General features: G+C 40.6%; 2 protein-coding genes, 2 long non-coding RNA genes and 1 pseudogene across 20 annotated transcripts; all 5 read right to left on the bottom strand.

Moving 5' to 3' along the window:
• Positions 1 to 26,846: 26,846 nt before the first annotated feature.
• Positions 26,847 to 98,544, bottom strand: LOC123584954. The gene is made up of 4 exons (XR_006705797.1): positions 98,436 to 98,544; positions 94,536 to 94,597; positions 88,832 to 88,900; positions 26,847 to 26,997 (listed from the first exon to the last, which is right to left on the bottom strand). It is a non-coding gene; the product is annotated as an uncharacterized LOC123584954 (long non-coding RNA).
• Positions 98,545 to 112,872: 14,328 nt separating this feature from the next.
• PRDM14 (PR/SET domain 14) lies at positions 112,873 to 130,080 on the bottom strand. The gene is made up of 7 exons (XM_045452652.1): positions 129,378 to 130,080; positions 128,510 to 128,563; positions 128,264 to 128,421; positions 126,854 to 127,124; positions 122,167 to 122,369; positions 115,677 to 115,778; positions 112,873 to 113,100 (listed from the first exon to the last, which is right to left on the bottom strand). Exons 1-7 carry the CDS (start codon positions 130,078 to 130,080, stop codon positions 112,873 to 112,875), a joined length of 1,719 nt encoding a protein of 572 aa, XP_045308608.1.
• A 35,482-nt stretch (positions 130,081 to 165,562) lies between these two features.
• NCOA2 (nuclear receptor coactivator 2) lies at positions 165,563 to 457,467 on the bottom strand. 17 transcript variants are annotated; one of them, XM_045454960.1, is made up of 24 exons: positions 456,568 to 457,466; positions 359,112 to 359,168; positions 274,803 to 274,879; positions 273,307 to 273,411; positions 270,868 to 271,040; positions 228,687 to 228,790; positions 224,602 to 224,779; positions 221,519 to 221,707; positions 218,510 to 218,611; positions 217,848 to 217,991; positions 214,572 to 214,719; positions 211,576 to 212,845; positions 203,794 to 204,004; positions 201,546 to 201,752; positions 198,648 to 198,863; positions 195,591 to 195,720; positions 187,031 to 187,196; positions 184,090 to 184,368; positions 183,310 to 183,387; positions 181,436 to 181,670; positions 179,688 to 179,865; positions 178,774 to 178,972; positions 175,488 to 175,577; positions 165,563 to 169,447 (listed from the first exon to the last, which is right to left on the bottom strand). In XM_045454960.1, the coding sequence occupies exons 4-24, from the start codon at positions 273,390 to 273,392 to the stop codon at positions 169,436 to 169,438; spliced, it is 4,395 nt and encodes a 1,464-aa protein (XP_045310916.1). In that variant the 5' UTR covers positions 273,393 to 273,411; positions 274,803 to 274,879; positions 359,112 to 359,168; positions 456,568 to 457,466; the 3' UTR covers positions 165,563 to 169,435. The 17 variants fall into 17 exon arrangements, with proteins under 17 accessions (XP_045310916.1, XP_045310920.1, XP_045310923.1 ...); XM_045454964.1 differs by lacking the exon at positions 456,568 to 457,466 and adding an exon at positions 456,201 to 456,487; XM_045454967.1 differs by lacking the exon at positions 456,568 to 457,466 and adding an exon at positions 455,996 to 456,203.
• Positions 255,377 to 255,463, bottom strand: LOC123587064 (annotated as a pseudogene).
• A 9,276-nt stretch (positions 457,468 to 466,743) lies between the features above and the next one.
• LOC123584951 lies at positions 466,744 to 469,975 on the bottom strand. The gene is made up of 2 exons (XR_006705796.1): positions 469,850 to 469,975; positions 466,744 to 466,845 (listed from the first exon to the last, which is right to left on the bottom strand). It is a non-coding gene; the product is annotated as an uncharacterized LOC123584951 (long non-coding RNA).
• Positions 469,976 to 563,879: the final 93,904 nt, after the last annotated feature.

The following is a 563,879-nucleotide window of genomic DNA, read 5'->3' as shown; positions in this document are numbered from 1 at the left end:
AGGCATTTTCTGCTGAAGGTGGGGCTAAAACATTGAACAAATCATAAGGTTTTTTAACAAATCAAAAATCAGATCTTTCAGGGGCGCCTCAGTGGCTCAGTCTGTTGAGCGACCAACTCTTGATTTCAACTCAGATCATGATCTCATGGTTTGTGGGATTGAGCCCCAAGATGGTCTCTGTGCTGATAACCAAGAGGCTGCTTGGGATTCTCGCTCCCTCTCTCTCTGCCCCCTCTCCCGTCCCTCTCTCTCTCAAAATAAATAAATGAACTTTAAATGATCAAATCTCTTACAATTCTGGTGATTTTAGCTCTCTAAAATGATAGAAAATACTGTTTCAATAAAATTCTGAATCACTTTGTGAAAATCTCTTTAAAAGTTTTCAGATTTGCTTGACATCATCAATGGAACAAAACAGTCTGGGGAGGCCCTGGGTGGCTCAGTCAGTTAAGTATCTGACTCTTGGTTTCAGCTCAGGTCATGATCTCACGTTTTCATGAGTTTGACCCCCGCATTAGGCTCTGCACAGGCAGCCGCAGAGCCTATTTGGGATTCTCTCTCTCCTCTCTCTCTGGCCCACCCCCACTCGTGCTGCCTGTCTCTCTCAAGATAATAAAACTTAAAACAAAACAAAAACCAAACAGAGCCTAGAAATAAATACAAATTCACTCAGGAATTTAGTATTCAATAAAGGTAGATTTCAAATAAACAAGGAAAAGATAAATTCATTAATAAGTAATATTATGACAACTAAGTAGACATCAGAAAAAAAAAAAATTAAAGGGGCACCTGAGTGGCTCAGTTGGTTAAACCACCAGACTCTAGGTTTGAGCTCAGGTCATGATCTCACGGTTGGTGAGTTCGAACCCTGCATCGGGCCCTGTGCTGACAGCTCAGAGCCTGGAGGCTGCTTCGGATTCTGTGTCTCCCTCTTGCTCTGCCCCTCCCCTGCTCATGCTCTGTCTGTCTGTCTCTCTCTCTCTCTCAAAAATAAATAAAACATTTTTAAAATTTTTAAAAAAAGAAATAAAATCTTAAAAACAAAAATAGGTAAAAGAATAAATAGTTTATACAGAACAAGTACAAAGGTCTTTTACACATATTAAAAAATGTTCAGGGGGCACCCGGGTGACTCAGTCGGTTAAGCACCAGACTCTTAGTTTCAACTCAGATCATCATCTCACGGTTTTGTGGGTTTGAGCCCCGCATCAGGCTCTGCGTTGGCAGGATGGAAACTTCTTGAGATTCTCTTTCCCTCTCTGTCTGCCCCTTCCCTGCTCACTCTGTCTCTCTCAAATAAATAAATAAAACTTTTAAAAAATGTTGTTTCCTTAATTTAAAAAATGATAATTAAAACCACAATGAGATGCCATTATCACTTTCATATGAGCAAGTACCAGTTGGTGAGAAAATGGGCAAACCAGCTCTGTGTATATTGTTGGTGGAAATAAAAATTTACACGGCTTTTTCGGAGGAGCTATTTGGAAATACATATGAAAAACATCTAGCGTACGTTCTGTTGGGCCTAGCAATTCCATATTTAAAAACTCGTCATACAGTTATGCTCACACTTATAAAAAATGCTGTTTGTATACGAATTTTCACTCCAGGGGTGCCTGGGTAGCTCAGTTGGTTAAGCATCTGACTTTGGCTCAGGCCACAATCTCACAGTTCATGGGTTTAAGCCATGCATCGGGCTCCACACTGACAGTCCAGAGCCTGCTTGGGATTCTCTTTCTCTCCCCCTCTCTCTGCCCTCCTCCCCCCGTCATGCTTTCTCTCTCTCAAAATAAATAAACTTAAATTTAAATTTTTTTTTTCTTTTCACTCCAACCAACAAAACGTCTGGCTGAAGAAGTGCTTTGGTAAATGGAATATTATGTAGCTATTGAAAGGAACTATGTGGTTCTATATGTAATATATCCAGTACCTACAATGCAAAAAACAAGGGGCAGAACAGTATGTATATGCCACCATTTGTGTGTGTATAACTTTTAAAGAGATACACACACACACACCATACATGCTCAAAATGTGCTGCAGAATGGTCTAAAATGACACACCAGAAACAGTGGTTGCTTCTGTAAAGAGGAAATAAATAGCAAGGGGAATAAGAGAAAAACTTCCTTTTGAACATAAACTCCTAGGGGGACCTGGCTGGTTCAGTTAGAACATGAAACTCTTGATCTCAGGGTTGGGAGTTCCAGCCCCACGTGTGTATAGAGATGACCTAAAAATAAAATCATTAAAAAAAAAAAAAAACTCTTAAGATTTTTTGAACTTTGTTCAGCCTGGAGATTCCAGACAGAAGAAAAAAAAATTTGAAGGGACAAGGTAATCAATATCAATGTCTTACCTACACACACTGATTAACTAGCTCTAAGTTTAAATGGTTGGATTGATATTTTTAGAAAAAAACTGAAACACAACCCTCACCAACAACAATATAGGATAAGAGCAATGAAACAATTTCATCAGGAGAAGTCATGAAGAAAAAATTTTAAGAACAAAGACAAGTGAATAGAATAAAAATTTTTTTTGGCCAGTTGTCTAAAACCCTCTAAGATTTCAGAAAGTCTTTGAAGCAGGAGGGCAAAACAGTAACAACCTGTGTTTAGGAAATGAAAAATGTGTTAAGTATTTTCAGATATAGGTGGGTTTCATGTAGTTTTAAAACACAGCTCTCAGGTTCTCCTCCCCATTAATCCTTGAGCTGTCACCCCGTTATGTATACATACAAATTTCATTCTCATCCCAGGCATGCATACTTATCAATAATCACAACTTATCTGGATAGGCAGGCAGTGTGGGAAGTCGCTAACAACCCTTTCAATTTGGCCGCTAAGGGTATTAGTTCTCCCTTATTGTTTACAGGAAATGTTTCCTGCTAAGGCCAGCCTGACAGCTTCTAACCAAAGTATCATAAAGCTGGAGCCCAGACCTCCGTGTTGTCTCCAAGGAAAACAAGGGAGACCGGTCCGGACGCCTGCCAAACGCTGCCAGGGCAAGCCGGGGTCCCCTTCTTCTCTGCCGCAGAACAGCAGGAGCAAGCAGAAAAGAGGTGGGAAGGCACTTTGCCCTTGAGAGAGCAACAGAAAACACTTGACGTGGTTCAGACCAGAAAAGAAAAACTACGTAAGAAAAGAATTTCAATTCTCCAGAGCCCTTTCCAGAGATCGCTAGGTCACAGCTGGTAAGTCTATTTGGTCATTTTATTGTTATACATGGAATACTGATTTGCACAAGTGGAAAGAAAACAAATTGGTTATAAGACCTGTCCCCAACCTACCTTTCCAATCTAATGTCTCATTCTTCCCCTGCATGAACTCTCATTTCCCCACCTCCTCACCCTTGCTTACCCTGCCTTTCTCACTCACAAGATACCGTGAAAAGCTTCCTACCCTTCAAGCCCCTTTTCAAATCCCAGTACCCTTCCCAAACCTCCTTGGAACACCCAAGTCCCATGAGATATCTCTGAATACTAAGACATTAAACATTTTTTTAAGTTTATTTATTTATTTTGAGAGAGAGAGAGAGAGAGAGAGTGTGTGTGTGTGTGTGTGTGTGTGTGCACATGGGGGAGAAGCAGAGAGAGAAAGGGAGAGAGAGAATTCCAAGCAGGCTCCACGCTGCCAGTATGGAGCCTGTCTCGGGCTTGAACTCATGAACCGTGAGATCATGACCTGAGTAGAGGTTAAGAGTCAGATGGTTAACTGACTGAGCCACCCAGGCACCCCTATTTAATATTTTATATTAAATATACACACACATACACACACACACGTATCTACATTGTGTATCTAGGTAATTAGACACAGCAATTAACCCTAACAGGCAATTGAACATAACGGTCCTGGGATTGGAATCCCCATGTCATCCCTCACTGTGGCTCTGAGGAATTTTAGCTTCTCTAAACCTCATTAGAAGACCCACATTTAAGAACTGCTACTCATCGGGGCACCCGGGTGGCTCATTTGGTTAAGCGTCTGACTTCAGCTCAGGTCATGATCTCACAGTTCGTGAGTTTGAGCCCTGCATCGGGCTGTGTGCTGACAGCTTGAAGACTGGAGACTGCTTCCAATTCTGTGTCTCCCTCTCTCTCTGCCCTCTTCTGCTTGTGCTCTCTCTCGCTCTCAAAAATAAATATTAAAAAAAAAAAAATGCTACTCATCAAAAAAAAATTTTTTTTAAGAATAAAATATAAAAAAAAAAAAAGAACTAGTACTCATCAGTTCATTCACTTTGCTCAGGTATTTACTGAGAGACAAATATGCACCAGGCCCAGGAGGAAAATAAAATGAACAAGATCCCACCTCCATAAGTATCTAATGTATGAACAGGATCAGTGAAATGTAGGTATATTCTAAGTAGAGTCCAAATCATAAAAGAACCCACAATTAACTAATAAACCATTCCAATGGCAGAAGACTTTGGTGGATGGTTTTCCAGAATATTTTTATGATGATGTTTTGTAGCAGGTGACAAAACTATGATCATGAAGAGTATTTTGGGAATGGAATTGTTTAAATTAAATTTCTGGTCGGGGCGCCTGGGTGGCTCAGTCGGATGAGTGCCTGACTTCGGCTCAGGTCATGATCTCTCGGTTTGTGAGTTCGAGTCCCGTGTCGGCCCCTGTGCTGACAGCTCAGGGCCTGGAGCCTGCTTTGGATTCTGTGTCTCTCTCTCCCTCTATCTGCCCCCCTCCCCCCGCTCTTGCTCTCTCTCTGTCTCTCACAAATAAATAAATGTTAAAAAAAAATTTTTTTTTAATTTCTGGTGACAAGAGCATACATTCTAGGTCCCTATTTTTTCTCAAATTTTTATTTCTTAAAGAAATAAAATAATTGAAGTAAACAATTAAAGTAAAATAATTTTAAAATTAATCATTAAAAATATTTTAAAATTATATTAAATATATTTATATATTAAATAATTTATATATAACATAAGTATTATAAATATTATTTATTTAAATATATTTTATATTACACATTTATATTTATTATAGATTGTATATATAATTTATATATTAAAGATACTTAAAATAATTAAAGTAAAGCAAATAATTTGTTTTTAATACAAACATTTTCCCTTGACTGTGCACCAAATAGTGCTTTTACATACATTATACATGTTTGTACATACATGTATAAGCAATTTATATACAAATATAAATATTTTATATAAATATAGCAATTCATCTTTCCTCGATGACTAAGGATTTTGCCAGGCCTCAGTCACAGTTCTAGACATAAGTGTCATTATAATATACTCTACCCACAATGCTATATCTGAAATAAGAAATACAAAAATAAGAAACTGAGCTGAATGTATACCCGAATCAGGATATCCTGAAATTGCCTTAATTGATATATTTTTAATAAATTTAAAATGTGAAGTGTTCTTAAGAGTGGCCTGTTTTACTGAATTAACACTCAGCAAATACTTGAGTATCTGCTCAACACTGGTCTAAGTGCTAAAAGGTAGAGTTGGAAGTGGAGCAAATCTGAAGACAATCGGTTCCTAATGAATAGAAAATCTTCTCTAGGGGCGCCTGGGTGGGTCAGTCAGTTGAGCATCTGACTTCTGCTTAGGTCATGATCTCACAGCTTGTGAGTTCGAGCCCCACGTCGGGCTCTGTGCTGACAGCTCAGAGCCTGGAGCCTACTTCGGATTCTGTGTCTTCCTCTCTCTCTGCCCCTAACCCACTCGCATTCTGTCTCTGTCCCTCTCAAAAATAAATAAACATTAAAAAAATTAAAAAAAAAAATCTGCTCTAGTTAAATCAGTAACAATACAAGCCAAAAAACTGATTCTCTCATCTATCTTTACAAGAACGGTGTTAAAACTTTACTTCCTTATTCATAGAGCAGCTGTCTCGAGTATGCACTCTCTCTCTCACTTTGCAGAGATCCTTTTCTACCTAGCAACTGATAAACAACAACAGCAAAAAACCTTTGTCATTGACCAGATCTCCATTTCGAAACAGGCATAAATTCACTGGTCTTAATTTTAGCTACTAAAACTGCATCTTAGCAGAGAGAGAGGGAAAAGAATATAACTTTTTAAAGCACATCAGCCTTCAACTTGTATGAACTCCACTGAAGAAGAGAGAGTCACAAAGAATGAAAAAGAAGAAAAAGCAGGACTTAATGACACGTTTAACTATTGAACAGAAACATCTGCTATTTTCCTAGTTGCTATAGCTCATGGTAGGACAGGGAATGATAGATTTTAAAAAGCAACAACACCTTGGGATGATGTTTTATTAAAAAACAGCCATGTGAGGGGCACCTGAGTGGCTCAGTTGGTTAAGAGTCCAACTCTTGATTTCAGCTCAGGTCATGATCTCACAGTTTCGAGCCCCACAAGGGGCTGAGTGCTGATAGTGTGAACCTGCTTGGGATTCTCTTTCTCCCTCTCTCTGCCCCTCCTGTAATTGCTCCCTCTCTCTTTCAAAACAAATCAATAAACTTAAAAAAATTAAAACAAAAAACAGCAATGTGAGCCCATGCTTGAAAAGCCTATAGAGAAACCCCTCAGGTGTGCCTCTCACTGTCCTGACCTCACCAGGCTCAGGGTAAGGGGACTGGTTCCGACACTTAAATCTTCCTTTCTAGGGAACTTTGTAAAGGTCTTCAAAGCAATTTTCCTCCTCTCAAATTCAACCTCCCAACACCCCTACGTTGGTTGGTATGATTCACACAAGAAAGCTGACCCTAAGAGGGATTTAGTAACTTATCCAAGGTCGTGGCGAGTTTTCAACAAGTCCGGGAATCAAATCCAGGTTTCCGGCCTCTACTGTCTGGTTCCCCTCACATGTTGGAAGACATTCTTTCCCTCACCCCATCTCTCTCCTTGTTCTATTCTCAGATGGTGCTTATGCCCACGCTGAAAATAGAATCTCTTGATCGCTGCCAAAAGCTCTTCCCTTCATTGCCCAACACAGGGAGAGTCAAGAGAATATGGCAATGACCCATTCAGGCTTATCTCCAGATGTCCCCCCAGTTACTGCTGCCAAATTTAGCAAACAGTAATACAGAATGCCCGGTGAAATTTAAAATTCAGATAAGCAATGAGTAATTGTTTAGTGTAAGTATGGTCCATACACTAATTGGGACATGCTTATACCAAACACTTATTTACTTATCTGAAATTCAAATTTCACTGGGCATCCTGTATTGTATCTGGAAACCCTATCCGCACTCATCTCCACTTCTACCCTCGTACCCCCAAACAGGAACACATTAAGGGCAGGTAACTCAACCAACACACAGGGAACAACACACAGATACTTGGGAAGGTTCTCAATGCAATTATGCAAAATGCTTCTCCAATCCAAACTTCAGCAATTTAGTTCATAGGTACTTTATAATAAGCTTTAATTAAAAAAAAATACGACGCAATTTATGGAGGTTTTTTAACCGCCCAAGTAACAGTGTGTGTATTTTCCAATGAAGGCTGTAACAATATCTCTCCTCTCACTTTTCTACAATGCGACCAAGAAGGGGTGTTGATGTCCCTTCTCCCTTGAATGTGGATGAACCTGTGATCTGTACCCAAGAGAAGCAGAAGTGATACCACACAACTTCCAAGGCCAACTCAGAAAAGGCAGTGCGGTGTCTGGTCCCCCACTGGACCGCTCATCCCCGAAGCCCTAAGCTATCACATCAGGAGTCCAACTACATTGGGGCCACCAGACTGGGATGGAGCCACAACACATGGAAAGGCCGCATGTAGACGCTCCAGCAGGTAGATCCAGTCTTCAAATCCTCCTAGCCTAGGGGTCCCTCATGTGAGTGAAGTGGCCTTCAGATAATCCCAGCCCCCATCTGTTGAGTCACCCCCAGACTTCCGGTTTCTTCCCAGCTGAGGCCTGACACATAATAAGTAGATACAAGCTGTCCCTACCCTGACCTTTCTAAATTCCCGACCCATAGAACTTACCAACATAGTAAAACAACTGTTGCTTTTATGCCACTAAATTTACAATGGCCTGTTCCGCAGCAACTAACTAAAGCGTAATACATGCTCATCACAGAAATGTTTCAAAAAGAGAAAATAATCACCCGTAATTCTACATAAAAAGGCAATTGCTTTCAAAATTTTTGAGATATGTGCTTCCGATATTTTCTGTGGCTAGATGCACACTTCTTCCTTATTAAACAAACATGGTATCATAGCACTGGTCTGATTTTTTACTTCAGCAGAATTACTTGAAAAAAATTTTTTCCCATCTCACTGAACAATGTCATCTTTGACAATAACAACCGCAACAGCTATTACTGAACATTTAGGTTGTTTCTAATTTTTTACAATTGTCAATACAGATGCACTAAATATCTCTCCACCCATCTGGTTTTTGCCTTAGTTAAATTTCTATAAGCGTAATCGGTAGGTTAAAAGGCTTGCATATTTTTTAAAGCATTGGATACCTACAAACTTTGGTCTAGAAACAGCTGTTCTTTTTATTAACGGTCAAATCATTTTACACTGCCAACGACGATGTATGCTTGCTCCCTTTTTCACATTCTTACCAGCAACAGGTACTCTGATTACTTAAAGTTTTGCCAATTTTATGAACAAAAATGATAATCCATTGTTGTGTACTGCCTAGTACTTTTTCATGTTTACCAGCCATTTGTATTTCCTTTTTGACCTCATGTCCAAAGCGCCTGGCTGGTTCAGTTGGAAGGGCGTGTGACTCCTCACCTCAGAGTCATGAGTTCAAGCCCTTTGTTGGTGTAGAGATTACTAAACACATAAACAAACATTTTAAAAAAATAAAATAAAAAATAAATTGCCTCATGCCCTTTGCCCATTTTTATATTGGAATATTTGTTGTCTCTTAGTGATTTATAAAAGCTCTTTGGATATTAATTATATTAATCCTTAATATATTAATAATATATGTACCAACAATGTTCTAGTTAGTCATTTACCTTTTATTGAATAGGCATTACAAATACCAAATACATTTGAAAGACAAAATAGCAGGGGCCCCTGGGTGGCTCAGTCAGTTAAGCGTCTGACTTTGGCTCAGGTCATGATCTTGCAGTTCGTGGGTTCAGCCCCACGTCGGGCTCTGTGCTGATAGCTCAGTGCCTGGAGCCTGCTTTGGATTCTGTGTCTCCCTCTCTCTCTGCCCCTACCCTGCTCGTGCTCTCTCTCTCTCTCTCAAAAATAAATAAACATTAAAAAAAAAAAAAAAGAAAGAGAAAATAGCATCTATGAAATTGAATGCTGTTATATACTTGGCTATACCCTGAAATGCCAGCTTATTATCATCCCTAGAAGCATATTTATGGGTGTTTATCAAGTTCAGGAAAAGAAACTAAACCCAAGAAGCATAGATGAGCAAAAATTAAAGCACACATACTGAAGCCAATATGTAGCACTCCAGTTGAAACAAAAAGAGAAGTGACTTAACAACACAAGCTTTACTAATAAAAATTACTATTATAACAATAACCAAGATTTACTCAGACACATTGCTAAGCACTTACATGCATTTTCTCAAATAATTCTCACAATCACCCTTTAGAGAGATACAGTTAATATTTCCAATTTATAACTGAGGAAACCAGGCTTAGTGGGGGTCAAATGACTAGTAAATGCTATCCTTTGAGGCCTGGCTTCATGCGTCAGCCTGATTTCTCAAACACTAAACATTACTGCCTCCCTTGGACACCCTGCCTCACCTCTCCAAGCCTCAACTTTTATCCTTCATCTTTTGAAGATTAACTGACATCACGTACATGTAGTGCTTAGCACAGTGCCTGTCACGTAATCCACCCTTGATAATGGCACGTCACCAAAGACAAGTGTTGGTGAGGATGTGCACGAATTGTAACTCTCGTGCGCTGTTGGTGGGAATGCAAAAGGTGCAATCGTTATGGAAAACAGTATAAAAGATCCCCAAAAAATGTAAAATAGAATTGCCATACGATCCAGCAATCCCACTTTTGGGTATTTATCTAATACCCAAGAATTGAAATCAGGATCTTCAAGAAATAGAAGCCCTCCCATCTTCACTGAAACACTACTTCCAGAAACCAAGATGTGGACGCAGTCTAAATATCCATAAATGGATGAATGGATAAAATGTGGTATATACACAATGGAATACCATTCAGCCTTTAAAAAAGTAAATCCTGGGGCGCCTGGGTGCCTCAGTCATTTAAGCGTCCGACTTCAGCTCAGGTCATGATCTCACAGTTTGTGAGTTCGAGCTCCACATCGGGCTCTGTGCTGACAGCTCAGAACCTGGAGCCTGCTTCAGATTCTGGGTCTCCCTCTCTCTCTGCTCCTGCCCTGCTTGTACTCTGTCCTTCTCTCCCTCAAAATAAATAAACATTAAAAAAATGTTTAAAATAAAATAAATAAAAAGGTAAATCCTGGGGTTCCTGGCTGGCTCAATCAGTTAAGTATCTGACTCTTGATTTAGGCTCAGGTTATAACTCACGGTCATGGGATCAAGCCCCATGTCGGGCTCCACACTGAGCATGGAGTCTGCTTAAGATTTTCTCTCTCTCTCTCTCTCCCTCAGTCCCTCCCCTGCACTCACTCTCCCTCTCTCTCAAAAAAAAAGGTAAATCCTGGCATGCTTAGCTGTCTCAGTTGGAAGAGCAAAAGAGCAAACGACTATTGATCTCAAGGTCACAAAATCTTGCCCCACATTGGGTATAGAGATTACTAAAAAAAAAATTAAAATAAAATAAACTATAATAAATAGATAGCATCCTTCATATGCTATAACATAGATGAACCTTGAGGACACTGTGCTAAATAATATATGTTAACATGTCACAGAAATACAAATACTGCATGATTCCACTCACATGAGATTTCTAAAATAGCCAAAGTCATAGAATAAAGAGTGGAGAAAGAAATGAGAAGGTACTAATAAACAGGCATAGTTTCAAAAAAAAAAAAAAAAAAAACAGGCATAGTTTCAGTTAAGCAAGATGAAAATGTTTAGAGATTCGCTGTATGACATTGTACCTTCAGTCATCACTACTGTATTGTACACTTAAAAATGTGTTAGGAGGCTAGCTCTCATATTAAGTATTCTTATCACATTAAAATAGATAGAGTAGCCTATAGAACTAAAAAAAAACAGTGGGGGCACCTGGCTGGCTCAGTTGGTAGAGCATACGACTCTAGATCTCAGGGTCATGAGTTCAAGCCTTGTGTTGGGAGTAGAGACTACTTAAAAGAAAAAAGTGTATATCATCCATATTATCCCCACATGATCTCTATCACACCAGGAGAGCTGCACCAGCATATAAATACACCTTCCTAGGGGCACCTGGATGGCTCTGTCCGTTAAGTGTCTAACTTCCAATTGGGTCACGATCTCGTAGTCTGTGGGTTTGAGCCCTGCATTGAGCTTTGTGTTAAAGGCTCGAAGCCTGGAGCCTACTTCTGATTCTCTCCCTCTCTCTCTCTCTCTCTCCCTTTTCTCTCTCTCTCTCTACCCCCCCTCATTCACGCTCTCTCTCTCTCAAAAATAAACATTTAAAATATTTTTTAAATGTTTTTAATGGTTATTTATTTTTGAGAGAGAGAGAGAGAGCATGCAAGCAGGGAGGGGCAGAGAGAGAGGGAGACACAGAATCTGAAGCAGGTTCCAGGCTCTGAGCTGTCAGCACAGAGCTCGATGCAGGACTCGAACTCACAGACCATGAGATCATGACCCAAGTGGAAGTCAGACACTAAACCGACTGAACCACACAGATGCCCCAAAAATAAATAAACATTTAAAAAAAATTTTAAATACACCTTTCTACATCAATAGTCATTTTTCCCCTAATCATGCCCACCATTAAATTTTTAATACTTACAGATATGCTGTTCATGCGCCATGTCCCTTTGGAGGGCCACAAACCAATGTCCTCTGTTGAAATAGCTGAGATATTTTTGTCCCTGCTCCCCAACCCAAGAATCAGTTATCACTCCTTTGGGAGTGATCTTGCCCCACGAAGTTCCCAAACCTCCCTCCTTGAGAATGCTTGGTCTATGCTGACCAGGAAAGCCTCTGACGGGCATGTCTGGTGAAACCTGCGATTCCCACATACATCTTAACATATTTCCTCCACACAATAGTGACCATGCAAATCACAGAAGACACAGGACAGCCCACTTAAAACCCAGCCCCAACTCTGACATTTAGAAGCTTCGTAAAAAGAAACATACAAGTTGGGAATGCAAGCTGGTGCAGCCACTGTGGAAAACCGTATGGAGGTTCCTCAAAAAAAACAAAAATAGAACTACCCTACGACCCAGCAATTGCACTACTAGGCGTTTATCCAAGGAATACAGGGGTGCTGTTTCGAAGGGACACATGCACCCCCATGTTTATAGCAGCACTATCAACAATAGCCAAAGTATGGAAAGAGCCCAAGTGTCCCTCGATGGATGAATGGATATAGAAGATGTGGTATATACATACAATGGAGTATTATTCAGCAATCAAAAAGAATGAAATCTTGCCATTTGCAACTACATGGATGCAACTGGAGGGTATTATGCTAAGTGAAATTAAAGACAAAAATCATATGACTTCACGCATATGAGGACTTTAAGAGACAAAACAGATTAACATAAAGGAAGGGAAACAAAAATAATATAAAAACAAGGAGGGGGACAAAACAGAAGAGACTCATAAATATGGAGAACAAACTGAGGGTTACGGGAGGGGTTATGGGAGGGGGGATGGGATAAATGGGTAAGGGGCACTAAGAAATCTACTCCTGAAATCATTATTGCACTATATGCTAACTAATTGAGATGTAAGTTTAAAAAATAAAATTAAAAAAAGAAAAGAAAAGAAACATACAAGTCAAAAATTTGATCTATTTTTTTTCTTCTACTTTCAAAGAGGAAAGAATTATCTCTGATAATTTTTTTAAAGGATAAGGCTGGACAAATTATCAAGTCTGGGCTAAATCAATATGACCTTCCATGTGTTTTACCCACTGTTATATGATATATAATTGACCAATGATGAAAATCGACAGAGAAGAGATGTTACACAAGAGCTCGGAGTTATTAAATTATAGGCTAACAAGCCTCCTGCATTGCATTGCAAGATTGCCAGTTCTCTGTCTCCTATGTTTCAATTTAAATAATCTAATGTTCTGCTCAAGGTCAGAAAGATCCCGTGTTCATGCATTGTGATGAGGTGAGGTTTTCGCTGAGTGTTAAGAAATAATAATGATCATTTAACAAGTAGGACAGAAGATAATCCATTGCTGAAAATAGTATCCACAACCAGCTGGAAAGGTTGACTATGGAAGAAAATGTACTCAGACAAATGCCAGTGGCTTGACACTTTGCCAGAATATTCTTCTTCCTGGTGTGTGTTTTGGACCAAATTCTTCTTATACACCAAACACGGTCCCACCTCACCCCCAAATTAGTTCAATGAATTGTGCTTTAGTAGCACATGTCCTCAGCCTACGATGAGGCAATATTAACAAAAATACCCTAGCATGCGAAATTCATCCTTACCGTAAGAATCTTGTTGAGGATATCGTTCACTACATAATACAACATGCTCTACAAGACAGTAGAAATGTATCTTTGCTTTCAGCCCCAGTAATAGTTGTACTTCTCCTAAGCAGCCAGTTTATTTTTAGATACAAACCATGAACAGTAGACCCTTGGCATTTGCAGATTTGATATTTGCCAATTTCAACGTTCAAAAGAGACAAATCAGATGGGTCTCAAGTTCAACTCACAACCACCAAAGCTGGGATGGGGTATGAAACTCGTGCTAATAAGTGGGTCTGATGCCCCAGTGTGCACACATTAGTACAGCATTGTTCGCTGAGGTTATCAGAGTGAGCCTCATTGTTCTTTGCCACCTGCCATGTCTGATCATGCTTAACTCCTCATCTGGCTGCTAGAAAACTCAGAGTCAATTTTATATTTCCCTTCTGAAGTGAATTAAATGTCACTGCATTGATTCTGGGCACCAACCCCCTTCTCCTTAAGGATTCCATCTTAATGCGGTTAAGTTCAGAGTTTCCAGGCACCCTTCCGAACAGTGTTACTCCACCCTGGACAAAGTCAGAGAGCTCAGCTCTGGAGGACGCCTGAGCTGGGTTCTGCAACAGGACCAAAATGAACAGGCCAGAGTGGCTCTCCTTAGTTCAGTGCCACTCCACGACCGGAAATGCTCACTTCAAAAAAAGAGTTCCATCTTGGCTGAGGAGAAGGATGAGGAAAAATAAAGAAATGGAAATACTCATCTTTCACCCACACTGAGAAAAAAAGAGGGCATCTTTCCCAGCAAATAAGGGGGAGAGTACCAATTCCAGCACACTGAGTTTTGAGAATAACTTCTGGGTATTTCCAGCAAAGGCACTCAGCAAAGTGGTCTACCTCCTAAGGGGAAATCCAGAGACAGCACATGTTGGTTGCCAACTCAGCTCCAGAATGTCTATACAGAAGACACTTAGGGTAACATTCTGGGTGGAAGCCGGGAGGGATTCAGAGCTGTGTTTACATGGAAGGAGAGATGGAATGGAATTTCCCAGAGAAATCCACAGAGCTTTAGCACCCTTCCCAACAAGCCACCCTCTAGAACAGTCACCAAAAATAGGTCACATGGGGCGTCTGGCTGGCTCAGTCAGCAGAGCACGCAACTCTTGATCTCGGGGTCGTAAGTTGAAGCCCAATGTTGGGTGTAGAGATTACTTAAAAATAAAATCTTTTAAAAAACTGGTCAAATACTTCCAGCAATTAAGACCCGTTTTATTAACGATTTCCCCCAATACTATTACAGGTTCTGTCTGTACTTCAGACATTCACTGAATAAGTTCATTTTAAGTGACTTTCATGGGCCAGCAAGATGCCAGATGCTGGGGAGACTTGAAACATGTAAATCTAGTTTCTGTCCACAATGAATTTATCATTTACAAGTGTATTTAGACAAAGACACAAATTACCATATTCTGCAAGTCTGAACATCGCCAATGCTATCAGAAAGGCACAAATAGCTTACGGCAGAAAAGGAAAGTTCACATGTTGCTGAGGAGAATAATGAAGAAACCATTTGTGGTTAGGGGCTCGCCATACCACTCCCGGCTTGGCTAACCGTTAGTCTAGGGCAGTCTCCAGAGACCTACAAAAGTCCCATGATCACAGACATCGAAATGTCATCTGAGGCAAGAACTGATAAAATCCATTACAATTAATCTTGCAGAACTTCCAGACTTGACTCTAGGACCTTCGGTATCTTGAATCCTCATGACAACCACACAAGGGAAGCATTATTATTCTCACAGATAAACTGAGTGCAGTGGTCACCCATTAAATGTCATCACTGGGGTGCCTAGCTGGCTCAGTCAGAACACATGACTCTTGATCTCGGGGTTGTGAGTTCGAGCCCCATATTGGGTGTAGGTATTACTTAAATAAATGAAATTTAAAATACATACATACATACATACATATATACATACATATCATCATAGTCAGGATTTGAACCTAAGTCTATCAAAGTCGCCCGTGTTATTCTCGTTATCCCATCCTGCTTCTCGCAACTTCCTAGTAATTGTATTTTACCAAAAGACAATGTTTTGAAGGGAAAAGTATTTAAGAGCCAAAGGAGCAAAGCCTTGGAAAACACTGGGCTTTTCCAGGGGAAGGGAGGGATTTTTGTTAAGATGGTCTGATGATACATCCCAAAGGCACACAGAATTCATTATTCTCAGGGCTCGTATTTACCTGGCTGTAATTTTTCCTTCAGCAAAACCGCTAGTTATCAGCCTCTTTTGAATATTAATAATAAGAGTTTTTGGATGACCATATATGAGTAGCTAGAATCTTTGTATTGAAAGCTAAGTGTCCTAACAGGAAAACACTGTGCATCTCTTTTCCAAAAATCCTGTAGGTGGCATCCGTGCACTGGTTTCAGCTAAAGGAAACACCTGCCCTTTCAGGAATCACATTAGGCAAACAGCATACATCAAATGTAGCAACTCTTTTCTTTCTAAGTGAGAAAGACGTATAGCCTTGTTCCCTGTACCTTCTCCCTTTTAAATTTTTTTTTTTCAACATTTATTTATTTTTGGGACAGAGAGAGACAGAGCATGAACGGGGGAAGGGCAGAGAGAGAGGGAGACACAGAATCGGAAACAGGCTCCAGGCTCTGAGCCATCAGCCCAGAGCCCGACGCGGGGCTCGAACTCCCGGACCGCGAGATCGTGACCTGGCTGAAGTCGGACGCTCAACCGACTGCGCCACCCAGGCGCCCCACCTTCTCCCTTTTAATAACACTTATGTTCACCTGGTGAAGATATAACCTGGGTACTGAAGGGTAAGTGCCAGATTCCAGACACCTCGAAGCCTCAGCAGATGACCATATGACCTTGAGCAGGCACCTTGAATAGGAACCTCTAAGGGTTCCTTTTTAGAAAACGATAAGGGTGATCTAGACAGCCTCTAATGTCCCTTCTAAACTCAAAAATTTTACTTTGCCCCCCCCTCCCCCCGCCAAGAATCCTAAGTGATCACAAAGGGAGAAAAAAAAAAGGATTTTGTAAAGTCAAAGTTGAAAGGGACTATGAGAGTGATCCAGGTCAAAAAGCCATTCTGTTCTCAGAAGTCCTCTTTCGTATCTCCCCAGAAGACTGTTGGCCTCCAGGAGTCAACAGTTCATGAATTCACAGGACAGCCCATATGACTGCTGGAAAGTTCTTAATGCTGAGTTGCCACGCTGGGCCTAATCATGTATTCTCTGGTAAGACTCACTCCATGGGCCAACTCTCCATTTACCTGGAAGCAGAGATCATGCCCCCATTGGGCTTCATATACTCTTACATACACACAAACCCCCAGAGCCTGTCCATATCCCTGTTCATCCTTTTTTTTAATTTTATTTTTATTTTAAGTAATCACTACACTCAACATGGGGCCCAAACTCACAACTGAGATCAAAAGTCATGTGCTCTATCAAATGAGCCAGCCGGGCACCACTGTCTACATCCCTTTTAATCCTGCTACCTAGAAGTGAATGAAATGTTCCAGATAAGTATAACTAAAATGGAGTAGAACAAAACTATCCACTTCCTTCTTCCAAATACTGTACCTTTATTATTTCACACTATTAATAGCACAGTGCACTACTAATTCCTAAACAGCCGTAGCCAATTAAAACTTCTAAAGCAACATGGTCCAATATGGCAGCCACTAGCCACATGTAGTTATCGAGTACTTAATATGTGGTCAGTGCAGTTGAGGAACTGAATTATTTTAATTTTATATAATTAAATTAAATTGAAAAACAGATACTTAGTTCAATTACTGGAAAGCTTTTATTTTTTTTTTTTTGTAAGTTTTATTTATTTAAGAAATCTCTACACCCAACATGGGGCTCCAACTCATGACCCTGAGATCAAGAGTCGCATGCTCTTCTAACTGAACCAGCCAGGTGCCCCATAAATCTTTTAAATAAGTTGGAAACTTCATAGGAATCTACTTTTTCAACTGTAAAGTTTATGAAATCTAAGTACAGATCAAGTATTTCCAGTGAAAATTTTGCTTCTGGATTGCGATGTGTTCTCTGTTTAAAATACACACTTGGATTTCAATGTTTTCATGTAAGAAGTATAAATACCTCAATCATTTTTATATTGATTATATGTTGAAGTAATATTTTTAATAAATTGATTTTGATAAAATACATGATTAAAACTAATTTTATCTAAATCTTTTTACTTTTATTAATGGACTTAGTAGAAAATGTAAAATTACATAGATAGCTTGTATTACTCTATTAGACCATGCTGCTTCAAATTACCCAAAGTAGGTGCCAATCTCTATTTCCTGTGCAAATCTATCCAGTTGGGTTTTCAGTTTCTAGTGTAGAGCTTTATATTAACTCCCTTTACGTTTCTATTTCTTGGGTCTGATTTGTTATTTTAACCAGACAATATGGCCTTTTGGAACTCTGATCCCATATATTTATAAACCCCTTCAACTTCATGTTATCCACAAATATGATAAGTAAACTTTATTTATATTCATCTAAGCCTTTGATTAAAATGTGGACAAAGTCAAAGCTGAAGACATTATCAGCCACCATCTTTCATGTTAAAAATGACCCATAAATTAAGCATCACCTTGGATATGTTTTTTCTTTTATTAGCTAACTAATAATTCAGCTAATTGCAATAGTATACAATCTGTAGTTTTCCATCATGTACTATGTTGCTCTGATCTGCCTACCTCCCGACAAAGAGATGATGGGTGGAAAATTCAGGACAATCAGTGAAGCTCAGGGTCAGGGTCAGGGTAGGCCTGGGGCTGGGAATGAGGCATCTAAGGAGACAAAGACAGGGCAGTGGCTGAGATAAGCAAGGTTGCAGCTTGAGAGAGCAGACCATCTCAAACTGCCTTGGGCTCTCAGATAACAGGGTGAGAATGCAGGGGCCTCTGGGACCTGACAGAACTGAGACCTTCAAGTAAGCTTGCCAGGTGGGAGGCAGGTACTCGGAGTGAAGTCCAGGGTGAGCCAGCCCTTCCCTTTGGCTCTCAGTTCCCTTGGTCTCCCTTGTCTTAGGGTCGGAGAATCTTAAAGGACTCTTACACATTCTTTCACTCAAATTTCTAGTCTGTTCTGCATCAGCCCTGAGAAATTGGAGGTGCCAGTCATCTAGTCGCTGCTGGACACCTCCGCCAGCAGGGGGCTCACTATTTCACCGGGAAATGTTCATTGGCAAAAAAAAAAAAAAAAAAAAAAAAAAAAAATTCAAAGTGTTAAGCACCCTTCTTCCTTAAATTAAGTGGAAATCTGACTCCTTAAAACTTCAGCTCACTGGTCTTATTTCTGCCTTTTGAATAAACTGAATTCTTCATCGACATAACAGGTACAGTTACACATCAAGGTAGTAAGTGACCTTAATTCTGTTCAGATCCAGGTGATCCTAATCCTTTCAGTCATTCTTTATTAGAAATGACTTTTAATTTCTTCACCATCCTAGGTGCCCTCCTCCAACACACAGAAGAGTAAGACTACCGACACCCCTCATAAAGTACAGCACCCTGTACTGAGCACAGTACTCCTGCAATGTACCAACTACATTCTACCTTCTACTCGAAGGTGCCAAGTGAAACCTTCTCCCCCCTGTTCCTTTGCGGCTGTTTTTTTTTTTTTTTTTTTCAACGTTTATTTATTTTTGGGACAGAGAGAGACAGAGCATGAACGGGGGAGGGGCAGAGAGAGAGGGAGACACAGAATCGGAAGCAGGCTCCAGGCTCTGAGCCATCAGCCCAGAGCCGACGCGGGGCTCGAACTCACGGACCGCGAGATCGTGACCTGGCTGAAGTCGGACGCTTAACCGACTGCGCCACCCAGGCGCCCCGCGGCTGGTTTTTATCTGACAAAGAAGTCCAGTTTCATCACCTCCATAACATAGTGCTTAACAAAATATCTATGACACCATCCAAATATTTCCCTTCGTGTTATTTTTCTTTTAGTATTGCTCCTGACAGTTACTGGAAACTATCTATTATCTGATGTCTTTATTGAATGGACTTTTATGTTCTCTCTTTAGTTTCATTCCATTTCATATCAAATTAGCTGCTTTTTCAAATTCCTGTGCACTTTTTATGCCCACTTCAGTTATAAACTTGCATTGGGATTCTGTGGGGCACAAGCAGTAGGCAACGTGAAAATGCGTCACCACTCAAACTAGCCTGTTCTTCAATTCATGTAATTTCTTACGGGGATCAGTAGGCTCCATGATTAACAACTAGCATGTTCTTTTTTCATTTTCATTGTCACAGAAGCCATTAGGGCCAGGACAGAAGACCTGAATCCTTTAAGAGCATAAACTGGTACCACGCTTTTGTTTTCCCCTGCTGAGTCTCTCACAGGTCTATGCAGCGAGTAGAGCGTGGAAATGGAGTGTTCTGGTTTTGAACTTTTGCACTGTGTGCAACACACACACTCAGCGAGGGAGACTAAGGCTCATAATGTCTTGTTCTCTGGTTCCCACCAAACTGGCAACTGAGGTTCAATATTCGGAGTAAACCAGATCTTTTAGAAAGCTGTATTTCAGTTCACTGGCAAGGGGCAAGTCTTTGGTGTTTCTGAAGTGGTGTTTTAGTGGAATGATGTCCTGGGGGCTAAGAATGCAGAATTTTACACACCCAGCTTAATCCCACCATTACAGAACTCAGTGTCGCCAAAGGTCAGACTACATTAAGTAGATGTTGAGCTGCTGGCCAGCCTCATTTACCCAGACACATGTGAGCCAGATATTCTAGTTAACAGAATATGATTCACATAATTTCTTCAGCTCTCCCTATCCTTTATCCAGCCACCGTATTATTGGGGACATGATATTCTGCTAGACAGTCTACACCCTAATTGAAATTACCCAAAGACAACAGCGTGATGAAGTGGTTTGAGCATAGAAGCTGCAAAGAGAGATCCATTTTCCAATCCAACTAGGAGGTTAATGATTATATGTCACTCTGGAAAATCATCACCTCTTTGTAGAAATGAAAACTAAGTCCAAATGCATGTTGCTTTGTGTTGGGTCAGACCCTCTAACCTTTGGAGGGGAGAGGTCAAGGCCTCATTCCCACCCTGCACTCTTACCCCTATAAGGGAGCTCTGATAAAGGACAAAACAGTGCCCGCAAGATGCGAAATTTAGAAACAGTACTAGAGAGTAGAACTTTCTGTGGGAGGAGCAACAGAGCTTGAAAGCCCCTGCACGAGAAAACAGGTGTAGGGAAGAGGGACTTATTCTCCCCCTAACTGGACCAGCAGGACCCCCATGGTGCCCATGTTAAAGGAAACAAACCCAGAGCAGGTGGGTTACGGCCAGCTCTCCCTTAGGCCTTAGGACAGGAGGAAAAAGGAAATCTAAGGTTCCCATAGCATCTTCCTCAGCTCAGCAACAGGACAGACGTGATGGAGGGTTGGGGCAAACTTGCAGCAGGAATAAAAAAGAGGATTTGCCTGCCTGGTCCTCTACCCTGGGAACCACGCATCCCTCTAGGGGCTAAGAAGGGGCTTGGGACTGTGGGACATGGAAACGTGTCTCCCAAAACGCCTGACATTCTGGAACCAGGCAGCACTTTAGTATAGTGAAGAGTAGAATCCTGGTGAGCTGGTTTTCCATCTTGGCTTAGGCTTCTACCAACTGTGTGACCTTGAGCCTCAGGAAAGTCATCTATAAAATGGAGATGATAATATTATCCACCTCAAAGGAGTAAGACTGGAAGGGTTGAAGCTCTCATAAAGAGATTATCGGGAAGTGAGTGCAAAATAAGAGTTCCATAAATATGAGCCATTGTGATTATAATGAAGCTTTTCAAGCTGAGGTTAGAACACGCTGATTTGGTGTCAGCATAATCAGGGCCCTTAATTCATATTATAAATACCCACATGGAGCCTCAGAAAGGTGAGCATTAGGTGACAAACACCCTGGGGCAGCCCCCAGGGAGAATATTTAATAACTGAGGAAGCTTCTGGGTAAGGTCTTATTATCAGTCACATCGATTTCCACCTCCACCCTCCGCAGCGGCAGCTCAGAATCTGAAACCTAGTAAATCCTAGTTGCTGGTGACTGAAAAGTGGAAAAACTGCACAAAAGTCCTGACCTTGTGGTGCTGATGTTCTACTGCAGGCAAAGAAACAAGTAAATAAACCAATCCAAAGTTATACACAATGGTTTAAGTTTCATGAAGAAAAAACGCAAGGTAAAAGAATAGAGGGTGCTGAGTGCTTAGGTCGAGCGGGCTACACAGTCTCAGAAGAGACCCACTGGAGCAGCAAACGGACTGCAAGGAGGAAACTGGGAATATGGGAGGTGAGCTCCCCACAGAGGAGCGACAAGTGCAAAGTTCCTGAGGCAGCGCTTGGTACTCCGGGCATGGGGAAGCCATTGCGTAGAACACGCAATAAATACTGGGTGATTGAAGGAATGGTACCAAGGCCAAGATAAAGACTTAGGGTTTGGGGGTGCCCGCGTGGCTCAGTCCGTTAAGCCTCTTACTCTTGGTTTCAGCTCAGGTCATGATCTCACGGTTCCTGAGATCAAGCCCCACATCGGGATCTGCTCTGACAGCATGGAGCCTGCTTAGGATTCTGTCTCCCTCTCTCTCTGTCCCTCCCCCACTCGTTCTTTCTCTCTCAAAATAATTTTTTAGAAAGACTTGCAGTTTGTTCTTTTTTAAAAAAAATTTTTTTTGATGTTTATTATTTATTTTTGAGAGAGAGATTGACAGAGTGCAAGCAGGGGAGGGGCAGAGAGAGAGGGAGACACAGAATCTGAAGCAGGCTCTGGACTCAGCTGTCAGCACAGAGCTCAATGCGGGGCTCGAACTCAGGAATCACAGGATCCTGACCTGCGCCAAAGTCAGATGCTTCACCGACATGAGCCACCCAGGCGTCCCAACTTGCAATTTGTTCTAAAGGCAATGGAACTTTGAGGATATTTGGAGCAGGAAAATGATATGCTCACATTCATGTTTTTGATTGCTTAAGTACTGTGAGGAAAAAAAAAAAAAGACCAAGATTTAATGAAAGAATGGATGATTGAATGAATTTCAGAGTCCATAACTCCTGCTTTTGACAATGAGGATTTTTCAGGTGGTACAATTCAAACCAGAAGCTATTCTGCTAATATGAGAGAGTAGAACAGTATCCTCACTACATCCCACCCCTACCCTGTGGCTCAGAGTGACCCTAGGGGAAAACAAGTCAGCTGTGGTGCAATACAGCAGGAGCACCTCCCAGCAAAAGTCAGGGGACTTGCCCATGTTAGCAAACCTCACTCTACAGAACTCTGAGCAAGCAAACTGGTGCCTGCAACAGATCCTGGGAAGCTGCAGGAAAGGAGACAGAAAAGAACCAGGATAGCCAAGGGGATCTGGGCTCTACTGACAGCAATGGCTCCTGAGACACACGCCCAGCTGATGATCCCACCAGCTTCCTCGTGAGGAAGTAGAGGTTAAAGTCAGAGCCAATTTGTAAGGTCATTGTGGTAGAGAAACTCCTGTTTAAGGCAATCATTTCAGAAAGCAGAAGTCTTGCCCAATCGTGTAGCCCAGCCATTCTGTTATTTTTTTCAAGTAAGCACCAGCCCAATGTGGGGCTTGAACTCAGACCCCAAGATCAAGAGTCACATGCTCCACCAACTGAGCCAGCCAAGCACCCTTCAATTAAACTTTTTTTTTTTAAGTTTTTTTTTGCGGGGGGGAGGGGGGCGCTTGGGTGGCTCGGTTGCTTGAGCATCTGACTTCAGCTCAGTTCATGTTGTCACGGTTCGTGGGTTCGAGCCCACGTCAGGCTCTGTGCTGACAGCTCAGAGCCTGGAGCCTGCTTTGGATTCTGCATCTCCCTCTCTCTCTGCACCTCCCCTGCTCACATTCTGTCTGTCTGTCTCTCTCTCTCTCTCTCAAAGATGAATAAACATTAAAAAAAAAAAAAAGTTTATTTATTTGGGGGGGGGGGGCAGAGAGAGAGGGAGAAAGAGAATCCCAATCCAGCTCCACACCCATTGTGGGGTTAGACACTGGGCTCTGTCTCACATCCATGAGATCATGACCTGAGCTGAAATCAAGAGTTGGATGCTTAACAGACTGAGCCACCCAGGCGCCCCTCAGTTAAACTTTCTGATGTTATTATAAGGTCCTGAATTAAAGAAACTCTTAAGGGACTGATAAAGTGAGCAATCTCATGGAGTGGGGACTAATGAAATTGTCAAGCAGAGCACAGCACCCCCTAAAGAACAGCACCTTAGTGCTACCGTGTTCCACGTAATTCCCTTTCTACATCAGATTGTTTTTATTAAACAATGTTACTGGCTTACGGCACATGTGATAAAGAGCAAATACTCTGTGTATATTCCATACGAGGCCATATTCACGTTTCTCTACGTTTATTTTTTTGAGTACATAGAATGACTATTCCCCTTGTTTCATATCAACATTTGCTTCCACCGAGTGAGCAACTCATCTGCATAAATTGTTCACAAACACAGAAAGGAACTGGTGAAGTTCTTCCTCTTCAAAATGTACGTATAGTCTTTCTCAGCCTCTTAGCATCTGGTTTCCTCCTGTGGCTTCTATAATTCCATGCAAGTGATATTTTACATTTCCTAAAAACCTATTAAAATCTCCAACTTTGGTAAATTAGACAGTATCATCTTTCTCCTTTGGAAGAAGAAATTGCAGTCTTGTCTTTACCTAAATCATTTTATGGGTCATTAATTGGATAGATAATGTTTCTCAGCAAAGGCTGAAGGGTCATTTACCATTTTCAACTCAACAACTAGCCGTGATCACAAGACAGCAATATGGAGAGAGAGGACACCAAGCTTTTTACGCACAAGCCTGGCTGGAATTACAAAGCCACACAAGTTAGTCTCTTATTCTGCCCTTACACATGGGGTGAGAGGACTACCAATCTTTGTTTTGATTGGAAATCCCGGACATCAAGAAATCTACCGGTATGACAGTCTGATTTTAGAAAAGCAGAGACTATGATTTGCTCTTTGAGATTCAAGAATTAGGAAGATGAAGTCCCAAAGATCTCATCCCAGATACTCGCATCCTTGTGCCCTTGACTGTGCCCATGTTTTTTGGTAAAACGCCAGGGGCATTTATCTGCCTTTCTAGCCAGGATCAGAGAACTTGGGTCTCTCAGAAAATAACTCTGCAAGTGACTAGATCGGTATGATCAGAGGAGAGAAAGCAAGTCTCCTTTGAAAAGGTGCCAAAGAAACAGAAAAAAGGAGTTTCGTCAGAATGCGGAGCCCTTGGGATAAAATGCAGCTCCGTACCAAATCCCCCCTCCAGCTCCCCTTCCCTCACCACCTCTTCAATAACCTTTGTCTGATGAGACTATGCTTAGCGGCATCAAAAGAGTCACCACCGGGCAGGGGAGCTGCAACCAGCTCTGGACACTCACTTTTCTTCCATCACAGGGGAGTTTGCCTACCCTTTTCTTAAAAAAAAAAAAAAAAAAAATACACCGTTACCAAAAAATAAAAATAAAATCATGGCGGGGCACCTGGGTGGCTCAGTCCGTTAAGCAGGCAACTCTTGGTTTCAGCTCAGGTCATGATCTCATGGTCATGAGATCAAGCCCTGCATGGGGTTCCATGCTAGGTATGGAGCCTGCATAAGATTCTCTCTCCCTCCCCTACTACCAAGTGTGTTCTCTCTCTTTCTCAAAAAAAAATTTTTTTGTAAATCATGGTAAAATACAGATAACATAAAATTTACCATTTTAACCATTTGGATGTATATTTCAGTGACATTAAGTACATTCACATCGTGCCACCCTCACTGACTGCCATCCATCTCCAGAACATTTTCATCAACCTAAACTGAAACCCTGTACCCATTAACCACCAACTCCCCATCCTCCTTTTTCCCCAGCCGCTTGTGTCCATCATCCTACTTTCTGTCTCTAGAAATTGATCTACTCTGGGAACCTTATAAAAGAGGAATCACACAATATTTTTTCCTTTTGCAACTGGCTTATTTCACTGGTTCATCCACATTGTAGCAGGTGTCAGAATTTCCTTCCTTTTCAAGGTGAATAAAATTCTACCATATGTATATGCCACATTTCGTTTATCTATTCATTTGTCTATAGGCACTTGGATAGTTTCTGCCTTTGCCTATTGTGAATAATTCTGCTATGAACATGGGTGCACAAATACCTGTTTGAGTCCCTATTTTCATTTCTTTCGGGTGTATACCCAAAAATGGAACTACTGGATCATATGGCAATTGTGTTTAATTTTTTGAGGACCCACCATACTGTTTTCCACAATAGCTATGCCATTCTACATTCCCACCAGCAATAACACACCATCTCCATGCCACTCATCTATGTATTAACAGTGTCTTTGGCTCAAAATATCACCATTTTTATTTTTTTTCATTCTTTTAGGTTTATTCACTTACTTGGAGACAGACAGAGAGAGAGAGAGCGCACATGAGCAGGGGAGGGGCAGAGAGAGAGAGGGAGAGAGAATCCCAAGCAGCTAGAGCAGCTGAATGTCCACCAGCATGAAGCCCAACGTGGGGCTCCATCCCACGAACCGTGAGATCATGACCTGAGCTGGAACCAAGAGTTGGTTACCAAAGTAACCAAACACTTACCCAACTGAGCCACCCAGGAGCCCCCAAATATCGCCATGTTTAAGTCTCACCTGTCATCTGTCATGTTAGAGTACAAGGACACAGAGGCAAGCAATGGACTTCAGTGAAATTTCCCCCTCAGGAGGAGAGTCAGCATTCAGCACATTGTTGGTGTGGGTGAAAAGAAGGTTTTGACGTAGTGTGATACAAGCTCAAAATGAGAAAGAGAAATCCTTCAGGTTGCAGTATAAAGCCCGTTAGACATACCTACCCCCCACCCCACTTCATCTTCTTCAAGACAGAGGCAAGGACTCTGATACCAAGTCATGAGCAGAGCTCCCCAGTATAAAGTGGGGAGGAGGGAGCTCTACCAGAAGAGAGGATGAGATGATGCCATTTCTGAACTAGCACACCTGAGACTTCCCTTCCCCCCAGGGAGGCGAGCACTTCCCCTCATAGCCAGGACAGAGTCTAGAGAAAGTTCCTATCTGTGCTTCAAGAATGAGGCTTAAAGGCAGTTCTTCGAGGTTAGCTATCCAGGGCAAAATCCACAGATTTAAAGAATTTACACTTGTTTCAACTGACCTGCTTTCTCTTTGGAATTGTAAACACAATAGCAGAGACCAAAGGCCACAGCAAACCCATCAGAGAGGATTAGAGCCTGTTATGGGTTAGAAAGTGTCCTCCAAAAAAGATGTAGTCAAGTACTAACCTTCCCTCACCTGTGAATGTGACCTTATTTGGAAACAGTCTTTGCAGATGTCATCAGGTTAAGATGAGGTCATTAGAAGTGGTCCCTAATTCCATGAGAGGGGAGACGGCCATGTGAAGACAGGAGCAGACGCAGAAGGAACAGCTGGGGCTCCAGAAGCTGGAAGAGACAAGAAAGGCCCCTCCCCGGGGTGCTTGGGGGGCTCCGTCAGTTGAGCACCCACCTCTTGATTTCAGTTCAGGTCATGATCCCAAGGTTGTGGGATTGAGCCCTCATCAGGCTCTGCGCTGAGCTTGCAGCCAGCTGAAGATTCTTTCTCCCTCTCTCTCTCTCTCTGCCCTTCCCCCACCCACGCATGTTCTCTCTCTAAAAAAAAAATAAAAGGGGGGGGAAGGGCCCCTCCCCTAGAGGTTTTGAGAGAGCACCGTCCCTGCCAACATCTTGATTTTGGATTCGTAGCCTCCAGAATTGTGACAAATTAAATTTCTGTTGTTTTAAACCACCCAACTTGTGAGGCTTTGTGAGAGCAGCCCTAGGAAGCTCACCTAGAGGCCAATACCTAGAAATCACACCCAAAAACATATTCGTGTCACCGCCGTCTCTGTATTTATTATGACAACTGTGAGCTGAGGAGGTTTCCTTAAGGAAATGATTGTCTGTCATATCAGATTCCCCTAAGTGTTTACAGACTTCTAAATCACGACCTTAGTTAATGAAATTGTCTCTGGCTGGAAGGGTTTTTGGGTTTTGTTTTCTGGTGCATAGACACTTCTAATCCCTACACTTGATTCACTTTCATATGAAAATTGTAGGCCTGATATTGTTCGGATGTTCCTGAGTCAGGCTGGCACAAAGTCAGGAGAGATTTAGCATGAAGACAGGGGAAATGAAGGGATTCCACACTCACTTTATTTCTCCTTAAGGTACAGTTACACAGATGGTTTAAGAAGCTCATTATGCTTTCCCAAATTCTCCTGTGCTTCCTAAAAGGTCATTAAAGTTTTGCAGCCATTCCCTTCAGTAGTCAGGAGCGTCTAAAACCCTGGCCATTGCCTTATCAGCTCTTTGAAATGAAAGACGATGAGGCCAGCCGTGCAGCCCCCACAGGTGAAAAATGCATCATAGGTGTTACTGCCTATCTCTCTCTCAAGTGTTGTCTGCTTGTTTAATGAAGTGGAGAAACTAAAAAGAAGGGAGTGCAAAAAGCATGAAATCTCTTCCTAAAGAAAGTTCTGATGAGTTCATTGCTAGGAATACCTGAAATTAATTGACCAATAGTCTTTTTATTCTGTGAGGTTGGTGAGAAGAAAAATGGGGTGAGAGTACAAAATCAAAAAATCAGAGTGGAGACCCAGAGGAAGGAAGTGCAGCACCAGAAATTTATTATGCTTTACACACTTGCACAACACACACACACACACACACACACACACAACATAAAGATAAAAAAGTGCCATATTTAACTATGATGCTAACAAAGAATGGTCATGAATACAGAGTTCACAGAAAAGGAAGCATAAAAGGCCTAAATTGTAAAAAAAAAAAAAAAAAAATGCTCAATATATACTATGAGAAAATATACGCCTGTATTAAACCATCACAAGATACAATTTCTTATCAGATGGGCCAAAGTTAAAAATTATGACAACATACTCAGGGGCTGAGCATATAGGGAGAGTACAACCCCTGGGGAGGTTAATGTGGCAATATATTTAAGTGACAAATGAGGGGCACCTGGGTGGCTCAGTGGGTTCAGCATCCGACTGTTAATTTCACCTCAGGTCATGATTTCATGGTTGGCAGGATCCAGTCCCACATCAGGCTCTACAATGCTGGCACGGAGACTGCTTGGAATTCTCTCTCTCTTTCTCTTTCTCTCTCTCTCTCTCTCTCTCCCCCCCCCCCACTTGTGCACATGCATGCTCTCAAAAATAAATATAAATAAACTTATAATAAATAAGTAAATAAATAAATAAATGACAATGGAATTTACTCTTTGACCTGGCAATCCCACTTCTGGGGATTTCTCCAAGATATGCCAACATAGGTTCTATTCATATCTGCATTATTATACAGTAATATTATTATATATTATTATAAGACTCTTTATATCTGTATTATTTATAATAGTAAAAGCTGAAACCAATGCCTGTGGTCATCTACAGGAATCTTTTAAATTAACTATGGCATGTTCACACAATGAAGAAAAGAATGGGGAAGCTTTAGGTATGTGGGTGTAGAAACATCTCCATGACATATATAGTTACTTTTTTTTGGTTTTTAAGGTGCAAAACAATTACAATATGGTAGTGTTAAAATATGTGCTTAAATTCTTTGACACTCCTCCCTTCAACGGTTGGATCCAGGGGCACCTAGCTGGCTCGGTTTGTGGAGCATACGACTCTTGATCTCAAGGTTATGAGTTCCAGCTCTGTGTTGGGTGTAGAGATTACTTACGAATAAAATCTTAAAAAAAAAAAAAAGAGTGGGAGCCAAGGTCTGTTTCCTTGAGTGTGGGCTGGGCTCAGTCACGTGTTCATGAAGAGACAGAAGTGGTAGTGTGTGACTGCAGAGACTAGGTCACCAAAGGCGTTTCGGCTTCCTCCTCGCTCTTCCTCTTGAATCACACACGCAGGGGAACCCAACTGCTATGTTGTGACTCTGATGGTCCCATGCAGCAAGGAACTGAGGCTTTCTGCCAACAGCTGTGTGAGTGAGCCATCCGCCTGGAAGCGGATCCGCTATCCATAGTCACACTTACAGAAGCCCTGGCCCAAGTTGGACAGAAGTCTCATGTGAGGCCTTGAGCCAGAACTACTCAGCCAAGTCAATCCTGGATTGAGAGCTTTCAGAAACTATGAGATAATACACGTGTGTTGCTTTAAAATGCTAAATTTTCAGGGCACCTGGGTGCCTCGGTCAGTTAGGCATCTGGTTTTGGCATAGGTCACGATCTCATGGTTTGTGGGTTGGAGACCGGCATCAGGCTCTGTGCTGACAGCTCAGAGGCTGGAGCCTACTTCAGATTCTCTCTCTCTCTCTCTCTCTCTCTCTCTCTCTCTCGGGCCCTCCCCTGCTCATGCGCTCTCTCTCTCTCTCAAAAATAAACATTAAAATAATAATAATAATAATAATAATAATAATAATAAAATAAAATGCTAAGTTTTCTTTCTGGTAGGGGTGAGGGGTGTAGGAATTTGTTATGCAGCAGTAGCTAAATAATGCAACAGTGTTTATAGCAGGCTTTTTTTGCATAATAAAGAAGAAAAATAATATATAACTGTGTTTTCTTGTTTTTGCAGTAAAGAAACACTGGAAAGGCACCCAAGCATTAACAAAAGTGGTTGCTTATGTAAATGGTTAGCGGAATGGGGAATAACATAGATGGGAATAGGAAAGAGAACCCAATTTCTCAAGTTGCACCTCTTGTATATCCTCTTCTATTTTTATATCAAGTTCATACATACTTACATATTTTAAAAGTAATTTGTAAGCAATTTTTTTATTTTTAAGAGATTAAAAAATTTTTTTAATGTTTATTTATTTTTGAGAGAGAGACAGAGCATAAGCAGGGGATGGGCAGAGACAGAGGGAGACACAGAATCTGAAGCAGGCTCCAAGGCTCTGAGCTGTCAGCACGGAGACTGACATGGGGCTCAAACTCACCAACTGTGAGATCATGACCTGAGCTGAAGTCAGATGCCCAACTGACTGAGCCACCCAGGCACCCCAAAACATTCTTATTTTAAATCTATACAAGATAACAGATGTTAACTTACCATGGTCATCGCTTTACAGTGTATGTAAGTCATGTCATTATGCTGTACACCTTAAACTTCCATAGTGCTCTATGTTAATTATATCTCACTAAAATGGAATAAAACTAATTAAATTAAAATTTAAAGTAAAAGATTAAGCTAGGATTTTTAAAAAATAAGATAAAAAATAAAATAAATAAAATAAAGCATTTTCCCCCCTTTAATACAGGGGGAAGACCTAACCTGTCCAGGGGAGACCTAACCTGTCCAGGTTGCCTGTAGCAACTGAATTCAGAACCTGAGGTAGCCCTGTCATATACCCTGTTGTGTGGATAGAGAGTTATGGAGAGAGACTGCAGAGAAAGGAAATGAATCGAGAGGAATACGGATAAACCCTAGCGTCTGGCTCACATGTGTCCTTACAATAAATTCTACCTTCAGTCAGTCAGTATCTGCATTTGTCATCAAAAGAACTTTAGGCAAGACTCTGTAGATTCTTAAATGGAGCCAAGAGAGCTGAAAGCCATAGAAGCAGCTCTCTCTTTAATTCTTCCCTTCCTGTGATTTACGCCTTTCATTAATTCAGGAATTTTACTTGAGAAATGTTTATTAAGTATCTACAGGTACAAGACCTCCGTAGTGTGATTAGAAAGTGATGACATCATTATTTGGCAGTAAAATCATGAATCTTAAAGCACTGCCACCCACTTGAAGGAAAAGAACTTCAAAGGTTTAAAAATCATAACATGTAATATTAATTATACTGGAATTAAAATTTAAAAAAATTAAAAACCCAATTTCTTTTTTTTTAAGATTTTATTTTTAAGTAATCTCTACACCCAACACGGGGCTTGAACTTATAGTCCCAAGATCAAGAGTCACACGTTCTATTGACTGAGCCAATCAGGTACCCCTTAAAAATCCAATTTCTGGGGTGCCTGGGTGGCTCAGTCGGTTGAGCGTCCGACTTTGGCTCAGGTCATGATCTCGCGGTTTGTGAGTTCAAGCCCCGCATCAGGATCTGTGCTGATGGCTCAGAGCCTGGAGCCTGTTCACATTCTGTGTCTCCCTCTGTCTCTGCCCCTCCCTTGCTCATGCTCTGTCTCTGTCTCAAAAATAAATAAAACATTAAAAAAAATTTTTTTAAATAAATAAATAAAAATAAAAATCCAATTTCTATAATGGGGAGGAAAATATATATGTAAAGCTACAGATTCAAAATTAGAATTGTTGAAATGACAGCAACTTTAGAGTACATTGAGTTCAAACTCCCACTCACTATAGGGGGTATAGCTCAGGGGTAGAGCATTTGACTGCAAACTCCCACTCACTATAGATTATTTTATTTTTTTTAATGTTTATTTATTTATTTTGAGAGAGAGAGGGAGAGCCTCTCCCACGCAGTCTCCACGCTGTCAGTGCAGAGTTCTAGACAGAGCTCAATCCCACAAACTGTGACATCACGACCTGAGTCAGACGCTCAACTGAGCCACCCAGGCACCGCAATATAGACTTTTTTTAACTTTATTTTTAAGCAATCTCCACACCTACCGTCGGACTCAAAACCCACAATGCAAGATCCAGAGTCACAGCTTCACTGACTGAGCCAGCCAGGTGCCCCTCAATATAGATTTCTTAGTTTTTACAAGAAAAAAAAAGTTGTTAACATATAAAATACACGTTATATGCTACTATTATATATGAAATATATTGTGTGTGTGGATGGATAGATAAACAGAAAGATAAAAAAATCTCTTCAATTACCTTTAAAAAAATAATAACAACATATGAATATGGAAATTCCAATGTTCCAATCTGGAGCTGTTTCTGGCAACAGCTGCATGGTAGAAGGAATCTCATCAATGTCATTCATATGCACCAGCCCTGCCCCCCCCACCCACAACTGTTTGGCATACACAGAATGATAGTTATTACCTCCTCTCTGCCCCTGATGGGAAGCTAACTCCCAAAACTCTTGTTCCTCTATCCCATGTAAGAACTTTTCTCCGTATCTTGGAGAGACAGTTTTCTTTTTTTGTTATTTTCAAGAAAGTGTTTCTTTAAAGATTTTATTTTTAAGTAATCTTTACACCCAATACCCAGAATTTCTAATTCTAAATTCATATTTCTCCAAATTTTAAAATTGAATTAAAAAAAAAGTTTAGAATCATTTTCTGCATGGTTCATTAAGTCACATCAGTCTAATTTCAAATTCTTGTAGAGCAATATACTGTTTCATCTAGAACCAACAAATCATAAAGATGCCCATAACCATGGTTGAATGTCTTTTGTCTTATAATTGCATCTTACTGGTCACCAGGAGACAAGACAGAATTTAAGTATTAATAAAATGATTAATTCACGTGACATTTATCGAGAACTTTCTATATGCTAATACATTGGTTAAAGATATTTAATAATACTAATACCATCATTATCTCATTTAATCTTCGTAGCAATCCTATGAAGCAGATGTTGCACACTTTACAGAAGAGGAAACTAAGCCAACTTTTGCCTTAATTCACAGAGCTAATAAGCCAAGTGCTCTCTGTCCAAGACCATGTGTTTTCTACTTTGCTCCAATGTCTTCTTGGTTTTAAAAGGTTCAAACTAATAGGGGCACCTGGGCAGCTCAGTTGGTTAAGCGTCTGACTTTGGCTCAGGTCATGCATGATCTCACAGTTGGTGAGTTCAAGCCCTGTATCAGGCTCACTTCTGTCAGTGCAGAGCCCACTTTGGAGCCTCTGTCCCCCTCTCTCTCTCTGCCCCTCCCCCTGGTTCTCTCTCTCAAAATAAATACAGAAACTTAAAAAAAAAAAAGTTCAAACTAATAGAAAACCAAGAAAACTGTGGATAAAAACACAATGGGATTAGTAAGTATATATGTAGCAAGGCAGTTACAGTGTTTGGGGATATTACATAGAAAAGGTCAAATTGTGGGGCGCCTGGGTGGCTCAGTCGGTTAAGCGTCCGACTTCGGCTCAGGTCATGATCTCATGGTAGGTCTGTGAGTTCGAGCCCCGCGTCAGGCTCTGTGCTGACAGCTCAGAGCCTGGAGTCTGCTTCGGATTCTGTGTCTCCCACTCTCTCTGACCCTCCCCATTCATGCTCTGTCTCTCTCTGTCTCAAAAATAAATAAATATTAAAAAAAAAAAAAAAAAAAGAAAAAGAAAAGGTCCAATTGTAACCCTGGGGAAGATGATAGCGAAGAGAAGCAGGATGTATGAGCTCAGTCTTTAGGGAAAAGGGGTTACCGAAGTCAGTGGGGCCAGAAGCAAGGAGTTTCCATTTCAAACTGCAAAAATGATGCGAGCACATACACAGAGGCTTGCAGCAGCCTACATCATCCCAGAAACCTCGAGTCAGTGGGTTCATCTGGAGTGACAGACACTTGCCATTGAAGGTGGTCAGAGGGTAGGGGCCAGATCATAAAGCGACCTGCAATCCTCACTAAAGAGTTCGAAATGTTTCTGAATGCAGTGGGGGGGTCCCGAAGGAAAATTGAAAGCAAAAGAGAGACCTGATCTGGGTATGTTTTGGAAAGCCCTTCATGAGGCTCTGAATTAAAGTAATCACAAGTAGATGATAGAAGAGGAAAGATTTGAGAGGTGATTTGAAGTCGGAATGAGGCAGGACCTGGTGACCAATTGGATGTGGAGGACAAAGGAAAGAAAAGTCCAGGGTCCTGGGTAACGCCCAAGTTTCTAGTGACACCATTAAGTGACAGAATTTCAGGAGGGACAGCTAGTTGGGAAAGGAATTAGATTTGAGATATAAAGAGTAGGCACTGGAAACAATAGGTTTAGATCTCAGGAGAAAGATCTGGTTGGAACTACAGAATCACCAGTGATGGAGAAAACACAGAAGGATGAATTCACTCAAAAAATAAAGAGAAAAAAAGGCTAAGGACCAAGTCAACAGTGATGTCACACAATGAGCATGTGCCCAGTGCTGGATACCGATACACTGGGCACTCTATCCCAGCTCTGCCACAAGACATAACTGTGACAATCAAATGAGAAATGGCATGCCTGTCCCCAAGCAAACACTCATAAATGTTGGTTGTTGTTATCTCTACTGGAAAACATCTCAATGTTTTCACAAGTTCATGAATGTGTAAGTTTCACCTTCATCTCTAATAATATACACACTATTATAGTATATAATAATAATTAATAATGATAATAAGCAATGTGCTTCTATTAAGCACTTGCTAGATTTCAAAGACTGTGCTGGGCATTTTGCATTAATCTCTTCAATTTCCATAGTATCTCTCTCATACAGTATTGTTTATTATTCCCACTTTACAGATGAAAAAACTGAAGCATTGACAGGTTAATTTACATGCTCAAGGTCGTACATTCATTACAGGCACAAAGGGGGGATGGGAGAAGGAAGAAGGCCTTGGCCCAGCACAAAAACTAGGAAAGGAATAACAAAGCCTGCCCTGTGGGTTCTTCACCCCCGCCCCCATGCTCAAGAGGAAATTTCTAAACACATAAAATGTCATTGAGATTTGCCCCTATGTAGAAGTCCTGGGTCAAATCACAGCTCCACAGTCCCTACCATGAGGATAAAGGATGGCCAAAGGTGACAAAAGTAGAAAGTAGTCTTCTTGAAATTTTCTGTTAAGACATTATCTGATGTTTATGTTGCCTCTTTAAATAAAGTATTAGACTATATCTGATTAGACTATATCTGGCACACTGTAATTATATTTAGGAGCTTGAACATGATTGGTATACATTAATACTGAAAGAATAAATTTCTAAATGTCTCATTTAACTCACTTTATCTGCTCTCCATCAAATTCACAAAAGGTACAATTCTGCGCTTCAAAGTGAGTGTTATTTGAACTAAAGAATCTATTGCAACTCTTAATAAGTAAGCATTTACAACCCTACATAATTTCTTCTTTTTCCTCAACTGCTTTATTACTTGAATGACCAGTGATGTAAGTTAAAGATTTTTTAATTGCTTCTTTTTCTTGCATATTTATTTGCATTCCTAAATTTACTTAACAAAAGATTTTCTTATTTGCATAGATCAATCTTAAATGCAAAGCCTATAGAATATACTCGCAAGTAGACAATAGCTCCACAGGGTTAAGGTATTAGAGCGTGACTACCTTGCATTGTTTAAAAGATGAGCTAAGTGCTTCGTTTTAACCTAAATAGAGACCCCACTAGCACAAAGAACCAAAGTCAGTCACGGGTCCCTGCAACATCTTTACACGATTACAATGAGATGAAAAACTCTGAAAATCCCTCAAGTTTTTAAAAACTACTCTCCCCGCCGCAAAAAAAAAAAAAAAAAAAAAAAAATCATTGGTGTCACTCATTCCTAACCACAACGCAGCAACTGCAATTATCTTAACACGTACTAATTAGATTTATTAGGTCATAGTGTTTGGGCGGGGTTTTCCCTAAAGGAGCAGACAAGTCCTCTCTGTAGATTATTAACTAAATGGGTCTATATGCCATAAAGCCCATTCTTACCTTTTTATTTTTTCATGAGACATTCATCAATGAATGGATTAATAGGACCACAAAGGAAAAGTGAAGCATTTGTGTGCAATAATTTATCCTATAAAAGAATGATTAACTGACAGATTCTATTGAATGCCAAAATCTAACATTAAATTTTATTCTTAAACTGAAGCAGCTTAGTAAAGAAGTTATAAACATTTTTAGAAATCCACAGAGAGAAAGCCCGGGAAAGCATGCTCAAGATTCAGTGGGTAGGATTCCCATTTTTTTTCCATTTTATTTTTAAGTAATTTCTACACCCAACATGGGGCTCAAACCTACAACCCCAAGCTCAGGAGTCCCATGCTCTACCGGCTGAGCCAGCTAGGAGCCCCTCCAATTAATTCTTTAGGAAACTTGGTGAACTTAACTCATTTATTCATAATCTACCCTAGTTTCCTGATTAAACTAAGAATGCTAGTGGTAATCGTAACTCAAAAAATATTGGAGGAGGAAGGGGAGTTAGTGATGTCACACACATTTCTATAATATCTGAGTTTTGTCTGATGAGCACACAGTACTTTGTAATCATCCAAATAACAATTTTTAAAATTAAAAAAATACATATATTTTGATAGAGGCGACTGGCTAGCTCCGTCAATAGAGGACTAGACTCTAGATCCTGGGGTCGTGACTTCAAGCCCCACATTGAGTATAGAGCTTACTTAAAAATAATTTTTTTAACAAAATACTTTCACCATTTTTTTCAAGAAAGATAAAGTTATGTATGCAGGATGCAGGCTATCTTTCAGTTCACCTAGCCTATGAAAAGTGTGGTTACTATTTGCCCCTTACAAGATTTCTCCAAGGCACACATTCCCAGGTCTGTGATTTTCATTGAATTACCTCACATCTTACCTCCATGCTCTTGCAAACTGTTGTGCCAGACAGAAACATCGTTTTTACCTTCCTGCACAATGTGCAAAACTGAATCTTCAAGTCTCATCTCTCCTCCATGGGTAAAAACTAAGTCTGTAAATCTTGAAAGAAGGCATGAAGTAGTTTTGAAAAGAGACCTTTGATTTGTTTACATCGTTTTTCTTTAATTCTGACTGACTTTGCCTACTTGTACGTTTGATTTACATCTAATTTCCTGTTTGATAATCCATTACATGTACACGAACACCTTAGGAAGCAGTGTCAATTACAATGAGTCTCCAATACTTATTTTTCTCCTTCTGTAATGAACTTGAACTTTTCTGCCTCAAGATCCTGAAAAGAACATTTTCTTCACGTTGCATATGCACACTGTGCGCCATGAAACAATAATTAACATTTCCACGAATGCCCCGTCTCTTCTCTTGCCCGCCAACCTGAGTTGTGCATTGGAAACTTTCTCCTACGTCTGTGGCAACGACTGGAAATGTTTACCTATAAATGCATACCAGGTTACCATAAATTCTCTTGCTGATGTTTATATTCCAAGAAACCAGGCACAGAAAATAGAATCATAACAACACACTGAAGGGGCGGGCTTTCACAAATACATTGCTGACAAATGTCAGTAATCCAGTTTTCACTCTGCATTTCTCTCCGTGAAAGTTAATTGCACGCAAACGGACACACAGGACTATGCTAGAGTAAATTAGCGTTTCGCACCTTGCCAGAAGGAAGCTAAGACGCTAAGAGGTAATGAGTTTTATTAACTCTCATAATGTCTGCAAAGTAGCACAGCATCAAAGTATCGGATCCCTTTTTAGTCTCTCCCCGAAGACCTACTTACAGGAGCAAGCGCATCAATGCCTCATTGATCAGCAAAACGCCGGCGGAGGCATTCTGCTCGCATCAGAAGCTCGGCTCCTGCACCCTTTCCACCGGCTGCGATGAACCTACGGCCAGGCGCACGGCGCGGCGCAGGAATCGGCGACTCGCGTTTCCGAAGTGTGCTCAGCGTTTATGTGTTTGGAGCTGGAACTCCATTTCCTGTCCGCACTATTACAATCAATAGGTGTGAGTTTCAGTGGCTAGGGCGCAAAAACTTTCTGAGTCATTCCGATCGTTTGCAATGGAAAGAATTGGAAAATAATGGAAAGCAAAAATGAAATTAAAACTTTGGAAACAAAGAATAAGAAATTGGTTTGTTTATTAGGGAAAAATTCTGGTGCTTGACAAAAGCACAATTAGTGACTTCTGTGGATTTGCTCCGAAGGTTCGGAGGCGGGCATTGTTTGTTTGCTAAGTGTTCTCCGGTTGGTGTATTTAGTTGAGAAGTACGGCCCGCGTTTTCTTTGGCACAGATGCAGCGTATCAGTCATGATGGATAAGTACCTTCACCAGCAGTTAATTAACTCAGTTTCAAATGAAGCCCCTGGACTGGACTCAGTGGTTGTCAGGGTGGGGTTCTCAGACCAGCAGCAGCAGCAGCAGCAGCAGCTGCTGGGATCTGGTTGGAAATGCAAATATTGAGTCCCACCCCAGACTTCCTGAAACTGGGACTCTGGGGGTGGGGCCCAGCGATCTGTTGTTACAACCCTTCGAAGGGATTCTGAAACAGGCTAACTTTTGAGAAGCACTGGAATAGTTATTCTAATGATAAAAAGTAACCTGGAGCCCAGATTAAAACGAAGTATTTCCAGAACCTTCTCCTGGAAATGGATTCGGTGGAGCTACTGTGTGGCAGGAGGGTCTGTATGTTAACCAGCAGCCAGGGTGACTCTCCCTGGGCAAGTTTGGGAAGACCTGAATTGATTTATCTCTGGAAGGCTACTTTCCAGGTCTGGCTTTTCCTTTGTTGCTTGAGTAGAACGGTATTTTGAAATGGGGGGAAAAAAAACAACAAAACATGAGGTTGAAGCGAAGAGGGTGAGGATTCCAGCATGAACTAGACCAAGGAAACTGGAGAGAGGTTAACGGATTGTTTCCACCAGTTCAAGAAACCCCTGCCAGCAAAAGACAAAGGGAACATGAAAGATGTCCCTGTGTGCTGAGACAAAGGAAACATGGAAAGTAGAGTTTGGTTAGGTTTCGGTGACTCATTGAAATGTCTTCCAGGCAAGAAGGAGATAAGGAAAATAATGTATAATTGACCACTTCTGTTGGTGGGCTATTCTCCGATCAGTGTCCATAAGTTGAGACTGGTTGCACGCAGCATTGTAATTTCCACTGTGTATACCGTTGGGCACTCTACATTACGTTCTCTTCCGGGCTGACACTGAAGTCGGCCTCCTCTCACGCTCAGGCAAAGGCCCAGGCCTCTGCTGGCCAATGCCTGAAATTATACCCCTCAAATTTCTTTCAATAGCTTTTTAGTTTTGGAGCTCTTTTTAAAATGCAAGAATTAAGGGGGCGCCCGGGTGGCTCAGTCGCTTGAGGTCTGGTCTGTGAGTTCAAGCTGCAGGTGGGGGTCTGTGCGGACTGCTCAGATCCTGGAGCCTGCTTTGGATTCTGTTTCCCTCTCTCTCTACCCCTCCCCGGCTCATACTCTGTCTCTCTCACTCCCTCTCTCGAAAATAAATGAACATAAAAATTTTTTTAAAATAAAATGCAAGGATTAAGTCTTATTTATCTCCAGAATTCTGGTCCTGCTACTGGTGCTGCGCAGATCAGCCACTATTTACAAAGAGAGGATGTAGGGCCTATGTGTAAGCAGACGAATGCCTATATTTCAGGTGGTTTAAGAGAGCCCTTAGGGCTGGCTTGTTGGTTTAAAATGGATAGAGAACTGGGTTAGAGGGTATGAAGATAAATAATAAATGAGTGACAGCTCAAGACCACAGTGAGGCTAAGGTTAATAAGTCTCAATCCCAGCGGGTAAAGAGCCTCTCTTCAGGAGATAACTGCGTAAATGGTATCTCACTGGTGTACCTGTTTTGTTCACTTGAGAATTTTTTTTCTGAATCAAAATAAAATCAAAAGAGAACAAATCTTGATGAAATTCAAGAGTCTGTTTACTTCATGTTGATTGATTCACTTGGGAGAGAGGTGAGCTCTTTTGTTGCTTCTGTGACAGATGACCATTGTTGGCCTGGCAGTTGCTTTAACAGCTAAACTTATTCTAATTTATAGGCCATGCGACACACCAGCCCAACATAAATTAGTATACCAGTGTGTGAATTTTTTAATCCCGTGTTGTCACAAAGGCGTTATTGTGAAACATTCATCCTGCGTATCCCTCACCTGTCTTCATTCATAACACTAGAGCTGGAACACAGAAAGACTATTTATTTATTTATTTATTTATTTATTTATTAATGTTTATTTATTTTTGAGAAAGAGAATGCGAGTAGGTTAGGTGCAGAGAGAGAGGGAGACACAGAATCGGAAGCAGGCTCCAGGCTCCGAGCTGTCAGCACAGAGCCTGACGCGGGACTCGAACCCACAAACCGTGAGATCATGACCTGAGCCGAAGTCAGACGCTCAACCGACTGAGCCACCCAGGCGCCCCACAGAAAGACTATTTAAATGCAGATGCTTTGGGGCACCTGGCTAGCTCAGTCACTATAGCAGGCAACTCTTGATCCCCACGTTGTAAATTCAAGCCCCATGTTGGGTGTAGAGATTACGTAAAGGTAAACAATTTTTTTTTTTTTTTTGTCTATTATCGAGAGAGAGAGCGATCAGGGGAGGGGTAGAGAGAGAGGGAGAGAGAATCCCAAACAGTCTCTGAGTTGCCAGGGCAGAGCCCAATGCAGGGCCCAGTCCCATGAGCTGCATGATCGTGACCTGAGCTGAGATCAAGAGTCAGACGCTTAACTGACTGAGCCACCCAGGCACCCCAAAGGTAAAATCTTAATAAAATAAAATAAAGATAAAGATAAAATTTTTAAAAAGCAGATGCTTTGAATTGGTATATATATTTAACTTAACCAAGCTGGCTACCAAACAATTTTCTGCTCCTTCCCTGAACACGAGGAAAAAGAGCATTGATGAGAAATAACCGTTTGCTATTCTCTTCTAAAGGATACAGAATGTAAGTTTTTCTAAATCAACAAATGCCATATTCTCATTCTATACAATTTAAGCATAGAAATCTTAACAGAAACTTCAGGAGATTAAAATATAGCACAAAATAATTCTCACATTGTACAGATCAAGAGTTCCAAAAAAAAAAAACCCCACAAATGTGTTCAGTCAAGTAATAAAGGAATAAAGGATTTAAAAAAAAAAAAAATATTCCACGAAACATGGCATACAGTAATAGATCTAAAAGCACCATATGGCTTCCTTCTAATACCCATCTTTATTTCAATTCTAAAGATTTAGCTAAATAAAGGATTCTAGGACTGCATTTCTTTTCTTTTTTTTTTAATGTTTATTTATTTTTGAGAGAGAGACAGACAGACAGAATGAAAACAGGGGAGAGAAAGAGTGAGAGGAAGACCCAGAATCCAAAGTACGGTCCAGGCTCCTAAGCTGTCAGCACAGTGCCCAACAGGGGGCTCGAACTCCATGAACTGCGACGAAGGTGACCTGAGCCAAAGTCCAACACTTAACCAACTGAGCCACCCAGGCACCCCTAGGACTGCATTGCTTAGTCTAAAATGCAATCATTTATATCTAGTCATTTGTCTAAATTAAGGAATAGTGGCCTTTCACGTTGGAAACGAAGGCTATTATAGTTGTCTTTGTTTCTTGCCCAATAAAACTCACTGTTCATGTTTTTAATTGAGTTTAGAGTAGATGATAACCAATGATCACCAAAGCCAAGAGGTTTCAAATATCACACACATTTAAGTGTAACCTGCCTGATTCAGAATGAAAAGAATTCCTACTTTGTTGTACTTTCCTCTTTAGGCTCAATTGCATTATTTCTTCCACCCTTCCTAAAGACTGATAAGATTCTTTACGGGTTTTTTTCTTTTTTAATTAAGTTCATTTATTTATTTTGAGAGAAAGAGAGCAAGGGAGGGGCAGAGGGAGGGAGAGAGAGAGAGAGAGAGAGAGAGAGAGAGAATCCCAAGCAGACTCTGTGCTGTCAGCACAGAGCCCAGTGCAGGACTTGACCCCACAAATTGTGAGATCATGACCTGAGCTGAAATCAAGAGTCAGATGTTCAACTGACTGAGCCACCCAGGTGCCCCAAGGCCGATATAATCTGTTAATATGTCAACTAAGATTAGAATATATAACTATAAACAAGAGCCCAACTTTGAAAATTTGGCCATTGAAGTCACTATTTTTTGGCCAAGCAGTTAATAATAACCCACCATCAGAAAAGGTATCTTCTAGCATCCAGGTAGCAGCCAATAGATTGTCAATTTTTAAAAAAAAATTTTTTTTTAACGTGTATTTATTTGTGAGAGAGGGAGAGACAGAGTGCAAGCTGGGTAGGGGCAGAGAGAGAAGGAGGTACAGAATCCGAAGCAGGCTCCAGGCTCCGAGCTGTCAGCACAGAGCCCGACGCGGGGCTCAAACCCACAAACCGTGAGATCATGACCTGAGCTGAAGTTGGGCACTTAACCGACTGAGCCACCCAGGCGCCCCGATTGTCAATTATTTTTACAATTAAAACCAGTTACACTTAAAATCAGGGTGGGAAACTTTACACTTGCATCAATTGAAAACCTTTCCAAGTAGCTAAAATTGTGGGGCACCTGGGTGGCTCAGTCAGTTAAGTGTCTGACTTCAGCGAAGGTCATGATCTCACGGTTTGTGGGTTTGAGCCCCACGTCGGGCTCTGTGCTGACAGCTCAGAGCCTGGAGCCTGCTTCAGATTCTGTGTCTGCCTCTCTCTCTGCCCCTCCCCCCGCTTCCACTCTGTCTCTCTCAAAAATAAATAAAACATTAAAAAAAATTTTTTTTTTAATTCAAGTAGCTAAAATTGTTTTAGTTGTTATATGGGGTGACCAAAAAGAAAGCCTATGCAAGCCAATCATCTTGAAATACTTACTATATGTTACCTGAAAATCGAAATATTTACATGGTAAATTTGGTCACTCAGTAAAATAGGTTGAATAATGAGGTATTCTGACTATCAAATAACCTCATGAATGGTTTTATGTTCAAATATTGATCATAATTGTGTGACAGAAAGAAGAAGTACAGTGGTTCAAAAACAAAAAGAAAAACAACTCAATTAAAAAATGTCCAAAGGAGGGGCTCCTGGGTGGCTCAGTTGGTTAAGCATGTGACTTGCTTTTGGCTCAAGTCATGATCTTCAGTTCATGGGTTCCAGCCCTGCATTGGGCTCTGTGCTGACAGCATGGAACCTGCTTGGGATTCCCTATCTCTCTCTCTCTCTCTCTCTCTGCCTCTGCCCCTCTCCACTGCTTCCCTGCTCTCTCTCTCTCTCAAAGATAAATAAATAGGGGCACCTGCTGGCTCAGTAGGTTGAGCGTCCAGCTCTCGATTTCAGCTCAGGTTATGATCTCACAGTTCCTGAGATGGAGCCCTGCGTCAGGCTCCGTGCTGACAGTGCAGAGCCTACTTGGGATTCTCTGTCTCCCTCTCTCTGCCCCTCCCCCACTCATGCTGTTTCTGTCTCTTCAATAAACTTAAAAATAAAAAAAAATGAATAAATATTAGGTAAAAATAACATCTTTCCCAGTAACAGTTATAACGAAGGTTGAATTGTATACATGCCCAGCTGACAATTATAATAGACATTACTGTTCCTAAATTAAAGTCGAAAATGGACCTAGCAAGAGAGAATGCATGGCAAGTCTTGGACAGCCGAGGCGGGAGGAGAGTCCCACGGGATGGAAGGTCCTTGGACACACCGGAACGCAAGATCATCCATATCCATCTTTCTGATTTGATGCTCCCAAGCAAACTTCTGATTATAGTTTGGTTTCCCAAGTACATTTGCCTAGAGAGAAAGTGCTATAAGGACACAAACACAGCTCCCAGTGCTTGTGACGGGTGTACGTCTCATTGTACATTGGCTTTCTGTTTCATGTGCCTGTAGAGGGATGTTCTTCTGAAAGTGTGGGAGGGTATTCTGAAACAAGGTTTTGAACTGTTGTGTTAGTTTGGAAGCTATCCTTTCTGATGATTCTGATAACACAGCTGAGAAGGAGAAGCGTATATGTGTATCAAGCAGAAAATAAGTTGGAGAAAAGCGCTACAGATCACTTAACCATGAAACAATGGGAGCAAATTTTAAGTCATTAAACATGTTTTGCAATAGCTTCCTAAAGCTGTCAAGGGATTTATGAATTCACTGACAGTTGAAAAGTGGTTTGTTAAATGAGTCTTGAGGGTGTCTAGGTGGCTCAGGCAGTTGAGTGTCTGATTCTTGAATTCAGCTGAGGTCGTGATCCCAGGGTTGTGAGACTGAGCCCCAAATCGGGCTCTACAGCGCAGACAGAGCATGCATGGGCTTCTGTCTGTCTCTGTCTCCCTCTCTCTCTTTGCCCTCCCTAGCTTGCACACACACACACACACTCTCTCTCTCTCAAAATAAACAAATAAAAATTTTTTTAAAATGAGTCTTCTGTTGCCCCGCGTCAGGCTCTGGGCTGATGGCTCAGAGCCTGGAGCCTGTTTCCGATTCTGTGTCTCTCTCTCTCTCTGCCCCTTCCCCGTTCATGCTCTGTCTCTCTCTGTCCCAAAAATAAATAAACGTTGAAAATGAGTCTTCTGTTGATATAACCAGGGGAGGTAGCTACCTACCTTACTGTGGAAAAATAAAGTACAATGTGAAGGAAAATTTGGGTCTCAATGTGATCTTTCTTCACGCTTGTTTCCCACATATACTAATTTCCAACCTGTTGCCATAGCAAACTAAAGAATGAAATGGTCAGGAGAGTTCATAAGATCTGCTGTAATGATTTACTTTCTGTGGTTATGGAGTTACCTAGATGATCTATTTATGTTGTTTTCAATTATATTATTTTGTGGCCTGTGCAATTATATATATCTTATTCCAATAACAAAAAATTAGTTTAAGAATTTTCATTGAAATGAATATACAATGAGGCTTCATTCTTCTAGAGAATCTGCAGCCCAACAGGGTGTACAGGATGATGTTTTCACTGTTCTAGAAGTCTCAAGAAGCTGAAGAAAATTTTTTAAAAAATGCAAGTTTTCTCTATTCTCTTGGGAAACTTAAGCTCTAAAATGATATTACCTAATTTAAAATGGCCTCTTTCATGTCACTAACTGTAACTGTCACCACCACCTGCATTACCACCACCCCTGGATATCCACAAAGACCTTGCCCAGTGAAGCCTACGGTCCTTCTCAGAATAATTTGTTAAATGTATAACATACAGAGAAAAACCAGAAAAACAATGATATTAAACACAATTATATTGAAATATAGTCTGTGAACAGAATCAGGCTATCCATGAACTTGGGTAGGATAATAAATACAACTTTAGTTTCACTAATCTCTAACTGAAATGTATCACTTCCTCTATTGACAAATGTAGTCAACAAATGACAGTAGTATGATCAACACCTGAAACTAATTACTAACAGAAACCACAGCGGCACCTGGGTGGCTCAGTCAGTTAAGCATCTGACTCTAGATTCGGCTCAAGTCGTGATCTCAGGGTTCATGAGTTTGAGCCCCTCATGGGGCTCTGCACTGACAGTAAGGAGCTAGCTTGGGATTCTCTCTCTCTCCCTCTCTCTGCCCCTCCCCTCCACAGGCGTGGACTCTCTCACTCAGAAATAAATATATAAACATTAAAACAAAAAGAGAAATCACATTTTTTCATATTATATTACTATTGTTGCATATATCTTGATTTATGACTTGCATACAAATTATGTATAATTTAGTGTATGTATGCATACTACTTTGAAATTTCTGTAACTAGATCTGCTGCTAAATCTTGTTATCCAGTGTATTAAGAGGCCAATATATTAATATATCACATTTTTAAATGTTTATGTATTTATTTATTTTTGAAAGAGAGAGAGAGACAAAATCCCAAGCAGGCTCTGTGCTGTCAGTGCAGAGCCCCACACAACAGGCCTCAAACTCATGAACCGTGAGATCATGACCTGAGCCAAAATCAAGAGTCAGACGCTCAACCAACTGAGCTATCCAGGTGCCCCACACTTTTAGCATATAAATAACTATTTCAATATCACTAGTTTCTCTCCTAATCTTATATATTTGTTATTTATAGCAAAATACACAAATCTGAGAGGTTAGCTCAGTGAATTTTTATACATGCATATATCCCCATAACCACAACTTAGTTTAAGATACAGAACATTTTTATCCCACAGCCCCTGGGTGGCTCAGTTGGTTAAGTGTCCGACTCTTTGTTTCAGCTCAGGTCATGATCTCACAGTTTGTGGGTTCAAGCCCCGCATTGGGCTGGCTCCGTCCTGACAGTACGGAGCCTGTTCCGGATTCTCTCTCTCCCTCTCTCTCTGCCCCTCCCTAACGCGTGCGTGTGTGCATGCGCTCTCTCTGTCTCTCAAAATCAATAAACTTAAAAACATCTTTATCCCCCCAGAAGGTTTCCCTATGCTCCTTCCCGGTCAGTACCCCTTCAGCGACCACTATTCTGTTTCCTGTCACCACAGCTTAATTTTGCCTGTTCTTGAACTTCATATAAACGGAATCATACAGTGCATCCTCTTTTGTGTCTGATTTTTTTATGTAACAACTTTTAGAAATCCATCCATGTTGTACCACTAGTTTTTAGTCTTTTTTATTGCTATGCAATATTCCAGTATACGATTATACCATGACTTATTTGCCCATTCATTTGTAGACAGACATTTTTGTTGACTCAGTTTGGGTACACACCTAGGAATGCCACTGCTGGATTATACAGTGTATGTTTACCTTTATTTGAATCTGCCGGGTTTGGGGCTTCAACAAAAAGAAAGAAAGACATTTTCAGTTTTCCAAAAGTTGTTCACGTTTTACACTCGTACCCGCCAAGTATGAGGGGTCCAGTTTCCTAATCCTTGCCAAAAATTGACATTTTTAGTCTTTGTACTTTTAGCCATTGTATCAGGTGTGTGGAAGTATCTCATTTGATATATACCTATATATAATTTTATGCATTTAAAAACCTTTAAAAACCAGGGGGGCATCTCTCTCTCTCTCTCTCTCTCTTTTTCACACACATACAACTTAAGTCTTCTGCATAAAAAAGGTTTTTTTCACAGATTATTATAACCAATAGAATTATTTTTTCCAGGTAGCCACAGAGATTTGAAGAAAACTTCTATTCCTGTGCTAAAATCCAGATTGCTGTATTGTTAGTACTAAATAATTTGGACAGAAATTTGAAGTAAAATACTAAAATATTATGTTAGCACATCAAAGCCGGACTGTTCCAGGATAAGACAAGGTCCCTGCTCCCCAGAGGAATTTCTAATCTAATAGGAAAGATAAAAGATGTTTTGGCCACCAACTAAATCAAAGAATATATATCTTAATTTGATAGTTTTACCAGACCTAAAGCATCAAAGAGCTTGACATGTACAAATCAAAACAATTTATCTTTTTTACTTCTAATCTGTTGCAGTCTGTTTTAATCTTTGGAAGTTAAATGACAAAATATTAATTTATCGTATGTTCTTCCAGTGTCCATTTATTTCTTTCTGTGCCCATCAGGGAAAATTGGTGACAGAAAGGAGCTGTCACGCTTAACAGGGTGGTTGAAGAGCATTTAATAAAGTGACGATGCACAAAGCCAAGGGAAGAGTAAGGGAAAAGTGAAGGATAATACAGAGTCCTACTTCAAGCGGTAGGCGGTAAAGGGAGGTAATGAAGGACACAGCAAAGCAGCCTTTTCCAGAACCCAGACTGGGTGGCTGCATGGAGAGTGTGGAGAGTGGGCAGACTTAAATACAGGCCCATGGATCCCCACCTCCCAGAATTCGTGCCTTGTGTAATCCATCACCCCTTGAGGATAGCAGGACCTGAGACTGACTTCTGGCCAATAGGACATGGTGAACGAGAGAGAATGTCATTTCCCTCATCACATTAGTGTACAAGGTGAACGACCAGCTCCTTCTCTTGCCAGCCGTGCCTCCATGTTGTAGGCTGCCCTGTGGAGAGGACCACATGGCAAGGAACTAGAACAGTTTCTGGCGCACAACTAGCATGAAGCTGAGGCCCTCAGTCTGACAGCCTCCCGGGAACCGAGTGCTAACCGTGTTTGAAAGCGGATCCTTCCCTGGTCAAGCCCTGGGATGCACTGCAGCCCTGCTGACACCCTGACTACAGCAATACAGACTCAGCGGTTTGAACCACGAGTTTATACTGGCTTTGTGACCATCCAGCAATAGATAACGAACACAGACAGAAACATCAGGTAGGAGCCGAGGCTTCCGTAGAGGGAAGCAGACAGCCCAGGGCCCCACACCACCGGGAGGGAGGCGGAGGACTAAATGCCCCAGGCTCGTGCCTCTCCTATGGCACTTCCCGGCTGGCCAAACTCAAATGGAAACCAGAGAGAAGGGAGCTGGTTACTGCCCTGTATAGGTCATCCCCTCGGGGCAAAGGTGGTATGAAAAATAGTGGGATAGGGAACCTGGAGGAGCAAAGAGAAGATAAACAGCACAGTAACTCCAGTAAACTTTGTTTACTTTTCAATGAATGAGAATATCCATATTTAAATCCATGAAGGACTCCTACGCTAGGACAATCATATGTTAAGGTATACATGGAGAGCCATCTATATAGCTATATATATTTTTTAATTTTTTTAACGTTTATTTATTTTTGAGACAGAGGGAGACAGAGCATGAACAGGGGAGGGTCAGAGAGAGGGAGACACAGAATCTGAAACAGGCTCCAGGCTCTGAGCTGTCAGCACAGAGCCCGATGCGGGGCTTGAACTCACGGACCGTGAAATCGTGACCTGAGCCGAAGTCGGCCGCTTAACCGACTGAGCCACCCAGGCGCCCCATATATAGCTATATTTTTATTTCAAGTCACAGTTCTATTAGATAATATTATGACACTGGTAAGGAACATTGCGTTGTTAAAAATTAAATAGAAAAGGCCCCTACGACCCAGCAATTGTACTACTAGGACACAAAACTGCTGATTCCAAGAGGCACATCCACTCCAATGTTTATAGCAGCACTATCAACAATAGCCAAATTACAGAAAGAGCCCAAGTGTCCCATCGACTGACGAATAGATAAAGAAGATGTGGTATATATACACAACAGAATATTATACTTAGCGATCAAAAAGAATGAAATCTTGCCATTTGCAACAACATGGATGGAACTAGTATATTATGCCAAGTGAAATAAGTCAGAGAAAGGATAAAGATCATATGATTTCACTCGTGAATTTTAAGAAACAAAACAGACGAACATATGGGAAGGGAAGGAAAAATAAGATAAAAACAGAGAGGAGGGCACTCTTAACTACAAAGAACAAACTAAGGATTGATGGAAGGGTGTTGGGTGAGGGAATGGTCTAAACGGGTGATGGGCATTAAGGAGGGCACTTGTTAGGATAAGCACTGGGTGTTATATGTAAGTGACGAATCACTAAATTCCACTCTGAAACCATTACTGCACTCTATGTTAACTTGCTTGTATTTAAATAAAAAATTTTAAAAATTAAATAGAAAAGGCAATAGGCACGCCTGCTGTCAGTTAAGTGTCTGACTTAGGCTCAAGTCATGATCTCACAGATTCGTGAGTTTGAGCCCTGCATCAGGCTCTGTGCTGACAGCTCAGAGCCTGGGGCCTGTTTCAGATTCTGTGTCTCCCTCTCTCTCTCTGCCCGTCCCCTGCTCACACTCTGCCTCTCTCTCTCGAAAATAAATAAGCATTAAAAGAAGAATTCGGGGGCACCTCGTGGTTCAGTTAGTTAGGCATCTGACTTCGGCTCAGGTCATGATCTCGCGGTTCCTGAGTTTGAGCTCCACGTCGGGCCCTGTGCTGATAGCTCGGAGCCTGGAGCCTGCTTTGGATTCTGTGTCTCCCTCTCTCTCTGCCCCTCCCTTGCTTGCACTCTGTCTCTTTCTTTCTTTCTCTCAAAAATAAACATTAAAAATTTATTTAATTAAAAAAATAAAATATATTTAATAGAATATATTAAATAGAAAATACAATAACTATTCTTAAAAAGAGAATAAATTCAGGTAATCCTACTAGTTAGCAATTTTGAAGATAAACTCCTCAATATAAATGTAGATTTTAGAATTATTGTGATATAAAACCCATATTATCTTTATTTTCATTTTTTAAAAGGTTTTTTTTCTTTTTTAAGTTTATTTATTTATTTTGAGACAGAGAGAGAGAGAGCGTGGGAGCAGTGGAAGGACAGAGAGAGAGGGAGACAGAGAATCCCAAGCAGGCTCAGCACCACCAGCGAAGAACCCCGTGTGGGGCTCAATCCTGAGAACCGATTAGATCATGACCTGAGCCAAAGTGAGAGTCGGACGCTTAACTTGGTGAGACACCCAAGCGTCCCAAACCCATGTTATTTTTTTTAATTTACTTTTTTATTTAAAAAATTTTTTTAATGTTATTTTTGTGAAAGAGAGAGAGGTGGGGGAGGGGCAGAGAGCGAGGGGGACAGTGGATCTGAAGCAGGCTCTGTGCTGACAGCAGAGAACCTGATGCCGGGCCCAAACTCACAAACCATGAGATCGTGACCTGAACTGAAGTCAGATGTTTAACTGACTGAGCCACCCAGGCGCCCCCCCCCAAACCATGTGTTTAAAAATCAGATAGTCATGCTACTAGCTGTGTTGTTTTAGACTGATAATTATTTCTGATAAAACTGAAAATGATGTTTTTCTCTTAGCACTGTCATGAAATGTCATGAACTGAAAACATTTCACTACCCACTGTTGGGAAGTAAGTTCAGACTCTGAGCTTCAAATCCATTATTAACGGGATTCTATAGCATTTCCCAGTATCACACGTTAATATATAAACTGAATTGGGGAAAAATGCAATGAGAGGGCTTTTAAAATTCAGCTATAAAGTATAAACAGGATAAATTGCATTTGATTTTTAACTGCTCCCCCTTACTCTGCACAGTAAATGAGGAACATGACTTAAAGATAAAGCTAGATCTCTAACTTACTTGAAAATAACTGTCTTTTTTTTTTTTAATTTTTGTTTGAAAATAACTTTTAATAAACCAATCAGAGTAGATCACCTAGCTATCCTTTAGAACCGCTCAAAAATTGTTTCCTTTCAGTCAAGGAGAAATCATGTTGTTAGAGAAGGGTAACATAAGAACAATGAGATGTGATCAGAAAGAGAATTGTGTTCACGATCACACGGTTCCTGGGATCGAGCCCCGAGTCGGGCTCAGTGCTGACAGCTCAAAGCCTGCTTAGAATTCTCTCTCTCCATCTCTCTCTCTGTCCCTCCCCTGCTTGTGCTCTCTTTCCTCTCTCAAAATAAATAAATGAACTTAAAAAAACAGAGAGAGAGAGAGAGAGAGAGAGAGAAACTGTCCTGAAAGATACTGTGCAGTTGCCTTCAAGATTCCTATGATGGAGAAGTGACCCTGGTTAAATTAGAGCATTGTATGAAAGAAAAATACTTAATACTTAATAGGAAAATTAGCGCTTTGCTCTAAAAAGGCTTAGCTCACAAAGGTTCTTTATTTTTAGTATTATTTTTTTTAATGTTTATTTATTCTTGAGAGAGAGACAGAGCAGAAGCAGGGGAGGGGCAGAGAGGGACACAGAATCCAAAGCAGGCTCCAGGCTGTCAGCACAGAGTCTGACACAGGTCTCGAACTCACAAACTGTGAGATCATGACTGGAGCCAAAGTCAGATGCTTAACCGACTGAGCCACCCAGGCACCCCACAAAGGTTCTTTAAAAAAAAAAAAAAGAAGAAAGAAGGAAAGAAAGAAAGAAAGAAAGAAAGAAAGAAAGAAAGAAAGAAAGAAAGAAAAGAGAATTTGATTGCTTAAGTATTAAACTGTATATATATATTTTTAAGGCAAAAGAAGAATACAAAGGAAAATGTGGCTTGCAACTTTAGGAGAAAGAGTATTTTCTTCTCTTAATAAGGTGTTCCAAAGCCAGAGCAGTGCTCTGTTAATACAGAGAAGCAATACCTTGAGGAAACAGTGTAGAGTACTTCACCCCCAAATCACTGTGATAATGACCTTCCTGAGGTTCAGTTAGGTAAAAATCATCCTTCACTAGATTTATGTTTTCAGATGTTGGAATACTAAATTAGGTAGTTGTCTTACTAATAAGCCACCTTGGGTATTACCTGTGCATGCCCTAGACCAGCGGTTCCGGAAAAAATTCAAAAATGGAAAGAGAGAGGTGCTTATGGTATTAGATAATGTTGATGGCAAGATCAAGGAGCCACAGGATAGCTATGGATGATGCAGTTGCAATGTCAGTTTCATAAATAACGTAATTAAGAAATCTTCTTGGAAGAACTTATGATTACTGAAGTTCATTCAGCTTCACTACCCTCTGCAGACTACTGTGTTAGTTTCCCAGGCTGCTGTAACAAAGTCCCACAAATGGGGTGGCCTAAAACAACAGAAATATCTTCGCTCACAGGTCTGTGGGCTGGGAGTCTGGAACCAAGGTGTCCGGCAGGACTGCAACCTTGCCAGGGGCTTAAGGGGAATCCTTCCTGGCCTCTTCCAGTTTCTGGTGGCTCCAGGCATTCCTGGCTTGTGGCTGCATGACTCCAATCTCTGCCTTGTCGTCACATGGGCTTCAGTGTCTGCTTCTGTCTCTCATAAGACACTCTTCACTGGATTTAAGGCCCACCTAGATAATCCAGGGTGAACTCATCTCAAGATCCTTAACTATATCTGCAAAGACTCTTTCTTTTTTTAAATACTGTTTATAGTTTATTTATTTATTTTGGAGAGAGCGAGCATACGTGGGGGAAGGGCAGAGAGAGAGGGATAGACAGAGAGTCTCAAGCAGGCTCCTTGTTGACAGCAAGGAGCCTGATATGGGGCTCAAACTCACAAACCATAAGATCATGACCGAAGTCGAATTCAGACACTTAACTGACTGAGCCACCCAGGTGCCCCTCAAAGACTCTTTTTCTAACTAGGGTCACAGTTTCAGTTTTTAGAAGTTAGGACAGGGATATATTGTTTGAGGGGGCCACCATTAACCCCACTACAACTACTAAGTCTGAATATTTACTCCTTTGGATATTAAATATTGTATCACCTTGACAAAATAATGATAAATCACAGCCAAAAACAAAGTCTAACTTAGTATGGGACCACCAAAGGGACAGGGATCCCAAGCCAAATGTCTCACTTTTGTATTTACTTGGATTTTCTGGTTAGTTCTTTCATAGTTATTTGTCAGAGGGTCAAATCCTATAAGTTATTTGAAATTGGGAGCAAGTCACGATAACCAAAAGTTAATTTAAATGAGGAAACTTTCGTAAATCTCTTTCCTACACTCACCTTCTGTAGGAAGGCTCCCTTTGTGAATCTCTGTTAAATACACATAAATGTCCACCACTCCCTGAACACAGAATAGCACTGTAATTGAGAATCAGATTCCTCGCGCTGAAAAAACATAATATTTGGCCAGTTTCACTCATTACACCCAACCCTATGATTATAATTCGGACACTGGACACAATACTTTCCAAACTTCAAACCTTCTAACTGGGTCTCTATTCAGTAACACTATCATTCACTCATAGCCATGTGTTCATTAGTCAGCCAATCTTACAAAGCTGCTTAGTCAAGTGACACCTTTATTCAGAGTTCAAGTTTAACTGAATAATAACATTACCATTAAATGCATTTGTTTTTATTTTTTATTTTTTAAAACCTGTTTCAATATTCTGTGCTTTAAAAAACACTTTTTTAATGTTTATTTTTGAGAGGGAGAGAGACAGAGACTGAGTACTAGCAGGGGCAGGGCAGAGAGAGCAAGACACAAGCTCCAGGCTCTGAGCTGTTAGCACAGAGCCCAGTGCGAGCCTCAAACTCATGACCCGTGAGATCATGACCTGAGCCGAAGTCAGACGCTTAACCAACTGAGCCACCCAGGTGCCCCTAAATGCATTTGTTTTTAACATGGAGTGTTTCTAATCCATAGTGTCTACTTCAGGCTTTGGGTATCCCCCTGTAGTGGATAGACATCATTTTCTTTTTGGCTACTTAGTATCTGAACCTCCTCCCTAGGTACATAATCCTCCAGGTTATGAGACAGAGCCACCTCACATTAAAGCATCTAAAAACAAAAACAAAAACAAAAATATATATATATATATGTATATGTATATGTATATGTATATGTATATGTATATGTACACACACACACACACACACACATACATATACACATACATATATATATATTGGGTAAAAATATATAAAAATATAAGGGAGGCTACCCAGCCTTCCTTACAGCAAGGGCATAGGAATAGACCTCTGCCAACAGACACACCTGCCAGAGATGTTTTTTTTTTAATTCACATCCAAATTAGCATACAGTGAAACAATGATTTCAGGAGTAGATTCCTTAATGCCCCGTATCCATTTAGCCCATCCCCCCTCCCACAACCCCTCTAGTAACCCTCAGTTTGTTCTCCATATTTATGAGTCTCTTCTGTTTTCTCCCCCTCCCTGTTTTTATATTATTTTTGTTTCCCTTCCCTTATGTTCATCTGTTTTGTCTTTTAAAGTCCTCATATGAGTGAAGTCATAAGATATTTGTCTTTCTCTGACTGACTAATTTCACTTAGCATAATACCCTCCAGTTCCATCCACATAGTTGCAAATGGCAAGATTTCATTCTTTTTGATTGCCGACTAATACTCCATTGTATATATATACCACATCTTCTTTATCCATTCATCCATCGATGGACATTTGGGCTCTTTCCATACTTTGGCTATTGTTGATAGTGCTGCTATAAACATGGGGATACACATGTCCCTTTGAAACAGCACACCTGTATCCTTTGAATAAATGCCTAGTAGTGCAATTGCTGGGTTGTAGGGTAGTTCTGTTTTTAGTTTTTTGAGGAACCTCCATATTGTTTTCCAGAGTGGCTGCACCAGCTTGCATTTGCAGAGATTTTTTTTTTTTTAATCTTTCTTTATTTTGAGAGAGAGACAGAGTGTGAGCAGGGGAGGAGCTGAGGGGAGGGAGACACAGAATCAGAGGCAGGCTCCAGGCCCTGAGCTGTCACCACAGAGCCCAAAGCGGGGCTCGAACCCACGACTGTGAGATCATGACCCCAGCTGAAGTCGGACGCTTAACCGACTGAGCCACCCAGTTGTCCCATGCCAGAGATCTTTATTTTAAGTTTATTTATTTATTTATTTTGAAAACAACAGAGACAGAATGAGTGGGGGAGGGGCAGAGAGAGAGGGAGACAGAGAGAATTCCAAGCAGGCTCCACACTGCTAATGGCACAGAGCCCAATGTGGGGCTCAAACACAGAAAACTGTGAGATCATGACCTGACCCAAAACCAAGAGTTGGAAGCTCAAATGACTAAGCCACCAGGTGCCCAGAGATTTATTTATTTTTAATAGAAGCTTTGTGCATTTTCTTTTTTTTTTTTTCAATATTTATTTATTGTTCAGAGAGAGAAAGAGAGAGATCACATGAGCAGGGGAGAGGTACAGAAAGGGAGACAGAGAATCCCAAGCAGGCTTCACCCCACCAGCGTAGAGCCCAACCCGGGACTCAATCCTACAACAGTGAGATCATGACGTGAGCCAAAATCCAGAGTTGGATGCTTAACTGATTGAGCCACCCAGGTGCCCCACCTGCCAGAGATTTTAAAACTCAAGATTTAAATGTGGAAGCAGAAGCAACAGCATTAAGAAAAGCATGGGGACCTCAGAAGGCCCAGGTACATAATTTGGAGGACAGAGTACAAAATGAAAGTCTGCAGTTTCTTATTAGAAGGGCAGGAAAAAAAGTTTGAGTGAATACTAAAATATAAAGCTTTTTCCTTTAAAAGCACCTGGCTGACTCAGTCAGTAGAGCATGTTACTCTTGATATCCAGGTTGTAATTTTGAGCCCCAGATTACGTGCAGAGATGGTTTACTTAAAAAATAAAGTAAAATATTTGGGCGCCTGGGGCGTCTGACATCAGCTCAGGTCATGATATCATGGTTTGTGAGTTCAAGCCCTGTCAGGCTCTGTGTGAACAGCTTGGTGCCTGCTTGGGATTCTATCTCTCCCTCTCTCTCTGCCCCTCCCCCCCAAAATAAATAAACTTTAAATACATTAATTAAATAAATAAAAAAACAAATAAATAAAATCTTTTAAAAAATCTTTAAAAATATAAAATATAATAGGGATAACAGTCATACATGAATAAAAACAAACTTAAAGTTGCAAAAACTTTTTAGTGTCATGATTTTAAAAACACAATAAATGATACCTAATGAATGGGTATTTTGATTGATTTGGCTCACTTTCCTGCAAATTCATGTATTATGTTGTCAAAAATTTATGCTTTTTTCCCCAAAATTTATACTTAAAAAAATTTTTTTTAGTTTATTTATTTATTTTGAGAGAGAGACAGACAGAGAGAGGACAAGCCGGGGAGCGGCAGAGAGAGGAGAGACAGAATTCCAAGCAGGCTCCATGCTGTCAACACAGATCCTGATGTGGGGCCCAAACCCACAAGCTGGGAGATCACAATCTGAGCAGAGATCAAGAGTCGGTCCCTTAACCAACTGTGCCACCCAAACCCCCTAAAATTTACACTTTTTAACCTTCATTTCCTTTTTTTTTTAATGTTTTATTCATTTATTTTTGAGAGAGACAGAGGGAGAGCCTGCATGCAATTGAGAGTGCGTGAGCAGGGGAGGGGCGGAGAGAGAGGGAGAGAGAGAGAGAATCCCAAGCAGGCTTCATGCTGTAAGCACAGAGCCTGATGAGGGGCTTGATGTCACAAACTGTAAGATCATGACCTGAGCCAAAATCAAGAGTCAGATGCTTAACCGATTGAGCCACCCAGGTGCCCCTTAAACTTCATTTTCAATTGATATAATCAAATGTGACTTGGCAAATGCAAAATCCCAAATAATTTTTGATAATGACTTTCTGCTGATGTATCTGTTACTGGAGTTTTGAAGACTATTTTTATAGGCTGTGGCAAAATTTGGATCAACTCTAGTAAATCATTTAAAACTACAAATTTTAGTGCATTCATTGCTGACTATTTTCATGGAATTATTTTTCCAAAAAGATTTAGGTTTCACACAAATCACACAGTGAAATCTAAATTTTAAGTGCAAATGTACACAATGACGTTTTAATGCTTCTTCTGACATTTCCTGTAACTCGTGGAGGTTGTACAAGAAACAGAAAGAGGCTTCATGATTTGTATGTAATTCAAAAGGTCTGTCTGCATTCTACCTCTGTATCTTCATTTACAGGAGAAAAATTATTTAAAGTTGTCTTCATGGGGCGCCTGGGTGGTTCAGTCAGTTAAGTGTCAGACTTTAGCTAAGGTCATGATCTCACCTTTGGTGAGTTCGAACCCCCCCCCCCCCCCCCCGTTGGGCTCTGTGCTGACAATTCAGAGCCTGGGGCCTGCTTTGGGCTCTGTGTCTCCCTCTCTCTGCTCCTCCCCTGCTCATGTTCTGTCTCTCCCTCTCTCAAAATAAATAAACATTAAAAAAAAATTAAAGTTGTCTTTGTTAATAACTGGTCGTCTGAAGCATCATATGAAAATAGTGCTCTTTTCCACTGAATGTGACAATCTTTAAATTTAATTTCTAAATCTATGGATAGTCTTTGCAATGTTACAGGTAGTTTTCAAAACTAGAGATGCTAATAAATTCATTGAAGATTCTAGTAATTATGGATATGCTTTATTGCAATGTCCACGTGCACGCCTTTGTAATAATTTACTAACAACGTTTGCAGGTCAGAGAGCTGCTGCAAGTTTGGGCTCCAGAGTCAGACAATCGGATCCCCCCCTTTCCTCTTGCCTCTGTAGGTGCCTCAACTGCTGCCACCGCTAATCCGAGATCAGGGCCCCGCCCCTCCGCCCGGGACCGCCCCGAGGCCTGCGCCTGCGCACTGGGCTCCAGGCTAATGGCTTATGCCTCACTGCCAAAGCCCCTGGGCGGAAGTTCCTGCCCTGCAGCCCATGGATTTAGTACTTCCGTGTACCATCCCCTGACTTGCAAATCACAAGTTCCAAGAAAGACGTAATAAGAATGTCTTGACCGCAACAGCAGCAGAGCTTTAAACAACGTGTGAGGGCCCTCCTAAGAGGCGGGGCTCTCAAATGCCCTTGAGGTGTCTCGCATCCCTGATGTCTGCAGGACATGAAGATGCTCGCACCCAGCCTTCACTCTAGGAACACATTTTAATGTAGAGTGGATCTTAGATTAAACAAAGGAAAACTGGGTACTTGACCCTTAAAGTGGGTTTCCGCCACTTACTGGCTGTGTGCCCTTGGGCAAGTTGCTTAACCTCTAGGTCTCAGTTTTTTTCATTTGTAAAAGAATATAGCATTGTACCAATGTTAATTTCCTGGCTTTGATCGTGGTGCCTTGGCTACTTAGAGGTTAACATTAGGGAAAGCTGGGTGGGTGGCTGATGGGAATCACCTACATATTTTTGCAGTTTTTCTGGAAGTACAAGGTGATTTGGAAAAGAGGAGCACCTCCCACCCAGTATTAGGACTAGAATGCACAGGCACTGACAAGTCCTGGCTTCTACTCAAGATTTTGTTGTGAACTAATTGTATGTCCTTGGACACACTGCTTACCTTCTACTCCTTTATCTTCCCCGGGAAAATGTGGATATTGAATTAGATTCTTAATGTCATTTCTAGTGTTAAAATGTAAGAACGGTGGAAGGGCCTCTCTCTGGGTTCTCATTTACCTCCTTTGCTTATTATTATTATTATTATTATTATTATTATTATTATTTTAGTTTATGCTTCCAGGCCTTTCTAGCTGTGTTTTCTTCTTATTTTGGGGATCCTGAGCTTATCCAAAATTAGTACTTAAAGTGTCCCTGAGTACATTTACACATATAAGCAAAGCGGTTCATAGATAGAGGCCCATTTTTAGCATATCCAAGTGAAAGAAGGTGATTGTCACCCAGCCATTTTCAGTTAACCTGGTGTCCCTCGACCTTGGTGGCACATTGAAATCACCTGGGAAACTTTTAAGCTACTGATGCTCCAATCCCACCTGCAGAGATCTGCTTTGATAGGTCTGGGTGTGACTAGGCCAGATTCCACTTTTTATATTTGGTGCATTTGTGATGTTTATCAAAGCCATTGCTCAATTCACATTAAAATCATCCTATTTAAGCATAATTTAGTCTTATAGAGCATACAATGCCCATATTTTTTAATATATTTTTTGCCCATATTATATAATCCTTTCTCAAGTAAAATTATGGTACAAGAACACGAAATAATTTACAAATTGCATAAAATGGAAATTGGTGTAGTTACATATACTTTTTGCTTATACAAAGTGTGCATTAATACTTTGAGATTATAAATTCCAATGGAACCCCTATATTTTTATTTTTTAAATATACACCTTTATTGTGATATAATTCACATACCATGCAATTCACCCATTTTAAAATGTATAATTCAATGGTTTTTACTATATTCACAGTTGTCAGGGACCTAAAATTTACCCTTGTTATACAGGAGAGCAAATGTGAGAGGATCAACAAATACTATTTGATTATGGTAAATTTTGTAGTATTTTTTTTCTCTAGCCATGTTAATTTCTACAAGCCTAGTTAAAGGGAAGAAGGTAATTACCAGTGATAAACTCATCTTTAATGAAAAGAGGTGTCATTAATGAGAAAAAAAATGTCAGTTTTTTCTCAATGTTCATTCATCTTCCCTGAAAGGACACAGAACACTTCCAAACAGTGATGATTAGATCCAGAATTTATATGCTCTGCTTTATATACTCTTTGATTAATCCATAACAGCCAATTACCATTGCCTACCTTTATTATTAGATTTTCCCAGCATCATTACACTCCTGACTAATGAAAAATGCTAAGAGAGTCTATTAACCGCATGCACAATATCATTTAGCTGATGCCAAATGGTTAATTGTCTTCAAAATTTGAAGGGATGTTCTTATGATATATGGGACCATGACTATGCATAAGTGAGTCCATATAAAGTTTAGAAGAGCACATAGCACAAAGTAAGTGCTCAGTGAGTAGGGTGATCATATTACAGAAACCAGGACACTTTTGAGAAAGGCGCTCAATATATTAGCTATTATTATTATCACACAGCGCCCATCTATTTTGCATACTTAACATGATAATACAAATTGCCATTCTTAACAGTATCAATTTCTAATTAAATCTTGGGGATGGGGTGCCTGGCTGCCTCACTCAGAAGAGCATATGACTCTTGATCTCAGGGTCATGTGTTCGAGGCCCATATTCAGGGTAGAGATTACTAAATAAATAAATAAAAGTAAGTAAGTAAATAAATAAATAAATAAATAAATAAATAAATAAACAAACAAACTTTAAAAAAATCTTTAAAAAAATCTTGGGGAAAAATTGCACATAGATTCTTCAGGAATTTTTCCTTAGAATTAAGGTATATACAAGTAAATAAAACAAACATTATCATCACTGGCTACCACTTTTGAATCACACTATACCCCCAGCCAAACTGGAAGAGCCACTAAACCTAATAGTTACTGAACAGCCCAAATAGTACATGTGTATTGCCTTGGCCGGTTCTTCTTGAGCCAAACATGCAAGCACCAGTTGGTCTACAGATGCCAGCCCCTTACACATTTGGATTTCTGGGGCAATTAATCTGTCACTTTTCGACATGTGATCAATTTTCTAATAATTGAACTTTAAGAGGAATCAGTGGACAATGGGTCTTTGTACTCGAGCTATAAAGAAGTAAAACCAATGAATTTTCCAGGTCACAGAAGTTTCCATCATCAATGCTTCTAATCATTGTAGATAGAAATCTTTCTAAATGTGAGCCTCATAACAATGTTTTCCGAGAGAGTCTGGGCCTTTCTTTTAGAATATCTCACTTCACATCCAGAAAAAAAAAAAAAATAGGGCTACTGGTCAACCCAGCACTTTACACTTTCAGAGAAAAGAAAACACAAATGCTGCATCCACTCTACATGCCAAAGAGGAGAATCTTCCACAATTACCATCCTCCTCATGCATCCTTGACATGGCTGCCCCTGCTTCATTCACAGTCAGGGAAGGAGCCTCTGGAATCAATATCCCATAGGCTCCTTCATCATGATTTTCTAACTTGGAAGTTTTCTCCTCTTTTTCTCTGTGACTCCTAACAGATGCTGTCCTAACAGATGTTGTCCACTTTCAGAGCACATGTGTGAGCATCCCCAGGGCAAGGCACCAGTCTTGATTGGCCACTTCTAACTTTACCCTTTTCCTTCCAGTCAAGAAAGCACATTGGAAAGCAAGTAAAAGTGATAGTATGTGGACAATCTCAGATCTGTTCTGAGATTTCCTTTTAGACAAACTAACTTGGGTATATTTGCAACCCTGAATACATTAGTGAAAAAAAAAACCCACAAATATTTGTGAATTACCTTACAATTTACTATGACATATCAGTGTGTGCAGTGACTTCATGATTGAGAAACGTTGTCCATTATCTTGAGGATCTTCAGTGAGGCCAGAACATTCCTTTTCTTCCCAAAACATTCATTCGTTGTTCATATATTCATTTGCTGTTCTTTTATTCATTCCACAAACATTTAGTGAGCATTTACTGTGCTACATGCTGAGGATACATGATGAGCCAGATCCAAAATCCTTAAAGGCCAACGAGCTCATATCTACTGTAGGAAGTTAGATATGTCAACAAAAGAAATTGAGATAGAAGTATAGCCAATGGATATAATATAGATACTAAATCTGATAGATGGATAGATAGTAGTCAGACAATTGATGACAATTGGTATATAGAGATATAAAAGATAGAAAGGCTCTCTAGCTCTCCCACAAGAGAAAGGTGACCAAAGAAGCTGAATCTGGATGGATTAGGACACTTCGCTAGAAAGACAAGAAGGGACAGGCCTTCCAGGCAGTGTCACAGCCACAGACAGTGTGCAAGTCTCAAGCAGCCATGTGGTAAATTGACTTATGCCTCAGCGTAGTCTGAAGATGCTCCAATGTTACATTTCCTTCAATTTTTCTAGCCTTCATAGTTTCATAACAAACTACAGATCATTTAAGCACTGTTTATTAAGACCTAGTGTGGTAGAGCCCCTTCCTAAGGAATGTGGTGGAGGCCTTCTCAGAATAAAGGAAGGCAGCATGTGACATGGCCCAATCAACTCCAATACATGTATGCATAACTCTGACAGGACTCCGTAACTTGGACTGTGTCCAATCGACTAAATGTGTCACCATATATGGGAGACAAAGAAGCAGAAATTGCATAAAAGGCTACATCCCACTGCACTCGGGGCTCAGCCTTTTTGGGATCTTAGCCCGCTGAGCCCGTGCCGGCACAAATAAAGCTGCTTCCTGGAAAGAAGAGCTTCGGTGTCCCGTCTCTCTGTGTGAGAATCCTGCTACATTTCTTGGGGGCTCACGTCCAGGATTCGGGGACAGTGCGTTTCCACCTCCTTTGTCGCTGGGGTGTGAACCTCAGCATACTGGAAGAAGTGACCTCACCTGGCACCAGTGGACCACTTGATCTGTAGGAGACTAGCCCTTCCTGGTGTGCTGGGGCAGGGACGTGAGGTGCATAATAGAACCTCTGAGGCCCAGGAACCAGCTCAGGGAGTACTGCTCCTCACACTGGTAAGAACCCGGGTTTGTTTTGGTAGACCTGCCCCTAAGAAGAAGAAGAGGAACCTGATCACCTCCCAGAGTTGACCAAATAGTTCCATAAGGAATAAGGAACGAAACTACAACCAAGGCACTGGGCGCTGGGTGGCGGGTTGGAGACTCTGTGTGACTATGTGTCAATGAGATGCACAGTGGAAAGGTTCCAACCTGACCAAGGGCCAAAGCAAGGGTTGAGTCCCAACCCACGGTTCTGTGGTAACCCCATACGGCTTAAGGTGGCATCAGACTTCCTCGGGAGTCTGATCTGAATCAGGGCTTGATACTGAACCCATCAATGCTAAGAGGCGCCTGAAATATCTCCTGGAGGATGGAGAGTCCTGGCCTCCTGAGGGAAATATTCAGTACAGTACTATCTTACTGTTCATTTATTTTTGAGACAGAGAGAGACAGAGCATGAACGGGGGAAAGTCAGAGAGAGGGAGACACAGAATCCGAAGCAGGCTCCAGGCTCCGAGCTGTCAGCACAGAGCCCAAGGCGGGCTTGAACTCACAGACCATGAGATCATGACCTGATCTGAAGTCAAACACTTAACGGACTGAGCCTCCCAGGCGCCCCTGGTCAGAAGTTCTTTATGTGCAGGTCTTCTTTGCCTTAAAGGGGCCAAGAAAGGCAAGTACTTGCAGACTCACCCCCTGAGGTCTCTCTTCAGGAAGAGCCACCTCTTAGACCCTCATGCTCTCCTTATCCAAGATTGCCAGGGATAAAAAATTCTCCCCCTAAAATCAAGGAGAGTTCAATGTTTCTATTGACTGAAATGCCTCATGGTGGATTTGGCCCCATAAAGGTTTCATTTTCCTTGCAAGATTCTAAGCAAATGAAAAGGACCTGGGGCGGGGGTGGGGGATAGGCTAAACAGGTAAGGGGCATTGAGGAATCTACTCCTGAAATCATTGTTGCACTATATGCTAACTAATTTGGATGTAAATTAAAAAAAAGAAAATTAGAAAAGAAAACAAAAAGAAAAAGAAAAGGACCTGGGCAAATTTTCAGAGAACTCTGATCAATGAAGTGTTCCAAAACCTAACCCAGGTTGCTGAAAAAAAAAAAAAAAACAAAACCCAACTAAGGATATTTAGATATGTTAAAACAAAACAAAACAAAACAAAACATGCTTTATGCTTAATGGATTCATAAGTTTGCCAATCTAAAAAAAAAATCTGATGTTAACAGTTCACGATTGGTTACTACTTAGTTTTCACTGGAGACTAAGGTTTCTAAAAGTTGAAATTCTACTAAATGTAATTTAGACTGATAAAAATAAGGAAAGTAACTCTGCATGTAGAGAAGGAGGAGATATGTGAGAAAGTTATAAGGAATGGGAATACATTTTTGTTAAGGGAAAAGAAAGTAATTTTGTCCTAAATAAGACTGGTGTTGTTTGGAGAAAAAGGGCTTAGGTCAAAATCTGAAAGCAAAGGAAAGTTGTAGAAGGTTTGTGAAGGGAAATCTTTGGAAAGAAATGTTATATGTGGTCAGGACAGACTAAGGTTAAAATAAATGGATTAAAAAAAATTTTTTAATGTTTGTTTATTATAGAGAGACAGACAGAACATGAGCATGGGAAGGGCAGAGACAGGAGACAAAAATTTGAGGCAGGCTCCAGGCTCTGAGCTGTTAGCACAGAGCCCGTTGCAGGGCTCGAACTCACAAACTGAGAGATCATGACCTGAGCCAAAGTCGGACACTTAACTGATTGAGCCCCCCAGGAGCCCCTAAAATAAATGGATTTTAAAAGTACACTGGTATAAGACTAAAATTCTGCTTTATTCTCTGTTAAAAAGGCAAAGTTTTCTTGGATCGTTGGTGTGCTTTTGGTTAAAAAAAAAAAAGTAAACAAAGGTTTTTTTTTTCCCCTTTTGTCTGTCCAAAAAGATGGGAAAAAATAAAAAAACTATGATTTTAACCAAAAGGGTAGGACAGCAGGACAGCATGCCCTTTTGAGTTGTTTTACTCAAGCCTTGGTTGAAATTGCCCCTCCTTTGATCCAAAGGCTGGAGAGACAGTGGCGACATCCTCACTGCCAGCCTCCAAATGCTTCACTTTTGTGTTGTTTCTGTTTAGCAAAGGAATGAATGCCGATGCCATATAAGGGACAAATGACTATAGTATATAAAGGGCTTTTACTGGAATACACAGGAGCCATTTTGCTACACTTAGCCCAGTGTATGCCAATTTGTAACTAGATACTCTAACATGGATATCCACATGGCTGGAACATATTTATATGGGCACTGCTGAAAAAGGCAAGGGAATAGACCTCAACTTTGGCCCTTTTAAGCCCCCTTGACAGCCAATTTTATCCTTACAAAAAAATGGTTTTCACAAGTCTTTTAAAATATAGTTGTAAAGAGGATTCGTGTTGGGCCAAAATAAAATTAGTGTATCCTTCTACAACCAGGGAAGTCTTGCTTGGTCACAGTCGATACCCCCAAAGTCCCGCAGGCAGAAAATGGAAAAATAGGAGAAATCAGGGAAGGCAAGGTCAGCTCTCAGGAGAGCCAAGCTTGGATAAGAGTGATTGCTCCCAGCCTTGTGAGACTAAGAAAGCTTTTGGCTGCCAGTCGAATAGCCAACCAAAACACAGGGCCAGGAGATGAGGCTTCTCCTGGCCAGCTGTGGGAAATTAAGATAAGGGACACCTCTTCCTTCTTTTTCCTATAGATGGGCAATTCCCCAACCAAGGCCAGTACTCCTTTGGGATGCATTCTGAAAAATCGGGATGATTTTGATCCATAAACTATTTTAAAAAACCCAACTCATTAATTATCATGGGGCTGGAGATCCTATAGGGAACTTGCAGTTTCCTACTGGGGCCCAGGTAATTAATTCCATCCCAAGATCCTAATTGGGATTATGACCATCCCATTAAGAAATGGTATTGCCAACACTTCCAAGCTTGTGCTTTAGAGAAATTAAGGAGGTCTAAGGTTCAGCCCTTAAATTATGCTAAATTAGCCACTATTTTACAAATACAGAATGAGAGCCCAATGGCCTGCCTGAAGAGGTTGAAGGGGCTCTCATTTTAAAGGACAAACTTGTCACCCAATCAGCCCTAGATATTCTGAGGCCTGGGGTGCCTGAGTGGGTCAGTTGAGCGTCCGACTTTGGCTCAGATCATGCTCTCATGGTTCATGGGTTCGAGCCCTGCGTCGGGCACTGTGCTGACAGTTGGGAGCTTGGAGCCTGCTTCGGATTCTGTATCTTCCTCTTTCTCCGCCCCTCCCCTGCTCGCGCTCTCTTTCTCTCTCTCAAAAATAAATAAACTTAAAAAAAAAAAAAAAAACCTGAGGCCTTAGTTGTGGCCTTACTATGTCAGTCCAGACTTGCAGAGGTCCTGGCACAAATACCACTTATGTAGCCAGTCAGGGCACTGGAAACGAGATTGCCCTCAGAAGGGACAACAGAAGTCAAGACCCGCAAGCCACGACCCTTATGTGGAGACAATCATTGGGAGTTTCAATGTCCTCGGAGACCTCCATCTGGAAGACTCAGATGACCAGTGTCCCTGAAAGGGAATGACGGGGCCTGGGGCTCTTCAGGGTGGCTCCCCAGAACCAACTGTACATGGGAAGCCTGGAGCCTCTGGAAAACTCAGGTAACTAAAAGTCCAGTTCATTTCCTTCTTGACACCTTTGTATCCTCCTTTCCACCCCAGGCCAACTATCCAAATGCAGCATAACGATCAGAGGCATCTCTGGAAAGCTTCTAACTAAATTTTTCTCTCAGCCTCTGGGATGCATATGGGGAAAACTAATTCTTTCTCATTCTTTCTTGATAATACCAGAGAGCCTTACTCCCTTGCTAGAAAGGGACATTATAACTAAATTAGAGACTATAGTGCTTCTAATTCGAGGACAGATAAACAATTGTGTAAGTTTTGGGGAATTACTGGATATTGTAGGCTGTAGATACCAGGGTTCAGGAAAATAATTTGCCCGCTATATCAATTATGAAAGCAGACTCAATCCCACCTACTCTCTCTCCCAAGGAAATAAACTGGGGTCTGACTCACAGACACTGTCTCTAGCCCTCGGGATGGTTACAAACAGAGCAGGGGCAATTACTATTACCTAGCTCACAGAGCTAAAAGATCATGAAGGCACTGCATCAGGCCTTTCATTTAGGGAGGGATAAAACTTATCAAATGGCCCAAAGGATGTTTACTGGGAAAAATTTGTCAAGGACAGTTCAGCAAGTAGTATCAGCCTGTGAAGTATGTCTTAGAAACAATCCTCTCAACCACAAACTTGCTCTCCCAGGCAATCAAGGAACTGGAGGCTATCCAGGGGAAGACTGACAATTAGGTTTCACTCATATGCCAAGGTCGAAGGAATGCCAACATCTGTTGGTATGGGTTGATACTTTTAGTAATGGGTAGAGGCCTTCCCCTAAGATAAACAAACAAACAAACAAACAAACAAAAAACAGAGAAGGCACAAGAAGTAATAAAAGCTTTATCAATAACACCCAAGTTCGGCTTACCTAAAAATTTACAAATTAATAATGGTAAACAGCTACCTTGACTCTTTCTCTGATAGGACTCCCAGGTCTTAAAAAAGTTTTACACCTCAAAATAAAGCAAACCGTCTGCTTATATTCAGCAAAACTCTAAATACCTCACAAGCATTAGATGCTTTAAATAAAAAAATTAAATAAAGTTAGGGCTGGAGTTTTGGAGAATTGAGCCACCATTGATTACTTCCTGCTCCTCTACCAACTGGGCTATGAGACAGTCCCAGACATGTATTGCTTCAGTATAACTGATAATTCTCACAGTCTTAGAACTGATAGATGACATTTGTCCAACTTGCGTAACTGGACAAAGTCAGGGTCTCTCCTGGATTGTGTAATGGGTTTGGGAACTGGGGACATTGTCTTGAGATGCCATCTTGTTGGTCAGTATAGTCTTCACTTTGTATTTTCCTCCTTGTATCTGCCAATGTTTGTGCCTCCTCATGCCTGCCCGCCTTCCTGTAGAACCATACCGTGGGCCACTTGACCGACCCTTGGATAAACTGTACCCCCACACCATCCCTTATCAGCTAGAAGAAGCCATCTTCTAGGGATGGTTACCATCCCTGTTCCCTAATGGCAGTTACAGGCTCTGTTCCAGGGGAGAAATGAATAGGGAAAGGGTTAACATTAGGCAGGGAGAGATAAGGGACCTTCTGGGGGGCAGACTGCAGCTGCAGGTGGGAGGCTGAGGAAGCAGACAGGGTTCTCCCCTTATGAAATCCTTTATGGGTGACCTCCCCCCATTATCAAGGGCATAAGAGGGGATCTAAATGAGATAGACAACCTAACCCTAAGGCAACAGATGAGGGCTCTTGGCTCTACCCTAACCACCTTACACCACAGGGTTAGGGAGCAATGACCTGTGAGTCTGACCACAGACGCTCACCCCTTTAAACCGGGAGATGCTGTGTAGGGGAAGGAGTGGAATGTCCAACCTCTAAAACCCCTCTGGAGGGGCCCATTCATTGTCATTTTGTCCACCTCTACTGCAGTAAAGGTAGCCGAGGTGGGTCCCTGGATTCATCAGAGCAGAGTGAAGCCAGCATCTCGAAACTGGGAGTGCATTCCTGATCCGTCAATGCCGTGCAAGCTGACCATATGGAAGAAGCAATCTGCATCTCCAGAGGCTCCGGGAGACTGCAGCCCTGCTTTAGTCACTCTGGAAGGTGACTAATCCACACATGGCAGAAGCTTGAGGACTCGACGGTCCGGTGCAACAGAAGACTGTCCTTATTTTCAATATGTTTCCTTACTGTGATGCACTGTCACCCTTGTTTCTCACTATTATTGTGATCCTTGCTCCACCTCTGGCCATAGGATTGGCCCAAGCCACCAATCCAGACTGGGAGTGTGGTGAGAGGTTTCTGTCAGCACTCGCCTTCCTTTTGTGGATAGGATGCTTCGTTGGTATTGGTTACTTCTCATCTGGACCCCTTCTGCAGACCTAGATTCCTCATTATGTGACCCATATATTCGCATAACCAGGTCAGGCCAGGGAGTCACTTGGACCTTACTATACCATACCCACTTCTCTTGCCAGGGAGAGGTCCTGGGGACCTGCAGACCCAATAAGACCACCTATTCCATCTGCCAACGGGAGAGTCGATACACTTGTTTCCACCCACTGCACTCAACGGAGGAATGGCTAGAGGTCCAGAGTCCTCCCAAGACAGGCACCATCAGTATGGCCTAATTAACAAAACTCGAATTACCAATCCAAACCAGCTGGTGTCTATATTCTTTGATGTAAGTACAGCCACAGGTGACACACTGCCATATGGTTTGCCATGTGGAGGTCAGACATGGGAACAAGAATACCGACTCAATAATAAATACATGTGTCAGGGGTCTGGTACGTGTGGTTCCCGGCCTCAGGCACCTGAATTCTTCTGTCCTTGTTGGAGCTGTGTCACATGGCCCACCTGGCAGACTAAAGACAAAACAGCACTCCTCCCAAAGGGTGTGGTTGAGTCAAACTGCCGATAGGGAAGCTGTAACCCCATTAATTTTACCATCCTTGACCCAGGAGACTCAATGGAAAACAGACCACCGGATTGGTATACTTATCTATGGGCAGGGCACAGACCCAGGAACTGTGTTGTAGTTTAAGAGAGTTACTGTTACACATAAGACCACTACCCAACAGGTCTTTGATTCTTTTTATGAAGAAATGGAAAAGGGCCCTCCTCCTGTCTCTGCCACAATGAAAACTCTGTTTCTAGCCCTACCAGAGACTATAGCCCAGACTCTAAAGGTCTCTTCCTGTAACGTATGCAGGGGAACCAACATGGGGGAATCAATGGCCATGGGAGGCTAGAGAATTAGATCCCCATGAACCTTATAACGGAACAGAATACCCCAGTCCTACTACTGGGATTTGGCTCCTCAAAATCTCAATTGTCGGGAAAAACTGCCTTGCCCAATGGAGAAGAAAGTTCACCATCCCTGTTGGAACCTTAACGTGCCCAGGCCAAAGATTTTATAACTCAACCACCCGGGAAACCCAATGGTGGGGGTCCCCAGATCACCTTGAGCCAGATCCCCAGCCCTTGTCTAACTTCTCTCATCTCCAAGAGGTCTGGCACAATATTGACACATCCATCAAATGGCAGGCCCCAGGTGAACTATACTGGATATGTGGAAGGACAGCCTGTACAGTACTTCCCTCAGCATGGTCAAGGTCATGTGTGCTGGGAACTATTGGTCCATCTTTCTTCCTGCTCCCACTTGCCAGAGGGGAACATTTGGGAGTCCAAGTGTATGGGGACGGGAGACTCAAAGGAAATGACATGCCCTACAAATTGGCAACTGGAAAGATGATGAATGGCCTCCTGAGCACAGAATCCATATTATGGCCCTACCACCTGGATGGGTCCTGGGGCTACCGCACTCCCATTTACATGCTAAACCACATAATCAGGCTGCAAGCAGGTGTAGAGATTATAACCAATGGAACTGCCAGAGCTCTTAACTTACTAGCCAAGCAGCAAACCAAAATGCACAATGCTATCTATCAAAATCACTTGGCCTTAGATTACTTGCTTGCTTCTGAGGGAGGAGGCTGCAGAAAGTTTAACCCAAGCAGCTGCTGCCTACAGATAGATGAAGGAAAAGTCACAGAGGAGATCACAGATCGAATGAGAAAGGTTGCTGGTGTCCCAGTCCAGACCTGGAAATGTTGGGACCCTGGGGAATTATTTGGAGGATGGTTTTCAACTCTTGGAGGATTCTAAACCCTCATAGGTATGATTCTCTTAATTTTGGGAGCTTGCTTAATCCTATCTTGTCTAGTTCCCCTGGTTATACAGTCTGTCTCCAGCCTTATTGAGGCAATGGTCGAAAGAAAAATGGCCATGCATGTGATCATGTTATGGAACTATAAACCTCTAAACCAAGATGAGGCTCTTTGACCCAAAATAGGGGGTCTGAGCATCAAAGGGGGGAATGTGGTAGAGCCCCTCCCTAAGGAATGTGGTGGAGGCCTTCTCAGAACAAAGAAGGCAACACCTGACTTGGCCCAATCAACTCCTATACACATATGCATAACTCTGACATGACTCTGTCACTTGGACTGTGTCTAATCAGACTTATGTGTCACCATATATGGGAGACAAAGAAGTAGAAATTCCATAAAAGGCTACACCCCGCTGAGCCCGTGCCGGCACAAATAAAGCTGCTTCCTGCAAAGAAGAGCCTCAGCGTCCTGTCTCTCCGTGCGAGAATCCTGCTACACTATGAGGTACTGGGCACTTTGCCTAGATGATCTTGTTTAAGCCTTGTAGGAATCATTTGATCAGCTACTTTACCACGTAAGGACTCCAAGTCTTTATGTCACTAGTAAGCAACAGTCATAATTCAATTGCAAGTTTGTCTGACTTCAAAAGTCATTCACTTTCCATTATATCAATAGAGTAAGAATAGTAAGAGTGACTAATGAACTACTGCAAAGGAGTAGTTGAATCAATACTTTAATTTTCATAGAAAAGCCAGTGCTAGAACAACATAATGCTTTCAGGAAATCACACCGAGATGAAGGTCCAGGAAACGATGCTGCTCATTTTAATATTTCTTTTTGTCTTACTTTTTTTAGGTTTATTTATTTATTTTGAGAGAATGAGAGAGAGAGAGAGAGAGAGAGAGAGAAAGAGAGAAAATGAGCTGGGGAGGGGCAGAGAGGGAGAGACAGAATCTCAAGCAAGCCCTATGCCCTCAGTGCACAGCCCAACATGGGGCTCAAACTCATAAACCGAGAGATCGTGGCCTGAGCTGAGATCAAGAGTCAGATGTTTAACCCACTGAGCCACCCAGACACATCCCCTCCCTTTTCTATTTTTAATACTTCTTGTGAAAAATTCAAAAGAGGACATTTGGGGGGAAATATTTTTCAGAATTTTTCGTGTGAAAGAATATGTGGAAATAAAGGTTCTTATAAACAATCATGAAAAACTGACATTAAAAAAAGGTAATGTATTAAATATGTACTCGGTAAGTAATTAAATGTTACTGTATATCATATGCTAGCTAGCAAGCACCATTTCTAATAAAAAGGTGTGGAAAAAAATCTTAGTGATTTTTTAAATATGAATTAGTGAATCTTATTGGTCAAGGGGATATGGGAGTTCTTTGTACATTTCTTGAAAATTTTCTCCAAGTTTGAAATTTGCAAAAAATGTTAAATAATCAGCCTACAGTTTTATTTTATAGTTTTTTATTATCAATTCAAAACAAACTTAAATGTGGTTGAATCTAAATGCAAAATCTACTCTACCACTAAGACTTAGAAATTATGATTGCCCTTCATAGAACAAGAGACTAGAATAGAAAAGAGAGGTTTGTATTTCATATTTACAACTTAATCTCCAACAAAACCATTTTCTCTGTATGTCAGAGCTTTCTCCATTGTTGACTCTTGATTGGACGTCTGGCTGCATCAACCCAACCAAGTCGATAGAGAATTATTTGAGAAACAGGAACCATGAAATGGAGGGTACAGTGCTGGCTAGTTTTTATTCTTATCCTAGACGACTAGCCCAAGTTGGGGGTGGGGGTGGGGGCAGTGAGATGCGAGAAGCTCGGTAAGAACACTCCTACAGAAATTCAGCCAGCCAGTCAGCTGATAATATCAATTTGTGTGTGGTACCTTCCACACAGTAGAGGGTAGTGGTTAAGAACATGGGTTTGGGAAGTGGGCAGAATAAGGTAAAATCCTGGCCCTGCCTTATTAAGCCTGTGGCCAAGATGAGCAAATGGCTTCACTTTCTGTGTCATAGTTTCTTCACCTATAAAAGGAGACAATAGTGGCTACCTTGTGATGAAAATACGTATTAGATACATTAATATGTGTTCAGTGCTTAGAAGCCTGCTTAATTAATGTTGGTATTCTCTGAGCTAAGTGCTAGAGAGAACAACAGAAAACAAGATGGACGTGGCCCCAGCTCACAGTGTGGAATACAGACTTGCAAAGTAACAATGAACAAGAATGTGTTTTAATTCTCATGGTTGGGACATATAGGAAATAATGGCTAATATTCACATAGCGTTTACTCTGATGGGTACCTTTAAAGTGCTTTAGAGGGGTGCCTGGGTGGCTCAGTCGGTTAAGCGTCCGACTTCGGCCCGGGTCATGATCTCGCGGTCTGTGAGCTCGAGCCCCGCGTCGGGCTCTGGGCTGACAACTCGGAGCCTGGAGCCTGTTTCCGATTCTGTGTCTCCCTCTCTCTCTGCCCCTCCCCCATTCATGCTCTGTCTCTCTCTGTCTCAAAAATAAATAAACGTTAAAAAAAAATTTAAAAAAAATAAAATAAAGTGCTTTAGAAATTACTCACTTAACCCTCATAATAACCCTGTGAGGAAGGTAATATCATTGGTCCCATTTTGCCAACGAGGAACTGAGGTGCAGAGAGGTTAGGTCACTCGATTAAGGTCACACAGGCAGCAACAAAGCCAGGACTCAAACCCAATCATAATCAGAGTCCATGTTCCTCCTTTTTTTTAAAGTTTATTTGTTTATTTTAGTAATCTCCATACCCAACGTGGGGCTCAAACTCACAACCCCTAGATTAAGAGTTGCATGCTCTTCCCACTAAGCCCGCCAGGGGCCCCAAGTTCCTAATCATGCCATTCTGCCTCTTTTAATTACCTGAACTCAGACTTAGGGTAGTAGGAAAGATTTCCCAGAAAACATTGTCTATGCTAAGACCGGAAGGCTGAGTGGGAATTACCTGGAGTGGAGCAAAGAGGAGGACAGGGCAGTGTTATAGGGAGAAAGAATATGTGTGTTAAATAGGGATAAAAGAAGGCATGACACATCCATTCAGGTGATGCAGGAGTACAGAGATGTGAGTTTGGAGAGATAAGTAGCTCCCAGATCTTGAGAAAGCCTCTAAGTCACGTTACGATTAAGACTGTAACTTTTATTCTGAGAGAAGCTGGGAGCCACTGAAGGTTAAAATGTGAGAGGGAGCATGATCAGGTTTGCGTTTTAGAAGGGTCATTCAGCCTGCCAAGGGGAGGATAGACTGGAAGGGCACAAAACTAGAGGCAGAATGAACAGCTAGTGGTGATGTGGCCCATATTATGGAAGCGACCATGAAATGTAAGAAATGGAAAGTTTCACAACTCAAGAGATATTTAATAGAGAGGGGGGGGCACCTGGGTGGCTCAGTCATTTTCGTGTCAGATTTCGGCTCAGGTCATGATCTCGCAGTTTGTGGGTTCGAGCCTCCCATCAGGCTTGCTGCTGGCAGTGAAAAGCCTGCATCGAATTCTCTGTCCTCCTGTCTCTCTGCCCCTCCCCAGCTTACTCTCTCTCTCTCTCTCTCTCTCTCTCTTTCTCTCAAGAATAAAAATAAAAACCTTAAAAAAAGGAAGAAAGAAAGAGGCTAAGATTCAAGAGGTGAAATAGAGCTTGGCGACTGATTAATTTAGGAAGGAGGTAGATGAAGAGTCATACCCACACCAAGACTTTGGTTTGGATCTATCAGAATAGATGGTTTTGCACATTGGTGGTGCCCAAATCAAGATCCCACAAGAAAAATGAGAGACTTAATTGGAAATATTATTAAATTGTTGAACACATACTTTAAAGGAGAAACAGTAGAGTCAAACCTTGTTTGACTTTGTTCTTCCCAAACACATAGTAACTGCCCAATGAAAAACTTGCTCAATGAATGAGAGGCCAGATGTACATACGGTTCTGAAATTCAAGAGAGATTTGGGCTGAAGGTAGAGATGAGAGAATGATCAGCAAATAGTGTTTGAAGTCATAGAGCTTGACGAGACTGTCCTTGATGAGTGTGTACAGCAGGAACAGGGGTGGGGGGAAGGCAGAGTGCCATGAATGCCAACATTCCAGTGAAAGACCAAGGGACTGAGGCTGATAAAGGGGAAGCCTGTCAGAGTGATATGAAGAAAATGAGAAGATCGCTTCTGCAGTCAAGGGACGAACATGTAAGTGTTCCATGTACAGACACAAACACTATTGAGAGAAAAGCCATCTTTTTATTATTATTTTAAATGTTTATTTATTTTTGAGACAGAGAGAGCATAAGCAGGGAAAGGGCAGGGAGAGAGGGAGACAGAGCCTCTCAAGCAGGCTCTGCACTGACAGCACAGAGCCTGATGTGGGGCTAGAACTCACTGTGAGATCATGACCTGAGCCAAAATCAAGAGTGGACACTCAGCTGACTGAGCCACCCAGGTGTCCAGAGAAAGAGTCCATTTTATCAACCAGAACAACTCTGCATCCTTATCAAGAACTTCTGAGTGAAGAGGAGGGAGCAGAAGCCAGAGGGGAGGGAGAGAGGTGGGAGGTATGGAGGTAGGGACAGTGAATGTACAAAATTCTTGCAGAACATTTGGTTATGAAAGGGAAGGGAGAGGTGGTGATAGCTGGAGAAACGAGATATTCTAGGGAGAGCTTGGAGTCTGTTTTGTGTGTGTTTTAGAGGAAGGATTTAGAATTGGCGGTGGTGAGGAGGTTATAGATAATAATGGTGATAATGTTATTGTCCTTGTTGTTGCTTGAGATAGGGACACAGGAGAATGTTTTGAGTTAAGGGAAGGAGGGAGAAGTCATTGATTCTGAGGAGGAAGGCAGGCAGGGAGAAATCTAATCCAGAGTCTGGGATTCGTTTTTGATGGAGTAATGGACACATTTCCCTTTAGTCCTGAGAGTAGGAGGGCAGAGTGCATGCAGAATGTAATTTAAGCATGGGACAGGCCAGAATTTGAAGGCATTCCCTTCTGCGGGCTTCCATTTTCTCTGTGAAATTGGAGATGGGGCACATTTGCTGACGGCATGAAAAGGCCCAGAAGTTTTAGGAGAGGGGAGGTTTGAAATAAAAATTGTGATGAGCGGGAAAGCAAGTTCATGGGGCAAAGAGAATGGCCAGGCAGTGTCAGGGTTCACATGAGGTTGGAGACAGAGGCTTGGGGAAGGCAGACCTGGAACGGCCCCCCAGTGTTTGGTTTTGCCTAGGGAATGTGACAAAAGGAGAAAGGGCAGAGGGCATTGGCAGGGGAGTGATTGGAAATCCGGGAAATCTGAGCTGGGCCAGGAAGAAAGTAAAGGCAGGAGAGGTGCGGGAAGATTGAGAAAAAGGAACTGGGCCACCCAGCTCCAGAGATGCCAATATTTTGTTTTCTTATTTCGGAAGCTAAGGTTCACAGCCATGTTCGACAAAAATCTCTGAAGTGGGGTAGAGAGGAAGGCAGGTCCTTGACATAAGAAGTTATTTAAAATGAGGGGAATGTTCATTCACGCATATGAAGGGTAGGGCATTATGCTATGAATTGTACATATGTATTAATTCATTTGACCTTCAAAAATAAACCTAAACATCAGGGGTTATTATTCCTGTTAAAGAAAAGTTGTACTCAGGAAGGATATTTGCTCGTAAGCCACACAGCTTGTCAAGGATTTAGGCTTAGGCGGGGACCCAAACTCTGGTTTTATCCTCACCCCCAAGTCTTTTTATTTTGTTAAGTAAGCTCTGTTGTCAAACATGGAGCTTGACCTCACCACCCTGAGATTGAGAATGGCATGCTCTACCAACTGAGCCAGCCAGGCGCCCCTCTTCACTCCCAAATCTCATCACTACTTTGAAACTGCTCTAGAAGTCACTAGAAAGCACTGAGCCTCTTTCACAGATTCTTTAAACTGGCTTTTTAAAATTAATTTGGGAGCGCCTGGCTGTCTTGGTTGGTAGAACATGTGACTCTTGACCTTGGGGTTGTGAGTTCAAGCCCCACGTTGGGCATGTTGCTTACTGAGTTAAAACAAATAATAAAAGTAATTAATTTATTAAAGTTTGTGAGTTTGAGTCTCCCACTCTCTCTGCCCCTCCCCTGCTTGTGCTCTCCCTCTCTCTCTCTCTCAAAAAATAAATCAACTTAAAAAAAAAAAAAAAAAGATGGCTATGCATAAAGAAAGCCTCCAGGTGAGGTTGGTGGGGTGGAATTTATCTCTACCACTCCTAGTTTCTTCAGTATCCGTCTAGAATATTTCCTTGCACACACAGGCATACGTGTATATGTGTAGATTACATGTGGTTTTGCACACTCTTTTCCACATATAGCATCTTGAAATTATTTGATCAACATACCCTTTTCCTTTTCAGGCAGCCCAATATTCCTGAGTTACCAGAAATCATTTAACCCTACAATAGATTTTGGGTTATTGCCCATCTTTTTCTATTACAAATAAATTAGTAATTATCACCCTTGCATATGCTCGTCTTCATCTGGAATTTCATTTTGAGGTGAGAAAGCTAGTTACCTCCACATCATTTATTGACTAAGTTGTTTTTTACCTCAGTGACTTGAAATGTCCCCTTTGTCCTATACCATACTAAATTCTCAAATGAATTTTGCTGTATTTCTGTACTCCCTGTAGTGTTTCATTGATCTATATATTCTTTTTTTTTTTAATTTTTTTTTAGTGTTTTTATTTATTTTTGAGACAGAGGGAGACAGAGCATGAGCAGGGGAGAGGCAGAGAGAGAGAGGAAGACACAGAATCTGAAGCAGGCTCCAGGCTCTGAGCTGCCAGCATAGAGCCCGACGCGGGACTCAAACTCATGGACTGTCAGATCATGCCCTGAGCCGGAGTCAGATGCTTAACTGACTGAGCCACCCAGGCACCCCTCTATTCTTGATCAGTATACCATACTGTTTCACTTACTGAAGTTTTACATAACATTTTGAACTCTGGCAAGGATAGGGGCGCCAGGCTGTCTCAGCTGGTACCCCTGAGCATAAGGCTCTTGATCTCAGGGTCCTGAGTTCAAGCCCCCTGTTGACCGTGGAGCTTACTTAATTATAAAAAACAAAACAAAACAAAAAAAAAAACAAAAAAAAAAAAAACCTGTTAAGGATAGAACGCCCTCGTTCCTTTTATTTATTTACTTTCCGAATTTTCTCCTAGCTAATGTGAAGAAATTGCATTGCAGACTAGAGAAACTCAAAGAACCAGAGATTTGACTGGGGTAGGAAAAAGAGGGAACATTCAGATGTTAATTTGCTCAACTGGCCCACACAGACACAAGAGGTCCTGAAAGGGAGAGGAGGGAAAAGAGAATGTCAGGAGAGGAAGGGAAGAGGAGAGAGGAGGCCTGCACCCCCTCCGTCTCGGATCTGGCTTCTGCTCTCCCCATTCCACTGTGAGGCTCTTGACAAGGACACTAGGTTTTCTGGTTCATAAACACAATGGACTCTTCTCTTAGGGTCCCGGGGTTCACGCCCAAAATATAGCGATACCTTGCTGACACCTTCAGGAAGCTGTAAATCTGAATGGCTGCAAACCTCAGCTCCTTTAGAATTTATCTTTCCATGCCAAGAGAGTCCACTCCCCACACAATGACATCCGACAATGTCTGCCTCGACTTCCAGGCTTCCTCCTCCCCTCCACCTCTTCCCCCTCTCCCCCGCCCCCAGCTCCCCCCACCAACACTGTCCTTATTCTTTTCCCACTTAAGTTTCGTAAGTGTTTTGAGGGAGGCGGTGTGTGGGGACAGACTGAGGGAGACCCCAGGGGTTAGAAAAGATTCCCCAAGAATCTCCACCATTTGCCATACAGCAAAATTTACTTGAATAAATAGCTCTCTACAGTGTATAGAACCACAGTAGCACCTAGCACAATGTTTGCAAGTACAGGTACTCAGGATCTGTTGAATAATCAACAACCAAACTATTTGTTGCTTGTAAATCACAATTGCTGCAGTCATTAATGACAACTGTGGACTATCCTAAAGAACTCAGCTCCCTGGAACTTGGCAAAGAAAAAACTTGTTATAAATAAGTATAGTTTCATTGACATTTGGTCTAGGGCAAGTAAATTAGCCAATGAGGTGATTTATAAATTCATTCAACTTAATTCTCTGATAGGAAGCTGAGCAACGTGCCCTGGTCATTGGGTCTGATTTATACCAGGGAAATGTACAAAAGAAAATGGAGGTTCTCTATCTTGCTCTTGTCCTCTCCCGGTCTCCTGTTACTATATAACAGGCATCTTTTTCTTTTAATTACCTTCTTCATGGCTTGAGAGCTTTGATGACTTGATTAAGCCTTGCAGTGCAGTTCCAGTCCCTACCCATCTGATTAATTAGCCCAAACCTTATTAACTTCCTAATTCTGATCAATAAGGCACTGATGCTAAACTGTGCAAGGGCAAACTAAGGAGGCAATTTTATTTCAAGACAGAGAACTTACTGGTTTTTAACCATCTGTTTATTATTCTTTTTTAATCTTACTTTTTCATGCAGCCAGATTGGAATACAGTAATATACTAATAGTCTATGAAGACCGCGCACTCTCCAATCACAGCCATCTTCCTTGCTGACACAGTCCTACGTGATCATACTGTTTGGGGACCTTGCATTTAACAACACAGGACCTCCATTATTCAGGACATCAGGGAAGTGTTGCCCATGGCCAGAGAAAGAATGTGATGATGGTGATGGTGATGATGACCGACAAAAGAGGTAACAAGAAACTCCTCTCCCCTGAACCCAAACTCTGACTGGAGTTCCTTACCACTGAGGGAATGTTCCAATATTCTAAGCCAGCATTATCCAATTGAAGTATTTTAAATTTTCTAGTAGCCACATTCAAAAATTTAAAAATTAGCAAGTGAAATTAATTTTGATAGCATATGTTTTACAATCCAAACCATCAAAAATGTTCTTGTAACATGTAACCAATATAAAATTGTTAATGAGATACTGTGCTTTCCACCCTCCAGCATTATTGAGATATAATCGACATATAACACCGTAAGTTTAAGGTGTACAGTGTGATGATTTAATACATGTATATATTGTGAAATGCTTACCACAATGTTAGGGCTCTTTGTTTTACTTTTGGGGGGGCAGGGGAGGGGCAGAAAGAGAGGGAGACACAGAATGTGAAGCAGATTCCGGGTGTACAGAGCCCAATTCGGGGCTCAAACTCACAAACCATGAGATCATGACCTGAGTTGAAGTCAGACACTTAACCGACTGAGGCAGCCAGCGGTCCCCACAATAATGTTAGTTAATACCTCCATCCCGTCATCTTTATGTGTGTGAGTTGAGAACAAGTAAGATCTATTTTCTTAGCAACTTTCAAGAAAATAATAAAACAGCGTCAAGAACTCATCATGCTGTACATTAGATCGCCAGAATTTATTCAGGTTAAAAGCGCAAGTTTGCATCCTTGACCAACATCTTTCCATTTCCTCACCCCCAGCCCTTGGCAGCCACCATTCTACTCTGTTTCTGAGGTCAGCCTTATTAGATTCCACATATAAGTGAGATCATACAAGTATTTGTCTTTCTCTGTCTAATTTCACTCATCATAAAGCCCTCAAGGTCCTTCCACATTGTCACAAATGGCAAGATTTTCTTCTCTTCATGGCTGAATAATATTCTACTGTGTGTGGGGGGGGGGTATATATAATCCTCCATATTTTCTTTATCCATTCATCCAACAATGGACAAGATATTGTGCTTTTTTTTTTTTTTTAAAGATTTTATTTTTAAGTGATCTCTATACCCACGTGGGGCTCAAACTTACAACCCTGAGATCAAGAGTTGCACGCTCTACCACCTGAGCCAGCCCTTTGTGCTTTCTTTTTCCAGACTAAACTTTTGAAATCTGGTGTGTATTTTATACTTACAGCACATGTAAATTCAGACTAGGCAAATTTCAAGTGCTCATTAGCCACATGTAGTTAATGACTACAGTACTGGAGAATATAGTTCTAGATCTCGGAATCACCTGAAGGGCTTATAAAAACACACATTATTGGCCCCACCGCCAGAGTGTCTGATTCAGTAGTCTGGGTGGGGCTAGAGAATTTACATTTCCCCAGGTGATGTTGATAGTGGTGGTCCAGGAACCCCACTTTGAAAACCACTTTAGAAATACAACTGATTTCAGGGCACCTGGGTGGCTTAGTTGGTTAAACATCAGACTCTTGATTTCGGCTCAGGTCATGACCTCACGGTTTGTGAGTTTGAGTTTTGTCTGGGCTCTCACAGAGCCTTCTTGGGATTCTCAATCTCTCCCTCTCTCTTTCTCTACCCCTCCCCGCTTTCAAAATAAATAAACTTAAAAAAAAAAAATACGACTGATTTAAACCCATCTTCTCCCAATTACAGAGATCTGTACAAAAATGACATCCCCACAATGACAGTTTCATGCCTTGGTCTCAATTCTACTTCCCTCCATCACTTTCAAAGCCTGGTCTAACTTCAACCTGCCAATTTTCCTGCAAATCACATGAAATCCTAAAGTTTAAGGAATAAGGGTGCCTGGCTAGCTCAGTCCAGAAAGCATGTGATTCTTGATCTTGGGGTCATGAGTTCAAGCCCCACGGTGGGTGTAGAGATTACTTAAATAAATATTTTTTCAAATGTTTAATTATTTTGAGAGAGAGGGAGATTACCAGTGGGGAAGGGGCAGAGAGAGAGAGAGAGAGAGAGAGAAAGAGAGAATCCCAAGCAGGCTCCATGCTGTCAGCACAGAGCTGGGTGGGGCTCGATCTCACCAACGTGAGATCATGACCCGAGATGAAATCAAGAGTCTGACACTTAACCGACTGAACCACCCAGGCACCCCTTGAATTATAGTTAAAGATACAAAGAACAAGCAAAAATTGTGATTTGCCTTTTCTTTTTCTTTTTTAAGCTTATTTATTTATTTTGAGAAAGGGAGAGAGTTTGAGAAAGAGTGGGGGAGGGGCAGAGAGAGGAGGAGAGAGAGAATCCCAAGCAGGCTCCATACTGTCAGCGCAGAGCCTGACTCGGGGCTCGATCTCAGGAACAGAAATCTGAGAACGTCACCTGAGCCGAGATAGAGTGGGACGCTTAACTGACTGAGCCACCCAGGTGCCCCTCTGCCTTTTCTTTTGAATGGAAGTCATAGCAATGCCTGTCACCAAGGCACAGCTTGAGGACTGCATGAGCTCATGCAGGGGCCTGGCATCCTGGAATTGGCTGTCAAGAGTCACAGCCTGAGATATCTGCTCCCTGTGGAATAACAGAAGAAAAGATAGACATTTGAGCTCTCCCCCTACTCCTGCCTCTGGCTAGGAGTCCATCCATAGATAAGCTATCAATCCAGAGAACTGCTAATTCCTTCAAGAAAGACCCAAAGTCTCCCATCCACTGGGCTACTGGGAAATGTCTTCTTTTGCCAAAAGGCCAGGATTTGGGGAAATAAGTGAAAAGGACTAAGATTCCATCAGAAGAATCTAGTCATTTCATCCATAGGTCTACAAATGAGGTGTACTGGGTGCCTGCTGTGTGCCAGGCGGGGCTTGGTGTCCCCTGTGTAAATGCTGGGGCTCCTCAGCGTCCAAGCCCATCCTCTCTTACACGCTCCTCTCCACACACCCCCTTGGCAGCCTCAGCTTCCTTCTGATTTTAACTTTCGCCCATATGCTGACAGCTCCCAAATCCACACAGCCAGCCTCAAGCCGGACCTGATCCCCCAAAAGGCCTGAGAGCATTGGCAACTTGTCCTAACCCCCTGCATCCTTTCTAAACCATCACCTCGTTTAAGCCTCATGTTAAATCTAAAATACTAAAGCATAGAGAAAATGAATAACTTGCCTCAAATCACTTTCCTAAAAACAAATAAATATCACTTTCCTAAGGAGAGTGGCTAAGTCACCGTTCTAACCCATGTCTGTCTCTTCCCAAAGCCCATGCCCTTCACTCTTCCACCTTCTCAGGTCTTCCCACTGCCACCCTGCCCTTTGCATTGCTAGCAACAGCAGGCTTCTCTGTTTGCCCCGCACACATCCTGCTAATTCATGCCTTCTCCATGCCATATACAATAAACAATGTAAGGAGTGACCCAACCTTTGTGTGGAGGGGAAGTGGGAGTGGCAGGGAAGGCTTCCTGGAGGAAGAGGCATGTAAGCTGAAAACTAAAACTAAGTTGACTTGGCAAAGAGAGTGGAGGGGATGGAAGGGAGGAGACCGTTCAGCCCCAGGGAAGAGGGAATACATGGGAAATGAGCAGTGTACCTGGATCACAGAGTCACAGGAAAGGAGATAGGGCTCCACGTGAGGCTACAAAGGCCAGCACGAGCCACATCAGGCTGGGCTCTGTGCACGTGTTAAAGCAACTGGACTTTTCCTAAGAACAATGGGAATGCCACTGAAGGGCTCTAAGCAGTGGAGCATCAAAATCTGGTTCGTGCTTTTCAAAGGTCAGGCTGCTGTGTGAGAAGGGAGTGGGGGGAGGGTTATCGATCCAGAAGCTATCCCAACAACAGGAGAACGCAGAGGGGTTCAGACTATGTGTTGGCAGTACAGGTGGAGACAAGTGGGCCAGTTTAAAGGATACAGAAGATAGAACTGAGGGGAGCAGACATTGTGTCCAAGGGAGAGGAAGGTAGGGATCAAGAATGAGCCCTTTATTTCCGACTTGGCATCCGGGTAGGCGGGCGCTGTGACTTGAGATGGGATGGGGGGATGGATACTGTGGGCCCTTCTAGCTTGATGTGCCTGCGGGACATGCAGATGGAAAGAGCTAACAGGCAGTCTAGACTGGAAAGGTAGGTTTGGGAACCAAATGCATAAATGTGGTATTCAAAGTCGAGGGGGTAAGTGAGATCTCTAGAGACTGTGCAGACAGGCAGAGAAGAGAAAAGCTTGGGGGCCATACAACATTTAAAACAGGGGCCATGAGGATGGGAGGACCCTGTAGAAGCCACCGAGTTGAGAAGGGGAGAGATGTTTCAAGGGGCGGGAGTGAGAAGGTAACCAACCCACAGATAAGGACTGAAAACAGTCATTTACATTATGGCCAAGGCAATTTACACTTTTGAATAATGTGCTTGTATGCACTCGATTCAGGTGATTTATCCAAACCAAGAAACTCTCAGGCCAAAAGATGAATTCAAGCCCATCCTTTGCCAAGACGGAAAAGCTGTGGCTTTGAAATGAAATGTTTTCCTGCCAGTGTTTTGAGAGTCTGGGGGCAATTTTATCTTGCTCATCCTTTGTCTCCAGCATCACCTGCTTGGCTTAGAATTGGTGTTCATTAAAAATGCCAAGAAGGGGGCGCGTGGCTGGCTAGTTGGAGGAGCAGGTGACTCTTCATGTCAGGTCATGAGTTTGAGCCCTAGGTAGGTAGGTAGATAGATAGATAGATAGATAGATAGATAGATAGATACCTTAAAAAAATGTCAGGAGGAAGACGAAAAATTTCTGGAGCAGAATGGTGGTGATGCTTGCACAAAATCTGAATGTACTTAGTGCCACTGAGTAGGTATACTTAAAAATGGCTACAGTGAGAAGGGGCACACGCACCCCAATGTTTACAGCAGTGCTATCGACAATAGCCAAAGTATGGAAAGAGCCCAAATGTCCATCGATGGATGGATGGAGAAAGAAGATGTGGTATATATATACCATGGAGTATTACTTCGCAATTAAAAAGAATGAAATCTTGCCATTTGCAACTACGTGGATGGAAGTAGAGGGTATTATGCTAAGCGAAATTAGTCAGAGAAAAACAAATATCATATGACTTCACTCACGTGGAACTTAAAATACAAAGCAGATGAACATAACGGGAGGGAAGCAAAAATAATACAAAACAGGGAGGGGGACAAAACATAAGAGACTCTTAAATATAGAGAACAAACTGAGGGTTGCTGGATGGGTTGTGGATGGGGGGATGGCTAAATGGGCAAGAGGCATTAGGGAGGACATTTGTTGGGATGAGCACTGAGTGTTCTATGGAGGGGATGAGTCCTTGGATTCTATTCCTGAAATCATTATTGCACTATATGCTAACTAACTTGGATGTAAATTAAATAATTAAATAATTAATTAATTTTTAAAAAATGGTTACAATCACCCAAAAGATTTAAAAACAAGGTCTCAAGAAGATATTTGTATACCCATGTTCATGGCATAATTATTTACAACAGCCAGAAGGTGGAAAAACCCAAGTGTCTGTGAAGCAAAATGTGGTATATACATACGATGGAATATTATCCAGCCTTAACAAGGAATGAAATTTTGACACGTGCTAGAAGAAGGATGGCCCTTGAGGACGTTATACAAAGTGAAATAAGCCAGTTACAAAACAATAAATACTGTATGATTCCATTTACATGAGGTACCTAGAGTAGTCAAACTCATAGAGAAAGAAAGTGGAATGGTGGTTGCCAGGGGCTAGGGGGACGATTGAATAGGAAGTTATTGCTTGATGAATACAAAGTTACAGTTTTGCAAGAGAAAAAAGTTCTAGAGATGAATCCTGGTGTTAGATGCACCACAGTGTAAATGTACTTCAAGCCACTGAACTGCACATTTAAAATGAGTTAAGATGCTACATTTTATGTTATGTGTATTTTGCCACAATTAAAGTAATAATAAAAATGATTCAAATAATACATTTTATGTTATGTGTATTTTATCACAATAAAAAAAAATTCATGCTGCTGCAGTGAATACAAACTATGTAGTTTCTGAACTTAGAGGCCAAAATGAAAACATTCTTTGATCAAGAAAAATAAATCCTAAACATACGCACAGATGCTTTGTTCAATAATGAAAGGAGTATAACTTTTAAAATAAAGTGTGAAAATATGGGGCACCTGGGTGGCTCAGTCGGTCGCGTGTCTGACTCCTAGTTTCGGCTCAGGTCAGGATCTCAGGTTCTCATGGGGTCCGGGCCCCCAATTGGGCTTTGCTCTGACAGTGCACAGCCTGACTGGGATTCTCTGTCTCCCCCTCTCTCTGCCCCTCCCTCGCTCATGCACTCTCTCTCTCAAAAATAAATAAACTTAAATACAATAAAAAAAAATTAAAAAGTGTGAAAATAAAGTGTGGTCTACAAGTTTTTTAAAAAATGAGAGTGAAGAAAGATAGTAAGCAGGATGGAAGAAAGAAACTGTACCATTTCCATCAAGTGTTAATTTGAGGATTTCAGATCAAGATGCATGGTGCTTCCCCGCACTCTTTGCAAAAAAGGAAGTTCTTGCAGGCACGTGATCCAGGAAGGGGAGCAGAGCCCCCCAGAATGGGGGAGGTTGGCTTCATCTCCTGCCACATCTTGTGCTAAGGACTGCTTTTTACGTGGGTAGTGCAAACAGCTCTCTGCCACATTTTTGCCCGTGCCACCATGATAAAATTGTGCCGACTCTGGTTCCTTAGGAAACTCAGTGATGTATAGATGATGCTAATATTTTCTAACCAGATCCGGACAAGTATCGAACTTCTAGACTACCATTTATGTCTTTTCTCTCAGGACTTTGGGAACTTTTCCAACCTTTCTTATGATTTGGAACCATTTTATTTATTTATTTATTTGTTTTTAATATTTATTTATTTTTGAGAGAGAGAGACAGACAGAGCGCCAGGAGGGGAGGAGCAGACAGAGGGAGACATAGAATCCAAAGCAGACTCCAGGCTCCCAGCCATCAGCACAGAGCCCGACACAGGGCTCAAACCCACAGACCGCAAGATCATGATCTGAGCTGAAGTCGGATGCTTAACCAACTGAGCCACCCAGGTGCTCCTGAAAACCATTTAAATGACAGGAATCATCTGTGCCTTAAAGGTTGCACAGACACACGACACCTGTAAAACCTCATGACTTTTTAAGAAATAGATCTTTGGCAACATGTTCAGTTTCTTCTGAAGTTATTGACCTATTCAAGTTTTCATCCACTCCTTAAAACAGCTTTGGTAATTTATATATTCATAGAATATACTCAAAGAATATTTTTATATTCAATGGTACATATTTTCAGATTTACTCATATCTTATGTAATACTGTCATTTTTTCATCTTTTCAGAGTTTGTGAAAAAAATCCTTTTCAGGATTTCTTTCTTTTTTTTTTAATGTTTTTACTTATTTTTTTAAAAAAATTTTTTGTTAACGTTTATTTATTTTTGAGACAGAGAGAGACAGAGCATGAACGGGGGAGGGTCAGAGAGAGAGGGAGACACAGAATCCGAAGCAGGCTCCAGGCTCTGAACCGTCAGCCCAGAGCCCGACACGGGGCTCAAACTCACAGACCTCAAGATCGTGACCTGAGTTGAAGTTGGACGCTTAACCGACTGAGCCACCCAGGTACCCCTGTTTTTACTTATTTTTGAGACAGAGACAGAGCATGAGCAGGGGAGGGGCAGAGAGGGAGACACAGAATCTGAAGCAGGCTCCAGGCTCTGAGCTGTCAGCACAGGGCCGGATGCAGGGCTCGAACTCACGGACTGTGAGATCATGACCTGAGCTAAAGTCAGATGCCCAACCGACTGAGCCACCCAGGTGCCCCAGGATTTATCTCTTTCTCCTAATGTTTTTTTAATTGGCATTTCTTTTTATTTTTATCTTGGTCATTTTTCTCTATTTGCTATGTTTTTCCCCCAAATAACCAGATCTTGATTTTATTTAGGTGTCAGCTTTTCTTTTATTTTCTTCAGTAATTTCTGCTTTCCCCCAATTCATAACACCTTCATAACTTAAAATCTGCCACTCTAGTTACATTAATGTAAATTTTACTAGTATCTTAAGGATGCACCAGGGACTATATTTAAGAAGGCACCAGAAAGATGTATTGGTCAATACTAGAAGTTTTATAGGTATTAATATATGCCATTATATTTTAAATAGCCAAGATTAATCTTTGGTTACATCTGCTTTTCCATTTTCTAGGCCACAGGAAAATGATTATAGCCATGATTTTCTAGAGTTGTAGACCTCTGGGCTTTAACGGTGCTTTTATCTGTAAGTTAGAGTGGATCACAAGTCATTTTGAAAGAGAATTCTTGTCCTGTGAGCTTGCCTTAGCCCCCCTTTGCAGAGCTGGGATGGTGCTCTATAGAAGCCCGGGTGACTGCCAGGCTCCCCAGTTTTCACAGGTATGGATGAATTTTTGTCTTTGCTCAGATGGGGAATAGGAAGTGGGTTCCTCAATCTATCTGGACTTGTTTGCCCATCTGCAGAATGGGTAGAACAATAAGCCACTCACAATAATCTTTTGAAGATGAGGAAAATAAAACTCAAACTATTTACTAATTTCCCTAAAGTCACAGTTAATACAAAGTTTGAACAAGCCGTACCTGGGGTCAAGATCGCTGTTTTGATCTGCAAAGTCTCTACCTACGCAATGTTTCACAATCTGACTCTAATCACACATTTTAAAATGTTCAACACAGGGATGCAGCTTATGATCATTTTGCATTTAAGCTATTATATATAGGATCTTAAATACATAAGGACATACGCTTTGTCAGAATGTCAAGTAGAAGCCAAATGCAACAGAGCTGATAAGATTTTAAAGGTGTATGCACATTTGCCAATTAGGAGTTTATTAATGATTTTAGCAAGAGCAGATTCAGTGCTGTGTGAGGCCGGAAGACCATGAAAAGATTGCAATTGTCATGAATGCTTTGAGGTAACAAGTGCTTTTACATTATATAGCATTACAGTGTGCCCTGCATCGCTCACGGTGCAAGCTCAGCCCTTCTGATGGCCTCCAAGGCCCTCCAAGACTGTATGGTCCGCCACCTCACATTCCTCACCCCCACTCCTCTATCCTATCATTCTCCCTGCCTCTGCTCCCACCAGCCTGCCCCCTTGCTGTCCCTCTGTCACGGACACATTGTGCTCTTAAGACTTAGTGCACCTGCTCCTCAGACTGGAAGGCTCTTCCCCAGACACCCACCCATGACTCCCTTACCTTGAGACCTGCCCTGACCGCCTTAGGTCAAATTACCACCTGTCTGTACCCCTAGTCTTCCCGACCTTGCTTAACCTCCAAAGCACTTGCTTTCTGACATAACACATTTCCCTTTTTACCAAGTCTGTCCTCCAGTGAATGTCTCCCCCACTCTCCACCACTAGAATTTAAGCTTCATGGGCGCAAGGGTTTGGGTTTTGGCACTCACATATACCACCCACCCGGAACACATGTGACACAGCGAAGGTTTTCAAAAAACATTTGGTGAAAGAATGAATGAACGAATGAATTAACAAATGTGAGACGACGTACTAATTACGTATTTACACTCATTAGTCACTCACACTTAGAAGTCACATCTGGGCTCTGCCACTCACTAGTTGTGCAACCTTTTTTAACCTTCGTTTCCTCATCTGTGGATGAAAACAAAAATATGACCTCATAAGATGATTGTTTTGATTCTATAAGGCAGTTAATGCACAGTGCTTAGCACCATGCCTGGAGCATACATGGGATATGCTCAGGAAATGTTAGGTGCTATTACCGTATGTCATCTATCATCACTATAATCATTGTTTTATTTAATTTCCACAGTGGTCCTAAAAGGCTGATATTATTCCTAACTTCAAGGTATGGAAAGTGAACAAAAAGAGGTTAAGTAACTTCTTCACCATCAGACAGGATAAATCTCCCAGCTGGTCTACTGGACACCTCTTTTCATGCCGCCTTGGTTCATCTGGCTCATGCCCGACCCTGGAGTCCTTGGCCACCAAACTCACTGGCTCCTTTCACAATTTCCAGACTCGTCTGAAGCATCAGGCTGCAGGGCTTCCTCAGTGGTTGTCCAAGGGGCTAAGGGGTGCAGAAGTTAACTTCCCATAGGCACAGATTGAGATCCTCTCCACTTCACCTTCTGAGATATTTTCTAAAACATAGTGTTGTTGTATAGTCTTCCTAGAAAAGCGCCTGTGGCTGAGCCTTCATAAGACAGGGATCTAGATACATACCACCTTGCATTTTCTTCCTTTCTCCTTCCTTTTTTAAATTTATTTACTTATTTGACAGAGAGAGAGAGAGAGAGAGTGAGAGAGCACAAGTAGGGGAAAGGCAGAGAGAGGGAGACAGAATCTGAAGCAGAATCCTAAGTTGGACACGTAACCGACTGAGCCACCCAGGCACCCCTAATTGTATATTTTTATTACACACATATATATTTTATTTTCCTATTCCTACCTATTAAAAAAAGTTAAACATTGAAATCTGCAGTGGCATCGCCTGTGTAAGAGTCAGAGCTCTCACCACACTTGGGCAAACTGCTTTTTCTCCCTGTGCTTCAAGTTCCTCATCTGGACAACAGGGATGATAATGAACCCACCATTAAGTATTTAGAACAGGACCTGGCATATAAAACATTACCTTTTTCATTTTTTTAAAGATTTCATTTTTAAGTAATTTCTATACCCAATGTGGGGCTCAAATCCACAACCCTGAGAACCTGAGTCGCATGCTCCACAGACTGAGCCAGCCAGGTGCCCCAAAATACTACTTTTTGATGGTAAAATTTTAGTTAGAGTGTGTAAGTCTTTATTTTATTTTATTTTATTTTATTTTTTACGGTTATTTATTTTTGAGACAGAGAGAGAGAGAGCATGAACGGGGGAGGGTCAGAGAGAGAGGCAGACACAGAATCCGAGCAGTCAGCACAGAGCCTGACGTGGGGCTCGAACTCACGGACCGCGACATCATGACCTGAGCCGAAGTCGGCCGCTTAACCGACTGAGCCACCCAGGCGCCCCTAGAGTGTGTAAGTCTTTAAAACTAAACTATAACCCAGGGTGCCTGGGTGGCTCAGTTGGTTAACGTCTGACTCTTTTTTTTTTTTTTTTTTTTTTTTTTTTAATTTTTTTTTTTCAACGTTCATTTATTTTTGGGACAGAGAGAGACAGAGCATGAACGGGGGAGGGGCAGAGAGAGAGGGAGACACAGAATCGGAAACAGGCTCCAGGCTCTGAGCCATCAGCCCAGAGCCCGACGCGGGGCTCGAACTCACGGACCGCGAGATCGTGACCTGGCTGAAGTCGGACGCTTAACCGACTGCGCCATCCAGGCGCCCCAACGTCTGACTCTTAATGCTGATTGAGCCCCACCTGTTCTCCCCCTCCCCTGTTCGCTCACTCTCTCTCTCAAAATAAATAAACATTCAAAAAATAAAAATAAACATGAACTATTACCTCATTTTCAAAAAGTACTTAAATGGTATCAATCATGCAGTTAGTGGCAAAGACGCTACTACATTTGAACCAGATATTGTTCTGAGTACTTACAAAATATCTTATTTAAGCCACACGAAAAGCCTGTGTGATAGGAATTATTATCCTCATTTTACAAAATTGAGCTCAGAGAAGTCTGCTGCCCCAAATCATACAGTTAATTGTATCGGTCTCTAATGTCTATGTTTTTGATTATTTTTTTCACTTTTTTTTTTTTAACGCTTATTTTTTTTTTAATTTTTTTTTTAACGTTTATTTATTTTTGAGACAGAGAGAGACAGAGCATGAACGGGGGAGGGGCAGAGAGAGAGGGAGACACAGAATCGGAAGCAGGCTCCAGGCTCTGAGCCATCAGTCCAGAGCCCGACGCGGGGCTCGAACTCGCGGACCGCGGGATCCTGACCTGAGCCGAAGTTGGACGCTCAACCGACTGAGCCACCCAGGCGCCCCACGCTTATTTGTTTTTGAGAGAGGCAGGGAGGGGCAGAGAGGGGGGACAGAGGATCTGAAGCAGGCTCTGTGATAACAGCACAGAGCCCAGTGAGGGGCTTGGACTCACAAACCATGAGATCGAGACCTGAGGGGAAGTCAAATGCTTAACTGATTGAGCCAGATGCCCCTATGCTTTTAATTATTATACCATCTTCCCATCAGAAAATAGGAGGTAGGTTCCTCGATACGTAAAAATAGGTATATTTTGGCAGTATTGCAGTATTGCAAGGCTAGTACTCTGCTTACAAAATAATGGACTGAGTGGGGGTAGGGAGGGGTGGGAAGTAGAATAGAAATGTAGGCTTTGCTTCCAATATAATGTATGCTGTGTTTAAATTATTTTTATTTGTTTATTTATGTTGAGAGAGACTGAGAGAGAGAGCAAGCAGGAGAGGGGCAGAAAGAGGGGAGAGAGAATCCCAGATAGGCTCCATGCTGTTAGCACAGAGCCCAACGTGGGGCTTGAACCCACAGACCGTGAGATCATGACCTGAGCAGAAACCAAGAGTCAGACACTTAACTGACTGAACCACCCAGATACCCCTGTATGTTGTGTTAAAAAATGTCAGGGCAGGTCCCTATCAAAATAACACCAGCATTCTTCACAGAGCTACAACAAATAATCCTAAAATTTGTATGGAACCAGAAAAGATCCTGAATAGCCAAAGCAATCTTGAAAAAGAAAACCAAAGAAGGAGGCATCACAATCCCAGACTTCAAGCTATACTACAAAGCTGTAATCATCAAGACAGTATGGTACTGGCACAAGAACAGACACTCAGATCAATGGAACAGAATAGAGAACCCAGAAATGGACCCACAAACGTATAGCCAACTAATCTTTGACAAAGCAGGAAAGAACATCCAGTGGAATAAAGACAGTCTCTTCAGCAAGTGGTGCTGGGAAAACTGGACAGCGACATGCAGAAGAATGAACCTGGACCACTTTCTTACACCATACACAAAAATAAACTCAAAATGGATGAAAGACCTAAATGTAAGACAGGAAGCCATCAAAATCCTCGAGGAGAAAGCAGGCAAAAACCTCTTTGATCTTGGCCACAGCAACTTCTTATTCAACACGTCTCCACAGGCAAGGGAAACAAAAGCAAAAATGAACTAATGGGACCTTATCAAAATAAAAAGCTTCTGCACAGTGAAGGAAACAAGCAGCAAAACTAAAAGGCAACCGACAGAATGGGAGAAGATATTTGCAAATGGCATATCAGATAAAGGGTTAGTATCCAAAATCTAATCAGAACTTATAAAACTCGACACCCAAAAAACAAATAATCCAGTGAAGAAATGGGCAAAAGACATGAATAGACATTTCTCCAAAGAAGACATCCAGATGGCCAATCAACACATGAAAAAATGCTCACCATCACTCATCATCAGGCAAATACAAATCAAAACCACAATGAGATACCACCTCACACCTGTCAGAATGGCTAACATTAACAACTCAGGCAACAACAGATGTTGGCGAGGATGCGGAGAAAGAGGATCTCTTTTGCATTGTTGGTGGGAATGCAAGCTGGTGCAGCCACTCTGGAAAACAGTATGGAGGTTCCTCAGGAAATTAAAAATAGAACTACCCTACGACCCGGCAATTGCACTACTAGGCATTTATCCAAGGGGTACAGGTGTGCTGTTTCAAAGGGACACGTGCACCCCCATGTTTATAGCAGCACTGTCAACAATAGCCAAAGGATGGAAAGAGCCCAAATGTCCATGGATGGATAAATGGATAAAGAAGATGTGGTATATATAGACAATGTAGTCTTACTCGGCAATCAAAAAGAATAAAATCTTGCCATTTGCAACTACGGGGATGGAATTGGAGGGTATTATGCTAAGTGAAATTAGTCAGAGAAAGACAAAAATCATATGACTTCACTCATGTGCGGACTTTAAGAGACAAAACAGATGAACACAAGGGAAGGGAAACAAAAATAATATAAAAACAGGGAGGGGACAAAATATAAGCCACTCATAAATATGGAGAACAAACTGAGGGTTACTGGAGGGGTTGTGGGGGGGTGGGGATGGTCTAAATGGGTAAGGAGCATGAAGGAATCTACTCCTGAAATCCCTGTTGTGCTATATGCTAACTAATTTGGATGTAAATTCTAAAAAATAAAAAATTAAATTAAAAAAAAATGTCGGGGCGCCTGGGTGGCTCAGTCGGTTGAGCGGCTGACTTCGGCTTGGGTTATGATCTCGCGGTCCGTGAGTTCAAGCCGCGCGTCGGGCTCTGTGCTGACAGCTCAGAGCCTGGAGCCTGTTTCAGATTCTGTGTCTCCCTCTCTCTGACCCTTCCCCATTCATGCTCTGTCTCTCTCTGTCTCAAAAGTGAATAAACGTTAAAAAAAAATTAAAAAAAATATTAAAAAAAAAAAAATGTCAGGGCAGGGGCGCCTGAGTGGCTCGGTTGGCTGAGTTCCTGATTCTTGATTTTGGCTGAGGTCATGACCCCAGGCCTAAGTCCCATGTTGGGCTCCATGTTCAACATGGAGCCTGCTTAAGATTCTCACTCTCTCTCTCAGTCCTTTCTTTCTCTCTCCCATCTGCCACTCTCCCCTGTTCATGCATGCACTCTCTCTCTCTCTCAAAATATAAATTAAAGTAAGTAAGTGAATGAATGAATGAATGAATGAATGAATCAGTTATTCAGTCAGGGCAGAGGCTCCTGGCTGGCTTAGTTGGAAGTGCATGCCATTCTTGATCTTGGGGTCGTGAGCTCCTGCCCCACGTCAGGTGAAGAGATTACTAAAAAAACCTACCAGGGGCACCTGGGTGGCTCAGTCGCTTAAGGATCTGACTTCAGCTCAGGTCCTGGTCTCATGGTTTGTGGGTTTGAGCCCCACGTCGTCCAGCTCTGTGCTGACAGCCTGGAGCCTGGAGCCTGCTTCGGATTCTGTGTCTCCCTCCCTCTCTCTCTCTCTGCCCCTCCCCTCTCACGCTCTGTCCTTCTGTGTCTCTCTCTCTCAAAAATAAATAAACATTAAAAAAAAAAAACACGGAACTTAAAAAAAAATGTCAGGGCAACTGTAAATAGCAGGGGAAAAGCTTACTATTACTAACTGAACAAGAATCTCATCTAGAAAAATGCCCTAAAACTTCAACAACATTACCTCCTAGTAATAAATATAAAACAAAACTGTTGTATTGTTCCTGCTTTGATAATCAAGTAACCCACATGGAAGACAGGAAATTACAATTCTTCTGTTTTGAAACTTCAACTACAAGAGCTCTTGAGAGTATTAATAGCTTTTCCACTTACAGGATGCTTTTAGCGACGAGGTCTCGTCCTCTCTTCTTCTACTACTCTGCATGAAGTATAACCTGAAATTAAAGATTTCACAATGAGACACCAACGTGGAGCTCTCAGATTATGTTGCTCTCTACTCTATGTGGGACTTGTCAAATAAACCAAAAACGTGTGTGACCCAATCTGGAAAAATGCGGTTATTCCTCCCTCTCAAGGATATGCAGCCTTCATCTTATCCAGTGACTCGGTCTTTCACCTAGTTTGGTCTGACACAGAAATTAACTTCATTTTCCAGCTCATCACACTCAGCATATGCTCCAACAAATGGATTCCTGTGTCCGGAGACCAGTAAAATCCCTGTCTCCCTTGGGGATTCTGTTATAGCATTTGTTCTAGGACATTAATGGATGTCCTAACCAGTCCACGTTTTCTGAAGCAATGACAACTCAAGGTCATAGCCTCAAAATGAGGCATGTTCAATATAATGACACATGCAGCATACAGACATTCCTGGTGATGTCAATCATGCATATTGCTTCCTTTTTCCAATGTGAAGTGTAGTGGGGGGTTCTCATCCTAAGAGGCATTTTAAAAATCACCAAATCAATTTCTAGGAAGGAGCCTTTTGCATGAGTTAGAGCAACTGTTGTGTCAGTCCCCAATGTTTGCTCAGAGATGTGTACACAACTACAAATGTGTACCAGATGATTGACAAAAAGTGGTCAAGACTACATGTTCTCTCAAAATTCGTGCCCCAAGCCAAAAAAAAAAAAAAAAAAAAAAAACCTCCAAACTACTTCAAAAGATAGATTAGCGACTCTGTCTGAAAGTCTTAGATAAGATGTTTTCAATAAATTGCTCAGGAAGACTGAACACTGAATACATTTCAATATAGAGGTTGTGATTTTAAAAAGGAAAAAAGGCGGGGTGGCTCAGGCGTTGAGCATCCTACTTTGGCTCAGGTCACGATCTCACCATTTGTGTGTTGGAGCCCCGTGTCAGGCTCTCTGCTGTGAGCACAGACAGAGCCTGGAGCCTGCTTCGGATTTTGTGTCTCCCTCTCTCTCTGCCCCTCCCCAACTTGTGCTCTGTCTCTCAAAAATAAATAAACGTTAAAAAATGTAAAAAAAAAAAAAAAAAAGAGAGAGAGAGAGAGGAAAGAAAAATGTCTAGAACAAAAGGACATGTCCCAAAACAAATGGGAAAGAAAAATAAATTTGGAATTTTAGGGAATGTGCCAAAAATGCTGCAGGACAACTCACAGAAAGTTATTCAAAGACATATCATAAAACCAGAATACCAAATCTCTCTTGCAGGTGAGTAGATTAGGTAACTCTTTCACAGTGTGAAAACTAGACTAAGAGAAATAGGTCAGTTATCAGATCGTCTAATAATACAATGAAAATAAACACCCACTGACTGAATGGGAGGGAGGTAGATGATTTTACTTTATTTTTAGCTTGAACTAATAGATGTGCATAAGATTTTTTACCGTTTACAGACATGCTTCTAACACACTTAACTATTAGTGACCAGATTTTACTTGATGTCCATAGTGCATAGTATAAAACCATAGAAACCACCGGAGTGTGGATTTTTCATGCATAATCTGTTTTTATTAAAAAAAAATTTTTTTAACGTTTATTTATTTTTGAGACAGACAGAGACAGAGCATGAATGGGGAAGGGGCAGAGAGAGAGGGAGACACAGAATGGGAAGCAGGCTCCAGGCTCTGAGCCATCAGCCCAGAGCCCGACACGGGGCTCGAACTCACGGACCGTGAGATCGTGACCTGAGCTGAAGTCGGATGCTTAACCGACTGAGCCACCCAGGCGCCCCTTCATGCGTAATCTTTACTTGAGACAACTCAAACCAGGATGGGATTCAAAACTAAAAATAGTAACAAACACATAAAAGTGAGCTTATCAAAATGAGCCCTGCTCAGTCCAGGTAAACTATTCTAGAGTTATGGATGTACACGGGAACTTCTTGTCCTCCTGAAAGACATCAGCCACCAGTGCACTGCCCAGCCTCTGAGACCCCCTCATTGCTCCTTCCCTTGGAGAAAGAAAATTTTTAGTGAATCCAGAACAGAGCTATCTGAACAGAAACAAGAAAAAGACCAACATTATATGAACACAGTTTGGAAAATGATCACAAAAATGGTAGAAATCACCATCAGACTCACTGTTTTCTCTCTCTCATTGAGTATAATAAAAGACAAGAGCAAAATAATAAAAGACAAAGAAAAAGGAACAGAAGCAATTGAAAAAAATTGTCTACAAGGTAGATATTGATAAAAACAATAATATCAGACCGATTTGAAATCAAGGTTGAAAGTCTCAAAGGGGACTAGAAGAATATTTTATATTCATAAAAGATATGATCCACCAAATATATGTAACGGTCAGGAACTTTTGCGCACCTATTAACATATTTAAAATTTATACTGCAAAGCCTGATAGCAGAACAAAAATCTACTGACAAACCCCAAATAAAGCAGGGGATGTTAACCTGTCACTCAAAAATCAACAGATCAAATTTACACAGAAATGTAGATGTAAAGGAATAGATCACACAATTTGATGAACAGGTACAGATTTTCTGCCCAATTAAAAAAAAAAAATACACAGCCTTTTCAAATACTCATGGAATATTTGCAAATATTAGCTACATATTAATTAGGCCAGTAAAAAAGTTCAATGAATTTCTCAAATTAGAAATTATTATATTTTAATGTTTATTTATTCATTTTGAAAGAGAGTGAAAGGGGGAGAGGGACAGCTGGAGAGGGGCAGAGAGGGAAGGGAGAATCCCAAGCAGGCTCTGTGCTGTCAGCCCAGAGACCCAGGTGGGGCTCGATTTCACAAAACCATGAGATCATGACCTGAGCTGAAATCAAGAGTCCAAAGCTTAACCGGCTGAGCCACCCATGTGCCCCAGGATTTGTTTTCTAATTTTGTGGAAGGAAGGTCCGGACAGGTTTCTCGGAGGAATGAAAATTAAGTTGAGACTTGAGAGCTCTGAAACTTAGCTAGGTGAAACAAACAGTGAGCTAGATGGAGGAAATTATCCACCCGCAGGCCTCCCCACCCCCCACAGGACTCCGAGGACATGCCCGTTAAGCATGGTTCACACGACAGTGAGTGTGACAGGCAGCCTCCCGTGTACACGGTTTATACCTAGCTTCAAAAAGTTTACACCTACTACCAAAAGTAGTAAATAGGTGGCTTACATATTAAAAATATATTCGGTATATAAAAATACATATTATATGCATATTCATCTATCAAGGAACCAACCTAAGAAGTGTCAGAGGTAGTCCTTGCATTCAAGAAGTATACGCAGCAGTGAAGAGTATAGAGTGTCAGACTTAGACCAAGTGAATAACGTAAACACTTCACAAAATGTGAAGTGAGCGGCCTGCACCGAGCTCGCACTTAACGCTTCACCCCTTCACTCCCTGACGAGCTCCCCAAAGGGCTAAGGTGAAGACGAGGAAACAGGCGCTTCAGCCTTGCCCAACCGAGAAGCTCTCTCAGGCCCCCGGACTCTCCAGCAAAAAGTAAAAGATCACCAGGAGAAACCAGTCGTCCCATCTCAGTGCGCAGGTAGACAGCTCCGAGTTACACCCTTTTGTCAATTGGCCGACCCCTAGCAGCAACCTAGGCGGCTTCCAAAAGTTCGATAAGGGCCAGCCCAGGCTTCAGGCTTAGGGCTTGAGCTGAGACGACCCAGGGTCGGCCTGGACCGAGTGTGGGAGCTCCGGCTCCCGGAAGCCCTGGGCCACGTGGGGAGGAGGGAGCCAGTCCTTGCCTCGGTTCTCTCTGCAGGACGCGCGGTCTGCGGCTGCGCTCCCCGCCCCGTCTCTAGCCCGAGGCCAGCCTTGGTGGCTTCTGGGTTCCCACTCACCAGAGTGTGGGGGCTCCGGCAGCCGCGGGTGGAGGGGAGGAGGAGGTCTGAAGGTGTGGGGTTAGGGAGGGAGAAGGAGGAAGGGGGGGGACTGCGGGATCCCCAAGGCCAGCAGCTGAAAGGACGGCCATCAGTCGTCACGGCCATTGTCACGACCACCCCCTGCCAAGCGTACGCATGGACATGGGGCGGGGTCCGGCCCTGTATGTCACCTGGGAAGGACATCCATCCACAAACTGGATCTGGACTGCCTATGCCTCTTCCCCTCCACCTCCCCTCCTCCCTCTCCGTTCCTCCTCCGGTTACTGAGCCTCTAGGCCGGGTCAATCCTCCCTACCTGGGAAACCTCTTGCTGTTCGGGTGAAGTCAGAGCCCTGCTTCATTTAGGAAAGCTCTGAATAATAATTATGGGAGGGGGGGCGTATTAGCCATAGGGTAAATCAAGGAAGTAATAACAATAGCCACTGTTGAAGCCTCCGCCACTGTGCCGTCGTCGCTGTGCTCTGTCGGAGCACCTGGGCCCATCTCAATCTTTCCATTCCTTTTCTGCGTTTGGTCCCATTAGCTTGCGTCTAGAAATCGATTCGAATGGAAAACAATCCGGGACGTAGGCAAATATTTATTTGCACAGATGTGTAGCACAGCTCTTTGTAATACTGAAAACTTAGGCCAACGGTACGCCAGTGATTCTAAATCATGGTACATCCTTTTAGTGGGATTTAACAACAAACAAAATGTTCCCTATATAGTAGGGGGCAGTTTTGTAAACTTAAGTTTCTGCTTAATAAAGAAAACATATAGACATAATTTCAATGGACAGAGACTGGAAAATAGTTATCTCTAAGTGGCTGAATCATGAGCATCAATTTTCCGTAAGGATAAGAGAAAAAAAAGTTATAATGTTAAATTATAAGTTAAATAATATAAGTTAAAAGTTATAAGTTAAAATGCTCAATTCTGCCCCTCTCGGAATTGTCTCTCCCTCTAGCCCTCAGGGCTGTCATTCTGGGAGAAGCGGCAGGGGGCTGCAGGAAGGGCGCTTGTATCCCCTCCGCGTCCCCCCACCTCCCCTCCCCGACCCCGCCACGTGCGCGAACCAGCGCTTCCGAGGGCGCTGGCATCCCCTCCGCGTCCCCCCCTCTCCCCTCTCCCCTCCCTGGCCCCGCCACGTGCGCGAACCAGCGCTTCCGAGGGCGCTTGCATCCCTTCCGCGTCCCTCCCGCCCCGTTCCTCCCCCGCCCCGCCACGTGCAGGGAACCCGCGATTCTCTGGGCCAGGAGAGGTCAGCTCGTGGAGGCTGGCGAGACCCCGGCCTTCTGCTGGGGGGTGGGGGCGCGGTCCGGGGTCGTGGCGTCTGCACCCATCTCGCCCTGAGTGTTGATTTCGGGAATCGATCGGAAATTACAAGGCCAATTAAATGCCCTCCTATTTAGAGCTCTGGTTAGGCCTGAGAGGCTTCAAACAGCGCCTCAGTCCCTTGGAGGTCTCCGCAGCAGTGACCTCACCCCGAAATCGGCCCTAGGAGATCACTGTCGGAGGGAGGGGGCTGCGCCGAGCCTCCCCGGGTAGCCCCGCCTCCCCCTCCCCGGCTGGCGGCGGAAGAAGGTCTTAGCTGCTCAGAGCACGCGCCAGATCTATGCTCACTTGAGACCAAACCGCAGGGAGTGGGGGTGGAATCCCGGGCGGTCGCTGGGCCCGCGGGGACGCAGCCAGGAAAGGATGTCCTGGCCATCTGCTGGCCCCGAGGCATCTGCTGGCGGGTCCCCAGGAACGGTGATCGTATTCCTCAGAATCCGTTGCCCAGACCGTCCCCCAGCATACTCGACAGCCTACTTCAGTTGCCCGTTTAGAGGCTGCTAGCTGTTTCTACAGTTTTCCAATCCAAATGCTTATTAGTTTTGCACCCCAATGGAGCCTTTCCAAATGGGGCCAAAAAACAGGAAGGTCTGACAATGGCAAATGTTAACCGAAACCGTGTTTACCTTGCATATTTGCTTGTTCGCAGAAGCCTTAGTGGTAATAATGGTGTCCAAACTCCTCATTTGACAGATGAGTTAACTGAAGCCAATGGAGTAACAGGCCAGTCCCTGGGTAGCATGATACCTTCATTGCATAGAGGCAGTCTGGAAAGAATTCAGGTAAGACCTGGGAAAGCTTGTTAGGAGGGTTTCCTATCTAATTTTCCTCTGCCTGGATACTAATGCCTGGAAAGTTGTAGTTTTTATCTGTTTTAAATGAAAAACTGTACCAATCTCTGTATAGATATATACCTGTTAATGAGAGTTTGGATTCTCTTTGGCTTAGTATTATGTGAGCTTTCCCCAATGTCATGCTTGTGTTAAGAAAGAATGTCAAAATATTCTTTGAAAAACTTCAGTAGCCACCCAATACTGCACTGTATCGCTGGGCTACAAGCCCTGTTGCTGAACGTTTCTGTTGTTAATCAGTTTTCATTATTAAAAACAGTTCAGGTAAGAACATGCTTGTTTACAAATCTCTACACTTCTGACTCTGTAGAATGGATTCCTTGAACTGGAGTTACCAGGTTACAGACTACAGACTTTTTAAAGATTTGGCTGCACGGTGCCTAATTGCTTTCTTCTTTCTTTTTCTTTCTTTCCTTCTTTGAGACAGAGAAGGCAAGCAGGGGAGAGGGGCAGAGGGAGAATGCAGAGGGAGAATCTTAAGCAGGCTCCATGCTGAGCATGGAGCTTGATCCCACAACCCTGGGATCATGACCTCAGCTGAAATCAAGAGTCAGATGCTCAACCAACTGGAGCCATCCAGGCGCCCCAGCCTAATTGCTTTCTAAAAAGCTTGTGCCAGTTTTATACTGTTCCTAGCAGAATAAGTGTGCCCACTTGCTTTGATTACTGGTAACCTTGAGAATTTGTTGAGTGCATGAAAGTAACAGGGTCTAGAAGCAGCTAGGTGGTGGCCATATGGGATCTTCCAGAGGCATCACAGGGTAGTATACCTTCTGTACTGCACCTTGAACCCACTGTGCTTGGCATCTCTAGCACCCAGCACCTTGCATGTTGTTGGCTGAGTAGATGCATTCCCACCTTGCCTCCCACCTCTCACCCCTGATCTCACAGGTCATACCTGGTGGATCTCTGGGCTGTCATCTGTGTCTGCTAGGACAAGGCATAATAAACTCATCACTGTGCTGGCTTTTCCTTCCTTGTCTTCATACATGCTATGCTTTCCTATTTGTTCTTTTGCTTTGCATCCTCTCTGGGCTGTCAGATATTGTGGGTCACTGCTGTCCCTCTTACATGGGGACATTTGGGTTCCACAGTAATGACAATAAAGGGAAGGCCAGATCTTGTCTGTCTTTCATACACTTGTCCATTCATTTGTTCATTCCACAAATACTTATTGAGCCAGTTATTGTATATAGGGCACTATGCTTGCTGGAAACGTAGAAGGAAATAATACCAACATCAATATCTAACATTTATTGAACATGTACTAAATGCCATGCACTGTGTTAGGTACATGATTTTACTTAATCCTTATCATAGCCCCATTAGGTAAGTACTATTATTTTCCCCATTTTACAGATAAGGGAACTGATGCCTACAGAAGTTAAAGGTCACACAACTGGTTAAATGGTGGAGCCTAGATCCAAATCCAAGCAGTCAGCACTTAAAGCTGGATTCCAGAAGAATGGGGAATGTCTCAGGCAGAAAGGATACAATTAGTAAAGGCCCTGGGGCAGAGAATAGTTTGGTTCATTAAAAAACGGTCAGGGGGTACCTGGGTGGCTCAGTCGGGTGAGTGCCGGACTCTTGATTTCGGCTCAGGTCATGATCTCACGGTTGGTGAGAAAGAGCCTCAGGTGGCACTGAGCCTGCTTAGGATTCCCTCTCTCCCTCTTTCTCTCTGCTCCTCGTCGGCTCATGCTCTCTCTGTCTCTCTCAAAATAAATAAATAAACTTAAAAAAAATAATGCCTTTGGCCGGGGAGCAGATGGTCTGAGGAGCAGCAAGAATAGATGCGATAATGGGGCGCCTGGGTGGCGCAGTCGGTTAAGCGTCCGACTTCAGCCAGGTCATGATCTCGCGGTCCGCGAGTTTGAGCCCCGCGTCGGGCTCTGGGCTGATGGCTCAGAGCCTGGAGCCTGTTTCCGATTCTGTGTCTCCCTCTCTCTCTGCCCCTCCCCCGTTCATGCTCTGTCTCTCTCTGTCCCAAAAATAAATAAACGTTGAAAAAAAAAAAAAAAAATTAAGAATAGATGGGATAGCTATCCCATCACTCCAGGTTGTGATGATGGACCTTTGGTTTGGAAACAAACTGGATGAACCGGATGTGAGGTGTGACAACCAGGTTCCTAAGATGGTAGGTGGTAGGACCATTCCTAAGATCCTGGATATCTGGTGGGCGGTCAGGTTTGTAGGAAAGATCTTAAGTTTGGTTTCGGGGATGTCGAAATCAGTTGCTACCAAGACATGCACAGAGATTCCAAGTAAAAGCTCCGATCAGAATGTAGGAATTACATTCTGGGAGGGAGGGAGGGAGGGTAGGGAGGACCAGTGGAGCCGGCTGGAGCACGGTAGTGACAGAGTGTGAGGTGAGAAGAGAATTCAGGGTGCCAGGATTTACAGGTGACGTTCAGGAAATGACCATGGAAAGGTTTCCAGAGGAAACAGGAGCAGCCAGAACATTGGGAGGATGGATGTGTTTCAGATGCAGACCCACACCCTCCGACACCAGGTGGAGACTAGAATACGCATGGGGTTGGTGGGAAGTCAGGACTGGAAGTACTTTTACCCCTTTCTTGGCTCGCACACACTGGGGCTGCCGAGCAGTCCTCTTTCTGCCGCCATGTGTTTCAGCAGGACAGGATTTTGACGTGACTTTGAGGGCCTTTCTTTGTAGTTTCTTGCGGATTTTTACATTTATATGTCACCTAACAGCAACAGGAAAAGGGGGGTAATTTAATGAAAGAACATTTCTATTTCACTGTATACACTTTCATTACTCATATTTCCATTATGCGCACTATTAGCCATTAATAAATAAATACAACTGAATGTTTAAAAATATCTTTAGGGGGCACTTGGGTGGCTCAGTTGGTTAAGTGTCTGACTTTGGCTCTGGTCATGCTCTCATGGTTCATGAGTTCGAACCCCGCGTTGGGCTCCATGCTAACAGGGCAGAGCCTGCTTGGGATTCTCTCTTTCCTCTCTCTCTGCCCCTCCCCCGCTCATGCTTCCTCTCTCTCTCAAAATAAATACATAAACAAAAAGAAATACATACAAATATCTGTAGAACCGCACTAACAGAAATAGTGAATCAAATTCTTAACCTTAATCTTTAGAAAACACCAGTGTACAAGTTCCAATTCTTTTCCTACATCTGTCAATGACTAGTCTCATTTAGGTACTATTTTCTGCTCAACAAAACTGATTCCGTACACAACCACTGAGTCCCTGCCATACAAGACACACTACTGCTGAGATGCTCCAGATTAAGGGTTCAGTAACTATTTCATGAACACCGGACAAGGAGGGAGGTAGGGAAGAAGAGAAAAGGAGAAGGGGAAGATGATTCTTGCCAGAAAAGAGCCTACAATTCGGTGGTAAAGATTTTCTTCAAATAACTAGGGGATATTTGGTTGAATTATGGCAATATGCTTATTTTGTATGGAATTGGTTGAAAATGAGTTTTTGTGAGCTCTGGATCAAATAGGCATGTGATTATAAAATGCTTCACAGGAGATGAATAGTTTTACACAGGTATAAAGACCGGTGGATTTGTGTTTGCAATGAAAAAAATAACTCACCCTGTGTGATGGCAATATGCAGTGTGCCCTGCATGAGAGCCAATCCCAGCATATTTGCTTTTTAGCAGTTTATCAAGCAATCATTAAGTGAGTTAACTCCACATCCAGGGAATGCTGATGGCAGCATTAGCCATAAATAAATAAGCTAATATGTACAATAGCTAAATGAATAGACTTTTCCGTGGTGTTTTATGGCCTGAAAAGAACGCAGCTTTTCATTAAAGGAATCATTTGAAAATGTGGAAACTGATACGCCGCAGTTCAGTGCTCTTTGCCCATTGATAATGGGCTCTGTATTAGTTGTGGGGGTGGGAGACTGATGTCCATTTACTTTAGCAAAGATTGTTATTGAATGAAACCTTTAATGGGGGCGTTTATGATCCCACTCAGCTAAGAGCTCAGGGCTGCCTTAGAATAGTTTTTCCCTCCACCGTGACAGCTCTTAGACAATCAATACAGGTAATATGTCAGTTGGTGGTCAGCAGCCCTGTAAGTAGAAAGGTAGAGCTGAAATGGAAACTGACAGGTAGCCACTTAGAGAGGGGGTACGGGGTAAACACTCTGAAAGTGAAGCTTCTCTCGGGAGTGAGGGAGTGTCCAGCCCTCACATTACAGTTAGTGCTGGGATCCGATAGGAAGAGATTAGGAACAAAGACAAGATAACAGGGGAAAAGCCATTCAGACCTTAGGAAAGGACTTCCATCTGGGTGGTACTTTTAGAACCCCAGAATTTATATGGTTTGTCCATTTGTAGTATCTGTCATTGTCTCCCCCCTTTTTTTAATTAAAAAAATTTTTAAAGACTTTATTTCATTTTTTAATTTATTTTTTTATTTTTTTATTTTAGAGAGAGAGAGAGCAAGAGAGAGAGTGAGTGGGGGATAGGAGCAGAGGGAGAGAGAGAACCTCAAGTAGGCTCTACACTCAGAGAGGAGCTCCATCTCATGAATCATGACCTGAGCTGAAATCAAATCGCGTCAAGACGCTTAACCGACTGAGCCTAAAAATTTTATTTTTTAAGTAATCTCTATACCCAACATGGGGCTTGCACTCACAACCCCGAGATCAGGAGTTGCATGCACTCCCTTTTTAAAAGAATTTTTAACAACTGTGCTTAAATAGGAGCACCTGGCTGGCTCAGTCAGTAGAGCATGCGACTCTTGATCTCGGGGTCATGAGTTCAAGACCCACATTGGGTGTAGAGTTACTTAAAAATAAAATCTTTAAAAAAGTGTGGCAAAATACACATCACAAGTTACCAGCTTAACCATTTTATTTTAAGTTTGTTTTGAGAGAGAAAGTGCACACGTCTGGGGGGGGGGGGTGCAGAGAGGGAGAGAGAGAATCCCAAGCAGGCTCTGCACTGTCAGCATGAGCTCAACTTGGAGCTCGATCTCATGAACTGTGAGATCCTGACCTGAGCCAAAATCAAGAGTCAGACACTGTAACCAGCTGAGCCACCCAGGCACCCCCTATATCACATTTTTTAATCCATTCATTTGTCCATGGACGTTTGGGTTGCTTCTACCTTTTGGCTGTTTTGTGGTCTCATGTTTTGATTCCAAATTCACTTACTCATCTTCTTTCCTAAAGGGCAATTTTAAAAGCCCCTGGGACCCAGAAAACCTTCCCGAGATACTTAGAAAAAATAATACTTGGTTTGGAGCACCCCAAGCCTCCTACCCTCCCCACCCTTGCCCCTCAGCATTTCTCATTCAAAGTATATACCACAACAGTGGCAAAAATGCTACCTTTTAAAGATGACTGACATTTCCCAAACTTCTGATAAGAACCACCTGGGTGTTCCTTAAAACTTCAGATTCTTAGACGCTCACCTCACCCAGGACGGGGAGTCAGTGGTTTGGAGGAGGGTCCAAGGGACCTGAGGTTTAATAGGCATTCCAGGTGATTCTTATCTTTCGGCAAGTCTGAGAAACTCGGGCTTTAGCTTGATAGAGACCCCTTCACTACCAACAAGCTCCTTCTATTTGGGAGTTAAAAACATCACAAACCTGATAAATGAATGGCTGGTTGTATTTCTTTCAAAACATGGATTCTTGGTTTTGGAGTTTGTTATCTATTATTAGAAAGTTAGGGGCCAGGCCCTATCACAGGATGAATGAGTGAACATCTGTAACCACGAACCCACCCCTCTCATTTTACATTTGAAATCAGTCTTTAAGTCCCAGCTGATAGACACACTGATGACTGACCTTGGTTGTGGGATTACCTTTGTCAGAATTCCCCTATTCTGCATGGAAGTATTTCTTTTCTTTTCTTTTTTTTTAATGTTTATTTATTTTTGAGACAGAGACAGAGCATGAACGGGGGCGGGTCAGAGAGAGGGAGACACAGAATCGGAAGCAGGCTCCAGGCTCCGAGCTGTCAGCACAGAGCCCGATGCAGGGCTCGAGCTCACAGACGGTGAGATCATGACCTGAGCCAAGGTCGGACGCTCAGCCGACTTAGCCACCCAGGCACCCCTGCACTGAAGTATTTCTGTAATATCATTTACACATAGACCTCCATTTTTTAGTATTTCTTGACATTTCGTATTTGTTATTCAAGTAATACAGATTATATACACCCATTTCTTCATATGTATTTTCCTTCCCTCTCAAATCCTGCCACTCCTTGAAAAATAAAATGTATGTAGATGCCCTGGTAACTAGTGAAGGAGGAAGGACCTTTCTAATTTGTATCCGTTCCTGGCAGCCACGCTCAAGGGTCTTCTGCCTCCAAACTCCCCTGGGCCCCCAAGCTCCCAGAGCTGAGGATAGCCCAAAGGGGCTTTGGTTTTTGTATTTGATTACTATCTTCAGCACTGGCCTTTCCAGTCCCTTCAACCCCCCCATTTGGCAAGTGGAAAAGACTGGAATCCCATTTCACTGCCTGCTCTTGACTGCCCAGCCCTAGGCTCCTAATCACCTGGGAAGATTTCAGGCCCTCCTATTATGGGAATAGACCTGCCTTGGGCTTGCCCAGGGGCACATTTGTGGCTGAAGGGGTTTGGTATTTAAGAATGGGAAACCGAGATAGCAGCTTTCCTCTGAGGGAGAACCTGTAGAAACGAGACACACTGCCCAGTTTTAGGGGAACAGTTTCAAAATCATATTGAAGAATTTATTTATTTTAAAAATTTTCTTTAATGTTTATTTATTTTTGAGAGAGGGAGAGACAGAGCATGAACAGGGGAGGGTCAGAGAGAGGGAGACACAGAATCTGAAACAGGCTCCAGGCTCTGAGCTGTCAGCACAGAGCCCGACGCTGGGCTCGAACTCACGGACCGCGAGATCATGACCTGAGCCGAAGTCGGCCGCTCAACTGACTGAGCCACCCAGGCGCCCCTCATATTGAAGAATTTAGCTCCAGCACCTTTAAATCCGATAACCCACAAGAGTGGAATTCACCAAGAGGAAGGACTCCTACTCACCTTCCCCGGTTCAGGTACTCCCAGTCTTGCAACAACCAGAGGCTGAGAAAACCTTTGCAAAGGAAACATCTGCTATTGTCAAAAACAAGCTCCAAGTGATGTGGGGGGGGGGACTGTGGGTGCCTTCTGAGTTGTCTGCGGCGTCTAACTGGTTATGAATGAGGAAAGGTCACATATTTGGTTCTAAAAGCTTACCTATTATTTTTCTTAGCATTTTAAAAAATAATTGATACAGATGTATGTCAAGTAGAACATACTGTGGAAGCAAGTGGAAGAGCACTAGCATTTTTAAACAGTTTGTAAAAGTCAAGGATGGCATTTCAATGCCTTTGATATATTTTCTTGACAGCAAACTGCTTTCAACTAAAGGTACCATGTTAGAAAGAAATCCAAATCCAATTTCACAAACATAGAGATAGAATTTACTTGTTAACACACCACACACACACACACACACACACACACACACACACACACAATTTACCCCACTTTTTAATATAAGAGATCACAAAAATCTCGAGATAACTTAAGATGAAAAAGTGACCATGAAAGCATATTTTACTCCGAGAACAGATGCAAAAATAAAACCACAATCTTCTCCCTGAACGTTCTCTACCTTAGCGGCAATAAGTGCTAAATATCTCATTTCAAAATGCCATATTTTACCCGTCACTTTAAGTCAGCAAAGCAATAAAGTAAAAATTATTTGCAACAATAAATGAGTTTCATGCACTTGTTATTTCTTGTATAACCTCTTACAATAATACAGAAAACTATTGTTTTCTGTGAGATTCCCATGCTCTATGAAGAGATTATCAAGGAGGGAGAAGTTTACCTCTATTTTATATTATTAACACTATTCTTCCTTAAAAATTCTGGTCATTCTATTTTGTTGGAGGTCAATCAATGAAAAAGCTCTGTGAAATGATGTTCTAGTTAAATGTTTCTTTTCTTGGGGAGCTTGGGTGGCTCAGTCAGGGAAGAGTCAGACTCTCGGTTTCAGGTCATGGTTTGTGAGTTTGAGCTCTGCACCGGGCTCTGAGCTGACAACCAGCAGCATGTTTGGGACTCTCTCCCTCGCTCTCTGCCCCTCCCCCATCTCAAATGTAAATAAAAATAAAATAAAATTTGAAAAAAGTTTTTCTTTTTTTAGAACGATTTTATTGAGAAAAAGAGAGAGTGCGAGTGCATGCATGCACGAATGGGGACAGGTGTAGAGAAAGAGAGAATTTCAAGCAGGCTGCATGCTCAGCACAGAGCCCAACACGAGGAGCTTTGATCTCACAACCCTGGGATCATGACCTGAGCCAAAATCAAGAGTCAGTCAGATGCTCAACTGACTGAGCCACCCAGGTGTTCCTTTAAGATTTTTTTTTTTTTTAATGTTTATTTATTTCTGAGAGAGAGAGAGAGACAGAGCATGAACAGGGGAGGGACAGAGAGAGAGGGAGACACAGAATCTGAAGCAGGCTCCAGACTCTGAGCTGTCAGCGCAGAGCCTGACGTGGGCTCGAACCGACAGACCGCGAGACCATGACCTGAGCCGAAGATGGACGCTTAACCAACTGAGCCACCCAGGCGCCCCTAAGATTTTGTTTTTAAGTAATCTCTATACCCAATGTGCGGCTCAAAACTACAACCCCGAGATCAAGAGGTGCACACCCCACCAACTGAGCCAGGCAGGTGCTCCTCTAGTTACACGTTTCTATTGAAGTAATTCGGTGTAGAAATTTGTTCTCCTGACCTTTGGATAGGGTCCAAGAAATCAGAGTTCGGTGCAACTACTGCCCCTAAAAAGTCATAAGTAACTCTCAAAGTACTTAAAACTACCATGAATGAAATACTGTGCGACCTGTGATGTCAAAATTAGACTCACCGATAATAGATGTTCTGGGACAGTAATTGTGATCTTATGTCTAACATATTGTGAATGGCAGTTCCTCCAACCCCCAACGTGCCCGGCACTACTTGGGTACAAATGGAGCTATGACTTTATGGCTACAATGCCTTGCTTACCGCAGGCCTCACGGAGGTCCCAAGCATCTGTCCGTTTTGATGGCTTTGTTCATTGCAACTGGCAACTTCTCCCAGTCCTAGAAGGACACCCTGAGGGCCCATTAAGAGCCTCATCAATATCATGAATTCCACTTTACTTTGAGCCTCATTATTTTTCCAGAGTTCAGATGCCCTTTCTTATACATTTTTTAAAAAACTCTAATGAATGAACAGATACTTATCATCTGACTTAGATTGGGAAAAGAAATACAGCCAGAGAATCTATTTCCTTTCTCTTGTCAGTCAGGCAAAGGGGAGATGAGTCATGAGAAGCTTTCTACATTCCATCATCAGGTCATAGCTGCAGAAAGTTCCACATTTCCAACAGTGTTGCGTTGGCACACATTTTCCCAAGGAAGACTGCTGTTGTGCCTGCCATCTGCGTTCTAATGGTTCTCTTAGTGAACAGCATCTGTGGTTTTGCCAAGTCACCCAGCTACTCAGTTTTACCCACTGCCGTGCTGCAGGGACTAGGAAGAGAAATCAAATGCAGCCACGGTTCTCAAACTTTAATATGGATTGCTGGGCCCCACCCCCAGAAGTCCTGATTCGCTAGACACTGGGTAGGGCTAGGGAATCTGCCTTTCTAACCAGTCCCCAGGTGATGTTGACACTGCACCTTCAGGAATCACACGTTTTGAGACCCACTGAAGGAAAGGCTATCTCTCAACAATGAAATTTGCAGAATTCCATCTCCCGTTTGCCTGACTTACAAGAGAAAGGAAATAGATAATTATTAAGTATCGCCCATAATGAGAGTCACCTCCTTTTATTCAATCTTCTCAACACCACCCTACAATATAACTATGACATTATTTTACAGAGGAGAATGTTAAGCCTCAGAAATTAAATGAATTAAATGAGAACACGGTAAACAAATACAAGTTTGTCCACCTCCAAAATCTGTATCCTATGTGCTATGTCCAGCCAATATCTAGTCAGTGTAGCTGTATCTGTGCCGAGCTTTCATTTCATTCTACTTTTATGTAATGGCTAGTCTTCTACTCTGACTGTCCTAGTCTTTTAAAAATTATCGTTATAAGCTGACTCAAATTATCTTTAAAAATAGATGAGATACACATTTCAGGGCGTCTGGCCAGCTAGTCAGTAGAGCATGTGACTCTTGTTCTCTCTCAGGGTGGTGAGTTCAAGCCCCATGTTGGGTGCAAAGCTTACTTTAAAAAAAAAATAGATGAGATACACATTTTAAATAAACACAAAAGAGCTTAAGGTAATTATTAAAGAAGGATGTTGTGAACTGACTGCATTTTCCAAACGACAAATTGAGGTATGTAACACAATCAGGATGACCCAAACTTTGTGGAAGTAGGTCAGATTAAGCCTGCTTGGTCCCAAATATTATATTATTTTGCATGCCCTGTTAGAAAAAGGGAAAACAAAAAAACACACAAAAAAAGCAAAAAACAAAAACCAAAAAAAACCCCACACCTTCCTTTGCTACCATGCTCGTTCAAAGAACAAAGTACTTAATTTGAATTATTCAACTAGTGAAAAAAATCCACATCACTGAGTTCCTGATGTCTTGCTTTTACCCGTTTGATTTTAAAATGAACTAGCAGTCAAAGAAAGGCTGCCTAATTACAGGATGAGTCCCAGTCTTTTCAAAAGACCATTGTTCTGACTTAATTAACATGAACTAAAACAGTCCTAAAACAACAGGGCACATTCCCATTAGGATAAATTACCAAGACCTAGTCAAGGCAGCAAAGGATTCCCCAGAGGAAAATCTGTCACTGCTTTTCCACCTGCACTACATCTCTTTCTCAAAGGACTCTGCTACAGCTGGGAGCCTCCCTCTGGATGGGGCATCTGTTCTATATTGAATTTGCTCCATTTTGAGAGCTGTGGACCATGGATAAAAGGTGAAGGAAAATCCTAGACGGTCAATACCACCATGGCTGGGGATGTGACATTCTAGCTTAGTAGCTCTGGTCGCCTACGAAACACTTTTATTCTGGTCTCAAATGTTCCATGTAGAATATTTAGAAGTGTGGTGCTGTTTGCTTTAATTTGGGGAAGAATGGGTTAGTTGATGGGAAAGCGCTGTGTCCTTAGCAGGATTCATAATGGAGCATGCTGGTTTGGTAAGAGGCTGAGTGGCGGAGCTGGGCCCACCTGGCTTTGTCCCTTGGAGGCGACCGCTGCATCACCTCCTTACCCTCGGCCTCGATTTCCTTATCCATAAATGGCGAGCTCAGTACCATTTCCCAGGGTTCGTGCTCATTTACAAATGTTGGCTAATATTACCCACGTGCAATCAGTTTGTGGTCGCTCACATATTAGAAGACATTCCCCAAGGCTTGCATCAGCCTCGTGATAACTGATACAGCACATTTTTCTTTTCAGTGGGCCTCTTCTTTCTACATTCTAAATAGAGTATGAACCGGCTAATTAATTAGGCCTGAAAAAAATTCCGCTTGTGCCATCATCAGGAATGAAATCAGGTTTGAAACTAGAGCAATATAAAAACACTTAATTTTTTAGTCTATTGCAATTTTTAAGTCTTTTCTCATTTGGCAATAATTTTTCTTCCCCAATTACAAAGCTCACAGATGATGGCGTGAATACGTAACTTCTGTGTCCGTAGTAATTCTGTGTGGTGCTGAACAAATTAACCTGCATTTGTCATGTGATGGGGGGAGGGTGGGAACTAAGGGTTTAAAATAAATACAAGGAAGATGGCAGACTAATCTATGTCCAAACAGTGACAATACTAAGGAAGCTCGGAGTTGAATGAACGTTTAAAGAATTTATTCTATGAAGAATAGACCAGGTGATGGCCACAGACATGACAACTGGGGGTCTAAAACAAATAGAGAAAAGGTCTTTTTCATCACAAAAATCAAACTCTACTCCCAGTCCCTCCCTCAGGGTTTGTGTTGAGTTTCCAGACCCTGAAGCTCTCTATGAATAGTCAGCGTTCACTACTTTTAGGTAAATTCACCAAAATTCCATTCTTGTTAAAAATTGTGAAGAACATTTCTGTGAAAGCTGGTGAAATCAGCTTTTTGGCCGGTTCCATTTTTCTGTTTCTCATCTTAGTAAAACTATCATCTGTTCGTACGACACACCCATAAGCAAGGAAAACAAAGACAGAATCCTAGCATTTAGTTTTTACATTGTCCCCATACTGAGGGCTAGTAGCCTTCGTGAAGCTTCGTGTGGGAGTAGAACGCTTCTTGATCCTGGAAGGTTTTTCCACAGATGCTGCAGGAGCAGCCCTCATCTTCCTTGTGCGAGCGACGGACGTGGCTGTCATGGGCGGCGTGGGATGCAAAAGATTTACCACAGTACTTGCATTTGAAGGGCTTCTCCCCTGAGTGCTGCCTGATATGCGTGCGGAGGATGCTGGAGGCAGTGAACCTCTGCAGAGAACAGACAGCAGAATAAAAAGTAAACTTCCATCACCTGCACAGCCAACTAGACAAAGGGGTTAACTTCAACGTCACTGATCCTTAGTTCTCCAATAGATGAATCTGGGTTTTAAGGCTATAGAGCACTCTTCGTCAACAGTAGCGGTCTTAATAACAAAAGGACATGACAGACATGAGGCTCAGGACCCTGCGTATAAACAAGCAATTCCAATGCAGGTGGACCCAGGACCACACCAAGAGAACATGCATTATAGGAGTAGTTCGTATTGGCCACAGTCTTGCATAAAGCAGTGTCTTATTGGTTTCTTCTTTTTTTTAAAGATTTTATTTTTAGGAAATCTCTCCACCCAACACAAGGCTTGAATTTATAACCCCACGACCAAGAGTCGCATGCTCCACGGACTGAGCCAGCCAGGCACCCCAGTGTCTTCTTTTTGTAAACTTAAGACTTTTTGAGGTGATTGTTTACTCACAGGCAGTCTTAAGAAATATTAGAGATTCTGTGTACCCTTTACAGAGTTTCCCTCAGTAGTACCTCTTGGAGAGCTACGGTACAGTATCACAACCAGGATTCTGATGTTGATAGTGAAGATCAGAACAATTTTATCATGACGACCCCTCACGTTGCCCTTTTAGGGCCATTCTGATCCCTCTCACTCCCACTTTTTTCTTTTAAGCCGTAACTACCGCTAACTGTTCTCCATTTTTGAGGCTGGTGTGTGGACAACAGCTGATGCCGTTTCTATTGCTGGGTAGCTCTCCCTGGTGTGGATGTGCCCAGTCTGTTCAATCACTTACCCGTTGAAGGACATCTGGGTTGTTTCCGGTGTGGGTTCTCATGAATAAAGCTGCTACAAGCATTTGTGCACAGGTTTTTGTGTAAAGATATAAACCTTCATGTCTAAGGTAAGTGACCAGGAGGACAACTGCTGGGTTGTATGGCAGTTACCAAGTTTAGTTTTTAGTGAAACTGCCAAATTTTTTCAGAATGGTTGTCACATTTTAGATTCCCAAGTACTTTGCTGTGTTTACGTATCTTTTCTTGGCCACTTCTGTTCTTTCCCTCATTCATTTCAGTACTACTTGTCACCTTCAAGTAGTATATTAGAGACGTAATGACTTCATTTTGGGGTTCATTGACTATGATATAAAACACTGGTTAAACTGGTGACCTCGGATTTGGGGGCTAAGAGAGAAGCACTGGACAACGGGGTGTCTGGGCACATGCGGAGTTGGGTCACTGCCTAGTCAGGTTCATAAGCTGTACCTGCCTGAACACCCACACATGGTCAGTCTTCATCAGCTTAAGTAACTGAAATCTAATGTGTCAACTGGGAGGCCAAATACTTAGTTCCCTTTCAGAACATCTCTCAGTACCAGCTTAGTTAGAAGTCACAAGGTAGGGATCAGAGTAAGAACTCCAGAAACAGAATGCGTTGTGGAGTTATTCTGACCTTGCTCTGGAAATTCTGGACAGAATTTATTCCTCAGGAGAGGCTGCTTTTTTCACACAAACCCATGGTCACCTTCCTTCAGTTTGTGCTGGCTCCACATGGTCTACTTCTGGCTCAGCCTCATTTCGCCATGTTGATTATGACCATTCTATTGACCCACAATTTCTTTGGCAGTAGGTTTCCCCAAGTCTGGTGCGCTCAATGTTTTATTCTTCTGTGGGAAGTTTAGACGTCCCCCTAAGACAGCCTATGTTCCTTTTATGGCTTTATTATATAAAACTGATGACAGAATCAATCTATTCTTATGCAATAGGACTTGCTGCAGTGATGGAAATGTTGTGTCCGTGCTATCCAGTTTGGTGGTCAGCAGCCACATGGGGCTATTGAGCACTTGAAATGTGCACAGTGCAACCAAGTTACTGAACTTTCCATTTTATTTCATTTTTATTAAATTAAATAGCCACATATGGTTAATGGCTCACTAAGCATTGGGCAGCACAGATGTTTATCATCAAAACAGGACATGAGATATTTCGATATAATGTCTAAAGCATGGTCAAACCATTGTTTCTATTCCAGCAACTCCTAACTACATATTTACATATTTGTGTCTTCATTTTAATCATTCAATATTCTGTATAATGTACATTAGATTCCATTTCAGCAATGTTGCTCTAGAAAGATAGAGGAGTTTGTGCTCTTTAATATTATGTAATTGTGTCTGCAATCATCAGGGCTGTCTGTAAATCAGGGGTGTATTTCTTAAAAAAAAAGTTGTTTTAAAGTTTATTTATTTAAGTAATCTCTACATCCAACGTGGGGCTTGAACTCCGACTCAAACATCAAGAGTCGTATGTTCTACCGACTGAATCCAGACAACCCTGGGGGGGGTGTTTCATTACACGTGACCCAAATGCCAACTTGGCAGTAGGAGATCGTGTCTGATCATCTTAAGCAAACTGGAACATATTTAGGGGTGGAAATGGGGTTTGGGCTGATAATGGACTAACCAAGAACTCCTTATAAGCCAGGCTTTATGCTCTAAGTTCTTAGCCATGAACATCCATCCAAACAGGGCTCAAGGCAGATCCCTTGGAAGGAGATTCCATTTACCTTTGTGCAGTATACACACTGGTATGGTCTGTCTCCAGAGTGGACTCTCGTGTGTTTGTTTAGGCTGGAAGACTGAGAGAAACATTTCCCACACGTAGAACACTGAGGTATAAAAGAAACATGCAGTTAAAAATCACGTCTTCATTTTACCATTATGTTTATCTGGGAGTAAGAGGTAAAATATTCTATTTATCTTGCGTATGTCTGTAGGCAGAGGATCAAGTAGACTCAGGCTGAGGGGTCTAATTAAAGTTGTAGAAAGACGACCCAGGGCTACACCGGAAGAATCTGGAAGCATGAGTTCTGGTCCAGAGCCTGCTCAATGCTGTGGCTTTCCGTAATTCCTCTAAAGTCTCTGGCTGTCAGCTGCTTCAGATGTACAAGGTGGGAAGTGAACAGGAAGAGAAGACTGAATTAGTCCTGCTCTGTCAACAAGTAGCTGTGTGACCAGAGCAAGTCAGTTAAACTTGGACCCTTTGTCTCCTGCTTTTCTTGATGGGCGCCACCCCAGTTAATTCAACAAGTATTTATGGAGTACCTACATGTGCTCGACACTTTGCTAGAGACCAGGAACTAAAAAGCTAGTGGGCGTGGTGATGATTATGGAGCCCCAGATGGCAAAACAGGTGGCAGGTGGTCTGAGACACATTGTACCTACGAAAAAGTACCAGTTTGGGAGTCCAGTGAAAGCATGTGATGCAGCATGTGTTCACCTGCTGTCAAAGGTTCATGTCGTTTCTCTGTGCTCTTGACCCTCGTGACACCTGCTGAATCTTTTCCAGGATCCTGAACCAGGTAAAGGAACATATTTTGCCTCCACACCCTGCTCCTCAGGTGTGCTTATGTGCACACACAGGAGAGAGGATATGTTTGGGGTAGATTTTATTTATTTTATTTTATTTTTTTAAAGAAATGTTTTTCAAATTTACAACCTTTTTTTTTTTTTTAACGTTTTATTTTTTATTTTTGAGACAGAGAGAGACAGAGCATGAATGGGGGAGGGTCAGAGAGAGGGAGACACAGAATCTGAAACAGGCTCCAGGCTCTGAGCTGTCAGCCCAGAGCCCGACGCGGGGCTCGCACTCACGGACCGCAAGATCATGACCTGAGCCGAAGTCGGACGCTTAACCGACTGAGCCACCCAGGCGCCCCTGGGGTAGATTTTAAAAGTCTTCTTTAACTTTTCTGTGCTGTTTGAGGTTTTAATAATGAGCATTTGTTATCATTACTATGATTGCTAGCACAAAAAGTCAGGTGTTTGAGTTAATACTACAAAAAAGAACAGATCAAATATAAAGACTAAATACATGATTTGGAAAATAAGATTAAGGGACTTTGAGAATGGGGAGCAAAAAGAATTAAAAGTTAAGCCTGGGTGGCTCAGTCGGATGAGTGTCTGACTCTTGATTTTGGCTCAAGTCACGAGCCTAGGGTCGTGGGATCGAGCCCCACGTCAGGCTCCATGCTCAGCTTAAGGTTTTCTCTCTCTTAGCCCTTCTCCCCTGCTCAGTGTGCTCTCTCTCTATAAAATAAAAACAAGCAAACAACAACAACAACAACAAAAAACTTCAGAAAAAAGAACAAAAATGTTAAGCACAAGGTGGTAGCTAGTATCTGGCCAAAAGAAGTTCCAGGAGAAAATAGAGATCTAGAAGACATAATAATCAAAGAATGAACAAGAAAATTCCTTTCAGTTTAGGACTTATGCCTTCAAATGGAAAGAGTACTTTGTACTTCACTGATTACAAAGCAAGACAAAAAGAAAAAGACATCCAACTTGGCACATTCTGTTAACATTTTAGAACTCCAGGGGCATGTGGGTGGCTCAGTTGGTTAAGCGTCTGACTTCGGCTCAGGTCATGATCTCACGGTCTGTGGGTTCGAGCCCCGTGTCGGGCTCTGTGCTGACAGCTCAGAGCCTGGAGCCTGCTTCACATTCTGTCTCCCTCTGTCTCTGCCCCTCCTCCACTCACACTCTGTCTCTCTCTCTCAAAGGTGAATAAACGTTAAAAAAAATTTTTTTTTTTAATTTTTCCAGAACTCCAAAGATAAATAACAAATTCCATAAAGAAAAAACCCAGTTATTTATAAATAATCAAGAACCAGATTGATATCAAATGATAAGAGTAAATGGAAAGATGCCGTGAAGGTTTTTGAAAATTGGAAATCAAGAGAGAAGAAGAGTGAGATGTAAAAATCAGTGGAACTAATTCAGAAAGGTGATGAAAACTATCCAAATAATGACAGTTTACAGGCCTAGAAAGCACCTGGTTCAAATCTGAATAAGCTCCATGAAGAATGCTTTCAACAAGGATGTAAATATCATTTTACACAATTAAGAAACTATATTTACCTCTTGTAATTAGAAATCCCAGCAAAAACAAAAAGCTTAGGGGGAAGTCAAAAACAAAATATAAAGAAAGTAAAAAGTCTGGCATAATTTTGAGCAATTTATAGACTATAAGCAATGATGCTTTCTGGAAAAATAAAGCCTTCGCTCCATTGGTCAGGAATTTTAGGAGGTTAGAGAGGCCTGAGATCCCAAATTCACGTATAAACTTTTGGGACTCATTGTTATGAACTACAGGGATTTCCTCTGTCATTTATTTGTGTTCCTCATTAATTTTGCTCGACAAATTATGTGAAAAGGAGGTACATTTAGGTTTTAAATGCTGGATATAGGGGTGACAATACAGGGTTTTTCATTTTTGGTTGTACACTCAGCATCTTCTAATTGTCAATTCCTTTTCAGAAACTGGTTGGTTTTTAAAAAAAAATTATTTATCTTAAGTTCTGCAGGTATGTTTCACCAGAGATTTTTTCCCCTTCTTTTCAACTTAAATTAAATGTTTTGTTCAAGTTTTTGAAAAAATTAAATATATTTTATCACCTTAGAAGTTCAGTACTCAAACTTAAGTATATAATAAAATAAAGAAAACTAAAAAAAGCATTAAAAAAATGGTTACCAGTAAAAATAAGAAAAGGAGTGCCATGAGAAATTCAGGTTGAGATACTTAGAATGCAGCTAGATACATGCTTCATGAGCTCAGGTCAGAGCTCTTGGCCAGGGATCGACATCCAAAGTGAAATGCTACTTATAGTCATAATAAAAGAGACAAGACCACTCAGAGAGAGTTTGCAAAGAGAAGATCACTAAAGAAGAATTGTGGGAACACTGAGGACACAGGACTCATCCTCTTCTATTGCCAGTTTAAAAAATGATTCTTTCTCCACTCTACCATAAAACCCAACTCCTCACTTCACTCTGACCAGCTTCCATGCCTTCTTTCTCGTCTCTCTTATCTACTGACAGCCTGGTCTACGGTCCCTCAGTCTCAAAGATGGCAGCACCTGTGGTACCTGGGTGGCTCAGTCGGTTAAGCAACTGACTTTGGCTCAGATCATGATCTCACATTCATGAATTCAAGCCCCACATCAGCTCTCTGCTCTCAGCACAGAGACTTCAGATCACATCCTATCTCCCTCTCTCTGCCCCTCTCCTCATGTACACGTGCGCGCGCACACACACACACCTCTCAAAAATAAATAAACATTAAAAAAAAAAAAAAAAAGATGGCAGCATCCGAGTACAGCTTCTCCACTCAAACCCCGACTCAAGACCAACACCGTCCTCAGAGTTTAAGCAAATGACCTAGCCAACTTTCTAGCAGAAATATCTTGATCGAGCTCTTATAACCTTTTCTTCGATTCTTTCTAGTGAAAAACAAAAACAAATCCGACAGCTTCTCCTTTGTTAACCAACACCCCCTGGTCTTGTAGCTGCAGCAAATCTGACAAACGGCCTAAATGGTGTATCTCATCAGCTGTAAGATCCACCATTGCTTTTTTGTGCTAACACAGAAAATGCCACCAATTGGAATGGTGGCATATCGTCACTTGTTGAACACGCTCCAATTTCAGGAACATAAAGATGTGAAAAAACTCCAACCCAGAATTGATACGATATAGCTTGTAAAACATTATTACTAAAACATGTAGCAATAGAAATCTTTTCCAAGGACATAAATTGATAAATCACAAGACAAATACAATGTGCCAATAAAATATAGTTTAAACATTTAGACCACATTAATTAAAATGCAAAGTAAAGCAAGATACCGTTCCCGTCTATCATAATGACAATGTAAAGAAGGACAGTAGCATTGCAGGAGACCTGGTGCTGCCTACTACATACACAAGCCCCCACCCCGGGCGGACTACAAATCGACACATTCTCTGGAAGACAGTTTAGTGCCTCGATTCAAGAGCCTTCAAATTGTATACACCCTTTGACCCAGTTTTTCTACTTCTAGGAATCTATCCCAAAGAAATCATCAGACATGGATAACAGAGATAATGATTTGTATATAATATTGTTCACCACAGCAACACTGGGGGGAAAAATCATAAAGCAGAAGATTGGTTAAATCAATGATAGCACATCCATCTAATATATACTGATGCAGCCATTACTATGTTTATAAATGACTCATGATGTTGTGTTAAGTCAGAAAACTAGCCTCAGAATATCCCCAAGTATGTTAAAAACACATAAATGTACACATACACATAGAGAAAAAGATTACACCTTAAATGTCTTAACTTGGGTCATAGCATATCAGGAGGCTTTTGTTTTGTCCAAAATATATTTACCAAACATACATTCTTTTCCCATGTTAAACAGTAAAAATTGGAAATAAATTTATCACTTTTTAAAATGTTTATTTTGAGAGAGAGCATGAACGAGCATGAGAAGGGGAGGAGGGGCAGAGAGAGAGAGAGAGAGAGAGAGAGAGAGAGAGAGAGAATCCCAAGCAGGCTCTGTGCTGCCAGCGCAGAGCCTGACATGGGCTTGAACTAATGAACCTTGAGATCATGACCTGAGCTGAACTTAAGAGTCAGCCGCTTAACCAACTAAGCCACCCAGGCACCCCAGTAATTTCACCGTCTTATACTTCAAATGTTCTTAGAATTCTGGTAAGTATGTGCTTTTCTGTGGGAAGTGGTATTTGGAGGGGACTGGGTTGGTGTGGACATCTTTGTAGATCTGGACCACCAAGGGGTTGTTGAAAACTAATTGTGTTAAATGTCTTTTGTCGAGCAAGATAACACATGATTATTGTAAAAATCCTCAAACTTTCTAGGAGTAAGAAATATAGTGACTGGGATTTCCCTGCAAGCTTAGCCGTGAACAGGTAAGATCCACCAGTGGGGGAAGATAAGGGCAATTTTATGAAGATTACTCTCACTTTTCAAGTGAACAGAACTGGGACTCTGGGGTCGCTCAGGTGGTAGCCTCATCAGCCAGTTCGACAGGGCTGGGAGCCACACCCATGTCTGTCTGCACCTAAGTCCCATCCTTTCTTTTTTATTTATTTATTTATTTATTTTTAATTTTTTTTTTTTAACGTTTATTTTTATTTTTGGGACAGAGAGAGACAGAGCATGAACGGGGGAGGGACAGAGAGAGAGGGAGACACAGAATCAGAAACAGGCTCCAGGCTCCGAGCCATCAGCCCAGAGCCCGACGCGGGGCTCGAAACCACGGACCGCGAGATCGTGACCTGGCTGAAGTCGGACGCTTAACCGACTGCGCCACCTAGGCGCCCCCCTTTCTTCTTTTTTTTTAAAAAAAAAATTTTTTTTTTTCAACGTTTATTTATTTTTGGGACAGAGAGAGACAGAGCATGAACGGGGGAGGGGCAGAGAGAGAGGGAGACACAGAATCGGAAACAGGCCCCAGGCTCTGAGCCATCAGCCCAGAGCCTGACCCGGGGCTCCAACTCACGGACCGCGAGATCGTGACCTGGCTGAAGTCGGACGCTTAACCGACTGCGCCACCCAGGCCCCCATCCTTTCTTCTAAACAGGCTCAATGGTGCATGCACTTTTTTTCACCAAGTCCGGCAGAGCAACCAGATATCCGGAATAGCAGAAAATGGCTCCCTATGGCCATTGTTGCTTTTCTTCCTGACAAAATCCTTGGCATGCCACAGATGCCTTCCATTCTTTGGGCCATGCCTCTGCCTCATCCTTATCTACAATGGTCAATATGCCTGCACAGATGATGGAACAACGTAGTGATCTAAAAGCACTTGCCAGGCTCCTTCTTGCTAGGAACATCTCGACCCTCTCCCCCTCCTCAACCAACTCTGCCTCTGACATAAATCAGACCTCCCCTCGTCCTTCTAGACTAGGCTCAAGGCCACCTCTTCTGTGAGGCCTTTCATAACCCACGTCTCCAGGTAGAAGTGGACACCCTTCCTCTGTGTCCTCTCAACCTCATGCATCCGTGCTAGCACTGTGACGCGGTAGCTCCTGTGTGCCCCTCCACGGCACCGTCCCTTTCTTCATAGACCCTACATCGTCAAGCACGGTGTCCCAGCAACTCACATCCAGGGGACCCTCACTGTGTCTTCAGGGCTTTGAGAAAGGAGCAGGAAAGCAATGTGAGTAACGGGCCACCCATCATTCGTCGCCCTACTTCTTACCTTGTGAGGCCGGTGCTTCTCATGAACGTGAAGGACATGGATGCGGAGCCGGTCCCGCTTCTCAAAGGATCGTGTGCAGAGAGAGCAGGGAAATTTCCTGTCACCCTTGTCCACACAAGGGGTGTATTTGAGGTGCTTATCTCTGTAATATTTGTAGGTAAATACTTTTCCACATCTTTCACATCTGTAGCCTTCTGCAGACTCTGTAAAACACAGGAGGATAAGTGCCAGGGGCTTTGTCAGCTACCTTTCCTCATTCTTATTTCCTCCAGCAGGATTAAAAAAAAAAAAAAAATGTTTTTTCATGTTTATTTTTGAGACACACACACACACACACACACACATAACGTGAGTGGGGGAGGGGCAGAGAGAGAGGGAGACACAGAATCCGAAGCAGGCTCCAGGCTCTGACCTGTCAGCACAGAACCCGATGCGGGGATCGAACTCATGAACCATGAGATCATGACCTGAGCCGAAGTCAGACACTTAACTGACTCAGCCACCCAGGCGGCCCTCTCCAACAGGATTTTTAAAAAAACCTTTTATTACCGAATAATTTAAACAGATACTAAATCAAAATAATGCACTAACAATCCCCCATGCACTCAACACCAAGCTTTGACAACGATCAACTTATAGCCAATTTTGTTTTCATTTAGATCACTTCCCTCCGTGACTATTTCAATACTAATTATCATTTGGTTCATAAATGCCTCAAACTGCAATCTTTAAAATATAATACTTTTAAAAAGTAGTAACCGTATTGTCGTTGTCATACCTAAACAACGAACTCTTATTCCTTAAAGAAATACATATGTGTATACACGTATGTTTAATTACTTTCCAATCAGTTCGATCAGGGTTCGAAGTCTTCATGTTTTCCATGCTTTGCTATGTTTCTCCAGTCTATTAATTTAGCCCTGCTTCCAGCCCTATTTAAGAGCAGTTCAATCCGAAAGTCTTTTTATTTACTTTTTAATTTTTTTAGCGTTTATTTATTTTTTAAAGAGAGACAGAGCTTGAGCATGGGAGGGGCAAGGAGAGAGGAAGACTTAGAATGTGAAGCATGCTCCAGGCTCTGAGCTGTCAGCACAGAGCCTGACTCGGGGCTTGAACTCATGAACTATGAGATCATGACCTGAGCTGAAGTCGGACACTTAACTGACTGAGCCACTCAGGTGCCCCTCGACACCACAGTTCTTGAAGCCACTTCTGACTGGCACGTGTTACAAGGCTGGGTTAATATACCAAAACATACCTATCGTGTCCCTTTCAGATCAGCCCAAGCTCTAAGTTCAAAGCAGTTCACCTCAGGCCATGATGGACACCAATTGCTTACTTCTAGGCTTCACAAGAGCTGCTCCATTTGGCCCCTTTTATGAAGTCTTAGGCATTTGTTTAGCTCACAGTTTACTTCTCTGAACCTTTGGAAAAGATTCCAGAGCTAGAACCAACATGTATGGAGTAAGGCTGACAATATCTTGCCTTCCCTTGTATTTATAGGGTTACCATGATTAATTTAATCCTATCATTTATTGAGTTCTTACCAAAGAGCGATACTATCACTGAGTGATACACAAGATCCAGTAAGGTAAATCTGTTTTTATCAATGAAGGGAGGGGGAGAGAGGTTAGAGAGGGTTCAGCCGACTCTAGCAAGGGAGGTCCCAGGTCCAGGGGTGTCTATGTGTTGGGGGGAGAGGAGGGGACAGGGGCCACCTACAAAAGCCTCCCTGCTGAGGACACTCTGGATTCCAGAGGATCAAGTGGCTTTGACTGTGAATGCATCACTGAGACCTCATTGTCTGGCCCCAGAGAGAAAGAGAGAAGGGCCAGGAATAAGTATATGCAGGAGTCTGTAGATGGAAATCTTTTTAGCATCAGGACAGCAGGGAAGCTATCCATCAGGGGCTTTGTTAGTTGACAACTACCTCCCAGGCACGTTTAACAGGTGGCTAAGGAAATAAACCATTCATTAAGTAAATAACCAGGAAGGCAACCGCCATCCCCAGGATGGTCCACTGCCTGGCATGTCTATCACTTTCATTGAGGTGCTAATATTCTCAGAAGTCCCTTGCTGGGATGGTTTTAGCTCAGCACTAGAATTTTCATTGGTCAGAATGGCCTGGCCTTCCTGCTTCCTCTGGTGGGAAGAGAGGGTCTACAAGACTGGATCAGTGACCTTTACAAATCAAAGCACTAGAGCACAGCGAAATTCAGAATAATGGTTCGATAGGGAGTCTGCATGAGAACAACCACTTAGGCAAAAATGAGACTCCACCTTTGCTAATTAATTAGGGCTCACCTGTCTGCATTTTCTGCTCAGGTCTTTGGAAATTTAACTTAACCTGATAACTTCATCCTGTTCCCTTTCCTTCTTCATCCTCCCCACCCCCACTCCCCAACCTCAGTCAACTCCTCTTTTTAGCCAAGGGGTTTTCCAGTCTCGACAATGCTACTTTCTGCCCCTCCACAGTGTAGAGTTTGGTAACAATTAAGAGCTGTCTTCACATTCCACACCTCCATCCCCCAAAACACACACTCCACAGGCTTGCATACTCAAATAACCCGCCCACATAGGGTCCAGACTCTTCCCTCCCACTCAAGACGTTAAAGGGGGAAGGAAGTTCCCACCATTCCTCACCAAAAGCCTTTGAGGAAAAGTTCTTTGACAGGACAGAAGAATTTCGATTTTTCTTTCCTTTTTAATCCTATTCAAAACCATTCATTAACAGAAAACAAATTAATTCATCCATAATTCTTTCCAACAAATTAAGCTGTTTACCAATTTCCTTCCATACACTCTCCCAAATATATATTATTTTAACCCCATTTACTATCATAAGCCCTCATCCTTCCCTGTTCCTTATCGCCAGATGGGGATTTCTGATTTCTGCATATTATTCTATATGTTAATATATCACCATTTACATAACAATTACTCTACTATTGAACATTTAGGTTGTTTGTGATTTTTCATTAATAGGGACGGTTCCATTGTAAAAACCTTCCTGCGCAAACCTTGTCCTTCTGGACCATTTTCTGAAGACAAATTTCCAGAAGAGTATTACTGAGTAATCAAAAGTTATGATCATTGTAATAGCCAATAATAGTGTTAAATACTTTTTCAAAAAGATGATCGTATCTTCTGAGTTATTGAGCATGTGTATATTTTCTCAAATGTATTTTTCAGTCTTATTTCAAAAACAATCAGTACATTTTGGAAGTGACCAAAAAGAATCCATAAGTATGAGATAAGTGTGAGGTCCATGGACTTTAGAGAGTCCCACCATCTCACCACCACCCCCGACTTTACCCCCCACACTCATCCGCTCATCGGGGTAGCAGGAAGATAGATGGTTTACCCAACTGATTCCGAGAGGCCCTCATAATTTGGACTCTCGAAACAAGAGCCTGTTCATTATTCACTGCCTAATCCCAGTGAGCGTGTCCTTCCCCCTGGCTTCCCTATTCCCCAAAGCCAAATTTCCTTCCCTCTCCCAGCCTAACACAGCCTATATTTCCTTCCACCTCTAAGCAGCTTTCCCTGCATTAGTCCTAATGTCTTCTGCTTCCCTTCAATACACACTAAGATCCAGGAGAAAGGGATATGAAGGTGTTGAGGATTATTTCCTGCACCAAAGGGTCTATGTTTGCAAGGGAGATGTGCACGCATACAATCACTGTATTGTGTCATGAATGCAAATTTACTTCTTTTTTTCTGTTACTTATCACACTTATTATAACATAATAAGGTGGTCTTCCACCCTATTACATACATTTTGCATTTAACTCATCCCACCCACCAGATCGGGATTCCCAAGCTTTTGTGTATGTAAAAATCACTCAGAGAATTTGCAAATCCCAGAGGCTCATTCCCAGACAGTGGGTTGGTGGTTCTCTGGCTCCTCAACCTTCTCATGTGGTCCAGGGGCCAACAGCATCAGCCTCCCCAGGAAGCTTGATAGAAATGCAGAATCTTAGGTCGTCCCAGCCCTGAATGAGAATCTGCATCTTTCCAAGATCCCCAGGTAGTCAACACCCACATTAAAATCTGAGAGTGAGAGTCTAACTCAATGCTTCTCCAAGGGGACGAAGATCCACAGTAGGAAATATATTTTATATTTGAGACTCAGTATACCACACATCCCCACTTGTAATCAAACTTCACCAAACAATACTTGAGATTCACATCAATATTTTCTATTCTACTCTATTCTAATTCTTTTTTTTTTTCTTTAAAGATGGTCTAAACCACTAAATTGATTTCCCACATTAAGATACTGCAACCCCTACTTGAAAAACACTGCTCTAAGAGCTTTGATGGAGTCATCAGCTGTGTTAGCCTGAGCAGAGATGAATCAGAAACTGGCTCACCTAGGGAAGAAGTTGCATCCATGTATTTGGCCTTTATTTACTTTTTCCTCTGAGAGGAGGTGATGGGGAAGAAGAAAAGGTTTCCTTGTGAATATTAGTAGCCTCAGCAGCTGTGGAAAGATAAGGGCATTTTCCTTTCGCTGGGTAGTGCCCCCCTGGTTAGAGACATCCTCAGTTTAGTCTCCCCTGCATTAGCCTCTGCAAAGGGGGTGCCCCGCAAGTCAGCGGGGATGCTGCAGGAGGGTGTGGTTCATGTGCCAAGTCCTTCTACCAGAAGAGCCTCACTGGGAAAGGCAAAGGTGTGCACTCACCTTCAGAGGGCCCAGGCACCGGCTTCCCCTGCTCTGTGACCTGAAGGCTCATGGGAATGTCCAAAAACTTTTCATAGCAGTCTCCATACCACACAAGGAGCTCTTGGTTCTGGCAGATATCCTTGCAGCTCTCGTAAAATATCTGCCCCTGACACTGCACCGCAACCAGGTTCTGCTCCTTGGGGAAACGGGCGCAGTTGACGTAGGCCATCCAGTTCCCCGCACCTCCTTTTCCATCTATGAAGTGGCTCAAATGACCATCTTCGAAGATCTAAAAAAAAATGAAACGTAAAGTTTAAAATGCGCTTTTTCTTTGTGCCTAACCTATAAAATTACTTATTAAAATTTATAGTCCAAATCTCATGCTTGAGTCCACTGAATATACTTATTATTAACATTATTAAGTCCAAATAGATGTATTAGCTTATCTCTATCGGTGCTGTGACATTCTTAAAGGTTCTTACTTTTATCACTTTAATTTCCAAATTTCTATAGTATCTTAATTCCATAAGCAGAGAAAAGGGGAACTAGAGAAGTCTGCATTTAATTCCCAACTTAAAGACAACCAATTAGTTTTGTGCTTTTTCCCAACCTGGTTGTCATGCATGTAATCCTTTCTCTGCTGTTGGCAATTCCACAGTCTCCAATGTTTTGTTATTATCAGCAACCTTGTGATTAACATCTTCCACAGGGTCTGAATTTCAGATCACACTCCTGCCCTATATTCCTAGAAGTAGGAATTCAGGGTCAAGGGGAGGTACCTGATATATTCTAACTGGAGTCCGACCAGCATGCCCCAAACACAGTCAAGAGTATCAGTTTTTAAAAACCCATAGCTAATTTCATAGGCAGATGATATCAAATTTAAAAATTTGTTTTTATTCTCTTTGGCATATTCTCAGCAGCACTGTATAACATTTAAACCATTTGGTTTTGCCCATAAACAAAGACAAATATTAACTCTTCAATATGTATATTCCATTGGTAATCTTCACAGATTAAAACGATTTAAGGCATCAGGAAACACAAAGAATTCACTTAGAGGTGCTATCTCAATGGAGTGAATATCTGCCTTTCCTTCTCTCTCTCTTTTTTAAGTTTATTTATTTATTTTGAGAGAGAGAAAGAGAGAGAGAGAAAGTGAGAACACAAGCTGCGGAGGGGTAGAGAGAGGGGGCAGAGGATCCGAAGCAGGCTCTGCACCGATGCAGGGGCTTGAACCCACAAACCGTGAGATCATGACCTGCGCGGAAGTCAGAAGCTCAACCAACTGAGCCACCCAGGTGCCCCTCTTCCCTTCTCTTTATACTGTAAAACAGGCAGCACAGAAGCAGAGGGACCCCCTCCCAGAGGGCCAGAAGCTGGCTTCATTTCCCACTTTGTCAACCCACCAGAAGCATATTTATTTACCTCCCACATCAGAGAATTGTCTCCATAGGTCTTGACTTCACTGGCGTTGACCACTTTACCTTGAAAGGGTCCAAATCTGACTCCTTTGGCAACAAGGCTACTGCAGAATACACCAAAATGCCGCACCTCACCAAACATCGTCTGCTTGAGGCAGAGACCTAGGGGAAAAGCCCGAGGCAGGAAAGCCAATGAGGCAACCGACTGCATCACATCAGGACAGAAATTCAAGCCAGAGGCCCTGCTTACCTTCTGGTAGTTGAAGGGAGTCTTTATCCAGAGTTCGACAAAGAGAATCAGATCCTAGAAAAGGGGTTAAGATTTTATTTATTTATTAAAAAAAATTTTTTTTAACATTTATTTATTTTTGAGACAGAGAGAGACAGAGCATGAACGGGGGAGAGGCAGAGAGAGAGGGAAACACAGAATTGGAAGCAGGCTCCAGGCTCTGAACCATCAGCCCAGAGCCCGACGCGGGGCTCGAACTCACGGACCGCGAGATCGTGACCTGAGCTGAAGTCGGACGCTTAACCGACTGAGCCACCCAGGCGCCCCAAGATTTTATTTTTCATAAGGTGTTTCCCTCCCTACTTCTTAGAGGTAACCATTGTCCTTAGTTTAATGTTGATTTATCCTTTGTATTTTTCCTGCTCCTTTTACGTATAAAATTTCTCCTTTGAGACTCAGAACAGCCCCTGCAAGGTTATGTAATTAACCCCGTTTTGCAAATTTAAAGAACTTGAGAAGCAGAGAGAATGCTGATTTTGAATAAGGTGGAGATAGATGGCTAAACTGGGACTCCCAGTATGAATTGCGTGAGGCTCTAGTGGAGCTACCTTGCATTATCCCGGTAGAATCTGATCCCCGCTGACATCCACCATGTGAGCCATGTCTCTCTTCTCCCTCCTCCACTAAAGCCAACCTTAGGAATCAAGCATTAAAGCAAGTACAGACTCAGAAGTGAGGGCTCCATCCTGATGGGAAATATCTACACTTCCCTGCTGGACTTGAGCCGTCTCAGATCCACCTTGAGTGCTCCTTCCCCACTCCTCCTCCCACCTCTATTCCCATCCAACCCGACTCCTGCCCGACTCCTGCCCGACGTGACCACCTTTACCAGAGCTGTCCGTGGGGACCAGGAAACCGGAAACCGCGTGGTGCAGAGGGGCTGAGTGATCCAGGCTGGGAATGACCCCGAACAGAACTAAGTGCAGGTCCTCCTGGGTGAAGTGGTAGCGGTGAGATGACTTCCCTTGTTGGTTCAGGGGTTTGGAGCCCTCCTCAGACCGCTTGCTGGGGGAGCAAGGTAATAACTGGGAGGCCTTCACCCCCTCAGGGAACAGGGAAGCGTTCACAGCCGGCGGCGGCATTAAAATTTCAGGTCCACAGCACTGGCCACTGTCACTTCGGCCACCAGTATGGCCCAAGTCTTCACCGGTGGCGCCTGCATACTCGCGGCTGCTGTTTAGGAAGTGCGGCACCTCTCTGGGGAGGTGGGGAATTGGGGACCACGGTGGCAGCTTGCTGTAGCAGGGCAGGTCGTAGAGCGGCTCCCTCTGCAGAGCCAGGCTGGTGCTCAGCAAGAGAGGCGCGGGCCGGAAGGCAAAGGGGGGCATAGCGTGGGATGCAGTCACGGCGGCCTCCAGCTGCGGGAAAGGTTGGAAATCTTCCTCCGCAGCGGTTAGCATGTTCGCATAGTGGCCATAGGGCGGGAAAGGCGTGTAGTAGGCGTCCAGGTGTTGGGGGCCTCCCTGGAGCCTCTCAGGAGGATAGCACATCTTGCCCTGGGGTCCGGCCTCACCTGGCCGCCGCAGAGCCATCCTGGGGGCACAGCGCGAGGCGGGTCTGCGGGAAAGCAAGCGCAGCCGAGTGAGGTGTGCAGGGCGCTGCGACCCGAGTGCTCCTCCCTGCCTACTCTCTATCATCCGAGCTAGCCCCGGGTCGAAGGGAATCGCCTAAACCTCCCAACTCGATCTCGCAAGCCCTACCCCACAAACAAAACAAAACAAAACAAAACCGCAATGCAAACAAACACACAAAACCCCAAACGAAAATCTTCCGGGATCTTGCTCCACTCCAAGTTCCTGGTAAGAGTCGCTTTTGCCTTCCCTCTCCAAACGCACCCCGACCAAGCACAGATGGTTTCCAACAACCTACTCTCTACATCTCGCCTCAAACCCGGCTCCTGCAAATTTTAAGTTCCCTCTTCCGCCTTCTTCTCTGTCCAACGAAAGTCTTTTACAGGGTGGATTGGAGCCCCCAGACCCTCCCACTCCCGGGGCCGCGGCCCGAGCGCAAGGCCGTGGTGCGCTTTGGGGCAGGCGGCAGCTCCAGGCGCTCCTGGGTCCCCAGCAGTCAGGGAATAGTCAAGGGCCCCAAGCCCGTTAGCGCAGAAACAGACGAGCTCCCCAAACCCGGACGCAGGTCCGGGAGGCCGTCGCTCCACGATTCTCGTTGCTGACCCTTCGGACCCAGGAGCCCGGGCTGCCGAGGAGGAGGGCGCCACCTTCGGCTCCCCTCCGAGCTCCGCAGCCGGCGCCGGGTTTGCCACATGGCCGAGTCCCGCCACATTCCCCAAGTCCCTGTGGGAACTCTGGTCACTCCACCTGCGGGTTTAGGGAACCTGGGTCGGGTCCCAGGCCAAGTGGGAGAGAAGCCTCGGCAGCTACCGCTCCCACCCCGAAAGGATGGAGTTTTAATGGACACAAGATCACCAAGGCCGAGGAATGGAGCCCCTTCAGGGCCGGCGGGGCTCGAGGGCAAGATCAATGAGCCCAATAAGGAAACCCAGCAGGGTCGTGACTCCGAAATTAAAGAACACGGGGTCAGGAGAAGAGGTCAGCCACGACGAGGGCATCTGCCTGTCTCCTCCTAAGCCCCCGAAGGCGCTCGGCTCTTGGCGTCCCCTGACCGCGAGGATATGCCACTCGAGGGTTGAAAGCCACTTAAGGAGTGAAAGCCCCAAGAGGGCAAAAAGGCCACCCAAGACGAGCTGCGCTTGCGCCCCCTTCCTGCGCTCCCCAGCCGCCCCGGCGGACGACGGCCCCAGGCCACCGCGGCGCCCCAGCCCGGCACCCACCTTCGAGAGCGCCGCCGCCAGTCGAGCGCCTCCAAGACCCTGAGGGCGGCGCAGGCTCCGCACTGGTAGGCGACGGGCGGGTCGGGAGGGTCGAGCGGGGTTTAAGAGGGCGGCGGGCGGGCGGGGCCGCGGGGCATAGAGAGGGCGAGGGTGGGGAAGGGACGCGGCCCACGCAGGTCTCCGGCTGGTCTCGGGCGGGTCTCCTCCCCGCCCACCGCAGCCATTGGCCGAGGCTCCACTAGCCCTCCAGTCCCCTGGGGTCGCGTGTTTAACTCCTCAGGTCTCCAACCCCTCCCGGGACCCTGCCAGAGCGCTCGCCCTCCGCTCTGCCGCTGGCACTATTGCCCCTCCAGGCTTGCCGGGAGGGGGAGCAAAAAGCCTGGGCCGGAGTTGCCGAGGGTCCCAGATAAGCCCCCGGGTGCACACGCCAACCCCAAGCTCGACCGGTAAGGCTGCGACCCGCGTCCCGGGGTCTCGCCTCTGCCTCTCGGCTTTGAGCTCTCAAGAACTGCACCCGGCCGAAGACGGCGTCAAGCCCCGAGGACCAAGGGGACTTTTACCCCTGATACCTCGTGGGGAGCCTAGCACCGCCCTAAGGGCTGGGAAGCGGCGCCTCGCGGATCCCGGGTGGGTGCAGCTGGACGCGGTGGGCTCGGCGTCCGGGACGCCTCCGAAGTGCCCGGGGGGTCGTTTAGCCCTCTTTGGGGAGTTTATTTCTCCAGTAACTTCGGATGTGGGAGCTCCGGCCCCCCGCTCTGCCACGGCTGCCCCCGCGGAAGGCTCGCGACCTCTGATGCACCGGTGCCTGGAAAGCAAGGTCCAGACCCATACCTGGCGCTCAAAGACCGCACCTTTCTTCTCCGGGCCGGCCATTGAGGGAAAGAAAGGAGCACTTAGGCCCATTCACATTCACATGGAAGCATCTAGGGTGGGAGAGAAACCCTTGTAATGCCCGGTGATCTTGGCCAGGTTCCCCGCCACTCCGGCCCGCTGCTTCTCTGCAAAATGGGGCGTATACCCTCCCGCCGGGGCTGGCCTTGGGTGGGTTACTAAAGGGGGAGGGCAGGAAAGGAAGAAACGTCTAGCCGGCCACGAGACGCCGCGACAGGTCCCAAAGCTGGCGGAGGAGAGTGACCTGTGGCGGAGCGCGTAGATTCCTCCGTGACCGCCCCGACCTTCGCGAGCAGCCGCAGCGGGGCGGGCGCCTTTGCAGCCCGCACGAGCCGTGCGGCGGGAGGGAAGGCAGGCGCGGGACCCCGCGGCCTTCGTTGGCCCCGCCGGCTGCCGCGCCCACGTGCGGGGTGGGCTCACGGCGCAGCGTTCGGCGAGGCCCGCTCTGCCCGGGTGCAGACCGGTTTGCAGGCGCACGGGGATCCGAGATGAGAGAGCGGTACTTGCGCCTCCCTGATGGGATGACTAGGAGCTCAGGGTTTCCCTTCTCTCCTCGTGCTGCCTCAATACTCCGGTTCTTAAGAGAGCTTGGCTACCAGTCTGAGCAAGTGAAGAGTGCCCGACGAATCTTTTCTCAAGGGACAGCAAGCAGCTCCAGGGAGGAACTTGCACTTGGAAAAGCCGAGTGAGTCCTGCTGCCGGCTTCCTTCGGGAGGCATGCCAGCCCCAGGACTCAACTCCCCACTTGTGTTACTCCATCTTCCCTCGTCCCAGACGTCACCTGTAGGATTTAAAGACGGGCGCCGACACTTGGGTGGTCTGGGGATGGCAGGTCCTCGGGAGGCCATTTTCCAGTGCAGCCACTCACCGGTTGTAGCTTTATTTCAGCAGAAGCAACATGAACCTTATCCTCAAGTCTAGTTATGCAAATAATCTAGAGTTTAATAAGACATTAAACAAAAATTAATTATAAGGTTGCTGGTTTAGAGTAATCGATAAAAAGCAGAAGTCCTTGACGGCCTCCCTACTCTCGAAGGTAAAACTGATTAATAGCTTGGTTTATTCCCTACCCCCATTCTTCTTGTTAAAAATACCATACTTTTATTTCTTTAAATTTTTTGGTTATGTTTATTTTTGAGAGGAGAAAGAGAGAAAAAGAGAGCATGAGTGGAGGAGGGGCAGAGAGGGCGGCATGGAATCTGAAGCAGGCTCCAGGCTCTGAGCTGTCAGCACAGAGCCCTACAGGGGGCTGGAACTCACAAACCGTGAGATCATGACCTGAGCCGGTCAATCGCTTAACCAAACCCATTGAGCCACCCAGGCGCCCCTTAAAAATTTTTTGATGCTTATTTATTTGTGAGAGAGAGTGAGAGAGAAAAAAATATCATACTTTTAAGTTGTGTTTATATATGTAGCATTTTTTTTTTAACAAAATGAGATTATATTTTATACTTCTGGGTAGCTTTGTCTCACTATCAGTTAGATAGATAGTGGCTCCTATCAGTACATTAGGATTCACTTACATTCCTTATAATGGCTGCATACTACAGAAATTCATTTTGTTTTTCAGCCTCGTCTGGAAAGGTATTTAAGTTGTCAGTTTTTCAACGCTTCACGCAACTTCTGGGAACATTGTTATACAAATACATATTTTTGTTGCTGTGCGTGTAAAATAAATACCTAGGTGTGAAATTGCTGGATCCACAGGTATCAACATTGAACACTTTGATAGGTATATGAGTTGTATCGATTTATACCTCCACCAAGAATGAGTGCAAATGCCTTGCTTCTCCACACCCTCATCTAATACTGAATATTGCCAGTCCTTTAAAGCTGTCTTTCACATGACTCGTGGTACCTTATTTTAATGTGCTCTTGGTCATTTATCCAATGAACTTCCTGAATCCCTAGCTATTGATGAGCTGGGTACCAAGCCAGACACAGGGAATACAATTTTGTTTTGTTTTCTACTTTAAAAAAAAAAAAAAATTTTTTTTTTTTTAATTTACATCCAAGTTAGGTAGCATATAGTGCAACAATGATTGCAGGAGTAGATTCCTCAATGCCGCTTACTCATTTAACCCATTCCCCCCCTCCCTTAATCCCTCAGATATCCTGTTTGTTCTCCATATTTAAGAGTCTCTTATGTTCTGTCCACCTCCCTGTTTTTTTTTTTTTTTAATTTTTTTTAATGCTTATTTATTTTTGAAGGAGAGAGAGATAGAATGTGAGTGGGGGAGGGGCAGAGAGAGAGGGAGAGAGACAGAATCTGAAGCAGGCTCCAGGCTCTGAGCTGTCAGCACATAGCCCAATGCAGGACTTGAACTCAGAAACTTGAACTCAGATCATGACCTGAGCCGCAGTCAGATGCTCAACCGACTGAGCCACCCAGGCGCCCCTTACCTCTGTGTTTTTATATTATTTTTATATATAGATATGTGTGGTCATCTGTTTAGTATCTTAAAGTTCTCATATGAGTGAAGTCATGTGATATTTGTCTTTCTCTGACTAATTTTGCTTAGCATAATACCCTCTAGTTCCATTCATGTAGTTGCAAGTGGCAAGATTTCATTCTTTTTGATTGCCCAGTAATACTCCGTTGTATATATATACCACATCTACTTTATCCATTCATCCATCCATGGACATTTGGGCTCTTTCCATACTTTGGCTATTGTTGATAGTGCTGCTATAAACATTGGGGTGCGTGTGCCCCTTTGAAACAGCACACCTGTATCCCTTGGAGAAATACCTAGTAGTGCTATTGCTGAGTCATAGGGTAGTTCTGTTTTTAATTTTTTGAGGAACCTCTATACTGTTTTCCAGAGTGGCCGCACCAGCTTGCATTCCCACCAACAATGCAAAAGAGATCCTCTTTCTCTGCATCCTCACCAACATCTGTTGTTGCCTGAGTTATTAATGTGAGCCATTCTGACAGGTGTGAGGTGGTATCTCATTGTGGTTTTGATTTGTATTTCCCTGATGATGAGTGATGTTGAGCATTTTTTCATGTGTCGGCTGGCCATCTGGATGTCTTCTTTGGAGAAGTGTCTATTCATGTCTTTTGCCCATTTCTTCACTGGATTATTTGTTTTTCGGGTGTTGAGGTTGATAAATTCTTTTCTTTTAATTTTTTTTTTTAACGTTTATTTATTTTTGAGAGAGAGAGAGACAGAGCATGAACGGGGGAGGGTCAGAGAGAGGGAGACACAGAATCCGAAACAGGCTCCAGGCTCTGAGCTGTCAGCACAGAGCCCCACACGGGGCTCGAACTCACGGACCGCGAGATCATGACCTGAGCTGAAGTCGGCCGCTCAACCGACTGAGCCACCCAGGTGCCCCAAGGTTGGTAAATTCTTTATAGGTTTTGGATACCAACCCTTTATCTGATACATTGTTTGCAAATATCTTCTCCCATTCTGTTGGTTGCCTTTTAGTTTTGCTGATCGTTTCCTTTGCTGTGCAGAAGCTTTTTATTTTGATGAGGTCCCAATAGTTCATTTTTGCTTTTGTTTCCCTTGCCTCTGGAGACGTGTTGAGTAAGAAATGTTTATATATGAATATATATATGAGTTTTTTCTTCCTTTCTTTATTCATATATATATGAATTTATTTTTATTTTTATTTTTGGGGGGAGGCCACCCGGGGAAGGCCCTTGCTTTGCACATTAGTGTGCTAAGGGCTCTCTGTGGGCTGTTTTCCCTGTTGCCTTCTTGCCTTTGTCTTAGCCAGAGTCCGCCTCGTGGTCTGCAAGTTGTTCTGCAGATGGTGCGCCAGCAGACTCTCAGCAGGGCCCATTTAACCCACAGAGTGATCGTGCTTGTGCTTGATGGCCAAGACAGGGAGCAGGGAAACTGTTTTCATTGGGATTGGCTTCAGTCCTTTCTCCAAAAGCAGCCGGTTGAACTGCTCCACTGTTTCTGGAGCCATTATGCCAGGAAGTGAAGTTTGGATGAAGGATAGATGTATTACCTAGGAAGGATTCCTCAGACTTCTTCCAGAGAATGTCCAGTCATTGCCTCTGCCAATGAACGAAACTGTTCTTCAGTGTTCTGTTTTATAGAGGCTGTTTCGTTTACGGATTGTTCCGACCACAGGGCATAAAATAACCAGACTGACAGATTTGGTTTTCTTAGCAGAATTAGGTAGTTAGACTGGTTTCATGCAGCCATAACCAGGGCCTGCCTTAGATAACAGAGGCATTAGGAGTTGTATCCAAGCATCAGGAACAAAGTAGTGCTTTAAACAGAAGGCAACTGCTAGCTTATAAATTCGTATTTCATTCCAACTAAAGCCTGTAAGTTGTGCATGTGTAGGTGTGTGTATAGGTCCAGTGTTAACTCTAGTTCTAACTCTACTCTTGTTGTCTGTTTCCTTATAACATGTTATCAGAGCAGAGTTGGCCTCCGCAAAATACCTCTTTTTTTTTTTTCACAGAGAAGCTTCTGTTTATTAAAACAAAGCAGGGGAAACAAAGAGCTTCTTCCTTCATAGCTATAGAAAGCTATGGAAAAATATTCCATGCTCCTGGATAGGAAGAACAAATATTGTTAAAATGTCAATACTACCCAAAGCAATCTACATATTCAAGGCAATACCTATCAAAATAACACCAGCATTCTTCACAGAGCTACAACAAACAATCCTAAAATTTATATGGCACCATAAAAGACCCCGAATAACCAAAGCAATCTTGAAAAGGAGAAGAAAAGCTGGAGGCATCACAGTCCCAGACTTAAGCTGTATTACAAAGCTGTAATCATCAAGACAGTATGGTACTAGCACAGAAACAGACACTCAGATCAATGGAACAGAATAGAGAACCCAGAAATGGACCCACAAACGTGTGGCCAACTAATCTTTGACAAAGCAGGAAAGAACATCCAGTGGAATAAAGACAGTCTCTTCAGTGAGTGGTGCTGGGAAAACTGGACAGTGACATGCAGAAAAATGAACCTGGACCACTTTCTTACCCCATACACAAAAATAAACTCAAAATGGATTAAAGACCTAAACGGAAGACAGGAAAGCCATCAAAATCCTCGATGAATATATATATACATATATGAATACATATGAATATATATATGAATATATATTATATGAACACACATATATGAATATATATTATATGAATATATGTGAATATATTATATCAATTTATATTATGTGAATATATATTATATGAATATATACAATATGAATATATATAACATGAATATATACTATATGAATATATAATATGAATATATATTATATGTATAGACTCATATATATTATATGAATATATTATATGAAGATATATATCATATTAATATGTATATTATATGAATATACATGAGTATATATATTATATAAATATATTTATGAATATATATTATATGAATATATATGAATATATATGAGTATATATATTATATGAATATATGAGTATATATATTATGAGTATATATGTTATACGAATATATGTTATATGAATAAATATATGAATATAAATATGAATATATATTATATGAATATATATGAATATGTATGAATATATAACATGAATATATATGAATATATATAATATGAACATATATGTGTATGAATATATATATAATATGAATATATATAGACCTTAGGGGGAAAGCTCTCAGTTTTTTCCCATTGAGGATGATATTAGCGTTGGGTCTTTCATATATGGCTTTTATGATCTCGAGGTATGATCCTTCTATCCGTACTTTCTTGAGGTTTTTATCAAGAAAGGATGCTGTAGGGGCGCCTGGGTGGCGCAGTCGGTTAAGCGTCCGACTTCAGCCAGGTCACGATCTCGCGGTCCGTGAGTTCGAGCCCCGCGTCAGGCTCTGGGCTGATGGCTCAGAGCCTGGAGCCTGTTTCCGATTCTGGGTCTCCCTCTCTCTCTGCCCCTCCCCTGTTCATGCTCTGTCTCTCTCTGTCCCAAAAATAAATAAACGTTGAAAAAAAAAAAAAAAAAAAAACATGTGTGAATTAAAAAAAAAAAAAAAAGAAAGGATGCTGTATTTTGTCACATGCTGTGTCTGCATGTATTGATAGGATCATGTGGTTATTGTGTTTTCTTTTATTGATGTGATGAATCACATTGATTGTTTTGCGGATATTGAACCAACCAGCCCTGCATCCCAGGTATAAATCCCACTTGATCGTGGTTAATAATTTTTTTAATGTATTGTTGGATCCAGTTGGCTAATATCTTGTTGATTTTTGCATCCATGTTCATCAGGGAAATTGGTCTATAGTTCTCCTTTTTAGTGGGATTTTTGTTTGGTTTTGGAATCAAAGTAACGCCGGCTTCATAGAAAGAGTTTGGAAGTTTTCCTTCCATTTCTATTTTTTGGAACAGCTTCAAGAGAATAGGTGTTAACCCTTCTTTAATTACTTGGTAGAATTCCCCTGGAATGTCATCTGGCCCTGGACTCTTGTTTTTGGGGAGATTTTTGATTACTAATGCAATTTCTTTACCGGTTATGGGTCTGTTCAAATTTTCTATTTCTTCCTGTTTCAGTTTTGGTAGTTTATGTTTCTAGGAATTTGTCCATTTCTTCCAGATTGCCCATTTTATTGGCATATAATTCCTCCTAATATTCTTTTATTATTGTTTTTTATTTCTGCTCTGCTGATTGTGATCTCTCCTCTTTCATTCTTGATTTTATTTATTTGGGTTCTTTCTTTTTTCTTTTTGATCAAACTGGCTAGAGGTTTATCAAGTTTGTTAATTCTTTCAAAGAATCAGCTTCTGGTTTCATGTATCTGTTCTGTTTTTTTGGTTTCGATAGCATTGATTTCTGCTCTAATCTTTATTATTTCCTGTCTTCTGCTTGTTTGGGGTTTTATTTGCTGTTCTTTTTCCAGCTCTTTAAGGTGTAAGGTTAGGTTGTATATCTGAGACCTTTCTTCCTTCTTTAGGAAGGCCTGGATTACTATATATTTCCCTCTTATGACCACCTTTGCTGCATCCCAGAGGTTTTGGGCTGTGGTATTATCATTTTCATTGGCTTCCACGTACTTTTTAATTTCCTCTTTAACTTCTTGGTTAGCCCATTCATTCTTTAGTATGATGTTCTTTACTCTCCAAGTATTTGTTATCTTTCCAAATTTTTTCTTGTGGTTGATTTCGAGTTTCATTGCGTTGTGGTCTGAAAATACGCACAGTATGATCTCGATCTTTTTGTACTTGTTGAGGGCTGATTTGTGTCCCAATATGTGATCTATTCTGGAGAATGTTCCATGTGCACTGGAGAAGAATGTGTATGCTGCTGCTTTAGGATGAAATGTTCGGAATATGTCTGTTAGGTCCATCTGATCCAGTGTGCGATTCAAAGCCATTGTTTCCATGCTGATTTTCTGTTTAGAAGATCTGTCCATTGTTGTAAGTGGGATGTTGAAGTCCCCTACTATTATGGTATTATTATCAACGAGTTTCTTTATGTTTGTGATTAATTGATTTATATATTTGTGTGCTTTCACATTTGGAGCATAAATGTTTACAATTGTTAGGTCTTCTTGGTGGGTAGACCCCTTAATTATGATATAATTCCCTTCTTCATCTCTTGTTACAATCTTTATTTTAAAGTCTAGATTAAAGGTGTCTTTAGGTCTAAAGTGGGTCTCTTGTAAACAAGATATAGATGGATCTTATTTTCTTATTCATTCTGTTACCCTATGTCTTTTGATTGGAGCATTTAGTCCATTAACATTTAGAGTGAGTACTGAAAAATATGAATTTACTGCCATTATGTTGCTTGTAGAGTTGGAGTTTCTGGTGGTGTTCTCTGGTCCTTTCTAGTCTTTGTTGCTTTTGGTCTTTTTTTTTTTTTTTTTTTCCTTCTTCTTCTTCTTTTCTCCCCTCAGAGAGTACCCCTTAAGATTTCTTGCAGGGCTGGTTTACTGGTCATGAGCTCCTTTAGTTTTTGTTTGTCTGGGAAACTTTTAATCTCTCCTTTCTATTTTGAATGACAGCCTTGCTGGATAAAGAATTCTCAGCTGTATATTTTCTGATTCAGCACATTGAATATATCCTGCCACTCCTTTCTGGCCTGCCAAGTTTCTGTGGATAGGTCTGCTGCATATCTTATCTGCCTTCCCTTATAGGTTAGGGACTTTTTTTCCCTTGCTGCTTTCATGATTCTTCTCTTGCCTGAGTATTTTGGGAATTTGACTATGATATGCCTTGTTGATGGTTGGTTTTTGTTGAATCTAATGGGAGTCCTCTGTGCTTCCTGGATTTTGATGTCTGTGTCTTTCCCCAGGTTAGGAAAGTTTTCTGCTATGATTTGCTCACATAAGCCTTCTACCCCTTTTCTCTCTCTTCATCTTCTGGGACCCCTATGATTCTGATGTTGTTCCTTTTTCCTTTAAGAAAAAGTTGATTTCTCTAACTCTTAAATAGTTTCTTTTGCCTTAGTCTCCCTCTTTTTTTCTGCTTCATTATTCTCCGTAAGTTTGTGCTCTATAAGGCTGATTTGCTCATTGCTCTTTCTCTTCCATCTTTACCACCATGACATCCATTCAAGATTGCAGCTCAGTTATAGCATTTTTTGTTTCATCCTGACTAGCTTTTACTTCTTTTATCTCCGCAGAAAGGGATTCTAATCTATTCTCAAACCCAACTAATACTCTTATTATCGTGATTCTAAATTCTGGTTCAGACATCTTGCTTGTATCTGTGTTGATTAAGTCCCTGGCTGTTGTTTCTTCCTCTGCTTTCTTTTGGGGTGAATTCCTTTGTTTTGTCATTTTGAAGGAAGAAAAGGAATTAATAAGGAAAACGATAAAATTATAAAATTAAAAACAACAGACAAAAAAAAAAATCAAATAAATGATGCTAGATCCTAAGTGTGTTTTGGTCTGGTTTTTAAAGGGAGCTTGATAGAGAAAAAAGGGGGATTAAAAAAAAAAAGGAAAACATTTGTCAATTTTAAAAAATGAATACAATGGAATATAAAATGAAATGATGGAAATAAAATAGAATTTGACAAATTTACAAAAAAGTAAAAACTATAGTAGAGAAATAGTAAAGAAAAATATTTTTAATAAAAATGAAAAATAAAAATAATTTTTTCTCAACCAATTTGACAATAAATTTCATATATTGAAAAAAAATTGTTTCTCTTTCTGTATTCAAGAAGAAGAAAAGAAATGAAAAAGAAATAAAATTGAATAGGTAGACCAGCAAACAGACTGAAATGCAATTGAAATTACATTGCTTTCCCCTAGAAGTCAAACTATGAAGCACTTTATAGTCTGTAAACTGAGCAGGTGGAGAGACTTGTGTTCCTGAAGAGCGAGGTTGGCTCAGTTGGGCGGAGCTTAGTGTAGGCTCCGTTCTACACCAGATGGCGCTGCTTAGCCTAATGGAGTAGATTGTCGTGACACCTATAGGTGTGTACGCGCATGCGTGGCAGGGGTGAAAATGGCGCACCCGTCCTTTGTATTCGGCTTCCGTCCACTCCCCGCTTGTCTGTGAGCAAGCCGTCAGGTTGCCAGGGGGCACCTCCCTCCTAAGTTTTATCTCAGTTGCGGCTGTGTTTCCCAACCCCTCACTCTGAGGAACTGCGGCTTTGACCTGCTCAGACCTTCTGTAGGAGGGCCGCACCCAGGAACATTCGTGGGACCGTGCTGTCGCCCGTGCCCAGAGCCTGCGGTGGGGTGCCATGCCGCCCCAGAAAAAGTTCACGCGATGGCGTAGCAGCAGCGTTTCAGGGATTATGGTAAGTCAGAACATACATCTGGCACCAGGCTTCCCCCTTGACATCTTTGTTCCAGCGCCAGCGAATGTGGTTGTTCTCTGGGGTCTGCTGGGACCAGGTGGGACACAGCCTCTACCTAATGTCCTCCCAGCAGGGGAACCGCCTCTACCCGTGTGGTCCGAGAACCTCCCAGACCCCACTCTGCTCCTGGGGATTCGCCCTTCCCACCAGAGCACCACCAGGTATGGAGCTGCGGCGTTTCAGACTCTGCGCTGCCCCGTTTATGGAGTCTTAATGGAATTTAAACCCTCTCCTTTCTACCTTTTTTGTTCAGTCCCTGCGGCTGTTTCCACTCTTCCACTTTCTCTCCAGCACTTTGGAGGGGGGGGTGGGGGGTGCTTTTCCCGTCCTCTCTCCACAAGCAAAATCAGCTCCCTGCCCTCCGGGGCTTCTCTCTCCCCCATTTCACCTCTCTGTACCATCTACCTGCTGAGTTCTCCGGTTCAGGTTGTGCAGAGTGTTGTGTTAATCCTCAAATCAGTTTTCTAGGTGTGTAGGATGGTTTAGTGTTGATCTGGCTGTATTTCATGGACGTGAGATGCAAAAAAAAACTTCCATGCTCTTCTGGGGAATACAAGTCTGAGCCAAGTAGCCCTGTCCAGCACTGGTCCCCATAACAGTCCTATGAGGAAGAGAAACATTGGTGTGATTACTTGATGAATGTGCAGATGTTATCTATGATGACAGCAAAGAAGAAAATATGAAGCAGCAGCAAAAGGGGAAGAGGAGCCTGTCCTGACCTATGCAGGGAGGGCAGGAAAGGTTCCCCTGCCCTGTAAGATTGGAAAGATCTGCAGAAGTTAACTAGGTGATGAGAGCAAGTGGTTTCCAGGTAGAGAGAATGCTTGGGGCCAAGGCCCTGAAGCCTGGAGGGAGGACGGCAGCTTCTCAAGACAGGGATGCCTGGTATGGAGGAGACAGCTGAGGAGGTCACAGAATCAGCAGAAGCCAGGTCTTACAAGGAACACTTGTAAGTCCTTACTTCCTTACTTGCAAATCTATTGAAGGAGTAATAGGAAGTCTTTAAAAGGAATAGGGAGCTGCTGTGGCCATCACTTCATGCCTAAATAATTTCAGCATATATATCTTTAACCGAAGCTCAAGGTTTGTGGTTCTTTGTTTTTAAAGTACAATTCATATATGACAAAATGCACGCGTCTTAAGTGTACCGTGAGTTTGGGCAGCTGCATAAATCAGTGCATCCCTACTCCTTGTCAAAATATGGAATGCATCACCCCAGAAAGTCCTTAAAGCCCCTTCCCAGGTAATCCCTGTATTTAACCATCCCAGAGACCTTTTTTATTGAGTTCCCTGGCCCCACGGATGAGTTTTGCCTGTTCCATAACATCATACAAATGGAATCATACAGAATGTGCTGTTTCGTGTACTGTCAGAGCCCTCACTCTGAGGGTGAAATGTTTTGATGCACCCTGGAAAAAGCACACAGCAATGAGAACACATTCATATCCCACTGCAGGGTGTAATTATCTGAAGCCCATTTGGATGGATTCAAATGGGGCTTGAGGTTGGGGCTCTTGTCCATGCCTTACCTCTAATGATTTGCTTTTGCCTGGAGTATATCGATTGCAGGCAAGGTGTCCTCAGGGACCGCCTCAGACATTAGAATGACGACCAGTGTGTCCTTGCAATGGTGGTGGTCTCATCTGAAATCTCCACAAGGTTCTCTGCAAGAGGTTCTGGTTTCCAAAAAGCTGTCTTGAGAACACCAGAGAGGATCTTCATGCATTTTACATCCAGATCTCTCTACTTTGATACTGGGGCCTAATCTTGGCATTCTATAATGACTGCTTTGGAACCCTACAAGTTAGTGGGTTTTTGGTTAGTTCCATGGCCCACTACTCTCGTAAGGGCCCCCTGCTTGGGGTAAATGATTGGACAGGGCATTTCTCTTAACATCTAGTGTGCCTTAGACACAACTTATTTCTTTGGTAGTATTAGGGTATTGTGAAGTCCCTTGGCCTTGTTAGGAATCCCCACTGAAATGAGCCTCACTGTTTCCAAAGAACCCAGACATCATTGGTCACCTCAAGGCATATCTACTATCTGTATATTAACTCTTTTTTCTCTAGCTGGTTGGCAGATTCTGGTGAGGGCAATTAATTCTGCCATCTGTGCTGTGAAGAATAGTATTTGAAGAATGATTTTGAGATCTCTATGGCATATCCTAATCACTTACCATTTCTGTCTGTAGATATCCATCTACAAGTATCAGGGCCAAGTGTGGACTGTCCAAAGGTATTTCTAGTAAGTCTGCAATGGGGTGTGAATGGTTCTTGTACAAATGCCCAGGAAAATGCACTTTCCCTACTTCTGAGATGGAAGGAACATAGCAGGATTCAAAGGCTTACAGTGCTGACTAGAAATATACATAGGAGAAAGTAACAATATTTCAGAGGATGTAAGCTGGCTCAACTAGGAATGTTGTGCATTTCACTAACAAAGGTTGTACAGCTTGGGGGACCATTAAGTTCAAGAAAGATTCTAAAACTTATGGTAAATTAGACTGACCAAGGATAGAGGATGGTTGAAGAGCTAGCTCTAGTCACCAAAATGTGAATTCGTGCTTGTGTTCCCAGGAGAGGGGGGGCTCTGTCACCAAAGATTTAGTCTGGTCATAAAGGAGAAGCAATTTCAGGGAAGCTGGGAACTCTGGTCTACAATGCCTTGTGAGACCTAGCATAATTTTTAAGTAGGGAGTCTTGGGAAGCTCTGATGGCTTGTAGTCAATCAGAGATAAGTGACTTGCCTGAGACAACTCATGCCCCAGATAATAAAATTTTGCTGGAGAGAATTACAATTTTTTTGTCCTTTTGTGCCAAAAGTCAGAAAGTAGATAGAATTTATTTCACCCTTTTCTAATCTTTAGAGCTTAGTAAAATCTCATCCTACAGCCCAACTTTGAGGTCCTAATTAAGATCTTGTGAAAGGTAAGGACAGGGAATCTCTGAGTCATAATAATGCATGTATACCGTGGGTTCTTCCAAGGACAGGTAAACAGATATTAATTTGGATTTAAGAGAACAAGTTCTGAAGAAGACAGAATGTAGATACACAGCTGTAGAACCCTACCCAGCTGTGGGTAGGGTTAGCATAAGAATAATATTTGGAATTGGCACCACAAAATATGGGGTATAATTTTATTAATGATGGTCCTGAGGTGGTGGCTACATCTGTACACCCATCTACTGAGTTACTCAATGGGCAGGATAGGAATGTTTTAAGGACCAGTACAGGGTGAATTGAGTCATTTGTCCATTATTCCTTTTAGCATGGGCCTTAATTCTTCCTTTTCTTCAGGTTTTAAGAGTACTATGCAGGCCTGAGTAAAAATTGGGATGGGTCCATTTAAACCTTGATGTTCTCAACCCCAGTAATCCAGAAAATGGTGGTAAATTGTTGGCTCATTAGGAATCTGGTACCTCACAGAAATCCTCAAATTGTGTCAGGTTTATGTATTTGTATCCAAATTGGCTATGATCTGATTATGAATAGGTACAATCTCAGGAATTTCATGAAGAGACCCTTCTTGTTTTCCATAGTGGCCTCACCAATTCATATCCCCTGCCCCCGGTAGTGCAGGAGGGTTCCCTTTTCTCCACATCCTCACCAACACTTGTTATTGCTTGTCTTTTTGAGTCTAGCCATTTTGACAGGTGATATCTCAGAGTGGGTTTGATTTGCATTTCCCTAATGATGACTGATGTTGAGCATGTTTTCATGTATCTGTTATCATCTGCGTGTCGTCTTTAGAAAAATGCCCTCTGCCTATTTTTTAATCAGATTGTGTGTTTGTGTGTGTGTGTGTGTGTGTGTGTGTGTGTACACGCACACGTGTGTGTCTGTGTTTAATTGCTTTAGTTACTAGGAAATCTTAACCTGTCACTTCCATTTCTATAAAAACTCTTTCTCCTCGTGGAGTTTAAGCTAATGTGGTATCACCAGGGAAGAATATGTTTTCAGTGAAAAGATCAAGAGTCGCAGCAGCTAGGACATAGAGGATGTCAGGGCTGTTGGAAAAATCCACCACTTAAGTTGTTTTCTTTCTTTCTTTCTTTCTTTCTTTCTCTTTCTTTTTTTTTTTTTTTTTTTTTTTACTGATTCCAAAGGAGAGTGATGAACCTACTTGCAGTGTTATTATTAAAAGTGTAGTGCCCAAATTGTAAGAAGATACTGAGTGAGGCCCAGAATAGCTCATGATAATTCTTGTGAGTTCTAGGGAAAGAATTAGAAGGTGGGTGCTACCTTCTCCCTTTAACTGTCTCATTATCTATAAGATTGTTCCTTGCCAAAGGGGGGAACATTGGTTTTCCAGCACCCCTTTTGTTCGTAGTAGCAGCAAATATCCTTATCAATGGGCATTTTGGGTAGGGCATATGGAATATTTGGGACCATCCCATTGTTTAATTTAAAAAGCCATTTGTTTGTGGTCTAACTCTGATTTTGTTCTACAACCTTCTCAAAATGTTTGGGCAGATGCTATAGATCTATTAGAGGAGTCATTTCCTATCCTAGACTTCAAATACCAAATTCCTGATTTCTGGCTTAAGGCTATTCATAAAAAAATGAAGATAAGTGGTAAAAGTATCTATTGATCTACCCCACATTGTTGTCTGAAGGTGATTTCTAAAATACTCATTGAATTTACTTTTTCAAAAAAAGTTGACTTAAAATAGGTATTGTTTTTGATAAGGGTTGTATCACATTTTATGCTTTTTTTTTTTTTTAACATTTTATGCTTTCTTTAGTTACTGTTCTGTTTGATGGACTTCAGGAATACATAGTGGTTTTTTGTTTTGTTTTGTTTTTTATGTTTATTTATTATTTGAGAGAGAAAGAGAGGGTGGGGGAGGGGCAGAGACAGAAGGAGACAGTGAATCTCAAGCAGGCTCCAAGTTATCAGCACAGAACCCGATGCAGGGCTTGATCTCGTGAACCATGAGATCATGACCTGAGCCAAAATCGAGGATCAGATGCTTAACTGACCAAGCCATCAAAGCACCCCAGGAATACATACTTTCCTATGTTCTTCCTTCCTTTTTCTTTCTTTCTTTCTTTCTTTCTTTCTTTCTTTCTTTCTTTCTTTCTTTCTTTCTTTCTTTCGTCTTTTTCCTCCTCCTCCTCTTCGTTGTTGTTCTTCTTTCCCTCATCCCTTTATTTATCTATCTATCTATCTATCTATCTATCTATCTATCTATCTATCTTAAGCTCCATGCCCAATGTGGGGCTTAAACTCTGACTTTGAAATTAAGAGTCACCTGCTCGACCTACTGAGCCAGCCAGGAGCCCCCCAGGTTCTCCTGACACTTTCAAGCAAGGATTGAGCATCTGAAGGACCTATTAATACTTGTGCTATTTCATGTAGGTGAGGGAGGCTGAGCTCACAGCTTCCCTGTACTATCTTAAATTATAAAGTTCTTCATATTAGTCATAAAAGGCTGACCATTGAATATTAAGTTAAGCAATTAATTAAATTTGCTGAACCACCTTTTGCCCCTTTGTTTTAAGGTGCTCCTCAGGTGAACAATTTTGGTCATTCCTCAAAGTGGTCACTTGGTAAATTATGTCATTTTGTAACATACACACAAGCATTTGGTTTAAAATTAGAATATACAAGGGCATCTGGCTGGCTCAGTTGGCATAGCATGTGATTCTTGATCCTGGGGTTATGAGTTTAAGTCTCACCTTGGGCTTAGAGCTTACTTAAAAATAAATAAATTTTAAAAATTAAAATAAATAAAATAAAATGAAATAAATGTTTAGCCTTACAGGGGTATGGGCTTGGACTGAGATGACCCCATGTGAATTTATTATCATTAGTCAGATATTGCTTGTGTACCTAACCTCAGCCCCCAGCCAGAGGTTGGCTGTCTCTGACCATAGACCTAACAACTGCAGCCCCTGGTGATTCAAGTTTTGGAGACTTTTTTTCTCTTAAACCAATTCTTAGGGATATATGGATAGGTTGAAGGAATAATAGAGTTCATAAGCTTTTTAGATGGTTACCCAAGGCAAATTTCATTTGCCTGAGGAACACAGCAGGGCAAAACTTTAAACATGTCAGTCTTAATGACATGGACCTATTTGGATTCTGCTAACCCACCATTCTTTGTTCTTTTCCCTGTTTTAACCAATGACATATTGTAAGATAGGAAAAAAGATAAGTTTAGATGAAGAATGTTGTTTCACAAAGAATTTTTAGAAATCTAGGTCTAATCCAAAAAACAGATTTCAATGAATGAGATCTAATTTTCCCAAGAAAATTAAGAATATCAATGGAATTGGAGCTCAGATGCAGTGTGTGACTCACCTCTCTATTTTGGGCCAGAAACCTCAAATGGAAGAGATGCAAGGGGACTCACAAAATACCCAAATTAAGGGTCCTGGTTCATGGGAGGAGGTCATAGCTGAGTTCCTATTAGACTTCCAAATTGTGGAAAGCCTCCTTAAAGCAACTTGGGAGAATACCCCACATACAATCCTGAAATGGCTTCTTATTATGCAAAATTAGTGTACCAATGTTATTCTTATAGTTTGGGTTTGGAAGTTTCTAGGACAGGATATCAGAAGTAGAATGACTCTTTGGTTAGTTTCTCAAGGCAATGGTTGATATAAGTTCTGATTGAAGAAAGAAGTGATACTCAAAGTGCAAAACATTGCATAGTTGTAGCTAACTGATAAGGTTGTTGTTCTGGTTCTGTCTTACACAAATGATGGGGCTTATAGTTCACAATTATGGCAAAGTTATAAGTAGAAAAAATTTCATAGACATGCTTTTAAAAATGCTTTTAATATTTAAATAGGATAGAATACAAACAAAATAAGAATTCAGATAAAAATCCAGAAAAAGAAAAAAAAAAAAAAAAAGAAGAAAGAAAAGGAATCCAGAAAAGGGCAACTGGGTGGCTCAGTTGGTTGTGTCTGACTCTTGGTTTTGGCTCAGGTCATGATCTCACAGATTTGTGGTTTCAAGACCCAAATTGGGCTCTGCACTGGCAACATGGAGCCTGCTTGAGATTCCCTCTCTCTCTCTCTCTCTCTCTTTCGCTCTCTCTATGTCTTTCTCTCTCTCTCTCTCTCTCCTTCTCTGCCTCTCCCCACTTGCACTCTCTCAAAATGAATAAATAAACTTAAAAAAAAAATGAATCCAGAAAAATTATACACTTAATGGAATCAGGAGGAAAGAATTTATAAAAAATAAAAACCAAACTTGATTTAAAAACTAAAGATAATGGAATTGATAAATAAAACCAAGAACTGCTTCTTTGGAAAGATCATTAGAATAGACAAACTTCTGGCAAGTATGACCAAAGTGGGGGAAAGAGAAAGTAAAATATACAGCAATGGGAATGAGAAAGAAAACATAGTCAATGATAAAGATAATGTTAAAATAAATATTAGAGAAGTCTACATAAGCTTTTATGTCCCATAAAGACATATAAATGCAAATAAAATGAGACATGAACATATAGCAATATATTAAAAAACATTATCAGGGAGGATTCTCTTTTTGCCCGTGAAGGATTAACTGCCAAAGGAATTGCCTTCCTACTGTATGTTAACAATAGAAAATAGAGCAAAGTATATGAATCAATTGTTTTGAGTTGTTGGGCAACAGGCAGTATGGGACTATGAGAGGTAAGAGAAGGGAAATTAATGAAGTGAATGTTAAGATGCTTGAATTTACTATCCTACTGAGACAATTTCCATGATGTAGAAGAGGAAAGGAACCCCAAATCAGGAAGGGGACCCACAAACCTAGCCTAGTTGTCTTACTGAGTTGAAGATACACAGATCAGCAAGGTGGATAGTATTTGTGGGGCAGCATACAGCACAGAAAGAGAAGTAGGGATCTATAAAGGAGTCCCCCTTGGTCTTTAGCTGAGCACTGACCTGTGTATGTATGAAAGGAAACTACCTAAGGCCAGAGAAGGAACCACTAGAGAGCAGTAGGCCAGACCATTCCAGAATTACACAGAGTTAAGAATACTTTGCATTCTGTAGCACAGAAGGCATTAGCTGAGTCCTCAGAAGAATGTCATCTTAATAATGGGGAAAAGTTAACCCTAAATTAAAGGCTACTCTAGACCTGCACTAACAAATCTTAAAAGGAAGTATCAAATTTATTCTAATTAATTAACAGATTGCCAGAACAAAGCTCAGCAATCTCAGCAATGGAATACAACAATATCCAGCACTAAAGAACATAAAATTTACAGTGTCTGGTATCGGATAAAAAATTAATAGACAAGCAGAGAAGCAGGAAATATGACCCATAACCAAAATAAAAATCAATCCTCAGAAAACAGACCTAGAATGACAGCAATAATGGAATTGGCAAATAAATATGTTAAAAAGCTATTATAGATATCCTTGATGTGTTTAGGAAAGTAGAGAAAAACGTGAAATTAGGGAAGAGAAATCGAAGATATGTATAAGTCACAGAAGGAATTTCTAGGGATGAATGATACACTTTCTGAAGTGAAAACACACTGGGTGGGATTAATAGTCAATTAGATACTACAGTAGAATGCAATTAAGAACATTCCAAAGAAGGACTGAAAAACATTGAACAGGGTATCAGAGAGCTGTGGGAGAATGTGAAGTGGTCTAATGCAAGTGTAATTGGAGTCTTAGAAAACCATGTAAGGCCACATCATAATTAAATTGCTTAAAATTAGAGATAAAAAGGGGGCACCTTGGTGGCTCAGTTGGTTAAGCATCCAACTTTGGCTCAGGTCATAATCTCACAGTTTGTGAATTCAAGCCCTGCATCTGTCAGCACAGAGCATACTTCAGATCCTCTGTCTCCCTCTCTCTCTCTGCCCCTCCCTGACTTGTTCATGCTCTCTCTCTCAAAAAATAAACAAACATTAAAAAAAAATACTAAGTACAGAAAATATTTATAGTTATCAGAAGGAAAAGCAACATTACTTTAAAGTGAACAAAGATAAGAATGATAGTAGACTTTCCATCAGAATCTATGCCAACTGGAAAAACAATGTTGGAGTATCTTAAAAATACTGAAAGTAAAAACTATCAACCTGAGTTCTATGCCCAGCAAAAATATCTTTCAAAAAATGTAGGTGAAATACTTTTTCAGACCAACAAAAGCAGACATGATTTATAATCAACTGATCTGCATTCTAAGAAATGTTAAAGCTCTTGAAGTGGAAGGAAAATGAAGGGAGATTTGAACCCAAGCATATCAATAATTATATTAAATGTACATAGTTGAAAGACCTCAATTAAAAGGCAGAGGTTATTAGGTTGGATTTAAAAATAACAAGGGGTGCCTTTGTGGCTCAGTCAGTTAAACATCTGACTTCAGCTCAGATCATGATCTCCTGGTTTGTGACTTCGAGCCCCACATCGGGCTCTCTGTTCCAACTCTGAGCCTGGAGACTGCTTCGGATTCTATGTCTTCCTCTCTCTCTGCCCTCTTGTCTCTCTCTCTCTGTCTCAAAAATAAGTAAACATTAAAAATTTTAAAAACATAAAATATCTTTATTAAACACAACAACAACAATAAGACAAAACCCAACCATATGTCGTCCAACCTACTGTCAAGAACTGTGAAAGGTCTGAGCTTTCACTTTACTTGCAAGTTACCAGAGTAGTCTGCCACAGTTTCATGGTTGCTGGTCAAAGACACCAGGATCCTGAATCAGAGATGAGGGTGGTTTATTATTCATAGCACAGTAATAGCCAGACTGTCAATATTTTTGCACCAGTTCTCCAAGTCCCAATTCCATAGGGCAAAGCAAAGAGAGTCAGATGACCCCATGCGCTCAGTGTGCTCCATTACAGGAGTAGAGGGGATTGGCTTCTTATAAAATGTGCAGTGAGCATGCCTGCCTTTTGCTCTATCTTCCAGACAGCAGGAAAATCTGCTCTTTGCTCTGGAAAGGCATACTAACACTATCTTCCAAGACTGCTTCCCATCCAAACATAATTGAAAACATAGTTCAGAGAGGGTAGTCTGCTTAACTCGCAAGATGTGCAGAGAGACTACATGGAGAATTGTCTCTTGACATCCACTTTTCGAGAGTTTGCTGCTTCAAAGTGTCATGTGAGGTCTTCTCTGGTCTCCAGAGAGGAAATAATCTGAAAGAAAGAGGAAATACAAATACTTACGTAGGTGCCATCTTCCTAGAATCTACTGAATTTTTTCAAATGTCTTCTAAGAATTTTGCAACCTTTCTATAAAGTAGGTAAGGAGAAGTAAATGTCTGTTTTCACAATTTATGAATTCCATCAATTTTCTTCTTATTAACAATTGGTCACTGCCTTCCTTCCTGTGCTTGTGTTCTCTTTTCTTTTTAAGAAGACCTTTTAACTAGAAAAAAATCTTTTAATTTTTTAAAAAATGCAGGCTTTTTTAAACATTTATTTTTATTTATTTATTTTTAGAGTGAGAGTACAAGTGGGGAGGGGCAAAGAGAGAGGGAGAGAGAATCCTAAGCAGGCTCTGCACTGTTCGTGCAGAGCCTGATGCGGGGCTCGAACTTAACTGAGCCACCCAGGTGCCCTAAAAAAATATCTTTTAATTTTTAATGAGGAAAATTTTTATAATGCCTACAACTCTGAATGTGATTAGTTCTCCCCTCCCTACTTCCAGTACCTCTAACACTCTGTTTTTGGAAATACTCTACTACTGGATATACTCTGTTAATTTGGTCTTAGTTTGTCTTTTATCTTGGGAATTCAAGATGTGAATTTTTCTTAGAGAAAGGATATTAAAAAAACCCCAGCAGTCGTAAACCATTTCTCTGGTTTTCATTACTTTATGGAGTTTCAGTGATTTGTAATATATACAGTAGGTTACTCCTATGTATAAAATTTTTACTTGAAGAGCAGGATCCTCCCCTCCCCCTCATCTCCAGCACAACCTCAATAGGAAGCTGTCTTTGTTTAAAATTCTGTCAGTCCAGGGGCACCTGGGGGGTTCAGTCAGTTAAGCATCTGACCCTTGATTTCAGCTCAGGTCATGATCTCACTGTTTGTGAGTTCAAGCTCTGCATCAGGCTCTGCACTGACAGTGTGGAGCTTGCTTGGAATTGTCTGTCTGTCTCTCTCCCTCCCTCTCTCCCAAATAAATAAGTAAACCTTAAAAAAATAAAAAATAAAATTCTATCAGTCTGGGACCAATCAAGACAGAGAAACCTTGGAGTGATTTGAACAGGGAAAGCCTAATATATTGGGGTACCTGGCTGGCTCATTCCATAGAGCATGTGACTCTTGATCTCAGGGTTGTGAGTTCAAGTGTCACATTATGCATAGAGCTTACTTTAAACAAAACAAAACAAAACAAAACAAAACAAACAGATTATCTATAACAGGGGGATTGGAGTGACCAGGGAATGGTGAGAAGAGAACTCTAAAGAACGTAGGCATAGCAGGTTTATAATAGTAAACATAATATTATATAATACAATATCTATTAGCCACCCCACAGTCTATGAGCTGAGATGTGGATCTTGTTGGCAAAGTGGTTACTGAATGCCAGATGAGTTGCTATGGCGCCACACTGGTGGAACTTGCTGGAAATCAGCCCCTACTGTGCTGGGGCGAAGATGTCTCCCTGGAGGCATTCTGCCACAAAACCACATGAGGGGGCTGCTGAAGAAGCTGCTGGCCACGGAATGTTGCTGGCTGTGAGCCAAAACATCCACCCAGGTTTACCAACTTGTAGTCAGGGGCTCTGTCACAAAGCATACTGCTCTGTGGTCTGGCCTCAGAAATCAGAGGCTCCAAAGTGTGGATGGGCACTGCGTGTACCCACGGGATTCGTAGGGCGGTGTGAGTTCCGAATCACACTAGCGTTGAGGCGGCAGGAGGCGCTGGGGAAGCTGTGGGCTGGGCACTGCCGCAGTGAAGCCTCCCTCCTCCAGGATGCAGCAAACTTCCTTCCTCCTGTAATGTCTCTCCAGCGCCCTCTTCTGACACAACTTCAGTGTCAGCTATCTCAAGGGCTCGGATCATTTTCCTTCCTATAGCACTCAAATGGGGTGAATTTGGGGCTGAGAGGAAATAAGTCAAAGACTGGCATAAAGTCTCACAGGTAAACGAATCCAGTCCTTTTACTGCTGCAAATCTAGCCTTAGTTTCCTTGTGTTTAAAATGGTGGTATTGGGGGGCGCCTGGGTGGCTCAGTCTGTTGAGTGTCCGACTTCAGCTCAGGTCACGATCTCGCAGTCCGTGAGTTTGAGCCCCGCGTCGGGCTCTGGGCTGATGTCTCAGAGCCTGGAGCCTGCTTCTGATTCTGTGTCTCCCTCTCTCTCTGCCCCTCCCCCGTTCATGCTCTGTCTCTCTCTGTCTCAAAAATAAATAAACTTAAAAAATAAAATAAAATGGTGGTATTGGGGTGCTATAAATGTGAGGTTCCTTCTCCCTTCCATTCTGTCCTCTTACTACTTGAGCTGTGCTGTCTCATGAATGTCTGGGATTAGTTCAGCAGAGAAGACTATAAGGAGGCAGGAACGAAGAGCTCAAGTGTGGGGCCGGCTACTTCTGCCCCTTCTCCAAGTCTGCTCACCAGCTGGTCCTCCAGCCTGGAAGGAGCCTTTTGTCGTAGCTGGGTGTTTGTACATCTGGAGAGCCCTACCTTTTCTTTCCAAACGCGGTCCCAGAGGGCTTCCCTGCCAGTTAAGAGACTGGTGACACCTCATTCCTTACCTGGAATATATCTCCCTCAACTCCGTGAGTCGCAGTCCTGCCCCTTTGGAAGCATTAAATGCCACCATTTCCATGAAACCTTCCAGTGCAAAGTGGACACTCTGATTACTTACAGTATTTTAAATTTACTTCACTTGGGGGCACAATACCTTTGAACCCTACTTGCTTATGTCTCTATCTTCTGGGTGGACTCTGAGTACATGCAGAGTGACTTGTTAAATATTTGTTTTGTGACTCAGCAAAGGAATGCATTACCCTGGCCCTCATCATTTTCTTCTCTTCCATTTTCCTCCACCCCTTCCCCTTTCCTCCTCTCAGTCAAAAATGCTACTGCTCTATCTTCTGCATAGTTACAGGCTTGAAGCCAATCTCCCCAGCGAGACAGAAATGCCCTTTTCACTCTTGTGTCACAGTATGCCGATTTCTTTTCTCTTTCTTTTTTTCAAGTTTATTTATTTTGAGAGAGAGAGTGTGTGAGCAAAGGAAGGGCAGAGAGGAGGAGAGAGAATCCCAAGCAGGCTCCAGACTGTCAGTGCAGAGCCTGACTTGCAGCTCAAACCCACGAACTGTGAAACCATGACCTGAGCCAAAATCATGAGTCCAATGCTTAACTGACTGAGCCATCCTGATGCCCCACAGTATGCCATTTTCTTTTTTTTTTAATTATTTTTTTAACTTTTATTTATTTTTGAGACCGAGAAAGAGCATGAATGGGGGAGGGTCAGAGAGAGAGAGGGAGACACAGAATCCGAAACAGGCTCCAGGCTCTGAGCTGTCAGCACAGAGCCCGACGCGGGGCTCGAACTCACGGACCGCGAGATCATGACCTGAGCCGAAGTCGGACGCCCAACGGACTGAGCCACCCAGGCGCCCCAAGTATGCCATTTTCTTAAGAGCCACCCTTATACACCGACCTGTCAAGAAGCAGAAACAGAAGAGAGCTTCAAGTCACCGTCACACACAGAATGCCCACACAGCGTCTGAGGACGTCTTTGCCTAGCAATCTGTGCCTGATCACTAGTGTGATTCGGTACACCGCCCTCGTGGGTACACGCAGTGCCCATCCACACTTTGGAGCCTCTGATTTCTGAGGCCAGACCACAGAGCAGTATGCTTTGTGACTATAGAGCCCCAGACTACAAGCTGGTAAACCTGGGTGGATGTTTTGGCTCATTGCCCACTAATTTTGAGCCTTGGGGGCTTCCAGAAGACCAAGGGAGCAGTGAAGGAGGGTAAGCAGAGGCCGATTTGCCATTTGACATCACAGATTCTGACAATAGAACAGAGCATTAAAGGGAGTCATTGTGTTGGTGGGCACTGGACACAAGAGAACTCCAAAGGGTAGATGAATTCAGGGGTCACATTCTAGACTGTAAGGTCACTTACCCAGTGATTGGAGTTTTGCTTCATCCTAAGACAGTAAACAGATTCAGCATGAGTGGCTTTTATTTCTCAAATGGTCTTGTCTGCCCCTCTGAGCTGCCCCCAGGGCTTCCATAGTCCTGGGTCAAGTGGAGTATAATGACCGAAATACCTCATTTCTACCTTGTCCACCAATTACTCACGGGCTTAACCTGTGTGGCCCGCCGGGCTGTGGGTGCAGGAAGGATGGACTGGGTCTTACCTGTTTCCTGACCCTAAGGTATTGGCACTTTTACACTGTGTACACCTTAAAATGCATACACGTTGAAATGAAATCAGTCACGTCTAGGGCATTCAGAAAAGGATGGATTCAGAGACAGCACTTACTTTTTAGGTCGTGTCATTTTCCCTATCTGTGTTTTGTTTTTAAATTCCTCTTGGGTTGTTTAGACCAAACCGAGTCTGTTAGAGCTTCCCTCTACTGGAGAAACCTCTGGCTGCAGTGTGCGTCCGCCTGAGTGTGGGTGCTGAGGTGTTTCTTCAAAAAAGGCAGGGGGTGGGGGGGAAATATGGCCAACTTTGGGGAACAAAAATAAGGGATCAAATTTTGAAAAGTGAACATGCAGAATGATCCTGAGTGTGCTCTGAAGCAACAGCAAATAGTTACAGGAGCGACTCCCCCTTCTGGTGGGCATCGCCACAGTGTTAACTTAGGGTTTGGGGCCCCCCAGTGGGGGAACCATCATGCCTTTTCTGTACCAGGCTTGTGTGTGTGTGCATTTCTGATGATAAAGGTAGTTGACTGTCATTCTAGGATATTTACAAAGGTTAGAGAAGAATTGAAGAAAGAAGTTACCTATAATCTCATTAGCTCTTTTAAAATGTCTCTTATGTTAGGAAAGATAAAAAAAATTATACTAGTTTATAGTGGTGCATTATAGTGTTTGCTTTCAGAGAGTCTTTCCTAAGGCAGATAATCTGAAATACAGAAATTTGTAAGCACAAAATTATTTTGGTGCTATTTATATTATTGAAAAATTAGAAATGACTTAGGTCAATGGGATATTATGCAGGCTATTAAACCTGCGTAAGCTGTCTTTTACTAACGTGAGGAAAAACCTGTGTAAGCTGTCTTTTACTGAGGTGAGAAAATGCTTGTTTAAAATAAGAAAAACGGGGGGCACCTGGGTGGCTCAGTCGGTTGGGCGTCCAACTTGGGCTCAGGTCATGATCCCGCGGTCTGGAGTTTGAGGTTTGAGCCCCGCGTCGGGCTCTGGGCTGACAGCTCGGAGCCTGGAGCCTGTTTCGGATTCTGTGTCTCCCTCTCTCTGACCCTCCCCCATTCATGCTCTGTCTCTCTCTGTCTCAAAAATAAATAAACGTTAAAAAAATTTTTTAAATAAGAAAAATGGGATATAGAAGTTTGCTGTACTATAGACCCAGTTTTGTTTTTAAAACGTATATGATGACTACAAGAAAACATTTAAAAAAGTGGTGTCTCAGGTTGACTAACAGTACCACCCTCTTTCCATTCTTTTTCTTTTATAAATACAATTTACTGTATACATTTGGAGAAAACAGAAAACCTATAGTGAAGAAAAAAAATTGTCCCTTATTTCTCCCTATGGAGAAACTACTGTTACTATTCTGGGCTCTTTCCAGAATTTTAATGTGAAATATTTATTTCTCTTCAAGCTTGCTAGTTTCTAGAAATTCAAAAGCTTTTTGCATCTGTTTCTTCCTTGGATAAAATTTAGACAATTTTGGTAAATTAAAAAAAATCCCATTGGGGGGCTCAGTTGCTTGAGCATCCAACTCTTGATTTCAGCTCAGGTCATGGTCTCACGGTTCGTGGGATCGTGTCCCGTGTTGGGTTTTACGTTGACTGCACGGAGCCTGCTTGGGATTCTGTCTTTCTCTCTCTCTGCCTCTCCCCTGCTTACTCTCTCTGCCTCAAAATAAATAAAATAAACTTAAAAAAAAAAACCCACTGAAATATGAGTTGAAATGAAGCCCATAAATTAGTTGTGAAAAACCAACATTCTCATGTCCTCCTACTTAAATCTTCTTTTATGTTCCTTAGTAAAGTGAACTTACACATTTTTCATAAGTTTTTCCTTAGGAACTTGATAATTTAAAAAATCTGGTATTGTGAATGGGAATTTTGTATCCGATATATTCTTACTTATTAGTGGTATTAACGATTGCTTACAAATTTCATGTGTTTACCATTCTGAGCTGTCTTATGAATTCTTATAGGTTTCTATTGATTTTGTGGGATTTTCTAGATAGACAATTAGTGATCTGTATACAATGGCGATTTTGTTACGTCTTTTCAGTAATTATGCAACTCTCACACTCCTTGCCCATGAGCTCCCACTTCCCAAAGCTGAAGCAGAATTTCTGGGGTGGCTTCTCATGCCTCCCTGATTCTGGTTAACACCCCCAAATCTGTGCTAAGTGGCCCTGCTCTTTAACCATAGCTCTTTAGTGATCTCCTCCAAGGTAGTCCAACATTATTTTGCTCTCTGAGTACTTTTGAAATTGGGCAAAGAATTCAGAAATTGGGGCATTGCAACTGAATCACTGTAATGGCAGCTCGGTGGGGGGGGGGGTGGAGAGAGAGAGTCAAAGAACCCTTGCTGAGGTAGGCCCAGCTGTGCTGGTTTCTTCCTTTTCTGAGTTTAAGTTGCTCAACTGCTTTATTCTTCTATTAAAGTTCTTTGCTGTTTCTTTTCTCTCTCTCTCTCTCTCTCTCTCTCTGTGTGTGTGTGTGTGTGTGTGTGTCTCTGTTAGCTGGAATTGGTTCCGATTGGTTGCCACCAAGACAAGCACTAGTGTTGAAAAATCAGCCCAAACCTGATGGTGGGTTTTCATGCAACATAACACGTTTCAATTTAAATATTCCTTTTCCTTGGAGCGCAGAAGGTCCAGGGCACTGTTCCAGCTCCCACAGCAAGGCTTCCACAGCCCCAGGCTCCACATGGCTCCTCCTCTCCTTACTTGCTGCACTGACGCTTCTCCAGAGCCCCCACCCACCCAGATAGTGTAGCCTTCCTCAAGCTCCCACACATCTTGGGGCCCCAGGACTGGCCAGTGCAGATTTCCTGGACTGCCCCTTGACCTTTTTAATGTCTAATTGGCTCAGGCAAGGATCTACAAGCTTTATTCACAAGTGACATACTTAGGGTTGCCACAATTCAACATACCCATACTTATTGGAATTCTGTTGACAATTTTATGTGTCAATTATTCCTCAGTAAAGCTGGAAAAAATATATAATTGGGGGAAAAAAGCCTTAAAAACAAAAAGGGAATGTGCTTGCCAAGTCATTGGCCGCGTGCCTCTTGCCTGATGTCTTATTCATGTACTATAGCAATAATACCACGTCCAGCTCAGTGGCTGTGATCAAGAATTCAAGGTGGTTAAATCTGTAGTTGCTCTCCAGGCTGCATCACTAGAAGCCTGTCGGATTACAGGACCACCATTCTGCAATCTTCAGATCTTTTTAAAATAAAAAACAATTTTTTTTAATTTGAGGGAGAAAGAGCACGTGAATAGGGGAGAGGGGCAGAGGGAAAGACAGAGGGAATCTTAAGCAGGCTCCACATACAACGCAGAGTCCGATGTGGGGCCTGATCTCATGACCCTGGGATCATGACTCTGGGATCATGACCTGAGCTGAGATCAAGAGTCAGATGCTCAGGGCAGCTGGGTGTCTCAGCTGGTTAAGCGTCCGACTTCCGCTCAGGCATGATCTCCCAGTTTGTGGGTTCGAGCCCCATGTCAGGCTCTGTGCTGACAGCTCAGAGCCTGGAGCCTACTTCAGATTTCATCTCCCTTTCTCTCTGCCCCTCCCCAGCTCATGCTCTGTCTCTCAAAAATGAATAAAGTTTAAAAAAGAAGAAAAAAAGAGATGCTCAACCAACTGAGCTACCCAGGTGCTCCTCCTTCAGGTCTTTAATAGTGGTGTTTATCTCCACAATCCCTCCTCATCCCAAAGCAATATTGTTTTTGATTTGCCTTAATTGAGGGCAGTTTTGAAGTTTCCACTTGGCTTTCTCCATTGGCCAGTGACCCAATATGGGGATTATTCCAACTACCAACTGTAGAAATTCCTATTGTACACTTGGGTGCTGGAGAAACACCCACTGAGTGGGCCCATGGAACCAATGGGCTTGTTGTGAGTGGAACTTCAAGTAGGACTCAGTTGATTAGTTGGCATCTTTGGGGCTCCCGCTAACAGGGATTCAGGATGATGTTTGTTTTTATGTGTCTGTGTCAACTCAGATCCTGGGTCAGTAATCCTCCAGTGTCTTTTTGTGCCCCTTCTAGTGTATAGTCACCTGCAGCTCCTTTAGAGAAAGACGGGGGAATTGTCACATATATGTACTTGCCATAGTATTTCAGAGTTCTAAGGACTTGGCCATTTCTTCAGTCAATGTGTTTGGATTTCGAAGTTAGTTCAGGTCTGAGAACGGAAAAAGGGACCATGAAATTTTATTGAAGAGACTGCATTCAGGCTACTGCTCCTCCATTCTTTCCTTTGAGATTATAGATGTTTAGCTCTTGACAGGGAAGAGTGGGCTGCCTGTGCAAGCCCAGAAGGTTCACGTGGCTTTGAAATCAGCAGCAACCATCTGCGTATCTCTACCCACGTTTCAGGGTCCCAGGTTTTCCCAACCAGGGCCCGGTCTGTTGCATAACAAACCTGCCTTAGCTTAAATCTTTTAATGATGTATTCTTTAGTCTGACACTCAGCTGTCTGCTCCTCCACTGCAGGAGAGAAGAACCTCCTTGGTTGCTGCCACAGAGGCCCTGTGGTCTCATATTTAGTGTTAATTACTCTTTAACAGCCCTCAGCCTCATTGTCCCTCTTCAGAGCATCAACCCAAGGTGGCAGTAATCAGCCTTCTCCTATCTTTGCAGGCGTTCTCCTGCCTCACATCTTTCAAATGTCCTGCATCATCCTACCTGCTATAGAGTTCCCTTTCACACTTTCCTAGGCCCCTGCCAGTAAAATCTTATGGAACTGAGCCATCACCTTGTACCAAGGACTATCTGTGCGATACTTACTGACCAAGATGACATCCTCTTCTACTGGCCTGGAGTGAGCCAGGCCCAAATTCCCATCTTACTATCTGCTTTCTTGGTTCATTTGTGTTGGTCTGGACACCTCCCCCGCCCTCCACCGGCAAGGATCGGTTGCCAAGATGGGATTAGATGTGGCAACATGCTTGTGAGGGGAAGTAGGGGGGAGTCCAGGGCAGGCTAGAAGAGCTACCTGACTGGGAAGGAAGGTTAGGTGAAAGCCTTGGAGTGCAATGCCATTCTAATAAAGTTTGGCAAGACTGATGTAGAGTCCTTGAGGCAAAGCTGCTCAGTGGAGCAGTCCCAGCTCCCAAGAGTGGGCCTATCTTATTCCTGCTGCACTCCACCATTGGCTGGGAGTTGTCTTTGGGAAGTATGCAGCAAGTTGGGCCCTCAGGTCACCACATTGCCCTGGATGACCGAGGGCTGTTGCGGTCTCTGTGTCCTTCAAAGTATGGTGATCCTTGGCTGTGCACTCATGTTTTAATGGGAGGCACTAAAAAATGTTTGGAAGCTCAGAGTTTGTGGGCAGGGTTGTCAACTGTGGTCTTCACTATAAGGTGACACTGGATTTTTCATGGGGAAACCACATATGTTAGTACCTATAGGTTTTTCCTTTGTGGCTGCCAGATTCCCTTGTGAAGACACACAAGCAACCAGACTGGAGAGAGTGTTGAAGCTAATTTGGTGAAGAGGGATTAACATTCTAACTGTAGATCTCACTTAATATTGTTTTCCTTATAATACCATCCTCCTGACCCTTCTGTTAAACTTTTCTGCAGAATATAACTTCATTCTTCTGTCCAGGTTGGGGAGGTTGTTTGCTTGAAGCAGAGAAGCACATCTGCCAGCTTCTCATGCCCACATCCAGAGGCACCTGCTAATTCCTGAGCCTCTGAGTTTTGTGGTGAAACTTTGCTTGCTTTTTGGCATTACTCATGGCTAGCTTAGCATTCAGCATTCTTAGGTCTACAGAATGAGTTGTCACTCTTGTAAGTGCTTTCAGCTTCTAAAACCTTTGTTGCTGTTGTTTTGCCTGCTATCATCCTTGTCCCTGTGGGTTTATGCCTTTGTAGAAAGGTCTGTAGTGTTTTAGTGGGATTTTTTTAGAGGCACCTGATGTGAAGTCATGGGTTCAATCCTCCACTTTTAATTGGTCTCTTCAATAGCCTATTAACTGGTTTCCTACAGGGTTTTCTTCATACAGTAGCTAGTCTATTAAGAACAGATTAGGGGCACCTGGGTGGCTCAGTCGGTTAAGCGTCCAACTTTGGCGCAGGTCAAGATCTCACAGCTCGTGAGTTCGAGCCCCGCATCAGGCTCTGTGCTGACAGCTCAGAGCCTGGAGCCTGCTTTGGATTCTGTGTCTCCCTCTCTCTCTGCCCCTCCCCTGCTCACGTTCTGTCTCTCTCAAAAATAAAAATAAACATTAAAACAAAATAGATTAGATCATGTTATTCCCTTGCTGAAAACTCTTCAATGGTTTCCCATTACACTTAGAATAATATACAAATTCCTTGCCTTGTCCTATAAGACTTTATATGATCTGGACCCTGGCTACTTCTCAGGCTTTATATCCTACTGCTTGGACCCCTCAGTTAGTTATCCTCTCCAGCCACACTGGCCTTCTGGCTATCCTTTGGATGCCAAAGCTGGTTTCTGTCTCAGAACCTTTGCATTTGCTGTTTGTTCTACTGGAATGAATGTTCTTCCCTGGATTCTTACCTGCCATGCTTCCTCTTTTTAAAAAAATTTTTTTTTAAAATTTTTGAAGGAGAGAGAGAGACAGAGCATGAGTGGGGGAGGAGCAGAGAGAGAGGGAGACACAGAATCCAAAGCAGGCTCCAGGCTCTATGCTGTCAGCACAGAGCCTGATGTGGGGCTCAAACCCACGAACCGTGAGATCATGACCTGTGCCGAAATTGGACACTCAACCGACTGAGCCACCCAGGTGCCCCATTCCTCACTTTCCAATCTCTGACCAAATGATTAAAGGGTCAATTTGTCAAAAGGATATATAGCTGTTACATATGTGTGTGTGTGTGTGCGCGCGCAACATTGCAAAAGGTAAAAAGCAAAGGTGATGTAATTAAAGGAAGAAAGAGACAAATGTACATCTTTCTCTTACTGATAGAAAACTAGATAAAAATTAGGAACTACCCACAGGCTGTTTCAACATGGTTGAAAGCAAAAGGAAGAACGAAGACCTAGGATGCAGAACGAATCCAGTTTTAACGTGCCTATATTAATAGCAAAGGAAACAAGGCAAGGAAGAATATGAGAGGAATTGGGTCATTATATGATAATAAAAGGGTCAGTTCATCTATGAGCAATGTACATGCTCCTAAAAACACCACTTTTGGCTACAATAAGGAAAACGTGACAGAAGAGGAGAGAGAAAAACCCAGAGCCATACTGGAGATTTTGATTGATATGATAAGTAGACAAAATGTGTAGGATGCTGCTAAAAGCAGTTAACAGGAAAATTTGTAACCTTGAAATAAATGTATTCGTACAGAATAAAGGTTGAAAATTATTCAAACAATTATCAATTTGTTAGAAAAGAAAAACGCTAAAAAATGCAACAAAGTAGGAAAGAAGAAAAAGGTTTGAATGTGGCAGTAAGTGGTCTAATACAGAGGACATCTCAAAGGATGCTCTGAATTTAAGAAAACTTTCTGAGCAGTTTGCCAAATCCTAACTTTGGTATGGCTTTGGTGATGAGTCCTACCCAAAATTCAGATACACCAATCTCCTCAAACTGAAACATTTGCTTTGTATGCCAAAGGATTCATATTCCCACTTAAAGTCCATTGGAAGTATTTATGACTTTTTTTTTTTTCCAAATGGATGGAGGAAAGAAGGTATCTCATTCAGTTTATTACTAACGATGTTGAACATCTTTTAACATTTAGTAGACATTATCTGTTCGTATTCTTTTCCCATTTCCTAATTCTTTTTCTCATTTATTTTTATAAACTTTTGTTAAGGTTTATTTATTTTGAGAAAGTGGAGTGTGGGAGGGGCACAGAGAGAGAGAGAGAGGGAAAGAGAGAATCCCAAGTAGGCTCCATGCTGTCAGTGCAGAACCTGAGGCAGGGCTTGATCCTGGGACCCTGGCATCGTGATCTGAGCTGAAATCAGACACACAACCGACTGAGTCACCCAGGCGCTCACTTCTGTGTCTCTTAAATACAAGTTTATAGTTTTCAATTCACAAAGTTCTTTCACATTTTGTTAGCTGTAATCCTATTTTATAAGCATTGTATTATGGTTATTGTAAATGGGGATTTGAAAAAAATGACTTTTGGTGTGGACAGAAGGTATTGATTTTTGTGTAAGTCTAGCCATCTGACTGAGCTTTTTTTATTCATTCCATTCCAAGAGCCAGTTCATTCATTTGGGTTTTCTGTATAGATGGTCGAATTGACTGAAAATCTCTTATCTTTTCTATTCCAGTAGTAATACTTCACTTGGCAGCACTGGTAATGGGGGTTCCTTGTTTTGTTTCGATTTTAACTAATACCTTTAATATTTAATCAGTAAGTAAGATGTGTCAGTGGGATTGCATCAGATAACCTTAAAATAACTTTAGGACATTTACTTTTCCTAGAGGTTTTATTTTTCCTTGAGGTTTTCTCATGAAAGGGGGCTGAAATTTTTCCTGTGTAAATTTATCATATAGCATCTACTATAGTTAATCATGATTTTTCCTTCCTTTAATATAGTTAATAGCATTGATAGTTTTTTTTTTTCTCTCTCTCTAAGATTTTATTTTTTTAAGTAATCTCTACACGCAATGTGGAACTTGAACTCCCAACCCCAATATCATCAAAAGCCATATGCTCTACTGACTGAGCCAGCCAGGCACCCCAGCATCGATAGAATTTTCTATTCATTCATCTTGTTTTTGTATCTTTTAAAAATACAATTCCAGATTATATTTACTAGTATTTCATGTAGTTTATAACTTGGGTTTTAGGAATTATACTTGTATCACTTATCAACTATTAACAAAACAATCGATTAAAACGATCATGAATATTCTGATGTGATGTATAACCTGAATAACCAGTCAGAAGTCCATATTGTTCTCATGTTTTTTTGGAAAATGAGGGAAGGGAGGTGGAACTCTCTGGTGAGAAGAGTAGTGACATCACTTGGGATTCTGCAGGCCTATGTTCAGCCTGTATTTGCCATTAAGTTGTTAGATAACCAAGACGTAACCTCCCTTGGCTTCAAACTGAAAATCTGTGAAACGGGCCAGTGGGAGAACCAAATGTTAAAGTGCTAGAAATAGTGTCAACTATTGTATGAATGTAAGGAAGTATTAAATTCCAAGTCAGATATTTTAAAAATTAAGAGCAATTACGAATGGAGATAGAATATATAAACACATTAAAATCTCCCAAGCCATGTAAAACCCGAAGGCATTAAAATTTATTAAATGATGCAATAACAACAGAATTCTTTATTTACAATAGCATTATTTAACATCAAATAAGCAAATAGCATCAGCAAAGCAATATTAACTTGCATAAATGTATTTAAAATTTCTCTGAATATATCTACCTTTGCATAAACTGCTCACACTAGAAATACAAACATCAATGCAGGTGAACAAAGTGATGTTCAGAGTCAACTCCATTTTGAAAATAAATCACAACCTGAAACACTGTAAGCTTTCTCCTGAAGAACCATAGTTAATATATTGCTTAATTTTACCCTTGTATAATCTTTTCATATACACACATCTCAGATGCAACTTCATGAGGAACTGTACAAATAAAACCCACAAATGACAAAGGAACAAAAATGACAGTTAAATGTTTGAAGAAATGTATCATCATCACTATTCAACAACATAAAGGTTAAGTGATGATGCACTTATTCAAAAATTGTACACAATTCACTATACAAATATAATACATTGGACAGCTATGTAGGAATATACAAGACTTAAAAACAGATCTAAGGCATTATGCTAGATTTTAGCATTTTGAGGTTCTTGCACATAGCTTTTACCTGTAGTAAGAAACTTAAAAGATTTTGTTTTCCTCTATAAAGAAACACCAGGGAGAAAATTCTAATTAAAATCGAAGCCACTACAGTAATTTTCTTTTGTGCAGAGAATGCTTTGCTCTTAGGCAGCATACTACCATACAAATACTAGAAAATTTTAAATTCACACCAACAATTAATGGCTTAAGTTGCATTTCAAAATTGATTGTGTATCTTTGGGTTCTGCAAGTGGGTCTGTGCCACCCATTTCATGTGTTAAGCCCATATGAACTCCATTTTTAAACACAGATTAAAAATTGCATTATATAAACTGCAAAAACATTGCTTTCAGTTATTACAGGCCGTAAGAGATACACGTGGGAGGGGCATTTTTAGTCTTTGAGTCAAACGAATTCATTGTAGTAAAACAGCTCACTTCACTTTTTAAACTTAGCACATTACATGAACACTTAAATGAGTTTTACAACCAAGTTAATGTATGTATACTTTTCACATTATGTGTTTTTCACATTTAGTAATATAAGTAAAACACTGATTATTTGTTCTATTAAAACAAAACCAAGTACTCAGTCTGACAAATTTATTGTTTACAGCATGAGAAATACTGATAATGAAGGGGACTGATTTGGCTTTTGCTTCTACAGTGATCAATATGATCAGAGGATTCCTTCACTGACTTTTCTCTTTTCAGTTAGATGTAAAGCAAAATCCATTACCTGGTCTGAGCCATCAGAGAATTTATAATCTCTCTTCCTTCAAAACAGTAATGATCGTGAATTATTCTAAATTATCGGTATCAGAGGTTTGCAGATTTGTCTGAATTGGGATTGACATTAAGACACAGTGGGCAGATGGATAAACAATCAAAGATACACTGATATTCTGGGGACAGTGTTTTAGTGAAAAGGGACTTGAAACAAAGCCAGTTTAAACTCCATTTCTCTTCTGTGCTGTGTGAAGATAAAGTCATTCCAATTCACATATTTCTAAAAAATCAACTTAAAACCGGTCACAGTAAACTGGGTAATGTGAGCCTCATCACACCGATGAGGTCACGGAGTTTCGGGCCAACATCTACTCATTTTTTCCATCACGACTGGGCAACCCAGTGGTTCGGTTGAGAAAAGTAGAGCATTTCGAGGGGGACACGTGAACTGGTGGCCGCTGAGAAGTGCTGTTCCTGGCCACCTCCCTGTAGCGAGCGATACCCCTCTCAAGTGGGAAAAAAGTATCGAAATGCAAATTTCCAGAAAAATTTCTTTAGTATGGAGCAACACTTTCAGACTGTCTACTTAACCACTTATCTTTGGGCTATATCTCTTTCTATACTCCATAATTTGCACATATAGAGAGAGATATAAATATAAATAGGGGTAGTTTGTACATTTTTCACCCTGCCACAAATAAACAAATTTCAAGGAAAAACCTCTCTGTTCCTAAAAAGCCTGGCTAATGAGATATAAAATGCTTTGCTTTTTAGACATCAAAAAGACATCATTCTGAAATTTAGGTAAGAAAGTATGTGTTTTAGGGGTTGGGGAGAAATAGCTCAAAAAAGGTCATCAGTTTCTTGGTATTGCAGTTGTCTGAAACTGATGCCAATTAATAAAAGATTATTCCCCTACCAGAGTGGGCAAGAAAAACAACCATAAAAGTGGCCTGCTTAGTAACATGTAGTCTTTCTAAGGTTCATTAAGAAAGAATATAAACATATAAAAATCAAGAATTGGTTCCTACAGCGGCTGCATATCATATAGATTAGATAAATGATTTATGAGCAGAATCACAAGGTTTAGAAAATAAAAAGTCTTAAGTCTACAAATTAGGTCTAATCAAGGCATTGATATCCTTTACAAAACACCTTTAGGAGACATTGCTATGAAGATATCTAATTTAATACTGAAGTACCTCATTTTTGAGTCAATTCCACAATATGTATACCTCACAAAAATTATACAATTAAAACACTGAAGTTCTCAACTTAAATTATTGCTTGTTTACATATAAATTGGATTTTATGTACCTTACAAAACTTCGGCTTCATCAGCACTGCTAGAAAACAAAATAAAAAACACATGGCGGAGGTTAAATCTGTTGTGATATCTGCTGTCAATTTTAAACACACAGTTACTTTCTCCCGTTCTTGTAGGCCAGTGTTGCTGGGGAACAGAATAAACATGCTTTCAAAGCAGGTATCCTTAGTTGGATTGTATCAAGTCCTAACTTGGCTCCTCTCCTTGCCAGTAAATGCTTTTTTTCTGAAATTTAATAGTTAGCAATTGACAGTGGCTGGCAAAACATTTAAGGAAATAAAGGGCTTACCTGGTTTCTGTTGCGTTTAAATTAAAAAAAACAAAACAAAAAAAAAAAACGAAAGTAGGGAAGGCTGACGGGGGAAGGAAGAGTCAGGATTGGATGGAGAAGAGAGGACGCTAATCAAAGCTGTCTTATCAATCTAAAGGGAACTTAGTTTGGAAATGAACAATATTTCTTCTTGATTCACAATTTAGGTGGAATAATTTGATTTTGACAAAGAAAAAAAGAAAAAAGCACTTGTTAATATCAACAGCCCTCTCACAGGCTCCTTTTCCTCTGTTCGGCAATGGACACTCTTCTCAACATGGTCTCTAGAGCTTCTACAAAGATACTATGACTTTACTGGTCTTCACTTCTTGGGTGTCTCTGTACATACAGTGCTGTCCGTGGTGTCTGCTCTGCTTTTATCCCAAATGCAGGCTTTAGGTTAAAACACCTTTTAGTGTGTGTATTTTTTTTTTTTTTTTTTTAACTCTTTTCTTTCCCGAGATGAAATCTTAATCTTTTGCACTAGACTGATTAGCCAGGGAAAACAAAGCAAGAAACCAGTGTCTGGAACCAAACAGGAACAGAACAAGAGCATGGTTGTTTTCCTTAAATACATACATTTAAATACATTCAATCTGACATGGGTATGAAATTTGCCTGTCAACATTTACTTTGCAGGAGAGATCTAAGTTGCACTAAGGTGAATGCAGTGAACAGACTGAGCAACTGTCTGGACGCGAGCTTCAGACTGTCAAGAGAAGAGGCGGCTCCTCCTGCAACAGCCAGGTGGACTCCACCCCGGGAGCCAGGGCCCCGGCCCGTCTGCTGACCTGGCTCTGGCAGAACTGGCTGGCAGGTCGATTGGGTCAAAACAGATAGACACAGCTCTCCAGGCCGGTAAGTGTTTTGAGCAAGTGAGCCCCGTCAGCTGAAGAGAGAAGCAACCAGCTACCTTCAGTGTCAGCAGTATTTCTGCAGGAAAACAGAGAAAATTGTGAAGTACCTCTGAATTTTTTATAACACCATCATAAAGCTCATCACAGAATCATCAATATACTTGGCCATTTTTAAATAGTGTCGTTCCCGAAGGCTCTGTCTGGCTGAATTACACTTGATTTTGAGGCAGACAGGCAGGAGGCCCTGTTCCTCGCTGAGCACACTCCTCCCTTAAGGCCAGCAGATCCTCTGCGCCACTTTGAAGGACGAGAGGCTTCAGTGGATGACTGCTGCTCTCTCACCAATGACGTCCTATACCAATGTCCTCGCCCACCGTCTCAAACGACGTTGCAGAGATACCTCATTGCTGAGCTGCCCTGGCTTTCTGACAATATCCGATTCAGAAGCGGCCACCACCTCCTCAGTCCTTCCTCAAAATCATCCAGTACAAACCGACTTTCAACAAAACGTCCCTCTTGACTTTCTCTTACAGAGATACTCCCAGGGTTCCGTGGGGTGTTTTCCTGGCTTCAGGGAGCTGAATAAACCAGGGTTTTGGATCTACGGATATTCTCGCCAGTTTCTGGTTACTATGCCATGATGGTTTCAATGAGGGCTGTAGTGAGCAAGAATCATGTGAGGTGTCTGACTGGTTGGTGCATGTCTGTCAGTGCTTTTCTTTGGTTATTGACTATGTTCCACCACCCCCCCCCCCAAAAAGGTTTCATCCATGTAGCAAACATTAATTATCCACTCTGTGCCAGGTGCTGGGGCTATAACCAAAACAATGTATTTCTGGTCACCGCCATCAAAACATCGAGTGGGCCAGGGAGACAAATAACAACATGGTCCGAATTATGTGAGAGGAAATACTGGGTGCTGTGAGAACACATAACAACTGTTTCTGGGATTTAGATATGAAGGCATAGCTAGCACATCAGGGCCATTAAAGATTATCTAGTAAGATCAGAGAGTAAGCCCAAAATAATCAATTTCACCACACTACCCTGCAAAGACCGACTGGGGGAAACTGCTGCCAGATCATGAATTCTAGTGGTCAAAGGTGGGATTACATTCCTGGTCTGGAGCACAATTCTCCCAAGCTTAAAACATTAGGAGAATCCCTCTGCTTGTATTTCCTCTTAGAGAAGAACAGTTAATGTACTTTTCTCTTTGATATAAAGCCGAATTATATATTTATTTCCAATTTGTGTCACATGATTTCATATGGAAATACTCCACAGCTCTAAAATATGAAAAAATCCTTTGATTTTCCAGTTAGTCTAGAAAAACAAATTCTACTGAGAAGTATTAATGTCCTTAGCAACTTGAAGGCAGTATTCTTTAACATGAATGGATTATCAGTAAGCAGCTATCACCCAGGAGCAGTGTACTGAAAGACAATGTTGAGCATGCCGTGGATATCTAAAGTAACACTGGTTGGCTTGGCATCCGGCTGTGTCACTTCAGGGGTGGAGAGGCACTTAATCTTTCTGTCCCTAATACTTCCTAGGGCTGTTGTGAGGACTAAACAAAATCATGTACACGAGGTATTTAAATAGTTCTGGGAACATAAAAAGTACTCGGTGAATGTCATCACCACTATCCTTATCATCACTGCCTGGAAGCTGGTCCTAGTTAGTTATCGATTTCCATAACACCAGTAAATACAAGTAATTATAGCTACACTTTATACAAGAGCCATGCAGCTGACCAGTAAACTCAATTTTGATATGTTTAAACATATGTAAAACATAGAGGCATGCTAGAAGTCCTTGTAAAAAGAAGAATCTTTTGGTTGTGTAAAATCACCGCCCCTCTCTACATAGCATTTTGGTAAATCCACAGTTGTATATACTAGCTCTGCCTAAAGCAAGGTACAATTTTAATCTCCATTTCAAGATAAGTGGAACACCAATTCGATTAGTAATGAAACACTGGTTTCTTTTCTTTTTTAAAGATTCTTTCCATATCCTGCTTTTTCTTCTTTTTTAATGTTTATTTTTGAGAGAGAGAGAGACCGAGTGAGCAAACACGAGCAGGAGACGGACAGAAAGAGAGAAGGAAACACAGAATCCAAAGCGGGCTCCAGGCTCCGAGCTGTCAGCACAGAGCCTAACGTGGGACTCGAACTCACGAACCGTGAGATCATGACCTAAGCTGAAGTCGGACACTCAACTGATTGAGCCACCCAGGCGCCCCAAACCACTGGTTTCTAGCTCAACAAATAGAACCAGGTTACCAATATAAATTCTGAAAAGTTCCTTGATTCACAACAGCAGCAGAGAATATTACAGAAACACAAGAGGACAGAGATGACTGGATCCCTCTCTTTGCACATAATCAGTAGAATGGTGACAAGTGCAGTGATTTCCAGTTATTACTCATGGATCAGAAGGGATATACTGTACATATTATTCTCTGAAGGAAATAAGAGTGTCTGACAGACTGTCCTCTGGCCTTAATATTCAGCATGAACAAAGTACAGGTGGGAAGCCAGATTCAAGAGGGGGTCTGGGAGAAACAGAGAAAGTGGGAGGGGCATAAATGGTCCAGGCTAGATGACTACAGGGAGAGAGTTCTCACCAGAGATCCTGAAGAGTACTTTTGATAGCGAGAACATTCTATATTTACTGAAAGTTGCTTTTGTGACCTTGATGCTAATCTTTCCATTTGAGTTTTAGCGGGCACCCATCAGGGGCCTAGATGTGCGTGAAGGTGGTTGTACTGGCCCACCTTGCCTGCAGCTTTACCTCTCCACTTTGCCCAGGCCCCACTCTGCGGATTAGTCCTTCCAGCTTGAAGGTCCCTGCCTCTCTCTGGTGTTCCTCACAGTGGTCTTCCTCTTTGTGATATGTGCCCCCACACGCTAGCTGTGCGAACTTGGGCAAATTCCCTCATCCTCTGAGACTCCGTCTCTTCATCCGTAAGTGTTGATGAGGCCTAAATATCTCTGATGGGCCCAGTATGGTTCCTGTATACTAGAGACCAAAAGGTACATTCCCTTTCCTCACTTCAGAGGTTTTTCCCCTCCTGAGATTTAGTATCCTAATGCCTGAAGCCGAGGACGCTCTTCAATATGTAGCCAAATCTTTACCGTCTGTCCCACAGTGTATTTCTTTGCCCTTCAGGCTCTATAAAAAACCAGAAGGGAATGGCAGCCAAATTTGTTTCTTTTGGGGCTTCTCCAATGTTACTTTCATAAAACCTTTAGAGAAACGTCCCAGGAGCTCCATGTCCCCTCTGGGAAAGTGGGCGGCAGAGTACAGGGGCTAGTAATGCACACGTGGGGGGTGAGCCTTGTCTCAGCTTCCTTCCTGGTATTTCAGGATCTTGGGCAACTCATCAAGCCCTCAAAACAGTAGTTCTAGGGGCGCCTGGGTGGCGCAGTCGGTTAAGCGTCCGACTTCAGCCAGGTCACGATCTCGCGGTCCGTGAGTTTGAGCCCCGCGTCGGGCTCTGGGCTGATGGCTCAGAGCCTGGAGCCTGTTTCCGATTCTGTGTCTCCCTCTCTCTCTGCCCCTCCCCCCGTTCATGCTCTGTCTCTCTCTGTCCCAAAAATAAATAAACGTTGAAAAAAAAAAAAATTAAAAAAAAAAAAAAACAGTAGTTCTACCATACGGTTATGATTGGTTGAAATGAACTAATCTAAATAAAGCTCTCAGCAGATAATCAGGCTTGCAGTGAATGCTCCATACCTGTTGGTTTTTTCTGGAATTAAAAAAAAAAGATTAGGGGCCATCCAAGTGTTCTGCTGTATAGTACACAAGTCTATCTTCTGTAATAGGGCAGCAGAAGGATATAAGGCAAGTCAAACTGGGGGGCTCTCGGGAGACAGGAGTGGAAGACGGAGCTGCTGGCCTGGGCCAGGCAGGGCATCTGAGCACCTTGCCCTATAAACTGGCTCTCCCAGGTGCTTGCTCTGTGTCCCTGTCCTAGGCTGGCACACAGTCACACTGAAGGTGGAGGAGGGGAGGTCAGTTCCTGTCATAGTGGGTTCAGGGAGGGAAATGCAGTCCTGACCCCCAAATGCATTTTTCCTCCCACAGAACTATGATGTGCTGAAAGGTTAAGCTCTCTGGCACTTTTGGGTTAACGTGGGCTGTCCTTTAGCAGAAGCCTAATTATCACTAATGTCATCATTCCTCTGGGAAGTGCGTCCCAGGTTTTAAGCTTCTACTTTTTGCACATAAGCCACCACTGATTTACTGTGGTCACTCTGTAGAGGTGCAGTGCGGTAGGGGAGGCTGGGCTGGCAGGAGAAAGGTGCCACCCCCCTAAGGGGCTTCAAACTTCAATCAATGGCACATTTAGAGTCTGCACACATAGTCAACATGGAATATATTCTATTTTTCGTTTGGCTTACTATAGCGACGTTAACCATTTAGATGAGCTCTGCATCTGGGTAAATATATCATCTATAGGATTCCTACCCATGGGCGTCTCTACCATGTGTGGCTGTGGTTCTTTAAACAAGAAAAACCACAAAGAGAAAATTCACACACCGTGTATTTAAAGTCTGGATCTATACCTTTTTTTTTTCTTAATTTAAAAGTTTTTTTAAAAGTTTATTTATTTATTTTGAGAGAGACAGAGAGAGTGGGAGAGAGAGATCCCAAGCAGGGCTTGAACCCACGAATTGTGAGATCAATGACCTAAGCCACAACCAAGAGTCAGATGCTTAACTGACTGAGCCACCTAGGAGCCCCATTTTTATTTTTTTTAAAATAAATTTTTTTAATGTTTTTATTTTTGAGAGAGAGAAAGAGAGAGAGGGACAGTGAGAGCAGCGGAGGGGCAGAGAGAGACGGAGACAGAATCTGAAGCGGGCTCCTGGCTCCGAGCTATCAGCGCAGAGCCCAACATGGGGCTTGAATTCACAGGCTGTGAGATCATGACCTGAGCCTAAGCTGGATGCCCAACCGACTGAGCCACCCAGGCACACCCCCCCATTTTAATTTTTTTAAAAGTAATCTCTATACCCAATGTGGGGCTCAGACTCATGACTCAGAAATCGAGTTAGATGCTCTACCAACTGAGCCCAGCCAGGCACTGCTGCATCTATTCCTTTTTAAACTTAGATATTAACAAAGCCAATCAAGATCCACTTTTCTGTAGGAAACTGAACACCGATCCTCTATTTTCTCCATTGAGAGAGAATTTTTAACTTAAAAATAAACTCAACCTGGGGCACCTGGGTGGCTCAGTCAGTTGAGCGTCCGACTTCAGCTCAGGTCATGATCTCATGGCTTGTGAGTTCGAGCCCCACGTCGGGCTCTGTACTGACGGCTCAGAGCCTGGAGCCTCTTCAGATTCTGTGTCTTTTTCTCTCTGCCCCTCCCCTGCTCACACTGTCTCTGTCTCCCCAAAATAAACACACACACACACACAAAAGGAAACTCATCTATTGCTAAGGATTATATCCCTTACCTTGAGAGGGCCCTGCAGGCCCATTTACTATGTGCTAAGCTGCTCACAGAGCCTTCCTGTTAACATATCAGCTGCTAGACACACAATTCAGTTGAGTTCCAAGAATGAATTATTCTTTTTCAAGATTTGAATATGGTACTATCACTCTTCTTAGAACAAGGGTTGGAGGTAATATGCAAATAATATATAAGACTGTTGCTTAAACAAAGTGAAATATAGACAAACTCTTAACAGGAATAAACACAGACTTAATTAAGGGATAGGGAATAATTGTAAGTTAGCTCCTCTTTATCCTCCTGAAAACCTAACATTATGATTCAGAAAAAGTAAAAATAAATCAAAGTTTGCCTTAACATGACTAATACATTGCTATTTTTTTGGCTTTGCTATAATAATATCATTCCAGGGCAAAATTAGTGTTCTTAATTCATACGCCACCATCAGCTCAGTTAAAATGAGCTTAAAGAAATAATTATTCACAGAAAAACTATTGAATGTCAGATGAAATTAGAAGATATTTTTAAAAATCACAAGCGTTACAACTGTCTTCAATCTACTGGCTGACAGTGAGTCTGCCAGTTTTGCTCTATAAAATATCCATGTTCACCTTACTACCCTGTTCACATATTTCTTTGCCGTTTCTTACCCGTGATGCGTCTCCCTCCTGCTTAATCATATCCATTCCAGGCAGCTGGTTTGGGAAAAGGTTGCCTCCCCTCAGAGCAGGGTCATTAACCTGAGGGCACAAGACAGGACAGCGGCTACACTCAGTGGGATGTCCAAAAGTGTTGTAGGGAACAACCAACCGACCTTCCTCCTCGTCTTTGTTCTTAGGAGTAGAATTACGGGGAAAGGTGGCTTTGTAAAAGCGGTCCCATCCCTAGACCTACTCTCCCATGTATAGATCTGGTGGGAGGTGGGGGAGTTGGGAGGAACAGGGAAATAAATACTTACACTAACTGCCTTCAAAATTAAATTTTATTGGCATTTTGTATAGAAGTTTGACAGTCTCGATCATACTTGAAACATTTTCATGCCTTAACATGTTCACCTTTTTGGATGATTCAAATTAGACCAGTGACTCATACTTGGGACTTCGGAGCCATCTGAGAAGCTCCTAATACCTCTGTTACTTAGGCAAGTTATTGATTAGCAAGAGCAAGTCTGAGTACCCAACAGTGCTGAACTTTGTGCCTCTTTTTTTTTTTTTTTTTTTTTTCAACGTTTATTTTTGGGACAGAGAGAGACAGAGCATGAACGGGGGAGGGGCAGAGAGAGAGGGAGACACAGAATCGGAAACAGGCTCCAGGCTCTGAGCCATCAGCCCAGAGCCTGACGCGGGGCTTGAACTCACGGACCGCGAGATCGTGACCTGGCTGAAGTCGGACGCTTAACCGACTGCGCCACCCAGGCGCCCCATGAACTTTGTGCCTCTTGAGTGAATTACTCATCAGCATTCATACAATTCTTTCACAAATTACAAAGTAAAGATACAAATGCAAATACTGTACAGGACTGGTTTTATCAGAAGAAACACGCTGCAGTTGTGTTTTTTAGGTTTCCAAATTAACCCTAATAATCAAAAGGTTTAAATCTATGTAAAAGTTTCTTTGCCAAAGCAATCTGGATTACTAAAAATGTACCAATTTGGGGCACCTGGGTGGCTCAGTCAGTTAAGCATCTGACTTCAGCTCAGGTCATGATCTCATGGTTCGTGAATTCAAGCCCCGAATCAGGCTCTGTGCTGATAGCTTTGAGCCTGGAGCCTCCTTCGGATTCTGTGTGTCTCTGTCTCTCTGTCTCTCTGTCTCTCTCTCTCTCTGCCCTTCCCTCATTTACATGAGCGCGCGCACGCTCTCTCTCTCCCTCCCTCAAAAATAAAACGGCATGACTTCCAGGTAGGTTGACTATGACCCATGGTAGAGTAGACCATCTGGGTGGCCCTTGCTTTGTACAGTCTCCCTAGGAAGCAAATCAGGAGCCACTAGTGGCCCTTTCTGTAGAAAATTCAAAATCAACACCACGTTTCCTCCATCGAAAAGATAAAACTTTTATTTATTTTTTTTTTTGAAAGACAGATGGAGAGAGAGAGAGAATCCCAAGCAGGTGCAGGCTTAAACTCACAAACTGTGAGATCATGATCTGAGCTGAAATCCAGGGTCGGATGCTTAACCAACTGAGCCACCCAAGTGCCCCAAGAATCTATCTTTAGTTATGTCTAATTTACCCAAGTAAGCCACCATTGATGGTTTAGTCACCATCAATTCAACTACAGAAAGGCGAATTATTATTACCCACACAGAGCTTTCTTACATTGCAAAGGGCTTTAAATTTCCTTATGCACTACTCTGCATTTTTATTAACATCTTCTCATAGAATAAAGCAGAGGTGCTGTGAACAAATTTACTAAAATTTCCTCACAAATTGTGGTGCACCAACATCAGATGAAATAGACTAATCCAACCTTTGGTCTTTCACCACTCTCACAATTATGATCTGACTGAACGCACAGTCCTGTCAGTGACTTACTAAGTCATTTAACCTGCCCATGCCTCAATTTCTCCACAGATGAAATAATACTCAGGGTCTTTGCCACATTGATACTTTGCGTGAACTACTGAGGCAGTAGAATGCCAAGCATTTTGTGCCCTTGAAACATAAGTTCTTCTGGGGCGCCTGGGTGGCTTGGTTGGTTAAGCGTCCGACTTCGGCTCAGGTCATGATCTCACGGGCCGTGAGTTCGAGCCCCATGTCCGGCTCTGTGCTGACAGCTCAGAGCCTGGAGCCTGTTTCGGATTCTGTGTCTCCCTCTCTCTCTGCCCCTCCCCTGTTCATGCTCTGTCTCTCTCTCTCTCTCTCTCTCTCAAAAATAAATAAACGTTTAAAAAAAAATTAAAAAAAACAAAACATAAGTTCTTCTGTAAACACAATTAAAAAATTTTTAACTAACACCTTTATCTGTGGATAAATTCTGAATTTCTGAATCCCAGATTCTGAATCCTAGGCTGGCCACCCGAGATATCAATGCTTTGAGTCTCTCTGCCACCAAGTGAGGCTGGTGTACACTTAGGGATAGCAGAATCACTAGTCTTTTTCAGAAATACAGCCTTAAGCAGAATTGTTTAAAAAATACTAACCAGGGGGGCGCCTGGGTGGGTCCGACATCGGCTCGGGTCATGATCTCAGGGTTTGTGAGTTCAGGCCCCGTGTAGACTCTGTGCTGACAGCTCAGAGCCTGGATCCTGCTTCAGATTCTGTCTCCCTCTCTCTCTGCCCCTTCCCCCCACTCATGCTCGGTCTCTCCCTCTCAAAAATAAACATTAAAAAAAAATAAAAAAATAAAAAAAAAATAGACCTGAAAAACATGGCACTCACACCCCAGAGATGATAAAGAATAGTTTTTGGATGATCAGTGTCAGTCTCCCTGCACGAGTGAAGTAACCTTTAAAGCTAACTGGCCGGGGGCGGCGGGAGGGGGTGGCATGGGAGGTGGTGGTGGAAATACAGCTAATTGGATGGCAAGCAGTTAGTTTGGCCTTTGCGATTCGTCTGGTTTTTCATTCAAAAGAAAATCAGTTCTTAAACTATAAATCCAAAATAAAGCTACTTAAGAAGTACACTTACCATTCCATTTTTAGAGATTCATTTTAGGTATTGCTAAGTTCCTCAAATAAGAAAATACTTAAATGACAAGACAGTTAAGAAATATTTTAAAAGATCCTTGAGCAGTCAGGAATCCTTTCATGTTTATTTTGTCATTAACAAGTATTTCTGTTAGTGGCACTAACACAGGTGAAAGTAAGGTGAGAAAACACTGATCAAAATACATGTGGGAGTTGATGGCAGATGTTAAGTACATGGAAAGATACACTGAATGCGGAAATAGACAAAAAGTTATCAGAAGACAATGGGCTGCTCCTCAGGGTGCTCACCTGCTCGGGACCCATGGAGGACAGCCCCGACGTAGGCACGGAGGTCACTGAGGTCATGCTGATCTGTCCTGTCATCTGGTTCATGTTGCTCATCCCACCTGTGTTGGTCGCCATGGATACATTGATGTTCATATTGTTATTGTACATGCTGGTGTTTGCTTGTTGCCCAAAGTGTGGTGGGGACTGTTGTGAAAACATGCTAGAACATAAGGAAAAGATTAAAATGTCAAGAGTTGTAGGGCAAAAAGGTGGGGAGTTTTGAGCACTTGTTTCTCACGTATTTACTTGAGGATGAGTAAGTATAGGCTGAAAGACCCCAGGGTGGGACAGCCAGCAGGGGTGAGGTCAGAGATGGTGGAGGAAGTGCTCAATGAGGCTGCAGGGGCGACCACAGTCCTCTCCTAACATCACTGTGAAGGTCTAGAGGTGTATCTTTCTCTTTCCTATCTGCACCGAACAAGCTTTTTATTTGTTTGCTTTTACTACATGTACTGATAAAGGATGCTCTAGAAGGAGCACTGCCTTCCATAGCAGTTTCGGTCTTAAACTGGTGGGGTGGTACCTTCTCAGGGGAGTTCCTTTTACTCCCAAGGAAGAGATATGCCAAACTTTTGTATTCTGGTAACTTCTGCCTACTTAGTAACTTTCCTACTTCATAGTTTACTTGATATTGCTTGCTTGAGAAAAAAAATTAAGAAACATACAGAAAAGATGGGGCACCTGGCAGGCTCAGTCAGTAGAACATGTGACTCTTGATCTCAGGGTCATGAGTTCAAGTCCCATTGTTGAACATAGAGCTTACTCAATTAAAAAAAAAAAAAAAGAGAGAGAAAAAATACAGAAGAGAGACAGGCGGTCTACAGAAAAATTCCCTGGTGATCACTTATTTAAAAAGACACAGAAACACGGCATACCTGTTTCCACCAATATTCCCTTGCGCCCACCCATTCATGTCAGAGGAGGCCTGGTAGGCTGGATTAGCCTGAGACTGCTGCATCATGGGGCTCTGGGTATGTGCCATTCTGGGTGACATCAGAGGGCTCTGGGGTGTTGTGGCCCCAGTAAAGCCTGGATCAGGTTGCTGACTTATTCCTTAAAAAACAAAACAGAAATCCAAAGGAGACTATTAGTTTTATCGTAGAGATTGGGGGGAAGAAAAGAGAACATTCAAATTACATACACATAGAAAATTACTTTCAAATACCTGATCATGTGCTGGTTAACCACATACATTTAAAAAAGGTTCCAAACTGGGATGAAAAGCATGAAGAAAAAAATTTCCAAATGTTGATTCTCTAAGGTAGTTACCTTGTCTAGAGATAGAGAAAATACTGTTCCTTCCCCTTATCCCTCTCTAAATCAAGAATTGGTCAAACATGTGTATTTCTCTTTTACCTGAAACAGTCTTCAAATTTTTATGTATCACTACAATTGGATTGTTTAAACTTTAAATCGGACTGAAGTTCAGCTATATATGAAAAGTTAACACATTTGAATAATTTTTTTATTGAATCAAGTCATTCTACAAGGAGATCCATGCATTTTTAAAAATAAGTAACTGCATCACAAAGGATTCTGTCTGTAAAGGGCTCTGCGGTATTTCAGTGCTATCTAAGATGAGCAAGAATACATAGAAAAATTCAATGTAAGCTTCTTGTTCAGTTTAGAAGCAAATGGCATTTACACTAAAAGGAGAGAAGGAACTTTTAGAACATTTTCTGAGGTCATCAAAAAGGAAACAGGAAAGGAGCTTAGAAACAAAGGTGGCAACTTAGAAACTTTCAAGGAGGACGTAGAGGAAAATGTGTTTTTTGCCTAGATGTGTGTAATGTACATAGTTAATTAATGCTTAGGGTAGCTGAGAAAGAAAAGTTTATGATCACACAGAAAAACCCGCACATTATTTGGTTCTTTAAAGAAACAGAAGACATGAATTTAAGCGCTACAGAGGCTTGATAGTTATTTGTAGATAACTCTGGCAAAAGACAGGGAAAATCATTTGGAATATTAATGTTAATGTAAGCACTTAACTTTTATCAATAATTCAACTATTAATTGAACATGACATGCACACAAATAGGAATATTTATGACAGTACACATCTGTCTCTTAAGACTGACGCTGAACAACAAATCAATATGAAGAAAACAAAGGGCCTTCCACTGGGGCTTCTATATAACACTTCTCAGGAATTATCTATTCATTGAAGATTTGGTACCATCTTTTTTTTCAAAAATTGGAGAATGTGTAATGCTTGAATTTTTGTAGGTCTTTCAACATTTTGTATGTATCTATTGATTTGTTTGGGTCAGACTCAGAGGTCTTCAAAAATAAATATATACATATGCACCCGTGTTTACAGACATTGACAGAAACACACACATCCACGCACACTCAAACACACTTACTTCGGTCACTCTTAAAGTAAGACCTGCACTCAGAGAAAAGGTGGTACCTGAGCTGAGAGACTGGAAGGCACTGTGCTGGACCTGGGGACTCCTGACAGGCCCCAGCTGTCCTCCCAGGTTGCCTATCACTCCCTGGGTAGCCAGACTCATCTGGGAGCCATGCAAAGAGCTGTGAGAGAGGAGCTGAGACCCAAGAGCAGGGGACACTGGGGAGAAAGGGCTGGTGAAAGGTGGTGGGGATGTAAGTCCAGTACCGTAGTTTGGAGGAAATGGAAACTGCTGTGCATTTGCCTGGGGGATCCGGGGGTTGCTCAGAGTTGCTGGTAAACCACCAGGAGCCACCATGCTCGATGTCATGTTCAGCCCTTGTCCTCTCATCATCAGTGTTCGCTGCTGAACTTGCTGTTGCTGATGCATTTGTCTCTGTCGAAGATGCTGGTTCAGGATTTCCCTTTGTCTTTGGGCCAGCATCTGTGCATTAATAGGTGCCTAAAATGGGGGTGAGGTGGGGAATGCACGGAGGGGAACATTGGGGGAAGACACAGATTGAGAAACAAACTGTATATTAGAAATAAGACAACAAATGGTACTGTTTCATGTAAAATCATTTGGGAAATAAAATTACACGGAAAGAACATTTTATTTTATTTTTTATTTTAGAGAGAGACAGAGAGAGGGAAGGAGTGCAAGTCGGGGAGAAGCGGGGAGAGAGAATCCTGAGCAGGTTCCAAGTGCAGCGCAGAGCCCAAGATGGGGCTCGATCTCACGAACCCTGAGATCATGACCTGAGTCAAAATCAAGAGTTGGACGCTCAACCGAATGAGCCACCCAGACGCCACGTGGAGAGAACATTTTAGAGTCGAACAGTAGGTGGGTGAGAATGTGGGCTTCTAAGTTCTACAGAGATGATGATTTTTCTGAAACCTTGCAATGACTGACATGGGTAACTTCAATGTTACTATGGATTAACTTGGAACTCACTGTGAGAGAACACAGTTAACTAAAGGACCTCATAATAATACCAGTCCTAGCTGTAAGATGAATGTCACAGAAACCTTGAAGATGGCATTCAAATCTAAAGGGAAACCAGATCATTTGTGCCGAAATGTGGCTTGAAGTGCTTCGGAAAAGGCTGAACAGAGGCAGGGAGAGGGGAGGGAGTGTAGGGAAAGCGAGGGTGATAGGAACATGCAAATAGGCCAGGGCAGACTGAAGAGGAAAAGACAGATGGATGCAGGGAAGGATGTCAGTGCCGGCCACCCAGAAGAGGTAGAAGGCTGTTTATGGGGTCCTAGCAGTACAGAGTCAATCCTCATTACTCCTGGATTCCGTATTTGTGAACTTACCTACTTGCTAAAATTTATTTGTAACCCCCAACTCTATATTCACAGCACTGTCAACGTCTATGGACATGTGCAAAAGAATTTGAGATGCTCAAGGTGCACATTATTCCCACCGAAGGCTGAAACAAGGTGACACTCTGCCTTCTTGTTTCAGCTCTCATACTGTAAGCGTCCTTTTTGTGGACTATTTAGTTCCACGTTTTGCACTCTGGTGTGCTTTTCCCAGGTGATTTTGCTCTTGACGGTGGTTCCTAAGAGTAGTGCTAAAGAGCTGTCTAGTGTTCCTAAATGCAAGAGGCTGCGATGTACCTTATGGAGAAGGCACGTGTGGGGTGAGCTTCATTCAGGCAAGAGTCACAGCGCTGGTGTCTCTGAGTTCAAGGTAACAAATCGACAATATCTATTAAATAAGATTTCTTCAAATTGAAGCACATGTGAAACAAGGTTATGTACTGATAGACTGATGACCATGCTGGCACCAGAGGCTGGCAGGACCCTAACCCTGTATGTCTCCTGGGAGCAATGGTTCACTAGTCGCTAATTCAGTGTTTGCTGTAACTTCATAGAACACAACACAAGTGAATGACAAGAACTGACTGTACCTGGCAGTAAAAATGGAACTACAAAAGTGACAGGCTAGATGGACATCTGAATGACCTAACAGATCCATGGTGCTGATCTGGGTCATATGACCTTGTAAGTAACTTTGCCTGGGATACTGACAAGGAAGAAATGACAGAGAAACTCAACATCCCATGAAATCTGACTGCTGGTCTGCTCCTTACCTGTGTTGGTACTCCAGGCCTCAGGGTCAAGTTCACATTTGAAACATTGCTGATTTGATTCATAAGTGGCTGGCGATTCTAAATGCAACAGACAGAAGAATCAATACATTTTTCACACAATATATTTTAAATCATCTCTCTTGAGAAATCGCCCTCCCCAGTGTAACATCTGTATGCGTTAGATGCTGAAACCACATGGTTTGCAGCTGAATTCTTTTACAAAGCTAATTATCAGTGAGGTTTCGCATTGCTTATAACTGAGAAAACGTTGTGGACTGTTTACAGAAATCTGTCTAGGCTTGTTTCCCGAGAACACATTTTCTTGAGCTAACTAGGCACTCAGAAGGCAGCACTGCTCTGCCACCACTCAGCTAACAGTGACAATTTCTGTCACGAGACAGGACTGAGGAAAGGAGCTCTGTTGTCCTGAGTGCTCACACTGAGCTAGAAACCACCTTTAACTCATATGCACATTGCCCTGCACCATACAGCAGCCCCGTTTTATAGACAGGAAAACTGAGGCTCAGAGAGCTCAAGGCTAGATCGTTGTCCTGTTGGGCAACAGGACAGCTCCCCTGTGCTAGAGTGGAGTTAGTGGACGAGACAGAAGGGAAATCAGTAAGTAGAACAGAGCACGAGCTGTAGGGTCATCTTGGAAGGGATGGGATGAGCTTTCCGTCCTCCCCGAGGACACGACTGTTACGCCGCCCTCTCGCCTCAAGCTGCCCACTCCCCCGCGCCCTGGCCGCCCTGGCGCCCAGACGCCCACGAAGAGCACACCTGCTGTGCCTGGAGGCGATGCTGCAGCTGGAGTCGCAGCTGGTTTGGCTGGTTCTGCACCAGGCCTGCGGGCCTGAGGCCGGGTCTGGGCTGCATGCGGAGTGTGGTGTAGCTGGGCCGCTGTCCCATGGTATGGAAGTTCGGATCCTGCATGGGGTTATAGCTTCCCTGGGCCATCTGGGCCTGAGATGCATACTGCTGTGGGAAAACCGGGGTCTTCTGCTCCAGCATGATGTTGGATTCCTGACTGGAGAACTGTTCCGGATCGACTGCTTGGCTCTGAAGAGACAGCCCCAGATGACAAACAAATGAATACAACCGCTCTAAACAGCAGAGTCGATACAAGGTTATTTTCTCTCACTGTCATATACTTGAAGCTTTTCACACTGTACTTACTATACAAAGGTACCTAGCGTGACTCCACTTTTCTTCCTAGAAAATATCTTTGTTCAACGGGTGCACTTATGTGAGGGAAGAAGCAGGGTCAGGCCTGACCCCCATCAACCCTTCTTCCAAGGGAAGGACAACTAGGCCAGGACTATGGGACACTGCCTCCTCACTTCCCCATCAGAGACTGACCCGGACTGTAAAATGGAAATGTCCCCTGGAAGTGTTAAGTCTTTTCACTGATTCTTCATACCTGAAGCAATCATTTTAGTCAGACGACCACCCTGGTGCCTCACTGGGGTTGGCAGTGTTGGGGCACCCGCCACCATCGTTCCCATTTTGCAGATGAAAAAAGTGAGATCTGGAGACATGGAGGAAGTTGCGATAAGCCTTTCTGGCTGGTTCGGTAGTGGGTTCCAATCCAGTCTGTGATTTAGCACCTGAGCTCCTCGGCAGTGCGATACACTGCCTTTATTTAACTGCCTTCTGTGCTGCCGGAACTTCTACAGTTTGCCACCATCTTATGAGCTACTGGACACATTTGCTGTGTTTGTCATTCTTGACTTCTTATGGTTACCTGATCTATCTGGGTCAGAATGAAGCAGGTATAGAAAATCTACAACTTCTCCGAGGGGGAACACCTCACCCCCAAGTGGCCCTCGGTGTCTGTGTTTAGGGTGGAAACACATACTTGGCTAATTCCATTCTCCTCTCCCTTCTACTTCTAGGGGTAATTGCTACAACCCTTCTGATATAAGGAGGGAAGGACTCAAGAGCAAAAACGTCTCTTAAGGCTTTCTCTAACATGGTCACGTCTTAGGCCTTCCTCAAACCAGTCTACCCAAGTTAGAGCAGGGGCCTGGTGCTGGCCATGATCCTTGGCTCATGTCAGCGCGGTCCTGAGGTCCACCCACGAGACCCGGGCCCACTGCCCTCTCCAGCACAGTTTTAAGTATGTGGATGGAGCCTCCCCGGGGGACACCATTGATTACTGAATTACTGAACTCATTATTGAATTGAATAACTACACTCACGAAACTTAGAACTTTAAATACCTGCCCATCTTCAACAGAGAAGAAATGAAATAATTTCCAGTTTTTAAAGAAGACACACAACTCTCATGTGCACAAATAAAGTCTATTTGTACTCTCCATTTCCCAAATCCACCGAAAAATGTTTCTATAATTCAGTTTAATAGGATGACATTATACTGACAATGGACTTGATGAGACAAAATAGAATACAAATGAATGAAAAAATGAAGGGGACTAAAAATATTAAATGCTAAAAGGACACCAGTTTTGATAAAAACGATGCTACAAACAATCCCAATAACCACATTTTAAAAAAAAATGTCACTTGGACAAAACTCGAGAACAATACTGAGTGCTGACTTCTAGCTACCACTTAAAGCAAAAGCAAACTAGCCACACAGGAAATATTTAAATTCCATTCTCCTTTCTCGATTTATTTCACATTATATCATGTAGCCTCTCGAGTCATTTTTTCCCATTCTGCTGTTCTTGATATGAATCGACAAGACTTAACTCCCACTTCTGTCTGCTGAACTGTGGGAATTGACAGTATGATTTCTAGGCTTTAGAGAAGCCTCCAATGACTTTGCATCACCTTTCTGACGTCCTCCTGACACGTCATGTGTCTAAGAGTATACTGGGCGCTGGAAGCTACTGTTTAGCAGTAAGAGATAAAGATGATGAGCACAGAGGAAGACAGCACTGAGACTGTGATAGCTTTTGTTTAGATTTTGTTTAGATTTGTTGTTCCTCTTTATAAAGTAAACCAGGATGCCTGCTTCCTTGCCTGCTTCCCACAAATTTAGTTGGGTAGCCAGACACAGAAAATACTGTTACCACATTCGAGACTATGTTTAGGCTGTTTATGATATTATTGCTATAAAGTAGTAATACTTTAAAGTAGAGAATTACTTTAACAAACTATCAGAAGGAGGAAGCTTAAGCACTTTCTTGTATTCCCATTTACGTTTAAATATCCCCCCAAATTATTATGGGCTCAACCCACACAAAGGTCAAAATGATTAATGAGCTCTAGCTACCTCTAAAATGACTTCTGCTAGCTTGTGTGCGAAGTATTCTTTTAGCACACTGGCTTCTTCTCACCAGCCCACAAATGTAAAGATGAACATGATCATCGTGGATGCCAAGTGGGTTTTTAGCTGAAAGGGTTCTAGGTCATTGGGGTGGCAGTGTTTTGTTCTAGACTTCTCTGTTCTCTGCTCCTTGTGTGTCCCTCTACGTCATTAGGTGAGCTGGCCTTGACTTTCTGCCTTTCAGCTCAATAGCCTAAATTTAATGAAAGCTCATTTTCAGTGTTCTCCATCCTTGGGCAAATGTTTACGTGGGAGTAACAAGGAGGGCAAGAAAGAAAACAGAGCCAGCTTGTTAGTAGGTAAAGAAGTGCCCTAAGAAGCAGACCGCAGAGTATCTGTGAACCAAAGAAAACAGACGAGTCCGTGCCCTTGAGAGAGCTCAGCAACCCCCCCCCCCCCCCCCCCCCGCCCCCAGCCCGTGCACACCTGGCTGACCAGTTCGGGTATTCCGAGGGCTCGGTCAATCTCCTCCAGGCCATCGAAATTCCGCAAGGCTAAATAGAGCTGGTCCAGGAGAGCGCCTTCATCACTGGGCGACTCTGCTGCAGGATGTGGGCACAGCAGGTCGTCCGGAGAGCTGCCGAATGGCTGCCTGTGAAGACACAAACTTCACCGTGGGCCCCTGGAAAAGCCAGCTGGTCAGAGAACACTTTCTTCCCTTAGGGACAAAAGGTGACCAACATCAACCACTGACTTCCGGGTCTGTGTAACACAACGCTCTACCAGGCAGAACAGAACAAAATGACAAGTCACAGTGACAGACACACTCTACTCAGCCAATCGAGGCATCTAGTGTATGGTTTTCGTTTTGCCTGCCCCCACTTTAAAGCTGGCAAAGCTGAGGCTCAGAGGGGTTAACCCACATGTCGGGGAGATCGCACAAGCAGACACTGCCAAGCCGTGATTCCAACACAGACGCGCGTGCTGCCAGGGCCCTCCTGATCGTTGCATTTCCACAAATCTACACGGATTTCTCAAGCATAGGTATGTATTCACTTTGCCCTGAAGTAATCAAAGGATTGTTCTGAACTTTGGTAGGAAAGACAAATTTCATTTAAACAGTCTTATTTCATACGTGGCTGTGATGACTCACCTGGGAGAGACTAGAGACCTATAAGAAGAAAAGCTGCATTAAGTTTTTTGAATTCAGCTGTCGCTAGACTAACTCTGGTCGGACTAATAGGAAACTTCTTAGTCATGCATAAGCAGGCCTTGCAAACATATTCATTAAGGCCCCCAGGAAGTGCGGCTCTTGGCCTTTCTGAGTCAACCAAAGTAGATCATGAATGTGCAGATTATATTATTATAAAAGGTCATAGGTGATATAACTGTAACACTAAACTCCAAACTCATGGTACATAAAACTCCTAAAATTTAAATTAAATGACAAGTTGTTCGTGGTGGGGGTCTGAAAAGTTTCTGAGTTACTTCAGTATCGAAAGGGAAAATGATACTTGTATTTTGTCAAAGTGGTCTAATTAGTACTCTTAGAGTTACCATATGATGTTTTGGAGAAAAGAAAAGTTTACAAGTAAGTAAGTTCATTCTTAAGCAAGTGTGAATAGATCCATCAAGGGATGAAGTTATTTATCTAACCCAATTTATTTATTTATTTTATTTATTTATTTATTTATTTTTTATTTTTGGGACAGAGAGAGACAGAGCATGAACGGGGGAGGGGCAGAGAGAGAGAGGGAGACACAGAATTGGAAACAGGCTCCAGGCTCTGAGCCATCAGCCCAGAGCCCGACGCGGGGCTCGAACTCACGGACCGCGAGATCGTGACCTGGCTGAAGTCGGACGCTTAACCGACTGCGCCACCCAGGCGCCCCTATCTAACCCAATTCAATATGCCATGTTTTCTAAAGACAGCTTGGCATGCCACTTTGGCCTAGGATCCCGAAATGCTGACTATGAAAGCCAACAATTGATTTCCAACATTTGTAATCAGTGCATTAAAGAACAATTTATACTCTCCATTTATCCCCAGTAACTTGTGAGGGAAATCACCTAATTGAATGCGCCCTTCATGACACTACTCACCTGCCCTTCCCGGCTCTAAGCCTGCATCCCCGAGCCTCCCTTGCTGCGGGCTACTACCACAGGCCAAGCACATGCGCTGTGCGGCCACCCGGTTCCACTCAAATGGTCCTGCCTTGCTAAAGGTAGCTAACACTCTGAGACTCGTGCTCTGGTTTTTGGGGGGCCTTTTCTAACCTGCCTCTTCTCATCATTGCCTTGCTCCTCAGTAAGACATCGTTTCCTGGAAAAGTCTCCCTACTGCCCTTCCTGCTTCTCTGGCATCCATGCTCTCCCGGAATTTAAGTTTTTAAACACAAATGTGATCAGATCAGTCTGCTGCTCCTACACTTAAGGAGTGGGAGGAAGGTGCAGTGTAGAAAAGCAGCAACAAGGAGGAGAAAAACAATAGAACTGCATATCACAGAAGCAAAGAGAGGAGGAAATTCTGCAGAGGAGTGACCAACATTTGGATGTGGTAAGTTTCATGAAAAGAGGTCGAGTCAGCCAAGAGTGGATGTTGTGTGTTTACCAAATCACTTATACCTGGGACCTCACTCCCCAAAGATGGTAGCTAGTTAAATGCATTAAAGTATTTTCTTGGTCTGCCTTATTCCCTAATTTTCAACTTCTGTTTCTTTGGAAGCTTCATTCCCACACCAAACACGACCTCCCCACCCAGACCCCTCTAGATCCCCACTGCTGACAGGCTAAGGTGAAATCTACTCTCTTAAATCTAGGAAGGCTGCTGGGTTCTGCCTGAACCCACACCCCCCAGTCTTGCATTGGACTGAAACCCAGCGTCAAAAGGAAAGGGAGGTACGGTCACCCTCTGCAAGACAACTCCACCGTAGGAAAGATACATCCAAAGCTTAAATTAAAAAAACAATTTCCAACATAAAAGAACCCATTTTTGTTACATGCTTTTCTTAATTAAAAAAAAAAACAAACAAACCTCAAAGCAATACATAACACAGACTGAAACATCCAACAGTACCTCCAGCTTTCCTACTTTGGTCAGGGCTCTTCCTTGTCAGCTCAGGCTGAGGACTCTCAAAATAATTCCCTGCTTATAGCCTCTCTCCTATTCTCCTCAGACAATGCTGTTAGGTTCCTTTTCCAAAACAAATTTTGCTGGGATGACTCAAAAATTCTTATTTTAGCTCTCCAGGAAAATGTCTAAGTCCTTGGACAGGTGGTGGTGGTGGAATTTAAGGACGCACACACTTTGGTAAAGCCTAGTCTCTACAAACTCAGTGTCCACAATTTCCCCGTGAGCCCCAGCCACCCTGGGCAATTGATCCTTTTCCAAAAGATGCCATCTATGCCACTATAAGGCCAACACTTGTCATTCCATGCTTCGTCCTTTCTTTTCACTTAAAATCGATATTGGTATTGATGTTAAAATATCAGCTTTAGACTGTACCAAGTGAGGAGATCTTAAGTCTCTTTGTTGGCCCAGTTCTTGAAACTGCATAGGCTCAGTAAGTTTCCAGTTGATGAAAATAAAGGGCTCCTGATCTAGCCAGGATATCGTATCTTATAATCAGAAAGATACATTGCATTGTGGTTGATATGATAAATTTGGGTATACCATGAGTTATATCACTTCCCTTAGAGATGTAATAATATGATTGGCTTATGGAAAAAATACCAATCCAGACTTCCAATCCCAACTTTATAAATGTCCCCCAACACAATGAAGAACTTATTCTCCTGCATTTTGGGCAATTACAAATAGAGTCACAATCTAGACAAGACAAGGACGAAATTCAGAGGAATAAAAGAACACATGCAGGCCATGGGCTGATGCAAAATGATTAAGTAACAAACTAGCAGAAGATAAAGCTATCATCAAAAGAAACCTCATTTCTTGAAATGTACACTTTATGAACTACCAAAAAACGGTAAGAATGGAGACAAAATGGGGAATAAGGGCGCCTGGGTGGCTCAGTAGGTTGAGCGTCCAACTCTTGATTTTGGCTTAGATCCTGGGATTCAGCCTGGTACTGGGCTCATGCTGATAGCACAGAGCCTGCTTGGGATTCTCTCTCTCCCTCCCTCTCTGCCCCTCCTCCGCCCATGCATGCACACACACAATCTCTCTCTCAGAATAAACTTTTTTTTTTTTAAAGGGGAATAAGGTCAATTCTGAGCTCTTGTTTGAGAAACCATGACCATTATCATCACTTTTCACGTTATTTTCAAAATTCTGCAGAAAAGTAGCAGCTACTACATGATAAGAAATAGACAACAAAAGAAACTTTATTTAGATGCATTTCAAACAAAAGAAAACCAAATTAACTCAGATTCTGAACTTAATGTGAAAGCAAGTTTTTCATGGAGGGCAGCTACTGTATTTGAAGAGAAAGCCACTTTTATAAATCCAACAGAAATCTTCAAAAAATCCTTTATAAGTTTTGGGCTATAGTTTATTTTACTTATTTTGATAAATATATCAAAGCATATTTGATAAGTATGTCAATATATCTGCACTGACAGCACAGAGCTGTCACTCGATCCCACAAACTGTGAGATCATGACCTAAGCCGAAATCAGGAGTCGGACGTTCAACTGACTGAGCCACCCAGGGAGCCCTGGCTATATTTTAAACATCTTTTTTACATACGACATCGAGGAAAATAAAACACAACGGAACTACAGAAAATGCAAGTTCAACTATAAATAAATGAGTAAGAGAATTATGTTTGAGATTTAAGGGCTTAACCTATAGTCTTCTGGAAATGTGTACTTAAACTAATGCTGGGTTCATAAAACATTAAAAACTTACCCCTAAGTAGGCAGTAAAACTATAAAATGTTAATGATGATACTTAGGGGAGTTAAAAAAAAGGGGGTGGGATGATAAAGCACTGTTTTTCTTTTCAAAAGAGAGACATAGTCAAAACCTTTGTTATCCATCACTTCTGAATTTCTATGACAATAAGATTACCATAAAGTTGGCCATAAATTTCTTCCAAACTGAATTATTTAAAATAAAAGATGGGGGGTAAGTGGCTGGAAAAGCTGAAATTACTTTAGAAGTGATGAACACATTCTATTTTGTCCACACAGTTCTCATACAAAGAAAACTGACACAGCGTATCCAGAGCAACGGCAGAACAGGGTTGGTGCCCAGACCCAGAAACTTGCACAGCAAACCGAACATGCTTACATGGTGACTGGGCTCCATACAAACTCTGGAATTCTTCCATTTTTGTTTTAACAGAATGTTCATCTGTTTGGGCAACAGGGAAAATCCTAACTTTGCCCCTAGTATTCTCTAGAAACTAATCTTTGACGTTTCACCCCAAAACAACTACTAGATGCTGCATTTAACTACCGTACTACATTTCTATTATGTGCAAGTTTCCATGGAAATGGGTGGCTCTTTAACATATCAGATAAACATATTTAGAAACAGCTTAACACTCACGGACTCCATCAAATTAGACTCAAAGAACTGGGAGGACCCCGAAAAAGTACTGCTTCCAAGTTATTACTACAGTGGTTATTTGTGCGATGCTCTACTCCCAACAGACCCGGTGATGGAAGCTGCACGCTGCCTTGGTGGCTGGTCCGGTGACAGCCACAGGGACTGCACGCGGTTCTTGCTCTGCCATCCTTCTCCTGCCTCATTTCTGCTCAGAGTGCAGGGGGAGGGCCAGAGATGCAGGCATCTTCTGGGTCTCTTTCAAAATGCAGAGCCCTGGGCCCCACCCAGACCCGCCTGTTAAGGAGACCCCAGACGTGATTCAGAGGCAGCGCAGGCTTAAAAAAATACTAGTTTCTTCCCATGATGAAAGGAATACAGCTGGTAAGTGAGCCTCCTCCTTTATGTACTCGAGACGGTTAGTAAGCACTTTCCCTGGTCTTTTGTTTCAGTGAAATAACTAGCCCTCGACTTTTTCTCAGATGTCTTATTGCTGGGATCTTATTCATTTTCTGATACTTTGGGGTTTTTTTTGTTTTGTTTTGTTTTTAAACTTCACTGAATCTTCTGAATCCTTTACTCTCCTTTAAGATAAGGGAAGGAAAACAGACAGGTATCATACCACGCTTCTGAGCTGTGCAAGGCCCACTATGATAAAAGCGTTACATCTCAGAGTAGGACTCACTCTGAAACCTGTAGTTTTAAAAAAACAAATAAGAAACTCTGAAAATGTACTCAACTCTTATGAAATTTCAAAAACCTTGCTGACTTTCATTATCTGTGAATTAGATAAGAATATTACATAACTTTAAACCAGAATAATCTAGGACAATAAACCAGGACAAAACACTCGGTCTGCAGTAGGGTCCTCATGGAGCCTTCAACCCCAGCTCTTTACATGTGGGCCTCAAGGCCGAATTGCTACAGCTTGTTTTCCAACAAGTTTACTTCCTGGAAAACACCGCGCACACCCTTTCAGGTCCCACACCGCCTTCTGGCGTAGGCTCCCATCTCTCTGCCTGGGGAGCTGCTTTGTTCACCCAACCAGCCAAGCAGGACCATTAGTTAGGCCTCAAGTCTGCTTGCAGTTAGTGCACTGCTAAAAACGAGATTATGCAGACGACGTAACTGTGACCTTGGCTTTGCAGGGAATAATGGAACTCTCAAAGAGGCAAACACAAAACAAAAACCACCTAGGAGCTAAACCTTGAGCATCCCAAGCTACTGGTGATAGGTGTGTTTTTATCCACAGAGCAGTTACAAGAGCTGGGGCTCTGGGCCAAAGCAAAATAAAAGCACTAACTTGAGGCTGCTGGACTGAACTGAGGGAACGTGGAATGGACCCCCCCACCTCTGGCAGAGAGCACTGCAAATCTGCTTTTTTAAGAGAAGTTTCTTCAATTTCGACTCTAGATGTTTCACCAACCAAGATCAACTTAAGAACTCCCAATGCAAGATTACCAAAATACTCAGGGAAACAGGCCATCATGAGGGAGAGTCAATACTGGAGTTAGACCTCTATGAAACCTAGTTATCAGAATTATCAGATAAAGAAATTCAGAAAATAATGATGAATGTAATGCTTAAAGATATAAAGATGGAATCACGAAAATAAGCAAATAATGAGACTGAAAAGTAGACCTGGCAAATAAAACTTTTAGAAATAAAAAATGTAACTGGATTAAACATAGATGAAGAAGTAATTAATGAACTGGATAATAAATTAATTATCCTGATGTACTGAGAGACAAGGAGAGAGAAAATACATGGATTAAGAAATATGGAGGGTAGGGGGCACCTGGGTGGCTCAGTTAGCTAAGCGTCCAACTTTAGCTCCGGTCACGATCTTGCTGAGTTTGTGAGTTCGGGCCCTGCACTGGGCTCTGTGCTGACAGCTCAGAGCCTGGGGCCTGCTTCGGATTCTGTCTCCCTCTCTCTCTGCCCTTCCCCTGCTCACATTCTGTCTCTTTCTTTCTCTCAAAAATAAATATGTATATATATATAAAAAAATGGAGGGTAGAATTTAAAAAAAATCCAACGTAGAAAGAGAAAGTGTAATATGTCTAACCAGAATCTGAGAAGGAAAGAATAAAGAAAATGGAAAGGGACAGTACTAGAGATAATAACATGAAAAACATGAATCTACGGGGTAAAAACAAGTAAAACATGCCAAATACCAAGCAGGATAAATAAATCCACACCCAGACACACTGTAGTGAAAGTGCAACACATACAGTAAATACAAAGAATATTTCAAAAGCAACAAGAGAAAAGATCACCTACAAAGAAACAAAATTTGACATAATCAGAAGCAAAAAAAACTTAAAACAAGAATCACATACCATTTCCTTTTCCAAAAACCTTTTTTAATGGCTTAATGAAAAAGTCTGAATTCTTCAGAGCGTGGTATTTAAGACGTTCTTTTTCTTTTTTCTTTCTTTCAAATTTGTATTTAAATTTAAATGTCAGTTAACATATAGTGTAGTATTGGTTTCAGGAGAATTCAGTGTTTCATCACATGTAACACCCAATGCTCAGCCCAACAAGTGCCCTCCTTAATATCCATCACCCATTTAACCCATCTCTCCACCCACCTCCTCTCCAGCAACCGCCAGTTTGTTCTCTATCACTAACAGCCTGTTATGGTTTGTTTCCTTATCTCTTCCAACCCCCCCTTCCCAAATGTTCATCTGTTTTTGTTTCTTAGGTATTGAAAACCTTCTATAAATCTATTCAATTACTAATCTACTCTTCCTGCCAAATCTTTCCATACTGCCTTTACTGCGTATTTTTTTAAGTGGTAATATATATGTAACAGAAAACTAGACTATTCCCCGTTACCCTAAACATACCGTGTTGTTTCTGTAACATCCAGGCCCTGATTATGCTGCTTTTACCCCTCTGGACTGGCTTCCTCCCATCTCTACCTCCTGAATTACACCTTCCCTTCAGGACTCTGAAGCCTTCCCCAGTCACCCCAGTTGGATGATCTCTTGTAATTTGTTTGATTTCTCTTATACCATTTATAGTACAGTACATACTACCTTATAGTTATTAATGTACATCTTTTATTTTCCAACTAAATTATAACTTTTTAAAGGTATGCCCTAGAAGTAACTGATTTCTGGATTTCTCCCTCCCCTACCCCCTCACCTCCTGTCCAACAACTGACGATTATAGTCTGAATATGTGAAAACTGGTCAGGACCAACTATTTAGAAGGAAAAGATTAATTTCTGGCAGAGGTCTAAAATAAGTTACTGGGGTGCCTGGGTGGTTCAGTCAGGTAAGTGCCCAACTCTTAATTTCGCTCAGGTCATGATCTCATGGCCGGTGGGATCGAGCCCTGAGTCGGGCTGTGCTGACAGCACAGAGCCTACTTAGGATTCTCTCCCTCCTCTCTCTCTGCCCTTCCTCCGCTCATGTGAGTGCAGATGTGCCTGCTCTCTCAAAATAAACAGACATTTAAAAATAAAATAACTTCCAGAACTCATGAACCACTGTTCTCTTGGAGCTCCTGGGTACTCAGGACTCACCTGTTTTGGCTGGCGAAAGATGCCTGGTCTATAGGCAGGATGCTTTCAGGCCATGGGGCAGTCTGATTTGGGGGAGCTTGTTGTTGGCTATACTGCGGTCCCCCCATATTCATCTCTAATTCAGATGGCCCTAAAGAGAGAAGACAAAAATCAAAAAACTTTATAACCTATAATCAAGAAAGTGCCTATTTCTGCTATGTAATATATAGAGAAATATCTGGTTTATGGAAAATGAAACAGACAGATGTGGGTGCCTGGCTGGCTCAGCTGAAAGAGCATGTGACTCTTGATCTCAAGGTCATGAGTTTGAGTCCCAAGTTGGGTGCAGGGATTACTTAAATAAATAAATAAGTAAACCTTAAAAAAAAAAAAAAAAAAAAAGACAGATGTAATAATATTTAGGTGAAAATAGTAAGACCAAATTTAACAAAGGCAATAAACTTCAAGGCTTTTCACTCACTTTAGGGAACATATAGAGTGGCAGTTCTAAACTCTTGCAAAGAGAACCTTTTATATTCTTCAAGAAACAAGCTTTAGTTTATGTGGGTTATATCTGATTGACACTGTATGGGAAATTAACACTGGAGAGTAGAAAAAACAATTATTCCTTCATTTAAAAATCATTACAATAAATCCACTATATGTTAATATAAACAAGAAGTTGTTTTTTTTTTTTTTTTTTTTTTTTTTAAATAGGCTTCACACCCAGTGTGGAGCCCAGCACAGGGCCTGAACTCAATGACTGTGAGATCAAGACCTGAGCTGAGATCATGAGTTGGACACTTAACCGACTGAGCCACCCAGGTGCCCTGTAAACCAGATCTTTTAATGAAAAATGAAAAAAACCCTTTTACTGGTATTGTTAACATTAAAATTTATTTTTATTTTTATTTTTTATTTTATTTTTGAGAGAGAGAGAGCGCGAGCAAGCGAGCACGCATGAGTGGGGGAAGGGCAGAGAGAGAGGGAAACACAGAATCCGAAGCAGGCTCCAGGCTCTGAGCTGTCAGTACAGAGCCTGACAAGGGGCTCGAAGTCACAAACTGTGAGATCATGACCTGAGCTGGCTCAAGTCAACCGACTGAGCCACCCAGGGGCCCCTTGTTTTACATCGTGAGGACCACTTTAATGTCCAGATTGACAGAGGAGAGCCAGAGCATCCTATGTGCTCCCACATTCCACCACACAGCATGTAACTATGAGAGAGGGGAGAGTGAAGAGGGCCGGTAGGGTCTCAGCATTATTATGGAAACAGTTTAGTCTTGTGGACCTCCTGAAAGGCTTGGGGTCCTGGATCATACTTTCAAGAAGTGCTAGATCACTTGTTCTTGAACTTTCATTCACTGTAATTCAGTTAGCTCTTCTAGAAGAAAGGGGGTAGAACAGAAAGAAGGCTCGGGCAGGTCAGATGTGCCCTTTCTTAGTTCTTTTTAGAGGTTTAAAGCTAATGGATGACATGAGATTTTTAATGATTTTATTGTTGTCATCATGTGTAGACCAGTCTTCTATTACAAGAGACAACTTTTTGTGGAGTTCATGGCTTTCTGAATTTATTAAAAATCAAAGAAATTCAGTTACACAATAAAGCTCAAAGGCCAGATGAGGTGCCCTTCAATAAAGAAACATGGAGAAAAAAATTAAATTTCTGGATATGAGGGATTTATTAATTATCGTGTGTATGTGTGTGTGTGTTTAACTTTTCAAGTAATCTCTATACCCAACATGGGGCTTGTGACCCTAAGAGTCACATGCTCTAGTAACTAAGCCAGCCAGGTGCCCCTTAATTATGATATTTAAATGAATGAATCAATACATTAAAAATTTCCCAGCTGAATTCTGCATGAAAATCTGGTCATTTTCAGCATTTTTCTATAAAAGCCTTTCATAAATTATAGGAATTTATGTTTGGAAACCACTCATCAATTTGAAGTACATTCTCTGTAGAAAGGCTATCTGAATGTCACCTCTCAGAAACAATAAGCCAATATGTGCTGAGCAATTACATAACTAGGTAAGAAAGCGGATGCCAGAGGTAGGATGAGAATTCTGTGTTGTCTTGTCAAAACAATCCTGGTACCTTTCCGTTAATGATTTAGCTCTTACTCATTGTGCAATATTCTAAGTATATGAAAAAGTACATAAACATGAACTTATCTGAATTATGCTAATGTGCAAGATTTAGAAGAAGCTTAATATGTCAATGATTAAGAAAATAATCTCAAGTATGAGTTGTACAGACCATGATTTTTTTTTCAGGTAACAGCTTTACTGAGACCTAATTCACATGCCATACAATTTACCCGTTTAAAGTGTATGATTTAGTGGGTTTCAGTATATTTGCAGAGTTGTACAACCATTACGACAATCAGGTTTAGAACATTTTCATTCTCCCCAAACAAACCCGCGACCATTAGGAGTCACTCCCCAGTTCCCCCAGACCCCCAGTTCTAGGCAACCACTTACCTACTTTCTTTCCCTACAGATTTGTCTATTCTTGGCATTTCATATAAATGGTGTCATATAATGTATTAGACCATTAATTTTAATAACATGAGAAGTGTATCCGAAGAGAATTTTAGTGATCCTCACGTTTTGTGAGATGCCCTAGTAGACCTCGTACCTTCAGTGAGGACCCTGGAAAGTCTGGTTTAATAGTCTAGGATGGTGTCCTAAGAATCTGCATCTTAATGTCCTGCGAGCATTCTGATGATCACCCAGAGTCAGGAACCACTGCTGTAACGCTGAGATGCTCCTTACGACCATCATGTATGTAACACTGGCAGTGTGGCACTCCGATTCACTCCCCACCAAGGTTGAAATTAGAGAATTTAATACAAATAAAGCACCACAGAGGTAGTTACTTCTCTGATGTAACTGGGAAACCTTTGAGACTCTAGGATTCTATACAGAGTCCCAGCAAAATCGCACTTACGACAGCTTGACATGGGGGGGAATCACCTGCAAATGAGGAGCATGTCTGCAAAGAACTTTTGGAGCGGTTCGTCTCTTCTAAGAAAGCACAGAAATGAAAAGTACAGAGCACTAGAACTACCTTACCTATATTCATGACCTGAGACTGAAGCATCTGTCTTTGGCCAGGTTGGCTGTTGGGTCTCATGGGGATGCTGGCTGTTGGGTTCCGAATCATACCTCCTTGGATTGGCCGGTTCAGGGCACCGGTGGTAGCAGCACAGGTGACTCTCACAGCAGAACTCTGTGGGGCCCACTCCCCAGATGGCATAGTGGGCCGGGAAGCATTACTACCAATCATTCCTGCAGGCAAGCCAAAGGAAACTGAGAGATGGAGTAACTGAAAACACAGTCAGCATGTATGAGCACTAGACGATCTTACTCTGTGTAAGACCATCACTCTGTCTACACAGCCCAATAGTTAATGCCTTCATTGGGACAGACGTGGACCCTTGGCTAAGCAACAAGAATTGGCAGTTTCTACAGTTTTTCAGAGCACGGACTTGCCACTCTCTATAGTTCGGAAAAGCTGTTAAAATTGTTCCCATATGTACTTAGAAACAGGTGCTGTGGCGTGTGGAGAACCCCAACTTCCTTCCTCAGGAAGTGAATCACATTAGCTGATCTACACGTCAGTGCTTTACTTTCCAAAAGGGAGGTGAGGCTAAGAGAAACAAGGTTTAAACTCATAGTCAATACTCTAATTATAAATCCAAATCACAGAATATCCCGTGAAGCCAACGTCAGACTTTTAAATCCTCAAATCCCTTCCAGGGTACTCTGATTTGTTACGCTTCAAAATTGACCAAGGTAGCCTCTAAACCATTGAGAAATTACACGATCTTCCTACCACGGTTTTTTACAACCAAGGCAAGGGAACTCCTACTTATGGGGGACTTCAGTATACCTGGACCACCACATTCCTGATTATATAGATCTAGAAGGGGTTAGGGCACATTGGTAAAGATCCCTTTACACCCGAGATATTAACAGTTATTTGGGCCACACACAACAAGAAGAGCACAATATTCCACGCAGGCTCAAGTGTTTGCTCTCTCTGGCCTGCCCCTGGGATGTGGACAATGGCCAAATATTTGCTAAGACTTGATATTCTAAAGGGGAGAAACTCCAAGTGAGAACCCTTCGTTTTGAAATGCTGAACGACCAATATATAGAAGTTCTGCTTTCAAATAGATGGCTTGCTTTCATTTACTTTCATTGTGATAACTAAAAAGAGGGTATATTCAAGAAATGGAGAAAACATGTATTATGGGTGGTTTCTCACTGGTGAAATGAGAATGTGCTACATTAGGATGATTAAGAATAAAGGGTGATTAATTAGACTGAAAAGCTTAGAACAATATTATAGTAATATATATTTAAAAAACCATCTGAACATTACATTTGAACTACACAAATGTACTATGGGAGAATAGGCATTTTATTTCTCCAAAAATCGATTACCTAAATAATATAGCAAGATTATATAAAGTCTAGAAAGCAGAAGGAAAAATCACCTATAATTCAACAATATTAATGCAATCATAATAACTGGGGTCGAAGTCTCTTTTGGTCTTTGTTTTTGGAAACGAAGCAGAGGCACTATATGACCCTCACAGTCTAGATCGCCAGGCTGCCCCGATTTGAAAATAGGTATATCCTTAAATTTCTTCTTCAGATTCCTGCAAGAACTCAGATCTTCCTGTGTTCTGCTAACAAGGAGGCATTTTTAAGAAGTCATTGGCTCCTTTTCTGTTATAGAATGTTGCATAAATATTTTATTTATATAACTCAATACTTTGCCTTAAAATATAAAATTACTGTGGCACCATTTCTGTGAATATATAGATTAGTGAAGTAGTCAGGGCCTGGAGCAGTAATAGTTGTTGAAGGAATAAACTATTTTAATATAGCCCAGTACACGTTTCTCCAAAAACCGCTTGCTCGTCAACAACCGAAAATAAATAAATCCAGCTTTCCCCCTTAAAATTGAGCTCTAATTTCAATTAGCTGTCTAAAATGGCGATGTGTATACAGAGATGACAGACTAAGCTAAAAGAAAAAAAAAAAACAACCACCACCACAACAAAGAACTAAACACCCACAAATAGAAATTCTTTTTATACTAGCTACTTCTTTCAATGTCTTTGTCTTGAGCGCTTCATCTTGACAAAGAAAGAAAGCTGTAAATTGTGAGCAGTTCTTCATTAGAACACTCAGCGTCCTGCTACTGTGTCCGTGGTAAATAGGTACAAGGTACAGGGTACAGGACAAGGTGGTGATGGCAGTCAATGCTACTCAGATGGTTTCTAGCCTGGAGGAGATGGGAGTTTAGGAACATGGTAGCGGCTGGGACAGCGGTCACCACTTCGGAAATGCGCTTGGGCAACCTGGCAGACACGCTAAGTTACAGCAGGTCAAGGTCCAAACCAGAGCACAGGCAGTCATATATCTTTGAAAAGGGAGCCCTGGATCAGGTACGAAAAGGCCAGGCACACTACCATTTAAACTTGTTTTTAACGAATAGTTTTCTGAAAAACGGTATCATTTATAGGTATGAAACGTTGCCTGAACTTTAAACTTGCATTCTGAAATTCTTCAAAAACAAGTCATCAATTAAGAGGGAGGCTTGGGATTATCAGCAGATTACATGAGATGCCAGCAACTCATCAAATCATCTTACGTGCACCTCTATGATGTCTAGGACTGTAAACTGGAATAGAAGAAATTAGCCTATGCTATAGGTTAGTGACCAGAAACCCTATGAAAGTAATGATCACAGAATAAAACAGTAAGCTTACTGGAATGCTTTCCAATGCTTCACATGCCAGTCTCACAGTGAAAATTTGCAGAATTTTCTTACGTTCAAATATTACTTTCTAACATAAAAAATTCCATTTGAGAAATTCGACTAGTTTGATGTGGCTGAATCATTACGAAATTAAATAACTCACCAATAAAGTAACAGTGCATTTGAGCCCTTACCTGTGCTACTGTTCCCTAAATTTCCTTGGTTTCCTATCATCCCTTGATTACCCATCATTCCTGGCTGAGGTATCACTGAGTAGGGACTATTGTTTCTGATTGGTGGGAAAGGTCCAGCACCAGTTGGGCTTTGCAATGTGATGTCAAGTGGTAAGTTCTGGTTTGGCAATAACCTGCCCAGTTGCCCTGGTCGTGGGTTATTAAAAGCTAAGGAGAAAACACATGAAAATTGAAGGTTAATATAGGATAATGGAAAATAAAAAGTAACAGAAGCAGTAGGGAAAATGCTGTCTGTAAAATATCAAAGCTCTGCACCTCAAGGACCAAAGGCCTACATCAAAGACAAACTCATGTGGACTCATAATTTAGTCAACAAGTCTCCAACTTAACTCTCAACAATCTTGCAAAAAGAGAGAAAAAAGGTGTCTATTACTTATCATATATTTCCTCCCCAATACTAATTTCTAACATTCAATCATATTTGCTGAGCAGACCTCTCGTATGGTTTCGTCCCTGTGTTACATTATTTGAATTCAGGAGTATTGTTCTGTCACAGTTATGAAGCTATAAACATGTCCTGCACACAATCCCAAACCTAGACACGTGTGCTTTGGACACATCATTTTCTTAACTGGACTTTCCTAGGAGTAGAATTAGCTTGCAAGTATCTATTCACATTGCAAGTTAAATCTTGTAAGTGTGAACTCTGCTACCTGAAGTCAGTATTAAAGCTTTACGGCCCTGTCTAATCTTCTAAATACAGCTTCTTTAAATTCTGGACCTGTTTAGATTTGAAACGATTCTTACAGTTGACCAACAAGAACCCACGGTGCAGTGTGCACTATCCAATCACACAACCAATAGTTTGATAAGAACATTATTAAATTTTACAAGTATACAGATATTGTAAATGACAGTTTATTACTACTTGATTAAACGATATCAAGTGTTTCCACTGAATTACATAAGCATAGTATGAAACAGAACATTCAAAATAAAGAAATAAGTTCTTAACAATTAATAACAAATAAAATATTTAGAAGAATTAGGGCTTGGAATGGAAATTATGTACCTGCTTAATCATGACTCCCTCAGGTTTTGCTATTCAGTTACCAGTCAATAATCTGATTTCCATTAGGAGGTACAAATGGAGGAGAAACCACGAGTTCCCATGCTGCCCTTCATTAATGCCTCTGGTTAATGAGCATAAACTCTGTAGTATGCTTCTTACTCCCTTCCCAACTCTTTGACTTTGTGATCTCCCATGGTCCCTAACTACTTTCCATTCCTCATGAAACAGACAGGTTTGAGAGATAACAAGCAAAAACTATTTTGTTTTACCCCTTTTGGAATAATCAAGAATCACTTGAGAAAAGGTCCACTAATTAAAGATTATTTTGTGATTTGGTTGGTGGTTGCCATTTTTGGTTTGGGAATAAATGCTGAACAATGAATCTGATTGTACTTGATGAGGGAAAAACCATTCTGTTCACCGACTTAACACTGAAGAGGTCATCTATCTTTCTATAAATTATATCTCTTTGTAAGGGAAAGATATTTTTTCCCATTCAAACTGTTGGACTTTAGGTAACTACGGAGTTTGTAAATTAAGTGATCATGGTGAAGAAGTAATTCATCTTAAACTCACAAAAATCTAAAATAAAATGTATTTTATCAAATAGTCTAAGGTCTTCAAGCTTTATATCAAATTAGCCAACTTAAAATGCACTTAGAAAACGTTTATGGTAAAGTTCCATTTAAACTGATATTTATAGGACGATTCTTAAGAGAGAGGATATTTTTAATATATATAGCCCATTCATGTATGATGATTAAATAGTAAGAATTTTTAATAGCATATCACTCCTAAAAAGTCAGCATAACTCTCTAATTTTCTATATTTCCAGTATCTAGTAATATCTAGACATATATAAAGTCTATTTTAAGCTCCATTTCTGAAGGCAGTAGCTAAAATAAAGGAAAATATGACAATCATCTAAAGAACTTTATCTATGTAGGTCAGTCTCCCTCCGTGTTGATTCAATTAACCATAAGAGAATGCTGGAAAGCCATGTTCACTAGAATCCATTTTGAATAGTGTTTTGAAGAACCAGGACAGTAGATGGTGCTATTTGACCACAAAAACATTGAAGTGACTAAGCTGTTTGTATCAGATTTTAATAATCACTGTTTCTAATGGTGATTATATGGGAATTTCTTGGCATAACCATCTATATCTCATACTCACTGCTCTGTGAAATTCGCAATGCTGTTTTCTGGGCTCCAACAGGTGTAACAGGACTGTTTTCAGCTGTGAGTTGCATGAGGTCATTGATGATGGCTTGCTTGTCAACTGATCCAGCAGGGGCGCCGGGCCTCGTGTCTGGGAAAAGCTGTGGTAATTGACTATTCTGCAAATCATCCAAAATCTCTTCCAGGTTGTCCAGCTCACTGCCAGGCTGCAGTTAACAAACAGGAGAGTTTATCCAGTCCTACTAGAGAGTGGGCACCACGGGCGCATCTGCAATTACAGACCTAACTGGCATACGGCACGGCCACGGCCAAACAAAACATGCTGACGCACGCACATCCCTCAGGCCTAACAAGTTCATCGATCATCTTTTAAAAAATTAAATTGACGAAGGCCAAATAACTTAATCTCTTAGTCCTCAACCTCCTCATCTAGAAAAAGGGAAGTGACTGCATTAGAAAGCTCCCTTCCAGCACTGTGTTTCATTGGCAATTTATAAATTCTCCTTTATTTTATGCTGATAATTCAATTAATCATGAGTATGCAGATTTCTAATTAACTCTGAGTGTGCTATAACTTACAGTCCAGGTCTAGGTTTTGTGGTTAACTCTGCCTAGGAAATCACAACAACAAAAAACTGCTATAAAATGTGATCTAAACTTACAGTAAATCAGTATTTTGTAAATGGTCACTTCCTTTTTGGACTTTTTTTCAGAGCAGGGGTAAGACACGAAATAAGCTCAGAGAAACCATGAATAGTTAAACGTTGCCTTTTCAGTTTGACTGGTGTTTTGTTTCCTTGCTTGCACTTTCAGTTTCAAAGGACAGTGGCTTTCTCAGCCACTCACCAGTCTAGGTGACAACATGTAGGGAAGCAGGATAAAACACGGTGTCCCCAAACATAGCATCTATTAAACCTGACTTCACGGAAGGCAGAAGTAACGTTTCTTAGGGTTTTCCTTTTACCGAAATAATTTCATTTCCATTACAACATCAAAATAGTAAGATAAATATTACCACTATCTCATACCTACTACTCTTCTTCCAAAAAGCTCAACTTATTTTACGTTCTTGTAAGTAGAACCTATCTACGTGCCAAGTATTTAAAACTGGGCTGTGTGAACTACAAACGAAAGTGGGTAAGTTAAATGTTAGAAGTAGTTTCTAATGAAGAAAAAGTGGTAAGAATGATTTCTTGGATGTGTAGGTGGAAACACAGAAGTTAGGCAATTTCCCCAAAGTCCCTGGGTGGACTTCAAGTCCTTCACCATGACTAAACCCTTTGTCGACACGGGCAATTCAAATGAAATTGTTTACATCTGATGCGAGGCACACTTGAAACAAATGGCTCACAGTTTTATTCTATGTAGAACTCCTATTCCCCACATAGAGGCTAGATTTGCTATGGTTTTTGCAATTTACGGCATACGTAATATCTGTATGGGAAGTCTTGGTGGACATATTTCTCAAGTTAGGAAGTGACATTTTATTTGATTCCTTGTTCAGCGTCAACTAGCTTAGTACCACCTAGGAGATCCACTTTCTAGGAAGCTCCCAGTGTGTTGGCTGGAGCAATTACAGACCGTTTTCTAGTTAGATTGGCCACGCATCTCCAACAAAAGATGGAGGCATCAAACACGGGAAAGATACATCTTAGGTACGGGTTAGGTTCCAAAGTTAGCATCCTAAAGCACAGACAGACACAGACAAAATGACCCTTAAAACTCCTCAGGAAGACACCTCAATGCATCACCACGTCCCCTCCCTCTCCACCGGCAACACGGCCAGCTGTTCCTCCAAGGTGAAAGCACACCGGTGTTTCTTCAGCTGAGTCCTAAATGACAGAGTAGGGGCTGTGCCGCATTTAAAACCACGTAGCTACATTTCCACAGTCAGAGCCACAAGAGAACCCAAACCTAGAAAGCTCTTGTCAGCCACCTCAGGATCGCTCTGTAGGTACATACTTATTGGGAAAAACGGTAGGCAAAACTATTCACGCTGCTTAACCATTTCATGGCCACCGCTTCTTCTGAAGGAGAACAGACGATTTTATGTAAATCAAATGACGTGTAAAGTGACTCCACTGTAAATCTATGTCGTGTTTTTGCTGAATACAAAAGGTGTAAGTAAACATTAGTAGGAACATTTATTTCCCTTCAAGGATAGTGCCTAGAATATAGTAACGGACACTCAATCAGATGAGTTCCCTTAACCATACTAACCTGGAATTTAAGAAAACTGCCCAGGATCAATGAAATTTCCATTAATTTATCACGAAAATATATATATGTTAAAGTTTATTTATTTTGAGAGGGTGAGGGAGTCCCCAGGAGGTGCAGAGAGAGAAAAGGAGAGAGAGAGAATCCCAGGCTCAAACCCACCATGAGATCATGACCTGAGCCGAAATCAAGAGTCAGATGCTTAACCAACTGAGCCACTCAGAAAAATATTTCATAACAATGTGTGATAAATATCTTTATATCATTAAACTAAAGAGATAACAAAGAGGTTCTAATAAACTGAAGTTTATTGCTGGCCTATGAAACCAGGTTTCCCTACTATGCTGCTGTCTTGTGGCCTTTTTTTTTTTAAGTGGCCTTTAAAGCTCATTGTGTGTGTGGGGAGAGGGTAGGGAGTAAAGGAGGTGGACTGAAATGATAGGATACTTCTCGAAAAAGTTTCACAGATTGTCTTGGATGAGAAACAGCCAACATAAATCGGTTCAGATAAACAATAATAAATATAAAGTATATTATCCTTAATGGATGATTTTCTATTTGCCCCCAATCCCAGGTATGTATGTATAAAAGAAAGTTTTTACAACGTAGATTTACAACAGCCTGTGTCTAGACTCCTACCTTTCCTTTTGACCTTTACTCTTTTCATGCAAATGGAATTATACTTTAAACCACATCAAACAGAAAAATAACTATCACCCGTTTCAAAGAGTTCTTTTTTTTCTTTTTTTTTTCTTTTTTTAGAGAAAGAGGGGGAGAAAGAGAGGGAGAGAGGGACACAGGGAGACAGGGAGAGAGAGAGAGAGGCAGGCAAAGGGAGAGGGGAAGAATCTTAAGCAGGCTCCACGCCCAGCACAGAGCCAGATGTGGGGCCCGAGCCCCACGACTGAGAGTCTGACGACTAACCGAGCTGCCCAGGTGCCCCCCTCATAGAGTTCTAATGACAAGATTCATGATTCTTCCTTTGTAACCTACTCTTGTGTCTAATATAATGAGTTGAAAATAAATCTAATGTTATACATATAAAATGTTAAAATATGTTTGGATGGTTTAAATCCATTTATTGGTGTTTAAATTTCAAATAATTAGAAAATTTAAAATTCAGGATTTTCCTTGGTTGATTTTTATTTGTTATTTTCTTAAATGTTTATTTTTGAGAGAGAGCACAAGTGGGGTAGGGGCAGAGAGAGAGGGAGACACAGAATCCGAAGCAGGCTCCAGGCTCTGAGCTGTCAGCACAGGGCCTGATGCGGGACTCGAACCCACAAAACTGCGAGCTCATGACCTGAGCTGAAGTTGGATGCTTAACCAACTGAGCCACCCAGGAGCCCCGGTTGATTTTTACTTTTAAAAAGTACGTATTCAAACTGATTTTCAAATTTTAATCTTTGTCATTTTAAGAGCTGACCAAATTCAACTGTGGGTCACTCTAGTGACTAAATGCTTTTTTGTCTTTAGAAAGCCTTGCAGGAACTTCTTGGTTTCATATTCAAAGAAATTGGCTCTTTAGATCTCCGTAACTATGGACAGACACTGTTTGAATTCATTGAGCTTACATCAGAAGAATGTATTATGCAGTTTTCCCCACTAGAGATAATATTGTTGTGCTTGTGTTTATTTCTTGTTAATTTCTGGAGTACACATCTAACATTCATCTAATTGTCTTAAGTGTACTTTAAATGTTCTTCATCAAGGAGACAAAATTCAGAATGTCTACTATAACCCCTTTGGCTGTTAGGCAATAAAATCTGACAACTATGGCATTTTCTTCTGTAGTCACGTAGGTTGTGGAAGGGATAGATCTGACCACATAAGTTCCTGATCAAATATTTCCCCCTCTTCCCTAAATTTTTTAAGCTTTAGTTCTCATCAAAAGTTCTTCTAGTCCATGTCTACTTTGTTAGGCCTGATTTCTTCACAACAGAAAGAGGAATGCCTTCCTTTAAAATGCTTCGCCAAGATACTTCCAAGTTTTGCTTAGGCATCTATTCGAATGCTCAAATTAGCCACATCAATTTGAATAGTTAGTTTAAACTATTTCAGGCAGAAAATGAGTCAGAAAGATTTTTATAAAAGTTCTACAAAATGAAAATTGGACTTGATTTCTTTAATTTTTCATTTTTCTGGTTTTATGAATTTTTCATGTGTCAAATCAACTTGTTCTCTGAAGGAAATATAAAGAGCACATGCATTTTAATAACAAGTATTTTGATAAGTTACAAAACATCTTTTCAAAAATTTAAATAAGAAGTGCAATTTTACCACATTTGCCTAACAAAAAATTGTTAAGAAATGGTAAAATTGTTAAAAAACGGTTATACAATTCTGCCACATTTGGAGGAAAATTTTCAGGACATTACCAGCTTAAAATATGGTTTGCCTAGTGGTGCCAGATAAGAAGAAATTCCTTTCAGAAATTCCTTATAATTCTGAACCCTCATTATAACCGGCCCAGTAGCATCAGAGAGAACATCAACACACCCCACTAGGCAAATAAGTACATAGCTGAAAAGTTGGGGGGTTCCTGGGTGGCTCGCTCGATTAAACAGCAGACTTTGGCTCAGGTCATGATCTCGCGGTTCGTGAGTTCAATCCCCACATGGGGCTCTGTGATGACAGGCTGGAGGCTGGAGATTGCTTTGGACTCTGTGTCTCCCTCATTCTCTGGCCCTCCCCCACTCACATTCATTCTTTCTGTCTCTCAAAAACAAGTAAACATTAACAAAAACAGTTGGTAAACATTTTGGAAATTTTTCTGTCACTGCTTCCTGCTGGTGACGAAATGACATAGAAACAAATGTTGTTTAAATACTCTGCCCAGTAAAGAGCTCTATTTTAGGTATAATAGCACGATCGAAGTACTTCCTGCCCTTAATAAGTTAGTGGTAGGTTAAACACAAACTTGGTCAATGGCTCTTCTCTGAGTCAAAATAACAAGACAGTTAAGTGTACAACTCGGGCTCCCTAAGAGTTCACTTTATTAAATAAAAAACTTAGATTCCCTGGAAATAAAAGAAAAACCTTCAACAAAGCGGTCCAGCTGAGTTAAAAGGAGATACAATGAATCCGTTTTGGGAATCGTGAAGGAGAGCAGGAGGCAAAAGAATCAGTGTTTTTTCCTTAAAGTAACGCGTTCTAACTTTGATCTAAATTTAAGTAATGCATACTTCCTGTGGTAACTTTTCTTTTCAAGCTGCAATGTTTTCAATGTTAAATTTGTTCTGCAGTATTTTTTGGTGGAGTTTTATTTTTAAATGGGAGTGAATGGAGGGTGAGGCCAGGGACTGGGTTTCATTAAGAAAAAAATACTGTGGGGTGTGTGTGTGTGTGTGTGTGTCTACACTGCTTTTTGGTCCATCCAGAACAGCAGATTTGTGCTGATTACACCCGGGCTTTACGTACCCTAGGTGAGATGATTTTGATTAGAAAAATGTTTCCCCTGAGCAACAATTAGACATGGCAAGTGACTCAAGAACTTTAAAAACAAATTTTTCTTTTCCAGTTTGCCTGAAGTTAGTGTAATCATATACTAAATATAGAAATGCCAAGCAGTGTCCCCCTTCCCTGACCCTCTAAGTCCCCAGGGCCTCAGGCCTGGGATAGAAATAAATCCTGTGTATGGAGGGAGGGGCCAGCCACTAAGCTAAGGTGGCCGACATGGGTCACCATCTTGGCCTCTAGCATGTGTTAGGGAGACCTGAGTGACAGTATGTGTCTGCCACTCTGAACTGCCACTAGCTCTCTATATTCTAACCCAGTAAACCTCAAGAGATGAAAACATTTATAGGTGTCAATATAGTTTCACACTATACTTTATCCAAGGTTTTGCGATTACCTTTCTGCTAAAACTTTCAGTTTCCCTAATTTACTTGAATTTACAGCATTACGGAATATCTGTATTACAGAACCCTGCGCTGACCTCTAAGTTTAAGGATTAATTATCAAAGATGATTATAGAATTAGGCTGTTTCCCTTGTGAAGGACAAAGGTTTCGAAAATCCTACCTGTTTTATAGGAATGGCAGCAGCTGCCAAGACATCAAAGTGAAAGAAACAAAGGAAGCTAAATGCTTAGAACCATGGAGCGAGCCCAGCTAGCAGGGCAAGAAGGGCCTCAGCTTTCCTGATTCTTGCTTTCAATCCTAGCCCTGCCCCAGGGCCAGCCTCTGCTGACTCAGCGGACTTCAACATTCTAGCAGGGAAGTGCTGCTCTCTTCTCTCCCCATCCACACCCAGTCCCCCAAGATGGCGTGTCACACAAAGTATCCCCTTGAAAACCAAATTTCAAGACAAATTAGTGAACTGTTTTAACTAGAAAGGCCTATGCAGCTTCTTCACTTGTTAACCAGTCAGTTAAAAGGTTTGAAGTACAGGGCAGTTCCCAGGGGTTAGACAGAGTTGATAATGAAGGGTGAAGTCTTGGATTAACCCAGACTTCACAGAGTCCCCAGGAAACACCTTATGCCAAGCCATCATGTCAGAAGGAACTCTTTTTTCTTTTAAATGATTCTTTAGCATTAAACAGAAGTTGTAGTAGACAATAAAGAGAGGTACAGTGATCTTCATTAGGTCTGAAAACCAAACGCTTATCTTAAAGAGAGAGCAAGGTAGATGGGAAATAATGTAATTAAGTCTGTCCTAACAAAGCCCAGTTTCAAGGAAGTGATTATCTCCAATTCAGGCGTCTGCTAGTAACAGGGTCAGCAAACTACAGCTGGCCTGTGGGCTAAATTCTGCCCACCACCTGTTTTTGGATGGCCCCTGAGCTAAGAATGGATTTACATTAAAAAAAATTTTTTTTAATGTTTTACTTATTCTTGAGAGAGAGAGACAGAGCATGAGTGAGGGAGGGGCAGAGAGAGAGAGAGAGAGACAGAGACACACACACACACACACACACACACACACACACACACACACACACACACAGAATCTGAAGCGGGCTCCAGGCTCTGAGCTGTCAGCACAGAGCCCGATGCGGGGCTCGAACTCACGAGCCGTGAGATCATGACCTAGGCCGAAGTCAGATGCTCAACGGACTGAGCCACCCAGGCACCCCTGGATTTACATTTTTTCATATTTGAAGAAAAAATCCAAAGAAGAGTATTTTGTGACACATGAAAACTGCAAAATCCAAATACCAGCGTCTGTATGTAAAGCTTTACTGAAACACAGTGCGCTCATTTGTCTACACAGTGTCTAGGTCTCTGGCTGTCTTTGCGCTACAATGACGGGACTGAAGAGTCATGGCAGAGACCGTGTGGTCTGCGAAGCCAAAAATATTCACCACTTGGCCCCTTACGAAAAAAGAAAAGAAAAGAAAAGAAAAGTCAGCCCAGCCCCGGCTCTACAACAGCGTCGCTCTTTGCTAGACAAGAATATGTGGAACAGGCAGCTGAAGTGAGAATGAAGTCTGTTTCAACGTAAGGACGACAAAGCAGGAGGCTTATTTGTCTCTAGTCACCCGAGGCCTCCAAACGCCCCTACGAGAAGCCGTGATGGGTATGGATTAGTACACTTGGGAGAGCGCATTACAAACTCACCTGGTCGCTAGGCTCAAAGCTCATCTCCTCCTTCTCAGTTTTCATAGCTATCAATTTTGTGTTACTGGCAGGGTCTGTCTTACTGTCCAGTCGCTCAAGTTTGGGGGTTATTTCTGGTAAACCAATATCTTTAGTATCGTCTTTATCTAGCAAGTAACGAAGTAGTGCATTCTCTTTCTTCTTGGGGCTCACGGGCTCTTGTTTAATAGTCACTTCTGAACCAGGGGCTGTGTTGCCGGCCTCCTGGCTCAGTTCTTTGCCTGTGGCTTCTGCCGTTAACTTGGCCAAGTCCACAGGGGAACTGCTGTCCTGCAAGAGTCTGTGCAAAATCTTATGCTTCTCCTTGAGCGAGGTTCCATGTGTCGACCCAGAACCAGGCAAGCTGCCCGTGGAGTCCTTGTTTGTGTCCGACAAAGAGCTGGATAAGGGCGAAGGCTCCATCTGGTCAGATTTGGTGGTCAACAGCTGTAGGAGTTTGGTCTGTCCTTTGCCGTCATGCAGTCTACTTTGTCCGTCAGATCTCTCGCCGCTCACAGCCTGGGGCATGCTGGGATCGTTTGCTTCCTTCTGCTCTCCCGGATGGCAGCTGCTCTCTGCTTGACCAGTGGTACCTTCAGATGGCTCCCCGTAAAGTCCAAAACAGTCTTTGGAGTCTAAGCTTCCCATCTTGCTGAGTGGGGGAGGATTCATATTAACGGGGGAGTTTTGCAAATTGCCCATTTTTAGGTCTGGTGAAGCCAACGAAGACCCCAGTGAGACCCCGTGCCCCTCGCTGAGGGCCTGAAGTGCGTTGAGGGAACTGTTGGTGTAGCTATGGCTATTTCCTGTGCTGCTGCAAACTCCCACAGGGGAATGCAAGCTTCCTGCGGGGGAAAACTGACTGGGCGGGATTCGAGGGCTTCCAGCCACTCCGGGGCTCATGCGATGCCGTGGTGAAAGCATGGAGTTGGGCTGTCCTGGATTCATGCCAGGGCTGCTCTGTGAGGGACTGTTCATTTTGAGTGCATAGTTACTACCCTGAGGAGTGGTTGCTTGCATGCTCGACACATGGTTCATTCCCCCAGAACCACCAAACCTGCCCATGGGCATGCCCATCTGCTCCTTCGGGCCATTGATGGGAAAATTTATATTGCTACTGAGGGTCATGTCCTGACCTGGGTTCCCACTGCACATGGCCTGATGGGCAGGGCTGCTAGAGCTAATTGGATTCAATGGCTTCCCCATCGCTTGTCCAGTCAGATCCGGATTCATTACACACACATTCTGCTCTCTGTATAATGAGGAAAGAAATATACAAGAAAAAATACTTAGCAAGGTGTTATTAGTTTAAGAAAACGAGATGGCCTCTTTTCTTTAAAAGAACAGAGTACGTTTAAAGGACCGATAACACTCTGATGAAACAATCTGCAATTACGGACAAGACTGAACACGCGTAGTTTTGGACCAAGAGGGATGTTTCTCAGTCAACTCATTAAGATGTCTGCGGTTTTACAGAGGGGCTGTCTTTAAATCTGACTACTACTGTATCAAAATTGTAATTACCAGATAAGACATTAGAGGGGTTCCAAGTACACAGTATCTTTCTCATTTAATGGTATGTATATTATCATGAATAACTAAGAACTTGTACCGTCTTAAAGGAAGGACCCAAACGAGTGGAGCTGTCTTCAATTATTTGCCAGATTCTAATTCCTAACAATAGTCATATCTGGAAGCCCAGAGAGCTCTGAGGTATACTACTTGGCTCAAGACGAAAAGCAAACTTGGTGGGGGTGGGGGTGGGGGTGGGGTGGCTGGGGGACTCATCCCTAACTATTAGAAACTCCACAAGTTCTAGAGCCAATACAGTTACCAAAAGCATTTAGGATTAGATCACCTTGTCTAAGAGATCCCTCTGCAAGTCAAAGTGAGAGCTTCCAACAGACAACCTGGGACAAAACTTCGGAGTGACCCTGGTCTGTGATCTTACTTTCCCAACACCTAGACAGCTCCCATCCACTCCCTTACTAGTGACTAAAAGCAGGTTTTCTGAGCTAGATGATTTTCCAAGTCCTATGAGCTTTAATTTACAGCCTTGGCAGTCACTTGTGAGTTACCACATGTGTTCACAAATCCAAACAAAACAGGTTTCACAAATTGTCAAACATCAGCTTTCACTTAGGGGGGTGAAATTTGGCACATCTGTAATCACTTTCCAATTGTTTCAGTTTGAGGTCAGATTTATTAACAGTTGGCAAACAGGGCTGCCCATTTTTTTATCCCTAAACAAGAAAGTACATAATCAAGAAAGGTAATAAAAGGGGACTCTTTAACCAGAGCAACTTTATATATCTTCTGACAGTAGCTCATAAACTTTTATATAGCACACCCATAAATATTTACATAACTTGAAATGTAATCATTTTCCTAAATTTGTGCTCTACAACAATACAGTTTATGACAAATTCATTTTAAAATCAACATTCAATTTTCTGTACTTTCTTTTTTTATGGAAATGTTCATTACCTTTCAATTTAAAGGCTAACGTCAAGAAGTTAATTTAAGCCTGAGAATAAAAATCTAAAGTATTGCCTCTGAGTATATTTGAGAGTTTTAGATTTAAACACACAGGACCAGCAATCATGCCTCAATACTCCCACACTGCATGGGTCACAGCTGGGAACTGATCGATTTTCCTTCTCCGACCTACCAGGCGGTCGTGCCAGAGCAAAGCCGGTGCCAGCCTATATTCTTCCGGCTGCCTTTTAAAAGTCACTAGCATTAAGACGAGAATTCAAAGTATAGCCCTCTTCGCTGGCATCATAAATAAGCTTTTAGCCAACAGTTAATAGCAACTCAGTTTTATATTTTACGTGCCCGGGGCTGATTAACAGCAATGTCTGACAAGGCTGGAAAGCTCTAGGGTGATCTGTTGCTTCTGTAACACTTCTCTTGACTTGGGAAGGAAAAATGATTTTTTTTTTTTTTTGAAAATGATTTCTTATAACTAGGATTACCTGTGAAGCATATGTAACGATATTACAAGCTGAGGTTCATTAGTAGTCTGAGAACGGATGAGTTTGCTCTTCGTTTGTGCAGCAACAAGAGTGCCATCGGACAAGGAAAAACGATAGATTTGACTGAATGCCAATCCTTGTCTCAGCACTGTGGGCAAGTAAGGAAACAGAATGCATGTTTAGAAAAAAAAAAAAATCAGAGAGTAGGGGCAGGATAAGATATAATAACAGTAATAAACTTTGTTAAGTTGAAGATTTTCCTACCAGCATGTTAAAAAGTTGTCAGTAATAGTTTATGATATTAAAACATTACAGCATTTTAAAAGCACATTTTTTTTTACTCAAAATACTAACAAGTTCAATATATTGTGTTTTTTTGTTTTTTGTTTTTCAAATAAGGCTTATTAGACCCTCAAGCTAGGTTCTTTTTAAAATGTTCAGGACCATGGCGAAAAAGAGTGTAAACCATTGATTAGCTCAAAACAAGCTTCACAATGATCTGTTTAAAATAAACAGTACAGTGCACAGACGGATATCTTTAAAGTGTAGAAGTTGCCTTTAATTTCCCTCTAAGCTAATAAAAATATTACAGTAAAATTGATGACGTTAAACGTATCCTCTGAACATTCATCTTGAAGTTACGTACTGTTCACCATCTCACAGTACTATTCCCCAATCTGTTGTTCAGTGTGTAAGAAGGAGTATGACTTCTGTGGATGGGACAACAGGAAGCAAAAGATAAACAATCAGAAAAATCTTTTCAGGGGAAAAAAAAAGGCTAACCAGAAAACTGAAACAATAAAAGCGGAATGGTTTAACTTCTGGATAAAGAATCTGTTTCCATTTTCAGGACAACAGAAGAAAATGTATAAATCAACTAGGTGAAAATAACTTCTCTTACAATAAAACTTCAGGTTTAGCTTTTAGAACAACTGTATTTTAAAACTGTCAAATACTACATATTGAAAAAGAACATTTCGGCTCAGAAAAAAAAGGAGCCATATAATTTGGTTACCCTCTTAAACCATTTTAAGAAGCCTACCGTGTTTTCTCGCATTCTCTTCTACACAAATTTTGTGGGTTGAACCGCTAGCCCCAAGACCAGCCAGAACCAGCACGTTCACGACCCCACAAAATTGCCTCAAGTGAGTGAGTGGAGGGAGGGAGCGAGAGAGTCACTGACGCACAGTGTGGATTCTGATTTTTCTTGGCAGAATTTCACTTCGAGCAATTTCCCCCATGAAACCCCCTCCGCAGTCTCAGGTACATGCAGCGTTTAGGTACTACTTTGTGCCGTCAGCTGCTGCACGAAGCTACTGCAAAGTGGGAGTCCTGGAAATGAATCACTGTACTTATGTGCATCTTGCTTTTGCGCAGTATGTTCCTAAAAGGCAGAATGAATACAATCTTTATAACGGGACTCCTGTTTCGAATGGCTTAGGATTTCAGAATTTTATCTGACCTCGGCTGTGACCCCTGAAGGTTATCCATTTCCTTTGGAAATACGTCAAACATCTCTACTACTAAAGTAGATACGTTTAAGCATACACCTGGATGTCTTTAGCAAGCTCTTCCATTTCAACACAACATTTTAGGAGATTTTTACTCAGTGTGATTGATTACCTTCGATCTTACCTATTTCATACATTTTGGAGTTTCCTTTCAGAGGGTCCCGCTTGTTTAAACCTACCACGGTGTCTGGTACATTTGTGTAAACCCTTTTGTTTACAAAGGGAGGCCACAGAGTTCCGTGTAGGGCATTGCTACTCAGGACTCAAGGATACTGACCATGTTTGCTCGTGGTGATTTCTTGTTCTTTGTTGTTACTATTTTTTAAATTTTAAGCCAGATCTAGTGAAACAGTAGGTTAAATACTGATTTCTGCCAAGTGTAGAACCTCTATTTCCTCTTATTCTTTCCAACTTAAAAAAAATGCCGAAAGACACAAGGTTCTGGATTGTGTGCTTATTTCTGAGAAGGATAAAGAAGATGAAAAAGATGAATAAGATGAGGAGAAAAGTAAGGGAATGGGGACAGAGGTCATTTACGATTTGTACTTTTTCATCAGCGGTCTTAAAACACAGAGTCTAAGCAAATGCTACTGGTAAAACGCTAAGGTCACAGATGCACATTGAAGGGAAGAGGACAAACTGAAACTCTGTTTTCAATGAGGAGTCGGGATGTTCTTTCTGCCAAAACGCTGACAATCCGCCCAACCGAGCTGCAGGGCACACTCCGCCGCCCCTCGTCCCTCACAGGCACGGTGGCTGCTCCCTGGGGAATCCAGGCCCACTAGCCAGGCGCCCCGCGCCGGACACACGGCGTCCACGGGGGCAGATCAGGAGACTAGGTGAAGAAGAGGTCTCCCTCCCCCTCCCCCACCTAGTACTTAATGAGGAAGAGCTAAGGAAAAGGCATCTTTCCCCCCTTGTTCTCACCAGTATGACAAAACACCAGAATGCACTAGAGGAGACGGGGTTCTGTGCAAAGAACTCTGGGAGTGGCACGACAGGGAGACTGCCAGGAGACACCCCAGATTAAGCTCGGTGCTGACCAGTCACTTCATCTGCGTCCGCCTTCCCGTTGATAACTTGAGTTCCTGACGCCTGCCCACAGGCTGTTGCTGAGGAGCAACCAGATACTACAAAGAAGGACAGCGTCAGACAAAGGCCAGGTGCTCGGTGAGGGCTGCTGTTATTACTGACACAGGACTTTGAAGTCTTGGCTTTGGCTCTAGCGGTCCTGTTAATTACGGTCTAGTCTAGCTGCCCTGTGACCTCAGTCAAGTCCCCTCATTTTTTGGAGCCTTCTAGAAATACCTGGGCAGTCTTCGGTGGTCATCATGTGGAAGGAGGGCCGGGGAGACCCCTATCAGGAATTTAGCTGCTCTTGCACATTTCATTTCGTCCTTACTTCCAGATTGTCTTTAGGACTCAGGTATTTCTTTTGATATTAAGTGGTACCTTATTATGTAGTTTTATATATACAGAAGCCTTAGGATCAGCGAACATGACCTTTTTCCCTTCCTTTTCTTCTGTTTTTATGAAATTATCTTCTAGTCATCTCATTCTTCTGTCCCACAGAGTCTACAAAGTTTTCCTTTAGATGGCAGCATTTTCTGGGCCGGATGATGCAAAGTATGTATGAACACAAAAAGTCAACAGACCCGAGTTTCCTGAGGTGAACTTCAGAACCACTGTTTCAGAGAAAGCTTCCACAGGAAGTAGTAACATAGCAAAATCAACGTCAAGAAAAGTACCATGCAGAGATGCCTACCTTCGTGATGATGCCTCTTAGCATAGGACCCAGATTCCCCTTCATGCTGCGCGTGGAACTTCTGAATGCACCTTCTCACCAGGTCCTCCCAGCCTGGCTTCATGGCTGCCCGCATGGTGCTGGTATCCAGTGACGTGATCTTGCCTAGTAAATAACAGCAAGCATTATACCTACGTACTCATCTATTATTTACGAAAATGACTAACATTTTAAAAGATAAAATGTACTTATTTAGAACAGGTAGCACACAAAGGGTAGACAGTGAAAATAGGTGCCCTCCCCCCCCCCCCCCCCCCGCCCCTTCTTCCTCGAGCTCCTCAAGGCTTCTGCCCCGGTAGCAGTCACTATTCCCAGCTTCTTTGTGATCTTCTAAATATATTCCTTACATTACAAATATGTAGCTTCTACAATGATTTCTTTGGTATATATTTTTTTAATCTGTTTGTTTGTTTATTTATTGAGAGATTGTGCGAGCAGTGGTGAGGCAGAGAGGGAGGGAGACAGAGAATCCCAAGCAGGCTCCACACTGTCAGCACAGAGCCCGACATGGGGCTCGAACTCACAAACCGTGAGATGGTGACCCGAGCCAAAATCAAGAGCCTGATGCTTACATCGACTGAGCTACCCAGGCACCCCCGGTCTTCTCTGGAAAGAAAATTTACCTTGGAGATCTTGGCGAGTAGTAAAACTTTCTGATGAGGGAAGACCTGGTCTTTCCTTCATGGGAACTCTTCTTGCCACACAAATCAAGCAGGACTGCAAATCTTCAATCATATACATTTATGGTTATCATAATAGGCTTTTTCAGTGATTCAAACAAACTCAAATGTCTTTATGATAACATGACCTTGTAAATCAGCGAAGGAGGGAGTGCCCAAACGCTGTGTGCCTCTGCTGCTCACTGGCTTCATGCTCTCCTCCCCTGAGTGGGAAGCAGCTGGGGGACAGGATAGGGTGTGCCGTGCAGGGTCAGCTGCTGAAGACACACGACCCATGCTGCGAAAGTACACCCACCACGCTAGCATTCCTGCCCTGAAAACTACCTGCTCAGCGATGGACGGAAGAGCGTGTAATCCTTTCTCACGGAATGGCTGACGGGAACAACCAGCTTAGTTCAACATAAAGTAGACAAATGGCGAAAACTAAAACCTGATACTCTGCTCTGTCGAGGGTTTGCTCCTTGAGTTTTTGGTTCACCACGATATAGGAAAGCTAGATAGTCCTTCTACCCAGCTACGGAACTACCCCTAGAATGGCAACGAGCGATTTAACGCAAAGAATATAAATGGAGTCTAGATGTGAATACGAACGAAATCCTAGAAAGTGTGGCAGGCACCAGGGCGGCTGCATTACAGTTGGGAATCTCGGCCTCGGCTGGTTTCTCACATGGCCAACGCTAGGCCTTTTATTCCTCACCCACGTCGACTGTTTTATTCATCTGTGTTCACTTCTAGAGAACACGGAGATGTTTTATTTATCTTTGTAACAAGCGGAGCACATTGTGTAGCTCTTTTAATTTCGAAAATGCTGGATAAAAGGTTAAAATGATAGTCTTCATATCTTATGTCATTGATTTATGATTATTCATCTTTAAATCTGGGGAAGAATTTCTCTAAATCTATCTAGTAATGGTGGGTATCACAAATATAAACGTAATCTTCATTCTCAACATAATAAAAGCTAAGTTTTTGAGCACTTGCTATGAGGCAGACCTCTTTTTAGCTGCTTTAGAGGCTATCAATTCATTTAGTCCTTGTGAGAACTCTACGAGGCAGGGATAGTATCATCTCCATTTAACAGAGGAGAAAACCAAAGCACGAAGTTTAAGTAATTTGCCCAACACCATACAAAACTAGTGAAGCCAGGATTCGAATCTGAGCACACCATGGCTCAGAAACCCATACTGTGTTAATTATCTGGAACCAGACTTGAAGGGTACAAAAGTGTTTAAATACACAGCACAAAGTCACAAATTAGGTCAGTTACGTCTTTTTTCTACCACTTTAAGAACAGTATCCTAGACGGGTGAATTAGCAGCACGTACTCTGTTGCATAAAAAGAAAAAAAAAATCCCTCAACATTGCATACCTAGGGAAAAACTTAGTTTTGAAAAATTATGTCACCTCTGAGAGCCCCATGACTCAATAAAATTTAAACTACAAATTAATTCAATAAAATTTAAATTACAAATTACTTGCATATAAAACCAAATAACTACAGAACTTCCTCAACTTACAATGGAGTTATGTCCTGATAAGCCCATCTTAAGATGAAAATACTGTAAGTTCAAAATGCATTTAAAACATCTAAACTACCAAGCATAACTTAGGCTAGTCTACCTTAAATGTGCTCAAATACACACAGTCCATGGTTGGGCAAAATCATCCACCACAAAGTCTATGTTTTAATAAAGTGCTGACCATCTCATGAAATTTATTAAACACCATCCCGAAAGCGAACAGCAGAACGGACACGTGGGTATGGACTGGTTGTGAGTGTACCGGTCATTAACCCTTGCGATCGCGTGGCTGACTGGGAGCTGCAGCTTACTGTCGCTGCCTGGCATCCTGAGAGAGCATTGTAGGCATATCGCTAGCCTGGGAAAAGATCCAAATTCAAAACTTCAAAGTATGGTTTCTACCGAATGTGTATCGCTTGCGCACCAATGTAAAGTTAAAAAAAAAAAAAAAAAAAAAAAAAAGTAAGTCAAACCACCGTAAGTCGAGGACGTTCTGTAGTATTTAATGCCAATCATGATTCAGGCATATTCGTTTAATCCTTACTACATTCTGATACTGATACTCTTGACTCCCCTTGATGAGAGGATAAACTGTAGGCTAGAGAGGTCAAAACACTTGCCCAAAGTCACAGAGTTGGTAAGTGGCTGACCTGGCCTGTCTGACTACAAAGCCCACGAGGTCTCCATTCGCCAGTGCTCCTCTACACCTCCTCTCTTGCTACGCACGCAGTAAGCACTCTTCGGCACTGCTTCACATTAGACAGTGACCCTCCGTGGTGTGGCGTGGCTCGCTTGGAGGGCACGGGGGTTGGACACTAATCAGCATCTCCTTAGGGGGGTGGGCCTACGAGCTTGAAGTCCTCTCCATTCCCCACTCCCATCTCTAGCCTCTCTCAAGTATCATTCTATCACATACACCATATCCTGGACCCTGCATCCACGGATAAACTAGATGGAATCCATTAACCCCTGGAAAGTGTATGAAACAAGTTGTTTGTACTTATGCATTTTTCTAGGGCTGTGGCTCACAGTAGACATTCAGAAGAGCTTAGGATCCCTGGGAGGTTTAACCACTAAGAGAGCTTCTCTAGTTAGGCAGCTGCTAGTCACATGTGGCTATGTAATCGAAAACTTAATAAAGTAGAAAAGTCGGTTCCCCATTTGCATTATTGAAACACCAAATGCTCAACAGCCACACGCAGCTAGTAGGGGCTGCCCTGGACGGCCATCACCGCGGAACGTTCTACTGGACAGTGCTGTTTTACAGACATAAAAATTGAATTCGTCACAAGAATTAAGTAGGTGAAAAGGATAAAGGAACCACGTCCACATTTTCCTTTGTGTGGCCGCGAGTTTTAGATAATGAAGAGCGACAGAAGTAGCACAGGAATAAATACACAGATACATACGAAATATCCTGATTTTGCCCTACCTTCTCCTTCTTCTTTGATGGACTTTGGTTGAGAGACGGCAAAGCACTGCATAGTTTCATATTTCTGATGTGCTTCCTGGTTGTCGTGACCTTCCTCTTCCGAATCAGGCAAAGGTTTTACCAGCATCCGGCAATTAAAGGTATGGCTGTTCCGCCTAGGAGGCTCGCCAGACCAGGATCCCCCGTTCACTGAGTGAGGTGAGAGCAAGCCGAGAATTACCAAGGAACTCACATCAGACTCACCGCTGCCGAATTATCAAAATGATGCTACTGTTTTAACAACCTGGGAACACTCTTGGGATTTTCAAAGTAACTTTTACACTTCTTACCCTTCACCCTGACTCCTTCCTTTCAAGCGCAGGCCTTGGTTATTCATTACTAGCATACAGTTCTTTCTTTTTGTGTTTCCCTTGCTTTGGTTTCTTGGAAATTTAGTTCCACCTACTTGTATTCTAGTGTTAGATATGTTACCCCCTGCGCAAAAATCTGTAGCTGGCACCAACTGTAGCATGCATTAAGTTCTTTAAAAGGATTTGGACCTTACAAGGATAAAAGTTCTTTTAAAAGGTCAGGAAGAGGAAAGCCACTCAAACTGATAAATGAAATCTCAGTAACCAGCCGCACCATATCCATCTAAGCAGATCTCCCATGTGGGTCAGCACGAGCCTCCCCCATGGTCCTCCATACTCGGTCCTGTGTGGACACCTTTGCTCCTGCGACCTTCTCTAAAGTGTTCAGCTGCCTCTATTTCTCCCACCCAAATGTAGCCTGCTCTGAGGCCAAGATCCCTATACTGCCTCCTTTCGCAGATCTTTTCTTTTATAGAATTTTACAGAAAAAAAAATTTTTTTTAAGTTTATTTATTTTGAGAGAGAGAGAAAGAGCGAGCAGCAGCGGGGGAGGGCAGAGAGAGACAGAATCCCAAGCAGGCTCCGCACTGTCAGCGCAGAGCCCGATAACGGGCTCGAACCCATAAACTGTGAAACCAAGAGTTGGACGCTCAACTGACTGAGCCACGCAGGCACCCCGAATTTTATAGAACTTTTAGTGGATATTTTGTAACTTGACTGTTGAATGACTCTATTGTAGCTGTTTTTTTTTTTTTTTGGTTTCATGTACATTTCCTCAATTAGACTGAAAACTCCTTGCAGATGCAGTGCTAATGTCATTTATTTCTTATCAAATCAAAGACTACTTCACATGTCTTCTGCTTTGGTGTCCACACTCAGAAATGTGTGTATTACATCAGGAGAGAGGTAATGACAGAGGAAAGACTACTTTTGGGGAAATGCAGTAGTGAATCAAGAGAAACAAAAGAATGACTGATTTTGAGGATTAATGTTTCTGGATCACCGGACCCACTTTCTCATTCGACAGAGGAGAAAACTGATGAGAAAGACGCTCAACTACTAGAAGAGCTGGAATCTTTTCTTTATTCTTCCTTATGCTCTAAGAAATATGATGGCCAGTAGGACGATGAAAGGGGGGGATCACAAACAGGGCCAGCGAGAAGATCAGCAAACATACCCTCAAAACTCACTAGCTGGAAAACACTTAAAAGGACATCTAGGTGTTCTGGAGAATGCAAGGCTAAACCCATAGCCGCTGGGCTGTGAAGGAATGAACAAGAAAACACACTCTAGAAAGAAAAAAGGAAATTTCAAGTTAACTGCAAGAAGCTGTTCTAGAATTATAGAAGGAGTCACAGCTAGCTTTATGCGCCTCGGCAGACGTGGGGGATCTGTGTCACCGTCAGCGTTTCTGCAAGCTCACCCACGAAATGGAGACTTACACAGAGAAATCAAAGAAGAAAGAAAAAAGAGTTCTTATTACCTCAGGTTAATAAGGAATCTTAAAATATAAAAAAAGTACAATGTGAAGTAAGGAAAAGAGCTCTTCAGACAAGTGGATTAATAATACCAAATTAATAAGCATAGGTCCTTTGAGGAAGTCATAAAATTACTGAAGAGATTTGAAAATATTAGTTACTTGAAATGAGAAATCCTATTTTCTTGTTCACTTACTAGAGAATATAATAAAAGAATCTCACACGAGTATTCCTATGTTTTGTATTACTGTTGTAGTCACTTTGAACAAAGGGTTATCGTAACCAAGGAAAAGAGAGCCATAATGGAATTTAAAAGGGCCTTCTTCTATTTACTGTGGTTAACAGTAAGACCAGCTAATAGAAACAATTTGGAGAAAAAAAAAAAAAAAAAAAAAAGAACAGAAATACTTGCTAACTCAGGACCTGACCTTATTCTGTCCTGAAATATGCACTTCCTTTTATCTGTGAAAATGTTCTTAGCATCATCAGTCTAAGTGAGAATATTAAAAAGAGAACCACTCAGTAAGTGGGAACGGCGATGCCCTGGAGCAGCGGCTAAGGTGGGTCCATGCTGTGAACCGCCCATGTTCCAATGTGGCCCTCAACACTCTCGGACGCTCCCGGACAGCATCTTCCAGATGAGGTGGAGTCAGGGATGTGAAACGGGGTAAGGAGGCAGTGTCTGAGGGGGACACCTGCACAGCCACCGGAGCGTCTGGGAAATGAAAGGGCCCATTTAGGGCTCCCAGGCTGATAGCATTTGAACCTCTATATGCCACTTGTTCCTTAACATTTTTAGAGTACCGTACGCGCCCACACGCGTACTCCCTTCACCAGACGGACTCAGGGTTTTGTTTCTGTGAAGTCAAATTCTCAAACTTCTCATGACCTTCTGCTTCTTAATCATGGGGAAAAAGCACAAAGCAGGGTCGGCTGGCAATGGATAGAGAGGGAGGCAATGTGGCACCCTCTTAAAAAACCACAACACAAACCCCATGAAAACAGTTGCCACAGGAGTACTTTCCATTTGAATTCTCTTCATGTACTTTAAAATTGAGGATCAAGACAATCATTTGTTCAAGATCACGATCTGCAGATGCCCTTTTCTCCATGACTTTTAAGTTTAAACACTTAATCTAAGCATCTCTAAAAGTACCCAGTTACTGACGTAATACAGTGCTACTTTACCCTCCAACCAAGACCACTGTGTGTATGGGGGGGGGGGGGGGGGGGGACCCGGCAGACCATCATTTACCTATAGACTTTGGCAGCAGGTTTTTGACAAATTCAGTGTGGTCCCCAACATGCAGGATGCTATATACACTTTTGTTCATCAGCTCCTCTTGGTTATACCTTAGGTACTGTGTCACATTTTCTGAAACAAATACAACGTTGCCTTCCAGATTCACCACAAAGAAGAACCCATCAAGGGCCTGAGGGAAAAGGCGCAAACTGTGTTAGACACGATACAACAGAAAATCATATGCAGTTGTTAAGAAGGGCTGATCCCATTAAGGGAAATGTATAATTCACATATAGATAGAAAAGAGATTTCTCTCTTGCCCCTCTCTTAGTTTTTAGGAACAATTAGCACATTTTCTCTTGGTGAAATTATTCCATCTTAGTAAGTGGGAGAGAGCCTAGATCAGGGTTTCTTACCGCACACTAAATGACCAACATTACTCTGTTATTTTATCAGAAGATAATAATTACTGCCAAGTAAGTACAGGCATTTATCTATATTTTCAAAATTTTATTGGTGGACTCCACACGGCCGACAGCAACATTTATGTTACCAACGCAAAACAAAGTAATTATGTTGTACAGTTTCTCATGTAATACAATGGGAGGAAGGGGTCATTGCTAATTTCCCCTCAGTTTAAAGAGAAAAAAAATTAAACAAACCCCGATTTGATTACCTTTAAAGCTGCCAGGGTTTAAATGGAAAGAATTGCAAATGATCTGAAAAGCCAATCCTTTTGGTTTGGGGAAAGGGTCTGGGAAGTGTCTCTCTGATATGGCAATGGGGACCACAGGTGGAGATGTGGCCAGCACTGTCCCAAGACTGGAAGGGGACTTGACGTTTGGATTTTGACAGCGAGAACTGGAAAGTGAACTAATTGTGCCCTTTTCTACTACTTGTTCTCCAGGTCATCGAGATGCAGGTCCCCAGTCACCCAGATAACATTAGCGCTTTCCCATAACGTGTGCTTGGCCTCACTCCTTGCTGTTGTCATGCCAATCTAGATTAGGGAAGGACAGACAGGCTCTAGGATCATTTCAGGAAATGAACATAATAAGAGTAACTACTGAGCATGTTCACTGTGCCTTAAACACATTATGTCACCTTAATATTTACAACTCTGGAAGGAATGTCTTCTCCAATTTACAGAGGAAGAGACTGAGATTCAAAGAGGTGAAGTGGCTTGTGTAAGCTCTTGAAACTCGTCAGTGGCAGAGCTGGAAAACTGGAAACCAGGTGGACCCGACTCTACAGCTCATGCTCGTGATTACTAAGCGGCAGAGTATTCTATTTTGATATTTACCCCAGTCTTTTCCTACCATGTTCGCCTTGGTGAGGCAAAAGTTGAGAGTTCAGGGAGTTTTTCTTAGTGACTCCTCCTTTCCATTTCTGATCCTTGCTTGTCAGATCCTGTTTTATGGATTAGGTGAACGATCAGGACTAGAGAAGGCTTGACATTGATCAGGCGTACCTCGAAACAGTGTCAGCTGGTTTACCCAGTGTATGTCAGTTTCTCCGTGCTATGTGTTTACCACTGTTTTTAACGTGAATGTTACATGTGTATATTGATACAACAATGTGTATGGATGGGGCATGAAGTATTTACTTTTATCCTAGTTTGCTTTCTCCTTATTATTTAACAGGTTCCTATTTTGTGAGCTTTTTGGGAATATATTCCATCTTTAATTCTATTTTCTTCACAAAACTAAGTGCTCTCTCAAATTAGAAATGACCATAAGGCACCAGTGAAAAGCTTTTTTTTTTTTTTTTAAATATAACACCATTCGGTTTTAAGTTTTTCTTAAATATTCTGTCAGGTTTTACCAATTGTATAACTAATTTTGCGGGGCAAAGCAAGACTGTATGGAGATGGCCTCCATAATAGGCTGGCACCAACCCCTAAAAAACCTTGTGTGAGTATGTGTATGCAGGTGTACGTCTGGGAAGGGTGAAGGGAAGCAAGTCAGCTGTTTAGTTATGTGCCACGTATCCTTTTAAACTAACTGCTTCCGATATACATTCACAGGGATTTTCATAATTATATTACTTATAGTTCACTTTTGAAAGTACAAACAGCTTCTCACATGTTTTGTACCGTGATAAAAAGACTGATTTGTGGCATAGTATAACTGAAAGATGAAAGTGTTTCATCTCATGAGACTGTGTTTTTTTAAAAGCACACTATGATATGCTCTGATGAAAAAAGCTGACATTTGGTTTTGTTGCCTAGCAACCACTATGCTATGATGTAAGCATGAGTGTGCATCTATGCCTAGGAACAGCTCAACGGGAACAAGTTTTCCCTGTTCAAATTATTCCATGTAAACAGGGAAAAACACTTAAATTCAAACCTTAAGTCATTAGATTCAGGCATTAGCTCTCTAACATATTCAGCACTAAGGTCCTGCTGCTCCACAAGTACTCAAATGAGTACGATGAATTCGCTGAAGACTACTTTAAAACAGCAAAAACGTTGGTTGGATTTTATGAGAGAAGGCCTACTGATACCCAGCCATCGGATGTCTATAATCAATGACCGTGCGCTCAGAGGGCTTTGCATCACAGCCTTGGGGTTACTCCAAACATTTCACTTTTGGAGCTTCAAAAATCTTCCCAGAAGTGCTTACCCTATTTTAACCTTCTCCCATGCAAGGAATAAACACAGATATATGAGAATTTCCTAATAATACAATAATCTAATAATTCAGATTATGATTTTCAAACCAATTTTGTTTATAATTCAAAAAACGTTCCCGGGGATATATCTACTTTCATCTAATTCTAAATAATCCACCCTGTTAGAGGTGTCTTATCTGTTTCTAAGAACCAAGCAGGAAGTAGCACTCTCTGGCCTTCCTTGTTGACTCTGGAAAATCAGGTTAAGTGTATTCATGCTTTTTCCCTGAAAATTGTAGTTGGATACTGTCAAGCCAGCAATTCAAGAGAAACAAGCAAGGGGCCACACGAGGTCATTTAAAGCCTTTTGGCTAGCAGGTCCAGCTCCAGGAATTCCGTCATTTCTAAATACAAGGACTGGGTCAGATGGTCTTTACTTTTTTTCAAAAGTCCCCCCGCCCCCCACCCCCCGCACTTCCACCTGTGAGATAAATTTTCACAGAGTCAGATTTTCTAAAACAAAAACAAAAACAAACCCACGATCAGAAGCGCCAGCTAAAATAAAGGAGGGCAACGACTGGTTACCTTCGTTTTAAAAACCCTAATTTCTCACATACGTACGGCTGCTGCTGCGAGTCGCTGCTCCCACAGTGACAACGCTGCCAGGCTCCTGGCCGTGCAGTACTTTTCAGTCTCATCCTATCGCCAGCAGAGTAAATTATCCTGAGAACTGACATAATTTATGTCTCCGGGCTCCTCTGCTTCTTGTTATACATTCGCTGACATTTTTTTCCCTCATCTTACCATAGCCCACATCTTGAATTTTAATTTTGGAATAGGTACAGCAAAGCACTCGGTGTTTAATACTGCGCTAGTTCATAAAATAGGAGAGCCGGACTCTACAAATTCTAGATAGTATTCTGGTCGTAAAACTTCCGAAAGTTAATCAGCAACAGGGAGTTAAGACCAACCACTACATTTGTGATGCTTATCTTAATAGTTCTGCCTTTACTTCAGTTCTCATCTTTAGGAGAGGAGCTGGTTTGAAGCAGCATAAAGAAAAAGCGGAAGCCTCTACTTGGTCCTCAAATTTTAACCTGTACATATAGGCACGTGTATACGGCATAATATAAAACCTAAAAATTGGGGGAACATTTCAAACGGAAACTCTATCGCAGAAATTAATGGGACTTGTGGACATGGTTTTCCAAAATGAATGCTCAACTGGCAGTGAAAGTCTGTCCATTTGTATTCTAATCTAGTTCGTTTAATTCTCTATTATCGCCCTGAATTGTGTATGTGCTGAAATGAGGAGCTAGATAAATACGTGTTAGCAAGCTCAACAGGTCAGCGGTACCCCAACCTCAAGACTGAAAATTAAGCGTAGATTGTCCTTACGTTACATGCACCTGAAAATTAAACATAATAATGTGAAGATCAACAACACCATAAAGTACAGAATGAAAATGAGGGCGTGCTACCTCAAGCATCATGGGCCCCAGCGCATCCTTGTCGATGACGCCCTGCCCTGTTGATGACACATCTGACTTCTGTACTTCATCTATGTTGGCAGCTGCTGCTTTCTCTGCAACAAACAGAAGCGTGAATTCAATGGCACTGCTTTTTCAAGGACAGAATGACACAGAAACATTTTTATTGTAATGATTTTTTAAATCTCTAGTGGAATCAGACGTGGCTATAAAAGAGTTAGAGTACATCCCCACTGCCGCTGAATGGGGGAAACTGCTGGAAACAGGAAGCAGAACATTAACTTTTCACCTCCAGAATCTGTGGCTCAGATCCCCTCTCAGGCAGTGGCTAAAATGAGTTTAGTGGTCTCATGCTAGTCCTCGACGAGCCTTTTTTTTTTTTTCTAGATGACAAAACCGCCAAACACTATGGCACAATTAGTCTCTGCCCAGGGGACTCTGCAAACTAGGATAACGGAAGGCCTGCTGTTCAGAATTCGGTAGCACATTCGGAGACACATCTCCACGTGTTTGAAGGAACAAACAGGAGTCCTAGCTTGCTACCGCTGCCCCCAAGTGACACGCTGTAACAAGTGCCTGGTGGGCTCTCCTACTGCTCCACCTCTCATCACATTCACAGTTAAAGTGGCCTGAAGGCTGGCGCTCCCTGTCTGGTCGAAGGCGCTGAACGATTTCAGGCAGAGACCAGAGGCACCCTATCAAGCCCCTAGAGTTCAGGGGCCGCCCTTTTAGGACAGGAGGCACAACATATGCTCCAGCTTACAATGTACCAGGCAGCGTTCAGGCCTGGAGGGCCTGGGGAAATGCCCCTCATGGATAATTCTCAGAGAATAAATAGATGTCCAGTCATCAATACTTACGCAAACTAGTTATTTCAAGAACGCCAAAAAAAGTTTAAAGCATAACAGATACGTATCGTCAACTTGCTAGGAAACAACACAAAAACAATGTGCCAATTATTTGCACCTGAATAAATTATATCCTTGTTTACACTGAATGTTATCATTGTAATTAAATGCAAATAAAGAAAACCGTAAATCCGTTTAGTACTTAGAATCAACCTGCTCTCATGACCTTGATAAATTTTGCGGCTGCTGCGGCGGTTTCTTCTTTTTTTTTTTTTGAAAAAAGTTTTTACACAGTATTCTAAAAATCTGGAAATCTGAATTTGTACCTGAGAACCTAGAAAATAATTGGGAATCGCAGGTCCTCCAAATCTTGCCACTCCCAGGACGGAGCACTCCCACGTGTATATTTATCAGGGGAGAAGGGAAGGTGACCGCTGTAGTTCAAGTGTAAGTTCAACTCCCAACTTTTCAAGGCCTTAGTACGTGCCTTCCATGCATCATGGACTGTGACAGGAGTAAATGGGATGTCATGTAAAACACACTGTAAAAACTATAAAGTAGTGGGGCGCCTGGGTGGCTCAGTCGGTTAAGCATCCAACTTCGGCTCAGGTCATGACCTCACGGTTCCTGAGTTTGAGCCCTGCGTCGCGCTCTGTGCTGACAGCTCAGGGCCTGGAGCCCGCTTCGGATTCTGTCTCCCTCTCTCTCTGCCCCTCCCCCACTTGTGAGTGCGCGTGCGCGCTCTCTCTCAAAAATAAACATTAAAAAAATTAAAAACTATAAAGTAGTTTACAAATAGAACTTACTACTAGCATACTTGTATTAGTTCTTCCTTACTTAATGCCAAATTTAGTAACTTCTTTGCAGAGCTTATCATATGCAGACTGTATCTGCTTTTTCAATTACTATACTCCTGGATCACCTCCTAAGATCTAAATAGATCTTAGATCTTAGATCTTATCTGGTAGCCTTTCTAGGTCAATATTGTGAGGATCTGTCAGTCTTCATTTTGGTCGTTTCTTTGCTGCCATCCCCAGCTCTTGATTGTTAGGCACCTTACCCCCTTGCTTTATCTGCAGACTCGGTCTCAGCCCAACTCCTCAGCCTCAACTGGGGCAGGACGTACCTCAGGCTCTCCAGACAGTTATTGCAGACGACCCTCCCCCACCATCCCCATTTGCCTAGAGTCTTTTTCATTGCCAAACATACTCCAAGTAAACGCATACTGGGGCACGTAATTTTCTTTTTTCTTTGCTACTTCACTCTGTAAGGCTACAGATTTCTCTACAGTTTCCACTCATTTTGCTACCCACCAGTCCAGGAATAGGACTGACCCCATCACCTCCTGCTTCATCTAATTTAGCAGCCGGTACTGTGGAGGTCCCAGCAGGCTTCGGGCCTAAGGATCCTGAGTGTCATTAATACTAAATTTTAAAACTCATAAAATAGATACTATATATTTATGTGGTCCTACTGCATCCTAATTCATTTTTTGTCTTTGGTGTTGTGGCAGCGTGAAAGCGATGTGCTAACATCCCGCAGAAAGAGTAATTTGCACCCTTTGCTCTAATCTCCTCACTGTTGACAGGAGCATCGTGCTCCCATCAGTAACCTCTTTCAGTAGCAGTGGTGACTCTCAAATCGGAATGGTGGACATGAGAAGACAACCTCCCCAGAGAGGATCTACCAGAATTTGCAGACTGAAAAAGCTTTCTTTGAATGACATTCTGATGTATCTTCCTAGGAAGGTATCTTGTCCTCCCCACTTCCTGCAGTGAGAATCACAGTCCAGGAAATAAACAGTATGCTACCCCACCAGAAGATAGATTTTATGAAGGCGGCACTGTATCTGTATCCTTAATGGGCACTGTCCCTATTTCAGAGCAGGTTTTCACCAAATATTTGGTGGCTGACAAGACTAGATCCACCTCGGGCACTTATTCCCAGAAACGTAGGAGGCAACGGGGGCGTGGGCGGGTGGGTGAGATGGGGGTGGAAAAAGGAATAGATTTTCCCCTTTAGGTCTAAGGGCCCTCCAGGGTGCAGGGCGAGGAATGGAACAGGTAGGCAGGGTCAGAAATATGGGAGAAAGGGTTTCCTGAGGAGATAAATCATCTTGCTTTGCCTTACTCAATAAGTTTTAAGGCATCTAATGTTGTCTCAGGTCCCCATTTCTCTTATCCTTCCACTGTTAAAACTGGTGGTTTTATCCTTTTCAAAGTATGGATTGATTAATTCAGATTACTCTTGGGGGAAAGTGACTCATAAAGCACAAGCTACTAATCACAAGGGCAACTCCGTACCTACTGCTGACCGCCAGAAACCAGCAGGCGATTTGTCGTATGCGATTCTGAGAGCACAATAGTAAGAAACTGTTGTTTGCTGGGGGTCTATAATAATGCTGTTTGTGGGGCGAAACAAATAGAAAATAAGAGTGTCTGTGACAATCCATTTCCAAGCCTTTTAAAGACCATCAATATACCTTGTGAGATATTTACATTTTGAGGATCTGATCATCGTTCTGAAGACCCAAGTTTTCCTAAATTCATCCATTAATATTTTGTGGAGTTTAAAGAACAATTTAAAAGTAATCATCCTGAAAAATTATTTGTAATACTAAGACATGTCATTTTTTTCTCTTTATAATATCCAACTGCTCAGTCTTTCAAAGGAGAAAAGCAGCCAACAGGAAGTCACGGAGAGTGAGTGGCCATCATGAGGAAGTCACCAGTAACACCGGGATCTATTCAGCAGTCTCTTCGTCCCTGTGTCTCAGTGTCTCGCTCTGCCTGTGGTGCAAGTGGAGTGAATAATCCTTGTCAGCTGAGAGATTAAATCTAGCTGGGAGGGCAAAACAGTTACAATCGAACTAAATGAGAGCAATTTAGGGATAATTGCAAGGAACTAACTTTAAGTTCAAAGAAGAGATAAGGATCGTTGGACACAGCCGAAAATATTTCACGTACGTTGTAACTGAGTTGGACCCGGCAGGATAAGCAAGTGGATGGCAGACAAGAGCCTGACACGGAAGCCGGTGGGATGGACACGTGGCATCTGGCCCTGAGGAAGTCTCCACTGTGCCTCTGGAAACCAACGCTAAGGAACACTGGCAAAAAGTCCATGTAAGCTGGAACCCTAGGAATTCCCGACTAAAAATGAAAACAGCACATTAGGGGGCGCCTGGGTGGCTCAGCCGGTTGAGTGTCCGACTTCGGCTTAGGTCATATCTCACAGTTCGTGAGTTTAAGCCCCGCGTCGGGCTCCAGCTCTGAGCCTGGAGCCTGCTTCGGATTCTGTGTTTCCCTCTTTCTACCCCTTCCCCGCTCATGTTTTGTCTCTCTGTCTCTCAAAGATGAATAAACATTAAAAAAAAAAAAAATTAAAAAAGAAAACAGTGCATTTTTCACAAGATCAACTTGAAATTGTATTAGGGGATCAAGTGTTTTGAAAGAAAACTCTAAATGAGAGTATTGATTATTTGCAAGAGAACTTTTAAAATGTTGCAATATTTACACAATATTCATGTAACTAACAGAACGGGAAATTTTCACTATTCGTAGACTAAATATATGAGACGATGGGTCAAGAAGTTAGGGCTTTTCACTCCTGTCCTCACTACATGTTTGTATGCACGCATTTCAACTAATTTGTCATCTAGTATTCAATTCTGTATTGAATTTGTGCTTTGATAATTTCTCAGTATTAAAGAGAATAAAATCAGTAATATGAAACGATAGAAAACACACAGAAGTATGGCTTTACTAATGTAACTGATATCTAAATTAAAATGGCCACGAATTTGTTTTTGGGTACTTTTCATGAAGTAATTACTACTTCTGTTCAATGTTCAGCTGAGCCTTGAAATTAAATAGGAGGAAGAAAAGGGCTCCAGTGAGAGATACATTATTATGATAACCGGACATATACTGGTATCTTGATGGAGCCTTTCAGTAATGAGTATGCTATTTTTATGTGCCAGATATAAATAAGCCAAAATCCTTAGATATATTTATACTTCTGTAAGTACACCATTACTATACTGAAATACACTACTTAATATTTTTAAATTAGGCAGTTTTCTCAGTGATCACAAATTGTATTTACTTTTCTATATTTTGCATCCATTAACCATAAAAATATATTCTGTTACAAAAATATCCTTCCGTAAACGCAAGAGTAGAAAGATGTTTCGAGAGTAGACAGTTTCATATGGCCAAAACCTTATGAAATCCATTATAGATGGAACTCTTAAATTGGAAAAAGAGATGATAACATTTAGTTTTCAGAGTCTATGAAAAGATTTCTCCTTCATACCTTGACTTCTATTTCTTCTTGCTACACTTAAACCATTATTCTTTTTAGATAAAAAATATGACCTAAGAGAGTAACAATGAAAATAATAATTCCATCCCTTTCTTCCTCACTCTCCCAAAAGATCAAAATATCATAAAACAGCTATGATCTTTTTAATAACACAGTTTTACAAATGCAAAACCCAAGGATGCCTCTGTAATCTTTCCCCGAGTGTCCCTGCCCTCCTGGGTGGTTGCTCTCAGTGCAATCCCGTCCGGTTCCTTCCTCCATTTGCCTGCACTCCAGAAATCCAATACCAATTAATTAGATTTCCAGTTTCAAAGCAAAGAACAAAACCCTATCTCTTCAGGGACTGTGTTAAGATGAGTCATACCACAAACTGGGGGAAAATCATTAATATTATATTCCATATGCTCTTCTTTACAAGTAATTATTGTTCATGTTTTCTCTTAGAACAAAAGGAAAAGTGAATAGGGAAGCATTTGATCTCTAGAAACGTAAGTGATTTTAAAATACAGGTATTTTTTGAAGCAGCTGGATTAAATTGCTCCTTATCACTGGCATCTACCAGGCATAGATTTGAAAGTAAAATTTAAGTTTCTGGTGAGAACAGCAACAAATCAGAAGCTGTGATCTTAGCAAAAAAAAAAAAAAAAAAAAAAAGAAAAAAAGAAAAAAATGTATTTATCTTAAAAAAACTATAGTTAGCTATTTTCAAATTATGGGGTTTTTTTGTTTGTTTTGTTTTGTTTTTTAAAGATCTTTACATGCTCTTTTAAGACATCCCTTATTGATTTTTGGTAACTTACTCAATCTTGTAATGTTAGGAGTCTGATCTATTTGTTTATTAGGCAACTGAACTGAGAACATACATACATACATTCAAAGGTTCTTTCCACAAACCATTACCAGAACAGAGTCCTATTTCCTCTCAGGGATGGTGGTCATGGCTCAAGGGACAGCCACCTAATTGCTCTAACTCCGGCACTGATGACTTAGAACCCTAAACGCTGTTTAACATCTGCCCATTAGGGGGACGGGGCGACGTGGCTGTTATGAAAGATAACGGGAAGAACTTACTTCTTCATCTTTTAAAATACCATCTGAAGAGACTGGGGAAAGCTTGTGGAAATTAGTCTATGTTTAAAAAGGCAGAATCCAAACAAACATCAATGATTCATTCCGTAAAAATACATCAGATGAAAGATAATCCACAGGATCTTTACACATCTATAGAGAACTTTTAGCGCTGCCCGTGTTTGGATGCCCCTGACATGTGAAGCCAAGGAGGAGTTTAAAAGTTATTTGTACGTTTGGTCAAATATGAGGGTAGTTGCTTTTATCGAAGCAGTGCTACTTAAAGTATTAGAATCTTTGACTAAAATGGAACCTGATACTTTATGCAGGCTTTATAATTAGTTCCACTGCTTCCAAATGAGTAAAATCACTCACCCAGAAACTATCAATTTTTCAGTAGATTGACGTCAAACACAAGTCTAATCACCTCCACAACAAACTGTAAGACTCTAGTGGGAATAGATCCACAATTCTCGTCTTTTCTTGCATTTAGGGGCTGGCTGACTTCAGGTGAAGTGACTGTCAAACCTGGCAGTAGTGAGACAGTCGAGGAGCGATGTCACGGAGACAACGACAGGCGATTTCTGGCCGAGCACCATAGATTAAATATTACAGGAAAAGTTATGTAGCATCTCAAAGGTTCTAGAAGGTAAAACCAGAGAATTATGCATCTGCACCAACTAAAATTAGAAAAGCTGCCATATGGCTCTGTGAAGCCAGCAGCACATTCTTATTCATTAGGAAGCATTCTGCTAACATAAAAACACAAGGCCCTTCCTGTGCTCTCCAAATGTGTTTATCTTTTCAACATTAATGCACTATATATCATCAAGCTGGTGAGACCTCCTGCCGTGCATATTAAAACCGCGCAGCTGCACGTTCTTTAGCAGTGGGAGGAACCTAAGCCCCAAGTTGCCTCCCTCCTTCCACACTGAGCTTCTTGTTAACATATCATGGTCTCCCTTCGGCAAGAAGAAACAGCAAATGAACCAATCTCAAGGCTATCTCCACCGGGCAGACCCCCCAGCCCCCAGCCTCCGCGCTCTGCTTCAGAGAAAGCAACATGTTTGGTTTTGGTTTTCATCCACAGTAAGGCACGACTACTTAAACAGACCCGACAACCATGCCCCAAGTTTGAAACGTAAAGGCCCTACTTTTAAAATTAATGTACCGCGCTTATCGAGAGAGAACATAGTAACCAGAATAGACTCTAGGTATTAACTGGCTAAAAATGCTTTTGTCTTAAGAACTCTATCGTTGAAGCTGCTATCGCCAATATATAATTTTATTTAGTTCCCCACTTCATATATTATGTTTCAACGCGTTGTTAGATAAAACAGGCCGTGGATAGCCTTTCATAGTAAGCTATGTGAGTATGTAACAATTTGTCTAAAATCTCTCTTTTACATAATCTAAATACGCCTGTGCTGTGGGACCTTACATTCACAGGTCACAGAAGGTGAAACAAAATCAGACACACAGGGAACCGCACAGTGAAAGAAGCCTGTGTACAACCATGGAAACACGGCCTCAGAAATACTGCAAGTTCATTAACGGGAAGGCAACAAGTACACGTCACTAAGTTATTATGTGAGCATTCATTCATCCCCCAGTGCGACTGCGGTAGGTCTCCACTCGAATTTTCTTCTGCCGCGGGGCCCTGTGAGATGAAGGCACAATAAAATCTGGAAACCGCTTATTCAGGGTTCATTCTAACTCACTAGGCTCTGCTGGCTAAGGTTTTAGAAGTCATCCGAATAAGGAAACGGAGGAATCATAATTTGTTCAGAGGCCGAACAGTGAGACTGAGGCCAGATGAAGGCAGGGAAACGAAAAAATCGATGGGTGCGAAAGAAATGAGAAGTGAGGTAAAGTTCTAATTCAGCACTAAGAATACGTAAAGGCGGCATTCTCAAAAGACCAAACTACACAAACGTTTCATTTCTTTTCACATACATACGTTAACGCGAACAAGGCCAACAAAATTACATTATAGGAGCACTTAATAAAGTTTCTGATAAAATATGGAAATGACAGAAAAAGTTGTCTCTAAAACTCTTTAGGACGTTGGTCTAGGAAGTGCAAATATTTTCTCTCCCAAATCATTCTGTTTATTGGCACAGCGAGCACTACCTCCCAATATTCCTTATACTCCAGCAATATTTATTATACATCTCCCCAAATGCATCATACTGTTTCCAGATTTTAAGCATTTTCTCAGACTCTTCCATTTGTACAGATGCCCTTCCAACAGTTCTCTTTTAAGACCCCATCACTGTTCCAGAAGCTCATTACAACCGAGCCAGGTCCCTTCCTCTGTGTTTCTGCAATGCCCTGTGTCTACTCCCATAGCAGTCTACACTCATCCTAGTGTTTCAAAATGTTTGATTTGTTTTCATATCTTTCCCTTTCACTACATTCTTGGCCCCTTGGCTATCAGAAAGATATTCTTGGGGCGCCTGGGTGGCTCAGTTGGTTGAGCGTCCGACTTCGGCTCAGGTCATGATCTCATGGTTTGTGGGTTCGAGCCCCACGTTGGGCTTCGTGCTGACAGCTTGAGGCGTGGAGCCTGCTTCAGATTCTGTGTCTCCCTCTCTCTGCCGCTCCCTGTTTGCGCTCTCTCTCTCTCTCTCAAAAATAAATAAACATTAAGAAAAAAAGATATTCTTATTCACTGCCTGGCATATAGTGGGTGCTCAATAACATTGGGTTAATATTGAAGAGTTCCAAAGCTGCAGCTGAAATTCAGTATAGCCAGGATCTAAAAATCACGAATGCCTCTTTAGAGGGATCTGTCTGAAGAGCCTTACTGTGTACTTAACCTAATGGAGATTTATTTTAAGACTCTGATTTTGGGACTCAGTGTATCAGGTAGAAAAGGGATGAGAAAAAAGGTCAGAGCCCATGTGCTAAGGGCATCAAGATAATTCCTATGGTGGTCAGGCCAATTGGGAAACCATTTGGTGGTGGTTGTAGAAGCCATCAAGGCTCTTTCTGAAGATGAAAGAAAACAAAAACAGACCCACTTTATTAATCCAGATTATCACTAGGAAAGTTATAACTTGCTTCATAAAAAAATAGTAGTTTGGGCATCACGGGAGTTTTAATCAGACTCTAGGATATCTCCAGTCACTCTTAGCATTGAAGAAAATAGACCTACCCAGGTAGAGTCCTACAAATCTCCCACCTGCCTGGGTGTTTCCTCAGGTTTCTTGTTCTTTCTACACACTGGGCAGGGAGAAGCCTTGGCCTCTAAGGGTAAGGTACCGCCTAGGCCAGGAGACCCATCTAGAAAGAGGAAGAGCTAAACTTCCTGGAGAGGCCTGCACGGTTCTTTTCTTAATCAACTTGGTTCACCCCATGGCTAACATAAAGCTTATTACCACCAGAATGACATCCGATAAAAGCACAGGGAAGAAAGGGAAGGGCAGTGGGGGTGAAGGAAGGGAAGGAGGGCTGGTTCCTCTATTTCCCACTGTCCCTTGTTGCTGACCCTGCCACGAATCCCCACTTCCCTCTGACTGCTCACAGGACTTCAATCTCAAGCCTCTGCTTCACCTCAGTGACGGATGTTCGGTGACTCAAAACCCTCCCAGAACCTGACCTTCGTTTGTCCCTGGGGGGCATTCTTCCACATCTAGTGTCCTTTGTGCTCCCCACTTCCCTCACGGACATGCACCTTGCTGTCCGGCTCATGTTATGTTCTGCTTGTCAGACCTGCTGGTGCTTCTCTTCTTATGCTTTTCTTCCAGCTGGGTATTTGCTCCCTCCAGTTCTCCGCAGACGCAGGACCCAATGCCTATGCCTGCTAAAGAGACTGCGACAGCTAGTTGTATGGCTGTTCTTCCCCTTTCCCCCGACCGTGATTCTAACAGTACCACAGGGAGGCCATGATTCCCTCTTTCATTCTGACTACGAGCATCTCTCCCCGGGCCCCTCACTGGCAGGGTCGGCTTCAGCAATCACGGGAGGGCCTCATGACCGTGCTTTTTAAAAAGCAGGTGTTCCCAATTTCAAGCACCTAATGCAAGAAGCTGATAATAGAACATAGAATCATCCAATTTAGAGACCTAAAACATTAAATTATGCTAAATCATATCATCATAGTAGAGAAAGCAAAGCACTGATAACAATGTAAGAACTCCGTGTAAATATGTGTTGTGCTGTGGCTCTGGCCAACCGCAGAAGCAGGAGGAAACAGAGCTGAGGGGAGGGACCAGGCCATCAGGATTCCCGAGAACTAGAAGGTAAATGCAGGGTCCCCAGCAAGAGCACTCTGTGGACAGGGACCAGACAGGCCCAGCGCACCCAGTGTCCACTCCCAGGGTCATGAGGCACGTGAAGGCCCAACTCTAGAGGCGGGCTCCAGAAGATCTCACCCTCCGTGACCACCAGAATCACCTGTGGGCGAAAATCTCTGGTAGCTAAAGATGAGGTGCCTTCGGCATCAACTCGCCAGGTTAATTACAAAGATGTAAACATAAGGTAGTTCCTATGTGAATGTTTAGGGAGGAAAAGAAGGGACTATCTCTGGTCTAGTCTCCAGCATTTCAGGCATTCTGAACAATCACTACAGGCAAAGTCTACCATTTCCTGTGAACCTGTAACCATCACCACTGGTTGTTGGTTGTTTCAATAATCCTTCTCTGTATGTTTGCTTATGTTCTTCCTGGTTCAAAAGGGTGGTTTTTGCTTTAAGTTGTTGTTCCCCACCCCCCCTTTTCTTTTTTTTTAAAAATTTTTTTTTCAACGTTTTTTTATTTATTTTTGGGACAGAGAGAGACAGAGCATGAACGGGGGAGGGGCAGAGAGAGAGGGAGACACAGAATCGGAAACAGGCTCCAGGCTCTGAGCCATCAGCCCAGAGCCCGACGCGGGGCTCGAACTCACGGACCGCGAGATCGTGACCTGGCTGAAGTCGGACGCTTAACCGACTGCGCCACCCAGGCGCCCCACCCTTTTCTTTTTTTAACCTATTAGTAACCACATATGGAAGTGAGGCTGGCTACCCAACAGTTTAAAAAAATACACACAACATAAATACAAAACCTAAAAAAATTTTATATGTTTATTCCAGAGAAAGCCAGCTTGGGAAAGTAACCAGGTTTATTCCCCAGGGCTTTAGGTAGGAAGGAAGGAGAAAAGAGAAAAGTGTACAATCATGGGTCTAAGAAGAACTTCACTGTCAGAAGGTCTATGTTCTCTAAACTGGAACTTTTGTGGGAAGAACTACACGAAGTATCATTCTTAGGCCACACAGAAACAGAAGATTAATCTATTATATTCAAATGCTTGAAACAGTTTTGATTTGAACTCACAGTTTTACATATAAAACTGTGAGTATCCCCTTCCTCTGGGAACTCACATTGGTCCTGGTCTTGTGAACTTGGGCTATATACCAAGGCAGTGCAATGATCAGGGCTGACCATGTAGAATAAGGTGCAGGGAGGGGCACAGCTGTTATGAGTGATTCATGTTCTGTGCTAAGGTCACCACGGCCCTCTTACAGGCAAGAGCTGTCACCTTGGGATGGCACCTAAAACTGTCCCGACCAAATGTCAAGTAGAGCCTGGCAAAGTAAAGGGTCTGACTTGTTTTGAAGGCCAAATATATGCAGCTTCAGAATTTTTTAAAGCAAGGTTTGCCTATACAACCGAGAAACCTGATCTGTATTCGTACATTTTCAACACACGTACCCAAGTTGTCTGGTTGCAGTGAATGATCACTGTATTTAGAGTAAGGGATTAGGTGAAAAGAAAAAAAAAGACTGGGAGACATTTGGGAAATAATTCCAAAGTAGATCTTCCTAATTTCTAAAATATGAAGTTTCGTTATCACCATCAGAGTATCCTAAGTTCAAAAAACATTCTAGAGAAAGAGTTCCTGTTAAATATCCATCCAATACTGTGTTTCATAATGACGATAATAGATTTAAATACATCTTTAACATGACCCTTTCAATACCCTATGGCATGAAAATTCTCCAGTTTAAGCAGGAGTGGCAATGAATCATCCACCAACCTTCCACAACTATTTAAAGCAGTAGGCAATTAAAAAGAAAACAGGGGTCAGCTTCATTCAGACACTGACATGCCTCGCTGGGCAGTAGAAACCGACAGGAGAGCCTGTACCTTTCAAAGCCCAGAGGGGCGCCTGGGTGGCGCAGTCGGTTAAGCGTCCGACTTCAGCCAGGTCACGATCTCGCAGTCCGTGAGTTCGAGCCCCGCGTCGGGCTCTGGGCTGATGGCTCAGAGCCTGGAGCCTGTTTCCGATTCTGTGTCTCCCTCTCTCTCTGCCCCTCCCCCGTTCATGCTGTGTCTCTCTCTGTCCCAAAAATAAATAAACGTTGAAAAAAAAAATTAAAAAAAAAAATAAATAAATAAAAAAAAAAAAAAAAAAAAAAAAAAAGCCCAGAAAAAGTATGGACTAGAATCGGTCACAATTTGCATGAAGAAGTTAAAGTGAAATTAAGAAAGGCTGACATTTACAAAGACCCCTAAACTTGGTGTCCTAACGACATTTTCTACAAAGGAATCCTCTCCTTTATGTATGGTCCTATGATTCTCCAGCAAATTTTGTGAGTTAAGGGGAAAAATATCATGATACCTCCACAGCAATTCCATAATTCTCTTGAATTTTGTATCATACAGCGCTCTCAGATACAAAGACTTTTTAAGGAGTCAAATCCACTTGCAAGAAATTATTTAAAGTATGACAATTTTGCTCTCCCATAAAAGTTAAAAAGTTTAAGCCACAACTGAAAGACTTACAAATGAGTGCTGTGGCTATCTGATGGATAAATCAAAAAGAAAAATCCTTACGGGGTTAATTTTGATCCTCCACATAGGCCATGAAATATATAAAAATTAACTACCTAATTATGTATTAAAAAAAGACATAATAGTAATTAAGTTACTTCCTATCAAATTAACTGGTTTAAATTAGTTTAAGATTATAGCTTTGTTTTACATATATTGGCCAAGAGATAAGTTTCCCCACCATTCTACAACCCTTCAAATAATGAAATAAAATCTTCTTAAAATGTATTCTTCCCCTTTTCAATTTTAATGATCCCTCCTAAGCTTCCAAATGCTAGATGATTCAGCATGATGCTGTCATCAAGACTTCAGAGAAGTTCTACCCAGTGGCATTCTGAAACGGGTTTAGCTCAAACACAGATGCATGGGTTGAATTCCAGAGACCTGCTTTGGGAAATCCTGCCTGCCAGGGGATGGCTCATAGGTGAGGCCGATAAAGTGGCTGAAGATGTCAGATATGACACCTGGGCAGGTCCGGTTTTGAGAGCCGGAGCAAGAGTAGGCGTAGCTTTTCCTCTGTAGACGTAAAGTCTGGGCTAGAAGATGATGCTGTACTCACGCCATCTGGAACTTAGCTGTCTCTCAAGCATACGGTCTTAGGTTTGCTTCTTCAAGATGTACTGTTTGTTATTTTTTACTGTATCAATGGACAGTGGGCTTCCCAGATACTAGAATGGTGGCAGCTGTTAGCTCAGTATTGCCAAGGAAAATATTTGGCTGCATATAGGGTTTCCCGAGAGCAAGTTAGTACATGACCTCAATCTTTTCCAAGCTTATCATAATGCTGGAAGGCTGTGCTGATTCAGCAAAGCAATCTATAATCGCTTGCAAAATGCCCCTGCCTCACAGGGATGTTATGAAGCTTAATAAGATAATGCATATGAAGCACTCTGAGCTCCACAGAAGGAAGGCGCTAAGTAATAATACTCTGCATTTATAATTACAAGCAGTCTCACAAAGAACCCAATAAACTTGTCCACAAATTACAAGTAAAGACTACTTTAAATAATTTAACATAAATAATTGTGTAACAAAGGAAATGTGAAATCACTCATGTTTAAAAAGCGGAATGGACGTACTTCACAAGGCTAAGCCAAAATGAAAAAAATAGAACTAGACACGTTTCTACTAAAAGAAAATTACATTGTGATAAAACAGAAATTGAATCAGAAACTTGTAAGAGTATATTTTACTGAAGTCATCTTCAGACGTGGCTATTAATGAATTAAATTTAGTATCATTTCTACGGTTTTCTGCCAATAGACTTAATTTTTAAAAATCAAAGGTAGTGTTAATCGTAATAAATTTCTTCAGTTATGAACGGTAATGCTGAAAACATAAATTTTAACTCTCACTGGGACAAAACACGAGTATTTTACCAATGTAAATTTCTTTCTTTTTAAAATATTGAAATCACGCTGCTCTCCACCCCACCCCCATAGCATTGGTCTCCTGGCTGGCAAACACCTGTTTCCTGTTCCTCTGGACAAGCCCAGGCAGAAGAACACAATGCACGAAAGTCCACTTCAATGACGGTGTCTCCAAAGGAGCAGGCCAGGCTGAGCTGGCATCACTGGATTCTCCGGTGCCACTATCTTTACTGAATAGTGACTGGGACTTTTTAGGTACCTGGTGTCATTTCCTACAGGCAGTCTTCCAGAAATCTCAGAGGATCCAATTTTTTTACTCTCTGTTCCTCCATAACACTGCCATAGCATCACTTCCTACATCATACGGAAATCATGTGATTTGATCTGGACCCCCTCAGACTGTTGAGGCCTTTAGCCGGAAGTTGTATTTTTCATTTTTGCGTTGCCGTTCTCCACCACAACTGCTGACCCACGTAGATACCCACTAAGAGGGAGCTGAACTGATCGCCCACTCTGGAGAAAGCAATGGAAGGAGTCTCGCCAGTGGTCTCGGTAGGTTGTATAGGATCAACTCCAAGTATACAGATGGAAAAAGTAATTTCACTTTCTGATTTTTATTTGTAATTTTGTTTTCAGAAAGGTAGTATTTTATGTTTGTAAAGGTAACATAAATCCAGTATTAGATGGTGAGGACGCACAGATGAAAAAGACAGGCCTTGCCCTCCTGTGAGTTTAAGGCATACTTCGATGGTTAAGCCAAGTCCCGAAATGGAGTTAGCCCATTTTCTTTGTAAAGTGTTGTGGATTTATACAATAAAAGAAAAACGAAATTTATAAATTTGTAAGTCTTCGAAGGTTTTTTATTTATTTAGCTGGAAGACTCAGCTTCTTTGGAGAGCTAAGTTCAGGAAACAGCATTGATCCAGATGCTGAATGAAGAGAGACTCTAATTATCTAAGATTTCACTAAGAATGCTTTCATCAGAGGCTGAACATGGCAAGAGCTGATTACTTAACTCAAAATAAACTTCCATCAACACACCAGGAACAATGCATACACCTCAGGATGTTAACGGGGCCTAATTAGTTCTCTGAAGTGTAGCAGCTCAAAAGAATTTTGGAAAATAAAAACGTGAAGGTTAATGATCTTTTGTATTATCCTCTTAAGATAAACCCAATTGCCAAGGAAATTAGACTTATAGGTCTCAAACATTCAGGCTGAGAGCAAATTCTACAGGCATAAAAATAATTTGTCAATTTTTCAAAGTTAAACCATTGGTGAACTTAAAACAGAAAAGCTAAAAAGGTGCCTATAAGACGGGCCATGTTCCTCCTAACAAAAGAATGAGTCAGGAGTGGAGCTAAAACACAAGTGTCGATCTTTTCTTTCACTTAATATGAAAATAAGGAGCTCAATTTTATTTATTTTTTTAGTGTTTATTTCAAGAGAGAGAGAGAGAGAGACAGTGCTAGTGGGGGAGGTGCAGAGAGCGAGGAAGACACAGAATCCGAAGCAGGCTCCAGGCTGTCAGCACAGAGCCTAATGTGGGGCTCAAACTCATGAACGGTGAGATCATGACCTGAGCCAAAGTAGGACACCCAACCAACCGAGCCACTCAGGTGCCCTAGGAGCTCAGTTTTAAAATCTCAATTCCAAAGGAGGAGGATTCATACAGCGCGCGGACAGAACCTACGGGGCTCCTCATATTAGTATATAGAAAGAGAAGCAATATAGGGGTAATGTCACAATCAACTTCTTATAAGGAAAGTTAAAGAAAGTTGGGAGAAGGTGAATATTCAAAGCGACTATTTTAGGGGCTCTTGGGTAGCTCAGTCAGTTGAGTATCTGACTCTTGATTTCAGCTCAGGTCATGATTCCAGGGTTGTGGGATAGAGCCCCAATGTTGGGGTCCGTGCTGAGCATGGAGCATGCTTGATATTCTCTCATTCTCTCTCTCTCTCTCTCTCTCTCTCTCTCTCTCTCTCCCCCCCCCACCCTTTGTGTTCTCTCTCTCAAATCAAATCAAATCAAATCAAACCAAAACAAAACAAAAAAAAACCCAAAGTGACTATTTTATGAAGGAGAAAAACAGGGGAGGGGTAAGATGTTTCTGAAAGTCAAGGTTTACTTTGGGAGGATATCTGGGTAAGAGAGCTAAGGTGTGGACCTAACAGAAAAACTGAAGAAACACAGTAGCTGTGACTTTGCACAAGAATATTTAATACTGCAGGTCTTTATAGCTTTGGACATTGGATCTATAATCTTTGAGGTTCATGATGACCATCTCCCCTTCCCCCAAGGGTCACTTTGTGTTTAAACATGAAAATAGTTTTGTTGTGTTCTATAGGCAAAGGACGAGCAGTACGTACATTCTTAAATTCTGAGTAACTATTATATTGAGAAGACGGATATCAAAGATAAAACTCCTATTGCTTTGAAGCCAGTAAGTAGGGACCAAAAACTCAAATGCCCACCTGGCCAATTGGGTAACGTATATTCACTTCAGTACTGAACTAAGGCCAGTCAAGAGAGACAGAGTAGACTCCTACCCACCCCTCCAACTGCACAGACGGCTTCACTCCTATTTCTCAACAGTCCCACCTAGAATATTTCCTCCAAAATAAACGCTGAGCCATACTTTAGTTCTTCATATAATCTAAGGCCCACTATTTATATATGCGGTCTTTGACTCAATAGAGTATATATAAAGAGAGAAAGAAGGAGAAAGATACAAAAGAGATACGTATAAAAGTAAGGGGGCACCTCTTGTGGGATCAAAAGAGAGAAGTTTAGGGGTTTCTAAAGACTGAATATGAAATTGAGATACAAAGATTGAAACAGCTTCATTTATATTTCAAAGAACATCTGGAACATGATATCCATTATGAGTTTTAAAGACTTCCAGAAAGTCTGCGGCTTTCCCTTTGTTATTTTTACTTTTTTTGTTTCACTAGCCGAACAACTCCAGAACTGAACATTTGCTTCAGAAACAAGAACAGCACATAAAAACTTGGATATTGTTTTGCAGTCAACCAGGGGAGGAGAAAAATCCCAGCAGAAATAAAGGGAGTGGTAGAGGAACACAGTGGAAGGGAAGCAGGTGAACCATGAAGAAGAAGAAAGACAACCTAGGTCGCAAGTCTGTGAAGGTTTACTCTACCAGCCTGAGACCACAGCAACTCCTGACTTCCAGGCGCTCATGCACCCATGCCTGAACCTCCTCATTGCCCACACACCTGCTTTTTGGGAACTCTACCCCTGTCTAAGGGTATTGACTAGTGACTGGTGTTACCTAATAACTGGAGGCCTGGAGGGAGAGGAGTCCAGAACAACCTACCAGAGCAGAATGGAGGGAAAAAGAAATCATGCTCCAAGGGTCTCTGAAAATGCAGAACAGATCTTCCTGTAATAAACATCAGGTCAGTGGTTCCCACCTTTTGGAATAAGAAGGCTTTAAAAAAAATTTTTTTTTTTTTTTTAATTTAGAGAGAGAGAGAGACAGACAGAGAGAGAGAGAGAGAGAGAGAGAGAGAGAGAGAGAATATCTCACACTGAGTGTGGAGTCTGACATGGGGCTTGATCCCATGACCCTGGGATCATGACCTGAGCTGAAATCAAGAGTTGGACACTCAACTGACTGTGCCACCCAGGAGCCCCAAGAAGGTTTTTTTTCAATATCAATAATGTCTATGGAGCCCCTGTGTATCTATACGTAAAATAACATATAAAAAAGAGAAACGGTTACAATAAATTTAGTAATGCTTCTAAAAGAATTTGTATCTTATTTATCTCTACACCATCTCTCTATATTGGAAACACAGCTGTACATACCTCATATATTAAGAACTATTGTAATTAGAAGCATTATTAGTTACAATAGGTTTTATGGAATTGGTCCAGGAATCTTGTCACTGAAATTGCATTGTTTTGATGGAAAATATCCTCCATTCCAAACAATTAACACGCATATAAATCTTAAGGGAAAAATGGTTTTTCAAATTGAACACTCTATTTCTTAAGAAAGGATAGCAGTAGGTCTCTTCAAAAAAATGGTGTTGGGAAAACTGGACAGCCACAGGCAAAAAAATGAAAAGTGGACCACTTTCTTACACCACACACAAAAACAAACTCAAAATGGATTAAACCTAAATGGGAGACTTGAAACCATAAAAATCCTTAAAAAGAGTACAGGCAGTAATCTCTCTGACATCAGCTATAGCAACATTTTCCTAGGTATGCCTCCTGAGGAAAGGGAAATAAAAACAAAAATAAACTATTGGGATTACATCAAAATAAAAAACTTCTGCACAGTGAAGGAGACAATCAACAAAACTAAAAGGCGACCTGCTGAATGGGAGAAATTATTTACAAATGACAAATCCAATAAAGGGTTAGTATCCAAAACATATAAAGAACTGATACAACTCAATACCCAAAAACAAATAATCCGATTAGAAAATGGCCAGAAGACATTTCTCCAAAGAAGACATCCAGATGGCCAACAGACACATGCAAAGATGCTCAATATCACTCATCATCAGGGAAATGCAAATCAAAACTACAATGTTATCACTTCACACCTGTCAGAATGGCTAACATCAAGAGCACAACAACAACAGGTGTTGGTGAGGATGTGGAAAAAAGGGAACCCTCCACTGTTGGTGGGAATGCAAACTGGTGCAGCCGCTCTGGAAAACAGCATGGAAGGTCCTTAAAAAGTTAAAAATAGAACTACCCTATGCTGCACTACTAGGTATTTACTCAAAGAATAAAAAAAAATACTAATTCAAAGGGACACACGTACCCCTGTGTTTACAGCAACATTATCTACAATATCTACGTTGTAGATATCATATCAACACTATCTACAATAGCCAACTCATGGAAACGGCCCAAGTATCCATCGACTGATGAATGGATAAAGAATGTATACATGTATACAATGCAATATTACTCAGCCATGAAAAGGAATGAAATCTTGCCACTTGCAATAACATGGATGGAATTAGAAGAGTATAATGTTAAGGGGAACAAGTCAGTCAGTGAGACAAATACCATATGATCTCACTCACATGTGGAATTTAAGAAACAAAAGGAAAGAAAAAGGGAGACAAACCAAAAAAGAGACTCTCAATTATAGAGAACACACTGATGGTTACCAGAGGGGAGGTGGATGGCAGGATGGGTAAAATAGGTGATGGAGATTAAAAAGGACACTTACATGATGAAAACAAATAAAGCAAAAAAACAAAGCTTGGTAGTAGGAAAAAAATGAACTCACTAATTCATTCAGTCACAAAAGATATACATCCATTTAATCAAAGAAACAAAAATAATTTCTTTCACCTTTGACAATTTCAGTTCTTTAACAATATTTCAAATAAAGCATACTATATGTTATTTTTTTATTTTTAGAGAGAGAGAGAGAGAGCGCAAGTGGGAGACAGGGGCAGAGGGAGAGAGAGAGAGAATCTTAAGCAGGCTCCACACTCAGCACGCAGCCCAACGCGGGGCTTGATCCCATGCCCGTGAGATCATGACCTTAGCCGAAATCGAGAGTCGGATGCTCAAATGACTGGGTCACCCAGGTGCCCCTGTATGCTATTGTTTTCTAATCTGACATAAAAGACCTACAAACTGAAGATGATAAAAAAAAAAAAAAAAAAAAAAAAGCTTTTAAGGTGAGCTTAATTTAGGGGTGGTAAAGAATAATCATGTCAATAGTGCTTCCTGTTTTTTTCTTTCCCCTGCATCAGCTATTGTAAATATGACACTTGGAATTTTACAAAATGGTGGTATGTCTATGCCTGTCTAATGTAGACAAGCTTCAATTAGGAATCCCCCCTCTATTGAGAAGCACTTGAGGTCTAAAGAAATGGAATTTACAGACTCCCCAAAATGGCCCAGGAATCCTCTATAATCCACTATCTGCCCTTAATGAGAGTGAAAAGGCATTGCAGTAACGAACATATGGGAAGCAGCACCAAGCTGAGGACTGGCATTATTTATTTCACTTTTCTTTTCTTCTACCAGACAAAATATCTTATTTCTAAGATTGATGGGCCCAAAAGGACCTTAAATCTATTATAGGTGATCAAGGTTCTAACACCATAAGGGCAGAATCCAAGTCCATTTTAATGTACGATTTTTCTCTCCTGGGTAAAATCAATGTATTTTTTGATATGTGACCATGTTGACCCAGGGCTTTCTTTTGTTCAAAATGACAGAAATGAGAAAAATGAGGCAAAAGTACCCCTTTGCTATGGGGAGCTACAGATATCTAAAATTTTAAGTTTAAGTATTTGAAATCTAACAAATCCATTTTACAGATGAAAGCCTGCCTTTTACACACTTCCTTTTTAGCAGTAAGTTATAACACACACTACATGAGTCTAACTACTCTTGTGTGAAACAGGGATCTCAGGTTCCGTTCCTTTACTTTAACTTCTGGTCCATAATGCAATGAATATTGGGGTGGTCATAGTGACTCTGGTAAAATCTGTTTTACTCCCGATATATTTCCTGAAATGGGAGATGAGGCCAGAAATGTTGTTTATCTAGAGGTTACACTGCACAGAAAGATAGATAGATAAAATGATGAGACATTTGCTCTGACAGAACAATTCCTCATCTGTTCACATCAGGGTACAAAATGAATGTTCTAAAACAAGCCTGGTATCCAATTTTTTGGCTAAATACCAAGAAGTCTTTTTTGGCCTCGATCGCAACCTTCTATTTTCTTGGGATCTTTTATCATCTTTTCTTCCCAACAGGAAAAGCTGAGCTGCCTTAAAGTGTACATCATCCTCTGAAATAAGGATCTGCAAAAAATATTCTTCCCGGTAACTAAACTAGTGTCTCGGTAGATCTAAAATTCGGCCAATAACATGCTTACCCAATTCACTCATAACAATTTCTTTCAAATGGCAAGAGAAAGCAAGAACTGCTGGGTGCCATGTTTTGGAGATACTGGCTTTGGAGAAAGGTAGAAATCTGGATGTGAATTCCAGTTCCACCACCTTCTAGCTGTGACTCTAGACAAGGGACTGAAAACCCTAGGTTCCGCGTCTGTAAAACGGAGTTAATAACTAAACCTACCCTACGGGAGTGTTGTATGGATGAAATGAGACTGTGGATGTAAACAGTGGTGCCTGGTACAAAGTAAGCATTCCGTATGTGTAAGGTCTCATTTTCACTGAGGAAGCTGACTCTTTTGCTTTCTTTTTCTTTCTTTCTTTTTTTTTGAGGGAGAGAGAGAGAGAGAGAGAGAGAGAGCGTGCGCGCAAGAGGGCCAGCAGGAGAGGGTCAGACAGAGAGGCAGAGAAAGAATCTTAAGCAGTCCTCCCCCGTGCAGAGCCTGGTGTAGGGCTGGATCTCATGACCGTAAGATCATGACCTGGGCCAAAATCAAGAGTTGGATGCTCAACCAACTGAGCCACTCAGGCGCCCCTTGCTTTTGACCTAGTAATATTACAAACTTTGCTAGTATATGGGGACGGATCAATGTTTTATAGGGCCTGAAGCTTATACAATATGAGGAGGCTCTCTTCAAGAACACAAAATTAGGGGCACCTGGGTGGCTCCGTTGGTTAAGCATCCAACTTCGGCTCAGGTCACGGTCTGGAGGCTTGTGAGTTCAAGCCCCAGTTGGGATCTGTCCTGACAGCTCAGAGCCGGGAGCCTGCTTTGGATTCTCTGTCTCCCTCTCTGTCTGCCCCTCTCCTCTCTCTATCTGCTTCTCTCTCTCAAAAATAAACAAACATTGGGGCGCCTGGGTGGCTCAGTCAGTTAAGGGTCCGACTTCGGCTCAGGTCATGATCTCACAGTCCGTGAGTTCAAGCCCTGCGTCGGGCTCTGTGCTGACTGCTCAGAGCCTGGAGCCTGTTTCAGATTCTGTGCCTCCCTCTCTCTCTGACTCTCCCCCATTCATGCTCTGTCTCTCTCTGTCTCAAAAATAAATAAACGTTAAAAAAAAAATTAAAAAAAAACATTGAAAAAAATTAAAAAAAAGTAAAGAACACAAAATTAAGTGCAGTTCTCATTCTTATTTATAGAGAATAAGAAACAGTAGCCAAAACACTAGGCCTTCAAAAAAATTCAAATTTCATCTTCTGAGATCTCTTTAGATAATTATCTGAAATAGTACTTATGAAGAAGTACTTCCTGCTTGAAACACGGCTTCCCGGTCTCAATACACGCTCCAACTCCCAGCACTCACAGGGGCCAGCACGAGTAAGAGGCCTTGAATCTTAACTTTGATTGGCTTAGTGGTAATTCTGCCTCTGAAAGTATACAATCTATAACTTATTTCCTTTATTTTCTAATGTCAGTCATCTGGCTCTTGGGAGAAACGTGAACGCTCTGAATACAGAGCAGCGGTTTTCATGTCTGTGAGAAATTCTTTTCACTGATTAACAACACCTTAGCATCTTTTCCTTTTCATTCTTTGATATGGAGATAACTACAAAAAGACAATAAAAAAGACAATCTTGGGAGACATTCATCAGTAATCAAAGAAGCCTAGTTAGAAATGTATAGGTATTGGGGGTGCCTGGGTGGCTCAGTTGGTTAGGCATCAAACTCGATTTCGGCTTCAGTCATGATTTCACAGTTGGTGAGTTCAAGCCCCTTGTGGGGCTCTGCGTTGATAGGATGGAGACTGCTTGGGATTCTCTCTCTGCTCCTCCCCCCCACTCGCACTCTTTTTAAAAATAAACATTAAAAACAAAAAAAAAAAGAAAGGCATAGGTGTGTAGAACACATGGGAACTGGATTAGAGGCAGTTATAACTCAGAGAAGCTATTTGCTACAACGCTTCATAGCCCTTAACTGCAGTCTCCGCGAGATTTAAGATGTTTAATGAAATCATACCTAACTCCGTATCTTCAAAATCTCTTCTCTGATACGCCCCTAATGACACAGCAGTAACTATTATAAATCTTTATTTTGGTTTTGAGTATGTTACTTTTGGAATTTCTCTGTAGACCAACATTTTCTCTCATAATAAATAAAGAGAAAGTTGAAGACATCACCACCATTCTCGGAGGTAGGTAACGGAACACAGTTGAAAGCTCACAGACTTTGGAATCACCAACAGAGTGCGGGGTTTGAATTCTAGTTTGCCATTTACTAAATTTAAGGCCTCAACTCGGTGCTTTCGCATATCAGTTTCTTTATCTTTGAAATACAGACAACAGCATCAAGACCCGCGGAAGCGGCCCGGCAGTCAGTGGTAACACATGAACAGAGTAGGCTTCCTCAAGGGAGATAAAGGTAGCTAAAAACAGTATGTATAGATATATTTATAAGGCATTTAAAAATCTTGCTAAAGAAAAAAAAAATAGTAGTCTTGGATATAAAGTTTCCTGATTCTTGGCAACAGATTTTATCTAGACATTACCCACATGGTAAACTTCAATACATTCTTGGAGGTCAAAAAGTTTTACTTCCTACCTCTTCTGTTATCACAGTTTGCCTTATATCTATACCTATCTATATTCATCCAACTATCATAGCACTTCCTGACTTGCTATATTTCTTCTTTTTCTTAGATCCAAATACCAGCTTTATCACTTATTAAATGTAGGCACAGGCCAAGCTGAACAACCACAGGCCTCCCTGTAGGGTGAGTTCTCAAATCAGGGAGAAGGATGTACATGAGCTCTTCTGAAAAGGCTTTAATGTTTCTTTATTAATAAGCCCCTGGATGGTAGGGACAGTGTTTTGCTTCTCTTTGTATCTCTGATGCACAGCATGTGGCACAGGAAGGGCATCTGGTACATGCATCCTGAATATAAGTATGAGTTAATGAGAAATCATCACGTTTAAAAATAATTATGATATGGACCCTGGTCCTTTCCAGACTACACCACTGAAATTTATTTTATGCGCTATTTCATACTCACAGAGTGGTTAAATGATGGTCCTTAAATGCCTTCTACCATTTCTCTTCCCCCATCATTCTAGTCACACCTTCTTCAAGTATCTGAAGAAAACACTGAATTTCTTGTTGCTTTCACATTTCCTCTAAGCCCTAATTTTTGTTCATTATTTACATAAACACTTAAAAGTGTCTCTTATGTGCAAGGCCTTAGGGAAAGGATATAAAAATGAATAAACTATGGTTCTTCCATCAGAGTTTAAATGGTAGTGGGGAATTTTTTTCTTAAAGCTTAAACTATTATATTACAAACCAAAATGAAATATTGATTTTATCTAACAATGGCCCACAAGCTGTGCAGCTACAGGTTAAAGAGTAATTAAGGCTTCAGGCTCTGCCTAGAAGAATGTTTGGACAGATGGTACCTTAAAAGCCAGGTGAGGACATTTTACTTTAATCCTTACAGGGAGACTCACAAAGTTGTGAGAACAGTGGTTACATATCCATATATTTTTAGGAAGTTAATGCTAGTAGTAAGCAAATTTGGAAAGACCCAAACCGATTAAGGAATTTTAGCTGGGGACAAAAAGGAGGCTCAGGACTTCATAAGGAAGAGAAGGCAGTGACCGTGTATGGATACAGCACAGACCCAAGGTAGTGTTTTGAGGAAGGACGGTTCAAAGGGACAGAGCTACTAGAGAAACCAAGCGTTAGGGATGAGGAAAAGGCCGCTGATGTGGTCGACAGGAGGTCACTGCTGCTATTCCAGGGAGCACGTTTGATGAGAAGGGGCAAGCCAACAGGCCAGATTCTAGTGACTACATGGTAAATGGGAGTGTGTAACTTACTTCATCTGTAAGAAACTTGGCAATAAGGGACGAAGAATGATGGAACAGTGCAGTGTGGTGAGAAGGAAACCATCATCAAAAGACTGTAGAACCTCAGACCTTTCTTGGTCCAGGCCACATTCTGATGTTTCTCTATTCACTCCTCTGCTAACTGTAAGGCTAACAGCATCCAGTGAAAGTCAACTAGGCAAGGATTCTCTAGAAGCAACTTCTTTGATAACTCATTCTATCAGTATTTGTGCTATGTATGTATAATGTATACAAAACATACATTTATTTAGGGGCACCTGGGTGGCTCAGTCGGTTAAGCACCCAACTTCGGCTCAGGTCACGATCATACCTTGTGTGAGTTCGAGACCTGCCCGAGTCAGGTCTGTGCTGACAGCTCAGAGCCTGGAGCCTGCTTCGGATTCCGTGTCTCCCTCTCTCTCTGCCCCTCCCCTGCTTACGCTTTGTCTCCATCTCTATCTCTCAAAAATAAATAAATATCAAAGTATACATATATTCATAAATTGTATGCATTTACTGCTGTTAGGATGTATACGAAATATTATAAGAACTCAATGTTCTGGGCCCTGGCTTATCTTTTCATCTCTAGCTGAAATGACAGTGAGGACCTTCCATGAACCCCAGGCGAGACTATGACACTTCCCAGAGCACACTGGCCTTACTCTAGAGACACGCTTGGCAATGCCGCACCTTACCCATGGCCCATCCCCATCCTTCCTATTACTAGATCCCGAGCTCCATGAGGCAGCAGTCATGTCACCTACTGTATTCTGGAACTCAGTAAAAAAGAAGGTACTCACTAAGTATTTTCCAACTCACAGAATGATGTGTGTTTTTTGTTTTTTTGTTTTGTTTTGGTTTGTTTTACTCACCAAGATCCACCATTGAGAGCTGGGAGGGTAATTGTCACCTTACTGCTTTGTCCTATTACTATGGCAGTAATGACGACAACCCCCATCGGCCTTTTGACAGTTCAACTGTCCCTTGATAAATAGGAAAGGAGGATCTATGTGGAGTCCACTTAAAGATGAATACTATTTTAAGATTTCTAAATAAGAGAATGGGGTACTCTAACTTGCGAAATTTTCAATTTGTTTAGCAAAATATTTTAAAACCTGATTTTAAAAAAGTCAAATTACAGCCTCTGTAGAAAACAGTGCAATGGTTCCTCAAAAAATTAAACACAGAATTACTACATGATCCAGCAAAACCACTTCTGGGTATATATTCCCAAAAGATATAGGCAGGGATTTATTTATTTATTTATTTTTTAAATTTTCTCACAATTATAATTTTATTTATTTATTTATTTATTTATTTATTTATTTATTATTTTTTTTATTATATGAAATTTATTGTCAAATTGGTTTCCATACAACACCCAGTGCTCATCCCAAAAGGTGCCCTCCTCAATACCCATCACCCACCCTCACCTCCCTCCCACCCCCCGTCAACCCTCAGTTTGTTCTCAGTTTTTAACAGTCTCTTACGCTTTGGCTCTCTCCCACTCTAACCTCAAAAATATGGAACGCTTCACGAATTTGCGTGTCATCCTTGCGCAGGGGCCATGCTAATTTTAGTATATGTGCTGCCGAAGCGAGCACTAGGCAGGGATTTAAACAGGTATTTGTACACCAATGTTCATAACAGCATTATTTACAACAGCCACAAGGTGGAAACAACCCAGATATCCATCAACAGATAAGCAAAATATGGAATAATATGCAATGGGATACTATTCAGCCTTAAGAAGGAAGAAAATGCATATATATATTTTACATATACATATATGATACATAAATCTGATACATATGTGTGCGTGTGTGTGTATGAACATGGATGAACATTATGCTAAGTGAAAGAAGCCAATTACACAAAGTAAACACTGTATGATTCCATGTACACGAGGTACCCAGAACAGTCTAATTCAGACGCAGAAAGTAGAAGAGTGGTGGTCAGGGACTGGTGAGAGGAGTGGTGGATTATCTAAGAGAGAATTTCTGTTTGGACTGATGACAAAGTTCTGGAGACAGATATTGGTGACAGGTGCACAACAAGGTGAAGGTATACTTACTGTCACGCAAATATACACTTAAAAATGATAAATTTCATGTTACATATATTTTACCGAAATAAAGAAAGGTCAAATTAAAATCAATTCTCAGATTAAAGTTAATTGGTATCGTCTTTAATTAGTAAGTATTATAAGCAGACCTGCAATTCTTGTATTCTGTGAATTATCCTTCACTGACACATCCTTAGAAAACAGAACAGGATTTGAGACCTGATATGCTGATATGCCCAAGTCTAGAGTAATAACTGGACTAACAATTCTTTCTCTTTCTTTCTTTCTTTCTTTCTTTCTTTCTTTCTTTCTTTCTTTCTTTCTTTCTTTCTTTCTTTCTTTTTTTCTTCCTTTTTCTTCCTTCCTTCCTTTGCCTGCCTTCCTTCCTTCCTTCCTTCCTTCCTTCCTTCCTTCCTTCCTTCCTAATAGTTTTCTTTATTTTTGAGAGGCAGAGAGAGAGAGAGACAGAGCGCGTGTGGGGGAGGGGCAGAGAGAGAGGGAGACACAGAACCCGAAGCAGGCTCCAGGCTCTGAGCTGTCGGCACAGAGCTCAATGCAGGGCCCAAACTCGCGAACCGTGAGATCATGACCCGAGCCGAAGTCGGACGCTCAACCCACTGAGCCACCCAGGCGCCCCTGGACTAACAATTCTAATGAGATCCAAAACTGCAGAAGGCCAATTTTTACTGGACTTTGTGCTGATAGAAAGCATCAACTGTAAAGCTCTTCATTTCTTACCAACAAAGCTGAGATGAAGAACATGATCACTGTTTTCCTGGAATCATTACCTTAACACTGAGGGTAACAGAAAAGATGAGAAGAGATTAAAAAGAAACAAACAAAACGGACTACTGCACTTCTTACCAGAGATGAATGACCCAGTAATTAGCAAAAAGTGAATACTTTCTACATAGAAATGAAATAAAACAACTCAGAGTGGACAACAGCAATAAGGGAATTGGGAAGTGACATCTGTGAGTGAGTGCCTGTATCTGCCCGCCCCTCCTCCCCAACTATATATAAACAGACAAACAATATGATCTATGACGCCTGTACTTCCTCCTTCCCTGTAACCTACATAAAGAAGTCTGACGTAGTAAAAGGCTTCAGGGAAAGAAACATTCTTTAGGGGAACACGAGAAATGGCTGAAATGAGGCAGAATAACAGAATATCGAGAAGAGAAATCTTAATGTCATTGTGATTTTCTCTCATTTTCCCACAGCCTCCAGATTTGCCTCAAGGAATCTTTCTGTACCTCAGAACCTCCTCTCCATCTTCTTAGCTCCGGGTCATGTTTGGTGCCTTAAATGGTTAGGCAACATATGACACTAAGATATGGGACCACAGAAGGCATTCAATGCTCCAATACAGTATTAGCTACTTATTCTTTTTGAAGTATTTCCTTGGAAAAGATACTCAACATTGTTAATCATTAGGAAGGATTAGGAACATGTAAATCAAAACCACAATGAGAAATTAGCCCTTCACACCTGTTAGGATGGCCACTATCAAAAAACAGAAAATAACAAGTGGTGGTGAGGATGTGGAAAAATTAGAACTTTTGTGTATTGTGGGTAGGACTGCAAAATGGTGAAAACATTATGGAAAACATATGGAGTATGCAGGTTCCTCAAAAAATTAAAAATAAAACTACCATATGACACAACAATCCCATTTCCGGATATTTATCCAAAAGTATCTAAAACAAAGTCTTGAAGAAATATTTGCATACTCGCATTCATTGCAGCACTGTTCATAGTAAGAAGATGCGAAAGCAACTATAACGTCTGCTGATGGATGAATGGCTACAGAAAATGTGGTATATATAAATGGGACGTCACTGAGCTTTAAGAAGAAAAAAAAAAATCCTGACATACACTACAACAGGGATGAAGCTCGAGGACATTATGCCAAGTTAAATAAGTCAATCACAAAGAGACAAATACCGCATGATTCCACTTACAGTACGCGTCTAAAGTGGTTAGAAACAAAAAGTGGTTGCTAGGGGTTGGCAGTTGGGGGAAATGGCAAGTCGTTCAGTGGGTATATAGAGTTTCCACCATGCAAGACGAAAAAGCTCTAGAGGCTTCTTGTACAACAGTGTGTATATAGTTAATAATACAATCATGTACACTTAAAAACTGCTCAGATGGTAAATTTATGTTACTATTTTTTTTAACCACCAAAACACACACTCAAAACCAAAAAAGCTGTCATCACCCCAGAAAAAAGTCTCCTTGGAAAGACCAATTATGATAGTTGCATGTACAATAATTTATTACTGTATAATCCATTTCAGTCTGAAAATTAACTTAACCTAAAGCACTACAAAAACAGTCGCATTTCCCTCTTCCTCGTTCTACTAGTACAACAGGTTGGGAAAATAGGCTTGTTCTTACTCATTAAAAAAAAAAAAAAAAGAAAAACAAAAACAAAAAACAAGATGAAGAACAATGTACTTTAAGCCTAAACCAACCAGAGATGACAGCAATAAAAAGAACAAATAGTGGTGTTTGTCCTCTATATCTTTTATTTATTCCACTGTTAATTACTATATATAAATCTGATTGTAATAAGCCATTTCGAATCTTCAGTGGTGAATAAATTATATATACAGACACACTTAGATAATAAGTGAACTATGGGGCAACTGGAAACGCTTGTTCTCTTCTCCCTACCACACCCCGAATATTAATTCTCTCAAAAATTATATCATTCTTCAAACTAAGAAAAATGAATTAGAGGTAACTATAGCTCATGGCAACTTAAACTTATCTGACAAAATCTGAACAGAGGAGTTCTTTCAAAACCAATACATCCAGTATCTGCATAGCACTAAATAGAAAATGTGAGTATGCTTTCTATTGGCGACATAATCTAGTCTAACACAGTATGTCTATTTAAAATAAGGAAAAATATCCCAAATTAACTGAAAATCATAATAAAAAAAACCCATAAAAAACTATAAAATACTCCTCCTTACCCTGGGTTTTAAAATATATTCTAGTTGACAAGTTGTGTGGATTTGTCATCCTTATTTTAAGACGGTCTCAAGAACTAAACTTATCAGAGTCTAAGAAAGTTTTAAAAGTTTACCTACTGCACTTAAGGAGACATAAACACACTTCCAGGAGACAAACTAAAATATCACAAATACCATCACAAAAGAGTATAATTTATCATCCTCGTACAAGAGACAAAATGGTAGAATAAAAATTTCAAGTTCTTAAACGTAGGGTGCTATTTTCCCCCAATATAAAACCATTATAATAAGGCTAGAGAAAAGCTAAGCATCAGAAAAACTGGAGACATCTACTCTACACAGGCTAAGAACAACCATTGTGCTCAGAAATGCCGCAGGTATGAGTGATAAGTAGATAGGGTCTCTGCCATCAAGGAATTTGTCATTCAATGGGGGAAGAAAGAGAAAACCACAAAAGAACCTAATCAGAATAAGATTAGATAGTATAAGAAATGAGACGGAGATTCAAAGGAGATGAGGCTACATTGGTTGGGAATTAAATCCTTTGTTGGGGCGCCAGGATGGTTCAGTCGCTTAAAGCGACTCCTGACTTCACCTCAGGTCACTATCTCCCGGTTCATGAGTTCGAGCCCTGTGTCAGGCTCTGTGCTGATAGTGCAGAGCCTGCTTGGGACATTCTCTCTCTCTCTCTCAAAATAAATAAGTAAACCTAAAATAAAGAAGTTCTTTGTTAAAACAGCAGTATCTGAGACGAATCTTGAAGAATGGACACGAAGACTCTACTGAGAATGGGCAGAAACAGGATAAGGAGGAACTCCAGCTAGGGAGGAAAGAGTATGAATAATGATGCAAAAGCAAAAACCCCATAAATATGTGTCGCCAACAGTACGTGGTCTAGGGGAGTCGTCTTAGGGTATGCACACTGAGGATATGGGACATAAGAACGTAGCAATGGGCTAAACTAGTCAGATGTGGGGTAGTGGTGAAGGTGCCCTGTTGTTGGACGGGATCACCCAGCCTAGATTCCCTTTCGCTGTGCTTTACCAACCTAAGATAGTTGTACCACTCTATCCTTGTGGACTACTAAAGGTGGCAAAGAGTCAGCCAGCTGGAGGGGAAGAGGAGAGAAGCATTCTGGGCAGAAGACGCAGTGCAGGCCCGTGTCAGTGCCGGCTGTGGAGGAGGGATGCAAGTTCAAGGAGTTTGTGGGTTGGAGCAAGGGAGAATACGAAACAGATCACAGAGGGACTTGTATGCTGTGGTGAGGGTTCTCCTCTTGGACTCCGTCACAGAGCCTACAGCAGTCACTGAAGTTGAGGTGGAAGGATCAACTCGGCCCTCTCTCAAAGGGGTTTTAGAGAGTGCCTTTACCCAATTCTTGTGGAAGAATGGCCCGGTATTGCTCCCCTGGGCACAGTGACAGATCTGACTATTTCTGAGCTGCGGGAGAAGAGACAGGGGTGGGTGGCATACTGATTCACCTCCTGTTGACAAGGACAGGGAAAGGCTGAGCAGCAGGACACAGGCGGGCATTCTTCACTAAGGATGGGTGGGATTTAAGCGGAAGATCAGGGCTGACACCTAGGGGGCTCAGGACAAGGGCTCTTACCTAAGTGCTCACAGCTGTCAAATAAGACTGTGCTTTAAGTCATTCGTGACAATGTCCTAAGAGACTACAAAATAAAATTTTACATTAAAGACGTTTCTCTTTGTGTTTAAACCTGAGCACGCACGCTTCTGAATATGTTGCCAGTCCTCCTCTGTCTTTGTCAGGCTGTCTGGTGTTGGTCTATCTTTGTAGGTCTTGCTTACTACCTTTCCATCTTGTTCTTTCCCCCCTTCATTTCCTCCTGTTCCTTCTATGCCCCCTCAACAAGCTATAAAAATGAATAAAAGGCAGGGGTGCCTGGGTGGCTCAGTCAATTAAGCATCCAACTCTTGATATCGACTCAGATCACGATCTCACGGTTTGTGGGACTGAGACCTGCATTGGGCTCTGTGCAGACGGCACGGAGCCTGCTTGGGATTTTCTCTCTCTCCTTCTCTCTGCCCCTCCTCTGCTTGCTCTCTCTCTCTCTCAAAATAAATAAACTTTAAAACATTTTTAAAAAATGAATAAAATATTTCTTGTTAAAGATGACTAAGGTATTTTGTAGCTCTGTAGCATGTTTTAACGTAGTTTTTTCTTGTTATTGTTGTTTTATCAGTTACGTGCCCCCCCCCCACCCCCAGCCTCCTAAAGTCAGTAGCATTTAAAAAAAGGTTTCCTATTTCTAGTATCTCTAGAATCTAGGAACCATGGTAGACAACTTCAAGTTAACTCTGGTGAAGATAGCTAAGAGTTTCTCATTTTATGTCACCTTCTCTAAATTTCAATATTGCTTACAGTATTTTACTTACTGTCCATCTGGCTCTGACCTGCCCTTTTCGGCCTCAAATCCAAACAATTGCTTCAAAATACCATATTCTGTAGCTAAACAATCTGACTTCACACATAGTGTATGCCTTCGAGGGCTCCTGTGCCTTTGCTCAGGCCCCTCTGCTCCCTGTTTGGAAAAGCCTCTCTCCCCCAACCCTCACTCTCTCACCTTTTATAATCTCACTTTTCCAGAAGAAAGGAACAGAGAAGAACTACAAAAACAAACAGAAAACAATTAACAGAATGGCAATAAGTATTTACCTACCTATGATTTCTTTAAATGTAAACAGACTAAATGCTCCAATCAAAAGATCTAGAGCAACTGGCTGGATTAAAAAACAAAATCCATCTATGTGTTGCCTACAAGAGACTCACTTCAGATCTAAAGACACACACAAACTGAAAATGAAAGGATGGAAAAAGACATTCCTTGCAAACGGAAGCAAAAAAAAAAAATCGAGGTAGCAATACTTATATCAGACAAAACAGACTCTAAAACAGAGACTATCATAAGAAACAAAGAAGGGGATGGTCAATCCAACAAGAGGCTATAACAATTGTAAATATCTCTGTGCCCGTCATAGGAATACCTAAATGTATGGAACAAATATTAAAAGAAATGGAGAAAGGGACAGGAGTACAAAGTCGGGGGCTTTAACCTCCCCCTTACATCAACGGACAGATCATCCAGACAGAAAACCAACAGGTTACCACTGGCTCCGAATGACACTTTAGACCAGATGGACTTAAGAGACACATACACAGAACACTCCAATCCCCATCAACAGAATATACATTATTTTCAGGCATATAGAGAACATTCCCCAGGATAAATCAAGGTCACAAAACAAACGTCAAAAAATTTAAGGAGATTGCAGTCCTATCAAGCATCTTTTCTAATAGTGGTAAAACACTAGAAATCAATTACAAGAAAAAAACTGGAGGGTAAAAAAAGAGAAAAAAGACAAACACGTGGAGGCTAAGCAACGTGCTACGAAACAAAAAATGGGTCAACAAAGAAATCAAAGAGGAAATGAGATAAATGAAATTGAAAATACAGCGGCTCAAAAACTTTGGAAGGCAGCAAGAGCAATTCTAAGAGAGAATCCAGAGTGATACAGGCCTACCTCAAGAAAGGAGGAAAATGTCAAACGCTCTAACTGTGCACCTAATGGAACCAGAAACAGAAGAACAAAGCCCAAAGTTAGCAGAACAAAGGAAATAATAAAGATCAGAGCGGAAATGAGTTAAATAGAAACTAAAAGGACAATAAAAAGATCAATGAAACTAAGAGCTGCTTCTCTGAAAAGATTGATAAACCTTTAGCCACACTCCTCAAAAAAAAAGAGGGGGGGGGGAGGGCTCAAATAAAATCAGAAATGAAAGAGGAAAAATTACAACTGACACTACAGAAGCACAAAAAAATTGTTTAAGATTACTATGAAAATGTATATGCCAACAAGTTAGACTGCATACAGGATATGCATAAATTCCTAGAAACATACAATCTTCTAAGCCTGAATTGGAAAAAATAGAAAATCTGAACAGACCAATTACAAGTAATGAAATGTAAACAGTAATCAAAAAACTCCGAATAAACCAGAGTCTAGGATCAAAAGACTTCACAGGTGAACTCTACCAAATATTTAAAGAACAGCTGTTAAGCTATTCTTCTCACACTATTCCAAGAAACTGAAGAGGAAGGAATTTTCCCAAGTCCAATCTATGATGCAGGCATTGCCTTGATACTAAAACCAGACAAGCACCATGAAAAATCTTAATAAAGTAGGTTTAGAAGGAACATACCTCAACCTAATAAAGGTCATGTGACAAACCCAAGCTAACATCATATTCAATGGTGAAAAGTTCAGAGCTTTTCCTCTAATAACTGGGAACAAAACAAAGATGTCCACTCTCACCACTTTTATTCAATGTAAAACTGGAAATCCTAGCCATAGCAAGCAGATAAGAAAAAAGACATCCAGACTGGTAAGGAAGAAGTAAAACTGTCACCATTTGCAGATGACATGATACTATGGCATACAGAAAACCCTAAAGACTCCACCAAAAAACTATTAGAACTAAGAAATGAATTCAGTAAGGGTGCAGGATACAAAATTCTGTTGCATTTCTAGGTAACAATAATGAGCTATCAATAAGAGAAATTGAGAAAACAATCCCATTTACAATTGCCTCAAAAAAACAAAAAACCCCACAAAAAACCCAAGAATACATTTAACCAAGGAGGTGAAAGATCTGTGCTCTGAAAACTGTAAGATACTGATGAAAGAAACTAAAGATAACACAAGTAAATGTTAAGTTACACCATGCTCATGGACTGAAAGAATTAATATTAAAGTGTCCAAACCAGCCAGGGCAATCTTGAGAAGTGATAAGCTGCAGGTATCACTACCCCACATTTGAAGCTATACTACCAAGCTTCAGTAATCAAAACAGTATGGTGCTGGCACAAAACCACACACAAATCAATGGAACAGAACAGAGAGCCCATGCTTGTATGGTCAATTAATCTATGACAAAGGAGGCAAGACTATCAAACGGGAAAAGACAGCCTCCTGAATAAATGGTATGGAGAAAACTGGACACCTACACGCAAAAGAATCAAACCGGACCATCTGCTTATACCATATACAAAAATAAACTCAAAATGGATTAAAGACCTAAATGTAAGACCTGAAACCATAAAAATCCTAAATGAAAACATAAGTAGTAAACTCATGGACCCTGGTCTTAGATATATTTTTTTGGCTCTGTCTCTTTAGGCAAGGGCAACAAAAACAAAAATAAACAATTGGGACTACATCAAACTAAAAAGCTTTTGCACAGGGAAAGAAACCATCAACACAACGAGAAGGCAACCTACTGAATGGGAGAAGACATTTGTAAATGATTTATCTGACAGTTAATATCCAAAATATATAAAAAAACTTATGCAACTTAACACCAAAACCAAAAAAATCCAATTAAAAAAATGTGGAGGACCTAAACAGATGTTTTTCCAAGGAAGACACACAGATGGCCAAGAGACACATGAAAAGATGTTCAGCATCACTCATCACCAGGTAAATGCATATCAAAACCACAATGAGCTATCATCTCACACCAGTCAGAATGACTAGTATCAAAAAGACAAGAAATAACAAGTGCTGGTGAGGATGTGGAGAAACCGGAACCCGTGTGAACTGCTGGTGGGAAAGTAAATTGGTACAATCGCTGTGGAAAACACTATGGAGGTTCCTCAAAAAATTAAAAATAGAAAAACCATACAATCCAGTAATTCCACTGCTGGGGATTTTCGCTAAAATAATAAAGACGCTAACCCAAAAAGCTATATGTACCCCTATGTTTGCATAGTAAATAATGCAACATTATTTACAACAGCCAAGCTATGAAAACAACCCAAATGTCCCACTGATAGATGAACGGATAAAGAACATGTGGGGTGTGTGTATGTGTATACATACATAAACCACACACAACATAATATCGCTCAGCCATAAAAGAGAATGAAATTTTGCATTTGCAGTAACATGGATGGACTGAGAGTCCTCTGCTAAGTGAAATAAGTCAGGCAGAGAAAGACAAATACTGTATCATTTCAGTGAAGTATGGAATCTAAAAAACAAAACGGATAAACAAACAAAAAAATCAGAAACACTCACACATACAGAGAACAAACTAGTGGTTGCCAGAAGGGAGAAAGGAGAAAGGGAGATGGGAGAAAAAGGTGAAGGGGATAGAGGTACAAACTTCCAATCATAAAGTCAGTCACGGGAATGAAAAGTATAGGGAATATAGTCAATAATACAGTAACTTTTTATTTAAAAAGTTTATTTGAGGGAGAGAGTGCACACACACGAAAGGGAGGGGCAGAGAGAATCCCAAGAAGACTCCATGTTCTTAGCACTTTAAGAAGATAAAAAAAGAAGTTGGCAAATGAAATTGAAACTATATGTAGTGAATAAGGGACCAATGTTTCAAAAAAGAGTTAAAATATATATGCCATTATCAGTCTCCCATTCATTATCCAAATAATCAAGAGTTTGTACTATCATGAATACTTGACCTACACCAAAACACCGTCTTCAGTATGAGAGTATCTACGAGGGCACGTCTTAGTGATGCTGAGTTTCCGGTGAGATGGGGTGCTCTGCCACCACCCTAAGGTTTCACCACATGGAACCTGATGAAGGCCGAGGAACATCACCCCAAAAGCCTGATTTATAGGTCTTCTGCCAGGGAAAGGCAGCTGATCTCAGACCCCTGTTGCTTACTTTGCTTCATGACAGCTATTAGCTCAAGCTTAGGCTTCAGCTTTGAATAACCAATTCCATCCCAAGAACTTCTTGCATTTGACACGAGGAAAAAAAGAATGGGAAGGGAAAGCATCATCTTAATAGGCTCCACATTTACTTTGATGGGCAAGAATTAGGTTGTTTCCATTACTATTTTCTTAAATCTTTAAATAATTCTGTTAGCTTATGAATTTGACTCACCTGTATTTATAATATGACTTGCTCACTTCTATGCCTACCAGTGGTATACTGGGAAATGTTAAAAAAAACCAGCTCTTTGAGGGAAAAACAGTAAGCATCATGATGTTTACTACAGACTTTACTAGTATCACGGATATGTAGCATATAATCTACAAATGATAATAAAATATACAACACTCTTTACTGTGAATTGCAAATAGCCAGCTGATTCTTAAGGAATGCTTCTGTTAATTTTTGCCAAATTCCTGTATTGCAACCAACCTATGATTGCAACTGATGAAAAATGGTTCCAATATGAATACTGGTTGAAATTTTCACTTAAGTTAATGAGCAAGACAAAGATGGAATAATGAAAATGTATGAAGACGCTATATGCAGAAATACAATTGTTTGTCAACCTGCGAGTGACTTTTTGCCGAACTGGATATTATCTTTTGTGTATGCACGAAATGGCTACTTGATGTTAAAATGTCAGGGGGTAATTATTTATTTATTTTTATTTATTTTTTAATGTTTATGTATTTTTGAGAAAGAGACAGAGTGTGAGGTGGGGAGGAGCAAAGAGAGATGGAGACACAGAATCCGAAGCAGGCTCCAGGCTCTGAGCTGTCAGCACAGAGCCCGACGCGGGGCTTGAACTCACGGACTGCGAGATGGTGACCTGAGCTGAATGAAGTCGGATGCTTACCGACTGAGCCACCCAGGTGCCCCGTCAGGTGGTAATTATTAACATTTTCTCCATTACATTTCCCCCCCCCCCCCAAAATCTTCATTACTTTTTCTTAAGTCTAAAGTGACAGCCAACAAAACCAATCGAGCCTTGATTTGGAGAGTTTACCAGCTTTCCAGGGTATCAATATTCTCTTCATGGCTGATGTCAATATAACACGACTGAACGTGGACTGAGGAGACGCAGAGTAACCAGTGCTGCGCAGTGTGTCTGTCCTGTAGGTAGACACACAACACGAAGGGCCTCTGGCACGTAAGACAATGGCAAAATGCAGTGGAATAATTAGCAAATGAGAAATTTTAGTCTCCCTTGCCTTTTTACATATAGTTTAATCACAAGTCCGTGTAATTTTTAATAGTGAAGTGCTCATCAACTGGCATATAAAATTCTCGAAACCGCACAACTGGTTTTCGTCGGTTGACAGTTGACGACTCTGGCATATCCCTGCTCCTCACCTTCTCTTAAAATACTGGTAGCCTGGTTCAACAAGAAAATGTCCCCCAAATCTAGCTTGCACTGACACAGATTTTTGAGATGCACCTCTTCATTCCTACTGTTATTCACTCATTAAAGCTACTTTTCGAAAACCAAAAATGAAAGGTTGAGACCAATTCTCCATTAACTGATCAATACACCCTGTATTCAAATATGCTGCTCTCAAGCGGCTTTAAATGAAGTGACAAATGTTTTCCAAATAATAAGATCCATTTAAAATTATTTAAGATTAAAAAACAATGAAAGGTGTATCTAAATTGGGGTAACATAGGAGATGTTACTTTAAACAGCGCAGCAAAGATGTGTGAATTTTTAGTACTCCCCTAAATGTTACTTTACACTTCAATTTTATTTCTTAGGCGCATAGGAATTCCTGTGTATTTTCCATAGACAAGCTGAGTTAAGTTTCCAGCTGAGGAGCGTGGAGTTGGACACAGTAATTCAAAATTAAATCATTTGTATTCTTCATACTACGTATTATTCTTCCGTGGGATAGAAGCAGTATTAGCCTCATTACGAAAAAAGGTTATTTACTGTTTATGAACTACCGTTTCTAACTTATAGAAGCCAGAAGTTTTCAACTTTATCGGCATTGTCTCACATAGGACACGACGTCTGTGTACATGTGCTCTGCTTCTACGAGGTCCACTGCAGTGTGAACGCTCCGGGAGGGCCAGCGTCTCCCAAACACGGGCCTCACCAAGTGCTATAAATGAGCGGATGCTCACGTATTTAAATAGCTGGTAATTCTCCCCCCCGATTCTCATCCTTTAGGCCATTTTAAATAATCCTTTCTTCTCTCTCCTCTTTTTATAAAGCAAATGGAAACTCGAGGGACAGCTGATGACAGAGCAGCCCTGAGTGAAAAAGCCGAACACGCCCGGCTGGTCTGCCTGAGCTTTTGACCACGGAGGGTACCTTAGATATAAGCCTGGCTTTTCCGACGTGCCATCTTTACTGTGACGCTTCACGCAACCTAGTTTAACTTCTCTGGCGCAATTATGATTTTATTCGGCCTGGTACCTGTGACTGAAATATAAATTAAGTTCGGAAACATGATGAAGGTGATGGTGGTTGGACTTCATTTATACTGGCCGACGGGGCGTCGGCCAGGCGGGTGGGCACGCGGAGTGAGGGAGAAGGGCTGAGGTCTGACTTGTGTGTTGCTCTTGGGCCTCATGGCTCTCAACTGCCGAGACACATCCAGCTGGCCCCGACACAGCTGGCAGCGGAGTGCTCTGCATGGGCTACGCACGGCTCTCTGGCAGCAGAAAACTTTACTTTCTTCAAATGGCCCCGCAGGAAAGGATGTTCGTAATCCACTTCCCCACCTTTTTATTTCTCATTTTCCGCCTGAAGGAGAGGCTCACTGTCTGAAGACCTCAACATGTATGAAGAAAAGAAGGTGACATTCTGCTTACTGTGAGAAAGATATTTACTGACCACCTACCACACGTTCACCGGGCCGGGTACTTGCGGAGTGCATTTACATAGCTCATGATTTCTTCAACAGCCACGCAACCTCAAGATCGTGATTGCTAAACTCCGTATGAGGAAATGGAGTTTCAGGCACAGAAAATAATTTGCCCAGGTTCAAAGAGCCTGTAAGAGGCAGATCCAGGATTCAGACCTGGCTTCTGTCTGATTTGATTCTAAAGTCTCGCTGCCTTTTAAAAAATAATTGAGTAAGCAAGCAATATTTTTAAAATAGTAGATTGAGACCATCAAAGTGTATCTGGGCTTTTCATTTGGTTTTTAACTCCTGCCTCCCTTTTCAAAACACATTAATTTTCAAATTAATAGGAACATTATTATAAGAATAAGATGTGACAGGGTGTTTATTGTTGCTGCTTCTTGGGTGGTTGTGGTATGCAGCCTTAGGATTAAACCTACGGGAAAAGTATGGCAGAGTCCCAGCGTGACACATCTTAACGTGTTTTATGGTTTGAAGGGGGAATTACCAAGGTTTTGCAAAACTTTAAAACCTTGTGCAAGACCTTGATAGTAAAAAAAAAGAAAACAACAAAAAAACACATAACTGTTTTAAAGTGTGAAAGTACCGCCTACCATGCAGTGTTCACAAAATTGTCTCGTTCAGCTTCAGAAATCGGAAACAAGTAGCTTGATTTCTCCACCACAGTATCAGCAACTAGAAACGCAGTCACTTCGAAGCACTATAAAACTTTAACCAATTATTTTTCCTAAGAGCTCTAGGAATGTTATTCTATCCATTTGCTGATACCAAAAAATGAAGAAGATACAAAATTGAGGTTAAACTGAGGGTTTTTTTTTAACGTTTATTTATATTTGAGAGAGCGAGCGAGTGAGCGAGTGCAAGCAGAGGAGGTGCAGAGAGAGGGGGAGACACAGAATCCGTAGCAGGCTCCAGGCTCTGAGCTGTCAGCACAGAGCCCAATGAGGGGCTTGAACTCAGGAACCACGAGATTGTGACCAGAGCCGAAGTAGGACGCCCAACCGACTGAGCCACCCAGGTGCCCCTGACATTTTCTTTTTTTCTTCTCTTTCTTTCTTTCTTTCTTTGGAGACTAAGCTGAGTTTTTGATGACTAGTGGATCTCAAAGGGAAAAGAAGGAAGACAAAAGAGGTGAAGGGCTACCGAGGCAGGCGTTGAGAGCAGAAACTCGTTGAATGCTTAATGATATCATTTTGATGGAGAAACCAGGAAACAAAGACTGATTTTCAGACTGGGTTGGTCTGAGAAACTGTGTTGTGTCTGCTATGTGTATATTTTTAAGTTCTTAAAACAAAGAACTACATGTGTAAAATTTTTTAAATATGAAACTGAAGCTGAATAGTAAATGTATAAAAATGAAAAATCCTATGATGATAATATGCAAATAGATAAGCTAGGAGTTTATGACTGACGGCAAGTTTCAGGTCCTACACCTACACAGACATAGACATTATTTCTCTAAAATCTGCCTCTTTTGAATATCACATAAAAAGGGAGAATAAAAACAATGAACTCTGAGAGGATGCAGTCAAAAACAGATTACAAGAGATAATAATCTCCCCAGCCCTGAAGGAAAGCAGTGTATGAATACTTTAAGAGCATTGGCCCTGAGCCCCCAAGACACTGTTCATACTTGCCTAATACTGATTTTTTTTTTTGGCACCACAAAGTCCAATGTGTTTTTTTTAAAGTATTATTTTCTTAATTTTTTTTCTGTAGGCAAAAATATCAAAGAAGAGAGGCAGAAAATGATCTCTGAAAAAAAGAAAACCCCAGGAAGAAAGCTGTCATGTTCCGTGTTTCAACTTCACAAAAGAATTCTGACTAGAGGCTTGAGCCTTTCAAATCTCTTGTCATTCAGGATATGAAATTCTAATCTAGCGGCGTGGCCAGTTGAGGCTCCGACTTAATCAAATATGCTGACTAGCTGAAACAGGAGGTGGCTTCCTTTCCTTACTTCTGGTTTCCATCTTTAGTTGGCTTCTCACTTGCAAATTATGACAGTCACTTGCTGTGCAAGCAATGAAAATTCCAACGTAGGGGAGGAGAATCAGTGGGCACCTAATTGAGTTTTACTAGATGAAAAGTTACATCACCCTGCCTCACCTCAGTCTCCTCTGTCTTTAGGGAATTGCTGAATTTTATATAAAGCCTATTTATAAACCACTGCAAGTGATACTTGCATTCATCTTGCACTGTGACATCATTTCCTCATCAATAATTTAAGCAGAAGAAACGGATTAAAGGGACTCTGAAGCGACTTCTCATACATGAAAAAACAGAAACCAGCTAAACTCTCCAAAAGATTAATTCGGGCCTCTTACCTTGTTCTTTGATCTGACGAATTTGCTTCACAGTTTCTTTTAAGATTGCACATTTGTCAGGTTTGAAGTTGAAGTTGTCTATATCATTAAAATTTGCAAAAATCAGCTCTGCGAGTTCTTCAATGTATTTATTTTCCTGTTCACGATTACGCTTCTCAGTGCTCCTCTTGGGGCTACAAAGAAGAAACATGGTTTTTATTATGCATTGGAAAAAAAAGCCATTATAAAAAAAGAGGCATGTTACACAAGTTCTAATAAAAAATAACAAACAAAAGTCACTTACATAAAACATGGAAGTACTTTGGGGGAAAAAACCTGAATGTGTCCTACATGTTGCATGTTTTACTGAAATCAAACTCACCCCAGCACGTGATTATAGATTTACTTGTGTGATCATTTGTTCAACGTGCATAACGTCCCCCAGTGGACAGTAAGCCTCACCATGACAAGGATCAGGACGATCTGCTCATCACCAAGCTTAATACAACACTTGGCAGAAGTGGGCATCGAATTTACTGTTGAATACATAGAGGGATGTTTTAGACAAGCAAGGGAGATTATTTTATACAATTTTAAAAATTTACGTAAGATTAGTAAAAGAAGAAAGGGAACTTAACCCAGTTATAATAGGAATAAAGAAATGGCAGTGATTTTTGGTAAAGCATAAAAAGATACAAATAAACCTTCATCGTTTCACAGACTTCTTTAGGATGTTGGTAATCAAACCAGTCTTTTTAGATAATGCAAAAAACCACAGTGCAGCTAGAAACAAAAGCGAAACTGACCCAGGATATTTGTTAACTGTCCAGTCTGAATGACGTGCAAAATATAAACAGTCTAAGGTCAACTAAAGTTTTAAAAAGTTAATGGAAAGGAGGGAAAAATAAAAATTGGCAAGATCTTCTCATTTGAATTTAAGATAGCAAGTTCCCTCTGACACTAACATTAACAGCGTACAACCTTTTTTTTTTTTTTTTTTCAGTCGAGGGCCCACTAAATGACACTCAAACAGTACAATAAATAAGGGAAGTAAGTTGTTTGACCAAGTAACTTTCTGTGGTTTTAATGTATAATTATTTGTATATAATACCCAGTGATAAAATTTTGTAGTCTGTAATATACTTCCAGGCACCAGCACAGCACTAGGTAAAACATTAGCCCCTCCACTGAAACAGTCTCCATTTTATCAATCTGTCTTCTTGAGTGGATTCCTGGCATTAAAGACATTTGACAGACAGAAAGCTGAGGACGGCCAGGAGGTAGTAGGTAATCTAGAGGCAACATACTGGAGCTAAGGGTTGGAGGCTGGGATGTGGACAGTGACGATTTAATAGACTTGTTTTGCTTGGCAACTAACAGGGGAAAAGGCAACATGAAATATTGGCTTTCTGCTCTGTCTCCTTCTCTGCCTGTCTTAACGACTTTCTGGTCCTCTTCCCTTTTGTTCTCCATCTGCTCCTTTTTACCGGCCACTTAACAGAAGTTGCTGTTTGTGTTTAACTTTTAAAATTGTTTATATGATTTAAGCCCTCGAAAGAATGAAGTCTCTCTTCTACCTTTGTTTCCCATTTGCCTAGTTCTCATCCCCCAAAATGGGTTAACAACTCTTAAGTATTTCTTAATTATCCTAAAACAAATGGTTTTATACCAGTGGTAGTACTCCATAAGTGTGCTCTAAACCTTGTTTTTCTCTGTAACTATTCTTAAGAGATTCTTTTTATATCAATCCATTAAGTGTCTTTGTTCTTTTTCACAGCTGTATTGTAGTCTAGGTTATGGATGTATCGTGGCTGTTTAAATGGTTCCCTATAGACATTTAGGTTTCTCCTAATCTTTTGCAATTATTAAACAATGCTGTTTAATAGCAAGTAACCTCAGTGTTTGTCATTTTGCATGTGTGAAAGTATACTGTTGGAAAATTCCCAGAAGCATGCATTTATAATTTTAGTAGATAATGCTAAATTACCCTGCATAGGGATTATAACAACGCACACTTCCATCCATAAAATGTGACATGGAACTTGCTTTAAATCATTTGTTTTACTCACTGAAGGGCCACAATCTTTGTCACTAACTCACAAAACAATTAATAAATAAAAATAAAACCCAGCGTATAATTAACAGCAAATTCTACTATGGGATCTCTTGTGTTTATGACATTCTGTGATCTAACAGAAACGAAAATATGGAAGAATAGTGAAGCACACAGGGGACATCAGAAGTATGTAGCTTCCTTCTTGTAAAGAATAATAAAATCTGCAACTCATTAGCATAACCAAACGTAAGCTAAATAATACATATTTAAAGGTTTAACTGTTAAGGAAAAAAAAACCAAACACAACATTTCGATTGGGTGTAAAATCAATGCTAAAATATCAAAAAAGCAGGCATGTGGCTTTCATGGTCAATACTGATTCTGTTTTTCGGCAAGAATCTAACCTGGGTCCAAGCTGGTCAGGACATTCCTTGCGCTTTCTTGTCTCTGCCCTGGATGGGTCAGAGGTATTTTCTCCCATCCCACTCATCTTGAACACATATCAGCAACTAAAACAAGAAAGGGGGAGGGGGGTAGAAAAAGAGAATAGAGCTGATGATAAAGTGCCTGATCAATTTACCAACCATGAAAGAACTTTGACTTCAATCAGAAATTTGACAACAGTCATTAACACATTGTTCTGATTAATATGCATGTGTAACTTCTAATGAAAGGGCTCAGTTTTTGTTTACCTTGCTTAAAAGTTAAGCATCTGTAAAGGTTAACGTTTAAAAAAACAAACAAGCCTACCTCACTGGGGCCATACTCTTTAAACAGACATCGTATTTCAGCGACACCATCAACTACAATCTGCTAGCCCTGGGTTTCTGCCGTCAGCCTTCAGTTTCCGGAGTGATCTTGCACCCACGGGGAAACTACAGGTGTTGTAAGGGGCTCCTCCCAGTCTCTGTTTTGGGTTGGCCAGTGTGAAGTCTGTGCTGCAATAGCTCACCCATGACAGACAGCCCTGGCAAGAGGCAGTGCCCCACCACTAAGCCGAATGTTTCCCATCTGACCAGCTAGATCTGACCCGCCTGTCCTGGCCTTGCACAAGGCCTCCGTGAGCAATGCTCCCCAAACAGAGGATGTTCGCGCCTCCCCCTGGAGTCTCCCGAACCCTCCACCCCCATCCCCCACCCCGGCAGCAGCTGCCTCCCTGCTCCCTTCTCGCTCGTAGAGCCCCCTCTCCCCAGCAGCTTCCTAAGCACACCTCCCCTCGGCGGTTTCCTCTCACACATCCTGCCGCTCCTATGTTCCCTCCCTCGGCTAATTCTAGCTGCTATCACCAAAGGTCTCAAAATGCATTTAAAAGAAGAAAAGAAAAAACCCCAGGGAATATTACTGACCCTAACGAAGGAGGGCAATAACTGGCTCCTGCTTACTGGATTCCTTCCAATAAGAAAAGAACCGGATATACAGTAAGAGAATCAGAGTATTCGTGTTGGTCATCATTAGCAAAATCAAAATAATATTTAAATATGTGAAGTATGGAATGATAGAGGTTTAAGTTCTAAAAGAACTAAACAAAGGGACTAATAACAGATACTGGGGAAACAGTAGAGGTGCTTGAGCACAAGGTGCTTAATAACTGCTTAGAAAAAAAAAAAAAATGGGGCCTGAAAAGATTAAGTCAGTACTTAAGTCATTCTTAGAGTTCCAATGCTATACTAGTTCCCCCTTCCTTCGGTCTCCCAGGCTTCTAAAGTCACCTTCACCCTCCTTAGTTTTCTAGAGTGGCTTTTCTTCCTTTCTAGATTGGAAAAAATCGGACAGAAGGGCAAGACAGCAGAAGGTAAAGGAGTTAAGAAAAATGCCAGAGAATAACAGGTTCATGGAGAGCAAGGACACTGAGGAGGGTGGGCTAAGAAAACACCACCCAAGACTGATCGTTGTCACATACCCATCAAACCGCCAGCCTTCCCTCCGTGTACTCTGAGATGCTCAGTCTCCCTCCAGTCATTTCTTCAGGTCACAACTCTGATCCACAAGGGCAGAGGAATGAAATTTTTTCAGAGTCACGTGTAAGCAGGACGAAGAAACACTGTATCAGTGGAGGGGGGTCCCACCAATTGTACATTATATTCAAGACGTCACACAGGAGGGGACAATTCTGAAAGCTAATGCCTGAGCTTCCTGCTAGTTGGAGCCATGTAGCCAAGTCCCAAGGTCCTGTACTGTGGCCACAATTTGGGGCTGATAACAAATTTAATCTGTATTTAGTTACTCATTTAGAATTTACAAGGCACCAAGCAATTCCCAGCCATGATTTAATCATCCAAACAGACTATGAGAGTCAATCGAGCAGAGAAGCTAATGGCCAGCATCCATGTCCAAGGTCCACCATTTGGTTAGCTGTGGGACCTTAAGAAGTTACCTCTCATGCCTTAATGACCTTGTCTGTAAAATGGGGATAATTATGAGCATCTCCAGCCCAGGACAGTTGAGCAGATCAGCCAATGGTAGAACTGGGATTATTTGTACGCAGGCTCACATATTCCTACTCCTAACTAAGATGTTACGGCAAGGGTCTCCTCATCAAATATGTCATTCTTCTAGTAATCACACAGGCAGTCAGGAGGGAGAAGCAGCCAGATATGGACTGCATGTGGTTCTGTGCTGGGCTCTTTCCCCTCATCTCAATGTCCCTCATTTATTCAAAGACTGCCTGCCCACCTGCCAGAATGAGTCAGGCTCAGTGCTCAGGAAGCACAAGGAGGCATGTTGCTCTCCAGACAACAAGGTTAAGAGGGATGATACACCTGTATGTAGGAAAAACTCCAATAAGTAAAATGGGTAAAGGTATTATATGACTGGTACTGGCTCCTGCGGGCTGTAAGATCCAAGAAAGAAGAACATGTTGCTGGCTCGGTTAGGGAGGCACAGGGGTGGCCTTGAGAAAGACCTGTGAGCTCTAACAGTGGGGAGGGGGAGGGGAGCCAGGGCATTGCAGGAGGTATAAAAGGACAGCGGGGAAAGCAAAAACCTCAACACCAAAACCCTTCTCAGATGATACCTATGAACATTCCTTTTTAGCATTTCTCTTGGAACCACAATTCTCATGGTTTCACTCATGAGCACGTAAGGAAAAACATTACCCATCCAATCTAAGTAAGCTTTCAATAAATGAACTCAAGGATTTTCACCCTGGAAGCAGTGTCCTACAAATCATAAACATTCAAGTGAATTTATTAAAAACTGCATTTATCTATTTTGAGAGAGAGAGAGAGAGAGAGAGAGTAGGGGTGCAGAGAGCGAGGGAGAGAGAGGATCCCAAGCAGGCTCTGCCCTGTCAGCACAGAGCCCGATGCAGAGCTCAATCTAAGGAACTGTGAGACCATGACCTGAGTCAAGAGTCAGATGCTTAACTGACCGAGCCACCTAGGTGCCCCTCCAGTAAATTTTATCATCAAAATATAACACTCAATATATAACAAAATGCCCTACATAGCAGCTATACGTGTTAAGTTTCTTGGTGAAAATTGCCACCCCCCCCAACCCCAGGGTCTTGCCACATATATATTAAAAACAGCAGAAAAATCAGAAAGCTTTTCAAAAGACACTTGATATAAATGACTATATTACTTACAGACTATATTCCGTTTGGATTTAGCATTAACTTCAGCCATCATCGATTTAAAATGTTCCCAAAAACATAAACTAATAATTGCAACGTGGCAGGAAGGGGCAGAATTGATACACTTCAACTAAGGGGCTAGAAGGAGTAAAGCAAGGAGCTAACAATTTCTGGTCTCAGTATAGAAACCCATTTGAGCAGACGGTTTATATTTTACTTGTGTCTACCCAAGACTGGCTCACAAACCACTCTATTTGTAGCTCTGAAACATCATTAATTTCCTCCTGAAGTTAAGTTATTTACAGGCCAGGTTTTCCCTTTTATTACTATGTGATGGTACCTTAAACACATTTCCTCAAAATAAATTTTAACTTCGTGAACATACTTGCTTCTTATTTTTCTGTGTCTACCCCATATGTCCTCTATTCTGAGCAATTTTCCGGGGCTCTGTATGCCCAGTACACACGGCCAACCAACCTGTAAACCACCAAAGGAAAAAGAAGGGGGGGGGTCTATATAATTAGGGACAGGAGGATGCGTTCTGCCGGCCATGGCCATCAGGTTGGGGATGCTCCCTCTGAACCACTGCTCATCAACCAGGGGAAAATAAAAGACAAGACTCTCAGAAGAAAAGGGAAAAAAAAAACGGGGGGCAGGGGGAAAGCAAATTTAGGGTTGAAGCTGGGAAAGGAGGAGGAGGGGGAAGGTGCTGGCGGGCAGCAGCCTGCTCCCGGGCGCCTCTTTCTTGCCTACCACAGGGCCAGAAGTAGATGAAATCCTGGAGCAGACGTGTGGATTTATGTCCTGGTCTTGAGTGGATGAACCAAATAAATAACGGTGAGCCTCATTAACGAGGCGCTCGAAGGGAAGTGTGCTGCTCTAATCTGGATGACTCTGACTGATATTCTTAATGCCCTAGGTGAGGCTTCGCGGGCAGCAAGTGTTAGGATTTCACACCAGAACGTGTGCTGGGGCTAGGGGAGTTAATTTTCCCCCCACTCAAGTGACACGGATAAAAACCAGAGATGGACAGAATGATAGATTCGATAAACAGATTTACGACTACCAGTGTGCACTTAGGTACAGAAAAATCATCTAAAATAAACTATATGGATAGCTGACTTTTAATGCATTTTTGCAGATCAAAGTTAAAAGTCAATTCCCAATAAAAGGGTCTGAAGACTTTTTTGTCTGAAGAGACAAAAAAAAAAAAAAAAAAAAAAAAAAAGCGAAGGGCAGCAGTGAAGGTTTAGGAATCTTATTTTGTAAGCAGGCCTAAATTAATAGCTTCTTAAACTTTTTGCACATTTTCAACATTCACATGAAATCAAAATTGTTGAGTGTTTCACTCTCAGTTCTGAAACTATTCAATGTAAATCACAAAAACTGAAGAAGACACAAGTAAACTCTTGGGTCGTATCTGATGGTAATTACAGTCATCGAGAACAAGCCAGTTTCTACCAGATGCGGGGGGCTGTGAAAGGACAAGTCTGGAAAAGGAGTTTCAATTTGTCCCTTCTCGTTATCTACAACAAACAATAGTCCTGCTCTCACTGCGGCTGTATGTCCTCCCCTCCATCCTCTGATACCAACTTGTATCAACCAGACGGTAGAGTTACAGCCACCAGAATTAAGGCATGCTTTTTTTTCCAAAGTGACGGTATTCTGGGAGAGGTGAACAATGCCAGCGATAGCCCTAGCATCATGACAGAAAGCAAAATGCAATGCTGAGCCTCAACACAATTAAAAACTGTACTTTCCTTTCATGAAATTCATCAGTGTAACTTAGAGGGTAACAAAGCTGTTGCTCACAATACAGTCTCATACCATTAAAGCTAATTAATCACCCAGACTTCATGCAAATGATAATGTGCATTTTATCTTTTATCAGTACTGGCCATCTTCCAAACAAGGCCTGTAAAACTGTCAGATTTATTATACGCGGAACAAATTCAGTTAAAGAATAAATAAGGATAATACTGTTGCTGAAATCCAAACACAGTGAGTAATCAACATCAGATCTCTCTGTTGCTAGTTCCAAGCAACATTTTTTAAAAGTTAGACCCTCTCTGAAATTCCTCACTTTGAGATGAAATTTATAATGAAATGACATACAAAGAGCTGTTGAAACAACTTCTCTTATCAACACTCACAAGAGGAGGAGATACCTGATAAATCATCTAGTTCTTGATATGAGACTACAGAGGCTTCTACAGCCTCCAAGGCCTTCCAGGTTCTTTCTGAATTCTCTTTACGGGAGACACATGACATTGCTGGGGAACCTGTAGTCTGATTCCTCACTTTCGCACTTTGTAAGACTAAGAAATAAGCAATACTGAAACTGTACATAAATCTTCACTGAAACACCTATTTCTATTCTATTAAATCATGAAAGGATAATCTTCTCAGCCCTCCATCGGTCAGACGCCCATCTCAGCAGTTAAAGATGTATTCGTTACTCCTTTATCACAAGTGAAAACATTTGCTCATTCTAAACTCGCAACAATTTTTCCCTTATAAAGTATATGGTGTTCTTGGGCGGGGGGATCTCTTTACTTTCAGAAAGAACAATTTCTGGGCCAGTCTCTGATAAGTCTAAGGGAAAACAGTATCTAATGCTTAAAGATGCAAAATGTGCTTTTGGAGTAGATAGATCACTGAGAAAGGCAGAAAGCAGAGAACGGCCAGACCTTGGACGTCAGTAAGCCGATACAGAGACAAAGACCTCTAATTGACGGAGGAGGGGAAATACCTCTTTCCAAAGTGTCAAGTGGACAAAATTACCCGAAGCAAACATCACTTTGGCAAGACCCCAACTCTTGGCTAGAATTAAATATTCTCTGCAGTAAATACAGAGATTATGCAAGGACACACTGCTATGTATAAGTAAGCAAACAAAGTAAGTAAGCAAACAAAGAACAAATAAGCAAAGAAGAAGTAAAAAACAAAGAAATAAGCAAACACACACCTGCAAATATAAGTACAACCATGCAGATTTACGAAGTGCAAGGATGAGAGCACAAGGAAAAAAATCAAACTTTTACTTTCCACTGGCAAAAGAATTAGTGCACTTAACACAGTGACAGAGGATGCTACACAGTATTTCCAAAATAAATTGTAGCTAGTCAAATGGTACATTCTTTTCCCCAGAGTGTTATTACCCTTTTGTACTAGATCGTAAGAATACTTTCACCTTCATCTTTACAAAACATTACATTGCTTCTTGCTTTTCATACAATATTAATTTGCCTCACACATTACAGTGCGTATCTACAGATTCAAACTTGTAAAACTGCACGTTAATTCATACAGTGACAACAGATTGTAAAGTTTTAGGAAACTCACTTCATACCAATACCGAAGAAAAGGCATCTTCTTTGGAAGCCAATTCTCATTTTAACTTCACTAGTTTTGAGCAACTTACTGCACACCTGACTTTTTACTCAGCTGCGACCAGGCAAACACAAACTACTATTATCAGGATCTGATTTTTCAGTGATGAAGCACGAACTGTTTGCAGTTGACGACAGTTAAAGAGGAAAACACAGCCTACAACTCGGTACGACTACGCTCCGAGTCAAATGGCTTCGGCACCTACCTCCTCTTACGCTGTTTCTCACTCCACAGAAAAGTAATACAGCGTATAAACAAATGTTTAAGCTGCGGACCTCCTTCCTTTTCAATATGCTCTTAGATTTACTTTTGTATAATGGCCTTAAAGTGGTATATTAGACAGTAACTAGAAGACATATTCCATTTTCTGACTGAAAGCCAATAATACTCATGAATTTTTTAGCTGAAAGACACTTCAAGATGCCACTGGGAAGACTGGAATAAACACATTAGCCTGCAAATGGGCAGCAGCGGCTCTTGAACACGTGCTGCAATGATCAAATAAATGGCCAAGCGCGCGTTCACCGGTTCCACAAAGATTCTGCCGTTAACATTTCCATCATCCGCGTACGTCTTAAAGAAGGAAAAGATCCTGTCGTCAAGTCTCATCTCAGCAAAAGCCAGTGCAGGGTGTGTGAGTAGCAGAGAGCTGCGCTGAACTATCACTACCGACAGGGGGGAAAATGTCTAGCCTGACATCAGTGGCAGAAGACGGTTTCTACTTTCTGAATGCTCATAGGCTAAGTTCCTTAATATAGCCAGGCCCTGGGCCGCTTCTCTCCCCAGCGCCGTCAGCCGTCAGCCGGTGCTAAGCCGGCCAGGAATAGCAAGGCTAGGTTTCAATAAGGCCTTGGCAGGGAAGGCAGGGAGAAGGGGCCGCACTGCCTGCGAGAAACACAAGCGCGGCCCTCCCCTTCCAGCAGGGTATACTCGGCCCCTGGTCGGTATTCCAAAAACCAGGGTTCACTGAAGGCTCAGGATTCTGGAAAGACGTCATCAAACCAAGAACTACAACGGGGTGCTCGTGTTGGGAGTTTCAGAACTTGTCCAGATTAAAATTCATTTATCTTTCTTTATTCTGAAACCCATTTTAAACCTCTTTATGAGATTTAAAAAACCCAAAACTTCCTTAATTTAGGAGAAAAACTTACTGAAATGCCAAAGGCAAGACCATTTGTTTCTGTACGAAGGGCATTTTTATGATTCCAGATAACAAAACATTTTTAACTAAATAAATGAAAGTCCTCTCTCATAGTATTGTATGTTGGGGTGTGTGTGTGTGTTTACAAACATTCATGAAGCACTTATTATGAGTTAAGTACCCTGCACACACTTTCTGGCTTAAAAATCCCCATTTTTATGTTTATATACATGTGTATACACACACACTCTCTCTTTCCCTTACAGATTATCTAACCTCCCCGATTGTTTCCACGGGTAATTTGCCCAAGTCACACAGATAATAAATGACAGGTCGGGAGTCAAACTCAGGTATAACTGTAGTAACTATTATTTACTGAGTACTTACTAGCTTGGCAGATAGTCTTTATGTACTTTACACATACGAACCGCTTCGGGGCCTGTAACAACCTATGGTTAGCCCCATTTTACAGATGAGGAAACAGAGATATAGAATAAAGCAACTTGACCATGGCCACAGTTAGGAAGTTTTAGAGCTAATAAGTAAATCCAAACACTTCCTCATTTCTTAACCACTGCAATGTGAGCACTGAGGTTCCTGTATTTCAATACTTTCACTGAAGAGAGAAACACAAATTATTACATACTATAGACAGCAGTATATTTTAATTTAATCTGATTACCAGTGAATATATACTTTGGAAGTACTTTTCTTTTTGCGAAAAGCCTACTGGTATTATTGCAAAATGCAAAACATCTTTCTACAAAAAAACGTACCTACTTTAGAATCATTCATCTATCCATTCAAAACCTAATTAATGCACCGAGCACCGTTGCAGACATTGGAAATAGAGCCATGAACAAAATGAAGGCCCTGTCCTCCTAAAGCTCACATTCTAGTGCAGAAAGGAAATCATGCTTCAGCTCATAAGCAATTATTCCCCGAAGAGAAATGAAGTCGTATTGTTATTGTTGAATTTCTTATGAAATTATTGAAATAACAAAACCAGCTAGAGATTTTCCCTGGCACACTAAGAATATAGAGTTTCATTCCAAACAGTACAATCCTTCTTTTCCTACAGAATCGGAAGTAGTAATTGGTTAATTTTAAAAGTCAGGTGTCAAGAACCATTATAGAAAATAACACCTACTACCTTTCTTTTCTTGAGAGAGCGAGAGAGAGAGAACACGAGCAGGGGAGATGGGCAGAGGGAGAATCTTAAGCAGGCTCCACGTTCAGGGAGGAGCCCGACATGGGGCTCGATCCCATGACCTGCGATCACGACCTGAGCCCAAATCAATGCTCAGTTGTGTAAGCCACCCAGACATCTCAACGCCTACTCCCTTTAATCATTTTGTTTTAACTTTAAACATAAAAATATACATTTGAGTATCAGTCTCCTTTGGAGTTTTGTACTGATATCATTAAGCATCGTCTACTATTTCCAATTTTCGTTTATCTAAAATAGAGCTAGAAATTGTAGATAACCCGATTTCTTATAAGATCTTATGAGGTATATTTTTATTATTTTTTCCTATTATAGATATGCTGCATACACTTACTTGACAGCAATTTTTGTCCATTTGAGGTTTTTAAAGCATTTGTCTTGGTTTCTATAGAAACATATATGTCTTTTCAAACTCCCATCACAATCATCTACGTCATATTTAAGTAAATTATACAATTACAAGAACAAGTGGCAGAAACCAGTATAGGTGAGAAGCTGGCTCTCGGCAGACATGTAACGTCAGTGCGGGGTAGAAACGTGTGGAGTAGGCTGCAGTTGCCCACCAGCCTGGAGCACTCAGGGTACAGCAGCATCAGTCCTGTGACTTACAGAGGGGAGTAATCATGGCATTATTCTAGCCTATCAGTCCCAATGGAGGGTGATTAAGCAAATCGGTATTTACGCAAAGGTAACCTGGAGGCGAGGTCATTCAATCGTCCAACAAATATCATTGAACTGTGCCATGCTTGGTTCTAGATATTGGGGGATACAGCAGTGAACAAACAGACCAAGTCTTTTGCCCAGGACTCTTACATTCTAATAAGAAAGTGGAGAGGGAAGAAATAGTAAAACGAACATTTATTACATCAGATAATGATTAGCACTTTATAGAACAACGTAGCTTTTTAAATGGGTGGTCAGGAAAGTTCTCTCTTGACAGAGTGACATCTGAGCAGAGGCCTTTCTAACAGAACTCTAAGATTCATAATAGAATTTATTAGGCAATCATGAGAAGCTATACAATGTAGTGGCTCAGAGCACATCTTCTGTTGTCCACTCTGGTTTGGAATCCTGGGAATATCCCATATTAGTTATGTTAATTATGTTAATTAACCTCTTTGAACTGAACTTTCTTCATTTCTTCAAGAAATAATAACATGTAACTTTTTAAGTTTGTTCAGAGCATGAAATGTAAAGGGACTACAATGGTGATTGGCACCTGGTAAGGATTTATCTAATAAATGTAGCTATTATAGGTTGAATTTGATAGCATATAAACGTTTACAAAATAATCTAAGCTGATGGTGAAAACAGATGGAGAAGATTAATTTACAGGAAAACTCGGAAGAAACTTCACCATGATATTAGCAGTTACATTGTTCTGATGGACACTATGGATGTAATTTTTCTATTTTCCAAATTTCCTTTCATTAACACATCAGACTTTTATGAGTTGACAAAAAGAATGGAAGGAGGGAAGAGGAAAAAAAGGGAGAGGGATGACAGGAAGGGGGAGGGAAGTGAAGGGGGAAGGGAGGGGAAGGGAGGGGAGGGGAGGAGGGTTCTGCCGCTAGGAAAAAAAACAAAACAACAAGCAAACCATAAAGAGATTCGTTAAATAACCAGCTCTCTGGAATGCAAATTATAAATGTACATGGTTTTTACATCCATATTTTTAGGAAGAATATTGCATAAAATCAGGTAAGGTTACCTTATAATAAGTAAGAAACACAAAGACTGCCCCAAATAATTAGAAATAGATTTCATTTAAATGGAATTTGAAGTATAAATCATTTCCTTTGGTAAATCAAAAACATATCCTACAATAGTTTCCAAACTACTAAAACTATCTTACAACTAACTTCTTCTCCAAATTTACCCAAAGTTCTTCTATATAAGAAAGATGGAAGTTCTTGGTCATTCTGGACTCATCATTTATTCTCCTTTACTTCAGGAACTTTCTCATGTTTTCTCTCCTACTGACATGACTCTCTTAAAGCAAGAAAAATACACAAATGACAAGAGTCTTCCAGCAAAGGTTACTAAAATTACTCTTTTTCCTCAGGAAAATCATAGCCCTCAAGCTCAGCTGAAAAGCCAGCCTCTTTATGAAGGTTTCCTAGACTCCGGGATGAAGAATTAAAGATTCCCTTCTCCTGGGGCGCCTGGGTGGCTCAGTGGGTTAAGCGTCTGACTTCGGCTCAGGTCATGATCTCACAGTTTGTGAGTTCAAGCCCCGCATCGGGCTCTGTGCTGACAGCTCAGAGCCTGGAGCCCGCTTCGGATTCTGTGTCTCCCTCTCTCTCTGCCTCACCCCTACTCATGCTCATGAGTCTCTGTCTCAAAAATAAACAAACATTTAAAAAAAAAAAAAGAAAAAAAGGCTCCCTGCTCCTTGTTCCCAAGCGCAGGGATGCAGAAAATTAAGACAACACTTCTTTCTCCTGCACCATTAGAGGGTCCGTGGCACTCTCCCAGCGTTCACCCTGCTGCCTCCCACGGCAGTTTCTGGGTTCCACAGGGGACACTCAGGATACCCCTTCTTTCCTGCTTTTTCTCATTCTCACTCATTTTAAGTCCAGACTTTCTTCGGAGTTCTTTATCTGCAATCGAACAGGAAAACAAAGTAGGGGCAGAATTCTTAAGCATGCCCCAGGGATAAAGAATAGGAACCGAATCAAACGCTTGTGGTTGGAGAAGAAACTGGCACGTGGTAACAAGCCCTTTTGGCAGTTTAAATTATGCTTCCTCACTACGGTAAAACCCGGCTCAGAAGTCTTTTTCTGAAATACTTTTTTTTTTTTTTTAATGTGTTTTTTCTCTGTTCTCTACCGCTCTTCTACAGAAGTGGAAAATGAGCAAGAAGGAAAAACCTGGTTTGGTGGGAGGACCTCTGAATCATTTTTCACCATACAAATTCCTATAAACTTTCTTTTGGTCACATCATTACAATAATGCCGAATGCTATTTGCTGCGAGGCGATGGCTGCCATTAAAAATAGCGAAGGGCAGCTCTGGACCAACACCCTCCTCCCCCCATAGTCCAATTTGGTCTTCCAAAAATAAACCAAATTAAGCGCTTTTCCTTGCAAATAACACACACCTACAGAATGATTTACCGAGAATTACTAGAATTTAGAAAAGTTGGTTTACGACAATTCAACACTCTAAAGACATTTTTCAAAATAAAGCAGGCGCCTAAAACTACGAGCCACAACACTCTAACCATTTTTTTCTCTCTCAAATGTTGGATTTTGGTAACCATCAATACTAACCACACTGTAGTTTATGAGAGTTTATATTTCAGTTTAGGTTTCAAACTTGGGACACACAAACAGCTTTTAGAAGAACAATCACGTTATTGTTGTGACTGTAGAGCTCCAATAGAGCTCCACTCTCTGACCTCGGGATCAGAGGCCAGGGAGCCCTCGGCTTTTGAGGACTTTGTGAAGAGGGCAGAGGTGTCCCGGAGAGCCGCAAATGGAGGGTCTTCTCCCCTTACTAGCTTCAGATGGACGGGCGCTGTACCGTGTAGAGCTAAAAATATAATTGGACTCAAGAACGGTAGCTTCTAACTACCCGTCGGATAGTTGACACGAATTTAAACCAAAATCAGCTTAAAGGGTGTTACGAATAATAATAATTTAACGGATGAAATAAGGGTGGCCCAGAATAGGCACTGAAAAGATTAAAACAGACTCCTACTGCAGAATGCGTTGTTCTCTACCTTTTTCTTTCATGAGTCCTAAACCGTGCTTCCACTGAGAGAATGAAGAGTAATTGTTTTGTAAAACCTACACCTTTGGACAAAGATCTGTAAGACCGTTGCACCTTATTTAACCATCACAGACAGGTAATCAGCTTGAAATGACACTTAAAAGAAAGTAAGATAATTGCTGGACACCTCAGAGACAGCTAACTATATAATATTCCCTTTGTCTGGTACCAAAACCAAAGGGATAATAAGAAGTCATTCAGCTGCAACTCAAGCCCTGGTTGCAGTTGGGCGAGACGACGTGGAGAAAATTAAGCTGGCTCTCAGAGATATCACAATATATCACATGTGTCTTCGTGTTGACACAGGCATATGATTTCTTTGGTTTGGTGTTTTGTTTTATGCCAGTGTTTGTTTCAAAACCTACAGCAATGACTATTAGGGCAAAAACACATCTGGGCCTGGGCGATTAAGTTTTATGTAAGATCTAAGTTTCTAATTAATACAGGTAGATCTCTTTTTGGTATTAAAAATATAACCTAAATTATAGGGTTTTAATTCAAAAATCTATTTGCATTTCTTTCCTTCTGATGTTCAACTGCACTGATAATTACTGAGTAGCTGCTAAGGGCAAATTACTGTGTTCTACGGACACGGCAGTACAATGACCGAGTGAGAAACTGAACTTAATCTCAAGAAATCAAAGCTTGAGGAGGAAGAAACAAGAATAGAATTAACTAACAGAGAATACAGTATATGAAAAATACAAAGTGCTAATAAGGAGAAAATTGCTTCTTGTTGTGGGGAGGGGTGGCGGAGGCTTTAGGAACCCCTGAGTTGGGTTTTGGAGAACGGGCACAACTTTCCAAAGTGGAAGCCGGGGTGGTGGTGAGGGCACAGGAGAGTAGACACCTGCAGAGCACCAATGCAGCAGAGTTAACGGACCGCAAGGGTGGGCCAGGGTTGCCGGCGGGACATGGCGCCCGACAGCTGAGGAGCTGGGGAGATCTTTCCCTCCTCACCCAACCTCTCCTCCCAGCCTGCTGTCAGGCCCTGGAACCGCGGCCCTGGGTGCCACCCAGGAACGGTCACAAATGCACACTCTGGCCTCCAGTCCAGCCTGAACGAATGAGGAACCCTGGAGGCAGCCGGCCCTCCATCAAGCCCTGCGATCGGATGCCTGCTGAGGTTTACCACCACCCTAAACTCGAGAGATTTTCTTGCCCAATCCGTGACCTGAAATCTAACTAATTCATAGTAATTATATTCTTCCCCGATGGGGAAGGAAAGGGCCAGATAAGGCAGAGTACGTTTTACTCACTGGATTCACTTACGCACTGGATATTTATTAAGTGCCTAGTTTGGAAAGTCAGAATATAGAAAGCCTCAAATGCCAGAATGAGTAGTAGTTGTTGATTTCATAAGCTAGGGGCACAATGAAAAGTTCTGAGCCAAAGGTAGTAAAGTCACAGAGATAGGAAGATAAGCGTGGTCATGGCATAAATGACGTTTCTGGCAGTGTTGGAGCGGGGAGGGGCTGAAGGCTGGCTAAAAGGATATCGCAGAAGGCTGCATAGTGTATGACTGCATTTATATGAACTGTCCAGAATTAGTAAATCCATAGAAACGGAAAGCAGATTAATGGTTGCCAGGGGTTAAGGTGAAAGGGAAATTGGGAGGGACTCCTAATTAGTACAGGGTTTCTTTCCAGGTTGATGAAAATGTTCTGAAACTAGATGGTGGTGGTTGTGCAAGGTGTGAATCAACTAAAACCTCCCGAAATTGTACACTTTGAAGGGTAAGCTTTGTGTTATGTGCATCATATCTCAGCAAAGCTGTAATTATAAAAAAAAAAAAAACAAAAAACAAAAAACAAGAAAACAACAACAGCAACAACCACAAAAGCCCCACAAACTTTTAAGCCTGGTGCTGATAACCTGGCAAAATTGTGGAATAGACATATGAGTGCTTTGCAAATATTTAGAATATACACCAATGACTATTATGAGCAAGAATAACTTCTCTAACAATTCATCCCAAATGAATTTTGCTAAAGAAGTTAAAGTAAGAAGTTTATTTTTAAAAAGTTTTATTATTTTTGCTTAAAAGTGATACATACTCATAGTAGAAAATTTAGAAAATACAAAATGCTAACGACTAAGGTTGCATATATTTCTACCCCCCAGAGAACCACTAACTTTCCACTCAGTATTTTAAAGTTCATTTATATTGAGAGAGAGCGCACAGGCACTGGCCCAAGAGACCACAAGGGGGAAGGAGCAGAGAGAGAAGGAGAGACAAGATCCCAAGCAGGCTCTGTACTGTCAGCACAGAGCCCAAGGCAGGATTTGAACCCACAAGCCAAAGAGTGAGATAATGGCCTGGGCTGAAATCAAGAGTTGGAAGCTCAACCAACAGCTACCCAGGTGCCCTTTACTCAGTATTTTAAAATGTGTTGTAGGTATACACATAATTAAGCACATACACACACACACACACACACACACACACACACACACACACAATTTTACAATGCTTTTTGTTTTCCTAATGTTACACACTAAAATTTTTCTGTGATATTAAATGTCTTCATAAATATAATTTTTAGTGGTTCTATGCTATGTGTCATATGAAGATACCATAATCTAATCATTTTCTGTAGTTAATCATTAAGATAGTGTCTGCTTTTTACTACTATAAATAATAGTGTAATAAAAATCTTTTATATAAATACTGATCCATATTTCTGATTAACAATAATCAATAGTCTCAATAGTCAGAAATGTAATTACTAGATCAAAGAGTGTGACTGTATTTAAGTCCATTTATGCATATTATCAAATTGCTTTCCAAAAAGGTTGTATTAACTTACAATCACCTCAGCAGAGTACGAGTCCCCATTTCACCAAAATTCACAATAATAATAGGTATTATACTTTTTTTTTTTAATTTGAAGATCATGGCAAGACATTATTTTATAATTTAAACTGATTTCTGGTAATTGAAGATCTTTAAAATGCTTATAAGAACTTCATTTTTGCTTTGATGAAAGACCGCTGAGTCAGGGATATGGCAGAGACACTACGTTCAAGTCCGCTAGGCGTCTCACATAATGCTCCTGCGGAGACGAAGGCAAAATGTTTCCACTGGTGGTTCCCAAATCTGGCTAAGGAATCACCCAAGGAACTTTTAAAAATATGACTTTCCTGGTCCCGCCCCGGGCCAGCTAAATCCACGTCTCTTGCAGGACTCCAGGTAATGGGCCCAAGTCTGACTAGCACTCATTGGAAAGGAACAGGAGGACTTAGAACTACGGGGCTGGATGACAATGAAGAATTAGTCCAGGTTGTGGAATACCATTCTTGGCATTAATTAACTAATTGTTATAAACAAAGAGAAGTTCTCCAGTCTAGTCTGCTTTATTTTTTTAGTCACTCACTCAAAAAAAAAGCATCTATTCGTCAGATAGGCAGATGACACGAAACATAGCTATTGTGCTTGATAACAAGATGAATTTTTTGAAAATCTTAGTATTGGCAGTCTAGAATAAAGAGTGCAAGGGGTGCCTGGGTGGCTCAGTCGGTTAAACATCTGACTTCGGCTCAGGTCATGATCTCATGGTTTGTGGGTTTGAGCCCCGCATCGGGCTCTGTGCTGACAGCTCAGAGCCTGGAGCCTGCTTCAGATTCTGTGTCTCCCTCTCCCTCTCTGCCCCTCCCCTGCTCGTGCTCTGTCTCTCTCAAAAATGAAATAAACGCTAAAAAAAATTTTTTTAAAAGTGCAAACACGCAGGATGACATTATTTATTCAATATCTTTGTTATTAAAATAATGTGAACACCTACAAAAACAAATACCTAAGGGGCACCTGGGTGGCTCAGTCGGTTGAGCGGCCGACTTCGGCTCAGGTCAGGATCCCGCGGTCCGTGAGTTCGAGCCCCGTGTCGGGCTCCGTGCTGACAGCTCAGAGCCTGGAGCCTGTTTCAGATTCTGTGTCTTCCTCTCTCTGACCCTCCCCCATTCATGCTCTGTCTCTCTCTGTCTCAAAAATAAATAAACATTAAAAAGAAAAAAAACAAATACCTAAAATAAATAAAATAAAAACAATTTTAAATAGGAAAGGAAAAACCCTCACAACCTTTCTACTCTAGTATATTCGGTATTTGAATTTCAGCAAAGATAAAACTACTCTTACATTTTATCACTACCTATTATTCTTATTCTGTCTTGTGCTTCTTCCCTAATATAACCTGTAACAATTCTACTCTACCCTGCATCTCTCCCTGTAACAAATTCCTCTGTACCTTTTTTTCTTTAGTGTTTGTTTATTTTTGAGAGAGACAGAGAGAGACAGAGAGAGAGAGAGAGAGAGAGAGAGAATGCAAGGGATGGGTAGAGAGAGAGGGAGACACAGAACCCAGAACAGGCTCCAGGCTCTGAGCTGTCAGCACGGAGCCCGACAAGGGGCTTGAACTCAGGAGCTGTGAGATCATGACCTGAGCTGAAGTTGGACGCTTAACCGACTGAGCCGTCCAGGGTGCCCTCTCCCCTGTATCCTTAATCTATTACAGAGTATGTAACCATTTTGGCTCTCCTGTAGTCCATTCCAGAAGCTGCTTGCTTCCTCACTGTACACATACTAGGGATAGGAGGTGGGGTCATATTCTTCACGCTCCTCAGACCAGCTACTGGCCATCACTCTACTACAGGGTGGCCTTGTATAAAAAACTGCTTTTTGAAACCCATGACATTGAAACATCCTCTATCTGCTTTCAAGTCTGAGATTTACCAACATGCCACTTAATCCTCCACATTTACTGAAGAGTCTGGTGTGTGATTAGTTCTTCCGCTTCAACCCAAATTGGTCATCATCCTGAGCGATTTCAAAGTCTGTGTGGATGAGCTAACACCTCTCCTCATATGTCCCCATCTGTCTCAGCTCCAACAAAGCTCGCCTCCATTTCGCTTTAGTCACTGCCTCCTATGATCGTACCCTGAACCTTCTTATCACCCAGAACTGTGGCAACTGTTCATGCCACTCCCTACCCCCCCCCCCCCCAACCCCCGGCCCCATCTCCTAGCACACTAGCTTTCTTACTTTCTCCTCAATGACTGGTCTTCAGTGTATAAGGAACCCTAGTCCCTTGCCCCTTCCACTCACTCCACTCCCTACCACTAGATCTTACCACTAGACCCCGGGCACCCTCAGTTCCCTTTCACACGTTTCCTCTCATAAGATTCACCCCTCAAAACTCAATCCCAAGACTTCTCCACCCTTAACTTTAAGTGAGAAGCTGAGCCCTGACAGAAAAAAAATTATATAGCTAAGGGGCAGAATAGCCCCACAGACACTCAAGGCTTTCTACACTTGACTTAGACCCATAGTCCTGCCTGCTAATTCTTTTATGTGTTCTCAAGTCAGCTCCTTCTATTTACTCTGACAGTTATTTCCAGCTTTTACCACTTCCACAAATAGCTGCTCAATCCGACTTTACTCAACTTCCCTTCCTCCTTCTCACAAAGATACCCACTGCTGTCGTCACCCTCATTCCTGGTGTCTCAGAGGACGCGCGATCCCTCCTCTTGTAAACACTAACACTCCTACCCCATTTCCTATTTCCTACCCCACCTTCTCTGAGACTTTGCTACCAAGCTTCTTTTTACCAAAAGTTCAACCTCCTCCTCTCTACTATAAGCACACTCAGATCAAATCCATCCTTAAAAACAAACAAACAAATGAACAAACACCATGCCCCCTGATTGCGCATCCTTCTCATAATCTCCCATCTTTCCTTCACAGTCAGACCTGTCCAAAGACTAACAGATGTGTGGTCCCTTACCCCAAACACTTGGGGGCCACAGAATTTAGAACTCAGATAGACAGATACATGTTAATTTTAGGGAGAATATGTGGCATATACCATATATCATAACATCCCCACAGGGACCTGTGGAAACATTCTGTAATCGAATTCAATATTATTTCTGCAGCGAGATGTATGAATATTCACACTAAGTGGGACAAATGAAGATTATAAATCATTTCACATCCATTCAGGTCAGGTTTTACTGCCAAATGAGTTATAAAAACCTTTCCATTTTCAGAGTTTGTTGAATTTTGAGATTCAAATAAGGGAATGTAGGCCTGTGGTTTATTCCAATTCCCTTCCACTCACTTCAGGATCCAAAACAATTGCATTTCTTTCCCCATCACTCCAGTAAATATGCCATCTCTAAGTTTTCCAGAACATTCGAATGCCAAACCTGCAGAACTCCTGGTGTACCGTGTGTTGTATTACTTAGCCCTTCTGCTGTGTTTGCCCATCGTGATCGCATAAGCGCCAGGGATCCCTCCTGAATCTCTCTATTCCAAGGCTTCCATGACAGAGCACTCTGTAGGTCCTCCTCCTACACGGCTTACTTACTCTTCTCCAGTCTCTTTCCCTTTGTTGTTCTCTGGACCTCCATCTCGGCCAATCCTCCCATCAGTAGTCATCTTCTTTTTCTTCTTCCTCTCTTTAAAAATTATGTTTAACAGCTCTATTGAGGTATAATTCACAAGCCATAAAATTCACCCTTTTATCTTTTTACATTTATTTAAGTCATCTCAACACCCAACATGGGGCTCAAACTCATGACCCTGAGATCAAAAGCCACATGGTCTATCGACTGGGCCAGCCAGCCCCTCCCAAAATTTACCCTTTGACTTGTAGATTTCATGATTTTGGTCTGGTCACAGAAGTGTACAACCATCACCTTATCTAATTCTGTAACATTTCATCATCCCAAAAGGAAACTCCGTATTCATTATGCAAATACTCCTCACTCCCTTCTCACCCATGCCTTAGCATCTACCCCCACTTTCTATCTCTATGGATACGCCTAGCCTGGACACTTCATATAAATGAAACCACATAATTTGTGGCCTTTTGTGTCTCACTTGTTTCAATTAGCATAATGCCTTCAAATTTCAGCAATACTGCAGCACTTTTCAGTACTTTATTCCCTTTTTAAAAAATGTTTTATTTATTTTTGAGAGGGGGAGAGGGGAAGTGAGAGAGAGGGACAGAGAATCTGAAAAGGGCTCTGTGCTGACAGCAGCAAGCCTGATGTGGGGCTCAAACTCACAAACCATGAGATCATGACATGAGCCAAGGTCAGATGCTCAACTGACTGAGCCACCCAGGCGCCCCAGTACTTTATTCCTTTTGATGGCCAAACATTACAATGTATGGATATACCATATTTTATTTAACTACTCATCACTGATGGACATTTGGGTTTCTATTTTTTGGCTATTAGGAGTAATGCTACTATGGATATTTGTGTGCAAGTTTTTGCATAGATAGAAGCTTTCAGTTTGCTTGGATATGTACCTAGGAATGAAGCTGGTAGTCTTATAGTAACTGTTTAACTTTCTGAGGAACTGCCTGACTGCTTTTCAAAGTGGATATACCATTTTATTTTCCCATTTGCCATGTTCAAGGGTTCCAGTTTCTCCATATCCATGTCAACACTTACTGTTTTCCTTTTTTTTTAAATTTAAATTATTGCCCTCCTACTGGGTATAAAATAGTACCTCATTGTTGGGTTTCATCTTCACTTCCCAAATAACTAATGATGTTGAGCAACTTCTCATGTGCTTATTTGGCTATTGCATATCTTCTTTGGAGAAATGTCTATTCAAATCTTTGTCTATTTTAAAATTAGCTTCTACAGTGATTCTTAGCGCCACTTTGGAATTATAAACTGTTTGGAGTTATGAATGGGATCAAAGCCAAAAAGTGAAACCACAGATATACAAAACAAAGCTTACAATTCTCCTAAGAAGTCACCAACTCACTAAGACCATTTATGGACCCTCCAGATTAGGTACCCTTGTTCTGTATCATAGGCTCTCAACCATAACTGCATATTTAAAGATCACTTGGGGAGCTTTATTTATTTAGTAAAAAAAAATTTTTAATGTTTATTCATTTTTGAGAGAGAGAGAGAGAGAGAGCAAGCATGAGCAGGGAGGGGCAGAGAGAGGGAGACACAGAATCCGAAGAAGGCTCCAGGCTCTGAGCTGTCTGCACAGAGCCCGATGCAGGGCTCGAGCCCACGAACTGTGAGATCATGACCTGAGCCGAAGTCAGACACCGCCTGAGCCACCTAGGTGACCCTGGGAGCTTTAAAAAAAATACACATACACATGATCCAGCAATTCCACTTCAGGGTTAAATACTAAAAAGAATTAAAAGCAGGGACTTAAAACAGATACGTGTACACTCATATTCTTGGCAGCATTATTCACAATAGCCAAAAGGTGGAAATAACCCGAATGTCCATCAACAGATGATTAAACAAAATGTGTATATACATACAGTGGAATATTATTCAGTCTTCAAAAGAGTAAAATACTCACATGTGCTACAACACAGATGAACCTTGAAAACATTACATTAAGTAAAAATAAAAGTCAGAGACAAAAGGCCACATATCATGATTTCACTCGTAGGAGGCATCTAGAATAGTCAAATTCATAGAGACAGAAGGTACAATAGAGGCTACCAATGGTTGGGGAGAAGGGGAAGTGAGTTATTATTTAATGGGTACAGGGTTTCTGCTTGGGATGATTAAAAACTTCTGGAAATGAACAACTTTGTGAATGTACTTAATGTTACTAAACCATGCACTTACAAATAGTTAAAATGGTAAATTTTATGTTACTATATTTTACCAATTTACAATTTAAAAAACACATATTGACAAAAAGAAATAACAAGATGACCATGATACCATTCTAGACCCATTAAATCAGAGATTTTAGAGGTGTGGTTTGACCAGCAGCATCTTGCTTAAAAACTCTCCACGTAATTTCAAATGTCCAAATAGGGTTCAGAACTTCAGTTTTATACGTTCACTAGCGGTATCATCTATTTCCATGGTTTCCCAAATCTTTCTTTCCAGACTTGACCTCTCTCGCACAGCTTCCACCTCACAATCCAACCCCCAAAATTAAGCTCATCAATTCCTTCTTCCCATCCCCAAACTGCCTCACCTGAAAGAGCACCCATCCACTGAACATCATCTTTAAACATCTTTTTAATATTTTATTTTATTAAATAGCATGAGTGGGGGAGGGGCAGTGACACAGACAGAGCATGAGTGGGGGAGGGGCAGTGAGAGAGGGAGATACAGAATCTGAAGCAGGCTCCAGGTTCCGAGCTGTCAACACAGAGCCCGATGCGGGGCTTGAACCCACAATCCGTGAGATTATGACCTGAGCTGAAGACAAACGCTTAACCAACTGAGCCACCCAGGCACTCCTGAACATCATCTTTAAACTTCCATATCCTCCCCATTGTATCATCAATATTGTGACTTTGCCTCATAAATAGTCTTCCCTCTTGTCACTATGATAATCATTACTGCTTCTAGTTCAGCTCTTTACCATTTCTTACCTGGATTGTCTAACGTAAGTTCCCTTACCTCCACATAATTTCCCTGCTTAAAACCTTTAGTAGACTCTACTCCTTCCAAGGAGAAGTCTGTGCTGCCTCAAACGCCACAGAAGACACATCGCCCAGCCCTTGTCTATTTCTCCAGGCTCAGCTCCCATCCTATTCTGTTTGGCCTGGTAAGGTAGACTACCCACGGTTCCTCACCTACTAGTTGCTTTTCATCTCTTTCTTGTGACATACATGGAATAGACCATGTATCTTCCCCTTTTTGGCTAATTCCCACTCATCTTTTAGAACCTAGCTCAGATTTCCCTCTCCCCAACATTAAATTCCCTTTTTAATAGCCTATATATAACTCTACCATTAACCATATAGATTATGATTATTGCTGTCTTTTTCACTACCGAATTTTAAGCTCCTTGAGGAGCAAAGTCTAAGTATGTTTCACCTTTTTATCCTAGGCCCTTATCAAAATGCCTGACCAGAAGCACTTAATTCAAGTTCATTGGAAAACTGCTTTATAAACTGCTAGACAGCATGAAGTTATTTCACCTAAACAGGTGGCATCAGTGAACATTTACTATGTTATACCTGTAGTACCACCTGTATTATTATATTTGATTCTCACAAAAATCCTAGGAAGCCATTATTATTATCATCCTCGGAAGCCCAGAAAAATCAAATAACACGTCCAAGATCAAATACAGCCAAGAGGTAGCAGAATTGAGACCGGAATCTGAGCGGCTAACTCCAGGGCAACCTGCAGTATCTGCCTCTCTACCTAATGAAGATGCAGACCTTCGTACCTGGGTGTGTCTCCTGTCCCCTAACAGATCGTTCCTTTCAGGATTTTCCACCATGATCTCTAAGTTTTCATTTTAACGTACAAGTTTTGTAATCTTTTAAAATTTAAGAAAGCTTTAGCAGGTTACTACAGTCTTCATAACCAGCATGAGCAACTATCCACAAAAAGAAAGGAAGAACTTGCAATGAGCTTGAAAAAAAAGAATAACTGCACAAAGTTCTAAACAGGGGAAACCAAGACGATGATCACTTAGGTGACAATAACCAGGGGATTTTTGTTGACTGTCTGTTCAATGTGAATCAACCAAATGACCTGATGCTACACATAACATAGCAAATGTCCTCTTAGATTGTGAAAATAAAAGCAAAATTGAAAATCTGCAACTCAGGCAGAAGCATGAGATACCATATTGCTCCCAAAGTTAGGAATAACAGGTTCACAGGGAATTTAGTCAATGAACAGATACTAAGAACTTACTTAAATAAGCAGGTGTATGTGTGTTAAACTACTTGGGGAAATGAAACATATATAGGTAAGAAAACACACCAAGTGTGCTGGAAGTATATTTCATACAGAAGAGGTATCTTCGGTGTTTGGTAATTATTAAATGTTACACACTGTCCTAGGCACTGCGTTATTTTAATTTTTTTTTTTTCAACGTTTATTTATTTTTGGGACAGAGAGAGACAGAGCATGAACGGGGGAGGGGCAGAGAGAGAGGGAGACACAGAATCGGAAACAGGCTCCAGGCTCTGAGCCATCAGCCCAGAGCCCGACGCGGGGCTCGAACTCATGGACCGCGAGATCGTGACCTGGCTGAAGTCGGACGCTTAACCGACTGCGCCACCCAGGCGCCCCGGCACTGCGTTATTTTATTTAATTCCCAGGGCTTTACAAAGCAGATACTGCCCTCTGTTTTACAGAGAAAAAGCAGATTCAAAGAAGTCAAATGACTTACCCAAAGTCTCAAAGCTTAAAACTTAAGTCACTAGGCTTCAAACCAAGCTCTGACTGCAAATTCTATGCTCTTTCCACACTTCTTCACACTCTCTAATAAAAGCCATTAAATAACTATCTCAAAATATATAACGGGAGAGTTGTCAATGATGGTACAAGAAAATGGTCTCGGTAAAATATTAGAAAAAAAAAAAAAAGAACATATCACCATCAAAGTTTGTAGAATGTCCGTCCATGGAGATCCTCATCTGTAACACCATGAAAGGGACAAATAGTTGACACCAGAATTGCCAGATGTGGTTGGCATTACCACATGTTGTTAATTATTATATTCACTTCCAATGGGAATTGAACGTCCAACAGAGGAACCAAAAGCCAATGATCGTACAAAGCAATGAATGAAATCAGATTTTCTTCTCTCCTCTTGGCATCATCAAGGAAACACGGACTTTCTTTCCCTGAATTTCCTTTTGAGTTCTCAGGTCACTATGACACACCTATATGGGCTTCTGTTCATTTCCAGCCCTCAGACTAATCCCATAACCTTCAGGTACCAACTGTAACCGCAGTGAATACAGTACATTACTTGCCTGAACCATAAAGTTATGCTGAACTTAGGTGGTTTAGACATTTAGGATTATACCAGGCTTCCATAAGCTCACCTGTGCCCCCGTTTATCTCAATACCCGCAGCTCAGTCCTTCTATACCAGTGAAACATGTGTTTCTCATGCCTGGCAATAATTGGGTCGATTTCTCTCCCTTTGGTACATTCTGCTCACAATAACTCTCGTACAAGAAACAACTTCCTGCTTACATCTGTTACCTTGCTTCTCCTCCTACTTAATCCTAGGTGCCCTGATAACATATCCAACCAAGTACATTAGAAAATTATGTTCCAGAGTCTAATACCAGCTGTCTTAAGGTTACCTGGGAGTTGGAATAATCTGGAGGTGATGAGAGATCAAGCCAGAGAAGCCAGAAGGGGCCTCTGGATTGGGTCATTGCAGAAATTCTATTTCAACGCTGGCAGAGGTAGCTGTACATAACTCAGCAACGGTTGACTCTGATAATAAACATATATACTAGCTTATCTAAATCAAAGACTCAACTCTACAAACAACCAAGTAGAAAAGTCAGGGAATTTAAATCAGCCTTTTACTTTCAGATGTGAAGAAACACAAGACGCAGAGTCCCATAGATCTTCTCAGTAAATGTCACATGGTACCAGACTCCACTGCATCCACTCTGAACCTAACAATCCACGCCCACAGCCCTGCCTAAGGACCCTCAATGGGCTGTTCCAAGGCAGCTTTTATGCAGCTCCTCACACAGGAGACACCATGAGATACAGCTTTTCTGGCACTCGATGCAGATGTCCAATCTAGAGGCTGCCCAGTGGTCTGCTGGAGGGATCTGGCACAAAAGTTCCATCGAGGCAAAGATAATGGTGAAAGGGGAGTCTAAAGGTTCTTAGTCTGTGGAATACACGAGAGCTGTTCAGTGGGCAGAGAGAAGTTGAAAAGACACAAAGAAAGAAACTCCAAGTTAACAGAGGTATAAGGAACAACGAATGAGTCAAAGTGATGACGCAGAAGAAAAGATACGTATTGTGTTTGAAATGTTTGATGAGCTGGTGAAACAGAAGCAGTTGAAGCAGACAGACAGGACCTTTGCCACCACAGTCAACAAATACATAGGGGTTCTCAACCTTTCTTCAGGGTGAATCAAATCACATTCTCAGGTCTTCCAGATTTCAATATTTAGGCTATCAAACAGACATGGAAGCAGGAGGAATTTGAAGACCATGAACTACAACTCCACCCCTCCCCCCAAAGACAAAAGTCCTGTTGAGAATGACAGCTTTATTTAACTGCATCCCCTAACTTGGCCCCAGAGTCAGTAAAGCCTGGCTCATCTCTTGCTTTCACCATTTACTCGCTGTGCAACCTTGGGAAAGGCACTTAACCTCTCTGAGCCTCAGTTTCCATGTCTGTAAAACTTAGAAATAATAATCACTCCTAAGTTTGCATGGAAATGATGTGAGAGATAGAAACTGCCTCATAAAAGAGCTGCCTTTATGAACAGTCATTATTATCTGAGATACTTGGCTCCTTAAAGGTACTCCACAAATACCACTTCCTATTTGAACAAGGTGACACTGCCTCCTCGTTTCAGTTCTTACACTGTAAAATGAGTATCCTTTGTGCTCTTTGTTGGTGATTTCCCTGTTTCAAACGGCCTCCAAGCACCGTGCTGAAGTGCTCTCTAGTGTTCCTAAGCACAAGAGGCTGTGACGTGCCTTCTGGAGAAAATATGTGTGTGTTAGAGAAGTTTCATTCCGGCATAAGTTATAATGCTGTTGGTCATAAGTCCAATGTTAATGAATCAACAACGTATGTTAAATAAAGTGTCCTTAACAGAAACACACTTAAAATAAGCGTACGTACTAACTGAGTAACTAAAACCTTGTGACCAGAGATTTAGAACTTGTTACTCTATTTCCCCTTGGAGCAATGGCTCAGCATTCACTGATTCAGTGTTTGCCATGACTTTATAGAATGTAACTCCTGCGAATGATGAGAATGAGCGGTAGTTCATTAAATGTGGAACACGGGAGAGTATCTGTAGGTGAGAATGTTTGGGGCATGAATCTAGAAGGGCAGAGCCAGATCATGAAGGGGCCTTTTATTCCCCACCAAGGAATGTGGACTCTCAAATTGCTGGTTACTTCTAATCTGGTTACTGATTAGCAGACGACGGGCTTGGGAAGGGTCTGTACTGGTGTATCCCCACGTCTGGCACAGGTGCGTCATCTACAAGAAAGGCTACTACGTAACTCCCTTTATGTATGCTGTCCTCTTGGCTCAGAGCAACAGGGTCAAGAGAAGATATCGAGAGCCACCAATTCTCTAGTAGCCACATTGAAAGTCAAAAGGCACCTGTGCAATTATTGTATTTTAACACATTACATTCAAGATAGTATCTTTTCAACACGTAGTCAATACTTGAAAAATTACTAAGATAATTTACATTCTGGTTTTGGCACTGTCTTCAAAATCTGAGTGCATTCCGCACCCAATTCCCACTAGCCACACTTCAAATGATCAAAAGCCACTTGTAGCTAGTGGCTCTGTGTTGGGCAGTAAAGGCCTGGAGCGTCCTGTACATCCACCAGTGCCTGGTGACCATCTTCTAAGAATCAGCTTAACCTTCGCCATCTCTGCTAAGCATCCCCTGATCAATCTCTTCTCCTCTCCTCACCCCCAGGGGCAATCAGTTACTCTTCTCCTACACCAGTGCAGCATCTAACAAAATCCTGCAATGAACAGTTGTTAAATAAATAAACAGGAGGATTTAAGCACAAGAATAAAATTGGCTCTTTTTGCATTTTTGAAATAAAATGGAGGGTACATCAAGGGAGACCAAGGACAAGTGCTCTATCCAGGCTTTACTTCCCCACTCATTCCGAAGGATCCAATTACAAGCATCTAGTGAGGTCAAATCTTTTCCACCATGAATACTGACGAAAACAAGCGACCCCTAGAAATAGATATGTGGGTTAGCTATTAAAGTTGGGTCCTTATCTGAAAGACTATAGACGTGAACTCCTCTCTACGGAAGCTGCATGGATATAACACAAATCTGAAGTCAGTGGTTTATATTCCAGAGATGTTTGCTCTCAGTGTCTTGAAACAAGGATCTTAATTTGGATTCTCTGTGGTTTTTATACCTGCACGCTCCATCATAGCAATGCAGTGAGTAAAGGACCTTGGAAACAGCAAGGTCTCCATTTGCCAAGAAATAGGAGAAATAGCTAAGTGAGAAAATATGTGATACACATCTTTCAGATCAAACAACTCGAAATTTCTCCTCGCCCCACTCATCTCAGGGTAATTCACAGTCCATTTCTCATACCAGTCTCTGCCACCACGTATCCATGCTCTCTCTGATATCGCCTTCCTCGAAAGCAGATTTCAGAACTAGCCGTGAGTTACTTTTCATGAACATGTTTCTTTTCTGTGCAAACCAAACACCATTTAAATGATGCTTTGATCTTAACATATTTGAAATGAAACAGAAGTAAAATTCATCAAAGTGCAAACACTGGAAAACACAATCATTTCAGTCTTAATACAGTTCTCTTCTTGTCCCTATGTTTATCCTGTTCTCACTCCGGAGTAAACCAGCGACTCTAATAACAGCACCGTCTGAACCCAAGATATATAGCAATTTAAAGCACAGACTCTGAAGGCAAACTACCTGTGTTTGAATCCAGTTCTGCTGCTTATAAAGCTGTGTGAGCTTGGACAAGTTACTTTACCTCTCTGTATCTCCGTTTCCTCAACCGTCAAACAGGTATAGGAGAGCAGAGTCCGTGTTGCCATACAAACTAAGTGAATATACGTGAGGTCCTCAGAACTGTGCCTGGCACATAATAAGCTCCACATAAAAGTTAACTTTATGGTTGATAAAATCACCATTAAATTGTTTTGCTAACATTATTTTCCTCATCAAAAGACAAGGAAAATAAAAGCAAAGCCCACAAAATATTATCTTTAACAAACTTACATAAAAATAACACTTAAAATTGGGTAGCTCACTTAAAATTCTAAAACAGGAAAGCAAAACTTTGGAAAGGCCAATTAAACAAACAACCAAAAGTTTAAAAAGTTCTTGTTATCTGATAACATTTCAACATATTTATCATTCATTTTGACTTGAATTGAAGGATTTGCAGACACAAAACATCCATTTTAAATATAAACCTCATAGAATGCTTTTACAATCCTTAATTCTAGCCAATTAATTTATTATTATTATTTGATTTGACATCTAAAACGATGAAACCAAATGCCTAGCTTCTACATCAATCTATTTCTCGACTGGCTTTTAAAGAACAGTTCATTCACTATCAAGATTGCAGCATTCAGTGTTTCTCATAAAATCTTTAAAAATATATAAATAGTAATAACTAGGTATCTTTAAAGCAAATGTAGATTTATGCTGTATCAGTGATTATCATATTACAAGTTACAACTCTGCATGTTAACTAGAAGCTTGGTGAAAAAGAGTCACTGCTACGACTAACTACACACCAGAGAATGACAAGTCTTCTCTCGCTAATGTTAAGGACTGCAACACCTGTGAGAAGTGGGCAAGCCAATGGATTCTAAAACTTTTCTCAACATTTATGAATGATTGTTTTAAGAGTAAACCCTGTAAGAAGTACCCTGGGACAATTTGTTAGCTATTGCACAGCCTTCTTCACTTCATGAATTTTATATCCCCTTGGCTTCAAAAAGAATTAAACTAAAATACAGCCCAGTACCGCCTTAACCTTGCCTAAATTTTCCCAAACTTTGACTTTCTCAAAAAAACCCTGAAAAGCTCTTAGGAACATATTTCAAGGAGTTTTACAACACCGAATACTACAATCACCTTTAATTCTATCGTTTCTTACCCTATCTTTCCTATAAATTAAAAATCATTCCAAGAAGCAAACCCCCTCCGTCTGACAAGATCAGACCTGATTATAATATTTGCGGTTAATTATTGTGGTTGGAATTCTTAAGTGTAGCAGGATTTGCAAGCTAGTCATCTGGCTTGTTTAGACACTACCCTGACGTCAAAACTTCTGTCTTTTAACTCTAACAAGATTGGGGTTCTTTCCTACTCCCTGACCTCCAAAAGCAAAGATATGTGCAGTATAACACAATATATTATTTATCCTCTCACAAAAGTACTTTAAAATTGTAAAGGACTGGCATTTGACATCCTACGAGAAAAACACCACCATCAGGAACAAAAACTATTCTAGTTTTAAAAGACTGTAAATAAAATGAACATATTTCGTTCATGATACAAAGGAAATATGAACTGGCACAAATGGAGACTAGTTAAAACCACTATGCAAACCTACTCATGTGAAAAGTTGCAAAGTTATCAGGAATGTATTCTCTGATTGGCCAAACTAGTTTTACAAAAACCTCCCTTTAACAATTGAAAATTCCTATAAGATGTAAGAATAATTACGTTTATTGAGGCTGGGTTCCAGTGCCAGCTGTAAGTTATCTTTTTGGTTTCAATATTTTATTTGCGTTTGTTTTCTCATCGTGTTTCATAGAGTGAGTATCTTGTAATAACGGCAGGTGCTCAGTAAAAACACCTTGAATTCTTCCAAAATCCTTCCCTCATTTTAAAGGCAGGTAAGGCAACAAAATAAAATTCAAAAGCAAAAACAAAGAAACCTCAACCAATCTGGCTATAAAAATTTTACTATTCAAAAATTTTAACATATGATGCTAGTGACTTTTGGACTGAAACCAGTATGTAACTCCTTCTTACAGCTATTCACAAGAATGTGGGAGAGTCCTATGATTAAAAAAAAATTCCAGAATGATCAAAACCACAGTTAATTAGCTGTGTATCTGAACCAAGCTTTTCATGTAGATAGACTAAACTATCAGTGTCTCTTCTAAAAGAAAATCTCAATAAGATGAATGATTTATTAAACTCTATTGTACTAAGATACGGTTTGTAGATATTAAAAGGAAGAGAATCTCCTGCCCTTATCATTAAAAATTGTTTGAGTTGTTCTCACCATTTTTTACTACAAAAGATAAAATAATTTGATTCTTTGTAAACTGTCTATACAGTGCATAAGAGCCTGATAGACTTCTTACCTTCTCAATGTCAATTTCAAAAAGAAGATATGTACAACACAGTTTAGTTTCAAAATATGTGATGTGGAAACAGGTAGCCTAAGTTGAACATATCTGGCTTAGAGGTTAAATAAAAAATATATTAGTGAATTCATTCCTCAGGTACACAATGTATAATAGTTAACCTTTTTCAGATAAAGCTTATGATTATCTTTCCCCAATCTCAGATTTTTAAGTACTACACCTTCCAAGGTTAAGAATAAGGTATAGACTGCTAAGGGAATGAATAGAATTAGCATGAGAAAAAGTGGACAAGCACCATCTAAAGATGAACTGAATGTTTTTAGCTTTCTGCAAGTAGCAGCATAAGGATGTAATAAATCAGAGAAAGTTAGGTACTATACAAAATAAAAAAATCATTCATTTGAGGCCTCAGCCAAAAAGGAAAGCTTTATTACCTAACCAAAAATTAAATAATTTCAAATTCACTGCAGAGCTCTCTTTCAAGCTTGAATTACAAAAGGATATTGAAAAAAAAAAAACCCACAGAGATACAAAAATAAAGCTTATATTTATTTCTTAGTGATTAAGATTTGTATTGAATTCTTCTTACAATGCCTATCAAAATATTTCCTAAAACAAGCATGAGACTGTATGTGGCCACATAAAGTAACTGCAAGAAGCCTTTAATCATTAAATAAACACAAAAGAAATAAGGACCACGAAGGAATCGATTTGGATGGATGGCATTGTATCTATTTGTTCCTGAGAACATTATCACTGCCTGGTTGTCATGCTCGGTTCTCTCTTGGACAACACGCACATCCAATCCACAAGCACACAGAATTCGAAGAACATTACCAAATATTAAGTCAGAGCACTTGTGAAACACACCTTGTCATTGTCCACAGCCTCTGCAGTTCAAACCAGAGCTCAGGAGCTTGTCTTTATCTTCACCAGTGATGTAAATAAAAATACCATACATTACTCTTCCAAACACCACAAAAAAAAAAAAAAAAAAACCAAAACAAAACAGAAAACCCCACAATTAGCAATCAACGTATTGCCTCAGAGAGAAATCTCCTCTATTAACCCAAACCAACCGTAAGCCTGGATGTGAACCTAAGCACATGCTGGGCGCCCTGCCGCTCATCTCCTCTATCATTTGTTGCCAACGATAGCGGACAAACTAGCCTCACAAATCCTTTTTTAGCTGCTGATCAGACAGATCCCCCTTTGACAATCCAGCATGGTGGAACACTCGAAAATTCTTCCTGCTTCTATTCTATTGCTTGCTCTAAAAACCGGTTTCCTTTTCATTGAGATAATAGCCTTTTCTGCAGTCACATGACTCAGAAGCTACATTAGCAGAGCTTTATGATAATAGACTGAGTAAGCCTCTACCCCTCCGGTTATTAAGGGAAGTCTTTTTCTTCTTGTCTTTCTCTTTCTTCTCTTCTCTCCTCTCTCTCTCTCTCTCTCTCTCTCTCTCACACACACACACACACACACACACACACACACACGTGCATAATGCACACGTGCATTCAATACACATGCCTAAAATCATTTACTCTCCTGGGAATTACGAAAACAAATAAAAGAGTATATCCTAAAACGAAAATGCTAACAATTTCTAACTCTGCTGCTAAAAATAACTGCTAAAAACAAACATTCTGATGCATGGTCTTCCACTCAGTAAGATGCAGCATGCTGGCCACCCACAGCCCCCTATGAACAGTAATATAAACTGGAGCAGGTAGAAGAAAACGTGTGCCCTCTCGTTTTCCGGAGCTTTGCCCCCAGTGATACAAATCTGATAGCTCTGGCATAACAAAAACTTTGGAGACATTACAGCTATTTGCATATTGGAAATTAGTTCCCTGTAGTGGTAGAACGCACATAAGTACACTTTTTGACACCGAATGTCCTCTTGTTAGGAACATATCCTCATTAAATGATTTATAAGTTGTTCCAAGAAGAAAAATCTTCCCATGGCCAAGACCATCTTAAAAAATAATAATCAAAAGTTCCTTTCAGTCTGGCCAGTTTGATCTATTTCAAACAATCAACTCTCAAAACACGTATGTGGAAACACCAGCACAGTGCCTGACACACAGTGGTTGCTCCATAATGATTTTTAAATGTCCCTAGTAACAGGTTAAAATACTAGGCAGAGGCAGCAACTTACATTATATACCTACTTCATTTCAGTTATGATTTGTTCCTTATTAAAATTTTTAAAAATATACCAGTTAGGCAATTTGGGGAAGGAATTTAAATGTAAGAATGCGTTGAGAAGTCAGAAAAAGAAAGACACGGGGTAAGTAAGGGTTTGCCCCAGAAGAGAACCACACTGAAGCACAACATACAAGAGGAAGACAGACATACATACACTACACACGACGAGGCTGAAAGAATGTGTTAAACTGAGGTCAACAGATTAAGTTATATTTTATATCCCTTAGCTATAATTATTGCCTTGGTTTTCTCATCTCAAAAACAGAAAACATGGATTTTTAAAAACTGAAGTATAACTAACATACTAGGTTATATTAGTTTCAGGTATACAACACAACGATTCAATTCTATACATTACTCAGTGCTCACCATAAGTGTGGCATAAAACGTACACAGCCTCATTTTTTCTTTATGGTAGAATACACATAAAAGTTGCCACCTTAACCATCTTAAAGCATACAGTTCAGTCATGATAACACTGTTTTGCAACAGATCTCCCCAACATTTTTGTCTTGCAAAACTAAAACCCTAATACCCATTAAACAGCTCCCCAATTCCCCTTTCCCCCAGCTCCTAAAGACCACCATCTATTTTGTTTCTATGAATTTAACTCCTTCCAACACCTCATATAAGTAGAATCATACAGTACTTGTCTTTTTGGGTACAGATGTTTTAAAGAATAATTATTTTAATACCTGGAGATCAAAACAAAGAGCTTTCATCTCACAGAATCATTTTACATAAACTGCATTATTCATAAGTAAACCAAGCCAAAATTATATTCTTTAACAGAGAAAAAGCAAGAACTGTTACAGACACAACTACATAGAAGGATTATCACATAAAAGTTACCTGTAAGAAGAACTCTAATTTCTCAGAACTCAAAGAATTTGATAATTCTAATTCTGAAGCTCTTAGTTTACTCTAATTATATTACCCACTTAACATGTAAATAACTTGGGGAGGACGGAGGGGTTGTTTATTAGTTCTCTCTACCTCACTGAAAGGAACCATCACCACTCTGGAAGCCTGCCCTAACAACTTACAGAGCCTAAAATGATTACAGAGGAGTCAAGGAACATAAGCTTCCTGAGGACCCCTGTGAAGAAATTCAATTGGAAAATAAAAACAAATTTAAAAATTTTAAATGCTGGCACACAGTAACACCTGATCACAAAAAAAGCCAAAGCACAGTTCAGAATTTTTAAGAGAGCTAAAGGAATTGTTAAAAATGCTTCAAAAGTTATAATGATTTTAACAGATACCTAAACGTTTTCATTATGCACTTAAAATCTAAAGTCAACAATCAGCTAAGTCATCATAGGAAATTAATGTATCATAGGAAATTAATCTCATAGTAGATAATGAGAGAAACCTTTTGAAACAGCATAAAAACTGCAGGGGGCAGTTTTGTAAAATGCATCTACCTATGTAGGTCCTTTTCCTGTTCACGTTATCAAATCTTTGGTTACCTTAGAAATCATTTCTATGGAGGCAGGGTGAGGTCGCAGACACTCTGAAACTAACACCATGTGTCTGTCCTTTATGAGCTACAATGGAGTTTTTACAAATTACTTCTCAGCCAAATCATAGGCAACAGCAAAATGCTATGATTCCCCGATCAAATCAACAGCAGTAAGAAAATGTCTCCTGCCAAACACATCTAAGTAAAATGTCTCGATCCAGATTCTGTGCTTATGCTTCAAGATGTATTGCTGTTAGCAAATCTGTCCCTCTGTCATATTTTCTGCTGGCAAGCACAAATAGGTAAAATTTTCTAACTCCCCTCCTGAGTGCAGAAGGTGGATGCGGCAGATTTTATCATTAGCGACTTCTAAACTTTTTTCATCACCAAGGCAGTAGTGTTTAAAAGGGAATTAGACTAGATAATTTGTCGAGTTGTTTCTAGCTTTAATGTTTTCTGATGGTGGTATATAACGGTGGTTCATTCTTAAACCAAAAGTCTGGTGAGAGGTAAAACAAGGATTCAGTAATGTTTTAGTTTTTACAAAATGGGGTGAAATTTACGTTCAATGCAATAAACAGATCTTAAGAATGAAGTTCAAGAGTTCTGACAAACGAAAGCACCTATGTAATCCACATTCCTATCAAGATGTAAAACACTTTGATCACCCCTGAACAGTTCTCTTGTGCCCATTCTCAGGCAATCTCTTTCTCCTCATCCCCAGTCAACCATCACCAATCTCATTTTCTATTATTACAGATTAGTTTTGCATTTTCTAGAACTTCAAATAAATGGGATCATACAATAAGTACTCTTTATGCTTCTTTCAGCACAAAGTTTTTGAGACCCATCCGTGTTACTGCATATATTAATAACTTGTCCCATTTCAGTGCTAAGGATATTCCACCGTATGAACATGCCAGAGTTTATGCATTTTCCTCTTCATGGGGATCTGGGTTGTTTCCTGTTCGGGGCTTGTGGTAAAAAGGATTCGAGGATGGTTCTGCAAGGTTCCAGCACCCCTGGTGCAAGCACCCTGCACAGCCGCAAGCGCACACGTGGTGGATTTTCACCCCGGCAACTAGGCTGCAGCATATGGCACCACTGACTTTAAGACAGGGAGGTTACTGAGGTGGGCCTGACCTAATCATAACGGCTTTTCTCCAGCTGGCAGCAGCCAACGTCAGGAATGGGAGGCACAGAAAGGATCCGATGCGCCATCGCCGACGTGAAGATGGAGGGGACCACGTGTCAAGGGATGCAACCGAGAGTGGCACACAGGAAACACCCAGCAAGGAAACAGAACCTCAGTCCCACAGCTGCAAGACACTGAACTTTGCCAGGAAGAATGAGCTGAAAGTGGCTATTTCCTCCCCAGGGCCTCTAGATGAGAACTCATCCTTGCTGACACCTTCATTTCAGCCTTGTGATCAGCCTGAGCATAGAACCCAGCCACGCTGCGCTGAATCTCTGATCTATAGAATGGTGAGCTGATAAATGGGGGTAGTTTGTTTACGGTAATTTGTCACACAGCAAAAGAAAATGAATAGGGACTTACTATGTACACGCGGCTGCCGAGACGCACATACGTGTCTTTTACCAGACACGCATCTTCATTTCTTATAGGTAAATACCTAGGATTGGAACTGCTAGCTTACAGACAAACAGATTTTTGTAAGAAACTGTCAAACTGTTTTCCACAGCAGCTTCTCACCACTTTACATTCCCACCAGCCATGCACGAGAGCTCTGGGTGTCCACATCCTCACCAACATTTGGCGTCGTCTGGCTTTAAATTTTAGCTGGAATCCTAAATCTGTTAGCAGCCTTCTCTACAGATGGGGCGTAATCCTCATCCATCTCCTTCTCTGTGGAGTTTTAACAGCATTTACAGCTAATAATACCACAGTAAGTCTTGTTTTGTGTTCTACGTTTGTGTCTCATGGGGGTTAGGTTCAGCCGCACTGCAGCATAAACACCACAGGGCGGGACATTTTATTCCTTTCAAGCCCCAGCACCAACTCTCCTAGTACTGCTTCTACAGACTGTGTGGTCTGATTTCTGTACTGACATTTCTTTTTCCTTTTAAAGGTAATGACGTCACAAGATGAAAAAAATACTTTTGAAGAGGGTCCCTTTACTAGAAGGAAAGAGCATAGCCCTGGGGTGACACTTTAGTGTGAAATCCATACAGGATTCTCTGGCAAGTTACTCAAACTCTGAGTCACGTTCGTATCTGTAAATGGGGGTGGGGGGGCAGCAACACAAGGCCAGTATACAGACTCTGAATTATTTTGAAGGCCACTAGCCCAGTGCGTGGCAGAGGAGGACATCAATCAATGGTAGCTATTACTAGCTCTTCGTTTGATTATGTTTAGCAAAAAGGAGAGGGAAATAGTATCAGTTATCACTTTGAGGAAAGAAGAAGAGAATACATAAAATGTTAAGAGTCGGGTCAGGTGTATGGGACCACGGGTGATTTTCACTGTAATTTCCAAACTTTTAGTAATGCTGATCTCATTATTTTAAAATTATGAAGTTACTGAATTACTTAAATTAGTTTTAAATTATTGATAGCTTCCAAAGCTGGGTAAAGGGTACATGGGGGCTTATAATACTGTTCTCAATTTCCATAATACAAACTCCCAAAAATAAATTGAGTGTGCTGTACCCCAAAATGGCAAATCGCTAATCAACGAAGTTGTCTTGATACTCTGTTATCATATATTTTATTGATTCATACATTTAAAAATGAAAATAAACTCTGAAGATGTCACATTTAACAAGTTGCCCAGTACGAACAAAGTCATCTATAATATTAATTCATAAACCCACTAGCACTGTAATTCTCTACGTCAGATTTTTAAAACATCAGGTATCATGGAATAACGTATCTTTTAAATATATTTTTACTGCAGTGAGGAATAAGATTCATAAACAATAAGATAATAAAATGGAAAAAAAAGTAATGTCCGTTTGAATTGGCTATTTTCGTTAGACATGCATGCCCATAGAACTCTATCACTGGACCTCTGACCTCCTTTCTTCAAGAAGTGAGGCCGTGCTAAAGGAAAGGCCTATCTGTGGATATGCTGGCCTGTGGCTATCATCCTACTACCGTTAACTGAAGATTTCGTTCTTTTGACATGTAGGAAAACGAGCCTTCGAGAAGGCCCAACTGTGCTAAGCTAGCAGTGAGTGCTATTTTGTTGGGTTATTTCCAATAAAAGCCTTATGCAAACAGCAGTGCATAAATGTCTCTGATACTACTGCAGTCGATTATACCCACACAAAAGAGAGCTGAGGAGAAGGACGACGGAGCGCAATCACTTCTAAATATGACTCTGCCAAGTTACCACTTCATGGAATGAAATAATATACAAATAGCACACTATACTCCCGTCTCAGCATTTGTACTTCATCCAAGGATTTCAGAGGCTTCAACTACTGAATCAGAGTCTTCCCAATTAGCACATATGTAAACCCCTCTGAAGTGAGTCGCCTTTAAAAGGTGAGTTTATTCTGTGAAGTCACTGAGTGCCGCCACTAGATTACAACTGAAATTCTGAGGTGATCTGTTAGCCAGAATTAACGAGAACCCTCGCGGCCTATCAGGGATTATACTTTTTATATCCCCGGCTTCCAAAAACACCTAGCGCTCAGGAGGCAGATCGTGTATCTCAGGAATTTGATTCACTGATGAATCCATCCCTCTGAGATTGACGTTACTCTCTAAAATGTTCTGGCAGCATCAACGACCATTTAGGTCTGTCAAATCTTGGGACTAAAGAGGATGGGAGAGCCATCCAATGTTGGGACTCTTGAAGTCCTCCATTTCAAATTCCCAACTGGGGGAACTCTATAGTCTCCAGTAGACTTTTTCAAACATTTAACTTTAGAATCACTGACATAATACTGAGGGAGAAAACTTCCCCAGCTCTTACATGAAGAGTCCAAAAAGTAACCGAATAACCAAAGGCTGAGCCTAGACCATACTGCTTCTTCAAAATGTTAGAGAGGACTGGGGTTGCAGGGATAAAACAGGAGCAAGAACACTTCCTTGGAGTTTGATGGCTAACAGCCTTACAAACCTTCTTGTCTTCCTTAACTCTTGTGGATTAACCAGATTTGCTTTTGTGGCTCTGCTAGTCTCTGGCTCCTCTCTGGATTCACTTCTCCCAAACAAAGGCAAGAGAACATGTCAATCACACACACACACAGAACACTGGAAGATTGTGTCTCACCACTCTCACCGTATCATAAAGGAACATTACACAGGTAAACGATAAGACGACTATGGTGTTTTTTCTCGACGCCCTGTTTTAACTAAGATCTGACTAAAATTTTTCATTTATTCACACACTTGGCCGTACACACAGAACCATCAAAGTTCGACAGAAAGCTTCTCTTTGTGGAGATGCCATATTCTGAGGCAAATACTTAAGTATTCATCTATTCCAAATTTCCACAGGCACGAGAGGCACTTGTGACAAAAGGTGCTGAGGAGCATGTGTTTTGTGTCTCTCTACAAGACTGCATCTCTCACAGTTTATCGCTGTATCTCAGCGCCTCGAGCCAATTCTGACCCAACTTCAAGTATCACTTGTGAACGCTTTGGAGGTGGATGATTTCTTTCACCCTCCCCTCACCCTGGCTCTTTCTCTTTCTGCCTTCTTATTCTCTCCTTCCTCTCAAAATATCATTACGATTATTTATTCTTGTTTGGAAGAGGGTAATAATAATTGCGACCATGGTTGCAAGTATGGGAAAAGAGGGAAAATATCATTAGGGGAAAAAAGAAACCTTTCCTTACAGCCCACAGGCCACAGCAATAGTTTATAAGAAAGGAAAAACATTTTTGATACCTGATTTGATGTCTTTCTCTTCTTCATGGCTTTCCTTTTTTAGCTTTAATTCATTTCATCCAACAAATGTTTATCGAGTATCAATGTCATGTAAGGCTCTAAGTCAGGAGATGGGAATACAAAGATGAATAGGACAGACTCCCTCCCCTCAAGACACCTATAATCAAGGAGGGCAAATAAAGAAGTAGGTAAAACTGATAAAATGTGATCAAAAATGCCGTCTCAAGGTCTGGGCTGTTAGAGGAGCAAGGAGGAAGAATGCCTAACTTTGGAAAGAAGGGCCAAGAAAGATTTCAGAGAACAGCAGTAGAAGCAAGACTGTATCACGTCTGTGAGGAAGGGGAGAAATGGTGGGTAAGTAGGGGAGCATGAGAGCAAATCTCTCACTAGGACTCCAAGGAAATTCCCAGGACCACAGTAAAAGGGTCCTAAAAAGAAGGTGGTGGAAACAAGAGTGGAAAGGTGGACATGCACCAGGCTAGGATGAGCTTTGTCTGCAAAGCTAAGGAGGCTGAAATTCATCCTGCAGGGAATGGTTCTGAGCAGCTGAATAACATGTGTGTTTGTTTGTTTGTTTGTTTAAATAGGTCCATAGGTATGGACTTAAAGAAATGGTACCAGTTAGAGAGAGTAGTTAGGAAATTGCAGAAATACTATCAGTAAGAAATAATAAGACTAGATTTAAGCTAAGATACCTAACCCTTAAAACTCTAGTATAGCCCATAAATAAACCTTCATATATATGGTCAAATGGTTTTTGACAAAGGTCCCAAGACCACTGAAAGGGGTCTTTACGTTCATCTTCTCAGCAAATGTTTCTGGGAAAACTGGATATCCACAGGAAAAAAAAAATGATACTGGACTCTTAGCTTACATATACAAAAATTAACTCAGAGTAGATCAAAGACCTAAACATAAGAGCTCAAACTATAAAAGTCTTACAAGAAAACACAAGGGGAAAGCTTTATGACATTGGATTTAGTAATGATTTCTTGTACAGAACATCAAAAGCACATGTAACAAAAGAAAAAAATAGTACGTCAGGCTTCCATCAAAATTAAAAACTTCTGTGCATCAAAAGATACTATCAACAATAAAAAGGCAACCTATGGAACGGGAAAAAATATTTACAAATCATATATTTGATAAGAGATCAATATCCAGTATATACAAAGAATGCCAACAACACAACAACAAAAATCAATAATTTGACTTAAAAACTGGGCCAAGGACTTGAATAGACGCTTCTCCAAAGAAGATATACAAATGGCCAATAAACACGTTAAAAAAAAAACAACTCACCTCATTAGTTATTAGGGAAATGCAAATCAAAACCACAAGATACCACTTTACATCTGGTAGGAAGGCTACGATCAAAAAACTAGAAAACAAGTATTGGCAAGGATTTTGTGGAGCAATTGGAACCCCCGTGCATTTCTGGTGGCATATAAAATTGTACAATCACTGTGGAAAACTGTATGGTGATTCCTCAAAAAAATTAAACATAAAATTACCATATGACTCTTCTGGGGCAATTCCACTTCTGGCTATATACCCCCAAAAACTGAAAGCAGGGACTTGAATAAATATTTGTACACCTATGTCCATCGCAGCATTATCCACAATCGCTACGGTGGTGGAATGATCCACAATCGCTATGCTAAGGTGGAGACAACCCAAGTGTCCACTGACAAATAAATGGATAAATGAAATGTGGTATACACATTCAATGAAATATTATTCAGCTATAAAAAGGGAGTAAATGTGGACACCTGCTGCAAGATGCATGAGCCCTGAAGACATGCTAAGTGAAACCAGTAACTAGAGACTGGAACCTCTACATGAGCTCCCTAGAACAGTCAAATTCACAGAGACCGAAAGTAGAATGGTGGTTGCCAGAGAATGAAGGGGAGAAGGAATGGGGAGACCATGTTTAATGGATACACACTTTCAACTGAGGAAGACAAAAAAGTTCTGGAGATGGATATTGGGGATGGTTGTACAACAATGTGAATGTACGTAATGCCACAGAACTCTACACTTAACATCGGGAAAATGGTAATTTTGTTATGTATATCTTACCACAGTTTTCTCAAAAAGGCTAATCTATCCATACTTGAGTTAGAAAATGCAAAAAATGTCCTCCTATTTGGAGCTTTGTGCATATTTTCGACATTGCCATTACTGCCTCAATGAAAGAGTATTCTTTGTCAGCTGCCAAAAAAGAAAAGATTTACCCTGACTCATAACAAGAGAACAATATAAAACAGAAGTAATACCTTCAGACCTCAGTGGTTAGAGCAAAATTATCTCTGGCCTCTAAGGAGGTGAGCCAAAGGACAACGTACACACGGGACTGTTCCTTTGGGAATGAGATGTCTAGTCTGTTCTATAATGACTATAACCCCCAGGTCTGTATAGCGGCCTGCTCTGTGCCCAAGGTTTCAAGCGATTCCTGTTAACTTATTAGTAGTCCAGTCAGTAGAGTTAGCACCAAAGTTTAGTACAAAAGTTACAAAATGGAAGATGAAACTGTGTGTGAACCAAGCAAGAGAACTTCAACAATAAGGTTAGAAAACAATTTACGTATTTTAGAAGTGAGAGAACTAAGAGTAAGTTAGGTATCTAAGATCCTCCTTAGGCAAGCAATGAAAGAGCACACATACGTAACTGTATATGATCCTAATATGCGATTCTATTGTTTCTATTTATTTCTCTATTTTACTATACAATAAAGTAATTGATATATACGAAATCAAAGACAAAACTGCTGAAACATAAAATGAGACTTTGAGTCTCTCAAGGCTGAACCCTATCATGGAATCCACAAAGTCTGGCAAACGCACAACACACGCTTAGTTACCCCTTCTCCCGTTGCACAGCAGACACTGCTAATTAATCACTTCTGAGCCTGTATGTGGCCTCTCGATTCTTCTCAACACAGCACTCCAAGCAATCACTATAATCAATAGGAGCTGGCACCAGAGATGAAGACTGCTTGCCATCCCAACCCCAGGGTGAGAATGGGAGAGAGATCTGGGGCAGCCAAGAATCACAGACCGGGAAGATCGAGTAGAGCCTCCGTTAAGGGAGAGAGGATATCAACACAACACAACGGATTTTCAACAGTAGCCTGCTACGTGAATGGAAACGGAATCTGCTATTTGGAAGGAGCCATCTCTCTTTTCGTAAGCCTGTTTCAGACATGAATAAAGACCCGGCCACGCTCACAGTGATAATAAACTCTGTAGTTCTTTGAAGATAGAGCTTTTATCTTTGATGGGATCGAAGAAGTGAGGGGTACAATTTGGGATATGTTCTTGGAATTCTGTTAGAAAAATGCTTTGCTGGTAAATGAAAATCTTCCTCAGCAGGAGAGGAAAGGTTTCCAGATTGGCCAACTACTCACCACCTGTCCTTCCAATTTTGCTGCTTCCTCCTGGGTTCTACTCAAACTGCATTCCCCACCATTCCTGGAAACCAGCTGGCAGAACAGGGGGCAGAGAAATGGAGGCAAATTCGCAAGTGACAAAAAAGTTTTTCAAAGACGAGATCTAAACCAGCCTGCCACTGCTCCTGAGTAGATCTTGACCAGAATCAGAGCCAAGGTGTAGTTTTTTTTATCGTATATGAAAGATTCAACACCACAGCTACATTATCCAGACAGGTCAAATCATGAAGAGGTAGTTTTACTGGTTTTGATGTTTTATGATATTCCCCCCCCCCACACATGGCCAATTTCATTATGAAGGGACCCCATTCTTTATAAGCAAGATATTCTACTTAGACTACATCAGGTTAAAACTATTTAATAGACTAAAGAGAGGGGGGAAAAGCAATAAAGACACATTTAAAAAAATCAAGGACATCTAGTGCTTACCATGTGTCAGGTACAGGTCTAAGCTTTTATTTTTTTTAATTTTCTTAAATCTTTATTTTTGAGAGAGAGAGAGCACGAGTGTGCAAGCAGGGAGGGGCAGAGAGAGAGGGAGACACAGAATCTGAAGCAGGCTCCAGGCTCTGAGCTAGAGAACACAGGCTCTGAGCACAGAACCCGACACGGGGCTCAAACCCACGAACCACAAGATTATGACCTGAGCCACTGAGCCACCCAGGTGCCCCTATTTATTTATTTATTTATTTATTTATTTATTTTTAATGTTTATCTTTTTTAGAGAGACAGAGCTCAAGTGGGGAAGGGGCAGAGAGAGGGAGACACAGAATCTGAAGCACAGAGCCCGTCGTGGGGCTAGAACTCATGGACCGTGAGATCACGACCTATTCCGAAGTCGGACACTTAACTGACTGAGCCACCCCGGTGCCCTGGTCCAAGCTTTCTATTGATGTTTATATCTATTTTCCTCACAACAATCCCATGGGGCTAGGCACTATTATTCCTCCCAATTTACAGGAAACTGAGGCGCAGAGAGGTCAAAAAGAGCTCATAAGTAAAAGGGCCAGGAATTGCATCTGTGGAGTCTGGGTCCAGAGTCTGTGCTCTTAACCACTACATTCATACGCAAAAAGAGTCAAGGCACACATGCTTAATGACTGCCACCAACGCAGGAGGCACTATGCCGGGTATTTTGCGTGTAGTGTCTCACTGGTTCCTCCAGATACCAACCACGTGAGGCTGGTTTAATCTTCCCCTTTTAGAGATGAAAAAAACTGAACGCCAGTGAGGTGAAGTAACATTTAAGGTTAAACCATAGAAAGATTGCAAAACATGTGTTACGTATTGGGTGCCAACTATCTGCCAGGCACTCTGACGTGCATTAGATCTTTAATCCTTTCAACAACGCTATAAGTACTAATTTATCCCTATTGTACAGCTAAGGAAAATGAGGCTTAGAGAAAGGTTTGGTAGTTTAACAATTAGAGTCACATTAGGAAGAACAAAAATTCTAACTTAGCCTCACTGAGATCCGAACCCCTAGTTTCTCCCCATTGGGCTGCTGCTATAAATAAAAGTTGATACATCAGCTGCGCTATGCACAGCATTGTTAGGGACACAGAGATCGTCCAGCTCCATTCAACTAGTTCACAGTATGAAGAGCGGACAAGAACTGCGACACAAATCACTATGATTTCCAGACATCTACTCGTCAACAATTCACTGAGGGCCTTACTATGTGGGGGGCACTGTGGATACAGCAGTGAACCAGTCAGATACAAAATTCTACCCCCTGACCTTACGATCTAGAGATGGGCAATAAACAAGATAAAGAAGTAAAACTTACAGTATGTAAGGTGCTCATAAGTGCTGAGGAAGAAAAGAAGAATGCAGGGGGACTAGAAAAGAGGGTATGTTTTAACCATCTCAGGTGGAGCAGCCTGGGACTGTCCTGCTCCTTGCTACGCTTTCAGACAAGAAGTGTGCCTCCAATCACTGTGACAGCCCAAAGCGCCCCCATCGCTTTTCTAAATATGCCACAGGATCACTTGGCCTTCCTGAGAATCACAAAGAAGCCCTATTTTCTCGCCATTTCCTTTAAGCCTTGTGCAATTTGGCCTCTATCAGAACATGGTTTTCAACACTGTCCCATGGTTTCAACACTGTCCCGTGGTGACACTGCATGGTCAAGCTTCTCGTCCTATCTTCCTCACTTGTGTTGGGTCCACTTCCCCCTGCCACAAGCGAAAGGGAGGGAGGAAACAAGGATGGATGGATGGATGGATGGATGGATGGATGGGAGGGAGGGAGGAAGGGAGGGAGGGAGAGAAGAAGGGAGGGAAGGAGGGAGAGAGGAAAGGAGGGAGGGAGGGAGGAAGGAAAAAGCAAAAACCCAACTATGGGCATTACTTGAATGACATCCTTGCTTTTCCTCTCCCTATAAAAACACTCCCTGCAGATCTTACCTGCTGATGCAGTTTCAATGATCTCATCTGTATATGCGGGACTCCACGTATAGTTGCAGCCTCGTGATGTCCCCTGTGCCCCACTGCCGGGCTTTGGGCCGCTCACAGACATCTGTCCCTAGCTGCATCTGAAATGGAGCTCATCACCTTTCTGAGGAAACCCTCTTCCCCCACCTGCCCCTTCATGCGCACTGTTGCCCAGCAAGCTCTTCTAACTCTTGTTTCTCCCTCCGTCTTCAAACCCAGTCAGTGCCCAAGGTCTTTAGATTCTACCTCTGCAGCTTCTCTCCAATCCCTCTGCAACTACTGGGATTTCCTTCTCTAGTTAGCAGGCCTCGCGGGAAACCTCTCCCCATGTCAGCTTTCTCCCTTCCTCAACTTACCGTATGGGTCAGGACCAAATTTTGTCACCACAGTTCCCTCATGTTTAACATGGGATGGAAGTGACCATAGAGTACTGGCGTGAGAATTAAGTGTGATAATTGTAATTGACTACCATACTTCTTAACACATGGTAGGACTCCGTATTCGTAAGGTCTCCTTCCTTTCCTTATTCTTACTCTCTGTGAGATCAAATAGGAATCATGCATTCAGGAGCCTGGCAATCTAACTAGTTTTCCAGATTTGCCCACCAAATCTGCAGTCCCCTAGCTCTGCGGTCTCAGTTCTGGCCAAAGAGGAGTATGTGGTATTCTCAGACTTGGCCTGGCACTTTCCTGTGGTCACCTTGTTCACTGCTCACACATTCCTTCCCTTCAATTTTCCTGTCCCCAGCCATTGATGCATAGCTAAGTCTACAGATCCTCTAACGTTTATCCTCTCAATGGCCTCCTTGTGAAGTCTTCCCTAAATCCTTCACGCAAGAGACATTTCCCAGAGTGTGTGGCTGGCTCAGTGAATAAAGCATGCGACTCATGATCTTGGGCGTGTGAGTTCAAGCCCCACATTGGGCATGGAGTCTACTTAAAAAAAAAAAAAAAAGAAAAAGACAGAGCCCTCTCCCCTTTCCCAATGCCCAGAAATCATCAAACTAAACTGAATGCATCTTTCAGTCAACCTATACATATTTATTAATCATTTGATATGTGCCAAGAAATATATCAGGAACTGAGGACACAAATGTAAAAAACTACTACATTCTTTGTACATCATGATTATTGCTTTCCACATACTTATCATAGCCTAAGTAAATGATAAAGTTGAAAGTGGCCCAGCACTATAAGTTCTTAGATGCCACAGTCTGTGTATTACTCATCTGTATATTCTCTATAGCACTGATTATGATACCTTGGTACATAATATAAACTTAAATTGTCATATTTGATGGTAACCATAATAATTTTGTTATATGTCAATATCATTGTTCCCTGAGACACTTAAGGGATTTTTATAGTGAAAGCTTAACTATTACTAAAACACATGTGAAAGAAATTATTATTATTTGTAAAATTTTGGGTACAGAAAATAATTATTACATAGCAATCAGGTGCATAAAAGTTTACTATGATTTAAATATAAAACTATGGGGCGCCTGGGTGGCTCAGCCAGTCAAGCGTCCAACTTCGGCTCAGGTCATATCGTGGTCCGTGAGTTCGAGCCCTGCATCCGGCCCTGAAGCCTGCTTCAGATTCTGTGTCTCCCTCTCTCTCTGACCCTCCTCCACTAGCACTGTCTCTCTGTCTCTCTCTCTCTCAAAATAAATAAACATTATATCAATAAACATTATATATAATAAACATTATAAACATTATATATAATAAACATTATAAATAAACATTATATAAACATTATATATATGCGCGCACACACACACACACAAAACTAGAATGAGAATTTAGAATCTCAGACACTGATGCCCAAATTTCAGAGTCTAAAAAATATGTCAATGCAATGAATAAGTAAAAATAAGACAAACTCAATAAAACCCTCGATCCTTCTACTAACTTTTCCTATATATTTCTGTGTTTGAGGGGAGATGTCCCATGTCAAAGTCTTATGGCTGGTATTCACTACACCATATGTAAATGAGAAATTAAATGGACTAAGTAAAGAACAAATTCACTGCACTGGTTCCTGACTCAGGTGTGAAACACGAGACTTATTAGTCAGAGGGATAAGGCAAATATAAAGTGTGAAGAAAATCTGACAGAAGACACCTACTCTAACTCCTCCCTTCATATTCAACACCTTTAACTAAGAAACAGAGTTAGAGCCATCGTCCTCCTTAAAAAAGGTATCTAAAATAAAAATCAAAGTTAATTACTCCAGGAGCTTAGTTTGTAAATATATGGCTATCTGGTCAGAGAGAGTGGAAATAAATCTTAACGTTTCAAAAATACTGTCTCTTGGTCCTAATTCTTCCAAATGAGTTTTAATTCTGTATCCACAGAGTGGAGTTTAATGAGGGTAGGGGCCTATTTATGCTTGGTGGTGAGCAAGGCACTATACGTAATTGTTAGCTTTAAACAGAATAATGAAGGACAAGTCAACAGTTTAAATGTTCAACTTTAAGTGTTAAGTATCATAAGCACAACTAAACAGTAAACTTGGGGCACCTGGCTGGCTGTTGGTGGAGCATGGGACTCTTGATCTCGAGACTGTGAGTTGAAGTCTCATGTTGGGTGTAGAGATTACTTAAAATTAAAATCTTACAAAAAATAAAAAGCAGTAAACTTACTGAATAGTACACTAACTTCTATCTCACACTTTTAAGATGCTAAAGGCTATCAATTTGTTTTCCTTAAAAGCATCACCAAGACCACTCATTTTGATAGGAAATCTATTCTTTAAGAAAAGGATCTTTAAATAAAGTTCCTAGATAAAAAAAAAAAAAAAATGATTAACAACTAAAAATATTTACAAACAGCTTACCAAAAAAGAGAAGAAACACTGTAATTATTGAAACATGAACTGGTGAATGAACGCAACATTTTACTGGGAAAAGCCATGCTACCTGGGTTCCCAGGATAGGTCGTGATAAAGATAAAACAGCATATTACATACAAGGGAAATCTTCAAAGCTAACCCCATCCCTTTATAATGACAATATGCTTTAACAGGAAAGAGGAAGAAATGACAAAATCGTATGCTTGCTCCAGTCAAAAGGAAAAGGTGGAGACGGCAAATAGTGAATGTGATGGTAAGACACTGCAGTAAAACTTGAGTCTTAGTTTAGTAAAACATATAAAGCTAAATAAAAATAAACTTCAGTACCTATAGAAGACACTATGAAATAATTACGGCAACGAAATGAACAAGCACCTCACACCTTAATACCTTTTAAATATCAAAGCTTCAAATTAAAGTAATTTTAAGAACAGCTAATATTTATTGAGTGCTTAGCAAGCGCTAAGCCTAGCGTTAAGCACTTTACACACATTATCTCATTTAATAACAACCCCATGAAGCGGATATTTATATTATCCCCATTTTATAGTGTCAGCGCTTGGATTCACACCCAGAATCTGACTTGGTTCTTTCACTACTACAGCAATATATATGGTATTAACATACATGTGTTCCCATATACATATTAACGTATACAGTATACATACTGTATGAACTTTCATGTAAATTCAATGATCAAGCACATACACAGAATAATTAATATGCTTAATGCTCTCGCCAGACAGGAGTAACCACACGGATTACTCAAATCTATATACGTTAAAGTATTTTTACATGGAGAAGCAGGAAGAGGCACAGTAACAATAACTGGTTCCAGGCATGGAAAAAGCAAGCCAGAGTTACCCTTATTGCATTTCCTTGAATCATAGCCCAGATAGGGGCATGGGTGGGACTGCTGTGGGAGTGGTCCATGGGCATAGCCCATCCTGCCAAGCAAACCATGGTCTCTCAATACGCCGTTTATGCAACTTTAATCAGCTTATAGGCATACCTTGGGGATACAGGTTCGATTCCAGATCACCACGATAAAGTGATTATCGCAATAAAGTGAATCAAATGAAATTTGTTTCCCGATGAACATGAAAGTTATGTTCACACTATCCTAAAGTCTTTTAGTGCCCAGCAGCATTATGTCAAAAAGAAAAAAAATGGGCAGACCCTCATTAAAAATACTTTTATTGCTGGGGCACGTGGGTGGCTCAGTCCGTTGAGTGTCTGACTCTTGATTTCAGCTCAGGTCATGATCCCAGGGTTGTGGGATTGAGCCCTGCATCAGCTCCATGCTGAGTGTGGTGCCTGCTTGAGATTTTCTCTCCCTCTGCCCCTCTCCCTCGCTCATGCTCTCTCCCTCTCTCTAAAACAGAAAATAAATATTTAAAAAATGCTTTGTTGCTAAAAAATGCTAACCCATGTCTGAGTTTTCAGTGAGTAGTAATCTTTTTTGCTGGCGAAGGGTCTTGCCTCGATGTTGATGGCTGCTGATCAGGGTGGTGATGGCTGAAGGCTGGGGTGGCTGTGGCAATTTCTTAAAATAAGACAAGAATGAAGTTTGCTGTGTTAATCGACTCTTCCTTTCCGAAAAGATTTCTCTCTAGCATGAGGTGTTGTTTGACAGCATCTGATCTGTAGAACGTCTTTCAGAATTGGGGTCAAGCCTCTCAAACCCTGCCACTGCTTTATCAACAAAGTTTATGTAATATTCTAAATCCTTTCCTGTCAATTCAACAATTGTTACAGCATCTTCACCAGGAGTAGACTCCATCTCAAGAAACCACCTTCTTTGCTCATCCATAAGATGCAACTCCTCATCTGTTTAAGTTTCATCATGAGATTGCAACAACTCAGTCACACCTTCAGGCTCCACTTCTAATTCTAGTTCTTGCTGGAACTTTCCACCACATCTGCAGGTATTTCCTCCACTGAAGTCTTGAACCTCTCAAAGTCATCAATGAGGGTTGGACTCCACTTTTTCCACATTCCTGTTAATGTTGACATTTTGATCTCTTTCTATGACGCATCCATGTTCTTAATGTCATTTAGAATGGCTTTCCAGAAGGCTTTCAGTTTACTTTGTCCAGGTCCATCAGAGGAATCACTACTTGGCAGCTACAGCCTTGTGAAATGTATTTCTTAAATAATAAGACTGTACAGTCAAAATTACTCCTTGATCCACGGGCTGCAGGATGGATTCTGTGTTAGCAGACGTGAAAACAACATTAATCTCATTGTAGATCTCCATCAGAGCCTTTTGGGTGACCAGGTACACTGTCAATGAGCAGTAATACTTTGAAAGAAATCTTTTTTCTTGAGCAGCAGGTCTCAACAGTGGGCTTAAAATATTTAGGAAACCATGTTACAAACAGATGTGCTGTCATTCAGGTTTTGTGATTCCATTTTTAGAACACAGGCAGAATAGATTTGGCATGATGCCGACGGGCCCTAGGATTTTCATAATAGTCAATGAGCACTGGCTTCATCTTAAAAGTCACCAGTTGCATTAGTTCCGAACAAGGAAGTCAGTCTGTCCTTTGAAGGTTTCAAGGCAGGCACTGACTTCTCTCTAGCTATGGAAGTCCTAGATGGCATCTTCTTCTAATAGAAGGCTGTTCCACATCAACTGAAAATCTGTGGTTTAGTGTCACCACCCTCATGAACTAGCTTGGCTGGATCTCCTGGATAACTTGCTGCAGCTTCCACATCACCACTCACCCACTCACGGCGCTTCACCTTGCACTCTGATGTGACGGAGACGGCTTCTTCCGTAAATCTCATGGACCAACCTCTGCTAGCTTCAGACTCTTCTTCTGCAGCTTCCTCACCTCTCTCAGCTTTCAAAGAATTGGAGAGAGTCAGGGTCTTGTCTGGATTAGACTCTGGCATAAAGGAATGTTGTGGCTCATTTGCTCTTCTATCCAGACTGTTCAAGCTTTCTCCCTATCAGCAATAAGGCTGTTCAGCTTTCTTACCATTCATGTGTTCACTGGGGTAACTTTTAATTTCCTTCAAGAATTTTCCCTTGTATTCACAAGTTAACTGTTTGGCAAACCTAGTTTTTAGTCTGTCTCAGCTCTCGATGTGCCTTCCTCACTAACCTTAATCCTTTCTAGCTTTTGATTTAAAGTGAGAGATGTGCAACTCTTCTTTTCACTTGAACAGTTAGAGACCACTTTTCACTTGAACAATTAACTGGCCTCATTTCAATAGTGTTGTGCCTCAGGAAATAGGGAGACCAGAGGAAACGGAGAGAGACAGAGACAAACAACCAAATGGTCAGTGGAGCAGCCAGAACATACACAGCCATTTATCCATCAAGTTTGCCGCCTACAACATATCCGTATCTAAAATATATAAAGAACTGATAAAACACCCAAAAAATGAATAATCAATTAAAAAACGGACAGAAGACATGAATATTTTCCCAAAGACATACAGATGGCAAACAGACACATGGAAAGATGCTCAACATCACTCATCATCGGGGAAATGCAAATCAAAACTACAATGAGATATCACCTCATACCTGTCAGAATGACTGAAATCAACACCCAAGAAACAACAGGTGTTGGCAAGGACACGGAGAAAGGGAAACCCTCTTGCACTGTTGGTGGGGTGGGGATGCAAACTGGTCCAGCCACTCTGGAAAACAGTATGGAAGTTCCTCCAAAAGTTAAAAAGAGAAGTACTCTAGTATCCAGCAATTGCACTAGTAGGTATTTACCCAAAGATACAAAAATACTAATTCAAAGGGATAGTGCACCCCGATGTTTATAGCAGCATTATCTACAGCAGCCAATTATAGAAACAACTCAAGTGTCCACTGATTAATGAATGGATAAACAAGATGTGAAGCGTACATGCATACATGCGCACGCGCACGCGCACACACACACACACACACACACACACACACACAGTGAAATATTACTTAGCCATAAAAAAGAACAAAATCTTGCCATTTGCAATGAGATAGATGGAACCAAGGAGTATAATGCTAAGCCAAAAAATAAGTCAGACAAAGACAAATACCATACAATTTCACTCATATGTAGAATTTGAGAAACACAACAGATGAGCAAAGGGGGAAAAAAGAGAGAGACACAGAGAGGGGCAAATCAAGAAACAAACTCTTTTTTTAAGATGTTTATTTATTTTTGAGAGAAAGAGACAGAGAGAGACAGAGAGATTGAGAGAGTGTGTGAGCAGGGGAGGGGCAAAAAGAGGGAGACAGAATCCCAAGCAGGGTCTGTGCTGATGCAGAGCTCGATCTCACGACAGTGAGATCATGACCTCAGCCAAAATCCAGAGTTGGATACTTAACCAGCTGAGCCACCCAGATACCCCAACAGACTCTTAGGTATTGAGTACAAACTGATGATTACATGAAGGGAGGTGGGTGTGGGGATGGGTTAAAACAGGTGCTGGGGGGATTAAGAAGGGCACTTGTTGTGATGAGCACCGGGTACATATGGAAGTGTTGAATCATTATATTGTACACCTAAAACTAATATTACACTGTATGTTATCCTACATACCCTGTCTTATATAGGCACAATTCACAGCATCCCAAAACAGTAACAGGAGTAACATCAAAGATCACTGATCAGCATAACAAATATAATAATAATGAAAAAGTGCGAAATATTTTGAGAATTATCAAAATGTGACACAGAGACACAAAGTGAGCAAATGCTGTTGGAAAAATGGAGCTGATAAACTTGATTGATACAGAGCTGCCACAAACCTTCAATTGGTAAAAATCCAATAAAGTGAAGCACAATAAAGCAAGGTACGCCTGTCTACAAGCATGGGGGGCAGGGAGGTAGGACAGGAGGCCAGCGGACACAAGAGCTATCTGGCTACAGGACAGCTGGTCATAACCAGGGGAAGAGGGAAGAAGACCTGAGAAAGTGGCCTTAATTTCAGCCTTAATCCAAAAAAGACCCTATTTCTTTTATCTTTAAGGAAGTGAAGCAGTGAGCAAGCAGAATAATCATTCTCATGTATATGATATCATTTTTAGAAAAAGAAAAAGCCATGTTTAAGCATCTTATTTTTTTAAGTTTATTTATTTTATTTTAAGCAATCTCTACATCAATGTGGGGCTCGAACTCACAACCCTGGGATCAAGAGTGGTACACTCTTGGACTGAGCCAGCCAGGCACCCTTAAGCCTCTTATTTATTTATTTATTTTTTTATAGCACTACTTAAGGTAAGTTTATCATTTCTACCACAAGTTTTGGCATTTTCCTTGGTTTTACAAATCACAAGTAAATCAAATTCATATTTTTGAATTGGGGCTGTCAACTACACATGAGTCTGCCAAGGATTAAAGGTCTGCAATTTACTGAAATAACCTCTTAAAAATAATACAAAGATACACATGTTTATACAGGAATCAACTTGAACTCTTCTACCTGAATCAAGAAATATTTGTTTACACTTTTAAACAGAATAAGACGTATACATTCCTTTATCTCAAAATAAATGTTACCAAAATATATGTAAGTCGTTTTTGAGATATCAAATACTATTTTCCTATTAAATCACATCATATTGGAAAAGTATGCATCCATGAAAAAGAAAAATCACACTGATGGGCTAAGCTAAGAATCTGGAGAGACCTGACCACATGCCTAAGAAGTCTATATTCCAACAGGGGTCCGCAAGCCATCAGTTGAGCCCATTGGTTTAAGTCTACCTCTTCTAAAAATCAAAAGCAATAAAAAATGATCAGAGTACGGCAGGGGAGCAGATGCCTTGTTAGCTGACCCCTCTCCATTTATTTTGGACAGCGTAAACTCATGCAGCAGAGCAGTATAGACATAAATTGTGATACTCTCCACTTCTCCTAACAGAGTCTATTACTTAATCTGGATTGCATAATCCACATGTAGATTATATTTAAAAGAATTTTTTACGTTTATTCATTTACTTTTGAGAGAGAGAGAGAACACAAGCTGGGGAGGGAAAGAGAGAGAGAGGGAGCCAGAGTCCGAAGCAGGCTCCAGGCTTCGAGCTGTCAGCACAGAGCCCTACATGGGGCTGAACGCACGAACCGCAGGATCATGACCTGAGCCAAAGTCAGACGCTTAACTGACTGAGTCACCCACGTGCCCCTAGAGATTGTATTTTAAAATGCATTCTAAGAAAACTAAGACAAAATTAAAGATATGTCATTGATGTGTAATATATAAGAAGCTAATTCTTCCAAATAAACTCTCTTCCAAACAATCTTAAGTACTAACATAGCCGCAACACACACCAAAGGGTTTTCTTAGGTTCAACTAAACATTCAGACTCACACAATTATCGTAAGCAACCTCTGGCCCCAGTGTCCCCAGAAGAATACAGGCAGGAGCACGGCTTGCCAGCAGAGAAGCATTAAGCACCACTCTGCTGTGCAAGTACTGTACTTCCATCAGACCGTGCACCCGTTTAGCTCAGGTCCACGCTGGCCGGGTGGAGTTGCCCGCTGAGATGTTTCCTGCTCCACAGAAGCCAGTATCTCTTACATCAAGTTCGTAAGCAAAGCTTCCAAGGTCCCCACGATGGAAATGCTCATTTGTAAGAGTCACTGCACCAGGGAAGCTCAACGCTAGGGCTCCCCCATCAGGTATTCATATTTCATTTAGCCTTTCCAAGATATGGCTTACCAATCAAGGGTCATTTTTACATATATAACGTCACCGAGAATCAAAGTTGATATATAGTCTTATCAGATTACCAAAGGAACAGACTTAGAGTTAACCGAAGGTTAAAATACCAGACTGAAGTGTCTGGAATGTATCAGTAACTATCAATCAATGTGAAAAATATAACCCAAATGAAAAAAGGGCAAAATGTATTAATAGGCAACTCAGAGGAAAGAACCAAAATGGTCAATGTGGAATCTCAACGGCAACCTGAGAACGCATGCTAAAACTAAACTGAAATATCATTTTACAAATGTAATCACATATTCTACAACCGAGCAATTACCTTGTTAGGTAATACCCCACAGAAACTCCAATATGTACACAGGGTGACACGTACAAGAACACTTGCTCCTGGAATGCTTGTAATTGCAAAAATATTAGAAACAACCTAAACATTCATCAAGAGGAAAACAGACAAATTGTGATATGTTCACATAAGGCATGGCTGACCTGCAAACAGACAGATTAGTATCTAAAAAAATTGTGATGTTACAGGAAAAAGGCAAGTTGCAGAACAATACAGATAGTGTGGTACTAACTGTTTTAAAACATAGAAAATAATACCAAATATTATAAACAAATATACAAAGAGTAAAAGTAAAAAGCAAAAATAAAAGGCATGGGTACAACAAACAACAGAGTCAGGACAGCAGTTACTTCTGAGAAAAGAAGAAAGAGAACACTATAAATAATACAAAGAAAGGGGGTCAAGACAGTGTTATACTTAAGAAAAAAATTTTTTAATGTTTATTTTATTTTTGAGAGAGAGACACAGAGCATCAGTGGGGGAGGGGCAGAAAGAGGGAGACACAGAATCTGAAGCAGCCTCCAGGCTCTGAGCTGTCAGCACAGAGCCCGACGATGCGGGGCTTGAACTCACAAACCACGAGATCATGACCTGAGGCAAAGTCAGACGCTCAACCGACTGAGCCACCCAGGCGCCCTGGAAGTGTTATAGTTTTAAATTGTTAAGAAGAACAAACATTTAAAATCAAGAGAAAAAAGAATGTTATCCCTTGGCAATTCTTGACCAGAACACACTGTAAGACATTGGTTCGCAGAGAACTTTAAAACTATTATTCCATGTGCAATTCTATTTTTTTCCACTGAATTTCTCTTTCCCCACACAACCAGTAGTCAGGTTCTGACAAGCTGCCTTCCTGCTGCCAGGCCCCTCAGCGCAACTGGATGGCTGTGCCCACTGCTCTAAACCAATGCCCCCGCCTCACTCCTTCTCACCTCTGGTCTCCACCCCTCCATTTCCACCACCCCACCCCCACCCCCAGCCGCATTCACTCAGCGTACCAAGAGCGAAACAATCAACAAAAAATGCCACTTTGGTAATGTCACTTATCAGATGCTAGAACTTAAATCTTTGAGGACAGCCACTGCCTAGAGAATAAAAAGAAAACACTTTAACCCAGCATTTATAGGCCTCAAAGCCTGGCTCAAAGCTGTACGTCCAGGCATACCATCTACTATTCCTGTATACAAAAGCCAACGTTCTATTCAAAGCCTTATATGGGCTTTGGTCATTCCCTTCTCTTCCTCTTTGCTCAAGCTGTGTCTCTTACCTGGAATGCCACCACCCCAGCGCTACCCCTTTTCAGGTATCCAAATCTTAGTTGTCTTCAAAGGCTTTGCCCCAAGTCTTTTCTCCACCCCCCATATATTCCTCCCTAACCAACTGACTCTAATGTGGACTCATTCATTCATTCATTCATTCATTCATTCAAATATTTATTGGATGTACACATAAGGCAGGGAGGAAACAGAGTTCTGGAGTTACTCACAGAATACCTTATGTATACTACACATGAATTAGAAACTGCCTTGGTCCATATGCATCCCTATGTTTACTGCAGCATTATTTACAACAGTCAAGTTATGGAAGCAGCCCAAGTGTCTATTGAGAGATAAAGGGATAAAGAAGACATAGTATATATACACAATGGATTTTTATTCAGCCATAAAAAAGCCTGTAATCTTGCCATTTGCAACAACATGGATGGAGCTAGAGGGTATTATGCTAAGTGAGATAAGTCAGAGAAAGACAAATACCATATGATTTCACTCATATGTAGAATTTAAGAAACAAACCAAACGAACAAAGAAAAAAAGACAAACCGAGAAACAGAATCTTGACTATAGAGAACAAACCGATGCTGACCAGAGGGGAGGTGGGTGGGGGGATGGGTGAAATAGGTGATGGGGATTAAGAGTAACTAATGATGAGCACTGAGTAATGCACAGAATTGTTGAATCACTATACTGTACACCCAAAAGTAATATAACACTGTGTGTGTTATAATGGAATTAAAATTTAAAAAACTAAATAAAAACTTAAAAAAAAAATTTTTTTTTTAAATCTTTATTTATTTTGAGAGAAAGACAGAGTGTGAGCAGGGGAGGAGCCGAGAGAGAGGGAGACAGGAATCCGGAGCGGGCTCCAGGCTCTGAGCTGTCAGCACAGAGCCCGACGCGGGGCTCAAACTCACAAACCGTGACCTGAGCCGAAGTCGGACGCTTAACCGACTGAGCCACCCAGGCACCCCCTAATTAAAAACTATTTAAAAATAAAGTTAACCATCTTTAATCACCAAAACAAAAAACAAAACCAAAAGCAAAATAAACAAACAAAAATCCCGCCTTGCTGTTTTTGTTAATGTGTAAATCAACCTCACACACCTGTAGGCTTCCTGAAGGCAAGAGGTTCATTTTATCTCATAGAGCAACTGACACAGTACTTTGTAGTGGTCAGGGTTCAACAAATATTCTCTGGTTAAATAAATTTTGAAATGATAAGGTTATGTCATCTACCTTTTTGGTCAAAGATAATTAATGCTTATACTTAGAGATTTAAACGCTAACAACATTTTCTTGTGATGTACATATCTGTGCAACAAGAACAATGGACTCGGAGTCAGAAGGTCTCTGATCTTAGGCTCCACTACTTACTATCTCTGGCCATATAATTCTCTCTCATTAATCTCCGTAAAATGAAGATATTCACACCTATCTGAGAAGACTTTATGAAAAATAGGTAAATTAGGAAAAGGCCTATGCTAGAAGAATGTCTACCACTCAGTTCATTGGTCCAGCAGGTATCTACCACATTATTCTCAACAGATGCCGGTATCGTCATTTCCTAAAAGGAGAGCTCATAAAGATCCAGCCTCTTTCTACTAGGTGATAGACATGATATCTCTAATATATGAAAGGAAAGAAGACCCACCAAAATGTCAACTGAATGTAACTGAAATATTTTGATTACATATTAAATAGCTCCTGTGGGCATAAAATTATCCTGTATTTAAAATGTCTTAGGCGCCTGGGTGGCTCAGTCGGCTGGGGGTCCGACTTCAGCTCAGTTCATGATCTCATGCTTCGTGGATCTGAGCCCCGTGTCAGGCTCTGTGCTGACAGCTCAGAGCCTAGGGCCTGCTTTGGATTCCTGTCTCCTTCTCTCTCTCTCTCTCTGCCCCTCCCCCACTCAAGCCCTGTCTCTCTCTCTCTCTCTCTCAAAAATAAACAAACATTAAAAAGATTGGGGCGCCTGGGTGGCGCAGTCGGTTGAGCGTCCGACTTCAGCCAGGTCACGATCTCGTGGTCCGTGAGTTCGAGCCCCGCGTCGGGCTATGGGCTGATGGCTCAGAGCCTGGAGCCTGTTTCCGATTCTGTGTCTCCCTCTCTCTCTGCCCCTCCCCCGTTCATGCTCTGTCTCTCTTTGTCCCAAAAATGAATAAACGTTGAAAAAAAATTAAAAAAAAAAAAGATTAAAAAAATAAAATGTCTTTATCATTCTATTTATTACATAATGTGCTGACAGTAGGTATTTATGCCCTGCTAAATCACCAGTGAAAATGGTGCTTGAAGGAGAATAAGGAAATTACAAAATTGCTCATCAGAATAAATATGATCTCAAAAAACTTTACTTCCTTTTACATAAAATCATTTGAATTGGACTTCCTGTTTGAAGTAGGATACATGGTAATTCACCAAGGATTGGCCGGCTGGCATCCTCGCCTTTTCAGAATCCTTAACCTGTTACAAATCCCTACTGCTAGGTACAGTTGCCCTTATGAGAAGCAGCTGTTCCTGAAATCAATTTCTACAATGCGGAGTCCGCCCTTGTGACCTGCAACTTGAACCCTTTCTTTCAAGCATTATTTGCTCCCTGTCCTCACTGTCTTAATATGCCAGGCCCAGCTCTCCCATTCAGCAGTGCCAAAGACCTGTCGTTGTCCCTCCAACTCAGTCACTTGGGAAGCACATGGAGACTCACCCCTGAAAACTAATTTCCAGAGGACCATCTAGCCTGTAACATACCGTCTACATTTTTTTTTAGACCCTCTGAATCTAAGGATACTCAGCCTGGCCATTTTTACATGATGTGACAATAAACAGAAAAATACACATTTACCATTCAGTTTGTAGGCAAAATCTTACGTTAGGCAGAGTTTGACTATCTTTTTTCCTGTATCTTTTCTCCTTAGGTCATATTTTCTATACCACGCTGCAAAATTTAGGTAGCCACTATGTAATATTTAAAATTACTGACTTTCATGACAGACTACTTCAAATCCTGGCTGCATTGGTTACAAGGTGTGTTACTTAGAACAATTATTTTCCTTCTCCATGCCTCAGGTTTTTCTGAAAGAGTAATCACCGCCACCCACCACAATCTCATAAAAGTGCAGTATTAAATTAGTACAAGTAAAACACAATAGCCATTCTGTACTTTTAATACAAAGTAACACCAGTTACTGGAAGAATGAGCCATAAGTGTAGCTTCGGTGCCTAAACAATAAGGTTGAGCATGTACCTTTCAGGTGAATGGGCACTTTCAAACTTAAAAAACTATAGATACATTTTCAGCTATCACTCAGCTTATCTGTAAGGACAAATATCTCTAATTTCATTCCCATCGAGTTTATTATTTTTATTTTTATCACTAGAAAAAAAATGTAGAAAGTAGGGAAAAGTAAAGAAAGAAGAGAAATACCCATATTTCCACCATCTGAAGATACTATTTAACATCACAATGTATTTGCTTCCAGGAGTTTTTGAACAAAACATAATTTTAAAAAATCAATTGTATAAATTCAATCCTACCATTTCCACCTAACAGCATTACAACAGTATTTTTCCTTATCATTTTAGGCTTTGAAAATCTGATTTTTAATAGCACTGTAATATTCCACATTGAACTCATATATCTCACAGCAAAAGTGGACAGAACTTTTTTTTAATTAATTAATTAATTTTTAAATTTACATCCAAGTTAGTTACCATATGGTGCAACAATGATTTCAGGAGGAGAATCCTTAATGCCCCTTACTCATTTAGCCCATCCCCCCTCCCACAATACCTCCAGCAACCAAGAGTCTCTTACGTTTTGTCCACCTCCTTGTTTTTATATTATTTTTGCTTCCCTTCCTTTATGTTTATCTGTTTTGTATCTTAAATTCCTCATATGAGTGCAGTCGTATGTATTTGTGTTTCTCTAATTTCACTTAGCGTAATACCCTCCAGTTCCATCCACATAGTTGCAAATGGAAAGATTTCATTCTTTTTGATGGCCGAGTAATACTCATCTTCTTTATCCATTCATCCGTTGACGAACATTTGGGCTCTTTCCATCCTTTGGCTATTGTCGATAGCGCGGCTATAAACATCGGGGTGCTTGTACCCCTTCGAAACAGCACACCTGTACCTGGACAGGACTTTCTGACAGCAACTGCAATCTTACCACTGATTCTCGCCATAACACATAAGCACCCTTGCCACAACACCAGGGTAATCAGGATCTACATTCATGGGTGTCCTGAGTACTTTCTATAGTATAAACACTGGCATCGTTCTAATGTTTAATAGAGGCAAAAACAACAATTGCGGCCCCAAACTAACAAATTCAGAAAGAGAAAAATAGTAAAGTTGTGGTTTCAACTTAAATGCTAATTTTCATAAGACTATTTCCAATTTTTCACTAGGGACAAAGAAACCAATCACCGCTTCTCAACATACAAGACACACACATTCGCGTCCTGATTCAAAACACGTCAACCTAAATTCATCCACAACAACAACAAAAAAAAAACCTCATAGATGGGCCTATGTCAAAATTTTAATTTTCAATCTAATAGCCTTAAGGGTGACTTATCAGACAGGTTTTAAAAATACATATACACATATTCACTGAAATCCCAATTACTCATCTTACAAGAATCGACACATACTACAACCTCGATTAACTAACAGCAACCCGTGAAAATATTTCATTTACGGAAACAATTAGGAGAAGCTATGTGGTTTGATCACAAGACCCAATGAACTGGGAAGGCAAGAACCCGGACTCCCGTCCCAGCACAGCCCGCTAAGTACCTATGCAACAGCCAGAAAATCATCTGTTATCTTTAGGCCTTAGTTTTTAAAAACTGATGTTTAAAAAATGATTTCTGGGTCTTCGTCCAGCCCTAAAACAAGGAGGCTAAGAAATAAAGATGATTATGGTACCGTGAACTGACATGCAAATCACTTAAGACAGATGAGTCTTACTAATGGAAAACATATCCTAACAACAGTTTAGTCTTTCTTGTCACCTGCCTCCCCTGCCCCTCTTAACACCACCACCACCAAAATTAAAATGAGATATTTGGAGTTACTCACATTGAAGAAACTTGCATTTGCTTTTCTGGTGCACAGAAACCTATTCTGAAATCTGCCTAATCAACAGACATTAATACTGTCTGTTTAAATAAATGTGCTTGCATAGTTAATAAAAAAGAACACTGTACAAAATCATGCTTGATTTCATTTATTTTGAACACATATATATAAGCAATTAAAGACGAAGACAAGTATAATGAATTTCTACCTCATATTTATTTAAAAGAGTACCGTTTTGTAGGACTTTTCAAAGCAGTTTAAATTAGCAACTAAAATCTATGAATGCGCTTTGGAATGTTAATTTTGTTAATGTTTTGTTTGTAATATGCAGTAAAAGGGAAGACATATGAAATACATCGTAGCCCATTAAAAAGAGTCACACAGGGGCGCCTGGGTGGCTCAGTCGGTTGAGCGTCCAACTTTGGCTCAGGTCATGATCTTGCGGTCTGTGAGTCCGAGCCCTGCCTTGGGCTCTGTGTTGACAGCTCAGAGCCTGGAGCCTGTTTTGGATTCTGTGTCTCCTTTCCTCTCTGCTCCTCCCCTGCTCGTGCTCTGTCTCTCTGTCTCTCTCAAAAATAAATAAACATTAAAAAAAGGGTGGGGGGGCCACACAGGCATATGCCATTTCTTTCTCTAACCATATTCTTAAAGCCAAGTAGGAGCCCTCTCTTTGCCATCTCTCAACTAAACGTTCACTTCTAGTCCTTATTATAAACAAGATGTAGCACAGTAAATGACAGATCTGCAGCGTCTTTTCTTAGTTAATAGAAAATAATAAACTCAAAGAAATGGGAGCAAAGTAAGCACCAGAGTACTGTCAAGGAGGCTGAGCTCATTAATATTAACTTTTTACATGTTTCAACTGACTAAATGCACCTGTAATTGGTACCCTGTTGTAAATTTAAACTGCTGTGCTTATGTGAAGATTGTGTAATGAGCAGTCATTACATGCTTCCTTTTGTGTTCTCTAATGGGAAAACTGAGAAGCTCTTTCCCTTTTTTAAATTAAATGCTTTAATAAAGTAAGATTTTTAAGGGAACGAATACTCAACTTCTGAAGTTGTAAATTACTAAAAGATGCTCTCACTGGACTTGACTGTGTAGAAACTACAGTGACGGATGGAATGCTTTCCACAGCTTGCATGCTCGTGCTCTCAGCGTCAATAAGTAAAACCAGAATCATGTCAGAGTTCTGTTCCACCAAGCTTTAGACAAAGAGTGGGCAACAGCACCAGCTGCCCAGGTCCTCGCCGCGGGGATGGACAGAACCGTCACAGCGAACTGGAGCGAGCAACTGATCACTCCTCCTGATCCTGGGTACAGTCCCTCAACCATGACTCATTTGCTTGCAAACGTGGCTTCTATGCATTAAACTACCAGCTCTTTCCCTCGCTCCTCCACCCCATTACCCAGTGAAGGAAGTTCCTGGCGAAAACCCTTTCACTCACTGTGGAAAATACTTTCCACAGAAAAACATTTTATAGGGAGTATAGAGTAAATTTGATAAATATATCGAAAAACTGTAGGGACTCTGCACACAGGTATAATTACTGCAAGAAATAATTAAAAGTATGTGTTTTGATTCAACTGATTTCCAACTCATGGAAATTTACTTGACAGAGGTTTTTTAAAGTATACACTTTTTTTTTTTTTTTGTATTTCAGAATGTGCTCAGAGTTGGCAGAATCTTGTGGGATCCCTGAAACTTCAAGCTTTTTCACTTTTCTTCCCCCATCTTTAAATTGCCTATAAACTTTCATCACCAGTATTCTGCAACAGGTACAGACATGGCTGAAATGCATTGATTCATCCTAGATGGAGGGATGTTTACAGAAATTAAGCCAGAATCAGTCAAAGCAAAGCACATGCTTCAACATGAAAACCCTACCCCCTCCTCCAAAACGTCCTTAGTTATGTCTAACTTCTCTTCTTGTCTCTCCTACTCCTCCCTCAATTTTTCTCTGTCATATTTTGTTTATACTATCATGTGCTTTTCCTTTGATGGCAGTGATTTTAAAAGGCTAAAGAAATTTTCTTCTGACCACAGATTTAATACAGCAGTCTCTTAACCGATTGGTCTAAAAACAGAGAATCCCTTTCCTCCACCTTCTAACATCTGTCACAAGAGTCAGATTACACATCAACCCAAAGGAGGCCATCAGGGGGTATGTACTAGAAGAGGGAACACAGCGAAAGAAACAACTAGTGGTTAGTGGTTGAGGTCATCAGTAGACATCATTAAGGTTTCTTTATCCGATACAATCTTACAAAGGGACATCATGCCAGAAACAATATGTTTCATTAATAACAAAATAAATAGCATGAATGTTCAATGTTAGAAAAAAAACAGAATTCTCTGAATTCCTAAATAGAAATCCTTTTTGAAGATGTAAAATAACAAGCCTTTTATTGTTCAATCTATGGGAATTTATTTATGAATATTAAACACATATCAGTATTTTTAATGAAGAAAACTATCCTTTCATGGCACTTCTAATGCCATCAGAAATATTAACAGTAAAATACATTAATTACACTGTATACAATGTATGTAGCTACTTATGTATTTTGCTAGAAAAATAAGTTTATCTTCGATATTTTATGTTTACCTGTGAACTGCTTTTAATATTTGTGTTTATAAATCTTCTAAGATCCGTGCAGTGGACAAAAAAAGTTCATCAGTACCTATTTATGTGTTGTGAAAATATACCTCCAACTTTTTTTAAATGATAAGAGTAGCCTAAGGCCGTCAGCAAATATCTGAGAAGTCTAAGTGGTTGTAACTTATAATGCATGTCGAAAAAACTTATGTCAAGGAAACACTCAAAGAAAGCAATCATAAAAACTTGGCGAAACGCTGCATTTTTTAGGCTAAATGTTCTTGATGATTCTGTAATATATACAAGCACCCGAGAGGCAACTCAGATCTAACTTTGCCCCACGGTAGTGCTGAAGTTTCCGAAGTGTGTGGAGTGTAACCTGATCATAATTCCTGTGAAGAGTAAGCGTTGGCTAGATGCTAACCCTTGCCATCTGTAGGTGCTTTACAGAACTCCAGTGTGGGGGGGTTTTGGGGGTGTTTTTTTGAAGTAGGGTCAAAAGTTTATAGTACTTGTCTCCACGCACAAAATTCTTTCACTTTATGTCATCTCCGAACAAGTCTCAGAACAATTTTGGTACTACCCATGTATAAATGTGTACAACATCAAGCTCTAGCCCCAAATCCATTTCACATTCGTATTACAGACAGTCTTTAAAGACTAAACCAATAATATTCATTTTCCCCATTTAGCAAAAGGACTGGATTTGCTCCAAAATAATTTTCCCTAAGGTTCTGCTTCCAGAATATTTCAGAATAATTATTCTAAGACTCCTTGAAGAAACAACTTATAGATCGCAACCCCGAAATCCACACAGAATGTGGGCCAAAAGGTCTTCATACTCAGGGCCGAACCGCATTGCTACTAAGTAAACTGTTCTATTACTCAGGATGCTCGCTGACCCCACTCACTTCAGCCCTCATATTTACAGCAGATACACTGATGTACTGTCTTCCACCACTGGGATTCAGGACTGAAGAAGTGTCACAGAGAATTAGACCAAACTGATTTACATTACACTTAAAAATATTAAACTTTTTGTCGGCATATAAAAAGACCAAGAACAACTGATAAAAAGGCCTTTTCACCCAGCCAGTACACTGATCTGTAGTGGATTTTAAATTAGCAATCAATCCAAAATTTTTTTTAAAGTTGCAAATGCCATTTTCTAAGATTGTCATGTCCAGTTTTATTTATCTCATTTACAGTTATCAAACTTCATTTGCCAAACTCTTATCTTTACTGATTCACAAGAAATTCCTAGCAAGCTGAAATCATCACCATAAATTCAGTAAGAGTAATGGGAAAGCGTCTATGGGTAGACTATAGCCCTTAGAAAGAAATAAGAAAGTACTAATCGTTCTAGTTTAGCTTATAAAATAGCTGCACGCCTAAAAATACTACATAATCATGTAAATCTGAGGGGAAGCATCTGACTCTTGATTTCAGCTCAGGTCATGTCACACTTATGAGATGGAACCCACGGGCTCTGCGCTGGGTGGGTGGAACTTGCTTACTTATGATTCTCTCCCCGGCTCCCTCTGCTCCCCGCCCCCCACCAGCTCGCACAAGCACTTGCACACGCTCTCTCAAAATAAATGAATAAACATTTCTAAAAATCATGTAAATTTGAATTTTATTTCCAACACTTCTGAATCTTTTTTTAAAACCAAATAATCGGGCAGCACAAATGATCAAATCTTATATATTAAAATAAGTTAAATCAAAGTGATATTACTCAAAAAGTAAAAACCAAAAAAACCAAAGCTAAATGGAGAAGAACAAGTTCAGTGGAGAAAATCTGAAAGAAATTTTGAATTGTTTCCAATTAGCAAGGACCTTCGCATAAGACTTGAAAGCAAATTGTCCTTTCCTGATTAATTAAAAACATCAACACAAAGAACTAGACTCTAACTGGCAATTCTTTCGGAGAACTAGGATGGGACAGATGTGACAACCAGCAGAATACATGTGCTCCAATGAAAGAAACTGCAAAAAAATAAAAATAAAAAATAATAATGTGTTGCTCAATAGATCTGTTCCTATCCTTACATCCTTACATAGGAAAACTTTTGAAAATTATAAAAGCTGTGTAGCCGGTAGTATGGCAGAAATATCTTGGCCCCGAAATAAGTTCATTCTGCCTTCAAAATAACACTCAACTTTGCAAAGCACTCTCTGTCAATTTAGACGTAAGGTAAAATATTGACTGGAAAGACTTTTGAAAAGATCTAGAATGGTTCCTCCATTAATGATTCCCTAATTATCAGAAACACATTTCAACATTTGCCATTAATTTAAATAGGAGAATTTCATAATTCACTCAGAGAATATCAGTTTCTTCCTAAGATTAAAAAGAGGTGCATCCCTAATGTGAAACGGATGTGCTCAATTAAATGAAGAGTGAAAAATTAAGAAAAATTTGGGGCAGGACCCATAACAGCACTGCAATTAAAAAGTTAAGGAAAGAAAATTCTCAGGAAAGAGAAATAAATCCTCTAGCCTCTAAGACGGGGGACTTGCTCTTAGGGAGAAAAAAAGATTCAAGGATAGTGAATTGAGATTTAAAAAGCAAGTTAAAAAATACTGCGGTAAGGATTTCTGAATGTAATTTTAAATGTAAGTACATCTATTAGTCTTAAAACAATCCTCTGAAATTCTGATACACAGACCCTTAAAATACAGACATCATCTACAAATATATGGCATTCTAAGATTTCTGATAATTTTTCATTCTTTATTAGCCACTAACACTACCTTATATTCCGCAGTCTCATTTTGTAAGTAAAATAATTTTAGAATCAATAACAAAAAATAATGATAGAACAAATATACTGAAGCCAAAATATCTTGTCTTAAACCAATTTCTATGATTCTTTCTAGGCAGACCCCTGGAAGTTTTCTCCCACTTTCTCTCTCACCCTTTACCCCCCAATCCGAACTATGGGCACTCTCTACTCACTTCCTCGCTTTCCTTATTAAGATCAAACGTTTGTTTTTGTTTTTTTCCTGATTGGTTTAGTGGTCCTATAAAAACAGAATGAGACATCCGAAGAGATAAAAAAAAATTCTGACCATGTATAGTGATGGGTGTTATCTAGGCTTACTTGTGGTGATCACTTTGTAATACACACAAATATCGAATCATTATGTTGTACGCCCAAACCTAGTATTATATATCAATTATACCTCAATTAAAAAAATGTGATAAAAGGGCCAAAAGGGTTTGCAAAATATTTTTGCAATAAAGTATACATGACAGAAGTCACCTACAATTTGGGTGATGCTCACTGTCCAATTTCCTTCTGAAATCCCAAGGACTTATCTGTGTTATTTTACCTTCCATGGTTATGCCATGCTTTCTAACATACTGCATTTCAGCTCTATATTATTAATATTGTTGTAGTTATCCTTTGCCTCTTCTGTTGTTCCAAGTAATAATCTTGTTCTTTCTCTTAAACTCAGAGTTAGGTGAGAAATTGTTAACTGGGTCTCCTCTGAAGATGTGCAATACACTAAATTTTTCAGTTAAATGAAGCTGACCCTAAAAGTTTTTTAATATCCCCCCCCCCAAAAAAACCCTCCACATTTTGAAATAAGATCACTCTGAAATATATTGATTCTTTGCTTTCTTAGTGTTCTTTGGTAACATATTAGTAACAGTATTAAGGGTCAGCATGAAGATGTGTTACTCCTAAATTAAATATTCCCAAAATACTATCTTAGGTCGTATCTATAAGTTATTAAGTTTTAAAATGTGGATATGTTAATTATCAGGATTTTCACTGTCATTTCTTTTTTTATGAATATACCATAACTTACCATTCTTCTGTTGTTAGATATTTAAGTTTTTTCCAGTTTTTGCTATTTCTTGTCATTTCTTGGCCTATTCTACATGCCTGATTCTACTAGCCAGTCTTCTGCTTTCTAGATAAGGGTGACTTTATGGCCATGGTCATATTGTTTCTATTAGACAATTCACCCATTTAATGTGTACAGTTCAGTGCTTTCACAGAATTGTTCAATCAACACCATAATCAATTTTAGAAGATTTTCAAAATTCCAAACAGAAACTACATATCCATTAGCAGTCTCTCCTATTGCCCCCACTGCCAGCCCAGTCCCCGGCAACCACTCATCTACGCTGTATCTCTATGGATTTGTCTATTCTGGGCACTTTGTATAAATGGAATCAAACAATATGTGGCCTATTGTTACTGGCTTCTTTCACCAAACATAATATTTTGTCCATGTTCATAATATTTGTAGCATCTATCACTACTTCATTTCCTTTTCATTGCCAAATTATGTTCTGTAGTACATATATACATTTTATTTATCTGTTCATCAGCTAATAGGCATTTGAATTATTTGGGGCTACTATAAATAATGCTGCCGTGAACATTCCCATATTCATAATTCTGTCAATACAGAAAATCTACTAATTATTTTTTGCTAATGGTATGATGTAGACCATAGGGACAGTGGTTATTCAAAGAAGACAAAACCAGGGTTTTTTTGTAGGACCTACAATGATTCCTCCCTCCCTGAGCATTCACTTTCTACCTTCCTTCCCCCCTGGTTTCATATTCTATCACCTCACAGGGACAACTTCAATAGCCCAAATGTGCTCAGCCTCTAGTCTCGCTCTCCTCTAGTCCACTGGCCCCAGCACGGGGGATGCATCCTAAAATACAAGTTTCATCATTTCATTTCTCTGCATTAAATCCTTCAATGGACCCCATGGCACTCAAGATTATGGTAAAAAATGCCTCAGCAAGTAAAAGACTCTTAGATCATCTGGGCCCACTGACCTCTATAATCATGATCTCTGTTTCTGTTGCATATATAGGAACTATTGCAGTTAACGGCTCTCTCACCACTGGACCTTCGTGCATGTTGCCCTCTCTGCTTGGAAGTATGCCCACCTCCCCCTGTGGGGACTTCTCTTAGCCACAGATCTGTTTATACTCTACCTTTTTAATTATTTTATTGTACTTTATTTACTTATCTTTTACAATGGAGTACTTCATTTATTTTATTTTACTTTTAAAATTTTATTTTTGGGAAGGAAGGGCAGAGAGAGGGAGAGAGAGAGAGAATCCCAAGTAGGCTCTGTGCTCAGCCTCGATCCCACAACCCCGAGAACATGACCTGAGCCAGTATCAAGAGTAGGACGCTTAACCAACTGAGCCACCCAGGCGCCCCTGTACTCTGCCTCTTCAGATGCATCATCTCTATGCCAATATAAGATTCAAGTGAGCAAAATTTGTCTTTTCTTTTAGCTAGTGGATCTAGTACAATAAATGAAATAGAATGCATTCTCAACATGCATTTGTCGCTTTGATGAGATAATGGTATTTATTAGCATACCTGCCCAATTCCTGTGAGTAGACAGGACTCGTCTAAGCTCTGGACTTGAAAAAAAAAAAAAAAACAAACATGAAAACACATGAAACACAAAACCTAATCTGGCTATCTCTCTCCAACAGAGGCAAGCAGCCTTCCGCTGTCAGGTCATATAGGTTCCCATTGGGAGGGTTTCCATCCTTTCACACACACCCTCGTGTGACCAGGGACCGACCAGTTTGCTAGCTCTACCCCCAGTCCCTCGCCATGATTGGTTCTAAAATGAGCAGGTAGCATAACCAGGCCAATAAGTTATTCCTGTAATTTTTGTTGGAGCTATTGGGGGGGAAATGCTCTGGTTACAGGGCAGTAGTGGCTTTTAAAACGATGGAAGCTGGAGCTGCTGACCTGCTATGCCATCGCACAAAGTCCTAATTGAAAAAAGAAGCCAACACAGAAAAAAGCAAAAACAAAAGAAAAAGAGAATGTCCTAGTGAGATTTTTTAAGTCCTCCCTTCCAGAGGCACCGAGAGCCAGCTGTAGCCTTGGACTTCCCACTTATCTGAAGAAATAAACTCCAACTTTGCTCATTCTGGTTTGAGATGGGTTTGTTTTGTACAGTCAAGAGTCCAGAACTACACATCAGGAATCATTTGTGTTAGCCTATAATTAGGCATCAAACTAAGATTACACCCATCTTTCAATTCTCTGCCACTGTGCACCAATATTTACACAGTTTAGAGCCCAAATAATATGCCCTATTCTTAGGGGCATCTCAGTGGAAAGCATGACTTGTACCAGAGCTGAACTCCCACTATTTCCTTTGGTGAGTGAAACAATGCAAGTAGGTTGCAGACCGAGGGCAGAATCCTAAGCCCTCTGGAAATTAGGACATCTGAATCTTTCAGAATGATAAAAGCCAGCACCAGAATTAGACCAACTGAGAAAAGACCACGATTCTGTGGGAGTTCATGGCATTGCTTTAATTCTTAAATGATTTTTGTTTTAACCTATGCAATTATGGATTGTTTTCTAGGCAACCTGTTTGGTAAAACCGAAGGATCGGGCTTGGTTATATAAAATTCTTCCCAATTTCATGCAAGATGTAGGAATACTGAATTTCAACTCTGTCCACCATTTGCTTCCCTATGAGTGAATTAAGAAGGGTGAAGCCACTTTTTCTGAATAGAGTATTCATCAAGTATTACAAAATTTGATGTTCGTCTCAGCTAGACTTCTTTTCTTGGAGACGGGGGAAGGTAGTGAAACGAAGACATTAACTTTGTCCTCAGTGATTGGTAGAATATAATAGAAAGAACAATATGACAAAAAAAAAAATCAGAATTGGGTTTGAGTGCTTGTAGCTACACTAGCCTACCAGACTCCTGAAGAATGGTTTTGCATAACGCCGTTGGTGGCTTCCCACTCCATACGTAATATCAAGAATGAGAAGCCAGTGTCAGCTGTGCAAAGAATACCACATCATTTATGGACACCTGCGAGGGGAAGGAGGGGGGTGGGAGGAGTGGCACATGTATCCGTCATCCTGGCTCTGAACACATCTAAAGAAGATGGTAACTAAGCATCATGAGCCACTCATTAAAATTTAGGGAAAAAATATTATTAGAAATCCCAGGTAGGGGCGCCTGGGTGGCTCAGTTGGTTGAGCGTCCGACTTCAGCTCAGGTCATGATCTCACGGTTCGTGGGTTCGAGCCCCACATCGGGCTCCGGGCTGACAGCTTGGAGCCTGGAGCCTACTTCAGATTCTGGGTCTCCCTCTCTCTCTGCCCCTCTCCCACTCGTGTTCTGTCTCTCTCTGCCTCTCAAAAATAAAGAAACGTAATAAAAAGAATTTTTAAAAGAAGTCCCAGGTATGAAAGATGTTCCTATAGCTAGAGGAACTTAAATCCCTGCTCCATTCAGGGAGCATAAGCAGCTGGTAACATAGAAAACATTGTATTTGTGGTCTCTAGTAGATCAGGGGGAAAAGTAAGTTAACTGAAAGTGGCCAGAGAATATTCGCAGAAAAGCCTCTACTGTTGAATGGGAACAGCAAAAGTAACAACAGCGAGCAGAATCAGAGGCCTCAGAGGAAAAGAAATGTAGCCTTCTGCCCGCAGTGTCCTGTCTTAACCCCACGCAGCAGTACATGGCAAAGCCCAGAACTAAATGGCTTGAACATGGTGGATTGTACTCCATATGTTCAAGTGTTACAGTATTTGTTTTGAAAAAGCATCCAGCTTTAGAATTTCAGGTTTTCTTACCTGTGAAATGGAGATTATACCATAAAACCACTACTAACCAGAATGTTCAAGAAATGAGCACCTTGTGACACCTAAGTCCCATCAACAAAAAATAACCCTTATTTCTGTGCTTCATTTCTAGCTACTCTGGTTGTAATGATCTAGACCACACAGCAAAGCTTTAGGCTGCACAGCAAGATAACCCATCTGGTCAAGAGGGTCAAGAGACGGAGAAGAATGAATCCAGCGTCCATCGGCCTTCCCATGCTATGTACCTGCTACAGTACATTACTTTACCTATGTCGATACATTGCTTTGTAATCCCATTTATGTAACTTAATGCCTGCCATTTGTCTTTTCACACTGTAAGATGTATATGAAACAAAGTCCAAATAAATTGTTTCTGTATACTTAAAACACCCTACCTTACTGTGTATACAAAAACTGTTCCAGAAATAAATATAGACTAAATTGGAAGACACCATCAGTTGGCTGGGGAATGAAAAAGAAGTCCGGGCTTTCAACTAATCAAGAAGTTCCATTTGCACCACTAGAGGAAGCCCTAAATTATTCTAGAAACAGATTGGAGTCGCGAAATGTATAGTTCCAGGTTCAAATTCTAGAGCTGCCTACACCTACCTGACCTTGAGTAATCTCTCTGAGCCTCAGCATTTTTATCTATAAAATGAGAATAATTTCTCCCTCCCAAACCAGTATTAAGGATATAATGAAAATATAATAAAAGACTAGCAGAATGTAGGTATGTAAGAAAAGCTTCTTGCTTAAAACACACTTAATTTTTTTTTTTAATGTTTATTTAGTTTTGAGAGAGAGAGAGAGAGAGACAAAGTGGAAGCAGGGGAGGGGCAGAGAGAGGGAGACACAGAATCTGAAGCAGGCTTCAGGCTCTGAGCTGTCAGCACAGAGCCCAATGCAGGGCTTGAACTCATGAATCGTGAGATCATGACCTGAGCCAAAGTCAGATGCTTAACCAACTGAGCCACCCAGGTGCCCCCACTTACATTCTAATATAAAAATACTATTTCCACATTTTATGTTGAAAGGAAGTAGCCAAGCTATTATTAAAAGTTTTTAGAAGACTTAGAGACTTCACCATGAGTTACAGAATAAAGACTCAGAAGTATAATTTTTAGAGCTAGATTTAATCAATGATTTAAGAAATAGCATGAATTACTGAAACACTAAAAGCATATTTGGCAGTATTAATTAAAGTATAACTTCATTATGTATATGCTTAAAAACAGCTTTAAAATGAAAGAAAAAAAGGAAAATGGCAGCTGTGAGTAAAGTACATGCAAGGTGGTAATTAAAAACCTCTTTTTATATTCATGGTAAATACTGTTAGGTGTATCACAAAAACCCATAAACAACTAAAAACATTATATACTAATCCTATAATTTAGGATTATAATCCAGGTATAATTTTCCCTATGTAAAAAAAAAAAAAAAAAAAAAAAAAAACTGGGAGAAATCTGAGAAAATGAGTGGCCTAATTTTTTTTTACATTTTATAAAATGTAAATGCCATGTCTGTTAAGGTTGCACCATGATTATCTAAAAATTAACAGAGTCAACCAGAAATGGAAACTATACTTCAATATAAATTAAGCTTTTTAAAAGTAATTGAAAGGTTTCTTTACTCACTTTATTTTTTTAAAATTTTTTTTGAATGTTTATTTATTTTTGAGAGAGAGAGAGACAGACAGAGCATGAGTGGGAGAGGAGTAGAGACAGAGGGAGACACAGAATCCGAAGCAGGCTCCAGGCTCCGAGCTGTTAGCACAGAGCCCGATGCGGGGCTTGAACCCACGAACCGTGAAATCATGACCTGGGCCAAAGTCAGACACTTAACCCACTGAGCCACCCAGGCACCTCACTTTAATATAATTTTCTTAATAAAAATTGAGGGTCACCTGGGAGGCTCAGCCAGTCGCGTGTCTGACTCTGGATTTCGGTTCAGATCATGATCTCACAGTTGTGGGATGAAATCCCAAATCGGGTTCCGTGCTAGCGTGGAGCCTGCTTTGGATCCTCCCCCCACCCTCAAAATAAATAAACATTTTTAAGAAATGAAATTTGCTTTTGAGTTGAAAGTGTTCTTCTTTTTGTGGGAAAGGAACCTATATAAGCTTTCGTATTATGGGTACCCGAGGAAATTCCTTTTTAACATTTTTTTTTTAAATTGAGGAAAACTTCTAAAGTTATTTTTAAGAGAAGGGCATGAAAAAGAAAGTGGGCTGGCCCCTTTTTCCATCCTTCAAACAAAATAACCCATGTTAAATAGATTTATGCCCAAACACAAATCCTACTGAATGAATTATCCGTGAAACTTAATTTGAAGCCAAGGAACAGTTTAGTATCATTTCTGTGACCTGCATTTTTCCTTATTAATTAATATCAAATAATCCTTTCTAATACACAGTTTACCAACTTTATGGGCTTTCAGTGTCACTAGTTACCACAATGATTTGGGCCCACAGACCCTCATTGGGAGAGGGGGACAGCAAACACAATGCTACGCCTTGGTCACATCCTTACCCATACCTGGTTAGTTTGAAACTTTATTTTGAAATTATTAATCTTTTTTGTTGATGGCGGTTTTTTTGTTGTTTACTTTTTAAGAGAACAAACTTTCAGAGGCAAAGCACTACCAATGTGCACTGTACTAAGAATACTGCATTTATGTTTACCCTAAAATTTAACTGACCATGGAAACTGACTAACCACCGGAAAGGAACATGACTGGGGGTACCCATTTCTCATCCCTTTAGTTGTTCAAATGAGTCCAATAAAATCCACTTGCCATTTCTCTCCTCTGTGGGACAAGATACCCGAGGGTGGTCCTCCTCAGCTCCAAGGAACACGTACTCCATCTAATAATGTCTTTGGTTGAAGAGAGAGAGAGAGAGAGACAGAGAGAGAAGGAGGGACGGAGGGAGGAGGCAGGGAGGGAGGGAGAGAGAGAGAGAGAGAGAGAGAGAAGGCAAATAACGTCTAAACGACATGGGGGATCAGCAATGCTTTCTGCGAAAGATCTTGATCAACGGGAAAATGTGGAATTTCAATCTAAAATGGAACCTGAGGATATGAATTGGAGAATCTCGTCCACGTGCCCTCCAAAGAATGGAACTTAAGAAGCAAGAGACAGATTTCCGTTGAATGTCTGATTTAGAGAAGACTGACACTTATCTGCTAACCAATGAACACCCTCCCAAGAATCTCTTCCCCTCTTCAAGCCAACGAACTTACTATTTAGACTATGGCGGGACTTCCCCCTCTTTGCACTCTGGGTGGACTTTCTCCCATTCGCCTGTAAGTACATCCAACCCAAAACCCTCAAAAGACTCACTTGTAGCGTGTTACACGTTTGTTTCTCAAACTGCAATTCCTGTGCTATTCCCAAAGAAACTCAATTTCTGGTAAAACAAAACAAACAAAAACACTACCAATGACAGCCTAGGTTTGAATCCCAATTTTTCCTCTAACTGGCTAATAAAAGTAGGTGAACAACAATGGGCAAATCAACCGAACCCCTCAGTGCCTTCATTTCCCCATGTCTAAAATGCTAACACCATAGTGGGTACTTTAATTTCTTTGGGGGATTATGTGGATTACTATAGGAAGAGTTTAGAACACTATGGGGCACATGATAAGCACAATATGCATACTAGCAATTATACATGATCTTTCAGTTCCAAGGAGGTTCTATTCTACTTGCACTATGATTCAAACAGGCTCTGTGTTGGTAATACAGTAAAACCTTGGTTTGTGAGCAGAATTCATCCTGGAAACATGCTTGTAATACAAAGCACTTGTATTTCAAGGCGAATTTCCCCATAAGAAATCATGGAAACTCAGATGATTTGTTCCACAACCCAAAAATATTCATATAAGAATGATTACAATACTGTAATATAATAAAATAAAGAAAACACAAAATATAAAGAAAAATAAACAAGTTAACCTGCGCTTACCTTTGAAAACCTTCGTGGCTGGCGTGAGGGAGACAAGAGAGAGGAGGGCTACTGTGTAGAACCACTTTCACCATCAGTAACAGAATCACTGCTATCTACTGGCCCAATGGAATCTTCTCCTGCACGGGGGCCACTGTATACGCTCACATGGATGCTGACTACAGTACAGTATTGATAAACTCTTGTCATCTACTGTATTTAATGTAACTGGCAATAAGAGAGCAGAGGAAAGGGTCTATATCCTCAGGCAGCCTGACCTAGAATGAAGCAAAGCATTCCTAAGCTTACTCTCGTGTGGAAAAGCAGAGGACTGTCCTTAGGCGCTGTGAAGTGACAAAAACTACACCAGTGCCAGTGGTGGGCACCTTCCAGCGTTCTGAAAAATCACTGATTTCTGCCAAACACCGCGGACTGAGACCAAGCATCTGAGCAGGGGAGACGATCACCCAGGGGATGATCGTCACTGAGTAAGAGAGAGAGGAAACACTGGCTCAGTTGTGTGGTCCTGTGATGCTCGGCATCACGTACTGCTCTCACGTACTGCTCGTATTACAAGTCGTCGCTCAGTTATCAAGTTAAAATGTATCAGAAATGCTTGCTCGCTTTGTGGAACATGCGCAGAACAAGTTACCGGCAATCCAAGGTTTTACTGTATTTGGTCCCACAGTCATGTCTGTATATTGAAAGCACCCTGATGATGGCGCTGTAACTAAGAAATGTAATCAAATATAAGCAAACTACACTTAATTAAACAGATGACTTAAACATTTACCTCTTAATTTATGTTCGCGTCCTTGTTTCTACCTATTTGGGGTCCCATCATGATTATTAGTGTTTAGTAATACAGCAATTGTGTTTTGTTTTGTTTTGTTTTTAAGATCTTAAGTAATCTGCACACCCAGCATGGGGCTCTAACTCACAACCCTGAAACAGAGTCATGTGCTCTGCCAGCTGAGCCAGTCAAAAGCCCCTCAGGTAATATTATTTTAAGTAAGACAAATTTATTTCATGACACTGACACGGAAGTTACATGTACATATACGGTCAACTATAATGTTAGAAATACTCGGTGAATAAAACAATGAAAAACAAAACATTAACATGTTGTTCTATATAACAGGAAAGTATCTTAACAAAGCAGGATGCTTCTAACCCAATTTTCTTCACATCTTTGATTTACATCTTTTGAGTACTTTCTTCTGACAAAGCTCATTTTGCAGTATCTGATGGGATCAGTTAATCAAAACTTCCCCCTTTTTGAGATCAGAATCATTTTTCCTACTTAACTAGTTTAAAATGCGGCACAAAAAGTCTTTGCAACAGTTACAAGATTCAAGTAAAAGCAGATGAGTTGAAAGACACAGTTCCGTTTCACTATATACATTACAGCCTAAGAAATAATATTTGAGTGCTTTGGAAATTAAAAGTAGGTTAGTTTCAACTTCAAATCAGAGAATTTAGACACACTCAGAACACACTTCACATTCTGATACAAAGAATTTATCCAGGGTTTAAACTGACACGACACGTCCTTAGGCTAAGAACCACGTCTTGCCTAAAGGAATGGTAAATGTTTGTTTTTCCTTTTCTCTCTCTATCCCTCGAGGTGCCCTGTATTTATCTCTGCTTCAAATCGCTGTGAAAACTTGAACTACCTCATGAGACCTCAATGTGTTATATAAACAAATGATCAGGTATATTCTTTGCATAACCAGCCCTTGTAATTTAGTAGGAAATAGGACCTTTAATCAACAGGGACCTCAGTAAAAATAATGATTCGACTAAAAGAAACACTGAAGTAGAAGTATCACAAGAAGCCAAAGATATCAAATGTATTGGAATAAATAAGTAATAGATAAACGCCTCTTATTTTCTATCCCAGAATAAGCACGGGTCAGGCAGTAAGCATACGGCTCCTGCTGTGGGCAGTCCCAGACCCCACAGGACTCAAGGACAGCCAGCAGGACAGCAGGTCTGCGGGACTGTGGACAGCACGGCAGACAGCTTTTATTTCACTCTGGAGGCTGAACAGCTTTGGTGATAAGCCACTGTGGTGTGAAAGGAGAAAGATTTTAATTTTTTCGTTTGTTTGTTTTTAATATTTACTTTTAACAATAAAGAGGAAAAAAATAGATGGGAGATACGTAAATGTGGTGAGCACACATTATGGTCTAAAGCAATATGCACAGGCATTTAGGATATGTTAAAATAAAAACACATTTTAAGAGATAACAGCAGTATTTTACAAAAGGTTATTTTTTATATTTCAAGAGATACTTTAAAGAGAAAGTCTGAACCTGACCTTGGCATATCATATAACTATGTCAGTGAACAAGTTCAAAGTAATAACTTACATGGAAGACAATAAAGATTTTATGAAAATGTGTGTGTATTTTGAAGTAGCAACATTAAACATTTAACGTCTACATTAGAGAAAAACTTAAATGTTCCAAAGCATCTAGTTTCAAAGAAAAGATAAATTCTAGATTCCACTAGGTTAATAAAACAAAATTGCATATAAATAAGACTCATGAAGCAAGCCTAATCTGTCTAACAGATGTTTAATTTAAGTCAAAGGAATTTTACATTTCTATTCTATTCAAATATAATAGCTTGGGTAATCACAATATAGTTTCAAAACACGTTAGCTCAAAACTATCTTCTATTTTCATACTCTGTCTTATAACCTATGAAACAAAAGTTTATTTTCTGGACTATAATAAAACTGTCTATAAAAGGTAGAATTAGAAATCTAGGGGAGCCTGGGTGGCTCACCTGGTTAAGCATCTGACTCTTGATCTCAGGTCATGATCTCACATTCGTGACATCAAGCCCCACATCGGACTCTGCTGACAGAGCACAGCCTGCTTGAAATTCTCCCTCTCTCTCTCTCTGCCCTCCCCTGCCTACACTTGCTGCTCGCTCCCTCTCTATTTCAAAATAAATAAATAAACTTAAAAAAATAAATAAACCTAGATGGGGCACCCGGGGGGCTCAGTCTGTTGAGCATCTGACTCTTGATTTCCACTCAGGTCATGATCTCATGGTCGTGAGATCTAGCCCCACATTGCTCCGCACTGAATGTAGAGCCTGCTCGGGATTCTCTCTCGCTCTCCCTCGCTCTGTCCCACTGCCCCACTTGCGCTCACTCTCTCAAAAAACAATTCAAAAATTAAAAAAAAAAAGAAATCTAGATCAAATAGCTTTGTGAGTGACAAAGAAGTTAAAGAAATTGAGAGATCAACAGTTTCCTTTTGCCCCTACTCTCACTATTCTAATTTGAGTCATCAATTCAATAATTATGGCACAGTTGTTTCTTTTAAAGATATTATTTTATAGTTTAAATAAAGACTTGGAAGTCTCAGTACTCCAATAAGGCATTGGTAGGTCTTTTATAAACTTCCCCACTCATCTTTCCACTGAAATTTATCCTGGCCTATGACACTTTTGCCTTTTCAGCCTTTTTCACTTCTCAAGAAAGTGCAATAAAACTGTGTTCCAACTCTGTGATATTGATAGGTAGCAAAGTTCCAGACATTTAGGTTGAGACCACAAAATGTCAAGGGTAGGATTTTGCTTATTAAAATTCATGTAGCTAGCACCAAAAAATTGAAAACTCTTAAAGAAAGTGAAGTCCTCAAATTAATAAATTCAAAATCAATTCAATTATTTGTAAATACATCAAAAAGCAAAAAGAAAAAAAAAGGCAGTGAAGGCAAACGATCCTATAGGCTATGATACCACAAAAACCAACCTTGCATGCAGACATGTATTTAAGAAATCCTTCAAAATTAAACTACATACATTTATAGTACATGGTTACATTCCCATTTAGCCACTATTAAAGACTATATATATGTCTTTTCCTCCCTTTGCTCTTTTTGGATGGGAAGGCAGGGTGTAACTGGACAAAAAATACATTTACATTGACTGTAGACACCCATGAATCATTCATGAGGTAGCAAATAATGCTTAGACAACCCAATGCATGGAAGTAGATTAAAAATCACAATCTGCAAAATTTGCTGTTAACTTCTCTAGATTTCTCCGGTTTATCTGAGTCTCAATAGAAACATCTATAGCCTAAAGCAAAAGAATCAGAGGGGAAAAAAAAAAAGAAAATCTACTTAATTAATTCTATGGATATGGATAATTTCATAATAAATGCTTAATTTATCCCTTATATATAGATGTTGTAAACAGTGGAGAAAGACATAAATGATTTGAGCTTCAAAAGTAGAAGTCAAGTAAATGGAAGCAGCCTTATTTACTTGCTGTTTTATCTTTAAGGGTATTCGGGCAAGGTTAACTGACTCAAATTCAACACCTCCCTAGAAAATAACACGTATTTGTCACTTTCCTTCCAAAGTAAGAGTGAACAAGATAGCTAAGAAGCCTACTATCTCAAAATAAAAGGCCATGAATTCCTAAAGTTACTATGGTAGCACTTATGTGAAATTTTGCTTCCTAGAGACCTTCTTCTTAAAGCTAACAACTCTACTATCCAGATAAGTAGAGTATACAAGTTTGAACTGAAATGAAAAGGCCAATAACAACAACGAAAAAGCAGGACACGTTGTACTGACAATCCCTAAACCACGTCTTCTCACTTCCGGGTACACATCCACCTGTTCTACAGTACAGAAAAGCAGAGCTGAGGAATCAGAGCCCACTCTAACCGTCTCAGAAGATTCCAACTCTGGTGCTACCTCCTCTAAGACATGCTAACTCAAAACACTTATACAAGTGTAGATTGGTAATACTTTTAATTTTAATGATTTCCAAAAAACACCAGCTACACTAGCAGAAGTCCCACGTAGAAACTTTCAATTGAGGGGCAGCTGGGTGGCTCAGTTCATTAAGCTGCCGACTTCGGCTCGGGTCATGATCTCATGGTTCTTTTGAGTTCGAGCCCCACATTGGGCTCTGTGCTGACAGCTCAGAGCCTGAAGCCTGCTTAGGATTCTGTCTCCCCCCCCCCCCCCCCCCCCCCGCCCCTGCCCCTGCCCTGCTAATGTCTCCCTCTCAAATGTAAACAAACATTAAAAAAAAAAACAACTTCCAATTGAAAAAAAGTGTTCTCACAGTAAAATTAAAATGGCTCTAAACTGAAACTCAACTGTCTTACAATCCAAGAAACAGCTTATGAATTTGATTTAAAAATACGTTTTTAAGTTGCTGTCTGTAATTCTAAAATTTGCTTTTCCAGAATTTAAGTTAACCAGAAGAATCAGGTTCTCCCCGTATTTCTGGTATGTTTTTCATCCATGCACTATGCTTACTAATATCACTCTGCTTGTCTGCACCTATAGAAATAGCAAGGACACCGTTTCAAACAGACTGTCCAGACTCTGATTACCTCAACCTGACCAAGCACAACACGTCTACCTCAGGAGGTGTGTACCTTCCCCGGAGCGTACTTTGCAAGCATCGTTAACCCCATACAAACAAAACGTTTACTTAGGCTAGATAGCTTTAATTGTTGTTGCTGGTGCCTCAACCTCTACTGCTATGGACAGATTAAGACTTTTAGTAAGAAAAGACATATAATTCAGAAATTACTGTTCAGTTTTTTTCTTTCAAAGAAAACTCAAAACGCCAAAGCTCAGTGTAAAAACAATGAGCAAGGAAATAGGGAGTTAAGCTTGTAGTGATATTCCTTTTCCACTTGAATAATTTGGGCTATTGGAAATACTGGTTCCCACAGCACTGAGCATAGGCTAGCACAAGATAAACAATTAATAAATCTTTCTGAAAGGAAGGAGAATCAGAAGGAAAGAGACATGGCCTGGAGGTAAAAAGAGGAGGGAGGGGAGTGAGAAAGGAGAGTTAATGGTGCTGAATGAATCTAATTTGATGGAGACAACTAGTCCAATCTGTGGACACTAGTACATACATAAAAAAGGAGGAAAGCAGACTAGTACAGATGCTTTAAAAACTGGCCTGTCATCCAGTTTCCAACTGATGGCTCTCTGTCAGTGACACCCACTAGACGATCATCTTGACTTACCAGTAAGCCTGAGTTCAGCAGTCTACTCTATTCACTAAGAGCAAAGGTGCCTACCAAGTGGGGCTAGGGTTAAGATTCTAGCTCGAACAGTTAAATGACTGAGGGCATTTTGCCAACTGTCAAAATGCTTGTTATTTTCCAGATCACAGTGCCTACCATGCCAGCATTTCAAGGAAATACACAAAGGAGCAATACAATTAAATGTCTGTAGATTTTGCCTGAAGCAAGATATATATATTTAAATGTCCTCCATGTTTGTTTAGATCAATACTGAGTTTCAGTAGACAGTGCTCAGAGCTTCAGATCTGTAGCTCAAATCAAGCTGCCCCATTTTCACGGGAACTCACACATCTCTTAGTTAAATCAGGCTGCTAACCACACATCTCACATCTATGAACGAAAAGCAAATTCAAAATGCAACAAATACTCCCTTGAATGTTCTAGTGGCTTGAATGCCATAGCCAATACGGACAGAATTTTTTTTATGTCTCGATATGCTTAATAAAATTTTGAGTATTTAGTATTACCAACAACACAATATATTAGTATTACCAAAAGTATATTACACTTTATTGGAGAACTTATATCTCCATATATTAGCATCTCAGAGTTTGGCTCTCACTAGTATCTGTAAAAAATTCTTCACCCACCCATCCCACCCAAAATCTTCTGGCATACAGAAAATAGACTTCGAAGTAAATACAAAGTACACATGATTCCACAGTGAGTTTAGTTTTCCATAGTGAAGGGAAAATTACATTTTGAGGCTATATTGTCCAACAGATCTATCTAATGCTTGTTCCTGTTTTGACTATCAATTCTAGAATTATTTTATTGGCTAACTTTAAAATTGCTTCAAATGTAAGAATGGAATGGAAATACCGATGTAGTTATAGATTAAGAGGCACAATGTGGTCTGTTAAATAAATTGTCTTTTTAATTCAAACTACAGAATTCCCTTTCCAGATACTCAAATCTGAAATTTACATTTATACTCATAGACATAAACCTTTTGGAAAGTGTAAGGAAATATAATTAATCATGCTCTCAAATCAAAATTTTAAGATGTATTCAACAACACTGTCTTCAAGAACATGTTGTCCACATTATCACACATGTTAAAAGTCAATATATTTTTATTTTATTTTGAGAGTGAGTGAGCACGAGCATGAGCAGGCGACAGGAGCAGAGGAAGAGAGAGAATCTTAAGCAGCCTCCACACTCAGCTCAAAGCCCCACAGCGGGGATCAGTCTCTTGACTTTGGGATCACGATCTGAGCCAAAATCAAGAGTTGGACGCTCAATTGACTGAACCACCCAGTCACCCCCAAAGTATTTTGATATAATATGTCCTTCTCAGCCTTGAAAACAAACTAAACAGCTAATAGGCCTGGGTGGCTCAGTCGGTTAAGCATCCAACTCTTGATTTCTTTCAGCTCAGGTCATGATCTCAAGGTTCATGAGAACGAGTCCTACATTGGGCTCTGTGCTGTTAGAGCAGGGATTCTCTCTCCCTCCCTCTCTCTCTCTGTCTCTCAAGACAAATAAATAAACTTAAAAAAAAAAAAAAAACTAAAAGAAAGCTGAAGTTCTATTTGAGCCGACTCTGCTCTACCTCAAAGCCAAGCCACCTCATTTCTTAAATAATTTTAAAAATGTTCCCAAAGATATAAATTATTATGCTTTTCAAGTTAAGAGTCCTATGTAATTCTATAATCACTGTATTTCATACAACCTGTTCTAAGAAAAGTGATTCATCCATCAGGCCACAAATGCCATCTGTAAACTAAAATTTCTAATATTTCAAGGGGTAAAGAATGCTGATTCATAGCATACCACATTTATAATGGAAAAAGGAATCCAAATGGCTTGCTTTCCCCCATGTGCCTCCCCCTCTAAAAGCGAGTATGAAATGAACGTGCCAGAGTGGAACTTTAAATTGTTTAGGTAGTCATTAAATTTCAGATGGGTTGTCATGTTTCACAGCTTGAAATAAAGGTTAAAAGTTAGGACCTGCTAATGAAATATAAGCAAATAAGGTTTGACTTTTAAATTAATTTTGAAATCTGCACATATCAACATGATCTTCCTATATTACACTTACTACCACATGCCTGTATTCAGGGCTGTTTAGGCATAAAATAGAGCTCAGTGGTTAAGATCAAGGTCTTTGGAGTGGCAAATTGCCACTTATTTGATATGACCTTGGAAAAGTCACTTAACCTTTCTAAGCTTCAATTTCCTTATCTGTTCTTCTAAAGATAACTGAAAAGCACTTACATAATGCCTGGCACACACTGAAAGAGCTGCTGTTATTAACATTATCAAAGAAATCTCTGCAAGTTGCACTTAGAAAATCAAATGTGCATACAAAACCCTTATATAATTTACAAAATTTTGTTTAAAAAAAAAACAAAAACCTAGAGGTCAGACTTAATTCTTTCTACAAATGAAAATCACAGTGGCAGAAAAAGAGACCAATGCCTGAAGAAAACAGATCAAAAAAGAAAACAAGGGCACCTGGGTGGCTCAGTCGCTTAAGCATTTGACTCTTCATTTCAGCTCAGGCCACGATCTCACGGTTTGTGAGATGGAGCCCCGCATTGGGCTCTGCCTGCTTGGGATTCTCTCTCTCTCCCTTTCTCTCCGCCCCTCACCCACTAGTACATGCACACTCGCTCTCACTCTCTCTCTCTGACTCTCTCAAAATAAATAAATAAACATTTTTTTTTAAATACCAAAAAAACAAAAAAGAAAAAAAAGAAAAAGAAGAAGAAAAAAAAAACAAGAGAAGAACCCAAAAGAGCAACCAATATCCTGGACTGCCTAAAGAAAACTGCCAAGGACACAAGGAAATGGGTGGTCTGCTTATTCCTATAGCTATCTTTTTTTTTTTTTTTTTTTTTTTCCCCAGTAAGCTCAATGCCCAATGTGGGGCTGAACTCACAACCTCGAGATCAAGAGTCGCGTGCTCTACTAACGGAGCCAGCCAGGTGTCCCTCCTACAGCTTTTTGATCATGAATTCAAACATCAACATACGAAGTGGAAAAATGACCAAAAAATTTCCCCAATCTAGAAACAGAAAACCAAGTAAGGAAGTCACATTGTGTAGCCAGTGACAGGTAGTGGGAAATTTTTAACTTATTTGGTTTTTAGAGACTGCAATTTTCAAATCTCTCACTCTCTAGAAAGATACCACAAAACATATCCAATATGGCAGCACGATCCAGTAAGGAGGTAAAAAGCTCTCACACCTGCTTCAGGTTTGCCCGCAGCTTGATCATAAGAACCTTCTAGGGTAGTGACAAAATAAATACAGAACTGGAAGCATTACCCTCTGAATTCTATCTTGATTAAGCATACTTTAGTACATAAAATATGCAACACAGGTAATTTCTCAGAACATTTAAGAGTCATATACTTTAAGTATCTGATACAAATTAACTTCATATTTAGAAATAAGTATAAAAACTACTTCTAGTTTGTATTTATAGATGCAGAGTTCAATGACTCTAAATATAAATGAACTCATAATATATACTACCTAATAATTATATTAACAAACATTTATTCAGTCTTTCCTATAGACCAGGCACTATCCTAAAAAGTCAGGGATACTATTTTTTAATAACACAAAAACAGTCTCAAAGTTCATGGAGCTTCTATTTTCATAGGGAAGACTGTAAAGAGGTAAGTAAAATATATCACATGATAAAAATCAATCAGGGTTGTGTGCTAAGAAGTGACTGAGAAGCTATTTCAGACTGGTTGGACAAGAAAAGCCTGCTTATTAAATTTAAACCATTTACCTCCATTTGCTGCCAAAATTGATAACAGCTATTCTTTTATTTATATATAAAAATAAATGTAAACACATTTTGCCAGGTTATGACATAATTCAAATTATCCCATGGGTATATATAAACCTATGCCAAATATACACAGTAAGCGCTGATAAACGGATAAGATCACCACCTTTCAATTCATTTCTAACACATTCTGACAGAATTTTTACAATAAAACAGAAATGCTGACAAATATACATTTTGTTTTTTATTTATATTTATTTACATGTTACTTTGCTAAACTCTGAATAGAATAATTTTTAATATTTTATTTTACTTAAAAACCGAAATATTCCAGGGGCACCTGGGCGGCTCCGTTGGTTAAGCACCGCCTTCGGCTCAGGTCATGATCTCACAGTCTGTGAGTTCAAGCCCCGCGCCGGGCTCTGCACTCACAGCACAGAGCCTGGAGCCTGCTTCGGATTCTGTGTCTCCCTCTCTCTCTGCCCCTCCCTGCTTGTGCTCTGTCTCTGTCTCTCAAAAATAAATAAATGTTAAAAAAAATTTTTAAAAATTCCAATAGAAGGGCATAATTTGAACTCACCTGTGCCTGTACACAGTGCAGAAGATCTATAAATTTGTAGCCAAATCCGAGAGAAATCTGCAATACAAACAAACAAGCAAACATGAATAAAAAGATGCAGAATCCTCTTAGACTCATTAGCATGGAGGTGATTTTTACAACCAGTATACAAATAACTCATTAATAATATCTTGCCATTAAATTGCATGATAAATCAAGACATAGACTTGCTGTATTACTTCTATTTGGATAAGAAAACATCAAATATGCAAGGCCACATTTCATTGTGAATTATGAGGTGTCTATCTTACAAATTTTTAGTTCCCACCGTAACTCTTATTACACTTTCGTGTAGCTGCTTAGATCTAATGAGAAGCTGAGAAGCAGCAGAGGCCTGAGCCCCCTATTTCCAGACCGCCCTCCCAGAACACAGGAACACAATGCACAATAAATGTCTGCTGAGTAAACAAATAAATAAAATTTGCATCGCGATCTTAATTTGCTGTGATTTATAGGAAACCAAAAGGCTTGAAATTATTGAAATAAAAATCTATGTCATAATTGTTTAAAGAAGTTCAGAAGTGACCAGGTAATATGCTATCTCAAAAAAAAATGTCTTAAGTAAAATGATGCAAAAATGATGCTATATATGACAATCTTAACAATTTGCAAGAGCAAATGTAGATAAGGAAGAAATGAACATGTTCGATCATGAGGGTAGATGCTCACCAAATTTCTTCTGGGAGTATACCCTTGAGAACAAAGACTTTACCTCCAAAGGACCCTGCAACATTTTCTCTGATCCACACAAAAATCCCTTCCACTGCACTAAAGAAGTTTGTTGCCAAGACGCATCGTGAGGAATACAAACACAACAAATAAGTGCTTATGATATTTCACGTGTATTCAGGTTGACTACTTTTTAAGAGGTCTAAAAGGGAAAAAGAAAAAGAGGCGTAAAGGGGAAAGAAACGGAAAAAAATTCCATTTGGATTTTTACAAGAACCTGATCGGTCTAGAGATCATTGAATGTAATGAAATGCAGCTAGGGTTCAGTCAGAGATGATTCATGAAAAACAAAAGAAAATTTGTATGCAAATAAGAAGTTATCACAGTAAGTAAAACGAATGGGTTCTCCTCAAGTGGCAGTCAGTGAGTAGTGTGCAATAAACTGTTATGTAATAGAAGTCATCAATTCTTTCCAGCTCTACTGGGGTAAATGTATTCATTATGCTGCCCTACTTAAGCCCATTATAATTCGATACCAACAACTAATTCGCTCAAGGACATCACACTATGAAACAATCGAGAGCTAAAAGTTGTGATTATTAGGAGTGATGACATTAAACTATTACTGCTTGGTCTGTATTATTCGGCGTGTTTTTACTAATATGCCAACGTAATAGGAGGAGAAAGTGCCGACTCATCCACTGCTGAAGAAAGAGATAGAGGGGACATGAAGGTGTGGATAATTTCCACAGTACAAAATGGTATCTCCGTGTAACGTTTTAAATAAGAGGTTATAATGAAATAGTTACAAACACAGAATCACAAAACGTTTTACAAGTTCCTAAGGGAAAATCTCAGCCATTTAAAGCGATAGTACAGGCAGCAACAACTCCATGACAAAGCAACACCTTCTACTGCCCACCAGTCGTGACAGTTTTCACAAAGTTCTTTCCGGAGTGTGTTTTGAGGGAGGGAGAGGGGAAGGCTAGGCTGGTCCGGGCAGAGAGACACAACGAAAGTCAGGAACCTTGCAAGAAAGGGCGGAGGGATACCTGTCACCTTCTTTCTTACCACCACTACTATTTCCACTGTATGAACTAAAAGGATACACCGCCTCTCCACAAAGCAATGGGTCACTATCAGAGGCAGCACGAACCGCGCAAAGAACCTAGGAGGGTTCAGCATCATCGCACAGACCAGTTCTCGAAGCCTGCCTCTATCATCTACATACGGCTGCCGTTCCAATTCTTCTGTCATTAGCAGCAGCTGAGGTACGTGACCTGGGAAATGTTATTGTGGATTCATTTTATAATGAGGGTAATAATGTCCGTTTGCAGCATCTTGTAAGTATTAAATGAGACGATTACATACATAAAACACCTGGTACACAGTAGGTGGTACGACTGCTGTCCTAGCAAGTGTGATCCTGCTAAATGCTGCTAGCTCTGACAGGTAGCTCGACGAAAGGATGGAGAACAGAGGCTTCAGGCCTCCGCTCCACCAACCAGAACTGATTTTTCCCTCAAATGTCATAATGGCTTTATCTGCCCAGCCTCCAGAGAGATACATAAACATGGAGACTGTTGGGAAATTTTTGAGACAGGGCTCTCTTAAAACTACATCCAAGTTGAAAAAAGGGGCGCCTGGGGGCTCAGTCTGGTGGGTGTCCAACCCTTGCTATCGGCTCCAGTCATGATCTCACGGTCTTGTAGGTTCGAGCCTGCATCCGGCTTGTGCTGACAGCGCAGGACCTGCTTGGGATTCTCCCTCTCTCTCTGCCCCCTCCCTTGCTTGTGCTCTCTCTCTCTTAAATAAACTTTATACTCAAAAAAAAAAAAAAAAAAAAAAAGTTGAAAAGTACTACCTAATTTCAAACCTTACTATAAGGTTATAATAATCAAAACAGTGGGGTATTAGCCTAAGGAAGAGAACACAATCTAGAAACAGGCCCACACATTTGTGATAAAGGTCACAAGGTAATTTTACGAGAAAGACAGTCTTTTCAATAAACGATGCTAGAAACTGTCATACATATGGAGAGGGAAAAGGAACCTTGACCTTTATCCTGCACGATGTACAAAAATTAACTCAAGATAGGGGCGTCTAGGTGGTTCGGTCAGTTAGGCATCCGACTTCAGCTCAGGTCATGATCTTACAGTTTGTGACTTCAAGCCCCGGGTCGGGCTCTGTGCTGACAGCTTGGAGCCTGGAGCTTGCTTTGGACTCTGTGTCTCCCTCGCTCTCTGCCCCTCCCCCACTTGTGCTCTCTGTCTCTCAAAAATAAATAAATGTAAAAAAAAATTAACTCAAAATGGGATAGGATCACAGATCTAAATGTAACAACTAAACTGCAAAACTTGTAGAAGAAGGCACCTGGAGAAAATTATTGTGGATAGGAAAAAAATGTTTAGATATCACACCAAATGCATAAAATAAAGACCATAAAAGAAAAAAAGCTGATAAACTGAACTCCATTAAAATTAAAACTTCTGCTATTCAAAAGACATAATTTAAAGATGAAAACACAAGCCACAGATTGGGAGAAATTATTGGCAAAATAATCATCTGATAAAGTACATGCATTTAAAAAATCTAAAGAGCTAAATAATAAGGATGGTCAGCTAGAATAGACAAAAAGACTTCTACAACTCAATGACAAACAAATAATTCAATGTTTTTAAATGGGCAAAATACTTACAGATTTTTTAACATAATATATATATGTATATATATATATATACATATATATATTATTGTTTATTTTTTTGAGAGAGTTCATGCAAGCAGAGAAGGAGCCAAGGGGAGAGGGGTAGAGAGAGAGGGAGAGAGAGAAATCTCAAACAGCCTCCATGCTGTCAGCACAGAGCCCAAAGTGGGGCTCAGTCTCACAAATCGTGAGATGATAACCTGAGCTGAAATCAAGAGCTGGCCGCTTAACCCACTTAAACACCCAGATGCCCCTATGTTATATATATTATATATGTTATATATATTATTATAAACATACGATGGGGAAAGTACACAAAAAAGTACTAAACATCATTAGTCATCAGAAAAATAGAAATTAAAACCAAAACATACTATGCTTGACATCCAATAAAACATCTAGTGTTGACAAGGACAGGAAGAAACTAGAACCCCTCACATGACATCCCTTGCTTCGTGGGAAAGCACAATGGTATGACCATTTTGCAAAACAGCTTGGAAGTTTCTCATCATATAACCCAACAATTTGACACCAAGGTGTGTTTTCAAGTCTCTTGGAGACAGATGACCATACAAGTAGTTGTACAAGGATGATTCCAGCAGTCACGGTCAGAACAGCTAAAAAGCAGAAACAACTAAAATGTTTATCATTTGGAGAATGGATCTTCTAGAATGTAATACATATGTGCAGTGGAATACCACTCAACAATGACAAGGCATGGATTACTGACACATGTAACAACACGAGCCTCAAAAACATGTGCTAAGTGAAAGAAACCAGACACAAAGATAACATTATATAATTCCATTAATCTGAAATTTCTAGAAAAAGTAAAAACTATAGAGACAAAACATTGGTGTCTTGGGTTAGAGAATGGAAGCAGAGAATGCCTGAAAATGGGCACAAGAGAACTTTCTGGGCTGACAGAATTGTTCTAAAACTTGACTGTGGATGATGCTGAAGAAAAATGTATAAGAAACACGTGACACACATAACTACATATTTACCAAAACTCATCCTTTAAAATGAATGCATTTCATGGTATGCCAATCATACCTCAATTTTTTAAATGCTAAAAAAAATTATAAATGACTTTTAAAAAATGTACCTCTATATCCCTGCCCTTTCTTTCTACGTGATAATTGTCGTTACTGTGTGAGTAAAGGGATCGAAGGGAGAAAGGCAGTTCTAGTAGTAAATGGTGTAAACATTTGCCAAGCAGAGAATCAACTAGCAGGCTGCACGAATAACACATCATGGCTCTGAGGCAAAAAATGAGGACTGAGCCTGCATCACACAGAAAAAGGTTGCCGACAGCATCAAAGCTGATTATTAATGATTTTTCAAAAGGTGGTGGAGGGTTAGGAGAAGATATGTGCACGCTCGCTCTTATTAATTTATTTATTTAGATAGATAAATATGAAGGGTTAGGAACAGGGGTTAGGGTAGATAGGTAGATACAGATCTATCTATATAGAGAGAGATCTATCTCTAGATATATCTCTATATAGATAGATCTAGATCGATCTATCCATCCATCCATCCATCCATCCATCCATCCATCCAGAGAGAGATCTGTGTATATGATTACCAGAATGAGAGAAGAGCCATATTTCACTGTTTTGGTTTACCATCACCATCATCAAATCATCACTGCCATCATCATCATCTATAATTTCTTAAAGGCCTCTGTGAGCGCCCCAAGCAGAGGTGGCTTAAATGGTTACCCCATTTGATCTTCCTGACAACCCTACAAGGTACCTACTGCTACCACTATCACCTCCATTCTGTAGATACAGAAACTTAACTGACAAGTGAAATACTCTTTTCAAGGTCACAGAAGCAACGCAGTGGCAAAGCCCGGATTCTAATCCGAAGTCTGATGGCAGAGTCACGCGTGCTTTTACCCACTGAGCTGTTATGGAAGCTCACTGTTTTGATAATGCTATCGTTGTTGCCAACATGATTTGAAAATGAGGATGCCTTGGGGCGCCTGGGTGGCACAGTCAGTTAAGCGTCCGACTTCAGCCAGGTCACGATCTCGCGGTCCGTGAGTTCGAGCCCCGCGTCGGGCTCTGGGCTGATGGCTCAGAGCCTGGAGCCTGTTTCCGATTCTGTGTCTCCCTCTCTCTCTGCCCCTCCCCCGTTCATGCTCTGTCTCTCTCTGTCCCAGAAATAGATAGACGTTGAAAAAAAAAGGGAAAAAATTAAAAAAAAAAAAAAAAAAGAAAGAAAACGAGGATGCCAAAATGTGATCAACTAACTTGAGTTTTTATGGACAACAGAGCGTATGGCACATGCTATTGAAGAGAGAGGGCTCTCATCAAAGGGAGCCTTAAAACTGCCATACTTCATATTTCAACATTAGGTTCCATTATTAGTTTTCGTGTTATTTGGCCAGCACCACCCCAGTCGTGTAGCCAGTCAGACAGGTTGGTAGAAATGAAGAGGACACATGGGGAAAGGGAGAGAAAGCCAGAAGTATTACTCCAATTACTTGAGATTTTTCAACAGCTTCAACCAAACATATCTAAAACCTATACCCATCACAAGTGTATACTCATAATGAATGATTAGTACAATCAGTTGTTTTCTTTTTGCTTAAAAGCACAAAAACTCTCAAATAATTTAACAAAAAACATCCCTTGAACTCAGCATGTTTCAAATTATAGTACATCAAAAGGACATTCTCTCAAGACTTAACTATAAGAATATTTCAGATTATTGAACAGCATACTATATTTTTTATTTGATATATCTATTACACATATCTTACATAATATAAAAGTATCCTGGGGCACCTGGCTGGCTCAGTTAGAAGAACACGCAACTCTTGATCTCAGGGTTGTGAGTTCAAGCCCCAGGTTGGGTGTAGAGATTACTTAAATTTAAAAAACAAAACAACACAAACCTAAAAAATAAAAAAAAGGAAAAGAAAAAGAAATCTCAAAAAGAAGTATCCTAAAACATAGCTTCCATATATATTTTAACAAAATACTACAATATTAAAATCCCAAATTTGATGTGTTGTAAAAATCTTAACATAAATAATATGTATAGAATTTGAACGATGTAAGGTAAAACTCTTTCCCAGTTGTTAAGCCGATGGTGCTAAAAATAACATCCAGACCACGGAAGAGTAAGTTATAAGTTAACTGAAGAACTTCTATATATACTTCAGGTAGCCTCTGTTTTCTTCGTTTAAAAGGCTCGACCTGCACTGCAGACAATGACTCTTAACTAATAAAAGTCTACAACAAGTAATTTTCATTTTCCAAATTCTTTTTTAAGAAGGTCAACTTAAAGATCCCCTTAAAGTGACATTTAGCTCATAACTTATGTATAAACATTAATTAATGAACCTTTAAGTATTCCTTCCAACTACTCATTCTGCCTATTACACATATAACTTAATTTGCTAGAGAAGTCTTCAGTTTTCTAGAACTGTTGCATAAAATTAACTGAAGTTCAATCTTAAGATGTTCTTTTGTTATTTTAATTCAATTTAATAAAATGCTTCAAAAAGTACAGCAAGTTAAACAAGTAGAGATTTAGATTTATAACTTAATGACTTTTCTTCCTAAGTGTAAAAAAAAAAAGTTCTAATTAGATACATAGAAAAGGATATATCATCAGCCTAAAAATTCCTAAGCTACAGGTAGGTACACAAACACCATGGATATGAATATGGTACAAAATAACCTACCCATCAAATTCATAAATCTCATATGATCATTCCTTTCATTTTTGTTTCTCACCCACCATGGTCTGAGCCAATGTAAAAACAATAAAGCAACTATCATAAACCAGTAACTCTTCCAAGAGTAGTATTCTTGCCAAGAGACAGACCTACCAGAAAAATTAGTCTCATACATGTACATGAATGTACATGGCTCACATTTGGAAGGGGACTAAACATATTCAACTTGGGAGTCACTAACCTGAACATAACATTTAAATCCGCAGAAATGGTTAAGATTTCTTAGGGAAAAGCCAGAAGCAGGAGGAAGACCAACAGAGACAAGTACTATAGAATCCAAGAGGAGACAGTTCTGAGAAGGAGAGGGTACTCAAAATCGTTCAGTGCTACTGAGGATTACAGTGTCTACCTGGTCTGGCAAGCAGAAAGTGCTGACGACCTTCCTAAGAACAGTCTCACTGGAATGACAAAGATATAAAGCAGACCGGAGAAAGCACTCACAAAGGAACCGGAAATAAGGATTTGAACACAGCACGTGCAAATAATGACTATCATCATCACCTTACGCTACAGTTAATCTTCCCTTCTAGACTGCTTCTTGAGGGCAAGGTAAGGTTTCATCCACCTGCTGGGGCACCCGGGTGGTTCAGTCGGTTAAGCCTCTGACTCCTGATTTCGGCACAGGTCACGATCTCCCGGTTTGTGAGTTGGAGCCTCGCGTTGGGCTCTGTGCTGACAGCGCGGATCCTACTTGGGATTCTCTCTCTCTGCCCCTCCCCTGCTCACACACACATACTCTCTCTCAAAATAAATACATAAACTTTAAAAAGAAAAAAAAAAACCAACCTGCTGTTGGATTAGTGATTTTTTTTTTAATGTTTTTTTTTTTTTTTTTTTGAGACAGAGAGAGACAGAGCATGAACGGGGGAGGGGCAGAGAGAGAGGGAGACACAGAATCGGAAACAGGCTCCAGGCTCTGAGCCATCAGCCCAGAGCCCGACGCGGGGCTCGAACCCACGGACCGCGAGATCGTGACCTGGCTGAAGTCGGACGCTTAACCGACTGCGCCACCCAGGCGCCCCGGATTAGTGATTTTTAAAACAAAAACAACATTCCTGCAGAAGTCCTGGGGCTTTAATTAGGGAGCTCAGCCCCCAAGTCCACACATGATACAGGTTTTAAGGAATTACAGGAGAGAAAAGGAAAAATAAATTACCGGTCAGAAATTCATCTTTCTGAAATAGACATAAAAGACTCAGAGATGAATCTCAACCAAGACTAGAACATGCCATCCTGACAACCAATCAGTCTTCCCACAATAAAAGGCCCTAAAACACAATTAGTAAGAATTTTAATTGTTTTTCTCCCACAAAATGGATAACCTTTGCCTGCAATGCTTTCCTTCATTCTCCTTGAGATGAGAATGTTACCGAAGCCTACTGTGTACATCAGAATAATAGATGATTTCCGTACATTGTCAGTTTATTTTTCACAATAAACCAATCTAAGAGGAAATGTCTACCTTCCTTAATAAAATATATACCCTGCAACTATTAGCAGTAGGGGAAAGAAATCCACTTAGGAAGAGGAAATAGGACTGTGAACTCCTCAGAAATTCACCTTCTCCTAGGTTTTTCTCCCTAATTAATGCTGCAATGACCACTCTCCAATATACAACGAGCCTAGAACCCCCTTCTCTAATATCCCTGAGGGCAATGCAGGTTTCCTAATATCCCTGTGTAAAATTTACCTCAAGACTATGGGGTAACAAGAGAGACTGAACCAAAAGCAACATTAAAACTATATGATCTGCCTACCCAGGACCGGGAGGGACACAGTCTTTAACCAATACCTAACAGTACCCTCAAAACCAGCTTCACAAGGACCAGCATAAACTTTCTGTCCACCAGAGACCCCCCACTGAGATTCTGTTTCCTCTCTCAGGATGGGCTTCCCCAAATGACTGTCACTGACTATGCATTCCCACCTCCTAAGAGGAGTCCACACCTTTCAACAGCATATGACCACATTAAGTTAATCATCATTTTAACATAATAAAGGGAATATTCATTAAAAAAAAAAAAGAGGCACACAGTATGAAGAAGATAGCATTCTTAAAAAGGAAGATGTTCTATAATACCTATTTTGCAACCAAGAAGAGGTTAATACAGAGGCACCTGAGTGGCTCAGTCAGTTAAGCATCTGACCCTTGATTCGGCTCAGGTCATGATCTCCCAGTTCTTGAGGGTTCTTGAGATTGAGCCCGGCCATCAGCACAGAGCCTGCTTGGGATTCTCTCTCTTCCTCTCTCTCTGCCACTCCCTCCCTCCCCCGCTCGCTCTCTCTCTCTCAATATAAATAAACATTTTTTTAAAAAGAGGTAATACCATTTGTTTAAAGTCAAAGAAGGTGTGATGGAGCTGGGTGTCAAACCCAGGTCCCCTTGACTCCAGCATTATGTTCTTAATACTAACTGCCTGTCAGGCAGCACCAATCTGCCTAAAAACAATGAGGAGGGAGAAGGAAGGTGGCAGAAGGGAGAGGGGAGAAGGGAAAAGAGAGAGTAGCAAGCCCTAAAAAAATGGTATTTTTTAAAAGTTGAAAACAGCCCACATGTATGTATATGTGTTCATGGCTATAATTTTATGTCACATTAAGTTTTTTGAAGTAAAATTACAATTTTACATAACGTAATTAAATGTACCAATCTTTTACACTTTTAGAAAGAATATGGTATTCCAAACAGGAGCCCTAGATTACAAAGAGAAAGCTACGCAATTTAGCATGTGGGAAAATGGAGAGCTCATCCTTGGAGTAGATAGCACCTAGTCACATGTTTATTGCCTGTATGATCTCACTGAGTCAACTCACATATCCAATGGTCACTCAGAAGAAATATTATCGAAAGATACTTCATCAGAGTTTTTTTTAATGTTTATTTATTTTTGAGAGACACAGAGTGTGAAGGGCGGGGGGAGGGCAGAGAGAGAGGGAGACAGAGAATCCGAAACAGGCTCCAGGCACTGAGCTGTCTGTCGGCACAGAGCCTGACGCGGGGCTCGAGATCACGACCTGCAAGAACATGACCGGAGCTGAAGTCGGACACTTAACCGACTGAGCCACCCAGGTGCCCGCTTCATCAGAAATTTGATTTGTTGTGTGGGCCTATATAGAGTTTCCCATTGGTAAAAATTTTTAAATGCAATTTTTCATTTGACTGCATTTCTAGGTTCTGACAAAAACACTGAGGAATATTGGAGAAAATGGGATCCCGTGGCAGGAGTACCATTTTGAATAAAAATTTAGCTCTGGAAGAAACTTAAAAATAGGTTAACTACTCAGTTTTATGGATGGGAAACTGAGGCTCAAAGAGATGAGCACCTCCACCGACAGCAATAGCACTTCTCATTCACCCTCTGGTTAAAGGAGTTTCTATGAACCCCAAAACAACTACCACCCTCAAGACACTAGCCTTCCCATCCTATCTTAACTAACTGCTATGGAAATCATCATCAAATACGTCAACCTTCGTATCACAGAAGGGCATAAGGTACACAAAAAGGTACGAGAGGTTTGTAGCTTAGTTGTGAATCTAGAATATGTAGAAAAAATGTCCAACAATACAAAACATAAATAAAAATCAAAAAATCTGGAGATGAGCTTCCTAATATCCTAAACATACAGAATAACAAGAGCCACCTTTTGCTAAGTATCAAGTATTAAGTGCTGTGATACAAATTTTACCAGCATGATTTTGCTTTTTCCCATAAATAGGCATCTATTGGTTCCATTTTGCAGGTGAGGAAACTGAAAGAAGTTAACGCAAGAGGCAGAACTAGCAGCAGAATCTAGGTCTTTGCCAATACAAACCCTCCACTTTTCCCTGTGGTTTCCATCCTAGTTCCTTGGCCAGGCTTCAGTCCTCCACACTTCTTGCTCCACCCACCACCTTCCTCCCCTCCCCCACATCCTCCCAGGGGTGGGGGGTGGGGGGGGTACAGGTGCGGGGGGTGGGGAGAATCGATATGGTATCATGAAGATGCTTTCTAACATCCAGCTATTACAAAAAACGCCACAAGCACCATTCACCCAACAAATAAATTCGCTCAACACAAACCTGTGAGTTACCCCCAAATGTGTCACTCACAAGATTATTCAATTATTGGCCTGTTGTGCCTATAAGCAAAGAGAATGGAAGAAATACTGATACTGTAGGACAAAAGACAGATATAAAGAAAATTTAAAAAGCTGTGACAACTCTCTCCAACACAAAGAATTGAGTTTAAAAAGAAAATGAAACAATCCTAAAACCTAAGGTGGAACAGTTAGGAAAATAAACTAGAGTGGCTGGAGCTTTCCTAAATCTGGGAATCTCAAAGTCCAAGAATATATACAAATGTCCACAAAATTTTCATTCTGATGACAATCTCAGGTTGCTTACATGGATATGCTAAATCATGGATAACCATTATCCACACTGGTTGACAAACTAGTTGTTTTGTTTTTTTTTTTCAGCGCATTTATTTTGAAAGAAAGAGCGATCACACATGTGTGCATGAGCTGGGGAGGGGCAGAGAGGGAGGAGAGACAGAATCCCAAGCAGTCTCCACATTTTCACCAAAGAGCCCCACACGGGACTCAGTCTCACCAACCACTCCCACCAACCGGGAGATCATGACCTGAGGGGAAATCAAGAATCAGATGCTGGGGCACCTGGGTGGCGCAGTCGGTTAAGCGTCCGACTTCAGCCAGGTCACGATCTCACGGTCCGGGAGTTCGAGCCCCGCGTCAGGCTCTGGGCTGATGGCTCAGAGCCTGGAGCCTGTTTCCGATTCTGTGTCTCCCTCTCTCTCTGCCCCTCCCCCGTTCATGCTCTGTCTCTCTCTGTCCCAAAAATAAATAAACGTTGAAAAAAAAAATTTAAAAAAAAAAAAAAAAAAAAAAAAAAGAATCAGATGCTGAACCAACTGAGCCATCCAGGCGCCCCCAGGCTAGTATTATTTTAATGTCTTTCACATCAAGTCTTGAGAAACAGTTTTCTATAAGTTCAAGGAAAGAAAAATAGTGGGGGAGATTTAAAGTATCTTCACACAGCTAATAGTATATGCTGAACTCAATGGAATCTGAGCTCAGGTTACAAACAGCAACTTTGTTATAACCAGACAACACTGCATGGTATTATTAATTTAAATCTTATTGATTTAGTAGTTTTGTTAATATTTAGTTAGTAAATGTGGTTTTATTTTATAGGTCCTAATGAAACTAAAATCTTTCCACACTGAAAAAGAATCAAGTAACATATACTAAAATGGTGTTTCTCATAAGGACCATTACACCAGTTAATTCACCCATTATTTACAATAAATATGGCTACAAAATATAGATTTACAAAATTCAGGTACAGCTTTTATTTTTTAAAAAATTCTGCTGACAAGTCAAAGTAAGACCCTACCAGTGGTCCCCAAAATGTCTGAGTGTAGCTCCAAAGCAAAATTTTTCTAGGTTTAAACCTAAATGAGAAAAAATGGTAGTGTTTTATTTTTCTATAAAGCTAAATTTTATTAAATTTAGGATTTTCCTTTATTGTTAGATTATGAGCTTATCATTTTGTGGGGTTAAATTTTCCTTCTATTTTCTGAAATGGTGGTTATAGCCGGTGTTTTTTGTTTGTTTTTTTTTTCCCCTTGTATCATGGCTTGACTGAATTCAAAATTTGGCAATCCTACATCAGTTCCCTAGATTTGGGGGGAAATGTTTAATAGTTCATAAAATCAAAATCTCTAGGTACCACTGGCCTATTTTAAATGGTGTATTTATACACACACACACACACACACACACACACACACACACACACACAGATACACAAATACAGGTACTCCCTTCTGGCACCACAGGGAAAATTCATTTTGAGCATGAACTTGCAACCAAGAAGTTCTTGTTTCTACCCAAAGAAATTTTTAACACTCCTTCCTCTCTCACGCAGGTCTAGGAAGAAGAGCACTCCAGGCAGTCAAGCCAGAACAAGCATGGAGACAGGGAGAAAGGAGCTATCATCAGGTCCCTAAGTACCTAAAAGTGGACATTTTGCCGAACATCCTAAAATAAACCACAGCCTAATAAGGTTAATAGTAACAATGACAAGTCATACATAAAGAAACTGTGGAAGACAATGATAGCAATAAAGTCTGCCACACCTCCCACTGAGAAATGAAGCATAACTGTCCTCCCCTTGACACTGGGGTTGCCTTAGTGATTGGCCTGACTGAACAGACTGTGGCAGAAATGATATTCTGGAACTTCTGAGCTTTGAAGCTGCCGCCCAGGCCTTTGGAACCCTTTATCTTGGAGTCCTGAGCCACTGCATATGTCTGACTACCATGAAGCCACCATACTATGAGGAAGCCCAACATGGTCATCCAAAGAGGCCAAATGAAAAAGAGAGTGAGGTGCTCAGCCAGTCCCCAGCTGTTCCAGCACGTACCAGTTCCTGTTCCATCAGGTGAGACTCCACACATCATGGAGCAGAAACATGTCACCCCTGCTATGCCCTGCCCAAGTTCCTACCCCACAGAATTATGGGACATCATCATCATCATCATCAAAAGCTATTTAAGCAATAGATAACTAGAATAAAAACTAACAGCTTTTCATAAGTAGTAATAATAAAGACTTTAAAGCAAAAAAGAAATGTCTCGGGAAAACTAGCTAGAAACCAGAATGGTATCAGACACAAAAGAGGATTATAGTGCATAAAAATAAATATAAATCCATTTATTCATTTATCCAACAAATATTTATAATATCAGGGCCTATAAATAGGGATATACACAGACTCTGGAGATGGTTTTAAAAAAAGAAATGTCCTGGGACACCTGGGTGGCTTAGTTGGTTGAGCATCCGACTTCAGCTCAGGTCATGATCTCACGATTGATGTGTTCCAGCCCTGCATTGGGCTCTATGCTGACAGTGCAGAGCATGCTTGGGATTCTCTCTCTCCTCCCCCTCTCTCTACCCCTCCCCCACTCGTGCTTTCTTTCCCTCTCAAAATAAATAAGTAAACTTAAAAAAAAAAAAATGCCCTGACTTCAGGGAACTTATAGACCAGAGAGTATTATGTAAAATAGTGTCTTCTTGTGTACCTTTTAATGTTTTTCACAAAAATAACCTAATCAGCAGCTCAGATCAAATCAATACGTAGACCTATCTCATCAAGGGACTTGGGGTTTGAGTTCCTCTGTGAGAAGGAAGTGAAGATTGAATCAAAATCCCATAAAAGATCATTTGCAGTTTGCAGTATCTAAGCATGCCTTAGTGAACCACAGTATATAATAAAATGTTTGGGTTCTTATTTCAGACTATAAATTCAAGGCATGCGTAACTAATCCTTTTTATTTTTTCGTCATAAAGTATCAGGTTAAAGAACCTTTTAGAGCTATTATTACAAATAGGCCAAGTAGACCTTTTCTACTTTACTGCCGTCAAGATTCTGGGACCCAGAATGGGCAAACCAAGTAAGGTCAGTAGTAAGTTGTTGTTTTAATAAGATTTATTTCTGTCTAGGTGTGCTACAGTTTAAACAAACACACTTACTATTCCAGTGACTAAAATAATCTTAACTGCTTCTTTTATGAAAGCATAGACAATCTAACCTTTCATATTATTCTCGGGGTTCTAAAATTATTCACACTTTTTCTATTTACAGTATTTCTCTATTCAAATTTCACAAGAGGGTACAAAGAACATAAATAGAGAAAATTATTTTACCAGGTATTTTTAAATACAGAAAAATGTTTGATCTCATGCTGTAAAAGAGCACGACAGTAAATAAGTATGTTCGTGGCCTCTTGGCCCGACGACCATAGTGTCTCTTAAAATCATCAGCACCTTACAAACCGCCTCTGTAGAGGGTACTCAGCAAATATGTATTGACTGATAACACATTTATTCCCTAGTTGTTTTTCAAGTGTGGCCAATAAAAATAAGCAATGCTATTTTCTGTCTTAGTAAATATTTGAGGCCAAAAAAAAAAAAAAAAAAAAAAGATAATGTTTTCAAAAGCGGTCACAAAGAAACAAGCCTTCTCATTTTCTCTTCAAAATCCTGAAAAGAGGTATATGGTAGCAAGGGCAAGTTAACATATTCTTTGTGCTCTAAACATCAAAATAGTAAAGGTGCGACAAACAGTAACCTAAATTATAAATGGCCTGTGTTTATCTTTTTTCTCCTAATTTCAGTTTTGGCACATTACGCAGTAACTTGTCAGAATTTCTTTTTTAAAAACATGACATAAAAGACAAAATCTGCTAAAAAGTAATTCCTTAATATTTTAGCCCAAATATACCGTAAAAGTCAAAACAGAGTACTGAACAAGAATATAATTAGGAACTTAAAAACAACAATACTAACATTTCATTATAAAAAAGTAACAATATCTGGGAGGGAGGTACTCAAGAATATCTGACTTAACAGGTGGCACATTGTTTCTCCCTTCCAGACTGCTCTGGAGGCTAGCGTGGAATGGGAATGTGCGTCAGGAGACCTGGCCATCCTCCTAGCCTTCCCTATAAAATTCAAGGCCAATCACTTACCATCTCTTGGCTTCAGTTCCTCAGTTAAAAAGAAAAGGAGTGGCACAATTATCTCCAAATTCCAGTTTAGCTCTAAAAAATTCGACTGTTCAAAGAAAGGGCCATTAGTCTAAATAGATAGGGTTTGAAGACACGTGCATCTTCTATTCGCTTAATATTAAGGCACAACTATTCCCCTAATCTTACTTTACAAGCTTCAGACACCTACAGATAGATTATTTTTCTCTTATTTTATCTTTACAACAATTCTGTGAGGCAGACTTTGAGAATGTAATTATTATGTGCATTAGACAAATGTCAAAAGGGAAGTTCGGTGAGGTTATGTGATTTGATTAAAGTCACTCAGCCAAGAAAAAAAAAAAAAAAGCCTAGAAGTCAGATCTTCTGACTCCCAGCTTTGTTTAAATTTCTAGAAAAAGCCACTTTTAAACTGCAAAGTATATTACATACCAGTAAAAAAGAAAAAAATACAGTGCTATTTTTGAGTGGCTATACTGTTTCCTCGTTTCTTTAAATCTTCATGTCCTTTATCTTAAATTCCCTAAGATGACTCCATTTGGGGCCATTATGTCTCAAAAATTATTTTCAAGAAAATCCTATTGGTTTCAACATGTTATAAAAATATTGCCATATATCAAGGTTGTCTTAACTGATGTATATTCCTTGATAAAAAAGGTTCCATGGTGAAATAAATTTGAAAATACGTGAAGACTGACAGTACACATAAGCTTCTCAAGTTGAACGTACCATTTCACAAACGTATTGATCCACATACATTTTAGACATTTAAAAATACCAACTGACACTCTAAAGCACTTTTATTCCAATAAACCCATCTTAGAAAATACTTCTACACATTTTAAAGAAAATCATTGCTAAACAAACCAAAACTACTATAATTTTTCCTTATTTCCCAAGCATATATATTTTCAAATTTTCCAAAAAGCTGATCATACAATTGTACACGCAATGTGACAGTGTTTCTTTTTATTTTTACTGAAAAGTTGCTAATCTAATATTGTACTTTACAATAAACAGCAACTTGGAATAGAGGAACTACTGTAAAAATCTTCTCATAATCATAAAGTGTCCTCTCGGTGACAAAAATGACATCATATTAAAACATTTCCCCCAGGAGTCATGCTCAATCAGTTACCCAGAACTGATACTAAAGAATCTGAGACCTTAATGCTGATAGGAGCAGACACTTTGGATATGTATTAGCAAAGACATATAATTAGGGGGAAAATGTTCATTACAGAAAGAATACTTGAACCAATCTTACAATAATGCAAGGATTTGTGTCTGAAATTGGGAGCAAACATTTCCAAGCAGAGGGTGAGTCAAATTACTGAATCACTGAGCCACAGTTAACCTAACAGTAACATGGAAGCAACTGTAAGTGTGGTTTTTGCCCTATTTATAAAATAGCAAACTCTGAGGCAAAGGCTAATTAACTAATCTGAATGTATCTCGTGCTCATGATCTTATAACACTTGATGAATTTATTTAAGTCCCAAAGGGATGAGACATTTCTAACCCTTCCTCCAGACAACTATGAATTCTCTAATACAAATGAACCAAATACATTTTCTCCTTACTTCCATCTAATGATGTTTAGCGGGTCCAAAAATACTTTCAAATGCTTTTGGAAGTAGAAGGCAGCTTAGGAACTTGAGCTGTTTTTGGTAATGGTATTTTAAAAGTGGTAGAACTTACCACTTCAGGCAAAGAGGTGTGACTTGTCACTGGTAATAGTGGTAACATGGCAGAGTGAAGAGAGCTATTTTGAGAAAATAAGAGATTGTGGGTTCTAGTCTCAAACCTCACTCTTCCCCTCATGTATATGAAGTGTAATGCTTATGTAATTCACAAATTAAATATGTTTAAAACTGAAAGAAATTACAGCAGAATAAGTTATGTGTTCATTTTTAAAGTTACATCAAAAAAATCTTTTCTAGGAATAGAAGCAGTCAGCACTGCCTAAAAAACTTTGGTATTTCTGTTCTTCCTAATCCTTAAATGTTTACACAAGTGTCCCCCCCCCCTCCCACACACACATACACACCCCTACCCACTTTGCTCTTATATCCATTTTAGAAATGTGGAAGGTAATTCTCAGATACAGAGTAAATTTCAAAAGCCACTTCCTTGTCCACAAATACATGAACAAGTCACATTTTAAAATAAAGCACAGACTGCCACAAAAAGACTCACGAAAAGCTATCAAAGCATAGTACGCACCACCAACCTATAGTTATCCCATTTCCGGCTATGGAGTAAAAGCCACCTTCGCGCAAATGAGTTTAGACTCCAAGTGCTAGATTAAGGAAGATGTACAAATCTAAAAATCATGATTCACTTATAAAACGGCAAAAGTAAAGATGACCCCACATATTATGATCATTAACATTAAATAATAAACATTAAAACACAATTTAAAAAAAGAGCAACTAGAGGAATAAACATTTATTGACCTGGAAGGAGGGCTGCAGAGTATTGGCAAATGGAAAAAAAAAACAAAAAACAAAAAACAGGTTGTAAAAATAAAATATAATGTATGATCGACCCTCCACCCCCCCCCAACCCCCACTGCAAAGAAAAGAGAAATAACGACTAACAGCATTTTAGGGAAGGTCACGTCAAAAAAGATGGAACTGGCCAAACTCCATGACACAATTAGCCTCTCTAAGGGAGGTAACTGAAGAAATCTGCACCCTATTCATAGCTAAAATGGAACATTTATTCACCTTCAGCTCATTTTCAAGTACAACACTGGGAAGTGAGTGCCTTAAATGGTCTTTAAATATGCAAGCAAGCAACATTTCCTAAATATAAAATATAACTTAAAAAATTAAGTCTAATGGAAAAGATTAACACTTGAGCATTGTGAAATTTTTCATCAACAGTTAATCTCTTTTTAAAATATTAAAACTGTACTTATGTGTGTGAAGACCATTGCCTTTGTCAGCTGTATTTTCAATGACATGCCTTCTAACTTTGAGAATTGAACTATTTCTCACTGATGGATGTGCTCTCTTCAGACAGACTATAGAAATGCCGCTCTGGTCAGTAATCAATGCTCTCCAGAGGCCATTTCCTTCAAGGTATCGTTCCTTTGATCCAAAATGAGGGCAGGAGTGATAAACCCTTTCCGCGTAGGGCTAACACTACTCACTCCTACACATCAGAGCCTTTTATTTGAATGCCTAAATCTCCAACGTGTTCAGTAAAATACTGGTAGGTAAACAGCTTCGGAGTGCTAAAGAAGACAAGGCATTTTTGTGCTTTGTAACCACTTCTTGATCATATCTTACAGAAATCAGGTCAGATACTTGACACTGATTATAGAGGACTGACCGGCTAGCTTGCTGATAACGCAAAAGCCCGTCCGTCCGTCTGTGACTTCTTCCTTCGTTTTGGCTATTTCTTTGGGCACTGAACACCTCTAAGGAAAAGAGAGGGGTGAGAAAATGAGGTAAAATTCCAATTTATGAATTGCATCCCTAGTAAAAGACTAAAAAACGAAAAACAAACAGAATACCCTCTTAGAGACCTAAAAGAAAATACCAGAAGTAGTTGTGTGCAGATGGTGCCACTGTGGGTCAATTCTGTAATGTCCACACCTTCTAAATTGTAACCATATTACCAATAGTTATATTTAAACCAAAACAATGACAACATAAGTTAAAACTAATGGTTTCAAATATTTTAACTACCCTGGGTTTATTTTCCAGAAGATAAAAGGGAAGTTGCCTATATAAATGGGCAACGTAAACAAATACAAAAATATCTCCTAAGTATTCCCTTCTTCATTGTCTGTGTGAAGGAAGGGAAAGGAATAAAAGGAAACGAAAGCCATGAGTACCCACTCACAAACCAAAACCACAAGAAAAATAATCTAAAACCAGACGATAGGAGGCAAGAGAAAAAGCAAGACTCTCTACATAAGAAGTGATTTTGCAACACTAATAGGGCAAACCCACATTCCTGCCACAAGCCTCCTGCTTTCAAACAGGCCACACAGCTGGCGGTCTTGAAAGCTTTCCAGATAGGAACCAAGATAGTAAGAGAAATCAGTAGGTCTCAGGACTGAACTAAACCCTAATCTGATTCTGATGAAACCCTGCCCTGCTGGGGTATAATATTAAGGCAGCCAGAAACTCAGTTAAATAGATGATTATAACTTTTAGGGAAAAAACCTAAAGAAACACTCCTATGAACATGGGCCTCTGTTTAATGATGAACTGCCCCAAGTACTGAAAGGCACACGCATGCTTTCTAGGGAGAAAAGTCTATCCGCCTGATGCACAACACCCGGAGGACGCAACACCACCTTGAGAAATAATCTAGAGGTCCGCCTCGTGTAAAATCTGCTCTTGGTAAACTATGTTTGTGTAAATATTAAGAGTCTATTTTCCTCTCCGAGTCAAAGGACGATGTGGTTGGAAAGACGTCTCTCTAGATTTGGACTCTGAACTTTGTTTCCAGGGCTCGAGAGCTGTTTAATGTACTGCGTTTTCACCAAGCCCTGGGAGCGTCTCCTGTGAAACTACCTCAACCAACTCCGAGAAGCTAGACACTTTCCTACACAAATCCTCCTTATCTGAATCCCTACAGAACTCTCTAAAGCAGCACTCTGGCTTTGTTTTCAGAACTTTCAAGAAATTACTCATCCAAAAGAGATCTGAGTAGGTTTACCTGCAGGACTGGCCGTGTTACATTCATTTTCTTCCTCACAGAGGAAGCAGTGATGCCAGGACCTTCTTCACCCAACAGAAAGGAAGCAAAACAGCTTTCTATTGTACTAGGAATGCTTTTATTTTTTTTAAGCTATTTTTTTAAGCTTTTATTTTTTTTAAGCAAATTCATAAATATGCTTCCTAGATAATGTTTTCCTCTAAGTTATAAAATATAGCTTTGGGAGCAAGGCAAAAATGACCAAGCAGATAAACCTATCTCCAAACTGCCAATAAGTTACTTATTTCATCACATCACCTAATATAGCACTAAGAAAATCATTGTGTTTTCCATTAAATCTACTCTGATAACCTAACCACCATACTTTTGGCATGGTTCTTACTGAAATATGCTTCCTTCAACAAAGCCATTGTGCCTCCAGATCTTAGTCAAGACTATTAATATGAGCTCATTCCTATTATAAAGATTTACTGATATTTAAGATAAACAGTAGTGATTATTATAACACAAATGGCATAGATAAATGTTATGAGCTTCCTTTTCACTTAGAAAGCAGTATTCATTCCAAGTACAGAAAACCACAGATTTCAATAAGCAAGACACCATTTATGATCATAGGCAATGCTGTAATTTGAAATTTGTAATTTGAAATTGTAATATGAAATTTACTAACATTGTTCAAAATGTTCATGTCTAGCTCCATTATTCGGACTTAAGTATAGTTTTTCCCTTAGTGTCCTCATCTCTGAGAGTTTGTGAGACATAGTAAAATTCATTGAAGTTGTGGACCCCAATAAGCCAATGTCCCAATATGGACTTCAGCCATTTACCATTATGTATGATCCTGAACAAGTCAATTTAAAGCCTCTCTCTGCCTTAGTTTCTCCAACTGTAAAATGGGAAAACTATGTACCATGTTGAGTTTCTGAGTACATAAGAAAACAGAAAAGAAGTAAAGCACATATGGAAGGGTCTGGCCCACAGCAGGTGCTTGATAATTACAGGAATGACGATAATCATTATTGCAGTTGCAGAGATCAACCTAGGAGCCAAGCAGTCACAAAAGTGAAGTGCTCAGGACTTTCAGAAATATTTCAAAGAATTTGTTTTAAAAATGTTTTTACATTTGTATTTCTAGGATCTACAAAGCCAAATAGCATCTCTGTTATTAGGCTGTGTCGTAAAACTCTTCTGTTAGGTACTTTCTTGATGTTAGTGAGAGGCAGGCGTGTATTCCGTCACTACTTGAAACCTAAGGGCTGCCAATTACTGAGTCAGATTTAACTAATACATAAACTACTCAGACTACGCTAAACACTTGGAGAGGCTCATCAAATTTTTCAACAGCTAGTCAGTGAGTGAGTATTTATCGAGTCCACTGTGTACGTAACCTTGTACTTGAAACTTGGCACACACATCAATGATCAAACATAATCCCTGCCCTCAAAGAGTTTACCATCTAAAGGAAATAAACAAACAAGAAATTAAAGAAAAAATGCAGGAAAATATAATATTCGTAGTGTAAGTGTTGGCTAAAGAGGGTTACGCAGAGTGGTTGGTGGACAGCTGATGTTCAGTAGAGAAGTTTCTTTGAGTCAGTTTTGTATGTTTTAAAAACAGGAAGAGTACCATGGATGACTAATAGATGAGTTATAAATATAAGTTACAATTTGGACATTGAATGTAGCAACAGTTAGAAAGCACATCAATGCAGGATGAAACAAGTAATTTTCACAGTGAAAAGCAAAATTATCTGGGGTAGGAAAAAAATAAAATTTAGCAAACTTTGAAAAAGTTATTGATTTTAGGTTGATAACAGCCTAATCTGGAAATTTAATAAAATTTCTTAAGTGATTATTTGATACATTTATTTATTACAGCTGGGAGGGTGGGGGGCATAAGTGCCTGAGGAAACTGAATTGATTACCAAGATCACGTCTCTATAAAACGATGGGTAAATCAAATTGCTGATTATATAGTTATGATGTCTCACTCAGTAAATATTGCCTACCAAATTATTTTTAACCTTTCTGTCCTCTGGCGTGAGCCTATGAGTGTAACTTTCAGATTTTCCAGAAAAAAATAGTAAAAAAATAAAACAAGTCCAAATAAAGGGCCAGAATTTAAAGGATAATAGGCATATGTATACACAACTGTTCAAATACTACATGGCAAGTTAACAGCATTCCAGAGCAATCCTGGTCCTCAGCAGGGATGAGCAACCTTTCTTGAGCAATTCAGGATCCCACTCCCTGGGCCCAGACCCCCAACTGCCCCCATGACTGGTCCCAGTGTCCTAATGAAGCTCTGCCAAGTATTTTTTCCCTCTTTCTCCTACTCTGTCCTAAATGATAAAGCATTCCGTTTTTCAAGACTGACATTCATACAACATACACATTCTTAGGACAAAATATACCAAATAAGCTGGTGATTATTTCCCTTCAAATTTCTCTACCTTCCCCATCTTACCAATATATATGCTATCTAACTCCAAAAAGATATGCTGACATTTATCTTGTCAATCTGTGTACAAAATCTAGTACCAATTTCGTTCCCTTAAATTTATTCCCCATAAATTTATCAAGCACCAGGTGCCAGAGGGTATAAAAAAGTTGTATTAATGTTATCCTTACTCTTACAGAATGTACTCTATACACCAACAATCTCTAATAGAAAATTAATACTCGTTCCTACTCATTCCAAGAAGATTTTGCTGTCCCTGGGACTTGCTCCACAGAATAGGGCTTCTGTTTCCAAACTTGGCCTCATGTCTGGAGCAACTCTTTCAAGTGAAGTCAGTTCTACCTTTTTCCCTTTAGTGAAGTTACTATTCACTCTGTTCTTTTTAGATTTCCTTTTTAAGATTATAAAATAAACAAACACTTATTTTGAAGAAAAAAAAAAGAGAGAAAAGTATAAAAGAGAGAGAAATATGTTCACTACTGCCCCCCACCCCTGAGATGCCTTCTGTTAACAGTTCGGCTACATTTCCATTTAGAGAATTTCTTTCAGGTATTTTTCAAATCATATTTTTCAAAATGATTAAACTTAATCCTCTATAACAATTTACTGCTTTGTTATTTTCCCTTACTATTATTGCTGTTACCATTTACTTAACCATTTCTTCCCTGTTTAACGGTACCTGTTCCACTGTTCACAGAAACTGCGAGATGGAAATCTTTGTACATAAATCTTCATCTGGATATACGACTACTTCCTTGAAACAGAATATTAGGAGTGACATTCCTAGGTCAAAAGACTGGACCGATTCATTGTAAGGCTCCTGATCTCTAAAGCCAAAGTGATTTTCAGAAAGTATCAATTTACACCACAAACCAGCATTTCATGAAAATGTTCTTTAATCACAGCCTAATTAACAACGGGGAGACTCATTCATTCATTCATTTTACTAATCTGAGGGGTAGAAAATGGCCTCTTAACCACACTTTTCACTTGCATTTTTTTAAGAATGACCTATTCTTCATAGACACATATGAAACTTAGCTTTCTCCGAGAATCTCTGACGTGGGGGGCCTATTAACTTGGTCTAGCATTCTGGTCTTTCTGGCCAAAGCTCAGTCACCTCTACCTCCTCGCCTCCTAAGTAGAGGCCATTCCCACCAACATTCTAAGCAGCAGACTGATCTCCCTGGGATACGCCTACCCTTCTAGTGACAGAGTCACTCCAGCAAACCAGCCTGTACTACTCTTTACCTCCTCATAAATAGCAAGACAAACCAAAAACACTGGGTTAAAGTTTAACAGATTTCCACAGAAACTCCAACAGTTCTTAATACCATTTTTCTCAATGTTTTCTTGGTACCTATGATATAGTTCAAGGTAGTACTATTTTCAAAGCTGTGCAGTACTTGTAACGCAAACTGCAGAATCTGTGTACACATATGCATATAAAGTACACACATTCTTACCTTTATTGTTACCATCCAACACACATCAGTCCATGTATATACATAGGCATAAAGTACACATGCTCTTACCCTCACTATTTAAGTTTCCTCACAAACATGTGCATGGATACAGGTATTTCACTGTTACTAGTTCAAAATAGTGACAGCAGTAAAACTAATCAAAATAAGATCATGGAAAACTAATCCTTCTGTTCTTCACACACACACACACACACACACACACACACACACACACAGAGTGAGAGAGACAGACAGACAGAGAACACACGAGCACAGTGCTGTAATCCCTACAATTATACAGAAAACTTTAAGTAACTTGAAGGGCCTGTCTTTGGAAAACTGATCTGTAATATGGAAGGTTCACACAAGGAAAACTGATAGGTAACTTACATATGATTTTTTTTTTTTTTAACTTAATGTAACTAACATATGCTGAACCAGGAAAACTGTTGGTTATATCCTCAGGGATCCAATGCTAAAGATTTTAGCATTAGCCACAAAGCTAGTGAAGTGCCCTTGTCCCTTATGCAGATTCACTTCTAGACACATTGGTAGCTCTAAACTATTTCCCCAACCATCATGATCTTCCAGATGCATAAAAGGTACAACAGGAGAGGTGGTAAGAAACTCAACCTTCAGTGGTTTTAAAACTTTACATGTATTGGTGGTAGCCCATAAACTCAACACTGACTTACAAAAGGCAGAAATGGTCTTAAAAAACTAAAAGGCCTCAGCTACCTTACTGAGGTTCTAATAAATTACTTATGTACTGGGTTTCTCTAGAGATTGCACTCTGGATAGGACAATCAGTAACTCAGTCCTGTACCATAGCTCTTTACCAGCAACTAACCCTTTGCTTAAGTTTTCCTTGCCCAATCTCAAAATTTTCCGTTTCAATTATAAGATTATATAAATTCTTGAGTTTGCCCACAGAGGGTAATACATTCTGCTTTATGTCCTTTCTTTCCTTACAACACAAGCACACACAACCAGTCTTCGAATCAACAACAATCTTGCCATCCATTTGTTTACACTTTGAATGGTATAAGGAATATACCTGAAATAAGTATGTCTGGTAAAAGAATACTGCAGTATGTCTCCTCTCCTCATAAATGCATACCTGTATTTATCCTGAAATTCTTACAAAATCCATAATCACTACAATCCATTCAAATAGACACCTCAAAGCTTTCTAAGTAGCAAACTGCCTTAACTGATTATATTTCAAAGATAAATATTTTAAACAATTCTTCAACCCATTCTCTATAATGGTAATAACAACAAAATCACGGATCAATCACACTGATAAAGTTAATGCAGTTAAAAGCCAACCAGTTAAACAAAGCAGCAGTATAATAGGACTGAGTTCATGATCAACCAAAACACCCCAGCTAAAACAAACCTACTAAACTGTGGAAAGAAACCTACCTGGATTTCCAAAGTCATGTTTATCTTATTGGAGGAAGCGTTCATACACTAGATAATATGATTAAACACTAATGTATTCAAAGAGTTTAAAAAACAGAATGAAGATAGACAGATAGGTAGATAGATAGATAGGTTTTTAAAGCTGCATTACCTACCAAGTGCTTCCAATAATCCTCAGTCCTCTGGGAGACTGCATTTTAATGAACCAACGACATGCATCCATCCCAGAGGCTCAACCCACATTTCCTGATTTCTATGACAAAGATTGTCATTAACCTACCAAGATCACTAGGAATGCAGTACCAGTGTGGCCACACTTAAATAAACCTTTCATCTACTTGAGCAAAACAAAAACACTAGGAAACTGGTGTGGCGAGTTATACGACTCAGCACTATTATACATTAGTTTCAGATGAGACCGCCTGACTAATCAGCGTACCTGAGACTCAGACAGGAAAGCCAAACACGTGGAACTTGCACGAACTTGGAAAAACAAGAACTGATCAAGTCAAGCAATTTTTAGCAGGATAACTTACTGTAAGTTCATGAAAGCTATATAATGAATAAAATTTACTAATAAAGTCCTATAGATTATATAAAATTGCTGTTATTTTGAAGCAAAAAAGACCTTGATTTTTCAGTGATAAAGGTCTTTACTGAGTTCTTCTACAACTTGTCAATTTGTGAATAAAGATCTTTACCATCTTAAATTCCTTTGAAAATTTCCTCAAAATTCTAAATGAAACAAGTAGTTTCTAGAATATTGTCCTTATTGTAGGAAAAACTTCATTAATATCAGTGGTTAAACAAGCAATCAAGGCTCACTTATAAAGACATGGGTTAGGAAAAAACAAAGCAAAATCTCAGCAGTATCCAAGACTATGCACAGAACTGTTAATCTCTCTATGTGAATAAGTACCTACATTTATGTTAAGTATTTTTTCACTGTAAAACATAACTTTCAGTTTGCATCTCTATTACATGAAACTAGACACCCTATTAAATAGATTTAATTCAAATTAAATTAAAAAGGGAAAAAACTAATAAGGCTGCCAATACCAACATACGATAAGCAACTAGAACCCCCATACATTGCTGATCAGAGTGTAAACTTGTAAAAACACTTAAAAAACTGATTGGCAGCACCCACTAAAGGTCACCATACATTATTCCCAAGGTTAAGCAACTTCAATCTTGGGTATGTTTCCAAGAGAAGTCAATGTAAAACATGCATTAAACTGAAAACATGTGTAAGAATGTATATAGCAGCTCTATTTATAATAGCCCCAAAATGGAAATGACCCAGATTTCCAGCAGTAAGAAGAACACATAAACTTTGATATATTCACATAATGGAATACTAGGCAGCAATGAAAAAGAAGAAAGCGACACTATACGCTACAACATGGATGAATCTCACAGATGCAATGCTAGGTTAAAAAAAAAAAAAAAATGCCCGATACCAAAGAGTATATTTATATGATTCAATTTTTATGAAGTTCGAGAACAGGCAAAACTAATCAAGAGGGGACAGAGATACGTCTACGTGGATCAAGACGAGAACAGTAGTTACCTTTGAGGGGACACTAATGAGAGGGGGCACACAAGAGAGCCTACCAAGGTACTGGAAACATTCTATATGTCGATCTGGGTAGTATTTACGAAGGTATTTTTATACATATATTTACACATATATAAAGATTCATCTGAGTCCTATTCCATCTTACCACTTACTGGCTTCCTGACCTTCAAAAGTTTTAACCTGTCTGAATGTAACTTTTTTCCTCTCAAGGATAGGGAGAATGCCTTTGATATAGGGTCAATGTTAAGATTATAAAACACCGAAAAAATAGTAATTGTTGTTATCTCATTACTTGTTTACAGCAAACGGGGAACACAGTGAAAGGATTTATGAATGCCAGTAGTGAAAAGCACTAGCTGACATTTATGGGGGGAAAAAATCAGACATAATAAATTAGGATCTGTACTAATCTGGGTGCCATATTGTATAAAAGCAAAAAGTGGAATACAACAAAAATTCATTTGCAGGCACAAGAAAAAAGTTATATTTATGTAATTTTAAGGATTATGAATGTGGGGGTGCCTGGGTGGCTCAGTCAAACATCCAGCTCTTGCCTTCCACTCAGGTCATGATCTCGTGGTTTGTGGGTTCAACCCCCATGTCAGGTTCTCGGAAGACAGCGCAGAGCCTGCTTGGGATTGATTCTCTCTCGCTTTCTCTCTCTCCACCCCCTGCTTCGTTCTCAAAAATAAATAAACTTAAAAAAAAAAAAAAGATTATGAATGTGTATAATAACACCTAGGAAAGATTTCTAGTTGATAAAATAAAAGCAATTCTAACCTCTAAGGGTTGGTTATCTTCAGTCATCTGAAAAAGGGAGTTATGCAAAGCAAATAGGTAAGAAATTAATACAGTAATTTTTTTTCTCTTAAGTAAAAACTTTCAATTGGTGAATTTATTGTAAAGCCTCCCCTACTCCCATTTACTTAAGAGGAGTCAGCGCAGAAAAAAGTTCTAACACTAAGGAGAGAATTATTTCATTCCAAATTGCTCATTAGAATATAGCCTTCAGTTGTAAAAAGCAAACTCCACGTTTAAATTACAACTTCGGCAAAAGTACCACAACTTTAACGTAACATCTCCTGGATTTTTCTTTTACAAAAATGGTTCAAAGTAAGTTATTATCACGTATAAACTTTTCTGCATATAGAAACGATAGCATAAAGGTTTTAAACAACCCAAAACAGAATCTAACATTTACTAACCAATGTAATGCCACAATGCTACAGTCAAAAGCTTAAAATAACCCAACACAATAGAGCCCAGAAGTGACCGCAGTCATTTAAATCTTGGAATTTTTATGACAGTTCCTATTGGTCTTTCAATTTATTCTAACTCAAATTTCTCCCTTGCTAAAATAGCAAATTCTACTAAAAGTTTTAAACTAATTTTAAAAATTTCTCAACTGTATAAACTGTATACAGATATTTATTTTCCTTTTCACAATTCTCTTCAGTTCACTATGAAAATGTGTAGGTGAAAGTGAGATATTCCTACCTTAAGCTAAAATGTCTAAAACTATGGCTATGTGTTAATTTGTGTCAACTTTTAAAACGCAGAACACTTTGGTGTTATTTTTATATCTACATTCCCTACCCCCTCTCCCCCCGCCCCCCGCATTAAACTGCATACCACCAGAGAAACCAAAGTAAAAATCAGACTTTATCCAAATTCATTTTAAGCTAGGCTTTAATTTTCATTTAAGCTTTATCTTTAAATGCTTACATTTAAATTTTCTAAAGCAAAATCTCATTCAATGAGGCAGCAATCAAATATATTGTTAACAAAATCATTACGATGTTATAGTCCCAGCAAAGGCAGTAGGAAAAAATGCATTTTCACACAGACACAAATTACAGTTTTAAACAATAAGTCATGACTTACATCATGACATGAATAGAGATGCTTGAAAGGTCAGAAGGCAAGGTCCCCTCAAGGTCAACAGGATTTACTTTTTTTTAATTCATGTTACATGAATTCCTTTATTAAGCTTTCAAAAAAACAATACTTATGAAAAAAGTCACTATGTGATGATGGAAGCCATTTTAAGATTTGTAAGGCAACGATTTTACTAAAAACACAAGTATACAGTAAACAGCGACTGGAATTTAGAAGGGGCTGGGGGCGAAGCCAACACAATTGCTTGTTGCTAAAACTGGACAAAGTAAATATTCCCTTTTTTTTTTAACCTCTAGGAATTTTTTTTTCAGAAGACTAGTCAACTTTTTCAGTTAAAAAACACAACTACGCTTGTGTTTGAGCAGAGAGTATCTGTGCCAAGTTTAGCCTACTGTGAATTAAAAGGTCTAAAACTTACAGGTTTAAAACTGTGCTCAATAATGAAAAGAAGACCACGTACACTTGAATGTGCTCCACAATATATTACAGTATGATTCTGAATCTATTTCAAGAATGCTGGTCTGACTAAAACTTTTTCCCAACTTATTCCTCATTCGAGATATTAAAATGAGTTTTTCTGTTGAAGTGAAGAGAAAATTCTGCCAAAATCCCCTTTGACTATTTTAGTCATAAGTTTTATTGTTGTTGCTGGTGTTTAGGGAGGGGGTGAAGAAAATAATACTATATATATTATATTGAGGTATATAAGATAGACTGCAATTCAAATAGATTTTAACAGCAAATTTTGATGCTCACATCATTTTTTTTTTAAAGTAACTCAAAAGTGAACAAGCTTGTTTTGCTGCTAATCTTTAAAGATCAAACTCCAGGAGTCCATAGTTCAGAGAAACTCACGCTTTACAAAAGCTGAATGTGGTTGCTTAATACAGAGACAAGTAAAAAGCACTGAAATCATCATGTTAGAGATGGGGAATAAATTATTTTATAGTTACTATCTCAAGTCATCTGAGCAGACCTGAAAGGTAAACATTCTCTTGATTTAACAAAGAAACAGAAAAAAATGGGGTTTCAATAATCTGCCTCCGGTCTCACTGCTAGTGGCAAAGCAAAGATTTGAAGCTATGATTTCATACTCCAAATTCCATCTTCCACCTTTATCCGATCCAATATTTGGTTACAGAATTTGTCAAAGAGCTGGCAGGACCGGTCTTCCCCAACTGCTTGCAGGGCATGTTCAAAGACTGGACTTTTTTTATTAGCTGACTTGAAGAAATTAAGACTCAAATCCAAACCGAACGAAGTCAAGACTAATCGGAAGCATTCACTACTACGGCGGCGGCGATGCATGCATACGTCGGGGTGCGGGGCTGTGAAATCCGCCCGTGCCTGCATCTGCCCCAGATCCCCTTCAGCTCTGCACTGCTTCTGGCGCAGCAGGCTCTCCCGAACCCTCCTGGGGCAAGCGCGAAGCAGTGAACACTACTCTGTCCTCAGCGCTGGCCTGAGAGGTTAAGCTTCTTGCTCAGTAACAACAGCCATTTCCCTTCTCCAACACCACAGTGAACAATCTCTTCAGTTAGAATCCTTTCCACACGCTGCCGGGCAATGTAAACATCCATGACACTGAGCTTTTGGCCCTTCCTGGCGGAGATCACCCTGGCCTTCCCTGTATCTGTGTCTTAGTGCTCGCCTCGGATCCAGATCCATTATCTCTGCCTATTAACATCCTTCTCATCTTTCAAGGTTCTGCTCCTACTTCATCCTTCCTTGATCTCCCTTCAGAGAACTAGATCTCTGTAGTCTGCGTTTCCACAGAACTTTCTTTATACGGCTTGTCGGATCCTGTCTTGTCTTGTAGTTCCATTGGTCCACACATCTTATCTTATTCTGAGCTCAATACTCTCCTTCTTGCTCTTAAAGGCAAGGGGTTCTGACTTGATCTTTCTATTAATCCCAACAACGCACAGCACAGGACCTTTCCCGAACCCGTTATCATAAGTGCCAATAAATGGAATATATCTGGATCCTCTGGCAGAAGCCAATATTCTACCTGGTAGATACGATAAGAAAACAGTTAAAATGAGAAATGTGGATTATCTGCTGACACCCTTAATACATTGATTCTGCTCTTCCTACGTAGACCATGGTCATTTTCTCAGCTACTCTGAACATGTTCCACTGCCTCCTGTTTCCATGAGCTCCGCTCACCCTGCTCCCCCCACCCCATACCTGCCTACCCCTTTCTTCAACTTCCACAGAAGTTTTTTCTGGAATGAATCAACACATTCACACGCACACCACACAATGTTCTCTAGAAAACAGGGCTGAGCCAGCTGCTTGCGACCATCGTAGAGCCAGCTGCTACTAATAAGTGTGTTTGTTAATTAAAACACCACACGAAAACACCTGAACAGATTTTAGACGACAGCTGAAAGGCTTGTTGTTGTTTAATTGTGGTAAGATATACAAAGCATAAAATTTACTCTCAAACCCCTTTACGTGTACAGTTCAGTAGTATTAAGGGCATTTACATTATTGTACAACCTGCCTCCAGAACCCTCTTTGCCTTGCAAAACTGAAATTCTATACCCATTAAACAATAACTCCTCACTACCTTCTCACTACCCTCCTGCCCCTGGCAATCACCATTCTACTTTCTGTCTCTATGAATTTAACCACTTTAGGTACCTCACATGAATGGATTCAATCAGTATTTGTCTTTCTATGACTGACTTATCTCACTGAGCATACTGTCTTCAAAGTTCATCCGTGTTGTCAGAATTTCCTCCCTTTTTAAGGCTGAGTAATATTCCCTTGTGTGTGTATACCGCATTGTGTTTATTTACTTCTCTGTCAATAGACACAGAGTTGCTTCCACCTTTTGGCTATCATGAATAATGCTGCTGCGAACCTAGGTATACAGCTTAGGGTTTAAGGTCACTCCAGTTACTCTGGAGGGGCTGCACGGAGAGAGAACAAAGGTACCTCGAGGGCAAAGAAAGTCATCTTACAAAGCAGATAAAACTAAAAGACGGCCAGCGCCCCTTACAATACTGATGGAGATGGGTTTAGATAAAGATGCCAAGGACCAAGAGCTGCTGGCAAGACAAATCAGTGCTTCGTGTTCACATAAACTCAATACTTTTTTTTTTTTAACATTTATTTTTGAGACAGAGAGAGACAGAGCATGAGCAGGGGAGGGTCAGAGAGAGAGGGAGACACAGAATCCGAAACAGGCCCCAGGCTCTGAGCTGTCAGCCCAGAGCCCGATGCGGGGCTCGAACTCACGGACCGCGAGATCATGACCTGAGCTGAAGTCGGATGCCCAACCGACTGAGCCACCCAGGCGCCCCAAGTCAATACTTTTTAATACGTGGTATAGACCCAATAGTGACTACTTGAAGAGTAATGTCTATGTACATGCGTATACACACTGGCCTCCCCTCCACTGAGGAGAAGAATCACTAATCACACTCAAACAAATGAACCCCTGCTATTGCTTGTCCTAGAGCATATTAGAAAAGTTGTCCTTGAGAAAAGCAGCCCCTTTAACATCAGCACTTGTATTCTCTGTGGGGCTCATACTTTCCATCAGGCAATAATACTGTCTCTCTCCCTTCTTCCATATTCCTAGCTCCTCCCATAAACGCCAAGATGGCTCACATTCTTCACCCCCGGATTTCCAGGATAAGAGGGTAGAGTTTGGTCCTGATACAGGAAAGTTTCTACTGCGAATGAGGATTTGCGAATGACTGCGCACAAAGCCGGATCTGGGTCACTCACAGTCAGAAGCTGTCACACTGCCTGCCTCCCAAACATCTAGAAGAGCAAGATGACAAGAATTCCTGCCAATAAATCCCTCCCAAGATCCCTGTCTGGTCAGCAAAAGCATGGGAGCAAGGGGTCTGACAAAGGAAAGAATTTGGACTCCGCTTTCCAAGAGAGATCTTTCTGGATAAGGCAATGGAGGATACTGATTAAGAGCATAAACTCAGGGGATGGTGGGGAGGGGGACGCACAAACTCTGGAGGTAGTGCTGAGATTCAAACAGTGGCTCTCCACAGACTAGTTGCGGGACCTTAGGCTGCTTACCTAACCTTTGTGTGCCATCTGCAAAACAGAAGTCATAACTATACCCCCCTCGTGGTGTTGCTATCAGGTTTGAAGTAAATGAGTTAATAGCAATGAAGCACTTAGAACAATGCTCGTCCCAAGGTAAGCACTATAGACACAAGTGCCTGTAAAATAAACAGGTAGTTCAAGTTCTGTGAAAACGACTGATTGTGCAAAGGCACAAAATGAAGTCCTGGTACCTCAACCACTTTTTAAGTGTGTCCATGCCTCAGCACACACATGCATAACTGCAAATTAAATTCTTCATAGCTAAAGTCAGTAAGACCGTACTGCAGTGATGCCCTGAAAAACGTGCTTAACTGATTTGTTAATTACGAATGCATATTCTTTTAACAAAGAAAACAGATTACTCATGGATGTCTCTATTTAGTACTTAAAATATTACTTGCTAGCTTCATACTTGTTTACATTTTTCTAATTAGTCAATTCCAGCTTCTGGCAAAACAGAGTACAGGATAAAAGCTCCATGACTTTTCCCTACAATGGCAACTATATACAGAAAGGACAAAAGAGAGACCTTAGGCCAAATTTCCTAACACTCAAATGCTTTCCATTTAATAATACGTGTTCAATACTATGTTGTCTCCTCAGTATATTTTGTACAAATGTGACATTTAATTTATACAGAAAATTTTAATTCAGTACAAAATCTGTTCTTACCTTAACTAGTATAGATCTCAGTAATATACAGCTGGCATGATATAATATCAATGAAACACTATCACATACAGAAGTAGTTAATTAAACATCCTTTTCTAAGTAATTTGTTTTGATACACTAATGACATTTATTTTTTATTTTTTTAATGTTTATTTATTTTTGAGAGAGAGAGTGTGTGTGTGCGTGCATGTGTGTGTGCGCGTGCGTGTGTGTGTGTGAGTGGGGGAGGGGCAGAAACAGAGGGAGACAGAATCCAAAGCAGGCTCCAGGCTCTGAACTGTCAGCACAGAGCCTGATACGGGCCTTAAACCCACAAACCCCAATGATCTGAGCCAAAGTCCGATGCTTAGCCAATTGCGCCACCCAGGCGCCCTGCTAAACTAATGACATTTAAATTAAGTACTTTGTAGTTTTAAGATTCAAGTATCTGAATTAAAAAAAAAAAAATTGACCACATTAATGCAGTCAACTTTGGGATCTTTGGGATCTAATGTAATAGAAAGCAAAAAAAAAAACAAAAAAACAAAAAAAACCTCAAATAGTCCCTTAGGGCCCACAGAAAAACCAAACCTTTTTATTATAGTATATTTTATTATTGTTTTTATTTGCTATTATTATCTTTTGTAAGTTCTGAACATCTAATTTTCAGAAAATTCAAAACAGTTCTATAAATTACCCCCCTTAAAGTTTAAAACTTACAAATACTGCTTTATGTTCTTCCTAATGTTTATACCATTTCAAGTAAAATTTCATGTTAAGACATTCTTAGTTTGATACTGCATTATCGTTACTGTGAAGGAAACCTAAATAAGTTAGCTTTTTCCCTCTGATTCTACATCTACAAATACGTTTTTTATCTGATCATCTTCATACTACTCAAACACGATTGCCAGATTCTATATGCTCAACTACTGCCAATCTTATAATTCTGGATCGTGTTACATACTGCAGATGTGCCAAAACACACTTCATATAATATTAATACATAATATTCCATTCTATTTGTTTTTAAAGAAAAAGATTTCTCTCCAGCCTACAACTTACCTACTTTCCTCCCTTTGCAGTCACTTACACATACACACACCCTAGTTAAAAATCTCTTCTGGAATATTGTTTAGCTAAGCAGGAAAATTTATGTAAGGTAGGTTCCAAATATGCTTTTTAACACATACAACACAAGTAAGTAATGCCACTGGATAAAGTAAATGAAGGTACTATTTCAGAAGTAACAGCCTATAAGCCATTAACCATTAACTTATATTCTATTTCACTACCGGCACTAAGCAGAAAAGATAAATATTTAATATCCTCCCATGGTCAATAAATTTGAATTATTTCAACAGTCACTGCAAATACATTAGCGAATGCCTCTAGTTATAACCCCATAGGTTAGTAAACAATTTTCAAGGGGCAAAGTCACTAGCAGAACTGAAGTTTATTCAATGCCTCCGATTAAATATTCCTTTAAAATTTGTTTTTATAAATAAAGTCAGTGCAAAATTTCTACTTTTGCCCCTTCTGGTCCCTACGTTTCATTCTGCCATATGTAACAGCCTTCCTAGGATGTCAAAAATATCTAAAATAATGGATGAATATTTTCATACCATGACTATCTCAAAGACGATCCCTAAACCCAAGTAATCAGTAATGATTTACACTGGTACATTAATATAGGCAACCAACACAAAATTATGAGGACCAAAGATCCCTATCTTCTCTTTCATTAAGAACGTGAATCTTATTTGAAGCTTTCATCATAATTCAGGGTTAAGAAGGGGTGCCTGGCTGACTCAGTCACTACAGCATTTGACTCTTGATCTCAGATCTCAAGGTTCTGAGTTTGAGCCCCAGCCTGTGAGTAAAGTTCACTAAATCAATAAATCAATAAATCAATAAATCAATCAGGGTTAAGGAAAGTGGAAGATATTCGACTTGAGTTCTACCACACAAAACAATATTCCTAGAAAAAATGTTTTTTCAAAACCCATTTTTGGCTGGAACTTGGGACACTCTCGGATGAACAGTATCACAAACGGTTGTTACATTGCCTCGCACCAGCAACAAAAGGCCTATTAATCTATATATTCTATTTGTATGGCACTAGAGCATGTTTATAGTTCTGTAAAATCTTACCGGCCCTTGTGAAAACATTCCGATAAGAAAACTCAGAGTCCCCACCAGGGATTTCAGGAACCCACCTCCTGTCCACTTTGCAGCAGTGGGACAGAGGACAGAGATGCCTCCTCTCTGCTGGGGAATAAGAGACTACTGTGCGTCCCCCTGAGTGGTGGGGGCAATCTTGGGGAAGCAGGAAATGTTATGGGAAAGATAATGGGTGGGGAAAGGTGGGGAAGGTTTAAGAGGGTCTGAAGATCGAGACAGGAAATTTGAGGGCAGGTGCTAAGCTGGAGACAAGACTGCCATGGGTAAAGAACAGTGAGTGCCAGCAGACCTAACCAGTGGACAATTTCCAGCCCTGGGCCAGCCTGCTGCCTCTCTTTCAACTCACCTCACCTGCTACCTTTGCCCAGAATTTCACTCTTTCTGTGGCCAGCTACAAAATAGAACACAGACTCTCTTATGTCTCCATTAACAACAAACCGTTCAGATCTCTGAGGATTTTTCTAGCGCTAACAACAACAACAGAGTGTTAAATGGGCCCTCTTATGCATTGATTAACTGTAACTCTTTTTTGGAGAAAATGAGACTCCATTCCAGGAACTGGGACAAACCATGGAGTGGAGGAAAGATGACGGCTTTTCTCTGGACCAGAGCAGAAATAAAAGTGGGGCTGAGGGCAGCGCAGGTTCCAACAGTGGTGGGAAGAAGATTATCAAAATTGTAGTAAGGCTTGGGGCACCTGGGTGGCTCAGTCGGTTAAGCCTGGGATTCGGATCATGTCACCATCTCGTGGTTTGTGGGTTCGAGTCCCATGTCAGGCTCTGTGCTGACAGCTCGGAGCCTGGAGCCTGCTTCGGATTCTGTGTCTCCCTCTCTCTCTGCCCCTTCCCCGCTGATGCTCTCTCTCTCTCTCAAAAATGAATAAACACTAAAAAAAATTTATTTTAGTTGTAGTAAGTCTCACAAGTCAATGCTGTAAGTCAGATCTGCCTTTTTTTTTTTTTTTTTTTGAGAGCGTGAGCAGGGGAGGGGCACAGAGGATCCAAAGCAGCGTCTGTGCTGACAGCAGCAAGCCGGACAGGGGGTTCAAACCCATGAACCATGAGATCATGACCTGAGCCGAAGCCTGACGCTCAACCAACTGAGCCACCCAGGTGCCCCTCAAGACCTGCTTTTTGACAAAACTTCAACCGTTCAAAAGACACAATATAGTTCTAAATAGTATAAACATTTAACTGTCACAAGAACACAGTTCATTATTTAATGTAAAACGTGTCTCAAGTGGAGTTCCTGTTAACATAGTCTTTTCAACTGCTGATGCCAAAGCTTCAGTTTTGTAGTAAATTACAGTGGCCAAGATAATCTACGAGTAATTTACCGGCCAAGTTCTTTAATCACACCTGGAAACATTTAAGGCTGTCATGCCATGTATGCTAATGGTTAGGAAGCAGGGCCTGTAGATTAACCACATCTGAAAAGTTAAATTATCATTTCATACAACTCCAAAGATCACAAATAATGCAATATGGTTACTCCCCAGGGGTAAAAAGGCAATGTGTGACATATGGGAATAGAGGGATAAATGATCACTCCAAAGACCTTCACAGACAGTTTTTTCAAAGAATTTGTAAACGTGCCATGCATGGTTTATAAATTTTTTCTCTGCTCAGAAGTTGTCTTCATATTTAGAAATGTAATCTTTCGGCCAGATAAAATTTCAAAGCATTTTTAAAGAAGTATACTTAGTGTAATTTTTTCCCCAGAGGATTAATAGCACATGCACACAACCACTGCCCCAACACATACTGTCTTCTCTCTTTCCAGAAAGAGAGGGAAACACTACAAAACCCAGCAAGCACAAAAACAATTAGCAGCAGTTCGATAGCAACTAAACCTTGACTTCTAGAAATACATATAATGCTTGGAGCCATTCCAAATAACTTGTAAAATCCTATTAAAGTGAAGAATCACTCATAATTTAGATCTGTTTCAGCCTAAACGTAACACAAGCATTTAATCCCTCTCACAAATAATCTATGATAAATGCCAACTTATTTTGCCTAGTATTTTCTGCTACTGCTCTCCAAACCACAGACTTTTTTTTATTGTTATTCCTATTCACCAGGATTTGAAGGAGCCCTATTCCAAGACTCTCAAAATGTTTTAAGTAACTGAGGAAAAAGATCTGCCTAAGTGTCAAAAGAGCCAGCAACTAGTGACTTCAAGGTCACGGGCCAGAGAGGGGAAGTGAAGCTGAGGCAACGAGGCCGTTAGAACGAGGGCTCCACGTCCACCATCTTCTCCCCACACCACACAGCGGCTCCGGCCTTCCCCCACTACTCCTGTCCAATACAAGGAACTGCAGTGCTTGCTATTTTCTTGTGAAATGACATTTTTTTTTTAGGTTTTTTTTAATGTTTATTTTATTTTTGAGAGAGATAGAGCACAAGCGGGGGAAGGGCAGAGTGAGAGGGAGACACAGAATCTAAAGAAGGCTCTAGACTCCCAGCTGTCAGCACAGAGCCTGATGCGGGGCTCAAACCCACGAACTGGGAGATCACAACCTGAGTCGAAGTCAGACGCTTAACCAACTGAGCCACCCAGGCGTCCCTCATGAAATGACATTTCTAAGGGAGTTACTCTCACCATGAAGAGTTAGAATCTGTGGTATTTGATGTATATGTATATGTGTATGTGTATGTGTATGTGTATATGTATATGTATATGTATACACACACACACACACACACACACCACTCTAGTCAAGAAATAATCAACTTATCTGTGTTCATAAACAGAACTTATATGGTTTCTTGTGACACTGTGAAATGTACAGAGATCTATGGATGAAATCCTAACAGTAAGTGTTCAATAATAAAACGTTTAATCAGGAATAGAACATGTTCACATGTATCTCCTTCAAAACTGCAAAGATCTGCTTCTCTGGACCTCACTCTGGCACCCCACTGCACCTGCCATTCTGACCTGTACAATGACTTTTTAATAACTGTTTACAGCCACTGGGCGTAAATATCAAAGTGCTTGCTAAACATTAATTACTTCTTCTCCTAACATCCCTATTTACAGAGATAAGCAAACTAACTCCTGGTAACATCCCTATTTACAGAGATCAGTAAACTAAGACTTAGATTAAAGCCTGTGCCTGTACTGAGCACAATATTTTTATACTGCTAAAGCTTAAAATTCCAATTATTGGTGAAATGACTATCAATCTGAAAATGAGCTATCTGCCTTTTTCCTTTAACAAGCTAAACACTGTCATAACAAATTATTTTATTTTACAAAATAAGGAACTTTATCATATGTCTATATCCAAATGGCCCACTGGACTAGAAGTTCCAAGTGGGCAGCTAGCCTCTGGAACTGCATTATTCAACACTGCACCACTGGTTTCTGGCCTATTATCTAGATCATGGTAAGAACTCCGAAAACGGGTGTCTGGCTGGCTCAGTTGGAGGAGAATGTGACTCTTGATCTCAGGATTGTGAGCTCGAGCCCCATGCTGGGTATAGAGATTACCTAAATAAGTAAACTTTTTAAGAAACTCCAGAAAACACTGGTGGGAGGCAGGCAGGCAGGCAGGCAGGGAGGGAGGGAGACGTGGAAGCTATAGAACAAAGACTGGGTTAGCTCGTCCATCTCTATACTCAAGCTGTTAGGCTCCACAGAAACCTAAACTTCATAAATGGTAGCAAATTAATGCTTAATACAATTTCTACATATATGTGTTCACTGCATTCCCAAACATTCCCAAATTTTTTCTCATGATGGAATTTCAGAAGTTTAATTTGTCGACAAGCTTCATGAGAGGTTGGTCAGGATTTTTCAAGTACAAAAGCCTAATTTTAATATTTGCCAACACCATCCATGTAAAATATACTGGCAGATTCATATTAAATTGGCCTAAAATGATTTTCTTTCATGTCAATAAAATGTAATCTCTTATTTTTAATCATCTTCATTCTATAGATTAAAGGGCAAAAATAGTGAGATTTACCTCTTATATTTACAGTCCATACTGAATTCACATAAACTTTTACATTAAACTTTAAAATATCACGACGTACTGAAATTCTTAATTTAAAAGAAATACCCACCCACACCCCCCCACACACACACACACCCAAAAAAGAGAGACAACACAAGATACAACCTCCTAGGCCTGCTGTAGCAGAAATCAACATCTCTGTTGTGATGCCTCTAGACTCACTTCAAGCAGAAGTTTTATAAAAAGCTGAAACACCAGTTCCCCGGGAGCAGGACTGGTGCACCCACAGCTACATCTCTAGAAAGGCTAAGCTTATGGCGTTTCTACAGTACTCATTCACATTACAGTAAATGTCTTAGGAAGAGAGGGTAAGAAGTTTCTCTGAATTTTTTTCCATCAGTATTTCCTGACAACAAATGGCTGAGGCAACAAAAAAGGAGAAGCTGAATAAGAAACAGTTCCTACCCACTGGGAGTTTATAATCTAGCATGAGATATTAAGGAAAGATACAAATGGCTCTAACATAAGGTGAGATCAGTGCCCTAGAAAGAACAAAGAAATGTTCTGCAGGTTCCTAAAGGTAGTAAAGAATACAAGAGATTACCCTTGACATGCATCCCTTCAACAGGCAGGGGTGAGGGAAAGGGTACTCCTTGAAGAGGAAACAGGTGGACAAAAACTCAAGGAAGCAAAAGAGAGATGAAACACTCACGATGGAATACAAGCATGAGTAAGGCAGGAAGAGAGAGACAAACCAAGATACAAGTGGGCATTATTACTGAAGACCTAGAAAGGCGGTCGTACCTATTTGAGAAGGTTGTGGGAGAACTAAGTAATCCGAGTGAGCTAGCAGGTGGTCTGATTGTAGTGCTCTAGCAAGTTTAAACTTACTTCAGTATGAAGATCAAGTGACTCAGCCAAAAAGGCAAGGAGGTGCTACAACAGTCCAGGACCGAAGTACCTGGGTCTGAAAACACGCAGTGATGGGGGGATTGGGGGATGTATACGATGTCACGTATACATATGGAGACATTGTGAAGTTAGGCTGCATATAACTTGGCAGGCGAGGACGTGTAGAAAGTCAGACAGGAGAGTCAACAGCTGATGTTCTGTGCCTGGGACAGTGGCAGCACCAATTAACAGAAAACAGGAAATCTGGAGGGAGAACTGGTTTGGGTGGAGGAAAGTAAGGAGTTTCACTTTGGTTGGGCTACCCTGAAGGTGTAGCACACAGAATTGTCAAGCAAGCAGCTACAGCTTAGAAGAAAGGTTAGGTTGGGGTTATACATTTGGGAGCTATCCAAATAAAGGTGATGGCAGAAGGTTGGACAGGATAAGATCACTGATAAAAAAGAATATACTGGCACAGAAGAGAGGAAAAATGTGTGAAAATGCCTACCTGTGGGGATGAGGCAAAATGGGAAGAAAAATGAGCAATGGATGGGCGGTATTGGACAGAGACAAAACTAAAGTCATGCTCAGTTCACTTCAGCAAAAGTTAATTGGGGGCCTGTTATATGTGAGCATCACTACCTCATGGTAAAATGATGAATAAATAGTAAAGTTCCTTCTTTAAAAATGTGATGTCAAGAAAATAAGCAAAAACAAAAGCAAAAACCCAAAAAACTGTTGCAAAAAGAACTTAGGAGGACATAATTATAGCTACAGACCCAGCAGAGAATCAGTACTCAGAAGAATACTGGGGACAATTTTATGTCACTATTTGAAAAAAAATACAGAATGGATAGTATTCTAGAAAGATACACATTATCAAAAATTTGTCTCAAGAAGCTTGTGAGAACCAGGAAAAATAGTTACCTGAGAGCCCCTAACAGACAACATAAGCAAACTGTATGAGCACACTGCTAGATACAAACTGGAGGGGGCTGGGGGAACTATTAGGAAACTAAGTATAGGAGGGGACTTCCTTGACCTGCTCAAGGGCTTCGAGAGGCCCTCTGCACACTCTGGGTGGTCTCCAGCCATGAAAACTCTGCTCCCCAAGCTTTCACATGAAAAGTGACTGCATGTACAGTCAGGTCAGCATTCCATCAAATCCTGAATTGTCTGAATTCAGGAACTAATACAGACCTTCGTGTCATTTTCCAAAAGGAAAAAAAAAAACCATAATCCTAGATATCTCCAATTTTTAAAAATATTCTAGGATAAATGTTTCATCTGTGAATCTAATTTTCATGCATTTTTTCCCATTATATCTTATCTTGTAGTACTAATTTCCACAAGTTTACTCCCAAATATAGAAGAGAGCTCTTTAATTTATCCTAAAAGTGATTCTTCTAAGACTCCTAGAAGCACTTTTACCCCACCCTCAATACCAGCGTGATGGACTCTGAAGAATTTATCCAAGATCATATTTCAATAACCTCAGTTACATCCTCCTCTTCAGTATTAATAGCTCCAAGAAACGAGTATTTGCAGTTTACTGCCTTGTGTCCAGATAGTTCATTATTTTTATTTAACAGAAGAACATACAGCATTTCTTCTGTGTGGGTTGAGAACACAGTTTTGTTCTATGGCAAAATAACATGCTGTTCTCACACTCTTCCAAAGAATGCCCAGCCTAATACTGACCTCTGCTCAATATCTACAGAGAACCATCGACAACAGCTATTGATTTTTTTACCCTGATTATAACTACATTCAGGATTCCTCAGTTAATATATGTAATTCATATGATTTTTCCTAAGCAAACCACTGAGAAGTATCCCACACTAGTTCACTCAGTTTTTTGCTCTCTCGTTACCTACAGTTAGGTTTTTTCCTGGGGCCTTCACGGCCCTTCCTGGGATATTCACTGCCCAAAAAAGTTAAAATTTGACTACATATACCCTCCTTCATGTCATTTACAAAAATATGGAATGAGATTAGTCCTGGCACAAACTCCTCGGGGACCCATACATACACACAAAAACAAACCTGTGCCTCTAGAGAAATGACCTTCACAACCAATGCTTACTTCCTGTTTCTAAGCCAATGTGACTCCACGATAACATTTCTCCTCCATCCTATAGTAACACAAAAGTTTTTATTCCTTTTGTATTAGAACTCATGAAGTTTACATAAATTACCTTCACAGTTTCTCTCTCACCAACATACTCCAATAATCCCCTACAATAACTCCAGTTTGCCAATTAAGCAGGCTTTTCTTTTGTGAAACCAGACTCAATAATTTTTTGTTTCAAACACCTGAACATTAAAATACAGCAAGACTAGGGGCACCTATCTGTTCAGTCAGTAGAACATGCAACTCTTGATCACAGGGTTATAAATTTGAGCTCCACTTTGGGTGTGCAGATTACTTAAAATCTTTAGGGGCACCTGGGTGGCTCCATTGGTTAAACATCTGACTCTTGATTTCGGCTCAGATCATAAACTCATGGTGGTGAGATCGAGCCCCGAGTCGGGCTCCTTACTGAGCCCGGAGTCTGCTTAAGATTCTCTCTCGCTCTCTGCCCCTCTCCCCCATACATGCTCCCTCTCTCGTTCTCTCTCTCAAAAAAGAAAAAAATATACCCCTATTTTTTCATCCCTAAGTATACAATTTACACATGAATATCAACAGTTCCAAGGATTACTAATGAATCTTTACCTGGGCTTTTGACTTGAGGAGGGTTCATTTGGATTCATTTTTAATCTTAACAAGTAACTCTTTGATTTGATTTTGGCCCACTTGACTTCTAATTTACATCTTGCATGTTACACTTTCTTAATTGGGCAATGTTTGATTTTTTTTTTCAAGAAAGCTATCTTCTATAATTATAGTTTCTTTTAATTTTTCAAAAGGTCATGAAGAATTTCTCCCCATGTATGTGATCCAATTCATCTTACACTTCATACTTTTTCCAGGATACTCAAAACAGTGTTTTAAAATAAACATTAATATTCAATTATGTTTTTATATCTTTTAAATTAACTTAATAAAATGTTTATTAAGCATCTACTATAGTCCAGGCAAAATACTTAGTGTTTATAAGTGGTATCTCTCTTAATCATGAGGTAAGTACTATTACTCTCCTTTTCATTTTTTTTAAATGTTTATTTTGACAGAGAGAGCGAGAGTGAGAGCGAGGGGGGAGGGGGGAGAGGGAGGGGCAGAGAGAGAGGGAAACAGAATCCCGACCATGCTCCACACCATAAATGCAGAGCCCAATGCAGAGCTTGAACTCACAAACCACGAGATCAGGACTTGAGCCAAAACCAAGAGTTGGACACTTAACTGAGCCACCCAGGTGCCCCTCTTCTTTTTAAATAAGGAAGTTGAAACTCAGAGTGCTGAAAAAGGTTGCCCAATGTCCCAAAGTTTATTATGTGACAGGAGTCAAAATTGTAACCCAGATTTCTGACTCTGAACATTAGTCCCGTCCCATCATGCACACTGACAAAAAAAACTAAATGAGACATAATCCTTGTACCCAAGAAGGTCACTGGCATGCAACAAAAGAATCCAACACAACTTGTGAGTTCTTATCAATTTTCTTAATGCCATTTTGTATTAGAAAACTTTCTGGGGGCGCCTGTGTTGCTCGGTCGGTTAAGCATCCGACTTCGGCTCAGGTCATGATCTCACGGTTTGTGGGTTTGTGCCCCACATTGGGCTCTGTGCTGACAGCTCGGGAGTCTGGAGCCTGCCTCTGATTCTGTGTCTCCCTCTCTCTCTGCCCCTCCCTTGCTCATGCTCTGTCTCTCTCTGTCTCTCAAAAATAAATAAATGTAAAAAAAAAAATTTTTTTTAAGGAAAAAAAAAAAAACTTTCTGACTACCCCTGAAATCATTGTTGCACTATATGCTAACTTGGATGTAAACTTAGAAAGAAAGACAGAAAGACAGAAAGACAGAAAGAGAAAGAGAGAGAGAGAGAGAGAGAGAGAGAGAGAAAGAAAGAAAGAAAGAAAGAAAGAAAGAAAGAAAGAAAGAAAGAAAGAAAGAAAGAAAGAAAGAAAACTTTCTGAAATTATTTTGGAGTTTCTTCCACTCAGATTTACTAAATTAAATTTTGTGCAGTTAAACATTTACTAACCTCCTATTACCCTGAATGTACTATGAACTGTGGTAAGTGCTCATAGGGGAAGATAGAGGGCAGTTAAGAAATACATTTTACATCCTGAGCCAACACACACAATAAATGAAACCAAAGTTGCATGAAAAAGTATTTTCTGTTATTACATGTGATATACCATCATATATATTTTTCTTAATGCTAGTCATGACCCACTAAATTAATTTTACAACCCACTTACAGGTCATGTGCCACAACTTTCAAAACACTGTCCTGTATGATACGCTGACCAGAAGAAATCTCCACTTTTGCGTCTGACTCAATCTGCTTATCCTTTTTAAATGAAGCTTTTATGGAAATAACACCTATTAGGGCTAATTTTGCTCCTATGCTTAGCAGTATCATAACAGATCATTCAAACCACCCTACATTTTAATACATCTCATATTTAATGGTACACTACTTTTGAGAGAGCCTCAAATCTTTCCTAATTTGAAAATGTTAGATTAGATCCAAACTATTAACACAAACTAGCATTTTACTTTGAAAATATTTTTTTAAAAATTCACTGCAGCAATCTTGCTTCAAGTCATTTCACAGTGAGTCTATTACCATTAAAGAAAACATATTTAAGAAAACCAACCAACTTGGGCGTTTAAAAGAACCGAAATCATCCTTAAACACTGAATTTAGATAAGCCAACTTTTTCTTTTAAAAATTTTTTTTCAGTCTGGTAAATGTTTTTTTAGCAAATAGATGGAAGAGAGGTTAGAAATGAAAATGATCATACACACATTTCAAGAACGAAAAACGCTAAAGGATTAAAGAAAATTCAGTAATCTGACCAAAGTCATAAATGTCCCAAGTGGCAGAACGTGGACTAGAACCTAGCAGCTTGTCTGTGGTAACTTGTATGTAGTACGACTACGATGCACTTCGTCCACACCTAACCAAATCACTACCACCAAACCCGTCTTGATCTCTCCCCTATTTAAAATTCTAGGGTTATGGGGCGCCTGGGTGGCGCAGTCGGTTAAGCATCCGACTTCAACCAGGTCACGATCTCGCGGTCCGTGAGTTCGAGCCCCGCATCGGGCTCTGGGCTGATGGCTCAGAGCCTGGAGCCTGTTTCCGATTCTGTGTCTCCCTCTCCCTCTGCTCCTCCCCCGTTCATGCTCTGTCTCTCTCTGTCCCAAAAATAAATAAAAATGTGAAAAAAAAAAATTTAAAAAAAAAAAATAAATAAATAAAATTCTAGGGTTTAAAGAACACTTCTCAGGTAATCATGTTCTGACCTACACAAGCAAAGCACACTTGATTATGTAACGGTATATGCACTGTCCTCTGATTCCCGTGCTTACCTTTTAACTCCTCAGTAAGGTCTTTACATGTCTTATAAATAAACTGACCCTTATAAACTGTTAAGCATGGGAAATATAATTTAGCCATAGAACTACTTGAAAGTCAGTTTCATATTTAATCTCCTTAATTGCACACAATGCCTGCCAAGACCTTAGTCCTGGATTCCATCATGTTGCTGTAACCATCAAAAGAAAACCCATTTCTTCTCTACAAAAAGGAACTGCTCCCTTTATTTGCACAATCTACCGTCTCCCAAGGGTATGACAAAGGTTTCAGCTGTAATTTTAAACCCATTGCAAATCATCATAAATAATATGAAAACATAAATCGTTTTCATCTTACGTTGTCAGGGCATTGTTGTTTATAAAAAATGATTAAAAAAGTTATTTTTAAAAGTCATCACTATATGCCCATGTTATATTTTCAAATACTAAATGATAAATCTGACTGAATTTTACAACTCTTTATTTTCATATATTATTGATTTGGTTTCAGTTTAAGTAATCTAAAAGACTAGAAAGAACAAAATTCATATTCAACTACAAAACCCTTAGAAGCCTTCTCACACAGATGTTCCCAAAGGTAGTTCTAGCTGGAAATCCAGAGATGACCCATGCATTCCTTTCCTTTGAAGGCAGTAACAATCATATTCTCCAAAATCAGCACAGAATAACTGCACTCTACTACATATCAATCTGAAATATATTAAAAAGTATGACGTAATCCTAATCTAACAATTCAGAGACCAAGGACACCTGGCCTCTGTCTTTGATGAAAAAGTAACAATATGTCTCTAAACTTCAATTACAAAATCTCTTGACAATGGTATTTACCAGAAAAATACGGAAATCTTTTAGGTAATATTAAGAGTTTAATATTAATAAAAATTAAAACAAGCATCTACTTAATGCTAAGGGAGTCTACGAAAAATGTCTGCCCACTAATAGCAATCTTAAAAAATAAGAGAACTTTATTTAAGCAAGAATGGAAAAAGACATTTATTCTTCATGTAGCACAGATTTTGGGGAAAAAAAGTTGTTGGCTTATTATTCTCAGAGATTTGAACAGTCCCAATATAATGAATTTATTTATGGAAAAAATTAAGCCGATCAAAGCCTACTGTAATTAAAGGTGTTTTGGCACAGATGTTGGCCCTCGAACGTTTGCTTTGTCAGCTGTCTAATCCACATTGACATTGCAGTAATTAGCACACTGTCTATAATATTTTAAATGCAAATTCAACAAAATTAAGCTATTATATATTGGGAAATGAATACTGATCAAGCTATCAAATATACTTCTATCTCTGTTACTATAAGATGTCAACCATATGTGTGGCACATGGCCAGATCAGCCATGCTCACTATGAAAAACATGCAAGAATATTCAAAACCAGAAGAAAGACTGTGCTGACCTAAGCTAATAAAATCACACAAACATCCACCTAAAGGGGAACAGATCCTGACGCTTGAACAAAGGAATCAAAGTTAAGAGTCTTCACGGCTGCCTATCTCACAAACACTTTCTGAGACAGATATTCATCTCTTCATTTATTTGTCTCGACATTTACTGAGTCTCTACTTTGTGTTAGACACTATTCTAGGTCCTGGGAACAAAGGCGTGAATAAAATGAAGGAGAAAATTACCCTCATGAAACTTACATTCAATAAAGGATGCAAACAGGTTTCCTGTCACATACAAACTCCAAAATACTGCCTGAAATCATAGGCTGAGAAAGCTTCTAAGGCTATGTCCAAAATTCATCAAAAAAAGCTATGATTTATTAGCAATATATGTTATGGATACAATAAACAGTGAAAAAACAGAATGGGAATTTAATCTGCCATCCCCATTCTAAGGAATTTTTTTTTTCCTATTTCTGTCCTACTTACATATCACATAAAGGGTAATCTAATAACATGAAATTTTTCAAAGTGTGATGACCTGTTTTGTGAATCTGAATGGGACTGAATGGTTTTCTCCACTTTGGCAGAAGCAGAGGAATGTTATATTCAAATGAAACTATTTTACACAAGAGCGAAGGATCTTCACACTTCTCAGTAATAGTCTTTACCTGCCTTTTCAGAATTTCAAAAGACTATGAAGGAGATTATTTTATAGCCCTTGTCTCTGTTTTTAAAAGTTTCTTTTTTTTTTTTTTTTTTTTTGTCCTCCCAATAAATGTCCCCACAGCACAAACAGAAACATTAAGAAGCTAATCATTCTTACAGCAACACAGGGACAGGATAACTGTCCTAGCAGCTGTACTCCCAGGAAACTGTGAATTACAGAAAATTTTGTTAAAGAAACTATGTTCTAATGATTTAAAATATGAAAAGGAGAAAAATAAAGGCTGGAAACTTTCATACACTATATAGTTCAATACTAAAGGAACATGTAATAAGTAAACAGCTTTGTTCCCAAAAAGCAAGCAGGTCACAATTTCCTGCAGCTTAACTCTTTAACACCAAATGCCCCCCCAAAATAAGTTTTCCTATTAGTTGACTGTTACATTGATATGGAAACTGAAGGGCACAGGAGAAATGGCTTCACCTTACATTTCTAGAATCCCTTGCCAGATTTTCACATTCATTACTTCATTTAACCATCAAATATTTGGCTAGTTGTTTTCACAAAACAGAAAACATCATTAAATCTGGATTAGAGTCATTTCTTCTTTGCCCTCTCCCTATACTGTCTCATAATCTTTTTCTGTTAGTTACTATGTGTGTTTTTTCCCCAGTATAGTTAGTTCTTCTTGTTTCCCCTGCTCTCCCGGTGTGAAGGTAGTTTAATAGATGATGTCTGTTCAATGAATTCCCTGTGACTGAAATACACTTCTCCCACATTGTTTGGGCCATCAAATTCTACCCTTCAAAATTTATTTCAAATGTACCTTCTGGCACAGTCCAAGATCAACACGCAAAAAACAGTTGCATTTCTAATATACCAGCAATAAACAATTGAATTAAAAAACAATCCCACTTAAAATAGCATCCAAAATAAAATACCTGGGAACAAATTTAACTGGCAAGATGAAAGACTGCTACAGTGAGAACTGCAAAACAATGCCTGAAGAAATTACATGTGTGGAATTGGTGAATTACTATATTGTGTACCTGAAAACTACCATACTGCTGTGTGTTAACTCACTGGAATTAAAATAAAAATTATAAAAAAAAGAAATTATAGAAGACCTAAATAAATGGAAAGACCTTCCATGTTCACAGACTGGAGACTTAGTATTATTAAAAAGGCAGTATTTTACCCAAAGTGATCTAATGATTCAATGCAATTCTTATCAAGATTCCAATAGTTCCTTCTGCCGCTGGAGAACCAATCCTCAAATTCAAATGAAATTCCAAGGGGTTCCAAATAGCCAAAACAACATTGAAAAAGAAGAACAAAGTTAAAGGACTCACTCTTCTCAATTTCAAAAGAAAGAACAGTCTATTCAACAAATAGTGCTGGGACAATTAAGATATCCACGTGTAAAAGAATGAAGCTGAACACCTACATCATACCATATACAAAAATTAACTCACAATGGATCAACAACCAAATTAGAAGAACCAAAAAACATAAAACTCTTAGAGGAAAACATAGTGGTAAATCTTCATGACCTTGGATTTGGCACCAAAAGCAAAAACAACAACAACAACAAAACAGATAAACAGCATATCACCAAATTTAAAAACAGTTGTGCATCAAAGGATATTGTCAAGAAAATGAAAAGACAACCTACAGAATTAGAGAAAAATATTTGCAAATCATATATTTGGTAAGAGACTAGAATCCAAAATACAAGTAAAATGAGCCAAGGACATGAACAGATATTTTCTTCAAAGAAGCTATACAAATGGCCAACAAGCACATGAAAAGACATTCAATATCACTGGTCATTTTTTTTAAGTTTATTTATTTATAATTTTGAGAGAGAGAGAAAGAGCTAGTGGGGGGAGGGAGGGGCAGAGAGAGAGGGAGAGAGAGAATTCTAAGCAGATTCTGTGCTGTCAGTGTGGAGCCCCAAGGTGGGGCTCAATCTCAAGAACTGTGACGTCATGACCTGAGCTGAAATCAAGAGCTAGTGGCTTAACCTACTGAGCCAACCAGGCACCCCATCACTGGTCATTTCAAAACCACAACGAGGTGCCATTTCCCATCCACTAAGATGGCTATTTAAAAAAACAAAACAAAACAGATAATAACAAGTGTTAGTCAAATACATGTACACATATTTTCATAGCAGCACAATTCAAAACAGACAAAAGATGGGAACAACCCAAATGTCCATCAACGGAAGAATGAATAGATAAGCAAATTATAGTATATTCACATAATAGTATTATTCAGATAAAAAGGAATAAAGGAATACAACTTAGAAAAACCTTGAAAAGGTCGTGCTATAAAAGAAACCAGATACAAAAAGGTTACATACTGCATGATTCCTTTTATACTGGAATATCAGTAAGAAGTAAATTCAGAGACAGAACACAGCTTGGTGTTTGCAGGGACTGTGTGAACAGGAAATGGGGAGTCATGGATACAGGGTTTCCTTTTGGGGTAAGGGAAATCTTTTAGATCTACATATAGGTTGCTAATTGTACTAATGTGAATGTACTAAATGCTTTTCTTTTAAGCAACATTGTGCTTATCATCCTACATTTTATTTGCATTTCAAATATATATACCCTGCCCTCTAACTTTACTTTGTGTGTGGGTATCATTTCATCTTGCCTAATTGTATAATCCCTTCTCTCCCCCAGTTCCATTCTCATTATGCCTCTTTCTCTTCCTAAATTAATTTTTATTTACTGGAGTAAATCTTGTTGGAATCTTTTAGGAAGGAGAATTGGACACAACTTCAAGACATGTACACTGGAGGTATCCCTACTCTGAATTCACCAAACAAATGTAGTAATGCATTTCCTATTTGTAATATATCAGCATCCTATACTAAATAATCTACCTGATGTAATCAGGCAGATTTTGGTACATTTTATGTTTCCAAAGTCAAGTCAGTGTCAATGGGCAAATCATACAGCCTAAAGTAAAACAGTAGTAAATAACTAGGGAAATAAAAAAAATTTGAATTGACTCTCTTATGTTTAGTTTTCAGACAAGTTATTTTCTGAGAATTTAGCATGTATCTTTCCAGTACATTTTAATGAAAATTCACTATTTATACCTTCACATCACCTTTCAAATTACTGAAGTCCCAAGACAAAACAACACATAAATTAAATGCTGCCCTACAAGTCTTAACTATGAATTTAATTAGCAGTACAAACAGAACCCTTATATTTAAAGGGTAGTTAATTACAGTACATGAGCCTTTAAAAGAGGTCACTGGAAGATTTTAAGTTCATGGTTATTTTATCCCACCAAGAAGGTTTCTTGCAACACACCTGTTTAAAAGTCAGGGTTAACACAAAACCATTCATTTCCACAGGATCAGAGGATTGAAATATCTCTGCTATTACTAAATGTTATTTTTTAAATACTAATGCTAATACGGATTCAGCTAAACACATCACTTCAATAGCAAAAACAACTTTTTTTAAACAAAGGTCAAACTAAAAAAATTTTAGAGACAAAATTAAAATTCTTAACCCAAAGCCACTCTTGCTAGTAACTTTGCATTGTTAAATAAAATGATCCTGATCCTAATATCTTATCAGTTTTTAACAAAAGCTTCTTCATAACAAAACTGTGTCTCTACACAGCATGCATTTACAATGAAAACTTTAGTATATGAAAATAACTGAATAGAAAAATTATGTTTCTGAAATTCTAATTCGTTTTAAATGTTTATACATAAATTCTAGCTCTGTAATGAGGAAAAATGAGGATCGTCTGACATATTATTATCTCTACCATTAATTTAAAAAAGAATAGAAGATGCTGCTGTCTTCAGGTTTCCCTGAAAATCTATTTTTACAGACTTAGAACCGACCTATTCCATTAATGCAGAAATCCAAAACAATCCAATTATATGTAAATACATTTCTAAATGTCCACCATTTTCTAATGCAATGCCAATACAAGTTCAACCATTTATCTAAATAAATATTGTAAGTCTGTTCAAAGGCAGTTAAATAGTAAAGTAAGGGTTAACTGTAATCAGAAACCAAGCCCTCCTTAGAAAGGATCAAGAGGAAACGGCAACTTTTGGAAAATCCCAAATATTTTAAACACAGGAACATATCCAGTTTTGACAAGCTATATGACTGTGGCATAAATGCTTCCACCTTCAATAGCTCTGAAAACAAGCAGTCCTTTACAGAGAACAGAATTCATTTCCCCTATACAGCTGCACTGTTTCAAAGTCCATTAAACATAAGTGTGACAAGATGGATTTTTTTTGAAGCACAGATATTTACTGTATTGTCCTAAAGGACGTAATTTACAAATAAGTAACTGTGCATATGCATGTGTGTGCATATGGTTGCGTGCGTGCGTGTGTGTGCGTGTATGTGTGTGTGTGTATGTGTGTGTGTGTGTGTGTGTGTGCTGGGGGTGGGAATAAAGAGGGAAGAAGGGCAAAATCAAAGAAGGAAAATACGAAAATAGGATAATCAAAACCATACCTCTACATTAATGAACACAGGCGTACTTAGACGCTCTTGTTAAAAGCTTTTTGTTTGCATAGTATGAAAATCAATGCTCAGAACAATCCATCAAAGAAAAACTAACAAATGAAAAAACAAACCACACCCTGGGTGGAAATATTTACAAATCAGCATAATCTGATAAAAGATTCTGACCAGAATATATAAAGAACTCTCAAAACTCAATAATATGAAAACAACTCTTTTTTAACAGGCAAAAGATTTTTACAGGATCTTCACCAAAGAATATATACAAATGGTAAATAAATTCACAAAAGCATGCTCAACATCATTAGTCATCAGGAAAATGCTAACTCAAATCGCAACTAGATAGATCACTGCACACCTATTAGATGGGTTCCAAGAGGAAAAAAACCTTACAGTAACAAGTGCTAATGAGGACACTAAGCAACCAGCATTCTCCTACATTGCTAGTGGGAATGTAATGGTACAGTCACTTAGGAAAATTATTTGGCAGTTTCTTATGAACTTTAACAAGTTAACAAGTAAACAAGTTTAAACTTACCCCACAACCCAGCAAGCCCACTCCTGGATATTTATCTATGAGAACTGAAATTTTATGTTCACACAATCTGTAGGCAAAAGTTTCTAGTAGCTTTATCATAATTACAGAAGCTGGAAACAACCCAAACGTCCTTTAACTGATGAATGGATAAATAAGCTGCAGTACAACCAGACCAGGGAATATTATCGGCAATAAAAAGGAACGAGCTATCGATACACACAATGGCCAGACTCGTGAGGCTGTATGATTCCACTTAAAAGACATCCTAGAAAAGGCAAGACTATAGAAACACATCAGTGCTCGTGAGGGGCTAACGATGATGGTTGGGATGGACTACAAAGGAGCACAGTAAAATGTGGGGACGATGGGGGTGATAGAACTGTTCTATGTATATAGTTACAGGAATATATGTTTGCATACAGTTGATGGTATATATTTGTCAAAACACATAGAACTGTACATTTTTTATTTTTTTTTAAATTTTTTTTTTCAACGTTTATTTATTTTTGGGACAGAGAGAGACAGAGCATGAACGGGGGAGGGGCAGAGAGAGAGGGAGACACAGAATCGGAAACAGGCTCCAGGCTCTGAGCCATCAGCCCAGAGCCCGACGCGGGGCTCGAACTCCCGGACCGCGAGATCGTGACCTGGCTGAAGTCGGACGCTTAACCGGCTGCGCCACCCAGGCGCCCCTCTATTTTTTTTTTTTTTTTTTTTAATTTAGAACTGTACATTTTTTAAATGGATCGTACTGCATGTTAAAATATAAATTTTTTAGGGGCGCCTGGGTGGCGCAGTCGGTTAAGCGTCCGACTTCAGCCAGGTCACGATCTCGCGGTCCGGGAGTTCGAGCCCCGCGTCGGGCTCTGGGCTGATGGCTCAGAGCCTGGAGCCTGTTTCCGATTCTGTGTCTCCCTCTCTCTCTGCCCCTCCCCCGTTCATGCTCTGTCTCTCTCTGTCCCAAAAATAAATAAACGTTAAAAAAAAAAAATAAAAAAAAAATATATAAATTTTTTAAATGTTCAATATAAGGTCAAGAAAATGCTGGCCATCACCAGGAGCATTCTGGGGGGGGAAAATAAAACCCTCTTTGCCTTATCAAACTATGTTTCTTCCACCATGTGAATACTATATGCCATACTGCTGGATACAACAATGAAAAAAACATAAGTAGACAAGACTCAAAGAATGTCACAAAAATGACAAAGGGAAAAAATGTTGTATGGAGACTCACTCCAGATGGAGAGACAAGGACTGAAAGTACATGTCTCAATTACCAGGAAAAATATGCAGGGAGAAAACATCTTCGTTGCCCATCCCAGAACACTAGAAAAAAACGTAATCATTTAAAACCTTCCAGTTTTACATTTAGCACTGAGAACAAACCTACAAAACTCTATCCTCAAACACAGTATTGCAGAAAGGGGAAGAGAGGGAAGGAAGAAAGAGTACAAGCAAAAAACATACAACACTTGGAGAAATGTTTAATCAACTTTAACTTGAAGATAACAGCAATTCTGACTTTTTAAGGAAAATTATAATTTTTTTAGAGAGAAAATGGGGCAAATTGGAAGCAGCAAAAAACATGGAGTCAAAGGACCTTGGAGAACTAAATCAGATGATACACACTGAAGTCGAAAAATGGTGCAGTGTAAAAATGCCAGTAATAGTTGTTATTTAATTATACTGTTTCTGAGCTATAAGCAATGAACCTGAGAACTTTCAAGCCAGGATGCTAATCCCAGAGATGATTACAGTCACAGGGCCATAAATGGAAGAGCTAAGACCTGAAACCCAATTTGTCTGACACCACAGCCTAAGCTCTTTTGACCGCTGTATTATTCCATTGCCCAACAACACTTAAAGAACAGTTTTATACCAATGAACTTAAGGAGCAAAGCAACGTTCAGTAGCTGCCAGAAGGTTCTATACATACAGTAAACAGAATTGGGGGCCTGTTTCAGTGTTTGCAGTCGGTGCTCATCAGCACAGGAATTCTGCGGTAGGGTGGATCACTTCTGTTTGTGTGTCTGATGTGGTCCCAAGTGTTTGTCGCACTCCAGGAGGGTCTCAGTACAACAGCCAAATGATGTGGTTATTTACCAATACCTTATTCTGGCCTAGCATTTTTCTAGTTAGTTTCCATTTTAATACACATTATCTCACTGGAAGCAAACAGTTATCTAGTAGGGATCGATCCTTGGGACACAGATATATATTCACTTCAATCCAATGAATGCTTATAGAACACCAACTCATACCGTAGAGGACTGTATAAAAACAGGCACAACACTGTATGAAGTAAGCCCAAAGAAGAAAGTCCTGTCCTAGTTGAAAACAAGGAATCTCTACACATAGCCAATTTTATTTTTTCCTTTCTCTGAACATTTATATAGTTTCTAAATCATCTAATTCAGTAGCAGATTATATAGCATACTCTTCTTTTTTTAGCCCATATGGTATTCTTTCAGAGAAAAAAACCCTCATCTTATGGACTTTCTAGAGTGTTAACAATTAAAGCTCATATTTTCCCATGGTGCCCTTTTTCAATTACAGACATGAATGTTTTTAAAATGCCTGTCAAGCATTCCACGCTGGAGACGCCAATGCTCTTCCTGCCTACAGAAACCCCTGCTGATGACAGAAGAGAAAATAAGTCCTCTAAATTTTCTTTCAAAATGGTAAGGAAAAAAAAGCTTGGGGAAAAATGAGCAAGTATAGGGCCATAAAAGAAAAGGATAAATAAAAAGGTGCATAAAGATATTATACAGGAAAATCATTCAGTAAAAGGGCCCTTAATAACCATTCATTTCAATGAAAGATGAAGGGAAGAGGCAGGAGGAACGAAGAAAAGGAGCAAACACCAAACTGAATTACCCGAGTCTGCGCCTGGTCAGGGAAAAGAGCTTTAAACAGCAGCTACTAAAGCCAGGAGCCATGGGCCTCTCTACCAGAAGAGGACTCTCTTCACCGCCCTGCCTCCAAAGCCACAAGACCCACTTGGGGCCCGCATGCTGAATCGAGGCAGATCCCAAATCCGGACAGCCCTCATAACACAAGGCTCTTGTGACCACGTTTGGGGGTGGGGGGGGGGGGGGGAGGCGGGGGGGGGGTTGGCAGTGGTACCCAAAAAGTGAGGTGTGAGGATCTGAGAGGACGTAAGCTGATGAACCTGTACTGTACTAAACTGGTTAAAGGGAGGCGGGGAGCATTTAGGGAACGGGTTTCACAGAACTTCTATAGCAGGATCTACATATTACCTAACACAGATTATGCACCTAAGAAAAAAATAATATTAAGGATATTAAATGCTTCCATGAGAACCTGCTCTAATATGGCCTTAGTCACAACTTAGTAAGAAAAGGCTCAAGACTAAAATATTTAGTCCAATACCCAAGGACTTTGGTGAGAAAAAAACATGTGTATAATATGTAGGTGTGTGCACATGTGTTTAAAAATGACAGCTGCCAATCTAAAATTTACAAATGAGTTTTTTCTATCAAAGATGTTTTCTTTCTCTATTATGTTGGCTTTTTCCCTGAGCACTCAATTCAGACTTGTATTTCCACCACCTGCATGATGAATACATAGCTGTAAATAACACTCAGAAAACAAGCAAGAAAAACCACTCTACAAAATTAAGTAACTCCTGGTTAAAATAAAATAAAATAAATAAATAAATAAATAAATAAATAAATAAATAAATAAATAAATAAATAAAACAATACTTGGATGGTGATGTACTTATTAAATGTTTGCTGTTCTTTCCTAGAATTCTGATTTTAGCAAAGATGGGATTCCAGGAGAATTCTAGTGGCTACAATTCATACATACTAGCAGAATACTAGTCAAATTCTAGTCAAGACCTTGAGATGATACATTCTTTCCCCCTCAATGTGCTAAAACTTCACTAAGGCAAAAGATACATGAGGAATTATCAGTAACCAGTATACTCCAAATCTGTTGGGCACAGCAGAAATCTTCTATAGTTCTCCTCAAGGAAAATAACAGCAACCCAATCATGTCTGACTTTACATACAACCTTCCAAACACCATACCAACTCCTTGGGAAGATTCTCTTTTAGAAGTAAATGCAAGTTACTAGTAGCCCAGATTTCTCTTCAACCATTGCCATTCCTTCCTTACAAACTCCTAAAACCATTCTCACTTCCCTTTTCTATCTACAAGGCTGACCTTTTTTCAGCTCCTGTGTTTCGTTAAAAGACACTGAATACTGTTTTGAAATGAAATAAATTCAAAATAACAGCATTTGTAAGATTAACATGAAAACTTTTGTGCCAATTTCTGAAGCTCTGTGGGAATAATGGTATTAAGTGCTACTATTTTTTCCCTTTCTTCCTCAGGAGGTGGACTACATTTCCAGACAGAGTGAAAAGACTACCAACAGAGTAATAGTTACCCCAATAACATATATAAAATAGGACTGCTGAGAGGATAACATAGATTTTGGAGTTACTGCACAGAGGGACCAATAATCACAGTACTCCAGCTTTTAGTAAAACCCAGTTTGCAGATACAAACAGTTTCAATTTAAATGTTTGATAATCAGTTTCTATGTATTAAGTAGTACTATTCGAGGTGTTTGAAAATTCTCTCTGGAAAATAAGCACATATCTAAATGTTTAGGGTTTCTTAAAAGCTATTTTTAAAAAGGAACTAAAGTGAAAAACTGCTATAAAGACCCTGCTGAAAGAAAAATACCAGATAACAATAAAACATGCCCAAGCCATACCATGACTTCAAGAAGATACCATTCCCCCAAATCAACAATTATATGACTCAGGATTCTCAACTATAAATAACAATGTTTGACCAATATCTCTACCTCTAAAAATCTATAGTTTTATGAATTCTAAGTGTTTTTTATAGTTTCACTATGTGCAAAATACTGAAGTAGATGCTACAGAAATGAATTCAATACAGATTCAGAACAAGAAGTCACAGGCCTCTGCTCTCGGGAAGATTTCAAATGACGACCAGGAAGCGAGACAAATAATGTAGGAGCTTAATAACAAGACAATGCAAGCTATGACAGCTTATATGCCAAATGGAAGGCATAGAGAAGAGCAGCAAGAATCTCATCAAATGTGAAATAAAAGTTGCTCACTTGGTCTGGAAAGTTAAATGAGGCTTTTAATCTTCTAAACTGCAAAGCACGCATAGGAGGTGGATAGGCACAAAGACTAGGAATGCCGCAAGCAAGGATCAGTCAACACTGGCTCAAGAAGTTTGGCTGAAGTTCAAGGCTTGCGTTCATGGCATGAGGCTATAGAACACACGGGGCCAGGACTTCAAGCAACAGGCAATTACAAGACACTGAAAAGTTAAGGGAGGAATGAAAGGTAAGAGTCTTTGAAAGCGTCATCTCAAAGGCAGTTGAGGGGTGGGATAGATAGATGAAAAACCAGAAAAAAAAAAGTACATAATCAAATAAGGTAAGGAAACACAGTCATCATTTAGGTTTTCAAGTCAAAGAAAATCTACTACTGAGGCCAAAGTAACTGGTTTTCTATATCAATAAACAATTCTTCACTTTATTTTTCTTATAAAACAAAGTTTACATGGTTTACTTTATTAAAACCTTTCACTGTATTTCTAAAGTGTCACATAACAAACTATATTTCTGCAAAACTCTACTTTAGAAAAATTAGGACGGGGCACCTGGGTGGCTCAGTCGGTTAAGCGCCTGATTGAGGCTCAGGTCCTGATCTCATGTTTGTGGGTTCGAGCCCCACATCGGGTTCTCTGATGTCAGCACAGAGCCCACTTCTGATCCTCTGTCCCCCTCTCGTTGGCCCTCCTCTGCTCTCTCTCTCTCAAAAATAAACAAAAAATAATAAAAATAAAGAATAATTAGGACAGTCGTTACTATTGGTCCTAAGCCTTTTTCAAAAGGAAATAAATGCTGCTTCATAATATTGTTGATTCAGTTAAGCCATGGGGTGCCCCGTGGGCACGAGGGGAACTCATTTATTGGTCAGCAACTTACCCCTCCCAAAACTGAGCAATTTACTTTGTCACTCCCTGTAGGAAAGTCAAGTTTGGTAGGTACTCTGTAAATATACCATAAAATCAGCATCCTTGATGTAATGGCTACTAAACTAAAATAGTAAATGTCATTAAACATTTTCCAAAAATGATATTAGTCCCCCCCCATAAAGGCTGTTCTATTAACTACTTCATTATATAGTTACTAATTTCTTTACATTTCACATTATGCCTAAAAAACACATTTGATTCACATTTTAAATGCTTTGTAATTTTTTATCCATTACCAAAATGTATAAATTTCACTTAAAACTCACAATTCATTTGACATAAGATTTATTCAGAAACTTTCTACACAAATTCAATTTTTGTAACTCAAACAGATTAAAACATTGAAAGCTGTCCATTTAAGGACGCCATTAATATAAGTGGTTCTTTTATTTATTAAAAAAAAATTTTTTTTTATTTTTTCAATATATGAAGTTTATTGTCAAACTGGTTTCCATACAACACCCAGTGCTCATCCCAAAAGGTGCCCTCCTCAATACCCATCACCCACCCTCCCCTCCCTCCCACCCCCCATCAACCCTCAGTTTGTTCTCAGTTTAAGAGTCTCTTATGCTTTGGTTCTCTTCCAATCTAACCTCTTTTTTTTTTATTATTATTTTTTTTAAATGTTTATTTATTATTGAGAGACAGAGAGAGACAGAGCATGAGCATGGGAGGAGCAGAGACAGGGAGAGACACAGAATCCAAAGCAGACTCCAGGCTCTGAGCTGTCAACACAGAGCCCAACGCGGGGCTCGAACTCACAAACTGTGAGATCATGACCTGAGCCGGAGTTGGATGCTTAACCGGCTGAGCCACCCAGGCGCCCCACAGCTGGTTCTTTTAAAAAAATTGAGATATACCAATATAAAAGTGAGTATGGGCCTGATTTTCTAAATTGGGATTTTGTATTTTATTAAAGTTTGCTGTTTGTAGATGGTGCTACAAACACTGACTTAAAAACATGATACTGAAATTACTGCCATCATAATAGAGCAGAGCAATGTTACATGCTGGAATTTAGTTTTTTGATTAGTGAACACAAGATACTGAGTAGCATGGACCCAATTAATCCACAACGAGTTTCCCTGTTTGCTCCCTGGCAACATGAGGCAGAAAGAGAGAGCAGAAGGCACACAATCTTGATAATCATCCTTCAATTTAAATCCTGCTTTTGCCAATGATGAGTTTGAGATTGTGCCAACCATTCCACATGGTGAATGTATGTGTAGTGGGGGTGGGCAGGGGCTGCTAGTACATACCTCCTAGGAATATTATGAAGCTTCAATAAGACAAATTTGAGAAAAGTTCTGGACACATAGTAGGTCCCTTCTGTCCCACAGCCCATTATAACTTCAGTGTTTGCCTAAAGGGTAAAACAAGAAGCTACAAAGTGGTAAAGACAGAATAGTGTCTAACTCACTTTTTTCAAGATTATAAAGTGAATATTTTAAAACACACACATACAATGAAAAGGTAAGGGCTACAAAGAGAAAACAGACAAATGAAGAATATTATGTCAGAAAATTTCAGTGGTCCTGTCATCGAACTCTCTAGAAATTATTTCCCAATTGTGGAAATTTCATTTTAAATAGTAACAATTATGCAATAAAGACTTACTGTATTCCCAGGAGTGCATATCCTACTTCAAAAGAAACTTACATCTTTGTGATATATGTTTGTTTACATCATTTCCACAACAGACTTGTAGCAGCTAAAGGAATAACTCAGGCAGGAGAACTGGCACACTGAGTCATACTCAGCCCGTGCTCTTCCAAATGCCATCATTTAATTAGGATTGTCATTATCAGTGCACTGATGTAGGGCTCAAACTCATGAACCCTCCCTCACAAACCCTGTGAGATCATGACCTGGGGGGAAACCAAGAAGACACTTAACCAACTGAGCCACCCAGGCACCCCCCAGGGGTCAACATTTTCTTTTTTTAATTCTACACTAGTGACTTAAAATTAAATAAGAAATTCACATGACCTTTGTTGTGCTGGGTAATAATGATACATGTGCATTAAAATTAAGTTACCTTGAAAACAAAGGAAAGCACAGCAATGAAAATATATGTAACACTACTCAACTGAACACAACAGAAAATGGTTAAGGAGGTAAATTTTATGATATGTGTTTTTTACCACAATAACAAAAAAATAAATAAATAAAGGGGCGCCTGGGTGGCTCAGTCGGTTAAGCATCTGACTTTGGCTCAGGTCATGATCTCCTGGTCTGTGAGTTCGAGCCCCACGTCGGGCTCTGTGCTGACAGCTCAGAGCCTGGAGCCTGCTTCGGATTTTGTGTCACCCTCTCTTTCTGCCTCTCCCATGTTCATGCTCTGTCTCTCTCTGTCTCTCAATAATAAATGTTAAAAAAAATTTTTTTTAAATAGAAATTAAAATTAAAATTAAAATTAAAAAAATAAAATAAAATAAAATAAAAGGATTGCAGAGAACAATCTAGGATTCTTATACACTTAAAATGGAGTCATCAGGGCACCTGCATGGCTCAGTCAGTTAAGCATGAGACTCTTGACTTTGGCTCAGGTCATGATCTCAGAGTTTCGTCAGGTTTCATGAGTTTGAGTCCCATATTGGCTGTGCTGACAGTGCAGAACCTGCTTGGGATTCTCTCTGTCTCTCTCCCTTCAAAATTAAATAAATAAACTGTTAAAAACAAAATCAGTCTTCTTAAAATAAAAAGAGTCATCAAGGGTGCCTGGCTGGTTCAGTGGGTAGAGTGTGCAACTCTTGATCTCAGGGTTGTGGGTTCAACCCCATACATGTTGGGTGCAGACATTACTTAAAGATAAAATCTTTAAAAATAAATAAATTGAGTCGTCAGATGTTTAGGAGTTCTCATTTAAAATACGTAGCTTGAGGGGCGCCTGGGTGGCTTAGTCGGTTAAGCATCCGACTTAGGCTCAGGTCACGATCTCACGGTCCATGAGTTCGAGCCCCACATCGGGCTCTGGGCTGATGGCTCAGAGCCTGGAGCCTGCTTCCGATTCTCTGTCTCCTTCTTTCTCTGCCCCTCCCCCGTTCATGCTCTTTCTCTGTCTCAAAAATAAATAAACGTTAAAAAAAATAAAATACATAGCTTGATTTTGTGGAAAAAAATAAACAAGGAATTTCACCTACAAAGACATAAAAGTAATAAGTGATTTACAGAAATTCCACATATTCTAGGCCACCTGGGTGGCTCAGTCGATTGAATATCTGACTCTTGATTTTGGCTCAGGTCATAATATCAGGGTCATGGGGTCAAGCCCCGCATCAGCCTCCATGCTGAGCATGGAACCTGCTTGAGATTCTCTCTCTCTCCCTCTGTCCCTCTCCCCAACCCATGCTCTTTCTAAAATAAATAAAATGAAGAAAAATTTTAAAACAGAAATCCCTTATATTCTGACAAAAGGATAGACATTTTATTATGACAGCTATCAATGAAAACTTTTATCCTATGAGCATTAATCTGGAGAATAGGTATTTTTGTTGTGTATATTAAACCACATAAACACAAAAATACTACACTTGGGGAAACACATCAGTCCCAAGAGGACATAAGAACTGCTGAAGCTCTTCAAATACATTCACTGCATCAGTTTCTTCAAAACCCTGAAAAGGAAATTCCCTATCACTTCAGGCTAATATAGAACCGCTTAAGAGAGTTATTCTAAAAACTGTTACATTTTTTAAAGTTCATTATGAGATAGTATAAAAGATTTCTTTAATATTAAATTAACAAGTGAAACACATTAAATTAAAAAATAAATTTTCACAAATGTATGCTGTATATGCATATAATTTTTTAAAGTTTAGGAAAAAAAATTTTATGGGCTAAAATTATGTTAACTGGAATCCATTAGACCAGAGAAAAATGGAAAAAAATCAGTGAGTTAGATTACTGAACAGAGAAGGAAAATAAAACAAGACAAAAAAAAAAAAGACACAAGGGTACATTCATTTTGAAACCGTACAGACAAAAAAAGAAAAAAAATCCAAAGAGAACTTAAAACAGTATTTCTGGAAACCAGATTCTGTTATAAAACTCTAAAAGCTCAAAGGTCATCCACCCATACAAAAATCACTACTAAGTTTCCCTGTTACTGGAAAAGAAGGGGGAAAAAACCTATATTTAATGTAGAAGTTAGAATGCATGTGTTGCTAAGGTTAGGGGTTATGCAGAACTGAGCACCCGCGAGCGCGCACGCACACACGCGCGCGCGCACACACACACACACACACACACACAGCCAGTTCCAGAGGAATAACTCACAAATAGAAATCCCTTCTCCAAAATTCTATTCTCAAATATGCCACAAATGCTCACTTTAAATGACTTTATGATTTGGCCTATGCCTGTTGGTGTGGTGGGGCCGGGGAAAGGGAACTAAAGAATTCACTCTTATCAAAGGCACCTACCCTCCATCATGTATAAATAAGCATCTGAAAGCCTGACTAAACCAAAACTTCTAACTTATGAAATACACAAGTATGTACAAATGTGTATACATCAAATGTGTACAGTTTGATAACATTTAACACTTAGCAAGTATGTATTAATACTGCAATTAATATATAGAACTTTTCCATCTTTCCAGAAAGTTCCTTCATTTAAAGTCAATTCCATCCCTGGCTTTGTCAACCACTAACTAGTCTAATTTCTATCACTACAGCTCAGACTTTCCTGTTCTAAAGGTTCATATGAATGGAACATACATGTCTGGCTTCTTTTAGTCAGCTTATCATTTTTGAGATCCATCCATGTAATTATTATGTTCATCACTAGTTTGTTATTTTTTATTCCACTGTACGAATATTAGAATTTATTAAATTTATCCTGTTGATGGACATTTGGCTTTTTCCCAGTTGAGAGCTGTTACAAATAAAGCTGTTATGAACACTGATGTATTAAGTTTTTTTGTGGATATGTGCTTACATTCCTATGTTAAACTTCACAAGAAACTTTCTAAGAAACTCCTAATCTGTTTTCCAAAGTAGTCGTACAGTTGACACTCTCACCAGCAAAGAGTAAGGTCTAGTTTGCCTCACATTCTCCCCTAAACTTGGTATTCATTTTTCTTAATTTAGCTGTTCTATTTTAGTGTGGTTTTAATTTGCATTTCCCTGATGGTTTATGATATCGAGCACCTTTTCATGTGCTTACTGGCCATTTACATGCCTATTTTTCTTAACTTTTTAATGTTTATCTATTTTGAGAGAGAGAGCACACCAGCAAGAGAGAGGCAGAGAGGGAGAGAGAATCCCAAGCAGACTCCGGCTGTCAGCGTGGAGCCCAACGTGGAGCTCTATCCCACAAACTGATTTGGTGACCTGAGCTGAAATCAAGAGTGAGATGTTTTAGCTGACTGAGGCACCCATGCGCCCCTACACATCTATTTTTAATTCAGTATCAGCTGAAAGCTTTTGAACGTCTAAAAAATTAGGCTGATTTCTTATTATTAAGTTATGATTTGAGTTCTTTACATAGTCTAGATACAAGTCTTTTGTATCACGAGTACTTTCTCCCAATCTGTGACTTGCCTTTTCATTTTCTTAACAGTTTCTCTAGAAGAGCAGATGGCTTGGATTTTGATGAAGTCCAATTTATCAATTTTTTTAAATCTTTTATAGTTAGTGCTTTTTGTCTTCTAAGAAATGTTTGCCTATCCCAAAGTTGGTATGGTTTTGTCTTGTGTTTTCTGGTAAAGCTTTTGTATTTAGGTCTATGAGCCATTTCAAATGAAATTTTACGCATTTTATGAGAAAAAAAGTCAAGAGGGCAAGTTCATTTTTTTCCCCATACCAATATCCAATTGTTTTAACACCATTTGCTGATCAAAAAACAAGTGACCATATATGTATGGTTATATCTCAAGTTCTATTCTGTTTCATTGATCTATATGTCTGTCATTATGCTAATACCACACTATCTTCTTTTTTTTTTTTTTTTTTTTTTCAAAATCATGGTTACTTTATTGAAGTGTTTCACCATTTGGAGATGTAAACTAAAATAGGACGGGGGTCGCTGGGTGGCTGAGTTGGCAAGCATGTGGCCTCTTGGTTTCAGCTCAATGACCCTCTGAATTGGGCTAAGGTGCCAGAGCAGAGCCCGCTTGGGATTCTCTGCCCCTCCCCTGCTTGTTCTCAAAGAAGCTGAACTAGGACTTAAGGTAGAATAAAGGGGGTTAAGGCATTCACACACGGAGGGAAAACCGGTCCTTGGTCTCTTACTACAAAGATTTCCCATGGACTAAGGTTGTACAACACTCCATTAGAACAGAAATGACTGTGGGGGGAGCCAGTCTGCAGGAGGGAGATGGCAGGGCTGGAGGCCGTGGTTCAGGTCCAGGACGGCAGGCTGGGAAGAAGTCAGGTTACTACATTCACCAAAAACACTTGTTTTCCAGGCTCTAGGATGCTGAGGATTTCCTCAGACAAGGTTTGTTTTTTTTTAAGTTAATGTATTTTGAGAGACGAGTATGTGTGCAAATGAGTGGGGGATGGGCAGAGAGAGAGGGGGAGAAGGAATTTTTAGCAGGCTCTGGGCTCAGCACAGAGCAGAGCTCAATCTCACAACCTGAGCCAAAATCAAGACTCAGATGCTTAACTAACTGACCCACTCAGGCACCCCCCACCCCACACTACCTTGATTCTTGGAGCTTTATAATAAGTCTTGAAATTAGATAGTGTAAGACCTCCAAGGTTGTTCTACATTTTCAAAATAAACTCTGACTATCCTAGGTCTTTGCATTTCCATTATGAATTTTAGCACGAGCTTGTCAATTTATATAATTTTTCACTCACTGCTGGGTGGAAAAACAAGCAACTTGACAAACAATATTAAAAGCTTAATCCCACGTTAGTTCAATCAAATCTGGACATAAAAGGACATGTGTAAAAGAAACTGAAAGCAGGGGCACCTGGGTGGCTCAGTCGGTTAAGCGGTTAAGTGTCCAGCTTCGGCTCAGGCCATGCTCTAGCAGTCTGTAAGTTTGAGCCCTGCGTCTGGCTCTTTGCTGACAGCTCAGAGCCTGGAGCCTGCTTGGGATTCTGTGTCTCCCCCTCTCTCTGCCACTCCCATGTTCATGCTCTGTCTCTCTCTGTCTCTTGATAATAAATAAACGTTAAAAATTAAAATTAAAAAAAAGAAGAAAGAAAGAAACTGAAAGCATATACAAAATACATGAAAGAATTCTTTCTAAAGGGTGAAATTACAAAAGATTATCTTTTTACTGACCTGTATTTTCCAAAATTGGCAACTTTACAAGGAAAAAATTTATATATAGCTAATAAACATAAGCCTATAGAGTAACTTAAAGAGGAAAAAGAAATAACTGACGCTTAGTCATCCTATTTTTTCATCCTTAATCTCACATATTATCTGTAAATGGAAAAACACAGTATGAAATGATAAAGTACTAATTATTAACTCTCCTTGGTCAGAGGATTATTGCAAGAAAAATGAAAGACTTCACCTTTTATTCTGTATACTTCTTGAATGTTTGATTGCTTTGTCACAGTGACCCTATTTTAAGTATTTAAGAAAATTAAAATATTCACCAATAAAATTAAAATATATGTTTATGTATTAGCTGAAAAGATCATCTTTGAAGAAGGCTACCCAACTCCAGGTCTGTCATCTGAATTTTAAGTTACAGAAAAGCCTTTGCTTGGCTAGGAATTTGCCTCTGGCATCAGGTAACATAGCTGCTTCAGAAAATCCAAAAAGGATTCATCATGTATCCTTGGGAATCAAAAGCAACAGAATACACTGTTCCAGTAACCCCTAAGATAGCTATAAATTAGCACTAAAGGCAAAAATAATGAAAGTTAGAGGATAAAGTGTTGTAATTTGATAGGTTTGTGATAGTATTATTAAATATAAACAACATCCCAGGTGAGCGTGCCATTGCTCCTGGTACCCAGCCCACATTTTGTGATACTGATTCAGACTTGGGGACTGATCAGTAGATCAAGATGAACCTGTTAGGCATTCTTACACACCCAGTACAGTTCTCAAACCTGCTCAGGTGTCAGACAACCTGGAAAAAGAAATTCCTGCTGAAAAAATTCTATTCATTAACTTATTTGGAAAAACATGCTTCCACTCAATTTTAGTAATGAGATCCCTCAGTCCACAGGTACGTTGTCTGAGAGCCATTATTTCATAACATAACAGTAGCGAAGCAGGCATAAAAGCAGAAACAGGGTAGGAGCAGAATAAGGATATCCAAATACAGAAAGCAGTGACAATTTTACAATACCCACCAGAAGGCACACTATCACTTCCTATTTTAGGAATAAGCACCCTCAAAATTTAAATAGGCCATTAGTTGATCTCCTTCGGGAGAGTAACTGATATCCCATCTTTCCAACTTTTCTGAACAGAACTTACAGTAAAAATAGATTTTACACAGAGACCCAGCACATACACACACAAGCACACCACACGGGAGCCAGTATACACAGGGTATGCCCTTATGCAGTTATACTTTGCCTATATTTTATGCAATGCATTCTGAAATCTTTCTATTATAGTCTCTAGTTTTTTTTATAAGCTGGTTACAACACTCTAAAGTGATAAACCATTAATGGGTCATAACCTACAATTTGAAAAATCCCATTATAGAAGAATGGGAGAAGAACTTGAGTAGATTTAACATCTTTTAATTGTTTCTTTTTCTTTTTTTAATGTTCATTTTTGAGAGAGAGAGAGAGAAAGAGAAACGGAGCACACAAGCGAGCGGGCGAGGGGCAGAGAGAGATGGAGACACAGAATCCCAACAGGCTCCAGGCTCTGAGCTGTCAGCACAGAGCCCAAGGCAGGGCTCAAACTCACTAACTCTGAGATCATGACCTGAGCTGAAGGCAAAAGCTTAACTGACTGTGCCACCCAGGCGCCCCAAGAATTGTTAGATTATTAAACAAGTACAAATGCAACATCCCTTTAAAGGTCTGTGGTTGGATGGTTTACTTTATGCTAAACTTCTATTTTAATAAAGAGCAATGAAATTCAATGTTCATAGAGAAGAGCAAAATCTACTCATCTTAGCACAGGGTAGCAGTGTTAGGGATAAACGCAGCACTTATTTAATACTCTCCCCTATCAAAATCTTATTCAGGTATATCTTTAATCTTCAGTCGAGGGGAACTCTGGGGCCCATGCTGGGAAAGAGCTGCCCAAGAAAGTCAATCTCATAGTCACTGATGATTCAAGAACTCAGCTGGCCTGCTCTTGACCCCTGAAGCATCCCCAAGCTTTAACTAACATCGATGGCATGGGAGCATCAATCTAAATTTTGAAAAGTATATATATTGATTTTCCACAAATGATGATGATGGCTTTTTCTGCAGTAAATGTGCTTATACGATGTTTTTTTTCCATACACCAAGACTATGATCAACACAAAGAATAAAAAAAGGACTTTACGTATTTATTTTTAAGACCTATTAATCAACCAAGCTCACTAATGACTCAAAATCCATACTAAAACACAACAAAAAAAATAAATGAGGCACTTCAGTAATTCTTACACAGTGGGTAACATGTATTCCTAAAGTCCTGATTACATGGAAACTTTTTTTAAAAGCCTTTTTAAAGAAACTCTTATTTCCCATTTATTAAAAATCTCCTACAAGTCTAACACACTTACATTTCTTAGAAATACCTGAAAAAGAAATAGTTCCATACGGTGAATTTAATTCTGCATAAATAAGAAAAAACTTGGGGCGCCTGGGTGGCGCAGTCGGTTAAGCGTCCGACTTCAGCCAGGTCACGATCTCGCGGTCCGTGAGTTCGAGCCCCGCGTCGGGCTCTGGGCTGATGGCTCAGAGCCTGGAGCCTGTTTCCGATTCTGTGTCTCCCTCTCTCTCTGCCCCTCCCCCGTTCATGCTCTGTCTCTCTCTGTCCCAAAAATAAATAAACGTTGAAAAAAAAAATTTAAAAAAAAAAAAAATAAGAAAAAACTTAATATGTAGTATATTACATTTATTAGTAGTAGCCAAAGTATCCATTATAAAGGATTAAATCTTTTAATATTTCCTGTATCTTTAATCAGTCTGGCAATTTTGAGCTATCTTTCAAAGCAAAATAGGTTGAACAGCTTAAAAAAAAAAAAGCTTTACCACATATTTTCAAATAAAACTGTCTTTTGTGCGATTGCCTGATGAACTGGAATTTTTTAGCCTAGAATTCCAGGCATTGAGTTGAAAAGAATGTTTCCCATTACCACAATACTGCAAATGGAAATATGTAAATTAGTTCATGGGCAGAATCATTAATTTAGATAAAAAGTAAAAACACATTAATTGAGCACCAAAAATGTGACAGTTCTTGCACAAAATCTAAAATGAGACAGCTGCTACCACTGGAGCTTGTAAATCTAAATTAAATGCGAAAAACAGAGAATTTTAATTCTTGTTTTCCAAAGAAATGACAAGTCTGATAGTCAGTCCTCCAATCTTCAAACTAACAATGATAAGTCTGACTCTGATTTCGATAGGCTCATACTGGCCTAGTTATCAGTGCCAAAATCATAGTTTGGGTTTGGAGGGAAGCAGAAAATTTTGCCCCAAGTTAGAACCACAAGAGATCAAGTTAAATGGATTCCCTCTGGTTATCTATTTCCTGGAAGATCTGGGTCAGCATCACAGTCACTACTTACACCCCGTATCTATCAACAGCCTTGAATAAAACAGCCACAAGCTGATCCTAAATAACATCCACATAATTATTTAGCAATGATTAAATATGCAGACTTTCAAACTGACTTTTGTTATTATGAGACACTTAAAAATATTATCTTAAATGATTTTATACATTACATAAAATATTTTTAAATGTTTAAAATTTGACAAGGAAATGTGGCTCTAAGCTGACGGAAAGAGAACCATGTGAGGTAATGAGAAGGAACACCAGTGTTTTTGAACACGCATCCAGTGCCATTATAGACGGCTGAAGCAGTATGCAAAATGAAATGGGGGGGGGGGGGGACGGGTTGTGGAATGGACTAGGTCCGTTTTTTGTCAAGGGAGACAGTTCCGTGGCCTTCAGTAGAATCTCAAAGGGACCTGGCAACTCAAAAAACAATTTCAAAGATTCCTGACCATAATCCAATGAGATTTTATTACTTCAAAACTGAAGAAATTAAGGCTCAAAGAATTACAAATCTTTCCCAAGGTCAACAATTTATAAAATGGCAGCAAATAAGAATGCAAGTTATTCTGGTTCCAAAGTCCCAGCTCTTCTAGGTGTTATGCTAAAAAATGACAACATAAAATTAAGAAACTGTTATTCAATCAACTTTGCTAAAAGCAGCCTGATGATGCTAACTGTAATAGTAATAGTCATTTATAGCGTCCTAATCACGTACCAACCACTGTTGTCAGTGACTCGTCTAATCCTCACAATAGAACCAAATCTCAGACACCATTATTATGATCCCCACAATGGCAGTGGCAGAGCTGGGTTTCAAACTCTGGCAATTCTGGAGGCCCATAATGCTCCTGATCATTCTGTAGGCGATGTTCTTCTTCTTGTGAGGACCGGCAGTTACAGGATGCTGGTAGGAAAGGTGGGAGAAAGTCTTTCCTACAGAAATTTCTGGATGTTTCAAGTAGTGTTTGAGAAAATAATTATTACACGGTATTTCTTCTTAATTTAAGCTAACATGTAACACCATGTAAGCCTAAATTATCAAAAACAGTTTTTGGAACAGTTTTCAGGTTCCTAAAAGATTTACATAAACTCAAAGTATAATCGCCATCTCCTATCTAAGAAATCTATCATCTTCCAACTGTAATACTTCACTTGATGAGTCCAGGAGGTATCTTGTTTTAGAAATGTTTATTAATGTATTTTAAATGTTTATTTTAGAGAGAGAGACAGAGCGTGAGGGAGGGAAGGGCAGGAAGAGAGAGGGAGAGACAGAATCCGAAGCAGGCTCCAGGCTCTGAGCTGTCAGCATAGAGCCCCAGGTGGGGCTTGAGCCCATAAATGTTGAGATCGTGACCTGAGCCAAAGTCTGATGCTTAACCGACATCTGATGCTTAACCGACATGCTGACGCTTAACCGACATGCTGACAGCTCAGAGCCTGGAGCCTGCTTCAGATTCTGGGTCTCCCTCTCTCTCTGCCCGCCCCCCCCCCCCCCCCGCTTACACTGTCTCTCAAAAATAAATAAAAACATTAAAAACAAACAAAAAAGGTATAGCATAGAGGTGCTCAAAAAAAAAAAAGGTATAGCCTGGGTGGCTCTATCAGTTAAGCGACCGACTTTGGCTCAGGTCATGAGCTCACATTTGCAGAGCCCCACGTCAGGCTCTGTGCTGACAGCTCAGAGCCTAGAGTCTGCTTCGGATTGTCTCCTTCTCTCTGCCCCTCCCCCACTCTCTCTCTCAAAAAATAAACATTAAAAATAATAATAATAATAATAAAAAGGTATAGCATATGACAGGAGAAGGGAGAATCAAAGTCATCTCAAAACCCCTAAAAAACATTTATCAAGTGTTTCACTTAACCTACAGTTTCCTAACAGAAGTATTGCTTTTCTCTGAATGGGTCTAGACAAGTGCATTACTGCTTGATGGAGTCACCAGACTGCCTATCCTCCAATTATCAGTAGTTCATGTTATCACTATCCCTTTATCTGTGCCACAGTTTTAGTTTACTGGGACAGTCACTGGGAAAAATGAACTGCATTTATTGGTTATCCATAGCATACCCCAAGAGAAAAAATACCAACTAAATATCTTATTAGGTTAGATATTAAAATTAGCGACCAGAGTATTTGTCTGTAGCCTCTACATAAAACTTTGCGCCACTAAACTTTTTATTCTATCAAATGATGTCTTATAATAATTTAGTTATTAGCTTACATCTCAATGGAAGCTTGAATAAGATGACCAACTGCTGGTTACAGATTGAAATGCTATTTTCTTGCAGTGAATTTTGCATCAAATGATATAAAAGTGTCAATGATTATGATGTTTATAAATAACTCACCAAGGCTCAAAAAGGCAGATGGATTAGTTCTAAGTGTTTTGAATATGCAAACATGAGTACTTAACATACAGTTTTTATGCCTTCTATAAATAAGACAGGAAACAAGTGTCAAGCAGGTTACTAATGCGAGGGAAAAAAAAGTAAGTCCCAGTAATGCCATAAGTCATCTGCCAACGAAAGACTAAATAACTGATTATATGCACAAGCTTTAAAATTATCTTTTCTTCTCAGTTTCATTTAGTACAGTCACATGAATATAACTTCTTAAAATGAGATCCTACTAGGATTAGGAATCAGTTTTCGGACAAAATCAGTTTTCGGACAAAATCAATTCTCTCCCTCCCTTAAGGCAAACTCTAGTTCATTCTCTGCCCTTGCACTTGCCCTCTGTCCCCACTTTAAATCCCAAATGACACTGAACACACATGAGACTCACTTGCCAAGAATTCCCTTTTCAAACTAATTTTTTTCATTCACTCAACAAATGAGTTAGTATCTACAAGGTGCCAGGCACTGTGCTAGGCAAAAAAGATAAGATCCCTGCCCTTCAGAGCTTAAAATTTAGTGTCATTGGTGTAATGTCTGCTACTGAGTTTCCTCGAGCAGCAAGGGGTTCACTCTCTAAATCTAATAGCAATATTCCTTGATTATTCTACCATGAGGCAAACCTTTTAAAAGACTAGACAGCCCAACACCTTGTTCCTTCAGTCAGCATTTGTTAATTCATGTACAATGTGTGAAATTCTGCTCTTTACCAAACTGGCAAGGGGCATCTGGGTGGCTCAGTTGGTTGAGCGCCCCACTCGCTCAAGTCATGATCCCAGGGTCGTGGGATCAGGCCCCGAGTCAGGCTCCATGCTGAACATGGAGAGCCTGCTTGAAACTGTCTCTCCCTCTGCCCCTCCACCCCACTCCTGCTCTCTCAAAGGAAAGGAAAGGAAAGGAAAGGAAAGGAAAGGAAAGGAAAGGAAAGGAAAGGGAAAAAAAATTTAAAAACCTGGCTAAAAAGATGAAATGATTTATCTGGGATTTCCTTCAAGATAGTTGGAGGGTTGAGCAGGTGGGTAAAGTATACAGAAGTTGGTTCATGAAAGCTCACTGTACTATTTCCATCTACTTTTACATAAATTTGAACTTTTCTATAATAATTTTTTAAACTGTAAAAGACTTTTAGCCAACAATACCAAAAAGATTAATTTCAGGAATTTCAGGAAGGAGCACAGAAAGCACAAAAAACAGCAGAGTAACAGAGTATTTCAATGCATTTTATTTAATCAATGGTGGGACCCCAAATCCTAATCTTAACTCAATTATAAATACAGCATCGAGTCTCCATTGTTCCAGACTGCTCCTTTGTTAAACTGAAAGTAGCAATGCTAATCTATCTCACTGAAAATATATTAGGACTCTGTAGACAACCCTACAAAGGTACAGCGTTAATGTTATACAGATAGTAACACTAATCATGGAAAAGTATTTTCGTATTTTCTTTACCAGTCTAGTAGATGGAATAGGGTTGTTACTGTAACACCACACAATTACCAGATGTAAAATAATATTTCCTATGTTATTCAAGGTTATAGAGATGATGACAGAAATATAAAACTGAAACTGAGATAATGAAGTACATGGTATTGGGATCAAAGCTAGATGATTTTTAAGATAACACATCCTACCTGACATTTCCCAGTCACCTATGAAGCTCTCATTTAGAATCAACAGCTGGTCCCGTCATCAGATAGTTTAAGATCTCATGGCAATATTTAAACATGCCCATAACTACAACAAATAGTATTTGTAGTGACATATTATAAAGCCTTTATATTTTCTCATTTACTTTCACAAAATCCTGAGGTTAGGGGAGTTACAAGAGAATATTTTTACAGACTAAGAATCTGCCTATGCCTTCAACTCCTGGGTAAAGGAGCCAGAACTAGAACTGATTCCAAAACATCCCAATCCAAGTTCCTTTCACTTAACATTATCCCAAGCTGCTGCTGCAGGAGTTCATAATTTCATTACACATACAAAACCTAAATATACACAGAAAAAAAGCAGAACATGAGATAAGCTATCAGTAGCCAAATGTGTGGTCTGGTGAAGGTCAGGAAGGAAGGTCATCAGTCGGCTGAAGCTCACCTTTCCTCCCGAAAGGTGTCTTAGGAGAGTGCCATGGAAACCAGAAGGATGCCCAACTAACAGAGAAAGAGCACTTTCACAATCCAAAAATGACAATTTTTAACTGGATTATAATAAATTGGCTAGACTAAGGAATCATAAAAGCAGACTGTGAAGCTTACATTTAAAACACATATTTTGCACAGCAAAGGAAACCATCTACAAAATGAAAAAGCAAGCTACAAAATGGGAAAAATATTTACAAATCATGTATCTGATAAGGGATTAATATCCAAAATACATAAAGAACTCATACAACCAAGAGCAAAAAAAAAAAAATCAGATTTAAAAATGGACAGGAGAGGAGTGTCTGGTTGGCTCAGTCGGTTAAGCATCTAACTTTGGCTCAGGTCATGATCTCGCCATTCATGGGTTCGAGCCCCGCGTCGGGCACTGTGCTGACAGCTCAGAGCCTGGAGCCTGCTTCAGATTCTGTGTCTCCCTCTCTCTCTGCCCCTCTCCAACTTGCGTTATGTGTGTGTCTCTCTCTCTGTCTCTCAAAAATAAACAATCAATCAATCAATGGACAGGAGAATTAAATAGACATTTTTCTCAAAGAAGACAAATAGCCAACAGATACAGGAAAAAGTGTTCAACATCATTAAACACCAGGGAAATGCAAATGAAAACCACCATGAGCTATCACCTCACACCTGTTAGAATAGCGGTCATCAAAAACACAACAAATAACAAGAGTTGAGGAGGATGTGGAGAAAAGGGACTTCTCATGCACCGTTGGTGAGAATATAAACTGGCATAACTACTATGGAGAACAGTAGGTAGATTCCTCAAAAAATTAAAAACAGAACTACCACATGTTCCAGCAATCCACCTCTGGGTCCATATCCAAAGGAAATGAAATCCCTGTCTTAAAGAGATAGCTGCACCCCCATGTTCACTGCAGCATTATTTACAATAGCCAAAGCATGGAAACCACCTACGGGCCTCCCAACCAATGAATGGATAAAGAAAATACGATGTATATATACAATGAAATACTATTCAGTCACAAAAAGGAAATCTGCCATTTGCAACAATATGGATGGATCTTGAGGACATTATGCTAAAATAAGCAATACAGAGTAGGATCTTACTTATATGTAGAACCTAAAAAAAAACCCAAAATCACAGAAACAGAAAACTGATAGATGGTTGCCAGAGGCAGGGGAAGGGAGTGGGGCAAATGGGTAAAGGTGGTCAAAAGGTACAAACTTCCAATTTTGAGGCAAATGAGTTCTGGGGACGTAATGTATAGCACAGTAACTATGTTAACAATACTTTATTGAATATTTGAAAGTTGGTAAGACAAAGTAAAACCTCATCAAGGAAAAAAATGTGTAACTATGTGATGAGGGATGCTAACTAAACTTACGGCGATAATCATTTTGCAATACAGATATACATCAAATCATTATATTGTACACCCTGAACTCAATGTTATATGTCAATTATATCTCAATAAAACTGGAAAAAAAATTTTAAAGACATATTTTGTTCTGTTTAAACGAGGAAGAAAAGAACAAAGAGGTGTCGACTCCAGTGTGATAGAGTCATAGATCAAGAAACATTAATATGCCCTGTGGGGAAAGCTCAAGTATCTGTTGCTCCAGGCCCGTCAACAATATCTAGAATACAAAATGCAGCTCTCAGATACTGCTGCTCAGGAATCCCAGAAGAATGAGGCAGGGAAGTTAGCACAGATCTACTCTGAATGAAAATGACAGTTTACCTGTAAAAATGAGTCTGATCTAAGCCAAAACATGGATACACTTCTTCTGCAACGTACCAAGATAGCAAACTGATAAAGACCAATTGGTAAATTACTAAATAACATCACATGCTCCAGAAGGGTTAATACAACTGATACAGAAAAGCAGTCTGTCCCCCAGAGATTCTTTTTTTTCACACCCTGATCCACTATAGAACCAACTGTGTTAATAATAATGCTTTGTAATTTTAGATCACTTTTCCTGCTAAAAGCTCAAATGAGTTGATATGGCACATCACAAACTACACAGATGGTACCCCACAGTTTCCACAGCTCTGACTCAATAGCTCATTTGACTTACTAATAAACGTTCCTATTTCAAGATTAAAAACAAATAAGAAAAAAATTAAGGAAAACGGTAGGAAGACAGCGAATTTTCATATCCAATTCCGTGGCATCTCTCTGAAAGGTAAATGCTAGGTAAAGCACCCAGAGCCTAACAGAGTTCCTTCAGATGCCAGTGCACACAGGTGCGCACTTCCAGAAAGGTATGGGCTTCCGGGAAAGTCCTGCCAAGCCACCAGACTGACTGAAAATGAAAAGAGGGGCTAGGAAGTGAAAGAGGTTATGCTATTCCCCATGTGAATGTACGACAGTCAGTCGTAAAAGGAAAAACTCTCACCAGGGAGGAGCTAGACCTGGAGTTACCATCTCCTTCTATTTCAGTCCCTTAACCTGTCATGACACATGGTCAGTAGCTTGACTAGAAGTGAAGTAATGGTTACCAGTCTAAAGTATAACAGTATTACTAAGATTTATAAAGCATATTTAAATTGGACTCCCAATTTAAGCCAAATATTTTTAAATGATTCCATTCTATATATAGATGTGGACTATAATCAATCCAAGAAATTTTCTTTATGCTATTCAGAAATGTTCTGCTCATACTCTACTAATAAGAAAAGGCATTCATTCCTTTGAACTTCATAAACCAACCTTCTAAATGTACTTTATCGGTAACTGTAACTCTCTCATCTCTCCCTGTGGATCTGGAAATTCCCCATTAGGCAATTTAGCTATATAAAGTTGTCCATCATCTCTGGGTAAGTCAGTGTGTACTTTGTGTAGTAAGCGTGGGCAAACACAACTGAATACAGGCATCCCTCATTATGATTTGTGAAATGTGAACTTGTCTAGGGAACAGGCTAGATCTAGAACAATTCAGAGGGTCAACTTATCTCTAGGGAAAACAAAACTATTACTGATGATCAGACTTAACTAAACTGTACAATGAAGACAGCTGAGGTGGAGAACGGCTAATGAGACTTTCTTTCCTTGGCTGTTCAAGTGGTTTTGTAGCATCTGTTTACAGGGTACATTCAGGATCCAAGAAAAAACAAACACCTGCTTTTGGTGAATTATGTCCAACCATTCTTAGCAAGAGTCTCACTTTTTCTGAGAAAATTATTGTGCTTTAAGTCACCGTCTCAACTAGTCAAAACTAATGGTCAAGTTGTATGCAGTAGTGTTCTCAAAAGAAGAGGTTTTATATTAAATCAAACCCGTCAAATGACTCCAACATTGAGGTCTCCTTAGATTTCCCTGAGAAATCTATTATCTCTTATAGAGAATACCACCGTCCACCTCTAAGACCAACACTTAGATATGTCAAATAAGCATTCAATCTCCCAGGCTAATTAAAGGTGTATTTTATGTACTTGATTTTTTGGACCTGTTTTTAACAATTGTTTTAAGTTTATTTCTTTATTTTGAGGGAGAGAGGGAAGGAGTGTGCATGAGCAGGGGAGGGCAGAGAGAGAGAGAGGAGAAAGGGAATCCCTAGCTGGCTCTGTGCTGTCAGCACAAAGCCCGGCGTGGGGCTTGATCCCCTGAACCATGAGATCATGACCTTAGCCGAAATCAGGAGCCAGACACTTAACCAACTGAGCCACCCATGTGCCCATGCTATGTTTAATAGGATAAATAAAATGTTCTACCACCTCTGAGTAATTTTAAAAATAACCTCCCACATTTTTCCAAAACATAAGAAACTTTAATTCTATTAATTTAAAGCACCCTCTTCTCAACCTTTTGCATAAAACAGCACTATCAGCTTTGCCTTCAACTACCAAGAAACCACATGGATATAAAAAAGGACCAAATAATACATCAAATAATCCTTGTCCTCCCTCCCTACTCCCACTAGTTGAGAACCACTGAATTAGACCTACTAGGTACTAAAATGCTAATGCGATTATAATAATAATCATTTTATAATCAGAGTGGTAGCACATTTACTTTAAACAGTTTATAGTTACAAAACAGTTTATAATGTATCCTTATAGACTGTATAATATAAAGTGTTGTGCAACCCTTGCATTTCTGGGACATGCATTAATTAATAAAGAAAGGTGGTTTAAAAAAAAACTTGACCACACAGATGTGGTTCTAGTCTTCAGGATTGGCTTCCTAAGTAGTTCCTTAAATCCCCCTCAATTTGCATTTAAAATAATCTACTCTGAATTGCAATCACAAAAAACTAGTCAAGATCTATTGAACACCAATTGGGTCTCAGACTCTGACCACTGAGGAAGATATAAAGTCATGATAATAACAACAGTGAACATTTAAGGAAATTGGGGCACAAGGTCACATCTGTTCAAGTGATGGAGCCAGACCACAATCCAGACAATGTGGCTCTTAAATGCTACTCCATACTGGCTAGAATTTTTTAAAAATATATAAATAAATAAATTCCAAAACCAAAGAACTCTTGCATGTAAAAAACTCCCAAGTTTGTTGGTATATATAACATATGTAATATGTAATGTTAACATCTTTCGACAGAACACTCCACAAGGTTTTAGCAAATTCTCTAAGAAGAATTTTATAAACTTTGTGCCCTGCAGTGACATCATAGGAGTAACTAGGAAGAAAAACTAATGCCAAGATCTTGAAAGATTTTACTTTCATTTTATCCCTAAAAATGAAATGCCCTTCCCAAGGACAGGTCTGTGCTTGATGGTATATGTTAGATGTCAATTACTTCACTGTACGATTTTCTGATCTTCCCTACTGAGAAATGTCTTACTATGGAATCATGAGCTCAAATAGTACATGCAGACAACAAACAGTCTTGTGGGGCAATCTTCACACTGAGTATCCCTAACCCTCTATTTGTTTCTGGTTGCTGGGATATCCCAATGGGAAAAGAATCACACACCACTACCTTGGCTCATGACCTAAACCAGGGGACTCTCAAGGCTGGCTCTCCAAAGAATCTGGCAGAGTCCCTTGAAGAGTCTCTTTTTAAAAGCAGAGACCCCCTCTATACTTTTTCTAAATCCCAGTGAGACACTGGAATTTCCATTTTGAGAAGCTAGGTAGACAATTTATGCATTTTAAAATTTGGACTAGAGACTTAGAATAAAAACTCTATCATCCATGTTCCCAGCACATGAAAAAAGAATCTTTTGAACAGAATGCTGCCTTAATCTATAAAGCGATCTGCTGAACCAGGACCCTCCTGGTGCTTGAAGGGGGTACTATATTAATGATTACTCATATTGTGAGTGGCTTTCAGGGCTAATTCCCTAGAAATGTTCCCGGTAAAACAAACAGTTCAAAAATATATGTCATTATAATTTAATCAAAAGTTCTACCAAATAAATACATGAATAGGAAAGAAAAACAATAGGCCACATTTTTCTGTATTTAAAATAAAGGTAATTCTAGAATTTAAAGAAAAAGTTTAGAAAGATTAACTAATGCCCTATAATTTTCTTTGGAGATAAACAGAGAATCTGTTACCAGAAAATTTCTTTAAAATCATCTCATTTCCTCTAGTTAAAAAAAAAAAAAAAGCCTATTAATTTTTTATCAGAAAGTTCTTCTAAACATCTAAAAATCTCATTAGACATAGTTTAAAAACTTTGCCTTTTACGGAACTAAAGAACAGCTGCTCATTACATCTCATATGGAATCACTTTGGAGACCTCAAAAACAATAAATCATCCTTCCTCCCATGTGTCTTAATGAGGTTAAGTCATAAAGGGTGACGGCATCCTTGGATAGATTACATTTTGAACCCCAGCCGCCATGCTGTGAGGAAGCCCAAGCAGCTAGGTAGCGAGGGCATATGTAGGTATCTGAGCATGTAACTCAGATGAGGGCATGGCCAACAGCCTACATCAAACAGCAGGCATGAAAGTGAGCAAGCCTTCAGTTGATTCCATTGCCAAGCCCTGGCTTTGAGACTTTCTTAGCTGAATGCCAGATGTTATGGAGCAGATAAGCTATGTCTATCATGGCTTTTCCAATTGTGTCCCACATTTGTGAGCATAATGCCACCAAGTGAGGGATATATATTATGCACCAACAGTAAACAGAACTCCCTAATCCAGAACACAAGCAAGAAATGAAAAGGAGACAAAAAGGCTTCTTTCTAAACATTCAAAATAAATATCCCAAATTCCGTGCTCTAAAGATTACCAGTTTTACAGATAGGAGCTTCTCAGATTCTCATGCAGATCTTATTTAAAGTGCATATTTTAAAAAGTACATATATAATAAGAGAAAAATAGAACATACTATGATATTTTCTATGTTCATCCTTTGCACGTGTCTCTCTTTAGAATACCTTTTCTCTGATGAAATCTAAATCAGCCCTTGAGACTCAATCAAACACTCCAGCAGCTATAAAGCCTTCCCTCACCTCACAAAATGAACATCTGCCCCCATAAAATATATGACTAGCCCTCTAATACAATTTCCTATTCTAATGCCTATGTTGTCATTACTTGCCCACGTGACTCCTTCCTTCTCTGTGAGATCTTCAAGGATAGGGGCCTTTTCTTTTTTTAATGTTTGTGTTCCCATTGTCTGGTTATATATAGGAAGTGCTCACTAAATTTTTGCTGAATGAACAAGCAAATCTGGTTATCTGGTTTCTAAACCCACAGCAGATAAAATGCAGAAAACCAGAAAGGACAAAAGACACTGTCATTTAAACACACACACACACACACACACACACACACACCATACACAAAAAGTAACACCCAGTGAAGAGACAGAAAGGCGAGTCCAGGAGTTAACCTAGAATTCTGCAGTTTACAGTTACATGATAGAGAGACAAACAGGTCAGTAACTGAGAAAAGGACGTGGACCTTAGTGAATTTTAGCACATTTCAAATCAGTTTAGAAAATAGGAAAATACTTCACATTTTATTAAAGTTTATTTATGGGGGTGGGGGGGAGGCAGAGAGAGGGAGAGAGAGAATCCCAGGGAGAGAGAGAATCCCAAGCAGGCTCTGCACCCTGTGCCCCTCCCCCACCTGTCCATAATGTCCCTGTTTTGGTTCTATTTCATGAAGTACTTCCCTCTCAGCTGAGCCATGCTGCTACCTGTCACCTCATCTGCTTGGAATGTAGCCCGCAGCCACTCAGAAATGCAACTACACTTTTTGTCCAACCCTTTCTAACATTTAAGACTTTTTAAAAAGCAGCACAATGCACACACAAAGAGATGAACAAGAGGGCTATCACTTAGTATATCTGAAAGACAGCTCAGGAAAGTTTTGCAATCAATCAACAAGTATCAGAAAATGGTATTTCTGAGTCACTTATTTTAAATTCTAGTCACTTTTAAATTGTCCAGATGTGTTAAATAAAAAGAGGACTAACTGCAGCCCCACTTTTCTCTCCATTCTTCACGTCTCTTATGTATCTCCCAGGTATATGATTTCTCAGTACAAATATTAATTCAATAACATTCTCATGATTCCTGAGCAGCATATTTTGTTTTGTCCTGTTGTCGCAGGGAGGCGGGAAGTACAGGATTCATGGTCATTAGCCTAACAATACTCCATTCCCTGAGGGTATTAGGTAGAGTAAGAGAAGATAACCTTGTTTTTTATTTTCCAGAAGCCTAAAAGTTTCAAGTTGAGAGCTATACTGGAGTTTTCTTCAATTCTTGTGTCATTTCTTGTCTTCTTTGAGTGGTAGTGTTTTTCCCACCCACAACTTTTCCACTGAGGCCTCCAGATCTACATTAAGTATAATTACTGGGGCGCCTGGGTGGCTCAGTCAGTTGAGCGTCCCCCACTCTTGATCTTAGCTCAGGTCTTGATCTCAGGATCGTGAGGTCAAGTCCCGCATAGGGTTCTGCCCTGGGAATGAAGCCTACTTAAAATAATAACTACTTCTCCACTGGATTAGGTAGGTGACAAAACGAGGTACCTCTCTGGTATAATCTGCACACCTGTGAATGAGTTTTACTTTTATATTCTATTTCTCAAAGTGAGAATGAATCCCAGATATCCACTGTGATTCACAAGGGAAGACAAGAGGGCTCTCTATAATGAAGAGAACAGGAGGTTAAATAGAAATGAAAGCTGGAAATCATGGGGGTGGAGGAGAGGCACAAAAGGTCTGAAGGGAGAATAAATGAAGACACTGCAAAAAAAAAAAAAAAAAAAAAAAAAGGAAAAAGAAACAGAAAGCTTCAAATTCAAAGTTGTGCAGTCAAGCATTCAAGAAACCCAAGCTGCCAAACTCCATAAAATTCCAGCAAATTTTTGTCTCTATAATGTTACTCCAAACAAGTGTTTGAATAAAAGCTTTCTATTTAGCCAAGTGCTATAAAATTAACGCCTCAACCCCCATCCTGCGCCTAAAAGAGAAATCTACAACTTCCCAGGAGACTCCTAGAGTTCTCTGATGGTAAAACTTCTCAGAGGCAGCATTCCCTCCATGTTTGCATCCCTCAGCATTAGGTGTATCTCCCTATGGTGCACTTGAACAACGTATGTCTGGGCCCGGAACTGAGGAGCATTCAGAAGGGGCATGCCAAGAAAAAGTCCTAAGATGCCACTATCTCAAGCAATAAGCTCTCAAAGGTTATGCTATTCTTCAGCCCTGATCAAATTCATTAACATATTTAACAATTTAATTATCTTTTTTTAAAATTTTATTACGTAATCTCTACACCCAACATGGGGCTAGAACTTACAACCTTGAGAGCAAGAGTCGCATGCTCCACCAAATAAGCCAGACAGGCGCCCCAACAATTTAATTTTCTTAACACTTCTGGAGAAACTGAAGTCTTTTTTTTTTTTTTTTAAGTAATCTCTACACCCAACGTGGGGCTCTCAGAGGAATGCTGCTTCTGAGAAGGTTTACCATCAGAGAACTCTAGGAGTCTCCTGGGAAGTCGTACTCATGACCCCAAGATCAAGAATCATATGCTCTTTGGACTGAGCCAGCCGGAGGTCCCTGGAGAAACTGAAGTAAACACTGAAAAGACTGGTTACACAACAATGTAAATGCACTTAACACTACTCAATTATTTAAAAAATTATAAGATGACAAATTTTATAGATATTGCCACAATGAAATTTAACTTAAAAATAAAACATTTAAAAAGTAGTCTAAAAACCTAAAAACAGGGGCGGCGCCTGGGTGGCTCAGTTGGTAGAGCATCTGACTTCAGCTCAGGTCATGATCTCACAGCTCAAGGGTTCCAGCCCCGTGTCGGGCTCTGTGCTGACAGCTCAGAGCCTAGAGCCTGCTTCGGGTTCTGTCTCTCCCTCTCTCTGCCCCTCCCCAGCTCACACTCTGTCTCTCTCTCTCTTTCTCTCTCTCCCTCACTCTCTCTCTCTCTCTCAAAAATAAATAAACGTTAAAATATTAAAAAAAAAAAAAAACCAAACAAGTAAAAACTAGGGGAAATCTTTCATAGTAAGAGAGACTACAGAGTCACATACGGTGAGCAAACTTGATTAGTTCTTGGTTTGAAACCCAAAACTGTAACAGTTTGAGGCCAACTGGGAAACTGATTAGAGAATTGTTATTTGGACACTAGTTTTCATGGGTTGAATAGTCCCATTCATACTGTATACGGTGATATAAAATAATGCCTTTATTTTAAGGCAGTGCGCTTTATGGATAAAGGGGCATCTGTAATTTACTTTCAAATAGTTTATCTAACACACACACACACACACACACACACACACACACACACACAAAGAAGGAGGGAGAAAGCAGCAGCATACACAGCGTGGAAATAGCCGTTATTTAGCCACTTGTTCTACCACATTACTGAAGATCACAGGAGCTAAGGAAAAGACATAGATATGACCCTGTACATCACAAGCACCACCCTGTTTTTCCACCGGAGGTGTATACTGTTTCTACTACTTTAATATATAATTGGCTTGTGACAGAATGTAAATAGCTGACAGATAGATAGATAGCTTTCTCAATTACTCTGCAAATAAAATGATCCCACAAAATAGAGAATAATTGTTTAAGTAGAGATTTGGGAAGGAGGTTGAGAATGTTTTTATAGGTGTTGTCACAAGTATATATTATGTGTGGACTATGAGGGATTTGCTCTTTGGATAGTTGTAGAATTTCATTATTTATCTATTGAGACATCAGCCCTTCAAATGACGCTTTCATTCTCCTTTTTATCACTTCTTCAATGGAAGTATTTAAGTGCCAACCCTGGTATACTTTCTTTGTGTTTGGTTTTGTTTTATTACCTTTCCAGTACTACTGAATTTCCCCAAGGCTTTCTTTACCTTTTTTCTCCTCTTTCCACTATAAACTGAGATTATTAATCCCTCTTCTCACCACAGTGTCAAAATATTCTGCAGGGGAAAAGATAATAAGTCTCAGTGTGAAAAATGTTCAGTTTTACAGAAGCAACAAAGCCCAAAATTTAAGCCTTTATTGTTTCTGTTTTGAAGGTAAGTGGACCTTTTTTTTTTTTTAATAAAATCTGTAAGCAATGTAATAAGCATCTTTACTAATAACATTTGAATACTGCTGGATTCCATGTCTCTTTGTTTTGATCATATGCTCTGCTATTAACTGAGAACAATATAAACTCCCAATAAATTGAGTTTAATATCAAAGGATTGCTTCCTGAACTGCAGAATAACTCATTAGTTTTCTGGGGGCAAAATCAAAGAGCGTGAGTTTGCATGGTCAACACAGACTCATGGGAGGCCAGGAAGAACAGACTAACGGGTACAAAGGCTCATGTAAAAAGCACAAATAGGGGAAAAATGGGTCTGTGATAGACCTATCTAGTAAGTGTTTAGGAATATCATTCTGTGATGTGTAGGGAATTGTAGTATTATAAAAGGGGTATTTGGGGAAGATCAGTCTATCAATGACTTACAGTGCAAAAGGAGAATTTGTTCAGTCAGTCCAAATACAGTTTCAAAATGAAAGGTTTTAAGCTGTTCTATAATACCATTTTGGAGGAGGGGGAGAAAGAATAAATGAACAAAAAATATACACATATGTACTGCATACTTACTACCCAGTTTTTAGCAAACCAGTGAGAAAACATGTACTATTTCCTGTTGTACCTGTTGCATTCAGATAAGCCAATGCATACAATCATTTTAAGCATATTTACTGAACACAGTAGACAAATTTTAATGCTTGATTATTCAGAGCATTTTAATTCATGGTTTTTCTCCTTGATACTAAGCTCCAAAGAATGTATATCAAAAATTCTCATTTGTTTTACTGATATTAGGAACTAAGCCACCATTTATCTATCTAAACCTTCCAAAAAAAAAAAAGGCCTGTATAAATAGCCTATTCCACTTAAAGTCTCAAGTACTGTAAGTTAACTGCTCAGTATGATCAAGTGGAAAAAGGAGTAGTGCATCCTTAAAGTCTTTCAAGCTGCAAGGGCCTGTACCTGCTACTCTCGATTTATTCCATATACACCTTCATTATTTTACATATTTCAGTCAAGGCTGTTCTACTGCATTGATATCTTGCATCTACATGGTCCTAACCTTTTTAGCCTAGATCCAACACAGCAACTCCTCTCCACGCCACCTCAACTTCTTTCTGAAAGCTTTCCCCCCATCTCCATTATACACTCGATCTCTTTCTCGAAGACAATAAACCACTATGAACAACTGAGGCAGGTCCAGAAAATCTCCGATGAACCTGCAGGAAACACCTGAACCTCAATGGGAAATTTCTCAAGAAGGGAATGGAAAAGGGCTCCGACAACAAAGAAAACTCTATCCCTTGGCGAGGTGTTAGCTTCCCTCACTCCTCTGAAGGCCAAGCCAGGTAAAGGCGAGGAACTCAGCCTCTGAAAATCACAAGCCCCTGAAGGTCTTCCCTTGTCTCACCTGGTCTTAACTGCTTTTAGGTGGAGGAATCCCCTCACTTCTCACCTCACAGAGCACGGGGGTGGAAGGGCCGTGGGGCTCAATGGTGCCTCAAGAGCACAGGCCGTCAGCACTGCCTGAATTACAGATACAGATCAGAAGATGTTATACATGAGAGCCGGCCAGCTCCTGGTGGGAGACCCAGACACAAACGAAAGTTGTGCAGGTGAGCATCTGGGACCTTCATGCCCTGGGACTTAACCCACGTTTCATCTGGCACAGGTTCTCCCTTTCCTCCTCACCACAGGGTCAGCAGCTGCCCCCAGTGATAGTAAGGGCCGTGGGGGGAGGGGGGAGAAGGGCACCTCTCCTAGGGGGAGTCCTAACCTCTGCAGGAGGTCCAGCTCAATGACCCTACCACCAGCACACAAGGCCAGGCCAGAGGTATCCAGACCCAATTCCTTCCGGCCTAAAGCTTTGCTCTCCTAGAGTCAAATATCTGGGGTTCCCTTTACCTCCTGACAATCTTCTCCTGAATGCCTTTTCTCAAAGTGAAAATATTTACTATTAAAATGAGATCACCAATGATTACGAGAATGCTGTTATGTGAGCATCTTCTAACCAGAAGGATAATGCTCCAATTTTGTTTTCTAATGTCCTTCAATGTCCAGGCATTTTGTTGACTTTTGTTACCATCAACTGTCACTGTCAATATGTTCACTTCACAATGAATATCATGTCATTTTTTGTGTCCTATCTAACCGGCTAAAGCCTTTCATTTATTAAAATTCTTTTTATTTTTATTATTTATTATTAAGAGACAGAGAGAGACAGAGCATGAGCATGGGAGGAGGAGAGACAGGAGGAGACACAGAATGTGAAGCAGGCTCCAGGCTCCGAGCTGTCAGCACAGAGCCCGACGCGGGGCTCGAACTCACAAACCACGAGATCATGGCTTGAGCCAAAGTCGGACACTCAACCGACTGCGCCACCCAGGCGCCCCATTTATTAAAATTCTTAATTAACTGTACACACCTCCTGCTTAAAAGGTAGTACAGCATAAATCAAAGAGCTTTACATGACATCCACTTCTTTCACTAGGTTCCATTATTTACACTTATGTGTTTACTTCGAAAAGATTCTGGTGGTGCTACAATACAATAAAAATGACATTTTTTAAATGGGATAAATATCTTTATATCACACTCTTACAGAAAAGCCTTAAGGAATCAAGGCATTATTACTTAAAACAGCAGTAAGAAAAATACACATAACATAAGCCCCAAAATGGAATTCCAGAAATTGAAAATACAATATACTACCAGAAACTCCAAAGAGGCAGACATTCCTAAGGCTTTAGGAATTTGGTTACAATTTTCATCAATCTTAAATCATCTTAATATTTCCAATTTATGCCATTTGGACCACTTGAATCTAATGAACACTTTCAAGACATCTAACACTATAAAGCTTGTAACAATATCCTTAAACGAGGAAGAAATAAAACACATAAAAGCTAGGGAGTGTAATACTCAATCCTATTAGACAACAGAGACTCAGCCCCCCAAGTCTACTAGACCACAATGCTGTCCAGCAACCGACCAACTTCCAACAACAAATCAGCCAATTACTGCACTGTGCCTGTTAAGTGATCTGTTTTCAACCTAATGGCTTACTTAACAAATAGCTAGCTTCTTCACTAAGTGCTGTTAGCAGAGCCAATCTGTTTGGTAAAGGGGGAAACCATAGATCATGATCATACATGAAATACTTAATGATAGTAACAGACTTCCTCCATAAGCTTGATCGTGTTCCCTTCACTACCAGCCATCATCCGTCTTTAACTTAAAGGGAAAAAAAGAGAGAGAAAGCCAAAGGAGAAAAATAAACGAAAGCAGAGGAAAAAAGTCTACAAAGATCTATACCCAAATTGAAGCAGTCCAAAGTTGTCCCATTATTTCCCATCCCATCCTCACTTCAAAGTACTGAGCCATGCAGGAGCTTAGTCTCAGAGCACAGCATACCCAACACTATGACCCACATCAGGCTGCAGGCACAAGGAGGCAGATACAGGACAGCAGAATCTTCTCAAGCCCCCACCCCCGCCAGCCCCTACTGCCTATCTCCATAACTATTGAGACCAACTTCTGTAATTTCGAGAAATGGCATTAATGTTAAATATGCAGAAATTCACACCCTTGACATTCAGATTTTTAGCAAGGAATTTCCATATTCCTTATTCAGGAATCTAAAAGTATATGTGAAAGAATTCAGCACCTATGTTTCAATAATAACCAGAGGTGATTACCTGATAAACACATTTATGAGTAATGCTATTTTTAAAATATATACAAGCACATTAAAATTGTATTTTTATTTTTTAAAGTAATCTCTGCACCCACCGTGGGGCTCAAGCTCATGACCCCAGGATCCAGAGTCACCTGCTCTATGTCCCTAAAAATATATTTTTAAAAATTTGTTATCCACATAGCTATCTAAATTTTCCCTTTAGTTTGACTCTAGAAATGGCCTAGAAATGACTCAAGTGAAACTGTAAGTTTCTCTAAGATATGCAACTCCATTTTTAAATTTACACTTCGACAATAACTGAAAGCTTTTCATCGTTAAGCATATTAATAGAAACAGAAATTTTAAGATAAATTAATATCAAATATTCTTACGTATGCTACTGTACTACCAAAGGCAAGGGAAGACGTTTTATGTTTGGTTAATGAGCTGATCTGATAAACAGAAATAATTTGCTAGAAAAGAATCTTCATTTAGATGGGTACTTCAATGGGCAGAGGTCAGTCAGCAACAACAGGAACTTTCAGAACTCACACTCTGCAAGTGAAGCCTTGGAATATGTGGGATCACATTTCATATAGACACACTAAATGAGTAACAGAAAATATCATGCATTATATTTTCATCTATGACAACAAGTCTTCAGTCCCCAGAAGCTACAACACTAAAGGCAGTGCACGCTAATCCCCCCGCGTGCATAGGTGAAAGAGTCCCCTGAAAGCTCTCCGCACTCCCTGCAAACAATTGAGCAGACAGAAGAATTCCACAAATAGCAGAGCACAAGTCAGATGACTGAATATATTATCAGCCCTCTTTTGAGACTACAGTATCTCAACACCAAGTCATCCACGCCACATAGATTGCACAAAATCTGTAAAACATGCGTCACACAATCACCACCTGATGGTGAAACATACTAGAATTAAACATATTGTACAGATATAAGCCAAATATCTGCATCAGTGTTTCGTCCTTTCTCAACCTATATCTATCCCCTATAGTGCTCTCAATCTGTTTTCTCCCTAGTCCCCACAATCAAGTTTTCTAGAGCTTATTTTCTTAGCTTTTTATTGTGAGAATGAGCTTTCTCAAAATCTGCTCCTACCCCTTTCCTCTTCCCTAGTAGAGAATCACTGATCTGTGTTCTCTCAAGGAAGCACTTGATAAGACACAACCACATTATGCTGAAAGAAGTGTGGCCCACTAGCTAAGAGAACACACGCTAAGGGGGCAGGGCTGAGGGGCAATGTTGGCCTGGTTTCAAATTCTTCTCCGGTAGTCTGGCTGTGTGACCCTTGGCAAGTTACTTGACGGTTCTGTGCCTCCACTGCATGAACTATATTACAGGAATGATAACAAGAACACCCACCTCACTGTGTTAGGGAGAAACACACAAGAATATACAGTAAGGGTGCTTTAACCCTGCACCACGTTTTTAGGAAACACTCAATAAATGTTACCTATTTTTACTTCATTCCAGTTCTTACTTTTTGAACATTAAAAGACAAGAACCCTGCAATTTAATAGTTGTTAAACACTGGGCTGCTGACGAAAAAGCTGAGACTTTTGGGAACCCTGGGTGGGTCAGCTGGTTAAGCGTCCCACTACAGCTAGGGTCATGATCTCACGGTTTGTGAGTTCGAGCCCCATGTCGAGCCCTATGTCGAGCTCTGTGCTGACAGCTCAGAACCTGGAGCCTGCTTCGGATTCTGTGTCTCCCTCACTCTGCCCCTCCTCCACTCATACCCTGTCTGTTTCTCTCTCTCTCCCCCCTCAAAAAAGAAATAAACATTAAAAAAGGAAAAAAAGCTGGAGACTATTTGTAGATCTTAAGTAACGCCTGTCCAGGGATAGGCCTGCCTTGACGCAAGACTTTGCGAGACACCTGCTGGCATAGTTTGCAGGACCGGAACCACTCACATCTCTTCATCCCTCTCATGGGCTAAACAACTAGACTGACAGCCTGCAAGCTTGTTCTTTATCAGATTCTTACAAGGAAGACACTCTTAGGCTCGCCATTCCCTCTGATACTCATGATCTGCTTCCCCTCACTCGCTGGTCAAGGATAATTTTCCCCCCCGTGTTTCGCTCATATGCACAATGACTTAACCTCCCTTAAGCTTCATCTTCTAGAAAACAAGGTAACCTCTACTTTATAGGGCTTTGGCAAAAAAAAAAAAAAAAAAAAAAAACACCTCATAAAGCCCCTAACAGGTTGCTGGCACTCAATGCTATTATCGGTTATGTTGTATTGTCGTTACTCTCCCAATACAGACATTTTAGTCAAGAGCAAGAACGAGTTAAATCTAGAAAAACAAATAATCATAGCAGGAAAGGCTGCACAGGGAGTTTTCCATCCTTTAGAAACGTAGGGTATGAAGGCCCAGGATGTGTCAGCCTTAACGCAGCCACAAGGCAGCGTCTCCACAAAACAGGGAGGTCCCTGCCTTGTTGCCCTCATGCCTTCCACCAGCTGAAGATTGCCATGCTGACTACAGTGACACAATTCCAGAGAAAATAAAACAACACTAATCATAAATATTCATACCTTCGTTAAAGGAAACTTATTTGATTGTAAGCTAATCAGTCAAGGGGACATTTAACAACTTTTTTATTATAAACATATAATCCTATTTTCAGCCCAAACCCAAAGTAACATTTTCTGACAATACATAATTAAAATTACACACACACACACACACACACACACACAAACAGATCTTTAGTATCAAAGCTAATTGAAAATTAAGGTGAACATGTCCCTTTCCACCTCCTCCTCCACCAAAAAAACCCATCCATTAAGGGGCACTGGGTGGCTTAGTCAATTAAGCGTCCAACTCTTGATCTCGGGCTCAGGTCATGATCTCACAGTCGTGAGATCTCTCTCTCTCTCTTTCTCTCTTCTCTCTCCGCTCCACCCCCCTTCACTTGTGCTGTCTCTCTCAAAAATAAACATTTTTTTAAAAATCACCCACTCTGTTCCCTCTTAAATCACAGGATTTGTAATGAACGGTTTATACTATCAAAGTAAACTACCAACGGCGGGGGATACTCAAAAACTCATCAAATAAATAAGTGAACAAATGAAACAATGGTAAAATGAGACAAGAATGTGAAGACAAGATCTAAAAAGCCTAATGTGAGATTTAAGTTACCCATCAGGAACTCTTAACAGGTCATGATTAGCTCCCTATAAGGCATAAGTTCTACAGGATTTAACCTGCCAACTCCACTTCTCCATGTTTCTATCAACTGATACTCAAATTAAAAATTATTTTTTCTTTTAGAACCTTTAACTAGTTGCCAATAACTTTTACCTACAAGCAGTTCTCCTCTCTTTCTTACTTAAAAGTCCAAAAGCCTCAAAAGCAGCTCGGTAAAGCATCCCCATAGATTCTCTGTTCATTTAATGCTCCTCTAGAAATTTCCAACTAGGGAACCAACTGAAAATTGTCCTAGAATCACTTTTTCCACAATTGCATTATGTCATTATAGCCATTGGAAGCCAGAAATGTGGTTACTGATGAACATTTCATAGGACAGACATAAACTCTCTGCCCCAAAAGCCCTATTGTGATCTACCCAACAATCATGTAGTCCTTTCACTTCAGTTACCTTCAACACACAAGTTTACCTTTAAGATTTCCAGTCTTTTCAGAATCAGTTTTGCCTCAGTTTTACAACAGCTAGAAAAACTACACCAGCTTCTAAAATATTCACAGAAGCCACATTCCCGCCTCTATTACAAATTAGTACCTAGACTCCATAAAGTATGAGTTTCTTTATGCTGTCTGAATTGAGGGTCTATGACCTAAAATTGTATTTTACAGCTTTTGCAGACATTACTTTTAATAGACTTCAAAGAGTAACATGACATAACATTCTTTCTAGTTCGCAACTCATAAACCCTTCTACAACCCTTTAAAACAAAAAAGGAAATAAACGCTAAGAATATTTTTTTGTTTAAAAAACATGGCAGAGTGGTAAATGAGCTTCAGATAGGAGAGTATAAAAAACTAAGGGTTTTGTTCTGTTTTCCTTTGAATGGCTTTCATTATTGGTATGTAAATATAGTTTGATTATTTCGTTAGGGGGAAAGATCCTAATTTCCCGCTGATTTTTAAGATTTATTGCAATAAAAGACCAATACCTTAAGGCAGTGACTTTTCTTTCTCCCTCCTATTATCTTAATTTAAAATTGATAGAGCATGTAATAACATAAATTACCAAACAAAACTATAAACACAGAATATTGAAAAGCCAATAATTTCTTAAATAGCAGTTCTGCCATAAAAATAGCTAAGCATTAATTATGTCTTTAAATATAATTTCAACCACGACATGAGTGGCCAAAATATCAAGAACACATTGCACATTTCAGAAAACTGACCTTCTAGAAAAACTGTTGACTTTTTTTTTTTTGCTGACCTCCTAAGATTGCTTAAAAGAATCACTTTTAAACCCAATATAATGCAATCATTTTTTTTTTTCCTAAGAAATTCAATCTGTCAACTTATGGATCACGTTTCACCCTGATGTGATTTGAAACAGCTAAGGTTCTGAATCCTTAAATATAGGGTGTGTAATGAAAGCAATGCTCACAGGTCCTCGATTGTGAGGCTTGGAAACCTTTAACAAGATAGAGCTATAGATATAGCCAACCAAGGAGCATTACCCTTTTATGCACTCAAACCCAGCCCAAGTCTCCCTCCGATCCTTACATTTCACATTTCCAGTGAAATACTCCTCTACCAGTGAATGAAAGTCATGCAAATTGTATTTAACCAACGCAAGGTTAAAAATCAGAGCCAAACTATCTAAAAAATATTAAATTCAGAACTGGTGAGCTTTTTTCTACCCTCCGTTTCAGTACCCTGACATATAAAAGTCAAAGAACTCCTCTGTTAAGACTGAAATCCCCAGGAGGAAGAAGGCTCAGATCTAGTCTGAGAGCACAATGGAATCACAGCTGACGATGCACATCTTTTTCTAGATGTCTCCATATGCTTGAGAGGTCCCCCCTCCCTAGCCAGGCTTTAAGGGACTTGATACTCTCTGCCACCAAGAATCTGAGAACATTTTCAAGGATCATTGTAGAGAATGAAGTAAATTAATGTGTTGCTTTTACGCATACAAAAGAGAGAGAAGGGCACACATCAGAGTGGCCATCAGTAACTAAATTAGTAATGGGGGTTTTCAATGTTGTCAAATTTTGAATGTTATTTATGACATTCCCTACTTCTAGCAGCTAAATGTTTGTTTTATCCTCACAGTTTTTAGATTTTGTCACTAAAATAACACCTCAAAGGCTACAGCAAAATGCAATTAATTTTTGTCTACACAAACATTCAAAATTATACAGAATTAAGAATAAACATGATAAATTTGAGAATGGTATATTCCAACAGAACACATTTATAGAGCATGGTTAATACTGTTCCCTAAAACTACAGTTCTTTGTCAATTCTTTCTTATGGTAACCAAATATTTATAAAAGCTTGAGAAGCCACTACAGAGGAGATAAATATCATGCACATAAGGTACCTCCAAAAATAATAATAATAATAACAATAATAATAATAATAATAATAATAAGCCTCCCAAGATTAGTTAAATTCATGGGATATTTAACACAAAATGAATGGATTCATTCTCAGTTTAGTAGGATTCATTATTTGAACTCCCAAAGATTCTTACAAATTCCAGTTGGGAAAAGGATTCTTGTTGCTGTCAGTGTGCACTAAACCTCACCAACAAAGGACAGGAGCACACATACACACACATAAAAAAGCAATGTCCCAGCTGCTGCCTTTTTTAAAAGGCAGCTTATTCCTGCCGAGCAACCTGTGCTCTTTCTAGAGAATCAAAGACCTATCCTCCTTATTCTTAAAAGTCAAGAGTTGAGGAAGTCACTGAACTGAACCCAACAGCCAGCATAAAACAGCCAAAGAGGTCTCCTAACCTTGCATAAACCAGAAAAGTACCCACACACTGTACAATTCAACAGTGTTTAAGAAGAAAACTAATTAATTTTTAAGAATCTTCTGTGCGGGAAGTAATCTAGCAAACTACATTTCACTTAGACTTTTTTTTTTCCTGTAGACAAATATTCTTTGACTAGCTTTGCTTTTTAAATACCAACGCTTTACGTCTCAAACAGTGATGCTTTGGTTCCTAACTTCATTTTGTTTACTCAAGAAAAAGAAAAAAAACAAAACGCATACCATAAACAACTTTTTTTTTTTTTTAATGCCATCCCCAAAGCCTAACTTTCAAGTGCACTTTGGAAACTGGCGGTCTAATTAAACAAGGAACCAGTGAAGCCATTACAAACAATGATGCTTTACACTCCCAATAATCAACTGACGTAAGACTATCCCGACGCCTTCATTTTCAGAGAACCCTTTCAAATTTCACTGTCCCCACGCTGGAGTAGCTGAGTGAAAGTAAGGAAGAAACAAACTAATAACTCCTATGATCCTCTGCACATAAACCGGTCGCTGAGGTCCAGAAGAGACCACTACAACATATGCCATTTTAGAAACGGGCCTCGGAGAGTTACTGCCACATCCTAAGTGGCTTTAGACCTCATCGTGTCAAAACGACGTCTCGTGTGGTGCCAAGAAAAATACACTATCTCGCATAAACTACGTGCCTCCCGGGTCAGAGACCCTATAAGTGACACTACACCAAGACCAAGGAACGGGTGACTAGGGATGGACAAGAGTCGCTAGCTCGGCGTCTCCATGACTCCCCCGCCCCGCGTGCAACTCGGCTCTAACTGGTCGGGAAGCAACCCCGCCCCCCTCCTTCCTCCCGTCCCCACGATTGGCTTACCGACACCCGGCAGGTCAGCTCCCCGCCTTCGATTGGCTCACTGCCCCATCAGTCACACGCAGCGAGATTCGGGTCGGTGGGAGGGGAAGGCGTTGGAGGAGGTGGAGTGGGAGTGGGATTAGAGGACGAGGTGGCGGAGGAGGTGTTCAGGCTTGGTCCCCGGTTTGGGAAAGTTTCCCCTACCAGTGACAGACCCAGAAGGCGTTAGGCACGGTCCAGCTCTGGGCCAGTGCAAAGGGCTCGGGTCCCCGATTCCCGCCCCTCGGTCCCGCAGGCCCCGGAAACCACTAGAGGGAGGGGGAAGAGGGAGGAACCATCTAACCAGGGACCGACCCACCCCCGATCTCGGAAGAGGCGCCTCCGGGACTCCCTGGAGGGGCGAGGGGCGGGGGACCGGGAGCTCCACCACGCAACGACGACCCCGGCCCCCTCCCTCAGCAGCCCCCAGCGGCCCGAAGGAGAAGTGTCCCGGGCCCGGGGCGTGACCGTCGCGAGTCGGCCGGGAGGGCCCCTCCCGCTTCCCGCCTGGGGCCCTGAGGGCCTGTCCCTTCAGGGGCGGGGAGAAGGGGGAGAGAAAAGGGGGCGCTGGCGAGCCAACCCGGAACCTCCCGGACCGCCTCCCGCCCCCAGCCCCGGCCCCAGCGCGCCTCCTGCACACATGCCCGCACCCAGAAAGTTAAGTCAGGGGCGAGCCCAGCTCGGCGCCGCCGCGGTCCGGCCCCCGGCTCCCCGCCCCCACCGCGGCCCGGCCTGCTCGGCCCGAGCGCGCCGCCCGCCCCGCCCGCCGCAGCTCTTTCCCGTCCGCCCGCGGCGCGCGGTGCCCCTCGCCCCCCGCCCCCGGCGCTGACACGGGCCCGGCCCGCCCGCCGGGCCGCCGATCCCCTCCTCCCAGCGTCTCACCCCGCCGGCCGCCCCTGACATCGCGCTTCACCTTCACACACCCCCGAGCACTTCCCGAGTCCTGCCTCCCCTCGCCCGACACCCACCCTCCGCTGCAGTCGCTCCGCGTTTCCATTAAAGAATGCACCTTCTCAGGATTCACCTTCCCGTCTCAGCCCCTCTCCCCCCGAGGGGACAGGAGCCTCGGTTCTCGCCAACCCCGCACCGAGCGGGCGGGCTGGCGGGCGCCAGGTTCCTCGGGCGGGGGCCGCGCCCGCGCCCCCGGCCTCCCCGCCGCGACTCGGCTCTCACCTCTCGCCGGCGCCGCGGGCTGCAGCCTCCGCCCGCCTCGCGCTCCGGGACTCGTCTCCAGAGCTCTCGCAAAGCGCTGGAGCGCCTCCTTTCTCTCCCAGGGACTCCGCGTCTCCCCGCCGCTTCCCGCCCTCCCCACCCCCCAAGCCCCAACTCCCCAGCTTCGCGGCGCCTCCGGGATGCAACTCCCGTTTTCCGCACGCTCCGGCAGCGGTCCCCGCACACAAAAACAGCCCTTTCCGCGGCGCACGGTTCTGCCGGGCTCGGCGCAGGAAGGGCAGTCGCAGCCGGGGGTGGGGACGCGGCGCCCCCCGCCCGCCGCCCGCCTCCCGCCCTCCCTCACGGCCCCCAGGGAAGGCGCGGTTACCGGCTCGGGTCGGTCACGCCGTCAGGTGCCGGCTGCCGTCGGCGCTGACCTTCGCCGCCGAAGCTGTGGCTGAGGCTGCGGCCGCCATGTTCCCGTGTTAATAACTGCTGCCTGGTTGTTTATTTCAATGGAGATCCTCCCCCAACTCCCTCCTCCTCCTCCTCCTCCGCGTCTCCGCACTTGCGGAGAGAGACACAGACCGCGCGAGCTCGCGAGCAGGGGAGGGGGCTCGGGAGCCAGGCCGTCTCTCCCTCCGCCTCCCTGGCCGTGGCCGCCGCCAAGTCCTGTCACTGGGGAAAGGACGGGGCGGAAACTTGCCTCCTGCGCCCCCGGGGAGGGGGCAAAGGTGGACGGAGGGTTCTCCGGAGAGCAGACCCTGGCCGCGGGGTCCGCAGCATCTCCGTCGGCAGACTCCTCTGAGAAGGCGACTCGGGGAGAGGTGAAGAGTGAGGGGGAGAGGGAAAGGGGACAAAGTGGGTGAATGTGGAAAAGGGAGGGTGACCTATGGGTGATTGCAAGTGAAGGGAGAGTAAACAGATGACTCCATGGGAGGGCAAAGGGCAGTGCCAAAAAAGAAAGCGAGAGAATGGGACAGGCCGGGGCTGCAAAGTGGAGGCAGTGGGTTCTTGGGGCTGCAGACGGCAGGGAAGATGCCCCGGACGAAGATCGGGGAAAGTCAAGTGCCAGCTTCGTCTCGGGAAAAGCCTCCCGCCGGCGCGCAGACCGGGCCCCTCTGCCAGCAGCCTGCCCCCCTAGGGCGCACTTCACACGCCCAGCGTCTGCTGCTACAGCCCGGAGGTGCCCCCTCGTCCATCAAGTCTCCCGCTCCTACGAGGATAGGCTTCTCCTGTAGCAGCCGTAACTCCAGAGGGGATGGAGGGATGCGACTGCAGGAGGCGAACTGAAAGGCGTGCCACCCAGCAATCGCATAATAAAGCAAAAGAGCCCACAGTGTGTAGAACTTAACCTGGTGGAGCATTCTTGTCCCAGGATGAATCACAAAAGTTTTTTTTTTATTGGAAAGTCCTCTTTTTAGAGTCAGAAAGCGATGTTGGGGGGACGCAGGAGAGTTGCGCCAATAATTGGAGGAGGATTCTCATTTGAATATTACTTGGATTAGTTTTATGCTTTGGAAAAGCAAGGTCTTCCCAACTTAGATATAATTAGTTGGAAAAAACGAACAACATTTGCATAACAGATTTCCTTATTTGTAGTCTTATCAGAAAGGTCACTTGACATAGACCATAATAGTGTTTATTGAACACATACTATGTGCCTGGCAGTATCCTGAGTAATTTATATACGCTATAGATTTTGATACTCAAGTTTTACAAGGTAATTACCATTTTTATCCTTCACCAAAAAAACTTAAAGAAATAAAGTAATTTGCCTAGGATTATACAGCCAGGAAGCTGGAGAGGATTTGTGCCCAGTCCTGGCGGGCTCCAAAGCCCACACTTTTAATGTTTTCAACCTCAAATTTGTGGGAACACTACCAATTTTATTTTGGGAAAGAAAATATGTGTGTGTGTGTGTGTGTGTGTGTGTAGATGGAAAATGAAAGTCTATTACAACAAATTGTTAGCACTGGGGAGTATAATAAGTGGGTGTGTAAAGGGGTACTTCCACGTTTCTTTTGTACACTTAACTACAGTGTTCATAATGTTTGCATTGACTGTGTATTAATTTAAGTAAACTTTTAAAGATTATTTAATTGCCTTGCATAACAGAATTATGTTCCCTGAAAACCCACAGCTCTCCAAAAAAAAATGGAGAAATGGAGGGTTTTTATGGATTGTCTTCTTCCACCGAATACTAGTTCATAGCATTCCTACAATGAGGGAGTAGTCACCTGAGGTCTGTCACATTGCTGCCCTCGGATCTTTTCTCCTGCCTTCACCCCAACACTGAGTTGTGATAAAGGAAAGATTCTCTCTCTTGATTTCTTTTTGGCAGAAGTCCTGAGTCCATCAGTCCTCTGCAACAGTGTATTTCACACTGTCAAAAACCACCCATGATATCTGTGCAAATAACTCCCCATCGCATTTCCATATTTCTCAATAAACTTACTACATGCTCAAGATACATGACTGTTTCACAAAAATAAAGCAAACAAATCTGACAGCAAAGCATAGTAAGTTCTATGTCCAGCTGCTACTCAATTGCCTGGAGCCTTGAGGAATCCTGTAACTTCTGCTCTCCAATACAATCTCTGGGGTCCTTCAGCACTTCATGCTGTCGTTCTAATAATAATGTGTTGTAGTGGAGTTGTTTATGTATTAGTCTTTCTCCTTCACTACATTGTAAACTAATCAGGCCTCTCAACCACATCTTGTTCTAAGTTTTCCATACTGTGGCTCTCACGTAATGTTTTTGTGTTTAACTGAATCTGTAAAATATAAACGCTAGTATCTGATCCAATCTCCATGTCCCCTTCCCCACCTGACCCTCCAATACCTTGCTCTTAAAATACGTTTATAAAAAATGTTTTCAGTATTTTTATAGAACTTAGATTCCTATGAGACCTCAGAATAATTGTTATAGAAACTAGCCGTGAGTATTAGTGAATTATCACTGTGATAATGTAAAACGGAAAGGAAGAAAACGCAGTAAATAAGTTGATTTAATGATGCAAAGAAAAAAAAAAGCAAAGATATAGGAACTAGGTATATTACCAACAGAGGACAACCCAATAAGGAAAAAACTGTGGGCACAAAAATTGTGGGTACAAATCATAAAGGGGAAGGAAATTACTGAAATTTAGTAGAAGCAGAAACTTGACAGACTGAATGGATGAGGCAAGTAGACAAACCAAAAAAAAAAAAAAAAAAAAAAAAAAGGCCAGCCAAATTATAAATGCAATATGAAGAAAAATGATAGTTTATATATTTAACAATATGCCTAAGAAAAATGAGAACAATGTGAGTATATAGGGTAAGAAATTTCTATCTTGGCTGCCTCTCTTCCCCAATTTCAAGGTACTTACTGTCTTCATACTTAACCCACATAAAAATGGAAGATTCAATACTATTTTTGTATTATTAATACTACCAGCATGCATCATGATATAATGAGAAGTAACATGGTATGGTAAAAACAACAACAACAACAACAACAACTATAGAAGACAGGCAAATAAACATGAACCGCACTTTGCTACTTACTATCTGACCTTAGACAAGTCACTAAATAGCTGTTTCTTCATCTGTATAACTGTTGCATTACTCAAACACAATGATGTAAATAATTGTACTTTAACTCTCAAACTTTTTATACAAACATGAAGGGATATTATTATGTTGACTAGATCTGTGCACAGCAACAGTTGCCTCTATTTTGGTACACTCTACTTTCAAATTGTAAAAGTGAAAACCTATAGTTCATCCCATTAAAATGTAATTATTGGAGGGGAAGATCAATGAAAACATTCGTTTGACAATTTGATTACTGAGAACAACTATTTGACCAACTGTTCATTCTTATTGCTTGCTTTTTCCAAATCCCTGAAATATTATAGCTACAATAAATGTGTCTAATATAGGTCAAGCATATTATACATATTTTTATTTCTAGTCAAAGTAGGCATTACCTGCATTATTGTTTCCATTTTACATATGAGAAAACCGAGGTTCAAAGAAATTAATTTATGCAAGATCATAAAGCTGATTTTGCAGCATGGCTAACAGATTGTGCTAAGATTCTGTTCCCCATCACTGAATACCCCTACCACTTTAGGCAACACATGCTTTTCACCTTTTTTTCCTCAGTACCTATAACAATGCCTAGAATACAATACAGCCTCAAGAAATGACCATGAAATAACAAGTAAATGAATGAGGGGCTCCCACAAATCATACTGAACACTGTCACAAGATTAATATACCCACTTTTATTCTATGACTGTCCCACTTGAAAACACTTCATCCTTCATTGCCTACAGAATACAATTAAAATCCTTTACGTTATACTCTTCAGTATAACGCTATTTTTTTCTAGCCATATCTTCTGAAGTAGTAACAGCAACAAAATACTTACTGTACCTTCACTCATTCCAGGGTGTTCTGGAACTGACTGAGTTTCAATCTTGGCTCTTACTAACTGTGTGAACTTAAGAAGCAAGTTATTTAGCCTCTTTGCAAATTTTATGCAATGCAATAAGGTAGGAAAATAAAAAGAAAGGAAGTAAAACCATCTTTATTTACTGATGCTGTGACTGTGGACACAGTTCAAAAGAATCTATACACTATTAAAATGAATGCAAGATCACAGGATATAGGTCCACATACAGAAATCAATTATATTTCTACATAGCAAGAAATGATTGGAAAATATTTTTAAACATTTACAAAAGCATAAAAAACATGAAATAGTTAGGAATCTACTTAACAAAAGATGTGCAAGATAGACTCAATATTGTTGTCAGCTCTTCCCAAATTGATCTCTAAATTTATTACAATCCCAATCAAAATCCCAGCAGGTCTCTTCAGTGAAAATTGAGATGCGAATTTTAAAATTTATACGGAAATACATATTATCAAGTAAAGCCAAGACAAAATTGAAGAAGAACAGTTTGGATAACTGACACTACTGATTTTAAGACTCACTATAGAGCTACAATAATTAAGACAATGTGATATTGGTGTAAAAATAGACAAATACATCAATGGAACGGAATAGTGAGTCCAGAAATAGATGCCTAAATACACAGTCAATTGAATTTTTACAAAGTCATTAAAGAAATTCAATACAGAAAGAAAAGTCTTATCAATAAATAGTGTGAGAACAACTATTTATTGGTATAGAGAAAATGAATATTGACTCCTACCTCACACCATACATAAAAATAAATTAGAGATGGATCATGGACTTAAATGTTAAAACTAGGGGCGCCTGGGTGGCGCAGTCGGTTAAGCGTCCGACTTCAGCCAGGTCATGATCTCGCGGTCCGTGAGTTCGAGCCCCGCGTCGGGCTCTGGGCTGATGGCTCAGAGCCTGGAGCCTGTTTCCGATTCTGTGTCTCCCTCTCTCTCTGCCCCTCCCCCGTTCATGCTCTGTCTCTCTCTGTCCCAAAAATAAAAACGTTGAAAAAAAAAAAAAAATTAAAAAAAAAAAAAAAAAAATGTTAAAACTAAAGCTATAAAAACCTCCTACAAGGAAAACTGGGATAATAAATATTTTACGATTTGGGGATAGGCAAAGATTTTTAAAAAGGATATGAAAGACACTAACCAGGAAAGAAAAGTAAATGATAAATTGGATTCCATTAAAATTATAAACTTCTGGGGCACCTGGGTAGCTCAGACAGTTAAGCGTCTGACTCTTGACCTTGGCTCAGGTCATGATCTCACAGTTTGTGGGTTCAAGCCCCCTATCGGGTTCTGTGCTGGCAGTGTGGAGCCTGCTTGGGATTCTCTTGCTCTCTCTCTCTGCCCCTCCCCTGCTGGTTCTCTCTCTCTCTCTCTCTCTCTCTCTCTCAAAATAAGTAAATAAACTTAAAAAAATTAAAATCACAAACTTCTTATCAAAAATGCCACTAGGAAGAGAAAAGGCAGTCCACGGATTGGGAGAACATATTCGCAATACACCTATCTGGCAAAATAACTGTATCCAGAATAAGTACAGAATACCTCCAAATTAATAATAAACAACTCAATAACAAAATGGACAAACGACTTGAAAAAGGCATTTTACAAAAGTATGTGAATGATCAATAAACATACAAAAAGATGCTCAAAGTCACTGGTCATCAGGGAACTAACACAAGTTAAAACAAGAGATACCATTTACACACCCTCTAGAATGGCTAAAATTATAAAGACCAACAATTTCTAGTAATGTCGAGAATGTAGAACAATTGGAACTCTCTTTCATGGCTGGCAGGACTATACAACCACTTTGGAAAATACCGTGGCACTTCCTTTTAAAGTTAAGCATATACTTACCATATGACCCAACAGTTCTCTCCTAAGTATGTACCTAAGAAAACCTTGATCTGGGTGATGGTCACATTTTGACAATGGTTCGTCAAAATTATTGAGTTGTACGGCTGGAATTTTTTCACTTTGTTATCTGTAAATTATACCTAAACAAAATACCATTTTGGCATCTAAAAACATGGAATGAAAGAGAACTTCTGCAATATAATGAAGTGTATATACAAAAAGCCTCTAACACGTGTCAAACTCAATGATGAAATATTTACAGCTCTCCCTCAGATTAAGAAAGAGAATTGGGGGTGGAATGTCCACCATTACTATATTAAATATTTTACAGGAAGTTCTAGCCAATGTGATTAAAAAAAAAAAAGTGTAACTATTACTAAGGAAGAAATAAAACTATCATTTGCAAATGGCATGAATGTTCATGTAGAAAGTCCAAAAGAATCAACAAACTATTAGAATTAAATTTAAGATCTCTGGAATGGAAGGTCATTATACAAAATCCAATGGTATTTCTATATGTTGAAAACAATTAGAAAACGAAAACTTGAAATGTACATTGGAAAGCTGTTTGGCAACGTCCTTTAAAGCTGAGCATGTCCACTTTATGACCCAGTAATTCTGCTCCTAAAGTATATATCCAGTGGTTCCTCAACAAGGGAATGAATAAATTATAGTGTTTTTGCTCAATGGAATACTATATTGAAGTGAAAATGAAAAAAACATCGCTCCATGCAATGATGTGAATGAACCATATATAAAAATAATCTTGAGTGAAAGGTGCCAGATGTAGAAGAATAGCACTGTATGATGTTATTTACATAAAGGTCAAAGACAGACAAAACTAATTTATAGTTGCAGATGCTGAGACGGTTGTTACCTTTAGGGTGTAGGTGGCACCCAGGAAAGCACATGAGGGAGATTTGGGGATGTTGAGAATATCCTATTCCTAATCTGAGTAGAGGTGACATGGGTATGTTCTTTTGGGAAACATTTTATGTACACTCATTCAAGGTACACACATGTGTACCTATGTATATTATATTTCAACTTAAAAAGCATTATTGTATACATTTACTGATGTCTCCCTAACTAGACTGCAAGCTCCTTGAGGACAGGGATCGTATTTTAGATTTCTTAATATCCTGCACAGGTGTTAGCACAGTGACTTCCTGAAATAGTACTTTCCATAACGTAAGAATATACTGGTGCCGAAGACACTGCCAGGTACATAGTATGTGCTTAATAAATATTTGTTGGGTTTATAAAAAACTGAAAGAGTAAATTAATGGCAGAGCTGAATTTCCAAGTAAATTGAAAATGAAAATTAAATTTGCATCCATATTTTCCTACTGACCACTATGACAATAAAACTTGCACAAGAAAGGAGGTGGACATTTGTCACAGCCATGAATGTCCACCATCTTTTAAACAGCCTTTCTATATTGAAGAACATTTCAATAATATGACTTTTGTATCCCTAACACGTAAAAGTCAGAAGCAAAAATTCCCAAGACCCTTCTGCAGCCAGGATATAGACTTGTGACCCAGGCACCTGCTGGAAACTTTGGTTCACCCATTTTGCCATTTGGATGTTGGTCTTTCCTAATTGATTTGTGCAGCTCTTAACACAATGTCAGACCTACCCATCCTTCTGTGATACTAGTTGCAGATATTTTCACTTGTAATTTGTCTTTATTTTTGTATGCAAATTTTGAAAAACGTTTTATGTAGTCCAAAGTATTCATCCTATATGGGCGTTTGAGTTGTATGTCATAGTTAGGAAGATCTATTTCCCTTCGATATTGTAAAAACAAATAAAATTTACTCATAATTTCTTCTATAAAAAAGAAAGAATATACTGGTGCCAATAAAGTTTATTTGGTTTTAGTATAAGTACAAATAGTAAAGTAAAACAACATACATACATATATGTACAAATAAAATCAATTTATGCAGCATTAACATTTTCCTGCGATTCTCCTGTCTCTTATGTTTATCTGAAATAACTCCAAAGTAAAGTTAGCTGTTAGAAATAGAATCTAATAAATTACATCAATATAAGAATCACAACTCGTGGACTCTGGTAAGAATCAGTATTTGGATCCACGAGGTGTTGGCCTTATCTCATTGAATGTAGAAGTCCATTCAGGTAGGCTGATGGGGATCTTAGAAGAGAGAAGTAGGTTCCAAACCAGAATCTAAACCCATAATCAGTGTCCCCCGGACATTTTGTTGGTTGGTTGGTTGGTTGGTTGGTTAGTTGGTTGGTTCACCACATTTTTATTGTGGCAAAATAGAGATAACATAAAAATTGCCAATTTAACCATTGTTAAGTGTACAATTCAATGGCATTAAGTACACGCACATTGATCACCACTACCCATCTCCAGAACTTTTTCATGCAAATATGTTGGACACTTTGTTAAATGCATCTGGGACTCTGTTTCTTACCTGAGTCCTACATTTTTAAGATCTTGCACAGCTCGGAAATACTCTATCAGGAAGCTTAAAAAGCACACTCAGAGGGAAAAAAGACTCCTTTGGTTAAAATGTGAGATTGTCATAAAATCCTAGGTCTGGAGGGGGATGTTAGTGTTCAATGATAGCCAGGCAGGAGAATATCTTTGAGAAAAAGAGCGCATCTGAATAACAGCTCTTTTTCCTTGGTAAAAGAACCATCTTCTTGCTTCTTTTGAAATAGGCCTTTGTAAACACGGACCACTTGACAAATTGTCCTACTCACCACAAAGCACTCATTCGAGCAATATTTCTTGGGCTTCAAAATATAAAACTCTGTTTTTATTCAAAACATTTACAACGCCAATCAATGTTGTATTTTAATTAGTCTCTTATTTATGAATGTCAGTTTTTGACATCCTTGATTAAATGCCTAGCCTCCTGGCTTGTTTTGTTTTGTTTTTAGCTTCTCCCCAAGATGATTATGAAGTTCTAGACACACAACTACCTGAAAGATTGCAATTGTTCTCTTCTCCCATCCTAAGCCCTGTTAGATGATGAATATCTAAGTTTTCAACTGAGTGGTAGGTATGTGAATATCTTTTGTTCTTAATATCTGTCACACACGTTAAAATAGTATTTTGTGTATATTCAGTATTTAGTAAGAACAATTTTGGGGGCACCTGGGTGGCTCAGTTTGTTGGGCGTCCAACTTCAACTTAGGTCATGATCTCGCAGTTCGTGAGTTCCTGCCCCATATTGGGCTCTGTGCCGACAGCTCATAGCCTGGAACCTGCTTCAGATTCTGTGTCTCCCTCTCTCTCTGCTCCTCCCCCACTCATGCTCTGTCTCAACAATAAATAAAACATTAAAAATTCCTTCTATGATAAATATTTTACTTAAGCACATGCTTTTGTTACAAAATAACAAAAGCTAATATTTAGATCTTGCTTTTCTTTTAGACTAAGTTTTAAAATAAACTATGACTTTCTAATACTCTCAATCAATGCGTTCTTTCTAGTAAATTCAGTCCTTGATTTATACGTGGCCAGCCAGCCACCTGAGATGGGTAAGGTTCTTGTTAGACTGGAACTTCCTTCTCTTTCTGCCTCTGCCTGGAGTGTTCCCCACTCCTGTTTCCCCTCCCCCCTTCCTATGACGGGCTACTCAGCTGTTTCTTTCCCTCTCTTAATAATGGTTTCATTTACAATATCACCATTCCTCCATGCCCGAGTCCTACTCCTCTTTAGAGTTGATTGTTTCCCTTGCTCTGAGTCCCTGCTGCCACCCTGAAAATAAAATACCAAGCTACAGGTGAGTTTGAGTACCCACATTTCCAGAGATTGGCCATGTTAATCTGGACGTGCTTAACAGGGCTCTTATGCAGGTGCAGCAGACTCAGTTCTAATCTCCCACAGAAACACACACATGATGGTTATGTTCTATGACCACTGCAGGTTCTATGACCACTGCGGGATGTCACAGGTTTTAGGAAGGCAGCTCTGAGAACCTAAAACCCTTGTAAAACTTTGTTTCTGTAGAAAAATATATTCCGCTTCACCATCAGTCAATAAAAGGGGAAACTTCTGAAAGAAGTCCATGAAGATTGCCTGTACTTTTCATCTAAGACTTCAAGCCTTTCACGAAAACGTTTTCTTAAAGAGCCTTTTGGCCACAGCTAATAGTTATTTAGGAACTTGCTATATTCACAACTAAGACACATGTGTTAACCAACTTTGGACATGAAGTATAAGAGAGATAATGCACAAATTATTACCAGTGCTGTTGGATAGGCCTCTTTCCATTTATTAATTCAACACGAATTCATTGGGTTGCTATTCTGTGCAAGGCCATTATCCTCAGCATTGGAGACCCAGCACTGAACAAAACAGGCAAAACCCCTATCTTAATAGGTTTTACAGAGGATGTAAATACTAGGCACTTAAGTATTTGTTGAATGAATGATTAAATGTGGCGAAGAAAACCATTAGAATATGATAAATATTTATGTTTTACAAAATTCAGTGAAATCAGTGAACAAAGGGGTTGCAGAACATAAATTAGGGGAATTTGTTCCAGCCATCAAGGTTAAAATATTTCCTTATTATAATGAAGCAATATCGGGTAGAAGTGTTGGGTGATCAGAACCAGAAGGCCAGCACTCTAACCACGCACATGGCCCTGACTTTGCAGAGCACTAGTTAGGAGTCAAGTGCCATCATACCACTACCTCCGTAACTTTTTGCAAATTATAACTTCGAGACCAAAGTTTATTATATCAATAAGTAATTTTGATATATCATCTTAACTGCAAGGACTCAGTGTCAGTTTATGGTAGCATTGTAACAAAGGACAACATTTTACCAAATGCAACAGAGGCTTCATTCTATAATAATTAGGTTACATTTTAAATCCCATCATCATAGATTTCTGCAACATATTTTTGTCTTTATGGTGTTACCTATGATTGCAATCCCTAAAAAGGAAATGTCTATATATCTATATATAGAAAGAAGAGAGACAGAGAGAGAAACAGAAACAAAGAGAGACAGAGAGATAAAGATTGAGATAGAGAAAGAGAGAGGTGAGGGGGATTTATTTGAAGGAATTGGCTCATGTGATTATGGGAGGTGGGAAACCCAAAATTTGCAGCGGGGGCCAGCAGGCTGGAAATTCAAGCAGGAGTTGATGTAGCGGTCATAAGTCTGAAGGCAGTCTAGAGACAGAATTCCTTCCTTCCTGGGAAAGCTCAGTCTTTAAATGCCTTCAGCTGTTTGGATGTGGAGCATCCACATTATGGAGGGTAATCTGCTTTATTAAAGGTCACTGATTTAAATGTTAAATTAAAAAAAAGGAAAAACTTTCACAGCAACATCTAAACTGGTGTTTGGTCACACAACTGAGCATCTCAGCCGAGACAAGTTGACACATAAAATTAACCATCACAGTCTACTGCTTGTCAACTTGACTTTCATACACATCTCCTTAAACCATACTTAATTTCCTAATAAAGACAGTAAAAAAAGTCATACTTAACATAATATGACGATTCTGTGTACAACTGAAAGCATACCAACTCCTTCCTAGAAGAGGTTCAAAGTCCTTGGGTCATGTTCATGATTTTCTGGTAACTTAAATATCTGGTAACTTAAATACTATAATGTAAAGTTAATTCTTTTTTTTTTTTTTTTTTTTTCGATTTATTTTGAGAGAGAGAGAACACGCACGAACAGGGGATGATGGGCTCCTGGCTCTGTGCTGCCAGCAAAGAGCTTGATGCTGGGCTTGATCCCACAACCATGAGATCACGACCTAAGCCAAAATCAAGAGTCGGGTGCTTAACTGACTGAGCCACCCAGGTGTCCCCTTAAATACTCTGATATAAAGTCGTATATATCTCATAGGATAAAGGAATAAGAGAGGGAGGAAAACAAATATGCAGATAGATACATACATGCATACATACATATGTACACACACACAAGCATATTCATAACAAAATAAAGAAGAAATATAACAAATATGGTCTTCATTCTGTAACTGGTCACATGGTCATAACTGTTATTTACAACTGCCTTCTCCTGCTACCCATTCCATATTCTTCAGCAAGCACCTTGGCTGGTTATGATTCCTTACCCAGTAGGATGTCCCAAACCTTCATTCATGAAGAATCTGGGCCACGAACAGATCTGCCAGAATTAGATTGTTGCAGTTTTCCATTGACTTTAATCCAGGGTATAGTGCTAAGGCACTTCCTGAATATCAGACATACTCTTCCTTACCTCCATTATGTGGTAAGCCACCCAATTTGCCCTTGGTAATTGGGATCAATCAGTTAGCCAGGACAGTAACTCCCTTCTTTGCCTGTTAGTTCAGAGGCATAAGAAACCCAAAGTGGCCCGGCGGCAGTCTTAAATTCCAGTCCATGTAATCACTGCTGTGTCTTCTGATGGAAGCATTCCTCCCTTTGGAACTAAGACCTCTAGACCAGCAGAACATAAGGTCACAGGGACTGGAAGCAAAAATTTTACTAGTGGATCACTGGGGTAGTATTAAATGGTGCCACTCCAGTTTTCATCTCTTGACTCTTGGACCCATAAATCCTGACTGTTGCAGAAACAGCACCGTATATTGGATGCCAATTTAGAGTAAATACAGCCTCCTGGAGAACCTTGCCCCAACCCTGCAAGATACCGCCAACTCGCTGGTTCTGTAAGGCAGTCTTCAAGCGGCCATTACACTACTCTATGCAGCCAACTGCTTCAGGATTGTGGGAAATACGGTAAGACCAGAAAATTTTATGAGCATGGACCCACTGCCCCACTTCATTTGTCATGAAGTGAGTTCCTCCATCAGAAGCAATGTTCTGTGGGGGCGCCTGGGTGGCTCAGTTGGTTGAGTGTCTGACTCTTGATTTTGGCTCGAGTCATGGGATTGAGCCCCTCATGGGGATCCATGCTGAGTGTGGAGCCTGCTTAAGATTTTCTTTCTCTCCTTCTGCCCCTCACCCCCACTTGCATGCTCTCTTTCACTCTCTTTCTGTCTCTCTCAAATAAATAAATGAATAAATGAATAGATGAATAAATGAATAAATGAATAAATAAATAAATAAATAAATAAATAAATAAATAAATAAGAAGCAATGCTTTGTGGAATACCACAATAGTGGATAGGATGACCCATTCTGTGGCTACCACTCCACCTCCTACCCCAGTGACTTTTGTCATCACACAGTGGGTTCATGAACAGTGTGGCCATGATGGCAACATAGACTTTCATTTTCCAAGACAAACCTGGGCTCTGGCCCCCACTGAGTGCCCAACTGGCCAGCAGCAGAGACCAACACTGAGTCCCTTCTATGACACCATTCTCCAGTTAGATACCTGGTGCCAAGTTGATCACATTAGACCATTTCCATCATGGAAGGGGCAGCATTTGTTCTTAATGGACTAGACACTCTGGATATGAATGCGACTCCCCTACATGCAGTGCTTCTGCCAAAACTACCATCATGGACTACTTTGCTACAGAGCGGGGTCTCTTTACATTCTAAGAGAATACACTAGCACTGAAGCGTAGTTACAACAGTTACTAACTGTTACAACTGTTACAACAGTTACAACTAGTTACTAACTCAACTTTCTTTTGTAACCGAAAATCTAGTACTTTATTAGCAATATAGCAGTTTTTAATAAACTTGCTCTAAATGCAAAAAAAAAAAAAAAGTCTTACTCATAAATTACTATTGGTTATACGCATACTCTCAGCAATCTGGTATAATATATCTGTAGTACCAAATTGAGTGTTATATTCAGCTTACTTTCTATCAGTGTCTGCAATGGGGTATTGGTGTCAAGCTGAAAAGTTTTAGATCCACCCCCCCCCTCACCCCGCCCCGGGGCCTATTTTCAGGATTTCTTTGTAGTAGAAATTTGTAGGATTTTTTAAGAATTTTGTAGAATATACAGAACAAGATACCCGGATTCTTTGCTGAGCAAATTCTCCTAGTGCATTTGGCTCGATTTCACTGCTAGCTCTTTTTTGAATTTTACTAGGTTATTCATATGTTAAATTTTAAGCAAGGACATTTTTGCAATTCTTTATGAAGTTTTTTTTTTTTTTAATTTTATTTATTTAAGTAATCTCCTTACCCCATGTGGGGCTCGAACTCACAATGCCCCCCAGAGATCAAGAGTCACAAGTTCTTCCAACTGAGCTGGCCAGGCGCCCCTTTAAGAAGTTTTTATTTTCAGTCTGCTCACTCTTAAAATAATGTGTTTTTTTTTTTTTAATGAACTAAAATGGTACATTTTATGTAGCATATTTTAAGTAAATAGTAAATGATTTTTTTGTAATAGCATCTATTTTTAACTACTGTGCTATTATGCATAATATGTTTTCTTTAAAATTTGTCATTTTTCCCTTCCCTTTAATATATCACTGTGATATTCTTAACTATACTTTAATTCTATTTTGGAATGATTATGCTTTCTTCATGAGATACTCTTTTACTTTGTTTTTCTTGCTCTTTTCCCCTTCCCTACAGATTGTTTCTATTCTATTCTTGGTCTGTCCTATTGGCCCTCTCTCCTGTATTTTTATTGATTTCTACTTTTAATCTAACTCTGTAACTATCTTTTCCTATAATTCTGAATAACTTAAGTATCATCTATCAAAATGAGCTTTTTTCTATCTTTTATACCAATGTTGAACCAATTCTGTTATTTCAAGGCACCCTCAAATTTAACCTCAGTTTCAAACTTCCCCTTTGCTGCTGATATAACTGTGGCATTTGTCTACATCCCACTTTCCTATAATTTCTATTATATTTTAAAACTTGATTTAGATACAACGTGATAAGAATATATTCTATGACTATGCCTGAAATTAGATTCTAAGATACTCTTTATTCAGAGGAAGCCCGTATATGCCTCTATGACAGGATATCACTAAATTTGCTGAAGTACTCTTTCTCCTATTACTAGGTTATAAGCTTCTTGAAAGCAGGGGGCATGTGCAGATCTCTGGAGTCTGGCATAGTGTAGGTTTTTAACGAATGAATGAGTGACTGACTGAGTAAACGAGAACAGTCAGTTGTGCAATTTCCCTGGTCTTGTCCACAAAACACACTCCCCCCAGCTCCAAAGGACACCGAATGAGATTTCTTTTACAGAGGCCAAACCTTTTAATTTCCCAATTGGACTTACTTTACAGCAAAAATATCCTCAGAAAAATGCATTCATTTTAACGTATTCATCCAAGGCAGAAGTTGTCAGCCTCGGCTGAAGATAAGAATCACGTCCTCATCTCAGTCAAAATAAATTCGGGGCCCCAGAGGTGATTCCAAAGTGCACGCACGGGTGAGAGCTGTGCCAAAGACAGACCCAACCAGTGGCACGTTCAAAGGAGCAAGGGAAGGAGAAAAATAAGATCCTTAATGCCCTGTGGTGGAGAAGTCTTTCCCTTTTTTAATGTTTCAAGTTTTTATTCAAATTACTTATTGGGGGAAGGGGAGGTGAGAAGTTTGACAGAACCCCAGCTCTTCCTTCAGGAGGCTGGGGAGGGAAGGGCCCGTTTGTAAAAGTGAACTGTTGTCTTGAAAAATTAAAAGGAAAGATTCTAAGTACCTTCTAAAGAGGCAAACTTTGAAGAGGAAAGAATTTAAAATTTAAATTTAAAACTGAGGTCACAGATTCCAACAAATGCTCATAAAAGGGCCCTTTGAGTTTCTGGGGCTTTTTACAAAAATATTCCGCAGGCTTGCAAATACGGCACACGTATTGGGTATACAGGCTAAGAGAAAGGCGTAAAGAAGAATAAAAGTTGACATAGAGAGACTTGACCAGAGGAAAACTGTTGTAAAGACTTAGCGGTCCCCAAACATGTGTCTATATTATAACTGCAGTGACATCAAAGCTATCTGTGAATATGGATGAGAACAAGAGAGGATGTAAACCATTGGCATGTTTCAGAGTATTGGACTTGTAGCCGAAAGCTCTAGTTCCTTCTTTGCTACTAGCTTACTGCACTTTTTTAGGCTGGTCTCTTCACTTCTCCCAGGCTCTGTTTCCTCAGCTGCAAAATGAAGGATTTGAAAGCTTGAACTAAGTGGGTGCTTCCCACAAAGTTTCTCTAAAAGACTAAATATGTGCACCCCCAGACTCAGTGTGGGGTAGCCTGAAGCACCCACCGCAAGTCAAAATCTTTTAAAATTCTCCTGTTTTGTCTTAAAAGTTTCTGTCCTGGCATGTGAATTATTTCTCAGTAAAGCTGTTTGTTTTCTTTTTCTTTTTTAAGTCTTTGTACTCTTTTATCCCTTAACTATTCTTTTTGTGGGTTTTTTTTTTTCTTTTAAATACGGTAGAGCTTGTATTGTATGCAACATGTTACGGGCACCTGGGCACCTCAGTTGGTTAAGCACCTGACTCAATTTCAGCTCAGCTCATGATCTCACAATCTGTGGGATCCAAGCCCTGCGTCAGGGTCTGCACTGACAGCGTGGATCCTACCTCAGATTCTCTTTCTCCCCCTCCCTGTGCCCCTTCCCTGCTCATGCTTTCTCTCTCTCTCTCTCAAAGTAAATAAATTTTTTAAAGCTTAAAAAAAAAGTTTATATTCTGCTTTTTTCAGAGTATGCTATCTACATTTTACACATGTCACTAAAAACACTGCTTTTCTTTCTTTCTTTTTCTTTCTTTCTTTCTTTCTTTCTTTCTTTCTTTCTATCTTTCTTTCACTTTTCTTTTAATAGCTATACAATATTCAGTCATCTGGCTGTACTCTAATGTATTAACTGGCTCTGAATTTGGGATATTCATGTTACAGCACAGTGTGTTTTCACTACCATAGTCCCTTAATTCCTTCTGCTTCACTCCGTGTAAAGGCTGAGATTTCTTTATAGTTTCTAATTGAATCCTCTGAAGTGTGAAGATTATAAGATGAAAATAATTTTTTTCTCTTATTACTGCAGTGTGTTAAGCGGTCTCTTGGTGACGTAAGTTGTACTTCATTCTTTCTTAAGATCTTCTTGCTAAAGAGGGAAAAAAAGAAACTAACATTTACTGAAGGTCTATCCACACAGGGTCTTTTGTAAAGGTTATCACATGTCATCAACCCAGTAAGGTAATGATTGTATCCCACTTCATGTGATAATAAGCCGAGTCTCAAAGAAACAAGGTAACTGGCTAATGATGTGTAGCACAAAGGTATAAATTGGGTCTGATCTCCCCCAGATCTGTCCCAGGCCATCCTGTTCAGGACACTTTGGTCCCATAGCAGGAGCAGAGGGAGCACACAGCCATCCCAGTCCTTCCCTCAGCCCAAATCCCAATGGCCAATCTCTTTTCTTAGTAGTGCAATGGTCTCTCCTGTGATGAACATCTTGGTTATTATTATTATTTTTTTAAACTTTATTTTTTTTGAAAGAGAGAAAGAGAGCCCATGCTCTTACATGCATGAGTGGGGGAGGGGTAGAGAGGGAGAGAGAGAATCCTAAGCAAGCTCTACACTGTCAATGTAAGCCTCACCTGGGGCTCAATCCCACAAACTATAAGATCATGACCTGAGCTGAAATCAAAAATCAGATGCTTAACCAACTGAACCACCCAGGAGCCCCAAACATCTTATTTTTTGATAAGGATCCTTTGACATATAGCAAATTGTTTGTCAAAGAATAAATTTAAAAAAAATTTTTTTAAATGTTTATTCGTTTTTTGAGAGGTGGGGACAGAGCATGAGTAGGGGAGGGGCAGAGAGCAAGAGACACAGAATCCAAAGCAGGCTCCAGGCTCTGAGCTGTCAGCACAGGGCCCGATGCGGGGCCCGAACCCATGGACCACGAGATCATGACCTGAGCTGAAGTTGGAAGCTCAATGAACCGAGCCACCCAGGCGTACCTCAAGGAATAAATAAATTAAGGATTATTTTAAAGCTTACGGTAGGAGTCAATAAACTTTATCTGCAAAGGGCCAGACAGTAAATACTCTAGCCTTTGCAGAATATGTGCTCGGTGTCCCAACTACTCACCACTGTCCTTGCAGTGGGAGAGCAGCCACCCACAGTCATTGACAAATGGGCGTGCTGTGTTCCAATAAAACTTTATTTAGGGACACTAAAATTTGAATTTTGTGTCATGTTCACTTCTTTTTTTTTTTTTTTTTTTAATTTTATTGATTCATTTTGAGAGAGAGAGTGTGTACCGAAAGGGCACAGGGAGAGAATCCCAAGCAGGCCCTGCACTATCAGTGTGGAACAGGATGCAGGGCTGGAACCCACAAAACGTGAGATCATGACCTGGGCCGAAAATGAGAGTCAGAAGCTTAACTGACTGAGCCATCCAGGCTCTCCTCTAATGTTCACTTCTTACAAGATATTCTTCTTCTTTTGATGTTTTCCCATCCATTAAAAAATGTACAAACCATTCCTAGCTCATAGGCAGTAAAAAAAGTCTTCATGGGCTAGTTTACCCCCAGCCTCAGCCATAAGTAGGTAAGGTGTTCAAATGTAATGCTTGCTGTGGTCTACAGCTCTAGGTGAGTGAGTGATAGGGTGTATGTGGGTTATGTTCTATTTGGTCCATTAGGAAAATTCTAAAAGATGTAGAATATATCAGTCAATAAATCCCTATTTGTACCTTAACGTATGTTGACAGTAGGTAAGTGATATCAGAAATGCATCTCCTAGAGGCCAGGCAATAATGAATCCCCTCCACAGCAGCGATGCACTTAGCACTCTCATTTCCTGGAAGGCATCCTTGCACTAAGGATGATAGGTCTTGATATTTCCACCTTGCACTTCCCCTTTAAAGACTGCCCATCACTAGGTCAGCCACTCCCTCCTGTGGCTACATGGTAGACTTAAACCTTAAACCTGCTCCCCTCTACACCCCCTGCCACCACCCTCACTCCTCTTTCACCTCATTTCTTTACTACCTCAATTCCAACAATCCTTCCGCGCCATTGAAACCTATAATCAATTGTTCCTGTTCCCCGCCTCTTTTCCTTCTCACTCAGACCCTCCCTTTCCTCCTCAAGCTGTCTAAACTTCAAGGTCAATCCTGACCCTGTCTTCCTTGCTTATGACCTCAGGGGCTGAGTTTTAGTAAGCAGGTTAGGTATCTTCAACTCAGATAGGAAACATTGGAGAAGTGGAGGGTAGCACAAGATAGTGAATTAAACCCCACGCCCTCCCCCAGGTTGTGCTGCCCCTGAGGGCGGCCCCTTTTGCCAAAGCCAGCTGGCCTGCTTGCTCCTTCAATGCTAGGGGCCCCGTGTACCACTCTGGTTGGGAGCATTTCTCCAGGGACTGCCTGCTCTCCAGCCTATGTCCTACCCTAAGTCCACGACTCATCTCTCTTCCAAGCATCAGGCCTAAGGCACAATCAGAGGGGAGAGTGTAAATGAAGCTACACTTTCCAGAATTATTTGGACCACTGTCTCCATCACCCTCAGCTCTATCAGCTGTATTTTTCACAGACTAAATCTGGGTGGAGAAAAAAACATTAGATACCGGAGACACAGCAAAAACTCTTCTCTCTATAGTTGGATAATTTGTGCCTTCTGGGTCAGGAAGACAGATGACCTCATACTTCCTACTGGGAAATAACAGGTTTGGGAAACAGACTAGTGATTCTCATCCACTGCAACTGATAAGCTGACCTAAGACGCTCTTAAAAATACCGAACATATGTCAGAGCAAGCAAAATGTATAAATGACATGACACTATTTTGATGATCGGTAAAAACATGCATGCTAAAAGAGATCTAAGGAAAAAAATTAACTGCTATTAAACAGAATGGTAAGATTAATAGATGAAGTTATCATACTCTGGCTTCTGTAGAGCATTCACATGGTTACCCAAAGTTGTGCTAATTAAATTGTTTCACATTGACTAAGTTATGGGCACTAGCAAATAGACCAAGAACTGAGTAAAAGAGCAGCAGAAAATATGGTCTTGCTTCAGGTTAATGATGTGAACTCTCCGATACCTGGCATGGTGTTCACTACAAAGCTTTAGTGTGTGGTTCTTTTTTTTTTTTTAATGTTTATTTTTTGAGAGACAGAGACAGAGACAGAGTGTGAGCGGGGGAGAGGCAGAGAGAGAGAGAGAGGGAGACACAGGATCCGAAGCAGGCTCCAGACTCCGAACTGTCAGCACAGAGCCCGACGCGGGGCTGGAACTCACAAACTGTGAGATCGTGACCTGAGCCGAAGTCGGACGCTCAACAAACTGAGCCACCCAGGCGCCCCTAGTGTGTGGTTCTTTTATGTACCCATTCAATATTATTTGATGCAAGTGCCCAGACATGGTAGTCCATGCCTCTGTATCTGTTTGTCATTTCATTTCTTATGCTTAGCGTTGTGCATGGCATTGGTGACCTCAGTAACTAGATACAGCTTGCAAGAATGATGACCAAGTGTGGTGGTAAGGATGCCACACTGAGAAGTTCTGGATTGGGTTGTAAACCTTTGAAGAAAGTGTAAATTATACTTACTGTGTCATCTGTTCTAATTATTTGAGTATGGTTAATTTCATATTGTGTCAAACGGCAAATTCTCAATTTCATGTGATACCTTTATTTTCTCCCAGGTGACGGTTAGAGTTTATTGGAATATTATTGGGATGGTGGGTCTAGTGTTAGCACTTTAAAGGTGGCCTGGAAGGCAATAAATACCCTCAGTTTTCAGGGGGAGAAACGGAGAGCATTTCATGAAAACAGAGAAACTAGTAAAACTAGAAATAAAATGAAAATTAACCTGAGAAATATGCATCTTTAAATATGTAACTTTTTGTTGAAAAAGGAAGATTGAAGTAGTGTCAGGTATAGAATTACACTTCACTGTAAGTAGTGATGTGTTCATATGAATGCTCTATTAAAATCAAATCAAACATATAAAGTACAACACCTTCTTTTCATTTATTAATCTTACACCTCTGTTTATTTTTATTTTTATTTTTTTTAATTTTTTTTTTTTCAACGTTTATTTATTTTTGGGACAGAGAGAGACAGAGCATGAATGGGGGAGGGGCAGAGAGAGAGGGAGACACAGAATCGGAAACAGGCTCCAGGCTCTGAGCCATCAGCCCAGAGCCCAACGCGGGGCTCGAACTCACGGACCGCGAGATCGTGACCTGGCTGAAGTCGGACGCTTAACCGACTGCGCCACCCAGGCGCCCCACCTCTGTTTATTTTTAAATATATTTTTTTCATGTTTATTTTTGAGAAAGAGAGAGAAAGACAGAGTGTGAACAGGGGAGGGTCAGAGAGAGAAAGGGTCAGAGAGAGAGGAAGACACAGAATCGGAAGCAGGCTCCAGGCTCTGAGCTGTCAGCACAGAGCCCGATGCGGGGCTTGAACTCACGGACTGTGAGATCATGACCTGAGCCGAAGTCGGACGCTTAACCGACTGAGCCACCCAGGCACCTCGTACATCTCTTTTTAAAAGCAGTTATTTTTTTCCTCAGATTAATTTTCTTTCAGTATGGATACTTTTATTGGTCAGCAAAATAGTGTAATGTCATGTACACATCTTACCACTAAAGACCAAGCAAACAGTTCAATAACCTGCTGCTGGAATGTTGTAAAGCCATTGTAAACTGTCTCAATGTCCATGAGAAGGTGAGTAGCTATTCCCACAATTCATACAAACAGGTATATCCTTCCCGGGTTCCAGGGCCCTGTTGTATCTCTCTCAGCTTAGCAGAGCCAACTATACCAAAAGTTGCTTATAGGAGGCAGATGCTATGAGGGCGGCCCGTGACCCCAAATTTCATTGACACGCATGTGAATCCCCTTCAACATGATGCCAAACCACTGGTTTACATTTACTTCTCAGGAAGTCAAACCAGGCAGGTTACAACTGGGTGTCATGGCGTTTCCAGCTTGCTAAGTGAGGCACTTTTAGGTATAGACAAAATCACACACACGCCTTAAGTGCCAGTTCACAGACACCTGCCTATACTAAGGCTAAGTGAAAGTGGAAAGCCTATCAATATTTTAAATAAAATGCACTTTTTAAAAAATATTAAATTAAAAAAATGTTTACTGTTTATTTATGATTGAGAGACAGAGAGAGACAGAGCATGAGCACGGGAGGGGCAGAGAGAGGGGGAGACACAGAATCCGAAGCAGGCTCCAGGCTCCGAGCTGTTGGCACAGAGCCCCACGCGGGGCTCAAACTCACGAACCGCGAGATCATGACCTGAGCTGAAGTTGGTCTTTGAACCGACGGAGCCACCCAGGCGCCCCTTAAAGATTTTATTTATTTAAGTAATCTCTACACCCAGTGTGGGGCTCGAACTTACAACCCCGAGATCAAGAGTCGCATGCTCTACTGACTGAGCCAACCTGGTGCCGCCAAATAAAATACACTTCAATATCAGATTACAAGGACATAAAGATAGGGGGAACGTAGTGAGAAAATTAACATAGTTCTCATATAGGGTTGATAAGAATATATTCGCCCCTCCAAAGTTTTTTTAAGAACATTTTTGCTGCTGTATGTATAAAAAAATTTTTAAGGAAAACATTATAATGTGTCTCGAAATCTTTAATTTCCAGCTGTTCTACTGTCAATGACAATGGGAGACAGAAATTTAGTTTAGTACTTTGCCTGAAGCAAGGCAGCATAGCAACTATTCTGTAGGGCAAATTGCTCAGCAAGCAATATGCCCTCTGTGTGGAATCCAGCATGGGCCATGTTGAACTAATTTGCCAAGAAAAAAGTCTAGAATAAAGATTTCACTATATCTCAGTTACTTACTGTGGGAAACTACTATATGTGTTTTGCAATTTTCAGTTTACTATCAGGAGGATAAAAATTTATTGTGGTTGATGTCAACATTTAATCACTTTGGAGTCTCTGTATTTCAAAACCCTAAACTTTCAGAGTTCCAATTTGCAATTTTACTGCCTTATGCTCAAGCATGTTCGGCTGGGTCAGGCTGAGTACACTGTTCATCCATTTACCTTAAGGAATTACAAATGCACAATTTTAAGATGTTTGGTTGCAATACTGTAACAGGCTCAGTTCTTCCATTTATATTGAAGCCTGATAAAAATACGCGTGGGGGTTGTGGTGAGAGGCTGACCACTATCCTCTCGTATGGCTCCTCCCTAACGAAGGCTATCTGTCTGCCAGCGGGGCGTGGCTGGCTCAGAGGGTGACAAGCCTTTCAGTTCAGCAGAGCTACTTGAATACGTCTTTATAAGAGTGTAGGAGCTCTGGGGCGCCTGGGTGGCGCAGTCGGTTAAGCGTCCGACTTCAGCCAGGTCACGATCTCGCAGTCTGTGAGTTCGAGCCCCGCGGCGGGCTCTGGGCTGATGGCTCAGAGCCTGGAGCCTGTTTCCAATTCTGTGTCTCCCTCTCTCTCTGCTCCTCCCCCGTTCATGCTCTGTCTCTCTCTGTCCCAAAAATAAATAAACGTTGAAAAAAAAAAAAAAAGAATGTAGGAGTTCTGCACAGCTGTTATCACTCTGCTTAAATTATCCATCTTTCCTTGTAGTCCCTTTCTCTTCTCTCTTTCATCTTTTCTTTCTTCCATTTTTATGTATGTATGTATTCATTCATTTCTTTCTTTATAAACGTTTATTTATTTACTTTGAAAGACAGAGTGCGCGTGTGTGCACACGCACAGGAGCAGGGGAGGGGCAGAGAGAGCGGGAGAGAGAAAATCCCAAGCAGGCTCTGCACTGTCAGCGCCTGCCAATAAGGGGCTCGATCTCACTAATCATGAGATCATGACCTGAGCCGAAATCAAGAGTCAGTTGCTTAACCCGCTGAGCCACCCAGGCGCCCCTTCCTTTTTTTATTTTTAAGTATCTGCTCTTTTCTAGACTAAACTCACTTGATACGTAATGAGGGGCAATTTCTCCCAGAGTTGTGACAGTTGTAAAGTCATCCTTAAGAATCTTGACATCTCATTCTCTTCTTCTACAAGGAAAGACTTAAATTTATTAAATACGTACAGTGGAAATATGAAACAATCATAATTAATCTTAAGTGGGGAGCATAAAAAATAATAAATGTGAGGTTTTAAATTTTAATCACCAAACTGAAGAACAAAAGGATCAAAGACCAAGATCATAAAGATATCAGCAAGAGATGATTTGTGAACTTGAAACAATGTACGACTTTAGGACTTTTTAAATTTTTTTTCATTAAAAGCTCCTTGCTTTTGCATTTTTAAAAAAAAATTTTAATATTTATTTATTTTTGAGGGAGAGAGACAGAGACAGAGAGAGACAGAGAGAAACAGAGCATGATTGGGGGAGGGACAGAGAGAGAGGGAGACACAGAATCTGAAGCAGGCTCCAGGCCGTCGGCACAGAGCCTGATGCAGGGCTCACTCGAACTCACGAACTGCAAGATCATGACCTGAGCCAAAGTCGGATGCTTAACCAACTGAGCCACCCAGGCGCACCCCTTTTTCATTTTTTTTAATAACATTAGGTTGCAACTACTAATTGTAATAGAAAACAACAAAATCATACATAGAAAGCTATGCTTGCCTTAAGTAGGATTTCTTAAAATATCTAATTTACATCACAAGTAAAATGAGGTAAAAAGAAAAACCTCTTACCCCTTGAGGAACATGGTATAAATTGGTCACTTGATAAGAACTTTTACTTTAATAATTACCTTTACATTTGTAACCGAACTACATTTTTTTTTTTTTACAGCTTTATTAAGGGATAATTCTCATACAAGAAATCATGATGAAAGTGTACAACCGGATAAGCTTTGACATCTGTACGTATCCCTGCAACCACCAGACTGATGAAGGCAGTGAACATAACCATCACTCCTCCAAGCTTTCTTGTGCCCTTGGTGATTCCTCCCTCCCTCAGCCTCCTCCCCTCCACCCTCCTTCCTTGGGGCAACCACTGATCTGTTTGCTGTCACAAAGGTTATTAGTTTAGCATTACTTTTAATAATCTATAACGAAACTGAAATCATCCTTTTCACGCAATCTGAAAAAAGAAAAGATCTGCTTTGTTTCCTAACTGGAAGAAAAAGTAACAACCCTAAGAGCGAAAGGGTGACACACAGGTCATTAGAAAACACTCTTAATTGAGTAATGATCGTGCAGATTCTCTTTCATACTCCACAGCCTAATGCTAATTGGATTAAAGAGTCAAGAATCCAGGAAATGAAGTAAAAGAGGAGGTGTGTTGATTTTAATAAATAGGGTTTTTTTTTTTTCCTGTCTCATCTGTCAGCTTATTTCTAATTAATAAATGGATTTTCAAAACCTGGCCAAAAATAACAGCGGTTCAAATACACGATATGGTTCTTAAAAAAAAAAAAAAAAAAAAAAGCAGCTGCATGTTGGAGTTCTCTGCAATAATAAAGTGAATTGTTGCAAATGATATTAAAACCCAACCTAAACGCCACCTTGCAAAAATATAGATTTATTCTAATCCATCATTACAATATGTAAAACTTCTGTTGGCATATAAGTTGAGAATGCTAAAAACTCTAGCAGGTCAATTTTGGTGTTTGTGGAATTATGTATTTGTTTTGTGTCTTTAATTAAATAAACATGTTTATAATATATGTATAGTATGTAATTTATTTCTCTCCCTTTCCAATATCCATTATTCTGTTAAACTCGAAGGTATGCTTCCACGTTTTGAGAGTGTTTTTGTGAGATGTGATATTTCAAGAAAACTCAATACTTCATTTTGTAAACAGCACATTTTTCATTCTCTTGACATCACCAAATGAGAATGCTGTACATTGGAACATAAAACAAAAATAGGTCCAACTTGGTTGGAATTATATGTATCACTAATGCTACTTATTGACTACCACAAGGGTGTTGGCTCTGGCTTTATTACAGCTTTTCCACTATAGAGCAAGAACTAGAAGGACAGTGTTTGTGACAGGTGGTTGCACTAAAATGTCTTCATGTGGCGAATGCCTACTCCCTGCTCTCGCACAGCAAATTAGTCTTTCACGATGAATGAAGTATTAGGTCTCCGGACTACATGTATTTCAATCCTTGAAAATGCTTAGATAATTTTAATATCAATAAATCTACGTAGACTCCTATATATTTCTACCTGGGTTTGCATGTGAATTTTAATTAAAATATGTTCCGGTCTATCATTTCACCCACCGTTTGTTACAGAGTTTTGAAAGATAGGGTAATGACCAACCTAATTTTACAATTCACTGAAAAATATTTTTATTCATGTATTTCTTGTTTTTAGTTTATTTTTGGCAGAGAGGGAGGGAGGGGGAGGGGCAGAGACAGAAAGCGAGAGAGCATCGCAAGCAGGCTCCACGCTGTCAGTGCAGAGCCCGACGCGGGGCTCAAAATCGTGAACCGTCAGATCATGACCTGAGCCAAAATCAAGAGTCGAGGCTTAACCAACTGAGTCACCCAGGTGCCCCTCATATATTTCTGATTTAAAAGATACAGAGGTATTCCTAATTTTATTCACATGCTGAAACACATTTTTTGAGCACTCTGAGCATAGCACCAGACTAAAAATAAAGGTCTATTCAGACAAAATAGTAAATGGCAAGTGGGAGTGTGCCCTCGGGGTGAACACACACAATTAGGGAAGAATTAAACATGAGCCAGTGGCTGATAAAAATAAGTAAAGATGGGTATAAGGATAAGTCTGTTATAGGTACCGTATTGACATTACTTGCTAATACTGACAATTGAAAGAATTCTGTAAGACCGCTTTTATTACTAGTTTCAAATTTTCTAAGAATTTTCTTGACAGGTGAGACCAAAGTGGATAGCTCTAATTTACAAAAAGAAATATTTCTGTGGATCTGGTACAATGGGAAGTATAAGACTTTGATTAAAAAAAAAAAAAAAAAAAAAGCAGATAGGATGTATTTGCTCTACAGGATTTTGTAAGATAGGGTCTGCATTCCAGGCTGTCACTAGGCCAAAACTCTGGATCTTTGAACTCAGAAAACCCTGGGATTCACTCACAAAACAAGAAATATTGGACTCCTAAGAATTAAAATTATAACAGGGTGCCTGGGTGGCTCAGTCGGTTAAGTTTCAACCTTCGGCTCAGGTCACGATCTCATGGTTCGTGGGTTCAAACATGCGCTGACAGCTGGGAGCCTGGAGCCTGCTTCATATTCTTGTGTCTGCCTCTCTCTGCCCCTCCCCACTTGTGTGCATTCTCTCTCTCTTTGTTTCTCAAAAATAAATAAATAAACTTAAAAAAAAAGAATTATAATCGTAAATTCTTGTCAATGATAATTTCATGTTTATATGTATTTCTAGTCCTGTAATGAATTTAGATCTGGTAAAGTAGCTTCAAGCGGATGGGTAACTATGATTCAATGTACTCTTTTTTTCTTCTGAAATTAAAATATATGTTTTGGTTAAAGTCCCAAATTTTTAGCAAAAACAGTTTAGTCTCATCAGTTTCTTTCTGAGATTTATGTGTTGCTTGGGAATTCTGTTGTTTATATATTGATTACAAGCTATAATGACATTAAGTAACCTGAGAGAGCATGTCACAAACTGGTTTTAGCAATAGCTATATTTTTACATATCTGTCTTTTGAGAGAGCTGGACTGGATATCTATATTTTACTTAGTAATATCTCAATTTCCTCAATAAGTAAGTCTGTAAATTGAATTTATAGTTTATTTTGTCTTTCCTCCCATCAAATTATATGAATAAGAAATACTGTGGTCTCATAATATAATTTTATTTCTAAGAGAAAGAACATGGAAGTCTGTAAAATAATAGTAGTGACTTTGTCACTATTTTTTTTATAAATAAAATGTATTTATTGAGCACTTACTGTATGCAGGACACTGCAGGAGTGATAGAAATATATTTTGTCTAGTGTCCCTGCTTTCCAGAAGAGTACTCTTTAAAAAGAGAGAAGAATATGCTTTACGTAGGAATCTATGTTTAGGAAAAACAAAAACCCTGTTTTTTCTTTTTCTTTCTTTCTTTCTTCCTTGCTCTTTCTTTCTTTTTCTTTTTCTTTCTTTCTTTCTTTCTTTCTTTCTTTCTTTCTTTCTTTCTTTCTCTTTCTCTCTTTCTCTCTTTCTCTCTTTCTTTCTTTCTTTCTTTCTTTCTTTCTTTCTTTCTTTCTTTCATGTTTATTTTTGAGAGAGAATGCACAAGCAGGGGAGGGGCAGAGAGGGAGAGAGAGAATCCCAAGCAGACTCCACACTGATATGGGGCTTGAACCCACAAACCATGAGATCATTACCTGAGCTGAAGGAGGAGGCTCAACTGACTGAGCCACCCGGGTGCCCCAACCCTGTTTTCTGATCTATATATCGAAGGTAGCTTTGGTGGATCCATATATGCCAATTCAAGGCCTCTGAACATTTCAAAATAACAATGTTAAAAACAAGTTACGGCTCTCAAAAGCTTAGGGTGTGTGAGTGGTGACAGGGTGGTGTGCCTGACACAGACAGGTAGGCAGAGGCCAGATCATAGAGGGCATATTCCTTAAGCAGCGGACAGTTATTCAAGGGTTTCAAAGCTGGGAGCAATTTTCCCGGTAGAGGTGGTAAGACTGTATTTAGGAACAATAGTTTGATTAGACAGGAAGGTCTGATGAAGCATCATTGTCAAGGCTTGGTCACTGGCCGAAGTTGACTGGCGACAAAGGTTTGCAGGTTTCTAGCTTGGGTGATGAAGTGGATGCAGTTTCCACCCTGAAGGAGAGGAACCAAGAGGAGAACACGTATGGAAGAGGAGATTACTCCCTTTGGACATGCTGGGTTTGAAGTGATCTGAGGCACTTTAAGACAAACACTAGGCCGTCTGGTCCCGTGGAACTTCAGAGGAAAAGTCTTTGCTAGATTAGAGGTTTCCGATTCATTAAATAAATGAGACACATTAGCATATATGTTGTCATTAAAATCATAAGAGTGGATGAAATTGCACAGGGTGGTCAATAAATGTTTATGGGTCTAATGAATAAATGAGTAAGAGGGGGAGATGGAAAGAGAATTCAGAGGGGGAATGAGGAGTCGCACGGTAACAAGGGAAGTGCCAGAATAAGCTGCACCTACCCCATAAATTTCCCTAGAATTATCTATGGTCGTGGGAACGTCTAGTTATGTAACTAAGATGAATACCGACGGAAGTAATGTGCATACAGTAAATTCTGTTTTATTTGATAAATGCATAATTGATTAATTGGAGATAGCTAAACTAGCTATTTCAGAACTGCTACATTTTAGCAGATTGTGAATCCACATTGTTATGCAGCTCATGAATCCACGTTATTAATGAAATGTGAGTGTTACCCGTCAATTTGTTCTCCGAGAAAAGGAAAAACACAGCATGAAGATCCAGAGGCATTGTTTGTTACACGGTAGCTGACGGTACAAGCTGTAGAGTGGTGCCTCTCAACCTTTTTTTTATTATTGCCCCCCACGAGAAGACTTTTTAGACATGTTTTTCCTAACCACTACTTAGCAAGTCTAGCATAGAAACATTGGTTATTAGCCCTTTCCTACTTTATTTACACCTTTCCCTCTTTCTACTGTCTTCTGGTCTCTTTTCATCTTACCTTGTCATACTGGTTTTTGTGAACGGTCACTTTGTGTTTAAAAGCTGTGCTGCTTATAATTCAGCGAACATTGTACTATGAATATCAGCCATGATAGTTTGTCCTTTCATTGGCATCTAAGAATGACTTGAATTCGTACTATTTCATTGAACGGTGTTTAACAAAGCCATACTTTAAAAGGAAAAAAAAAACAAAAGTAGTGATTCTTTTCTCAAAAACTAAGACCCGGTCTTCAGAGACACTGATTGTATTTCCATGCCTTATACTGTTTTTCCGTTCTAGCGCAATGCTTAGACACAGATTATTCACAAGTCTTAGAGAAATGTGTAGTGTTATGTAGCCATTGTTGATTACGTCTGTGGAAGCTGGTCATGGATAAAGTGAGTACCTGCCTGTAGAGGTCACATAGCATTCCCAGGAAATTTCACAGCACGGTAAGGCTATTAGGTCCCATACGACTGCAAGGGTGGACACTGAGCTGGCAGTAGTGATCTCCCCGGTTTATCTTAGATTGTCAAGCACTTTATGTACAGCATAGAACTACTGTTGGCTTTCACTCTTGAAGAAGCATGCACACAAATTGCAGAACATAAATCAGAACCAGAAGCACTGATTGAATTCAATCCATTCAGAACATTTATTGAGCACTTATTACGTATGTGTGGAATACAAAGGTGAATGGGCCTGCATTTCTGAAACTGTGTTGCACAAAAGGGAGAAAGGCATGTATGAAAAATAACTACAATAGAGGCAGACAGGGATAGATGAGACAACAGGGATATTATCAGAGTGCTTCAGAGCACAGAGGAAGGGAATGCCATATTTGGCTGAAAAGAACGGGAAAGGCGTTTGGAGGAGGTAGCACTTGAGAAAAGTCATATAGGATTTTGAAGACATTCACTGAAGGGTGGGGAGGAATGTTGTAGCTTATGATGAAATGTATTAACTTGGTTTGCAAGTCCCTTGCGAGGGACATAGTCTGCCTTCTACTTAGTCTCTGGAGCCTCACCTGAACACGCTCCTATCTTCTTTCTAGTCTGGCCATGCTGGACTGTCCCAGTTCCAAATCCCCTCTCTCCTGCCCTGTGATTTCTACATAAGCTATTCGTCCTGCCCGGAACACCATTTCCACCATCTGTTCACCTAGCGGACTTCTAATTATCCTTCTGACCCCAGTTCACGCACCACTTTCTCCCTGACCTTTCTGAGATCCCTCACATCCTCCAACAGAGGCTGTATGGCAGTCATTCATAGGATGGCTTGATGAATATCTATCTGCCCCAGCAGATCATAAGCTCCATGAAGGCACCAACTGTGTGTATATGTTTTATATTTTTTATTATCTGCATCTAGCATGGTGCCCGACACCTATCAGGTGCTTAATACCTATCAGGTGCTTAAAGGTGTTGAATGAATAAATTAATTAAAGTGAGCCAAGGAAAACAAATGAAAAACCACAAGGTGTTTGAAACAGGTGAAAAACCTGATTTGACCGAAGAAGTAATCCTCAAAGTTACTTTTTTAAAGATTTTATTTTTTAAAAGTAATCTCTCCACCCAACGTGGGGCTCAAATTTACACCCCCAAGATCAAGAGCCTCCCGCTCTACTGACTGAGCCTGCCAGGAACTCCAGTAATCCTCAATGGTATGCCCTGAGACCATGATGATGAACAAGTTGTACAGAAGTGTGTTTTTTTTTTTTTTGGGGGGGGGGGTAAAATTAAATAATGGCTGCATTTTCCCAATGCATAAAAAACAATGTATTAGTGAATAGATTTCCCTACCTAAAATTTTTCTCTGATATATGCTTCTTAAACAGTTGAGGCCAGTTAGGGTGTTTTGTTTTTTCCTGCTAGTAAGCAGTAGTGGGGTGTGCAGTGATTAATATTAGAAGAGAAAAGTTAATAATGATTAATTTCACAGAATGATCATTATGGACATGTGCTTACGGATATTGTATTATACATACATGTAACAGTTATATTTTTCAGAAGTCAGCTTGTTCCTAATTTATAGAATTCCATTTCTACCGCAAAGATGTGGAAAGGGTTGGCGAGAATGGAACATTCAGAGGAAAAATGTAAGTTCATTAAATCACCCAGATAACTTGAAACATTATAATTTTGCGACTGTGTCAACAAAGTGGGTGATTAGATGAGTTTTTCATTTTATACCCAATTGTTTTTGAGTTATATACTCCTTCAATAGCCTAATACCACTATGGCAACTTTACATTATTTGTGTACATTTTGCTCTTGCTATGTATTAATTACCTGAAAGTAATTTGGAATTTAAAAAATCACAATTATAATAGTACTTTCTATTTGTTCAGAGAACTTCATTTTGCTTTTCTATTGTTAAGAGAGTTTCCCAGTTTCCCTGACTATTTTCTTATTCAAGAACTTCTGTTAAGGCTATATTGTAATTCAAAACTCTAGTTTGGTCTAAAATTTTTTGTGCCCACTTTATTTTCCTAAAGTATTTATTTTATTCTTTTTTCTTCCTCTCTTTTATTTAATCATTAAATTATCTTATTTTATTTGGCTTTATACTAAAATAACTCAATATATTATACTGACCTCACCAAAGCTAGACGTATGTACAGCATTTACTTAATTGAACCTTTCTGGCTTGTCTTGTTCTATATTTAAGCCTCCATTATGCAATGCTATTTACTTGATTTATTGGGTTTGGCTTACATGTTTTATAAATTGTGACTGTTGGGAAAATTTTAAAGAGATTGACTTGGCCTGATTGGAGGGTTTTATATTGAGGACTTATGGCCATGAAGTTACATTTGTTGTTGTTGTTTTTTTTTTTTAAATCCATTATAATAAGGATCTTGATCTAGGAGTAAATAGCACTGGCTTTTAGACGCTAGGACAAAGGGTTTCTTCCAGTTTTAGATTTTTTTCCCCTGTATTTGAAATTGGTTAAAGTCTCCACTTAAAACTAAGTCTATGGGATACCAAAGACCAGGGTGAAGGGTTGGAAATTCAGTCACCGAGATGCTTCAGAAGATCTGAATAGAGGGCATTATGTGGGCCTTAAATTTAAATGGCTTTCTATGTTGCCCTCTTTCCATCTAGAAATTTGGGCTTCTGCCTACATCCTCTTCTAAGGGCTTCTCCTCCTTTTTCCTTTTCCAAGGCTACCTTTATGTAAGATAGGTAGTGTAATAGTTACCTTGTTAGCAAAGTTTAACAAGCATTACTTGTTAAATAATTTAATATCCTTTAATATCCTCTGATGAAAGGGACTAATTCAATATAAAATACTGCTTTTGCTTTGACCTGTGGTTTGAATGCCTAATTTTGTATGGCTTTTGCTATACTTAGTACTACATGGCATGCTGCTATGTGCCAAGCACTGTGCTAAGTGCTAGGGAGTCAAATTAAATTAAACACAGTTCCTGCCCTTAAGGAGCTCACAGATCCATGATGAAGTAATGGTGACATGTACCAGGTGTCGTGGTGACATTCAAGAAGGGCGGGGGCAACAGTACCCAGCCAGGGGAAAGGAGGATCAGGGAAAACTTCAGAGAAGAGGTGTCCCTTGAGCGGAGTCTTACAAGAAATTTGGATGTAATCAGTCGGACAGATGGGGAAGGCATTCCAGGAGAGGAAACAGCACAAACAGAGATGCGATACCTCATCATTCATTCAATCATTCAACAAACATTTACTGAGCAAGTTCTATGAGCTGTGACTAGAAGGCACGGCTCTGCCTCAAGACGTGTAGTCTAATGGAAAACGGAAGACTCAGTAGGCACACAATGTCAATACAGTATCGTAAGCATAATAATGGAGGGGCTCACTAGGAAACATGGAGCTCGGAGGAAGGGCTTCCGGTCCAGATTCCTTGCCCAGTTTAACTGAAGGGATCACTCCATTTGGACACTCTGCTGCCCTGCTCCAAGGTACAGCCTCCTGGGTCTAGTGTGAGCTGACTGTTGATTCTGACACTGTAATTTGTTTTCTAGAGTTACCACTCAGAGGGTCTACCCTATGCTGTGTAGGCTCCACCTATCCGAGTCGCTCCTGAGGTCCCAGCATGCTTTGTGCTCAGACCTCAGAATTAAGACAATGTGTCAAGACAGCGATCTTTTTTTTTTTCCTCCATAGCAATCTTTTTCTTCCCCCCAAGACAGCAATCTTGCCAAGGACTCAAAGGCCTGGAAAAGCTACAAGAGACTGATTGGTAGTGTAATTTCTCGTTGTCTCCAAACCAGCAGCATCATCTCACCTGGAAGCTTGTTAGAAATGCAACATCTCAGGCGCGCCTGGGTGGCGCAGTCGGTTAAGCGTCCGACTTCAGCCAGGTCACGATCTCACGGTCCGGGAGTTCGAGCCCCGCGTCGGGCTCTGGGCTGATGGCTCAGAGCCTGGAGCCTGTTTCCTATTCTGTGTCTCCCTCTCGCTCTGCCCCTCCCCCGTTCATGCTCTGTCTCTCTCTGTCCCAAAAATAAATAAACATTGAAAAAAAATTTTTTTAAAAAGAAATGCAACATCTCAGACCCTTTCTCAGACCCACCAATTTCAACAGGATCCGCAGGTAATTAATATTCCCTTTAATGCTGAGGCTTACTGGTCTAGCTCACACATTCAGGTGCAGTCCATTTAAGATGGACGTCTATTTCTAGGGCTGAACATTTACCAACTTTCTTAGTTCTCTCTCACTTGGATGTTTATATACACGAATCCCTCAAACAGCATACCTGAAACCTTATTTTTACTTTTGTTCTAACCTCAGTGGAGATGGAAATAGATAGTCATCATTCTTGTACTTTAACCTTTCACATATGTTTTAAGAGGTTAGTTTCCTTAGTTCATAATTAATTTGAAAGAGCCTTCATTTGGAGGGCACCTGGGTGGCTCAGTCAGCTAAGCATCGAACTCTTGATTTTGGCTCAGGTCATGACCTCAGAGTTGGTGAGATCGAGCCCTGCATTGGGCCCTGTGCTGACAGTGCAGAGCCCACTTGGGATACTCTCCCTCCCTTTCTCTCTGCTCCTCCCCCACTCGCACTCACTTCCTCTCTCAAAATAAATAAATAAACTTAAAAAAAAGAAAAGAAAAGAAAAAGCCTTCATTTGCACAGAAAGGGAAATATCTTGGCTTAGAAATTTTGCTAACTTAAATGGCACGTGCCTAATTGCGAAATACAGGGTCAAATTTTTCCTCCCAGCAGTATTTATTTTTTTTGTAATAATGCTTTGTCAATAGCTACTGACTTCTGTTTTGCACAAAGGGTCCTAGCATGTGGTGATCCTGACATATTAAGGTTTTTTCATTTCCCCTGAACTCTTCGATAACTGCTCTGTCCAGTCATTTCTGCTGGAGAATAATTCCAGTTTGTTCCAAGGGGAATGGATCTCCTTGTACCTCTTCAGAGCCACCAGTATGCCTAGCACAGGGCTACCAAGATGAGCAGAGACAGGATTCCAGTGGCCCACATGTTATTATCTCAGACTCCCCCGAATAAAAGCAGTGGTATTGACTAAAATGGGACATTTCTGGCTAAGCGCCCTATGTGGTCCATTCTTTTTTTTTTTTTCTTCTAGGCAGTCCATTCAGTTTAAAAACTCTTTTTTTTTTTTTTTTTTTTTTTTTAAATTTTTTTTCAACGTTTATTTATTTTTGGGACAGAGAGAGACAGAGCATGAACGGGGGAGGGGCAGAGAGAGAGGGAGACACAGAATCAGAAACAGGCTCCAGGCTCCGAGCCATCAGCCCAGAGCCCGACGCGGGGCTCGAACCCACGGACCGCGAGATCGTGACCTGGCTGAAGTCGGACGCTTAACCGACTGCGCCACCCAGGCGCCCCTAAAAACTCTTTTATTTGCAAAAACATAGTAAACATCAAAGTCTAAAAAGACTAAGAAATGTATTATAATACTAGACAGAATATATTCTCTTTATTCTGTAACTTAAAGGAATTACTATCTTTAGACAGCAGTGATCTTCTGTACCTGCGTATATATCTTTGTAACTTCTTCAAGGACATGAACACTCTGCCTGAGGCAGATTACTCTGCTTGTAGTTCCTTAAGTCTGGCCTACGCATGCCCACTCTGTACCTTTGGTTTACAGTTCCTCCTGCCTGGAGGGCTTAACTCCTGACCTCTCCGTTTTTGTACGGGTATGTTCTTTTAATGTTTAGGTCAAGTCTGAACACCTCCAAGAAATCCCTACTCAATTAACTGAGCTCTTGGTAATTCATCCCTTTCCTGGTTTCCATGCCTTTCCAACTAATTTAGCTCTTAGCCTATGCGATTATGGTTTAGTGAAGGTGTTACTTCTTCAGGCATAAACTAGATCATTTATTTCATTGCCTCCCCAGCGTCACAGGAAGGATGATGAGGTAAATCTGCTGGAGGGATCCTGAAAGCGCTTTAGTTCCCACCAAAGGGTTATTCCGCTAGGGACGAGAGTAAAGTTTTAAAAACTTAAGTTTTCAAATTCTGGCTTATTCTCTTATTTTTTTTTTTTTAAAGTTTACTTATTTGAGAGACAGAAAGAGAGACGGAGAGAGTACAAGCGGGGGAGGGAGAGAGAGAGGGGGAGAGAATCCCTAACAGGTTCTGTGCTGTCGGCTCAGAGCTAGGTGCAGGGCTCAATCCCACAAAGAACGAGATCATGACCTGGGCCAAAAATCAAGGGTCAGCTACTTAACGCACTGAGCCACTCAGACGCTCCTATTCTCTTATCTTTAACATAAACTTCACGTTGCCAGATTAACTACTCTGAAGCAAAGTTTTTAGCATATTAGTCTCATATTCATAAGCCTTCCTTATCTTTTAATTACCCAAATTCCAAAGGCCAAATGCAAGGCCTGACATTGAAGGCCACAGCATCTAATCAAAGGCACAGTCTGGTGTCACCATTCACTAATCCCTCAAACTTCTGCTCCAGTTCTCCAGTTGATAAAATGTTTTTCCTACTTCCTAAATTTTATAATTTTTTTTTTTTTTTTTTTTTTTTTTTTTTACAAAGTAAACTCTACACCCAATGTGGGGCTTGAAATCACAACCCTGAGATCAAGAGTTGCATGGTCCACCTACTGAGCCAGCCAGGCATCCCCCACTTCGCCAATTTAAAGTGAGATATTTTGCCTTTGCTTTTGCCCTTTGCAACTGAGGCTTTCCTTCTCACTCTCTGCCGTGCAAATCCTCATCCTCCAAGTTTCAGCTTAGACCTAGGTCTCTTCAAAGTCTACCCTACGTGTGAGTGACTCTTACTATATACACCCATGTTATGCTACTTACATCATTCAGTGTCCAGTATGTAATGAGAACGCAAATGCTTTTTAATTTTTCTTATTTTTTTGTATGTGAGAGAGAGAGAGAGAGAGAGAGAGAGAGAATCTCAAGCAGATTCTGTACCCAGCGCGGAGGCCAACGCGGGGCTCCATCTCACGAACCATAAGATCAGGACCCGAGTGGAAATCGAGAGTCGGACACTCAAAAGATTGAACCACCCAGATGCCCCAAAATGCAAATTCTTTGAAGGCAGAACCAGCCTATGTTCCTTCACTGGGCTTTCAGTCACTTGAGGACAGGGCCAGTGTCCTAGTCATCTATGGATTTCCAATGCATGATACAATTCCTGGCATACAGTAGGTGTTTAATAAATGCTTTGGATGAATAAATGAACTCTTATAAAGGGACACAGGAATCACTACGTGTCCTTCTCTGAGTAGCCTTAAGTTGAAAGGAAGAGAAGACGTTACAAGAGTGCATCTTAGAGCCTGGCACTGGGCAAAGGGGTCTCTATTAGACTCCCAACCCCGGCCCCAGGGGGTCTTTATACTATGTATAATTTTTAGCAGTGTTGAGCCATTGCCCCAACTCACCATACCTGTGGGGTAACTCCACTCTCTTCTTCTTTCTATCTGGCACAATGCCTGCACAGTTTTAACACTGTAAGTGGGAGCTTATAAATATTTGAATTAAGGGCAGATATTGAATTATTAGCAAATAGTCAAGCAAGTTGCTCTTGAGATGTACAGTACTATATTTTTATTGCTAAAAGAATAATATTTATCTTGACCGTGGCGGTAGACACACTAATGTTAATGTGACAAAACTGCACAGAACTAAGCACACACACGAGTACATGTAAAACTGAATACGGTTACTAGCGTGTATCAGTGTTAATTTCCTGGTTGCGATGTTGTACCATAAGTATGCAAGAAGTTACCCCGGCGCAAACCTGGGCAATGGGTATGTGAAGTCTCTGTGTTATTTCTCACAACTCTATGAGAATCTGCAATTATGTCAAAATAAAAAGTTTTTAAAAACATAGCAATTTCTCTGAACCTGGAGCTCTTTTTAAGAATTAATAAGACAAAATACATAATGCAGATCTTGAAAAAGTCTTCTCTATGTGTGTAAATCACTAATATCATTTTTCATTATGAAGGGGAACCTCAGCGTCAAGCTTTACAATTCAAAGTTCCACCAAACTGATGCACCTCACCTCGATCCTACCTTGGAAATTTGGAGTTTAGGGCTTTATTAATTTCTTTCACTTATTAGTGTCCACTCGTTTTGCTAAGAACTTCAGCAAATGTTTCTACTACTTAAGAGATTTTGTGTGAGACATTGAATGCTGTATTATGGGTGCTCTCTATAAATACTGTTTAAAATTATATGGCAAAGACTTTCAATTTACATCCTGCCAACTGTTTTACCACACTTTTTTTTCTTGCCTGTTTGCCTGCTATGTTATCCTCTATAATGAGTGAGTTACAGTAATTGTAGCTGGAAAAATCATCATGCAAGGGGGAAAAAAAAGCTCAAAACCTGCCTTATTTTTAAATCAGTAAAGCTTCTGTCATTTTTTGGCCGAGTTACAGCTTCACAGCAAAGTCAAAGAGCCAGTGGAGTAAATGCCACGTGGGGAAAGCCTCTGTTGAAGCATAAATTAACTGTATTTCATTTTCCCTTAATAAAGAATTTCAGTTTTTCCACAGTTAACTGTATAATCAATTTGCTCCCCTGCTGGTTTGCTAACTTGCTGTTGGCTTTACTTCAATAATATTGAGCCGAGCTTGGAACGAGAGGAAGAGGTGGAGTTGATCTCCCTGAGAATACTCGGCTGTGATAGAACATAGTTTCTCCTTCTGGAATGTGGCTGGGCCTTGTATCCTTAAAGAGCCTAAATGCGTCGCCCCAACACCCCACACTCTTCTGGTCACCCACCTCCCTCTTATTAATATCTGGTATATTCATAGAGCTGCTTTTAGTCGGGTTTTGGCGATTGGATGATGTTAAAGTTTTAAATCCTCAGTTTTCTGCGGCCTTGGGCTTTCCATCTTTGAAGTGCCTCTGGAAGACCTTTTTGTTTTATTTTATTATTTTAAAAATCACTGAACTGTGCAAGAATTGAGAGTTCTAAGTAAGGAAGTATTTCAAGTCAAGTTGCCTCCGTGAGGAATGCAACATAACTTTCTATCAAACGCTGCTGTGCAATCAGTTCTTTAATTGTAAAATTATCCTACTGGAAGGGCTGGAGAGAGCACAGAAAAAAATACATTCTATCGTAACTGCTGATTTTGTTCTTCCTGCCCTTCCCAGGCCTAGAAATTATACCCTATAGTATGGGTTTGTTCACTAACTTACTTGTAATTCCACATTTTTTTTTTTCCAGCTCTCTGGATTACAAGACACAAGTTAAACATACAAGATAAACAAATATTATCTTTAGTCACAGAATCACCAGACAAAAAGTCCTTCAGAGCAAGCTGTCTCCACCCCCCCCCCACTGCTATTTTTGCTCCCCATTCCTACGGCAGCACTTGAATCCGAGGACAGGACACTTGGTAGAATTGGGAGAAGCGGTTAGGCACCAAAGTCGAACGCCAACAGCCCCTTTATCTGCTTCAGTTCGGGGTGCCTAAACTTCGATTTGTTCCCCAGATAGTTTCAGAGTCACATTAACCCCTGCGATGCCTTCGAGAGGCTATGGAAGAATAGATGACAATTTCATAGATTCTTGGTGTAGAAATACACACAGAACCTCCCACTCTCAGTATTGGGGATGTCCCTTATTCTCCTTATGCATGTAGTTCTGGACTGTTCTCATTGTGCTCACTCCTGCTTCATCATTACATAATGATGTGGGATGAGGTCCTTTCTGCTTGTTTTCTTCCCGAAACCTATTGTAAATCGCCATTGTTTTTTTTCTCCTTGCCTTTCCCCAGAAGCATTCTAGTTAACTCAACTGTTTCCTCTGTTTCACTCTGTTTTTCCATCTGAAGGGAAAGTCCAGTTAAATTGATTTTTCTGAAAGAAGTTATTCTTTTTCTGCAAGCTTTTTGAGAAGGGGTAAAAAGAAATAAAGGGATACAAAAGTATATCCCATTTAATACAACCTTTGCCCGTCTGGAATCTTCAAGGTTTGATGTACACCCTAAACTATGCCTAAAATGCCGTGAAGCATTCATTATTGTCCTGCCGTCTGAACAGAACTCTGAGGCTGTTAAGAATGCTGGGCTTCCGGAAACGTTTTTGGTGAATTGACCAAATCAAAAAGTAAGCTGCACTGGCTTGAAATCAGGGCAACATTGGGAATTCAAACCTACTAGAGTGATGACAATTTATGCCTGTTTTGCAGACTCTGCAAGGAAGTTAATACGAAGATAATTCTGATTGAATTTCTCTTTAATTTGGTCATCTTTGAGAATTATTTTTTGAAAAACTATATAATTAAGAATGGCATATGTATTTGAAGAAAACAACCTAACAAACACACTGTCAGCCAAAGCAGGACGCTCTGACTCAAGCAGTCCAAACTGTCACTTCTCCGCATGATCTCAACCAGATCGGCAGCATAGTCAGTGTCATCAAGGCTCAGAACAGCTGGATTGGGGCAAAAAAAGCACATTGAAGACAGTTGTTTGACTGCTTTGGGACAAGCCATGACAAGCCTAGGCAATAATTTGAAAGAAACTTTTCCAAAAGGTCATGTACCAAGCTCCTAATTTAGAAAGCAGTAGGGATCGTGTCCAGTCAAATAATGGTGACCACACCCATTGTGCCCAGTCAGATAATCATGCAAGAGATTTATGGTGTGACTCACTTGGAATCCACCAAAAAGATGTTGCACAAATGTTTTCTTTGAGACTGAAGTTTTCTATCTTCTAATCTCCGGTTGAGAGTGAATCCTGTATTCCCACTGTCAGTTTTCTTCTCAATGCTTGCTGAAATGGTCACCATGTTTGGTCCGTTAATTCAGTATGACTGATCTTTGATAACCTTTCTTATTCTCATTCTAATCAAATTACTTTGTAAAAAGAAAATGCATGGGCATGTTTGTTGTTTATGATAGACATTTTTTCTTCAAGTTGATAGAAATGCATTGCTAATGCTACATCGCTTTCTCCTTGCCTCCAAGAAAATAAGAGAACGGAGAAACTCTTTTATGAAGGCCAAAGTGAGTTTTATTGGTCTGCGTAGGGCAGGTAGCTTACGGGTATCTTGCTTCTGTGAGAAAGCTGACAGTCTAAAAAGAACGTCTTTGGGTAAGTATGCTTGAAGGTAAAAAACAACTCCTCTTTCTTTGCCATGTCTATGCTGACCACACACATTACACGCTCACACATGCACACACACTCAACGCACACATACGCACACTCACACATCTTTCATAAGCAATCAAAACAGAAAAGAGAATTGGAGTGAACAAAGAGAAGGCAAAGTTGAAAAGGTAAGACAACTAGAGTGAGAATTTATTATACTCCACTCCAGGCTTCATTTGCTTGTTTTCTGCCCTGTGATCAGAAGCATTCAGTGTAACAATTGGCAAAGACAGAAATCAGAATAATGACGAAGGAAGAGACTGCAAGAAAAAATATAGGAGGTTTTTGAAATGAGAGAAAAACTACCCTTTGCTCTTTTTCCTTTGATATTACACTTGCAGTGTTACACACACACATACACACACACACACTCACCACTCACATTGTGTAACTTAGGAAAAATAAAATTAAAAAAAAATTAAAATGTCCCTTGCTTCTACCTTTACATACTTCTGCTGGGCATACAGAAAAAATATATTTAGTCACTGTGGTGATACAATAAAGCAGACTTGTCACGCTATGAGAAAAGTTACTTGGCATTTTGAAAATTAAAAATAGATTTCCCAAATAAATCAATGTATACATTAAGTGCAAACTGAGAATTTACCAGTGCCGTGGCCATTATCAAAAATCTCACCTCTACCCAAGTAATTGTCAGGGGAAACAAAGTGAAATGGAAGCATGTACTCCCCATTTATTCATTTATTAATTACTTAACAAATATTTGTTAGGCACCTACTAAACTATCAGATACTATGAGGGATTGTATCAGTTAGGGTCCTAAGATTAAACAGATGGCACAGTCAAGTTAGGATAATCCGAGGGGAGTTTACTTACAAGAGGGCTTAACTGCAAAGGGTTGGCTAGAGAGAGATTGTGCAGGAGCCCAAGGCTAGACAACTGTTACTACCCCTACGTTCTGAAGGCACAAGGAGAAAGGACGGCAAAAGAGCCCAGTCAGAGAGAGTTGCAAGGGGCTGAGGACCTCACAGGAAAGGAGCCAGGAAAAATCAGTATTCTTGTTTGTTTGTTTGTTTTTGAGAGAGTGTGCACAAGTGGGGGAGGGGCAGAGGGTGAGAATCCTCTTTTTTTAAAAAGGTTTATTTATTTTGAGAGAGAGAGAAAGCACAAGTCAGGAAGGGGCAGAGAGAGAATCCCAAGTGGGCTCCGAACCGTCAGCATAGAGCCCAATGCAGGGCTTGATCTCAGGAACCATGAGGTCATGACCCGAGCCAAAGTCCACCGCTTAACCAACTGAGCCACCCAGGTCCTCCTCAGTATCCTGATCTCACTTACCTTCCTCCCTCCAATCTCCATCCAGGGCTGCCCACTGACTGAACTCAGCAGAATCTGGAGAGCTCGTTGCTGGTTGACTGCACACAGGACGGCCACCAGGAGGTGAGAGCTGTGTGGGAATGAGACGTGGATGGCTGCATGGAAGGCCCTGGCGCAGGTGCAGTCGAGAAAATAAGAAAGCTCATGTCCTCAGAGTTTTACTCTCTTATTCGAAGGTGGCTGTGTTCACATGTAACAATGAGAGCCTTCAGTGCCATTAGGCAAGTACAAAGCCAAGGCTAATGTCCAGTGGGGACAGTATGAAATGCATTGACTAGCAACAACATTAAGTCAATGTATTCTGAATGGCTATGTTTCTTCAAAAGTAGCCTTTTAATAGAATCCTAAGTGGGAGGTAGAATAATATATACATTTATCATTTTTAGAGACCTTGCTCCTTACGGGGTGATAATATAAGAAGCTGGAAAAGGAAGAACAGAACCATTGTATGAAACACATACCCTATTTTCAATTTTTTTTCTTACCATAAAAGCATATGTGGTTGCTGTATGCATTTTGATTCTCCAGCACACGTCTTTTACATGTACTATGTCTCCTTTGGTAAATCCTTTTAAAAATACAATTTTGCTTGATCTCAATGCTGCCTATATCCTTCAAGGCTGAAACTTCTCTTAGGACTCCAATCCTAATTTCTTCTTTATTAGTAAATCTTTACTTTATTAGTTATTTATGTGTACATTTCTTCTGTGCTTTCATCTTGACCTTAAGTTGTTTAAAGGCTTATAAATTTTTAAACATTTCTTTAGATTCCTTTCCACGGTATCTAGCACTCTAGGTGGTCCAGGGAGAGTACTCAGTTTGATTAATTATATTTGGCTTTTTGCATAGATAAGTTTTCCCATTAAAATTAACATAACATTTCTTCTTCAACCTACTGGATCAAGGTCCTCAACAAGTAGCTCGATCACATGTCCTGTTTTGCCTGGAATAGTGTCACAGTATGCTTGTGTTATCTGAATAAGTATTAATAACTCTCTCTGTGCATTGATAAATGTATCCTGAAGAAAATATTTGTAACTCATATAACAGGTAAGGGTCTAGTATCTGTAATACATAAAGAACTCTTACAACTCAACAGCAAAAAGACAAATAAATCAATTTAAAAATGACTTGAATAGACTTTTCTTCAAAGAGGATATACACATAGCCAATAAGCACATGAGAATACGCCACTAATCATTAGGGAAATGCAAATAAAAAACCACAATGAAATACCCTGTCACACCCACAAGGATGGCTGTCATCCAAAAAAGAAAGATAGCAAGTGCGGTGAGGATGTGGAGAAATGGGTACCCTCATAAATTGCTAGTGGGAATGTAAAATGGTGCTGCCACTGTGGAAAACAGTGTGTGTTTCTTCAAAAACTTAAATATGAGGGGCACCTGGGTGGCTTCATTGGTTAGCGTCTGACTTTGGCTCAGGTCATGATCTCACGGTTCATGGGTTTGAGCTCTGCATCAGGCTCTCTGCTGGAAGTTCAGAGCCTGGAGCCTGCTTCTGGTTCTGTGTTTCCCTCTCTCCCTCTGCCCCTACTCCACTGGTGTTCCATCTCTCTCTCTCTCTCTGTCTTTCTCAAAAATAAACATTTAAAAATAATTAAATATGACTTCTCATGTGACCCAGTGATCCCATTCCTCATGACATAATCAAGAGAAATGAAAACAGATACCCACACACAATAACTTGTACGTGGATGTTCATAGCTGCATTATTATTGCATAAAAATTGAAAGGTAGAAACAAACCAAATGTCCATCTACTGATGAACAGATAAACAAATGTGGTGAGGCCATACAATGGAATATTAGTCACGAAAAGAAATGAAGTACTGATTCATGTTATAATACGGATGAACCTTGAAAATATCGTGGTAAGTGATTGAAGCCAAAAGACCAAATACTTCGTGATTCCATTTGGATGAAATGTCCAGAATGGCAAATCCATAGAGACCAGAAGTAGATGAGTGGCTGCGAGGGCCTGGGGGAAAAGGACTGAGGAGTAATTGCTTATGGTGTATGGGATGTCCTTTAGGAGAGATGAAAAGGTTTTGGAGCGAGATATAGGTGATGGCTGTGCAACACTAAGTATATTAAGAGCCACAGGACTGTACGGGTTAAAATGGTGAATTTCATGTTATGTGAATTAAATCCCAATTTTAAAAATTGCAAAAAAAAAAAAAAATCCACAACAAAACAAAATCCCAATGTGTCCTGGGTTGGACAATTAATTAGACGATTACTCTATTCATAGGGCAAGGACTAGGGAGTCAATAGAAGAAAGTAAAGACTACGAAGACTGCAAAGACCCAGGAGCTGAAGATTAGAATGAAGCTCTTTTTCCAAGACCCGATTCTCTAGGAGACAGACAGCGTGACAGGTACAAAGGTTTCGTTTTGTATTTTCAACATGTTATCATTCAGGATCAAGGGCAGGCTGAAATTTTAAAGATTCTCTTGCAGAATAAGCGTTAGTATTCCTTAGGGCAGAAGGTCCCCTACCTACCAAACTTTTAACTTCGAACTTTCAGACAGAGGAGCAAAACTAGAGGCGTATCACCCTAGCATTCATTCAGCAGAGGGCTAGGAGCTTGGGAAATTCAAGGCTAAGCGGGGCCCAAGTGCTGCTACTGACACTTTTGTATCAAGACCCCACTAATGTCCTGGGTTTTATGGCACGTTACAATGAGCCCAACGCCAGAGTCCGTGGCAGGTACACAGCAAGGAAGACCCTCGAGCTGCTAAGGGGTTCCTTAGGCCCCTGCGGAAACCTCCAGGAGAGGCGATGCCTCCTTCTCCACATGTGCAATGGAGATGAAATGAATGCATCCTGCACAAAGAGGACTGATAGAATGTGGGTTAAGCTGTTTTTAGAGCTGGAAAGATAAACTCACACTCCTGTTTAGGGGAAATGCTTTGAGAACTACAAGTTTATAAGCCTAGCTGTTTGTAAGTAGAAAGCTGTATGGAATCTATTGCTTTCCTTTAACTCAGGTGTTGAGTGAGAGGTTTCCTTATGAAATAAAATGTCCTGATGTCTCCATGAAGCCCTCTGAGATAGGCATCTCGTCTGCCTCAGTTGGCCATACCATCGTCCTGCTCCTTCCTTCTAGTCTCTTCTCCCCACCTTTCATCAAGGACTTTCTCTAGACTTAGCCACATAAAGTACACACAGAAATAAACCTGGATACTTGCTCTCCAACACATTACAATCAACTGGAAGAGACAAATGAAATACACAGAAAATGCTAAATAATGTTATGCTTTAAATAATGCATGAGTGGGACACCTGGGTGGCTTGCTCTGTTAAGGGCCTGACTCTTGATTTCCACTCAGGTCATGATCTCAGCGTTCATGAGATCGAGCCCCACATTTGGCTCTGGCTGACAGCACAGAGCCTGCTTTGGATTCTCTCTCTCCTCTCTCTGCCCCACCCCCAGCCCCGGCTTGTGCACACGTGTTCTCTCTCTCTCTCTCTCTCCTCTTTCTCTCAAAATAAATAACTAAACTTAAAAAAATTACATATGAGCATGTCGCAAGGTAATACATGATGAAATTCTAAATGAGTGGTTTAGGAATAAGAACTATGAGTTTAGGAGGATGAGATCACCGTGGGATAAAAAAGATTGAGAACAGTTCGTGTTTCATTTAAAGTAACTCTCATTTTGAAGAACTCTGAAGGATTTTCCACTGACAATTGAAATATGTTGCCCATTGACTAGGGCTTGAAAATAGTTTTGTTTTATGTAATTGTAATCAGATTTGATGTGTGCCATAAAATTCTAATACAGTCTTCCTTCCTAACTCCAAATTGGATAGCCTCTTAGCATTTGTGGTAACAGGATTTGACCTATAATACATTGTGTTTATATAATACCCTATATTTAGCATCAAATGGAAAAGTTTTCCAATAATGAGGTTTTGGAACACAGTCAATTCATAGGAATCAAGTCATGTTCGTGACAGCTCAGCAGCCCTGAACTGTTCTTGAGAAGAGAGTGAGTGGCAGGTTGCAAAACTAGCAATTGTGCAAAGAACTGAGCTGCTCCCTTCATCGAAACTTGACTGGGAACTTGTCTTATAACGGACTGCGTGGTTGTTTGACCTTTCTCCGGGGAAACTGTCCTTAGCATCCCTGATCCTCCCACCCCCTCCCTCTCAAAAACCTTTTGTTCTATCTCAAAGGTAGTTCTAGACCATCAGCTAAATTATCTCAGAACTTTGGCAGGCTCTAAGTTTTAGTTTGACAATTACTTCATTCAAGCATGCGTTTTTCTTTCTTTTCTGAAAAACCGAACCAATCCACAACGAAATTTACCAAAAATACCACCATCCCTGCCAGTTACCAACAATCCCCTCCCCCAACAACAATAACAACAAAAACATTCCACGAGACAAAATTCCCTTGCCAGCCTCACTTCGCAAAGATTTTAGGGACACACTTTGTGAGCCTTCCGTGCTGAGAATGTTCTGGCACAAAGAAATGAGAAGTTTTCCTGTTTCAGGTGTGGTTGTTAGAAACAGAATTTTCCACCCTGGATTAGATCATTTTTCCATCAAGGCCAATATCCTGCTTAGCTGACATGAAGTTAATGACGGTGAAATGCTTTGAAAACATAAATACCACATACATATGAGCAATAATGAGCCCGCATACTAGTAACTTTATGGCCCTAAGCCCTGGTTCATGAAAAGAACCTTAAACGCACAGAAAGAGACAGGCATTTAAAGATTCACTTCTTGCTTTTCTTCACATTTTACATGTCTTGAGGAAATAAATATATATAGTTTTTAAACCTGGAAGTGTTAACAGTGAAGGGTGATTCCAGAACGAGCTAAGCATGTGTTTTGTGATAGTCTTTACAATGTGGAAGTGTTTCTTGGGTCTGGCTGTGAAGAACTGAGTTGAGCAGGTTGCATGTAACTATAGGGCTCGCTGCCTAGAAATGATTATTTTTATTCCTTCTTCTTTCCTATTGGCCAGGGAATAGGAGGGACAGAAACTTTCCCAAGTAGTATTTCTTAAGTCGTACAGCTTTAAATTTCCTTGGAGAGTGGGGGCCATTTTATTTCAGATCTGTTTACCTGGTATCTTTTTTCAGATTAGTTCAATTTGCTCTCAAAACCTAAGGGAAGGACTTTAAGATGAACTAGAGAGTGTAGGTTTTGCTGCTTTACTTTAAGTGTTGTTTGAGCAGCGTTTTGGATTAACAACAACTGAAGAGTGTATGGGGTTCATCAGTGAATTGTGATTGCTCTGCTCTCTACAAAAGGCTGAAAACTAAAATCACCCACCATACTCCTTTGTTGTTTTTGTTACTTTTAAAAAGGGCTCTCAAATTTTCCATGTCAAAAGTTTCCAGATAACTCTACCATTTGGTCTTTATTTAATGTGGAACTGTTCAGATCACGTCAATAACACTTGCTTTCTTAAAAATATCGGAACAATTACGATTCTGAGGAGCTTATATCTTTATTAGGATCCTGAGAGTCTGTCTAGATTATGTCTAATATTTATAAGCATTACTGAATAGCAGACTTTATAAAATACTTAAAAAGGTGCCAGAATAATTCTTGATATTTATATTTAGCTTCTATCTCGAATATCCCAAAACACTTCGAATACCAACATTTAGTCTATTTTATAGATGAAGAAACTGAGGGACTAGAACAGCCACTGTAGTGCTGTGTAGTGAAAAATGCCCTGAGCTGGAAATAGACCCTGTTGTTTTAGCTTTGAATGTACCATCAGAAGCCTGGCATTTAACCTCCCTGGGCTTCAGTCTCTCCACCTACAAAACGAGGGATCTGGACTGGATATACTGAGGACACTAACCTTCTACATGTCTAAACTCGGAGGAACTTAACAGCACAAAAATGAGTAAGAGCTAAATTTATTTTGTCAACCCTAGAGAAGAAGGGGCCTGGGAGTCAGAAGGTATAAAGGCAATGGAAATAGTGGCCTCAAGAGTAGGCATCGTTGGGGGCTGGGGGGCGCCTGGATGGCTCAGTCAGTTAAGCCGCTGACTTTGGCTCAGGTCATGATCTCACGGTTTGTGAGTTCGAGCCCCTTGTCAGGTTCTGTGCTGACAGCTTACAGCCTGAAGCCTGCTTTGGATTCCGTGTCTCCCTCTCTCTCTCTGTCCCTCCCCTACTTGTTTTCTCTCTCTCTCAAGAGTAAATAACAAACATTAAAAAAAAATTAAAAATAGTAGGCATTGTTGGGATCAGACTTCTCAGTGCTCTGGCCAAGCACTGGGCATGGTTGGGAATAGCATCAAGTGACCTTGCATGTCTACGTGTGAGCAGGCATAGACTGGGATGTATGCAGAATGAAAAGTTCCAGTCAATTCAGAGAGAAAAAAAACCAGGCCCATTGTTTCCAGTCATGGATGCCTAGTAGTCAATAGGTTCCCAGAGCTTTCATATCTTTGCTAACTTACTTTTGATTTGTTTTTCTTTTATTTAAAAAAAAAAAAAAAAGTTTACTTATTTTAGGGGGGGAGGGACAGAGAGGGAGAGAGAGAGAATCCCAAGCTGGCTCCGTGCTGACAGCACAGAATGCGACGTGGGGCTGGATCTCACGAACTGTGAGATCGTGACCTGAGCCGAAACCAAGAGTCAGACACTTAACCGGCTGAGCCACCCACGGGCCTTGGATTTGCTTTTCTAAAACCAGCATAACCTGGTGGCAGGTACATAGCTACAGTCGTATGTACACAGGGCCAAGCAATACACTAAATTTTCTTAGTTTCCAAATTAACTGATCCTGCCTAATCACACAATTAAAATGTTTTCTGGTTGTAAAAGCAATGCATGCTTTACTGAAGAGCAATAGAAAAGTTTTTTAAAACTATGAGTAAAATAAAGATCAGCAACAATCCCGCCATCCAGAGAATGAATACTCACTCTAAATATTTCGTATGTTCCTCTCTGAATTCCTTTCATTGGGCATATGTACAATTTGTGTTTTCAAAACTGGGATCACACTGTATACATGGCTTTAAACTTCTCTTTTTTCTATTAAGGGGATGCTGGGAACACGATCCCATCGCAAATGCACTTAAATGGTAAGCTGGTATTTAATTCTGATGCCAAACATCTGGATGAAAAGTAAAAAGTCTGTCAATTATCTAGATATTTTCAAATACCCAGATGTTTGGCATCATATCGACAGAACATTAAAATCCCTGACCAAAATTTGCAGCTTTTGCACAGATGTCTGGCATTATGTAGGCAAACTCTCTCTGAACTGACTGGACCGTTTGGCAGAAAAGAGGCAGTGCATTTATTAAATGCTTTAAGTCAAAAGTGTTTCAAAGTTTAGCTCATGTGTACATGGGTAACTTTTTCATTGTTTCATAATGAATCAGCAGCACAAAGAATATACACATTTTAGGAACCCTTAACCTATTTTGGTAAAACTTTGCTAACTACATTTTTAGTCATTTCTCAGTCGATTTGACTGTTTGTTCACCCTGAGAGTTTAGCATAAAGTTGTCATTTCATCTCAGTCTTGGTCTTGAGGATTTGTACCCTACTTGGGGGTTTGTTTTGTCTTTTTGCTTGAATTAAGAAAGTTCATTCTGGGTGCTAATTTTATTAACAGATTGCTCTGAATATTTAAAAGTCATGTTAACATGCTAATATCCCTATCCCTGACAACAGTCTTGCTTAAGATACATTTTTTTCTTTTTCTTTTTTTTTTAAAGTTTACTTATTTATCTTGGGGGGTGGGGTGGGTGGAGAGTGGGGGAGAGAAAGAGAATCCCAAGTAGGCTCTGCGCTGACAGCCCAGACCCAATGCAGGGCTCGATCTCACAACAGTGAGATCATGACCTGAGCCGAAACCAACAATCGGATGCTTAACTGACGGAGCCGCCCAAGCGCCCCCTAAGATTTTTTCTAAAAGATATTTTTATTATTTCCTAATTGTTTTGCTCCTTGGGTTATAGTCCTCCTTCTAGTTCCGTATGATATATTTTCACATGTATGTTCTTTTTAGATTCCTAAAGGCATCATTTCTAAACGTTCAGAGAAGTTCAATGTTATCCACAATCATGTCACACCAAATTTTATGTACTTGAAAACCTATTTGTAGTTATCTTTGATCATATATCCTTAATATATTTTTTTGACTTCGTGACATTCTAAAGTGTAGTTGTCTTTCGTTTCCATCCTATCTGGTCTTCTCTTGGTTAGTGTTACTACGATTCTGTCTACCATGTGTCTGTTAGTGTAAAAATATTTCTACTTCTAGTTGCTGGAATGGGGGGAAAAAGAGAATCTATCCAAGTTACCCCAAGGAGAGCTATGTAACTGAATACTTCAGTGCACGAGTCAATTAGTAATGGGAAGTAAGTTCACGTCTTGCCTCTCACCCACACAAAGTTGTTTGGCTGGTCCTCCCTCCCTGTTGCCGACCTGCTCAACTGCAATGAGCAGGGCATTAGCTAGGGCTTGGCCTCAGGTTCCTGATCCTTCATCCATAAAAAAAAATTAGACATTCTTGGGGCGCCTGGGTGGCTCAGTCCGTTGAGCATACGACTTCACTCATGTCATGATGTCACAGTTCATGAGTTCGAGTGCTACATCAGGCTCTCTGCTATCAGCTTTGATCCTCTGTCCTCTTCTCTCTCTGCCCCCCGCCCCACTTGCTCTCTTTCTCTCAAAAATAAAATAAACATTTTTTTTAAAAAATTAGGGGCACCTGGGTGGCTCTGTTGCTTAAGTGTCTTGACTTTGGCTCAGGTCATGATCTCACGGTTCGCAGGTTCAAGCCCCACACAGGGCTCTCTGCCATCAGTGTGGAGCCTGCTTGGGGAGCTGCCCCCCCTTCTCTGTCCCTCCCATGCTCATTCTCTCTCTCTCATCCTCAAAATAAATAAATAAACTTAAAAAATTAGACACTCCCACGTTAGTATGCTTTGTGGAATAATTTGTAAAGGTTCTTTGACATCATAAATATTAAATGGTGTTACTACTGAGCAACTTATCTGAAGGAATTGCATTGAAAAACCTGGTAGAAATGTTTGTGATTAAAAAAAAAATACTTAAACCACCCCACATTTGAGGTCTGACTGCTTTGTTTCTTGCAAGGCAGGGTAAGTGCCTCATTTTCAGTTTTAGTATGTGGGTCTATGTGTATTTTGCTCTTATGAATATTTCCTTCAGATGTATTGAGTGTCGTATTATGCTGGTGTTCTTACCCAACTGCAATTCCCTTCTGATTTTATATTCTAGGAGCTTTTCTGGGATCTGAACAGGTCTAAGTAAAGCAGTCACTAATGAGGTGATATGGCACTGCTATTCTGGGCTGGTATCTTCACGTGATTGCTATATTTCACATAACAGCAAATCTTTGGATAAAAATGAGAAAGTATCTCATACTTGATGATTCAATTCAGTCACTAAGTTGTTGCGTTAAGGTTAAGTGGTTGTTTGGCAGGCTTATTATCAGTAGAGGCATGCATCCTGGTGCACATATTCCTGTGCAGCTGAATTTTAGTGACTATTTTCTGATATCTGTTAATGATAAGAAAAGTCAGACTCCTCTGTTTCTCTCACATCCCCCATCCAGTGCCACTCTCTCCAAAATGTTTTCCGAATCTAACCCCCTCTCACTATTTCTACGACTTCCACCTTGGCCTAGGCTACTGTCATCACCTGCTGGGACTAGAGCACTAGCCCCTGAACTGGTCTCTGCCTTTCCAATCTTGTGTCTCCTAGGATCTCTTCCCCACACAGATGCCAGAATGACCTTTTAAAAATGTTGCCTGGATCATGTTACTGTTCTGCTCCAAAGCCCCCAAAGCTTTCCAAAATATTCAGAGTACAAACTGACCTCTGAAACCCTGCATCATCGAGATCCTGCTTACCACTCCTCCTCTCTCTCGCCAGCCACACAGGCCTCGCACTGTTCCTGGCGTATATGAAGCCAGCTTGCGTCTCAGGGCTCCTGTGAGCACTGCACTGTCCACGTGGAGGCACCCTGCCTCGAGGAGTCACACATCACAGGTGTCTGTTCAATGCTGCCTCCTCCAGGAGACCTGCGTGTGCCACGTTCGCTAAATTAGGTTGCTGGCCCCTTGCCATTCTCAAACTCCTTGACCTGCTTTATTTTTTTTCACGGTCTTCTTCACTATCTGAATTTACGTTAACTATATGTCAGTTTATAGTTTGTTATGCCTCTCAGCTTCCAGCATACAATCTTCACGAGAGAAGGAATTTTGCTTGTCTTACGCATTGATGTATCCTGGCATCTACATTGGTCTCTTAGTAGATGCTCAGGAAATGTCTTTTCACTGAAGAAATGACTTAGGGTTGACTTTGGACCTTGGTTCTCTAGACTTATATCATTCTATTGTACAGTGCTGGGTTCGCAATATTATCGTGTTTCTTAGAGGCACAATTTTCAGCAAATCACGTCTCCTGGACAGTCTACCTAAAGAAGTCTAGATAATATTAGGAGACAGCTGAATTAGATCATCACCAGTTGATCAATTACCCGATTTGCTTTTTCAGCTGTTGTGATAATTTCTGCCAGGCAACCCCGACATGGGGCCTGTTGCCTTCCAGCATGACTGGGGTTACACGTGCCATCCTTACATCTGGGGAATGGGACTCACTCTGTGTGCAAGGAGGGTCAGTTTTCTTTCCCATTTTGACTCACCTCACAAATCACCGGATATTCTGATGCCATGGTAATTTCCTATGTTGTTAAGAGCATTCTCTTTCCACATGGTTGAAAAATAAAAAAGACAAAAGTTGATCTGAAAGGCCTAGCCACCTGAGCAGAAACTTCCCCTTGTATGAATACTTGTGGTTAGTCCCATAACATGTATATCCTGAATTCTTTCCAAGTGCCAAATTGTGTGGTGAGCTCTAAGAAAAACCAAAAACACAACAGCCCTTTCATTTTACCACACTTTTTTAGAGCTTTCACAGATATTTTTTTTTATTGTTATTATTTTAAGAAAACTCTACCACCAATGTGGGGCTTGAACTCACCACCCAAGACCAAGAATCTCATGCTCAACTGACTGAGCCAGCTGAGTGCCCCCACATATTCTTATTTATCTTATTTATAGTCCCTGCTCTCAAGAAGTTTATAATCTCTTTGTGGCTTAAAAAATGTAAAATAGTTAGAGACTAATGTGAAAGTATATAGTTAAAGGCTAAGTTGCTTGGTTGGAATAAATATTATAGGAATTGAAAGCTGGATAGGCTTGGACTGGATTGGACCTTCCAGAGGAGGTTCTAGAAAGAAGGTTCCAGAGAGAAGCTTAGGGGTGATCCAGAGCTTTGTCTGACGTTTTCATTGGATCATTGCTTACATTCATATACGACATATTTCAAACTCTCAAAGATCTTATAATCTAGTAGGAAGATTAAAAAAGTAACATTAAAAAAAGCGGAATTTGGTACTAATATAAGAACGATATAAGCAAAACAGGATACGACATCGGACGAGAAAGAGAGATTTTCCAATCAGGCTATCAAGGAAAGCTTCATAAAGAAGGGGACGCGGGACCCATCTTCAAGGTTGAGGACTACTCCTGCAGGCACAATAAAGTCATTCAACTGGCAATGACTCAGCATCAATTTGGCCAACAGTATAAAAACATTTTAAATGTGCAGCTGGGACCTACATAACTTGCCAGGTAAATGCACCCTTTAGGTTTATGATGAGGAATATTACTAAAGCAGTCTATGTCAGGAAGCTACTCTAGAAAGGGGTCCAAACCTACACACAATTAAGCAAGAAGGATGAATCACACTCAGAATGGAGTAAATGCCTATGCAAAACTTAATGACTCCTGATGCTCAGTCAAAAAGCTTTTCTTTCCTCCCCCAATCCAATAAAACAGTACTATTTACTCTTATAAATATAAAACTTAATGCTAAATAATCAGAATGTTATGTTCCTATGTAAATTAATGCAGAATGATGGAGGTGTATCAGATAACGTGCCCTTTGCACACGGAGTTGGTAATTCTCTTGGGTAAATCCAATACCCAAACTCCCATAGCTCCTGAGTGACATGAGTAGCCATGAAACTGCAGGCTAGTCTGTCTGGCTCTATTACAACACCGTGAGCTGCCGCAAAGAAAGCGTGTGAGAAAGCAGGCTGGGTAGACACAGGAAGACACTTTACGGTAATCCACAAAGTGAACTGTTACGCTTCTGCAGAGTAGTCTGCAAGTTGCACAAACGGATTCCATTGACTGTCAAGCCAGGGTGCATCCCCCACAGCAACTCTGGCTTCCGCTGTTCCCAATAATTACTTATTTTGGCTTTTCAGTTTTCCATATTTACACTGGTTTTTATATCAAACGTACCCGTTAGCAAAGGAAGCACTTTGACTCAATCCCAAGCAAAACTCAAAACAAAGGCCTTTGAGTCCAGAAAGATTGGGAGGCAGAAGTTTGGGGAGGTGAGTTACATCCTCAGGGAGCATTAGCGCAGAGGGTCAGGGAGTAGGCGTTGGGATAAGGAGGCAAGACAGTTCTCCAATTGGCTTGAGTTAGGCCTCCATTTAAGTTTGTTTCAATTTTGAAATCAGATCTGCCCATATGTAAATATGTCTTAGCAGAAGCACATTTCAAAGCCAAGTCTAAGTAATGTTTACATCAGCCACCATTTCATACTATTCCCAGGCGGTGTTCTCTTCCATTGATACTATTAACTGAATGTGGGCTAGAGCTTAGAATGCAAACAGAAAATAACGTGTCACAGTTATTGACGTGTTTCAAAAGACAAGTAAGTGACACCGGATGTGACAATTCAAAGAAACACCACTACAGAACACCACATCAGCCTCCAATTTTCCCTGTTACCTTTGAGTGGAAGTGCTGGTTTTCTTTCTCATATTACTTGTCGGCTCCTACTTACGGGATGGGAGTAAGTTCAGTAGCTTGCCCTGGTGGTTTTGGGGAAGCCGGAAAAACAAGACCTGCTAAGCTTGTTCTGGAAGGGGCACGGGGGAGAGAAAATTCGCCAGCAGAAGGATGGAATGAGGCACCGGGAATGGGCTGGGGTAACGGGTTCAGAACTAATGGTACCCCTTAATGTGTCACCTTGGTGACATAAGACCACATTCTAGCTCTTCATATTGGCACCCATCCATTCTACCCAGGCAGCAGTAGTAATTGTATTAAGACCTACTACTATTTCATTACTTTTCATATATATACTATACAGATACAGATATAGTTTATCATAAGGTAGTTTTCAAAGTCCTAGTGTTATTGTAATAGTCTTTCTATCCAGTCTTAGGCCACTTCTACCAGTTCTAAAAGTCAATAGAATAAAAACCTTAGGCCTTGGGGTGACTGGGTGGCTCAGTCAGTTAAGCGGCCGACTCTTGATTTTGGCTCAGGTCATCATCTTATGGTTCGTGGGATCGAGCCCCATGTCGGGCTCTGCACTGATGGGGCAGGCTTCTCTCTCTCCCTCTCTCTCTGCCCCTCCCCTGCTTGCTTTCTCTCTCCCTCCCTCTCTCTCTCATTCAAAATCAATAAATAAGCATTAAAAAAAACCTCTTAGGTCTTAAGACATACTTTATTTTCTACTATTTTCTCTCATTTGTTATTTCAACTCAGAGTCACGAAAGAACATAGAAAAACTTCCTTCAAACACAGTGGGAATATGACAGTGAGTAGCACTTGGGAGTACAAGCGGCGTTTACATGTGGATTAGATTACTAGGAGACTTACCATAAGTGGAAATAAAGTGCATCAAACATTATTTTCTCATAGAAACAGTGCTATAACCAAAGGGTAAAGTTCCTGACCTAGGGCCTTATGCCAACTTTTGCCAAACGCAGGACTTAATAAAAAACTATAAATGATATATTATATGTTTCAGAGCATAAAGCTTTCTAAAGCATGCATAAATCAATTAAGCGGTGCTACAAGTAGTCAATAAACATAAAATCCATTTAATATGATGCACTCTCCTTGACCACATTTTCCTGCCAAATGTTATACTGAAGCAAAACAACTCTAAGGAGCAGGTTTATTTGTTTGATGGATTTCAAGATGATTTCCTTGAGGACGTTTTGACCAGCGCATTGAAAGAAATTTTGGGGCAGTGATCTGATGCCCCAGAGAAAACGAACTCAGTGTCCTTATGGTCAATTCCCTTGTTTTCTTATAGTCAATTTTCCTGTCATAAAACCTTGGGATTAGAACGAATCGTGGCCTGCTAGTGTGCAAAAGGTTGGGATTCATTTCCTCCAAAGGGGAGAACAACATATGTTCATGTGAGAAACACCCCGTGTAAGTGTCAGAAGTTACAACACGGGTGTAATTGGCAGAGGGCTGTAAGTGTGAATTGCCGCGAGTACAAATCACCAGAAGGATGGCTTGCGTGATTTCCCCCTCTCCAATTTCACCACTGAGTGGAAGGGACATTAACTGGGAGACTTAAGTTCTTATCACCCCAGGTAATACAGTCAAAGCAAAAATGGGAGGATCCTGAGAAGGTCCGAGAGTTCTAGACTAGACCGTAAAGTCGTCCCAAACGTCATGTCAGACGTTCTCATCCTACAATGAGAACTCCTCAGTTATCCTTTGCGAATCCAAAAAACACTGAGGGAAAATGGATCTCTAATAACTATTCTCCAAATCTTGCAATAAAATCCGGAGGTTTCTGTCAAGCCAGTCTGTGTGACAGGACACAGTGAACAGTACAATTTGTTCTAATTCATGTAGGGGAGAAAAGGGAAGCTATTCATTTAATCTTGCATTACATCAAAATTGATTTGAGAAAAAGTCACAAATTAGTTCTGTCATTTCTGACAACATGATTTTTATCAGACGACGAAAAGCTTAAATGGTTTGGGGGGGGCAGGGGGAAAGATTTTATTTCAAATCTTGAGAAAAAGACCGTTGCATCAAAATTATTTAACTATCATTTGCAGATATCGGTGTTCAGAGTAACTCTCCTATAGCTGTGTTTATTTTTTGCAGAATGCACTCTTTGTCAGTTCCATTTATCTTAAAAGGCCCAGTTGTTCCTTTCCTTAGCGTACAACCAACTCCACGAAAGCTGTGTTTATCTCTGCTTGTTTCCTAATCTAGTGGAATCAAGGAGGCAAGATGGTCAAGTATGATTTCCCCTTGAAACGGAAACTGCTGTTTACCTGGCATGTTGCAAGGCAGTAGTCTTGTTTTCTAAAATTTCCTGAAACACAGTGGAAAGCAAGAAGCTTCTCCTCTAAAAGGTGGTAAACACAGTGTCACGAACCAGCCTCTCTGGGATAAAGGCACTAGTGTTGTTCAAAACTTGTCTCTCACGAGGTGGAAGAAGTGACATTCTCAGGTTTTAAAAGGAGGAGAGCTACCATCCCCATTATGCTCTACTAAGCACAAAGGGAAACACAAGGAATAAGTGAAGTAGAGATTAGTGATTAGTTTTGCCTCTTTAGCAGATCCAGCTTTCTTCAGACTGTTTCTTTTTTGGCTTCGTAACATAAGATAAGTCCCTTGAAACAAGGAGGCGTTCTTTCAAGAACAACTTTCTCTCCCTCTGATCCCCAAGCCCAGCCATTGTTTGATTTGAGGCATAGGGGAAGGAACGCGGGAAAATTGTGTAGAAACTGCAGATTGGTTAAGCAAGTAAATAAAAGCACCGAAAGAAGGAAAACTGGTATGAAAGGAGCTTGGAACCTTGCAGTGGATGACCACTGTGGCTACCAAGAGCAAAAATGTAAGCTAAAGCCAGCCTTTAAGTGGAATGGACCTCACCACTTTCAAAACCCCTTTAAATGTCAACACACCTTGAACAAGGAGATAAGTCCTTTAAGCAAAACAGCGAAACTCATTAAGGGGTACTTGTAAGATTTACACGGACAGAAACTCTCTCAGGTGATTTCTTGGGGGGCCGGAGTGGCTCATCATCATTCTTACAGAGAGAGCTTTGACACTGAGCTGTATTAAGGAGGATAAAAATAACAATATTCACCCTTTAGAGAGTTCCCATCTCATGCCAGGTGCTTTATATATCTCACTTGACTTGCACAGCCGTTCTATTAATTATTATCGTTGCCTCCACGTTATGGATGAGCACGTGGGTACCTCTGGACCAGCATGAGTGACAAAGCTTGAACCTAGAACTTGATGCTTTTTCTGCTACCTGGTGTGGTTTCCTTCAAAAGAAATGATCTATGAAACTGCTTTGTAAGCAGTAAAGTTCCATGGTATTTTATAGTTAGAGCTTTCCTATTTTGCAAAGTCTGGCCAAAATTCAAAAGAGAACTCTGTTCTGCAAGGTGGCATGAGCCTAGGTTTCATTCTCACTCGCTGTGTTAGACTTGCACCACCTTACTTATCTGTCAGAACCTCAATTGTTTTCATTTGGAAAGTGGTGACGATAGGAGCTACTTAAAAACTGTTCTGAGGAACAAATGAGATAATATGGTAACAAACTGCCTGGCACACAGTAGGCTAAGCTGGCATGCAAGAATTGTCGCTTTATCCTCTTTCCTCATAGCTGTTCAAAAACAATGGAGGAGGTTCTCTCTTGGTTAATGCCATCTCTTATCTCTTCAGTCACCTAAACTTCAAACCTTGAAACAATCACTCATTGTTCCATTAAAAAAATACTTTGCGGGCACCTTATGCCTCACATTGTCCTAGGCACCAAGATCAAGAAATGGACAGAACAAATGAAGATAATTTAACTACTGTTTTCTATCTCCCTAGCCTTTCAACCAAATAACCACCAAAGTCCTGTCTACTGTACATCAGTATGTTAGACAGTGAGATCTGATCTTGCTAGAACATTTTAAATCTGTCCCATTCTATTCTTCCCTCCTGCCACCTCCCAAAATGTTGGGGAAATGTTTTCTCTGTCACCTGTCCTAGATCAATGGTTCTCAAACTTTAGCAAGCATTGGAATCTCGCTTGGAACTTGGCAGGCTTGTTCAAACCCAGGTCGCTGAGACCCAGCCCCAGAGATCCCAGGTGATGTTGACGGTGTTGGTCAGGGGCCTACTTTGAAACCCCCTGACCTGGACTATCACCTAGTTTACTGATTGCTCTATCAGTAACCTTACCATCTCCTCATCCAGGGCTCAACAAACTTGGCTCCTCAGGCCAAATCTGGCCCACAGCTTGTTTTTGTAAAGAAAAATTTACTGGAACACAACCATGCCCATTTGTTTACACATTGTCTACGGCTGCTTTTGTGCTACAAGTACTTGGGACAGAGACACATAATGTACGACACATGACCCACAAAGTCTAAAATGTCCGTGATCTGGCCCCTTACAGAAAAAATGTGCTGACCTCATCCTTAACATGCTATAAAAATGGTCTTTCCAAAAATAAGGCCCATCTTGTCACCTCCTGATTTAAAAATATCAAATGGCTCCTCCATTGCCTCAGTGTCGAATCCAAAGTCTTATATGATATGACAAGCTGTCCGACCCTCATTTGCCAATCTCTTTGCACCCTATCCAATCATTAGCCATCCTGGGCTGCTTAGTTTTCTCTGAGTATGCCAAGATCCTCTGTCATTCCTTGGCCTACCCCCTCGTGTCCCCCTATCTACGGTACTTTTCTCCTTTCTTCACAGGGTGAGCCGCTACGTGAGAGGTGAGTTCAATTTTTGAGAATTCAACTGTATACTCTACAAAAAGGGAGAAATAGGACAAGTCTGCTGGCCCATTCTGTCTGATGAGTTTATGCTTCTGAACGAGCACGAGGTGGGAGTCTTGAATCTACTGTTTCCTCAGTCTGCTCAGATCCCCGGTGCCTCTCGTATGTTAGTGTGAGTATCTCACCACAGAGGGTGTAATCCCAGTGTTTAAAGATAAGTGTTTTTCATACAACAGAGCCAATAAACACAAGCCAACTCTTCATCTGGTACTCAAAGAAGAAGTAACAATCTGTTCCCAAAGTGGAGGAAAATCTGGCTGTGTTGGGCTTACTAGACACTGGATATCTAGATACTATATGTAGATACTGTACCTTATGGGTGATTTAAAGGGTTCACTATTTTATTTTTAAGTAATCTCTGTATCCAATGTGGGGCTTAAACTCACAACCCCGAGATCAAGAGTTGCATGCTGTACCGACTGAGCCAGCCACACAATGTTATGTTAGTTTCCGGTGTACAACGTAGTGATTCGGCAAGTCTGTATGTCATATTATTCATTTAAGTAATTTCTCATCCAATGTGGGGCTCAAACTCACAACCCAGAGATCAATACTCTTCCAACTGAGCCACCCAGGCGCCCCTCTATACATTATATTGTACTCACTACAAGTGTACCTATCATCTGTCACCATACACTTCTATCACAACACCGCTGACTATACTCCCTACACCGTAACTTTCATCCCTGTGACTTATTCACTCCACAACTGGAAGCCTGTACCTCCCACTCCCCTTCACCCATTTAACCCATCCCCTACCCCCCAAGACCGAGTCATTCTGTAAACCTTAGCACAATGTCATTTCTTCTCATTTCCTCTGGTGGGGAGTCAGTCTTCCTCTTTTCTCCCATAAATATCTTCTGCTCCCCTAGCAATTTTTACATATCTATATTATAGCATTGAGTTGTAATTATTTATTTCATTTTCAGGCTCTTTCCATTAGACAATGAGCCATTCAAGGACAAAGGCATATTTTAGGTCTCCAGTGTCTAGGTCTTTCCCAGTACCTAACCTAAGTATAAATATGTAACAAGTGTTTATTGATGAAATGGATGAAGTCCCATCTCCGACTGTAGACCACTCTCTTTTCTCTGAAATGATCTATGAACTCCCACTGAACTTTCTGTTAATGCCTACGGTTTAACATTTCAATGCATTTTAATTCTTCCAGTATTCATTTTCTCTATTCAACCAGATTTAAGCTTGTTCAGGGAACAATCTATATGTTTACTCCATTATGACAAGAAAATAATAGTTGTTAATGGATTGATTGCTAATTTGAGAGTGATACATTAAAAACAGAGATAAACTAATCAAATAGTTTTTACTCGGTCAGAGATTTGTTTATATCTGCTTGTCTACAGTTTTAAAGACCTTGCTATAGAGTGAATGCTTCTGTCCCCCCACCGAATTCATATGTTGAAATCTAACATCCCAGAGAACTCCCTCACTCCTGCCATCATATGAAGACGCAGTGAGAAGATGGCCATTTATGAACCAGGAAGTGGCCTGCTGCAAACACCAGATCTGCTGCTGCCTTCATCTTGGACTTCCCAGCCTCCAGAACCTAAGACATAAATTTCAGTTGTTTCCAAGTCATGTAGCCTACATAGTATTATGTTAGAGCAGCCTGAAAGGACTAAGACAAGGGCTAAATATGGCTTCACTTTGAATAGAGATCGTTTCTCCTTATTTCAAGAGTCCATATTTGCAAAAATGAGCCATACCTACCTTGGTACTATCGTCTGGAGATGCCTAACCTGTGTCCTTTGCGTTGAATGTTCTTCCTTGCTGGCTGGCTTCTTACCAGCTGTGCCCAGGGCTGCTCTTTACGCCTTTATCAAAAGTTGCTCTCTCTTCCATGATCCAGTTCATTTTTTCCTATGGCATTGTGAAGAATGTAAGTTAAGGAGTCCAAGTCCGCGTTTGTCCAATGAATGTCAAGGTGCCACTTTCCACTAAAGGTGGAAAACAGCTAAGCTGATCTGACCCTGTATTCAGTGTTCCTACCTTTGGTGAAAAACATTGCAGAGGAAGTAATAGAGAATGGATTATTCAAAAGTTAACCAGACTTAAAGACTATCATGCAAGGTATTTATTATTCTGGAGGATCCAAATGATATTTGGGTCTCACTGACCAGGGATTTTCTGCAGACCTCCAGTTCTTAGAATTCTAAGTGATATTTCTTTTAAAAATAATCATACTTTATCACACAGTTTTGAATTTTTATTTCTGATAACTTTAAGAAACTTTAGAAAATTTGTCCCTTCGTCTACATCTCTGAAAGTGAAATAAAAAGTTCAACCAATAAAATTATGCTGAAGAGTTTGAGACTAAGAAAAGGAAGGTCCCTATCCTGGTGAGTCACTGTAGGATGACTGGGAGTGTTCCTGGGTGGATGTGTGGCTGCCCCTTAGTTTGGGGCCCCGGACGCTTAGGGTGAGTCCATTTAGAGATTCTAGGCTTTTGCTAAAAGGCAAGGGGGAATAGAGGGGAGCAGATCGAAGGACTAAAGCAAGTGGTAGGGTTTCTCCCTCTGGGTTCCCCTTTCTCTTTCCCTTCATTCGTTTATGTCGATTTTTGTTGTCTATCCCTTCCTCCCTCCCACATTTTCTTTCTCTTTTCACACATAAACCACCAAGATTGAGAACTAAAATGAGTTTCAAAAGTTGCTAGCTATAATTGTTTTTTTTTTAACTTTATATTTTCTGATATAGTCTCTCATTTATTCCTCTAATATATAATGTTCTGTTGCTCAGGTTGATTTTAAAGAGTACTCCAACCTTCTTCGCTTGCTATTTTTAAATGGTCTGAATGAGTCAATAGTCCAAAAATGTGCATTTCTTTGACCCAGAAACTTTGCTTCCAGGAATTTTTATTAAGAGAACAATTAAACAAGTATATAAGGACACTTGTATAAGGCTGCTTATTCTAGAACTGTTCATCATATTGAAAAATTGGTACCAATAATAATGTTGCTTAAATAAACTTAGGTGCATTCATACAATTAAATGTTATGTAGCCATTAAATTAATTATGTAGATATATATTTATTCCCATAAAACATATTTATGCTATGTAGTGAAGTGAGAAAAATAGTTTACCAAACGATCTGTATCATAATGTATATTTCACATGACTATACATACACACACGTATTAAAGAAATATAGCTTCAAGAAAATATGATAGGAATTCAGTGAATTATATGGTAGTTATCTCTGGTGACGCAACTGTGGATTTTTCTTGTTTGTTCACGTGTAATTTCTAATTTTCCTATAATTAGGAAAACTTACTTCTATAATGAAAATAGTTTACGATAACCGACAGAATCTAGTGCTTATTACATACGCTATTCGACTAATGTGTATAGAAAATGGCATCCATTTTTGTTCTAATTAATTTTACAACCTCATTCGCTCACTCTCCAACTTTTTTCCTTCTCTGTCCCTTCTCAATTAAAGAAGTTCTCATGTCTCGGAAAATCACTGGTGAGCAACTTGTAGAGAGGCCTCTGGAGGCTAACCGTGCCTTAAAGTAAAAAACAGATAAAATGAAAAATTCGCTGCTCAAGGGATCTGTTCTCTGATGGAAATGTTCTTTAGACGACTAGGATGTTCTTTCAATCTGTTTGATTTTAATGGGTTTTCAGCTTCAAGATGTCTGAGGGGGGTAGATTTCCAAGGGATTTAGCTCAATGTAACCTCCTTCTTACCTTAACCTCCTTACCTGGACGTGTAGTGACATATAGTCACTCTGCGACAGTGGACATTTTTTCGGGGGGGGGGGCGCGGTATGTACATAAGCAAAGTAAACTGGAAATTGAGACAGTTTCCCAAGGCCTCAAACTGTTTTTCCCTGACCTATTTGTTTTTTCCAGTCATACACTACCTTGCCCTGGATTATCTTGATAATTCTGCATTTTGCATATTTCCAAAGTTGGAGGCCCAGGATCCCTCCCTCCTGCCCTTTGTCAGTGGCAAAGCCAGGGCCCCGGCTTGGGTAGTGGTGGCAATAAGCTTCATACCAGGAGAGACGCCATCAGTCCAGGAGATACACGAACTCCTAATATCTTCTAATATCGGGACCCCAAATATGAGGCTAAAAGAGCCGAGTGAGGGATTAGGGCCTGGCAATTGCACCTGCTATTTTTAGCTCCCGTGTTTGGTTCCCGGTCATGCGGGGAGGCAAACACTCATCCTCTCTGCTCATTGGTTTCCAGTTGACAAAATGAACAGGGTGAAATTGGGGCAGGGGAACTGCTTCGTTAAAAGCAAAGGAGAGAATGCCACAAGCACAGTGTTCTCAGAGCTAACAATGACGGGGGAGCCCAGAAGTCTTTTCTCGATTTTATCTCTGACTTTGTGTGTGTCCCCCTGAGCACTTAAGACTATTCCTGTGGCCTCAGCTTTCTCATGCATAGACAGGTAATGATACTCTGTTCTCTCTACTTCCATTATATGGCACTGAGAGGATAGAAGAGCAGGTTAATGAGATTTAAAATAGGAAGAAAATGTTTTCTTGAAGTCTTTAGAGTGCTCTGAGATTTTCAGGTCATCATCAAATAGAAGGCATTGTCTCGAGGAAAATCTGTACTGTTCATATAGTGTTTGCTTGAGTGCTGCATTATCTGGCAACTAATTTTTCCTTTCTCCAGAAATACAGCAGGAAAACGGAGACAAAGTAACATAATAAGAACAAGCAAGCCTGAAAATTAAAGTTGCCAGCCATGTTAAACCTTGGACCCATATTCTCGCTGAAACTAACATTTAGATGTTAGTTTCAGGTATTTGAAAGATCAACCATATAAACTCCCTATCTCCCTTCTGATAGATTTGGAAGAGTGCATTTAATGGGGTGACTGAAATGTCCACCCTGACAAGTGCATTTCTCCTGTGGAGAAATAGTGCAATTTTATCTCAGGAAAACTTTGAGAACACACTTCTTAAACATATACGGTGCTAAGGACATTTCCTGGAAAACCACTGGCCTTCGCCTGGGCCACTTGCATCACGCGGAGATGTTTATGGTTCAGATTTATGAGCAATGTAGGATCTGAAGCCAACACAGGACTTTTGCTCAGTACAAGCAGGGGCCAGATCTAAAATGGCAGGCACTTTCCTATTTGTACCTAGGGAAAAGTTTTCCAAGTTTTGCAGGATTCCTCTTCTACGTCCCTAATAAGTCAGCAAATCTAAACAATGAGCTACCTTCTGAGGAAAACAAATTTACTTAGTTGATTCAGATTTAAAAAAAATTTTTTTAACGTGTATTTGTTTTTGAGAGAGAAAGACATCAGAACACGAGTGGGGGGGGCGGGCAGAAAGAGAGAGGGAGACACAGCATCCGAAGCAGGCTCCAGGCTCTGAGCTGTCAGCATAGAGCCGGATGCAGGGCTTGATCTCACGAACTGCGAGATCATGACCTGATGCTTAACCGACTGAGCCACCCAGGCACCCCTGGCTGATTCATAGTTTAATGAAAATCCCATGTGGGCCTCTCTTTGTCTTGTTTAAAGATGCCTCAAGAAGGTGTGTGTGGGAGGGGGTGGGGGGTGGGGGGAGAATGACAACAAATGTTAACATATTTTCTACTGACTTTTATGTCCGAAATATTTAGCTTAGAGTGCGAACTTTGAAGGAAAGTGTTCTTTGCTAAATGTTATACAACCCTGTGTTCGTTCTAGAAGAGCAAACAAAGCTAATGGCAATGATCATCTGCTCTGGTGTAATGGGAAATGGGTGGGAGACTCCACCTTTTCATAGTTTTTGATGTTTGCACCAGTATTAATTATCCACAACCAAATTGAAATACGAATAAAAACATGTTTACCTGTGGGGAAAGAAATTGGCAGTGAAGAAGGAGGAGTTGGAAAATTTTTTAATGGAACCATTGTGATGTATTTGCATTTTTGCAGCATGTATGAATAAATAAATGTGCATTCGTAATTCAAAAGAACTGACAACAGGAAAAAAACAGAAACAAAACCTCTGTATTCCCTACACTCGGGAGTGAGAAAGGATGAGCCTCCTGCTCTTTTCCTATACCCTTGGATAGCTTTTTCATGTGCCAAAGAGCTACTCCATGGTCGTAGGATGAAGGGAAAAGGCAAAGTCCATTTTAAAGACCCAGCCAAACGTGATTATGTAGCGTTCTCTGTACAGACATAATAGGGTTACACATTCTCTGTGAAAAAGCTACAGACAGATTACACCAGTCAACAGATCACCCTGCACAGAAACTGTAAAGCCATTTTAACACTTACTTCAGATATTATTACATGTGACAAAGTATTTGAAAGATCAACCAAATAAACTGTTCCTAGGAAATGTTTCCAATAGAATACTTCTGGAATAATGTTGCTTTTCTTAGGTCACTGGGAATTGAATTAAGACACTGTAACATAGAGTCAAGATGAAAACCTACATTTTTCGTGGAATACTTTTATAGAAGCCTCTGGATACTATAATATTTCTCAATCTTTTTTTTTTGGCACATAGAAAAACTGAAATAGATTGTCTGCTTTACATGGCAGAGAATCTATACGTGCGTATTATAAATGTGACAAGATTTCAAATTTAACAGGACGTATCTATATAACCATTTATCCATGCGTTCATCCATCACTCATTTATCCTACCATGTGTGAGGCTCAGTATGGGATACTCTGGAGATACAGAAATGAAAAAGACCCAGGGCACCTGGGTGGCTCAGTCAGTTAAGCATCCGACTTCGGCTCAGGTCATGATCTCACGGCTGGGGGGTTTGAGCCCTGCATCGGGCTCTGTGCTGACAGCTCAGGAGCCTGGAGCCTGCTTCAGATTCTGTCTCCCTCTCTCTCTGCCCCTCCCTTGCTCTCGCTCTGTCTCTCTCTCTCTCTTAAAAATATATAAACATTAAAAAAAAAAAAAAGAAAGAAACAACCATGATCCCTAATTTAAAAAAAAAAAAAAAGACCCAGTTGGAGGAGGGGAGGCCAAGGTGAAAATCAGCAATCACAAGCTGGTGTGATAGGGAAGGTGTACCGTAAAGCACAGGTGCACTCTGGAGGCAGACAGAGAGGAAAACAACACTCTCCCAGAGGGCGGTCGTGGAGAGTACAAAGAGCAGAGCATATAAACCACTCAGCCCAAACCTGACCCATGATAAAGGATTACTAAGCATTTGCTAACACGAAGAAAGTAGCAGAGTTATAGAGTATTTGGGGAACAGCTCAGAAGTATATGTAACTCAGCCTGAAAGTGGGAGAGAGGGAGAGGGAGGATTAAGAGAGAGAGAGAAGGAGGAAATACTAAGAACATATACGTTAGAAGGTAGTTGAGAGTTTTTAGAACTGCATTACATTCATAAACAATGAGTTGACAGTTTCACATCAAAGGAAGGCTAGATTTTTGTCATGAGTTTGAGTCAAAGCAGGGACATTTCACCTGCTATACTAGGAACAAAAGAGACCAAGATCTCACACCCTTGTCACCTATTGACATTTTACACTGGATTATTCTTTGTTGTGTGTGTGTGGGGAGGGGGGGTGCTGTGTATTGTAAGATATTTAGCAACATCCCTTGTTTCCACCTCCTGAGATGCCAGAAGCATCCTTGTTGTGACAACCAAAAATGCGTCTAGCCATTGTCAAAAGTCTCCTGGGGGTCAAAATCCCCCCAATTAAGAACCACTGCCTCAAACCAAGATAATTTCATTAAGTATTTATAAAGTTTCATAAGCTATTAAGCTGCAAATGGAAAATTGAGGTCGATAGAGAACCAACTTAAATATTTTCCTTTTATTTTGATTGTGGCTAAATGTATTGTGACGAAACTATCAAATTAACATGTCTAGAGACTGGCCTATTCTCATTACCATTTGCCAGTCATAACAGGGTCTGAGACATAATCCAGGAAAATGGCTCAAATTTGACATGGGCACCACTTATTCAGGAAAGTAGAGCCTATCCTAGCTTCTGAATACCTTCATTAACCTAAGCCTTGCAGCAAGTGTAAAATAGGGTGTTTTAGTCATCAAGGCCACCATGGCTCCCAGACTGAAAGCTGCAGACACACTAGTTTCCCGATGCCTCTCCCTGGCCTATTGGTACAAGGTCCTGGAGTGGTGACTCATCTTTGGTCATTCTCCTCTGCGCTTAATGGAAACCTGTAAAAAGCAAAGGTCACCCAGAGGCTGCTGGGAGATTTTTTGCTTACTTGCTGGGATAATTCCATGTTGCCTCTTTCTTTTTCTTTTTTTTTAATGTTTATTTATTTTGATGGAGGGAGAGAGAGAGAGAGAGAGAGAGAGAGAGAGAGAGAGAGAGAGAGAGAGATTGAGAACACAAGCAGGGAAGGGGCAGAGAGAATGAGAGAGAAAAACCAAAACAGGCTTCACGCTGCCAGCACAAAGTTTGATGCGGGCTTGAACCCACAAACCCATGAGATCATGACCGCAGGTGAAATCAAGAGTCACCACTTAACCGACTGAGCCACCGAGGCGTCCCCTGCCTCTCTAGTTTCAACAGCTCAAGTAAACTTGAGTAGTAAACCAGGATTAACTGGCATGTTTATATTTGAAATTCATTATTTTTAAAAAAATTAAACCTTTAGGATAAGAGCTGGGTATGCGATAATGAGTCAAGGACATCCTTAATCACAATTTATTGATCGATCGGTTCTGCTGCCACTATATAAATAATATAATCAAAGTGTTTTTTCTCTTTAGATGGTTTATACCATTTTTACTTCCAAAACGATATTGGGAGTCTTCCTTAACAGCTACACACACACACACACACACACACACACACACACACACACACATACATATACATACACACATACACACACACATATGTAGGGATGGCCCTCTCTCTCTTTTTAAAATGTTTATTTATGTATTTTGAGGGGGGGAGGGGTAGAGAGGAAGAGAGAGAGAGCCTCCTAAGCAGGCTCCATGTTGTCAGTGCAGAGTCCAATGTGGGGCTCGAACTCATGAACCATGAGGTCATGACCTTAGGTGAACTCAGAACTCACAAGTTGGACACTTAACTGAGTGAGCCACCCAGGCACCCTACCCCACCGCCTTTTAATAAGACCAAATTAGAGCATACTCTACACATTTTCCTATAGATTGCATTTTTTTACTTAATAGTACAGTGTGGAGACTATTCTGTATCAGTTCATAAAACTGTAATTCAGTTTTTCAAACAGTTGTATAGTATTCCATTGCATGAATACACCATAATCTTTTCAATTAGCATCTATTGGGGCACCTGAGTGGCTCAGTCAGTTAAGGGTCTGACTCTTGGTCTGGGCTCAGGTCATGATCTCACAGTTGGTAAGAACTAGCCCCATGTCCAGCCCCGTGTCAGGCTTTGCACTGACAGCAAAGAGCCTCCTTGGGATTCTCTCTCTCTCTCTCTCTCTCTCTCTCTCTCTCCCTCTGCACCTCTCCCCTGCTAGTGCTCGTTCTCTCTCCCTCTCTCTCAAAATAAACTTAAAAAATATTAGCACCTATTGATAGACATGTAGGTTGTTTCTAGTGTTTTGTTACTAAAAATACTGTAATGAATATCCATATTCATATAGTCTTTGCAACTCTTCACATAAATTCCTAAAAGCTGAGCTGCTGGCAACGTGGATGGAACCGGAGGGTATTATGCTAAGTGAAATAAGTCAGTCAGAGAAGGACAGATATCATATGTTTTCACTCACATGTGGATCTTGAGAAACTTAACAGAAGACCATGGGGGAAGGGAAAGGGGAAAAAATAGTTACAGAGAGGGAGGGAGGCAAACCACAAGAGACTCTTAAATACAGAGAACAAACTGAGGGTGGATGGGGGTGTGGGGAGAGGGGAAAGTGGGTGATGGGCATTGAGGGCCTTTGTTGGGATGAGCACTGGGTGTTGTATGGAAGCCAATTTGACAATAAATTATATTCGTTAAAAAAACCTCAGCTGCTAGGTCAAAGATGTTTGCATTTAAACTTTTTTTTAACACCGACAAATGATTTCCTATAGAGGCTATACCAATTTATTTTCTCATACTGTATAAGAGTGACTGTTTCCCCATATCTCTGCTAGCATAATATAAAACTTTCTGTAGGTTAAAAATATTGTTTTTAAAATTTACATTGCTTTAATTGCAAGTGAAGATGAGTATATTTTCCTACTTTTAAACAAACATGTATGTCTGTGAACAACTTTTTCATGTCTTGGCAAATCTGTTTCTTCCTCCTCCTTCTCCCTCCTTTTTCCCTTCCTCCATTATTTTTCTGTCTTGGTCTCATTCTCTTTATTTTCTAAGGACTCTTGGAAATTAGCCTTTTATTCTATCATATCTGCTGCAAATAGTTTTTTCCGAGTTTTTGTTTTTCAACTTTCTTTATGGTAACTTTTCACGTGAAAATATTTAATATACGTAGTCAAATGTACTCATTTGCTCTATGGCTTTTGTCTTATGCTTACTTTGAGATTATAATGAAAAAATTATTTTACTTTTTCTTCTAGTACTATTACGGTTTTATTTTTCATCTTTAAATCTTTGGGCTATCTGGATTTTATTTCTGAATAAGGAATGAGGTGGGAATCCAAGCTTTACTTTTTCCCATATAGCTAGCCAAGTGTCCTAACACTATTTATTTTTGTCTTATACTAAATGTTCATATTTAGAACTGTCTCAAAAGTCTTAATTCTTTTCCATTTGTCTTCATCTCTTCACATACCAGTAACAAACTGCTCATAATATGTTTTAATATATGCTTTTATTTACTATTTTATTTTGTGTGTTGATCAGTACCTCTTTCTAACTACATATGTGTTTTATTTCTAATCCTTTAGGTGTAGTTACAAAGGTACAGGGTGTTAGGATACATTTTTGTAGTAAGAACATTTTTTTTTTAATGTTTATTTATTTTTGAGAGAGAGAGAGAGAGCGCGCACACAAGCAGAAGAGGGGCAAAGGGAAGGAGAGACAGAATCCCAACCAGCCTCCGCAGAGCCAATGCAGGGGCTCGAACTGACAAACCACAAGATCATGACCCGAGCCAAAATCAAGAGTCATACGCTTAACGGACTGAGCCACCCAGGCACCCCGTGTAGTGAGGACATTTTTTGACAATGATACTCGTATCAGAATTCCCAAACTCCAAACTTAAGCCATTGAATGCTCAGGTCGTTTTTATCATCTTTCAAACTCTGAACATAACCTTAACTCTTGGCACTCAGTTTATCGTTATCATCGCACGTCTCACCTCAAGAGCCTGAAACAAAAGTCCGCTTACGGATTACAGTGGGGATGAGGTGAGCTGGAGCAGCAGGGTCGATGCAGTGAGAGGTGAAAGCCAAGTGGGAGTCCAGAGAGCTGCAGCCTCGAAGCATTGATAGCAACTGGCCATGTGAGAGGCCTAATACTCCAAGCTTATCATTTATGGGGACCACAGGAACCAAACTGTTAGGGAGTGCAAAGGACTGTTTGATTGTATCAGAAGAAAAAAATCCAGACCTGACAAACAGGATCCTGTACCCAATTCAAACGCAACAGAGCAAGGAGTACTGGGCCCTCGGGCAAGTCCCAGACTTGAGTTCATTAAAAAAATCCAAAGCACTCTTAACAAAAGGCTGGTTACCTCCAAGGAAGGCTGCTATCTAACCACAAATGGCTGTCGCGAATCTTCCTCCAGGTCTTCTCTTAAAGAGGCCTACCCAGGAATGCCTCCCACTGGTCACGTGAGCTTGGAGAGGGCTTGGTCGATCAAGGTTCTATGTGGGACTGTAGAAAATGTGTATGGATGATGCTAGAGACGCTGGAGCAAGTCCATGCCTCCTGCAACCACTCTCTTATCCATAGGAGAGAGCTCCTGACTTGCTCCCAGGCTCACAAGTTGCTCACGGCAGGGAGGATCCATATTGGAGTGTGCCAACATCACATGGATTCCAGATCTGCCACTTACTAGCTGTGTCGTCTTAGTCAGGTACTTGGTTTCTCCAAGCCTCAGTTTCCTTTTTTTGTAAGTGGGTTTTGCAAAATCCATAGGTTTACCTCCTAGGGTTGCTACCTCCTAGGAGTAAATGAGCAAGGACGCATCTTGTCCTTTAAACATGAACCGCCACATAGTAAGTCCTCGATAAATGTTAGGGTTGTTAATTGTTACTATCACTGTTACTGCAACCATTTTGTTTAAAGAGCAGGATTCTGTGGGGTGCAAGCAGAAAATAATTTTCTTTCTTTCCCCTACCGCCCACTCAAACCCACTCTGTAGGCTAATATACCCCTGTCCCTTGGATGAAATCTGAAGTAGGTCTTGGATACCTCCAGTCACTCTCGGGTACTACAAAGTTCTCTGTCATGTGTAGTCACAGTAATTCATTTCAGTAACTGAAATGTCCAGTTCTGTGTAAAAATCCAAACTTGAAATTCATTTCCCCTCTCCTTGATGTCAGCCCTAACTCATTATGTAAGTCCACAGAGGGAAAGGGGTTGGGCTTTGGTTGGTTTCCTCTCTTTCTAACCTATGTCTGCCCACCTCCGGACCCTCACCCCCCACCTCCCTAGCTCACCCTCACTGTCAGAGTAGCTGATCCCTCCGTGATTTTCCTCGACTGACACTGGTGTTACAGTTCTATAGAGATGACAGGTGTTCAACACTGACTCTTCCTTTCATGGAATGTTTCTGCGGGTCTCTTGGAGACCCCATTTGGGAACATACTAGGAGCACCCCTGACATGATCATGGGTAAGGTCTCGCTTGGGGCTGACCACTTACAAGCCCTACTGACCTCCCACTTCCTGCTTAAAGTCGGATGTTCCTGGTGTCAGTCTCCTTTAAAATGACTCCCAGGCCTGCCCCTCCTATTTGGCGATCCGGTCCGTGAAAATCACATACCTCTGGCCTTCCATCCCTGGCAGGTCAACCTGCTCCTGGCAAAAGTAACTCTCTTTGCTCTACCCACAGGGTGAAAGTCCCAGTCATTAGATTTTTCAGAATGAGATGCCATGCGTCAGATACGAGCCCCTTTGATCCCAAACTCTAGGAGACATAGGGCACGTTCCTCTTAAGGCCTCTCTCCCTAGGTTTGGGGTCAGGACTATACTCTTATTCTCTTCCCATTTACAATGTCCTTTTCCAAGGATGCCCTCCCTCCTTGCCTCTTTAACGTAAGGGTCAAAACTGCTTCTTAACCACTTCTTTGCATGTCCTGCAGAAGCCGGTTAGCATCTCCCTTTTGAATGTGGGTATTCTTGCTCATGTTGTTTTGTTCTCAGCTGAAATGCAGACTAGAAAGAGTCCCTTTTAAACACCCAGTTACATTATTAGTGTCATCTTCATAGGGTTGTTATGGGATTTAAATGAAAAAAAAAATGCATGTAAAATACTTAACATGGTGTCAGGCGCATCGTAAGTGCTCAATAAACATTAGGAGGTGTTTATTTAACAAATATTTATATGGCATTAACTGGATAATCAGTGCTTTATAAGTAATAACTCCTTTAACCCTCAAAACAACCCTATCACCTCATTTTATAAATAAGAAAACTGAGGCACAGAGAGGTTACATATCTTGCCCAATAGTAAACAGCTGGTAAATGATGAAGCTGGGATTCAAATCCAGACAGTCCAGCTCCAGAGGTCATACTGTTAACTGTTGTGCTCTTTCCCATTCCTAAGAAGAGCTGTTATTATCCTCATTATAATGATTATTTGATATGTATGGGGCCAGGCTTGTGTAAGCCTCCGGGCCAAATCAGTTACAAGGGCAAACTGTTAAAATACACAGTTTGACTTCATCTAATTTAACTTCTGTCCCTTCCTAGACCAGAGCCAATGGATGGTTGGTTTTTCCCAACGAAGTATTGACAGAGAATGAACACACATAGATCTGGTTAATAGATAGCCGTGTTTAGTATCACATCACATTCCAGAAACTGATTTCAGCTTTATGGATCCTGAACAATAGTGTGGATATCCCTGAACAACAACGAGGACAAGGATTTCTCCTTCACACTGCCCTCATACTAAAAGGCGGGTTGGACCAGATCAGGATTTATAGACACTTCTGCTTGGCCTAATAGGCTGGAACTTGGAAAGAGCAAGTTTGTTTACCAAGAAGAGACAGGTAGATCTGTCAATGAGTTAATTACAGCAGAAATAGGAGATCAATCATCTTCAGGGTGGACCATCGGAGCAAAGAACTAGGGACACCTGCCATCAGATGATTAGACACATTCCTTTGTCCTGAGCAATATCCCACTCAGTGTGGCTGACTCCTCTCCTCTTGACTTCCTGTGTATCTTCAAAATCATTTGGTATAACTAATCAACTTGAGCATGCTTCTATGTCTTGCAACTAAAAGAACCTAATATAATATTATCCTCAGGTAATGACAGCCTCAACTTTGCCATCCCTAACAGTTATACATGCCTCTTTGTTCTGCTTCTTGTCCTATGTCATTAGCTAGAAATTCCAGAATATTACTAAATAATAGTGGCAATAGCAAGAATTCTTTTCTTGTTCCTGATAATAATAGTAATGCCTCAAGAGCATTTTAATATGCTCTATCCCTCTGAGAATTTGATCAAAGTTAACTCTACAAAAATACACATACCCTCAAAATTTGTTTATAGTTTTAGGAGTTTCAAGGACCACGGACCATATGGGAAGTTTTTGTGAATTCCCATAAGTATGAGGTTGGCTACTGATTTAAGATAAATTTTTTTACCTGGGTGTCTGGGTGGCTCAGTCAGTTAGGCGTCCAACTTCGGCTGACGTCATGATCTTGCAGTTCATGAGTTCGAGCCCCTTGTCAGACTCTGTGCTGACAGCTCAGAGCCCGGAGCCTGCTTCAGATTCTGTGTCTCCCTCTCTCTCTGCCCCAACCTTGCTCATTCTCTGTCTCTCTCTCTCTCTCAAAAATAAATTAAAAACAATTAAAAAATTAAAAGATAAAATTTTTACCATATTAATAAAGATTCCTTAGAGTGCTAATTTAGAAATAAGAATTTTGAAATATATGAATTTCATAAAATATCTTTTTACCAATAGATATATTTATATCTTCTTTCTCTTTCGTCTCACTGATGCCGAATTATATTAATATGCTTACCAATATCAAGCCATCCTTGCATTTCTCAAATAAATTTTACTTGAATTTGATATATGATTGTTTTAATATTCTGTCAGGTTTAATCTGGTAGTGTTAGGTTTTAATTTACTAATGAATCGAAGTGCATGTCAGAAATATTTTTGAATAAAAAGAATTATAAGAAAAGTTATTTGTTGGTTAAACCTCACCTGGTAAAAAAATACTAATCAAAGCATCTTTTTTTCTAGGCATCCTGATAAAGATTAAAGAGTTAAAAGCTGAAAAGGAGCATCTAAAACCTACTCATTTTGCAGGTTAGGAAAGGGTTACTCAGAGAGGTTAAGTGACTCGTGCAAGATCACACTTCTTAATAGTGGGCGTTGATTGTATAAGCAAGTTGTTGAGGCAACAAGAGAACACTGGGGAAAAGACTTGCCTCATTTCCAGTGGAACAGGACTTTAATTCTACGGGAGAGTGAAAAGCGACAGGAGATTTGTTTCTGAAACAGTGAAAGTTTCACAAGGAAGTGAAGTAAGCATTTTACTAAATTAAAGACATTATTGTCATCTTTAAGGGATTAAAAACGTTACTTGGATTGATTTTCCCATATCTTTCAGTTCCAACCATCTCTCTTTGTATGCGCAGAGCTGAAATTCTGAAAACGCAGAGTTTTGGCTCCTTGGACAGTTCTCCCCAACACACACCAGGGAAGCCTTCCTGCCAAGAATGGACTAAATGCGTTACCGACAGGGACGAGAGAAACACAAAACAAAGGAAAGAGGCTCTGAGGATACAGATTTTAGAACGGCGCCAACTTTCAAAACTATCTGGAACCGTACCAACTCCTGCGCAGGACCCAGGCAAAGGAGGGACTTCATTTGCTGTTTGGTGCGAGTCGGCTTGTCTGCCAAGGTCTCACGCAGGGTTCCGTGACTCCCGATCAGCTTCGTGCTGGCCCTATCCACCCAGCCGTTCCCTCCCTTTACCCTCGGCACGGAGTCAGCCTCAGCCTGGCACAGCGACACAACGCCCCGGGCCCAGCGGGCTCCCTGAACCACGGCACGGGGCTGCCCTTCCAGGGCTGAAGCGGCTGCTCCGTGCGGATAAGTCAGTGCGAAACTCAGCCACGCCGGTGGTTTGGTGTCACGTAGCAAAACAATTGCTTAGATGGCTGATTTCTTTCCTTCTCCCAAATGCTCTGTGTTGACACTGCCTCAGATTCTAATCCAACGGTGCGTTTTATTGAAACCTTGCTACAAAGAGCACATTTAAAAAAAAAAATTTTTTTTAACCCCTTTAAGGGGCTGTTACATTTACTATTTGAAGCTGCAAACACTCCGTGCAGCAGATAGAGCAGCTAATACCCTAATTCAGTAAAAGAGGAGACGAAGGCCGGGGCATCTGACTGACCTGCACCGGGTCTCACAGCTCGTGGGTGGTGGCGCCAGACCTGGAACCGCAGGTGCCCCGACTTCCGGGCCGACGCTCCAGCGAAGCAGCATAGACTTCTTTTCCAAACTGTGCGCTTTCTAAACAGAAAGTTGTGCATGTTAGGGTTTTTTAAGTGTTTTCTAAATGTTTATTTTTGAGAGAGAGAGAGAGAGGCAGAGAGAGAGAGAGGCGGGGGGGGGGGGGGGGGGGGGGCGGGGACCGAGGATTTGAAGAGGGCTCTGCGCTGACAATAGAGAGCCCAATGCAGGGCTCAAACTCACAAACCGTGAAATCATGACCTGAGCCATCCAGGCGCCCCATGTTAAGATTTTTAAATTTTATTTTAGTTTTTTAAAGTTTTACTTATTTTTGAGAGAGAGAGAGCGAGCACGGGAGACCAAGTGGGGGAAGAGCAGAGAGAGGGGAACAGAGGATCCAAAGTAGGCTCCATGCTGACAGCAGCCAGCCCCATGCGGAGCTCAAACTCACAAACCTTGAGATCATGACCTGAGCCAACTGAGTCAGATGCTCAATGGACTGAGCCACCCTGCTCCCCCTCAAGACCTGCTTTTTAATGAAACCTTAGCCATTCAAAAGACAAAATATAGTTCTAAACAGTATAGTTTTAAGAATGTAAATACTTCCAAATATCTGGAATACAGGAGCATTCAATAAATACATGTTATGTAAGTTGTAAACACATTTTGATGAAGAAATTTGTTTACATATAAATTCGGAGGATCACTTAAGAGAACTGTAATCTTTTTTCAAAGTAACTTAATGGATATATGGAATATCTTTATGGAAATATTAATATATTAAAATCAAGCCTAATCAGTTCAGTGATTATTTGCTATATAGCCTGAATTTTCCCGAGAGTCTATACCACATTGAATATACTTCAATACGTTGGCTTTTTCTACAAATTTAGGACATTATTTTTTAAATTTTTCATTGGGGAAATTTTCAAACATACAGAAGTAGAGAGAAGAGCTTAATGTATCCATCACCCCATTTCAGCAATTTTCTACTCTTCCCCACCTCTTCCTTGGATTATTTTAAAGTAAATCCCAGACAGTAAGTGATTTCATCTATGACATTTCACTACGTATCTCTAAAAGATAAGGAACCTTTTTCTTAAGTCACAATATCATTATTACACTTTTAAAAAGTTAAGAGTAATTTCCTAGTATCATCTAATCTGCACTTAGTATTCAAATTTTTCTGATTGCCCCCGAAATGTCCTTTAGAGTGATTTGTTCAAATCAGGATTCAAACAAGATTCACATGTCAAATTTGGCTAGTACATCTTTAAATCTCTTTTAATCTATAACATTTCTGTCAAGAGAGATATTTAAATAACTGCTCCTGGAAGAATTATCTGGCTTTCAAGGGAATAGTTTTATCTCCATACCATACTTGATTGATTCTAGGGCAGGATTAATTGTAAGATGCATTATTATTTTATGTACCACTAAAAAATTTAAAACGCTGACAATTATAATTGTAAGATGCCACCAACTGTAAGCTATATTCCAATTTTAGAGATATAAAAAAGGGAAAATATATGATTTTCAGTCGATGAAACACGGTAGTTAGAACACAGATAACTCACGTGTCATTTTTTATTTCAAAATCAGATGTGGGAGTGGCATTATGGGATGTGCACAAAATCCTTCCCCTAGGAATGGTTGACTTCTATCCCAAAGCAGATGCAGAATGAAGAGTGATTTCCAGCCTTGTGTTTGTGGCTGATGGTGCAGTTAAAGTCCTTTCCTCTGTGTGCCTGACTATAGGTTTGGCATCTAACCTGAATTTCTTAGAGCGTTTCTACCACATTTCATATACATCAATACATTAATGTTTGCTACACATTATGGTCTCAGAGAAGGCAATGAGAGGCTCTTTTTGTCACACTGACTTCAGGATGTTAGGTGAACCCGATTTGAAAAACACATCTCTATCCTGCTTCTCTGTCTTCAAAATGCAGAGTGCAGTTGTAGATGTCCTTTGTTGTTGCTTTGTGTCATCGGAGGTGAGTGCTCAATGGGCAGTAATGTTCTTTACAGCAGCTGGAAGATTCAGAGAGGAAAATGAGACTTGGCAAAATCCTATTTGGCCTCAAACGCGGCTGTTTTGGTTTTTACGTCTTAGAGACGTTGACATCACAGATGAGTTCTTGATAAGGTGAGTGTCTGCTTCAAAGAATTTGGGCTTCCATAGCAATTTCTTACTTGACACATCCCCAAAGGCAAGGGAATTAAAAGCAAAAATGAACTATTGGGACCTCATGAAGATAAAAAGCTTCTGCACAGCAAAGGAAACAACCAACAAAACTAAAAGGCAACCAACGGAATGGGAAAAGATACTTGCAACGACATATCGGACAAAGGGCTAGTATCCAAAATCTATAAAGAGCTCACCAAACTCCACCCCCAAAAAACAAATAATCCAGGGAAGAAATGGACAGAAAACATGAATAGACACTTCTCTAAAGAAGACATCTGGATGGCCAACAGGCACATGAAAAGATGCTCAACGTCGCTCCTCATCAGGGAGATACAAATCAAAACCACACTGAGATACCACCTCATGCCGGTCAGAGTGGCAAAATGAACAAATCAGGAGACTAAAGATGCTGGCGAGGATGTGGAGAAACGGGAACCCTCTTGCACTGTTGGTGGGAAGGCAAATTGGTGCAGCCACTCTGGAAAACACTGTGGAGGTTCCTCAGAAAATTAAAAATAGATCTACCCTATGACCCAGCAATAGCACTGCTAGGAATTTACCCAAGGGATACAGGAGTACTGATGCATAGGGGCACTTGTACCCCAATGTTTATAGCAGCACTCTCAACAATAGCCAAATTATGGAAAGAGCCTAAATGTCCACCAACTGATGAATGAATAAAGAAATTGTGGTTTATATACACAATGGAGTACTACGTGGCAATGAGAAAGAATGAAATATGGCCCTTTGCAGCAACATGGATGGAACTGGAGAGTGTGATGCTAAGTGAAATAAGCCATACGGAGAAAGACAGATACCATATGTTTTCACTCTTATGTAGATCCTGAGAAACTTAACAGAAACCCATGGGGGAGGGGAAGGAAAAAAAAAAAGAGAGAGGTTAGAGTGGGAGAGAGCCAAACATAAGAGACTCTTAAAAGCTGAGAACAAACTGAGGGCTGATGGGGGGTGGGAGGGAGGGGAGGGTGGGTGATGGGTATTGAAGAGGGCATCTTTTGGGATGAGCACTGGGTGTTGTATGGAAAACAATTTGACAATAAATTTCATATATTAAAAACAAAACAAAACAAAAAAAACACGAAGAATTTGGGCTTCGATTTGTACTCTTCTTGTTAACATGAGCCTTTTGATAGGAAGGGCTGGGGGCAGGTGGGAAGGTGTGTTACTGTATCACAGGTGTCGATGAAAGCAAGTTCTAAACTCTTTTGCCTCGGGTCACTGGCAATTTTCGAAAGGCAAAAAACTTTGATTTCTCCCTGGAGAGATTTCAACCCACGGCTAAAAGTATTTTGCTTCTGGCTAACTATGCTTATAGGAAGAATCTGGATTCTTTATTTACCAAACCTGAAGTTGTGCAAAGGCAATTCACTCCAATGGCTCTGAGACCTGGAATATGGATATTTTTAAAAGGTAGAAATGTACCGCCCAATTCTTTTCTGCATGTGTGCTCTCTGAGGTACAGAAATGGGTTTGTTCAAACAGAAGAGACTCATAAATATGGAGAACAAACTGAGGGTTACAGGAGGGGTTGTGGGAGGGGAAATGGGCTAAATGGGTAAGGGGCACTAAGGAATCTACTCCTGAAATCATTGCTTCACTATATGCTAACTAATTTGGATGTAAATTTTAAAAAATAAAAAATAAAGTTAAAAAAAAAAATCACACACACACCAAAAAAAGAAATGGGTTTGTTCTAGCAAAACTCAAAAGAGTCACTCTTTAGGCACAGTATGATCCAGACCCTCTTTCTCTGCATCTCCTCCTTCTCTTGCTAATTTCTCTTGCTTGCTTTTGGCCAGGTTCCCTGCCTCTTCTCCCCTTCCAGAACGTGCCGGACATTCCCTTTGCCTTGGGACCTTTTCACTAGCCACCCTCCCCTTTCGGAACACTGTTTCCTGAGACAAAGTCTTGGCTCTGCAACTCCTCAATGGAAATTCCTCAGCTCTTGTATTTAAAATTACAACCTGTTACTCCATCCTCTTATTTCCAAATTACTTTGCTGTGCTATTTTTCCCATAGCACTTATCTTCCCCTACATGTTGCAAAATTGATGTATTTATTAGGTTCATTGCTTATCTTTTGTCCCACTGGAATGTAGCTCCATGAAGACAGGGGTCATCTTTTTAAATGTGTGTTTGTTTGTTTGGAGAATGAGAGAGAAAGGGGGGGGGGGGCAGAAGGAGGGAGAGAGAATCCCAAGCTATCAGTGCAGAGCCCAACATGGGGCTGGATCCATAAACTGTAAGATCACGACCTGAGCCTAAATCAAAAGTCAGACACTTAACTGAGGGAGCCAACCAGGTGCCCTGACAGGGTTCATTTTTAAACAAACATATCACAAACTTTGAATAAAGTGCTTGGTACATAGTAGATGCTTAAAAAAATGTCAAATGAATAACTGAACTACCAATCTGTTTTATATATCCATGAGCTTGGGTTTTCTTTTTTGTTTTTTTTTTTTGTTTTGTTTTGTAGATTCCATATATAAGTGAGATCAGACGGTATTTATCTTTCTCTGTCTCTTACTTCACTTAGCATAATGCCCTCAAGATCCATCCATATTTTTGCCAATGGCAAGATTTTCTTCATTATTATGGCTAAATAATATTCCATTGGATATATAGATACACATTTTTTTTATCCATTTGTCCATCGATGACCATTTAGCTTATTTCCATGTCTTGGCTACTATAAATAATGCTGCAATGAACATGAGCGTGCAGATATTTTTTCCAATTGGTGTTTTTGTTTTCTTCAGATAAATACCCAGAAGTGAAATTGCTGGATCAAATTGTAGTTCTATTTTTAATTCTTTGAGGCACCTCTGTACTGTTTTCCACAGTGGCTGCACCAGTTTGCATTCCTACAACCGTGCACAAGGGTCCCCTTTTACATTCTTACCAGCACTTGTTATTTCTTTTTTTTTTTTTTTTTTTTTTTTTTTTTTAATTTTTTAAAAAAATTTTTTTTTTTTCAACGTTTATTTATTTTTGGGACAGAGAGAGACAGAGCATGAACGGGGGAGGGGCAGAGTGAGAGGGAGACACAGAATCGGAAACAGGCTCCAGGCTCTGAGCCATCAGCCCAGAGCCCGACGCGGGGCTCGAACTCACGGACCGCGAGATCGTGACCTGGCTGAAGTCGGACGCTTAACCGACTGCGCCACCCAGGCGCCCCAGCACTTGTTATTTCTAAGTATTATCAAAAATTTTTTATTTTATAATTGTTTGTTGTTGTTTTATAGAGATAGCATTGGGTTTTTTTTTAAGTTTATGTATTTATTTTTGGAAATCTCTACAATTTCCATATGGGGCTCAAACTCATAACCCCAAGATCAAGAGTCACATGTTCTTTTGACTGAGCCAGCCAAGTACCCCCAAATTGATTTAAAAAAAAATTTTTTTTAAATGTTTATTTATCTTTGAGAGAGAGACAGAGCATGAGTGAGGGAGGGGCAGAGATAGGGACAGACACAGAATCCGAAGCAGGCTCCAGGCTCTGTGATGTCAGCACAGAGCAGGACGTGGGGCTCAAACTCACAAACCGTGAGAGCATGACCTGAGCTGAAGCCAGACGCCTAACTGACTAAGCCACCCAGGCACCCCCTAAATTGATTTTTTTATATCAACCTTGTGTCGAGTGACCTCACATTCACTGCGGATTCCTCCATATTTTCCACATTCATGTCCTCAGAGGATAATGAGTTTTCTATTTCTTCCTTTGCCATTCTTAGAACTTTTATTTCTTTTTCTTACCTTACTGCATTGGCTAAGAACTGTAGATTAATGTTGACAAAAATAGTGGTAATGAGTGTCTTGTTCTGTATTTCAGGGGAGAAAACTTTTCTTATTTTAAAGATTTTGAATTGTTAATTAATTAATTAATTAACTTTTGTGTGTGTGAGAGAGAGCACAAGCAGGGGAAGGGCAGAGAGAGAGGGAGAGAGAGAATCTTAAGCAGGCCCCACTCTCGGTTTAGAGCCTGACACAGGGCTCAATCTCATGACTGTGAGATCATGACCTGAGCCAAAATCAAGAGTTGGACACTTAACCAACAGAACCATTCAGGTGCCCCTCAGAGAAGAAAACTTCTAATATTTCACCACTGAGTATGATATTTGCTGCATTTTTTATACATGTTTTTATCAAATTAAGAACTCATTCTTCTATGCCTAGTTTGCAAAGCTTTCTTTTTAATCATGAAGGAAATTTTAATCTGTCTCCTCCCTTCTTAGTCTGAGTAGACCCAAACTACTCTGCTGCAGTTGAGATTACATATTATTATCATGACCAAAAAATAAAGAAAGAAAGAAAGAAAGAAAACCCTTATGTTTTCATAATACATTCTCATGGGAGTTCTGATATATTCTTTGATCTCCATGCAGTTTCCTGTAAGATGGAGATGATAAAAGAAACTACCACAGGTTGTTGTGGGGAGAGGAAATAAGTTATCAAAACTATTTTTTTTAATTTATTTATTTCTGAGAAAGAGAAAGAAAGACAGAGACAGAGAATGAGCTGGGGAGCGGTAGAGAGAGACAGGGAGACATAGAATCTGAAGAAGGCTCCAGGCTCTGACCTGTCAGCACAGAGCCCGATGTGGGATTCAAACCCATGATCTGTGAGATCATGACCTCAGCTGAGGTCAGGTGCTTAACTGACTGAGCCACCCAGGTGCTCCTAAAAATTATTTTAACAGTTCCTGATGGATAGTAAATTTTGTCAACGTTAGCTATTACTAATTTTTAAAATAATTTTTTTTAACGTTTATTCATTTTTGAGAGACAGAGATGGTGCTAGTGGGGGAGGGGCAGAGAGAGAGGGAGGCACAGAATCTGAAGCAGGATCCAGACTCCACGCTGTCAGCACAGAGCCTGACTTGGGGCTTGAACTCATGAACTGTGAGATCATGACCTGAGCCAAAGTTGGACGCTCAACCAACTGAGCCATGCAGGTGCCCCAGCTATTACTACTTTTTTTTTTTTTTTCTTTCAGGTGATGAAAACAAGGTAGGGAAAGAATACATGATAAAACAGTGGTCAACTTGGTCCTGGTCAGATCTCTTGACTCTCACTTCTTTTTTCTTTTTTAATGTTTATTTATTTTTGACACAGAGAGAGACAGAGCATGAGTGGGGGAGGGGCAGAGAGAGAGAGGGAGACACAGAATCCGAAACAGGCTCCAGGCTCTAAGCTGTCAGTACAGAGCCCGACGCAGGGCTCGAACTCACAAACCGCAAGATCATGGCCTGAGCCAAAGTCGGACGCTCAACCGACTGAGCCACCCAGGGGACCCTCTTGGCTCTCACTTCTTGACTCTTTCCCTGATATCATTTTGCCTCCAGAGAATATTCAGTGACCTTTTAGTACTTTTAAATCAGTAAGACTCTTCATCATATTAAAGGTTTTCAAAAGACTATAAAATAATGCTTACAAACCTATAGACTGGAAAGGCTCTTCTATAGATAATTCTAAACAGTGTATTCAGTGTACATGCTTCCTGGGTAAGTCTCAGAATAACAAAACTGTTTTCAAAAGAGTTTTTTCGGGGGCGCCTGAGTGGCTCAGTCGGTTGGGCGGCCAACTTCGGCTCAGGTCATGATCTCGCGGTCCGTGAGTTCGAGCCCCGCGTCGGGCTCTGTGCTGACAGCTCAGAGCCTGGAGCCTGTTTCGGATTCTGTGTCTCCCTCTCTCTGACCCTCTCCCATTCATGCTCTGTCTCTCTCTATCTCAAAAATAAATAAACGTTAAAAAAAATTTTTTTTAAAAAGAGTTTTTTCATCAAGTTCCTTTTTATATAGACTCTTCTTAAAGTTAAGATGACCGCTTCACTCATGGTTGCTGTGCAAAGAATCTTGTCTTCAATCAGCTCATTAAGGTACCTTTGTAAGGATAGTATTTTTTTAAAAGGCACTTTGCCAGCTCCCTCAAACATAACATTGCAAATGGACAGCAAGAAAAACATGGCAAATCACTTCCATATGGCTCAAGGCAATGAGAAATTTTTTTGATTAACAACACATTCAGTACAATAAAATAACTTCCAACTCTGCTAGAGAGACACTAATTTATCTGCTACATCTATTTTCTGTTTGATTTTTCATTGTTTTGACTCTCCCCAAATGCTCCTAAACTCCCAATTGGTTCATTTTTAAACACCAGCCTCTTCTAAGACAATCACCTGTTCCTATTTGTCAGCCCTATCAAGCAAATAGTTGCTCTTAAACTTATTTTAGAACCAGCTGCTTTAAGCATATGTTTCAAAAATTCAAGGGATGGCTTTTACAGACTCATCAGTTGATAAAATCATTAACATGTCATCTGCATATGCAAGTACTAGTTTCAACATCTAAACTACTCTATTTCCTTCCACACCTGTCTAAATAGTAAATCAAGCGAGTTAGTTCACATCATAAATTCTCATCAAAGGGCTTTTAATTAATACAGAAAGGACAAAGCGGGCACCCTAGCCTTAATGTTGTCATTATCTGGATCTCCCCATTCCTCCCAGACAGAAACTAATCACATCATTTTTGCACTCTTGATACATTGAAAAGGTATGACATCAGCCTTATATAACTTTAAACAACATGTCCTCGCCCATCAAGAGCTATTTTTTCTTCTTCAAATGAACGAGAATAAGAATCCAACTGTCTTTTACTGTGTGTTTTACAGTTTCTCTTGGTATAACTAAACCATCTGCCACCTCTGTCCCTAACGCCTGGAATGAATCAAATCATCTTCCTTGCAAACATTGTTAATCTCACAGTAATCCCTACTAATCACTTTGTAATCAGCACTCAAAGGGGCTAAAGGTCCTGGATTCTTAATCACAATATTTTAATCATCATTCTTGTGAGATGGCAGTTAGTAATCCCCGAATCTTGGGTTTATTTCTTCTCCATTTCCTAATTATTCCCTAGGACAAAGAACAGGAGCTCTCTAGATGTAGGAAACCAGATCTCTCTGGCTAGAACTGGTTGGGGAGAACATGCCTGTCCCAGGGTGGTGTTTCTGATGACTGCCTGTTATTTTCCATTTTGGATAGTGAAGACAGATCCTTATTTTTGTTTTACTTTCTTATTTTCCTTTGTTTTCTTTGACTTCCTTATTCTTTTTCCTTAATCTCTTTTGCCTCGGTAAATTGTTGCATAAGAAACAACTTATTTTTCCTCTCTGCGTCCATACAAGTCTTTGGTGTCTGGTTTGTATAATTGCCTTTTTTACACTTGCTCAGGTCGAGGAAATTTCCCTCTATGTCTAGTTTGCTTAGAACCTTTGTCATGAATAGGTACTGGACTTGGTCCAATGCTTTTTCTGCATCTACCAATATGATCATATGATTTTCCTTCTTCAAATTTTTGATGTGATGGATTACATATAATTGGTTTTTGTCTTGTTTGTATTCTGAAGGTGCAATATGCTTACTCTTTTATATAACTTTACAACTTATTACTTCTTTTTCTAATTGTTTTCTCTGAAAAGGATGGAAAGAACTCAAGAGACAACTCGGAGGCTTGCTATCCTGTTAAATGACTGAATATTCCTTTCTCTTCATTCTTAATTTTTTCTCCAGCACTAGTTTAAGATTATGTGTTATTTTCTCATCTCACAATGTCTTTCTTGGCCGTGTTTATATAACACTTATCATAAAGTCTATTTTTATTCTTAAATTTCCTTTATTTAACTTATTTCTAAACACCTTATTGAGGACTGCTATGTGCCAGGCCCAAAGCAGAAATTTATTCACCATTTAATCTGAGGCTCTACATTGGCCAAATGCCTTTTGCCCGGAACCTAAGTTTAATTTCTTCACCTTTAAGGAAACAGTTGAGAAGTGGGCCTTTTCCCTTGCTTGCTTAAATAATAATGATCATCAAAGAGTTTGATGATCTTTTTCTAATCTCCTTTTCCTAAGCCCCACCCTGTAGTGTATTTGTCAACTTATCAAGCATAGATTTGAGACCAAGTGTGCTGTCACTATATTTTAAGGGAAAGGCACAGAGAGTGAAGAGGGAGAAGACTGGAAGATGAGCTGTGTTCTAAGAGTCTAGAAGAGTGGGCGCTTGGAAGAGTGGGCTCTGTGCTTTCTGTTTCTCTCTACTAACCATCAGAGTGATCTCCCTTAAACACAGAGCTGATTTTTTAAAACAATTCAATGGTTTTTAGTATGTCCACAGAGTGGCGCAATCATCACCACAATCAATTTTAGAACGCTTCTATTCTTCCAGAGAGAAGCCGCGCCCCCTCAATATCACCTCCCAATCCTCCCATCTCTCCATCCAGCACTAGGCAACCACTAATCTGCTTCCTGTCTTACAGATTCTGAGCTTTTCATATAAATGGAGTCTAGGCTTCTTATTCTGGGCTTTTCATATAAATGGAGTCAGACACTATGTGGTCTGTTGTGACTGGCTTCTTTCCCCTAACAGAGCATTCTTTAGGGTCATCCACATTGTAGAACATAGATGGACATTTTGTTTATCCATTTATCCGTTGATGAACATTTCAATTGTTTCTACTTTTTGGCCATTATGAGTATTACTCTATGCACATTCTTTTACAAGTTTTTGCATGGGCATATATTTTCATTTCTCTTGGGTATACACTCAGGAGTGGAATTGCTAGAACATATGGTAACTCTTCTGTTTAATTTTCTGAGGAATTGCCGCACTGGTTTTCAAAATGGCTGCACTATTTTACATTCCTACCAGCAGTATGTGGGGGTTCCAATTTCTGCACATGTTGCCAACACTTGTTTTTATTTGTCCTTTCTATTATAGCCAAACTAGTTGGTGTACAGAGACATCTCTTGTGGCTTTGATTTGCATTTCCCTTATGACTAGTGATGCTGAGCCTTTATTTTCACGTGCTTATGGACCATCTGTATGTCTTCTTTGGAGGTATGTCTATTCAGTTCCTTTGCCTATTTTTTAATTGGATTATTTGTTGTTATTGACTAGAATATTATGTATTCTACATACAAGTCTCTTGTCACATATATGAACTGCATATACCTTCTATTCTGTGGCTTGTCTATTCACTTTCCTGATGGTGTTCTCAAATGAACAAAAGTTTTTAATTGAGGAAGTCTAATTTACCTGTTTTTTTTCCTTTGATTGCTTGTGCTTTTGGTGTCACATCCAAGAAATTATTGCCAAATCCAAGATAAGATTTACCCTATATTTTCTTCTAAGAGCTTATCATTTTAGCTCTCACATTGAAGTCTTTGATCATTTTTAGTTAATTTTTATATATGGTATAAGGTAGAGGCCCAATTTCATTCTTTTGCATGTAGATATCCAGTTGTCCCGGTACTATTTGTTGAAATGATTATTCTGTTTATTGAATTGTTCTCACAACCTTGTCAAAAAACAACTGACCATAAATGTGAGGGTTTATGCTGGATTCTCAATTCTATTTTACGTGCGTGTGTGTGTGTGTGTGTGTGTGTGTGTGTGTGTGTCCTTATGGCACAACCACAGAGTCTTAATTACTTGAGTTTTGTAGTAAGTTTAAAATTGGAAAATGTGAGCCCTTCAACTTTGTTCTTTTTCAAGATTGTTTTGGCTATTCTAGCTCCTTTTGAGTTTTCATACCAATTTTAGGATCAGTTTGTTAATTTCTACAAAAATAACAGTTGGGATTCTGGTAAGTATTACAATGATTTTTGTAGGTTAATTTGGTAAATATTGCCATCTTAACAATATTGTCTTTTTTTTTTTTTAATGTTTATTTCCTTTTGAGAGATGGAAACAGACTGCAAGCAGGGGAGGAGCAGAGAGAGGGAGACACAGAATCCGAAGCAGGCTCCAGACTTTGAGCTGTCAGCACAGAGCCCGATGTGGGGCTCAAACCCATGAACCATGAGATCATGACCTGAGCTGAAGTCAGATGCTCAACCAACCGAGCCACCCAGGCACCTCAACAATATTGTCTTCTGATCCATGAACATAGGATGGCTTTCCATTTATTTAGATCATCTTTAACGTCATTCAACAATGGTTGTGGTTTTCAGAGTATATGTTTTGCACTTCTCTTTTACATTTATTCCTAAGTGATTAATTTTGATGCTTTCATAAGTGGAATTGCTTTCTTAATTTCATATTTGGATTGTTCGTTGTATAAAAATATAATTGATTTTGCATATTAATCCTATATCCTACAGTCTTACTGAACTTGTTTATTAGTTTTAATGGGATTGTTCTGTGTGTGTGTGTGTATTTCTTAGTATTTCCAGCATACAAGATCATGTCACTTGCGATCAGAAAGTTGTTTTTTTTTTTATAATTTTTTTTTTTTAACGTTTGTTTATTTTTGAGACAGAGAGAGACAGAGCATGAACGGGGGAGGGGCAGAGAGAGGGAGACAAAGAATCAGAAGCAGGCTCCAGGCTCTGAGCCATCAGCCCAGAGCCTGACGCAGGGCTCGAACTCACGGACCGCGAGATCATGACCTGAGCTGAAGTCGGATGCTTAACCGACTGAGCCACCCAGGCGCCCCTCAGAAATAGTTTTCAATTGGCATGCCTTTTATTTCTTTATCTTGCCTAACTTCCCTGGCTAGAACCTTTAGTACAATGTTGAATAGAATTGGTGCGTGCAGACAGCCTCACCTTCTTCTTTATCTTAGGGGGAAAGCATCCGGTCTTTTACCATTAAATATAATATTAGCCATGGTTTTTTCTAAATGGCTTTTATCAGGTTGAAGAAGTTAGCTGCTCTCCCTAGTTTACTGTTTTTTTTTTTTTAATCATGAGGGTTGGTTTTTTCAAGCGCTTATTATGCATTTATTGAGATAGTTATGCTGCTATTGTTATTGTTTCGTATCCTATAGACATGGCAACATCACTTGATGTTTTTTAAGTTTCTTTATCTACTTATTTATTTAGAGAGACAGGCAGGGAGGGGCAGAGAGAGGAGGAAAGAGAGAGAATCCCAAGCAGCCTCTACACTGTCAGCAGAGTCCAACGTGGGGCTCAAACTCACAAACCTTGAGATCATGACCTGAGCCGAGACCAAGAGTCGACACTTAACTGACTGAGCCACCCAGGCACCCCAACATTACTTGATTTTTTAATGTTCAACCAACCTTGCATTCCTGGGATAAATCCCTCTTGGTTGTGGAGAATAATCCTTTTATGTGATGCTAGATTTGATTTCCCCATTCTCTGTTAAAGATTTTTGCATTTGTAATAAGGGATATCGGTCGATAATTTTCTTTTCTTGTGATACTTTTGCCTGGTTTTGGCATTAGTGTAATACTGGCCTTATGGAATGACTTGAGAAGTGCTCTTTCACTCACAAATTTTTGGAAGAATTCGTGAATAGTTGGTATTAACTTTTCTGTAAACAGTTGGTAGAATTCACCCAGTGAAGTCAGCATCGATACCTTTTTATCTTTCTGTTAAAAACCCTTTAATAATTACCAACTGCTAATGAATTAGATACAACATCCAATACCATGCTCTCCACCAAGTCACGATCTGCATCCCCAGTCTTACATTCTACTGTTTCTAGCTGGTACCCTCCTGGCCACCACTGATGGGGAACTTGTCCATAGGCTGTTCCACCTCCTGCCTCAACCTGCACTCCTCATGTACTTTGGCTTTTTGCGAGTCAGACTGGCATCCTTTCCTAAGACATCTCAAGTCTACTTATACCTTGAAACGTTTTCTTGACTTTACTGTCTAATTCGTTCAGGCTTTCCTACAATTTTCTAAACCAACGTTCCCTTAGAAGCATTTAAAAAAATCTCTGTTGGTTTCCATAGGAAATCTTACTTAGGAAAAAGTCTTCACGATAGGTTTCTGTAATTGATTAATTTTAAAAGGCACCTTAATGGGAAAAGCCCCATTCCAGCTGAATCGGGACCTGCTGGTTACTTTGGTAATGACACACAACTATCAAATGCTATACGGAATCCACTATGAACAGTATTTCTCTGTGAGTTCTTTTTCCAATGTCAGAATAATTAAAAAGAATTTTTGCTTGAGGAACTCATTATGAATGACTTCTCTGTGTTTCGCCATATTTCTGAGGAAAATTTGTCTTAAAAAATTGATTCAGTACTGGGGGAGGTTCTGCATGCCTTTTTGCTGACTTTCCAAGTCTCAAAATAAAGACCTTCACAGTAGGGGATACCAAAGGAACTAATGGCAGAGTTACAATGGTAATAGTTTTCTAAAAAAGCATTTCTTCTTCCAAGATCTAAAGTAAAGTTTTTCAATATTTTAAAGCTGAGATATAATTTTGTAATAAGCTACATTATTTTAATAAATATAATGATTTATTTATTTTTAATGTTTATTTATTTATTTTGAGAGAGAGAGATAGTGAATGGGGGAGGGAGAAAGGGAGAGAGAATCCCAAAGCAGACTCCGTGCTTGTCAGCGCGCAGCCTGATATGGGCTTGAACTCACAAACTGTGAGATCATGACCTGAGCCCAAATCAAGAGTCGGACGCTTAACCGACCGAGCCACCCAGGTGCCTCATAAATATAATGCTTTATATATAATATTGCTTATCAAGTGCATATAATGCTTTAGAACATGCTCGAAACCCTTTTCTGTTTTGCCATATTTTGAGGACTTACTACATTAGTAAAATTTTGACAAAGTGAGTGCTGCACTACCATTGCTAATATATATCTGCTTCCTAAATTTCAAAAAGATAAAACTGTTATTTTAGTAAGGAATGAGTTAAGAAGGAAACTCTGGGGCGCCTGGGTGGCGCAGTCGCTTAAGCATCCAACATCAGCTCAGGTCATGATCTCGCAGTTCTTGAGTTTGAGCCCCATGTGCTGACAGCTCAGAGCCTGGAGCCTGCTTTGGATTCTGTATCTCCCTCTCTCTCCGCCCCCCCCCCCCAACTCCACACTCTATCTTTCTCTCAAAATAAATAAAAAACATTAAAACAATTTTAAAAAGGAAGGAAACTCTTTAAGATAAAATTATCAACAAACACATGTCATAGATCTTTACTACTATGTAGGTGTTGCAACTAAAGCCATAACTTCACCTGACTTCAACAGTATTGCCAGTTTTACCTCAATATTGGCCAGGGAGGTATATTGGTATTGCCTCTACTCTTATTACCAATAAAAATAATAATAAAAGCTACACTACACTTATTTATTGTCACTTACTATGTACTAGGCATGATGCCAGGCACTTATCACCTGACTCACAACAAACCAGCAAGGAGGCTCTTTATATTAGCCAGGATTAGGTTCAATTGTGAGTAACAAAAACCTAAAATGACCAATGTCTTAAGCAAGGGAGAATTTTATTTCTCTTGCATACAAATCCAGAGGTAGGCAGTCTAGGGTTGGTTTCACAGTTCTGCTTTACAAAGTCCTTTGCGACTAGAGCATTCTCTTGGCCAGTAGCTGTGACGCCATCAGAGAAAAAAGGGATGAAGGAAAAGGGGGCGAAGGAAATGTATCAGCTTCCTTAGGAAGATTCCAACTACATGATATTTCACTTATAGCTCATTGGCCGGAACTTAGTCACATGAACACACTTAGGGAGGAGCCATGTGCCCAGTTAAGAATTCGGGGATCTGAAATATGGAGAAAGGAACATAAGATATTAAAGGACAATAGATCCCTTCTCTGCCACAAAAGTATAAACTCTATTTCATAGGTAAGGAATGTGAAGCTTGGAACTATATGATTAGCTTACTTGAAGTCACCAGGTCAATAAATGTGTTAGAGAAGATTTAACCCCAGATATATCTTTCTGAATGGTCTATGCTTTGGGGGCAGGAGGAAAAGGTGTGAGGTAGTAGTAATTTTTTCTAGAAGCTTAGTAATATTGCTTTATACACTGTCTCAGTTAGTCATTGCTATGTAAAAACCATGCCAAATTTAAACAATAAGAACTTATCTAACCCAGGAATCTGTAAGTTGGCTGAGCAGTTCTGTGATCTGAGGCAATCTTGGCTGATCTCTGCTTGGAGGTTGGCATGGGGCTGGTCTAGAACTGCCTTGGCTGTGACAATTTGACATTGTTCCATACAGCCCCTCATCCTCCAAGAGGTCAACCTGGGCTCATTCTTACTGCGTAGCAAAAGCGTAAGAACATAAGTGTGCAAGGCTTCTTGAGGTATATATGTTTATCATAATTGGCTCAATGTCATTTCCACTGCATTCTATTAGCCAAAGTAAATAAGAAAACCAGCCCAGATTCAAGGGGTGGGAAAGTCGACCTCATCTCGTGGTGAACTGCAAAGTCACACTGCAAAGAGCATGGTTGAAAGGGGACCACTAATTGGGACCATCAGTGCAGCAATCTACCATCACACTAATAATAGAGAGTTGTTGACTGGAGTTGAGAATAGTAAAGATAATTTTCAACAAAAAAATCTGAATATACTGTCTTTATTTAGCATTAATCAATCATGTTTGTTTGTTTTTTTAAGAGGAATTCATGTTCTACAATAGGTCTACTCAGCAGTCATAGACACGCCCATGAAGTAAAACATAGAAAAATGTCCTTAGATCTTGGGATATATATATTTTTTTTTCTGTCAAACTAAACCTGGATTAAGTCTAGGAAGGGATACAGAGACAAAGAGTCTGTGGCTAAAGATTTCTTCAATGTTCTGTGAAATTGTAATTTGTCCCGGATTGCATTTTTCTCTGAAATATAAAGTCTGTGTTAAATCTTAATGAAAAGGGTGGGAGTGTCCTCAGGTTCTTGAGAAAGAAAATGAAAAGAGTTTTGTTTCTTTGATTCTTTGGGCCGTCTTGTTCACTCATTCATTTACCATAAATGCGCTGAGCTCCTCCTACCATGTATCAAGCACCATGCTAGGCACTGAGATATAATGATCACCAAAAATTGAAATGGTGCCATTTTAATGGAGTTTACTCCCAGGGGTTGGGGAGGTGAGACATTAATTAAATGATCTCACAAATACCTGCCTCATGACAAAATGCAAAAAGTGTCATGAAGTAAAGGTACATAATGATGAGACTTTCTAAAACAATAAGCTGATGTGGCCTAGGGCACCAAGGAAGGCTTTCTTTCTTTCTTTCTTTCTTTTTAAATTTAATGTTTATTTATTTTTGAGAGAGAAAGGGAGAGACAGAGTGTGAGTGGGGGAGGGGCAGAGAGAGAGGGAGACAACAGAACCCAAAGCAGGTTCCAGGCTCTGAGCTGTGGGCACAGAGCCCGACGTGGGGCTTGAACTCACGAACTGCAAGATCGTGACCTGAACTGATGTCAGACGCTTAACTGACTGAGCCACCCATGCGCCCTTGGAAAGCTTTCCTGAAGAAGGGATGTTCAAGTTGAGATCTGAAGGATAAATCAGAACTAAGAGGGTAAAGGTAGGGAATAGGGTTCTAGGCACAGAAAAAGCATTCTAAAGGCCCTGAAGTGACAGAAAGCCCAGTACTTAACAAAAGCCCTGAAGAAAGCCACTGGGCTAACACGGAGAGTAAGAGGAAGTGGGTTCTGAGGTGAGATGGAAAGGTTGATGGCTGTGAGATTACGTCAGGCCCTGCCTGATAAAAGAAACTTTTGTCTTTATCTTCAGAACCAAGAGCAGTCATAGGAAGTCACATGAGCAGATTGGTGAATTTGAAAAAAATAATTTTGAAATTAGGTCCAAGACTGTCAAGCAGAGGCCATTTAGGTGGCTGTCGCAGTATCCAGGTAGAACATAACAGCTCAGACTAGGACGGTGATGGAGGAGAGGGTAAATATTCAGGGGATTTGGGTGATAACATAAGCCAATGTAATGTGTCAGCTATGGGAAGTAAAAAGGAAGAAGATATGGTATATTGAATCTTTCACCCATTCCTGCAACCATACTGTTGACCTTGGGCTTGACAATGTGGCCTGCTTTAGCCAGTGACATAAACAGAAATGCTGGTAACATCAGTGTGCCATTCCAAGACTAGGATTTAAGAGACACTGTGTGGGCGCCTGGGGGGCTCAGTCGTTAAGCATCTGACTTCGGCGCAGATCACGATCTCATGGCTCACGTGAGCATAAGCCCTGCTTCGGATGAGCTCATGTCGTGCTTCAGGTGAGCACGAGCCCCACTTCAGGCAAAACATGAGCCCCCTTACTTCAAGTAAGTCCCACTTCTCTCTCTCCCTACTCTCTCTTCCCCTCATGGGATTCTCTCTCTCTCTCTCTCTCTCTCTCCCTCTCTCTACCTCTTGCTCAATTGTGCCTTCTCTCTCTCTCTCAAAAAAAAAAAAAAAAAAAAGGGAGAGAGAGAGATACTGTGTGTTTTTGCTTTGCTTTTGAGCCTCAGCCACCACCATGAAAGGAACATACCCGTACTGGCCTACCAGTCTGAGGAAGATGTGAGACATGTGGAGTAGCTCTACCCTCTGCAGAGCTACAGCAAGAAGCAGAGCACCCTGGTGGCTGCAACCTAAAAAGAATGGCCCAAGTGAATCCAGCCTGGATCAGGCAAAATCTAGCTAATCTCTAGATATGCGAGTGATAAGAAATGAATGTTGTTTTAACTATTAAAATCGGGAGCTATTTGTTACTCAGCACTAGCTAACTGATACCAGAAGGGTCCAAATTTAAAGCTCCACTCTGCTTGCAAAACTAAATGAATGATGGCACCATTCACTTGAGTTCATCCACTTCCTGCCTCTACAAGCCTTTCTCTGCTCGGCCCAATTTTCCTAGTTCTTTTCCTGCCACGTCTACTCCTGGTACTGCCACTTAGTCTCTAGAGGCAAAGATAAGTAGGAAGCTAGGTGGGAGGAAGGAAGCAAGGGTGATGCTATAGACTGAATTGTGTCTTCTTCAAATTCATATTTTGAAGCCCTAACCCCTGAGGTGACTGTATTTGGAGATAGGGCTGTTATGGAGGTAATTAAAGTCATAAGGGTCAGGCCCTTATCCAATAGGAGTAGTGTCCTCATAAAAGGAGGAGGAAACACTAGAAAGTTTTCTCTTTTTCTCATTCTTTTTCTCTTTACTCCCACCGCAACACACATCCAACTTGAGTACAAAGAAGAGGTATGTGAGCACACAGGGAGAAGACAACCACGGACAATCCAAGAGGAGAGGCCTCAGAAGGTACCTTGGAAGGTACCTTTCCAGGACCTTGATTTTGGACTTCTCAGACTCCAGAACTGTGAGAATCCAGAACTGTGAGAAATCAATGTATGTTGTTTATAAGCTCCCAGTGTATGGTATTTTGTTAAGGCAGCCAGAATAGACTACCATAGCAGGTGTGAGGCTATGTGACAGAGAGAAGATGGTAACAGTATGGGCGACAAAGGACAGCTGTATTGGGAAGGGGCAATGGCTGGTAGCACATGGGCATCTCCTTAGAAGGATGCACTTTAGACGACTCAGATTCTATTCTGTCATCATTGGCCTAACCGAAGTTCGCAAAGTGATCATCAACCTTTTCCAAAAAGGCTACATTTTAGCATAATAAACAATCTCCAAAAAAAAAGTTGCAAGTTCATAGTAAAGTAAGGGAAAAGCAGGAAGGTCAACCACTGCTGAATGCACATATTCTGCTGCCTCTGTTATGTGATGGGCTCTGAGGCCAGGGCCACACCCAGGACAGGACCCCATGCCTCATCCAAAGTCCCGTGTGAGGAACCACAGTGAAAAAGGTTTAGGTCAAGATTTTCCCTCCTGTTGACCTGACCCAATCCATTTCCCTTCCCCTAGCAGAGGCTGCAGACTGAAGCTGATCTGCAAAAAGAATTTCCACGATCTTGCTATTTGGATTTGGGTTTCTTCTCCATTGCTGTGGATATACACTCCGGTGGGTACAGAGCTAAAGAGGTGGTAGGGGGCTGTTCGAAAGGAGAGATTGTCTAAAACCACCCCATAGCAGATGTTAAAATCTCACCTGCTGCCTTTAAAACTTTTTTAATGTTTATTTGTTTTTGACAGAGAGAGAGAGAGAGAGAGAGAGAGAGAGAGACAGCATGAGCAGGGGAGGGGCAGAGAGAGAGGGAGACACAGAATCCGAAGCAGGCTCCAGGCTCTGAGCTGTCAGCACAGAGCCCGACGCAGGGCTTCAACTCACAGACCGTGAGATCATGACCTGAGCCACAGTCGGACGCTTAACTGACTGAGCCACCCAGGCGCCCCATACCTGCTGCCTTTTAAAGTGAAACACTTATTACATGGCAGAGAATATTAACACTGCTTGCTGTTGTTTGCTGCCTACAAATTTCATTCCAGTAATTCTTGTAAAGTTTAAGTGCCAAGCCAAAAGAGGGTCTCTGCTCTGACACAGTTCTGAGTGGATTCCACTTGTGAAGTGTGTGTGTGTGTGTGTGTGTGTGTGTGTGTGTGTGTGTCAGAGAAAGAGAGACTGAGACACAGAAGGAGAGACAGAGAGCTGGTTGTGGTGTCTCATTCCTATAGCTGAGCTGTTGGCTGGTCTGGTTTTGGTTTAACAGTTCTTTGACTACATTTGATTCTGTTGCATCTTTAGAATAAGGTCTTTTATAATTTCCTCCCTTTCCCTGCATGATTTCTATCCATCATTGGGCAAATCAAAATTATTCCTAATGGGTTTTTGATTTGTTCTTTGGAGCCCCCGCTTTTAGTAAGCACACAAAAAAACTATTCATCCACATTGCTACCTTACACTAAACGTTCTTTGTTAAGTTAAATTCTACAGGCTGGGCAGCATAAACATTCAAGAAAAAAAAAAATGCATTGTACAGCCAGTTCTAAGAATCTGGCACCAAACAGTCCTCTAAGGTTTGTTTAAACAAGAAATGTATTAAAAGAGAGACATTTTTTATGGTGATGATGGCTTTGGCCGCAGAAGTCACATATTTGAATCCTGGTCATTGCAAGAGCATTAAGGAGCCTGTCGATGAAGCTTGCCTCCGAGGAAGAACCAATCAGATTTCTTTACTTTTAGAGTTGTGCGTTTTTTAGTTTTTCTAATGACAGCTTCCGCTTTTTTAGGCTTAGCACATGTCAATACTTCAGGAGAGGGTCAGAGAAAAACAGCTGCAAGTGTGAAATCATAGTATTCACTGACTTCCAATCAAGTGGATCTTAATTTTCTAGCCACTTCACTTAATTCACAGTCTCCTCAAACAACGTCAGCACTAAGTGGGCAGAGTTGGGGTTTTCTGCGCTGTGTGCCCAGGATTTTGTCAGTTTTCCCTTCTCTGCTCTGGGCCATTCACTCACTACGTCTTCCTCATCTGCTCAGAGCCTCTGTTCATTCCCACCTTGCTGTAAATCATCGCCCAGGTATTAATTTCATCATGGAATTTGATATTATACTTGCTATCCTGTACTGAAGCATACATAGACTTACAGGATGTTTAGAGCTGACAGCGTCATTCATTCATTTGTTCATTCATCCGTTCGTCACATATTTGTGGTTTTGTGTCAGGCATTGCCCCAGGCCCTTAGTAGCTTCCATTCTGGGCGGGGTGGGGGGGTGCGGGGAGTGGATGTGCAGAGAAGCCATTACAACCCAATCAAATGCAGTAACGGAAGTATGAGCAGAGTATGTTGGAAGCATAGCAGTAGTTTGTCAGTTGTCCAGGAGGAGACGGTGAAGCCTTTCCCAAGCTGGCAGTGGACAGGTCATGTTCGGAAAGCGGGTGTAGGAATAATGTTTCCATTGGAGAGCAACCAAGTTCAGGGACCACTGGTAGCTGAGATCCCTCCCTGCAGGGTATATTGTGAGCAGGGAAAACAATGTCAATGGCCTTGAAATGGCGGGAGAACATCCTGAAGGAGCCTGAATGCCAAGCAAGGGAATTTAGATTCTAAACTAGTGGCAGTGGGAAAACAACTGAAGACTTTTTAACAGATACTGCATCTTAGAATGATCACTCTTGAGAGCACCTGGGTGGCTCAGTCGGTGAAGTGGCCAACTATCGGTTTCTGCTCAGGTGGTGATCTCATGGTTTATGGAACTGAGCCCCGCATCAGCTCTGCGCTGGCAACGAGGAGCCTGCTTGAGATTCTCTCTCCCCCTCTCCCACTGCCCCTCCCCCACGCTTTCTCTCAAAATAAATAAATAAACTTAAAAAAAAAGAATGATCACTCTGAAATCAAGGGGTATAAATTGAGGGTGGAGGGATAATCAGAGCCAAGTCAGGGAAATGTAGAAAAAGACCAGTGTAATAACCTGGGCAGCGGATGAAGGCCTGAGCTAGGGCAGGGACTCTGGGCTTAAAGGAGAGAGATGCTCAGGACTGAAGGATTAACTGGGTGGGGAGAGGGAGGAATCTAAAATGAATCCAGGTTTCTCCGGCTTCATTAATTGGATGGATGGTTATATGGTTCATCTCTGGGAAATCTGGGTTATTTACACAGTGGTTTAGAGCCTGAATGAAATGACGAAGTCAGTTTTGTGGTCTCAGGTTTGAACTGAAGGTATAGAGTCCTATTAAAATGAATGGCAACTGAAGTGAGAGAAGTCTGAGAGGAGAAGGTCAAGGCTAGAACTGTGGAGTAGTCCACATTTATTTTACTTTATTTTTTTTCAATATATGAAATGTATTGTCAAATTGGTTTCCATACAACACCCAGTGCTCATCCCAAAAGGTGCCCTCCTCAATACCCAGCACCCATCCTCCCCTCCCTCCCACCCCCCATCAACCCTCAGTTTGTTCTCAGCTTTTAAGAGTCTCTTATGCTTTGGCTCTCTCCCACTCTAACCTCTTTTTTTTTTTTTCCTTCCCCTCCTCCATGGGTTTCTGTTAAGTTTCTCAGGATCCACATAAGAGTGAAAACATATGGTATCTGTCTTTCTCTCTATGGCTTATTTCACTTAGCATCACACTCTCCAGTTCCATCCATGTTGCTACAAAGGGCCATATTTCATTCTTTCTCATTGCCACGTAGTACTCCATTGTGTATATAAACCACAATCTCTTTATCCATTCATCAGTTGATGGACATTTAGGCTCTTTCCATAATTTGGCTATTGTTGAGAGTGCTGCTATAAACATTGGGGTACAAGTGCCCCTATGCATCAGTACTCCTGTATCCCTTGGGTCAATTCCTAGCAGTGCTACTGCTGGGTCATAGGGTAGGTCTATTTTTAATTTTCTGAGGAACCTCCACACTGTTTTCCAGAGTGGCTGCACCAATTTGCATTCCCACCAACAGTGCAAGAGGGTTCCTGTTTCTCCGCGTCCTCTCCAGCAACTATAGTCTCCTGATTTGTTCATTTTGGCCACTCTGACTGGCGTGAGGTGATATCTGAGTGTGGTTTTGATTTGTATTTCCCTGATGAGGAGCGACGTTGAGCATCTTTTCATTTGCCTGTTGGCCACCCAGATGTCTTCTTTAGAGAAGTGTCTATTCATGCTTTCTGCCCATTTCTTCACTGGGTTATTTGTTTTTCGGGTGTGGAGTTTGGTGAGCTCTTTATAGATTTTGGATAAGTAGTCCACATTTAAAGATATCATTAGAGATTATCTGCTCGACTCTGAATAGATTCCAGGTGCTGTCCTAGATGAGTTAGAAGGTCTAAGTGAGGCCTAAGGATCCATTTTTAAAAAACACTCTTCAAGGCACTCAGATAAGCAACTAGAGCTGCAAATCGCAGGTCAAGTCCCACCCTACTCCCAGATACTGCTGGAGCCCAAGTCTACTGGGGTGGGTTGACTTTCCCAAGGTCGTGGAGCTCCCTAGAGGCTAAGTGGGGCGCTCAGCTTCTCCAGAAGACGCCTTTGTCTTATTTAGATTTTAAAACACTGGGGACGGTCTGCACATCTTCTATTTGTAACATACAATCAGTTACAATAGTGTATCTGGCTGAGCAGTGGATGTGGCAGATTGAGAGACATGTCTGTCACAAGTTCATGCCACTGGTTTCCTAACAATCTTACTTTGAACGGCACCCTTATCAGTGGAGAAAAGTGTATGTTAGGAGCCAGTCTTATTATTCTGCTGGCAGCTTTTTGTGGAATCTGGTCTTTGACCTAATATCTTCCTATATAATCTGGACCGTGGAATAGAAAAATGCTTCTATTTTTGTAAGAGATGCTCAGTGGGAGAAAAATAAGCCCCAAATCCAGAAGTCTTCTTACAAGTATGTACAGATGATACAGAAAGAAAAGACAAGTTCACTGTGTTTAGGAAAATTAGAATTTCATGGGTTGTGAGAGACCTTATCAATGAATGAATACGAAGATTTCTCTTCGGTTCTCTCCTTCAGAGCACATATCCCCTTGGAATTAGTCACAGTCATGCGATTTGCTTTAACCAAAGAAACGTTAGCATAAGCAACATGTGTCACATCTAGATGGAAGGAACGTGTAAAACTTCTCCATCCTCCATGCTTTGTGCCTCTGCCCCAGCAAACCCTGAAAACCTCATCGCGTTGAGATGGCAGTGTCACAAGATGGTAGAACTTTTGCTACCCTGGACCATGGAATGAGTGTGATGATCAGAGTGGACAATGTAGTGCAAATAAGGAAAAGAAAAGCTAAAAGTATCGTCTTAAGCCACTGAGATTTGGGGGTGATTTGTTTACAGCAGCATAATTTAGCCTAAACTGACTAATGCACTGATCAATAGGAAATACGCACAGGAAGGAGGCAGCTGACACAAACCCGGAGGTACCACAAAAGGGAAAGATTCCTGCAGGCTAGAGTAGTCATAGAAGGCAATGCTGGTCAACTGGAATAATGGGACATAGACCGGATGGAGTTCAGCAGAGAAAAACTCAGGGTTGTGCACTTGGAGCTGAAAAGTGAACATATTCAAAGGCAAGGTGCCAACCACTCAAAAGCAGTTGGCTGGAAAATTGAAAGTATAGCTTTAGTGGATAGCCAGTTGACCGGGAGGAATTGTCACAACCCTGCAGTTCTGATGATTAAAAAAAAAGCAAGCAGAGAACTGTGGCAAATGAAAAGCATGTCTGTATCATGAGGTAATTGCTACACTGCTTTGCACGGATCTGAGCTGTAACAGAGAGCTGGGGCTGGCTCTGGTCTCCATAGTTCAATGGGATTGAGAGAATGTGGAGAGAGTTCACAGCAAAAGCCAAATAGTCATTCAGCGACCAGCAAAGAGGGGCTAGAGGACCTGGGATTATACAGCCTAGAGAGGAAACGCTTCAGGATGACTTAAGAAGCATCAGAAATGGACACGAACTGCAGAAGAACCACTGTGTGGAGGGAGATGACTGCTTTTACTCTGTTGCCAAGAGCGCACACAAAAACCGGGCTTATTAAAGTTAAACAAAAGGACGACTTTCCTTACCTCAAGGGTTGTTTGACACCAGATAGGGTTGGAGATTTCTCTCTGGAGGATGGTACAAAGATCAATGTTCTTTCGAATGTAATGGATTCACTGGGTCTTTCCTGAAGCTAGGAGATGGAAGGTTCTCAATCTCTTTTCTGCCATGACCCAGATGATGGATGATGCCCACCGGGGACACACTCCCATGGGCATGCGAACGTTTTACCCAACACCCAGCATCCTACTGGCAGCTGTCTTTCTTTCCTTCCTTTCAAGAAAACACACTGGAAAACAAGGGAGAGCCATGTTATGATCAGGATAACCTCAAACCCTCTTTTTTCTTTTTTTTTTTAAAGGTAAATGTTTTGTAAATGTCAATATTTTAACTATTGTTTGTAAAAATAACTTGTGATATGATCGCTTGACATTTGTTTAACAAATAATTATTGAGTAAGATGTGTACGTGTGTGTGTGTGTGTGTGTGTGTGTGTGTGTGTGTGTGTGTGTGGTGGGGGTGGTAGTTAAGGCTAAACTGTAACATGCAGTTACGATGCAGTGGTAAATACTGTGATATGGGAAATGTGATATGCAGGGAGATCATGCAGAAGGGTTGATTAGCCTGTACGTGGAGGTACAGGGAAGGCCTCCAAAGGAAGGCATGTACAAGCTGAGATCCACAGGGTGAAGAGGAGAAAGTTGGTCAACAGAAGAGGAAAAACAGGAAAGCTTTTCCTGTGTGTGTGAAGGCTGGGAAGCCTGAAGCAGAGGGAGGAGTCACAAACAGAAAGATATCTGGACAGAGCAGTGGGGCTGAGGGAACGAGGTGACGGCAGGTGATGGCAGGAGACAAGGGTGGTGTACGGGAGGCAAGACACTCAGGGTCCCTTCGGATTGAGTTTTATCCCAGGAGCAGAGCAGGACCACGGAAATGTTTTCTGCAGGAGAAGGACATTATCAAGTTTATGCTTCAAAAAGGTCCCTCTGGCTGCAATGTAGAAAATGGGTTAGAGGGTCTTTGGAATTAATCTGGCCTGCATTTGAATCTATGTTCTGCATGATCAGCTATCAGATTTTTGACAAATTAATCTCACTGAAAATCAGTCTCCTTATCCGTGAAATAGACATAATGATGTCTATCTGGGAGGATGGTCATAAGGATATGTTTAAATAATGTGTATAAAAGGCCCGTGAAGTGTTTGATGGCCTGATATGGGCCCTCCACAAACACCGGTTCCCTTCTGTATGAATTAACTCATTGTCAATTTGCAAATAATAAATGCACTTGACACGGTAAAGAATCAAACACTTTTTTTTTTTTCATTTGAGAGGATTATTACATGGGTGGTTTCTGCAGTCCTCTTAAAACTACAGAGGCCAGATTTTCCTTCAGTCCTTCATCATCTTTGTGGTTCTCTGTAGAATGCTCTCCAATTTTTCAAAATTCCTCTTCAATTGTGGAGACCACAGCTCGATTAGTCACCGTAGAGAATTCATTATAATTAGATCAACACTGTGCAGTCGCTCAGGCGGCTGGCTCAGCCATGTAAACCCAGTCAGCCGGTCCCCGTCGACAAATAGGTTGTGTTCCAGGAGTTCATTAGTAAGTTGGTTGTTTGGAACACAGAAAGCCTTTCCCCATAGAAACAGAATTATAGATGGTGGCTTGTTTCCCAGGCCAGTGTACAAAAATCTATTTAATGCACATGCAGCTGAACCAGGGCCTGGCAATAATAGTCCCTCAAGCCCTTGACTTGCTTAAGCCCCAGTGGAACTCCTAGTCCTATGGAGCCCCGAAAACCTTTGAACCCTAGGCTTCCAACCCTGGTCCCTCTGACAGAGTTGAGAGCTGGGCTGGTAGCTTTTCGAGTGAGGATCATTTGCAGTATGGTTATGAAGATCACGCCTTTGATCTAGGCCTTTATCTGCAATTGTGCTTATTATTATAAACAAGTAATCAAGAGCTACCTTATGATAAATGCATCTATCGTATGCTGCATAGTTTACCTAAATTACCTAGCTACATTATCTATAATCCTCTCAAAAATTCTGTAAGAAAAATATTCTTCTCATTCTTCCCATCTTGTCAGCATCTCAAGATTGTGCATGGCCCAGGGACGGGCAGGTAGAAGGAGGCAGAACTGTTGTGGGAACCCTGGCTTTCTGCTTGCAAAGCTAAGAGCTTTTCACTGCACAACACTGCCTCCCAGTGGAGAGTGCTTAGCACATAACCTAGCGTGGCTAAACCAACTACGTATAATCTCTGAGTGAAGTAACAAGTTCTTCATTCATACATCCAACAAAGAATCTTTGAGTACTTCCAATGAGCTAGGCCTTGGGAACGCAAAATCAAATTAGACTTGGCGCTCACACAGAGTAGTTGGGAAAAGGAACAAGTAAATCAATGACCGAAATCAATGAGACAAGGATATGATCAAATTTAAAAAACAACAAAAAGAGATTACACAGAAGACTAGAAGAGAGATTAATAGGACTAGGATGGTCATGATGGTAAACTAAGGAAGGCTTCCTGGAGACAGGGAGATGAGCTGAGTTTAATGGGTGCGTTGGAGTTAGATGTAAATCTATAAGACAAAGGGCCAAAGAACATTCTATGCAGAAGGAACAGCATGTTTAAATGCATAGGGATGTGAAACATAAAAAAAATACGTTAAGCATTTCTTTGACCCATCTGCTTTTGTGATAGTTCAGCACCATGCAAAGATAGAGTATCTGGTACCCTATCTTGTGTGACACACTAGTGAAAATAGTATTCCGCGTAGCTTTAATTTTCCTTTCTTCCATAGTGACATTTCTAGATTCTTTATATGTTTAAAATATATATTTGTGGGGTTTTTTTGATGAGCTGCTTATATTTATTGTTGATTTTTCTATTAATTATTATTGGTTATTTAAAAATTGATTTGTAAGCAAATGAAACAAACTAACTTGAAAAGACATCTACAGGTTCATTGCAGCTTTACAATAGCCACGATATGAGAGCAAGCTAAGTGTCTATCGATGGATGAATGGGTAAATAAAATGTGGCATATATGTACAACAAAATATTTTTCAGCCTTAAGAAAGAAGGAAACCTTACCATTTGCTTACTTGAGGGCATTACACTAAGTGAAATAAGTCAGACAGAAAAGGATAAATACCGTATGATCTCACCTATATATGTAATATAAAAAGAAAAAAAAAATCAACCGAACTCTGATACAGAGAAGAGACTGCTGGTTGCTAGAGGCAGAAGGAGAGGGTGGGTGAAATGGGTGAAGGGGGTCAAGAGGTACAAACTTTTAGTTATGAAACCTAAATAAATCCTGGGGCTATAATGTACAGCATGCTATGATAATAATACCGTATTGTATATTTGAAAGTTGCTACCAGAGTAGATCTTTAAAGTTCTCATCACTAGGAAAAATACATTTGTAACTATGTGTGGTGATGGATGTTAACTAGACTGTGATCATTTTGCAAGATACACAAAAACTGAATCATTACGTTGTTCACCTGAAACTAATATATCATATATATATGTGTAAAATATCTCAATAAAAATTGATTTGCAACAGTTTTTAATTCACTGTAATCATTTATCTTTTGTTTTACACAACTATTTTCTTCCAAAGACCCTCCCCAACTCTGATTATTTTCAAAAAATTAGATTCTCTTTTTACCTTTCAATCTTTGATGCAGCTGAACTGCTTCCCGGTCAGCGGAAGGAGTATGCTGGCTCCCCCACTACATTTCCTAGTGTCTCTTGTAGCTTTTACCCTCATGGCTGGGAGACCAGAACCGGGCTAACTGGATGAACCTGGGGCAGAGACGGGCTTCCCCAGCTGTGTAAAGAAGTCTAACTGGGGTCACCGCACGGGGCTGCAGCTGGAATGAAGGTGCCCATTCACACCGGCAGGATGCAGCACAGAGCAGCAAGGACGGAACCAACTCTCAAGCCCCGGGGCCACTGGACTTGCCCTTGATCTCTGTTGAATGGGGAGTCTGCAACCAGGAAAACACCTGGTGCTGACCCAGACGGCCCCAGGAGCCTCCCTGAAAGGCACAACGAAAGGGCCAGAGGGGCGTGAGCTTGGGAAGAAATAAGGCAAACCCTCCCGCTCCCCCACCACCAATACACACACGCCCCGCAACAAAACGAAAGAAAGTAAACAAAACAAAGGCCGCGAACAAGATTCCAAAGCACATGAAGGAAACTAACAAAACTGAACGGGAGCTAATTTAACTACTAATGAAAAACCACTGGCGGCATCCGCACCCTCGGCTCTTTCGAGTCTATTAGGGCTAATCTCATTATGCCTGTAAATCGGTTCACTCCACCCAGGCCTCCAGACACCCAGGCCGCTCCTCTCCCGCCCTGCGGTTCTCTACCCACGTATCACACTTGCCTCATCCTTTCCGCGTCTCCCATCCCTCCCCAGACCCCGAAACCCTCACACCAGCCCCTGGACATTAACCCCCCCCCCCCAATACTCTCTACCTCCTTCCTGAATGTTCTCCGCTTCTTGCTCTAACCAAAATATGGATCTCCCCTGAGGTCACGGCTTCCCTCTTGTCCTCCCCTCAACGCCCTACACGCCTGGTACCACCGAGCCAGGAGAGGTTCTTCTTCCTCCTCACTGATACTTCCAGCCCGAGGCCCTCCATTCCCCTGAAGTGCATGAGGCTTTAATGGTTACTATACAGCAATTCACAATCTCACAAGGCTAATTACCAAAATGACAATAAAAACAGACTTCGACTCACTTTTTATGAAAGGCCAAGGCCGCGGTGCTTTCACTTTTGCTCCCTTCTCTGATCACTCCGCGCTCAAGGCTTAAGATTCTCTCTCATCCTCTTCCTCTGCCCCCTCCCCCTCTCGCCTGCGTGCACATGCGCGGGCTTTGTCTCAAACAAAAAAACAACAAAGTTTAATAAAAAAAAAAGAAAAAGAAGAATGACCAGAGACCTATAAACATGCATTCACTGAACTAATAATTTAAGAAATGAAGAAATGCGGGGCACCTGGGTGGCTCAGTCGATTAAGCACGGGTCTCCTGGTTTTGGCTCAGGTCATGAGGTCACAGTTGGCGAGTTTGAGCCCCTAATGGGACTTTGCCTTAACAGCGTGGAGCCTGGTTGGGATTGCGTCTCCTCTCTCTCTGTCCTTCCCCTGCTCACTCTCTCAAAAATAAATAAACAAAGAAATTTTATAAAAAGCAATTGAAGAAATACAAATTAGAGATAAGGTTTTTTACTTATGGGATTGGCAAAAATTCAAAAGATGCATATGATGTTTGTCTGATGTAAGTGAGGGAGAAAAGGCATACTATTGATGGTTATAGGAAAGATCA

This window comes from Leopardus geoffroyi, chromosome C3, assembly GCF_018350155.1.
Source record: "Leopardus geoffroyi isolate Oge1 chromosome C3, O.geoffroyi_Oge1_pat1.0, whole genome shotgun sequence".
In the NCBI taxonomy this organism is placed as follows: domain Eukaryota; kingdom Metazoa; phylum Chordata; class Mammalia; order Carnivora; family Felidae; genus Leopardus; species Leopardus geoffroyi.
This window is presented reverse-complemented; position numbering and strand designations above follow the sequence as displayed.

Bases quoted from the DNA above. Each gene is read 5' to 3' on its own strand.
- NCOA2 (XM_045454962.1), bottom strand. From the start codon at position 273,392: ATGAGTGGGATGGGAGAAAATACCTCTGACCCATCCAGGGCAGAGACA. The intron at 218,612-221,518 runs GTAGGGCAAAAT...ATATGATTGAAG, and splicing joins CATCAAAGAAGAAGGAGAAG to ATTTGCAGTCCTGCTTGATT. The intron at 184,369-187,030 runs GTGTGCACGGGC...CTGTCTCTTCAG, and splicing joins TACCCGAACTGGTCAGCCAG to AGCCAAGCAGTCGATCCGGA.
- PRDM14 (XM_045452652.1), bottom strand. From the start codon at position 130,080: ATGGCTCTGCGGCGGCCAGGTGAGGCCGGACCCCAGGGCAAGATGTGC. The intron at 128,564-129,377 runs GTAAAGGTGGTC...CCCCTTTTCTAG, and splicing joins GGTCCCCACGGACAGCTCTG to GATCTGATTCTCTTTGTCGA. The intron at 122,370-126,853 runs GTGAGTGCACAC...TGTGTTTTACAG, and splicing joins GGTGCCTGGGCCCTCTGAAG to AGTCTGCAGAAGGCTACAGA.